Source organism: Stegodyphus dumicola, chromosome 3, assembly GCF_044657685.1.
Source record: "Stegodyphus dumicola isolate Sdum_Otavi_A_Nest chromosome 3, ASM4465768v1".
Lineage (NCBI taxonomy): Eukaryota > Metazoa > Arthropoda > Arachnida > Araneae > Eresidae > Stegodyphus > Stegodyphus dumicola.
This window is the reverse complement of record NC_140770.1, coordinates 121,555,380-122,109,439: the sequence shown is the minus strand read 5'-3', so window position 1 is coordinate 122,109,439 and position 554,060 is coordinate 121,555,380. Positions and strand designations below refer to the sequence as shown.

General features: G+C 33.9%; 7 protein-coding genes and 1 non-coding gene across 19 annotated transcripts; 5 read left to right on the top strand and 3 right to left on the bottom strand.

Moving 5' to 3' along the window:
* The first annotated feature begins 35,169 nt into the window (after nt 1-35,169).
* Nucleotides 35,170-110,656, top strand: LOC118205830 (17-beta-hydroxysteroid dehydrogenase type 6-like). Its single transcript, XM_085813263.1, has 5 exons — nt 35,170-35,580; nt 74,275-74,487; nt 101,177-101,359; nt 101,504-101,636; nt 107,574-110,656. Exons 1-5 carry the CDS (start codon nt 35,358-35,360, stop codon nt 107,935-107,937), a joined length of 1,116 nt encoding a protein of 371 aa, XP_085669389.1. The 5' UTR covers nt 35,170-35,357; the 3' UTR covers nt 107,938-110,656.
* A 26,064-nt stretch (nt 110,657-136,720) lies between these two features.
* On the top strand, nt 136,721-265,451 carry LOC118205829 (estradiol 17-beta-dehydrogenase 2-like). Of its 3 annotated transcripts, none has more exons than XM_085813255.1 (5): nt 136,721-137,007; nt 142,949-143,161; nt 154,663-154,845; nt 158,901-159,033; nt 175,134-175,993. In XM_085813255.1, the coding sequence occupies exons 1-5, from the start codon at nt 136,785-136,787 to the stop codon at nt 175,480-175,482; spliced, it is 1,101 nt and encodes a 366-aa protein (XP_085669381.1). In that variant the 5' UTR covers nt 136,721-136,784; the 3' UTR covers nt 175,483-175,993. The 3 variants fall into 3 exon arrangements, with proteins under 3 accessions (XP_085669381.1, XP_085669382.1, XP_085669380.1); XM_085813256.1 differs by lacking the exon at nt 175,134-175,993 and adding an exon at nt 265,424-265,451 and having other exon boundaries at nt 136,724-137,007; XM_085813254.1 differs by lacking the exon at nt 175,134-175,993 and adding an exon at nt 186,494-186,976 and having other exon boundaries at nt 136,726-137,007.
* Nucleotides 190,101-230,313, bottom strand: LOC118203752 (substance-K receptor-like). Of its 2 annotated transcripts, none has more exons than XM_035376039.2 (7): nt 230,039-230,313; nt 223,075-223,228; nt 216,326-216,531; nt 209,421-209,603; nt 204,411-204,512; nt 201,090-201,323; nt 190,101-190,574 (listed from the first exon to the last, which is right to left on the bottom strand). In XM_035376039.2, the coding sequence occupies exons 1-7, from the start codon at nt 230,240-230,242 to the stop codon at nt 190,503-190,505; spliced, it is 1,155 nt and encodes a 384-aa protein (XP_035231930.1). In that variant the 5' UTR covers nt 230,243-230,313; the 3' UTR covers nt 190,101-190,502. The 2 variants fall into 2 exon arrangements, with proteins under 2 accessions (XP_035231930.1, XP_035231931.1); XM_035376040.2 differs by having other exon boundaries at nt 190,101-190,571; nt 230,039-230,305.
* bwa (alkaline ceramidase) lies at nt 249,349-437,995 on the bottom strand. Of its 2 annotated transcripts, none has more exons than XM_085813257.1 (6): nt 437,853-437,995; nt 301,839-301,956; nt 299,814-300,067; nt 280,086-280,223; nt 268,904-269,155; nt 249,349-249,804 (listed from the first exon to the last, which is right to left on the bottom strand). In XM_085813257.1, the coding sequence occupies exons 2-6, from the start codon at nt 301,938-301,940 to the stop codon at nt 249,741-249,743; spliced, it is 810 nt and encodes a 269-aa protein (XP_085669383.1). In that variant the 5' UTR covers nt 301,941-301,956; nt 437,853-437,995; the 3' UTR covers nt 249,349-249,740. The 2 variants fall into 2 exon arrangements, with proteins under 2 accessions (XP_085669383.1, XP_035231925.1); XM_035376034.2 differs by lacking the exon at nt 437,853-437,995 and adding an exon at nt 302,759-302,914.
* Nucleotides 302,988-335,742, top strand: LOC118203748 (calcineurin subunit B type 2). 4 transcript variants are annotated; one of them, XR_004760641.2, is made up of 7 exons: nt 302,988-303,102; nt 312,692-312,731; nt 314,808-314,984; nt 324,160-324,219; nt 324,453-324,637; nt 327,578-329,798; nt 334,043-335,742. XR_004760641.2 is itself a non-coding variant. In XM_035376035.2 (6 exons), exons 1-6 carry the CDS (start codon nt 303,100-303,102, stop codon nt 327,623-327,625), a joined length of 513 nt encoding a protein of 170 aa, XP_035231926.1. In that variant the 5' UTR covers nt 302,988-303,099; the 3' UTR covers nt 327,626-335,742. The 4 variants fall into 4 exon arrangements, 3 of the variants coding, with proteins under 3 accessions (XP_035231926.1, XP_035231927.1, XP_085669386.1); XM_035376035.2 differs by having other exon boundaries at nt 327,578-335,742; XM_035376036.2 differs by lacking the exon at nt 302,988-303,102 and adding an exon at nt 303,158-303,903 and having other exon boundaries at nt 327,578-335,742.
* LOC118199314 (uncharacterized) lies at nt 384,702-519,928 on the top strand. 2 transcript variants are annotated; one of them, XM_085813253.1, is made up of 6 exons: nt 384,702-385,214; nt 494,345-494,467; nt 502,587-502,636; nt 504,451-504,561; nt 506,349-506,493; nt 516,550-519,928. In XM_085813253.1, the coding sequence occupies exons 1-6, from the start codon at nt 385,034-385,036 to the stop codon at nt 518,493-518,495; spliced, it is 2,556 nt and encodes an 851-aa protein (XP_085669379.1). In that variant the 5' UTR covers nt 384,702-385,033; the 3' UTR covers nt 518,496-519,928. The 2 variants fall into 2 exon arrangements, with proteins under 2 accessions (XP_085669379.1, XP_085669378.1); XM_085813252.1 differs by having other exon boundaries at nt 384,703-385,214; nt 504,448-504,561.
* Nucleotides 388,403-388,474, top strand: TRNAT-UGU (transfer RNA threonine (anticodon UGU)). Its single transcript has one exon. It is a non-coding gene; the product is annotated as a tRNA-Thr (tRNA).
* A 4,455-nt stretch (nt 519,929-524,383) lies between the features above and the next one.
* On the bottom strand, nt 524,384-553,668 carry LOC146998076 (uncharacterized). Of its 4 annotated transcripts, XM_085813258.1 has the most exons (5): nt 553,091-553,668; nt 549,797-549,935; nt 535,553-535,709; nt 527,493-528,121; nt 524,384-524,974 (listed from the first exon to the last, which is right to left on the bottom strand). In XM_085813258.1, the coding sequence occupies exons 4-5, from the start codon at nt 528,000-528,002 to the stop codon at nt 524,678-524,680; spliced, it is 807 nt and encodes a 268-aa protein (XP_085669384.1). In that variant the 5' UTR covers nt 528,003-528,121; nt 535,553-535,709; nt 549,797-549,935; nt 553,091-553,668; the 3' UTR covers nt 524,384-524,677. The 4 variants fall into 4 exon arrangements, 1 of the variants encoding a protein (XP_085669384.1); XR_015040251.1 differs by lacking the exon at nt 527,493-528,121 and having other exon boundaries at nt 524,836-524,974; nt 553,091-553,652; XR_015040252.1 differs by lacking the exons at nt 524,384-524,974; nt 527,493-528,121 and adding an exon at nt 526,996-527,114 and having other exon boundaries at nt 553,091-553,653.
* Between the last annotated feature and the right edge of the window lie 392 nt (nt 553,669-554,060).

Here is a 554,060-nt window from a genome sequence, read left to right as displayed (position 1 = left end):
ACATTTCTAGTAATGTCTGTCTACATAATGCTGGTGATGTTTTGCCATTTGAAACTTAACCAGCCAATATTATTTTAGAGCGCTATTTATCAATCAGGCAAACAACGTCGAAACTAATTCACTCTGAATTAAGATTTTGTACTGACTACAAAAAAAGCTATATAAACCATTTTGGATTCTTCCCCCCCCCCCCACTGTACATTTATTTAATTTTTAGCTTTGAAAACTTCCTGTAGTACTAACAGCATTTATAAGAATTTTCGGGAATACAGGAGAAGTTGTAAATAAATTTAGGTATATCTCACTATGTTTCCGTTAATAATCATTTTATATATTATTTGAGACTATTAAGTTTTAAACACTCTTTATGGAAATAAATCTTTTCACATATTCTATCATATAGAGATTTCATTCATAACATCCCAACTGGAAAAGGCAGTTGTAGGTCGAGTTAATTGGTAAGAGCCCGTTTCCATTCCCGAAAGTACATTGTGTATTGCTGAGTCTTGTTAACTAGTGAGCTGTATCTCAGTTTTTAATGGAAGATGGCCCTGCATGTGTTCTGAGGGTCTCTTAACTTTTATTTCCCTACTATCAGCTTCTCGAGAAAATTTCAGCTGGCCTTGTATTTTGAGTGCTTGCTTGCTTCACGCATGAAGAAAGCATCAATGATTGTAAATTTATAACAGCTTCACATTATAAGTTGACAAACATCCATGCACATGGTGGCTTATAATGTGAAGATATTATAAGTTTACCAATAGCTACGACTTCTTCGGGATTCGAACCCAGAACCTTCACTACGGCATTCAGCGTCATTAACCATTATACCGCCTGTGCATCTTATACATACCAACAGCATAGAAAGACCAAATTCATACATAACCAAGTGTTTGGATTTTATTCCTTAAAATGCACTATAGGTCGAACTAGGGATCTGGTAGCCTTTTTGCATGCACGCACTGTGCACTTAACAGAACTGGACCTGAATATGAGATAGATTCTGATATAAAGATGCAAATATCGACGGTTCAAAAAATTAGATTGTAGTACAGATTCATAAGAAGGTAACAAATACGTTGCTGTTCATTAAAATTTCTATATCAGGAAGCAAAGCAAATAACAGAATCATATTTATCGTATGTCTTGTATTTATTAATATAATGAGAGGAAGATATGATTAAATTAAAAAGTGGTTTGGCGTTCATAACATGCGGAATTCAGTACACAAAGCTGACACATCTGGCAGCCAGTAACATCTGTAATCCGCTTGAACATCTAATTGAACTAAGCTGATACAGGTACTTCATTTCATGCAGCTTTAGTTCTATTTTCTGGCGAGTGATGCCATGGCAATCTCCCAGCAACCCATCATAAGATGTTCTCAATAAGTGAGAGGCCTAGATAGAATGTGCTGATCAGGGCAACACTCGGAAACATTCTGTCTCAAAGAACTTCAGAGCAGCATAAGTTCGTGCATCATCTTGTTGAAAGATGGCGTCAAGCAGGCCTTGAAGACGGCACGGGCATTAAGACATCACAAATGTAACGACATTTGCCCACATTATCGGTTATGGGAACAAGAGGTGACCAGGATGAAGGTGGAATGGCACCTCATGCCAACACGCCAGGTGCTGAGCCCTTATGACTCACGAATGCAAGCTGGCAACGTTCATTCTCCTCTATGCCTCCACACATGGATGTGTTCGTTCTCATGCTGTACACAGAATAGGTTTCGTTTAAATCACGATATGGTGCACTCCTGTGCCCAGTGTCGTCGATGACGTCCATTGTAGGTGCACTTGTCTCTGTTATAGCGTCATGGGAAGCAGCAACAGTGGTCACTGTCCGTGGTGCTGCAGACGTCGTATTTATTAATGTAATGAGAGAAAGATATGTTTAAATTAACAAGTGGTATGGGGTTAATAACATGCGCAATTCAGTACATAAAGCTAACACCTCTGGCAGCAGCAACATTTGTAATCCGGCTGAGCATCTAAACGAACTAAGCTCGAATGGCAAACACAGGTACTTCATTCCATTCAGCTTTAATTCTATTTTCTGGCCAGTGATGGCATGGCAATCTTCCGGCAACCCATGATAAGATCAGTGAGAAATCTAGAGAATGTGCTGATCAGGACAACACTCGAACACATTCTGTCTCAAGGAACTTCAGGACAGCACAGGGAACATAAGGTCGTGTATCATCTTGTTGAAAGATGGCGTCACGCACGCCTTGACGGCACAGCCATGGGCATTAACACATCAAATGTAAAGACGTTTGTCCACATTACCGGTTACGGGAACAAGACGTAACCAGGATGAAGGCGAAACGGCACCTCATACCAGCACGACAGGTGAGGTGCTGGGCTCATGTGATTTTCACGAATGCAAGTTGGCAACGTCATTCTCCTCTGTGCCTCCTCACACGAATGCGTTCGTATTATGCTGTACGCAGAATGGGTTTCGTCTGAATCACGACATGGTGCACTCCTGTGCCCAGGTGTCGTCGATGACGTCCAATGTAGGTGCACCTATTTCTGTTGTATCGTCATGGGAAGCAGAAACAGTGGTCACCGTGCTGACTGTCATGGTGCTACAGACGTCATCTCACTGCCTGCAACGTTCTCTAGGGTTTTAGTGCCCCAAGGCCACTGAGATTTTGCACGGCGTTCAATATGGACCCATTGGGGATCTCATATTCGCCTTACAGTCATGGGATCCCGACCAACACGGGCAGCAATGTCGCGGAAGAACGAATCGTAGTCCAAAGACTCCACGATCTTGCCGTGGTCGAATTCCAACGCATTCTTCTAAGTAAGTAGTAATACTTTCTTTTTTTTATACGGGGCGTAATATAATTTTAATCTGAGCAACTATCGCTTAAATACGAGTTTTGAATGAAAAAGGCCGTTGTTCAATTTTTCCTCGCATTTATATGCAAAGATGGTATTTTTCATACATGCTTTGCGCGCATGCTCTGGAATGCTAATTGTTCTTATATCCAGGATGCAGTACTTGGAGTTCATGCAAATTTGACATTTATTGCATGTCGCCTTCATGATGTTGCAATTCGATTTATTGAGAAGTTATCCAAATAGGTAGAAATTGCGTATGGCTATACCTTACGACGAAATATGGAAATGAGCTCCAGCGGAGTATCCAGATGAAATGGATAGCTGTGTCAACACCTCTACACTCCACTGCTCTGCCAACTAAGCTATGGACGGATGGTACCTAAAATGGAAGATATTCCGCTGAAAATGCATAACTTCCATGCGAGTATGGGTCCATCGATCTAGGTGGATTGTAGCAACGTCTCGTAGACGGGTTCGTCAAAAGTATGAGCAGATGTCACTATTAAGAATAAAGGAATGAGGGTGGCCGCAGGATAGCTAGATATTTGGATCCGAGCGATGGGACCATTCTATGATGTTGACAGGAATGGGTGAACCATGAACCAGAGAGCGGCAAGAATGTAACGGTCAAGCAAAAGCGACGGCAGAACGCAAGGACAAAGTGATCGTCCGAACACGCTCACAACCTCAGCCTCTGATGCTTTAATCCGACGTGTAGCCGGAACATTAATGCAATGACAAGTGATAATGAGACTCTGGGAACGGGGGCTGAAGTCACAGAAGGCATTGCGCCGGCTACCCATCGTCATTGCACACCGTTAAGCATGTTTGCAGCGGTGCCGGAGGTATTTGACCCAGCATCTAACAGACTGGAATTGAAATCTATGGTATGTACATACAGCCTATAACGATGCCTTTTAGCGATGAGTCCTGCTTCGAAGTGAGTTCTGACGACTAGCGAAGACATGTCTGGAGATATCCAGAACAGCAATGCATACTGATCTGGATACTGTCAAAAAGACAACTAGGAGCTATGGTATGGGGTGCCATTTCATTTGACAGCCGGCCTCATTTGGTGTGGCACTCTTATAGCACGGCAGCAATTCGATGAGATTCTAGCCCTTTATTTTTGCCCTTCCTTTCACAGATCTCTGGGCTTATATTTCAGCAGGGTAATGCTCGGACGCACACGGCATGCCTTTCTACTAATTGTTTTCGTGCGTCTCCAACACTTCCCTGGCCGGCGCGATCGCTAGATCTCTTCCCAACTGAGCACGTTTGGGCTCTGAGGAGCCATGTCCGACCCTTCCTGGATGGCGCCGATCTAACTTGCCGGTTTGAAAGTATGTGCCAAAGAATCCTCCAGGAGCACATCCGCCAACTCTACGAGTCAATGCCTAACCGGATTAGAGCTTGCATTAGGGCTAAAGGTGGGCCATTGCATTATTTATTTTGCTTTTGTAGCTGTATTTCCTAAATAAAAAATTAAATTCCTATCATACACTGGTTATCATAAATTAAGGAAAAATCACAAAAATAGCGATAACTCCCTCAAAAATAAGACAAAACGTGTAAAATTTGAATATGTTGCCAAGTAAGTGTAGCTGAGTAAAACTCCAATATGCAACTTAGTGGCGCTGCTATCGGAATACATCATCTGCGAGGAGCATAAAAGTCCATGTTTGAGAGCAAACCCACATATTTTACTGTGATAGTGACATCAGAAATCTGAGTTTCTTCGTAACTCTTCTTCGTAAATCTGAGCCAATTCGTAACAATGATCTCCAGGCATCATTTGCCTGCACCGCTACGACAGAAAGCCATTGGGAGACTAGAGGCAGGACAAAGTCAAACAGAAGTGGCCAGATAGTTATGCGAGTCCATCTGTGGTTCATAGACTTTGGAGGCAATTTCAAATCACAGATTCGGGACGTAGGAGGTTCAGCGAAGGACGGCCAACTGCTACGACGAGCGTCGATGATCAATATTTGACATTATGTGCACGCAGGAATAGAACCGCTACTCCGACTCTTCTTAGATTCTCCCTTGCTGCAGCCACCGGAAGGTTCGTGTCAATGTCAATTGTGCGTGGAAGGCTTCACGAAGGTGATCTGTATGTGAGGCGACCAGCCATTTGTGTGCCGCTCACGTCACGCCATTGGAGGGACCGTTTTCAGTGGTCACGACAACATGTCCACTGGACGCCTGAGCAATGGAGGGCTATTCTCTGTACAGATGAGTCCAGGTTTAGTCTAGAACGTGAGAGTAGGCATTATTTGATATGGAGAGAACCTGGAACCCGTTATCATCTGTCAAACATCCTTGAAAGAGATGCATACGGAAGAGGCATTGTCTCTGTTTGGGGTGGCATCTCTTTGGGTGGACGCACAGACCTACATGTTTTTCCAAGAGGAACCGTGAATGCTCATGTTTATAGAGTTGACATCCTTGATGCTTATGTGCGCCCATATGCCGGGGCAATAGGTGATGCTTTCCTGTTATAGGACGACAATGCAAGACCACACAGGGCTCGCATCGTAGATGATTATCTTCAACACGAAATAATTAGGCGCATGGAGTGGCCAGCTCGATCCCCAGACTTGAATCCTATCGAGCACGTTTGGGTTGCTTTAGGGAGACGTCTAGCTGCTCTCAATCCACCCCCTTACACCCTTGCCGCACTTGCAACTGCTTTGCAAGAACAATGGCTCTCGCTTCCTATAGAACTGATAGACCGCATAATTGAAAGCATCACACATCGCTGAATGTGCTGTATTGCTTCTATAGGCGATTATATTCCATATTGAAGGTACTTTTACTATAGCAAACTGACATCTTAGATTTGTTCATTTTATACATGTGCTAATTTCTATACTACCATAATTGTCTGGTAATTTCTTTTTATGTTATTTGATACCTTACTATATGTTGTATATTGTGAGTAAGTTTCATAAAATTCTACATGTAACTTTTCAGTAATCGTGATTTTTCCTTAATTTATGATAACCAGTGTACTAGTTTCGTTTTCAATCCATCTACAGATTTTCGTCTCATTCAGATAACTCCTTTTTGGTGTGTCGTTTTATATGTTACAGAAATGCAAATGAAATTGTAAGTTAAATTAAGTGAATATGGCGATGTTTACAAGGGGTATCTGCTTAAGAGGAACGATGCTTTCATGGAGGACTTATTAAGATAAAGTGGCTCATATTTACGTTATGCATGGGGAAACCACAAAAACCAATAATGGCCTTTATTTGTGTGTCTTTCTAATAAAATCTTACATAAACTGCTATATATCTTATAGCTAGAATAGAGCATTTTCACAGGCTGATTTCATAAATTGGTTTTTCCTATATTAAATAATTCCTTCACTACCTAAATGCTTAACTTTCCTCTTACTATTCATTAAATACCAGGGACACAAGTGCAATTTCTCCCGTATTAAGACAGATATTTTTTTCAGTGTCCTTCAGCTGTTTATGAAAAATACTTTAGCTATATAAATTCTATCTTCTTTTTGTAATAAAGATTATTTATAATATTTTTCTTAATTGTTATAAAACTTCAGTTTTGCATTGATAGGACAATCAAATTAACCTCTTTTGCAGTTCTTGATAAAGATGCCTATAAATCTGAAAGTAAGGCATTAAATTGTTTAAATTTTACATACTGTGCATGTAAGTAATTTTAGAGAAAGTTATATAATTTCATCTTAAATTTATGGAAGATTTAAGGATGCTTTCAATTGAACTGCTGCCATGGTTTTGGTGCTAAGAAGCATCTTGTTCTAGGCAGATAGCGCTTGAAATGCATATGCTTATGATTAAGAAAACATTAAACCACATACTCAAAATTCAGTGTAAAACTTCTCATCCTTTTGTAGAATGTTTTTCAATACTGATATGTAAAGTTGAAAGCCTTGTGAACTTTCTTCTTCTTGTTGCTTTATTTATACAAGATAATCTTTACTGTACAATGGTTCTATCTATATCGCATTTTATTTTAGAATTTCATTCTCTTCTCTATATAACATTGTAATTTACTACTCTTGGTATTCTGAATAACTATTTACAAGAAATTAATCTTGGTATTATAAAAATTTCTAAAACTATTAATCTCAATGTTTTTGAAAGGGATAGTTTTTTCCCTTCCAAGAATTTTGCATTTATGGTAAAAGAATTTTAAATGAGAGTTTAATGCAAGACATACAAAAGTGTCATCAATTATGATAAAGCAGAATTTATTTTACTCAGTGTAAATGACAGCACATGTCTTATAACTCACAGGTAACCAGTGGCTGAGTGGTAAAAAATCACTGAATACGGGCAGTTCCTATTCAATTTCAGAAGAATTGGGTTGGCTGCATGGGTGTTTTCATGGTTTTCCCTACCTGTACCATGTATATGAGCTACTTTCTCCAAGAAAGTCCTCCACAAAGGCATCCTCCCCTTAGAAAGAGAACCCTAGTTTGCTTTGCAATAATCAACTAAACCAAAACAATTATGACTCACATTTCAAAATACCTCTAATATATTAAAAATATATTAAGTTTATGAAATGAATTTAGTTACAAAATGTGAATGTGCCTAATTTCTTATTAAACAGTTTCAGATATATACATACCTTAAAATTTATGATATACTGAGATTTATAATAGCCTGAGATATCTCAATAATTACTTTTGTAAAAATTAAGTAAGTTTAATTAATAAACTGATCACTAAAATTTTGAAATTCTGTAATAAATACAAGTTTTTAAAATAATAAATGATAATTAAGTAATAATTAAGCAAGTAATAAATGGAGGTCCCATTTTGGCAAACGTGCTCTGAAATGAAAATATATTTGAAAGCATAAGATTGTGTATGCAAAATAAAGTGCAACTCATTAGCCAATGGTCTTGTATTTATCTTTTTCTATCATCGGCTGCTCTAGGAAATTTTTGCGTCAGCAGAATTCAAATGCCTACATGCCAGAAAGAATATGACATTCATGCCTTTCTGAGATTTGATACATGAAACTAAACTATAGGTTGAGGTGACAAATTCTGTTTGACTATTAGGATTATCTGGGTTATTTGTAGAAGGCTGACTGCTATCTTGGGGTTTAGATCAATCAAGATGACAACCTTTTTTTACTAGTTACATATTTAGTAGCATTTTTTGGAAGTTTTCTTCTGGCAATTTTAGAAAACCTTTAGGAATGAATACCTTCAGATTTTCTTCATTACTACCAGAAAAAGTATATGGTTTCCTTTTAAGATGGAAGATTTCATTACTTTGTGTACTTAATTTATCTATTGTCAGAAAGTGTACCCTGCTATAGGAATAAAAACCCATTCCTTTCATTGCATAACATTAAGAGTTCTCCCCCTTTTTTTTTGTTAAATATTTTTGCCAGTTTTCAAAGGTGAATTTATGCAAAGATCAATCTATGGAGCCATACATAGTATCCCTTGATTAATGATTCCATACTCTGATCTAATTCTTGTACTATTACTTTGATAGTTTCAATATCTATATAATTCAGTAGTATTCTTCAGTAAATGAAATATCTATCTTGTTATGAAGTATTCACGCACAGGCTCATTCCAATCAATCTTTCCAAATGGAACAACATCACTCACTGGCCTTCTAAGGCTGAAACCTGAATGTATGATATATACACGGTATGTCTTATGAATGTGTACAATTATGATTTTTATGAAGGGTACACTTTTAAACTGAATACTTTGAATAATAAGCATTGAGCAAGTTTTTAATTACACAAGTATTATTGGGGGCACATGTATGAATACAAGTCATTTGTAAAATGACACCACAATTATCTCAATATCACAGCTTAAAAACAGAAAATAAGTCCATAACTGTTTCAAAGAAAAATGTAAAAATACAATGCAAAAATTTATTCCATCATAACAAAAATGTGCCCACCAGTGCTCAAAGCTGGTAGTTTGACCTGACTGCAATTCTAGGTAAACAGATTGGCTGCATGTGTAATAAAGATACGAGTGAGTGTCTTTTAGAAAGTCCTCTATGAAAGCATGCTTCTGCTTATGCAAATAGCTCTTACATACTTTGCCATAAACAAATCATGCAGATCAAGCCAAATCAAATTAAAAGAAAAATGAAAATCACAATAAAATAAGTCAAACTATTACTAAATAAGTAAATTAAAAAGTATGTAATTTGAATTTAGCTGTAATTCTGTAAAATGTTCTAGCATTATATGGTTTTTTTTTTTTTCAAGAAAGGGGGAAATTAGCTAATCTAGAATCAATATTATTGTTAAACATATTAGTTGAATAACTGTATTGTTGTTACATGAGTAACAGATTTTACATGTTTCATTATTTACATGCCTTACAAATTTTCTATGCCTCATTATTTACATAGCTTACAGGTGTTAAATGCCTCATTTTGTTTTTATTTGGTAAAAAGGGGGATAATAAATTTCATTGCAAAACATTTTGATAGGTAGTTATGTATATGACTTATGATAAGAACTCTATATTCAACTATCATATAAATACTATTCCTAATACACATAAAATTTAATTTTTATTTGTCTCTATAGTCAACCCTCTAAGGTATAATATAACATGGCTTAAGTAATAATTTTCATCATACAATGTATTGTGGAATGTGAAACATGAATACAGAAACATATTAAGTGCAAAGAACATAGAGAATAAAATGTCATTTTAATCATAGATATTTACAAGAAATAATGCTTGATATTTATCAGAATTGTTCAGATGAACTGTTACTAACTGTAATAGATGCATCACAATGACAAAGAAGTGATTGACATATACTTTGAAAGCTATTCAGCAAATCTCTGCTGCAGTGATGCTAATTGGCTGACAAGGTCTGCAGTAGAATCAATCTCTGTTTCGTAAACAAGATCCACTGTCATTGTTATGCATGAAATTTGCATTATCTATTTGTAGAATTCATTTATATTAATTCTCAAATATTTTGCTGTAATCATAAACAATTACCAAGGACTTCAGTTTACTTAATTAAATTAAATAAATCATGAAGGAAATACTACTGCAAAATTTTCACTATCACATTCTGTAAGTTGGAGATGATTTATATCTATGACAATTAAAATCAAAAATGAAACAAACTATTTTTAGTTTATTCTTATAGCATTTAATTCCACTTTTATTAAGTGCATAGAGAATTATTTTATGATACCAGGAAATATTAATTTATTGAAATTTATTGACACTTCTCAGTTCATAATGCATTATATATATATAAAATACTATAAAGATGAGGAAATGTTTAATGCAAATTACTCTTTCCATTACATAATGCATGTAACTAAATATGTGTTTAAATACTACAAAATATGTATCTTTCTAGCAGGTTTAATGAAATTTTTATATTTATACTGCAGTTAAAAAATGAAATACAATATCATTGCATTTTGTTGAATTTTGAACAATTAAGACTTGAGAGCATTACTGTGTCTAACATCACACAAATTTATCGCATACATATTTCTAAAAAGTTATTATTTCTAATTCGTACATTAAAAACTAAAAATATTAAATGTGCTATAAACTAAATATCAGACTGAGGCTACAAATGTCCCAGAACAAATATACTGCAAATATGTTTAGTCAGAGAACTTAGGTCTGTTTAAGCCAGATATTTCTAGCAACTGTGAAGTAAAACTGCCACTCTATAGGCAAATTTAAAGTTCCTCTGAATTCAGATTACTGTACATAACTATGAATATGATATGAAAGCACACATTGAGTTATTTTATTGCATTACTATATGAAAGTACACATTGCAAGAAAGAAAGTACAAGAAAATGTTTATAGATTACTTGCAATCAATGCACATAAAATAAATACTAAAAAGCTATAGAATAAACCATGTTTGAACATGGATGAGTACAGGGAAGCATAATAAAGCAAATGAAAACAGAAAATAAAGCATTAAATAAATATTTACAGGTGCAAGACAATTATTTTTACATATATTATCAATATTTTATTCAATTATGTGCTATTTCTAATTTAATACTCTTTGCTTGATAAGCAAACAGCAAATATAATATTTTCGGAATACGTATCCCGATCTGCTGCTACGGATAATCCCTTAGCAGAGAAAAAGTATCACGCTGTTCTCCTAGAAGTACGTCATCGGATGACAACCATGGACCTTATAAGAAATAGACTAACCCAATTGCGTTTTCTCCGGAGGAGTAGGGACGACTTCCAGAAATTAGCAATGGTTGGCTATTGCAGCGCGTACAATTGTCGCGAAAAAGCTGGTGGTAGTGCCTCATTTCACAAGTAAGAATTTTTAAATATTTTTATTTTCGACACTGAGATTGTTTTTTAAATACTTAGCATGTTTTTCAAGCATAATTAACGTTCTAAATAATTATAAAGCTGTTGCATGCTTTCAGGCTTGTATATATTTTTAGCTTTTCCTATGATGTAAGCGAATTTGTAACTTCTTCTTTTAGAAAATAATATTTTAAATCTGAACTAACAGAAAAATTCAACCAAGTAATTTTCTCTTACAATTACTAAAACTATAACTAATACTAAACTATAGCTAAATACTAAAATGCCTAAAAATGAATTTTTGGAAGTTTTTCTTTAAAATTTAGAATTTTTTGCTGCTTTTTTAAATTATAGGTAAATTTTAATTCCTAGCATTATAACTAATCAAAAATAAGAATATTTAAGAACGAAAAGTATACATCTTATATAGCTGGTTTTGTTGTTAAAAGCTTAGCTTATAAAGTAAAATGTAATATCTGTTACTCAGCTTTAGTTTGAACAGAACCATATGTTGGTTTGCTAGGTTTCAAATATTATAAATCTGGATGTAAAGGTTTGACTTCTCCTTCCAGTGACGTCCGAATGATCTGCAAAAATGCAGAAATAATTTTTAGGCAGACTGAAAAGTAGTTTAAATTGAATAAAAAAAAATATTATAAATTTCATGACTCTAAAGGTCTTAAAAAGCGTAGGAACACATATATTTCCTTCTCTTCAAAACCATATTTATGATGATGAGCCAGATAAAAACCACCTGATTAAATTAATTAAAGCAGTGATATTTCAATATTTAAAAATCAGAATGCATCATGCAGTTGCATGTTACAATGAATCTAAACAGAGAGAAAATATTCGAAGCAGATTTACTAAATTAATTTTATTTAAGCATCAATAAACCATATTATCTGTTTCTCTTCCTCTCTCTCTCTAAATATATATATATAGGTGTGTGTATTTACATTAATAGATAAATAGATATAATCTTGTTTTCACAAATATTTGAAATAAAAAGTGAAGTAAGCGAATTTTTCAATGCAACAAATATCCTAAATTGTTTACTTTCATACATATGTATTTTTTGGATGTATAGTCATTCTGCTTAAAGTATTTACAGGTATATAAAATTACAAGGTTACTTTAGGCGCGTTAATAAAAATTTAAGATTGGACATATAATATCTTGTATTTTATAGTAATTAATTTTTAAATTTATTTCTAGTTCCACATAAGATTTTTTTATTTACTGCGAATTTTTTTTTAATTTTTCATTACACTCAGAAAAGTTTATGCTCCGAATTTTATGAGTTATTAATATTGTCATAAATGATGATCTTTTAATACCATAATAATTTTGAAAACAGAAAAAATAAATAAAACAATCCTTGGTTTCTATAAACATTTGAAATGATAAATATTTGCTACTACTGCCTGAAAATGTTCATAAAATTAAAAAAAAAATTACCAAATCTTGTTTAATTTTACCTTATTTGTTTCATAGCATCATGTACTATCAATCTTACTTAATTTTACTTTATTTGTAGGCAAAAGTAAATTCATAAATTTTTTGTTTAGAGTTTTTACCGTTTTATCAAGGTAATGATGTTTAGACAAGAATTACGCTTATGCTCAAAATGCAGTAAAAAAAATACTCAAAATGCACTAAAAAAAAGTGGTTTCATGAGATATATAAAATCTTATTAGCAAAAACTGTGATTTTTATTATCTCATCATTTATACAACGTGTCACATTTAATAATCAAAAAGAGTTATGTGATACAAACGCCATATGTTTCAATGTTACGATAAACTAAATCGTCCCTACTCTCTCTTCCCGACATGTGTGTGACGCACGCCCCGCCCACTGGGTTAGTCTATTTCTTATAAGGTCCATGATGACAACCATAACGTGATTAACTCTACCATAATAAGCTGTTTCTCCCCGTTTTGGCGTTAAGGCTGTTCTCCGAACCTTATCCGGAATTTTCATTAAAATTCTCCCTACTATCTTAGGTTGCTCAGACGCAGGAAAAAAATTAAAAATTAAAAAAAAAAAAAAAAAAAAAACTATTAACTTTTATAAAGTTTGAACCATATGCACCAAAACCTCCTTGATATGCACCATATTGAACGGGGCTAAATATTTTTTCTCAACATTGTTCAGTTATTCCGTAGTTTTGGTAAAAATGGCAGCTTTGTCCTTCACCCTTCCGTATAAACATGTTGATCATAAATTATGAATTATTAAAAAAAATTATGGTGAATGTGGATAAAACACAGGCTATTCTCAAAATTCTGGGAAGAAAAATCTCAATTTCTATGGTACCTTAATCCCCTGAGCTAAACAAGTCCCTTATCTTGGGGTGATCATCAATAATTTTCTCACATGGGCCCCACCAACTAGATATCTAGTTGGCCTTGGCCCCACACGTTACACATTTATTATCTGGAATCGTTAATTGCTTGAAACAGCGTTCTGTCTATATATAACAAGTTACTCATTTGCCATACTATGACCCATACTTTGCTATGCGTGTCCAGTCTGGACGTATGCTTGTAAAAGTAATAGAAAAAGTTTGCAGAGGGCGCAGAACTGAGTTGTGCGACAGTTCGTAGATATCTTCGTAATAACGGGATCCACGAGGAACTAAATATTGTTCCGGACAGGACTGATTACTGTTTTCTTCCAAAAAGATTCCATGACAGGCAGAAGTCTATAAACAACCCCGTTATTAAAATTTGTTCTTATCATTACAATGATTTAGCAAATAGTAATAGGCCAATGGTTGCCCTCAACAACTATATAACGTAAAAATGTATTTTTTGCATATTTATACCTATGTATTATGTACTGTTTGCTTTTACATTCCACTTATGCCGTGTTGCTCGTTACCTCTCTCCTATTTATGTAATTATCTAATATTCCAATTGACTCCTAACTGTCTATGTTATTCTATTTCTATGTTTCTAGCCAAATCACCAGCTTGAACTGGCTTTTCTGGTCTACGAATGTACAGTGTTGTCTCATATTCAATTATTTAATTATTATTACATTTCTATAAATTCAATCAGCTACAGTCTCTTTTTAGTTCCCTCTTGTAACAATTAGGAAAGGTAAACCGTTCTACATGGGGTAGGGACTTCGGCCCAGGTACCCAGGTGCCAACACCACTCCTAGAAATGGAAATTATTTTTACAATCTGTAACGGGTTGCGAATGCCTGAATAACTATGGATTTATATTTTGTTTGTACTGTAGAAAACATAACGAGATAAAGATTGTAAGCGCAGAAGTTAAAAAATTAAAATCGTCTCTGAACGAATGAAGAAAGGAGTGTTATTCTGCAAAATAAGACAAGGAAAATGTTGTTACGTGTCTTTTGAACAACAGCTTCTGCACGTACTGTGTTTACAATGGAGTTTATGGCAGATGTTCCTCTAAAATTAACTGATATTTTGAATTTAAAAATTTACAGCTATTGCGAAAAATTAAAAAGTTCGATTACAGCTGATTTAACACAAATTGGAGTATATACAAGTTTTATTTAAAAGACACCTCGCTTGGAGGTAATTTCTTTAAAGTCAACAGTAAAGGTCTTCTCTTGTTCAAGGAAAAACATGTGAACGATATTTGCTTTTCCGAATGTCAAGGAGGTGCTCACTTCCTTGAGGTCTCGGTATAAATGTGTTGCTTTGCAGTGGATCCCTAGTCATTGTAATTTACATGGTAACGATCAGATAGATTTTTTTTTTTTTTTGCCAAAAAGAGTGTCATGCTGTTACACTGCACAAAACGAGAAGCCTCTTTCCCCACCTCTAAACTATTCATAAGACAATTTATGCAGTTGCCCTACCGGAATGAATTCCTTATGCAGCACCGATCTTGGGACATGCAGCTAAAACCAATATTAAACAATTACAAATTCTACAAAATAAAATTTTACGAGAAATTATCTATGCTTCTTGGTATATTCCCAACATCTATATCCACAGAGACCTTCGAATGGAACTTATTCAAGAGTATATTAAACGATTAGCGGTCAACTTCTTTTATTCAGTACAAACCCACAGTAATAGCCTTATTAGCACTCTCAGACACTCCCCAGAGAAAAACACCGCTACCCTTGTGATATCCTCCCCACATAGGATTCACAACCTTAATTGACTCATTCACGCAAAACTGGCTCTGCGGTTTTACCACCCGCGGCTGCATCTTATAACGACACTGAACTTGACACTCCCCCTTTTTTCGCCGCCGCTAGTGCGGACCTCACTCTCTTTCATCCGCCTCCCACACTCCTTTCACCCTTCTCTTTCTCCACCCTCTCGATCTTTATAAGAAGTCCAGTAAAAAGATGTTTCTACATCTTGACACTCGAGAATAAAATACGATCTGTGTGTGATCTGTGTGTGGAATGAATTCCTGTGTAAAATTCAAGCCAAACATGGAAAAAGTGTCTTAGATTTACCCGATAAACTAAGACGGGAGGGAGTGGCTGTTTTTCGCTTACTTACCGGGCGCGACTGACCAAGGCCAAATAGATATATAGTTGGCCAACTATATATCTAGTTGGCCTTGGACTGACTGGCTTCTCATTTGTGTTACTAACGTTCTCATTGATGCTCTCTGCTCCTTGTGTGAGAAAAACCAGCCTGTGGACCAACATCACCTGCGTGTCTAATGTCCGGTTATCTCTTGAATTATTGACTTGACCTTTATCATGTGTTGCATGGAGTAACGGGAGCAGAGCTCCCTTTGCTCCGTTTGAGTTACAACGTACGTATTAAAACTAATAAATGTCTAACAAACCCGCTGTATTAAATTGTTCGGCAATTAAAAGGGAGTCAGCAAATACTGTTCAAAGCCCAAGGTTATCGGTGACCCGATGTGTGCAAATCGTAAATTTCTTAATATATAAGTTCAAGAGTTTGTGCAAATCTTAACATTCATGAGTAATCATTCGAATAAAAGGGAAAATAAAGTGTTATTTAGTACCGAGATTTGTATTCTGACGGACGAAAAAGGAAATTAATTTAATTTACTATGCCTTTTAGACAGGGGAAGTTAATTGTGCCTGTTAAGTAAACATATAACAGATGTCATGCAATTAAATAAATGAAAAGGTAGATATAGTAGTTTGCGGTTTAATTGATTCATCTCAACGTTAAAAACAAGAGTTAATGCGAATATTCGAGTTAATGCGAATACGAGAATAAAAGTTATGTTAAAAAATGTAGACTTTCACAGAGAGTAAACATGTCTCTTAAGAATTTTAGACATATAAAATGACAAGAAGATGATAAGCCATATTCCCGACTGTTTGCTTGATGCAGAAGTATATTTAGAGTTGTTTCAACCTGGTCAAATTCGATTTGATAATTCTAATATCATTCCACAAAACAGGCTGTTTGGAGTTTTTCGCCTGGGAATCATCTAACAGAAAAAGAGAGTGCGGGGTTTATTGTGGTACGATAGCAACAAAAAAAAAAAAAAAAAAATAGAGAAAAGGATAAAGCAATTTTCGCGCAACTCTGAAACATTGAGGTCTTAAAAACGGGAAGCAAAGAAACGGCATTCTGTGAAGAGCATTTTAAATACAACTGCACTCGGGAAGATAATGGAAAATAATATATCTAAGATGCCGTTTAGGGAATATCCAACGTACTGAGGGAATGCGAAACAAATCGCGCCTAAAAGGTTGAATTCGTAGATTAGCTTGAGTGAGGATGAAAATTACTCATTACTCAGACTTTCTACGTGAGTATAATATTTGTCTAACGTGCTCCGTCAATAAGACACAACACTAACTAGTCCTAACTGAAAGGCTCCCATATCAGGCAAGGAGTGGGTCGCCAGTCATAGGTCTTCAAGAGGATAAATATGCGCTAATCATTTTACCACCCCGGTGTACCAATCCGAGGTGTCAAACTTTAAAAATTTCTCTATAACCGCCGCTACCTCCTGGAGGCACAGGGTCACCACTCTCGGTTTCCAGGTTTCAGAGTGTCGGGGAGCATACATGCCTGGAGATCTTACTCGTCGTCAAAAATGCCCCTTCCGGTATTACGCGGACTGCCTAGTTCTACGGAACAGGACTTACGCCAAACCACCAGACTGGGCCAATGAAGTCTCGTCTCAAGATATCTCTTAGCTGGACACTTGAAACCGTCAGGCTTGTAATTATATACCCCAGGGGCCGAGACTGTCTAAGTACAGATCCTTGCCAGTATTTCACAGAGTTATCTGCATCGACCCCAGGGGGTTGGCTACGTGAATATGGTGAACTAAATCACATGACTGAAGTCAAGGATAAAAATGAAGAGCAAAGGGGCCTGCATTATATTCCACATCTTGAAATTTATCGCTCTGAAAAAAGTTCGACATCTTTGAGAGAAATGTTCAGTGCTTCGACTGCAACGTCAAAAGGTAATTCGCTGAATTCAATACAATGTAACGGTGGTGTAATTTAAGAGGACTTGTTTTCAATTATGACAAGTTTCCGAAAACATATTTATGCTTTTACAGCGGATATCAAAACGAATGATACCGATTCATCCTGTTCGACGGCAGTTACGGAGAATTTGGTGAAAAGAGTTAATAAATGGTTCCATTAAAACTGTTGAGTAAAACAGGGTCACCTGTGAACCAACAGCACGGCGATGTCGCTGTGACATTGCAAACGTATCACACTGTGACGATCTCAATGCTGCAGTAACGTTGTAGGAGTGGCTTAATGTCCGCTTCTTGCGGCGTCACACTAAGACGTTGATGTGAAGTCACACTGTGACGTTGATGTGTAGTCACGCTGTGATATTGTTATGAAGTCACACTGCGCCATTTATGTAAGGGCTCACTGCGACTTAAATATAACACCACAGAGTAACATGGATGTAACATAATAAAGGGTCATGAATGTAATGCCATTAAAGATGCAAATAAATGTCACGCAACACTGGATTACTTTCTAAATGATTAGCGTGATGAACTCCTATTTTAGAGAACAGTAACTACAACAACGTTTTATTGATCCAGTAAGGAATTACACTCTTCAAGGCATTAAACACTTCCGTAATATTCGAAATTTTTAAATTATTGAAAATATTTAATATAATCATTTGAAATTTCCCCATCGTACTAAAGTTGCATCTCAATCTATTACGGTTATATTGTAGAGACTTTAGGTATATTTTGGAAGCAGGAAAGATGAAAAATATGCAATGCCTTCGCCGGGAATCGAACCGCTGACCTCTCAAATACACGCTGAGCATGCAGACCACTACACCACGAAGGTTCGCTAAGAAGGCGGGAGAAATACCTTATATAACTTTAATCCATTTATGTTTATTACATATCTATATAAACTATAGTGCACAGAAACACAGCGTATTATATATGATGCAAAGGTGATCATATGAACATTTTCTATAACTGTAATCCATTTATGTTTATTACATATCTATATAAACTATAGTGCACAGAAACACAACGTATTGTATATGATGCAAAGGTGATCATATGATCATTTTCTATAACTGTAATCCATTTATGTTTATTACATATCTATATAAACTATAGTGCACAGAAACATAACGCATTATATATGATGCAAAGGTGATCATATGATCATTTTCTAAGCGTACTACATTACAAATACTTTTAAGAACACCTGTTCAGAAGTTACATAATTTTGCTTTCCTTCCTTAGAATCTAATATTTAACTCTCTGAGCGCCATGACCGGCTTTATCCGGTCATGAGATTTTTTGTCACTTATTTTATATTAGCTTATAATTTATGATATTTTGCTTTCTTTCTTTAATAATATAAATGTCATCTTAATAAATCTAAGTTTATGAAAATAGAGACTAAAGTAAGTAAATATACAAATTAAGCTAATAAGGGCTGTTTAAATACAGGGCAGATCCAAAAACCCGAGCCACTCAGAGGAATTCCAAGGAAGTACTCTAAGGACTGAGAGGTTTATCTCAATAAAAAGAATTCCATGAACTTGTATTTTACCTTAAAATCAGTTTTTCTTGCCATGGATGGTGGCAAAGACTTCCCTTTAATGAGTCAATGTTTTATAATATGCAAATTTCCAAGTCATCTCAATGAAATTTTTAAATTCCTTTGGGAAAAATTCCTTTCTCAATTTTTCTATGCTGTTTAAATACGACTACAAAAATTAATAATTCTCTTGTCTATTTCTGAAAACGATGCATTAAAGCAAAACTAGATGTGATTAGAATAGATAATTAAATTAAACGTAATCAGAGGGTTAGATTAGTTTTTAAATTTCTAATAACAAAATAACGTGTCTTGTTTGCAGAAGTGAAATACATTAATTTGAAATAAAATTATTCTTTCGGATAAAGTTTATCTGTGTGACTTAAATATACATTTCGATTTATATAAGTAATTATCATTAAACTTGAAAATTTTTTGCAATAGGTTATTTTGTTTTTTTAATACAATTTGAAATTCAGTTTCTTTATAAAATGAAGTAACTTGTACTTTTGAAGACAAATTAATATTCATTTACACTCTTTTGTCACAAGTGAGATTTTAACTTCCTTCATAGATAAGTAACCATGAAATGTAATTTCCATTCATATATATTGTTATCGTTTAAAAAAAATTATGGGTCTATTTAAAAAATTATAGCAATAATTATATTCTCTTAATCTCTCAAGCAAGAAATACGTTTGAATAGTGGGTTTTTATGTTTTTCTTAATATGTAAAGTGAATACGAGCTAGTTCTCCTTACAAAATCCTCCACAAAGGCATGCATTCTCTTAGGTTGGCAGCCCTTGTGTGTTCTGCCCTATTCAAATAACTTAACCTACTAAGAAATATTTTTTTCTAACTAAATTTCTTAATAAGGAAATTGGCTTACTTTAACAACACAACTTAAATATATAATGTGTAAAAGCGTGACATAATTTATGAGAAGAAAAGATCTAATATAATAAATTTTAAGCATAACCTCATAAATTTACATAAAGAAAACATGTAAAAAAGTTGAGCGTTGTAAAATAATACGCCATTTGTAAAATTATAATTATTAAAAAACTTATCATATGTAACTAGAACCTGGTTACGGAAGTATGGCATCATTTGTAATGTGACGCTGAATACCACGCATGAAATAATAATAATACCATGTGAACTTAATTGTGAAAAATAGCAGAGCACGACGAAAGTACTGCAATAAATAGCATAAAATAAATTCCTTTTAAAAAAATAACCTTTCAATATTAAAAACAACAAAAAGTGAATTATATCTACCAAATAAAAATGATTCCCTGAATTAAAATTTCTAAGCAGTGAGACAAAAGTGAGAGTAAACTTTTGATGATGCGCTTGTTTCCGCAGTCTTAATAATACAAATGAAAGTTAATCGATTGTCAATTAATTATTTATTTTTGTTCATAGCTTTTAAATTACACATTTATTATTATATATTAATTATTACTGATATCATTCACATCAATATACAATAAATAGTGCTTACCTGAAAATTTAGGAGTGAAGAAATGTTCCGCTAGCAAAAGGAACAGAGCTAAAATATGGTCAACCCTCGAAACAAAAACAAACACAAAAAAAAAAAAAAAAAAAAAAAAAAAAAAAAACACTGTACTAAAACTTGTTGGTCGGCCACTCTTGACAACATTGATATGGTAGAATGTGTATGCATTCATCAAAGAGTATAGTTCCACGATTTCTTAGTATCACAGAAAGTAAAAACATGCTATAACCTATCAGTATTTTTAATAAAAAAGAAATAACTAAAATCGCAATCTATTAGCGTAAAAATAATTTATTTAGAAAGGTTTATTGAAACATTTAACAATGAGTCGGGAGAGCAAGGTCAAAGCGCAAGAATATCTCCCATTACAGAACTACGTGAGCAAGGGCAAGAAAGGTCAGGTTGCGGAAGACTGAGAAATTTCTTGTGGCCATATTAAATCTTTGCTGTGACGTGTATGTGACATCCGTGCGACATTCACAACCAGATCACAATGTGACATTTTTGCGACATTGTGCCGTGGTTACAAATGTAATGTGACAAAAATGTAACATTGGGATGTCACTGCAACGTGACAACAACCAAGTCTGCTATATGGGTGGTACAGTTGTGGTGTTGCGTGGCCCCAACTTGCCCGCAACAGGAGTAGTGACTGCTATGAACTGGAAATTACACAAACTCTTAAGAAGAGTTTAACTCCCTTTTTATTCCACTTTAGAAGTTACAGATGCGTTCACTTGACGCTCACAAACTACGCCGATCCGGCGGTTAAATAAAAATAGAAAAGTACAACTAAGAATAAATAACAGGATGCATAACTAATGAAGTCACTATCTACGAGGCTCTATAATTGCATCTATCTTACCCGCGTTCTAAGATACAGCTGAGATTCAGCAAACTTTCGGATTGAGAAGTTGAAAGTTTCAACTAACTGCCGGAGTAGGCACACAGGCCAAAACGCGCGGTTCTTAAATTTCTACCTAGCAACATTCACGCTCGTGAATCAAGAAAGCACACCTACAAACTCGTTTCCCTTCTATTTAACTCAAAATTACTTCTGCTAAAAATTTGAATACTCTGCGCGTTCTACTAAAATTTACATACCCTGGCATTGGCAATTCCAGGGGAAAGGCTTGACAGGAAAGATAGCTTAAACTTAAAATAAATGTTAGTTAAAATAAATATAAACCCTACACAGTAAATGCAGCTTTCTTTGTAGGGGTATTAGGTTATTTGGAAGCGGGAGAGATGAAAAATGAGCAATACCCTCACCGGGACTCGAACCACGGACCTCTCGAATGCGTGTCGAGTGTACTGAACACTACACCACGAAGGCATGCTAAGAATTCGGGGAAAATACCTTGTATACTTCCCCTTTTAAAGAACGACTTAAAATTATTTAAAAGTATGAACGGTGACTTTTTTTCGGTTCGTGGACAATGAAGGAAAAGGAAAGAAAATAGGTTGCTACAAATTAAGAAGTTTGCCAAGTGAATTATGCTTGGCGCAAATTGAAAAAATAAATAATATAATTTTTTTTTTCCTTCTCCATAAATTTCTCACGAAAACTTACAAAATTTAATATTTAGGCATAATTTGAGTCGTAGAATCAAAATATGAAAAAAAAAATTGTTATGTTATTTCAGAAAAAGACCGATTTTGTGTCAAAATACCCATGTTAGAACAAAGCTATATCTAAATCTAATATATAGATATTGTCTCGCTTTCGAGACATGAAAAACGCAATTCGAATTTCGTCAATCGGCCCAGCAGAGCGGGAGATACAGGTCTCCCCTCTTCACCGTACGTAATATTAAATTATACGCATTTTCCCTGCATTTCATTTAAACTTATTTCCTCGAATTTCAATTAGAGATATATTTCTCATTGAATTAATTAAGTTCTCACTTCGCGATAAGACAAAAAAAAAAAAAAAAAAAGCATAAAAAAGCAAAATATTTTTATTTAAATTTAAAAATATAAAACATAAATACAGTTAAAACAATTTAAAGAACAACTTTTCTAATTAAAATTAGAGTTTCTACGCACAAACAAGCAATTCGGCCAGCGGAGAAGTCAGATTTTTCGCCGCACAGAACTGAAAGTTTACTTTTTGTCTCTCTCGGCAAAAAGACACTAAAAGCGTAGAAACTTACTTAAGTTATTGTGGACGCTATGCTGAGTCAATATATGGGACAATTTAATAACTTAAATGTTAATTCCAGAATGGGTTAACCACGATTTACTTCGCAATAATAAAAGAAGACGTTATCTTTGTTGTTGCGAAGCTTAGTTTTCAAGATTGGAAACAAATCCACTATTCCGATAAGTTTCAAATGCAAATATGGCTGCTATGGTAAACAAAAATTAGGCTTAGGAGCACTTAAGCAACTTTTAAATTGTTGATAATTCTACAAATATTGCATTCAGGTTAACTAAAAGCATGAAAACCTTAACGGAAAGATAAGAACAACATAATTCAAACATTTTAAAGCAAAAATGCAAATTTACCAACATATAAGAATAAAAAAACTGAGCTGACGGAGCCGAATAATAGAATGGGTATATATACACTGCTAAAAAAAGGGAGGGGCAGTTTTATATCTCCCGTTCTACTGGGACGATTCACGAAATTTAAATTGCGTTCTTTATGTCTCGAAAATTAGATTTATATGTAACACTATTCTAACACAGGTATTTTGACACAAAATCGGACTTTTCTGAAATAACATACCATTTTTTTTTTTTTTTTACATATTTCGATTCTACGACTCAAATTATGCCTAGATACTAAATTTTGTGCGAAATTTACGGAGAAATTCAACAGTTTATGTTGGCCCTTTTTTTTTCAGTTGCGCCAAGAATAGTTCACTTGGCTAAATTCTTAATATATGACAACCTATTTTCTTTTCTCTTTCTACCTCGTGCGTGAGGGGAAAAAAGTTACAATCGTTCTTTTTTTCAGATAATGGTCTTTTTATTTTATTTTTAATTACAATTGTTATTATTTTAAGTATTTTACTTCCTTGTACGAAGTAAAAAGGAAGTATTCTAATCGCGAAAAGCTTCAGACAGCATATTTCAGCTAAAATATCCACTTGAGCGCTTTCGAATGCAATTTAACGATGTTTTTGCGTGATATCTGTACGTAAGGACAGAATAAAAGACTCTTTTCCTCCAAAAAAACTAAAAAACTGCTTTAAAATGAATTCTGAAGAGAATTTTCCGTGCGTCTGTACGAACGTATATACGTACATATCTCGCATAACTCAAAAACGAGTAGCTTGAGAGCGTTGAAATTTTGTATATAAGACTACCATAACATGTAGATGTGCACCTCGTATTTTGGTTTCAATCGGCCGCGCCAAACGTATATAAATATGTTTATAAATATATCCACTCTGTTACCCGGCTCAGTGATCTCAGTTTCTTTACTCTTATATGTTCGTAAATTGTACATTTTATGCTTTAAAAATGATTGAATTATGTTGTTTTTATCTTCCGGTTAAGGTTTTTATGCCTTTCCTAATTCTGGAAGCAATATTTGTACAATTATCAACAATTTAAAAGCTGTTTGAGTGTGGTTAAGTTTTAAATAACATGGCGGACATATTTGTTTACATTTGAAACAGCAGAATTGTAGATTTGTTGCCAATCTAGAGAGACTAAGCTTCGCAACACAAAAATAACGCCTTCATTTATTATTGCAAATTAAATCATGCTTTCCTTTCTGGAATTTTGTTTCGAGAAAATAAGTGTTTAAGATTTACTTCGTAATTTTTAATACAGATATTTTGAGTTTTTATGTATTTTTGCCTTGTCGCGAATACTCAATCGTCTGTGGAATACTCAATCGTCTGTGGAAAACTGTTTATTTTTTGTTTTGTTCGCTTAATTTCTTTTATACATAGTTCTAGCTTTATTATAGTATTTGAATAGAACATGTGGCAACGATTAGATAATTCTTTAAATGATATAAATTTTGTGCATTCTGAGTTATAATATGAACGAAATATAATACTGTTAAGTGAACCTAGCGCCAGAGTGTCGCTATGGTAAACAAAGTGAATTTTAAAGAAAGCATTTATTCTACTGTGGTTTATGCGCTGTCGGCGAAGTAGGTTTAAATCAATCTAATAAGTTTAAATAAAATGCAAGAAAAAAATGCGTATAATTTAATATTCCGTACAAGGAAGTCATATGGTGTACACATCAGATTTTTTCTTTTTCGAATTTCATTTTAATTGTTTAAGCTGAATGGTTTCTTTCGAATAACTGTTTTAAAAATTTCTATTTACTCATTGGAACTGCGTAGTTTAAATGAAAGGTGCATCGTTTATTTATTTATTTTTTCAAATAGTTTTCTTTATACTATATTTTTAGTCACAGGTCAATTTTAGTCAATTATTTTAGGTAATTTTTAAATTTTTGACTTCTATTTTAATTGTTAGTGTTGCATTGTCTCTTCCGATAATTATTTTAAAATTTTCTATTTATTCATCGAACTGATCATTTTAAATATATTTATTAATATAAATTTTCAAGAATTTGATTTTATTTGAATTGCGTTTCTTTCGGAAGAATACTTTGTAACCCAGACTACGATGCATTTGAAAACTGCATATATTAAAAGAGAAAATACAGTAAAGCACAGTTAACACATCTGCCTTTCAATGTTCCGTTCAGAAGAGATGTTTAATCGACATTTTAATTTAGGATGACTTGCATACCCTGCTTTAAACAGGTTTATCATTGTGCCCATTCTTTACGCAATTTTATCCTACATTTGGTTTCTTAAAATGTTATTCATATTTTAGTCAAATATTTTATTTTTGAAATCGCAAGAATCAAATATCATAAGATTAAAAAGTTTTAAATTAAAAAAAAAAGTAGAAATACTAAATTTTACTCAAAAATTTATTTTTTCTTCTCTTTTTCATTCTGCTTCATTCTTGCTCTTTTTCTTTAGGCATTAAGTATATTAAAAAACATCCAACTTTTCGAAACATCTTGGTATTTCTGACAATTATTTTAAATAAAGTTACAGCCTTCCATTTCATAAAGACCCACAAACGGCCGAGCGGTAAAGTCGCTGAACACTAGTAGTTCACTCCAGGGTTTGAATCCCGGTAAACGGGCTGGTTGCATTGGTGTTTTCGTGGATTTTCTAATGTGTAACGTGTATGCCAGCTGGTTTCCCTTAGAAAGTTCTTCACGAAAGCATCCTTCCTTTTACGCAGATAGTCCTGTTTCGCCCTAAGTTAATATTCCATTTCATCAGTATTTGGTTAAAGCCTTTATCAGTCTTTAGAGGTTAAGCATTTTGAAGGTATCAGATGAAAGGAAAGACTGGTTTCATCAAGAGGTTTCGGTTTATTTAATTATGACAAAGCACACTAGGGCTATCTGCCTAAGGGGAGGGATGCCTTCGTGGAGGACTTTCTAAGGGAAACTGGCTCGCATACACCTTACACATGGGAAAAACCACGAAAACGTCCATGCAGCCAGCCTGTTCGCGGAATTCGAACCCAGCCACTGACTTTGCTGCTCGGCCGCTGTTTCATCAGGAGGAAAAAAAAAAAAAAAAAAAATCTTTAAGTGACATCCACATACATCACTGGATAAACTCCTGAATCTTTAATAATTCGACTGAGAAATTTTGTGATTCTCCGTTTATGATACGATATGATGTTTTATAACGTAATTTAAATTTATACAACCATCTAGTCTAAAACCAGTCGCTCTTCACTTTAATCTGCAATGATATCGTTTTTGTCTTTTCTGTTAACCCCCTCCCCCCCCACACAAGCTCAATTGATGATATTTACTGGTGTACACGTCCAAGTGTTTTCTCTTTGAACACCTAAATTCTTTGAAGTATCCTGAAAGTATATTCAAAAGCGACATCTTGGTGTGTCTGACAGCCAAATTTCCCTGCAAATTTTTGCTTACTTTTCTCCCTAATTTTCTTCTTTCCTTCTACAGTTATTTTCAGTGCTCACACAAGAAAAATAAGATTTTTCGATTGCTAGACTTCCATAAATTTTGCATTCTTGCCAATTTTTCTAAAATGTCAATTACATGAATTGCGTTTGAGCTGAAGGCAGCTTTTCATTTTCTAGTCATTTTAACTATAAATAAAGTTTAAAGCGAAGTACAAAGCATAAATATTTTAATTAAAAGATTTTTTGCTAAATGACAAAGAAATAAAACAGTCCAGCAGTGTTTATTCCGTACCACCGAGTAACCCGATTCTTATATCGGCTGAAACAATCTAAAACATATTAAAGATCATGGTTTTTTATACAATCTATAACGCGAGAGAAAAATTAGCTTCTTAACACATTCTTTCTAAGAGGATTAACATAAAAATTTATATATATATGTAGAATCGGTTCTTACTGTCTAGGAATATGATGTTCGTAAACTTACTTCTTAGGTGGCTGTCTAGGGGCTAATAAACTATCCGATTTATGTAAAACTTGAATATTTAATGAAACATGAATAGTTGCTACAAACTACGCTTGATCTTTACATTATGGTAACTTGGCGATTTTTTTGGCGAAAATTTGGCAACCAACTCTCCTACAGCAACCCTCTATTTTTTTACCCGCCGCCATTTTGTCTTCACGAAGTAAAGACATGTTTCTTTTCTTCTTATCTACTGAACACTTCTTCCAACAATCTACTAGCCGAATTACACTTATGCTAGAAATTTTATCAAACAAAACTGCTTAATCATGACAAATATTCACTGCAAAATTGGGAAAAGTGCACAATACCATACTCCTTACGCGTTTTTCAAAATAACACATACACATAAACTATGTACACGGCGACTTATTTTTACTTAAAAAAACATCCCAGAATTGCACAAAAATGGCATTGCGCACACTCTTCACTATATCCATGTACACTGCTTTTTTCTCATAAATTAGAAAAATTTCACGAAAATGCATAACAATTTTCTGAATCTTTAAACCCGGTAAAAAGAACATATATGAAATTACCTGATCGCGAAAAAGTATATACCCTTTCCAAATATGAACATTTCCCCGTATAAAATAAATAAAATATCCAAAAACTTTTACCTCTACATTATCTATTATATTACAAACGTCACTAACTAATTCATACAGCAAATATTACAAATGGTTACAAATACTTAGTGTCAAATATTTAAATTATTTCCATGCACGTTTATTTCAACTTAAAAGTATACCAAATTCCTACAAACATAAAATTCACAAAATAACTATCATTTAATTAAAATATCACTAAAGCATGTACACGTCGACTTATTTTTACTTAAAAAAACATCCCAGAATTGCACAAAAATGGCATTGCGCACACTCTTCACTATATCCATGTACACTGCTTTTTTCTCATAAATTAGAAAAATTTCACGAAAATACATGACAATTTTCTCAATCTTTAAACCCGGTAAAAAGAACATATATGAAATTACCTGATCGCGAAAAAGTATTTACCCTTTACAAATATGAACATTTCCACATATAAAATAAATAAAATATCCAAAAACTTTTACCTCTAAATCATCTATTACATTATACACGTCACCAACGAATTCATACCGCAAGCATTACAAATACTTAGTATCAAATATTTAAATTATTTCCATGCACGTTTATTTCAACTTAAACGTATACCAAATTCCTACAAACATAAAATTCACAAAATAACTATCATTTCATTAAAATATAATTAAATTCAAAAACACTACTTAAAATATAAATGAGCACATACATTAAATTCATAAAATTTACCTTACAATCCTAATTACTTTAAACTAAATCATTGCTAATAACAATTTTCCCAATAATACCAAATTCCTTTCCACCTTACATTTAGAACAATGCATAAAAATAATATCCTCAAATAATTAAAAATACTAACTTACCTAATCTTCTTCAGAATCTTGATTACGTGGCGGATGCACTTTTCTAATTCATTCAATAAAATTATTGAAAGATTTTTTATGCGAATTTTTCCTCCATACTTCCTCCGCTAAATAAAAAGCAAACTTCTCTTTATCACAATGCCTAAATACCCACTTCGAATTCACTTTAGTTAGGGCCATGGGATCCAAAAATTAAACAACACTGTTTCACACAACACAGAATAAAGCTAAACACAAAATTTCCACATTTTTTTCCCGATTTCCCCCCTTTTCCGATTAAAGAACCGTAATTCGTCCATTAATATCACATGACATATCCCATGATCTCTCATTTCCCTCACGCAAAATAATGCGTAATCGGAACTGAGTACTGCTCACATTATTACCAAAGTCACAAGCGCCTGGCCCCAGCCACCACCCCTATTCTTATTGGTTGCCGTTTATGACGTCAGGCTGAAAAGATTCCATTATCTGTTTCGTTTGAGTTATGTCAAGGGGAACATATAACTACTTTGGATTTGGTTCGCTCAACAGTTAATGTGAATTTGTGCATTGTAACAGAATATTTGCAATTAAAACGAACCTAACAGTATAAGAAAATATGTCGGCACTTTTTATATAAATTGTTTAACCATGTTAATGGAACAGATAAAACTTTATAATGCGTAAATAGTGTTTGGCTAAGCAATCTGTATTCAATGCAATTCAGAGCGCTATACTGATATTTAAGAAATGTATTTTATAATTTCATATAAAAGGAGACCATTAACAAGATTTGCTTCGTCAGCAATGTCAAGAAATAGCACTTAACTCTTACTGTGTAAATAATGTCTGCCGCAGTTTTCATGAATTAGCGGTTTATTTTGCAGAAAAGTGTTTTTAAAAGTGATATAAATGTAAAATTTATTTATTTCTTTATAAAAATGAACTGTTTGATAATTAAATAACCTTCCTTTCATTTATTGCTTGCTATATAGAGATTGTTTGGTATCAAAATTGTTCGTAGTCAGATTAATTTTTTACTTTCTAGTCCTAGGCATTAATTTCTCCTCATTTGTGGTTAAAAATAAGATAAAGTGATAAGATACTTTTAAATCGTAAAATACTTATAATATCGTTTATTTGACTTTGTCAATTGGAGTTATCATTCTGTTTTTTTTTATGTATTATTGTTTTGTTTCTTAACTTTTATATCTTATAAATTGTTTATTGTCAAATGACTTCGATATTCGTCTAATGACCAAAATACTGCTAAACGGTTATCGACTGCACATCGAATTGCACCTTTTTTCTAATATTATGTATATTAACAATATATTTCTGAAGCTGCTTTTTATTTTTGTAATTTTTTCGCAAATAGGGCAAATTATTCCATTGCTTCGCCTGTTTCAGCGCTAAAATGATCTCAAGCTCAAGATTTTGGCGCACAAAAATGCTGCAGAGAATTCTTTTCGTCACTGTATGACATCAGAAGTCGTGTCCAATAAGAGCTTGGGGTGGTGGCTGGGGCCAGGCGCTTGTCCAAAGTCCCAGGTAGTAACCTTTATCGCCTCCAAAATGTCGCCAAACTACCAGTTACCATATTGTAAATATCAACCCAAACTACAAAGTAATTACATACATAGAAGGAAATAGATGAGATTATTTACAGATGAAGAGAAGGAATCGTATTTTATAAGCAAACATCTTTGAATCGCGTCATCGTCTTAATCAAGGAGGTTAGAATAGAAGGAGGGAGGGTTCGCGGTTTCCTCCACTATCGGGGAATGAAACTCCGCCGAACAAGCGGCGTCCATGTTTGTGACTTCAAAACATTGCATTACGGCAGTGACATGTACGTGTTTCTAACCTGTTCCGTGCATTTATTTTCCAGTAAAAATACGTTAAATTTATAATGAAATCCCTCGCTATTGTTGAATTTTTGTTTTAAAGTAATAAAGATGATATCCAAAATTTACTATGTACAGCAAATTATTAAGAAATAGTTCGAAATCTAAATGCATGCGCATAACATTAAAGCCTTTAAAAAATGATGTTTCTGCATATTTCACGAACTTGCTTAGGTTAGAAAATAAATCTTAATAAAATAAAACAGATTTATGTGAATTCATTGATTTCAGTTTATGCGCATTTCATATTTATTAATCTCAAAGAAACTGCCTTTAATTAAGTTGAATTACAGAAATACACCTATATAAGTTTTTGGATAAATCTTTCCACATGTTCAATTGTGTAAATATTTTACTTAATTTCATCACTATACTGCCCAGAAATTTGTAAGTTTATGCAAAAATTTTTAACAACAGAACAGTTTATCTTAAAAAAATGAATAATAATTAATATATAAAGAAAAGCATTGCTTTATTTAACACCTTTACAATTAATAAAAATAGTAACAATTGATTTCTTACTTTTCATGAAAGTTATAAAACGAATTAACTAAAACGTTCAAATTATACAATTTAAATCCTACCATATAGCGTTGTATCTTAAGGAACGAAGATACCAGCTATAAACAGAAACATTAAAATGTATTTAATATATTTTGATTATAGTTATATTAAATAACCTATTTTAAGTCCTTTTTTTTCACATCTGGAAAGAAAACCACATGACATTGTGATATTTTTTGACATAGTTGTCATATTACATAAAAAAAGAAAATTGATACTTACGTGTGAAAAATAATGCCCGGAATTTTTTTCCAGAATCTATTTGTGCATCCATATGCAATACAAGCTGACATGCTTCAAAAAGAAAAGAAAAAAATGTTGCAATGACAGACTTCCTTGCACAAGTCACGGTGATAACAGGAAGATGGCCGCCAAGCTTCACCGTTTGAGTTGAACCTTCCCTCCTTCTATTCTAACCTCCTTGGTCTTAATGCGGAATAGTCTGCCTTATATCATCGAGAAAGTAAAAGATTTATTCTCACAGCTTGTCGCGTTATCCGATTATAATGAACGATGCCATCCCACATATATATATATATTTAAAGCTGGGACTTGAACCAAACTGTCAAACTTTTAAAGTTTAGTTTACATGGTGGTTATAATTAAAGTTCCACTTTGAAATGGTCATAAAAGGAAAACTACAGGACCAAATGTTATCAAACTTGGGAATCGTGTAAAGAAGGTTATGGGAATTTAAAAAAGAGTTCAAAAACTCACCACCAGGGAAAAATGGCGTTGTATGCAATATTGGTAAATGAAATAAGACATGAAAATATCAATTTAAAATGTGTTTAATCGTTTCCGAAACGTGTTACAAAGCATGTTCAGTGTAGCGTCCAGCATTTTCCGAAAGCAAATTAAATCCTGTTACTGCATTCTCAACAGCAGCTCTTAGCATATCAGGAGGAATGTTATCAGTGTATCACATTTTTCATTTATGCCGAATTGTTTAGATTCTCAGCATAAACAGTGCTTTTGAGATAACCCCATAGCCAAAAGTCACAGAGGTTGAGGTCTGGTGGGAAGAGGGGAAGTGTCGGCCTATAAGACGTTCATTCGTGAAATGTTGCCTAAGTAACTGTGCGATCCATGTGAAGTGGGGCCCAGCCCTGCATAAAAATCGTAGTATCTAAAATGCCACGTCACTGTAGCTCATGTATCACGAAACATTTTAACATTGACTGAGAGCTGCAATCACAGTGGTCCAGCTGTCCACTGCTCTTCAGAGAAAAAGGATCCACTTATGAAACTTATGTTTAAAAACTTCTGAAATTCATTTAATAAACATCGTACCCTCGTTGTTAATTGAATCCAGAATTTGGGTGTCGTTTATATAATTATTCTTACTTGTCCACAGAACCTGCTGACGTATCCAGCCATTGAGTAGCTGCAGATCATTTCTACATAACCACTGAACTTCCATTAATTCGGTCTCTAGAGGGTTGTATGTTTAAATCATAATTTGACTTTTATAAAAATGATTATTCTAAATCTTATGTTTCTATAAAAATATACTGTGCTTTTAAAATATGGATGATAGTATCAGCCGCTCTTTCAGCCACTTCATAAGCAACAGCTTGTTTAGAAATAAATTATGCAGTTAATGTCATAAAATATTTTCATAAAATTTAAATAAACATCAAATGAAAGTTCTCAGTTTTAGACAATTCGATTTAAACTAAGTTATGTAAAGTAGTAGACGATAACACGCCGAAGATAAAAATTTACTCTTACATATATTTTTTTTTTTAAAAAAGGAAGAAAGAGAGAAATTTAAAAAAATAGTTAAAAATTTGAATAATTAAAAAAATTGCTTTTCGTATAGTATTAATAAATATTTATTACGCATCTTTGAGGGGAAAAAATTCATATAATTAATTCTCCGTAAAATTTTATTTGAAATTTAAAATTAAAAATAGCTGTGGCAGTTCACTTTAACAAATATCCATAAACCACATTTGACGTTATTATCGCTCAAAAAAAAAAAAAAAAAAAGATGCCAAATTTCAAAACGCGAAAATATGTAAATTTGTGTATATCTTAGAAAAATTTTGAATAAAAAAGTCTAATTTTTTGCAGGTGTGCTTAGAAAATAGACCTACTTTAAGATGATGGTAAAACTTTTATAGGTTATAATTCAAATTTTTTTTGAAAAATTTATGAAAATTACTTAAAAATAGAAATTTAAAAAATAAAACACAAAACATAGGTAAATTTTATTTCGAAATGTGAAAGGAAAAATAAAAAAAGTTAAAAAAAAAACAGATATTAATAAATATTTGCCAAATTCAATTAACATGATATTTTAAAAACTACTCGTACGATTTTTACAAAACTTGGCATTCTGGCATAATTTGAGTCGTAGAATCGAAATATGGAAAAAATTGGTATGTTATTTCAGAAAAAGTCCGTTTTTGTGTCAAAATACCTATGTTAGAATAGTGCTATATATAAATCTAATACATATCCTAAGTCGCGCTTTCGAGACATGAAAAACGCAATTTGAATTTTATCAATCGGCCCAGTAAAACGGTAGATATAGCACTGTACCATTTTTTAAGAGTATATATTTATAATTAAAAAACAACTTTTTTTTCAAGAAAAGAAAAAAAAAGCAAGATATAAATATGCCTAGTATTTTCGAGCGTTAAGCTGAAGAAAATTATCATTAAAGACATGACGTAAGAAATTTAGAAGTAATGTTTCACAAAGACAAAAATTTTGAAATTCATAATTTATAAATTTCAAATAATCTAATAAATGCAACAAAGAATTTAATAAATATAAAAACCAAAACTTTTAAACAATCACTAACCCAATTCAAAAAATTCCTTAAAAAATTAAAAGAAAAAAGAACATAACAAAAGAGTAATTCAATCAACTTCAATGCCATTTCATCAGGGGAAAGGAACATTGAAATCAATTGAAATCTTTTTCTACAAAAGTCCTTGCTTTTCTGTATCCAGAATTAGCTGATGAATCATTGCAGTGTACTTTAATTATGCTAGTTCACCCGAAAAGTCTGGCCCTTTCCCAAAGCAAGGGAAAAATTCAATCAGAACTTGTACTTTAAATTAAGGGAATTCTATTTTGTTTAAAGACTTGAAACCGAAAGTGACTAATTAAAATACTTCAGTGAAAAATATAAATCAAAATTTTATCTTTAAATATACATGTTATATATCACATAATCCAAAGTACTTTAAACTTTAGTGAAGTTATAAAACTTCGGTGGAAAAACTATTTAAAACTCACATTAAGTAATTGTAAACCTTGAGCAATTTCAACAGAAGCAATTACAATACTTCCTTTACTTCGTACAAGGAAGTAATAACGTCTTAGTTAAAATTGAATTTTTAGTTCTGTTATCATTATAAGGAAATATTATAGTAAAATATTTGTTAGATAATTTTTAGCATTTATTTTATTTATCGCCCCTCCTGCGGTTTTGGTAGCATTGCAACAAAAGGCTGAGCCTTACAATCGACAGCGCCTTGGAATCAAAAAGGCTATTGTTTTTTAAGTTATGTGCAAATATTTTTCTATACAGAAAGATAAATTGCATTTAATAATTTTGAATACTGTGATTATTTCTTTATTTCTGTTTACGATAGACGGATAAAAGGTAGAATTCTGAATTCTGAAATATGAAACTGGACGTACGGGACGAAAGAATTAACAATCTAACTACAACAAACGATGGTTATACTAATAGTGATTTTTAGATCTAATGCAATCCATAATTCCAAAAGCATTAGAAGCAAATCGAATTTCAACTTAACTCCGCTTATTGTAGCGATTGATTATGGTGCTTACAGTAGTCAAACCGATTTTAAGATCGAGTAAAATGTATAGCATAAACGAAAAAAGCATTACTTATCGCTTTAAAAGATTTCCAAGAAATTTTCCAGCATTTGAAAGAATTATTATTCAGACTTTCTTATGTGAAAACTTCCTTGATATGGTCTATTTCACATATCCTCACGCTTACAAGATAATTCAATTTTTATTTTATATATTGACTGGCAGAGGGAGCTGAAATCAGTGTGCTGGAAATGATTTTCGAAACATTTTATCGCAGAGAAAGACTGATAATGCAGCAGCTTTGATTTTTTTTAAGCTTCATCACACTTTTATTACGATTGATTAGGCAGATAGGCCTCGTGCGCTTTACCATATTTAAATAAACCAAACTATCATAATCGATTGCGGTTAACCTGTTACGGTTACAAATGATATTTCAATTTTACAGAAACGACAGAAGATCCGAAAAGCTACGGAAATGTCCGCCAAGAGCTGTTTTGTGTCTATCACTCATTGGGTACTTCTTGCCCTCTGCTTGAAAGTATTGGGTCTCACTTTGCCATCCACCATTACCTATTATTACTCGTGCCCAGCGAATACTCTGCTGTATTGTTTTCTTGCCGGATGGACATATCACTTAACAAAGAAGAGATATCTAGGCGATAGAGTAGAACCAGAAAACAAAGCTGTTCTAATCATAGGTAAGTTATTGTTTTCCCCCTTTAACTGAGCGTGCCTGAATTCTGGAGTTAAAAGTTCTTCAAACTTATTCACTTTCCCATTGCTTGTATAACTTTATTGACAAGATATAAAAATGCAGCAGCACTAGAATTACCCGAAAGTTCATTAGGATTTCCAGTGTGGTCAATATAGACCCCAAGGGACCGACTGATATTGAAAGGGGTGAATGGAAAAAGTAAATTAAAAATCACCTTATAAGGCATTTCTCCCACCTTCTTAGCGAGCCTTCGTGGTGTAGCGGTATGTACGCTCAACGCGTAATTGAGAGGTCCGCGGTTCGCTTCACGGTGAAGGCGTTGCTAATTTTTCCCCCTGCCTGCTTCCAAAAATTCTTAATGTCTCTACAGTGGCGCCCGAACTAAAAAGGACGTTGTGTTGGATGATGATTCTCCTCACCCAGGATTTGGCGATTGGATTCCGTAAAAACCCCAGTCACCCTTTAAAAGGGGGAGTATATAAAGTATTTCTCCCGCCTTCTTAGCGAGCCTTCGTGGTGTTGTAGTCTGCACGCTCAGCGCGTAACTGAGAGGTCCGCGGTTCGATTCCCGGCGAAGGCGTTGCCAATTTTGCATCTCTCCGGCCTCCCAAAAACAAATCCTAATGTCTCTACAACCTTTACAGTAAACCTCCGGTTAACTATCGTTTTAAGTTTTTAGTGTCTATAAATACGTTCTTAATCTTCCCATGAAGTGTTGTTACGTTAGAAAAATAATCTGTTAATCATAAAAAAGGCATTAAAATACAAATACGTTTCATTTTTAATTAATTGCAAATAATATTATGCAAAGTATTTAAATGCAAATGATATTATGAGCTGACTACTTGCCAATATTGAAGCCTGTTAATGTTTTCTAGAAAATGATCTTATATAATCTCATAGAGATTAAAGACACAATTAACAAGATCTCCTTTTTGAAGCGCCCACCAGCGGCCGAGCTGTAAAGTCACTGGACACCGGTAGATCGGTCCGAGGTTCGAATCCCGCGAACGGGTTGGCTGCATGGGTGTTTTCGTGGTTTTCCCCATGTGTAACGTGTATACGAGCCAGTTTTCCTTAGAAAGTCCTCCACGAAGGCATTCCTCCCCTTAGGCAGATAGCTCTAGTGTGCTTTGCCGTAATTAAATACACCACACCAAAACCATCCCTTTTAAAATAAACAAAAACCCGAAAAGTTTCAGATTTTAACGTTCGCCCGAAAGGGTATGTTAAGGTATATATAAGGTTTCTTACACTCACGTTGAACTCGGAGTCTACCAGTCTGCTGCTACACCCACGCCTTTTTTGAAGCATTTTACTTCCTTGTAAGAAGTAAAAAGGAAGTATTGTAATCGCGAAAAATTTCGGGTATCATATTTCAACGAAAATATCCATTTTGACCGCTATCGAATGCAATTTAACGATGCTTTTGCGTGACATCTGTAGGTAAGGACAGAATAAAGGACATGTAAGGGCAGAATAAAGGACATGTAAGGGCAGAATAAAGGACTCTTTTGCCCCCCCCCCCCAAAAAAAATTATAAACCAGATTTAAAATGGATTCTGAAAAGATTTATTCGTGGCGTCTGTACGTACGTACCTACGTCTGTATGTATATATGTATCTCGCATAACTCAAAACGAGTAGCCTCAAAACGCTAAAATTTTGTATATAGAACTGCTATAATATGTAGATGTGCACCTCCTATTTTGGTTGCAATCGGTCGCACCAAAAGTAATATAAATATCCATTCTGTTACTCGGCTCAGTGAGCTCAGTTTCTTTATTCCTATATGTTTGTAAATTGTGCATTTTTTGCTTTGAAAATGATTGAATTATATTGTTCTTACCTTCCGGTTAAGGTTTATATGCTTTTAGTTTTCCAGCATATTACAGTTGTAGAATTATCAACAATTTAAAAGTTGTTTAAGTGTGGCTAAGCCTAATTTGTTTACTACAGCAGCCATATTTGTTTACGTTTGAAACTTAGCAGAGTAGTGGATTTGTTGCGAATCTAGAGAAACTAAGCTTCGCAACAACAAAGTAACGTCTTCTTTTATTATTGCGAATTAAATTATGCTTAATTCATTCTGGAATTATCATTTAAGTTATTAAATTAGGTGCTACTTTGGTAGACTACTTTGGTGCTATTTTGGCGATTTTTTTTCGGCGAGCGATACGACTTATGGCAGTACCTCCTACATACAAAGCCAAGGCTCTAGGGTTGCTTGAACGCTCAGACGTCACGAAAGTCGTCTCTCCACTTTGTCAATACCTGCCTCGTGCTCTGGTAGAGTAGTGAACCGACTGTTGTTTGAAAGTGTAGTACGCTGTAGTTGAATATTTTACATTTGCGAATTATTATTATTATTTTTTTTTACTATACCACACAAATACTGTGTTGCAACATGCAAAGGAAACTACAAGAATGGCCCGAAGGTGGCCGTATTTAGTTTTCCTGCGGAAGAAGAGCTCAAAAAGAAATGGATTTGGAAATGCAAACGACAAGATGGATTCCAGCCTACCAAAGGTAAACATGCATTCCATTTTTAATTTAGAAAATTCCTGAAAGATTAATGCTATTGAAACATGTGACTTGAAAATGTTAAACAAAAAATTCCTACTACAAGGGAAATAACATACTAAAATTCTATCGCATTCAACCAAAGCAAATAAAACGAACTTTTATATTATCGTTTCATTGCTTTCCATACAAGCATGGTTATGTATTTATTTAATAGGCTGAAATTTCTTTTATACACATTATGAATGAGAATTATTAATGAACTCTTTAATTAATTTATATTTCCCCAGGAACATCGAGATTTTTTAACACGTACATTGGTCTGTGATTCATTAATCTTGCAGGAATTTTCATTTATGTAATACAGAGCTTATATTGAATTTTAAAATGATTATAAAATGAATCCTTTTCTCAATAAGTATTCAATATAAAATCCACCTATCTTATAATGTTCATATAATTTTGATTTATTAGATAAGCATACAAAATGTAGCAATATTAAAGACGTTAATTTAAAGTTGTTTTAGATTTAAATATCTAACTGTTTGTTATATTATTAATTGCTGTGATTTAGATTAAGTCCCATTATACCTTTTATATATTTTTTTCTTTTTACAGTTGAAAGTATGCAATGCCCTATTATATTCTAGGAGCATTTGAGAATGCATTTTGCTCATAGATCATGTAAACAGGAAATTAATGCTAAAGATGCAATGTTCTAAATTTTACTAATTGAAAAAACCGTTAAAAAATTAAGAATTATAAGTAAAAGAAAACAAACATATAAATTGAATAGTGTATCACAGTAGTTATTTTAATTTCTGGAGTAGGTTACGGGTGTTAAAATAACCTGCTAAGTAAAATTGCCACATATTGTAAGCTTACTAGTTTTCACTGTGCATGGTAGCATAAATCCTGAATAGCTTAGTAAAGTGTTTCATACACAAATATATATGAGTTTCTTATACCAATAATGCCTAACTTGTTCCTGGCATTAAGTTTTTATCTAAAAGCAGTTACTGGTGTTGGATTTATTTGTAGTTGTTGCAGCCGAATGTAAAAATCTTTTATTGTATTAATAAATTATGTAGATTTAAAAAATTTTGAAAAAGTAAAGAAAATCATGTGGAATATAAGCAATCCACAGCAATATATTGTCAAACACATGACACATGATTGTGAAATTTTCACTCAAAAATCACATAATAGCCTAAAACATTTGATTTCTGCAAGTGAACTTTTAAATATACAAATTCTTGTTTTTCTCTTTTTTATTTCATTACTTTAGCACTTATACTTCTCTTAATAATAATAATAATAAATCTGATGTGTACACCACATGACTTCCTTGTACGGAATATTAAATTATACGGATTTTTTCTTGCATTTCATTTAAACTTATTAGATTGAATTAAACCTACTTCGCCGACAGCGCATAAACCACAATAGAATAAATGCATTCTTTAAAATTCACTTTGTTTACCATAGCGACACTCTGGCGCTAGGTTTACTTAACAGTATTATGTTTCGTTCATATTATAACTCAGAATGTACAAAATTTATATCATTTAAAGAATTATCTTATCGTTGCCAAATGTTCTATTCAAATACTATAATAAAGCTAGAACTATGTATAAAAGGAATTAAGAAAACAAAACAAAAAAGAAAGAGATTTTCCACAGACGATTGAGTATTTCTCATTCAATTAATTCAGTTTTCGCTTCGCGACAAGGCAAAAATACACAAAAACTCAAAATATCTGTATTAAAAATTACGAAGTAAATCTTAAACACTTATTTTCTCGAAACAAAATTCCAGAAAGGAAAGCATGATTTAATTTGCAATAATAAATGAAGGCGTTATTTTTGTGTTGCGAAGCTTAGTCTCTCTAGATTGGCAACAAATCTACAATTCTGCTGTTTCAAATGTAAACAAATATGTCCGCCATGTTATTTAAAACTTAACCACACTCAAACAGCTTTTAAATTGTTGATAATTGTACAAATATTGCTTCCAGAATTAGGAAAGGCATAAAAACCTTAACCGGAAGATAAAAACAACATAATTCAATCATTTTTAAAGCAAAAAATGTATAATTTACAAACATATAAGAGTAAAGAAACTGAGATCACTGTCCCGGGTAACAGAGTGGATATATTTATAAATATATTTATATACGTTTGGCGCGCCCGATTGAAACCAAAATACAAGGTGCACATCTACATGTTATAGTAGTCTTATATACGAAATTTCAACGTTCTAAGGCTACTCGTTATGCGAGATACGTACGTACAGACGCCACGAAAAATTCTCTTCAGAATTCATTTTAAATCAGTTTTTTAGTTTTTTTGGTGGAAAAGAGTCTTTTATTCTGCCCTTACGTACAGATATCGCGCAAAAACATCGTTAAATTGCATTCGAAAGCGGTCAAAGTGGATATTTTCATTGAAATATGCTGCCTGATGCTTTTCGCGATTACAATACTTCCTTTTTACTTCGTACAAGGAAGTAAGAAGGAGCGATGTTTTTTTAATGATTTATGTTTTGTGTTCTTAAGTATAAACATACATATGTATACAAGTAAATTTGTACTTCTGGCTGTGAACATGTCAGTTCTCAAAATGTTCAGCAAAAGAGCCAGTAAATTTATATCCGAATGCCAAGAGTGAATGCGGATTGCTTTATCCAACAAATTGATGATTAATCATATTCTTTACATAGCTGTATTATCAACTTTTTGATTGTACTTCAATAACCAAGTGTTGTGTTCAAATAACTGAAGAGAAAAATATTTAGGATGTAGCAGTTATATGTTACTTGATCTGTGCATTTGGCATATGACAAACAACAAACATGTGCTAATTGTTTACACTTTCAAAACTTTGCTAAAGCATCCATGGCTCTTTTTAGCTCAAAAGGGTTTTTAATTTTGTTTTGGAATTTTGCCGTTTAAAGTGTATTAAATGGCTGTATCCCTTTTCAAATTATTGCCACCAAATATTAGCGCTTTGTATTATTTTTAAAGAAATTAAATAACGAAGAATCTACATGTAGAAACACTGAACTAAAATATTTTCATCTCCAACACACGAGATTATTATTGCCATTTGGGAATGTAAGATTTTTATCTTTTAGTATCGAATATTTTCTGATTTTGCTATTGAATTGAATTTTATATGGCCTAAATGCAAAGAACGTGATATTTAATAAAGTTTATAATAAAAACAGGAAAAGAAAATTTAACATTGATATGATGAATAAGAAAAGAGTGAAAAAATAGAAAAATGTACGCTAACATTTAACACTACCTCGGGAATTCTAAACATATCCTGCTGTTAAGCTTTTAAAAAAATTGTGGTTGTGTTGTTGAACTGTATGTGGTGCAAATGAAAAAAAAACTATGCTTAATAATAATGCTAAAAAAAAGAAAAATATGTTTGTAGAAGTGAGTGCAGGAGCAGACTGGTAGACTGCGAGGTCAGCGAGAGTCTAAAAAACCCTGATAAACTCTTGCTTGGGTCCACCAGCAGCTGAGCGGCAAAGTTGCTGAACACTGATCATTCAGTTTGGGGTTTTTCCCAAATGTATACAAGCCAAATTCCTTTAAAGTGTCCTCCACGAAGGCATCCCTTCTCTTAGGCAGATAGCCATTGAATGCTTTGCCATGATTAAATAAAATAAAACCCTTTTGGGTGACCGTTAAAATCTGTATTCTTCCAGATTTCTTTTTCCCCCTTTTTTTCTTTTCTCTTTTTTTAGTTGGTAATCTTTAGCATACACATTATACGCTTAAATTAGATTAGATTTATAAGGTTGTAAAGTTGCGCGCTTCCAACCTGCACGCAACAAAGTGGTGACTGCTGAGAACTGGAATTAGACCAGAGTCTTGAGAAGGGTTTAAATCCCTTTTATTCAACTTTAGAAGTTACAAATGCGTGCTCTTGACGCTCACAAACTACGCCGACCCGGCGGTAAAATAAAAATAAGAAACTGAAAAGAGATAATAACAAGTGACTAACTACGAGGCTCTCTAAACGTAACTAACCTCACCGCGTTCTAAAATACCGCTGATGATTCAGCAAACTGAATATTACGTTGAAAGATTAACAATTTGCCGAGGCAAGCACACAGGCCGAAACGCGTGGTTCTTCAATTTCTAACTAGCCACCTCCACACTCGTGAAGCAAGAAAGCACACTTTCGCTCTCGTTTCCTTTCTATTTAACTCAGAATACTTCCGCTGATAATTTGAATCCTTGCGCGTTCTACTAAAATTTACATACTCTGGCATTGGCAATTCCAGGGGAAAGTAAGGCTTGACAGGGAAGATAGTTTAAACTTAAAATAAATGTTAGTTAAAATAAATATAAACCCTACAATGTGTATGCATGTGTTTAAAAGGATGGCAAAATGCTTACCATTTTATAATTTTTTTTAACTTTAATGCGTGTTTATTTATTTATTCTTTTTTGTATTGAAAGGTGTGTGAACTTCACTTCAAATAATATGATTGTCTGAGACAAACTGAATTCTTTGATGAAAAAACTGGAAAGAAGGTAATTGTACCACTTTCATATCCTCGTTTAAAAAATGGAGCAATTCCAAGTCTGTTTCCTGATTGTCCAAGTCATCTTAGCTCCAGTGTTTCATTAAGGAAATCACAAGAGCTTAAAAGAGAAAGAGATGCACTTGAAAAAGCAGTAGCCTGTAGCTTAGCTGAAAAGGAAGAGTATGAAAGAAAACACATGTTTTTTAACTTGGATGAACTAAAAATTTGTCTTGATACTGTGATGTTACGAAATAACTGGATAATTATACACAGGTCCATTCATACCATGATTCTTAATATTTCTAATGACAATAATCCAAGAATTCTAAAATCGCTAATTATTGATTGTAATTTGAATATATCTGTAGCCATTAGAAATGTACCAATTAAATCATTGAAGGAAGACCTAATACCATCAAAAATTAATAACCTTAAAGATCTTTTAAGTATTTTAGAGAGCGTAGACTTATTTGTCTCTAATGCTTCACCTGAAGACAATATTCAACATTACTTACAAATTGTAAGTGAATTGATGACGACCTTTAAAGAGGTTAGGTTAGGTTATTTAATTACGGCAAAGCCTCGAGGGCTATCTGCCTAAGAGGAGGGATGCCTTCGTGGAGGACTTTCTAAGGGAAACTGGCTCGTATACACGTTACACATGGGGAAAACCACGAAAACACCCATGCAGCCAGCCCGTTCGCGGGATTCGAACCTCGGACCGAACTACCAGTGTTCAGCGACTTTACCGCTCGGCCGCTGGTGGGCCCGACCTTTAAAGAGAGAATTTCACATAAGAGCAATGAAATAAATTTTCTCCTTGAGCAAATATCAAACTTTAACTCTGAAAAAACACCAATATAGGTATTCCGCAGATTTTTTAATATTTTCTACTTTACTTCACACGATTTCACCACGCGCATATAATTTTTTTTTTATTCGAAATTCGGAAGATATTATTATGCCACATCCACGGACCATAGAGAAATTTTTTTCAGATTTTAATAAACATCCAATAAATGAACAATTCAACCAAAATTCCCAAGTTACATAAAATTTAAATTTCAAGAATTATCAGAAAAAGATCTGCCTGTTATTTTAATGATTGATGAAATCCACCTAAATCAAGCATTTGATTATAAAGGTGGTAATTTGTGTGGAATGGCATATAATTGTAAAAATGCTGCATCTACTAGTGCATATGTTTTCATGATTCGTAACCTGTTATCAGTTTATAAGGATGTTGTACATATTATGCCAGTAAAAACACTTAGTGCAGATAACTTGAATATTTATATTAAAAAAATTGTAGTGGAATTAGAAAATATTGGGTTTAAAATTATTGCTGTTGTCACCGACAATAATTCAATTAATAAAAAGGCTATGTCTCTGTTTTCAGAACCACCTACAGTTAGTATCGTTTATCCAAATCCTGTTGACAAATCTAGGCCATTGTTTTTTATTATTGATGCGATGCAGTACATAATTTAAAATGTATTCGAAATAACTGGGTAAATCAAAAAAATAATAATCAGAGTATGTTTTTTTCAAGTTTTGATGATGCAACTCATATTGAAACTGCATCTTTTTCTTGTATTAAAAAATTACATGAATTTGAAACTGGTAAAATATTAAAGTATGCTTATGGTCTGACAATAAACGCTCTCTATCCAACTAACTTAGAAAAACAAAGTGTAAAGATTGCATTGCAGATTTTTAATGATAATGTTGTTGAAGCATTGTTTCTTTTGGGTAGCAGAAAGAAATAATAAACTTTCAAGAAACTGGAAAATTTATTAAAATAATAAACACCTGGTGGTCAATTGTAAATGTAAAATCTATTTTTAAAGGGGTTCATAAAAATAATATATTTGAAACGCCTTTCACTGTGGCAGACAATGATGAAAAAATATTTTTATGAACAAATTTTTGAATTGGTTAGATAGTTGGAAAAATTTGAATTTAGCATCTGGTTCCCTAACCAAAGAAACTCACTTTGCATTATCTCACACAGCATATACTTTAATTGAGATGTCAAGTTATTGTATAAATGAACTGGGTTTTGAATACCTTTTACTTGGCAAAATACAAACGGATATGTTAGAGGCTAAATTTGGTAAGTATAGGCAACTGGCTGGAGCTCACCATAATATTTCAATCAGACAGGTTTATGAAATAGAGGGTAAATTAAGACTTCAGAATACTTTACCAACCTTAATAAATTCTTGATGTTCAAACGTTCATATAACAGTTTATGATAGTGACATTCACGACATAAAATTGGATATACCTATTTTAACATATATAGCTGGATATTGCTGTTACAGTATCCTAAAAAAGTTAAAATGTGATGTATGTAAATCCAGTATTACTATTGATAAGGAGTTAGCTTTGGAAAATGATGAAAATATTCACTCATGGATTAAGGTTTTTGATAGAGGACTAATGTATCCTCATCCTGATATTTTACATGCTGTTATATATAATTTTATTATTGTGAAGAAACTAATTTCAGACGAATATGAGCAAAAATTTTTATTTTCGGCTAATCCACGAGATACAGTGTGTAAAATTACTTTAAATTTACTTCATGAAACATTGTTTTGGAACTGAATGACTGCGCAAAACTTCATAATCCTCAGATTTTTTTGAAAAATATCATACAATCATCAACAAATATTTTTATAAATAATTACTGCAAAAAGTTAAATCATAATCTTAGCAATAATTTAACTAAGCAATGGAAATTGAAAACATTAAAAAAATAGTTTATGTATATAGCAGAAATGAAATATGTTATGTGTTTAAGGTACAAAATAAAAGAGTGAAACTAATATATTTTTTCTTAATATTTTCAGATTTGTAATTCATTTTTTAAATGCATATTTTCTACAGAATGTGTATAATATGTTGAATAAAAAAGTGCTTTTTCTATTTGTGTTGTGAAATCTTTGCCACCTATTCCAAAATGCGTGCACGTATACACAGAAAAAAAAAAAAAAAAAAGGGAAATATTTGCAATTATCATAGAAAAGTGCTAAAGCTCTAACGTCTGTTATATAATATACTAAGCTTTTTCATCATAAAATAAAGAAATATTCATTTTTGAAGATAAATACTTTGTCAATTAATATTACTTTCGTTTATATTTTAAAATCAATATCTTGAAATTTTCTAATCTTATTTTAATTGAAACAGACGTGTTTGTTATATTAATTTTAAACTGTAAGAAGGAAGTACGTACAATTTGTAGTCAAATACAATTCCAGATGACTAATTTTTATAGATATTTACTAATATATTATTTTTATTTTATTCTATGTTTAATTCTGTCAAAGAAATAAAATTTTTAGGAATATAGTTTTACGTATACAGGGGAAAATGCATCTAATAACTCTATAAAAAATAAACTAGAATAAAAAAGTACTTTCATTTCTTCCCAGCTGTAAGGCCTCATACATTTGTACTAAGTGATTTTTTCTCAAAGGGATTTACTGTAATAAAAAGTAAGTAGCATGAAGTTGCCTAAATAAACATTTACTTCCCTTTTCTTACTATAATACATGGTGTCATTTCCTATTATTTCTAGTTATAATTGTACTGGCAGAAAAATTTCAGGTAAAAAATAAGTCTTTTTTTAATGCGTTTTGCACCCTAGTTGTGCTACTTTCTTAATAAAGATCTGAAATTATTCTGAAAATTTTAAATCTTACCTTAACACTAAACTCCTTATTCCTTACAATTCTAAAAATTCAGGGCATTTGATCTATTTAGATGTTTTAAAAGTTTCTGCTTATTATCCTGATAAAAAAATTCCAGTAAGTGCATATCAATTATGCAACTTCATATTTATCATTTGCTAAAATATTCTTAGATAAGTTACAATTAAAGGATTTTTAGGAACAAAAATTTACTAGTTACAAGAAAATTATATATGTACATATTAAACAGAAGAGATGTTACAGACATTAAATGTTAAGAATGAAACTTGAGAATTTTGGATTCCAATCAAGTGTAAAGTTTGTTGAATTTTGCAATTTTCCCTTTTTTGCTATTGAGAAATATGCAATTACATATTCTTTAAAAATAGGAATCTAATTGAAAAAGCTTAAATGTATGGAAATTTTTGCGCCTATATTGAAAATTAACACTGAATAAATACCAATATATGCTCAAAAATAGTATTTTTATATTGCTTAAAAATAATATTCAAATCATACTCCAGGTTTATTATATGTTACGAAATTCAATCCTACAGTGAAGTGAACAAGGTCAAAACCGGAAAATTACTAAACAAATATGTGTAAATAGCAAATGTTGTTAAAAACTGATATTGCAAAAATAAAACATGATTAATAAATTTAGGATTAGGGATTTTTAGTTTAAATCAACTGTTAACTTGTCATTATGCATTATTGTTGCCTATTTATTAAGGAAGAGGGTATTTAGTAAAAAATATATATATATATATATAAAAAAACCAGCAACAGCCATATCTTAAACATGTATTTTATTACCACCATCTGAAGTATGCTAAATCAATTTCTGTTCTATTATTTTAAATGTAAAATTATTTAAGAAAAGTTAAGATACGTATTTGAAATTAGGAAAGGCAGTCGATGAAGGGCAAATCGGATATACATATTTATTTAAAACCAAATGATGTAAGCCTTCTGCAAGTGGGGGACTACGTTTCATTTTCTCTTCTCTTAAGGGAATAACAGCGATAAGTGCCTTCATGTGGCAACCATGCTGTCTGTAGATAAGGACGACTTTAATGATGTAGTGCAGCCGTGCCGTGGCTTTGTATGTAGGGTGTGTGTGTGTGTGTGTGTGTGTGATTATGGCAAAGCCTCGAGGGCTATCTGCCTAACGGGAGGGATGCCTTCGTGGAGGACTTTCTAAGGGAAACTGGCTCGTATACACGTTACACATGGGGAAAACCACGAAAACGCCCATGCAGCCAGCCCGTTCGCGGGATTCGAACCTCGGACCGAACTACCAGTGTGTTCAGCGACTTTACCGCTCGGCCGCTGGTGGGCCTTCTTTGTATGTAGGAGGTACTGCTTATGGTAAACCCATTGCTAAACAAATTGTTTATGGTAACTGATACTTTGTCATTTTATTAAAAAAAATAATGCGTTTTATTATACATAAATTCCGTGTTTTAAATATTATTTATGGCTTCTAAATATTAAAAGTCAATTTAATTTTGCATTTTTATTTGAAATAAAAATTTATTGTTTATGATGTTTTATATAATTTATGTTCTGGATGATGTAATCAATGACGTCACCGTACTTTAAAAGTAATTGGTTTTGATATCTATCTATAAATTTAATTTAATGTTTTAAACATTATTCATGGCTGTTAAATATTAAAATAAAATTTAATTTTGCATTTCTTTTGAAAAATGGTTTTATTATGTATGGTTATGTAAATAGTTTTAATTCTATGAATGATGTAATCAGCTGCCTGATTGGTTACAGTATATTTGTGCATTAACGAACTGTAATCAGCTCCCTGATTGGTTACTGAATATTTGTGCATTGACGCGCCATTTAAAAATTTTATTATTCATCTTTTCGAATTCCTTAGATTCCATAGCGAACGGATATGTCCCTTTCAAAGATTAATGTTGTTATTAGTAAGGACCACAAATTATTAGTATCGGAATAAAAAAATTGTCGTTTGAGACCTTATTTTGGCCAACCTGGCTTTCTTAATCAAAGATTTATTTATAAATTATTACAAGGGTCAGAGAAATTTATTTTAAATTTTGGGAGGAAACCTCGCTAATTGATTCTTTAATGAAATTCGAGAAATGTGGATCACAGTTGAAGATCGTTAAAAGAGCCGATTCTGAGGACGGCCGTATGTGGTATTGTGGTCACGGTGGAAGAAATAACCGCTGTAACGGTAAAAAAAGTATTAAACATTCTTCCTTTTTTAACGGCAGTAAACTTCTAGTTGCTATCATTTTAGCTCTAGTGTACGAAGCGTTCTTATTTACTTATTTTAAAGTATTTGAATTTAAGTAATATTTTATTTCTTTTAAACGTTGATATGATGGTTTTTAATTCGATATTCAATTTAAGTAATATTTTAATCCAATTAAACGTTGGAACAATGTTTTTATGGCGGTGTTTTTATTCTATTTCTTTGCTATATGGAAGTAATAATTTAACCTTACTTTAGTATTTTATACCTGCCATCTTAAAAAACAACGTTTTCAACAAAAAATTAATCCATTATTTTTAACAATATATTTTTTTTTTTAAATTTCGAATAATTTACTATGTGTAAAATACGTAAAAACAGTGTTTTTCAAGATGGCTGACGATTGTAAAAACCGCGCCAAGGATTGCGCCAAAGTAAATCTCCAAAAATACGTGCAACCGTCTACTAAAGTAGCACCTTCAATTATTTAGTTATTAATAATGATACAGCATAAAGTCAATTTCTACGCCTTCAGTGTCTTTTTGCCACAACAAATTAAGTCAGTTTCTACGCCTTCAGTGTCTTTTTGCCACATCAAATTAAGTCAGTTTCTACGCCTTCAGTATTTTTTGCCGAGTGAGACCAAAAGTAAACTTTCAGTTTTGTACGGCGAAAAATCTGTCTTCTTGCCCGCTGGCCGAATTGCTTGTTTTTGTGTAGAAACTGTAATTTTAATTGTAAAAATTGTTTTTTTAATTGTTTTAACTGTACTTTTTGTTTTATGTTTTTCTATATCTTTCAATTTTTAATGAAAATATTTTGAATTTTTGTGTATTTTTCTTTGCCGCGAAGCGAACTGAATTATCTAGTAGCTTATGCGCATTACGTAAGTAGTGATGAATCCTGTTTGAAAAACTGTTTCTTTTTTTATTTGTTTAAATTCTTTTATACATCGTTTTAGATTTATTAGAATATTTGAATAGAACATGTGGTAATTCTTCAGATGATATAATTTTTGTGCACTCTAAGTTATAAAATGAATGAGATGTGAACCTTGTGCCAAAGTGTCGCTATGGTAAACAAATATAGTGAAATTTAAAGAGTGCATTTATTCTAGTGTGATTTATGCGCTATCGACGAAGTAGATTTAATTCAAAATTCGTTAACTGTTAATTCAGTATGTTTAAATGAAATGCAGGAAAATTGCGTATAATTTAATATTCCGTACAAAAAAGTCATGTGGAGTACACATCCTTCTTTTTTTCCCCCTTTTTAGTTTTATTATAAGGCATCATTTTCTTCGTAGTTACATCATATACAATTCAACAGAAAAACTGCAAAATTTTAACAGCAGCATAGCAATTGCAAAATAAGAAATAAATAATAAAACAAATTCGGAATTCAAAATTCAGACTTCTAGGGGCTCATGTTCGGGTGGAGGACAACGTTATTCAAAATTTGATGGTTCTATGTACCGTTGTTTTTTCACAGTGCGAGAAACATACATATATTCATACAGATTCCTCATTATTTAATTTCTTTAAATATAATACAGGGCGATAATATTTGGTGGCAACAATTTTAAAAGTGGTACCCCGTTTATACTGATTCAACGCAAAATGCCGTTTCGAGGATAATATCCTATTCGAGACTAAGGTCCCTTTTGGGCTAAAAAAATTTCATTGATTAATATTTTTCACACTAATCTTCAAAGAAATCACGTTAATCTCTTAATGTTAGAAACCCTTTCCGAATTATATTTTATGTTTAGTTGCGTATAAATGCAAACACATTGCTCTTCATTATGTGCACGGCCCCTATGGATAAAAATTTCTGAATACTGTGACATCCTTTGGTGTCACTGTTGTTAGATTACGTATTTTCTTCCCTTTTTCTATTTTTCGTATAAAAATTCTTTATTCTGATGGTTTGGGATACTAATTGTTCCATTATACCGCACTAAACGAACTTAACCTTTTTTAAGCAATGCCCAGTTAATCCGGTACTCGGTTAATACGCGCCCGTTGATCGGTAGTTGATTATGTAACTATAACTAAATTGTCACGACTTTTTATTACAAAATTAATTTGATGCTATTATTTATTACAAAGAAAGAAGAAATTCATTAACTGTATTTTGTGCTATAAAATATAAATAATCGAAATGAAATTGCTTCGTCGATGATATCAGTTGAAATAAACTACAGCTTACAGTAATTTGTTCAAAGTTATAACTTAATAATAGTAGTATTTTCATTTTAAGTTTTCTTTTTAACACGTGAAAGAAATAAAAATTTTTAAAGTGAAATTAGAGATTTTACTTTTTAAGTGACTTTTTAATTCTTTTCAAATTATGAGATTTATGATTTAAGTCATTATTTCGACGTAAGAACATTCCTGCTAAATATGTCCATGGAAACAGCATGTTTATATTTGATACCTGTAGTTTAAAAAAGCTGATGTGTATACCACATGACTCCCTTGTACGGAATATTAAAATATATGCATTTTTTCCAACATTTCATTTAAATTTATTTCCTCGAATTTCATTAGAGATACATTTCTCATTAATTAATTTAGTTTTCACTACGCAGCAAGCCAAAAATACACAAAAACTCAAAATATTTTTGTTAACAATTGAAAGATATATAAAAACATAAAACACCAGCAATTAAACAATTAAAAAAATTTTACAATTAAAATTACAGTTTCTACTCAAAAACAAGCAATTCAGCCAGCAGGCAAGAAGGCAGACTTTTCGGTGCACAAAACTAAAAGTTTCCTTTTGGTCCTGCTCAGCAAAAAGACACTGAAAAGTGCAGAAAGACTATTTTTTACGTTTCAACTGTAACCAAAGATGGCTGCTATGGTAAAAAAAAAAAAAAAAAAAAAAAAAAAAAAAAAAAAAAAAAATTAGGCTTAGCCACACTTAAACAACTTTTAAGTTGTTGATAATTCTAGAAACATTGCATACTAAACTAAAGGCATAAAAACCTTAACCGGAAGAGAACAAGAACGTAATTCACTCATTTTTTAAAGCAACAAATGCAAGATTTACCAACATATAAGAATAAAACAAATTTATATTACATAAAAACTCATGTAAAACCGAAAAAAGTGAATCTCAAATGTACCAGGATTTTTCCTACACGCCTTCGAAATGCTCGGAAAAAAGAATAAAATTTAACATTGTTTCAAACTGACTACAAAAAAACCAAAACATTCTGTATTGTAAAATAACCATTCGAAAAAAATAACCAAATTGGTTTACAAGTAAAAACCCTATATGCCAATCCGAAATTCAAATTCAAACATAAAGATAGATCGCAATATAAGTATACTTTAAACCAAATAGTCATTTAAACAATATTCTAAAAATGAACGGTCCCCGATTATGCTTAACTAAAGTTTTAATTCAAAGAAAACGAATAACTTTTTATGGAGATTGCATAAACAATAAAACTAAAGCAGAGCCTATTTCGGCGAAAAAACTGAAAGTCTAAGAAAAGCAAAATTGAAAGAACCTATAAAATACAAAACTGGCAAAACGAAAACTTACTGAAATCACAAGACGTCCTTCAAAATTCTTCAGATGACCAACCTGAGTTTCTTGTAGAATTTATAGTGGCTGTGAAGAAGCCAAAGATGGTATTTCTCGAAAAAAGTATGCGATAAGGTTCAAAGTGTCCAATAGCAGAACAAAGTTTTTAAACATGTGTTCAAAAAATTCTCGCCTGTTAAACTTTGAGTGCGGGGGTGTCAAATGTGGCTGCGGTTGTGAAAATTATTACCACGCGGAAGGGTGATCGTCGAAGTTCAAAATGGAGCGTAAAGAAACTCTAAATCAGTGTTTCTCAACTGAATTTACTTCAAGTACCGGCAAAATATTTTGGTACGTTCTCGCGGACCGGTAAGTTTAATAATTCGACCCATTGCCACAATTTTTTCACATAAATAAATCATGAAGACAAAAATAATTTTTAAAACATTTTATTTTTTATAATTTACATATGTACATTCAACTTACTTTGGATTTCGGACAGATAGCTGGATATTTCGAGGACAGGCAAATATTTCTTACGGACCGGTGCCGATTCGTGGACCAGCGGTTGAGAAACACTACTCTAAAAGATGCTGTCTTCTGTAAAATCTTAAAACGTGAAAGTAGTACTGGCTCAAAATTGAAGAAAAAAAAAAAAAAAAAATGTTTAAAAAAAAAAATAAAATTTTTCACCTAATCGGGGTACAAAACGTATTTGAAACTAAAAAGATCCATTGTTTTAGTAAAAGCAAGATGGTGTCGGTAAAGTGTTCTCTTCTGTGTCTTACTCAGAAGGGGTGTGCGTCCGAAATTCCGTTACCGGCAGTGGGGATACTTTGAATTATTACAGGCGGTGAAACTTTTGAGAAGCTATTTTTGGGACGTGGGAGGGACTAGGAATGTTGGAGGGAGGTTTGTTTTGGAGTTCTTGTGAGTGAAAACGTCTGTTAAAATTTTGAATATACTAACTAGTGAATGGAAATTAATTAATTTCTGGCTAATTGTCGTGTCGGAACGAGGTAGAAAACAAGAAAGAAAAAAAAGAAATTTTTACTGTCAACGAGCTATTTGACAGACTATAGTGTATGAAATAGGCTTATATTTTTAGTAACATCATAAGAAATGTCTGAAAACAATTTTTTACATTATATACAATTTTGTAATTACAGTATGTACAAATTCTCCAACTGATAGTCATCCAACTTATACCACCTTTTCAGGTTTAGGAACAAATTATCATATCTCTATCAGTTAAATGATTTAGAGTGAGTATTTAACGGCTGCTCTTTTAAGACAATGGTTAATAAATCGATTAGGTATTAGATTATTTTTGAAAATTTTAATAAGGAGCAAAATTTTGCGTTGTAGATCTAGCGTATCTGTTCAAATATTTTTAAATAATTTGGCAGTAAGGCACAGGAATGGCGAAGCTTGGCATCCGAATCTGTGCAATGTTTGGCGAAGCGGTATACAGCAAAAATGACAACACAGAAGAATTTAACTATAATTGCACATCTTTATTCAATTCAAATGGCAGATCATTTTTCTTTTAGATGAAATTCAAATTAAAATAAGGTGAAATTTAGGATTTTGATGTCATAACTATTCTAACAACGGACAGAGTAATGGACAGAGTAGCGCAGAGTCTTATAGCAGCGATAGTAGGAAGCAGTCTGACTAAAAAATGGCGCGAATTCTGCAAATATACTAGTAGTAACATGCCAGAATGTTCTCGAAAGTACTGGTCTAGGGGAATATCCTGATATTGCGGAGAGTTAATTAGAATTTGCCTGTTAGCGCAGAGCAAATAAGCCCCATTGTATTTTAACCTTTTTTGACTCCCTTCCTTCTTCCTCTGAAGTACTACGACACTCTTATTCTTCTGGCTTATACTTTCATTCTGTTAAGACGCTCTGCTGCAATGATCGCTTATATCACAATAGTTTCAAAATTGTTCTGTAAATAGGCATGCCAAGTGAATTGTGGCCACAAAATGTGAATTTAAATAAATATAGAATTTGATTCGGCTCGACTGTTTCTTCTTCAAAATGGATGGACGCTCTAAGCATCAAGTATCTACGCTATCAGCATTTCCACGCATCTACATCTCAGCGTTCTTACATTCAACGCTTCAAATATGTTGTGCTATCATTATATATATATATATATATATATATATATATAATTAGAAATCATTTTATGTACATGTCCAAGAAATATAAATTCAATTAAAGCATGAATTATTAAAAGAAAAAAAATTAATCTGTATTTTAATTAGTATTTAAAATTAGTATTTTCTAGACCACTATTGCTTTAAAAACATAAATATATATATATATTTGTATACTTTTGGTGTGGCTGATTGCAACCAAATACAGAGGTGCACGACTATATGTTATAACAGTCCTATATACAACATTTTAACGTTCTGAGGCTACTCGTTTTTTAGTTATGCTAGATACATACGTACAGACGCCACAGAAAATCTGTTCTGAATCCATTTTAAATCAGTTTTATAATTCGTTTGTAGAGGAAGAGACCTTTATTCTGTCCTTACGTACAAATGTCACTCAAAAACATCTTTAAATTGCATTCGATAACGGTCAAATCCGTAAAGTAAATAATAATCCAAACATCACGTTAAGCTTTTTTAAGGTTACTACCTTAAAAAAGCTTAACGTGATGTATAAGATTATCGTAATTTTATAAGAGTAAAGTTTGATAAAATGTTGAAAACTTCTTGAAGGGATGGAATATCCAATTGAGAAGCTCTGAATTACGCAAATCGCTTGCCGTTGTTTTCAGCTAGGTAAAACTACACATATTTTAAGTTTATATAGTTTTCAAAATATACATTACTACATTAATATTTTAAAATATACATTAAATTATATTTATATTATTACATTATATTCATTATTACATTAAACTTGGTTGTGATAAAAAACATTAGTACTAACTATCTGTATCTAATGAGGGATGCCTTAATGAAACTGATCTCAAAGAAACTGATCTGCCTTTACATTACGAGGGAAAATGCGAAAACCTTATTTAGCCCATTTTTATTGACCTATAAAAAGCGTATTTAGAACTTAATTGGCATATAAATCTAAATTTCAACTAAGAAATGTATTATGTAATGTTTATTTTATTGTATGTTATTTATTTTTGTTACTGAATTATTTTTTGTATATGCATCTCGTCAGAAATGTCAGCGAAAATCCCTCGATTCCGAAAGAATTCCGAAAATTGTTGCTGTGAATCTCAGGGTTAAAAGTTTCGCGAACTTTCCGTGCTTACTCCGTGATCTCACCAAATTTGCTTTCGTTGGATTTCATATGACGTGTAGTTTATATTTTAGTCGTTTTTACACTTAATTTTATTTACTTAAAGTCCTTTGGTCACTAATAATTATTGTTAGTTTTATTTCTTGGAAGGGGCAACTAAACAACTTATGGAATTAGCAAAAATATGTGCGTGTAGTAAGTAGATTTCACTGTAAACAGTAAAAGAATGTTTTGCTGTTTACATGAGTGATGCTTTTTATTAAAGATCAAAACTTATTTTCAGCAATAAATAAATACTTTAGAACAGGGTTTCTTAAACTGTGGTTCGCGACTCTCAAGGGGATCGCGGGACTTGCAGCAGGGGATTGCCAAAAATTTTTTCAGTTTTGATATTGCTTTAACTTATTATAATAATTTTAAAATTAACCAATATTTTTACACAATATATCTGAAAATAGATAAAAATAAAACAATACAGACAAAAAAAAAAAAAAAAACTGAAATGTTTCAGATTTTAAATTACGTCCAAAGGGGCGTTTTTTAACATTTTGTGTGTTACCTTTCTTTATTAAATATCATGTTCCTCGCACTTAAACCATAAGATCCAGTGCAACAGCAATATCGCAAAATAGTTTTAAAACGAGCATATCTTTAGAATTTCGGATACACAGACTCACGCGCTGGAGATAAAAATGTTTTTTCTGCACAACGTTGCCATTGCTCGCTTTGAAATCCTTGAGTTTGTTAATCAAAAATTCGTCAACGTTTTAAAAAATAGGAAATCGATCATAAAACAAATTTCAAATTTCAAATTTGGTCTTCCACATGCTCATATTCGTTGGAGGATTACGTTATTCAAAATTCGATGACTCTATGTACCGTTGTTTTATCACAATACGAGAAATATACATACATTTATGCAGATTTTTCATTATTTAATTTCTTCAAATATAATGCAGGACTCTAACATTTTGTGGCAACAGTTTGAAAAGTGAACCGACATTTATGAGTCCGACGCAAAATGCCAAAACGAAACTAATAGTCCTTCGTGATTCAAATCCCTTTGGACTAAAAAAAAAAAAAAAAAAAAAAAAAAAAAAAGGGGAAAACGCTTTTTTTTATAATATAAACGTTCATTTTTCTTCCTTTGTACCTGACGTTGTCATTTCATTTGTTACTTATTTAAATTTTTACATTGTTCTATGTCTTAAAATTAGAAATTAAAGTTGATGACCTAAAACTACAACAGTATATTACAGAACAAGTGAAAAAATTGACAGTTTCATTCACGCGTATGTCTGATTTGCGCAATATTTATGGAGTCAAATTTTTGTAACAATTTTTATAAATTTTATGGGGTCCTGGAGGGTCATGAAAAAATTTCAGTGATAAAAAGGGGTCGCGACTGAAAAAAGTTTAAGAAACCATGCTTTAGAATATGTTTATCAGTCTCTTAAGTCCTTGATATGCTGGTAGCGTAATAGTTTATTTTGACGCGTAAGTGAATAGCTTATTTTCTTGAGATAAGATTACTGTATGTAAACCGAAAAGAAAACAACACAAGTTCAAGCTTCGATTCGTTTACATTTGAGATGACAGAACACCAAGAGCTTCAAGTTCAAAGACATTTAGGAAATCTGTATTAAGGCTTCTGCTTTTTTTGGGGGTTCAAATATGGAGAAGAAAGACTGCTGAAAGAAGAAAGTGTAGAAATCATCGCTGAAGTTCTAGAGCCAGTGATTCTCAACCGGTGGTAGGCGTACCATCGGTTTAGTGCGTATCATCGGAAACCGAGGTGGTACACAAAGAAACAAAGTATTTTTAACTACTAAATTCCAAAATTCAATACCCAACATCCTGTTTAAGATTTTGCTCCAACACTCATAAATTTATGCTATCTGACCTTTGGTCAAAGTCAATAGCTGCTCATAGATTTTAGCAAAGTAATCCGTTTTTATTTTCACAAATATTATTAATAACATTTGTTTCCAATCATGTTTTTAAAAGGAGTAATAGAAATGGATGTCGTACTTAATAGAAAACAAAAAAAAAAAAAAAAAAAAAGTTACTAAAAAAAGATAATAATATCTCATTAAAAGAGTTGACAGATTTATTAGCATGTCTACACTTTATGTCGCCACCATTTCTGGGCTCATATAGCTCTACTTTCAATTAGAATACTTTTTTACGTAGATTTGCTGTCTCTAACAGTAGGTATTTTGTCTTCTTGTTGCTTTGTATTCCTTACTTTTCTACACGTTGCGTTGTTTTTGAAGAAATCCTATATATTGTGCGTTTAAATATTTGTGAAAAAATAATAAAACAAACCTAGATTTTTCAAAACTGAAAAATGGATAGGCTTGACTAAGCGGAAAACTTATGATTCTTTGGTGATGGATCCGGGACAATCGACTAGCAATAAGAATATTGAAAAGAAAAGAAAAATAGTTTATAGAAAATTATTTATTTTTCTCTGTGATTCAAAATTTACATTTCAGAATTGTTTATTTAGTGAATTATGGTTGGCGAGTTTAGAATATTTAGCTAACATTTTTGGAAAGTTAAATGAATTAAATTTAGGATTGCAAAGATAAAGTGTTAATTTGTTTACCATTAGAGATAAAATAAATGAAATGATAAAAAAAAATCGAACTAATAATCAAAGAACTGGATAATAATATTTTAAGTTTTTACTACTTTTAGAAAGTTCCTAACCGAAAATAATTTGAAAATAAAAGAAGAATTAGCATGCGACACTAAAAATCGTTGTTTTTCATTAATAAATAATTTCAACATGTAGTTTCCATAGGATTATGATAACGGAAACTTTATTAGAAGTCCATTTTGTTCAAATGTACCTGAAATTTTATCTCGTGTAGAAAAAGGACAGTTAATAGAAATTTCCTGTCATCGAACTTTAACTGAAGATTTCAAAAATAGCAACACACTTGATAAATTTGGGCTGAACCGGAAAAAAAAAAAAAAAAAAAAAAAAAGAATTTAAGGGTACTTCAAATAAAGCTATTAAATTTTTATTGCCTTTTTGCACAACCTATTTGTGTTTAAAGGGATTTTCTTCCATGTTATATTTGAAAAAATACGAAATAGAAAATATTTGAAAAATACCCAAAAATCCAGAACAAAAAAAGTTAAAAATTAAAAAAACCTAATTTATGGTTAAAACTAAGTGAAATAAGACCAGACAAAGAAATTGATCTTTCTTAAACAGCCCCAAATTTCACACTAAATTTTAAAGTATTATAAATTAAAGTGTGATAATTAAAATGGTAACAAATTTTTAATCTAATATTTTTTACGTGTGAATATTCAATGCAAGTAGCCAATAGGTTGTGAAAATCGTAAAACGTATTTTTTTAATATTTCTATTGCGAAATTGAAAAACAATTATCGTAAAGTGTAGTGGCGATAATAAAGTTTTTCATTTTTTGTTTAGGTGGTACCCGTTAGTCAAAAGTTTGAAAACTACTATTCTAGACAATATGAAAACGCATTAAAGGAATGGGGTCGTAATATCGGAAATGATGCGCATAAAAGATAATGGAAGTATTTTATAAAGTTGGAAATGTTTTAGAAAAGTAAGTTATCGACTAAAACACAAACAAGATCTCGCTCGCAAATATCATTAGATAGATATCTTAATAAGCAATAAAATTTTTAAAGTCCGTACATAAAATTTACTCTCTAACGTTTTATGTAATTACTCTTGCATTATACTTTGGTAGATTCGAAAGTTGGAGGCCTGCTGTCTTTCCAAAAGAAACACAAAATATTATGTAATAAATAGTTTAGTTTCCAGTGTGATCTTCTTGTACCTTGATGCAGTTTTCGGCATCTTTTAAAATAATCAGCTTTATGCCACTGAAAAGCTATGTGAAGGTTTGCCGTGGAAATGCTTCTTAATTGCTCATTTCGCACAACCGTCAGCGCTAAATCTTTCCCCCACGAAGACCAAATTTCAATTTTGAGAGCAGATAATATTCACTTGGAGCTAAATCAGGACTATAACAAAAGGTGGTCAAGCTCCTTAAACCTAGATCACTGTTCTTAAATTCCAGTGACAGATTGCAGTTTTTGATTTGCTGAAAGAAGTCGAGGTACTCATCTTGCAAAGAATATTCATTTGAAGATGTTCATCTAGAATGAGCAAAATAGTTATTTTAGATAGATTTAACCTTGCTATTGTCTCACTGACTTTTAATTTCTTGTTGTTCGATTATTTTCTTGCAAACACAAGCAATATTTTCTGATGTCAGTTTTTTCAATGCTGGACCTTTACGAGAAACTTTATTTGAGAACTCTTGGAAAATGCAAATTGTTTTATTCATTCTTTCGTTGTAGAATTAGGAAGGAGACGAATCAGCATACACGTGATGCATGCGTTGTTTTATTTCTTGAGATTAAGACTTTCTTTATTCAGAAGTTCAATCACAGAATGTTATTTAGATTTACATATTTAAGAACAAACTAGTATATCATTTCATTTAGCAAACAGTTAGAAAATAACTCATACAGTTCCTTTGGCGAAACTTTCAGATTTATTTATTTAGTATTGCTACTACAGTATGCCTGCAAGAAGAATTTATTGCAAAACAGATTTTGTATGTTAGGCTAGAAAACGTATTGATCCACCAGTGCATCTTTTTTTCAAACTTTCCTTTTATTGCCATATTATTCACTGACGTACATATATTTGTAAATAATTCTTAATTTTATTCATTTAAAATATTAATAAGCCGATAAATGCAGTTTTGCTTCCACATTTTTATTTTGCTCAGTCAACAGTCTTTTTATAGGAAAAATGTTCATGTTCTCTAAGGCGACCACTTCTCAGAGGAAATCTAAACTATATGCAAATGGAATTTCTCATCTCAGAGAGAATTTATAGCATTTATTTTCGGAATTACATGTTTACGTTTCTATAAATATACTTGCATCCATCATACAATAAGTAAAACAGTTACTGTACGGTGGATCCAAGCACGACTGGTGAGATCGTGTGAGGCCTCAGTGGGATATATATTATGTAAAGCAGATTGAAAGTAATTTTATTTAATTCAGTCTGAGGAAGATCATTTATAAAATTACTATATTTCAATATATGCGCCTATAACAGTGCGGCAAGTGTCAGATATATATTAAATTTCGATCATTGTGTGGCAGAGAATTCTGGTATGTAGTCAAGGTTATTAAACCTTTCAGTGTAAATCAAGGTAACCAGATGTCCCGCTTTTGGCAGGACAATCCCGAGTTTCAACAATATGTCCCGCGGCGTTTAAAAAAAAGTCCAAATTTTTGGAAAGAATGCACGACAAGCTACGGAAGAGCGGGAGAATACTGGAGGCATGTGGCTACTTAACAAACAATTGTTGACAATCTATTATCGAGAACTACTTTATCAAATTTCGCATTGTTGATCATATGTTAGAATTCGACCACCACTGTTTGGACGAAAACATTTTGTAACTGTATCTCAGACAATACACATCGTACTGCGTGCTAGTGCTGGTTAAACATATGATGTCAACAACTCAGCTATTCAGATAATTTAGGTACGTAATTTATTTATTTATTTCATAAAACATAAATTTTCTTGAATTTAGCAGACAGTATTCTTATTATTTATGTTTTATAGTGGCAGCAAAAGGTCTAGCGTCAGCCTTGAAAGTAACACTTATAACTTACGTTACGGCAAATTCAGAGGAAAAATAATCGAAGTTAATATTTTTATTATCTAGAAAGAAATATACGACTAAAATTTAAATAATTTTTAAAACATAGTTACGTTATAACAAATTAACTTAATTTTTAAATTAACAATAAAATATGTTCGCGTAATTATGCACCTACTTACTGTGTTTTTAAGCGAAACATGTAGATAAAAAATTATAAAATAATTTATAAATTTATAATAAGTTACTTCTTTAGATTTTTAACATAATGAGTACGAACAGAAGATGCAAATTCAAAGATGATCTAAGAAATGAATTTCCTTTTGTTAAAAAAACAAAAGCGATCACATAGTAAAATGTGAGAAATGTAATGGTGAATTTTCTATTTCGCCCGGCTGAAAGAATAATATTTCAAAGCACTCGGAGACACAGAAACATAAAAGATATTTAAACACTACTGCATCTTCCTCCAAAATGCAGGAATTCTTTCGGGAAAAAATTTATGAAGACGAAGAAAAGAAATTAACATTAGCGGAAGGACTTTAGGTCTTTTCATGCTAAGAAGCACAATCATTCCTTCAAATCTTGTGCATCACAAGTTGTCAAAAAGTTATTTAACAAAAACGGCAGCAGTCTACTAAAAGAATTCACTCAAATGAGAAAATATGCCAAAGAATAAAATAATACTATACGCAATTTTTTAATGTATTAATATTTGTAAATTGTACTTATGATGAAATTTAAAAAATATATTACAATACTATTTTTGCGTTCTATGAAAATTTGTGTTGCTCCATGTAGACCAAATTTTTAATCAAGAATCCCTCTTCCCCCCCCCCCCCCCCGGTAAATGATGTCCCGCTTTACCAATGTTAAAATCTGGTCACCTTAGTGTAAATGCATTCTTACGAAAGTTCCAGAAGAAATCTAGTGGGGTTAGATCAGGGTTAGATCAAAACTTCTTGCAAGCCATGATAGTAATACATTTCTGCCATTCCAACTGACTGGAAGTAGACGATTGAATTCGTCTCGATCGTGATTCGCAAAGTGAGGCGGTGTTACACTCTGTTGCAATGTCTTCCATTTTCATTTTATGGATTCGAAGCAATAAAAAAAATCTGTATCATTTCCAAGTGCATTGAAGCTGATATTAGTTTCTAAAAGAAAACAAAAGGTGGGAGGTTAAAAAAATGATTACTCATTAGACTTCTTCAGAGACTGAAGTTAGGAGAATCGGGAATTCGTTTATACGTCACACGCTACTGCGCATGTCACAGAAGCTCATACACATAATCTTTTTTTGTGCCTGAAATAAATAAAAGCACTTTCAATCCATTTCACATAATATATAATAATACAGAGACGACATAAAGTTTCACCATGGCCCTGATCTTTTAAAATTGCTAGGATATCAGCAAGTTAACAAAAATATGAGTTGTTTTGGTGAACTCGATAACCTCTAATACAAGGAAAACAAGGAAAACAATCAAACATCACTCTTTATTATTATTCATTATCTGTAATTAAATTTAAATATCACCATAATTCCTTTACTATTTAACCCCCATATTCTCAAATAGATTCATTTCAGACATTCAGAAAGGTAAACTTTTTTAACTAATAATTTTTGACATTTAACTTAATAACTTCATTTATAGTGAGCGAAATGTAAACGAACACAAAGTCGCAATATCAAATAATACATGTATAAATTTAACTGTACTACAAACTACTTCTGCTCTAATAATTTTGTGATCACTTTTCTGCTGTCAAATTCCAGATGAGTTTAGCTGTTGCGAATACCTTTTTAAAAAACATTTAAGTCACGATGCTAATCATCATCGTGTAAGCAGTTCGTCAATGCACTAAAATGTGACAAAATGTAAACTCTTGCGGTTATTAATTATTTTTATTACATTTCGTTCTATACTTCAAACCTTTAAATCGTAGTTACCATACGAAAAGCCCGTACTCAAGAAACAGAGAAATTCATGACATTTCACGAAACAGTTAAATTGTTTGATAGGCGATTTTAAACCTTTTACTATCAATCATGCACCAATATATTGTAGTTAGAGTTCTAATATGAATATGACTAATAAAATTTGATGAAAGTTTTATGACGATTTCTTAACTAATACATATATTGGCAAGGCTACCTTAAAGCAATCGTATTAACTGTTTTTAATTTGATATAAAGCAGTTGTATTCAGTGTCTGTTTTATTGAGTGAATCTTTGACCTTGAAACAAAAATTACTGGCAACAGAATAATTTATTTTTTAAACAGGTGACGAACCGATAATATAAATTTCGATGAATACTGTAAAATAATATAAATGTACACATATCCTTTGCCTTGTGATCTTCTTTGCTTTGTAGGGACATTAGGTATTTTTTTGGAAGCAGGAAAAGTGGAAAATGAGCAACGCCTTCGCCAGGAATCGAACCACGGACCTCTGGAATACGCGCCTAGCGTGCAGACCATCACACCATGAAGGCAGGCTGAGAAGGCGGGAGAAATACCTTATAGTTTTTATTGCAGATTTTAGGGCAAAACCTTAATTTTTCTTTGGCCGAGTACATCTTAATTTCTGTTACATCGAATGCATGGCTAAAAAAAAAAAAAAAAAAAAAAAAAAAAAAAAAAAAAAAGAAAAGAAAAGAAAAGAAAAGAAATAGGGGAAATACATATCTTAATGAGAAATTTATATTGTGTTAGATTGGCCTGGTGAATTTCCAGGCCAATCTAACACAATATTGTTTTCTCCAACATAAACTTTCCGACAAATTTCGAACTCTGGCCTGGAGCTAAGTCGTATTGAAATTTACCTGCAAAAAATTTCAATAATGAAACAATCATATGTTTTAAAATTTTTGATGAATTCATCATTTCGTCAATAGAAACTAGACGTATAGTGCCATTTTCAGGGAAAATATCCCAAAACATTTGTTTTTTAACGTATTTCAAGGTTTGTTGGATATATTGAGTCTTATTGATTAGACTCAATTACCTTTGTAACCATAAACATAAAAATGAGTTTCAAAGCTGAAAATGACTTTTTCCCGGTCATTTATGATCCATGATTTGTATTTATTGGCCTAAAATAATCGGTTTTGCTCCATTTGACGGGTCAAAAGTGGTTTTTACTTACTCTTTCCGCTTTCTGACCAGCAATGAGAACTATAAGCCGCACATTTGAAGAATCAGTATCAATAAAAATAGACAACAGATTTCTGTTAAGAATTTTGTTAGATTTTGTTGGATTAATAATGCTCTTTCGAAATAAGGAATGATCAGATTTTGGAGTTGTTTTGCTTTTCATTTAAGATTTACCCTTCCTTTCGGTACAATATGATCCAGTTTCATTGTGTCTTCTCAGAATTAAAAAAAACTCTCGATTTTCCAACAACCAACTTGTGGAACATGCCGTCTTGCGATTTCAGATGGTAGCTGAAAACAATGACCATTACGTGGAACATGTTTTTCTGTAACAAAATTTGTAAAATTGCAAAATTATTCTAAAGGTGTGTCTAAAAGTATAATTTATTAATGCAATGCCCTCTGATGAAGCTATTTGTTACTATTTTTTTTTCGCCTAAAGACATTCTCATCCCTTCATTAAGTCCGCCACAAAATTTCACAATTTCCTGATCACTGCTTTCGCTTGCAGGCAGCTTTGAAATAGGGTTATTTAATTACTGAAATTGAAACTGAAAACAGCTGAAAAGAATAAAACTGAAAGTGATCAAAATGCAGCGAAATTTTTTCTATAATCAGAGCAATCGCTTTTTTTCCCCTTCTCCCAAAATTAATAACATTAACAACCGAACTTCACCCTCTAAGAGCAGTTGCAGTAACACAGTCTATGTTTCGATGATAACTAATAGTGAAAATTCTCAAGGCAGCCAGCTCTAAAAAATATTTCCGTTCATCTTCTTTAAAATTGCCAGAGGTTTGTTTTATAAAAAAATAATATAATAATAAATATAATTAAATTTGTTTTATAAAAAGTCGTTTTATAGCAAATCTGTCGTTTTATAGTAAATCTGTGCAAATGAACTAAGGGAATTAAATGTTTGAAATAATAAAATTACGCTTTAAATAAAGTTTCCCTCCTCTTTCAAATTCAAGTCGGTATCTTTTCTTATTCCGAATACGCTTCAAAAACGTTTTTTTATGTTCTTCGATTTAAGCTTGGAAGTCAGTTTGGGGAGCTAAGAAGAATCCTATCTCATGGTCTCCCTTGCAGTTTTATCTATTTGAATATATCTTTAAAGTTAAATTATTTTGTTCGTATACCTTGAGGGCCTTGAACCGTGCATCTGGTATGTTTATTATCCCTTCTCCATTGCATTATTTGCAGACTGCAAAGACGTCTGTAAGTAAAGAATTTTTTGCATCTGTTAGGAAAGAATAGAAAAAGACCCCCCTCCCCATTTAGCCGAAGCGTTTGAAATTTTGTTAAAGCAAAAGTTAATGAAGTTATACATTTAAGTTTTAGAATCAGTATCTGATTATGTGTACTTTAATACTATAACAATTCATTTAAGCTTTATTAACAGTTATCTTATATTGATTCTTTTCTTTATCATTCGTTTAGTTACATACTTGCTCAGTCCAGAAGGTCATGCAGATTTTGTGACAAGCCAATAAATTAAAATTGGAATAGGACTTGCAATTGGCATGTCTCATAGTAGAAATCTTGCTGTTGTGTCCACTACTGCCTGTTTATAGAAAGACAGCAAATGATTAGAACGGAAGTGAGCGCCTGTATTGATACAGTTGGTAAATGCTATAATTCAGTCGAGCTTTGTCCGATCCAGTGAATGTCATAGCTGTCGGGTTCCTGTCTTTCATTAGGCTTCTGCTATATATTAATCTCACGCATCCTTGTAAATTTGTAAGGCTTTCTCCGGGTTTAGCTCTTTTAAAACCGTGGCCTCAAAGAATACTTGTGTTGTGTACATAATTGTTTGATCGCGTTATAAAAAACCAAGTGAATTATTTTTCTGATTTAAGAAAATCTTAATTTTATTTAATTCTGAATTATTATTTTAATGCTTTAATTTTGGGGAAAAACAGATGCTCCTAAGAATTATTTAGCTTCTAAGAATATTGTTGCGTGCGTACGGGTTCGTTACGAAATGAATGCACAAGTCCGATGAAAAAATGAACAAAAATTTATTATTATCACAACAAAAATGCTTAAATTTTCTCAAATTATCATGCAGTATTACAATATCTCACAGTAGTTATCTTTTAACTACTCAAATGTCCAATAGAACGTAATTCAAAACAGCTAAAGAACGCTAATCCGCGAATTCGCTACAATCAACAAGAGCAGAGCAGTTTTCTAAACAACAACAAACTAAGCAACTACTATGAACTGAGATGTTTTCCTCCTTTTATAAGATTTTAAAAATCACGCGCTAGAATTTTCCAGTACTTTCTCGAAATCAAAAAGAGATATTTATTTATTTAATGCACGCGCTCTTGTATTTTCAATTTTCCGGCTTAGCTTTCTTTTAATATTCGTCACGCGCTGCACTGCGCGAGAAATAAAACCATTTAATTTATAATTGAACTAACATTAGCTGTTTAAATACCAAATTCGTAACACTGCCCCCTTCCCAAGGACTGCACGTCCCGGGCAGTACAATCCCTGGACAGGAAGCTAAACTTACAACTATGGCATAAATGCATTAATAAGCATTACATTACAATAATAAACAACATAAACAATAAATGCAATAAATAAAACAAATCAAATGCTATCAAATACAAATCAAATACTAAATACACATTTAGAAACAAAAAGGACCATGGTCTTACACTATTTACAATTATTTACATTACGTACTATGGCCATAGTAACGAGCTAACCTGTCGTAATGAACGACTTTAGTTTTAGAGTTCGAAGACTTACGGATCCGAAACACGACGTCATTCGTGTTCAGCACTGTATATGGACCATCCGAAGGTGACTGTTATTTAGGACTCAGTCCTTTTCGTTGAATCGGGTTCCACAACCACACCTTGTCTCCTTTGTTGGATCTATGTCTAGTAGCTCTTGTATCACATCTAGTCTTCATTTTCTCCGTCGCCAAGTTGACTCGCTTTCGTGCAGAACGGTGCATCCCCTCAAAACGGGCTTGGACATCTTGGATGTGTTCCTCAGGCGATGAAGGCGCATCCGTATGGCGATCAAACAGGTGGTCACAAGGCAGACGAAGGTCTCGACCGGAGAGCATCTGTGATGGTGAATACCCGGTAGTCTGGTGTTTCTCTCCGACCCTAGGAGGATTTCGGCAGCTTTCTGAATGACATGAGACGTCGGCATTTCCAGGCGATGATTCCTTTTGAAGATGGATCGTCATGGCTTCAAATGCTGAGAACAGCTTATTCTTTTTGAAATCTAAGGAAAAATTGTGTTTCCTTAAAAAGTCCAATCCGAGTATGCATGGATCTGTAATATCCGCCACATATGCCGTGTGATTGTAGGCAGCACTTCCAAACGTGATGTTCACGTTTAACTTCCCAGCTATCTCGATCTTGTCACCAGACGCAGTCTGAAGGGTAACGCAGGATGGCATCCAAATAAGTTTAACTTTAAACTGTTCAGCTAAATCTTTCCTAATAATGGTAACATTAGCTCCTGTGTCAATGATCATATTGCAAGGAACTCCATCGATATGCCCATTGATGGACAGTCCGTTACTGTTGCCACTCACCATAGAAATCTTGAGTGCTTTAAAACAAGGTTTTTCATTATCTGGCAACCTCCGTTCCTCGATATGGTCATTTATTTGTTTCCTGCGTCGTTGCTGAGAAATGGTCTCAATGTTCATACCCTGGGGTGTTCTGCAATTCTTTCGTACGTGGCCTTCAGCTCCACAGTTCCTGCACTTTCGTTTCTTGTCAATCCTTTTCCTTCCCATGGCATTTAATTGTCTGTTTGAATCGTATGCCTTATTTTCCGTGCTCTGGGGTGTTCTGCAGTTCCTTCGTATGTGGCCTTCAACATCGCAGTTCCAGCACTTTAGGGTCGGTTTCTTTTCTCCACTATTCCGTCTCAAGACATTCACTGGTCTTGTCAACTCATCCGTTTTATTATTCGTGCCCTGGGGTGTTCTGCAATGCCGTCGTAGGTGACCTTCAGAACCACATCTCCAACACCTTCGAGCCACTTTGTTCTCACTGCTACTCCGTATCAAAGCGTCGACTTGTCTGGATAAATCATCTAAACGAGCCATCAGTTGATCCACTGGCTCGTGGACTCGCATAGCTCTGACTGGGTAGCGGTCTGTATGAGTTGCTTGCTGGGCTGCCTCGAATTTCATGGCGTACAACAGAGCACTTTTTATATCCTTCACATCCGCCATTCGTATAGCTTTCTGTATTTCAGGGTCCCGGATGCCATCGATGAAATATTGCAGGGACAGGATTTCCTTTGTTTTTGTCGGGCACTCCGAAAAGGCGTGATGTGACAGCCTTTCAACATCCGTGGCGAGCTCCTGAAGTGTTTCGGTAGGCTTCTGTTGACGAGATTTTAATTGGAGCCTGCTGTAGTCTTTTAAACACTTCTCCCCAAAGCGCAGCTCCAAGGCGCCGGACAGACCTTCGAAATCTAACCTTTTGTTTTCTGGAAGAGTCTGAAGGATATCCGCTGCGTCGGCTCTTAAAGAAGCAGCGAGATGACAGGCCTTAGCTTGGGAATCCCATCCATTCGCATCCGCCACGATAGAAAATTGTGTCTTATACACCTGCCAGGAGGTCTTCCCATCATATGTGGATAGCTTCAGAGGTGGACGAGCAAGCATCGGTAAGAATTTAAAATCATCACTTCTGCTCCCTGTCGACGCTACGAATTTCTTTAAAGTATCCATTTCTTTGGCAACTGCAGAAACTCTCTCATCAATTTGTTGTTCGATTTGTTGTTTAACGGAACAAACTCTTCCTTCTATTTCTTCTTTGACTGAATCTACTCTGTAACCTATTTGTTGTTCCACGGCCGAAACTCTGTCTTCTATTTGCTCTTTCACAGTAGAAACGTTTTCTTCAATTTGTCCAACTTTAATTTCGACCGCGTCTATTCTGCCTTCCATAGCCTCAAATTTATTTTCTATTACGCAGGTAATTTCTCTTTTCATTTCGTCCTGACCTGCTTTCATCTCATCTTTAAGGAATTTCATCTCTTCCTTAACGGATTCCTGGTCCAATTTCATTTCTTCCTTAACGGATTCCTTGCCCAATTTCATTTCCTCTTTAATTTCTTCTTTAAAAGATGTTTGGCCAGCTTCCATCTTTTCTTGGAACGCAGCAAAAGCAGTAATGAGCTGTCTCAATTGTTCATCCATCCCTCTTGTTATTGGCATTCAAATCCCACTTCTGACACCAAAAACTGTTGCGTGCGTACGGGTTCGTTACGAAATGAATGCACAAGTCCGATGAAAAAATGAACAAAAATTTATTATTATCACAACAAAAATGCTTAAATTTTCTCAAATTATCATGCAGTATTACAATATCTCACAGTAGTTATCTTTTAACTACTCAATTGTCCAATAGAACGTAATTCAAAACAGCTAAAGAACGCTAATCCGCTACAATCAACAAGAGCAGAGCAGTTTTCTAAACAACAAACTAAGCAACTACTACAAACTGAGATGTTTTCCTCCTTTTATAAGATTTTAAAAATCACGCGCTAGAATTTTCCAGTACTTTCTCGAAATCAAAAAGAGATATTTATTTATTTAATGCACGCGCTCTTGTATTTTCAATTTTCCGGCTTAGCTTTCTTTTAATATTCGTTACGCGCTGCACTGCGCGAGAAATAAAACCATTTAATTTATAATTGAACTAACATTAGCTGTTTAAATACCAAATTCGTAACAATATTATTTATTTTCCTTCCATTGTGATAAGAATTCGGGAAGGGAGGCGATTTTGCTAAGTCATAATTTTCGCGGGGAGTTTTCGCCGTTTAGAATGTTCGAGAACAAATTTCTTTTATGCAATTGAGCTTTTGGACAGGATGTACGTGACGGAAAAGTCAGAGGTTGCCACTTCACCTTCGATAGAAGTCATCTTGTTTGGCTATCGGGGTGTCCGGTCGTTGGCTAAGTGAAGAAGGGCGCACATGTGTGATCACTCTAGTTCTGTCATTCGGGGGAAGAAACGCAAATTTAGTCCCAAATAGGGGAGCTTTAAATGAAGCCATTATGGGAGCCCGTGTTTGTGAAGGAGACGAAGAAAATTCGAGTTTGAATCACTTTCTGACTGGGACTTCGTGACTATACTTAGTCTTCGAGTTGTAGTTCGTCATCGAGCAGTGCTTCCTGCGGGGAGCGGCAATATGCTCCCCGGCCGCAAGTTTCGCTAAACGCGAGAATGAATTATGCAAATTCTTCTGAAAATGAAAGATCCTGTGTGATTCCTGTGTTCTCTGCTAATATGCTCTCTCAGCTTTTGTGGATTGAATTTCGATACCTGATTGAATTGTATACAGATTAGAAGCCACGCCATAGTTACGTAGCTGCTGGCAAATATTCTTACGGGAATGGACCAGGACTTTAATCTTATGGTTCACTCTTTCTTCGAATACTCCAATTTCCCCTGGAAGGTCTAGCTGATTTTCCTGGAGTGTGATGCAATTTATTGCCGTGCCGTTTCGAGTTCCTGTGGTGTGGATTGGCCAGGTGTTGTCTGGATGGTTTGAAAGAAAGGTTCTCCTCCACTTCAAGATGTCTAGTTAAAGATAAGTTTTTTTCCTGTGTTTTCATTTATTCCTATGAACTTTTAAGGGAATTCTAGATCTTTTCCTTGGGGACTTTATACTTCGTATTGAAGCTCCAGTTCAATTCTAAATCATACTTCATAGGATCATTTCTATAGTATGATTAGCGAGTTAATCACCGTACATATGCAACTCTTAAAAGCACAGGCTCATGTGTCGCCATCTGTCTTGCAGAATAATCGCTAATTCATTTCACCAACACCTTGTATGTTACAATATATCTTATTTTAATACTTAGTTCAGAACGCATTAAAATTAGGCCGACTTATTTCAGTCCAGGATCCCTTTACTTCTCATTATTGTATTGTATCTTGATAACTTTCTTTTTATTATATCAAATAAATGTAGTCAGGGTTTCAACCAAGTTTAAACTCTAAAATTTCCCCCCACCAATGCCTGTCGAGCAAGAAAATGCACTCTCTTTCCAGGACTCCCATTGGATCACATGACCAGTAGCTCCTCCCATCCAGCCATGAACCTGCCCTGTTACCTGTTTCTCACTCATTTGAGCGCCGGATGTCGAAGCAGTGACTGTTACGCTTATCTCTCTTGACGGACGTTCTGACTTTACGATTTGTATGTACGCAAGGCTCATGAATTGACTATCGTTCGGAATTGCTTATCTTTACCTATGCCATGATACAACAACCACTGAACTCTCTTGAGGAAAAATTTATTCTTCCTCTATTATACTCTCCAATATGTTATGCCAGGAAAGATATGCCTATCTACAACGAATTCTGCACAGGATGTGGCTGTCCCAGCCTAGGAGCCTGCTGAAGTGCCCAGCACCTGAGCCTTCAATTCTAAATGCCTGATAAATTCTCCCCTTGCCCTTTTCTTTACAGATTCAAATGGAAATCTTATTAAGTTAATTATGGTATAAAAATATTGTTTTTGGGAAATTATACTTAGTATAGATGTTGAATTTCAGAAATGTACCTGAAGAAAGTAATGTGTTTTTGATTATCCTAGAAATTACTGCAGTAGTTCTGGTTAAATTAAATGGATCATAAAGTGAATTCTGAGACTAATTTCATTAAGTTAATTGAAAAAAAAATTAAATTTTTAAATCCTTAATTTGAATGTGTAAATGATATAAATTGATTAGATCACATGTGTAACTGAAATAAGGAATTGAGTATTGATTACCTAGGATGCGAAATTTAATTAAAAATTTTGAGGAATCTGAATAACCTTGTATTTTAATCTGGAAACCTATTTTTACTGTTTTCCTTATATCTATTTATGTGTTACCTTACATATATTGTATTTTCCTCTTGTTATCCGATCCTCTCACGGCACGGTCCCGGATGCATAACACAATGCATCCCGGATGCATTTCTAATTTTACTGGTACGATCACTAAAAATGTTGAAATTAACTAACCATAAGAGTTTATTTTCAGTTTGGTATTTAGTTAGTTACGGTTTCACCGTCTGTTTCTGTATTGGTGTTTACCTTAAGATACCGATATGGAAACAGAACACTTGTTTTAAAACCTGAAAGACTTTTGTCTGCCCTTTCTGACCTATTACTGGATGAGTAGCTCAGTTAATATATTGCAAAATTTTAGCAAGCTAATGTTGACAAGAAGATTTTAATTCGTATTGTATTATTCTAAAAGAGAAAATAAAAATTTTGTTTTGTATTTTGAGCCCACAGTCAATTAAGCAAAAGTAATAACTCGCAGGCACGTTGAGGTAATTTCTGATAGAGAGCAGAGTTGTTGACAGTTGAGAGCAGAATCTGGACACCGTGCAGCTTACTTAGACTATTCGAGTGTAGTCCAGGGTCTGCAACTATCCGGGGTAACACCTCATGGACCCTATAAGGGCATACATTGATCCTGTATACATGCTTACATAGTTATATAGTTCATAATATATGTTTACATAGTTACATAATAACACAGAGCAGAGTATAGAGAGTAGTAGAGAGAGATAGAGAGCATAGCAGAAGTATTTAATTAGGCAGTTTGACAACTTTAGTCGCTTATAACCTTTACTAAGCATAATTTTTAAGATCAGAATGATTTAGGCGGAGTAAAGAGGACTTTCCATAAACGGATTAATGAATTAAAAAAAATCTGACTGTACACCACATGACTTCCTTGTACGGACGCATTTTTTCCTGCATTTCATTTAAATTTATTTCCCCGAAGAGCATTAGAGATGTATTTCTCATTCAATTAATTCAATTCTCACTTCGCAATAAGGCAAAAAGACGTAAAAACCTCAAAATATCTTTATAAATATTTAAAAATATAGATAAATTAAAAATATAAATACAATTAAAACAATTTAAAGAACAATTTTACAACAAAATTTAGAGTTTCTAAGCAAAAACAAGCAATTCGGCCAGCGGTCAAGAAAGCAGATTTTTCGGCGCACAAAACTGAAAATTTACTTTTAGCCCCACTCGGCAAAAAGACACTGAAGGCGCAGAAACTGACTTAATTTGTTGTGGACGCTAATCTGAGTCAATATATGGGATAATTTAATAATTTAAATGATAATTCTAGAATGGATTAAGCATGATTTAATTCGCAATAATAAAAGAAGACATTTTCTTTGTTATTGCGAAGCTTAGTTTCTCTAGACTGGCAACAAATCTGGTATTTTCTAAGTTTCAAATGTAAACAAATATGGCTGCTGTGGAAAAAAAAAAAAAAAAAAAAAAGCTTAGCCGCACTGATACACTTTTAAATTGTTGATAATTGTACATTGCATTCAGGTTAACTAAATACATAAAAACATAAAAACCTTAACCGGAAGATACGAACAACATAATTCAATCATTTTTAAAACAAAAAATGCACAATTTACCAACATATAGAATAAAAAAACTGAGCTCATGGAGCCGAGTAACAGAGTAAACATATATATATATATATATATATATACTTTTGCTGTGGCCGATTGCCACCGAAGAAGGAAGTGCACAAGTACGTGATATAGCAGTCTTACATACGAAGTTTCAACGTTCGAATGCTACTCGTTTTTGAGTTATGCAAGATACATACATACATACGTAAACACGTGCATATGTAGGTAAGTACATACTATACGAGAAAATATCTTCTGAATCGATTTTAAATCAGTTTTATAATTCGTTTGGGGAAAAAGGAGTCCTTTATTTTGTCTTTACGTACAGATGTCACGCAAAATCATCGTTAAATTGCATTAGATAGCGGTCAAAATGATTATTTTCGTTGAAATAGGATATCGAGAATTTTTCGTGATTAAAATGCTTCCTTTACTTCGTACAAGGAAGTAATAATTGCATCATTTCCTTCACATATAATTTAAAATGCTTTTTTTTTTTTTTTTTTTTTTTTTTCCTTTTGCAGGTTGCGATAGCGGTTTTGGAAACCTTCTTGCAAAGAGATTGGACAGTAAAGGATTCTATGTCTTTGCCAGCTGCCTTTTTCCGAATGGACCAGGAGCCGAGGACTTGAAGAAGAGTTGCTCCAAGCGCCTTCAGGTATTGGAGCTCGATGTGACAAAAGACGAAAGCGTTAAAAATGCCGTAAATTTCATTACTGAAAGCATTGGATCATCTGGTAAAGTGAAAGCACTTTTTCGAAGTATTAATTAACTTAATAATCATAAATTAAGTTATAATAATCATAAATTTGTAACTCAGAGATATGCATTGGGTGAAAAAAACTATTATGTATTGTAATACATTAGAGAAGTTTTCAAAATTCTATAATTTTAGTTTATTTAATCCATTTTGGTTTATTTGAGTAAATCACGCAAATTTTTTTTAATTAACATTAATATCAATCACATAAATTTAGATTAAATTAGTTTAAAATATTAAATAATAAGGTAATTACTATTATTTAATGATAAGGAATTATCATAAGCAAAATGATAGAAAGAATTTCTTAACGTGAGAAGTTAAAAGCATAGGGATGTAATAGGATAATGCTGATTAAATATTGCTTTTCCTTGGAAAATAATTACTTAACTTCGCAGAAGGGAGATTGCTTAAAAAAGCGGACTGTCTGTACCAAATATGTAGTATAACAGTTTTTGTTGTATATTAAAGAATAATAATGTGGCCAATGATGTCACATGCATTTTATGCTAATTAACCAGTTTTATAATTAAAATTTTTACTGTAATTTCTTCTTTCTGTAGTCCTCACCGGAATGAAAATTACTTGTTTGAGCATTTATGTCAAGGATTTTGAACGTTTTAGGATTAGAGATTTTGGTAGCCTTGCCTACAAGTTACGTTCTATCGGCAATTCTGCCAGATTATTCCGGCGTTAGCTATTTTGCTAGCCGAAGTTCAAAACGTGCCGTTAAAATACCGGCTTAAGCCATATTTATGAAACCATTACGTACAGTTTGAATTTCAACTTAAGTTATTCGAAATACCCGCAATGATTATCACAAGCGCTTCATATTCATAATGGCTATCACGCAATGGGTGTCACAAGGGAGATATTCATGTAGGCCCCTCAAGCCCTACTAAATACTGATCGTTATAAATATTGGCCACTTGGTGGCAGAAGTACGCCACGAAAAGTCATCTAGGAGTGTGTGGAATGATACAAGAATAAGCCAGTTGTTGCAACCCAGATTACGGGAGATCTTCCCTCAGGAGCAGATTTATGTGGACCCTTTGAAATTAAATACAAAGGGCAGAGAAAGGGTACCTTTCCAAAAAAAAAAAAAAAAAAAAAAAAAAAAAAAAAAAAACTATATGTAGCTATATTTTTATGTATAGCGCCTAAAGCTATTCATACGGAATACAAGCTTTAATTACTGCCTTAAAGAGATTTTTTGCACGACGCGGCAAGAATTCAATAATTTTTAGCGATAACGCAACAAACTTCACTGAAGCTCCTGCAGAGTTAAAACGTTTGCATAAATTAATGTTAAACAGTGAGGACATTTGGAGCCTGTTCGCCTCAGAAGGTATCAGGTGGAAAGTTTTGCCTCCTAGGGCACCCAGTTTCGGCTGCCTTTGGGAGGCGAGTGAAAAGGCCTTCAAGTACCATCTAAAGAGAGTGATAGGCTCCGCTAAGTTAACTTTAGAAGAATTTCTTACAGTAACAGTTCAAATCGAGGGCATTCTTAATTCGCTAAGAATCTCACCCTTATCTACTGCTACAGATGATTTTCAAACGTTAACACCTGACACTTTCTGATAGGGAAACCGATAAATGTCATCCCAGAACCAAATTTAATTGACAAAAGAGATAAACTTCTAAGTAGGTGGCAGAAGAATCAAAAATTAGTTCAAACCATTTGGAAACACCGTATACGGAATGAATGTACAGTTTTTCAAGCAGAACTTCTGTGCATTTATCTTGCCGTCAAATAGATCCAGGATCATGGGACAACATCCTCAAAGTATCTTATTTGTTCTGATTCTCTTTCTTCTCTTCAACTTTTGAACAGTATTACTAGCTGCAATAAATTAGTTATCGAAACCCTAGTAACTGTTAGTTCACTTAGAATTAGAGGTATTGATATCTGCTTTGCTTATGTGCGTGCTCATCATGGTTTCTACGGAAATGAAAGAGCTGATTTCTTAGCTAAAGATGCCTTAAATTTACCCATTGATATCAACATTAGCATTCCAAAGAGTTATTGGAAGTCCTTTCATTATAAAAAGCTTTTAGCTATGTGGAATGAGGAATACATTTCATCTTGTAATGCTGAAGTCACCAAAAAGTTCCTTCCTTCTATTTACCATAGACTGAATTCCGAGTCTTTCCTCTCGTTGAATTTTAAAGTGTCTCAGTTTTTATCTGGTCATTGCAAGTTATCTGTTTCGTTTTAATCTACGATCAAACAATTTATGTGAATGTTCAAAAAGAGTTCTTCAAGATGTGGAACATTTGATTTTCTCGTGCCCTACATTTGATGGCCTTATATTATGCTTACCGAACGATTTGAAAATGTTCGGAGTGACTTGGCCAGTGAACTTATCTGTTTTCGTGAAGTCCAAACTGCTGTTCTCTGCTTTTGTTCGCTTTATTTATGCATGTAATTTTTAATGTTTATTTATACATGTAACCTTTAATGTTCTAGTTAACTTACTTCTGTAAGCCCCGTGTTGTACATATGTGGTGCACGGAGAGTCTGTATGTTCTCAAAATGAAAAAAAAAAAAAAAAAAAAAAAATTTGGAAATGCTGGCGAAACACTTTGTAGAGTTGCGCGCCTCCAACCTGCACGCAACCAAGAGGTGACTGTTGAAACTGGAAAATAGACAGAGTCTTGCTAAGGGTTTAAGTCCCTTTTTATTCAACTTAAGAAATTACAATTGCGTGCTCTTGACGCACACAAACTACACCGACCCGGCGGTAAAATAAAAATAAGAACCTGAAAAGAAATAATAACAAGACCCTAACCACGAGGCTCTCTAAAAGTAACTAACCTCACCGCGTTTTACAATACCGCTGCTAATTCAGCAAACTTTGAAAATCATGTTGAACGATTAACAATTTTCCGAGGCAAGCACACAGGCCGAAACGCGGGGTTCTTCAATTTCTGGCTAACTACCTCCGCGCTCGTGAAGTAAGAACAGCACACCTCGAACTCGTTTCCTTTCTATTTAACTGACAATACTTCCGCTGATAATTTGAATCCTTGCGCGTTCTACTAAAATTTACATACTCTGGCATTGGCAGTTCCAGGGCAAAGTAAGGCTTGACAGGAAAGATAGTTTAAACTTAAAATAAATGTTAGTTAAAATAAATATAAACCCTACATTTGCCGCTGCCAGAATTTGGAAAACTTCGAAGCAGGTCCTACAAACGACCTGTTGTAAAGTTTCTATAATTCTGAACTAACTCTCAAGAGCCTCGTTTACACAAAAAAAAAAATCTTATGTAACAAAATGTATCCTAAATTTCTGTCGATACTTATATAAATCTCTCTTCTTACAGCAACTTTTCCTGGACTTCATCAATCAATCTTGTTCTTTTCCTTCCAGCATCTGGAAGGAATAAGTATCAGTATCTTTCTAAATACATTATAATTTACACTTTCTTGACACTGAATAAACTTTTGTTTTTAAACGATTCGTTTTCCTTAGTTATTGCTTAATTCACATTCATTCAATTTTTCAAGCATTAATTTAACTTTACCCTGGCTCTCCACCATGTGTGGTGTCAAACGGGAATATTCGTGTTTTAGTCTTACAACACTTCCCCTAACCACCATGATTTTTTAGAATTCAACGACCAAATAGACACACCTTACTCGACATTCTACAACTCGATAAGCTACTTTAACATTCTTAATAATTCAAGTGTAGGTGGAGAACCCTACAAAACACATTCATTCTAACTTCCCCCTCATTCATCTTCAGACATGCAGGCTTTCGCTCTAAAGCATGATTTTATCTACAGTTTAATACTTAAATTCGAATTCATTGCTTTTAAGCATTTACTTTTAGAATCTAAAATTTTATGCTTCTAGACTAAATTCTACTTTTACATAACTTTCAAGTATTTACGTACATTTACAAAATTTTAATACATATGATTTTTACAATTTACCATAAAATGAATAAGAGAAAATAAATTTTTACTTTACTCATTCTTCGCCAAGCTGGCGGCACTGAAACTAAAATTCTTATTAATACAAGAATACGAAGTTATTTTTATCTTCGGCCAAATTTTGGCTTTAACATAACAGAATTAGTCTTTCGACCAACAGAAAATGCTTGTTCTTAGACTTGTACTTAAAGAAAACAATACTTTTGCCTTAGCTAAATAAAGTAAAACAAAACTAAGTCTTAACCGAGACACATTGACTTTCGTCAAAACATAGAACTTCGTATTTACGCATAACATTTTGGAACAAAAGAAAAAATTTTATAGAAGATTTTAACTTATCTTTGAGTTTTCGATGATTGAAACTCCGTCATTCTTTTCTGGCAAAATTGTTCCCACGTTATAGGTTTCATGGACGTCAATCTTCTCCTTACTGACCTCCGAGTGTCGTCCACATTAGTTTTTCTCTTGCGTCCTCTGCATGCTGGCCTCTTGGCGGAGTAATCGTCGGGTTGCTGTCTTCTTCGTTTTTCTCTTGGACGGCTGGTCTTGACGTCCTCCGGTCTGGAGTCCTTCTTGAATTTCTTCTGTTGTTCCTGGTATTTTCTTTCCTCCTGCTGTCTTTTTATTTTCGGGAACGGCGGTCTTGTTTGCACCTGACTCTCTGGCCCTGGGAGCGTTCTCCTTGATGTATAATTTCTACTGCGATACGTTGTAAGTGGTGTTTTCCTCTTTACCAAGGTTTCTTTACGCGGCGGCCTTGCTTTCTTGTTTTTCTTAAATGCTGAAGTTTGAAAGTTTTCGTTTCTTCTTTTCGGTACCGTCGCATGGGTTGTGGAAGGGCTAGGTTTCTCTTCAGTTCTCTGCTTCTTGGGTGGTGGAACGGGTGACGTTATTTCTGGACCTTCTACTTCTTTTAGACTTGAGTCCTGCAAGAAACTTTTAAGGATTTCAAAATCATTTTGATTATAGTATTTTTTCACCTTTTCGGGACTTGCTTTACAGATTTCCCCTCTCTCGTTCTTAAGGTACAATACGACTCCTTTGATTTCCTGAATTACAAAGTGCCTTCAAATTTTGGAGCTAAATTTGCAGTAAAATTGTCTGGGACACTTGATAAAGAAAATTTCCGCTTCAATACTTTATCCCCAACTTTAAATCTTCTTCACGGCGTTTTCTATCGTAATACACTTTTTGCTTATTTCTTGCCGTATCCGAGCTTTTAAGCGCCTGATCAATAAGTTTTTGCACATCTTTCTGTTTAAACTCTTGCTCTCTTTGTTGCACAAAGAATAATTTATCTAAAGGCGTAATTAACTTTCGGCCTAAAAATAATTCTGCTGGGGTTTTTCCCGTAGTATCGTGATTTGCCGTTCTTAAAGCATAAGCTAATTCATTTATGTAACCGTCCCAGCGCTGGTGATGTGTGCTAACGTAACTGCGAATTATTTTTACGATGTTTTATTCACTCTTTCTGCTATGTTTGCCTGTTGTCTATACGGAACCATTTTGATATGGCGTATGCCAAGTCCAGTGCATATGTTTTCAAATATTTGACTAACGAATTGTTTTCCGTTATCGCTAATGACTTTTATCGGTGCACCGTATTTTAAAATGTATCTGTGTAAGAATGCATCTGCGACTGTTTTGGTAGACGCGCGTTTAAGTGGAACAATTTCTGTCCATTTTGAAAAATGATCTACTATTAGTAAAAGAAAACGATTTTTATTTAACTCGCTCTGGGCGAAGGGACCAAGAAGATCTATGCCTAAAATTTCATTCGGAAATGTAGCGCGAATGCTATTTAAGTACCCGGCCGGGCTGTAATTAATATCATTTATTAACTGACATTGATTGCAGGACCTGACATACGCAGTTACTATTTTGTATAATTGCGGGAAATATACCGCCTCGCGTACCCTTTTTAAAGTCTTTCTGACCCTTAAATGACCTGCTGTTTTCGCATCGTGTAATTCCTTCATAATGCTTAATCGAAGCGAGGCTGGGATGACTGGTTTGTACTCGAGATTTTCGTTTGTTGTTTTCGTATAAAATAATAAATTATCTATTATTTCATAGTTTTCTGCGGCCCACCAGCGGCCGAGCGGTAAAGATGCTGAACACTGGTAGTTCGGTCTGAGGTTCGAATCCCGCGAACGGGCTGGCTGCATGGGCGTTTTCGTGGTTTTCCCCATGTGTAACGTGTATACGAGCCAGTTTCCCTTAGAAAGTCCTCCACGAAAGGCGTCCCTCCCTTTAGGCAGATAGCCCTCGTGTGCTTTGCCATAATTAAATACACCAACACACCATAGTTTTCTGCTCTACTTCTTATTGAATGGATATCTGTATGTTCAAAGCTTTCGGGGTCTTTCAAATACGCATAGATACTTTCAAACTCAGGATCAGCTTTCAATTCGGCAATAATTGTTTCTCTAGAATCTAAAATTTTTGAAGTCAACACAGCGCATTTGAGTTCGTTGCCTTCATCGTCCAGTTTTATACGAGATAGTGAGTCAGCAACATTGTTTTCCTTACCCGGTTTATATTTAATTACTAGGTTATACTCTTGAAGTTTTAAAGGCCATGTTACTAACCTGGGCGGTAGATTTTTCCCCAAGTAAAGTCTACCAACAGCCGCATGATCCGAAAAGACTGTTACTGGCGCTTTGCCGAAATAAACTCGAAATTTGTGTACACCCATTAATACGGCTAATGTTTCTCTCTGTGTAGCTGTATAATTCCTTTGTGTCTGATTCAACGTTTTACTAAAAAATGCCAGAGGATGGCTATTTTGCATAAGAACCGCACCCACCTCATAGTCCGACGCATCTGCTGCAATTTCCAGGTTTTCGTCCCCCTGCGGGAATTTCAAAACAGGGCCATTGATGAGCGCTTCTTTTAATCTTTCAAATGCTGTATTTGCTTCCGCTGTCCACGTAAATTTACTTCTCTTTCTTTTAATTACTTAGAGTGGTTCAACAATATTAGCGAAATCTTTTATGAAAGACCGATAGTAAGAACATAACCCAAGGAAAGAAGAAAGTTTCTTGGCGGTGGAAAGTTCTTGTTGGGCGGTGGAAAATTCTTGATTGCTTTTATTTTTCAATCTTGCTTTTCTATACCCTTTTGCGAAATTTTATACCCCAGATATTTAAGTTCTTTAGTTGCGAACTTGCATTTTGAGGCGTTAGTTGTAAGACCGGCCTCTTTTAATAATTTAAACACTTCTTCTAGATCTTTAATGTTTTGTTCCAACGTACTACTTGTTATAATTATATCATCTAGATAGATTAAAGTCGATTTTCCTAGGACAGGCTTTAGAATAATGTCCATAGCTCTCTGGAATGTTGACGGGGCCCCACACAACGCAAAGGGCATGCGTAAAAATGCATAAGTGCCCGATTTTGTTGTAAACGCTGTTTTATGTATGTCTTCGGATCTCATAGCTATTTGATAGTAGCCAGACGTTAAGTCCAAAGTAGACATGTATCTTGTAGATTTAATCTTTCTAATAATTTCCTCTATAACCGGGAAAGGGTAAACAGGGAATTTAATAATACTATTATTTTTCTGTAATCGCTAGCGAACCTCCAAGCCCTTTTGTCCGAAGGAGGAAACTCGCTCTTTTTCCTACATAGTACAACTGGACTCGCGTACTCACTATTTATGGGCGTTATTATTTTATTCTTTAACATCTCCTGAATATGTTCTTCGATGATTACGTCTTTTTGTTTGTCATAACGATATGGTTTAGTCCTACAAGGTTTTTCGGCAGTTAACTGTATCTGATGCGTAACTATTTGACAACTACCAGGCTTTTCTGAAAACAAGTTAGAAAAATTACTCACCACTTGCTGGATGGCTTGACTTTCATGGTCATTCAGATGGCTAAGGTCCACTTGCGGTTGTTCCACAGGTTCCACCACCCTCTGGTCCATCTCCAGCACAACGGAACTGTCTTGAAAATTCAATTTGGCCCTCGCGGCCCTTAAAAACTCCATACCTAAAATAAGAGGATTTTGCAGATTCTTCACTACAAAAATTAATACTTTGAGGCTTTCCTCTTTTACCTGTATGTTTAATGATAATTACCCGATGCAGTGACAGGTTTTTCCTTGCGCCGCTATAATTTCCGTATTTTTGGTTTTAAATAATCGTACCCTATAAAAATTCTTTTTGAAGAATGTTTCGCTCATAATATTTCCTTCTGCTCCTGTATCGATGAGGGCTTCTACTGGTACATCGCCAACCAGGACTTGATTAATTGGTAGATGTGAGTTTTTTACGATGACCGTATTTAAATGTCTTTTTGAGGGTTTTTTTAAAACTTCCGGGGTCTGGACTCTCGCTTTCACAGGCCCCTCTACTCGTTTAAAGCTTTCCTTTCAAGTTCTGCCTTCTGGTACGCGGATGTTTGTTTTCGAATTTTCTTTTTGGGCCTTGACCTTCGAGGTTCGATGAGTTAGCTTGAAAGCTCTTTCCCCCATAAGAGCGGTTTGCATTTCTGGTTAGCTCATTTGAAGATTTCCTTCGGGTACTTTGAGAATACGATGCCCCTCTAGCTTTTTCCGCTATTCTGCGATTTTGAAACTTCACCGCCAATTCGAAGAGCTCCTGCAATGTGCTTGGGTTTCTAATTTCGAAGTAGTCTTGAACAGAAGGTAACAATCTTGGTAAGATTATTTCAATAATCTCCGCGTCGGGTTTCTTCCCATACAGCAAATCCGTCAGCTTAATTTTTCGTAGAATAAAGTCCGTCAACTCTTCTATATCCCGTTGATAGAGACTGTATAGTTTGGCTTCCAGCATTGCTCGATCTTTCACTATGGGGAAGGCCTTTACTAACGATTTTTTGAAATTTTCAAATGTATATGTCTGGCTTCCAAATTCCCCTAATAAAAATTTGCCTATATTCTTCCACTATAGCGCGGCCTGTCCTCTTAGTGCAGATGTGGCGATGGCAACTTTTTGTCTTTCAGGCACAGGGTAGAGCTGAAAGTGATTTTCTAGGCCTTCTAGAAATATCGCCACCGAATTTTTTCCGTCGAAATTGACGTTTGGCTTGATTGACGCTCTCAACGTCTGGGCCAGGTATCCAAATCCTTCCAATTGGCTTGCCATTTCTTGGTGTTGTCCCGCGGCTTCCATTCGATTTTCGGCCATTTCAGTTCGATACGTTTTCGGGCGCCAATGTAGAGTTGCGCGCCTCCAACCTGCACGCAACCAAGAGGTGACTGTTGAAACTGGAAAATAGACAGAGTCTTGCTAAGGGTTTAAGTCCCTTTTTATTCAACTTAAGAAATTACAATTGCGTGCTCTTGACGCTCACAAACTACGCCGACCCGGCGGTAAAATAAAAATAAGAACCTGAAAAGAAATAATAACAAGACTCTAACTACGAGGCTCTCTAAAAGTAACTAACCTCACCGCGTTTTACAATACCGCTGCTAATTCAGCAAACTTTGAAAATCATGTTGAACGATTAACAATTCTCCGAGGCAAGCACACAGGCCGAAACGCGGGGTTCTTCAATTTCTGGCTAACTACCTCCGCGCTCGTGAAGTAAGAACAGCACACCTCGAACTCGTTTCCTTTCTATTTAACTCAGAATACTTCCGCTGATAATTTGAATCCTTGCGCGTTCTACTAAAATTTACATACTCTGGCATTGGCAGTTCCAGGGGAAAGTAAGGCTTGACAGGAAAGATAGTTTAAACTTAAAATAAATGTTAGTTAAAATAAATATAAACCCTACAACTTATCAAAGCCATCTGCAAGAGCGCTCTAAAATGGGTATTTAAAAGTCAACTATAACTCCTGGCACGCTAATAGTTCTAAAGAACTCTCAACTTCCCATCTGCAATTGGTCTTTATCTCGAATTATTAAGGTGATCCCAGGCCCTGACGGAAATGTCAGAGCTGTAGACGCACGCACTCCAAAGGGTGTTTTCCGAAGACCAATTTCAAAAAATTGTATTTTGCCCATTATGGAAAACTATATTTCTACTGTTGGATAATTTATTTTGTTCTCATTGAATTTTAATTGGTACATTTAATGTAAGTTGTGCCATTGTAAGTTTGTATTCGTACTTTGTTTCTTTAATTTTGAAATAATGTAATATTTCAACGTCGGGAGGAATGTTCCGTACTTGTAACCTTATTTTTCGGCCGACGGAGCATTTTCCCATCGCATTTTTGTTATTGTGAATTTATTATATTAATCTGTTAGATCTGGCAACATGAAAATAATGTCTTAGTTTATGATAATTGGCAACTGATATATTCCACTACTCGAAGAATGCTTCTTTGCAAAATGTACTTGCTGTAATAATTGTTTCTATTCTTCTTAAGAATAAATAATTAAACGCTATCGTTAATAAACGCATCTTATTTCTGATTACGTTGTAATGTTGCGCGGCCCCAACCTGCACGCAACAATAGTGGTGATTGCTATGAACTGGAAAGTACACAAAGTCTTGAGTAGGGTTTAAATCTTTTTTTATTCAACTTTAGAAATTACAGATGCGTGCTCTTGACGCTCACAAACTACGCCGATCCGGCGGTAAAATAAAAATAAGAAACTAAAAATGAATAATAACAAGTTACTACCTACGAGGCTCTCTAAACGTAACTAACCTAACCGCGTTCTAAGATACCGCTGATATTTCAGCAAACTTCTGAATATTAAGTTGAAAGATTCAACAATCTGCCGAGGCAAGCACACAGGCCGAAACGCGTGGTTCTTCAATTTCTACGTAGCCACCTCCACGCTCGCAAAGCAAGAAAGCACACTTTCGAACTCGTTTCCGTTCTATTTAACTCAAATTACTTCCGCTGACAATTTGAATACTTTGCGCGTTCTACTAAAATTTACATACTCTGGCATTGGCAATTCCAGGAGAAAATAAAGCTTGACAGGAAAGATAGTTTAAATTTAAAATAAATGTTAGTTAAAATAAATATAAACCCTACATTTGCCGCTGCCAGAATTTGGTAAACTTGGAAGCAAGTCCTAGAAACGACCTGTTGAAAAGTTTCCACAATTCTGAACTAAAATTTAAGAGCCTCGTTTGTAAGGATCTTAAGTTTTACTAACGTTTATTTTATTTTAAATCTTTACTATCACTTCTTATTTTCTACTTCCGGCCAGAATTATAAGCGTGAAGGTTTTTATGCAAAGTTTGTCTGGCGAACGCCAAGTATTTAAGTGTGGCCTTTTTGCCAAGCGAAAGAGAGGAAGCAGTAAGTCAACGCAGGCCGCTTACCTTAGAAGTTACGCAGTTGCTGTTCGCCTTCCAGGCCAGAGGTTTTAATCCTCTTGATAAATTAAACGTATTGTAGTGTTCACAGTCTCTGTGCTACATACGCTTCCTGTTATTATAAGGCCAATCTTCCACGTTTATTAGTTTAAAGTTAAATTAGAGTTTAGTTTTATTTTTATACTTTTACGTTAGACCCCAAGTACCGGGTCAGTGTATTCCGAAGTACGGAAGTCATTGTAAATAGAGAAAAATAAAGGGTTTAGTATACCCTTCTTGTGTATCCTGTTTACTTCCAACAGTTTTGAACATAGCTTTAGTAAGCTCTCTGTTCCGAGTCAGGTCCTTGCATGTTCCCGAAGAAGGTTAGAAGGAACATTGAACCTGATAGTGGCGCCCAACGAAGAAGAATAACCATGGCCGAGTTTCAAGAAGAACCTGTGCTGCCTGCAGAAACGGCTCAGAATCCAGAAATGCCAGCTGCCGCCCTGGAAGGATTCGGTTACATCGTCCAGACCATGCGCGCTTCGATGAAACCAGAAGCAACGTTTAATGGAAACTCACCGGTAACCAGTTTTTTGGAAAAATTGGATGACCACTTCATGCTCTACCCCGTGCACGAGTTTCAAAAAGTTACCTTAGCTACCAGCGCTTTGAGGGGCCAAGCGCTTAACTGGTTCAGATGTATCGGCAGAAGTCTCTTGGGTCAAGCAGGAAGTCCCACTTATACTTACGAAAATTTCAAGACTGCTCTACTAAAAGCCTTCCCTGTTGTAAGGGATCATGCGAAATTAGAAACGGGACTTTTTAGTATATATCAACAAAGAATCGAAAACCTCTCGAGCTTTATTTTAAGAAAAATTCACGTTTTCAAGCTCTTGTATGGAAACCGTCCGGATCCTGAAATAATTCAAGTGATTTTGCCGAGGTTACTGCCCCAAGTGCAAGACTTTATTGAATTAAGAAATCCAACTACACTGGAAAAGTTATTTGAGCTAGCAATCCAGTTTGAAAGTAGAAGAACGGCGGACGTCGAAAGAAGACGTCAATATCAACAGCGAAACCAATTTGGTACGCCAAGACTACAGCAAACTCAAGCATACGGCTACGGAGAAAAAGCGAATCAGTGGGCAAGGAAACCCGAGCATTCAAAAACAGCCGGCGAACGTCGACAGTTCAATAGCAACCCAGGAAAAAAGTCTCAAGGCCAGGGGAAAAAGAAGGAAAGCACGGAAAGGAAAAATAATTTAAACTAAAACGGATTTCTGCTGACGAGAGGGTGCGGAAATCCGAAGGCCACGAAAACCCCTCTTCCTACAAGTTAAATACAGTAATGGTGAAAAATTTGACTCTTCCGAAGATTGAAGTCTTGGTGAATAATATCCCGGCCACCGCACTCCTGGATACCGGCGCGCAGTGTTCCTGTGTGGCAGAAGTCTTTTTTAGAAAGTATTTTCGCAAATACCGCATATATAATGCTGATAATACGACAGTATTAGCGGCGCAAGGAGAACAATGTAAGTGCGTAGGTAAAGTACCTTTGTATATCCGTATCAAGGACGAACAAGTAAAGGTGATGTTTTTTATAGTAAAGAATCTGCAAGCACATTTGATCTTAGGAATAGACTTTCTTTCAGACGCACAAGCTACACTGGATTTTAATGAAGCGTCCCTTAAGCTGACAATAAAACCAGTGCGTGTAGAAAAGGTTGAACCGCCAAGGTTAAATCTTGACCATCTGCCTAATGACGAGCAAGATAGAATCCGACAAGTGGTAAGTGAATTTGCTTCGTTATTTAGTGATATTCCAGGATTTACTCAGGTTACTAACCATAGTATTGACACCGGAGATGCATTGCCAGTTCGTCAAAAACCATACCGGTATGATAAGAATAAGGAAAAAATTATAGAATGGCATATTACCGATATGCTACGTAAAAAGATCATAACGCCCATCTCAAGTAGTTATGCTAGCCCGGTGGTTTTATGTAAGAAAAATAATGATTATCCTTTGGAGCATCCAAAAAGGTGGAGATTCGCTATTGATTACCGTAAATTAAATTCCATAACGAAATATCCGGTATATCCGTTACCGATCATAGAAGAAATTTTAAGGAACATAAAATCAACCAAATTTATGACGACTTTAGACTTAACGACTGGTTATTTTCAAATAGGGGTGAGGCCTGAGGACGTGCCTAAGACTGCTTTTATAACCAAGTCTGGCACTTATGCATTTTTGCGTATGCCGTTTGGCTTTCAGGCGCCCCGGCAACATTTCAGCGATGCATGGACATTGTGTTAAGACCTGTTCTTGGAAAGTCCACATTTATCTATTTAGACGATATCATTATTACTAGTGATAATCTCGACCAACATATACAGGATTTAAGACAGGTGTTTTCTTTATTAAATGAGGCCGGTCTAAAAGTTAATGTCGAAAAGTGCAAATTTGCAGCCCCGAATTAAAATATTTAGGTTACAAAATATCTCAAAAAGGGATCGAGACAGATGAATCAAAAATAATCGCTGTACAAAAGTATCCGACTCCAAACACGCCAAAGAAGCTCTCTTCTTTTCTAGGACTTTGTTCATATTATAGGTCCTTTATAAAAGATTTTGCGGCTATCGCTGAGCCATTGTTAAAATTAAAAAGGAAAAAGGCAAGATTCTCGAGGACGGCCGAAGCCAATAGTGCTTTCGAAAAATTAAAACAAGCATTAACGCAAGCCCCTGTGTTAAAATTTCCTGAAAAGGATGAAAATTTAGAAATTTCAGCGGATGCTTCGGATTATGCGGTAGGAGCGTTACTTTCGCAAAATCAGCAGCCCGTGGCATTTTTTAGCCGAACTTTAAATCAAACACAAAGAAACTATTCCGCGACCGAGAGAGAGGCACTTGCAGTTCTGTTAGCAGTGCAAAAGTTCCGAGTCTACTTGGGAAAGGCGCCGATAACAGTATACTCTGATCATGCGGCGGTAACTAGATTGTACTCAGGGAAAAATTTATCCCCAAGGTTAATAAGATGGGCACTCAAGCTGCAAGAATATAATCTGGTAATCAAGCATACCCCCGGAAAGGAAAATATCGCAGCAGATGCCCTATCACGAATTAAATTAGACGAACAGGGTAATACCGTAAAAGTTGCAATGCTTACAGCGTGTACAATAAATTCCCGAGAAACTGTAATAACAGAACTGGGTAAGGATCCTGAGTTTGGAAGTATTTATGAGTATATGAAGGATCCTGAAAATTTTAGCCACCAAGATATTGTGGCGATAAGAAATAGGGCGGCCCATTACGAACTAATAGATGGTCTATTATTCTACACAAAAACTACGAATTCCAACAACGAATTTCGACCTGTTATCCCAGCTAGTCTTAGATTAAATATCCTGCAGGAGCTCCATGACTGCCCTTTAGCTTCTCATGCTGGTATTCGAAAAACTATCCAACGCGTACGCGAGGCAGTCTACTTTCCTGAACTGCAAAAGTTAACAAGGGCGTATGTCCAGTCCTGCCCAACATGTCAAGCAGTTAATTATATTAATTTCCGCCCGGCCGGGTTTCTAAATAGTATTAAATCCGAATTTCCAAATGAAATAATTGGCATCGATTTATTGGGCCCTTTCCCAAAAAGTCAGTTAAATAAAAGTCGCTATCTCCTTGTTATGGTTGATCATTTTAGTAAATGGACCGAAATTGTTCCCTTAAAACGAGCCTCCGCGAAATTAGTTACCGATTCTATTTTAAATAAATATATTTTAAAATACGGGGCGCCCCTAAAAGTTATATCGGATAATGGTCCTCAATTTGTAAGTAATATATTTGAAGACATGTGCCAAAAACTGGGCATACGTCATTTAAAAATGGTCCCGTATCGGCCGCAATCAAATATAGCGGAACGGGTCAACAGAAATATAGTGAAAATTATCCGTAGTTATGTTAAAAATTTTCATAAAAGCTGGGATAACTATGTCAATGAATTTGCTTTCGCCCTTAGGACCGCAAAACATGATACAACGGGCAAAACTCCTGCTGAGTTATTTTTAGGTAGAAAGATTATAACGCCGTTAGATAAATTATTTTATGTGCAACAAAGAGCCCCAGAATTTAAAATGGGTGATATAGAAAAACTAATAAAAGAAGCAAAAAAGAATACGGAAGTAGCACAAAGAAAACAGAAATTATATTATGATTTGAAACGACGGGGAGTAACTTATAAAGTAGGGGATGAAGTTTTAAAAATTAAGCATTCACGTTCTTCAGCACCAGAAGATAAAACTGCCAAATTTTTTCCACGATTTGAAGGACCATATGTTATAGAAAAAATAACTCACGCTGTTGTAGTGTTAAAAGCCAGAAATGGTGAAACCTGTTCCGCAAACATTGATCAAATTAAGCCCTACTTCGATCGTAATAAAATGCAAATCTTTTCAGATCTTTTGCAGGATCCGGCACGGCAGACACCGCAGGTACAAGTTCCAGAGGTGGGAAAACGACAAGTACAAGGGCAAGCCAATGAGAGACAGAAACAAGTGAAAAGAAAATTGCGCCGCGGAAAAATTGAATGTAACAAGAAAAAGAAGCCGTTCCACCGTCCAGAAACAGAGTTCACGAACACCCCCAGAATGAAGAAGGGAGAAGGACGACGTATGTGAAGAGGACCAGGAGAAATGACGGCAACTATAACCCGGCTTTAAAACGGAAGATCTACTCATCCGACAGAACTCTCCGCAGCAAAAGTCGCCGAACTGCGGAAGGGCCATCAGCGGCGGAGGAAAAAGTACAAGAAAAATTTGAACGGCCAACAACGAGGTCCAAGCAGGATCACGACAGAAGTTTCCCGGTTCCGCCAAGACCAGCTGCCATCAAACGGCAAAGACCACAAGCAGAGGAGAAAAGGAAAGTATTCAAGGGTGGCCGTACTGGTGAGAAAAGGAAGCTTCCAGAGGAAAGCACTGAAGGGCGAGCCCGTACAAGAAGGAGGATAAACCAAGCTACTATCTGCAGTACCTTTAAAGACTGGGCCCAGAAAAGGATGTCCGAATATTACAAAGATAAGTAAAATTTTATGTTACTTTGCAAACTTAAGTTAATCTTTCATTCTTACTGCAAGTGGCAGATTTCAAGAAGTTTTACCTCAGGCGAGGTCTACCTTTATCGCCAAAAGGGCGAGAAATGAGTTGTGACCGATTTTCGTATTATGTTTTTAAATTACTCGTGCGTAAAACTAAAGTTGATGTATAATAGTGTTGTGTAAAGACTTAAATATTGTAAAAAGTTATTGTATAAATTTTATTTAAAACATTCTAGCAAGAAAGAAGTTTTAGTCTGAAAGACTTTTTGAAATGTATTATTTCAATGTAGAAAGAATTGGCACTTGCTTTGAAAAGAATAGAAGTTAACAATGTACTACTAATGTATGTTTTCAAATCTGTAAAATTAACGGCATGTTGATATGTTCTGTTATTTTAAATGTTAAGAAATACCGTGATATGGTAAAAGTGAAAGTAATGTTAAAAATCTGTTATTCGTGTGACTGTAAAGATTAAATCATGGCGAATATGTGGTAAAGGTTGAATGATGTAGTTAGGCTCTCTGACTCTACACTTTAGAGTTAGCCACTTTTAGAATAGTACCTCAGGGTTTAGAGTTGAAATTAGGGTGTGTTTAGAGGTCTCGTTATGTTGAATTTTAACACGTTAGTGTTTTGATTGTAGGAGGAAGTGTGGCACACGTAGACAGAAACACATTCGTGTTTGGTGTTCTTTTACAACACATGTCAGAGAGCACGGGGAGAGATAATTAAAATAGTCATGAATGAAATAAGAATGTTAAGAGCAGTATAATTCTGTATGTTACTTGCCATGTCATTGTGTAACATTTCATTAAACTAGTTTTCCTTCCAGATCTCTGGAAGGAACCAGAATTGAATAAAAGCTCCTGGTTAGATGCAGTACAGATGAAAAAAAAGATTGTTGTATATCCTGGGAGCTGCTATTGTAACAAATTTCTTTCTTTTAAATTTTCTAGTTTCTAACGAAGTTATGTTTGTAAAAGGTTGGCCTCGGGTTAGATTCTAGAGCTGAAAGTTTTCAACAAGGTCGTTTTAGACCTCAGTTTCAAACTAATTAACTCTGGCGGGAAGTATGTAAGGATCTTAAGTTTTACTAACGTTTATTTTATTTTAAATCTTTACTATCACTTCTTATTTTCTACTTCCGGCCAGAATTATAAGCGTTAAAGTATTTATGCAAAGTTTGTCTGGCGAACGCCAAGTATTCAAGTGTGGCTTTTTGCCAAGCGAAAGAGAGGAAGAAGTAAGTCAACGCAGGCCGCTTACCTTAGAAGTTACGCAGTTGCTGTTCGCCTTCCAGGCCAGAGGTTTTAATCCTCTTGATAAATTAAACGTATTGTAGTCTTCACAGTCTCTGTGCTACATACGCTTCCTGTTATTATAAGGCAAATCTTCCACGTGTATTATTCTAAAGTTAAATTAGAGTTTAGTTTTATTTTTATACTTTTTTACGTTAGACCCCGAGTGGAGGGTCAGTGTATTCCGAAGTACGGAAGTTATTGTATATAGAGAAAAATAAAGGGTTTTGTATACCCTTCGTCTGTATCCTGTCTACTTACCACAATTAGTGAACATAGCTTTAGTAAGCTCTCTGTTCCGAGTCAGGTCCTTGTATGTTCCCGAAGAAGGTTAGAAGGAACACTGAACCTGATACGTTTACATAAAAAAAACTGTTTTCTCACAAAAGTTAGAATAAATTTCTGTAGATAATTATTTTACCCTCTCTTCTTATAGCAACCTTTCCTGGACTTCAGCAATCAATCTGTTCTCTTCCTTCCAGCATCTGGAAGGAATAAGTATCAGTATCTTTCTAAATACATTATAATTTACACTCTCTTGACACTGAATAAGTTTTTGTTTTTGATCCATTTATTTTCCTTAGTTACTGCTTAATTCACATTCATTCAAGTGTTCAAACATGAACTTAACTTTACCCTGGCTGTCCACCATGTGTGGTGTCAAACGGGAATATTCGTGTTTTAGTATTGCAACGCTTCCCCTAACCACAATGAATTGTTAGAATTCAGCGACCAAATAGACACACCTTACTCGACATTCTAAAACTCGATGAGCTATTTTAACATTCTTAAAATTCAAGTGTAGGTGGAGAACCCTACAAAACACATTCATTTTAAATTCCCCCTCATTCATCTTTAGACATGCAGGCTTTCGCTCTAAAGCATGATTTTATCTACAGTTTAATACTTAAATTTGAATTCATTTCTTTTGACCATTTACTTTTAGCATCTAAAATTTTATGCTTCTAGACTAAATTCTACTTTTACATAGTTTTCAAGTATTTACGTATATTTACAAAATTCTAATACATATGATTTTTACAATTTACCATAAAATGAATAAGAGAAAAATAAATTTTTACTTCACGCATTCATCGCCAAGCTGGCGGCACTGAAACTAAATTTCTTATTAATACAAGAATACGAAGTTATTTTTATCTTCGGGCAAATTTTGGCATTAACATAACAGAATTAGTCTTCCGACCAACAGAAACTGCTTGTTCTTAGATTTTATACTTAAAGAAAATAATACTTTTGCCTTAGCTAAATAAAGTAAAACAAAACTAAGTCTCAACAGAGACAAATTGACGTCAAAACATAGAACTTCGTATTTACGCATAACATTTCGGAACAAAAGAAAAAATTTTATAGAAGATTTTAACTTATCTTTGAGTTTTCGATGATTGAAACTCCGTCATTCTTTTCTGGCAAAATTGTTCCCACGTTATAGGTTTCATGGACGTCAATCTTCTCCTTACTGACCTCCGAGTGTCGTCCACATTAGTTTTTCTCTTGCGTCCTCTGCATGCTGGCCTCTTGGCGGAGTAATCGTCGGGTTGTTGTCGTTTTCGTTTTTCCATTGGACGGCTGGTCTTGACGTCCTCCGGTCTGGAGTCCTTCTTGAATTTCTTCTGTTGTTGCTGGTATTTTCGTTCCTCCTGCTGTCGTTTTAGTTTCCGGAACGGCGGCCTTGTTTGCACCTGACTCTCTGGCCCTGGGAGCGTTCTCCTCGATGCAGAATTTCTACTGCGATACGTTGTAACTGGTCTTTTACTCTTTACCAAAGATTCTTTACGCGGCGGCGTTGCTTTCTTGTATTTCTTAAATGCTGGAGTCTGAACGTTTTCATTTCTTCTTTTCGGTTCCGTCGCATAACTTGTAGAAGGGCTAGGTTTCTCTTCAGTTCTCTGCTTCTTGGGTGGTGGAGCGGGTGACGTTACTTCTTGACCTTCCACTTCTTTTGCGCTTGAGTCCTGCAAGAAACTTTTAAGGATTTCAAAATCATTTTGATTATAATATTTTTTCACCTGATCGGGGCTTGCTTTACAGATTCCCCCTCTCTCGTTCATAAGGTACAATACGACTCCCTTGATTTCCTGAATTACATAGGGACCTTTAAATTTTGGAGCTAACTTTGCAGTAAAATTGTCTGGGGCACTTGAGAAAGAAAATTTTCGCTTCAACACTTTATCCCCAACTTGATGATGACAAAATCTGCTTCACGGCGTTTTCTATCATAGTATAATTTTTGTCTATTTCTTGCCGTATCCGAGCTTCTAACCGCCTGGTCAATGAGTTTTTGCACATCTTTTTGTTTAAATTCTTGCTCTCTTTGTTGCACAAAGAAAAATTTATCTAATGGCGTAATTAACTTCCGTCCTAAAAATAATTCTGCTGGAGTTTTTCCCATAGTATCGTGATTTGCTGTCCTTAAAGCATAAGCTAACTCATTTATGTAGCCATCCCAGCGCTTGTGATGTGTGCTAACATAACTTCGAATTATTTTCACAATATTTTTATTAACTCTTTCTGCGATGTTTGCCTGTGGTCTATACGGAACGATTTTGATATGGCGTATGCCAAGTCCAGTGCATATGTTTTCAAATATTTGGCTAACGAATTGTTTACCTTTATCGCTAATGACTTTTATAGGTGCACCGTATTTTAAACTGTATCTGTGTAAAAATGCATCTGCAACTGTTTTGGCTGACGCGCGTTTAAGTGGAACAATTTTTGTCCATTTTGAAAAAAGATCTACAATTACTAAAAGAAAACGATTTTTATTTAACTCACTCTGGGGGAAAGGACCAAAAAGATCTATGCCTAAATTTCATTCGGAAATGTAGCGCGAATGCTATATAAGTACCCGGCCGGGCTGTAATTAATATCATTTATTAACTGACATTGATTGCAGGACCTGACATACGCAGTTACTATTTTGTATAATTGCGGGAAATATACCGCCTCGCGTACCCTTTTTAAAGTCTTTCTGACCCTTAAATGACCCGCTGTTTTCGCATCGTGTAATTCCTTCATAATGCTTAATCGAAGCGAGGCTGGGATGACTGGTTTGTACTCGAGATTTTCGTTTGTTGTTTTCGTATAAAATAATAAATTATCTATTATTTCATGGTTTTCTGCTCTACTTCTTATTGAATGGATATCTGTATGTTCAAAGCTTTCGGGGTCTTTCAAATACGCATAGATACTTCCAAACTCAGGATCAGCTTTCAATTCGGCAATAATTGTTTCTCTAGAATCTAAAATTTTTGAAGTCAACACAGCGCATTTGAGTTCATTTCTTCATCGTCCAGTTTTATACGAGATAGTGCGTCAGCAACATTGTTTTCCTTACCCGGTTTATATTTAATTACTAGGTTCTACTCTTGAAGTTTTAAAGGCCATGTTATTAACCTGGGCGTTAGATTTTTCCCCAAGTAAAGTCTACCAACAGCCGCATGATCCGAAAAGACTGTTACTGGCGCTTTGCCAAAATAAACTCGAAATTTGTGTACAGCCATTAATACGGCTAATGTTTCTCTCTCTGTAGCTGTATAATTCCTTTGCGTAGGGTTTAAAGTTTTATTAAAAAATGCCAAAGGATGGCCATTTTGCATGAGAACCGCACCTACGGCATAGTCCGACGCATCTGCTGCAATTTCCAGGTTTTCGTCCCCTTCCGGGAATTTCAAAACAGGGGCATTGATGAGTGCTTCTTTTAACCTTTCAAATGCAGTATTTGCCTCTGCTGTCCACGCAAATTTACTTTTCTTTCTTTTAATTAGTAACAACTGTTCAACAATGTTCGCAAAATCTTTTATGAACGACCGATAATAAGAACATAACCCAAGGAAAGAAGAAAGTTTCTTGGAGGTGTTGGGAGGTGGGAAATTCTTGATGGCTTTTATTTTTGAATCCTGAGTTTCTATACCCTTTTGCGAAATTTTATACCCCAGATATTTAAGTTCTTTAGTCGCGAACTTGCATTTTGATGCGTTAATTGTAAGACCAGCCTCTTTTAATAATTTAAAAACCTCTTCTAAATCTTTAATCTGTTGTTCCAACGTACTACTCGTTATAATTATATCATCTAGATAGATTAAAGTCGATTTTCCTAGGACAGGCTTTAGAATAATGTCCATAGCTCTCTGTAATGTTGACGGGGCCCCACACAACGCAAAGGGCATGCGTAAAAATGCATAAGTGCCCGATTTTGTGATAAACGCGGTTTTATGTATGTCTTCGGGTCTCATAGCTATTTGATAGTAGCCAGACGTTAAGTCCAACGTAGTCATGTATCTCGTAGACTTAATCTTTCTAATAATTTCCTCTATAACCGGCAAAGGGTAAACTGGGAATTTAGTAATGTAGAGACATTAGGTATTTTTTTGAAAGCAGACAAGATGAAAAATAGCAAACGCCTTTGCCGGGAATCGAACCACGGACCTCTGGAATACCGGCCCAGCGTGCACAACCACTACATCACGAAGGACGTTAGGAAAGTGGGAGATATACCTTATAGTGACACTATTAAGCTTTCTGTAATGGATAGCAAACCTCCAAGCCCTTTTGTCCGAGGGAGGGAACTCATTCTTTTTCCTACATAGTACGACTGGACTCACGTACTCACTATTTATGGGCGTTATTATCTGGTTCTTCAACATTTCCTGTAAGTGTTCTTCGATAATTTGCTCTTTCTGTTTATCATACCGGTAAGGTTTAGTCCTACAGGGTTTGTTGGCAGTTAACTGTATATCATGCGTAACAATTTGACAACTACCAGGCCGTTCTGAAAACAAGTTCGAAAAAGTACTCACCACTTGCTAGATAGCTTGGCTTTCATGGTCATTCAAATGGCTAAGGTCGACTTGCGGTTGTTCCACTGGTTCCACCACCCTCCGATCGATCTGCAACACAATAGAACTTTCCTGAAAATTCAGTTTGGCCTTCGCGGCTTTTAAAAACTCCATACCTAAAGTAAGTGGACTTTGCAAGTTTTTTACTACAAAATTTAATACTTTAAGGCTTTCGTTTTGAACCTGTATTTTTAAAGATAATTTTCCAATACATTGACAAGTTTGTCCTTGCGGTGCTATGATTTCTGTGTTTTTATTTTTAAATAATCGTAACCTATTAAAATTCTTCTTAAAAAATATATCACTCATAAAATTACCTTCTGCCCCTGTATCGATGAGGGCTTCTACTGGTACATCGCCAACCAGGACTTGTATAATCGGCAATTGTGAGTTTTTTACGACGACCGTATTTAAGTATCTTCTTGAGGGTTTTTTCGAAACTTCCGGTTTCTGGACCCTCGCTTTTACAGGCCCCTTTACTCGTTTAAAGCTTTCCTTTCAACTTCTGCCTTCTGGGTACGCGGACGGTTGTTTTCAAATTTCCTTTTTGGGCCTTGACCTTCGAGCTTCAATGAGTTAGCTTGATAGCTCTTTCCCCCATGAGAGCGATTTGTGTTTCTGGTCTGTTCATTTGAGGATTGCCTTCGGAGACGTTGAGAATACGATGACCCTCTAGCTTTTTCCGCTATTCTGCGATTTTGGAACTTGACCGCCAACTCGAAGAGTTCCTGCAAGGTGCTTGGGTTTCGAATTTCGAAGTAATCTCTAACAGCAGGTAGCAATCTTGGTAAGATTATTTCAATAATCTCCGCGTCGGGTTTCTTCCCATACAGCATATCCGTCAGCTTAATTTTTCGCAGAATAAAGTCCGTCAACTCTTCTATATTCCGTTGATAAAAACTATATAGTTCAGCTTCTAGCCTTGCTCGGTCTTTCACTATGGGGAAGGCCTTTAATAACGATTTTTTGAAATTTTCAAATGTATATGTTTGGCCTCCGAATTCCCTTCGAAATTCGAAAAATTTGCCTATATTCTTCCACCATAGCGAGGCCTGTCCTCTTAGTGCAGATGTGGCAATGGCAACTTTTTGTCTTTCAGGCACAGGGTAGAGCTGAAAATGATTTTCGAGGCCTTCTAGAAATATCGCCACCGAATTTTTTCCGTCGAAATTGACGTTTGGCTTGATTGACGCTCTCATCGTCTGGACCAGGTGTCCGAATCCTTCCAATTGGCTTGCCATTTCTTGTTGTTTTCCAGAAGCTTCCATCCAGTTTTCGGCCATTTCAGTTCGACAAGTGTTCGGGCGCCAATGTAATGTTGCGCGGCCCCAACCTGCACGCAACAATAGTGGTGACTGCTATGAACTGGAAAGTACACAAAGTCTTGAGAAGGGTTTAAATCCCTTTTTATTCAACTTTAGAAATTACAGATGCGTGCTCTTGACGCTCACAAACTACGCTGATCCGGCGGTAAAATAAAAATAAGAAACTAAAAATTAATAATAACAAGTTACTACCTACGAGGCTCTCTAAACGTAACTAACCTAACCGCGTTCTAAGATACCGGTGATAATTCAGCAAACTATTGAATATTAAGTTGAAAGATTCAACTATCTGCCGAGGCAAGCACACAGGCCGAAACGCGTGGTTCTTCAGTTTCTACCTAGCCACCTCCACGTCGTGAAGCAAGAAAGCACACTTTTGAACTCGTTTCTCTTCTATTTAACTCAAATTACTTCCGCTGACAGTTTGAATACTTTGCGAGTTCTACTAAAATTTACATACTCTGGCATTGGCAATTCCAGGGAAAAGTAAGGCTTGACAGGAAAGATAGTTTAAACTTAAAATAAATGTTAGTTAAAATAAATATAAACCCTGCAACGTCAACTACTCATGCTATCTACGCACAGCTAGTTTAGTGAATGTAAGCAGTTAGTAAGGCTTTCTAGCCAACAACAAAAGTTTTAATCCAATTTAAGCTTAGCACATTAAGTACAGTCTTGAAATAAGGTATTCTTTAGGGTCCAGTGTGTCAAAGTTTCTAATACGTAGGATTTCGGTTAGGAAGTAGTTTGTGGAAAACTTTGTATATTTTCACACGCACTTACATATACAATACAACATTGCAGAGCAGAGTGTGAAAATGATTTTAGAAAGTTCAGAGTGTTAATAAAGAAATTTATAAAGGCTTGTTGGAATATTTAAAGATGCAATTATTAAAACACATTTCCTTTCAGATGCCTGGAAGTAGATGAGTGTAGAAATAAATGTAGTAATAACACGAAATTCTATCCATGGAAGCTGAAAGTTTGCAAAATTTTAAATTAAGTTTTAGACTATAAAACTCATACTTTAGATTTAGAATTTAAAAATCTTAGTGATGTATTTAAAGACTTCCGTTGCGATTACTTTAATTCGGGTGGAGAAATATGTAGGATTGTTATTTAAATTAACCAGTTATTATGATTTGGTTCCTTACCATAACATCTCCTTTTCGATTTCCTCACCGAATTGCAAATGAGTTAGCTAGTATTTAAACTGAGGTTTTCGGATTTTAAGAGAACATGTGTTTCTCCTACGCGTGTAGGCTTTTAATATCCCCACGAGCTGTGACTGATATTGTTAGCATATATGTTCTAAATTCTGTTTAAATAAGACTGTTTTTTAAACCTTTTCAGGACTTTGTAGTTACTTTCAGACATAACAATAGTTCTCTTCATATCTATTAGAGGTTTTTAGACTCATTACCAGTTCCAGATTAAGTAAGACCCTGTTATATTACTTCTTTATAAAATATAGAGTTAATCGTTTACCTCTCAGGTATAAATGTTTTTAAAATTATTCTTTTCCAATCAAAATAATTACCAAATGGTCTTTGCTCGAGATTTCTAAAACCGAAGTGGTGAACCTTATTCATCACAACCAGATGAATGCCGTTTTCTCTCATGATTATAAGCAAAGCATCCAGTTTGTTCTTCGGTGAGAAAAATCAGGCTCAGTATCTCCAATTTGGATCTAATCATAGCATACAGAAATTCGATCTTCTTTTTATTGTGTAGTCAGTCCATAAGGTGCAAATCAAAAACAATTTACTCTTTCAAGATCTATCTCAACAGTTTTGTGACCCTGACTTTTACTTATATTAAACTGTCTATGCTTCCTACCTTTAGGTACACTACCTTTTAGGTAGTACATTGGTATACCCACTTTATAGCAGCATTGTTGATCTTTTAAATGCATGCAAATGTTCAGTATACTCTATTATTCTGTAATAGGCACTTCAAGCTCATTTTCCTTCTGGTTGTTCCTGTACTTATGGTAACGACACTTTGGAAGATGCGATCGAATCCTCTAATTTTCTAAAATTTCCGAATCCCGTCTGTGCAACTGATGACGACAAAACATACTTACGATCGCAAATGAGGAGGGGTACATTAAGACCCAGAAATGCCTATTTTAAGATAGCAGAATGTAGATCAAATCAAATATTTGAGTGCAAGGAGTTTTCTCATTAAGCAGCAGGTTTTTTAGAAGCATAATAAAGAAGATTGAGATGTCATAATAATCATCGTTTAGCATCCTATTTCTTCAATTTATTAAGAAGATTAGTCCTGAAACGTTGTAGACTCATCGTATCGGTAGGCTTACTGTTAAAAAATTAACTTAATATTTTTTTATTTCCTCTACAGTTTTTTACTTCAAATGAAATATCAAAATTCAGCCTGCCTTTTCTTCCCGGGGTGACTGTTGCTACGATGATATTAAATAAGCATTAAAAAAAAAAGCAACTAAATTAAGAGACCACACGTAGACGAACACTAGAATATATTTAAAAACAACATTAAAAATTACGATTCAAATTTTATCTCTCAAGAATACGTTGATTACTTGTCATGGAATACATTATTCTCACCCCTCGTTCTAAGTGTGTTGTTAGAGAAGTGTTGAATTGCAGTATGGTTCTCACAAAAGATAATTATGCGCGAAATTTTAAAGGCTCTGTTTTAACAGCTTATTTATAATTGCCTGAATTATCTACTAAAGAATAGGCTTAAGATAAGTAAACTAACTCATTCAGCTGTGCAGAAGCATTAAGATTGTCCTATATAGTATAAGTCATGTGTATTTATTTTGTATTATGACTGATACTATCTTTAAATTTGAATAATGAAACACATCTGATTCTAGTAATATTTCTTCTGTTCGGATGCCACAGTTTTCTCCCTTTTCAGATCTATGGGCTCTTGTGAACAATGCTGGAGTTCAGAAAGGATTTTCTGTCGAACTTACTGGAATAATTGAATTCAAAGACACTATGGAAGTCAATGCTATTGGTCTCGTCCGTGTTACTAAAGCCTTTTTACCTCTGTTAAGACAGACGAAAGGTCGGGTCGTCAACGTGACCAGTTTATCAGGCAAGGAATTTGCAGTAGGCAAAATTTAAGTCATCCTCTCATGACAACTTTTTTTTCTCTTTTTAAAGAATATAGCTTAATATAACCTTAAAACTGGTGCGAGTTTTTACAAGCACTTTAATTATAAGATTCTTTTTTGACTAGGGCGAGTTACTATGCCCCATCTTTGTTCTTACACCATGAGTAAGTTCGCAGCAGTAGCTTTCACCGAGTGTCTGAAACAGGAAATGCAAGTATGGGGTGTCAAGGTGATCTCCGTGGAGCCAGAAATGTTCGCGTATGACTAATTTTCTTTCGCTCTGTCTTTTTTTTTCTTCTTTTTCTCCCACGCGATTACGTATCGAATCTCTACAAACATGCCGTTTCACTTTTCATTCAAGTGTATTGCCATTCAGCAAAATGTAGGGTCTTTCAAACTGAATCTACACTGGTGTGCAAAAATTAAGGACGAAGTCGAAAAATTAGCATATCAGCTGAACGAAGAGGCAGAGCGGACAGAAAGACCAATCAGGAGATTAAGTAAGTTGATGTACGGTAGCACATGCGCAGATATGCAGGTAGACGTAATGGGGGAGTGTCTGAGTAGTATAAAGCATGTTGTCGGTGTAAGATCAGTATTTCTGGCAAACAGATTGCACGCCGTATAGCAGTTAAAATCACACCGAGTTGCTGCCAAGGCGAGAAATGGCGAATAATCAATCTGTTAGACGACATATGCATGCTTTTACTCGAGGTCGAATCATTGGGAAGTTGGAGGAAGGCCGCAGTGTGACAAGTGTGGCTGCAGAGTTCGGAATTGCTCGCAGCATCGTTTCACGACTTTGGAGACAATTTCAAACTACAGAAACAGCTATCCGGGGGTTTAGTAGTGGTCGTCCACGAGGAACCACACCCGAAGATGACCGGTATATTACCTTACAGGCCAGAAGAAACAGGCGGCAGACAGCGGGAGAAATCGCTAGACACACGACACAGGCGACTGGACGACCGATATCGCGTTTTACCGTGGCCAGAAGACTGCACGCGGTGGTGGTCTGTTTGCACGACGCCCTGTACGGTGTGTACCTCTAACGCCTGCCCATCGGAGAAGGCGTTCGCTGTGGTGCCGGGAACACCGGAATTGGAGAGACAATGAATGGGGACGAGTACTCTTTACAGATGAGAGCAGATTGAGTCTGAGTAGCGATTCTCATCGCATACTCATCTGGAGAGAGCAGGGAAGCCGCAATCATCCCTCGAACATCATTGAAAGGGACAGGTATGGAGGTGGCGGTGTTCTCGTTTGGGGAGGCATCCTGCTTGGTAGTCGTACAGACCTTCATATCTTCGACGCAGGTTCAGTCAACGGGACCCGTTATTGTAACAAGATTCTTCTTCCATATGTGCGTCTTTTTAGAGGCGCTATGGGTCCGCAGTTCCTTTTCATGGACGACAATGCACCATGTCATCGCACAGTAGCTGCCGAACAGCTCTTAGAGAGTGAAGATATTGAACGTATGGATTGGCCGCACGATCTCCGGATCTCAATCCCATCGAGCATGTATGGGATTTTCTAGGCAGACGCTTGGCAGCTCGTACCTTACCACCAGTAACGATTCCGGAGCTTCGATTGACGCTGCAAGACGAATGGGCAGCAATGCCTCAACAACTCATTGACACTCTCATTATCAGCATCGGCAGACGCTGTGAAACCTGCCTAGCAGTCAGGGAAGATCATATCCCCTATTAAAGACCGGATGTTTCTTGCTGGACACCCATCACAGGGATGTTTCGGCCTTCAGTCGCATGCTACTTTTTCAATAAAGCTTCTTTTTATCCCTCTGATTTCTCTTTTAGTAAGTGTTGCTTACATTACTCATGTCCTTACGTATTGGGGATCTTACGGTATTAAATGTGTTGATTTGGAAAGCTTTTGTACAAAGTTATATTGAAAAAACCGTCTCGTCCTTAATTTTTTCACACCAGTGTATTTGTTGTGGATTAACGAACTAAGCTATTTGAAAGCAGTAGATCCATTTCTAAAGAATTTTCATGTCTTACTTTTGAATCGCATCGATTTAAATAATTAAAATGAATTTAATTCATTATCTCTCTAATTAAAAATATTCAACATTTTCACAGAATGACGTTATATAACTTTTATTATTTATTTCAAATTCTATAAAACTTTAATGAATTTTCGATGAACAAACTCAACGATTTGAGAGGGAATGGTTAAAACACTGTACGGAGTAAAATATTTTTATATCCAGCGCGAGACTGTCTATCAGAAATTCTTAAGATATGCTGTTTTTAAATATTTTGTGATTCTGTAGTTGAATCGATTTTTACTTCCTTGTACGAAGTAAAAAGGAAGTATTGTAATCGCGAAAAGTTTCAGGCAGCATATTTCAACGAAAATATCCCATTTTGACCTCTTTCAAATGCAATTTAACGATGTATTTTTGTGATATCTATATGTAAGGACAGAATAAAACACTCTTTTCCCCCCAAAAAATTATAAAACTGCTTTAAAATGAATTCTGAAGAGAATTTTTCGTGGCATCTGTACGAACGTATGTACGTACGTACGTGCGTACGTACGTATCTCGCATAACTCAAAAACGAGTAGCCTCAGAACGTTGAAATTTTGCATATTGGACTGCTATAACATGTAGATTGCACCTCGTATTTTGGTTGCAATCGGCCGCACCAAACGTATATAAATATTTATATATATATATATCCACTCTGTTTCCCGGCTCAGTGATCTCAGTATCTTTACTCTTATATGTTTGTAAATTGTACATTTTTTGCTTTAAAAATAATTGAATTATGTTGTTCTTATCTTTCGGTTAAGGTTTTTGTGCCTTTAGTAAATCTGTATGCAATGTTTTTAGAATTATCAACAATTTTAAAATTGTTTAAGTGCCGCTAAGCCTAATAATATATTTGATGGCGGCCATTGCTCTTGTTTACATTTGAAACAGCAGGATAGCGCATTTGTTGCCAATCTAGAGAAACTTAGCTTCGCAACAACAAAGATAACTCCTTCATTTATTATTTAAATTATGCTTAATCCTTTCTGGAATTTTTTCGAGGAAATAAGCGTTTAAGATTTACTTCGTAATTTTTAATACAGATATTTTGAGTTTTTATGTAGTTTTGCCTTGTCGCGAAGTGAAAACTGAATTAATTGAATGAGAAATACTCAATCGTCTGTCAAAAACTGTTTCTTTTTTGTTTTGTTTGCTTAATTTCTTTTATACATAGTTCAAGCTTTATCATAGTATTTGAATAGAACATGTGGCAACGATTAGATAATTCTTTAAATGATTTAAATGATATAAATTGTGTGCATTCTGAGTTATAATATGAACGAAATGTAATACTGTTAAGAAACCTAGCGCCAGAGTGTCGCTATGGTAAACAAAGTGAATTTTAAAGAATGCATTTATTCTATTGTGTTTTATGCGCTGTCGGCGAAGTAGGTTTAATTCAATCTAATAAGTTTAAATGAAATGCAAGAAAAAATGCTTATAATTTAATATTCCGTACAAGGAAGTCATGTGGTGTACATATCAGATTTTGTTTTAATAATTGTATTGAGTTTTATAATTCTTTAACTGTATTTAACTGACATCAAGATGTTTGTTTATGTTACCGGCTGGCATTCTCTAGAATATGTTGATAATGTATAAACAATAATGTAATGTGAGGGTATTCCAATAAGAATCAAATGATTTTAAAATGAAATGAGAAACATGGTTAAAATGTTATTATTGTCACTAATATTTATTTTTATTTAGTATACTTTGACTATTCATCATCGCTAAATACACCCTTCAATAACATTAATTTTGGAGGAAAAAAAAAATGTTCTACTCACATGAAACTCAGTTCTGATTCATTGGGTATGTTAACAAATAGAATTGTCGTTTTTGGTTTGAAAACAATCGTAAGAGATTCACAATATCCGGTGTACGGTGTGATATGATAATCACATAATATATTAACATATTAATGATAATATTTCAGATTTCTTAACCTTTTATGCAGAATCTGATATACACTCTTTTGCAAAAAATCGAATCACCATGAATGAAGTGGTTGTTTTTGATGAAGTTGAATATGTGTATAGCTCATGCACAGATAGTAAAATGATTAAAAATTCAAGGTCATGGTACCTGTTCACGGCTCACAATCACCCATTAAGTGTTAAAATTAGTTGTTGGTCGAACCGCCCCTGGCGGCAATGCATTCTTGAATTCGTCGATGCAAGGAGTGGTAGAGGTTTCTTATGTCATCCTGCGAAGCATTCTGCCAGACATTCATCAGTTATCGCTCCAGATCTGCGATATTTTGTGGTGCCCTAATCTGGCGGCCTATCAGGTACCTAGACATGCTCGATTGGTGAAAGGCCTGTTGACCTTGCTGGCCAAGGAAGAGTATCAATATAGATGTGGCACAGTGGCAACATCGGACAATTTTTTCCCTCCAAGACGAGAGAGAAGACGCAATTAGAGTAACTGATGAGCGATACGGATTCATGATAGCAAATTTTCTGCGGCCAGATTATGGAGGGCAGTGATTTAGGAGACATGTAGTTCCAACATTTCACACCGCAAGTTGGTTTTCCAGTTCTCGCTACGTATTTTTCAACATCCCTCCATCCATCTTGCCACATTCTGTCTTCTGTAGTACATAAACTAATGTAAGAAAGACTCAGTCTCTGATATGTTCTTCATTCCGATTCATGACAGAATCAAAAACTCCATCGCTAGCAATAGTTTGCCTCTTCTTCTAAGGACAAAGTCTTGCTACCAATGCGGAGGACTACATCCATACGAACACTTAAACCTCCTTTCTTGGGCGATTTAGTTTCAAGGTATTCTAAAATGCATTTAGCTTTTTTCTTTCATCGATGCCATTTCGTAACTAACTATTCCTCGCTACCCTTAACTACATGGTAAAAATACTATAGTAAAAGGACTAAGTAATGATAAAAATTTCGCATTTGTAGCTTCGTGTAAAATGTTTATAATCAGGGAAATATAATTCTGTCATCCTACCTATTTGTTTAAATTTCTGCAAATTTCAAGGTTATAAACGGCTGATTTTTATTAGCTAATTAAGTTTAACTCAACCGCCGATACCCGACCCTTGTACACGATGGGCTGTTTGTATTAATTGTGGGTGCAAACTTTCTTGTGCTCAAAAACTTAATAAGCGGAGGATACTGTAATTTTTATCAGTGGTTATTTTCAAATTGGTAAGACAAATAACGCCAGGACTGCAGTTTGGTTATAAAAGTTACTTATCCAAAACTTGAAGCATTTCACTACATTATGAAGTTCATTCAGATTTGATACAAATTCACAATTGCTTGGCAGTTTTTACGAAGGAAGTTTAAATGCATTTTAGAACGTTTTAAAACAATAATGCATAATTAGTGAAAGTTCCCAAACTATTTATTAAGATCCTTAATAACTTCAGATCTTGTCAACTAAGTTTTCCCCCGTGATTTTCCTTGTATCTACAGTTCAGGTGTATTAATCCTCAGCAACTGTATGTATGCTTGATCACGGTGAAGAATAAAACAGATTAACGCTCTATGGGCAGTACTGTTTAAAACAACTTTAGTCCCATTACACTGTAAATGCATTATATTTTTAGTCCAAAGGGGCTTTGTCTCTGAAGGACTATTGTTTTCGTTTTGCGATTTCGCTTTGGTTCACTACAAATGCCCGTTTCACTTTTCAAACTGTTGCCACCAAATGTTAGAGTCCTGCATTATATTTGAAGAAATAGAGCCATCGAATTTTGAATGACGTAATCCTCCTACGAATATGGGCATGCGGAAGCCCAAATTTGGAATTTGGTTTATTATCGATTTCATATTTTGTAAATCTTTAACGAATTATTGATTAACAAACTCAAGGATTTCAAAGCGATCAATGGCAACGTTGTACAGAAAAAATTTTTTTATCTCCATCGCGTGAGACTGCGTATCGGAAATCCTAAATATCTGCTCAATTTAAAACTGTTTTGCGATATTGCTCTTCAACTGAATTTTATGTTTTAAGTGAGAGGAACGTGATATTTAATAAATAAAGGTAACAGACAAAATGTTAAAAAAAGTCCCTTTGGACGCAATTTAAAATTTGAAACCTTTCAGGTTTCTTTTAATAAAAAATTTTTATGTTTTCTTTATTTATTGCTTCATTTCTTTCAGGACTCCTATATACGACAGCGCTCTAAAGCATATCGATGAAACAGTTGCCTCTGTGGAGAACCATGTAAGAGCTGATTATGGCAAGACATTTTTAAATTGTTTAAAGCAATGGGTTGCGTCTGCTCGCATTATGAGTTCCAGCAAAGTAAATATCGTCACAGATGCTCTGGAATCTGCAGTAGCTCTGGAATACCCGGATGCAGTATACAAACCTTGCCGGAATCTCGGAGTACGAATGATGTGGTACATTTTGGAGAACTTCCCAAGAAGCACTGTCGACTGGCTTATGCGCTGCGCATTTTCTTTAGGGTTATGGGTATTACGGCACCGAAAGAAGCTGAAAATATCTCATAATAGTGATTAAAAAAAGATAAAATACTTGACCTTTTGTTTAATTCCATAGGATTATATTGAAAATTTATTTATATATTATCATTGCTGACAAAAAAATGCACTCAATTGAAATGACGAAAGAAAGTTTGAAAATGTTTCTTTGCTGATCGTATACTTTACAGATACCTAACATTTGCATCAAAATTAAATGACAATACAATTCTCTAAATTAAATTTAGAATTAAAATTCGCAACAGATATGCCACGTATTTTAAAAAAGATGGCGGATTAGATTTAAAAGACAAAATAGTTCACCGAAACAACCAATTCATTCAATGACATTCAGTATCCCAGTATGATTGAAAGCCAAAAGTCAAGGCGCTGAAAGACGTGTGAGGGTAAAAAAAAATCTTTAATTACAAATAAATTTCAGTAATTTCACAAAAGAGTGACCGCTAATCATAATGAATGCCACACAACGGCGATAAGGTGCGTACACGATATATACTGGAGTATATCTGGTACACTGTGAACGGCTACAGCAACGAATGAAATTCTAGAGACGATTTTCTCACAAGATTTAGAGCAATCTTTTGAGTTCTTCCTACAAAACGAAACCGAGACTCGACATAAAGGAAGATTCCATGGCATGGAATCACATCGTTCAAAAGTCTGAAATGGTTTGAACGTTGACATCAAGATAGCTTCTTCGTTTTTGTCAAAAATGGCCTGGTGGTGTATCCTAATAGAATAGTATATGCCTCTGGATGTTTTCAGTAGTATAACTATTATAATTATCGTAAGATTTCATGACCGAAAATATCATACTTCATACTATTGAAATTGTATGACGTATGATATGAATCAAGCATACTAACATAGACGACGATTCATGTCCAGATTTTTATGTAGAAGTGCTGCTGTTACTACAGATGTCTGCTTCCACGTACATGTGCATTATGTGTGCATTGGTACCCAATCGCGTTTGAACTTTACTTCATACAGAAGAAGAACAGTTGCCAAAACATTCAGCTGGGCTGTACTCTGTTGCAGAAATGAGCGAAGTCCACACTACGAAGATAATCCGAAACAGTCAAAGTTTGTCCTTTTTGAAACTGATATGGATGCTTTATCACGAAATTCTTGTTCCCTCGTGTATTGTTGCACATCAGTGCTACGCCCCTCATTTTTCTTATATGTCCCTCACAGAAGATCTACCGCGCATAGAAAACTGTTCTTCCATAAGCAGTGTTTTCCCACCGAATGACCTTCATTATCATTCGTTTCTGCTGTCGGCATCATTCTTTTTGACATTCAGTATCATTCTTGAACGATCAGCATCCGACTAGGTAGTGAGGAAAGGATCCAGAATCTTATAGCTGGTGATGCAATAGTGATGAAATACTTTAGGGTTGGGAAACCGGTCTATTCGGAAATGCTGCGTGTTCAATCGTTGCTCTTTGCTTCTCTGGTTTGCTGCTCCGATTTTTAATTGATTTAGAAGTTTAAGCTTAGAATGATAGTGTGTACAAAAAAAGGCGCTTTTATGATTGGTGGTGAGAAATACCTTTACATTTTGTTCTTAAACATGTACTCTGTGGCCACAGGTAATCGCTTCGGTGTGCTCTACGAGTTTTTGAAGTATGCACCATTATTTTGGACAACCTTGTATTTACTTTCATGTTCTTCTATGAAAGGAATGTCACTCATTTGATCGATATTTCATTAATGGTTTAAATATCGAGGGCGATATAAGTGCAGCATCAAAGAGAGTTTCATACAATCTATTCAAAACCACAACCTTTATTTACAATACAAACATCCAGTTAATTTTGCCAATTCACATATTGATGATAATTACGTCAAAGTGACGATATGCCTACCAAATCGTTTGTACCATGATCTGTAGACCAGTAATCTCCTCTGCATAAACAAAAATTTTTGTTAAAAATTCATGTGCTTTTAGGTGTGGGTTCATGTGGATCATGTAGTATTCCTTCACGGATTTAACCAATGTACTAAATGGAATGGATAATTTGGCTATAGCAATGCTAAGCATTCTATTCCCAGTGCCGATCCTAAACCTGACCATGTGCAAATTAAAATTGCCCCCCCTCTTTTACAGAAATATGATATATTATTTGATAATTATTTGGCTGCCCACGTGCTTTGCACCATCTTGCGCCCCGCTAGGATTAACCCTGCCTGTTCTTTGGACCAAAAAAACATATCTTTTATTTGGCTCTACGAGAAACGATCTTCTCATGCAGGTTATCTGCCTAAGAGAAGGCAGACTTCGTGAACTTTCCTGAAGACTAAACGACACAGCTTCGAATTCACGTTACACACTAGAAGAATCACGAAAATATCTATTCAATTAACCAGGTTTTGAATCTGAGTCAAATTAGCAATGTTCAGGTGTCTTATTTACTCAGCCATTAGTGGGTTCAAATGGAATGAAATGGAAATGAAATTTCTTCCTATGTTGCTATATTTATGGAACGCCACGTAACAAACAGCTGAAGGTAAAATTTTAAGTTTAAAAAATGATCGCCTGTTTACTTCTGACTTGTATAAATAAATAAATACAACATAAAATAAGATGTGTCTAGTTTTTAATTTGTAAGAATTATGTGAATTTTAACGGCCAGAAGATGTCGCTTCATCTTGTTACGTCAATATCTGTTTACATTTATCAGTTTAGTTGTAGACCAAAAGAGATAGATAAATAAATATTTATTTGAATGTAAGTTAGTTTGTGCTTGTGTTTACAAATAAATAGTTGAAAGTCGACAACTTGTTAGTTAGTTACTATAACTTCGGCGTTAACAGTTATGTTGAATACTCAATTTAATGTTATATCACAGAAATTATAATTAATTTAATAAATACATCACACGAATATTTATAGATGTTTCTTAACAACTTGGTGAGCTATTGCTTTTAAATTATTAATAAAATGGTTTTGGTTTGGTTTATTTAATTATGGCAAAGCACACTAGGGCTATCTGCCTAAGGGGAGGGATGCCTTCGTGGAGGACTTTCTTAGGGAAACTGGCTCGTATACACGTTACACATGGGGAAAACCACGAAAACACCCATGCAGCCAGCCCGTTCGCGGGATTCGAACCTCGGACCGAACTACCAGTGTTCAGCGACTTTACCGCTCGGCCGCTGGTGAGCATTAATAAAATGAAAAAAAGTTAAATAAAAAAATATTTATTTATCCAGTCCTGGTAGTTTAAAACAAAAATGTTAATAGAAACAAACTATTGATTAAAAAATAATGGATATAACGTACCTGAAAAAGGGATGGTAAATGTTGTAGGTCCAGTATAGACGTTTTGGAAAAACTTTCATTAAAGCATATGGGATAATTATCAGCTCTGGTTGAAGCGACAATTTTCAAGAACTGAACTTAATAGAAAATTATCATTTTATATCTATCCAAGACAGATTTATCCTTGAAACTTAGAAAATGAGTCTGCAAATGATTTTTTTTTTTTTTTTTTTTGTTTTTTTGTTTTTGTTTTTGTTCTACGGATGTATATAGATCCGTAGATTTAATTGCGAAGAATCTACAGTTATGCACTAAAAGTTATAGTATGTATAGTTAGTTGTTCTATATATTACTCTATAGAAAACACAATACCATATACTGGTAAGAACAAAAGAATTAAACATATACCACTAAAATAAACATTAAACTAATGGGGCTGTTATTAAGTTAATATTATATACATGGTACAAAGATTGCTAAATTACACTGCTTAAGTCATTCTTAGTATGGTAGTCAAAAACAAGTTTAAGTTTTTCATGGTAGCGATAGTTTAAATTAGGACATGCAGTGTCTGACAGTTGTTATAGAATACTTACTGTTTCCAGAAATAACACCAAAACATTTACGTGTACTGTAAATAGTGAGGATGAAAATGAAAATTAAGAAAACGTTTCATTTACTTATTCATTACATTCATTACATTGTAAATTCATATCTTAGATGAATTTACAGTGGATTTAACTGTTTTATATAATTAACTATGGCTTAATTACTCTTCACTCATCCTACATGCTTCATTTCAACTTTTGTTTTAAAGGAATACTTTATTTCCCAACTTTATATCAGATTACTAACGAAATATGATCGACAGGAATCTAGGCCCCGAAGAAGTGTACTGATCATTTTGTTTTCAGAGGAAAACATCATGCAACCAAATTGAATGAAATCAAATTCAGACATCCATAGATGAATACTTAGATTATTGTCTCGTTGGAATTTAATATTATTTTTCAGGTTAAAATTGTGTGCTAGTGATTTCAGGTTTAATTTTAAAATGTTCAATATATTTCTTCTGATACATTACATTAATTTTACACTTAAGGTTACATTTTCAATGGACAGCATGTGCAGGGTTTTTACTTCCTCCCCTTGCATTTCTTCAACATTGACACTGATTTCTCCCTCTAACGCATGAGCGCTAAGAACTCGCAAAAATTTATAAAGTTGTTTCATGCGATTTGTTTAAAGTACTTGCAAGAAAATGCAAAAGGTTTTTTCTTTTAAAATTTAAGACACCAGAGGTATACAATAGGTAAACATAATTATTAAATTAAATAAACTCAATAATATAATATGGCAAAAAATAAATCAACTTAATATAATACGTCAAGATATAATATAGTCACGTAAAGAAAAATATGTATTGACTACGAAACGTCTCAACGTCGAAACGGCCACGGCGAATAGGCCCATTTCCTCCGCGGGATTCTCAAAAAGAACTTGTAGAGATTTATATTTATTTTAACTAATAATTTAAAGTTTTATTTTAAACTTTCCTATAAGCCTTTATTCCCCTAATTGTCAGTGCCAGAATAGGTGAATGATGTAGCGCGCGTGAACGAACGCTAATTTTCTACTTTGAAGGAAGTAGTAAAAAACCGAGTTTCGGTAGAAGAGAGAGAGTTAGACTCTAGCCGCTGTCTCTGCCGTAGGTACGCTTGCTTATTACTGGTTCAAGTGGCTTAATTGCATTGATCTGCTGCCACTAGCTTGGGAGGTGGTTTAAGTTACAGGACCTCGCTGAGTCCTGTAGTCTAGGTCTATCGTTTGTTAATATCTTCAAATTTTAGTTTAATTACGTGATTTTCAGTTACCGCCTAAGCAGAGGCGAAGTTTGTTAGCGTCGAGTTGACGCATTGTAAATTTTCAAAAGATTTAATAAAGAATATTTTAATTCTTCTCTTGTGTAGTTCCCTGCTACTCCAATTTCAGATAGAAGTTCACCCATCTGGACTCTACAAACTCTTCCCTTCTGTTTTACAATTTGGTTTTCACCCTCTCTCCGTCATAGATATTAATGTTATTCTAACGCTATGTATGTATTTTGATTTATTAAAAGAATTTATTCTTTAGAAATAAGTGTTTAATAATCTTCTCTAAAAGCCCAAACTCGCGACTCCGGATATAAGACGAACATGTTTTTAATAGTTGGAACATGATGATACTATTGTTTCAAGCGCAAGCAACTGAAATCAACAGAAATTCCGTTAAAGTGCTACTTTTCTGGAAAGATAACGCAGGAATATGGTTTCGACAAACTGAAAGGCAGTTCACTAACAGTGAGATAACTGCAGATGCCACGAAATATGATATTGCGGTAGTTGACATTAAGACCGACATCTTAGGTCAGGAAAGTGAAGTATTTGATACTTCTCCAGTTTTTGATGCATATGACACTCTTAAAAACATTAATTGAAGTTTTTTCCGACTCTGAAGAACAAAAATTACAAAAATATTTGAGAGATATCTATTTAGGCTACAGATGTCCATCTGTTTTACTCCGATAAATACAAGAATTAGCTGAACCTCTTATCGGAACTGAATTATTAAAATCCTCGTGGCTTCAACGACTTGCACCCAAGATCCAAGCCATACGAACCTCTTCTGATATCAAACTCAAAAAGTCAGCAGCTATGGCTGACAAATCTCAGACATCACAACTCAGCTTTATGCCATAGAAGTCAAATCGGAAGTAACTAATTATACTGTTATAAGCGATGTTTTAAATAATTTGCAGAAACAAATATCTGATTTAAATAAAAAAGTAGATAAATTTTATCTTTGTATTTATATGGTCGCTCGAATTCTAGATCTAGATTCTTGCCCACGAATAAGCAAAACAAAAAAGTATCCATGTGTTGGTACCACGCCACTCATGGTGAAAATTCGGTTAAAAGCAACAACTATTGCAATTTTAAAAGGGAAAGCTAAAATTCCAAGCGTGTATGACGACGAATACCATAGGCCAAAATAATTGTCTCCTCCTTGTATACGAAAAAGTGTTAAGAAAACACTTTTTGGTATACATAGGAGCTGATTTGTTCGTCTTAGGTCCTACTCCACAAGGCTGTTTTAAACCAATATCTTTGCTCAATTTAGTTGCAGCAAACGGTACAAAAATCGATGTCTGTTGGAAAAGTCTAATAAATTGAGACATAGGTCTAATTTTTCAATCGAATTTTATTATTGGTAATGTTTCGTGACAAATTTTGAGAACACACGTTTTAAGTAATTATGGCATTGTTGTAAAGTTGAAATCCAAAAAATTAATTAACATCATGATTAACGTTGCGTCAGATGGAAAGATATCCAGAGATATATTGTACCTAAAATTACAATTCTCAAACCATTGCATGTATTTAATGATTTATTTAAAATATATGATTTTCTCTTTGAAGATGTTTTATTCAAGGCCTTTTTTCTGGTATTTATTTTTGATTAAGAATGGACCGCATAAATAAACTCCTGTTGAATTAAGAATTTCATCAGAAGTTAATCTTTAATTTCGAAATTGCTTGTTTTTTTTTTAACAATGTCTAGGATTGGTCTTATAGCTTCAGCACAAGTTTATAAATGTCATAATGCTACAGAACACGATATTTAAGCCTTTACAATACTATATTTTCCCACCAGCGGCGGAGCGGTAAAAGTCGCTGAACACTGGTAGTTCGGTCTGAGGTTAGAATCTGCTGGCGTGGGTGTTTTCGTGGTTTTCCCCATGTATAATTCGTACACGAGCCAGTTACTCTTAGAAAGTCTTCCACGAAGGCGTTTCTCCCATTAGGCATATAGCCTTCGAGTGTTTTAACTTTATCAAATAAGCCAAATCATAACACTGTATTCAAATGGTAAAGTTTTATTCCCTCTACACAGAACACCAGCTCCTTAGTCCAACCAATGGATTGAGAAACCATAAAAACATTCAAAACCTTTTATGTCAGACATGTTTATATCCCTTCAAATAAAGCAATAGACGAAGAAAAGCACTAATGGCACTTTGGAAGCAATTCAGCATAAACACTGCATAAAAATGATTGAACTCGCATGGAAACAAGTGAATTTATCAGCAATGAATGCGTGCTTCAGTTCTGACCAGAAGTTAACAACAATTTTAAAGATTTCCATCATTAGAAAATGAAACCATAGAAATTGCACGAATTGCGAAAGCAACAGCCGGCGACGGATTTTCAGATATGGAAGTAGGAGAAATCAAAGAATTCATTGAGAGTAACGATCGTAAAATGAAAAATGAAAATAGCATGGATAATAACACCAGCCTGTAGTGAAATAATGATACTGAAGGAGGTACAGAGTGTTCAACGTACAGGAAGTTAAATGAATTATTAAAAAAAGGCACAGAAACTTAAATTTTGTAATGGACACTGACTTAAATGAAGAAAGAAGAGAACATTTTATGAGAGATATTGAAAAACTTTGCAAGCCCTAATACGAAGCATTTTGATGAGCTTTGTCAGACATTGTCCAAAGGAAAATTCACCAGCTAATTTTTTAAAAAAAGTAGTATCTTGTCACAAGGAAAAATTACCAGCTATTTTTTGAACACTGCTCAAAAAAAAAAAAAAAAAAAAAAAAAAAAGGGACAGTCCTATATCTCCCGTTCTACTGGGCCGATTGACTAAATTCAAATTGCGTTCTTCATGTCTCGAAAGCGCGACTTAGGATATATATTAGATTTATATATAGCATTATTCTAACATAGGTATTTTGACACAAAATCGGACTTTTCTGAAATAACATACCAATTTTTTTACATGTTTCGATTCTACAACTCAAATTACGCCTAAATATGAAATTTTGTAAAATTTGGACCAAAATTTACGGAGAAATTCACAAATTTATGTCGGAACTTTTTTTTCAGTTTGCGCCAAGAATAGTTCACTTGGCGAACTTCTTAATATATGGCAACCTAGTTTCCTTTCCCGTGAGAGGAAAAAAAGTCACCCTCGTTCCTTTTTTCCAAATAATATTCTTTATATTATATTTTTAATTATAACTGTTATTATTTTAAATAAATTTTCTTTTTCAAATTTCATTTTAATTGTTTAAGTTGCATGGTTTTTCGAAAAACTGTTTTAAAAATTTCTATTTACCTATTCGAAGTGCGTAAATAAAGGTGCAGCGTTTATTTTTTTTTTTTCAAATAGTTTTCTGTATATATATATATTTGTCATAGTTATTATTTTAGGTAATTTTTAAATTTTTATACTTTTATTTTAATTGTTTGTGTTGCATTGTCTCTTCAGATAATTGTTTTAAAATTTTCTATTTATTCCTTCGAACTGAACATTTTAAATATATTTATTAATATAAATTTTCCAGAATTTTATTTTATTTATTTAAATTGCGTTTCTTTTGGAAGAATACTTTGCAACCCAGACTACGATGCGTTTGAAAACTGCATATATTAAAAGAGAAAATACAGTAAAGCACAGTTAACACGCCTGTTCCGTTCAGAAAAGAATATATAAATAAGAGAGATGTATAACCGACATTTTAACTTAGGATGACTTGCATACACTACTTTAAACAATTTTATCATTGTGCCCATTGCTTTACACAATTTTATCCTACATTTGGTTTCTTAAAATGTTATTCATATTTTAGTCAAATATTTTATTTTTGAAATCCCAAGAATCAAATATCATAACCTTAAAAGGTTTTAAATTAAAAAAAAAATACAAATACTAAATTTTACGCAAAAATTTTATTTTTTCTTCTCTTTTTCTTCAGGCATTTTACTTTATTCTTGCTCTTTTTCTTTAGGCATTCTGCAAGTATATTAAAAAGCATCCAACTTTTCGAAATATCTTGGTATTTCTGACAATTATTTTAAATAAAGTTAGGGCCTTCCATTTCATTAAGACCCACAAACAGCCGAGCGGTAAAGTCACTGAACACTGGTAGTTCACTCCAGGATTTGAATCCCGGTAAACGGGCTGGTTGCATTGGCGTTTTCGTAGATTTTCTCATGTGTAACGTGTATGCCAGCTGGTTTCCCTTAGAAAGTTCTTCACGAAGTATTTGGCCAGAGCCTTTATCAGTCTTTAGAGGCTAAACATTTTGAAGGTATGAGATGAAAGTAAAGACTGGTTTCCTAAAGAGGTTTTGGTTTATTTAATTATGACAAAGCACACTAGGGCTGTCTGCCTAAAAGGAGGGATGCCTTCGTAGAGGACTTTCTAAAGGAACTGGCTCGCATACACGTTACACATGGGATAAACCAGGAAAATGCCCATGCAGCCAGCCCGTTTGCGGAATTCGAACCTCGGACCGAACTACCAGTGTTCAGCGGCTTTACCGCTCGGCCGCTGTTTCATCAGAAGGGAAAAAAAAAACATTTTTAGATGACATCCACATACATCAGTGGATAAACTCCTGAATCTTCAAATAATTCAACTGAGAAAATCATGGGATTCTCCATTCATGATACGATATGATGTTCTATAACGTAATTTAGATTTATATAACCATATAGTCTAAAACCTGTCGCTCTTCACTTTAATCTGCAATAATATCGTTTTTGCCTTTTCTGTTAACACAAGCTCAATTGATGGTATTTTCTGGTGTACACGCCCAAGAGTTTTCTCTTTGAACACCTAAATTCTTGGAAGTATCCTGAAAGTATATTCAAAAGCGTCCAACTTTTTTAAACACCTTGGTATGTCTGACAGCCAAATTTCCCTGCAAATTTTTGCTTACTTTTCTCCCTAATTTTCTTCTTTCCTTCTACAGTTATTTTCAGTGCTCACACAAGAAAAATAAGATTTTTCGATTGCTAGACTTCCATAAATTTTGCATTCTTCTCAATTTTTTAAAATATCAATTACATGAATTGCGTTTCAGCTGAAGACAGCTTTTCATTTTCTACTCATTTTAACTATAAATAAAGTTTAAAGCGAAGTCCAAAGAATGAATATTTTAATTAAAAGATTTTTGCTAACTGACAATAAAGGAATAAAACAGTCCAGCAGGGTTTATTCTGTACTACCGAGTAACCCGATTCTTATATCGGCTGAAACATTCTAAATCATATTAAAGATCATGTTTTTTTATACAATCTACAACGCGAGAAAAAAATTAGCTTCTTAAAACATTCTTTCTAAGAGGATTAATGTAAAAGATTATATTTATATACATATTTTTTTAAAGCTGGAACTTGAACCAAATTTTCAAACTTTTAAAGTTTAATTTACATGGTGGCTATAATTAAAGTTCCAATTTGAAATGGTCATAAAAGGAAAACTACCGGACCAAATGTTATCAAACTTGGGAATCGTGTAAAGGAGGTTATGGGACTTTATTTTCCCCTGAAAAAAAAAAAAAAAAAAAGCGTTTAAAAACTCACTACCAGGGGAAAAGTGGCACTGCATACAATATTGTTAAATGAAATAAGTCGTGAAAACATCTGTTTAAAATGTGTTTAATAGTTTCCGAAACGTGTTACAAAACATGTTCAATGTAGCGTCCAGCATTTTCCGAAAGCAAGTTAAATCCTGTTACTGCATTCTCAACAGCAGCTCTTAGCATATCAGGAGGAATGTTACGGACATGTCAGTGTATCACATTTTTCATTTCAGCCAAATTGTTTAGATTATCACCATAAACAGTGCCTTTGAGATAACCCCATAGCCAAAAGTCACAGAGGTTGAGGTCTGGCGGAAGGAGGGGAAGTGTCGGCCTATAAGACGTTCATTCGTGAAATGTTGCCTAAGTAACTGTGCGACACACGTGAGGTGGGGCCCAGCCCTGCATAAAAATCGTAGTATCTAAAATGCCACGTTACTGCAGTTCATGTATCACGAGACATTTTAACATTGACTCTAAGTGAGCTGCAATCACAGTGGTCCAGCTGTCGACTAATCTTCAGAGAAAAATGGTTCAGTTATAAAACTAGCTGTCATTCAACACAAAACGGTGTGGAATGACTGCTATGCAATCGAATGCAGTAGGAGAATGCAATGGAACTAGATAGATAACATGAGAGATTTCTTTGGCCCAAATGGAATAAAAGCGTTTTGAATCAGTATCTTCATGTTTTAGGGCCGAACTAAGGCTTCGAAAATTACAAATTAGCGATCTGTAAGAAAATGATTTCCAGATTGTACACACTTGTGCGAGTGATTTGCGATCTCACATTTTCTAATCGCTAATTCGTGGTTTCACGGACGAATTTCTCACTTTCACGGATGGCGCACTCGACTTTTATCGAATTTAACGCCTTTAAATGGTAATTTGCTTACTTCAAAGTTTCTTAAGGGTATACAACATATTAAACCCGTGTAACAAAAGGTTAAGTTAGATTCCGACCCATATTTCGTTTAACAATATTGCAAACAGCGCCATTTCCCCCCTGGTGGTGAGGTTTCGAATTTTCTTTTTTTCGCGGAAAATAAATTCCTATGACCTCCTTTACACGATTACCAAGCTTGATAACATTTGATGAAGTAGTTTTCCTTTTATGACCGTTTCAATGTGGAACTTTAATTATAACCACTCTGTATATTATTAAATTTAAATTTGAAGCTATGCGTTATATGTATACCATGCGTAAATTTTTTCGCTTTTATGGAAAAATAAAGAATCGAAAAAAATATACTTAGGAAAATGGACCAAAACTGAAAAAATTTCCCCTTCCTCCGAAAATAAAATATTGAAACTTCGACCTTGAATTTATTAGATTATCCGAAATATTCAATTTGACTTATCTTCTACGTCCTAGTTCCGACAACAGTTCCGTCAAAAATTCCGAATTACTGAAGCCGAAGTAAAAGATTTAGTATATATTCACTGTATGTTATAAAGTAATCAGAGTTTAATAAAAATAGGTTATAGAATTTTACGCTGATACAACTTTTTGTCTGAATGCACAACATGTAATGGAAGAGAAGGCTTGTAGAGATCTGTTTTTGACATGCCTCTAAAAGTAGATGTCATACTCCTTCTGTCTCTTCAATGTCAAAATTCTTTCGTTTGAGAGGAAACTTTAGTTTTTGGGAAAGAAAAAAATCACAAGACAAATTTGAAGTGCAGGACGATTGAGTACATATACCTATTTTCGGAATACAAGCGGTTCTCCGATTGTTTATTGAACAATGAAAAGATGCATTGTCATGCAATACAAAACATTTGGAATACGTTTTCTGACTAAATAACGTAAGATTAAAAGTCATCTGCTTAATTCACAGCCATTTACAAGTCAACTATTCGGGCAATTGCAGAATCTTTTTGATTCTAAGCTTTTAAGACAACCCTAATATCACTGGTTTTAAACACTTCTTTATTCTTCCTAGAACATTCCTTCTTTAGCTCATATTCCAAGAATATTAAGTGAATACAATTATTTCAAAACAAATTGAATATTCATTTGCACTACGGCTTGGTAGTTTACTAACGAGTTAACAAAACTTAATTCTGCTTTTTGTGTCTAAGAATACAACAATATTTTAAATATTTACAAATAAAATATTAAATTGGAGACTTAATTGGAGCATCACCGGTTGCCTAGCATATGGTTTTTTGGTGGTGTGTTTGGTGTATTTAATTATGGCAAAGCACACGAGGACTATCTGCCTAAGGGGAGGGATGCCTTTCGTGGAGGACTTTCTAAGGGAAACTGGCTCGTATACACGTTACACATGGGGAAAACCACGAAAACGCCCATGCAGCCAGCCCGTTCGCGGGATTCGAACCTCGGACCGAACTACCAGTGTTCAGCGACTTTACCGCTCGGCCGCTGGTGGGCTGCCTAGCATATGAAGATTGTTAAATACTAATTTTTTGTTGCGAAGTCAACCCAGACTGCATAGTTGGTTTTTGTAGTTTTCTAGGTTCTCTTTACAAAGGTTCTCTATGAAAGCATCTTAACCAAATAGTTCCCATGTTCTTTCTATGTTCAAATAACCAACTAACCTAGTTTAAGCGCGATTTCCAAGTGAAGTTACTAGCAAAACCCGAATACTCATTAAATATCATGTAGCTTGCCAATCGGGAGTAACATGAATGATACTGCCAATAATTGAATTGCTATTACGGTACGCTGTTTCTAAACTTAGATGGTCATTCCTTAATTAAATAGCCCACCAGCGGCCGAGCAGTAAAGACGTTTAACACTGGTAGTTCGGTCTGAGGTTCGAATCCCGTGAACGGGCTGGCTGCATGGGTGTTTTCGTGATTTTCTCCATGTGTAACGTGTATACGAGCCAGTTTCCCTTAGGAAGTCCTCCACGAAGGAATCCCTCCATTTAGGCAGATAATTCTCGTGTGCTTTGCCATAATTAAATAATCCAATCCAATCCTTAATTAAATATAATTGATTTGTAACTTCTACTGGAGGTGACGGTAAAAATTGAAGTGTAAATAAATAATATCGTGTGCAATCTTGATTAATATAAAATTAAAAATATTTGCATAGAAAAATATTTTCATTCAGACAGAAAGTTTTTTGAAATATTTGCAATTACTTTATAAGAAGGATTTATTAATAACCGTAATAATTACTTATTATATTACTGATGATTAGGATACAGTTCTTGACAATTACATTCTAAATTAGAATTTTAAGGATATAATGAAAATACGCTACGCATAAAAATACATTTTAGGATAAAAAATTAGTTGATTTTTTATGTTTTGAAACTTCTTAAATTCATTTAATAAACATCGTATCCTCATTGTTAATTGAATCCAGAATGTTGGGTGTCGTTTATATAATTATTCTTACTTGTCCACAGAATCTGCTGACTTATCCAGCCATTAAGTAGCTGCAGATCATTTCTACATAACCATTGAATTTCCATTAATTCAGTTTCTAGAGCAAGGATGTCAACACAACAAATATTTTTGCGGCCCGGCCAATATATCAGCAAATAATAATATATAATAATAAAATAACATATCGACGAAGAAAAAAATGAAATGTTTACTGCTAAGTAATTAACGATAATTTATTCAGTGTTGTTAGATTACTCACAGCGAGCTGACACACACATACTTAAATTACAAATGCGTGTGAGTAGCTTGCGTTCAGTTAGCTTCGGCTTTTGGGGGACACGTGCACTCAGACCTTGTACGCATCCCCCGATAGTCGAATGTGGCCGAACTCATGGTCTCAGTTTTCCAATCATAGTTTTGTACGATATATTGCTTTATTATTATTTATTACTTAATTCATATTGTTACGGATTTCATAGTTATTTATTTATTTAGTTTTTTTTTATTTATTTAGAATTGTAATTAGATTTGCTTCATGTTGCCTTAGCAACGCAGACGATTTTTGAAAAGACAGCTGCGTTGGAAGGTTAAAAAGAGAACAGCGCGTGCATTTAATACCTAATAAATAAATATCTCGTAATTGCTGTTGCCATCCACAAAAATCCAGATATTTATAGATGTTTCCAGTATATTCGAGAAATTAATTATAAAGCTTAAAGCCGAGAACAAACAACTCGTCTCAGTAGTAGCTGTAGTTCTAGCGAACTGTTTGTTTACTTAATGCTGTGATTGATTTGTAGCGATTTCGCTGTGAGATAGAATTAGTTTCTCTGTTTTGAATTGATTTTTGCTAAACGTTTGACATTTTGTGATATTGTTAGAATATATTTTTGAAGAAATATTTCAGCATTTTGATTTATCTCTTGTGGAAAGAATAAATTTTTGTTAACTTTTTAACGTTAACTGTGTTTATTCCAGCCCTTTGTATTCAGTATGTCTATATCAAAACCAAGTGGTAGTAAAATTAAACGAAAAATCGCGGACGAACATAGAATATTCCAAGTAAAATGGGAATTAGAATATTTTTGCTGTGAAATAAAAGATAAAATAATCTGCTTGATATGTAATAATACTATTAATGTACCAAAGTTATATAATATTAAACGTCATTACGAACAACACAAATCGAAATATAACAATTACGAAGGATTAATGAGAGAAGAAAAATTGAATAAGTCACGTTAGGAGTGAAAAAGCAACAGTCCATGTTTAGTAAAGTATTGCAAGAAAGTGAAGCGGCGGTACATGCTAGCTACGTCTTGTCCGAGTTGATAGCTAAACATTCGAAGCCTTTTACTGACGGTGATTTCATCAAGGAATGCCTAATGAAAGCTGGAGAAATTGTTTGTCCTGGAAATGTGAAGGCTTTTCAATCAATTTCATTGTCTCGAAATACAGTTGCGGAAAGAGTTACTGATTTAGCCGCGAATTTAAGTGATCAGATCAAAGCAAAATCATCTAATTTCGAAAGTTTCTCCATTGCCTGTGACGGGAGTACGGACATTAGTGGCAAAGCTCAATTATCAGTGTTTCTTCGTTCTTGTGACAAGAACTTTAACATTTTTGAGGAATTACTGGAACTAATACCGATGCCTGGTACTACCACAACAACAACAATTAGGGTTTCCCTGCCTCGTGTAACTCAATCACATTACAGGTCCACTTCCCCTTTGGGCACCTCGTGGAGGTTCAACCTCCACTATTACAGGAGAAGATATATTTACTTGTGTTTTTGGACTTCTGCAGAAATACAATCTAACTTTGGCAAAATTAAATTCTGTAGCTACAGATGGCGCTCCATCAATGACCGGAAAAAACAAGGGCTTCGTAGCATTACTAAGAAAAAAACATAGTGAAATTCACGGTTCAAACATTCATCATATGCATTGTATTATACATCAAGAAGTTCTATGCAAGAAAGTAATAAATATGGAGAATGTTTTGTCATATATAAAAAAAGTTATAAATTTTATAAGATATCGAGGTTTAAATCAGCGTCAATTCACTGCTTTCTTAAGTGAGTTAGATAGTGAATATTCGGTTTGTCCTACTATACCGAGGTACGTTGGTTATCTTGCTCCAAGATTCTCAAACAATTCTGGGATTTGAAAGAAGAAATATGTCAGTTTTTAAAAACGAAAAATCAAGACGTAAGTTTGTTTTACGATCCAATATGGATACAAGATTTATCTTTCTTGGTTGATATAACCAAACACTTAAACGATTCAAATTTATCGTTACAAGGAAAAGATCATATCATTACGAACATGTTTGACATAATTAAAGCATTCAAATGTCAACTAGTTCTTTGGGAAAACAACTTAAAAATGATGATTTGACGCACTTCCCGACGTGCAGCATGAATAAATCAAGTTTAGATGATACTTGCTCGTATCAAAAATACGCAGAAAAAATTGCAAATTTAACAACTGAATTTGAAACGAGGTTTAATGATTTTAGTTCCCTCGAAGACAATTTTTTTTGTTTTCTTCGATTTTCTCAATAAGTATTGACTCAGTACCCAGCCATATGCAAATGGAGGTGATCGAGATGCAATGCAACTCAAATTTGAAAGCAAAATTCATTGAAGTGGGCGTGCCTGAATTTTACAAATATTTACCAGCCAGTTTTGAAAATACTCGAAAATTCGCATATGAAATTATTTCCATGTTTGGTAGCACTTATCGGGGCGAGCAGTTATTTTCAGTCATTAAAGGTAATGAGTCTCCTATTAGAAACCGTATTAATGATGCTCACCTTGGGTCAGCGTTGAAAGTTATCACTGCAAACAAAATTTCTCCCGAAATAGGAAAGATAATAGCAGAGAAGAGATGTCAAGTATCAGGACGTAAACATTAAATTTTTCTTGTTCTTTTCTATATAAATATATATATATATGTTTATTATTGTATTATTCGAAATAAATCTACGTTTCTATGAATATTGTTTCTTTTCTTTTCTTTTTTTTTTTTCGGCCCGCCTAAAGTTAAACCTTGTTTGTTTGGCCCAGGTGTACCTATGAGTTTGACATCCCTGCTCTAGAAGGTTGTATGTTTATAGTATCATTATTTGACTTTTATAAAAATGATTATTCTAAATCTTATGTTTCTATAAAAATATACTGTGCTTTAAAAATATGGATGATAGTATCAGCCTCTCTTTCAGCCACTTCATAAGCAACATTTTCTTTAGAAATAAATTATGCAGTTAATGTCATAAAATATTTTCATAAAATTCAAATAAACATCAAACGAAAATTCTCACTTTTAGACAATTCGACTTAAACAAAGCTTAAAAAAAGTAGCAGACGATAAAAAGACGAAGGTAAAAATTTACAAGAATTTACTCTTATTAAAAAAAAAAAAAAAAAAAAAAAAGAAGAAGAAGAAGAAGAAGAATGAGAGAAACTTTAAAAAATAGTAAAAAATTTGAATAATATCATCTGTAATATTTTAAAAAATAGCTTTTCATATAGTAATAATAAATATTTATTACGCATCATTGAGGGAAAATATTTCATATAATTAATTCTTCGTAAAATTTTATTTGAAATTTAAGGTTAAAAATAGCTGTGGCAATTCACTGTAACAAAAATCCATAAACCACATTTGGCGTTATTATCGCTCAAAAAAAAGATGCCAAATTTCAAAACGCGAAAATATGTAAATTCGTGTATATCTTAGAAAATTTTGAATAAAAAAGTCTAATTTTTTTGCAGATATGCTTAAAAATACACCTACTTTAAGATGATGGTAAAAATGTTATAGGTTATAATTCAAAATTTTTTTCGAAAAATTTATAAAAATTATTTAAAAATAGAAATTTAAAAAATAAAACACAAAAAAATGGGTAAATTTTATTTGGAATGAACCTAAATTTCGAAATGTGAAAGGAAAAATAATAAAAGTTTAATAAAAAAGAGATATTAATAAATATTTACCAAATTCAATTAACATTGAGGAGCTAAAATTTTGAGAGCTAATATTTTAAAAACTACTCGTACGATTTTTACAAAACTTGGTCTTCTGGCATAATTTGAGTCGTAGAAGCGAAATATGGAAAAATATTGATATGTTATTTCAGAAGAAGTCCGATTTTGTGTCAAAATACCTATGTTAAAATAGTGCTATATATAAATCTAATATATATCCTAAGTCGCGCTTTCGAGACATGAAAAACGCAGTTTGAATTTTGTCAACCGGCCCAGTAGAACGAGAGATATAGCACTGTCTCCCCCTTTTTTTTCTTTGAGCAGTGTACCTATTTGTTAAGCAGTAGTAGAAATCCATTAAATTATTATTTATTTCCTTTTCTCTTTAACTGCAAGAATATTTAGGTGTGTATAATTTATACATTCTTTCTTAATTTATATATACCTAACCTAATTTTCCATAGAAAGTTAAATTTGCGGAAAGTGATTTTAATGTGTGTATTTAAATTATGGCAAAGCACACTAGGGCTATCTGCCTATGGGGAGGAATGCCTTCGTGGAGGACTTTCTAAGGGTAACTGTCTCGTATACACGTTACACATGGGGAAAACCACGAAAACGCCCATGCAGGCAGCCCGTTCGCGGAATTCGAACTTTGGACCGAACTACCAGTGTTCAGCGACTTTACCGCTCGGCCGCTGGTGGGCTGATTTTAATGTAGGAGTAATGTTAATGTGTAGACCCTTGAATCTGAATCGTCGATCTTTGGTGAGCAGCAGCTGAGAAGAGAATTCTATCGAAATGTAGTACAAAGAGGAAGAAAAAGGAGGTAGTACATAAGGAAAAAATAACCAGTGTGGTTAACACTGAGTATGAAACTAACTGCCGAATAACACAGCCTCATCTAAACAAAATATTAAAAATGTGTTAAATTGAAGTTATTGCCATAAGCAGATGAACAATACTTATCACGCTTTAGGACAATGACTATGCAAGATAATGGGAAAAAATAAAACTAGGCGTTAAAATCATTACTTAGGAATATTACAACACCAGAGGGAACTAATCATGATTACATTAAAATATGTAACTGAAATATGCATCTTAAGAGTGACATAGCTCCTAGGTGACATACATATTAAAGTAAAACGCAAATGGTGAGGAAAAATACGTGCATGCCTGGGCATATTACAGTATTAGTTCTTTACAGAATAAAGGTGATAGAGTAGTAGAGCAATGTGCGTTGTTTAAAGTACACATATAATAGCGCTACTAACACTAAACCCACTAAAATTACTAGACAATTAAAATGCTAATGTATATACAAAGTGAAGTGCTAAAGTTAAGCATGTTACATTGAAAATATGAAACTGTGGTGCCAGCATATCTGCGCGTATTCCAGTATTTCGGTAGAAGAAAACAACAAGTATTTACAAGAGTACTTCATATATCATGTATGATTCCTAATATATTATTAATTAACATAGATGCTTGTTGTACAATGCTGTACCAAATTGCAATTGCTGCTGCGCTTATTGTGTGGGAAGGTGATGTGTAATTATTTAGTTGATTGGAGATTTCAAGAGCTACTGCTGCGCAGTTCTGGATCAGTCTAAGCACATATGTGTTTGCAGATATTATTTGTGCATACATGTTTGTTTCAGCTGATTGAATGCGGAGATGTGAAATGCTTGTTTCTTTGCAGTCAAAAGTGTAATAGTCAGGGTCTTAAACACCTCAACTATTCTAGAAGTTTTATTTTCCCAATAGCAGGCACTTGGATATTAATAATGCCTTTTTGCCATTATTAAGGCCAAAAGTGGTGGTATAGTAAAAATAGGAAACGTAACTCAAACATGGACCACTTCCCGTCAAGAATTGCTTCAACTTAGAAGTACCATTGCGGAGAAAGATCAAAGCTTTCCTTCTCCGAAGACTACTATTTTACTACAAAAGGAATACACAACATAATAAAAGTCTCTTCAAATAAAAAGGCAGCAGGCCTGCACAGGATTAATAATAAAATCATAAAACTAATTCAAAAGGCTTCATCCCGACTATTTACAAATTTGTTCAATAAATGTCTTTAACTAGGAGTTTTCCCTGACGTCTTCAAGACGGGTCATATCATCCTTTTCTCCAGAAAAGATTAAGATCCGCAGATCAGTATTCATACAGGCTCATCAGCGTCCTGCCAGCAATTCGGAAAGGATTGCTGAATGAGGCTGATGATCCTGTATGAACATGAATGGATTTGCGGATGGAGCGGATCCTGCGGAACATGGAGTCAATGTCGAAAGAATAAGGCATCACTTTGTAAAGACATTAGGTATATTTTGGAAGTAGGCAAGATGAAAAGTTTGCAACGCCTTCTCCGGGAATCGAACCGCGGGCCTCTGGAATGCGGGCCCAGCGTGCAGACCACCACACCACGAAGGCATGCGAAGAAGGCGAGAAAAATATCTTATATACTCCCCCTTTTAAAGGGCGACTGGGGTTTTTAGGGGACCCAATCGCCAAATCCTGGGTGTGGAGAATCATGATCCACCATCCTTTTAGTTCGGGCGCCACTGTAGAGACATTAGGTATTTTTAAGGGAAATTTAAAATTGAAAAATGGAATTTTAAGTGAAAAATTAGCAACGCCTTCGCTGGGAATCGAACGCGGAACTCTGGAATACGTGCCCAGCGTGCAGACCACTACACCACGAAGGCATGCCAAGAAGGTGGGAGAAATACCTTATATACTCCACCTTTTAAAGGGCGACTGGGGTTTTTTAGGTGACACAATCTCCAAATCCTGGGTGTGGGGAATCATCATCCAACACCCTTTTAGTTCGAGCGCCACTGTAGAGACATTTGGTATTTTTTGGAAGCAGGCAAGATAAAAAATTAGCAACGCCTTCGCCGGGAATCGAACTACGGACCTCTGAAATACGTGCCGAGCGTGCAGACCACCACACCACGAAGGCATGCGAAGAAGGCGGGAGAAATACCTCATAACTTTCATAAATTTCAAATAATCAGTGAGAGTGTGTACAGATTCATGCAAATCGTTCTATTACTCGAGGACAGTACGAAACAATAAATTACAAAAATCTACAATCTAGTGTGCTTTGTCTTGACTTAAAAAAAGGATTTGATTCCGTTTGGTGGCCTGTCCTACTTCAAGTTCTCAAACATCGCAATAAATATCTTTATGCAAAGCTGTCTATTTAACAGGAGAAGTATAATCAGCCACAATAACAGAACAGTAGAAAAGCACCATACAAGAATATTCGTAAGGATTCTATTTGAGTGCGTATCTCTGTATTCTTACTTCGAGCTCTATCATATCACGTCAGTGGCGAAATCATACAAAAACTCTGGCATTCGCAGACGAGGCCGCGTTCATCATCTCTGGTAGAACAAAAAAGCAACTCAAAAATAATACCAACTTTTCTCTCGCAATCTTCAATCAACTTTGTAACTCCAAAAACCAACAGTTGCAGAGAAAAAAACAAAGCGGTTATATTTCACAAACATAGCCAAACCAGACAAATAAAGCTAGCCTGCGAAATTAACGGAAAGAGAATAAAGCATGAGAACAAATTGAAATATCATGGAATTACAATAGACGGAAAACTCAACTGGATAGAGCACCTTCAAGATATTAGAATAAAAACTTCAAAAATAACCATTTCCATGAGAAGAATGAAGTGATATGATTGGAGCTTATATCCAGAAGCTAAATTATTAATTAGAGCTACTATCTGGGCTATCTTTATGATATGAAGGAGAATATCTTCACTGCTAGACTAAACAGCTATACTGAGTAATGGTTACAGTAAAGGATTGACTTAACATAAAATTAAAATGGTAACTAAGATAAAATTTGTAGTTTTGCTGTTGTTACGGATTTGGTATTTAAATACCTTATGTTAGTTGAATTGTAAATTAAATGGTTTTATTTCCCGCGCAGTGCAGCGCGTGACGAATATTAAAAGAAAGCTAAGCCGGAAAATTGAAAATACAAGAGCGCCTGCATGTAACATTTAATAAATATCTTTCTTTGATTTCGAGAAAGTACTCGAAAATTCTCGCGCGCGATTTTAAAATCTTATAAAAGGAGGAAAACCTCTCAGTTCGTAGTTCGAAGCCAATATGAAAATGAAACTACTGTATGTTAATTTAAAGTCAGTAGACGATTACAGAAAAGCAACTCTGGTTTTGCAGAAAAGAAATATACCATTTCATACTTTCCAGTTACTCAGCGAAAAACCTATTAAGGTTGTTCTTAAGGGCCTCCCATCGACGATGAGGGAAGAAATAATCCAGGCAGATCTGTAGAGAAGGAAATTCCCGATAAGTAAAGTCAAGCAGTTTTCCAGACGAAGAGGAGACGCTATCGAGAAACTTCCGATTTTCCTGTTGGAGCTGAAGAAAACGAAGGAAGGACGTGCAATTCATGGACTCAACAATATGTTAAGTGTTAATGTCAAGATCGAGAAGTTTGCCCCGAAAAAACGCATAATTCAATGCTTTAGATGTCAAGAATATGGACATTCGCAACATCTTTGCTCAAATCCTGAGCGATGCTGCAAGTGTGGACAGCACCATAGAAGTAAAGAATGCCCTCTAAAGCCAGACGAAAAACCTAAGTGCGTCTTCTGCTCACTACCGCATGTAAGTTCATATAGGGGTCGCCCCGTGTACAAGAAGCGATATGAAGCAAAGAAGCAGCAGGCGAAGCCAGCAGTTAAGATCCCTACGCCGGCAGATTTTCCGAAATTCATCGAAACAGAGGAAGACGGCAGTAAAACCCAGATGAAACCTCTCTACAGTGATAGAGTAAAGAAAAAATTGGAATAACCCACCCACAGAGTACAAGGATATCACAAACTGGATCCAAGATCCTAAAATCAAAAAATTTCTGAACAGTATGGTTGAGCACGTTGAGAAGATCCGCGCTGCAAAAACCACGGCTGAGAAGTTTACTGCCGGGTTCAAAGCAGCCATGACACTGATGAGATTTGCTGAAAGTGAAGAGTAATCACCAGCTTAGAAGCATTTGAGGGAATTTCACTATGTTTACGATTTCTTTTCACTTTTTCAACACACAGGTTCCCCTGTTTACAGCAGCAGAGCTCGGGGTCAGTACTTGGGTGGGTGACCACCCACGTGACTGGCCTCGACGTATCATCTTTCTTCATACTAGTGAAGATACATCACAGCTTGTACGGCGGCCAGATGCTTGAACCCTCCTTCTCCAAAGTCTACTTGACCAACTCACCTGCATTAGCACATGTTCCTGCTTCACCTTTGTCGGTGCGGTGTAAATCACCTTAATTTTTAATTCTTCCCAACGCCTTAGGGCATATCTCCAACAGAGACGGTTAAAGTAGCAGAGGCTACTAAATGCCGCCTAACCATTCACTCTATTTCGATTTCGATTTCAGTTCGTAGTAGTTAGTTTGTTGTTGTTTAGAAAACTGCTCTTGTTGACTGTAGCGAATTCGCGGATTAGCTTTCTCTAGCTGTTTTGAATTAAGTTCTTTTGAACGTTTGAGTAGTTAGAAGATAACTACTGTGAGATGTTATAAAACTGAAAGAATATCTGAGGGAATTTAAGCATTTTGTGCTAATAATAAATTTTTTTTTTGTTCATTTTTCATCGGACTTGCGCATTCATTTCGTTACGAATCCGTATGTCCTCAACAATTTTTGGCGTCAGAAGTGGAATTTGAATGCAAATAACAAGAGCGATGGAAGACAATTGAGGCAGCTCATCAGTGCTTTTTCTGCGTTCCAAGAAAAGATGGAAGCTGGCCAAACATCTTTTAAAGAAGAGATGAAAGATCCTGTTAAAGAAGAGATAAAATCCGTTAAAAAGGAGATGAAATCTAGTCATGAAAAGATTGAAGCAGGAAAACAAAAGATTGAAACAGGTCAAGAAGAGATGAAAAGAGAGATTACCTGCATAATAGAAAATAAATTTGAAGCTATGGAAGAAAGAATTGACACAGTTGAAAATAAAGTTGGACAAATTGGAGAAAAAGTTTCTTCCGTAAAGATCAAATTGAAGAAAGAGTTTCTTCGGTGAAAGAAGGAATAGAAGAAAGAGTTTCTTCTGTAAAAGAACATATAGAAAGGAGAGTTTCTGCTGTGGAGGAACGAATTGAAGAAAGAGTTTGTGCCGTCCAACACCAAATCGAACAACAAATTGATGATAGGGTTTCTGCAGTAGCCAAAGAAGTGGATATTTTAAAGAAATTCGTAGCGACGGCAGGGAACTATAGTAATGATTTTAAATTTTTACCCATGCCTGCTCGTCCCTCTCTGAAGTTATCTACATATGATGGCAAGTCCTCCTGGCAAGTGTGTAAGACACAATTTTCTATCGTTGCGGATGCGAATGGATAGGATTCCCAAGCTAAGGTCTGTCATCTCGCCGCTTCTCTGAGAGCAGACGCCGCGGATATCCTGCAGACGCTTCCTGAAAATCAGAGACTAGATTTTGAAGCTCTATCCGGCGCTTTGGGAAAAAGTGTTTGAAAGACTACAGCAGGCTTCAACTAAAATCCCGTCAACAGAAGCCCACCGAAACACTTCAGGAGCTCTCCACGGATGTTGAAAGGCTGTCACATCACGTCTTTTCGGAGTGCCCGACAGAAACAAGAGAAATCCTCTCGCTGCAATATTTCATCGATGGCATCCGGGACCCTGAAATACAGAAAGCACTGCGAATGGCGGATTTTAAGGACATAAAAAGCGCTCTTTTGTACTCCATGAAGTTCGAGGCAGCCCAGCAAGCAACTCGCAGAGATCGCTACCCAGTCAGAGCAATGCGAGTCCACGAGCCAGTGAATCAATTGATGGCTCGTTTAGATGATTTATCCAGACAAGTCGACGATTTGATACGGAGTAGGAGGGAGAACAAAGTGGCTCTAATGTGTTGGATATGTGGTAGTAAAGGTCACCTACGACGGAAATGCAGAACACTCCGACGTACGGAAAATAAAACAGATGATTTTACCAGACAAGTCAGTGGCTTGAGACGGAACAGAAGTGAAAAGAAACCAGTTCTAAAGCGTGGGAATTGCGGTGTTGAAGGCCAAGTGCGAAGGAACTGCAGAACTCCCCAGAGCACGGAAAATAAGACAGACGAGTTGAACAGACAATTAAATGCCATCGGACGAAAAAGGAGTGACAAGAAACCAAAATGCTGGAACTGTGGAACTGAAGGCCACGTACGAAAGAACTGCAGAGCACCCCGAAGCACGGAAATTGAGACCATTTCCCAGTAACGACGGAGGAAACAAATGAATGACCATATCGAGGAACGGAGGTTGCCAGAGAATTTAAAACCTTGTTTTAAAGCCCTCAAGATTTCTACAGTGAGTGGCAACAGCAACGGACTGTCCATCAAGGGGCATATCGATGGAGTTCCTTGCAATATGATCATTGACACAGGAGCTAATGTTACCATCATTCGGAGAGATTTAGCTCAACAGTTTAAAGATAAACTTATTTGGACGCCATCCTCTATTACCCTTCAGACTGCGTCTGGTGACAAGATCGACATAGCTGGAAAGTTAAACGTGAACATCACGTTTGGAAGTGCCGCCTACTATTACACGGCTTATGTGGCGGATATTACAGATCCATGCATACTCGGATTGGATTTTTAAGGAAATACAATTTTTCCTTATTCTTGAAAAACAAACTGCTTTCAGCATCTGATGACATGACTATCCATCTCAAAAGGGATCCTCGCCTGGAAATGTCGACGCCTTGTCCGAAATACCCAGCTCAGGAAGCTGCCGAAATCATACTAGGGGCAAAAAGAAACGCAAGACTACCAGCTATTCTCCATTTCAGATGCTCTTTGGTCGAGACCTTCGTCTGCTTTGTGACCGCCTGTTTGATCGCCATACGGATGCGCCTTCATCGCCTGAGGAACACATCCAAGATGTCCAGGCCCGTTTTGAAGTGATGCACTCTTCCGCACGAAAGCGGGTGAACTTGGCGACGGAGAAAGTGAAGTCCAGATACAACACGAGAGCTACTGGACATAGATCCAACAAAGGAGACAAGGTGTGGTTGTGGAACCCAATTCGACGAAAAGGAGTCAGGCCTAAATTTAAATCCCAGTCACCTTGGGATGGTCCGCACACAGTCCTAAACAGGCTGAATGACGTAGTGGTTCGGATCCGTGAATCTTCGAACTCTAAACCTAAAGTCGCTTATTACGACACGTTAGCTCATTACTATGGCCATAGTACGTAATGTAAATAATTGTAAATAGTGTAAGACCATGGTACTTTTTGTTTATAATGTGTATTTGTTTTGACTTATATTTAGTATTTGATTTGCATTTAGTATTTGATTTGTATTTAGTATTTATTTGGTATTTAGTATTTGATAGCATTTGATTTGTTTAAGTTAGTTATTGTATTTATTGTTCATGTTGTTTGATATTGTAATGTAATGTTTATGACTCAGTTATAAGTTTGACTTCCTGTCCAGGGATTGTACTGCCCGGGACGTGCAGTCCTCCGAAAGGGGGCAGTGTTACGGATTTGGTATTTAAATAGCTTATGTTAGTTGAATTGTAAATTAAATGGTTTTATTTCCCGCGCAGTGTAGCGCGTGACGAATATTAAAGGAAAGCTAAGCCCGAAAATTGAAAATACAAGAGCGCGTGCATGTAACATTTAATTAATATCTCTTTTTGATTTCGAGAAAGTACTCGAAAATTCTCGCGCACGATTTTAAAATCTTATAAAAGGAGGAAAACCTCTCAGTTCGTAGTAGTTACTTAGTTTGTTGTTGTTTAGAAAACTGCTCTTGTTGACTGTAGCGAATTCGCGGATTAACTTTCTCTAGCCGTTTTCTTTTGAACGTTTGAGTAGTTAGAAGATAACTACTGTGGGATATTGTAAAACTGAAAGAATATCTGAGGGAATTTAAGCATTTTGTGGTAATAATAAATTTTTTTGTTCATTTTTCATCGGACTTGTGCATTCATTTCGTAACGAATCCGTACGCACGCAACAATATTTTATTCACTTTTAGTCCAAAGGGCAATTTGCCCTGATGGACTATTATTTTCGTTTTGGCATTTTATGTTGGTTCACTATATATGTCCGATTCACTTTCCAAATTGTTGCCACCACATATTATCGCCCTGTATTATATTTAAAGAAATTAAATAACGAAGATTCACCTTAAATGTATACATATGTTTCTCGCATTGTGATAAAACAACGGTACCTAGAGCCATTCAATTTTGAATAACGTACGTTTACACCCGAATATGGGCATCTGGAAGATCAAATTTGGAATTTGGAATGTGTTTTATTATCTACTAGCAGCTACTCAGAAAGCCTTCGTCTGGCTTTTAAATGTGCCGGGAAAATGCCTAAAGGGAACACCAAACGTTAAATTTAAAAACTGCGCAGAATTTTACTCTGCAAAACAATTTCATCATCACAAAAAAAACCCTCATAAATTTGAATAAAAAATGTATTACATATAACAGAATTACAACGAAATAAGCAATATCCTTTAATACGAATATTAATTATCCTAATAAATAAATTAACCTACTTCCCGTTGCCTTTTCTCAACAAACGTCCAGTATTCCAAGTGGCAACAGTGCTGATTTTCAACAGTCAACAGTCCAGTATACAATTGAATGAAAAACTGTTGCCCAAACCACGTTTCTAAAAGAATCAAACAATTCAAAATGATGCGATAAAATCGAAAAGATAAAATTTAAAAAAATCTAATTCAAATTTTGAAAAAAAATCGCTTCGAGGTGCACTGGCTCTTGTCTAGATGCACCTAGATACCAAATTTTGTGGCCCTGAGTCTATTAGCTTACTCCGCAGCATGGACGAAAGACACACAGACTCTTTCTTTTTTATAATATGTAGAGATTTCATTTTTTGTAAAACTTTAACGAATTTTGATTAACAAACTAACGATTTAAAAACGAGCAATGGCAACATTCTACTCTTTATCTCCAGCACGCTAGACTATGTATCGGAAATTCTATAGATATGCTCATTTTAAAATTATTTTGGGATATTGCTGTGGAATTGAATTTTATGGTTTAAGTGCGAAGAACATGATATTTAATAAATAAAGGTAAAACACAAAACGTTAAAAAAAGCACCCCTTTGGACGTAATTTATTTATTTATTTTTACTGAATTTTTAAGTTTTTCCCCATTCCTTTGATTGGATTGATATAACAGGCTAAACCCAGAGTAATAGTGGCTCGGAATTAAAAAAGCTTTTATTTTTTGGCTGCGTATAGATGTTTATCTATATGGAAAAATAAATTCCTTTAGTTAAAAATAAATATATTTTATTTCAATATTATGATTACTTCTTCATTTCTATCTACAGGCACGGATATATGATATTTATATATTCAAATATGAAAGCTAATGCATGGGAAAGAGGTATTATTTAGAACTAAAAATTGAAACTGAACTAAAGGTGAGTATCTTAGTAGTGCCCGCTTTAATCGACTCATTATGCAAGACGTTCCGAATACGATCTACATAGCTTCCTGTTTAGAAGATATTTACGTCACAGTCATTTTTCTTTTGTTTGATCGTTTGAAGCGGCCGGGCTCTGTTGATAAACCGATAATGAATTTCAAAACGCCTTATCGCAGAAAGTGAATGATATGCAGCAACTCACTTTTGCCTTCATCTCATTTCACTGCCTTCTTATCTCATTACAATCGATTACGGTCAAAGTTTAAAAGTATTGCATTTTAACTCTTCAGAAACTAAGACGCTCTTGTGAAAAGATATACAAATGTCCGCTAAGAGCTGTCTTGTGTGTATAACTCATTGGGTACTTTTTGGCCTGTGTTTGAAAATATTGGGTTTTATTTTGCCATCCTCCATTACCTGTTATTACACATGCACAGCAAATACATTGCTGTATTGTCTTCTTGCCGGATGGACGTATCACTTCACGAAGAAGAGATATCTAGGAGGTAGAATACAACCAGAAAATAAAGCTGTCTTAATTACAGGTAAGCTGTTTCTCTCGTTAACTATCGTGCCTAAATTTTGCAATAAAAATTCTTGAATTTTTTCATTTTTTTACTCTCACATTGCTCGTATACCTTTATTGCTAAGATACAAAACTACAGCAACAATACAAATATCTGAATTTCATTTAATTCAGGTGTCTCCGAAGTCGTCGATGTAGACCCCCCAGGAGTCGATGGAAAGAATAAAGTAAAAAATCCCCCTTACACTAAACTACCGATTAAAAAGAATAGCATCAGGATGACGCCCACAGATAACCTCACTTTAATCAGATAGAAATTAAAATATAATAATAAATAAAAAAAAAAAAAAAAAAAAAAAAAAAAACCTAAAAGCTTTCAGATTTTATATTACGCCCAAAGGGGCGTTTTTTTAGCGTTTTGTGTGTTACCTTTATTTATTAAATATCATGTTCTTTGCACTTAAACCATAAAATTCAATTCAATAGCAATATCACAAAATATTTGAAAGAGTACATCTTTAGATCGCGAGCTGGAGATAATTTTTTTTTAGTAGTATTTTATTTCCGTACAGTGTTGCCATTGATCGTTTTATAATCGTCGAGCTTCTTAATCAAATACTCATAAATGCTTTACAAAATGCGAAGTAGATAATAAAACAAATTCCAAATTTATTCTTCCAGATGCCCACATTCGAGTGGAGACGTACGTTATTGAAAATTTGATGGCTCTAGATACCGTTCTTTTATCACAATGCTAGAAACATACATACATTTATACAGTTTCTTCATTATCTAATTTCTTTAAATATAATACAGGGCTATAATATTTGGTGGCACCACATAACTTCCTTGTACAGCATATTAAATTATAGGCATTTTTCTTGCATTTTATTTAAACTTATTGGATTGAATTAAGTTTACTTCGTCGATAGCGCATACGAAGCAATAGAATAAATGCACTCTTTAAAATTCACTATATTTGTTTGCCATAGCAACACTCTGGCGCTAGGTTCACTTAACAGTGTTATATTTCGTTCATCTTATAACTCGGAATGCACAAAACTTATATCATTTGAAGAATTATCTAATCGTTGCCACATGTTCTATTCATATACTATAATAAATCTACAATGATGTTTAAAAGAAATTAAGCAAACAAACGAAAAAAAAAAAAAAAAAAAGGAACAGTTTTTCGCAGACGATTCAGTATTTCTCACTCAATTAATTCAGTTCTCACTTCGCGACATGGCAAAAATACATAAAAACTCAAAATATCTATATTAAAAATTACGAAGTAAATCTTAAACTCTTATTTCCTCTAAAAAATTCCAGAAAGGATTAAGCATGATTTAATTCGCAATAATAAATGAAGGCGTTATCTTTGTTGTTGCGAAGCTTAGTCTCTCTAGATTAGCAACAAATCTACTATTCTGCTGTTTCAAATGTAAATAAATATGGCCGCCATGTCATTTAAAAATTAGGCTTAACCGCACTTAAACAGCTTTTAAATTGCTAAAAATTCTACAAATATTGCTTGCAGATTTCCTAAAGGCATAAAAATCTTAACCGGAAGATAAGAACAACATAATTCAATAATTTTTAAAGCAAAAAATGCACAATTTATAAACATATAAGAGTAAAGAAACTGACATCACTGAGCCGGGTAACAGAGTGGATATATATATAAATATATTTATATACGTTTGATACGGCAGATTGCAACCAAAATACGAGGTACACATCTACATGTTAGAGCAGCTCTATATACAAAATTTCAACGTTTTGGGGTACTCGTTTTTGAGTTATGCGAGATACATACGTACGTACAGACACAACGAAAAATTCTCTTCAGAATTCATTTTAAAGCAGTTTTATAATTTTTTTGGAGGAAAAGAGTCTTTTATTCTGTCTTTACGTACAGATGTCACGCAGAAACACCGTTAAATTGCATTCGATAGCGGTCAAAATGGACATTTTCGTTGAAATATGCTGACTGAAACTTTTCGCGATTACAATACTTCCTTTTTACTTCGTACATGAAAGTAAAAAAGGAATCCACGCAGTTTCTCCAGATAAATTTTCAAATTTGTTCATATAATATTGGTATTACATGTCTGCAAGATTAATATTTTGCAGCACATTTTTTTTACATGCGAAACTGGAAGCTTTTAGATTTCATGACATGGATTTAGATTTACCTGGATGTGAAAGATTTTTTTTTCAATATTTTAAAATTTTATTCTGTTAACAATTTATTAAAAAGAAATAGCATCATCTTTTTTCTCGAAACTTTTATTTCAACTCACATATATATGTAATAAAAACAAACTCAGATGCAATGATTAGCAGAAATTTTGAAGGCATACGAGTGTTGATCCATAATGAATAGGAAATTGGAGGCGAAGGCAGATTAAATATTCATTTTTATTTCAGCAAACATGTTGCGGCCACAAACAAGTTGGTACGTTAGATGTGCCTATCCTAAAAAGTTTACATTTCTGATAGATTTGCAGTAAGAAAAGAGGAGCAGATAGACTGCAGTCCAGCTAAGCCAATGCGTAGAAAGCAAGTGCGTTATGTTCAGGATGAAATCTTAATTCAGACTGAGTTAGTTTTTAGTTCTCAATGCATTTTGATTGGATAGTTAATATTACTGTAACATTACAGTCGGCTGCTTGAGTTTTAGTTCCATTTACATCACCAGAATTATGTAAGAATCTCATGACATGGAATTATCTCGAAATGATGCAGCGAAAATACAGGTTACTATTTTTAGAATTGAGAAGGAAAATTTATGTTGCTAATTTAATCTTTTACATATTATTTATTTTTCTTACACACACACATATATATATATATATATATATAAACATACATAGGAAAGGAATTTAAAACCTAGAAAAAGCTGTTAAGAACACTTGAAGTTACCTATCATAAATCCAGAAACACTTTGTAAAATGAGTTACTAAGCATATTACAAATAATGAACTAAAAAACCTATGAAACAATAAGAAAAATATGAAAATATGAGCACTGAAATATTTTGTTAATCTTCTGTGTTCAAAGCTTCAATCAGAATTTGTCAAGGGAAAAGTGTTTTGAAGCGTCAAACCAAGTTGATTAACTAGAGCATGCAGACATGTTTCGTCCGACAAACCCACTGAGACTTCAAACAGCAATAAACGAACACAAAATTCTTTACTAATTTAAACTGAGCATAAGTCTCATCGAATTTGCCTCTTTTCCAAATCATATGTCTGCGTGTTCCAAATCATATAAATTAAAAAAATATTGAGTTAAAAATGCACACAAGGTACTACAAATAAAAACCAAAATTGAAACATAATAAAAATCTGTTACTAAATCTTAATTGACCTAGTATGGCTTATCTAATGACAAGAAGATACAAAAGAATAAAAATATTCAAACAATTCTCAAGTATGAAAATTAAACTTAAGAGTCCATTGTAAAAATAAAATTAAGTAGGACCTACTGCGTGAATGTGTTTGTCTTTTAAAAAAACCGTAAAGGTAAACGACTTGTACAAGTAAAAAAGGGGGTAGCATTTTGTCCAAATGAAAAAGAAATTAAAAACAAAAAAGCATACCTTCCTATTGACTCGAGCTCTGGCTACAATTAAGGGGTGTTGGAAACCCCTATACCAACAATGTTAAATTGGCTAATTTCGATGTACCTTTTCTCAAAATCTACTGTAGATGTACGCTTTTTGTGTAATTAAAATATACCTATCTGATTATATTGAAATGAGCTTTTGAAACCTTTTGAATTTAGAGTAATTTACAGAATATTTTGTTAGGCATACTAAAATTTAGCACTTTTCTCACACAAAATTTTTTTAAAAATTTGTTTTCTTAATTTATCACAAAAAGCTCATTTCAGTAAATATTAGGAAATCTAATAAATAAGCCATAAAAATGTTAGGTACCTGTGAGCAGTAGTTTCTGAGAAAAGGTGCATCGAGTATAAAAAAATCACGTTTGGAGAGAAACGCGTTTTTATGTAAAAATCCTCATTGATCAAAGCAGCAGATGCCAAATTAAAACTATATTTTTTACTGTTCTAATTTTCATAGAGATTAAAGAATGGTATTTTTAGAAAGATAAAAGTGTAGATAATTTGAAAATGCAACAATCTAAAATCACCATTTTTTGAAGATTTTTGGGTTGCAACACCCCTTAAGCAGTGAAAAATCCAGACGTGAAAATGCTGCCAAATTTCGAATGAAACAAACGAGGGCTGCCAAGAAAATATATCGAATTTCAAAAAGTAAGAAATGCCAGAAGAGTTAAACACTTGACTGAGAATACACCTGAAATTAATCAAAATAGAACGTGTTTCTTGTCTATAATAAAAAAAATCATGTTTGTTTTCAAATCTGTAACGTTAGCAAATGCACTTCGCTTACAGGAAGCAATTGCAGCAGCACATCATATATTTCAATAATAAATGCAGTGGAAGCTGTCATTGTGACAATCTCTAAAACCTATTTTTGAGAACGTGAATAAACATTGATACTGAACATCAACGATATTCATGTTCTTTTAAGCAACCAGCTTCACAAAAGACAAAAATCGTTTAGAGCTGATGGTTCCCTTTTTGGTGGTTTTACTGTAATATGAAGCTTCTACCAGTATTAAGTATGAAACTAACAGTACTAGCAGCATTAAAGTACAACCCAACGGCTCTAGCAGTATTAAAGTTTGAAATGATAAACTTACGCTTTAAATAAAGCTTTACGATTTGCTTAAACCGCCGATATAGTTTATTACGTACTAGATCTGAAAGAATGTTTGGGATTATAAACGCAATTTCTCTTTGTTTGCGATAACAATGACACACGAGCAATGAAAAATATCAATTTCAGCTTGAGAATCAGTTTGAAAAAATCCTCGAAATTCGATTAGGAGTCCTACCCCACCCTTTGTGTTTTTGAGTATATCACTAAAATTTACATCATTTTGACCTATTCATTGAGAGGCATTGAAACCGTTCATTGAACCGTGGATCTTGTATGATCACCATCCCCACTCAAGGACTTTTTATAGTTCCTGAAGATGTTTGTAAGAAAAGAATTTTGGATCTGTTAGCAAAGGGGGAAAAAAGGAACTTACCAATTTCTTTAAGTTTATTGAAGGACTTGAAATTTTCTCCTAAGGAAACAAACTTTAATGAAATTATAAATTTATTTTTTATACATTTTAAAGATTTAGAATTCATATTTGACACGTGGAAATTAATTATGTGATATTTTATTTAAGTTCAAATAATAGTTAGCTTATGTTGATTCCTTTTTATGCCTCGTTTTGTCACGTAATTGCTCAGTCCAGAGAGTTATGCAGATTTTATGGCAAGCAGCTTAGGTTAAAAAGAAAGAAAGAATTTCTTCATTTACTGCTTGTTTACAGAAAAAGAGCTGCTATTCAGAACAGACATGAAAACCTAACGTTGGTACGGCTGATAAGTGCTACAATTTAATTCATCTTTGTCTTATGTGACCGATTTAGTGTTATAGCTTCGCGTTGATTTACCTGAACTATAACCCAGTTTATATACTGTAAAGTTCCAGTAAGCTGCAGCTGTTAAGAAGACTTTAATTCCTACTATATTATTTTATGTTGATTAAACCAATTATGAGGAAATAAAGTATTATGTTACTTTTATCTTAGTATTCTATCTTGTGTTTACTAAGCAAAAGTGATAACTCGCCGACACATAGAGGTAACTGCTAATGGTGAGTAGAGCAGAAGTTGTTAATTAGGTAGTTAGACATATTTAATTATTTAATCTTTACAACCCTTACTTAGTTTAATTTTTATGTTTAGAATTATTTTAGAGCAAAAAAGGCTTTTCATAAGCAACTTTATGAGCTGAAAATTAGTTACGCCATTTTCCTTCGCATAAAATTCAAAATTGTATGATCTTTCTGTTTACTTTAACAGGCTGCGATAGCGGTTTCGGAAATCTCCTTGCAAAGAGATTAGATAGTCGAGGATTTCACGTCTTTGCCAGTTGCCTTTTTCCGAATGGACCAGGAGCCGAGGACTTAAAAAAGAGTTGCTCTAAGCGCCTTCAGGTACTGGAGCTCGATGTAACAAAAGATGAAAGCGTTCAGAATGCTGTGAATTTCGTCAAAGAAAACATTGGATCAGCTGGTAAAGTAAAAGCACTTTTTTGTAATACTCCCCAACATTAAAGTAATAGTAATTCAGGAAAAAAAAAGATGCAAACTGTTTGGTCTGGGATGTTAAACAATCATTTTCTACATGACAGCCTCTAAACACTGAACTCTTAAGTATCGACAGTTAAAGATGGAATTTGTATTAAAATCTGACACCAAACGTAAAAAATTAGGTTTCTTTTAATGAACAGATAAGGCTGAAAATATTCCACCAAATGCAGGAATTTGTTGCAAAGTGAGCCTTCCTTTTACACTAATATAGTTTTCTAACGGTAAAATTCCAAAATTTTAGTTTATTTAATTAAATTTACTAATACAAATTTCTGGATTAAGATTAACAGTAAGCACTATGTTCAAATTAAATTAATATAAAATACTAAATAATATTTTGATTATCATTTACATTTGTATCTGCGAATAAGGAATTATCGTAAGAAGAATGATACGGCAAATTTCGTAACGTGAGACTTCCAAGGCGTAGGGATGTTATAATATCATGCTGTTGACTAATTTTCCCTTTTCCTTACATAGAACGACTTTGCATAAAAGAAATTACGTAAAAGGAAATGGGCTATACCAGATTCGTTGCGCAAAGGTTTGTTTTACATCATCTAGTAATGCCAGCTGCCGTAACGATTGAACAAACACCATGATCTATTCCAGATCAAACATCATGATCTAATCCTGGACAGGAGTGTTGCTTAATTTTACATGAACAGCAATAATCATCAATAATATTATCTCATTGTCCGGTGTTCAGCTGTCTAGACGGAAATTGCCCTTTCGTTTAATTGTTTTTCCTTCTTCTTAAAGAGAATTAGTTTACTTCTTTATTAAGATTCCAAAACTAAAAAGATTTAAGAAATTATCTATGCGTCTTTTCAATATTTTAGAAATTATTAGTTTCTATTAGTTTTAGAGTTATTGAAGTTCCGTTTTTATAAAAGGTTTTGAAAATTAATTGTTTAAGCTATAGAATTTTACATTCTTCTAAAATTCTGATTAAAACTCTTTAGCTTTTCAATCTGAAAATTTTTCTTCAGTTGATTGGAAGAGTTAAATGTTTCTTTCCTCGTATAATTTCGTTTTATTCATAGTTAGTCAAATGCATATTTTAATTTCTTAGAATTATCCTTTGTTTAAAATCTTAAATTTTTGTTATAAGAAAAGTAACTTTAACATAAATATACGACGTGGTTTCCTCAAAAGTGCTGGAAGATTTGATCAGCGTCTATCTTAGCATATTAAAGCTGCAGAGTTTCTGTTCATCATTCTGTATCCTGCTTGAACATTTCTGATAAACATTTTATTTTGAGAATGGATATGGAGCTCTTTATTTTTTCAGCTACCAAAGCGCATATCATTTCATCCAGCACTAGTTTAGTATCTTATAATAAGTAATCTTGAAAGGCAATTAGGTATTTATCGGAGCAGAAAACAAGAACAATCAGCGATGCTCAAGCCAGGATTCGATATCCAGACCTCCCACTATCCCGCTGAACGTGCTTTCAGTTACACTAGAAATGGCACGCTGTAAGGAAGAAGAAAATTATTTACAACCATAATTTTATATTTACTCAGAACGTTTCTAAGAATTTTGCTGCCCTGATTTTTCAGTAGCGTATTTCGCAGCCCAGTAGCCATCTAATTTATTCTAGGCTAATTTTGTTGTTTACAAAGCGTTGTCGTCTTATACAAACATATCTGTTCCGCCTCTGGTAGGCCTATATTTAATTTAAAGGTATTTTAATGCAAACAATTTTCCTTCGAAATACAGAGCATCTTAGCACAGTGTGTAAAAATTTCCGAGAGGGGCAGATAGCTCAAACACGAATCGGAATCATATAATTATGCAGGGTTAGTATTGCTACCGCCATGTGCTAGAGTGCATGTAACATGACAAATGGAAGAACAGCATATAAGTAGATAAAATGTGGTTTATTAATAACGACAGGTATATTAACGAATTGTACAGAGTTTGTTGGAAGTGCGTCTAGAAGTCATGCCTGATATCGTTGGCGCATGGAATCATTAATTTTCTTGAAAATTCCCGACATATCTGAAATGGCCACAACTACAGAGATACATATGAGAGGATCCTGAACGCTGTGCACGTTGAGTATTTCAAACACAGGAAATTTCAGATGAACCCAGAAAATGTAAATAAGGTAGGATAGGTCCGAAGATTGTGCAGGTCAATGAATGGCGCGCCTCATCCAATATACCTATTATACAAATGTCTTAACTTTTGATGAATGTCATCTATGAAATGATGGTATCTTATTCTGTAGGAACAACATTTCGAGGCACATCCACTGCTGGGTCTGTTGTTCATGCAAAAAGGTTATTAAAATTTCCTCCAATGTTCTGTAACTCCTTGTTCAGACGAACAGTTATAAGATATGAGTCTATTAAGTGATCCGCGTTAATGTCGATCCAAACATTTACATTAAACGTGAATTACATTTTCTTGAGATGATGTTCTCTGATCCCCCCTCTAGCCAATGCCATCTAATACGTGAAGACGACGTTTCGGACCTGTACTGCTGTATAATTCCAATTCGTCCTTGAACAACTTACTTTTCCCAGAAATTCATACATGCTGTATTGAAACACTTTGTATATATACACTGTAAAAAAAAATCTGTAAAGTTACTAAGAAAAGTCGTGGAAACTGGGATGCCATGGATTATTTGAGTAATCAAAACAGGAATATTCTTAGTGACTTTACAGAGATTATACCTGTAATGGTTACAGATGTTTGACATGTAATGTTACAGGAAGTTATTCTGTAGGCATAACAAAGTTTTTGTATGTTGATTACCGAAGCATATGTCTGTAAAGGTTACAGATCAAAGATCTGTAATGTTACAGGATATTATCGTGTAAGTATAACATGTTTTTCATATGTGATTTACCAATGTAAACATCTATAAAGATTACAGGAAATAATAGTGTAAGTAGATCGTAATTTTTGAATGTGAATTACTAAAGGGAATATTTGTAGATTACTAGTGTTCTGCTTGTAAGGTTATTGCAAGTGATTATGTAAGAACATGTATTTTCATGTGAAATTTTAAAGGATATATATGTATTGCAGATAATTTACTTAAAAGTTCTTCCAAATAATTATGCATATAGAACATATTTGTCTTATACAAAATACAAAAATGATGTATTCTCAAATATTAAATATTTTGATTGTAATATTACTTACCCATGTAGAACATATGTTTTATGTGAAATGTCTACAGCTACTGCTTGTAACAAAATATGCTGCATTTATTTATTTGTGGGGAAAGGGAAGTTATGTAACTTTAAATATTATTAAGTTTTTTTTAAGGAAAAATACCTTAGATTTTCTAAAGATATACATTTTCTTTCAAAATATTCCCAATGTTAAAAAGAAGCTCAAATTTTATGTTTTTCTTACATCTGCATTACTTTCCTTTATTGAATTTTAAGACACCTCAAAGTTACATATGCATCATGAAATAGCTGGAAAAAAAAACTTGTGTATTAGACTTAATGGTTTTTTGTCAATAAATTAGTAATGTTCTAGAATTCCTCCGCTGAAAACTGGTAGTTCAGTCCGAGGTTCAAATCCCGCGAATGGGCTGTTTGTATGGGTATTTTCATGGTTTTCTCCATGTGTAACATGTATATAAGTCAGTTCCCCTTCGAAAGTCCTCCACAAAGGCATTTCTCCGCTTAGGCAGATAGTCCTAGTGTGCTTTGCCATACTTAAATAAACTAAACCAAATCATTCTCCTTATACCCAACAGTGTAATCTAAAGAGACTGCAATTGGATATGATTACAGTAAAAAATATTTTAATGAAATTGTTTCAATAAACAATTCTAAATATTTTTTCAAATTTTAAAAAAAATTACTGATGTAACTCAACAATGAACTTAAATTCAGTTATCACAAGCTATCCAAAATTATTTTCATGCTTAATTGCATTATTCATTTAAATTACAACATATAATTCTTTTAGGCATAAATGCTTTTTAATCTCTTCTGCTACTGACCATTAATTGAAATAATAGATTAATTAATCGGACAGTTGTACAGGCATTTTCCCAGATTTAAAACTTTATTAATAAAATACATTCTTCTCATTGAATACAATATTGAAGAATTAGTTAGTCCTAAATTTAATTTTTCAAGTATTCCTTCTACTAAAACATTTATTGCCTACAGGCAGCCAGACAGTAAGCTGAACACTAGCATTTGGCTCTAGATTTAAATTCTAGAGAATGGGCTGCCTGTGTAAATGTTTGTGTAACATGAAGTTTTCCTTAAAATATTCCTTTCCTTGGACAGATGGCCCTCTCTTGCTTTGTCATATTTCAAATAATCAATTCAAGCATTTAATGTAGGTATGACTTCACAACTTCGTCCCAAATTCTAACTGAAAAATTGAACAGAATCCCCTGATACTGTGTCTATAATACATGATGAATATAGAATGATCTTAAAAATTTAAGGAAGAAAATATAACGTATTTGGAAATGCCTTGATCCTATAATTATATTTTTGTCTGCTATGCCTAGAAAATTAAGAAAAGTAGACTTAAGAATGTAAAAACTGAAGATAAAGAATTCAGCATTAATAATTGATATGATAGTAGTAATAAACTAAAAATTTTTTAATGAAAAATTGATAATGCATAATGGCTCCTTAAAATTTTAATTTTCTATCCTACTATTAATGGAACTAATTTATCACTATAATTAAAATGACTCAGATTTTCTTTAACTGATGTCAAAAATACGATGATTATTTCAAAATTCCTGTGGATGATTTAATTGTTCTCAAAATTTTCTATTCATTTATTAAATGCTTCAGATTAATGTTTTTGTTATTATTTCAAACGACTTTTTAAATCTCCGGGAAAAATGTTTAAATCTTCATTCAACAAAATTATATTTTTAGATAGATTTTTATGGAATAAAAAATTCTGTAAGATAATATTCATTCACACAAGATATTAACTTAGTATTTGCTCATTACTTTACAAGTATTCGATGAAGCCTTTTAGTGTAACATACAGGTTACATAAGGAACCATTTCATTTTAATGTAATATTCCATAATCATATATTTTATTTCAAAAAATATCATATTTTGAAAATATTGGATATTGCAATGCATTTCACTCCTAACATATACAGCTAGCGTGAAGATCTATAATTAACAGTCAATATAATTCATAATAATGAATTTCGTTATGCATAACTACATCTTGCAAGATTAGATTTAGTTGACAAAAACTATTAAAGATAATATAAAAGATCTATTTGGTTCCAGCAATTTAATGCAGAAATGAAAATACTTTTAATACCATATATTAGTGGTTCTCAACCATTTTACCTTTGCTAGATCATGCCTCTCCTCCTTACCCAACTTGAAAAATAGATATACACTTATTTTGATTTTATTATATTTTAACGTTTTTATAAATTAAATAAGAAAAAGGTATGGAAAATGTTGATATATACAAAAACAGATCTTATATTTAAAATACACAGAAAAAAAATGACTTATGCTACAATGAATCTTCTATTGTAGATCTTGAAAATTGTACATACTGTGAAAAATGAATGTGACAAACAAAAATTGATTTAATTTTGCACACAATTCTTTTACATGCATATCAGTGAACACTGGGGGGAGGGGGAACTCTTTATTCCAATACACAGAATATAGAAACAAAAATGGGTTTATTTTTATTTGAAAACTATCCAAAAGGAAAATAAAATAAAAAATAGGTAAAATTTATATTATTGTTATTTTTAATTAATCATAGTTGTGTAGGTGCAGTCCTCTTCTTCTTTGGATTCAAAGCATGGCTCCTAAATAAAGAAAAAATCACATTCGTTAGAAGTGCATAACATATTCTAAATTTGTTATGTGACATTTTAATTCAGAATCTCTTCATAATAATTGCATGCACTTGCACATATTCCAAATGATTTAAATCTTTTTTAAAATTAAATAATTAAATTGCAAACAAGATTCCTTTTGGTCCTTTCATGAAATCATAAATTGCATGTATCATCCATTTTTGAAGCAAAAGCAGTACAAATTTAAATAATTCATTTTGCAGAAAATAATTTGAGGTTTATTAGATATTTACTATATTTATTTGTAATATAAAATAAATCTGTAAAGTAGTTTTAATAATGATCAGATTTTTTTTAAGATTAATTTCTCTAGAAATTGAAATGTATTAAGGTAGCACTTCTCAATATGTGGATCATACAGCTTGCCCTCGTGGTCCTCCGAAGTTTCCACAGGAGACAAAAAATTTAGTTGAAAAATCTCAGAGTTTAAAAAGTTACATATGACAATCATCTATCACCTTTTTTCGTAAGATAGACATTTTGTGAAATTTATTATTGGTTACCCTACTTACAGACTTCCCACTCAGTCTTAGCAGTAAAAGATGGATTTAAAGCACTATAACTGTGGTACTTACCACCATATATCCAAATATACTATCATATATCCACTAAGACTGTGGTGTTACCATCATATATCCAAATATAGAAGAGCCATGCAAGAATTACAAATCATCCTTCTCATTAATAATCTTGAAATATTAGAAATATAACTTTTCTTCAATGGGCTTAATTATAAAATATAACGGATTTTAATTATATATCAAAAATATTAGTGTACTAGTAGTAATATATGCTAAAAAATTGCTTTCGAAGGGAACAGCAGCAACGTGATTCACAAATTATGATAATTCACATAATCTCTATTCAAAAAAGTTTGAGAAACGCTGAAACAGGAGAATAATTAAATTATGGTTAATACTGGTAATTTCAGCCGTATGCTTTAAGCTTGATGATCAACATTAAAAAATTCTCAGAAAGTGTTAGATCAAAAACTACTTTTCCACATAATATGAATTTATACGTAACAGCATTTAATACTTAGCTCACTGGCAAAATATACAAAATTTTGAAATGCAAGTATATATATAAGGCCAATAATATAGTTATCAACAATGAATGCATGAACTTCAAAACTTACACAATTAACAAACACATGAACAATGATGTTACATGCATTCATCCTCTGAATTAACTAGTCAGTTTGGGTATTTTCTATCTTAGATGTCACAAAAATTGATCGTGGATTTAATATTTAAATGTTCCTCTCATAGACATTTTAATACTTGTATTTTTTACATAGAGTGTCATCTTTAGTTTTACAGATATTCATTTGTTCACTTATTACGATTAAGTTTTACAGACAGAACAGATGATACCTGATTACATTAAGTGGTATTTAAGACAGAAACTTACTTATTGGTACTTAACACAGTTGCTAGAAAAATATTACGTAGTGAAAGACAGGGTACAAAGTCAGAATCTGAAAACTTATTGACTTACACTAAGCTATTTAATGCTTGAAATATTTATGATTAGATAATATCTTTTACATCATCAATATCTAACAGTGATATGCTATACTTTAAGTATACAGTGAAACCTCTCTATAACCTTCCATAATTTTGTACAATTTTGATATTTAATGGAGGTGGTTACTTCACAAAGCATGATTCTCAGTGATAATTAATATCAATGTTTGTATCACCAGAATACTTGACATAGTCACTTAAAGAGGTATAGTTGCTAAGGAAGGTTTTTCTGTACTTCAAACAATGGTTTACATATTTTAAAAAGTATATTTTTCTGACACTGTTATTTAAAAAGTGTATAACTCCTTCTACTCTTAAGCATAAAAATTTGATATTTTTATGCTTAAGAGTCATTCATTTAGTTGTAACTTACAGGAAGATATCTTAAATGTCTAAAATGTTTTAATTTATGAAAAACAGCAGTTAGAGTATATTGAAGGGTGCTCCCTGTATTATCAATGGATATCAATATGCTTTTACCAAAACAAGCTTTAAGGCATACTGTCAATTACATTTTAAATTCCAGTGATTTTTCAACACTAGTTCAAATACTCTAAGCATATGTTTGCATAAGTTACATAACTTTTGCATCAGCAAAATTTATAACTTAGCAAATATGAACTATGAAAAAAAATATCTGAGCTTACCTTGACCCTTGGATTTACTAAATCTCTGACACTTTTAACGCCACAGAAATTCGATGACCGAAAATACGCGATGATTTATTTAATCTGGTTTTAAAATGGGTCATTTTAAGTTTGGCTATATCAACAACTTATATTACTCAGTATTGTTGGATAGTGAATTTGTAATTCTTTTTCATTCTTGAAATATATACACATGACAAAATTGGAATAAAAATTTTAGGTTTTTCAGATGAACTCATAGATTGAACTAATTTGTTGAATTTTATCAAGTAGTTCTTAAAAATACAACCAACGATTAATTAAAACCAACTGCAATTCAAATGGATACTCTTTGTCAAAAAGGAGCAGTAGAACTTATTTTAAACATTCAGCAATAAATAGTTTTCTGAATATATTTTTTAACGTAACGGCAGTTTCAAACATAATAAAGAGAACAACATTCATTCTAATGAGGATAATTTTGAAAATAATTCACATTAAAATATATCTCAAAGAGATTTTTAAATGAAAAAATGACACAAAAGAATTATTCTCAAAAAAAAATACATGTTATCTCAGATATAGAAGAAATTTGGCATTGAGCTGAGTATTGAAATTAATATATGCAACTGATGTATCATTACTTAAATTTCCATGATTTGATATTGAATGCTATAACTATTAAATATTAGCAAATGCATTTTATAATGAACTTTGCACCAAAATTTATAGAAAATTTATATGTAAATTTACATTGTAAGTACTAGAATGAATGTTGTACCATTTTATTAATATTTTACTTTTCAACAAGCATAAAGGAAAAAATAGAATTTTTTTTCTTTAATGTTCCTAGTATGTTACATCACTGTTAAAAATATGTCAAAGTCATGGCATTTCGATTATTGCCTTTTGTAAATGTTGGTTATAATGTAACTTAATAGATGCTTTATAAGTTGGTAAAGACTGTCCTGGATTAAAACTATCTTTAACACAAAAAATAATATACATTGAATACTTTTACAAATATGTAATTGCTATCCGACTATATAATCTTTCAAGGCGAACTTATCGCATGTATTAATGAAATAATATTCCATTTTTAATGTATGTTAAGTTATTTTGTCGAATTTTTTAAATATATTACATTTATTTTTTTCTTTTTCGTTGAGATTAATAATAACATACATAGTGTAATAATGCTCTGAAAAATATTCTAAAGCAGTTCACGCTGGGATTAATGATAACATGTATGGAATAATAATGTTACATCTGTCAACAAAATGAAAAATATGAATATTCTAACGCGATATGTTTTAAAAGATACATAAATATTTAACATGAGAAATTATTAGACTATAGATAGAACATTAATATTAAGCTTATTTGTTTTTAAACTAACATATTAACAAATTTGTTTCTGTTTATAAATATGAGCAGTTTAACTGCAGATGTAACGAATAAAAGTTGTTATTTTACTAAATGGAACACAAGCTGTGTGATTTGAACTCTAACAGTAATTTAACACAGGTTTATTTAGGAGCATTAGAATTATAAGCTAAACATTAAAGGAATTTAATTATAGATAGTGTAAAGAACATAACAAATACATTACATAAAATTAGTAAAATACACGTCAAACACTATTTCGAACTTACCTCGACCATAGCAAAAATAATGGCTAACATGGCGACTATCGTTGAACTCTCCCGCTAAGACGCTGTTTTTCCACCTTCTTCCTGACTGGTTCTTCTCTCTCAGCCGTTTTAAGCCACGTGATCACACGCTACGCACAAAATTTAAGCAAAACTTCTTGAAAAATTCCTGTAGAGTTTACAGTTTCGTTTGGTTCTGTGTTCCTTACAGGTATTTCCTTCGTAATTGTTCGCATTTCTGTAACTATACAAGACTTTTGTCTATAAACTTCGAGGTTTTTTTTTACAGTGTACATATGATAGCAGCTTTTGTCTCTATTGATATTGTTAAAATAAGACTTTTTCTTCATTCAAGATTGAGATCAATGGTGCTTTCAATATTTCAAAACTTGCTTGTCAGAGAGAAATATGTAGTATAGAAGACTTTAAATACCGACTATTGAATTTTTATGCTCAACTATTGCATAACTTTCGATAAAAATAAAGAAAATTATTTTGGTAATACATTTAAAACGCAAATATTAAGTGCAAAGCTTGAGAATTGAAGAGATGAATTTCTAAAGTTTTAAAAAATTTAACAGAAGGAACAGTAACTCTATCTGATAAACCTTGTATTACTCATTCTTTTTTAGAAAGGTAATTAACTGAAATTGTACAGTAATTTTATCTCGGCAATATATGTATGTTCATTGGCCCCCGACTACACAGTAAAAAATTGGGCATATGAGGTAATTATATTTTCCTTTTATAACATTCTGATAACTCTAAACAAAACACCAGCGTATTTGAGCTTTCGAGTGATGGTATTTATACACAACACGTCTACAAAAGTTCAAAAACAGGTGCGTAGTGTGTGACCTACAAAAGGTCTATGCATATACAAAACTGAAAATTGAAGAAAGAAGCTTTCTGACACTTTGACCTCTAATATACAGTGATCATAAGTCTCTGGAACGCTTAGTAAGTTCGTACAATTACTTGATTTTGCCTTTTATATAGCTGCTAGATTTAAGTCTTATGTTAAAGTTTTCTGAATATCCTTCAGGTACCGTTTAAATATGTTTGATGTTTGAAATGAGACTTCACTTTAGGAAGGGGGAAAAAGTCTTCGGAGTCATATGTGGTGAATACCCTGATAGGGTCTGGAACTGTTAAGACTTTTCTTTTTCTGGAAACTGCTTGATGAAAATGAGAGTGTGTGACGGCACATTGTGTTGAAGCAGAAACCAGTTAATGTATTAATCTTTCTTGCTAAATCCACTAATTACCTCTATACAGTGAGGGCGATGAACGTTACGAAGGTAAATGAGAAGTGGGTCGTTATGATCCTGAAGGGCTTATTTTAAAGTAACAGACTATATAACAAAAACCAGCGATTAACTACACAGAAATTCTCTCCGCATAAAGACGATATTTTAGGAGAAGGGGTTGAGATGTCATAGTAATAAATATTATCAATTATCGTTTAACAGGTTTTCTGAAATTTGTTAATAAATTAGTCCTAAGACTTTATCGAAGCGTTGTGTATTTGTACACTTATAACTGCGTGAAATATTTCACTTACTGAAGGCTAGGATTTAAGTAAGCGAAAAAACTTATTCAACTGTGAACATCCGTCAATTGTATCCATAAACATTATTACATTTGTATTTTTAGTATGATTGATATTTATACTATCTTAAAATTTAAGAAATTAAATGCATTAAATTTTAACACTATTTCCCTTATTCTGATGTCACAGTTTTCTTTCTTTTTAGATCTATGGGCTATTGTGAACAATGCCGGAGTTCAAAAAGGGTTTTCTGTCGAACTTACTGGAATTGCTGAATTCAAAGACACTATGGAAGTCAATGCTATTAGCCCTGTCCGGGTCACTAAAGCCTTTTTACCTCTATTAAGACAGACGAAAGGTCGGGTCATCAACATGATTAGTTTAGCAGGCAAGGAAGTCGCAACAGACAATTTTTTACCATCATTCATTAAAAGTTTTTTTTTTTTCCGTTTAAACACCTAACCTTTCAAATTTGTACTAATAGGCGAGCTAGAGGCTAGTTGTAACAATACATAATCACACTAAAGTTGCGTATTGTTTTTAAAAATTTTTTATCAGAATTTTCAAAAAACATGATTCTTACGATGAGCTCTGAATACGAAAGCATAGTCATTGCTCTGTTGAAACGGGTACTGAGAAGTTGTATGCATGCGTTCCATTTTAGCTAGTTAATGGGGAAAATATTTTTAAATTTTCATTTAAGATAACTGGTCTTAAAAAAGATTTTACCTATTTATTTTGTCTATACTTTAAAATGTTGTTTTTTTATTAAACGTAATATTTTTTTGATAAATCAACAAAAGTGTCCGAAATCATACGATGGGGCAAATTGTAACATATTACAATTTACCCCGACATCTCCATACATGTATAGTTAGAATTTCTTCTTCAAATGTTAACATGCAAATTACTTTATTCAATCAAGGTTTCTTTACAAAAGCAGAAAAATTGATTTTTTAACCTCAAAGATTGGACCTCTTCTTAAGGCTGTACCTCGGAAACAGTCTAACAGAGGCCGAAGCAAAAGGAAATATTGCATTCTAACTGACTCATCTGAAACAAAAGTATTGGTAAAGGAATATGAAACGAAACAAAAAACAACAAAAAAAAAAAAAAAAAAAAAAGTATAAAGAGAGGGGAAAGGTTAAAAAAAATCGAAAAATAAAATAGAGAGACAAAACGAGGAAACGGAAAGATTTTGAACTCCAATACAGATTTTGAAACAGAAAAGCTATGCTTAACTTTCAGAGTTGCCTAAAAAAATGGGTGCAATACTTAATTTGCAAAACGGTGCGCAAGTTAAATGTGTGAGGGAAACAACCTATCATTTGTTTGTGTTAACTCTAATTCTGATGAAAACTTGTTAGGAATTGTGTGTCTTTTGATGTGCTTTGGAAACATTACGTGTCCTGAATAGGAACATAGCTTACTCAAGCTATGTTCAAATGTGTGAAATGGACAACACCAGCAGGAAGGGTGTACCGAACCCTTTATTCTCTATAGGTTTACAGGTGCTCCCGTACTTCGGGATACAGAGGCCAACCACCTTGTGGTCTGAAAGTAAAAATATAAAACTACTGACTAAAATTTTGACTAAAAGCTAAGTTTGAATTAGTTTACAAATGCCTAACACCAAGACTGGCCTTTTTAAAAGGTTACTTAGGGAGTACTCAAACTGCTGAAACTACAATACGTTTTAAAATATCAAGAGGGACTAAACCTCTGGCCTTAAAGGCAAGCAGCAACTGATTGAAAACTCGCAAGGTGGCTCACTTCCCCTCTCTCTCTCTCTAACACTTGGCAAAAAGCCACAGCTTAATCACTTGGGCGTTAGCAAGTACAATTTGCATAAACAGGTTAACGCATTTAATTCTGGCCGGAAGTGGAAAATAAGAAAAGATAGTACAGTTTTAAAATAAAATAAACGTTAGTAAAACTTAAGATCCTTACAAACTGACTTCTGACAGTTGTTGACTGGTTAAATAATTTTATCTTTGTTTTCCTATAAATACTTGATATCATTCATTTTCATTAGACCAATGATAAGAATCACCAAATATTTTTTTTAATATTGTAGCTATTATTAGTATTACACTCTATAACAAAAAATCGATGCACCAAGAAGGAGTTGTCCAATGGAGACAAAAATTGTTGGATAGGATGATTATATATAGAACAGAAAATGATTAAAATTTCGGAATAATTGAATGATTTTTTTTCAGAGTTGCAAAGTTACAAAATAACGAGCTCAATAATAATCGAGTGAGGTGTTGACCCACCTCTACTCGGGATACAAGCTGCCACACGGTGTGGCATAGACTGATAAAGCTTCTGGATGGTCTCCTGCGGTATTTCTTGCCAAATTTGCTCCAATTGTCAGGCTCGGTCATCAACATTACTGGTAGAGGCAGTGCAAAAACATCGCGGATGAAAACAACGCATTGCGAAAACATCGTGGGAGAAAACATCGTCGTCGATAATATCGTGGTAAAAAATAAAGTATCTACAAATCATCGCATGACGATAACATCACACACATGTTTTTTTTTTCGGGTTTTAATAATTGTAAATGGATATTCCCATAATGATTTGTGAGCGCAAGATGTAAAGAAGGATAATTTTTACTTTCACATTTTTTTATTAACTGATAAATTTTTGCTGAAAAAGTAAGAAGGATACTTAAGCATAGAAAATTAAATGCAATTTATAGATTGTACTTTTCATGAAAAATTACCAGTAAAAACTTTATAAAAATGATTTATTAATGGCCTTTGTTAGTTAACTATGTCGTTTTAAAATTCTATTAAGGGCTATTAAGTTGCATTAATTTTCTATGCTTACGTTTCTTTTTTATTATCTCAGCAAAAATTTATTAGTTAATAAAAAATATGAAAGTGAAACTTATTCTTCTTTACATCTTGCGCTCACAAGACATTATGGGGATATTTATTACAATTATTAAAGCCTGAAAAAAGCGTTGTCTGCGATGTTATCGTCATGCGATGATCTGTAGATACCTTTTTTCTTACCACGATATTTTCGACGACGATGTTTTAAAACTGAAGTTTTTGAACCGCTTTATTTTCGACGACGATGTTCTGTACCACGATGTTTTAGAACTGTGAAGTTTTCTCCCACGATGTTTTGTAGCACGACATTTTCGCCTTGCGTTGTTTTCTCCGCAACGTTTTCGTCCGCGATGTTTTCGGCTGTAACCAAAGGAACAGTAGCAAAACAGGTCTCAGAATGTCGTCGACGTACCGCTGTGCTGTAAGTGTGCCTTTAATGAATTTGGCTATCAAGGAAAATGGCACCCCAGACCATAAGCCCTGGTTGAGGGCCTGTGTGGCGTGCAATAGTGAAAGCAGGATTGGCACGCTACTCTGGGCGTCTCCAGACACGTCTTCGTTGATTGTCACGGCACAGTTGGAAGCGGGATTCGTTACTAAAGACTATACGTCCCCAGTCAGCCTCATTCCAACCTTATCGAGCCAAGCACCACTGTAAACTGGTTCGACAATATACACGCGTAGATGGCAGGTGGCGTAACGGTCGGTACGAGCATAGATTTTGCTTTATCAGCCGTCTGTGAATTGTCATGGTGGAGACTCGTGTGCGGGTCGCACGTCTGATAATTGATAACAATGAATCAGGCGTTGTGGCAGCTGATCTGACAATCACTCTGTTCTCTCGATCTGTTGTGGCCTTAGGTCGACCGCTACCATCATGACGCTGAAACCTGCCATCGTTCACCAATTCTTGCCAGCATCTTCTAATCGCCGCATCCCTTCGACTCATATGACGAGCGGTTCTCCGATTTGCCCAATCTGCCTCTTTCAATCCAATGATACGACCTCTTTCAAACTCTGACAGTTGCTCGTAATGAGCTCGAATCCTGCGGCTAGGCAATTTTTTTTTCAGTCGTTGAAAGGTATCCTAAATCGCACTGCAACAGAAATTTTTAACAATAGTTCAAGAACAGCTCCTTATATACATCTGCTAACTGCGCAGTTCCGATGTGCTGGAGATCGCACTATTCATTCATTGGAGATCAAATTTTAATTATTTGCATATTTGGTCAAAGCATTTATGCATACGAAATTTCAAAGCAATTGGATGATTCCTTCTTGGTGCATCGAGTTTTTTGTTATACACTGTATTTGCTCCAGGTCTGTTACAATTTACTCTAATACCGGGCAAATTTCAACAGACGAATAGTTTTGATAAAATACTTCTTATGCTAAAATCTACAAAATTGCCGAATGTTTATATGTTGCCGAATTTTTATGTGACTAATTAATAGTATCTACAAAAATCAGCAGATATAATCAGGGAATCATAAATACATTTAAAAATATAAACATTTTTCCCAAAATTGTTACAACTAGCCCCAAGCTTCCCCATTTAAAAGTACTTTAGTTATAAATTTCTTCTTTTCACTAGGAAGAGTTACTATGCCCCATTTTTGTCCTTACGTCATGAGTAAGTTCGCAGCAGTCGCTTTCACTGAGTGCTTAAAACAAGAAATGGATGTCTGGGGAGTCAAGGTGATTTCGGTAGAGCCAGAAATGTTCATGTAAGACTAATTTTTTTTTTCACTGATACCGAATTCTTAATTTCTTTAATCATACATTAATTTTTGCTTACTTTACTTGTACCAGTATTTTGTTCTAAATTGATGCATTCTAGTATTGTGCATTTTTGGTCAAAGACCAATGATATTCTTCCATTCTTCATTTGATGACTCTGAGTATTCCATATACATACCATTTGTGCAATTTAAACATATTTACTTTATAATGTATTTCTCCCGCCTTCTTAGCATGCTTTCGTAGAGCAATGGTCTGCACACTCGGCGCGTAATCGAGAGGTCTGAGTCCCAGCGAGGGCACTGATGATTCTCCACCACTAGGATTTGTGGGTCGCCTAATCCCCAGTCGCCCTTTAAAAGAGGAAGAGTGTTTAAGGTATTTCTCCCGCCTTCTTTGCATGCCTTCGTGGTGTAATGGTCAGCTCACTTGGTGCGTATTCAAGAGGTCCGAGGCTCAAGTACCGGCGAGGGCATTGCTCATTTTTCACGTCTTTCGGCTTTAAAATAACCTAATGACTCTACATATTATTAAATTTATTAGGTTGTTTTTGAGGGCTTCTCAAAGGAAGAATTATTTTCTCTAAAGCATTAAAAAATTTTGCCTCATCGTTCTGAGTAAAAAAAAAAAAAAAAAAAAAAAAAAAAAAAAAAAAAAAAAACCCGGTTTACTGATGCTTCTTACAAAAATTTGAAGAGCTTCAGATCTTAACAGTCGCCAAAATGGTTCTTTTAAATTTTAATGCGGTTTATCATTAGAGATTATCGATAAAGATGGTCAGAAGGAATAGCGAAACATTTTATAGTATATTGGATGAATGTAGTACATTTAGACTAATATGGAACGTCATAATATTTTCCGTATATATTTTAAAAGTGAAAAAATGTATAACGAAATTCTATAAAAATACTGAATGTGTTAATTACCTCTATCACGAATAAAATGCGTTTTTTAAATAATCATTCAGGTAAAATGTTTTAAGGTTGCAATTTACATGGAAGCTGAAGTTAAGGTTGCTATTTATATGTAAGTTGAAGTTATGTCCTGCAGATTTTACTAGATAATAACATAGCGAGTTATCGCTAAGTCTGAAATATTACGACAAAGTCTGAAATATTACGTTGATTACTAAACTTGAGAAGTTTTAAATAACCTTTTTATTTGATCTCAACTTTTAAAATGCACGACTTGTGCTACAAACAAAAGACCACAACGCCTGGTTAAACTGAATCAAGCAATAACTGCCAAATAAATTTAAGTGCTGATTAAGTAGTGTAAGGTTGCACAGTCAAATTTATACGCGTATGCAAAAGGCAAAATAATCACTTCTAGACAGAATCTTCCGCCCTAAGGCATTACACGGATGGGAGCGATGCCTTCGCGGAGAACTTTCTAAAGAAAACTGGATCGTGTTAACACGTTACACATGGGTAAAACCACGAAAACGCCAATGCAGCAATCCGTTCACGGGATTCCAACCTCGGACCGAACTACCAGTGTTCAGGGACTTCACCGCTCGGCCACTGGTGGGCTCCTGTCTAAGATTCAAAATCCTTAGCTTATATATTCTAAAAGCTAATTTGCATTCTGTTAAGGAATACGTAAAGGAGAAGTAATAAAAAAAATCAAACAATATAATAACTGATTAATTAACATAAGATCCTTACGTTTCCCCCTTACCAGAATTTAAGTAATAGTAACAAAAGTCTTTAATGACCTTGGCTAAGACTTTAAATGCTAAGATCTAATTCAAGAACCAAAATTTACGATAATCTAATTAAATATTTAACTTCAAGTCCATGCTAATACAAAAACTTGTTTTTTAGCCTAAAAGGGCCTTAAACCAGACTTTATATTATATTATATTTAAAGAAACCTTATATTATATTTAAAGAAATTAAATCATGAACAATCTGTATGAATGTATGCATTTTTTTCAAATTGTGAAAAACCAATGGAACCTAGAGCCATCAAATTCTGAATAACGTAGTTCTCCACCCGAATATGGTTATCTGGAAGCCCGAATTTGGAATTTGTTTTATTGTCTATTTCATATTTTCTAAAACTTTAATGAACTTTTTATTAAAAAACTCAACGATTTCAAAGCGAATAGGGGCAATACTGTACGCTATAAAATATTGGTATATCCAGCGCGCGAGATCGTCTGTCGGAAATACTAAAGTTATGCTGTATTTAAATATTTTAAGAAGCGTTAGCCCAAATGTTCTAGAAATATATGTGCGTGTCTGCAAATGAGAAAAGCCTGCCTGTTTGGGAATAATATAAAATCTGAAGGCTTTCAGTTTTTTCTTTTTTTGACACATTTATGCAACTACACTTCACCTCTCATTCCAGGAATCTGAAAAGAAAAAGAGTTTAGCCTTAGTACTTAAATTTTCAACTTTTCAACTTGCCTTTCATAAATTCGCGAAACATTTAACATTTTGCGTTTTATCTTTACACTTAATTTTCTAACATTACTCTCCAGCATTTGTAATGGGTATAATTATACAATTTTTCAATAACTACTTACTAACCAATTCCTACATTGTTAATAGCTTAGACACATTAGACCTCAAAGCCACTCTATTTCAAGATATCTATACCTTGGTGTCCAAAGCTTTAATTTAATTCAGCTTTCTAAGCGTTGGTTGGAGAGCCTAATATAGAAATAACTTCATTTACACTATGCTAGCTTTTACTTTAAACCAATTCAATTGTAGAGGTTGCTTTATCAGGTTCAATGTTCCGTCTTACCTTCTTCGGGAACATGCAAAGACCTGACTCGGAACAGAGAGCTTACTAAAGCTATGTTCAAAACTGTGGAAAGTAGACAGGATACACAAGAAGGGTATACAAAACCCTTTATTTTTCTCTATTTACAATAACTTCCGTACTTCGGAATACACAGACCCACTACTTGGGGTCTAAACGTAAAAATATAAAAAATAAAACTAAACTCTAATTTAACTTTGAAGTAATAAACGTGGAAGATTGGCCTTATATTAACAGGAAGCCGTATGTAGTACAGATAACTGAGAACACTATAATACGTTTAAAGTTATCAAGAGGATTAAACCTCTGGCCTGGAAGGCAACCAGCAACTGAGTAAACTTCTAAGGTAAGCGGCCTGCTTCGACTAACTGCTTCCTCTGTCTCGCTTGGCAAAAAGCCACAACTTAAATACTTGGCGTTCGCCAGACAAACTTTGCATAAATACTTTAACGCTTATAATTCTGGCCGGAAGTAGAAAATAAGAAGTGATAGTAAAGATTTAAAATAAAATAAACGTTAGTAAAACATAAGATCCTTACATACTTCCCGCCAGAGTTAATTAGTTTGAAACTGAGGTCTAAAACGACCTTGTTGAAAACTTTTAGCTCTAGAATCTAACTCGAGGCCAATCTTTTACAAATATTTTTCCCTAGAAACTAGAAATTTAAAAGAAAGAAAATTTTTTTTTTTTACAATAGCAGCTCCCAGGATACACACTTTTTTTTCATCTGTACTGCATCTAAACAGGAGCTTTTATTCAAATCTGGTTCCTTCCAGAGATCTGGAAGGAAAACTAGTTTAATGAAATGTTACACAATGAAATGGCAAGTAACATGTATAATTATATTTCTCTTAACATTCTTATTTCATTCATGACTATTTTAATTATCTCTCCCCGTGCTCTCTGACATGTGTTGTAAAAGAACACCAAACACGAATGTGTTTATGTCTATGTGTTCAACACTTCCTCCTACAATCAAAACACTAACATGTTAAAATTCAACATACCAAGACCTCGTAACACACCCTAATTTCAACTCTAAACCCTGAGGTACTATTCTGAAAGTGGCTAACTCTGAAGTGTAGCGTCAGAGAGCCTAACTACATCATTCAACCTTTAACACATATTCACTATGATTTAGTCTTTTTACAGTCACACGAATAAAAAAAAAATTTTAACATTACTTTCACTTTTACCATATCACGGTATTTCTTAACATTTAAAATAACAGTTCACATTGTATATAAGAACATATTAACATGCCGTTAATTTTACACATTTGAAAACATACATTAGTAGTACATTGTTAACTTCTATTCTTTTCAAAGCAAGTGCCAATTCTTTCTACATTGAAATAATACATTTCAAAAAGTCTTTCAGACTAAAACTTCTTTCTTGCCAGAATGTTTTAAATAATATTTATACAATAACTTTTTACAATATTTAAGTCTTTACACAAGGGTATTATACATCAACTTTAGTTTTACGCGCGAGTAATTGAAAAACATAATACCAAAATCGGTAACAACTCATTTCTCTCCCTTTTGGCGATAAAGGTAGACCTCGCATGAGGTTTAACTTCTTGAAATCTGCCACTTGCAGTAAGAATGAAAGATTAACTTAAGTTTGCAAAGTAACATAAAATTTTACTTATCTTTGTGATATTCGGACATTCTTTTCTGGTCCCAGTCTTGAAAGGTAGTGCAGATTGCTGTTTGATTTATCCTCCTCCTTGTACGGGCTCGCCCTTCAGTGCCTTCCTCTAGATGCTTTCCTTTTTCTCCAGTTCGGTCACCCTTGAATACCTTCTTTTTCGCTTCTGCCTGTGGTCTTGGTCGTTTGATGGCAGCTGGTCTTGGCGGAAGCGGGAAATTTCTTTCGTGTTCCTGCTTGGACCTCGTTGCTGGCCGTTCAAATTTTCCTTGTAACTTTTCCTCCGCCGCTGATGGCCCTTCCGCAGTTCGGCGACATTTGCTGCGGAGAGTCCTGTCGGATGAGTAGATCTTCCGTTTTAGAGCCTGGTTATAGTATCCGTCATTTCTCCTGGCTCTCTTTGCATACGTCGTCCTTCTCCCTTCTTCATTCTGGGGGTGTTCGTTAGCTCTCTTTTCTGGACGGTGGAACGGCTTCTTTTTCTTGCCACCTTCAATTTTTCCGCGGGGAAACTTTCTTTTCACTTGCTCCTGCCTCTTAATGGCTTGCCCTTGTACTTGTCGTTTTTCCACCTCTGGAGCTTGTGCTTGCGGTGTCTGCCGTGCCGGATCCTGCAAAAGATCTGAAAATATTTGCATTTTATTACGATCATAGTAGGGTTTGGTTTGATCAATGTTTGCGGAGCAGGTTTCACCATTTCTAGCTTTTAACACTACTACAGCGTGAGTTATTTTTTCTATGACATATGGTCCTTCAAATCGTGGAAAAAATTTGGCAGTTTTATCTTCTGGTGCTGAAGAAAGTGAATGCTTAATTTTTAAAACTTCATCCCCTACTTTATAAGTTACTCCCCGTCGTTTCAAGTCATAATAGAGTTTCTGTTTTCTCTGTGCTACTTCAGTATTCCTCTTTGCTTCCTTAATTAGTTTTTCTATATCACCCATTTTAAATTCTGGGGCTCTTTGTTGCACATAAAATAATTTATCTAACGGCGATATAATCTTTCTGCCTAAAAATAACTCAGCAGGAGTTTTGCCCGTTGTATCATGTTTTGCGGTCCTAAGGGCGAAAGCAAATTCATTGACATAGTTATGCCAGCTTTTATGAAAATTTTTAACATAACTACGGATAATTTTCACTATATTTCTGTTGACCCGTTCCGCTATATTTGATTGCGGCCGATACGGGACCATTTTTAAATGACGTATGCCCAGTTTTTTGGCACATGTCTTCAAATACATTACTTACAAATTGAGGACCATTATCCGATATAACTTTTAGGGCCGCCCCGTATTTTAAAATATATTTATTTAAAATAGAATCAGTAACTAATTTCGCGGAGGCTCGTTTTAAGGGAACAATTTCGGTCCATTTACTAAAATGATCAACCATAACAAGGAGATAGCGACTTTTATTTAACTGACTTTTTGGGAAAGGGCCCAATAAATCGATGCCAATTATTTCATTTGGAAATTCGGATTTAATACTATTTAGAAACCCGGCCGGGCGGAAATTAATATAATTAACTGCTTGACATGTTGGGCAGGACTGGACATACGCCCTTGTTAACTTTTGCAGTTGAGGAAAATAGACTGCCTCGCGTACGCGTTGGATAGTTTTTCGAATACCAGCAGGAGAAGCTAAAGGGCTGTCATGGAGCTCCTGCAGGATATTTAATCTAAGACTAGCTGGGATAACAGGTCGAAATTCGTTGTTGGAATTCGTAGTTTTTGTGTAGAATAATAGACCATCTATTAGTTCGTAATGGGCCGCCCTATTTCTTATCGCCACAATATCTTGGTGGCTAAAATTTTCAGGATCCTTTAAATACTCATAAATGCTTCCAAACTCAGGATCTTTACCCAGTTCGGTTATTAAAGTTTCTCGGGAATTTATTGTACACGCTGTAAGCATTGCAACTTTTACGGTATTACCCTGTTCGTCTAATTTAATTCGTGATAGGGCATCTGCTACGATATTTTCCTTTCCGGGGGTATGCTTGATTACCAGATTATATTCTTGCAGCTTGAGTGCCCATCTTATTAACCTTGGGGATAAGTTTTTCCCTGAGTACAATCTAGTTACCGCCGCATGATCAGAGTACACTGTTATTGGCGCCTTTCCAAAATAGACTCGGAACTTTTGCACTGCTAACAGAACTGCAAGTGCCTCTCTCTCGGTCGCGGAATAGTTTCTTTGTGTTTGATTTAAAGTTCGGCTAAAAATGCCACGGGCTGCTGATTTTGCGAAAGTACCGCTCCTACCGCATAATCCGAAGCATCCGCTGAAATTTCTAAATTCTCATCCTTTTCAGGAAATTTCAACACAGGGGCTTGCGTTAATGCTTGTTTTAATTTTTCGAAAGCACTATTGGCTTCGGCCGTCCACGAGAATCTTGCTTTTTTCCTTTTTAATTTTAACAATGGCTCAGCGATAGCTGCAAAATCTTTTATAAAGGACCTATAACATGAACAAAGTCCTAGAAAAGAAGAGAGCTTCTTCGCCGTGTTTGGAGTCGGATACTTTTGTACAGCAATTATTTTTGATTCGTCTGTCTCTATTCCTTTCTGAGATATTTTGTAACTTAATATTTTAATTCAGGGGCTGCAAATTTGCACTTTTCGACATTAATTTTTAGACCGGCCGCATTTAATAAAGAAAACACCTGTCTTAAATCCTGTACATGTTGGTCGAGATTATCACTAGTAATAATGATATCGTCTAAATAGATAAATGTGGACTTTCCAAGAACAGGTCTTAACACAATGTCCATACATCGCTGAAATGTTGCCGGCGCCCCTGAAAGGCCAAACGGCATACGCAAAAATGCATAAGTGCCAGACTTGGTTATAAAAGCAGTCTTAGGCACGTCCTCAGGCCTAACCCCTATTTGAAAATAACCAGTCGTCAAGTCTAAAGTCGTCATATATTTGGTGGATGTTATGTTCTCTAGAATCTCCTCAATAATAGGTAACGGATATACCGGATATTTAGTTATGGAGTTTAATTTACGGTAATCAATTGCGAATCTTCACCTTTTTGGATGTGTCAAAGGATAGTCATTATTTTTCTTACATAAAACCACCGGGCTAGCATAACTACTTGAGATGGGCGTTATGATCTTTTTACGTAGCATATCGGTGATATGCCATTCTATAATTTTTTCCTTATTCTTATCATACTGGTATGCTTTGTGGCGAACTGGCATTGAATCTCCGGTGTCAATACTATGGTTAGTAACCTGAGTAAACCACTTGTCGGATTCTTCCTTGCTCGTCATTAGGCAGGTGGTCAAGATTTAACATCGGCGGTTCAGCCTTTTCTGCACGAACTGGTTTCATTGTCAGCTTAAGGGACGCTTCATTAAAATCCAGCGTTGCTTGTGCCTCTGAAAGAAAATCTATTCCTAAAATTATATGTGCTTGCAGATTCTTTACTATAAAAAACATCACCTTTACTTGTTCGTCCTTGATACGGACGTACAGCGGTACTTTACCTATACACTTACATAGTTCTCCTTGCGCCGCTAACACTGTCGTATTATCCGAATTATATATGCGGTATTTCCGAAAATACTTCCTAAAAAAATCTTCTGCCACACAGGAACACTGCGCGCCTGTATCCAGGAGTGCGGTGGCTGGGATATTATTCACCAACACTTCAATCTTCGGAAGAGTCAAATTTTTCACCATTACTGTATTTAACCAGTTCACCGTTTGCCCCGAGAGAAATACGTTCACAGAAAAGGCATCGTCATCCGTTAGCGTCGGCAGACTCTCGTCGGGGTGAAATTTGGTCTGAACCGTAACCCCCGAGACACATACGACGCAGCGACGTTTTTCCAACCCCCACAGAATGAGTCGAAAATCAAAAGGGGTGATTGATGGGTTACTTATCTTCTCAGCGGTGTTGCATTAGGATCACAGCGGGGCTGTTTCAGGAAAGTAAAGGATGGGGACACTTTCTTCGACAAGCTACCCCCTCAACATATCTTATGGGATTCACAACGGCTTTCTCCTTTTCTATTAACGGACAAAGGGATTTGAATGCTGTCCTTTCAATTCTTAACGATTCAATTCTTCTCTTTTGTTACAGGCCATCAAGAAAACAATAAAACAAAATTCAAGGATATTTCAAATAATAGCTAATGCCCTTATTTTTACGTTATATTAAGCTTTTTCTTGACAATTAAAAATTACATTTACATTGCAATAGATTTGGGGTTAGGTGCAGGAAATGGAAGTGGGGTGGGTGCAAAGGGAAAAATATCTGCTCTAAGGATTACACCATTCTTTGTGTTTTATGTTGCTTCTTAGGGGGTCGTTATTAACGATCCTTCAGTGTGACAGGTACGCTGTTCAATCTGATTTGCACAGAACTTCTAAATAGGCTTTCACAAGTGGTGAAAGGGGGAAAGAAATATTCTGAACCCAGTTTTAGACACAAAAAGTTTACCTTTGGATGCGAAAAATGGCACGAAATGTTTACGATTTTCCTAACGGCGAACTGGTTAACTTGAAGGAAGAGGGGTTTTCGTGACCTTCGGATTTCCGCACCCTCTCGTCAGCAGAAATCCGTTTTAGTTTAACTTATTTTTCATTTCCGTGCTTTCCTTCTTTTTCCCCTGGCCTTAAGACTTTTTTTCTGGATTGCTATTGAACTGTCGACGTTCGCCGGCTGTTTTTGAATGCTCGGGTTTCCTTGCCCACTGATTCGTTTTGCTTCCGTAGCCGTGTGCTTGAGTTTGCTGTAGTCTTGGCGCACCAAATTGGTTCCGCTGTTGATATTGGCGTCTTCTTTCAACGTCCGCCGTTCTTCTACTTTCAAACTGGATTGCTAGCTCAAATAACTTTTCCAGTGTAGTCGGATTTCTTAATTCAATAAAGTCTTGCACTTGGGGCAGTAACCTCGGCAAAATCACTTGAATTATCTCAGGATCCGGACGGTTTCCATACAAGAGTTTGAAGACGTGAATTTTTCTTAAAATAAAGCTTGAGAGGTTTTCGATTCTTTGTTGATATATGCTGAAAAGTTCCGTTTCTAATTTCGCACGATCCCTTACAACAGGAAAGGCTTTTAGTAGGGCAGTCTTGAAATTCTCGTAAGTATAGGTGGTACTTCCTGCTTGACCCAAGAGACTTCTGCCTATACATTTGAACCAGTTAAGCGCTTGGCCCCTCAAAGCGCTGGTAGCTAAGGTAACTTTTTGAAATTCGTGCACGGGGTAGAGCATGAAGTGGTCATCCAATTTTTCCAAAAAACTGGTTACCGGTGAGTTTCCATTAAATGTTGCTTCTGGTTTCATCGAAGCGCGCATGGTCTGGACGATGTGACCAAATCCTTCCAGGGCGGCAGCTGGCATTTCTGGATTCTGAGCCGCTTCTGCAGGCAGCACAGGTTCTTCTTGAAACTCGGCCATGGTTATTATTCTTCGTTGGGCGCCACTATCAGGTTCAATGTTCCACCTTACCTTCTTCGGGAACATGCAAGGACCTGACTCGGAACAGAGAGCTTACTAAAGCTATGTTCAAAACTGTGGGAAGTAGACAGGATACACAAGAAGGGTATACAAAACCCTTTATTTTTCTCTATTTACAATAACTTCCGTACTTCGGAATACACAGACCCACTACTTGGGGTCTAAACGTAAAAATATAAAAAATAAAACTAAACTCTAATTTAACTTTGAAGTAATAAACATGGAAGATTGGCCTTATATTAACAGGAAGCCGTATGTAGTACAGATAACTGAAACACTACAATACGTTTAAAGTTATCAAGAGGATTAAACCTCTGGCCTGAAAGGCAACCAGCAACTGAGTAAACTTCTAAGGTAAGCGGCCTGCTTCGACAAACTGCTTCCTCTCTCTCGCTTGGCAAAAAGCCACAACTTAAATACTTGGCTTTCGCCAGACAAACTTTGCATAAATACTTTAACGCTTATAATTCTGGCCGGAAGTAGAAAATAAGAAGTGATAGTAAAGATTTAAAATAAAATAAACGTTAGTAAAACTTAAGATCCTTACAGCTTTATCACAAAAACTTATTTATGTGTTTAAGAATAACTGTTCACTACTATGTTTTAATGAAACTTATTTATTACTATTAAGACATTGATCTTCTAAAGCAATGTTATTATTCTAAAACATATTATTATTACTTTTACCATTGTCATTCCACTCTATACAAAGTTGGAGAAACAAAAAGATTACATATCTTTTGTAAAGGTTACAAAATATTTACAAAAATTTTTTACAAAATATTTACAATCATTAAATCAAAAATTAATATACAACATTAAATGTTGACGAAATCTTGATAATGTGCTAGCAAAGTAATTCTTCTCCCATTACATGTTGTTTTAAATTTTGATTCCTCCGTCTTTCCGTTTTCGTGTCCGTTTAATAGAGTTTTTTTTTTTTTTTTCTTTAATTGGTAGGTTTTGAGAATCATCTTTATCTGAAGCTGCAAAATAACCTTGTTTTAATCGATCGAGAGAAACACTGATGTCCTTTCCCTTAAATTCATTCTGTAACACTTGTCATTTCTGCCAATCACAAGAAAAGGTCCGTTTTCTTAACACGGTCAACTCCACAAATGCATGTGAGCATGAATCTAAATCCTTATGTAAAAATAATTTCTACTTTCTTTTACATTGGTTTTTACTTGGTTTTAATTTTTCATGTTGTTTCTGCAGTTCGCTAGTGAAGATATCGGGTTCTAATTTGGTTTTTAATTCTTGAAAGAATTCTTCCTGGTAGCTTCAGTGACTTACCATAAACCATTTCTGCAATGGAGCAGTTGGTATCATCACGTAGAGATGCACGTATACCAAGGAGTATAGCTGGTAAAGATTCATTCCATCTGACTGAATTGTGAGCTCTAATGGCTGCTTTTAATGCTCTGTGTCGTCTTTCAATTTTTTCATTGCATTGTGGATGGTATGAGGTTGTTTTCTGCATTTTAATTCCACAAATAATGTCTAAACTTCGGTAAAGCTCTGATCTTATTTTCTTTGTCTGTGATCACGCTATATGGAACACCAAAGCGACAAATCCAATTTGCATTAAATGCTTTTGGGATTGTTTTTGTGGTAATATTTTCTATCAGTATAACTTCCTTCCATCCAGCAAGTAAAACGGTTGATGCATATTAAGCAATACTTATTCCCATTTGGTGGAGGGTAGAGTCCAATTATATCGATATGTACAGACACACCCGCGTCACCAATTAATGTAGCGATTGGTACATCACAAAAACACTATTTATGCGTTACTTTTCATTACTATATTTTAAAGAAAATTATTTGTTACTTTTAAGACATCGATCATAATTCTCCCATTCATTTTTCTAAACATTCCTCCCCCCCCCCGATAATGTGGTTACTTAATGGATTCGAATCCTACTGTGTGGCTGATGACTTCTTTCGTCTTGTGGTGGCCGACTGCATTTCTCCAAACATGATCCTTTATTCTTACAGGTTTTTTTTCTAGCCTTGCGGAAATTCAGTAGGAACTGGAAGTTTCTCTGGTTTCCTTTTCGTTGCCGATGATGATTTTTCCTGGTCTGTCTTCTTGAATTTAGATCGTTGCATTGATTCTTCTTCCGGGACCCTCTTGAAGCGCAGATTTCGGCATAGCTGATCTGTCATTTCTCAGATGTTCTGGTTTTCTTTACCACTTTACCTTCACACTGTCGTTATTTGGCACTAGAGTGGTCGAAACACTTCAAAGATCTCTGAAGTTTTCTTTTTGACGCTTGGATAAAATTCTTGATCTCTTCTTTTGTCTTCTCTTTCTGCAGTTTTTCTATCTAACGCTTTCTCAAACCTTGGTATTTTTATTTCTTTTCATACTTCCGAAAATGTTTTTTCCCCCTCTTTCGGATCTTGTATCATGCACTTCAGCGTTGAATCCACTGCATTCCTTCATGACTATTCGTTGCTCGAACCACTTGATTCCTGCAATATATCTCTGATCAATGGAATATTATCTAGTTTATAATAAGGCATTATCTGATTCAGAATTTCTTTTAGATATTCACCATTTTATCCTTTATAAGCCACATTGTTACTCTGATACTCTCAAATACAAAGGGTTCTTCGAATTTGTTACAAAATGTTCCCAACTTTGCTTCTTGTGCACACGAAAGACAGAATACTTAATTTTTGAAACTTTATCTCCCACCTTAAAATAAAACTCCCGCTTTTTCTTTCAATGATAAAATTTTTGTTTCACTCCGCCCGTATCCGAATTCGTATTTGTCTCATCCACTAGCTTCTGAAAGTCTTCTAACTTGAATTCTACGGACCCCCTCCCCCCCCGAAAAAAAAGATGTTAAGTAATCAACCTTCTGCCAAAAAATTATTTAGTGGGTGTCTTTCCAGTTGTATCGGGCTTAACGTTCTTAATGCAAATTCCAGCTCATGACACAGCTATCCCAGCATCGGTGATAATTTCTTACATAGCTGCGAATAATTTTAAATATTTTTCTATTTACAACGTCTGCAATATTCGATTGTGGGATATTCGATTATTTCGATAAGCAACCATTTTAAAGTGTTTTATACCAAAACCCATACACATTTCTTCAAAAATTTCGTTTACGAATCGCTTTCCATTGTTTTAAATTATTTTAAGTGGTGATCCATACTTTAAATATAAATTTATTTAAAACTAAATTTGCAACAATTTTCTCGAAAACTCTTTTGAGAATTATTTCTACACACTTCAGAAAAAAGTGGCAAAAGAAAACATTTTAAATGACATGAATTTTAAATGTCTATAAGCATGAGATAACCCTTCGTCCATGATAACCCTGATAATAATTAAATCCCTGATAAAGAAAATCTCTGAAGAACGAAATTTGAGAACACGATATATGTAAAAGTCAAATTAAAAAAGCGCGCCCAATTTTTTTCAGCTTTCAGAAAAGTGACATAATTTTGCAAAAGGAGGAAACCAAACTTTAGAAAACTTTAGAAAAAGGTGTATTCTACATCCAGGGAAGGAAGGGAGTCAGTTTCTATAGTGCATTGAATGGCTGAATCAATCGAATTCCTAATTCGTTTAAAATTAATAAAATCTATTAAATTAATTGATGTGACTGAAGCATTTAATAAAACAATAGCTTTTCTTCTCTTACCTTTTTTTGATAAGACAATACTCGAGTATAAAAAGAAATGCCATCCATGTTTACTTATGACAAAGTGATTTACGTGAATTCGATAGAACACTAAAATCTCTAACTTCAGCAGTTATTTAAAATATGCTTCCCGCTGCTAACACCTCCTTTTAACAGAGAAAGGAACACTTTCGCCATTATTTATTGCTTCACTCTACAAACATATCACGATAAGCCTTGAGTACTATCACCAAGGCTCCAAGGCATGTAAATTAATTTTCGGTAATCCATTAAAGCAGCAGTTCTCAGCCTTTTAACAAAAAGAATCCGCGAAGCATGCCTAAATTTCCAGGACTATAGTTGGGAAGACTCAATCATTTTCTTCAGCACTACTTTTCGCCGCTAACATAACACGTATAAATTTGATAGTGAGCGAATTGAACAATTATGTAATGTTAACGTAGAATAAAAACGATGTTTTATTTTTTAGCACTTCGAATTTTTGTAAAACTGTATTATGCATTCTCACAGAGACATAAAATTCTAGCTACACCTACTTTAATTTCTTAACCTTGCCTATTAATTAACATGTAGTGCATTGGGGAGAGTATTTGTATATCCAAAGCTCGTATCTGTAATTATCTAACTGAAATCTAATAAAGAATCTACAATCCTTAAAAGTGAAATTGTAAAATCAAGAAAGAATGCTCGTAGCGTCATGCAGATTGCAGAATTAAGAGTTGCGAGATCGATATGTAAATGATTAAAAAAACAGACATATAAAAGCTTCAAATTATAAACCAATTTATTCAGTATCTAATGCGTCCATCTCAAGCAGCGATAAAGGCCGCATTCCTGCGATGCATGCTATCAATGAGTTTTGATGGCTGCCTGGGGCAGCCTTTGCCAAGCCACATCCACTGCTGTACGCAGATCATCCAGGGTTTGCTGCCGTGGTACTCGGTTTAATGTCACGTCCAGTGACATCTCATAGGTGTCCGATGGGATTCAGATTTGGAGACTGCCGGCCAGGGTAGGGTGTCATATCCGGTCAGGCTGTTAGGAGTACGCCGTGCGACATGCGGCTTGGCATTGTCTTGCTGGAATGTCTTGGTGGCACTGCCTTGCTGGCAGCGGTCCGCTGTCAAACTGCCGTGTGAACCAGGGCCGTCTTGTGATCAAACATTATGCCACCCCAAACCATAATGCCCGGTGGAGGACCAGTGTGACGCTCGGCGAAATGGGCTATTTCGTAATGTTTTTCGGGTCGCCGCCTTAACCGGGTCGCCCGGTCGACGGCCGTTATTCCTCTACAGACAGAAACGAGATTCATCCATGAACAAAACGCGATGTCATTCGATGGTCCACGCACTATGACGCTGACACCACATCGGGTGTCTAGTCTTGTGTTCAGCTGTCAATGGCACCCCTGTGGCTGGTACCCGTGAACCTAAGTGTACTTTCTGCAATTTGTTATGTATAGTTTGGGTGGACACAGATCCACCTTCTCCAAATACGCCGGTCTGTGCGCTCTGACGTGCACCTGTGCGCACCACTTACTCTTCGACGTGCGCGTACCATTTTCCTGAATCCATCGTGTGACATAACGTTGGATGGTATTCACATTGTGCCCAACACGGCTGGCTATTGTGCGCAGCGACAAACCAAGCTAATGGAGTTCGATAATACGGTCACGTTCCCCGGTCGTTAACTGATGGTATTGAGCTCGCCGATGTCTCAGAGGCATTTTCTATGCTTCTTCTAAAGTCTCCAATACTCAGTAAATTCTCATATGCTGTTTATGAGAAGAGAAAGTTGCTGACCTTTATAGCTCGCATATCGTACCAAGTGATCCAATGCGTGCACAACTTTTATCATTTGCATATTCACCTCACAACTCTCGCTCCTGCAATTTGCATGAATCTACGCGCATTCTTTCTTGGTGTTGCAATTTCACTTTTGGGAAGTGTAAATAAAGAATATTTTCCAAACTAAATGAAGATCACTTCCCGCTGAAATGAAATAGTGTATTGAAAGGTAACATAAATCAGTGAAGAATAATAAAGATACGATGTAGGTAAATGGAATACAGTAATTAAACTTTATAAAACGAGTTATTTCTTTACAGTCTCCTTTATATGTTTTATTATGTTTTACAAAGTTTATCTTTATATTCTATTAAATTCTCTGCATTTTTTCTTATTCAAAAACAGATAACAAACAAATTAAGGGCTGGAGCGCATTATAATGGTATTTAAATGTATTTCAGTGTAAAGCATTGCTTTAGAATACTAGGGAATCGGCTTACGAGCTTCATCGCTGAACGAATAAAACTCGTATGATGAAGTACCATTGTACTTTTTTCCTTTTAGTTTATTAATTATTTTATGAGTTTTGAATAAATGGTGATTTTATAAAAAAAACGTTTTTTATTATTTTTAAAACAACCCCAGTCTCTTGCTCTGCGAAGCATCACATATTACATTTTCGCGAAAGGCAATACACTTTCGTTATTATAAACTTCATTTCTTTCAGGACTCCCATTGTCCTCCATACTGTAAAGCACATAGATGACACATGCGACTCACTGGAGAAAGATGTAAGAGATGATTATGGCGAGAAATTCTTGAAAGGCTTTAAAGAATTTTTTGAGTGCTTGACGAGTATGTCTTCGAATAAAATAAATGTCGTCATCGACGATCTAGAATCTGCAATAGCTCTTGAATATCCGGATGCGGTATATAAACCACGTCGGAATTTTCCAGCACGAATTTCATGTTATATTCTAGAACATTTTCCAAGAAGTGTTGTTGACTGGTTCACGCGCATCATTTTTGCGCTGATGGGGCTGCCGACACCAAAAGAAGCTGAAAATACTACATAATATGGATTCAAAAAAAGATAAAAATAATGAATTACATCTGATTTGCTGAAACTTAGTTATAAATTGTTGCTGCTGGTGTATAAAATATTTTCAACCAAAATGGAAAAAGAAAGTTTGAAAACGCTTATTTGCTAGTTTTACATATATCTTATACGAGTTTTACATATATCTTATTACATATAGTTTTACATATATCTTATTACATATATCTTTTACATATATCTTTACATATATCTTATATCGTACATAAATTAGAATTAAATCATAGCAAAATCCTTAGAATTATAACTCTGTTGATAAACTGCAAACCACATATGAAGAGTACTTTGAAAAAGATGATAACATATCGAAACAAACTATTTTGGCCATAGAATACTTGATCTCAAACGTAACATCAAGGTGCTAGAATTCTTTTAGTAGTGAAATCGAAGAGGTTAGATGCAAACATAAGTGTGACACAAAAGATTATTAAAAAATGATAAATAAATAAAATAAAAGCATTTATTACAGATCCATTGTACTAATTGTACTCTCAAAGGACAACCGCAAACCACATGCCTTAAAACGGCGATGAAGCAACTACGCAAAGCTCCTGGAATACAGAAAGCGTATCGCACTAGCGATCGAAATGCTGGCAACGATCTCCTCATCAGATATAAGCGCAAACTTTTGAGATATCCATATAAAAGAAATCGAAACACAATAGACAGAGCGACTGTAGGGCCCAAGCTATAATCACCTCGCCGAAAATCCTGAAAGATTTGAAACGTTCGCATTCAGATAGTTCCCTGCTTCTTGTCAAAAATGAACTGGTGCTGTTAACGTGCACAAATCACATATCCAGCCGGATGCTTGCTTCCATATCTTCCCGTAAATTTGGTAAAATTTCCTCCTGGAAAGTATGGTACTTTATACCGCCAGATCGGTCTCTCATACTATATGACCCATTTAGACATTCATGAATGATTCTTTCCCATACGTTTATAGAGAATTGCTGCTGCATATCTGGTTATATTGTTCACGATTGTCCACTTTTTCAAATATGTCGAAGGCTTCATGTAATAAATCTATTGGGAGGGTATGAAATCCGTGGTCGCAAATATTTGGAGATTAATATATTTGAAATATTTAAGCTGTAAACACAATTTCTACTATTTACTTATCATTTACATTTGATTTTGATGTTACATTTGTTTTCAAACATTGGAACTGACACAAATGCTAGTTCTTTCTTTAAACAATCAGAATCCGCTTTTCCCTTGGTGCTACGTCTTAGAAACCTATATCAAACAAGAAGAAAGCAGATTGTTATTAAGGGAATGGCAAACAAGTACCCACAACAAACATGTACATTACGGATTGCAAGACACTATCAGGCTGAAGGGGATTTGATTCAAGAAAAAAATACTTACAGAAATTTTTTTGTGTGCTACATTCTGCTCTAGAAACGAGTAAAATATGTATTAGGGCAGTGGTCGGCAAACTTATTAGCCAAAGAACCAAATATGAACATTACAACAATTTAAAAAAAATTGGGAGCCAAATCTCCTTGTTTAGTAAACTTTTATTACACTAAATAAAACTAAATTTAATACTTAATAAATATTTATTAATGTGAACAATGTGCTTGCATCTCCTTGGAAAGTTTGAGTAAGTCAGGTTTGTATTTTGTTGTTTTTAATTTTAGGCATGATTCCAAGTTCTCATTAATAAGACGACTTCTCAGTTTACTCTTGATAATGTTCATGCTTTAAAAAGATTGTTCGCATATAAATGTAGAATCGAAAAGGGAAAGAACAGCAAACGCGAGCTTTTCCAGCTGATCGTAAGAGTCAGGAATACTATTCCAAGCGTTGAAAATGATCATGTCTTCCTTCTCCAGGTCATTCAAAGCAGACCACTTGTGTTGTGAACTAAGATAACATTTTTTCTTCTCTAATATTTCCAATTCAACACAAAGACGTTCGAATTTAGAGCGCCGTATCTCCTCGTTTTTTAAATCCAGCAATTGTATTTCAAAGCTACCAATGTCAATTTCAAAAGAATAAAATTTCAACTCGGTTATCGTCGCATTAAAAGGATTTTTGATAAATGCTAAAGTTGCTCTGCTGTTTTTAAATTCCTGAAACCTGCTGAAAAATGCTTCCCTCATATTTAAAATTATTGTTCTAAAATAGTGTTTATCAATAGAAGAATTATTTTCTTGGCGATGCTTCAGCAGGCTCGGAAAGTGAAACAATGTTTCCCTTTCAAAATTCTATGCAAAAATGGATAATTTGTTTTCGAATGTTATTACTTCTTCTAACATAAAAAAATTAAGTTTCCTTTCCCTTGTAGTTTACGATTAAGCTGATTTAGATGAGACGTAACGTCTACCATGAAATAAAAGTTTTGGATCCACTGATCGTCTGTTAGTTCTAGATAGTGAACTCCCTTCTCAAGGAGAAATGCTTTAATTTCCGGGAAAAGGGACGCGAAACGTTTTAAAACATTCCCTCTTGATAACCAACGTACCTTGTTATGAAGCAGAAGATCAGCGTACTCACTCTCCATTTCAAATAAAAATTCTTTGAATTGGCGATGATTAAGAGCTTTAGCTAAAATGGAGTTGATAATGGTAATCGCTAATTCCATAACTTTACAAATTTCTTCCGGAAATGTTTGCGCACAAAGCGCTTCTAGGTGAATGATACAATAGTAAACAAGTATCTCGTGATTAATTTTTCTTTCAAAATAGCAACAAACCCTTTTCTTACGCCGGTCATACTTTTGGCCCCATCTGTTGAAATCGACACAATTTTATCGAGGGGAATATGATGTTTATCCATACACTCAATTACATCATTGGCGATATCTTCTCCACGCGTCTGACCTTTGAGTGGCAATAATCCTAAAAATGCTTCTTTAGGACCTGAATGAGACATAAATCTTACAAAAAGTGAAACTTGCGCTGTATCATTTAATATGTTACAAGACTCGTCAACTGCTATTAATAAAGCCGAAACTAATTTCAGATCTTCAATATGCTGGGTGGTTATATTCGAAAACATTTTAATTGTTCTATCTTTAATGGTTTTGGCAGACAATGGTAACTCTTTAATTCTTTTCAGAATATCCCGAAATAGCTCTTCGGATGCATTTATAAAACAATTTTTTATGTATTCGTCGTCTGTGTACGGTTTTCCTCTCTTAGCAATCTCTTGGCTACAAACAAAACTTGCCATGTTAATATTACTGGAAGATTACATCCAGTTATTAAACACAGAAGTTGACGACTCTTGACTCTTCTGAAGTTCCTCAACTGCTTTCTTCCTAGCATCACCGGTAGGATACTTAGTGCTAAATGACGCGTGCTTTCCTATAAAGTGTCTCTCTAAATTTGACTTCCTGTTATGCGCGAATTTCTCCTTACAAATAACACATATCGGAAGTCCATTCAAGTTTTGAAGAAACGCAAAATTCTCGGTGCACTCAACTTTAAATTCGCGGTTTTCATCTTCCGTTTTTTTTTTTTTTTTTTTTTTTTTTTTTTTTGGTAGCCGTGTTAATAAGAGTGCTTATAAAAATATTCCAAATATATATTTTTTATTTTTTTCTAAAGCCACAAGTACAAAATTATTATCATTATTAAATTGATGAAAATAAAAATTTTAAAAAATCTTTTTAAAAAATACAATTTTATTAATATGTGTAACTGCACTAAAAAGAAAAAAAAAATTTTCCATCATCAGAATAACAAAACTTTTAATATGACCAAAAATGGAAGAAAACTTCCAACATTTGGACAAATAGAAGTTATCGAAAAATTGATTACAAATTTTGTACCGGAACCACAAACATACACAGCAGGTGTAATAAAATCGTATAAAAATACTTGTAAGATGTGCAGCTAGATTAAAAAACAACGGCAGATAAGACAAAACTGTTCACACTGCAACTGCTGCTCTGTGATGCCAATTTGCACCTTCACTACTTTATAAAAAGCATGCACGCGCATGCCGGTAGCTTGTACATGGTTTATGTTTACGTTTACGAAAACTAATAAAATTAACCACTTGCGCTAAAAAGACGTGCTACGTCGAGATGCTTTTGTCTCAAACCGCGAGCGACGTGAACACCACGTCGATAGGCATTTATCGCAAAAATGAAAATAACGTGGTGCACACGTCGCCTAACAACGAGATTGTTTATTTCTCGAGTTACAGCTCCGGATTGCACTTGCAGACGCGGAGCGGCGTAAATGAGACACTTTACCGCTTGTTTGTAGCGCATGGCACCGCAACCGTGAAGTTTAGTCGTAGCGCAAGTGGTTAAACTCGATGTTCGTTACGTATTTTTACAACAATATAAAATTTTAATTACTTATCTATCTTTTTACTCAAACAAAAAATTATACATGTTCTCGATTTATAGAAGAATTTTAATTTATCAAAATAAGATGTAATTTTTTTCTTACCAAGTTTTTTTAATGAAAATATTATTTCGACTTTGTACCAGAGCCGCACTTAAGGAGCCAAAGAGCCACATGTGGCTCTGGAGCCGCACTTTGCCAACCACTGTATTAGGGAATAATCTCCAACAGTCAATGCTTACACTCATTAAAATAGTATGGGTAAGTTTATTACGTAAAACGTTCTATAAGTTAGAGCGGGTCATACCAGTGCTACACCTCATGGCTTTCGTCTTTGTCTCTGGTCAACCTTACACTGCAACTGAGATGTTCTTACAATACATGGTGTTCTGATACTTCTTGAAAGATCAGCATTAGAGTTGGTAACGAAGAAAAGATCCCGAATCTTATAGCTGGTGATGCTAGTACTGAAATGATTTAGGATTTGGCAACCGTCTATAGTGCTTCCAGTACAACTGTTGAAGTGTGTCACTCTCGTTGAAGGGCATACTGACTTTATCGCCATTTGCGCTCTGTTGTCTTTATTTTTTGCCATTTTTCGCACACAATTCAAGCTCGCGGAACTCCTGTTTGCTGGTGGGCAATTATCAGCGTTCTAGTTCCGAGAACGCTGATAGAAGATGATCGTTTTAGAGTTCTCTAACTTCCCTTAAAACATATTCCATCTTTTTTTAGAAAAACACACTACTTATTTCTATATTCTCTTTCTTATGAATGAAATAGCCTTCTTATGATAGCCGTTTTATTAATGGCATAAAAACAGTGTATTGTAATCGCAGCATCAAAGACAGTTTTGTACTTTACAAAGCACATACTTGAGTTACAACACACAGACCCAAAAGATGCTGCCCTTTCTGTAAACATTGATGATAACAAGATTAATTTAAAAATAAACGTAGCAGATCGTTTTTACTAAAAGCTGTAGACTAGCAATCTTTTCTGTATAAACAAAATTTCTTGTTAAAAATTCAAATATTCTTAGTTCTGGGTTCGTGTGGGTCATGTAGTATTCCTTCGGTGCCCCAGATAGATTAACCAGTGTCCTAGTTATATTGAATTATTTAACTTCCATGTTTCCAGCGTATCATATACTTTAGTTTCGTTCTGTGGACCCACTGTAACAATGTGATACAGATAAATAGTCATTGGTGGTCCACCGTATCACATCTCATACACTGAAAAAGAAAGTTTTATTTAAAATTTAAAACGCGCATAAATTATATTAGAATGCTGTTAAACCTTATTGATTAGAATATGCTGAGTGTTAGCATTGTTGTTAAAATTATTATTTATTATTTTATTCTCCAAATATAAAAAGTACGATGCCTTCAACGCGAATTCAGAGTTTAGAAACGTTTCACGCAGTGGAAGCGATTTAAAGTTGTACTTAAATATGGCCATAAGATATGTTAGACACTGATATTTAAATTTTTAAGTTTCGTACTTCATATTTGTAATTCATTAGGTAAGGAAATAATTTAAATATGTAAATGTAATCATTATTACTAATATTAATAATTATCTCAATTTGAATTTTTATTTAATTCATTATAGGATTAGATCAATAGGAATTTTTTAGATATTATTAAAAAATAACAGATGCAAGATATATAAGAAATTATGTTTAAATAACATATGCAAGAACCCAACGATTTTGATAGAAAGCAGGTTTTATAGGAATAATGTTTGGATATTAGGCCTAACTGAAGAGCTCATTGGGGCACACAGTGGTGTTCAATATTCCAAGGTCATAACGGCATAGGGAACTTTATTTTCTGGACATTGAGAGCAAAGAAGCTAGTTATGGCGATGCTAAGCATTGCTCCTTTTTGGGCTACGAAGCCCAAAGTGCACAAGTGCCCGTTATTGTGAACTTCTGCAGCAGTAAATCGTTCCCACTTTGCAAGAGTGAGAATGTTTAGAGACTATTGTCTTCATGCAAGTTAGTTCAGCATCCTATACTGGCTGGCAAGTAAAGCAACTGTTCACTTTGGAGATGATCGGGAAATTTCGAGAAGTTCCTCTTTGTTTTGCGGACTTGAATCTTCTTGACCTATTATGGTCCCTAAAGATCGTGCCTTTGAAAGAAGCGTACAACCTCTGCCTGCATTGAAAGCAGACATAAACATAACCTATCATATTCATGCAATTTCTCAAAAATCCTTCTCACTACTCTTGAGCATGATCACCGCGCTTTAAATTTCTGATCGACGCAAGTGGAATGCATATTGAGCAAATTCTGTGATTAACTAAAATATTATATTTACAATTTCTTTTTGTTCTTCATCATACTCGCCCTTTCCACTTGGTGGTTGAAACTTGAACTACCATTTATTACAGTTTTATTTTCGCTATGGTCTATATAACATGTATAGCAAGTTTATTGAAATACGTCAGCCATAAAGGTCCATATATAAGTCTGAGTAATAGCACTTACATTATAATAACCCTGCATTTTAATTATTGAAAAAATATTGCTCATAAAGATCCGTGATATAAGACAACGTGATAACAATAAAAATAGGATTATTAAACATCTTTGAAATATTTATGATACATTTAAAGCTGTCTCAGAATGTTACTCGGTAATTAAAAACTGCTTTTAAGATCTACCTAAGGAAGTATGTAAGATATATATTAAACGTTTAATGAGCACCAAAGAGTGTAATCTACAAATGTTTGAAGCTATCGCAAAGAATTCAACATTAAGGATAATAAGCTATTATCAACAGCTTCAGCTGCATGCAGTTTTCAATTGTTCTCTGTGATTTTCCCACTACGAAATGAGAAGGAAGTGCGGGTAACTTCTTCCTTGCGCCTATTTGCCTCCTTTTCACACTGATAGTTTGAGCCGACATATACTGTGTTTGAACAGTTATGTTTTAATTACAGGTATTTCATTCCTCTTTATGTCATTTCTTCGGTTTTAAAGAGTTTATCCCAACTTTCTGCTTCTGTCTTTTAACTACAGAATAGATGTGATTGAACGAAATCGATCTGAAACCATCTGGAGTGTTTTCCAATATGATGATCTTAATGAGATTTGGTATACGTGCTTCTCAGACTATGGAAAAGTGATTAGGAATACATAGTTCCCCATTGCATGGTTTTGCTTGTAAGCATCTTTTGCGCATTAAGCAACAACATAATTTTTCTTTAAAAAAAAGTGAAGAAATAGTTTAGCAAAATGATTCTACCTTCATCATTATTCATTTAGATAAAGAATACGCGAATTCCGCGAAGATGTTTTTTGCCAGAATTGCAATAATGCCTCAGCTTCTATTCGAGATTATTATCATGCGAAAGTTTCAAGAAAAGGTCCATTGCCTTTAAAATGGAATAAGAAAACGACTAATAAATTTGAAGTTATGGAAATTTTAGCACAAAGAAAGCTCTAAATGTAGCAGAAACTGTTGTAAATCATCTTTTAGTCTGAGTTTTATAAGAAACAAAAATGAGTTAAGTAAATGGCGGTTTTCCTGTTAGTAAGTGGTTCATGAAAATTCGAACTCTTATTTTATTATTCGAACTCTTATTTAATGGTCTTATTTTATTAATCACTAGCCGCTGAGCAGCAATCATTCGGTTTGGTACTACATTCTGCCTGACAAAATATGAAAACCAGACCAAAGACTAGCAGCGCAACGGGCTACATTTTTAAAAAATCGATAAAACATCGAATAAAGTCGAACGATACCCGAAAATTCGCCAGAAATCATGAAGTTAAAAACCTCAGTATAAACTTCAGTTCAAAGACTTTTTCTCACTCTATCGGATGTCACAACCAGTGAAATTCTGAGATTTTTAGTTTGATCGTTAAGCGAAGAAAGAAGGGGAATAAAAGTTGTGAAGCCCAATAGATGAACTTCTGTCTGAAACTGGAGTAGCAGGAAACTACACAAGAGAAGGGTTAAAGTACTCTTTATTAAATCTTCGAAAATGTACAATGCGTCAACTCGACGCTAACAAACTTCGCCTCTGTTTGGGCGGTAACTGAAGATCAGTTAACGAAACTAAAAATTTGAAGATATTAACAAACGATAAAACTAGACTACAGGACTCCGAGAGATCTCGTAACTTAAACCCCCCTTCGCAATTAGCGGTAGCAAATAAATGCAATTAAGTCACTTGAACCACCTACGGCAGAGGCTGCGCCTAGATCCTAAATCTCCCTTTCTCCTACCGAAACTTGACTCTTCAATACTTTCTACAAAGTAGAAAAACAAAGTTGCCTTCCTTCACGCACGCTACAACATTTAACTATTCTGCCACTGACAATTAAGGGAATGAAGGCTTATAGGAAAATTTGAACTTAAACTTTAATTTGTTAGTTAACCCTTTGTTGCATCATTTCCACTCTAGTAGACAAAAGTTTAAATTTGTTTATTCTTCTGTAAATGCCTTGACAGATTCCATTCCTGTGTTTATTCATTCTATATCATTAGAACTTTCAACTGTCGATCATAGAAGGCTGTATAACATCACTAAGTAAAGCATTGCTATTTGGAAAATGCCTGCTGCTTCTGTTTCTAAGTTAGTACAGTTTCTCATAGTTAACATTATATAATATTGCTTACACTTTCTTATACTGTCATTTTTTATTCATAATTAGTAATTTTAGACATTTTATTTTAAATGTCAGTTTGAGAAAGTTGTGGAGTGAGTAGATAAAGATCTACTGAAAAGAGTGAATTGAAACCCAAATGTACTGCTTATCAAGTCAAAATACCACTGGAAATGTTTATGTTTGGCAAGGAATTTCTAGAACATTTGACATTTGAATCCAATAGGTACAGGTTACAAAATCGTAGCAAAAATGAATTCATTCACAATCGACGAAAGGAAGGTATTTTGGGGGATCTGTATGTACATGTCAGTTGTAGATTTACCATTTAGAAGATGGTAATGATCACTGCAAACAAGGCAGGAAATGATTTCAAATGCCATGACGGTAAATCGTTGGGAAGAGATTTGTATGCATGTACGTATATGCATGCTGTCCACTGTAGTGTTACTGTAGCAATTATTTAAAATGAAATTTGAATAATTTTTTTTATTACTAAAGTTAAGTAAGAAAAGATATAAACATTTTCGTCTATTTTCTCTAGATTATTTGTATGCAACAAAGGGTTAAAATAAATATAAATCCCTACAAAGTACAAATATTAATTCAGCATTAAGTAAAAAATGTATCTAATTTGAATCCTGAATCAGTCGTTTCAATGCGCATACGTGCTTTCACATGTTTTAAAACACGTGTGTAACATTTTGTAATTCTAGGCCTACTTCATACTGTACTCTGCAATACACGTACTCACAGGTATTAAATTTCCTCTTCTATTCCCCCCTGTATGCCAAACCTTTTGTTCTCTTATGCTTTTGTAAATTTAGAGACCTCTTATCAGGATTACAACTTCTTTTCCACCCAGTTAATGTGTTTGTTGCAACTAGAAGAATCCGAAGAAAAACATAAGTGTAAAACATAAGTGTTTTCTTGAGCCAGGCTTCCTGTTAATAAATCATACTAAAGAACAATCAGATAATTCGCCATTTTCTACATCCAAATAGTTACTAGTATCATCCACCTTGATTATAGCGATACAATATCTATTTTTTTACAAATAACTATCCAATGAAATAATTCTTTATAATAAGTCAAACACAATACTTGATTCCGTGGCAACTAAACTGCTTATTTATTTACTATTATTACCTACCGTTATTGTCTGTTATCAGAATCTTTTATTTTACATTAATTCTGATAAAACAGCACTAAAAACTTATAATTATCATTCAGCATGTGCTACTGAATTTTAGTTGAATTGTTGCATTTGTATTAAAGTATAAATTTAATCAAAATGGCGTTTAAATTAAATTATTTATTATTCGACAGCCAAAAACTTTTATTGTTTAAAGGTGTTAATTTTAATTATTAGAAAAATATATTATAAAAGCTATAACTAAGCCAAGTGCTTTGTCACTTAAGTTTAAAGTATTTCAAAAAGAGGAGTTAATTGAGTTATGCAATGAACGGCTCATATGTAGCTTGCATTATATTTTCTGCAATTAATTATTTTCAAGTAGTGGAACTGATAAATCTATCTAATATTGCACTTTGAGAATTAAACTATTAGTCAAAATATCATATATTTTTCTTCGTAATGCATATTCGCAGCTTCCGGATATCTTTTTGAAATTGCAGGAGATTAAATATATTTTAGACAAATGTTTGGGAACAACTGAGGCAATTAAAAAACAATTGAAAGCAGAGCTTTTAAAAGTGTTATCGATTTTGGCCTTTTGAATTTCAAGTACGCATTTTTAGCCTAGGTGACGTTAAGGCACAAACGCAATGATTTTCTATTGCTAGGCTATATGCTAATAGAATTAAGTTTTTCCCTAACGTATTCGTTGTAAAAATCTTGCTTTGTTTGCGCAATGCATGTCTAATGCTATTAAACGACTGCAAGCGCTATTTCTGCGCACAGAAATAGAGAATTTAGCTCTCCATGGAGAGTTTTTAGAACAGCTGCAGTCTCACTGCTCTTGCAAAACATTATAATATTGCACATTCATTATTGATTACTTCCTTTGTTTCAGGACTCCCATGACTAGCTATGTTGTGAAGCGCGTCGATGAGACATTCGCCTCATTGGAGAAAGATATAAGAGCTGATTATGGCGAGAAATTCTTGAAAAGTTTCAAAGTATTTGTTGAGTTTTTTGTTAACAGATCTTCCAATAAAGCAAATGTTGTTACCGATGCTCTGGAATCTGCGATAGCTCTGGAATACCCAGATGCAGTATACAAACCATGCCGGAATTTTGCAATACATACCGGGCGTTACATTTTGGAAAGCCTCCCAAGAAGCGTTGTTGACTGGCTCATGGGCATTTTTCTTGTACTGACGGGTTTTCCGACGCCTAAAGAAGCTGAAAATAGTTCATAATTGTAATTCAAAAGATAAAATACTTGATACCTATCCTTATACCATCTGATTATACTGAAAATTTATTTATATAATTTTATTGTTGCTGATGAAGATAATGTGCTTAACTAAAATGGCGATGGAATATTTGAAAATGTGTCTTTCGTATCCCTTACTTTACATAATCTGTCATTTAAATTAGAACTAAATCACAGCAATATCTTTATACCTTTATATTTTTAGTACTCTCTTCAAAAGGCTCGTAAGAGATTGTTAGGGTATTTTAAGAAAAAGAAAACAAAACAAAGACGATAAAATTTGAATGGCGGGAGAATACACCAAAATAAGTTTTTTTCTCATCACTAAAATGCACGGTCGAAAATGAAGCATAAAGACACTAATAGGCGTCTGATGGTGAAATAAAAAGTTGACGCGTGCAAAAAAAAAAGGGGGGGATGTCATAGAAGACTTTGAAAATAACAATAAATAAAAAAATAAATACATAAAACAAATAAAACTTTTACTACAAGTAAATTGCAATAATTTCGCGAAATAATGACGGCCACTTCATAGCGGCGAAATAATGATGGCTGCTTTATAACGGCGTGAAATGATCGGCAGACTTGCTGGATTAATACAGGCATATCCGGGCAACGATCGAAGTACTGGCGACGATTTCTTATCAGATGTAAAAGTAAACTTTTGAGATATCTCTACAGAAAGAAAGCAAGAAAAAGAAACGCAACAAATAGGGCGATTTTAGGGCCCCATGTGTATAATCATCTCGCGACAAATCTTGAAAGGTTCAGAACATTGTCATCCAAACATTTCTTTCTTTCGCTTCGAAAAGGGGCTGATACTATATCGCGCTGGAATCACAAAACTTGCCAGGTGCGCTACTTCAACAGAATCCCGTTAATCGAGTACTGACTGTAAGTTAAGAAAGTTAAGTTTGTTTAACTTACAGTCAATACTCCTGTTAGTCAATACTCCTGTTAACGGGATCCTGTTAATCGAGTATTGACTGTAAGTTAAGAAAGTTAAGTTTGTTTAACTATGGAATGATGTAAAAATTACAACCTCAAAGTATTGACTGTAGTTTAAAAACAAAGAAATATGTCAATTTTTTTTTATCAAAATCTAAACTCAGTTTTGAATGTTATTATCAAGGTTTAAGAAACCATAAATTTTTGTTATATCAAACGTCAGTTACTATTTGTAAACTAAATACATTTCAGACATGTTTTGATATATATAATATATCTGAATATATTAATTTTAAGCGCTGTCGCTATTTCATTAATGTCGTTATTTCATATCATTGCGAAGCTATGATATCTTTTATTGGCAGTAGAATGTTCCGTTTCATAACAGATTCTCTGAATTTCTAATTTCAAGATTATTAGCATCATAAACAATTTCATCTTCTTCCACATTTTGAAATCTTGAGTTGATGGATTAAACTTATGAAATAATAAATGTCCGAAATCTCAATTGAATATTCAACGATGAAAAGTTTTTTTTAATTATTCATCAGTTTCCTCTTTTATTAAAGTACACATGATTTATTAAATCTGAAATTAGCTCTTCCCTAAATGTACATTGGAACTACAATCTTTTGACATGGGAATAATTAAGTTATGCGAAATTAAATATCGTAATCATGATGAACGATTGATGAGAATTGATATCTCGTATTATTAATGTTCGATGTTTTTGATGCGATGAATTTGCATCGTAACAGCATATTAGATGTGTCAGTATATTAGATTCGTGTCAGCGTATCAAATGATTTTAAAATATCTTTTCATTCTTTAAATTTTCCCAGCAAGAATTTCTTTCAAGTTTCTTATAATCAATGAAAACTTTTTCTCTGCCTAGAATTCTTAATAAAGTTATAGACTTAACAGATATCTTTATGGTCAAACTTAGTTAGATTCTTCAACAGATTTTAAATTTCAATGCGTGAAAGTTTCCAAAAATTTTCTTACGCTCTTTTATCTTAAATTTTATTTCTTATTATAAACATATGGTGAACAGATGGTTAATTTTAAGTTCTTTCCATAAAATCATGTTCTAATTTAAAAGGTTAGCCTACTAAACCTAATTCTCCTTCTGTTACATTTCAAGCTTCTTCTGTTACATTGGTGCAGTTGCGATCTATTAGTATTTGACTACTACTTTTTCGTCTTCATAGGAATTTCAAAGGTTAATAAAACTTATTCATAAACGTGAAAGATTTGGAAAGGTAACGTCAAATAATTCAGTGCTATCAATTAAAAAGCGGATGCTTCGTACAAACAGTAAGCGTACATATTTATAAACGCTTGTACAAACAGTAAGCTCAGATATTTATGAAACATACTTTATCTACGCATGTGTTGAAAATAATACCCTTCTAGCTCAAAGTATTTGTCTACATATTTTTGCTTTGTTCCTGAAAACTTAATTTTTTTTTTTTTTTTGTGTGTGTGTGTGTGTGTGTGTGTGTGTGTATGTGTTCTGGATAGTAATGGAAGGGAGTTTTCTAAAAATGTCTGGGCACTGGATTTGAAAATGATCAGTGATGTTCCTTTTCAGTTCTTCCAAGATGTGTGGCACCGTTTATAGATTTTCGTAAAACATCCTCATATGTAGTCCAGGTTGGAAGAACTGAATATCTCGGTGGTTATCATCTTTAAATAAAAGTTTTGTTATTAACTCATTCCTCCAGTACCATCATAGCAATATGGCAATTCGCACCATTTTGTAATATCCAGTGGGATGTCCGTTCTTTTGAAACAAAGCAATGAAGTGGTGGGTACTATCTTGGAAATTCTCGGTGTTCATAGGTCTTCAATGAAAGGAACCTGATAATTCATTGCTTTGAATTATCCACGTTAGACAATAATTTTACTAACTGAGCATTATGTTCGGCAATTGTGGCCATAAGCAAATCCTCTTCGATGAGACCATGTCTTATTTGTGAATAACATTTGATCTAAAATGAAAAAGGTTGCAATGAAAAAAGTTCTTACAAACCTACAGTCAAGAATATGGCGCATAACATCAAAATGTCCAACATCTGCTGGCCACAAAAGACTTATCAGATTCCCTTTCTGCTTCCAAAAAATGCATGCTTCTCCCACCATATTAATTTTACAACCTCTTATACATAATTCAAAAATGTGAGGGTCGGAGAACCACTACAATCGAAATAGTCACAACCTTATACACCTTTAAATGTACTATCCACTTTTAAATTGAACCTCTAGATCACAAGCAAGAACAATGAAAATAAACTTTTGAATGCATGTTATATTTACATATGGATTATTTTATACAAACTTAACAACATGATATTTAACATGTGCTCAAACGGTTTCAGCGAAATATAAACAGAAACACTGCATAGGAAGATGATCAATATATGCAGCTTATTACTCTAATATTTTAGAGGGCTGCAAACTCAACGTGTTAAAAGAAATCTTTTTCTTCCAAGTTTAAAGTGAGGTGGTCAAAATTCATTGAAAAAGTGTGCATTATTCGGTTCAAATACCAAAATATTAGCACTCGCAACTTTTTTCATCTTCTTTGTAAATTACACGCTGAACGGTGAAGATCCGTCATAGCGCAGGCTACTAACTCAGTCAATAGTACTCTCAATAAAATCTTAGCCTCTTTAAGTGATGTATTTGAGAATTATGATCTTCCTGTTCTAGGATTTGACAGCGGAGTCTCTTTTGTACTAGGTGCTGGCAAATCGCCCATCTGCTGTAAGATAAAGAAAAAGAAATTTTAAAAAATTTATTTGTATTTTTCTTAGTTTACAAAAATTCTATTACATTACATTAAACGTAAACTTATATACATAAACATTCAATGTATCAAATGTTGAGACAATAAAAGATGGCTTCAACGAATCTTTTGATTATAAATTTTTGTGATACTTAAAACCTTTTATAGGAAACATTTCTATCATTTAATATTTATTTACTTTACTTCTTGCATGGAATATTAACCAATTCAAGAACACTAAACACTTTGTTTGCTTTAAAGCACTTGTTATGCCTAAAGTCTACTTACTACAAAAAAAATGACCTGTTCTTTTTGCTTTAATTACAAAAGCCGATTGGGAGCCGAAATATCTATGTAATATTTTACCCTTAATTCAAACTCTGGTCGGTTATTTGGCGAAGCAATTTTGACTACCCAGCTAACGACCGAAGTAACCGGTTACTTCACAGAACAATTAGGAATAGCCGGTTAACAATAGATGTGGCCAGTTAGTTCTCAAGCAATTAAAACTGACCGGCTAACAACTGGGGTGGCTGACATTTTTGCGAAGCAATTTAGAACTAGCTGGCTAACACCGAAATGGTCTCTCACTTTACAAAACAATTAGAACTAGCCTGCTAACGACCGAATTTGCTGGTTATTTTGCGAAGCGATTTTGTTCGCTGGCTAACGACAAAATTGTCGGTAATTTCACGAAGCGTTTAGAACTATAAGGCTAATATATGTAAAAGAAGTTATTTCGTACACTATTTTGAGATTTGGCCGTAATATATCGTTCCCGCCAATTTGGGGGTTCGTAGAGATCTCCTTAACAACTTCACCAGATGTAGAAGAAATTGACATTTAATTGAAATAAATAAAGCTCATACATCAAAGTAAGCAACTATAAATAGCCTAAGGAGAAAAGTATACCTAAGAAAATGTTTTACGGGCGAAGGAAAGACGAAGAAATATTGTAGATCACCAAAATCGTAAGCAAAACGAGAATTGAATTTGAAAATGATCTATGTTTGAATTTACTATTGTATTTTCTGAATATAATTGATTTCGATATAAGTTCACATTTTGCTTGAGTTCTTCATATTCTGTTGGATGATAGATATTAGGTACTTGTTTGTCGTAGGCGTGCAACTTTGAAGAAGTAATCGTCAAACAGGTCCTGAATACAGTCGCATGATTTTAAAACTCAATCATAACTGGACTAGGCTCCAACAATTTGATATTTACAGGTTAAAAAAGTATCGCCCCTGGGGCTTCGAAAATACGTGGCTAAATTTGATAGAACTGGTGTTTATACTTCTGATTCTAATTCAGTTAACTTTGCAAGTCAAGCATCGGTTTAAAATCTCAAGAACAATAAGATAGAGTATGAAATAAACACTCACAGACAAAATAAGAAGTTATAAATATATTTTAACAAAAAAGGGCAAAATTATCATATAAAATGATGCCTTAAATAAATAAATAAAAATATTACTTAACAAACAAAAGTATACAAAAATCTAAATCATATACAAGTATTTGCATGAATTTAAATAATACATACAACAGGCAAGGCAAATTTATTTTTATCTTCTCAGTTTTAATTTTAAACTGCAATATATAACTATACAAAAATTTAAGGAACAGGAGACAGGAGACTACTGGGTGAGAGGCTGTGCCGCCATGAAGACTTTCAGCTTTATTGCTCACTCAGTGGGGCCACGTTTATTTAAAATTTTATATTACAATAAAAATTTTGATTTTGATGTATACATAATTTTGACATATACTTGACATGCATTGACAGAATTAATATAAATATTAACAGAAATTTTGATGGAACGTACATAGGGTATAGAATGCATGATGTAGAATACAAATAAAGATTTAGATACAAAATTTTGTTATATACATAATAAATAAAATAGGATTTTGATGATTTGTTGAAATGCAATAATAGTTCACAGTTGATAAATAGTTTATAATTCATAAATAGTTCACTATTCATAAAAGTTCACAGTTCTTAAGTCTGTTAAAATTTATTTATCTGCTGAAGTTAATAGTCTGAAGTAAGTTCTGATAAAGCGCTGATAAATTCTATAGTTAGTCTGAAGTACGTTTCATATTTGTTGATTGAAGTTGTGTTGCCTTGAAGTGGTGCTAATTATGTCGAAAAAATGATGATGTGGAATTGCGATGCCTTAATTTATGCTGCTTTTAGATTATCACAATTTTTCTATGAGATATTCCATTAAATTATGAAGTATTTTGCGGCGAGATTTACTTATGAGTAGTTGTTTGAACCATCCTTGGGCATTTTCACTTGTGAAAAGACGAAAGTGGAGGTCTTTAGTGATTGCACATTCAAACAGGTAATGATCTATTGTTCCTGTTGATCCACATATGCAGTTGTCTGCATGATACAAGCCGAAACGAAAAAGATATGAAATGAAGGGTCCATGTGCTGTTAGAAGATATGTTATTGCATTATTTGTTGTAACTAAATTTCGTGTTGGTTTTGGTAGAAATATAAAAGTTCGTCTGCCCGTATTATCTTGTGACCACATGAGTTTCCATTGTAAAATCAAGTTTTGTTCAAGTCTTGATTTTAAAAGTGATATTCAATTTGGTAAATAGGTTATTGCTGTTATAGTACCGTTTGCTGCTTCTTTTGCCAAGCTATCTGCCATTTCGTAGCCCAATGTCCCTATGTGGGCACGTGTCCAATGTAGTTTAGGTTTTTGTCCAGTTGGAAAATATGCATATATCTTGAACCAAAGGAGAGCGATTATGAGCAGCTATTGCTTGAGTACTTGAGGGACTGTCAGAAATTATAATACTGGTTATTGAGAATTGCTTTGCATACGTTATTGCTTCTCTTATAGCCAAAAGTTCTGCTTGAAATACTGAATTTGCATGATTAAATTTTGTTTTCCAGGTTTGTATAAGATTATTATTTCTGAAAACGCAATAAGCACTTCCTACGCCTAACTCTGTTTTTGATCCATCTGTAAAAATCTGAATTTGAAAATGATCTATGTTTTAATTTACTATTGGATTTTCTGAATATAATTGATTTGGATGTAAGTTTACATTTTGTTTGAGTTCTTCATATTTTGTTGGATGATAGATATTAGGTACTTGTTTGTCGTTGGCGTGCAACTTTTCTTTTAACGGCTTCTTTCAGTAAAGTCAGAGTAATTGGTGGAATACCTGAAATGATTTGTTGAGGACTGGTAGGTGTTGTTCTATACGCTTTTGTTATCGATAACAGGAAGTTAGTTGTCTTTTTGCATGTTGATTTAGATCTGTGTTCCAAGCAGAAGCGCCATGTTGAAGAATTTTATGCTTTTGTTATTGAGAGCAGAGAAAAAGCCGATGTATTGAAGTTAGTTGTCTTTTTGCATGTTGATTTAGAGCTGTACCCCAAGCAGAAGCGCCATGTAGAAGAATCTTTTATATTACTGTTCTATACCAAATTTTCTGATATTGAGAAGAAATTACTTTTTTCCAAAAAAAAAATTCCTTTTTCGTTAACTGCAACGTACAATGTACACTTCTTTTTTTTTTTGCAAATAAAATGTGGCTTATTAGTGGGCGTCCGCCAAAAACATCGCAGACGAAAACTTCGCGGAAAACACAACACAGCGAAAACTTCGTGGAACAGCGCATCGTCGCAGAAAATAAAGCAAAGATAAAATAGCGCAGCTCTAAAACGTCATGGTACAAAATATCGTCGTCGAAAATAAAGCGGTTGAAAAACTTTGCAGTTTAAAATCATCGTCGTCGAAAATATCGTGGTAAAAATAAAGCAACTATAAATCATCGCATGCCGAAAACATCGCAGGCGTGTGTTTTTCTGGCTTTTATCTGCAAAAGGATACTCGCATATTGATTTCTGAGCGCAAGATGGAAAGAAAAATAGTTTTTTACTTTCATATTTTTTTATTAACTAACAACTGTTTGTTGAAAATGTAAAATGGAAACTTAAGCATAGAAATTTAATGCAACTTTTGGTGGTCGTGTGCTTAATGCATGATATAATTAAAGAAAATAAGAGTAGACAATCTCCTATAACAAAAGAATATATTAAGTACTAAATTACAATTTAAATTACATTGCAGAGATCAACGCAGAGCTCGGAACACAGTTCATGCTACCGTCGCGTACAGTTGTCTGACTAGAAGTCTGAGTGAATAATGACGTCGCTTTGCTGCTCCGGTTAAGAACTGGATTTTACACGTGGCGCCATCTCATGAATAGAAGTTGAAGTATCCGTCGGAACGCCACAGTACTCCCCCCCCCCAAGTACCATCGGTACGTTATAAGTACTTTGGGTTAAATTTAACCTTTCTTCTAGATCTGGTAGTTTTAGATTGCTCTTTAACGGGATGTAAGCTTTCTTCCGGGAGTGATGTTGATGAGGAAGTTGTTGGATCTTGCATTAGAAATGCTAGTTTGAGACGATCGATTCCAATCACTGATTGTTTGCCATTGCAGATGATGGTGAAATGTTTCGGTGTTCGTTTGACAACTTTGAATGGACCATCATATGAAGGTGTTAAAGTTGGCTTAATTGCATCGTTGCGCACGAATACGTGCGAAGATGTCTCAAGCTCAGGATGTACAAAATAGCTTGGCTGGTTAGGCGAAGATGCTGGGGTTGGCGAGATATTGCTCATGGTCTCACGTAAACGTTGAAGGAATGTTGAAGGGTCGATAACTGAAGTAGATTCTGGGTGAAAGAATTCACCTGGCAGACGGAGGGTTGCACCATATAACATTTCAGCACAAGTGCTACCAATGTCTTCTTTGAATGCTGTGCGAAGACCAAGCAAGACTAGAGGTAAGGCTTCTGTCCAGTGTGTGCTACTGTGGCACTTCAGACCTTGTTTGAGAGATCGGTGAAAGCGTTCCACCATCCCATTTCCAGATGGATGGTATGGTGTTGTGCGAATAATGCGAATGCCAAGAAGAGAGGTGAGGGATGCGAACAAGTGACATTGAAATTGTCGGCCTTGGTCAGTAGTGATGGTGGTAGGCATGCCAAATCTTGAAAGCCACTGGGAGATGAATGCTCGAGCTACAGTTTCAGCGGATATATTTTCAATAGGAATGGCTTCAGGCCATCTTGTGTACCGATCAATACAAGTAAGGAGGTAAGTGTAACCATTTGAAGGAGGCAATGGGCCAACCAAGTCTAAGTGCACATGATCAAAGAGTCTTGCTGGAAGGTTAAATTGTTGAATGGGACTGTGAGTGTGACGGGATACTTTACACAGTTGACATCTAATACATGAACGAGTCCATTTTGTGATGTCTTGATTCATTGCTGGCCAGACAAATCTGTCTGCGATCAGCTTTTTGGTGGCACGGATTCCAGGATGTGCCAAATTGTGCAAGGCATTAAACACTTCACGTCTAAAATTGACAGGAATATAGGGACGTATTCTATTGTTCTCTATGTCACAGTAAATTTTAAGCGTTGGATCAATGTGCAGCGGTTGTAACTGAAGGGAGGTTTGTGGATTTGAGATTAGGTTCTTGAGTTCCTCATCATGGAATTCAGCTTTTGCAATTTCAGAGAAATCTGGGGTAGTGAGGTTGATATTGTTTACCCGAGACAAGGCATCAGCGACACAATTATCAGTACCAGAGACATAACTGATATCTGTACTAAACTGGGCGATGAAATCCAGATGTCGAAGCTGACGAGGAGAACATGAGTCAGAGTTTTTTCTAAAAGCGAAGGTTAATGGTCGATGATCGGTGAAAATGATCAATGTGTCCTTCCAAGTTGTGCCGGAAGTATTTAACAGCACAGTACACAGCAAGTAGCTCCCTGTCATATGTGCTGCATTTCCTTTCTGCAGTAGTAAGTTTTCTGGAGAAGAATGCCATTGGGGAAAGTCCTTTAGTGGTATGGGCTTGAAGCACTGCTCCTATGGCCGTGTCAGATGCATCTACCATTATAGAGAGCTGATCACTAGGTGAGTGATAAGAAAGTGTGGCTGCATTTGCCAAATCGTGTTTGCATTGCACGAATGCTGCAGATGCAGATTCAGTCCAAGGGACAGCTCGTTGATCGTTTTTTTTTTTTTTTTTTTTTTGCTATTTTTCAGAAACTCATGTAGGCAGGCTTGTGTTTTTGCGGCATTTGGCAGAAAGCGTCGGTAGAAATTTAACATTGCTAGGAAACGCTTCAGTTCAGAGATGGTTTTGGGCTGAGATAGGTCGTTAATTGCTTTGACTCTTACCGGTAAAGGTTTGACTCCATTCTGGGTGATAAGACATCCAAGAAAGGAAACTGAGGATTGACCAAGTACATATTTGGATGGATTTAGTTTTAATCCATGATCTTTAAGGCGAGTGAAAATCTGACGCAGATGTTGAAAATGTTCCTCCGCATCTGTAGATGCAACCAGGATATCATCAAAATATGCGATGCAGAAATCGAAGTTGTTGGATCAGTACTTGGTGTATGACAGTACTTGGTGTATGAAACGCTGAAATGTTTGGCCAGCATTGCGAAGGCCAAATGGCATATATAAGTACTCAAAGAGACCAAATGGTGTAGTCACTGCGGTCTTGGGCACATCTTCAGCATGCACTGGGATCTGATGATATGCTCTGGCAAGATCGAGGGTAGAAAATATGTTTGTTCCATGAAAAAGATGGGTACAGTCTTGGATATGTGGGACTGGATATCTGTCAGGGACTGTGACGGCATTAAGTCGACGATAATCTCCACAAGGCCGCCATTCACCATTAGACTTTTTAACCATGTGAAGTGGACTGGCCCATGGACGTTTAGATGGGCGAATAGTTCCCTGTGCTAGCATGAATTCAAATTCTTTGCGAGCAGCTTTTAGCATCTCTGGAGAAAGACGACGAGGCTTGGAAAATACAGGTGGGCCATGTGTTTCAATGTGATGATACACTTCTGGCTGATGAGTATGCTGCCCTGATTTGGATGGGTTTAAAATGTCAGGGAATTCTGCTAATAACCGATGAAACCGTGTGCTGCCCGATACAACACTTATGTTGGTAGGTACGTTCGATATGTGAGAAGCTTGGCCCTGTGATGTCAGCTGAGTTGTAGCATCAATTAAGCAATTATTCTTGACATCCACTAGAAGGTGGAAATGTGTCAAGAAGTCGACACCAATAATTGCTTGAGTTACATCCGCAATAATAAAAGGCCAGTTGAAAGTCCGGCGCAAGTTTAAATCAAGTGTCAATAGTTTGGTGCCGTAGGTTGCAATTTGGGTACCATTGGCTGCATACAGTACAAGTTTATTAAGTTGGTGAGCATTTGTTTTAGTTCTCGGGAGCACTGATATGTCAGCTCCAGTATCTACTAGAAAACATAACTGAGTTGAACGATCAGCCAGTACTATTCTGTCGATGTGGCGGACATTCTGTTGGCCAGCAGAAGACCGCCCATTTAGTTTCCCGCTTGTTCAAAAGTGCATGGAGGGGCACACTTGCGAGCTTGAGCGCCAAAATTCATATGATCAAAACATATGCCACTTGTGGGTTCTTTGTACTGCGTTCGACTATTAAGACGAGATGGACTCCTGCTTCGGGCACGAAATTTATTACGTGGGCCCTGATTTGATCGATTGTATCTCCGTGAAGCATGAAGACTTGTAGAGAGTTCAGATACTTTTTTGGTTAATTCAGCCACTTGTTGTTCGAGGGATGAACTGGAAGGTGCAGCATTAGCAGCACTGTCATAAGCTGGAGTAACAAGTTCATTAATTTTGTTAGCCATTGCTGCTAAACGGGTTAGATCTTCATTGGAAGCAGCGAGAATTATTTGTATGTTATTAGGGAGACGCGAAAGCCATAGTGACTTCAACAAGTCGTCACTAAAATGGCTTCCTGCCAGATCACGCATTCGTGACAGCAAGTATGAAGGTCGCTGATCTCCAAGTTCAAGTCCTTGTAGTAAAGTACGTATTTTTGAAGATTCACTTTCTGAATAGATTTCAATGAGCCGCTGTTTCAGTTTGGAGTATTTATCACAATCAGGTGTTTTGAGAATTAAGTCGTGCACTGAATTCAGAATATCAGACTCAATTGCTGCAACTACATGGTTGAATTTTGTAGAATCTTCACTAATGCGAGCGATAGAAAATTGTGCTTCGATCTGAGCGAAACACAATGAAGGATTATTTTTCCAGAAGGGCAGTGGATTCACCGCAACGCGTGTGATTTGTGGCTCTGGTGGAATATCGTCGGGCATACTGATAGATAATTTTCACTTTAATTAATAAACACTTAACAGCACAAATATTGTAGCAAGAGGATACACTATTGATATTTTGCCATGATAACAATAAATATTTTAACCATGCAGAAAAAATTTACGTAACGATACACACACAAATAATACAGGGTCAGCAATTACACACACAAATAATATTTTACCGAAATGCATTTGAAAAGAAACCCTTATTTGAGAAAAAAAAATGATGCGTTCATTTTGTATTGCGCACACACAAAATCACCACTTCACACTGCTAAGGCACTTTCGAAGGAAAAAGGAAATCACTCCTGTAGCACGTGGGAAAGAAATTCACTACTCTCGAACACTGAGGGAAGAATTTTGCCGTAGCACGTTGCAGAAAAATTACTGATGTAGCACATTTAGCGAAAATCACTATTGTATTACATTTGTCACAAAAGTTGAATGATCGAAGAATTATTGCACGACTGGCGAAGTCAGCGGAACGGAACAGATCACATTGATGATTTGCTGAAGCTCCTTGCGATGATATGCACGACTTTGAAAAAAAAAACACAAGCAATATATATCAATACTTCTAGAAATAATTGAAGGGGTACGTTGTAGCATACGTTTAATGTCCATATTCGTTGTTATTTTTAGTCAGTTGTTCAGAATGCCTTGGATGCACGTGGCTTAGGGTCGTTGAAAATCCATTCTCAGTAGCGTGCTCAGTCAAAAGGTCACCACTTTTGGTGGTCGTGTGCTTAATGCATGATATAATTAAAGAAAATAAGAGTACACAATCTTCTATAACAAAAGAATATATTAAGTACTAAATTACAATTTAAATTACATTGCAGAGATCAACGCAGAGCTCGGAACATAGTTCATGCTACCGTCGTGTACAGTTGTCTGACGAGAAGTCTGAGTGAGTAATGACGTCGCTTTGCTGCTCCGGTTAAGAACTGGATTTTACACGTGGCGCCATCTCATGAATAGAAGTTGAAGTATCTGTCGGAACGCCACAAACTTATAGCACTTAATAGAATTTTAAACTGACATAGTTGACTAACAAAGGTCATTAATAAATTATTTTTTATAAAGTTTTACTGGTACTTTTTCATGAAAAGTATAATCTAAACCAGAGTAGAAAAGGAAGATAAGTAACTGCATGATCTTATCTATGAAAAAACTGCTAAGTTAATTATGAGATTATTTTCTTCACTTTTGTTAATCTGATACAGTTACAGCAAAAATTATTTCTTGTTTTGTTTAAATTTCTTGTTCTACTTTTTAAAAATTTATTAGTTAATAAAAAAAGAAAGTAAAAATTATCCTTCTTTTCATCCTGCGTATCAAATCATTATGCGAATATCCATTTACAATTATTAAAGCCTGAAAAACGCATGTCTGCGATGTTATCGGATGTTTTTAAACTGCGAAGTTTTTGAACCGCTGTTTTTTTCGACAACGATATTTTGTACGACGTTTTAGAACTGCGATTTTTCTCTTTGCTTTATTTTCTCCAACGATGTTTTCTCCTTGCTTTATTTTCTCCTTCGATGTTTTGTACCTCGACGTTTTCGCCTTGCGATGTTTTCTCCGCGACGTTTTCGTCCACGATGTTTTGTTTTTGCCGCGAAGTTTTCGCCTGTGACCTATTGGTGATACCTACCAGTCAAACACCTAAACTGCACTGCCTGTAGACTGTTTATTTACTCATTTTGCATAAAGTATATGGTAAGAATACGTTTCATTGAAATATTAAGCATAATGTGCATTATGCAAAGTATTAAGCCTTTTAGAAGTAGTAGTATACAAACTCTGTGTAACTCAAAATGCTCAAATCTTAATTTAAAATTATAATCAAATTCAGAAAACAATATTATTTATCTTAGCAGAATCGGATTAATGAGCTCTCGAAGATCGCGTCCAAAAATGCTCCTGAAACAATTCTTGGATTCTAAGACGAGAAATTTGTACGCGTAGAATAAAAACATCCTGTTCTTAAAAGGAGGGCCTCCAAAAGTTCAGTTGAAGTAAGTCCTTCATAAATTCTCCACATAATTCTTAATTCTTGATTTATAATTTACAGAGGATGTATAACATGGAAGAGCAAATAATTACATACGTAATTACATTTTTAAAATAGTAGAAAAAAGGAAAATCTAATAATAAAAAAAAAGCCTGGGTGATCACATGATTTAGCTGATCAAAACTTATAGATGATTTTCGATTTTACGTTGTCATAAAAATGTAAAGGTAGAACTTACATAATCTTGATTATTATTGTGGTTGTGATTGACGACTCGCCGTTGTCTCTTAGGAGAATGGACATAGAAGGGCGCAGGACGGACTTGATTCTTCCGAAATAAGCAGCGAAATGTGATGCGAAAAGCCTTCCGAAAACTCTCGTTACATGCTCCGTAGATGATAGGATTGATGGCGCTTTGTGTATATGTCAAAACATGTGCCGGAAAATATATCTTTCGATACCAAGGTGGGAGCTGAAAAGAAAGCTCTTTCAGATTTCATATTATATAGCTTACGATATTACATATTAATATGGAAATTACTCCGATATGCTGAAATGATTTTACTGCGATAGAAATACAATGATTCGCAAACACTAGAGAGGAACAGGACGTAAGGAATACTTTAACATAATCATTATCATCACTAATCGTTTATAAGATGCTCCTTGACTATACCGAAGCAATATAAGAGGTGTAATAAATTCTAATCCGACTCCTAAAAGATTCTCGATTTCGACTAGATTGGATTTTTTTATATTGTAACAAAGCACACCAGGAGTATCTGCCTAATGAGAAGGATAGCTATGTGGAGGACACTTTAATAAAAAAAAGCCTGCATTTATGTTAAATTAACGAAAAGCCGCAAATCCTTCATGCAAGCAACTTGTTCGCAGGCTTTGAGCCCGAATACAATGTACAATGTTGTACAATAATGCGGAATTATTGCTACTGTATTTGACAACTGTGAAGACGTTCTTATTAGAAGAATCACTCTTATTTTTGACTAAACTGAAATGATAAATATTAATACGTCGTGGTTCCGAAATCAAATAAAAACATTGTTTCTTACATCACAGCAAAAGAACCTCTAGTTTTACTAAAATATGAAAATTAAAAAAAAAAAAAATGTGTTTTAAAACTAGAACTGACCTAAACGCTCCTTAAAAATTATGTTGCTTCATTGAAATTCACAGAAGATTTGGCAATTTAATACCGCATTTATTCGAAAATAAAACTGAATTTTACTGCTATAATTTTATTCTAAGATTTGATTGGATATTAAAAGTGGGTATATTTTGATAAGTTTCAGAATGATACATTAATTACACTGAATTACAGCATTATATAAAATAATCATCCTGAGGAATATAACTAAATTTTATAGTTATACAATAAACATCCTGCGCACACTGTTTAAATACTAAATAAACCGCATAGGTAACTACCATAATATAAATGTATAAACGGCTGACTATAGCAGCTACACCTAATTGAGCGATTTCAGTTTAGGCCTGCATCCATTATACTGATATATCTGAAAAGAAATCGATAACAATGCAGCACTAACATTCGCTTACATTTTCTTTTTCTAAGTGTACTATTGTTCTTAGGAAATTCTGAAGAAAGGATAGTAAACTAAGACTCGCTTACGCTGAATTACTACAGGAAAAAATAACCATTAACCTACATGTTCATTTCTTAACCAATTAACTGTGATTGACGAGTATACTCGTCATGGAGAATCGGCACGATTTTGTTTATTGACGAGTATACTCGCCATGCGTATAATGAAAAGATAAGAGGAAGGTTTATTTAGTAAGTACTGTACATAATGACAACGTAATAGAAACAGAGAAAAGAAAAATAATAACAAAGAAACCGGAGCTAGTGATTGATTATAATAAAAACGTGGGTGGAGTGGAATGAGCGATGGAATTATCATAGCGTACACCACAGCAAGAAAATGACTGAAAAATACTACAAAAAGATATTTCTCCATTTCTTAGACATTATGAGTCTGAATGCATTCATATGATATAAAAAAAATAATGAAATCGCGTATCAACTTTTTTATCGCGTATCAACTTTTTGCTCAAATTTATTGGAGACACTTTTGCGACGTATCCAATTGGAAAGAAATAAATCGATACAAACTCGGTCATTTGCACCTAATATAAGCCAATTAAGCGGGAATCATGTTTCGGATTATATACCCGGAACATCGAAAGAAAAACAACCCTACGCGAAGGTGTTCGCATCGCTACAAACGTAAGATCAGGAAGGAATCGCGTTACTGGTGTTCGATTTGCGAAGTCCCATTGTGTATCCTGTTTCGCTGCATTCGATTTGCAAAGTACCCTGTTTCGCTGAACAGCAAGAACTTAAATTCTTACTTTTATATGTATAATATTTAATTTAATTTATTACGTTTTTATTTTAATATGTATGTAATATATGCTTATGTTAACCAAATAAGTAAATATTAGTAATAAAATTTTCAATTTTATAAAATAAACCCATCTTTTTCATTCAATATCTTACCAGCGCAACTTATTTTGTGATTGACGAATATACTCGTGGTTAAAATTTATCTTAAAATTTATCTTAAAATGTAAGGCGAATTTTATATTTTTAAGAGAGAGCTTTTTCAGATTTACTCAGTTAAGTTTTCAACACTTTTTCTTGTCCCATCTAGACTTTTCCTTGATAAACCTAGCATATCAGTTATTTTTTGTAAGTTATAGAGTCTAGTCTTCTTAGTCAGCATAAAATTAGGCCAGAACTCTAAAAGACAAGTAGCGAATTATTGCTATGTTTTGCAAGTACCACAGAGACAGAGAAAGGGTGTAAAAGACATTTTTATTAATTCAAATAAAGTTTAACAGTCGGCACCAACTCCTGCTTACAGAAGCCAAGAGTTTTAGCTCAAATCAAAGATAATTGATTAAGAAAACAAACTGAAGCTAAGTCTAGCCTAGCCGTTTCACAGCTTAACTGTTAGCGCGCAAGTTGTCCCGGACCAAAGTCGGCATGAACTAATGGCAAAAAATAACTCAACGCTGCAGAATAATAATCAGGAGAAGATCAAATTTAGCATCGTGGTCTTTAAGCAGACAAAAACGCTCTGATTTTACCCTCTAAAACCTTCCTGTAAGTACTCCGTACTTTCTATCTCATTTGAATACCGCACGAGCTAGAAATTTATATTCCAGCAGGGAAATGGAAATTAAGGAGATTAGATAGAGAATTAATATAAAATAACTAGTTAAGGAACTTTACGCAGTTTTAAGTAAGACACCAAGTATGAACTGAGCTGAAAATACAATATTTATTTCAGATTTATCAGAAAATTACCTGATTTGATTTAAAAAAAAGTAAAGGCTAATTATTTGCATTTAAAAAATATATTGAACTTCTAGCTTTCTTAATCAATGAAATTCATATATATATATATATATATATATATATATATAAATGGAAAACTACGCGTATGTATATGTTAATAAGAGGGGAAAAGCACTCTCAGACGATATTTAACCGCAGAAATTAAGCACTAACCTCTTGTTGAGGAGGTTTAAAATATCTGTACAGGACCACCACTTGAAAGAGAACCCAGAATACGAGATAATTGAGAACATACATGAAAAGAACTTTAATGACCTGTAAAAAAGGGGAAAATGCAATGAATTAGTATTTAAACAGACTTGATAGGTGACATATAATGGTGCAATGCAGAGAAATAATGGATAGACACAGAGAATATGGTAATATTGTTAGATTAGAATATCGATTCCTGAGATGGTAAGGGTACTATGATTTAAATTTTATTTACAAACAAACAAATACAATACACACCCTAATAATTATTATAAACAATGACTAGCCACAAATAAACAAGCTTTGTTTTCTGCATATTCGTATATGCTAATTTTAGATTTCTATTCAAACATTTTACTCGTAGTTTTAGAGTGATGTCAGTTCAAAATGTGTACATATTTTCTAAGAATTTGCGGGCATAAGATTAAATATTACGCATGTGCGTATACTAAAATTAAGTAATAAAAATACATCTATCGCTATTTTTAAAGCTTTTCAGGTTTTATTAAATTTCTACTATTAGTTCACACTCTCCCTGTCTCTTGTTCAAATTTCCAATCGTTAATAAAATACTTTTTATTCACCCACTCAATTTCTAACACATTTTTTAAATTTATAGTGGATGACACTTGATGTTAATATAGTTTTTTTCTATATTAAAATATTTTTTTTATTTTTTTTATTTTAACCTTTTTTTTTATTTTTTAAATTTCTGTTTGTTGACCTAAGTAGGAATTGACTTTAATTTTTTTATTTAATTAATTATTAATTAATTAATTTTCAATCGTTAATAAAATACTTTTTATTCATCCACTCAAGTTCAAATACATTTTTTTAAACTTGTAGTCGATTACAATGTTAATACAGTTTTTTTCACATATTGAATGTCTTTTAAATTTTTAATTAAATGCAATGAAATAAATATTAAAAATTTTAATTTAAAAAAAAATTGTATTTAAAAAACTTTTTGGACTTTTAAAATTTTTCTTTGTTCATCTAAGTAGGAATTGACTTTAAATTTTTTTCACATATTAAAAATCTTTTTAATTTTTAATTAAATGCAATGAAATAAATATTAAAAATTTTAATTAAAAAAATTGTATTTTAAAAGTTTTTTGTACTTTTAAAATTTTTCTTTGTTGACCTAAGTAGGAATTGACTTTAAATTCTTTTTATATTACTTGTTTTCTGCTTTTATACTTGCATTCTCTTTCCAACTAACTGTAACTAGAAACCAAATTAAAGCTCTTAAAAACAAATTCCATTAATTCATGGTATCAGTGTAAACGAAATATGAACATTTGAAAAATCATACTGCAAAAGACAAATATGAATGATAAAAATAGAGTTGCATTTGTAATTGGTTTAAAAAAAATTGCTTTTTTCGTTGGGTATAAACATGTCGACGAAATATTGCTTCTTTTTTTAGAACGACATAGCAGAGACATGCAAATTAATTACATCTTTAAAAGTTAACAGAAATAAGCATCATTAATTAAAAATGTAAATTTTTATTGAGAATTACGATATGGGTTCCACAAAAGTAAAACAATTCTCTCCCAGGGATTATACTAAGATTTACGAAAAATTTATTAAGGCAGTGTTACAAATGAGCTGTGATCATTTTGTTGTTAAGTTATACTAAAATTATAGAAGATGTTTTATGGGGCCACTCGTTAAAAATTTGATCACTAGTTCAGTCCAGCTAAATAAGTTGCATAGCAGGCAGGTACGTCTAGAATGTTTGCAGAAACTTTCGAAGAAGCTGGAGATGAGGCAATGTTTCTCAGAAAATTGTAAGAAACAGCAATGTTTCATAATCTTAATGTGTGATGTGTGTCACGAAAGTTTTGAATTTATTTAATCGTACTTTTTAAATTTCTTTCTACTTCCAACGTCTTAACGGAACGAATCAGAAGTTTGTTCACTGATAAATTTACATCTTATTATAATAACGCAACTATGACGTGCGTATTGATTTCACAATAAAATCTCGCGAAACCCTATCGAAAGTACCAAAATTAATACATGAGTGCTAATGAAAAAATAACGATAAACGAAAACTAGTTCTGGTAGTGACTCACGATAATTTTATGATAACTCATGATAATTTGTCACTGGTAGTGACGAATTATCGTCCACCACCTTTTAGTTAAGGCGCCATTTGTAGAGTAAAAAGGTTTTTTTTTTTTTTTTTTTTTCCTTATGCTGGAGACGTGAAAAATGAACAATGCCCTCGCCGGGATTCGAACCCTGGACTTCCAAAAAATGCGTCGAGCGTTCTTCCAGTTGCATTACGAATGCATTCGGAAAGGAAGGAGAAAATACCTTATAGAACAACCTTAAACGCTGCACTGTATCAGCTTACCAGACGCATCCTCCTGTTCTTAGTTGCGGGGCAGGAATATAAAAAGACTTCAGTTCTTCAACTAAGAAAAAATTGCAAAATAAAAAATGAAAGAATAGCTTCCAACTCCTGCACCTCACTGGCCCATCCATATGAAAGACATCCAGCTAGCAGAAATAACATCACGTTATGCGCAAGGCAGAACAGGTACCGAAAATTCTTTCCGAAGATATACACAGATGGCTGCGGCATAAACAACGGAAAAGGATGCACGATAAAAATCTGTCTCAATAGAATCATGACGCAAAGGTTTTCAAATTACTGCTCGATATAGAGAATAGCGTATTCCAATCTTAAATGTTCATGATCGTATAGGCAGTCAACGAAAGCATACGTCAGCATTTCCCAAGGACATACATCTATACCGATTGTCGTTCATCAATGCATGCAATCGTGAACACAAGTAAAAATTCACAACTAGCACAAGAAATTCTCAACGAGTGCTCCCACGCCCAGTGCCAACCTTTCTTTCTAACTTGGATTAAAGCCCACGTTGGCCACAAGGGAAAAGATGAGGCTGACTTATTATCCAAAAAAGCAGCCCAAGGAATAAGTGCCATGAAAACGAGGATTTCCTTACTAGCTTTACACCTGAAATTAAAACTGTGAAATACAACAAAAAAGTCATGGCAACAATGGTGGACGCTCCCAATATAAGGAGAAGAGTTTACAACCTTTTCTCCAAAATTAACTTCTCTCTGATTCATGTTACCAGATAAATCATTTATCATGGGGCATGGGCCCTTTCCCACGTACTTCTATGCAAGGAATCAGAAGAGGATTTATTTCCATTCCTAAGATATTCATTCAAAAATAACCACTTAATAAAATTGCAAATCTCATTGACTTTCTAGCTGCCAGAAATCAAAAGCTATGCAACGCAAATTAACCCCCCCCCAAAAAATGGCTTCAGTAACATCGAAACAAAGCAATTAAACACAGATGCAATATTTGCACGTGTAACTCCACAGGAAAGCAACAAACTTCGCTAACAACATGAAGCAGGACACAGAGCACTCGGAAGCAATGCATATGTATCTCTAAGCAACGAATGACCAGGTGTGATGAAAATGCAATCATTTCATACGAGATAAATGCCATGCCCCACCAGCAATCAAGCAGGTTAACATATTACTTAAGCAACAGTGTAATGTATTTCTCTCATAACCATTGCGCGTATACAATATTTAATGTATAATCAAGGCAGCGGTGTAAATGCTCCACTTGCCCAGATCCAAACATAAATTGAAACCACTGATGACACCGCCAGAGGAGGCAGAGGCTTGAGATGTCGGTTGCAACAAATAACAATAGCACTTCAACGCGTAGCAGTAGCACCTCACCGTGGGTCCCAGGAAGGCGTTGTTAATCTGAATACATAGTGTAAGTGATTTTTACCTACTTACTCAAGGTAAATAATATATGGCCTAACTTAACAGAAAGAGAATTAATTATTTCCAGTTAAGGAAAAATAGAATGCAAGCAAACTTAGCAGTAAACGGAGCAGTAAGACTGGCTGCGTGTTTTATGCCCTGTTTTTAGTACAGATATAGTTTCAGGAAATTGTTTAGTTTAAAACATGAATGGGTAAAATACGAATTTTAATAATATTGGCGTTATCCCATTACTCTCTGCTAGTTACAAAAATTTATATTCTTTAAATTCCAAATTTCGGAGCAAAGATAATAATAAGCAAAACCATTTTGAAGGATATCTGTCACTATATTTGCAATGATTATCTAAATCAGATATTATTTTGATTTTAAATCGATAATAATACTGCTAAAATCCTTATGGTGCTATAAATTTCAATTTTTAATGCAATGAAAACCCCTCAGGAAGATCGTTTCTTGAAGACGACCATCACCTCAAAATGATACATATTTCTAAGAATATATATAAAAGCTTTTATTAAACATCACCTCTTTCCTTTGTGCTGATGATAAATCCATGATTAAATGGTTATAATGAGCAACTTTGTTCACGTTCATTTTGCGAGACCTTTCTGGTGGTACTAGATTTTGCTAAATATCGTTAATTGCAAATAACAAACTCAGCTTAAACGAAATAGCCTATTCTTTACTTCAAGAGAGTTTTACCGTTAAATTGAAAACGTCTTTAACAACATCTGGTAAGCTTAAAAGTTAGGAAAAGCGTGCACTGGAATTATCAGCCATATTTTGAAACTCTGAAAATTATTTGTGATTCATTCGTATCACAGATAATAATTTCAAATAAAGTGAAAAACAAATCAATTTGAATTATGGAGAAAACAAGTAAAATATACGTATTATCATACACTATAATACAGCCACCATTTGACATAATCTAATCAGAAAACAACTTTATGCACCTGTGTCATTTAATAACTTAAGAGTCATCGCTTAAGACTGTATTGCTTTATGTATATTAGAAATCCGAAACATAGATTAAGAAATGTAAATTCAGGACACTAATTGTAATTTTAATCGACTTTTAACTCATTCATTCAGGTCACTTTAGAAGGATGACGTCAATAGAACTTCAAGTCAATATTGAATATAAATAAAAATTCTGCCTATTACCTTTTTCCTGTACTTCATCTTAAGCGGATGTTCCCTAAGGAAGAGCTGATGTTCATATTTATCCAGTTGCAGAATGATAGCAGTGTATGCCACGGCCATAACGGTCAACGGCATGTATACCAAAAGAATGAGGATCATTAACCAATAATATTTAAGAAGAAAGCCATTTTCATTGCACCACACCTGGAAAATAGATGAAGTAATATTAATTAATTTATATTTATGCTTATGTCCAAAGGTTAAGCAAATAAGTGAAGAAAATGGACAAAAAATTATTTATTTGAATTCATTGAATCTTTCACGGATCGCTGGGAAGGATAAAAGAAACTAGCAAGGGAAAATGTAAAGAAAAGGAGATCAATCAAATGATTAATTAATAGTAGTAAACAAAAGCGTCCTTCAAACCTGGACGGGATGTTCTTCGAAACGTTCGCGTCGGGAATTAGTCTATAAACCGAACCATAACCCAGTCTTAAGATGCACAACATCCCATTGTTGTAATGTTCGCATGAAGATATCTCGAAATCAGTTTAAGAGGTCCCTCTTTACCAGAATATGAGGCGCAAATCACTAGTCACCCTGCATGCAGCTGACTGAGCGGCTGTCATTCTGGAACATACACTAACTGCAATCTTGGTTCACTTTGAAATCCCTTCTACGGGCGCCAAATAACGGAACGCTTGATATTTATTGCTCAGGTACTTCTGAGAGCTGTAGCCTCTTTTGAGATGCCTTGTTAACTTCCATCACCTGTATCCACTCAGATGATGTCATCTACTCCTTTTCAAAATAAGTTTTTCATTTTAAATTAATAAATTTAAAATAATCATTTTAAAGTTTGTAATGCAAAGATATAGGCTCTGTATAAAACAAGTTTTTATCCCTCATACGTTTGTTTTTTAAAAAATGCTGTTAAAACTTTTCTTCCAGCTAGTTTCTCTGTGCACCTATTATGTATGCAGATTTTGTGGCTAGTTCTTTTCGAATATGTTAATTCATCCGTTTATTGCTTAATTTTTCAAAAAGTACAGGTATTTAACGAGAAAAGGGGGAAATTGAAATTTTTCATCAAAAGCAACAAATTATAGCCTATGCGCCAAAAGTTAACAGATAAATTTAGAATTGAGGGAGGGAAATAAACTGCAAGAACAAATTGCTGCGACAGGTCAACAATGATCTATATTTACAAATGTATATACGTACGTTTGCCTAAAAATGATAGTAAGAAGAATACTAATTAATGTATTCTATCCCCAATATATTTCCAGCTGTCATAAATTAGAAAGCAATTCAACAAACCATTAGAATTTTAAAAACATTTTTCGATGCAATAATGTTCTTAAACAGTGATTAGGAAAAGAAAGAAAGAAATAACCAAATAAATGTTATGCAAAAATCAAAATTTTCTCATAAAGCAATAACAGAAACAGAAGAGAAAAAAAGGTTTTCGGTTCCGAGCCATTTTAAAAGTCTATGAAAATCAGAGTTTAGGATGCAAAATGCAAAAGGTATTTTGACGTTTCCTTTTGCATCCTAAACTCCGATTTTCATTGCATTATACCACTTGACGACATGGATTAGCCATGAAACCCTTACAGTTCTTTTTGCACTCTAATTAGTTAATTATTTTAGCAAATCTGGCTGGAAATTTGAAACGTTTACTCTGTTATCCCTCCCGCATTTTTTTTTGTCATACTTAAATTTAACACGTTTTTATTATTGTTATTATTACTACTATTATCATCATCATTAAATAAGATAAGAAATCTGTAAACGTGTAGATGAAAGGCTTTCTTAAGACTGCAATTAGCAGGGCATACATTTTATATTTAGTTCATTGCCCTCAGATCTTTAACTAACATTGTTACTAACCTTGTTTAAAAATTTTATGAATTGAATATGCAACATAATATGTCTTCCATAATTAATTCTATCGACTTCATGCGGATAATTGAGCCACAAATAATGTTAACACAAGCCACTTTAAATTACGAAGATTTTAAGGATGTCAGGCGTGAAACTTATGCAGTAAACTTTTAGCAAATATATATATGTAATAACATGACTATATCATGGCCTTAAAAATAACAGCAAAATTTTCTTTTCTAACACTTCCTACTGAATATTCATTTTCAATTCCCTGAACTCTTTTGGATTTAAAAACATTATTAAGTAAGCTTTAATTCAATTTAAAAACTTTCAAGTTACATAAACGTTCCTTATTGTTCCATGATAATATAAAGAGTACATGAGAATATCCCTAGAAGGTTTTTAAGGTTCTTATCAATTAACTAGTTATTATGATTTTGATCTTTACTTTAACTTCTTTCCATATTCCGCGGCAGGTAGCAAATTAGTTTTAAGAGATTTAAGTTGCGGATTTTTTATTTTAGATAGAGAGAGCTTCTGGTACTCGCGTAGCTCTTAGATTTTTGCCAGCTTTCCTTAAATGTAATTATCTTAGCTCTGCATTCTCTCGCAGCCAATTGTTTTCAGTTTACGCGCCTATGAAATTAGTTGAGCTAGCTTAAAGCTTATTTTCTATGTAATCTGTTATCAAAGTTTAAATTTAAAAGTTAAAATCTCTTATCAACGTTTTTAATTAATAAATTTTAAGTACCTGTGATTGATTAATTTACATCGTTACAAGAAGTGATTACTCGTATCGCAGATTGTACCTTTTATGTTAAAAGTTCAGTCTAATAAAATGATTGCTTAAACTTTCGCAAATATCATACTATTTTTAGAAGTTGCGATAACTCGCTACTTGTCTAGTAAATTGTAAGGCTCATTCTATTATCAGCTCAAGTACAACTTTAGAAGGTGATAAGTGTAGGTCTTTAAGTCCTGATATTATCCCCGTACATAATATCGAAATAACTTAGTGATGATGTTTTGGGAATATTTTTGGGACATAGCATTAAGCATCCGAGGGAATGTAGGTCTTTAAGTCCTGATATTATCCCCGTACATAATATCGAAATGACTTAATGATGGTATTTTGGGGATATTGTTGGGACATAGCATTAAGCATCCGAGAGAATGTTTAGGAAACTAAGGAAATATTCTGAGATACCTTGATAATATGGTAAGAAGGACTTCAACTCCTCTTAACAACCTGTACACTGCTCTATGGGACTTAGCGAGGATGTCCTGAAAATATAATGGAATATGAAATTAAGCATTCAAAAGATGGAGATCTTGAGTGATGGCTTATAGTCAAAACCGAAAGTGCTTGAGAACTGTTCATATGGCCTGATTTAACACAGTCCAAGTCAACATTATGGTGATTCCCATCTTATTGTTACCTATATTTATCACCAATCCTCGCATTCCATATCACAGATTATGTTCTTACTGCATTAATATAAATATTAACAAGACTTAGTGCACAATAAAAATTTAGCTTTATTTCGTAACTTCGGGAATATGGACTTTGCATAAATGTTTCAAAATGTACCTTTGGTCAAACGTCTATTGATTTCTTAGGTTTTCACCTTAGTGAAAACGGAATTGAACCTCTTCCTGAGAAAGTTAAATGTATTTTAGATTTTCCTCAACCTACCACTCTCACTAAGCTTCGCCGATTTTTAGGCATGTTTAACTTATGTTTCATACCTAAAGCAGATGTTTCATACCTAAAGCAGCACAGATGTTTCATACCTAAAGCAGCACATATTCTTTCTCCTTTAATAAAATTGTTAGAAGGCTATATTAATAAAAAGAAATCTCGATCTCGTGTTCAGGATTCATCCCCACAATTAAATTGGAACGAGAATGCTAAACAAGCCTTTATTGCTGCCAAAAATGCCATTGCTCTGAAATTCACTGGAATTTAAACCGTGCCAGTATTCTGATGGTAATATTCTTTGCGACATATCAACGGACATTCCTCGTCCATTTGTTCTGAATTTCTTTCCCAGACTCATCTTTAATCATCTGCATAATCTGTCACATCCAGGAATTGCGGCTACTACGAAGCTTATTTGTTCTCGTTATGTATGGCCCGATATGAAACGTCATATCAAAAATTGCGTGAAATCCTGTGAATCTTGCCAAAACTCGGCATTACTAGGCATACTAAAGCACCAATGGGCACATTCTCTCTCCCTGATGCACGTTTTTCAGAAATCCATATGGATATCGTTGGACTGTTACCTCCATCAGAAGGCAACGTGTACCTTTTGACTCTAATAGATAGATTCTCGAGATGGCCTGAAGCCATTCCCATGCCGGATATGAAAACGGAAACCATTTGCAGAGCCATCTTCAACTGTTGAATATCTCGTTTTGGCTGCCCATCAATCATAACAACAGACCAAGGTTCTCAAATGAGATCCGCACTTTTTGCAGAATTTACGCGCATTTTAGGTACGAACAGAATCACAACAACAGCCTATCATCCAATGTCCAACGGCATTGTTGAACAATTTCATCGACATTTAAAATTTTCTCTCAAGGCTCACGAGACCAATAACTGGACTGAAACACTACCAGTTGTTATGCTTGGTATTCGGACAGCCGTAAAGGAAAATCTACAGTCATCTTGTGCTGAACTGGTGTACGGCACAACTCTCAAGCTGCCTAGTGATATGATAACGTGATCTAAGATATCTCTGAATGACACTCAATTTATCACGAATCTTCGACATAGAATGCAACAATCGAATCCGATGGCAACATCTGCACATTTTTTAAGAAAAGTGTTACGTAAGTGCTACCTTAAAGTCGTGTACGCATGTATACTTACGTGTCGATCGAGTAAAGCCACCTGTGTGCCAACCATATACAGGTCCGCAGAAAGTCCTTTCTAGAACGAACAAAACTTTCACAATTGATATTAACGGTCTGAAATCTACTGTGTCTATAGACCGTGTGAAACTAGCATATTTGCTTTCGGACTCTAATTTGCCTGAACTCAAAACAAATAAAGACTTAAAGACAGTTCAGCAGAATAAATCTGCAAACGAGCTCTCTAAGACACAAACTGTTACCAGATCGGGAAGACATGTTCACTTCCCTAAGAAATTTGCTCCTTACATAACAATTTAAAACTTTATTATTATTATTATTATTATTTTTTTTTTGAAATTCATATCGTAACATATTTTTTGTTATTTCATGTTTATTATAAGTGTCATTACATTGTTACATATTGAACTGCATTTTGATCTTTTCTAATTTTATATTCTAATTTTGTAATCATGAAAAAAATACCCGACAGTGCGGATCTACTGAGATAATTTCATAACCTAATGTCGTTCCTTTGAATAGCCATCAAAGGAATTGGGGGGAACTCTGTAGTGATGGCAATAAGGAGCGCGCCTTGCGCCCTCCAATAAGTGTGGCGCCTACCAGCGGCCGAGCGGTAAAGTCACTGAACACTGGTAGTTCGGTCCGAGGTTCGAATCCCGCGAACAGGCTGGCTGCATGGGCGTTTTCGTGGTTTTCCCCATGTGTAACGTGTGTACGAGCCAGTTTCCCTTAGAAAGTCCTCCACGAAAGGCATCCCTCTTCTTAGGCAGATAGCCCTAGTGTGCTTTGCCATAATTAAATACACCAACACCAACACCAATAAGTGTGGCAACCCTAGAGGAGAAGTTTCTTACGAGTAGCGAGCAGAGCGAAACAGGCCGGCTGTCGGGGAGTGTGCGCGAAGTTCCGAAATAAAGCTAAATTTTTATTGTGCACTATGTCTTGTTAATATTTATATTAATGCAGTAAGAACATAATCTGTGATATGGAATGCGAGGATTGGTGGTAAAACATATAGGTAACAATAAGATAGGAATCACCATAAAGTCATAGGTATATTTTAGGATGTCTTGAGAAAGTACTAAGTAGGACTTTAAATCTTCACAACATCTCTTGCATTGTCATTGGGATCCCTTGCATTGTCGATGAGAATATCCTCGTAAATACTGGGATATGACTTAGGGCACTCGTGAGGATGTGTTTAGGCGGCCAGAGGAATATTTAAGGATATCCGGAGAAAGATGAGTAGTCCCAACATTTCATACATTGTCGATGGAACTTGACAAGGAAGTCCTGGGGATAAACCAGGATATGATATTATGCCCTCGAGAAAAAGGAGAAAATGTACTTAGGAGATCAGAAGGATATTTCATAATATCCTGAAAAAGAAGAAAATGTGACTTCTTAATATCCCATACATTGTTGATGGGACCTAGAAAGGATATCTTGAGGATATTGGGATATGACATCAAGTAATCGGGAGGATGCATCAACGGAGACAAAATATTGCACAATATTTAATATATTTGTCTTTTGCAACAGTCTCATCATCGTCAATATGTGCTGCGCTTAACTTGAATGCGTTCGAGAGGATTCTTGGCAGACAGATGATACAGATGACATAGTTAAGCTACGGTTTTCGAATTTTGACACGCTGAGCTCAAAAGATTCGTCGGTTTAGGAAGTTAGAGGGATATTTACAGACGGAGATCAAGTAGTAAGTAGGAGTTTAAATTCTTGCCTCATCACGTACATTGTCAATGGGAGCTAGCAAATATGTCCTGGAGATATGCCGGGATCTGACATTAAGGACTCTGGAGGATGCTTTAGCGAAGTCAGCGGATATTCCGGGATGTCCTAGAAACATGCCCTTATTTCGTAAGTAGCATTGTCAGGACACCCAAGGAAGTTTCTGTGCTTTGTATCAAAACAAAATACCTTATTTTATCCGCATTCTATTTTACAAATTAATATACGGGACAAAAACTTTCTTTATCCACTGACCTCGTAGTCATGCCACCATAGCGTCTGTACCCACCTCCAAATGACCGTCAGGGATGCGCACATCATAGCTGCCGCCCAAGTGACAGCTATGATGTACCACTCACAAAAAAGCTAATTTTCAGATCAAATTTTCTTTATCCACTGACCTCTTCGTAGTCATGCCACCGTCGTGTCTGTAGCCACCTCCAAATGGCCGTCGGGGATGCGCACATCATAGCTGCCACCCATGTGGCGACTACGATGACCAGCGCTTGACCACGACTCAGCCTCCTGGAAAAAGGGAAGACGATCCCCAGAAGACGATCTCCTGAGATGATGATGAGGGAAAACACACTTGCAAGCAGGAAAGTTACTAGAATATAAATGAAAAAAGATCTTTAACTTACCACCTCTCAAGTTTAACAAAGAAGTTAGGAGAAACGCTTACAAGCAAGAACAAATGTCTTTAATTTAAAACTAAGGAAATTTCACTCAGAAAAGGAAAAACATATTTGTAAGTGATATAGTACCTAGCAATATAATAGTAATAAAAGTCCTTTAACTTATATACACTGAAGTTTTACATGTAAGAGAAAAATTATTTTTGCAAGCATGAAAAGCATCAAATACGTTATTTAACTCCGCTGAAGTTTCCGCAGAAGTATAATTTAGTTGTAACGTGAAAGCAGAAATATAATTTAAGAATATGCCGTTAACTTATTTGCTCAGGAAAATATATAAAAGATAATTACTTAATCGATTAATATTTTCTAAAAAGAGATCTCAGTTTTTAGCTGCTAGCTCGGATTGGCAAAAAACTCAATTGGAATATTCTACGGGCAACTAGTATAAGGAATAAACTGAGAATGTTAGATGTGAAACTTCAGCAGAAGGAACGTGAGGACTTTTTACAGCTATTCGAATAATTGTACACTTATGAGCTCATTTGAAAAAATGTATATTTTGTTCATTTCTTGTGTTGAGTTAATGATATTAAATGTGAATGTTGAAATTACTTTAATTTTTATCTTACATTTTATCTGTAATTTTGACAAGTTGAACTACTGTAAACTTCCGATTTACTAAGGTAATATCTGGAACGACACCCACGGTTTGCTAAAAACTAAAAGCGTTACCTGCTATCACTTTTGTTATCTTATGCCTTTTACACTTGCTTGTTGTGTTTTCCACAGATAGTTTTCTTTGCTAATGTTTTGTGGTAGTAATTTTGTCCATTGCTTCGCAATAAAAAATTTAATTTTTTCAAGATCGGATCTAGTCAATTCACAACTCCTTTAATTTGCTTGCAAGCAACGAGGAGTTGACAGTAAAAGATAATTGGTTACTTTCTAATTAATCCGCATCACCCCCCCAGAAATAGTCGCCAAATCATTGCAACTTTATGAACTGATGAAAAATATTTATATGGCAATCTTTATGGCTCATTCTATTCATAAATAATGATAAAAAGTAGCCTTTTATAAGAAAACAAAGTCTTATATGGTTGTTATTTATATATTTACAGCTGGTAAGCGCTGATCAGCGAAATGGCGGCTAAATATCAAGCAAATTTTTAGTTTTATTTATTTATTAATCAGCAATGTATTGTGAGTAGAATTAAAAATCCTATTGCTATAGACACTGCTTTCTAAAAGATAAACAAGCAATGCATCTTAGCAATTTTCGAAAGCGTAGTTTAATTTGATTCGTTTAAAATAGCTGGGGATGCAGATGCTAGTATGCAGCTATCGTATCTTACAGACAATCACGATTCACTATCCTAAAACACGTTAATTAGGCAGTCCTTGAAGACGCTAGCATTCTGAAGGGTTTGAATAGGTAAATTTAAATGCTGATCCGAAATTTATATAACTATAGCATAACTTTTGATGATATTTCTGTTTCTACGATTGAAAGAAGATGAATAGCAAATAATGAGTGCTAGCTTATTGTCAAACAAATTGAAGCAGGTCAAACATTAAAAAATGTCACTCTTTTTGACACTGATCACTCGCAAATTTCTCGAATGTGTAAATAATTACAAACAAGTCGCCTGAAGATCTGTGCCTGTTCTACCACAGGTTACCACCCCTTCTGAAGATCGATATATTCCTATACCGATCTTCAGAAGGGAACAAGCAAACGATTCGCAAAAGAATCGATGAACGACCTCCACAATTATTTCATTCATAGTTGCAGCGTCACTTGATACGACCATACCTGCAAAAGGTCATCGAAGCCTTCACATGAAATGACTATATTTGTACTCCAGAATACCAACTGTTTGTGTTCTTCTAACCGTCTAATCCAGAGGGGCAAAATATAAAAGTGGTGTCGGCATTGTCTCAATTCGATTGTTTCCGACTAGCACAACGGCCTGTTTACGGACGACTCCAGACTTTTTCCGGAAATCAGAGGATAATCATTCAAAAATTTAAAGAGAATAAGGCTTCCGGAATGAAGGCCATAAGATCATAGAACATCACACATTCAGAAGTGGCAACATCATGGTGTGGGCTGGAATTTAAGTGAGATATCACACCCTGCTGCACATCTTTAAAGACGATTCTGTGATGGCTACGCAGTATCGGAATGAAATCCTACATCCAATTTAAGACTCTACGTTGCAGCAATGGGTTCTGATATTTTCCTTATGAATGATAATGGTCGTCCTCATACAGCCAACATCTTTAGCGAGTACCTGAAGAAAGAGACCATTTCTTGTATGGAATGGTTGCCATATTCATGGGACCTTAATCGCATTGAAAATCTTTGGGATATCCTCGGGCATGCTGTTTCTGCACGTTTATCTCTTTCAGCCACTGCCAGACAGTTAGAAACTGTCCTAATGAAGCAATGCTCATGACTAGTATCTGCAACAATTAATCACCTCACTGAAAACGAGCAATCGCTATAAAGTTTATGTGAAAGTCCGGGGTGGACACAAACCCCATTAATATATGTTTTGTTCATTTATTTTAGCTTTAAACATTAATTTGTTAACTACTCAAATTTGACATCATCATCATATAGTTTACGAAAATTAAATGTTGTTTTCCTCTTTGTTCCATGCATGTTTTCTTTCACGTATAAACAATTGCTACCTTCATGTGCACATTGGTGTTAATCAAAGCTCTACTTTTCTATTTTTGTTTATTTTACCATCACGTGCTTAACATCCGAAAATCAGTGTAAAATATCTTACTAGAATTTTTGTAAACATTTGCTATCCCCTCCCTTTTACGGAATAAATAAATGACATCCAATCCACTGAAAAGTACACTCGATCGATCGGTAGCTCTCTAACGACGGGATGGTCAGCCCCCGTTATATTTTGTTATAGAGATTTCTAGTCTGTCAAAATTAACTGGATTTTTATATATGAAGTCTGTAAACTTTTGTGATAAAATATTTTCAGCTTTGAAAAAGACGGCCCAGTTTGTAAAGATTTTAACTAACGTTTATTTTATTTTAAAACTTTGCTATCCTCTCTTATTTTCCATTTCTGGCCAGAATTAGATTTGCGATTCAGATCAGATTCTGGGCAGCGATTATATTTGTTTATGCAAATGAGCTTGTAGACTGCTAAGTATTTAAGATATGGCTTTTAGCCAAAAGAGAGAGAGAGACGTCTCGCTGCTTTACGACGCGCGTGCTTTTTGAGTCAGTTCCTGTCTGCCTTTAAGACCAGAACTTAATTCTCGCTGATAATTGAAGACGTATTGTAGTCTTTTGCTTTCCGCTCACTACATACGTAATGTTAAAAAGCCAATTTACGCGTTACTAGTCTTTGTAAAATATCTAAGTTTAGTTCTTATTTAGCTAAGTTAGTTTAGTTCTCATTTTCTACGTTTTAGATCATAAGTGCTGGTATCTATATCCTGAAGTGCGGGAAGGGCTGTACGCTGTGAGAAATAAAGGGTAAATTTAACCCTTCTCATCTTTACCGTATCCTCTACACACACACGAGGATAGTTTGAGTAAGCTCCCTGCTCTCATTCAAGACTAACAGATGTTTCCAAAGGCAATTAGAAGGAACAGTGGTCCTGACAAGTTGGTTCAAGAATCAAAACTCCCCAAGGCATGAAATTCATCATCTTCATCATACTAAAATCTTTCAGAAAGCAAATATCTGCCTTTCTGCTTATTTTCATTTTAAAAACCAGTAATCAGGATTCGGATCATTAAGCCTAAATAAAACTTCACTGAATAGTCCGTACTATAGTTTGCTACTTCAGAATAGGCACTTCAGGATAATTTTCTACCGCTAGGCTTGCCTCGTAACCATGATAACGACAACTGCAATAAATCATAATTTTTTCCCCTTTTCTTTTTTTTTAAACTTAATTTCAGTTTAGCGTGTTTCACTTCGGAAAATTGCATGACTGAAGCCAGACTTGAACTACAGTCTAAAATGAGGTGGAGAAAATAAGTGCTGTAGGGTGACGATTACATGCAAAAAATGAGGGAGAGTGAAATGACCTTAAAATACCTATTTTAAAATACCAGACTTTTGTAGCATATCAGATATGGAGAATCCAAGCAATAATTCGAATACATACATCTTTGATATCTCTATTGGTTTCTATCAATTACTTTCCGAAAATTGTCAGTAGAAAAGAGAAAATGTGTAGCTATTTGAAATGACCTAACTAATTCATCTACATGACAAATTACTCTAAAGTAAAAATGAAACTAAACGATAGAGTATAACGTACATTATTTAAAATGCAATCAGAAATCAGTTTCTTAAACTAGAAGAATTAGAACTATCAGAGTCCTGCGACAGGAGCGATTAACGGAAAAGAAATAAAATAAATATTGAATATTAAAATAATACAAAATATGAAGAGATAAATAAATGTATTATTAAATTAAATTAGATTATTGAAAAGCAGTTAAAAACGCAAAATTAAAGAAGTTAAGTTAAATAAGAAAGCAAATGAAAAGTAAGCAAACTGATTGCAAATTAAAATATTATAAAAATCAAATGAAATAATAGAACTAATGGAAGTTAATTTATTTAATAAGAATCAGATGCAGTAAGAAGGGTAAAAGAAATGTGAGTATTCTGATCAATATTCTTCCCGATCAAATTCAAATTGCATCTTTATTTTGATTTAGCCTTCTTGAGCAAAGTATGCAGCTTAAGACTTCTTGACCAGGGCCATAGTCAGAAGTTTTCTCGCCTAAGGCGATCTCTGAGTTTGCTGTTCTTCTCAATACACAAGAAAATAATTAATAATAAATAATCTATAATTAACTAAATTAAAACTCTCGCCTTATTATTGAATTAAATTTTAATTCTAACAGTTTCAAATGATATTATAATTATTATGCTTGTTTTTTTGTTCGCAAAATCATCTTTGAAATTGTAGATGCCTATTCCATTGCTCCAGCTATTGCCTTGTAGACAGAAAAATTTCCTATGTGCAAAATAGACATTTCTCTAAAATATTCTTTCTGGAAGAGGAATTTTGCTTTATTAATATCATCGTAATCATACTTTATTTTAGTTCGTATTTTTCATTCAGAAGTTTCAACGGAGTTCAGAAGATATAACAAGCGTATGCAATTGCTGAAATCTTGAGAGGATTTACCTTCTCTGTTTAATTTCATATAGCATTTCAGAATCTCGATCTTCTTCAATTTCCTGGATGATCCACATGACAAACCTCAAAAGAATAATGCTTCACATGGAAAATGCTCTTTCCAAAACGTGCCGCCATGTCGATAGATTTTTCATCCTAAGCTATCTAAATCTTCACAGTTTTGCTCTTCTCATTGAAAACACGTTAAGAAATGTGCGGGAAGAGATTCACAATCGATTCGATACATATATTAATTTGCTATACAACACCCCTCCAAGATTACATATGGAATTTAATTGTTGCACGTTTATCTTCAGAAAAGTTTATTTAAAATTTTCATATAGTTAGGTAACAATTAATTATATCATCAGACGGTTTTGGATAATCTTGCACGAAGAATGTGCTCCTTATTTGCTTAAGATGTAGGATAGAACAAACTGATACTGCTCGCTTTCGAAAAGCCTGTGCTTGAAGTATTAAACATATTATTGCCAGATATGGGAACTCTTTTTTTGTTATGAACTCTTGTTAATTATGAACATATTAACATAGCTCACCTGTCGAAACCCTGTTATCTTTATTGAACAAACTGCCCATACTGTTGCTTTGTTTTTCAGAAAATTTCTGCGCTTGATATGTTGCAACGAATCTTTCACGATTCTTCAGACTTATCAACTGTCAAACGGTTAAATTCGTTTTCTTTATCTCAAGTTCTAATTTACACGGAAACTGAGTCTGGAAAAGGTTACAAAATGTTCCAGCAGCAGATATGAAATCAAGATAAAGAAGTAACAACACTCTGAATAGGTTTTTTTGTAATTATTTGCAGCTGATAAAAGAACATTTTGTGCTCGGATAATTTATTAGAATTAATTTTCTATTTTTTAATTAATTAATAGTATTTAAATTTATAAATTATCATATTTAAAAATAACATTATAACTTATGAAATCATAATTATTAATTTTTACTTCTAAAAGGGCCTTATTGTAGCATTATTTCCGTTAAATTATCGTTTGGTCTTATTCACACAGAAGAGATGTTATACCAAATAGATTTCTTAGGATTTAGATGAATTCTGAAGTAAATAATAACGTTTCGAAACGAGCGAATCTTTCGAATGCATGAAATGAATTCTATAATTCCTAACGTTGAAAAAATGCTTTTTAAACTGAAGTAATATAAAACATTATTTCACGTAAGATTTGAAAATATTCTAAATACAACACAACTATCTATGGTTTCTAAGTAACGTGAGTAAAACCTTTTCATCGATATTAATTAAAAATATAACTGTGAAATACAGAGTGTTGGATGAATCTTACCGTGGAAGAAACCATCTAATTTGCAATAGACTTTTCCCAGCATAAAATTCTGATATGCATCTACAACGATTATCGTCCAAGAGCAGCAAAGAATGGTCATCAGATCTGCTAAAGCCATATTGCAAATGAAAATGTTGGTGCACGTTCTCATACCCTAAAAATAGTTCCATTCTTAATTACTGTATTAATCATGCATTCACATCAATTGCTATTTTATAACTGAGAATATTCAAGAGAGAAAATTGTTTGCAATAAGAAAGCAAAGTAATCATAATCAATCATAACTTTGATTCTAACTGATGTGTGCCATTTTAACACACTCCCCAATTTAGATTTGAAATGTAATAGTGAATGCTTCAAGCATATATCATTTGTTAATGCATTTCATTCACTAGGTTGGTATTGGAACGTCTAAATATATATATTTCTTTTAGTTTAATTTAATTTAGACTGCAATATAATTCTAATATTGTTTTCAGATTTATACACGTTTACGTTAATAAAATGATAATAATGAAATGAAATTTTAAAACATTGTAATCTGAAAACTATAGATTACAGTCTAACAACTCGAAGAACAGAATATATTTAATCAAAAAATATTAAAAAAATATTATGAAAACTAAAAATGTGAAATGCCGAAAAATGAACAAATTAATAAATTATAAAACGATTTACACCAGTTTTACAGCATACGGAGTATATTTTATTAAATACAACTATTAATTAAAAAAGCGGCAAATGCTCATACAAATTATCAATTGACTACATGTAGGGTTTTACTTGATCGGGAAATTTTAGCCCCATGAAGCGAATTATCGCTATGTCTAAAGTAGCTACCAGTCACGAAAAGGTTTTATTAACCTTTTTTATTAAACAGAAATTAGAACATATGAGCATGTTCTTGTGCTAACAAAAATCAGCCACAATTCGTAGTGATGCTATTAAAGTAACAGTCAATTTGAATTCAAAACGTAATAAAAGTCAAAGACTAGAAAATTAAATTTTACTCTAGGCTGGCTCAGAATTTCTAAGCGGGGTATCGAATTCAATAGTCAACAGCGATGACGCAAAGCCGAATAATTACAACTTTTCAGAGTTGGTAAGACAAGCGTAACATTCCCTCGAAAGGGGCAGAACCACGCTGTGTCTTACAATTCTTAAGTTTCGGCTCAGGCGAACATAGTTCGCTATTATTGGGCGCCCGCGTGTTATCACTATTTCAGTATAACAACTTAGCGATTTTCGATTATTTGTGAGTTTCTAAGGCTACATTCCAGAGTTAAAAGCGAAAAACCGTTGAGATGTAATTCTGTGAGCAATTACATGAAGCAGTATTTTGGGATCCGCAGATAGAAAAATCTTCAAATAACATCATCTGACGGAATGATGTTAGTAAAAGGCTGATGGAGACAGTGAGTCGCTAAATCATACCGCTACTAGACAAGCTGGGTGGAAGAAAAACTGCAAGGCTGCAGAGTATAAGTGATGCAATCCAAAAGCCTCGGTTTAAATACTAGCTAACTGATTTGCATTCTGGTGAGAAAACGGAAAGGATAAGTTATAATGAAGGCTGAAATTATAAATAATTGTTTAATTTAAATAATAACCTTACGTACCTTATAAATCAAATGCAAGGTGATTCTCAGACTTAGTTCGCAACACTTTTCCTAGGATATGCCAGTTCGTAATAATTCAATATCCTCCTGAATCGCTCAGATTTACGAAAATTGCCTTCTTTGTGCCTTTTGCCGACAGATGTTTTTCAGGGTTAACATTTATAGTACAACGACAACAGAGCCTTTAATAACAAACGCTCGTTTTGTGGTGTCAGAAATGCAAAATTTTCTCAGAACACAATAAAAGTGTGAATTGTTCAGCAGTGAATCCATCTTATTTGTTTTTCAACCTCTAGGAGAAATAATGTGACGGATGTTGAGTTCTTGCTACATGTAAAGCTACAGCTAGATGTGTTCTGCATGTCCAAGTAAAATATGGAAAAGAATTAGTTGAACTTTGGGCCAAATTACAGAGGAAATCTGTGAGAACAATGAAAATTCTTTACGATCAAATCACTGTAAAAGACTATTGATGTATTCTAAAATCTCAAACTTTATTGACACGTTGCTGTGTTAAATCGATTTATCAAATATCATATCTCAAAGAAGAAACCGTGTATCAAAATGACAACGCACATATTCACATCGCAAAACTGGTAACAAAGCGGTTTGAAGAACATGAAAAATACGCTTGAAGATCAACCACATCCTGCACAACCTCCTGATCCTTTTGCAAGAGATAGATAAAATATATCAAATGACTGAACCAGATTTGTATCGGCATTTCCAAAACGAAACGCAACAGTAATGGTCTCCAAAAGGTGACAGGTGCTAAATTAATAAAATATCACACTCTAGCTGCAGATGTTTTAGTTTCTTTATCATGGAGACGAATTAATTGAGGATTGGTAACAAAAACGTTGCTACTGTTTGGTTACTGTGGATGTCTATAAACTATATACATCCACATTTAGTCAACTGTTTTTAATGAGTTCTCAAACACATTTCTATTTTTTTCATCTTTCAAGTTTTTTCATTGAAAGGTTTTACTACTCTCTTTGCTTATTAATAAAAAGATGGAGAGCACCCACAAACACTCTAGTAGCAAATGTTTTAGTTTCATTGCCTTGACCCCTGTATATATCCAGATTTAGTCGGCTATTACGAGTTTTCAAACACTTCATTTTTCACCTTTCATCATCTTTAACGAAAATTTTCACCATTCTCCTGGCTTGGTAACAGAACAACTTGGAAAGCACCCACGAAGATAATTACTTCCTTAAACTAAAGCGCTCATGAAGAATGGAGTTGATTCTTCCACTTTGATCTTTAGATCGGGAAGAATCGATATGCGCATGGCAATCTGCAGAAAGAAGCCTTCCTTTAGTAACAACATTTTTTGGTATAATACAAGTAGACGCACTGCCAAGTAAACTTTAACGTACTATCTAAATATTGTGTTACATTTACCATATTATATAAAATTTTGATGACACTGCTATTTTTCGAAAATCTTTTCAGAAACCCGACTTTTCCAAAAATCTTTCATATACAGCAATACTGATTTTTGAAGATTGCGAATGCTCTTGCCATCTATCATACGGTTAAAAGGATTTCCGAAGCAGAAAGTAGTGACACGAGGTTTGAAAAACGTAAATTCAAAGGTTGAGATGATATTTAGGGCTTAAATTCCAAAATTAAAAGTGACAGGATTGGGGACCAAAAATAAATAAATAAAACAACTAATGAAATTAAAACCAATTAAAATTCAAAAGAACATATAAAACATTGATAAACAAATTCATCATAAATAATATATTAAATGAAATAAGCGTGCCTCATAAACATTAAATGAAATAAAATAACAAATGAAATATAAGCAAAATAAAATATCTCTTTCCATATGGAGAGGATGTAATACTATAATGTATACGAATGTACTGCAACCCTCCTGGCCGATAATAATCGGCCTCTTGGTTAACGCAGCACACCCAACATAGACAAATAAAAATATAGTTAAAATATTAAAACAAAAGATTAAAACACATATTTAAACAGAACTACAGTCAAAAACATCAAACCAGAATCCCCAGTATTGTTCTGTCGCCGTTTATAAATTTCATCAAATCCTTTGCAAATCTAAACTCTTTATTGCGGCAGTAGAATTCCGTTATGTTACGACGTGTTTCCCTAACACGTCGCAATAATGCACAGTCTTCGACGAAACGTCGGGCATTGCCTTCAGCACTACAAAAATTACAAAGACTATTATTTTGTAAATTAAATCTTTTGTACGCCGGGGAGCGCCCGTGCCCAGTAATTATTCGATTGTAATCAAAATCACATATCATTCTCATATTTTTAGAAAAGTTCAACAAATAATCTTTCCTTATTCCCGAAATGTTCCATTTCTCTTCAGCAGTCATAATAGAAATCCTTAGTTTTACCAATAACAATTCTTTTTAATACTTGAATATCAAACGCATCCCCGGCATTACCCATAGCATAAAAAGAAAGTGAATACTTTGAACTGTACTCTTCGCAGTTAAATAAAATCACGGATTTTTTTTATTACTTATCCCTTTATCTTGACTGGATGATACAGCCCCAAAATATGCCGCATTTTAATGTTTTATATTTCAACGTGGAATCCTTTTTTCCTAACTCGTGAAGGTACCTTATATGTTTTTGCTCTTGCCGTGGAAAGTGAGGCGTATGCTAATCGATACTGATGTCAGCAATTTCTGCCAGAAACGTTGCGTTAATTTCATTAATTTTCCATTAATACTGCGTTTCAGAGGCATAACAAAAAGGATGATTTCATCTTATTCCGTGCTCTGGCTCACTTCTTTGGAGTTCTATTTTCTCTCAAAAGCTGAGAAGAACTGAAGCCGAATTTAAGCACTGAGGATATTAAGGATTTAGCTCTCACATAATCTAAAAATAGTTGAAAACTTCTTACTACACTGGAGTTGAATATGATGTCTAACATTCTGTAACATTTTCAAACAACTTTCACAAATAAAAAATTACGCCCTATTTTTTAATTCATACATGTTAAGCGAAATCGGTAAAACAATTTGTAGGGATGCAACATTCGAATGCTCAAATCAGACCAGCATTCGAATGTTAGCTTCCTAAAAAGATTCAAAAACTAAAGTCTTCGCGTTTTTCCATGATCCGGATCTTCGGAATTCTAATCAATAAACCTATTACACCTTTTAATTCGAACTTTGGAAAGATTAGTTTTATAGACGTCCGGTAGAAAGGTTTATAGAAAACAAAAACATTATTGCAATTTCATTTGGTAACATGACCAACACTACCAAGAGTAATACAAACCAGCTTCTTGTTTCAGTTTGCCATTTAACGAAATCTGCACGGAATGATCAAGTAATCGGTGGGCTACGCTTTCTCGAAAATTCTCACAGCTAAGTGTCGTACTCTTTGAATCATCTCGAACTTTCTCAACAGTTCTGAACACAGATAACCTACTACTAATAGGTCTTTGATGTTTCTAACAACTCACATCCCGCTTAAATAAAAGCTGTTTCGCGCACACGACCCGAGTTACCTTCCAGTTGAAATATTCAGCCATGGCTGTATTGAAGTCTGAATTGTTATCCGAATAGTTTACTCAAGTTCATGGAGAAAATAAATCTCAAGATTCCAGCGTTTTAATTATGAACTTCATTAGCTAAATTTCATTTATATCTTCTTGATAAATATAATTATACTTTTGGATATCGTGTTCTTAAATTTGTTTTCACTAAATGCAGATTTCAAATTTTGCTTTATTTAAAAACTTTTACTTATTAAGAAAAGCATATTTTCTTTTTCTTTTTTATATTAATCTCATTTAAAAAATATGATTCGAAAATATTTTAAAATTATTCATTTTTAATAAAGTATAAATATGGATGGCAACATGAAAGTGTATCGAGTAATTCAATACAAAAGATCACTGTGTGATGAAATGTTACCCAAAAAAAAAGTCACAGCTCTGTTTATCTTGCATCCGCATAATATTACCTATTTCATATCAATGAAGGAATGACGGAAAAAGTTACAGGTTTCCGCAACAGGATTGAAAGTAAATAAATCCTTACTCAATACCCTTCTTATCTGTGAATTTTACATATTAATGAAAAATTTATTTATATTAAAAGATAAGAAATAATGGGAAAACGGGAACTTGAAATCAGGTGTTAAGAATTTTTCCAATAAAAAGAAATGATATCATGAGAAGACGAATGAAGCAATTACCGAAAAAAAATTCTAAGTTATTTAAATATTTAAATAAGCTGATGCTTTAAATTGCGTGGTTCCAGAAAAGTTTACAAAGCAAGGCAGCATAATGCATACATACAACCATACTTGGTTGTATCAAGGGATTAATTTTTAATTTAAGCATAGATATTCTGAAAACAAATGAAATACCCAAAAAGTCTGAAATCATCTCGTTAGCAGACTGAAATTACTGAAACTAGTTGACTTAGTTGATTGACTGAAACTGACTTATCAGTTAGCAGCGTTTAAGTACATTTCCCTCATATTGATCGTAACTTCAATTTTAGAAACTATTTAAAATTTTTATTAGCTAGACAACTAATTACTATAATGACAATTGCAATAATGATTTGCCATGAATCCTTCTATTTCTGTAAACTCTTATTTACAATTTCTTCAAACATGTATCAAACTCTTCATTTTAAATAAATATTTTTTACTTAAACTAGAAAAGAGGATGGCTTATAAGACAAGGTATGTATTAGTTGCAACAGGATATATAAATCAAACTGCTTATTTATAATCAGTAATAGCGTAGTTGATACCTATGTTATCGGCTTCAAAAGATAAACTTGAAAACTGAACAAATGAAATACTACATCTAATAATAAACAAATAAAGGACACACACATACACACCAAAAAAAAAAAATCTGTATTTTGCATTGATTTGAAAATGCACAAAAAAGTCCAAAATTAAATATGGAAGAAGTTACAATTTCATATTCCAGTTTCTCAAATTTAATTTCAGAATATTTTCTTTTAATTCCTCTCATATATTTTGCTTAGATAGCATAACGTTGAAATTTCAAAGACCATTCTAATGCGTACCAAACATGCTAGTAAAGAATTAAATTATTACTTGTTCTATTTTATTTATTTCGATGGGATTTAAAATAAACTTTTCGTGTGGTTCAGTAACACTACACAAAAGTTAAACCTCATTATTTATCTAAAATGAAATTATCATGTTTTATCACACAGAACAGTTTTAAGTTAAAATGTCAAAATAATAGCGGAATCATCAAAATCATCTTAAATATAAATGTTCATCTAAAGCTCGAAATCTTAGGGACAACTACAAGAAACGAATAAAAGAAACAGAATATTCCTTACCCTAATCCGTATCACGACAGCTATGATCGCTATGTTACCCACTACTCCTAACAGCATAATGGGTAGGAGTGCCAGTACTTTCAGGGCTATTTCATGAGACGGCAGTTTTATCCATAGGTTGGTATGATTCGAGAAATCCCAATTACTAACGTTGAAGTCTGAGACTTGCAATCTTGCATGGGCAAAAGGCTTCAGAAGTGCCATCCCGCATTTGTCCGTTGATGCTGCCAGCTCTGCGAATGCACAGGACAGAGTGGAACAGAAGGCCTGAAGAGAGTGTGATGATAACTTATCAACAAGACTTCAGATAAAACAGATAAAATCCATCGAAAGAGAATGGAATTAATCGCGCTGCTTCGACCCTTCAGTATTTCGAATCTTAACAAACAGGGATTGATTTATGCAAAGGCAAATGGGGCATGTACCCCAAATCTCCATTTTCAAGGGCTCTCGAAATCTTTCTGATGTATTAAAAACATGTAAAATTCTAAATAATATTTTTAATTCAAGTTTATAAGCGCGAAAAACACTAATTTAGCATTTTAGTTTTTTATTTCATTTTTCAAAAAACAGACACTGGACCTTTGTTTTTCATTCTGATTAGGAAAGTTGAGTTGCATTTGATTTGCATTGAAAGTTGAGTTGTTGATTGCCTCAGTTTAAATAATAACACTAATTTGTACAATCAGATTTTGCTATAATATAAACTTACTTTATTTTATGGAGTTCGTGTTGGTGATACTTTTCTAATATAGATATTGAAAATAATTAGAGGAGGAAAATCATCTACAAGAGGTTTTTCCCCATGCCTCCAGTTTTGATAAAATAAGCCAAAAAATTGGGCCCTATTTCCACGTTTACAGCTTTTATAACTAATACTTGGTAGTGCGTATAAATACTTTAGCACTGTAAACCTGTTATATTAGACCATCTTATAAATAAATTGAAATGCTACATCAGCGATTCTGTAACTGAGGTCTGCGAACTTCTTGGGGTTCCAGAAATATTAACAGTCAGAAGTCCGCGATGGATATTTCAAATTAAAATTTGATTCACTGTTTAATGAAATGCAACTCAACTTTTATTTTAAAAAAATCTTCTATCAGTAATGATGGCTGTGATCATGAAAAGTATCATTTTAAAGGTATTCATAAAATTAAATCCTTAACCTCTTCAGAACAACATCAGCTTGCGGAATTATATGATTGTTCTATGAATTTTGTCATCGTCTTCCTAACTTTTTGGATATTTGATCTTCATCGTACAAAGCTTCTACCGATAATCATCAACTGATGTTTTCGCATAATATTTGGTACAAAATACGAAATCACACAAGGTTTCAAGTAAAAAAGTAAAATCACTTGTTATAAGAAGTTAAATTAAAAAAGTCTCGGGAAGGAGAAATTCACAGGTAGACACACTCTCTGGTAGTGACCCCAGATGCAAAATATGCTGAGTTATTTTTAAGCAAGGATTTTCAAATAATGCTTCAAACAGTATCAAATCGAAAAAAAAATCTTAAGTGGTTACTTGCAAAATTATTTGAAAAGATTAAACTAACTTAAAAAACGAGGTAAACACATGGTAAAATACATGTATTTTACAATGTTTTGAAAGTACTGTAATTGTGTAATTAGATTGAAAAGAAAATTTAGCTGAGTATAAGTGTAGAAGTGTAGAATTCACTGTCTCGATGATAAATCGAAAGCGATTTAACATATAAAATCTAAAATACTTCGATATATATATACAGTGAAACCTCGTTACAACAATATTTTAGGGACCAAATAAATATATTGTTGTAGAGAGGTATATTGTTATATCGAGGGCCCACATATTTTGAGCATTTAATAAGAGTTTTTTTTTATTATTATTATTAGTTTAAGGTGCATAACATACTACTTTTAAGTCTATATTTAGAAGAAATTAATTTGTAAAATACTAATAATAGTGGTTTAAATACTAAAAAAATAAATAAATAAGATAAATTCAGAAAATAAGCACAGAAATATTCACATACCTGAAAACACTTTTTATTGAAAATAATCCAATATTTTTAGTCCAAAGGGATTTGAATCCCGAAGGACTATTAGTTTCGTTTTGGCATTTTGCGTCGGACTCATAAATGTCGGTTCACTTTTCAAACTGTTGCCACAAAATGTTAGAGTCCTGCATTATATTTGAAGAAATTAAATAATGAAAAATCTGCATAAATGTATGTATATTTCTCGTATTGTGATAAAACAACGGTACATAGAGTCATCGAATTTTGAATAACGTAATCCTCCAACGAATATGAGCATGTGGAAGACCAAATTTGAAATTTGAAATTTGTTTTGTGATCGATTTCCTATTTTTTAAAACTTTGACGAATTTTTGATTAACAAACTCAAGGATTTCAAAGCGAGCAATGGCAACGTTGTGCAGAAAATACATTTTTATCTCCAGCGCGTGAGTCTCTGTATCGAAAATTCTAAAGATATGCTCGTTTTAAAACTATTTTGCGATATTGCTGTTGCACTGGATCTTATGGTTTAAGTGCGAGGAACATGATATTTAATAAAGAAAGGTAACACACAAAATGTTAAAAAACGCCCCTTTGGACGTAATTTAAAATCTGAAACATTTCAGATTTTTTTTTTTTTTTTTTGTTTGTTTATTGATTTCACCAATACTGTATGCATTAAGTCTAGTGCACGAAAATGTTCTTCATTTGTCGACGGAAGGCTTGAAAAAAATGTCCGTAGAGAATTCACAGATTGAAGAGCTTCCTGGGATGACAATAAGGATTGCGATGGACCTGTATTATCATCATCATCAATATCATCATCATCTTCATCATTGTTTCCTATCTCATCAGTAATTTCAGAGAGAATATCTTCATCAGTAACTCCTGCGAAAACCATAAGATCATCATCTGCTGTTAAATAGTCTTCTATACTAATTCCAAACTTTTTACCGCTTGTTTCCTCAAGTTGGGATACGGATTTTTTTATGTGCAAAACACATTCTTGATCATCTGAGAGATCATTGTCTATGGAATTTTCATCATTATCAGATTTCTTATCTTCCATAACACAAAACCAGCCTTTTTCCAGCAATTCCGAATGGTTTTTTCTGTTACTTCCCACCAACTTCCAACAATATTGTCACACGCTTCCTTGACATTTACAGCTTTGAAAGGGTCTTCTGCTTTATTTTCAAAGTTTACTAGTATGGAGTCCACCAACCGTTTTCTGTAATATCCTTTGAAGCATGTAATTATGCCCATATCAAGAGGCTGTAAAATTGAAGTGCAATTGGCAGGGAAAAAAGCGATTTCGATATTTTGTAGCTTTGGAAATGACGTGTGAGCACCGCAGTTATCTATCAACAAAACGATTTTTTTCTTTCTCTTCTTCATTTCATTGTCTAACTTCTGTAACCATTCGGGAAAAAAAAATTTAGACGTCATCCAAGCCTTCTTATTTGCTTTGTACTCCACGGGAAGACTTTTCACGTTCTTAAAGCACCTTGGCTTCAATGATTTACCAATAACGAGAGGTTGTATTCTATGCGTTCCTGTGCTATTTGTACACAGAAGAACAGTCAGTCTATGCTTTGATTTCTTCCCTCCATAACACTTTTCACCCTTGAATGCCAATGTTCGGTCGGGTAGGAGTTGGAAAAACAGCCCAGCTTCATCTGCATTATAAATGTCTTCTGGAGCATACTTTTCTAAGATTTCTTTCATCTTGTTTAGCCGCCATTCATTTGCGTCGTTTATCGGGGCTGACTTTTTCTCTCCGTGAACTTCTTGGAAAGTTATTCCATGACGATCTCGAAAACGCATTAACCAACCATTGCTAGCTTTGAAAGTTTCGTTCCCTAGCATTGCTGCAAATTTCCGTGCTTTTGCACATAATAAAGGTCCATTTATTGGGACATATGTTGCTCTCATCTCTTAAAACCATTTTAAAACAGCAGCATCAATGTTTTCATTTGTCGCAACTTTCAGTCGTTTTCGCTCTGGGTTAATTTCATTTGAAGTTACAGCATTTTCGATTTGCTTTCTCTTCTTTAGGAACGTTGCAACTGTAGATTGCGATAATCCATGTTTCTTAGCCGCATCAATCTGCTTCATTCCCTCATCAATATCATTGATAACGTTCAGTTTATCTCGAAAAGATAGTTAGTTGCTTTCGCCCTGCCATCTTAGGGAACAATATTGCGTGAAAGAAAGAAAAGTTTAAACCAAATGTTTCGCGTAGAACTCAAAATCGTTAAAGACTATAAAACAATCTTTGAACTCACTTTTCAGTACGTCACTTAACAACACCCCGCCTCCATCTCCCCCTGTTCCTCTAACAAAGGGCACTTGTTCTGTGACAAGGTGACCAGACAGGTCTAGATGTCCTTAAACCTTATCAGAATTCCAAAGCTTACTGAGAAATGAGACTAGGCATACATTTACACTTCACCCCCCCTCACCCACTCCAATTCCCAAAAGGGTGGTCTTCATCTGTTTTGAAATCTGAACAATAGCTATTTATTCAGGGATAAGTTGAATATCCACAATGAGTCTTAATAGACGGAAAAAATAACAAAAGAAAACGAAAAAAAAAAAAAAGCATTTGAAAATCAAAATATTATTATAAAGGGAGAAAATAATACTAAAATTTAGATTGAAAAAATCGTTTTACAGAGGTTTATTGTTCTAGAGAATATAGCAATATTGAGGGGAGATTAACATTAGTTTATATGCAAAATCACCGGGACCACAAAACATTATTGTAGTAGAGGGAGTTATTGTTGTATCGGGTATCGTTGTAGCGAGAGTTTACTGTATCTATAATAATAAAAGCAAGAGTAATGTGTCTGTCTGTCTGTCTGACCGAGCTCTCCAGCCAAATCTATCGCACGCAGGGACCTGGAATTTTTTATACGGAAGCACAAAGGGGCTGGCCACCAGACCTCAAAGCCCGATTTTCGATTTTTGAATTAGAAAAATTTTAAAAAAATTATTTATAATTAATTAATCACGGTTTTTTTGACTCACTGATATTATTATTTGTTTTCAAATAACGTTCGATTGTAACAATTGATTTCTTTATTCTAGCGTTAGTTTTCTGTTTTGACGATACACTAAATCGATTAATTACAATTCATTTCTTTTTTGTAGCTTGTGGGGGGGGAAGAGAGAGAGACAGTCTACATGTCCTACACTACTATTCCTACGCTATTCACTTATCTGCATTTTCTAAATGCACGGGCAACGCCGGGCGGGTACACCTAGTATGTAATATATTCAAGAGCAGGAATTTGGACTGCTCAGAAGTCTTGATCCATAATGACTAAGAAAATTGGAAGCGAAAGCAAATTAAATCTTCAATCTTATTTTCGGCAACATGTTGCGGCTACACACAAGTCGGCACATTAAATGTGCCTGTTCCAAAAGGTTTACATTTTTGATAATTTTGTAGCAAGAAAGCAGAGCAGACAGACAGCAGTGTAGCTAGGCCAAAGCGTGGAAAGCAAGTGCGTAATGTTCAGGATGAAATCTAAAGTCAGACTCAGTTAGTTTTGGTTCTCAAAACATTTTGATTGGATACTTAATATTGCTGTAAAATTATTATTGGCTGCTTAAGTTTTAGTTCAATTTTCATCACCAGAATTACGTCAGAGTCATATGACATTGAATAGTCTCGAAATGGCGCAGTGCAGAGAGGGGTTACTATTTTTAGAATAGAGAAGGGAAATTTACGTTGCTAATTTAATCTTCTTTACTTTTCTTACATATATATATATACTAATACTTTTTTTTTGCATTGCATCATTTCTAGATCAATCCATACATATGACTTACATAATGACGTAGCTTATTCGAAGTACTCAAAATTTCGAGAACCGAAACTGCCATATTGTATGACTGCGCACTTTGCTTCTACCTCCGTTCTCGCTGAGATGCTTTTTGTTGCTTTTCTTCCTATAGCAACAAAATCAAAAATGTAACTGTTCTGGAACGTGTGCCATAATTGTGCCGAGTATTTATGGTCGCAAAATGTTTAGCTACAACGAAAGGCATATGATTTAAATCTGCTGCGATTGTGTATTATTGCATTTATATGACTTCAAAGTTTCTTCTTCATTATTTATCAACATCTCAATACACGCAATCAACATTCCCAGATAATCTTATAACATATTACACACACACACATATCTATACAAGGAAACAGAAGGAAAAATCTAAACAAACCAATATGCACTGTTATGCCAAAGTTTAACCCGCTAACGTTATGTCAAAGTTAAGTATGCAATACAGATTCTGAGTTCCGAAATATGTACTTCAAGTTTATTCACTGTAACTTGCTGTGGTTTCAGAAAGAAATTTGCAAATTTCATATGATGTGAACAATTACAATTAACTCTTAGCTACTAAGCAAATTAGCATTAGTTGAAGACGATGCCTTTCGAAAGCCTACTGAGCAGATGGGTTTAATTATTGACACAAAATTTTTGAAAAATGCATTTTGTTATGTTTTGATTACACGAGATAACTGTGACCCAAAAAAGACGACTAGTTAATTCTGAAAGCTGATATGCTGTCAGCCGACTTCAAGCAAGATAGTCTGTTAAAGATGTCGCGTTTTTCGTTTATACACTAACCGACGTTGAAAATGCAACACCAAGAAGGAGTGGTCAGAAAGTGATGAACCTCGGTAAACAGAGAGACAGCAACGAACAATAAGTGATCTTTATTTCTAAATGATAAGCATAATACAGAGCGAAAACAACGTCGGCTCAGTAAGTTGTAGGGCCAACTTGGTCGGCGATACATGAAGCAACACGTCTAAGTAGATAGTCAGTGAGATTACGGATGGTGCCCTGAGGAATGGCTCTCCATTTCCTGTCAACCATTTGCCCCAGTTCGTCTTCTAAACGCGGCAATGGCAGGGTCTGCAAATGGTGTCCAATCACATCCCAAATGTGTTCGATTGGTGACAAATCAGGAGAAAAAGGTTGCCAGGGAAGCATATGTACACCTTTGCAGAACACGTTGGCTGATGCGAATAGTGTGTGGTCGGGCATTATCCTGCTGATAAAGGGCACTGGGCACTCCCTGAAGGTAGAAGATTGTCATTGGCCGCAGCACATCATATACGTATCTTGGACCGTCATAGTGTCTTGGTGAATTAGAGGTGACCTGGTATTATACGCAATTGTGCCCCAAACTATGATGCCGCGTTGTCGCGATGTGAGGCGTTCCACAATTGCTGCCGGATTGGACCTGTCTCCACATCCACGCCACACTCGTACGTGGCGACTACCATTGCAGAAACAGAAGCGTGACTCGTTTGAGAATATGACTCTGTGCCCTTCTGTCGTCCACATCGCTCGAGCCCGGCACCATTGCAGACGTTGGCGTCTATGATGTAGGGTCAATGGCAGTCTTCTTAACGGACGCCACGAGTGCAGGCCACTAGCCATCAATCGATGGCAAATGGTTTTGGTCAACATGGGAACATCCAAAGGGTGTCTTGAACATGCTGCAAAATGCAGATAGAAGTGGCTTGCGGGTGTGACCCGCTTGTTGGCGGATGCGTCGATCCATGCGTGCCGACGTGACTCTGGCTGCAGCGGCACCCCTCAACTTGCCACACTTCTTTGTTCCAACCATCGTCGCCACAGCCGGTGAATTGTGGACGCGTCGAGGTGTGTGCCAGCTGAGATTTGCCGTATGGACCAACCTGCCCTTCTCAGTCCGATCACCATGCACCTCGTAAAAGCGTCTGTCTACTCTGTCTCCGTTTACGACGGCCTGGCATTATCTGCTATTACTCGTGTCGTCTGAGACAAGAACAAATTTTCCACGATGATTACCATAGCATAAATAACAGCATGAAAATTGAAAGTTATGCATGTTCCTTCCCTTACATCTTCTTCAACATCGGCTGGAGAGCTATGCATTTCACATAACGGTGGCGCGCGTCTACATTGAAATTTGCATAATTTTGCGGTCACTCTTTATTGACGTTGCATTTTCAATGTCGGGTAGGGTATTGATCAATAATTTTTTGTTTTTTATGTTACAACAAATGATCAATGTTACTACAAAAACTGGACGGTCAATATCTGCAACTACTGTGTGGTAAAGACTACTTAAGAAAGGATTGTTCTCGAGATACAACACACAATGTTGTATCCGGACAATCACACTGATTTGGTGCTCCCTTAAGTGTTAAAATGCAAGAGGAGATCGGCAAATGTGGAATCATAATAGCAAACTGGAAAAGCAGCTAATACTTCAATGGATGAGCTATGATTAATGTTGGAATTCTATAAAATGCGTGATGATCTGGAGAGAAGGTGAAACATAGAACGAAAACAGTAATATCATTGATCACCATTCCTTTAGTCCTGGCAATGTAACAGTATCGCCTGGATTTTCTTTGAACTATTGGATAGGCAACAGGAGATACTATGACGGTTTAAATGTATCTAAATAGTCTTTGACCACATTGTAACACAGTACTTTGTAGTAGCTGGTCATTTTTTTTTTTTTTTTTTTTTTTTTTATGAATGATAATGCACATCTATATAATACCTCAAGAATGAAAGAACTACTTGCATAGTATAATCACTATATTTCTCCGATATCAAACCCATCGAAAATCTTTGGAATGCTATTGGGTGTGATGTCTCCGTCCATGAACCCCCTCCAACTACTTCAAAGAGTTGGAACCTGCCTTATTACAGGAATGGCAGATGCTATCTTATAATATGCTTGACAGTTTAAATGATATACCATTTCTATGCAGAACTCATATTAAGGTCAGGCTCACCATGCCAGCTTTAGTTCGACCCTAGTTCAAATATTTGTGAAAAGGCTGGCTGCATGAAAGTTTTTGTGGTTAGCATGAATATGAGCTAATTTGCTTTTAAATCCTTCATGAAGCATCTCTCCAGCTACGTAAATTACCCTCGTATTCTTTAACATATGCTAAATAACTAAATCGTATGAAGGTTAGAGATGGTCATATCCCTTTTTAAGACAATATTATTCTGTTTACATTGCTTAATTTTTTTAATGTACAAAAATGTGATGAATGTATCTAAAATTAGAATGTTTAAATCGTGAATGTATGAATGAGAATAGAATTTTTGAATCGTTAAATGTGATGAATGTATGTAAAATTAGAATGTTTGAATTGTGTATCTTAGTGAAATTATGGGTTAATCAAGACATAATTTTTCTAGTTATGTCGAATGTACTCTTGCATGCTTAACTATGCTTAACTTTTAGAAGCAATACTTCATAAGGCAACAGGTTAAATTGTACCCCTGTTAGCACGGCGATAGGGAAGCTAACTGCTATAGCCTTGGCCCTGGTTTGAAAATTCGTACTGTTTGCAAGATTGTGCTTAATCCAAAAACAGGTACAAGCCATTTTTGACCACTATAAAATTTCTGGACTTATGTTACTGTCAAGCAAGTGAGATAATAAATTACAACAGCAGATCAAACCACTGAAATGCATAAAATTCTCATCCATTAGATCAAATATGTGCGATGGTAAACATAAAAACTGCGTCACATCCGATGAAGTGTTATTTTACACATCGGGATAATAACAGGCTAAGAATTGTGCAGAATGTAAACACTTCAACAACAGCAAAAAGACGCAACACTTTTCAGAAATGCTAAGTGTCTATCGTCATATTATTAAGTAAGTTATTTTTTGGTAAGGCACATAAGAAAATTAATAACTTCTTCTTTCAAAATAATTTTCTCTTTGATACAACTGTGAAGAAACCAAGGAGACTTATTTTATTCAGGACATCTTGCAATTTACTTGAGACAAAACTACAAGTTCCACTTTACATTCTCCCTTATGTTCACATAAAATGATTTGATGATAAAAACGCCAGTTCCTTCCATCATCAAAAATGACTATCATCTTTAACCCATATTCTTCCTTGCTATTATCTCTCTGAATCTGATCCTTTTAAAAGAAGAGGACAAACAAAGTCAAAATTCTAAACGTTCTTCAAAATACTGTACGACAGATGTGAAGAACATGAGCTCGGGAAATGGTTTAACGGGCCTTAGCCGAATCATTTATGTAAACGATGGGACATACTGGAAGCTGTTATGTATAAACATTAATTCATTACAGAACAGAGTGACTCTAAATTTAGTCACGTGTGTTATGAAATCATTGCATATGAGATTGAAATTTTAAAAAATCTCAAACGCAAATCCAAATTAAAAAAATCTGATGTGGACACCACATGACTTCCTTGTATGGCCTATTAAATTCTACACATTTTTTGCTGGCAGTATTATTTATTAATTCTATTACACTTGCATATTCGAACAAAAAAATCATTCTATCAGGTTGTTCAAAGTATAACCAGTTTTTGTAAAAAATATAACAGCATAACATTCTAATGCATTTATGTAATTCCTCTGTCCCAAATAAGCATAACGATAATGAACGGAATAGACATGATCCCTCACCTTCTGTTTTCACTACCGAGAAATTTTCTGTTAAAGCATCATAATTTTTTTTTTTTTTTTTTTGTTCTGTTTCGTTGGAAATCAATAGAGTGAGATTTTAATTCTGAAGGATTTTCTGTCAGAACACTTCGTTTTATCATTTCCAGGAAGTATTCGTATTCTAAAAATATCATTTCTAAACGATTAGAATAATGCTTTTTAGACAGTGTTACATTTATTTTATGAATTTCCGACAGCATTCTATCAGCAATTTGTAAAATTGTTCGTCTAAATTTATAAGTCCAACCGCATTTAGTTCAGCAATTTCTTTTAAGGTACTAATTTTAGGATTACTAATATTAGTACTACAATTAGAAACTGTATTTTGTATTATTCATGGTGTCTTTTCATTTTGTGCACACATAGGATTATTGCTTAAAAATTAAACTTTACAAATATTGGCTTATGGTATGAAAAGTATGTTTCGTACACACCTGCTGTCATAGAGGCATTTGTAGAAAATATAACATCTAGTTGCGTATTTAAATCTGTAGTAGGTACATCAATTGGCAACATGGATGTCAAGTTATAATGGTTAAAAATGTTAATTATATCAAATTTTCTTTCACATTTCATATCGAAGTTGAAATCACCAATAACTATTAATTCGTTTTTATTTTCATATGTTTTCTTATATATAGAAATATATTATATATGTTTTCTTATATATATTTTGAAACATTTTCTCAAAAAGTTTTTTTGTACAGGAAGGAGATTTATAACCACTGATAAGTAAATAATTTTCTATTTTAACACTGAATAATTCTACATGAGACTCAGCTTTATTTTGATTTTCCTGTATTTCAAGTACATAATCCAGATATAACACATCAATTCCTTTTCTTGGAAAACAAATAACACCTCTTGACGAACGATGTTGAATCGAAATATTTCAACGAAATCAGGAATTTCAAATTTGTCAGTTGATTTTGAGAGCGTTTCCGCAAATATTAAAATATCACATCTGCGATACCACTCATTGCTTAATATTAATTCAAATTTGGTCGACAAGGAGTTGATATTTTGATACATGACTGTAATTCCATTAACTACTTTTAAATTATCAAATGATAATTTCAGTGTTTTTTCTGTTCATAATCTATGTAATTCTAACAAAACTGGATCATTTGATTTAATTAATTTTGGGGGTTTAAATGTACCTAAAATATATAATTCAGATAACCTTGTAACTCTGTTTAGCGCCACATATAACATGGGCCGTGAAATCCTGTTTGATTTATTAAAATCTATGCATATTTCTTTGTAAGTCTGACCTTGGCTTTTGTGTATTGTCAAAGCTTCCGCAGGTACTACTGGAAATTGTTTTCTTAATATTTGGTACTGTAATTTATTCGAAATATTTAGAGAAATACTGGTTTTCCCAACTGGTGTTAGATTGGTATCAATATTTTCGGATTTCATGTAGTCTTTGTACAGCAGCCTTGCTTTTTTACCAACAGCGTTGGATGCAAAGTCTATCCATATTATACACGGATACGTAGAATTTGAATTAAATGTTATGTGCTTTAAGCAACCACAGGCTCCATTCACAAGGCCGTCTCCGATATCAATATTGCTAGTTATCATATATTTAATAAATAATTTTAATCTTGCACTAACGGGTAAACCATTTGTCTCAATCATACTTTTTGTTTTTAATGATTCTAGTATACGATTTCTACTTGTATCTGATAATTTACCTAAAATGGTATCTTTTGCTTCAGAAATGTATTCTGTGCCTATTTACTTTTCTGTTTTCACCTGATTATAAATATCGACGTTAACATTTTCCGCAAACAAACGTATTGCATTTTCAGGAACATCTGATTTTTGAACCTCTCTTGATTTAAGTAGTGCTATATCCTTCGCAGTCATTTGGCCTACAGCTAAATTATTTAAAGCGTTTTTCATCTTTTTGTCTCATAATTTGCGTCAGTTCAAAAAATTCGAAATTTTCCCATAAAGGATTTATGTTAAAAAGCCTAAACATTTCATTATTTTTTAAACATTTCATTATTTTCATTATTTTTATCATTCACCTGTAATGGATTCACCTATTTTATAAATAGGTGAATCCATTACAGGTGGTAACTGATTCAAATCACCAACTACAATAACTTATAAGTCACCAAAAGGCTTATTTATTCCTCGTATTTGTCGCAATCTGGTATCTACACGACTTAAAAGTGTACTACCTACCATTGAAATCTCATCTATAATTAATAATTTTAAATGGAACAATTTTTCTCTAATATTATTTGCTAAATCAGCAGATAGTTCAGGCATTTGGCCACCAAACTGTATTACGGGTAGAGCAAAAGCAGTGTGTAATGTTATTCCATTTATTAAAAAGGCAGCTTTACCAGAAAGGGCACATAGTAGAACAGCTAATTTATATTTCTCAGAACCAGATAAATTGTCGTGGTAATTAGTAATCATTTGGTAAATGCATTTAATTATTGTCGATTTTCCAACTCCAGCCGAACCACTTAAAAATATTTTTAATGGTAATTTGTGTCTTTTGAAACTATTCAACACGTGCATCACAAAGTCTCGTTGCAAATTATTCAGCTTCGACATTATATTTAACAGTTCTCTAGGTGACACTCGTTTAGGGCATATAAAAGGATTGTAAAATTTATCTTTACAAATTTCTTTATCTTGTTGTAAAATATCAATTTGCTGGTGGCCAGGTAATTCTTCAGCTAAGAAACTATTAATTTCTTCATCTTGTACGTGCTGAATTTCATTCTGAGCATTTTCTAAAGCTCTATCTAATACATCATCTCTTATAATCGAATATTTTTGTCGATTATTTCTATATTATCAAGGTAAACGTTTCCCGTATCCACATTTTCTACTTCATAAGCTTCATTTCTCCAGGGCAAAAATAGCAGAATTAGTTTGCGATAATAATTGAACGAGTCTTGATCTAACTTATACCGTCTGTATCTAATAATTGCAACTTTTTCTTTTGGTCGGTATTCAATTAATTCATCATCATTGCCATTACTTTTGAATTTTTCGTTTTGAATAACTAGAAACAAAATCTGCTAAACATGTTTTTTCTAGTGTTGGCGGTATATTGGCATATTTTGTTATGACGTTATCCATGAATATTTCATTCGATTCAGAATTCAACTTTCGTAATTCAGTCGGACTTTTTAACATTAAGGCGCGTTCATTTATTGGACTTGTGTTAATATAAATTGTTTGCCTACTGCTTTTTGACAATGGCAACGATAAAACGTGATATGCCGCTTCTTGTGCTGACATTAAATTATTATTCAAAAATACGTTAGTAATTTTTCGAAATTTTCCTTTTACACTGATATTACCACTGTTAACATCAGATTCGGCATCACGTAAAAGTTTAGACAGACCAGCATGTACTTTTCCAACGTAGTTAATTATGTACGATGCTATTCCATATTCTTCTAAAACAAACTGTACGTCTATGTTAGCCTCAAATAAATGTAATATGGTTTTACTATAGCAATTAATATTTACTTCTAAACTACTACGTTTTAGAAATACTTGTGATCTTTTTAATGAACTCCTTAAAGCTACAATATACTGGTCTTCTGTTATTTTTAATTTTTAATTTATTTTTAATTTTAATATCTTCAAAAGAAACAAGTTCTTGCTTTTTTGAAAAATATAACATTAAATTTCGAAATTCAGACAAAGTTTTTCCAATTTTATCACTCTTATCATCATTATTTAACGGATCCAAAATGATTGTCCTATTCATAACAGGCTGTGGAAAATTAAATCGACATTTCATTTTATTTTTGTACCTTTGTAACATGTATGAGTATGTCTATGACGTTGAACTGCCATAAAAACATCATTTTCATCATATTTGCAAGTTATAAATCTATCTATAAATTGAATGCATTCTTTTACGCTTTCGCAGTTGGTTGGATCATATATGGGCGCATCTTTAATCCAAAGAAAAATGTGCTCATGCGAGATCCACGTACTTGAAACTCTACCCGTTCATAACTATCTTCAATTAAATATTCATCAAAAACACTGTTATCCCGCTTTATAATATTAATTTATTTGCTTTGTAATCGAAGTACCGCGCAAAGGTTACTGGATCTCGCGTAACTAATTCTGATTTTTCTGCATCATCTAAATGTAATGCCTCTTCAATCGAAATTGTTTTGTTCATATTTAATGTACTTAAACACTGTAATAATTCTGGCCAAATCTTTTCACCTGCAGATACTGTTAAGAAAATTGTAGGTTTGCCTAATTGCCTGATCATTGCCATTAGGTCACATTTCTTTGATTCCCAATAAGAAGGCGAAGATCTAATTTGTTTTAAAATTTTATGACCCTGGTCTAACTTAATTAAATTGTCTAAAAATGCCATATCTAAAACATTTTTAACTCGTACATCTGCGGTTCGCTTTGTTTTTCTCAGACAAATATTTAAACTAGCTATGCAGGATTTTTCTAATTACTTCTTAGCCATAAAAAGAACCCTAGTAGGTATACATGACCTTCGATCCCAGCGCCTAATCTCCGATTTTGCCCGATCTCCATACGAAATAAAAGCAGGCATATTCATTTTGTAACCACCAAATATCTTAGGAAAACACAATTCGTCTATATCTTCTACTGCATGCCAAGGTACAGGAGTTTTTCCTTGTGCTGGAGCTATAATTCTAACATTGTTAACTATCTCTTCATTTCTATCAACTAACATAACTTCTTCATCTAATTCTGCCTCAATTTAAAATGGGAATCAAAATCTGCATCATGTGAAAGACTTAAATGATTTTGAGTATTACATAATGCTATGTCATCATTCTTTGAAACTGATGCAAATATTTTTCGTCAATCTGAATATCGTGTTTTTTGTAAAGTGGAGTTCCAATCAGATGTTTTAGAGCTTCACAGACAACAGCATGACGAATCGTTTCAAACATATAGTTGCTCTTGTGATCAAAATGCCTTTTTAACTTTAGCTGTAATGTCGCCATCTGATCGAAATTTCTCGGCAATACATTTAACACATCATTTATTTCAATTGGTATGTTTACTACACTACCTTTCAAGCCGAGTTGTGGATTTCCTGCAAAAGATTTTAAAGGCCTAATTTGCATGAAATTAATATAAGGTGCAACCATTCTCTCTTCAAGTGGAGAAAGAATTTGCAAGCAATTAGGTTACATCAACAAATTTCAATCCATTGCTAGTAGACAAATTAAGTATTTTACTTTTACTTATATGAAAGTTGCAAGTTTTACAAATAAATTTTGAATTATAATTATAAATTTTTGAAAATATGTCTTCAGAAACAGTTTCTTTAATTTTAACTAAATTAAAGTTAACTACAGAGTGACTGAAAAATAAACCCTCACAACAACAACATATAAATTGAGGCATACATGCTTGATCTTTAATAAATTGCAAAAAATACTTATCTTTTGGCTCGTTACTCCTCCAATACTGTCGAACAATATTCTAAGTCGGAGTTGATCATCATTTCGTTTATTTATTTTTTGTTGCCTGTCATTTAATAGTTCTTTGGTTTGACATAATTCCTGTGATCTTAATTTGTGTACACGTTCTCTAGTTTTCAAATTTTCTCCTTCGTCTTAACATTTTCTTCCACTTTATAGTCATTGTTCTATCTTTACTTTTTCCTTGTTATTAAGATTTTCTACCACTTTAAATTCATCATCCACTCTTAATCCTTTTATTCTTTCCTTAGTCTTAACATTTTCTTCCTCTTTATATTCATCATCCCCTCTTAATCTTCTTATTCTTTCCTTGGTATTAAGATTTTCTACCACTTTAAATTCATCATCCGCTCTTAATCTTCTTATTCTTTCCTTGGTCTTAACATTTTCTTCCGCTTTATATTCATCCCCTCTTAATCTTCTCATTCTTTCCTTGGTATTAAGATTTTCTACCACTTTAAATTCATCATCCGCTCTTAATCTTCTTATTCTTTCCTTGGTTTTAACATTTTCTTCCGCTTTATATTCTCACCCCCTCTTAATCGTTTTATTCTTTCTTTAGTCTTAACATTTTCTTCCTTTTTATATCCATCTTCTTGTTTTTTTTTTTTTTTTTGATATATTTCTTAATGTTACATTTCTTTTTCCTGTACGGTTGTTTCTTTTTCATCCTTGATTATTCAACAAATAATCCTACAGTAAAAGTGAATATTTTATGGTGTGAGGTAAAAATAAACATCTGTAACCAGTATACAGGAGTTCAGTAATAGCTATGTAACGTGCAGTCCAAGCATCCCGAGAACTCAGCATTACAATGATAAATTTAAAGAACATTCTCTTTACAACAACAATAAACCGAAATTAAAAAATTTTGCCACTCGTTAATCATATTAATAAAATATTGCTTGTATTTATGTAACGAAAACGCACTTATATTAAAATAGAAAAATGTTAATAAGCAGATGATAACAACGCATATGAACTGATAAAAATTTAGTAAAATGAATTTAAATTATTTTAATTCTAATTTTATCCTTGCGTCAAATAGTTTTGAATGAACATTTCAGTTTAAACACGGCCACAATGCATGGACTGGGTTGCCAAGATACCGGAAGTTTTCCGGTCCTCTGTGACTTGGTACACCACCAAATATATAATAGAACATATTACATTTAAGTTTTCTTAATAAAAAAAAAATTAAAGGAATTCCTTATATAAAAGAAATACCTTATTTCCTTGAAAAAATTCCAGAAAGGATTAAGCATAATTTAATTCGCAATAATAAATGAAGGCGCTATCTTTGTTGTTGCGAAGCTTAGTCTCTCTAGATTGGCAACAAATCTACTATTCTGCTGTTTCAAATGTAAACAAATATGTTCGCCATGTTATTTAAAACTAAATGCTTAGCCGCATTTAAACAGCTTTTAAATTGTTGATAATTGTACAAATATTGCTTGCAGATTTACTAAAGGTATAAAAACCTTAACCGGAAGATAAGAACAACATAATTCAACCATTTTTAAAGCAAAAAATGCACAATTTATAAACATATAAGAGTAAAGAAACTGAGATCACTGAGCCGGGTAACAGAGTGGATATATATATAAATATATTTATATACATTTGGTGCGGATGATTGCAACCAAAATACGAGGTGAACATCTACATGTTATAGCAATCTTATATACAAAATTTGAACATTCTGACGCTACTCGTTTTTTAGTTATGCAAGATACATACGTAGGCACGTATGTACACACGTTCGTACAGACGCCACGAAAAATTCTCTTCAGAATTCATTTTTAAGCAGTTTTATAATTTTTTTGGTGGAAAAGAGTCTTTTATTCTGTCTTTACGTCCAGATATCATGAAAAAACATAGTTAAATTGCATTCGATAGCGGTCAAAATGGATATTTTCATTGAAATATGCTGCCTGAAACTTTTCGCGATTACAATACTTTCTACAAGGAAGTAAAAAGTATCCCCAACTTTACATTTATAGACAATTTTTGGAATCCAAACCCATCTTTTCTAAGCATTTGGTTCATTACAAACAACTACTAGCTTAGAACTAACTCTCTCGAACCTTATGAGCACCCATCAAGCACATAAAAATTGCTTAGTACTATACTGGCAGTTTTAAAAAAATTCCCACTTTCATCAATTGCTAATTGCTTCAATGCTCTCGCCGCCAAGTATGATGCAAAATCAGTTCCATATGTAACAGTATTGAACCGAAAAACTTACACATGTTACTTTGAATTCTCTCCAACATATGTTTTGAAATTCCTTATGTTTAGACTCAATTTTAACTTCTTTACACATTTTCTATGCGAAATTTCTCTTACATTTCATTATTTACGATTTTAACTCTTTCTTTTTAGCAAATCTTCCCGAATCGTTTTTAAGAAAAATCAAAATTTAACTTACCACTTTAGATACTCTACCTGGACACCACTTTACAGGCAATACTTCTTGCTCACACAAAATCTCTGGCTCCACGGACCAAGTTCATATCACTTTGCTTATGTGTGCTAGTTCAAAAATGAATTTAAACACTACATGAAGATGAACTACAATTCTTTCATTACTGAATGTTACATGGGATCTTGTACTCAGCTTTACATTTCTCATTACAACAGCTTACCAGCGTGAGAAACGTCCATTTTATTCCAGCACTTCAACTTGGGGTGACCCTTGAACACCTTTCTCTAACAACTCTTGGCTCTTTCATTGCAGGTTTTGCCTTTAGCTTACTCCCTTGCTACTTTGCAATCATATACAAGTATAATCTCATAGTATCACTGCTTGTGATGCAAAAGTAGCACTACAATTTTATGTAAACCTTTGTATTGTATTTTCATATACAGCTTTCGTTACTCCAACTGTTTAAAAAAAAAACAGCATCACTTTTTTAAAAAATTAAGATGAAAATAAAAATATTCTGAAGAAAACATCTTATAGCTAGAGACTATTTAAATGTATATGTAATAAAAAAGCTAAGGGGGCTATAAATTGTGAAAGTTTCAATTCTGATCTTAATTTTTATTTTTACTATACAATACACTATGATTTATTATCAACTGCCAGTATAATGGCAGCGATGGGGGACCTTTTAATTATCCATCACTATTACTGTCCTGCATCTGATTAATAATTACAATTTTAATGTATATTTCTAAAATAAAAAGAGAATTTGGTTGAACTAATTTTCAATTTCAAACTTAAATTGCATATTTCCATTTATTATAATAAGAAAAACATGAAAAAGCAATAAAATTCACAGGTTCAGCAGAAAAAGATATTTTTATTTATGCTTAATTTCTATTAAACACACAAAACAAAGCTGCACCTGTCAGCTAATTTATTACTTGGAACAAAAGCAAAGTTAAATATATAAATAAACGGTGGTAAGACACATCTACTGTTCATCATAGAAAACATTTTACTCAATTTCAGCTTCCATACAGTATCAAAAAGGGGCTGCACCTGTCAGCAAGTTCATCATTCCAGATAGTTCAAAACACAATTTTATGCATTAGTAACACAATATATATTTAAATATAACAAATGTAAGTTCTGTTAACACTATACACAGTCAAAAGTTTTACACCACCGGTTATGAGGTTCTTCTTAAGCTCAATGTGAATTTGGAAGACGAAAGAATAGTCAGGCAAGGTCAGATCTTTTGGGAATCCTTATGAGCATTTCGAAGAATAATGTATGGTACACCAAGTTCAAACCTAGATTAATAAAAACTATGATTAGGTCTCTTAATAAATTTTAAACAGCATTTTGATATGTATTTAGATAAGATACATTCAGCATAAACTCCTATAAACAGACATTGCTAAAATCACAGTCCTCAATGATTTGGCATCATAAAGAATATATTTCAACATTTTAAAATTTAAATGGAAAAAGAAAACACTTAAAATTGAAAACAATGCGTAATTAAAAAAATGCAGTTACTATAGAATTTTTATCTGGCAACCATTTCCCTAAGAAGATAGTCTCTTAAAATAGGCAATATTTATAAGAACAGAAATAAAGTCTGTATCAAACATGTCTCAAACAGCAACCTTCATAAAATGTTTAAATCATCTAGAAGTGCAAGTGACAGTTTTAAAGTTCCCAGTAATTTATTATTATTTTACATATATAAATACATTTGAAAGTTTATTGAATTTTGAAGATTTTTCAAAACAGAAGATAATATCATACCTAAATCTATCAACTAATTTAAATCGAAAATAATTCCCACATAAGAATTTTGCCAAGTTAGAAAATACTGCTGGATATGTTTGTATTATTAGTATTAGTTCTCACTAATAAAGTTTGGCTAAACTAGTGGTGATCTAACTTGCCATTTGGACAAAGCATAATTTTCAAAGATACTTGCTCAAGTCTCATATAGATTTATTTGCATTATTTTATAGATACTAATATCGTACTCTAAAAGTAACCAATTTACAAAGCTATCAAAAATGTCATTCAGCTTCCTTCAAACCAATTTTTTAATTTCACTGTTTCAATCTGACTGCATTTATAATTGTTACACTGCCACAGTATTCTTTCTTTAAAAATGTATAATTTAAATTTAGTACATTCATAATTATTTAATGATGTACTGTAACCCTAAAAAAACAGTTACTTTCTGTTTTATTATTTAAGAAAATACAAAGATTCCTTGCTAAGAAATTAAAAGAACAGGCTAAGGACAAAAATATTAAGAAATTAAAAAAAAATCAAAATAACAAGATGGAGCACATGATTAACAGAAGACAGCCAGGAATATACATATCAGCCACAGGAATTTAAGACAGTTCTAATTCACTAGTGGTAACTAATAGTATAATTTAATCCATAAATATAACTATTAGCCAGTTAATGCATTTTTACTCTTTTCATTGACAAATAAATATTTTAAGTTATTTAATTCTGAAAATTAACAATATTTCCCAAAAGTTCATGATGTTGTGCAATGCCTATATAGAGTGCTCTACCTTCCCTTTTTCTTTGAGCTAGGATTAGAATTTGAACTTTAACTAGATGTATGTATTAGATGTATAAAATGTTTGTCAGGGAATCGCTGGCCCTACCAGCAAAAGATCATTAATGCTCTATTTCAGTAACTTGTAAATAAACTAATTTGTTGATGTATTTTTATACAGAGACTTTTATCATCTATTGTTTTAAATGAGAATCACCAAAAGAACTTAATTGACTTTGATAATAATTACCTCTGTTTGATTTGTCTTTATGGTTAATTGGCAATAGAATAGCTGGGATATTTTGGATCATGAAATCATGTCCACGAGGAAGTAAAAAGTAGGCTTTCATTTTGTATTCATCTTGGGTGTATTTCTATTGTATAGTATTAATAAAAAATGACAGCGTGAGAACTTGCAAAAACTAACCATACAACAGTTTGAACATTAACAACCCAGTTAATAAATCAAACTGACATTAAATTAAAGTCAAGAGAGAAGCTTCACAAGCAGAATTTGAGAGAGGATCATGAGCTCTTAATAGAAAGAAATAATGAAGAAAAAGCTCTCGAAGTTGAAACTGAAACTTCCATTGCAGTTGATCAAATGAAAAAAACCTGATGTGTACACCACATGTGCTTTCTTGTACGGAATATTAAATTATACACATTTTTTTTCATTTCATTTAAACTTATTGGATTGAATTAAATCTACTTCGTCGATAGCAAATAAACCACAATAGAATAAATGCACTCTTTAAAATTCACTATATTTCTTTATCGTAGTGACACTCTGGTGCTAGGTTCACACTTAACAGCATCACATATAATTCATTTCATAACTCAGAATGCACAAAATTTATATCGTCTGAAGAATTATCTAATCGTGGCCATATCTCCTATTTAAATACTATAATAAATCTAAAACGATGTATAAAAAAAATTAAACCAAAAAAAAAGTTTTCACAGACAACTGTTACGTAGATAAAGGGAAAAAATTACCTTTATAATTAACTCTTTAAACTGACTTAATTAACTTCTTGGTGCCGCGACAAAAAAAAAAAAAAAAAAAAAAAAAAAAAACCCTAAAACTAAAACTAAAGTACTTAGCACTTACTTTTCTCTCAGACTCAAAATCTTAACACTTTAAAATAAAAGAGAAATCAAAGGAAAATATCCTCCCTGGTGTTTTGGTAAAACAAAGATTAATTTTCAAAACAAAATTCAAAAATGGCATTTCCACAACAAAATCTTTAACATGCTATCTCTCACTAAAATATAACTAATTCAGATCTCCAAACTGAAAATATATAAATTTCATTACAAATTTAGAGATAGCCATAAAACACTTAACATTTCAAATACCACTCAGATCTCTTCAAAACACCAGGGAAAGATACATCTCACATTTAAGTCTAAACAAAAAATCAAGATAAATTAATTAGGCCGATCGTATAGTCACCAACACTTAAAACAGACTTTTTGTACTACCGCAATATGGTTACCCAGGTTCGATAGAATAACCATGTTCCATAAGGATCCCATGGGTGACCTACAGTAGACCACAATTTTACTCAAAGAAACATACAATAATAAAAAATAATAAACACATTTATTGAATATTCCCCCACATTATAATTTAAAATAGCTGGCCAGACTACCCCTACAAAACATAATCTTAAAATTTACTCATTATTTCAATATTATTTTTTAACATAATTCACATCATACAAAATCATAGTGAAACCCCTCAATATTAATCTTTTTAAACATGAACTCAAGAATTAAACTCATGACAATTAAACATTTAAAAACATAGCTAACACTTTCTCAACTATTTATTATTCATAACACTTTCTCAACTATTGATTGATTGATTAAAATAGTCGAATTTTAATTTACATAAAAAAAGGTCAGCTAAGCTTTAGAATTTATCACTTCAAAATCCTAAAAATTACTTATAAAAGAAAAGCAGAATAAAAATTAAAATGTTTGCTCACAAAATCCGTGTATACTAGACTGAGAGCCTTGGGAAGCTGCCGGGATCCAGTCACAAAACGTCGAAAACATAACAGCCAAACATCATTGTTGTCCGGAAAATTGATACTGATGTGTGTTCATAACATAACGAGAATTCTCTCATAAGCACCCGCACTACTCGGTCCAGCAGCATTTAACTCAAAAAAATAATAGTAATTAGCTTTCCCTTTTATTTTGAAGATAACGGAAGTAGATAGACAACAGGAGATGATGACTTCCCTCTTTTTCCATATTTCCCAAAGCAAACTGGAACTTCAGCCCGACCAATTCAGACTCAGCTCTTCCACACATGGAAGACGTCCAAGATATGATTAAAGACGCTGGACCTAGCCCCAGATCTTTTGCCAATTACACCGAAATTTAACCGCAAGGAGCCTGCGACAAGCTCGGACAGGTCCCCGCTGCCAGTGCCACGGAGATCACAAATATTAACCGTAACCGGGGTTGCCCCCAAGGGGACGCCGGGTAATGCTCCTCTCAAAGTCGATCAAAACTGGACCTAATCTCACAAAAATCTCCTCTTCGTCTCCCTTGCAACGGCTTAAGAAAACTCCATTGACACTCACCAAGAAACGCCTCAAAATCACTATTGGCTCAAACCACACAGCAAAACACGTGTGTTCCACCCCCACGAAAAAGGAAATTGCAGCTGGCCGCAACTGACCGCTTTGTGAGAAACGGAAGTAACAAGCCTCGCCCTTTTTTCTGAATCACACTCTTCAGCCAACTTAAAAGAGTTTTGCAGTAATTGAGTCGCCGAAATTGAGTTAAAGTTTAAACAATCCTAAATATTAAACATTAATTCTAAAATATTAACAATACAAATTCATTAAACACAGAAAAATAATAAAATAATTGTACCAAATAATACATAACAACTTTCCATAACAATTCAGTATTTCTCATTAAATTAATTCAGTTCTCACTTCGCGACAAGGCAAAAATACATAAAAACTCAAAATATCTATATTAAAAATTATGAAGTAAATCTTAAACACTCATTTCCTCGAATAAATTCTAGAACGGATTAAGCATGGTTTAATTTGCAATAATAAATGAAGTCATTATCTTTGTTGTTGTGAAGCTTAGTTTCTCTAGATTGGCAAAAAATTCATTATTCTGCCAAGTTTCAAATGTAAACCAACATGGCCACCATGGTAAACTAAAGGTATAAAAATCTTAACCAGTACAACATGGTTCAATCATTTTTAAAGCAAAAAATGCACAATTTACAAACATATAAGAATAAAGAAACTGAACTCACTGAGTGTTTTATTTATATACAGTCAAAAGTCGTTAATTCGGACACCCATAATCCGGAATGATCTATAATCCGGACCTCAAAGTTACAAACTTTCTGCACATGCATGGCTTTGAGGCAAGCGCATAGGCATTTACACTTGCACGTAAGACCTTTACGGCTGCAAATATGCATGTGCGCACATGCATAATACGTTTACGCATGCGCATTTAATGTATAACGGACGGTATAAGCTAAGCTAAAATTATCTAATTCAGTTAATGTTGCAGATTGCGTTCTTCCTTAATCTTCGAATTGGATCCAGCTTATTATTTTTTGCAGACTGTTAGAGCAATTTTATAAAAGTAAGCTTGAACTTTCGATTATGCCAAATAGAATTTCCGATATATATTTACTAATATGTAAAGGATCTACAAAGTGAAAGTATGTTTCGAAATCCGAAATCTGTTTAACAATTTCACGCTGCTCTGCGGCGGCGGAGGGGAAACGCCGTTATGCACAATGAATTGGAAGTTGATCTGTCAGCACTATCCTTATCTTCAAAGCAGATGTTTTTATTTTATTTGGCTCATAATTCCTTACTAAATGTAGTATTTCATCTCAATGTACTCCGTCTATGATTTCATCATAAACGGAGTACATTGAGATGACATAAATCAAGTTCCTCGTCATTATAATTCGCTTCCGATAGTGAAGAAAGTAACACAGTGGTCATTGAAAACGAAAAAATTTCAATTGACAAATTAGTCAGTATTCTCGATACAGCAATTATAGGACTTGAACAGCGGAACTTTGTAACTAAACAAGAAATTATGTCTGTTTAATAGAATTAAAGAGAAAGTATTATCACGTGAAACGAAGCAACTTAAACAACTTACATAGAAAGAAATGTTTAATAAAGTAAACAAATAAATATTAAGCTTTTTCTTTTTGTAAATTTGATACCCTTTAGATCATAATTGTTCTTTACTTCATAAATTACGGTTTCATATTTTTAATTTTGTAATTTCTGCATGCCCTCTTACGAGATTTAAAATGATGATCTATAATCCGGAAAAATCGATTATCCGGAATCGCCGAAGTCCCGACGAGTCCGGATTAACGACTTTTGAATGTATATATATATATATACACACAGAGCACGCATATTTACATATGTTCGGTGCAGCCGATTGCACCTAAAACACGAGGTGCGCATCTACATGTTATAAAAGTCCTACATACAAAATTTCAACGTTCTGAGGCTACTCGTTTTTGAGTTATGCAAAATACGTACGTACATACGCACAGACATCATGAAAAGTTCTCTTCAGAATTCATTTTAAATTAGTTTTATAATTTTTTAAGGGGAAAAGAGTCCTTTATTCTGTCATAATGTGTAGATGTCACACAAAAACATCATTAATTGCATTCGATAGCCGTTGAAATACGATACCCGAAATTTTTCGTGATTACAATACTTCCTTTTTACTTCATACAAGGAAGTAAAAAGAGGTTACGGATAATCAGGAATATGAGTCAAAATGTTTTAAATCTGAAACAGTGGCAAAATTTTTAGAATAGTTTCGCAAGTATGATAGATAACCTTTTTTTATTGATCAAGCTGTCAATGTTTCAGGATTTGAATTATCTAATGATAATTATGGACAACTACTGCATAAAGTAATAAAAGATAGGTGCAGAAAAAGAGATATCATTATAAATTCCTTTATGAATAAAATACTAAATTTAGAAGAAGTAAAAACTCTTTTAATGTTTCAGCATTACGCAGAATTTATGATGAGCTTGAGATCCCTATTCGAAATTTGGAGGGAATCAATGTTACATTAGGATCTTTCGGAAATTTGTTAATGAATATTTTGCAAAAATACTTGCCCCATGATCTAATTTTAGAATTTAATAGGCAAAGGGACAGATGCAGATAAAGACAGATGTCTTTAGGCTTGCACTAATCTACTCAAATATCAACACAATGACCAAATTCTGGATCAAATCATCACTTGTGATAAAAAATGGATTTACTTCAACAACACAAGCCAAAAAGGAGATTGGTCTCCGCCAAGCAAGCCTGTTGGCAGCATCGCAAAGCACAATTAGACTAACAAAAAGATCATGTTTAGTATCTGGTGAGTGAGTGAACCGCTATGATGGCTTCCGACCACGGACATGAACCAAACGGAATTATATACCATCACGGCAGGGAAGACTCCAGAGTAACAAAGTTGAATATTATAAACTAATAACAGTTTTTACATATTGTTAACTGCAAGGCACTAAGCGTTATTCTGGTTATCTGCTTTAAGTTCTGAACTTTTGAAACATTATAATATTATCCATGGTTGTTTCTGCTTAGGCAGTGTCCTGAGATTTTCTCTATTTTATCAAGGGCTATTCTGTTTTTGAGTGTGTTAGTCGTCCACATTGCCCAGGCACAGTCCGCTGGTTTCTTCAAGTGCCAGGTTCTTGTATGTACACAATGGAAGTAATAATGGTTCGTGTCGCCTTCCTCTCCGCATTCGCAGAAAGGAGTATCTCTAAGTCTGAATCTGTTCAGGTATACTGGGAATGGTCCATGACCTGTCAAGAACTGTGTTAGGCTAGCACAGTGGGTCTTTATTTCCATGTTAACTTTTGGCAGTAAGCGAAATGTCCTTCGTCCTACCTCTGCCTCTGTCCATCTACTTTGCCAATTTTGTAGCAGACTTGTCAAAGTTGTTCGCTTAATATGAGACCAAGGAAGTTTAGTTGGTCTTTCTAATATATCCATGCAATTGGCTGCCTGCTTGGCCAGTAGGTCAGCGGCTTCATTGCCTTGAATCCCTGTGTGAGCGGGAACCCATTTTAAAGTGGGTCTTTGCGAAATAGGCATTGTCAGAAGCTGTTTCTGAATTCTGTATACCAATGGACTCCGGCTGTTTTGACTTGCGATAGCCGCCAGACTTGATGCCGAATCACTGAGTATGGAGAATTTCTCCTGTTGACATGTGTTCGCATATCTAATTGCAGCACTGATAGCTAGAAGCTCTGCTTGGTATACCGAGTTGTTTGAGCCTAATTTCCTTTTCCACTCGAATGTTACAACTCCATTTTCTAGTCTACAAAAGGCGCTGCCCGTGCCGTTCTCAGTTTTGGAGCCATCTGTGAAAAGGTTATTACTGTACCTCTGAATTGGTTGGTCCTTTATACTGATACCGTCAGAGAGATTAAAAGCTGCTGAATGAAAGTTATTGCAGTTGTTTTGCTCCTTGTAGTCCGAGTGGTGATAACTATGACCCCAGAGTGTTGAAGTTTGACCCAGCCTGGTAACCCTTACGATAGCTGCCTCCCTTTCTACTATCAAATCTAGGGGAGGAATTCCTGCTAGTTGTTGTAGGGCTAGTGTTGACGTGGTACGGTAAGCCCTGCATACTTGAAGTAGCTGCTGTCTTTGAATAGAGAGCAGGGATCTTTTCATATGAGAGGTAAGTTCGCCACCCCAGATTGCTGCTCCATAAGCTATTACTCTTTCTGTAATGGTTCTATGCCAAATTTTTAGTAGCTTAGATGAGGTACCCCATTTATGTGAAGTCATGCGTCTCATGTTGTTGCTTAGGATGCTAATTCGAGTCTTAAGATTCCTGCCATGTGGCATCCAAGAAAGTCTGTTGTCGAGTAATAACCCAAGATATTTCAATTGGGGGAAACATTTTACCGGTATCCCATGGAGTTTAATGCTTGGGTTACGTCTTAGCTGCTGATACGTCCTATGAGCAAAGCTTTAGTTTTCTCTGCCGAAATCTGAAGCTTATGTGCTCTGGCCCATTGGGAGAACAGATCAAGACAGTATTGAGATCTCGTTTCGAGGTTACTCCTTCCTGCCACAACTAGCATAAAATTGTCCGCATAGGCTATGATTTGAGCGTATTCTACGCTCTCAAACTGACGAAATGCCGAATTTGTCACTATATTCCACAGTGTTGGTCCAAGGCATGACCCCTGTGGGCATCCTCTAAAGACATTTTTGACATAAATGCCGCTGTCTGATGTTACTTGTACACTTCGATCTTGAAGGTACGAGCGAAGGATGGTAATAATGGCTGTTGGGCAGGCCATGTTGTACAGCAAATTTATTACGTCTGGCCACCAAAGGGAGTCAAAGGCTCCCTTGATGTCAATGGCTAATGCCAGTGAGCGCAAATTGTTATCCTTGTTCTGTTTGATAGTGGCCATTAAGTCTTTTATGGCATGTTCAGTAGAGTTGCCCATTCGGAATCCATATTGGTTGGGATGCAGGGTGTTGTTCCTTTGCAGGAAGAAGTCCAATCTGTAAAGAATTACTCTTTCCAATACCTTACCGAGCGCTGGCAGTAGACAGACTGGCCTGTAAGATGTAGGTTCTGCCGGAGTTTTGCCTGATTTTAGGAATAACGCCACTTCTGCCAACTTCATATTTTTAGGAAAGTACTGATGTTTCCAGCAAGCTGAAATGACCGCAAGGAATAGTTTTGGGAATTCCCGGTGTATCTCTCTAATGATGATATTATCAATTCCATCCGGACCTGGAGCTTTTTTGGGTGCCAGAGTACGTATGATGTTATCCACTTCCATTTGCGTAGGAGGGAGTTCGTCTCTTCTGGTAACTTGGCGAAATTTCATACTGTAGGTTTTTCTCGCTTCCTCTTGCTCCTCTAAGAAATCCTCTTCATCATCATCAGGAAAAACTGCATTTATGATCTCACTGATTACTTCGATGTTGGATGAGGCAGTGCTATTCACCATAGGCGAAAGGGTCGTAGGACGAAACACCTTGTTACATGTTATCTTTTGAGTAGGTCCAAAGGCATTACTACAGTAAGTTCTCCATGAGATTAACTTGGCCTCTTTAATTTTTCTTTTATATAAAGCTCTGGCTTTATTGTATGTTATCATTTTGAGTTGCCATAGATATGGATCTACCGTGGATTGTGCTTTTCTGCGAAGTGCTCGAACTCTGCTCCTCTCTGTGTTAAGCTCTGGTGACCACCAGGATATCGAGTGTTTTGCCTTTACAGATTTCAAACGATATGCTTTGTGGGCGGCTTGCACTATTTTTGTAACTAGTAAATCATAGAGATTATCTAAGGAGTTCCTGTCCTGGCAGTTGTTGAAATCTTTGATAAATTTCTCTACATGCGCTCGAATGTGTTCCCGTAAAATGGAATGTCCTCCAAATGCCGTTTTGAATCTTTTCTTTATTATGTAGTCTATAGGAGTATCCAGCCTGTAAGTAATAATTTTGTGATCACTGAGTGACGGCAGGTCACTCACTGTCCAATCTTGTATGTACGGAGTTGTATTGGGAGTTGATATTGTTAGATCTGGCCACCCTCGAGCTCTAGATGTTTCAAAGGTAGGCGGTGAGTCCTGAGCGTTGATGACAATGAAATGCTTACTGTCTAAGAATTCGAGTACCGCAATTCCCCTTCAGTTCTCCGAGTCAGCACCCCATAGTTGACTGGTGGCGTTAAAGTCTCCTGCTATGATACAGTGTGATGCCCCAGTTAGAAGGTTAGAATTAAGTTCCTCTAATAGAGAGGTAATATCTTCGCTCGGGGGTAGATACACAGCAATAATATCAATGCTGCAATTACTAGTGTCTAGTCTGATGGAGACTGTATGCTCTGTGATTTTCATTAGGAGAGGGGAGAGAGGGCCACTGTAAATAATAGCAGCTAGCTGATTCTTTGAGAGAAACGTTCTGCTGTGTGTTGGAACACTAGGAATCACTCCGTTGAAAACGTATGGCTCTTGGAAGATTCCGACATTGGCAGCAGTATGTGTCATTACTTGCAGCGTATTTATGGTTGCTGCATAGCACTTCTGCAAGTTACACTGTAAAAATCGAAGACCTGCTATATGTTTGTTTAGTGTCACCTTGGTTTAGTTCTTTGCAGTGGTCCTTCTCAGGCTCTCGAAATGGGCTCCATACACTGGGCAGGAACTTGAAGTAGCTGGGTGATCTGTGCTGAAAGAGGTCCCCTTTTCAGAATTACTACTGCAGCAATTAGTGCAACTCACTTTTTCCGAGCTACACTCCTGCGTCGGGTGGCTGTTACCACACTTCGCGCAAACTGGAGCGTTTTTACAGTTCCTGCTATAGTGACCGAACTCCTGGCAGTTGTAACAGCGTATGATCCTAATGTACGGACGGAGAGGACAAGACTCAAAACCCACTAAAAGACGGCCTAGCTTAACTAGGTGTTCTGCTGACTTAGGATCTATGTCTATCACCCAGTTTTTCCTTCCGCTTTGCCCGGAACGGCTTGCTCGTATTTGAAAAGCACTGGGATTCAAATTGGGCAGTTGGTCTACAAGTGCTGCTGTTAGATCTTCTTTTCCTAGATTCTCAGGTACTCCAAAAATAATTACACTTTCCCTTCTTGGCTTGGGCTCCCGAAATTCAAGTGTCTCTAGTAGTGCTGGCCTGTCCTCGATTGCCTGTTTCAGGCGTAGCAGGTGAGCTTTTTCTCGACACCGGATGAGAAGCTCTCTGGACCTTGTCGGCCGAATCTGCACTAAAGTGATCCCTAAATGGGAGGGTTTCAAATCTGCTGAAAGTTGAGCTTTAATCCCTTCGGGTGTCCATGTGGAGTTCTTTGACCTTAATAATAGAACGTGCTCCGATAGAACTGGAGAAGATCTTGAAGGTGGAGAAGTTTTCCGCTTCTTTCGTGTCACCTCAGTGAAGGAATATTCTTTTGTGGACTGTTCTTCTGGGGCTGAGGATTCCACTGCTTGATAAGACTCGGAATGTTGAGGATTCTCGTGAGATGGCTGTAAACTGTGTGCGAGTTGCTGTTGTTGCAGAGCCAAGACTTGTCCCTGTAGCTGGGCGAGATAAACCTCTTGTTCCATTAACGTTATGCGAACGGTGTTCACAAAATATGTAAATTGCTTTCTTTCAGAAGCGTTTAGTCTACGAGATTCCTTTGCTTGTAAGATGAATAACTGGAGTTGGTTACAGATGTGGTTAATTGCTTCCAACCTGGAGTTAGGTGTCGATGTGCTAGCAGTACCTTTAACAGAAGGGGGAGAATGTTGAATAAGACTGATAATCACGCACACCATTACACAGAACTGAATAATAACAAAATGACTATTAGAACACGATGCACACACTTTCTACGACTAAACTCGAATGAGAAGATGCGCAATCAAATCACATAAACTGACAGTAAAGTATGCACTATAGCACTATAAGATGAGATAACTTCAAAAACACTATACTTTCACAGCACTGAAAATTTGATTAGGAGATGAATGAAGATATCTCACAAATAAATTATCTTGCATAAATATTGAGTTTGCGCTGTAGCACTATGAAAGAAAAGATTAAAAAAAAAAAAGAAAAAGAAAGAGCAATAATGTATGCACACACTCACGGTAAGCACTGAATAAAAATTACGCGTTCTGTACACTGGAAAAAAAAAAAAAAAAGATGAATACTTGAGCACAATACACTAACTTTTCACTGCCTTAAGTAAGTACTGAATAATATTCACACGCACTATATCAAAGCACTGAATAATATGATTAATACTGGAGCTCTTCGTAGCATTAAACTTGAATGAGGAGATGTACAATCAAATCGCATACACTGCCGATGAAGTATGTACCGTACTGCGAGAACACGGTGCACAAACTTCCGATATTAATAATGAATAAGGAGATGTATGGTGAAATTTCAAAAATCTTCTTTACATATATTGAGTATGTGCTATAGCACTAGTTCGGACTGGTGTATGTAAGTGGTAAATACTTCGTAAGCGTTAAAATCTCTTTCAAAATAAGCAATGCACACACTTTCACAGCCATAGTATTATCCACAAAGAGTATTTGGAAAAGGCAATACCTTTTATGGAAATGTGTACAGCATGAAATTACTCAGTGCTGATGCTGCTTTCAAATAAAAATATTGAACTGAGCTCTGGCGCGAAAAGGTAATGCTCCATTAAGATAATGCAAGACCACATGTATCTGCATTTACAGGTTGAACAAAGTACAGACTTTAACAGGACGTTTTGCCCCACCCACCATATAGCCCCAACATCACTCCTTCAGACTTTTTTCACAGCTGCAGCTACATCTTTCTGATGCTATCTTCTATTCTGCACAGGACGTCCAAAATGAGGTTAATCTGTTTTTGGACTTGTTGCCACCAGGTTTCTGGGCCAAAGACTTTTGAAAAATACCAAAATGTTGACTGAAAATCATTGAGTTGGGTAGTGATTACTATCCATACTAACGGTATTGCTTTCATGTTGTTTTTTCCTAATAAACTTTTTTTGCGGAAAACTTTCGTTACAAATGTTTGTTTGATTATCTGCATCCTCAGATTCAATATTCAATAGAAGTGTCATGTTTTTAGCGTATTTTTAATCTGACATGCATGAACAGCTAGCCCATACTTGCAAATCTCAAACTATTTATGCATCTGTAGATTTCCATGCTTTATAATTCAACCAGCATGTAACTGTTCAGTCTTTTCCAGTTTTTTTTTTTTTTTTTTTTTTTAAATCTCTTTGTCATAACAAATCATAATAAGACTACACAACTTACTGAGGGACTATTTATGACTAATAGGAAGAAAGCATTAAGATATTTTATGAAATATGGTATCTATTCCAACAAAAGATGTGAAAATTCATTTCTGTGAAGCTATACTTTCTAAATGATAAAATTTTAAGAAACCATAATAACGAATTTTAATTTGCAATATTAAAAACTCTAAGTAAAGTATAAGACGCAAACTGGTTTGAAGACAGCCATATCCCCTTGAAAACAGACGTTGATTTTATTTATAGCTGGGCAAAGCAATACTAGTCAGTAAAATACTGAAAAGAAAAATTTGAATTATCACCCAATACAGCTGTCAAATGCTGTAATTACAAATACCATCTCACAAAGTTGTCAATGAAACAGTGAGTTTTTGTGGCTGCATATAATAAAAAAAGTACTCAGTTTTGAATCATGTGAATTAGCATATTAAGACAGGGGACATAAAAATTATTAAAATATAAGAAGATTAAATTGATTCACTTAGCACACTAACTTTATTAATATTAAAACATATTGTATAAAAAGAATAGCGTATGGTTTTCCTTTTGTGAACGATTTACAACCAAAAAAGTATTGTAATGTAATTTTTCAGTTTTAAGGTGCATATCCCCCTTTTATGAAATGATGCTTACAGGTTTTCTAAATTTTACTGCACTTTCCATACAAAACTACAGTTAACTTTTATATATTTTACTCATTAAAAAAATATTGTATTGCCAATGTTCTTGAAAGACCTCAGAAAATAGTATACTGTGAAATAATGATAAAGACAATTTACTTGAATCACAAAGTGAAATGATAGGAGAGCAGAAAAAAATACTGATTTGAAACATGATTAAGAACAAAGTGCCTATTTTAAAACAGGCTACTCTTGTTAGTAAATCAAGTTTCTGATAAATAAAATAAATCATTGCTCTTGCTATTTCTATATATATTCAGTCTACCGGAAAGTTCTATCCATTTTTGGAATAAAACAAAATACAAATTCTTCTTACCGCCAATAAATTTTATTAAATAATATAATTGCCATTGTTATTAATGACTTCTTGGCAGCGTGAGGGCAATTTGTACATCCCATTTTAAAAAATGCTTATCTTTTGATGCAAAAAAAACTGAACCAGTACTTCGATATCTTCTTCATTTTAAAATTTTTTGCCCTTCAAAAAATTTTATAAGGACGAAAACAAGTGATAGTCGGAGAGTGCTAAGTTCGGAAAATATGGTGGATGTGACAGAATTTCCAAGCCTAGTTCCACCATTTTTGACGAGTCCCCAAATCAACATGTGGCCTGCCATTATCATGATGCAGTATAATGTCCTTCATGTTGAACATCGCCAGCCTCTTTTATTGAACTACTGTCTTTAAATTATCCAGTTATTAACAATACTTCTCCGAATTGAGCTGTTCATTTGGTTTTAAAAGCCCATAATGTACTGGTCCTCGAATGTCCCAACACATACACAACATTTTCTTATTCAAATTTGGTTTAGAGGTGGAAGGGCTAGGTTTTCCGAGTTCACAATATGCCCTTTTCCGTACGATGTTTTCGTAGTTAATTCCCTTTTCATCCCCAGTTATCATCCTGTTCAAAAAGGGCTCGATTTTGTTCTGAGCAAGCAGAGAAGTGAATATGACGACTCGATCATCCAAATTCTTAAGACTTAATTCACGTGGCTCCCATCTTGAATATTTTCACACCAATACTATCTTCCGAATATGGCCCAAAATGGTTTGATGAACTCAATTAAGCCTTTCTGCGATCTCCGATGTTCTGAGAAAAGGATCTTGCTCCAACATAATCTTAATAACATCATCATCGATCAAAGATGGTAGCCCAGAAAGTGGCTATCAGAAAGGTCGAAATCAATTGCTTCAAATTTTTCGAACCACCTTCTGCATAACCTACCAGAAAGTGTATTTTCAACAAGCACTTTCAATAAATTTCTACATGCTTCTGTAGCATTTCTTCCTTGTTGAAATGCATATAAAATACAGTGGTGTAAATGAACTTCATAAGTAACCATGGGTACACTGTCGCTTCAAAGACTAACGTGAATCAACTTTGTTTTAGTTAATTTGCTTCTTCAGTATGTATACATTAAGGGATAAAAATAGAGAGTCGAACATGCACCAAATAAACATGTGCTTACATATCGAAAATTGTTGTCATAGAAACGGACAGAACTTTTCGGTAAACCGAATATATGTAAGGTTTTATTTTGCACACACAGATAGATACAAAATAATACAATACTAGGGAAATAAGAGAAAATCGTTATTAATAGGGGGTTGTACCGCTTTTTGACTAAGGTACACACTGTATGCAACATGAGGTGGATGCACAGAGGTCTTACATATCATGTAAGAGAATAATGAACCTATTCCTCTGGCACCAAATGTCTCCAATTCTGGAAATGTAATTAGAGGCAGAATTCAGAATTTCGCCATTAAGTTCTAATTCTAAATATCTAAAAAATGTTCAATAATTTTCAGGTTGGAAGATTAAAGGGGAGATGAGATGTTCTACTTTAGCATCATGCTCTCTGAACCATGCTTGAACACACTTACCAGTGTGGATAGGAGCACTGCTGCTTTCAAAATGTCCAGGAAGAAAGTGTAAAAGAAAGGATAGACATGATTCACATCAGAATGGTCTAAAAGACATCAGCTTTAATCTTCCCATGCAGAATAACAAATGGGCCAAGACTGTGCTACGGTATTGAACCTCATATCAACAAGAAGCCATCTCCATGCTTAATGGTCTATAAGAGACAGGCAGACATAAATACTTCTCTGGCAATTCTTTTGACATAAATTTCCCCAATGGTCTGAATTAAGAATGTTGATTCATGAGAACAGATAACTACTGGGGTTTAATAAACACAACACAGCATTGGTACTAGATGACTTGTTGCCATTGCTATGGAGCCCAGGCTTGGTGAACTCGGCAGTACTGTTATCACTTGAAAGCATTACATAATGTCTTCAAAAATACAGAGGTCTCTTTTAACAGTTTTGGTAGAAACGATATTTTGGAGAGGCTGTTCATTTTGGGCATCACCTGGAATACTTATTGCCTCGGCTTTTGGGACACTAGGTGTTTCAACATCCATCTATCCTTATCAGTCAGCTTTGTTGTTTACTATTCTTATATTAAGACATTATTCTTTGTATACGCTGTCACAATGCCCGATACCATCCTCATAGCAGATCTAAAACTTTTTGATATTTTCATGAGCAAAGCTCATGGAGTTAAAGATATTCAAATAATTATATCTCTCAGAAAGTTTGTCAGACTTGGTATTTTGATATTTCAGTGCCTTTCAATAGGTACAATTGATACATTCAATCTCTACTGCAGACTTCTACAGCAGGTATGAAATGTAACATTTTTCACAAACCCTTGTACTATTTGGTTCCTCATCTGTAATGAATCATAGTTGTTTACTGATGGTCATACTGAGTCAGACTGATAATCTTTACTGACAGATTGCTTAATAAAATGTTTATTTAATTTAGACACATGCGCTTTTCAAACAATGACCAAAGAATGATGATGTCTAATGAAAAATACAACCTTCTAGTTTATAAATAATGGGAAAATAAATGCTGTATACAGGTTCTAGTTGAATTCAATCCATAAGAATGATGTTCAATAAATAAAGCAGCAGGACATGAAAAGGTAAGAACATACCAGTCAGAATTCTAAGCCATAAAAGAATTTTTAAGCTTTTTCCTCTTTAAAGTACATCTTACAAATGATGACATCTTTGTATAAAAAGATACAGTATGCTTACAAAAAGAAATGAATTCATAAAACTAATTACTAAGAGGATAAATTCTACCTTGCTTGTTTTTAACTATGAATTATCATTTCCCTACCTTTTATAAAATACCAACATTAGCTTAACAAATGAGTTTGGAAGCACTGCTCAGTTATTTAGATTATACTAAATTTTCTCAATTATAATTTTAAGATTCATTTTGTTGGCTGCAAGCTAAAAACAGTAATTTTATCCAAATATTTAATTTATTTGTTTACATTCTGATACACTGTTTGTTCTTATATGTTTTGTTTTACTGTGTATTTTTTAATTGCTTTTATTTATTTGGTGCATTATTTCAATGTAATTTTTTTATTTATTTTACATTTTGAATAGTTATCAATTTATCGGTAATAATTGTATTTTTACGAGTTTATTATTTTTTAACTGCTATTATCTAACCGGTGCATTATTTCAATGTAATTTTTCTCATTTATTTTATATTTTGACTATAATTATCAATTTATCTGTAATAATTTTATTTTATGGGTTTATTATTATTGTTAACGCAAAAATTCAGCTTGAAAGTGTGTTAGCTCATGCAGTTATTCATCATGTCATAGCAATATCTACTGATTTTTTATCGATTTGGTGATATTTTTTTTTTTGGGGGGGGGGGAGGGATTTACATTTAAAAGACTTGATGATTGATTTTTTATATTCTCCTAACAGTTTTCACATCTTTGGCAACAACATAAATACTGACTTTGAGAAAGCTCAGAGCAGTTTAAAATCAGTCTAGCCTGAAAGTAGCTTGAATTTAAACAAACAGTGATTTTCAGCCTTTGCTTAGTAAACAAGTTTGCATTTTTTTAACTCAGAAATTTCAGTCTTTCAAAAACAATAATTTTGTACTCTTAGCATAGTCTGTCCAATTATCAATTCTGCATCAAAGAGAATTATGGAAATAGCTTTTCCGTCTCTTAATAGTTTTCTGTTTTTTCCCCTTCATTTATAAAACTGCTACCACTTAGGCTGCAATAATTGTGTTTTCTTTCTCATTTAGTTTTTTTATTTAAAAAATCTACATGAACTCAATCCAGGGATTTGTACATTAGCACACAACTATACAAACATTACAGTCAAGAAAATACGTCTATCACATTCAATATTGAATCAAGTATGCTATTCAAAAGACTTCAACATTATTCCTTGAAGTCTGCATTTTAAAAATAAAAGCAGCTGCAAAACAAGTGCACAGAAAACCAAAATTTTTATAGAGATGCAGAATAGGAGCCTGTTATAGGAACTAAAGCAAATAATCTCTGTACATAAAAATTTAATAAATATGTTAACTAAAATTATATAAGAAAAAAGATTTTGCTTTTCTTACTAAAAAAATCACATAATTTAAAGCAATTATTTGACATATTACAAACAGGTTAATTGTTTAGCCACATCAGCTCTCAATATTAATACTATTTATATGATAAGAATTCAAATTTCTTTATCGAAAAATAATTGATACTGTATCAAGCAGACCAGTCAGATCTTGAGCTACTTCCTCATGAATAGCTACTCAATCATCAAGATTCATAAACTTATCTCACACTCCATGACAAGTAAATTTCAAATGTCACTTAATGCAGTGTGGCCATGTTAACAAAGCAGCATTGACTCTGAAAAAGAAACCTATACTAATTAGAAAAAAGAAAAAGAAATATATATTGGTCAGAAATTGGTTGGGGGAAAAAAAAATATTCCTCAAATCTATAAGCCTCTGGATGAGAAAATTATTCACAAGCTACTAATCAATACACAATTAATATACTGGAGACCTGGATTAAAAAATCTTATTGCTTGTTTACACACATCAGCAACCGTTAATGAGAATTTGATATGCTAGCATCCTTTTGTATCACTAATATTTCCAGCCACACAGTCAATTTCAGCAAACTTTTAGCAATCACAGATGGCTTCTGTGTTGTTAGCTGATTACATTTACATTCTGCTACTTATGGACATTTCAAGGACTTTCAACATCCCAGCTATGAAAATCATACAATGGTATTTTCCATTATTTATTTTTTAAGCTATCTGGATATAATTTTCATTTTATTGTGAATATTCATATATAATGAATTTCAGCACTAATAAGAATAGCTCCTACTATTATTTCTTCTCAATAAAAAAAAAAAAAAAAAATTACCTGTCCGAAGGCCAGAATCGCATGACGGGAAGTTGCTCAGGAACTGTATCACAAGCATCAAAATAAGCAAATAAAACACAAGCAGTGTAAGCAGCAATAGCAATTAGAATGTGCCAAGCCCCATGCAGGTATGGAAAATTCAACTTTGACCATATCTCACAGAATAAACGATCATTAATCCAACATATTACAGCTGCAATCCAAACCCATGCACATCTGTAACCCAGCTTCACAACTCTCAAATTTCTGCATCTGCAAAAAATTAAAGCACTATTTTTGAACAGAAGAAGGGGAGGAAAAAGCATTAAATCAAAATCTGGTAGATTAAAATGTTTCTATTGATGGTACACATATCATTACAGTTAAAATTCAGCATTAATGTAACAAATAGATTAAATATAATAACAAATGATAGTACAAATTTTGATGAAAAATTACATTAAAAAATATTGGTACTTGGATATTAGCAAACATCTACCAATACAATAATAATTCTAGCTTCACCTCTACTATGAGACAACCCAAGAATCTGTTCCAAAGTCTTCTAGAAAAATGCTACTTTTTATTCCAAAAAGGGATAAAGAGAAAGTGAAAAATTATTTCTCCCTTTACCACTTTGTAACTACAGTTGGAGATGACACTTTTTTTTTTTTTTTTAGTCCAAAGGGATTTGAATCCCGAAGGACTATTAGTTTCGTTTTGGCATTTTGCGTCGGACTCATAAATGTCGGTTCACTTTTCAAACTGTTGCCACAAAATGTTAGAGTCCTGCATTATATTTGAAGAAATTAAATAATGAAAAATCTGCATAAATGTATGTATATTTCTCGTATTGTGATAAAACAACGGTACATAGAGTCATCGAATTTTGAATAACGTAATCCTCCAACGAATATGAGCATGTGGAAGACCAAATTTGAAATTTGAAATTTGTTTTATGATCGATTTCCTACTTTTTAAAACTTTGACGAATTTTTGATTAACAAACTCAAGGATTTCAAAGCGAGCAATGGCAACGTTGTGCAGAAAAAACATTTTTATCTCCAGTGCGCGAGTCTCTGTATCGGAAATTCTAAAGATATGCTCGTTTTAAAACTATTTTGCGATATTACTGTTGCACTGGATCTTATGGTTTAAGTGCGAGGAACATGATATTTAATAAATAAAGGTAACACACAAAATGTTAAAAAACGCCCCTTTGGACGTTAATTTAAAATCTGAAACATTTCAGTTTTTTTTTTGTTTTTCTTTCTTCTTAATTTTGAAGTCAATTTCAGACTAATATATCTCTATTGCATCATTTTTCGATAACCATTTCCTTGTCAGAAGACCTCAGTATGAAGTTTGCTTGCTTCACATTAATTCTCACTGCATTTTGCATCATGTATTTTAGATTTACCAAGAAATAAGCAATTCATTAATCCAAACATGTGATATTTTGCCAAAAATCACAAGTTTAACAACTCACATGAAATGAAACTACATACAAGGAAGATGTATGATGAAAGCGTAATATTAACCACTGCTGACTAATTGTTGCAATAAGAAATAACCGCTAACTAAAGGAAAATCACTTCTCTCCTTATTTAGAATTCCTATGAAGGCAGAGACGAACTGCCAAGACCAACTGTTTGTAATGGAGCTTCTAATGGACCCTACCACCAAATGCTAATTTTCACAGTTATTCATTTTCTGAAAACAAAATGTGTTAAACCGAATGAAATTCATTATCAATTTACAGATAGCACAGATATAAAAAATGTCTATAAATGGTGTAGAGAGTTTAAAGATGGTTGTACTGAAATTCACAAAGGAAAAAAATGTGGCAAACTGTCAATTTCCTACGAGACAGTCATGACTGAGCAAACAATTCATGAAAATTGGCAAATCACTCTGGATGATCTCGACATTTTGGTTCCTGGGGTTTCCGAAGCACCATTCATCGAATTTTGACGGAAAAGTTGCAATATCAGAAGTGCACAAGATGAGTTTCACAAATGCTCACAAAAGACCAATAGCCTTAAAATGACTCTTCCCATGAATTTCTTCACTGCCATGCAGATTAACCCCCTGAGTGTTACAGGTTTAGCCCTGAAATTTCCAAGTTTCTCAAAATGTCATGAATAAATGGTATTTTCTTGATTTAAATTAAAAATGACTCTCTCATTTTGTACCTTGATTCCTTTTCTTCTAATACCCATCTAAATCAAAATCAGATACATTAAAAGCTAGCAGAAATTTTCATGTATAATGAATATAAAAGGCAGCCTTCTATACAGAATTTTCCATCCGTAACCCTGAGAGAAGCCGCCCAGTCAGTATAACGGTCAGGGAAGCTGACTGCAATGCTGAAGGGCCTGGGTTCGAATCCCGGAGAAGGCATGGTTGTAACAGTCCATCCCTTCATAGGAAAGGCGATGATGGCCCACCTATTAGGTGCCTCCATAATAAAGAGACCACCACATCCGGCCTTGTATAGATTAATGGACTGGGTTACATTTGTAATTGTTCACAATCTGCCATTGGGGGGGAGGGAAACCCTGGAGGGTTAAAAGGACAACTTTTTGGACTCAATTTTCATGGGTGACAAAACCTGAGCATTCCACTTTACAGGTGAAGCCAACTACCTCATGAGTGGTAACATTCCTCCTAATTCAAGACATAAAAACTCAAACAATCACAGTCTGCCAGTAAAGTCACGACAGCTGTGTTTTGGAATTGAAAGCAAGTATTGTTGGTCAACTTTATGGCTTCTGGAACCACAAAAAATGTTGACAGGTATTGTGAGATACTGAAAAAATTCAAAGAGACAATTTAGAACAAGAGATAATGAATGCTAAGCAGGGGCAAAGGCATTCTATACAAGAACGTTCCCCCCATCAAACCACCATTCTTCTGTAACAGTTTAGGTAGCACGTCATCACCCACCCAGCATATAGTCCAAATTTGGCCCCCAGTGACTACCACATGTTTCCTAAGCTGAAAGAACATTTGGGTGGAATGCACATAAGCACCGACAAGGAGAAAGATGAGATTCAACATTTCCTCAATGATGTGATGTTATGCTGGGATGACACGGGCATACAAAAGCTACAAAAATGCATTGATCAAAATGCCAATTATGTAAAAAAATAGATAAATTTTTAGCTTTAAAATTATGTAAACATTTCTGAAAGTAAATGTTTCTTTGCATTTCTAAGAAGACAGGAGACCTTACTTTTGGAATGATCCTCATATATTAATTATGTTAAAATTGAACAATTAGTTGAGGAAATATGCTGACAACTAATGTTCAACTATGTAATTATTTATGTCAATTATCTGCAACTGAATGCAGAATCGAATTGTGTCTAGGTTAAGGCATGAAATATGAAAACTAGGTGACTGGCAAAATGTTGTGCAAGACCAATGTAAGCATTTGAATGTGCAAGATTATTTTATTATTTTTATTTTATTTGAATGCGCAATATTATACTTTTGGATGTGCAATATAATTATTATTTATTAAATTTAATACAGTTTCTAAACATGATCAGTATTGTTTAATTATGACTCAAAAGTGTAATTTAAGTGAATTGCAAAAATGGGTGTTGCAAAAAAGGCAATTGCAAATGGAAGTCACTCAAAATCTATATACCTCTAAGTATCGTATCAAGAGCTTGGAGACACTTTTGCATAAAGAGACTGGTCAAAGGTAACCATGGACAAAAACAGCATCTGAATACCATTTTCTGTCATTGTCAGCTTGAAGGAATTAAGTGAGCACAGAGTTGTTTTACGCCTTCAGAATTTTACAGGCACTCAAATCAGTCATTTTATTGCTGCACAAAAGCTGTTTAATGACGCTGAACTGTGCGCAAGAAAAATTGTTTGTGTCCCACTTTTATCTTTTATAGAGACCAATTTATGATGGTATCATCTTCATATTCAATTGAGCCAAGAGAAATGGAACTGCGTATTTTTTATTGACAAGATCAGATACAGCCTTAAACGCAACACTAAATGTGTTTTGATCTGTAGGGAATGAGAAACATAACTTGCCTACTCTTACAATGAAAGAGGCTGTTTCTGCAAATATAATTTCATGTTTTGAATGGAATTATCAAAATTTGCTGAAAGAAGCTTAATATCTTTGATGAGCTTCTCTAATCAGTCATAAAATATGTAGATGACATCTTGAAACCACATTTAACCCTTTGCGCTCGAGACGCTTTTCTGTCGGGTGAACCAGGAACTCGAGAGTAATCAGCCACTCTCGCTTATATCATGAGTTCCTTATTGTTAACTTAAAATAATTTTAGACACAATAAAACACTTTAAACTCATATATTTTAACATTATACATATTTTTTTAACTTAATGAAACATACGTATTAAACATTACGTTCTAAAATTTTGCTTCATATGATATTTTACAAAACAATATCCAATATGCATCCTTGGCTTGTCGGGGCATGTGTCACAGTAGTATACAGTTTGTCGCCTTTGGAACGTTCTTTGGGAGCAAACCTTGCAATCTTTTTTTTGCCCCATCAAAATAATATGCAGCTTCCCATTTAGTTGGATCGCTTCAGAAATGCTCTGTGAAGTAGAAGCTGTGCTGGGTTGTTTTTGTCGAAAGTCTCCTCTCAGTTGATCTACTAAAGTTTTCAAATATTGCAGGTGACTAAGTGGCCATTCGTTTCTCTGCTTCTTTACTGATTTATAAAGAATGTATGAATTGATGGAGCAGATCTCCAAACCCCCCAAAAATAGTTTTTGCCACCATTCTATGGATTTTCTTAAAAAAACAATATGTCGAAGCCAGTTGGTCAGCTCGATCAACACCGCTCATAAATTTGATGTAATTTACAATAACATTGGGCTTTTTTATAGCGACTTCAATACCGCTTCGTAGAGTTCTTTTTACAGGAGTTATTCCCGCATTATTCCAAGTAGTCAAAGCCGTCACGATCCTCTTGTCCTTCCACGCAAGAACCAAAATATTACCTTTACAATATGCACATGTGGTTCGATTCTCAAATTTTGGCTTTCGTATTTCACATGGCAGGTGCTTTCTATTTGTCATGATCGTCCCAGTTAAGTGGCACTTTTGTTTGCGTAATTCTTCTGCCAATATGCAACTCATATAATAATGATCCGTGAACATGTGGTGTCCCTGCACACCGGGAATTTTATCCTGTATCATTTTATATAGACGTAGCGGTATTCTGGTTGATACCGGTAGATTGGGTCTTATCAAAGTCTCTGTTGTTAGAGATCCATAATACGGCAGAATAGCACAAATGAAGCCAGTATTTGAATCTGCGAGCGTATAAACCCAAATACCCCATTTTGTAGGTTTCTTTGGATTGTACGTAATGAATGATATGTGGCCTTTGAATTTGACAGTCGACTCATCCACACAAATATGCTCTCCAGGTACAAAATAATTCAAGAACCTTTCATTCATATACTCGAGGAAACCAGATACTAACTGAAAACGGGTTCTAGGGTTTGTGTTTTCTGAGGGTATTATCTTGAGGTGAAGTCTCCAAAATATTTGACAAAATCGGTCTCTCGTAAACGTGTCTGAGTAAAACGGAATATAACTAGTATCATTTTTCGACCAGTATTATTGTATGTTTGCCAGTGGCATTGTCCCCATATTTATGATTGCCCCAATAAACGCCCAAAACCATGATCGCCATATAGAACTGGATGATAAGGTCTTCCTTGCAGCGTTATTCTTAGTTTCCTGCACTATGTCAGTAACTAATTCCTCGGTGAAAAATAATTTGAAAAAATCTATTGGTTCTTTTATGTGTGCAAATACGTGAGGTCCTACTTGTCTTTCACCGGATACAAACGGTATTCTTCTGGGGATTTCTTCAGATTCTGTGCACACTGTCCATTCTGAAGGTTCAGTCTCTTCTGTACAATCACTTTGGCTTCCAAATTCACTATCGATTATTCGGATTTTTCGTCTTCTTGCTCCTCTAACGTCGTAACTAACTTTATCACTTCTGTCTTCGTTCTCATGGGAAAGCTGTCTATGTAGTGATGTAATTTCGTTCATTATTGCCAAAAAATTAAACTCATCTTCGCTAAAAGTAACTTCTTCGTCGTGTTCCATACTTATTGGGCTTTAATTATGGCAAAGCACACTAGGGCTATCTGCCTAAGGGGGAGGGATGCCTTCGTGAAGGACTTTCTAAGGGAAACGAAAATATACTGGGCTCAGTAACTTTGAAAGAAATACTGTGATCGGCAAGAAGGTTGAGTTCGAACTGATGTCGAAGACGGAGTCCTACCCGCGGTCGCAAGTATTTTTGAGATAAGACATTTAATCGCATAAGCATTGCAAAGACAACCTTTATTTGAGATAAGACATCCTTATAGCTATTCTGACACCTCGTAATATGATCTACAAAAGGCCAAGTAGATCTCTCAAGTGATATTCCTTAGGTCAAACACAAATAAACACATCGATTCGAATGGTGCCTCTCAGAGGCACAGCTCGAGTTATCGCATCACATGCAGTGGTGCCTGAGAAGCACCGCTCGAATGCAAAGGGTTAAAACTGTAAGGATTCTATTCGGTTAGATGTTTTGTGAAGAGATAACTGAGCTCCAAATCGAGCATCTCTGATGTCAGAACACTTGAAAGCAGAATATATCACTTGAATGGATTTGCCAACTTACTCACCAAAACTGACCCTGATTAAGTATGTGTGGCGTATCTAAGGACAGTATCCCCATTCAAAACATTTCACAACTGCAATTTTTCTGCTTTGTCACACAAAACAATAACAACAGATCACTTTGAGGTTACTACATAAAGAAGAAAAACTGTTTTCCATAACAGACATAATGACTGCCATCAAAGAGAAAGATTTGTTGCAAAACAGAAGAAATAATTTTCCATTATTTTAAAATTTCTAAGAATTTGACTCTAAATTCAATATTGTGAGATAAATTAACCTGCAAACATGGCAATTTACACAAAATCATGCTTTTATGCAAACTGTGTTCAATAAGTAATACAGTACAAAGTCCGTAATCTGGACATCCATTATCCGGAATGATCTATAATCCGGACCTCAAAGTCACAAACTTTTTTTTTTCTTTTGTATGCTGAACGCATGCATGTAAAGAGTGCACATACATTACGTGCACGCATGCGCGCATTGAAAGAAATGTTTAATAAAGTAAACAAAATAAATATTAAGCTTTTTTTTTATATAATTTGATACCCTTTAGATCATAATTGCTCTTTATTTCATAAATTATGGTTTCATATTTTTAATTGTAGAATTTCTGCATGCCATCTTACCAGATTTAAATTGATGATCTATAATCCAGAAAAGCAACTAATCCGGAAGTCCCGACAAGTCCGCATTATGGACTTTGTACTGTAGTTAAGTTTTATTTCTGTCAGTATTCTTTAATCCAGATGATTATTAAAAGATAGCGTTAGATTATTGCTGGTGTATTGGTAGATGCTAGTAAAGACCCAAGCAATGAAATATCTCAATTTATATAGTTGGTAAACCTTACAATACAGAAAAACATCCACAATAATTTCTGAAAAAAATTGTTTCATAAGATTTATTTTTACTATCACTGCACAATACCAAATCAAAACTTCAACTACACCGTGTCATACAACTGTTAGTTTATTTTTACCAAAATGCAGATTTTAAAACTTCCGTCATCAATGTGATATAAATGTTGTAGTCAAAGCTCAAAGTTCACTTCATAAAAATATCCAGTCACTTTCTTTTCCAGCCAATATGAGCTGGTCAAAGCCTGGAATATACGAGACTTCAACAATATTTCATGTATCTGATTGGGAATTTATATGAATTAATTCCCAATCAGATACATGAAATTCCCAATCAGATACATGAATAATATTATATTTTTAAAAATTCATCAAAAGGATGAACGAGACATAATTTACTAGGACTAGCTCTCAATGACTAGTGACTACTTCAAGCTTTGTCTAGTCAATAACTAAAGACAAAAATGGCATATGTATATTTTTATGAGAAATCTCAAAATAATAATTGAAATTATTTTCAGTTTGTTATTTTAAATAAACAATTCCAATTCATAAACTAAATTAAATACCCTAGTTAACATGAAAGGAAGAATGAAAAAAAAAAAAATACTTTCTTACCTTCTGATTTTATACATTTGTTTGAATTCATTTACATATGATACGAATCTTAAGTAATAATAGCAGAAGACATTCTATTATAAGGAAGCCTTTCTAATATGTTCATTCTAATTATAAAACAATAATCCATAATTTAACAAAATCATGTATTCTCCCAGCCATAACAGTAAGAACATTCATTCAACATCTTTTTGAAGAATTATATAAAATGTTCTTTTGTCAGATTTACAAAGTGCTAGTAAATTTACTTCACATTTTTTCTCTGGCTAGACAAAGCCCGAAATAACCAATCATGTCATAAAATGACTAGATTTTAGGCTTTGATCACAATAAATATTCATTCAATAATATTTGCCCTTACATGTTTAAGGACGTAAATAAATATCCATTTTGAAAGTTCAAAACAAATGAATCTACATACTGTGAAGAAAAATGTCCAGGTAACTAAATGGGCAAGGACAGTCTGAAATAATTCAAAACATTTCTCATGGACACTTAAAAAAATTTCAAGAATAAGCCCTCAGAAGTTTGCCGAGATAAATAAAAAAATAAGTTAAAATCATAAAAAATTTAGAATATAAAACTATATCATCATTTTGTATAGAGAACAGATATGATTCCATCCTTATTTGGGCTACACTATTAAAAATAACAAACTTCCACAAATTTAAAGAACATCAGTAAAAGCTCAACTATCAGAAATGCTTAAATACCAGATACGTGAAATTTCTGAGTAGTTGAATTGTATACAAAATGAAATCCCTGGTAGAAAAGCCATGCAAATGAAGACATTTATTTCTGATCTAAGACTTTTAAAAAAGTCATTTTATTTTTTATCAGTTTGAATATTAAAAGCTTATGTTTAAAATTATGTAAGATTTCAGAAAAAAAAATCGTACAAAAATTCAACATATTTAAAGATCTAATCAACCATATAATTAGATGTTATTGTGAATCGACCATGAAAATTAGCATAGATGCCACTGATCTTGCACTAATCCTTCTGGAAAAAGCTAAGTAATTAATCAAAACAAATATAAGTTACTTTGCCATCACATTAAAAAGATAGGTTAAAGTTGACTTTAGGGTACCCCTTGTATTATCGCGATGTTGTTGTTTCATTTATCGCCAAGTTGTTGTCTCATTTATGACAACTTGAGTAGTTGAATGCTATGGAAACCCTATTATGACATAATTGGTTACGGTGAATTTGAATCATGGGAAAAAATTTGGAAAGTGTGTGTCGGATTTTGGGTAAGGGCTTTCGAGTGTTGGATAAGTACGCTGTTATTTTGTGGTTTACACAGTAAAGTGGCTGAATGTGGTAAGATTAATTTGAAGTTTCTGTAGGATTTAAAACGAAAGGGAAAAAAACATTAATTGACTGGTGTGTAAATGAAGGTTTACTCGGTAGCCATTATTAAGTGTGCTGTTTGGAGGAAGAAAATGTGTATGGTCGAACATAGGATATTTTTTACTCTTATTTTTGTGAATTTGTGTGGCAACACCAGTATACAGATTCTAGTTCAAATAATTTTAGGAAGTGTTTGGATGCTGTTAAGGAATTTTGTTCGACTGAAGGAGCGCAAATTCGTAAATAAGGTAAGTGGATATTTCCTTCATATAACGCTAAGATGAATTTCCTTTTTTATGTTATTTCATTGTTTGATTTAAAATGTAGTTTAATCAGATTAAATATTTTTTCTTGGCTACTCCTTTGACTTTTTAAGTGAATATAGTGGGAAGTGTACATGGACAAAGTCAAGGGAGTGCGCAAAGCCTAGTTTGTGCAATTCTCTGATTTTTTTTTAAGTGAAAATAGGTCAATGTGGACATGGATAAAGTCAAGGGAGAGCGCAATGCCATTTTTGTGCAATTCTGAGATTTTTTTAAAGTGAAAATAGGTCGACGTGCACATGGATACCGAGTTTGTGCAATTCTTTGTCTTGTTATTTTGGCTTTGTGTAGAGGCGATTTTTGGTGCAAATATTGCCGCTATGCAAGCCAAAATAACAAGTTAAGGAATTGCACAAACTCCATATCCATGTACTGCCAAAAATCGTTAAGTTTAACCAAGGGGTACCCTAAAATATATTTTTACCAAAAGGTATTTAAAAATTGTAATTATTAAATACCTTTTTAATCAATTCTTTTACCAATGCAACATTCAGCTTATGACCAATTGATTGGAATGCATGTAGGTGAAAGATATGAAAGCAAATTAATTTCTACAGAACCACTTGAATCAAGCACACTCCTTCTAAATTACACACTATGCAGTGCCCTTGTCTGTCTCCCTACCACTAGAATAACAACTCAACAGAATGTCTACAGCTGTCTGTTGTCTTAGAAATAAGCACCAATGCATTTTTCATAGGGATATCCTGAAGAAATGCATTTAAATTTGCCATCTTGGTGCACTTAATAGAAGTAGTGATTGCGATAGACAAACTTAACGCCTAATTGTAACCTTTGGATTCTCTCATATGTTCCCATGCCATAGTAACTCCACATTTTTCATGTGTATCCTATTCCAAGGATGAATTCTTGAAACAAGCGGATGGATGGAATCATGGAGGAAGGGAGGAACGATGTCTTCTGAAAGAGAGCCACATAATTACATTCACATTTTTAGAAGTTCTAAGAGCGTTTTGAGAGGCCTGTTTGTGATTTAGTTAAGTTTAACATTTACTTAATTTTTTGGAAAGGATGTGAAAAAAGTCTAAAATTTTCTGGTTTTTTGAGCTTTCTAGTTAGTTAAGTACCAGATAGATGGGCTTTTACTATACATTTAAATCTTAACAGTACTTTTTTGTAACACCAATTTCATACATTAAAAAAAAATAATAATAAATCAGACTTTAACTGAAGACTTTCTTAATTTTAGTTGGTCAATTAAAATATGGAATAATATTAATAATTTACCACATTTGATACAATCCTTAGTATCTAATTAATGATAAAAAAGGAACACTGTTGAAGAGGAAAATTATAAAATTAAAACTACAGAAAAATTTACCTCCGAATTTCAGCTATAAGTAAGGCTGTAGATGGTATACCAAGGCCCATTAGAGCAAATGCATTTAATACTGGATGAAGACAGGCAAGACAAGTGGCTCCACAACATAAAACAAGCATCCAAATTTGAAATGTTTTTCTAGATTAAAAAATGCATTTAAAATATTGGTAACTAAATAAAACAAAAATAATTATCAATTGTGAATAAATGAATAAAAAATATTTTTAGACACATAAAAATTACTCCTATTAGTATTGGTTTGCAAATGTGAAGTTAAAGAATTTTTATTTATACACATAGACTAGTACAGTTATAACTCTAACTCTTGTGATTCAGTACCTGGAGTTCAATATAGTTCCATACAAGGGGGGAGGACTTAGGTTTTGTAAGTTTTCAAGTGCAATTGCATCAAACATCCCGAATTCTGCTTCCATGCATTTGTATGTGTGACTCAGATATGCAATTAAATATGGTTTATTGTAGAACCTTTCATACATTCTCAGTTACAGCAAATCTAGCATACTTTGAGCCCTTACCCTCAATTAATGATAATAAATATGCTATTAAGCAGTCTCAGTTATCAGTGGTATGATTTAATTTACTAAAATAAAGGCCCTAAGAACATAAAAATGCTTGAGAAGTATTACTGTTCTTATTTTTAAAAAATAATGATTCTAATGATTATTCCTTTGAAACTGTATGTATGGCATGATGTGTGGTAAAAAAGTCTGTATTAATTCATTTAACATTCATTTATCATTATGAATCAAGTTAAAATGTCATGGAATCCTTTATTTTCATGTCTACAAAAGATTAAATATTCTAGTTTACAACATATTTTTACATTAATATGTTTTATAGTATAGCAAATAATGTATCCTAATATACAAAATATTTTATTATTGTTTTATTTAATGTTGTAATGATTTACTTACATAACTTATTAAATAAACTTATGCATAATTATAGATATTTATGAATATTCTGCTAAATAAGGTGTCTGCTATTATACATAGTTTCAATATAATCCATGGTAAGTCCATGGATATATGAAACATGGATACAGTTTCATATATCCATGTATTACCCATGGATATAAGGGTTCTATTGAACTTCAAATATTTACTTCTAAATTAGAACTGCAAATATCTAACAAAAACAGAAAATTATTTTAAAATTTTATAATACTCATAGATCATAATCTGACATACTTCAACATAATAATAAAACATTCCTCAAAAAATATAAATATTATACAACTACATTAACATTATTACATGCCTACATTAATACCAAATATAAGTCAAGATATGAAAAAGGACACATTATTTTAATAAAGGTTAGAATTATTTAAAATTTAAGGAAATCTATACTTTAAAATTGGGCAAAATTCAACAATGGTTTAATGTTAGTTCCATTAAAAAAATAATAAATAAATAAATTTTCAAAATTCATGACACATATGTTTAGTAAAAATATTCTGCTTCCCTTCAATAAAAATACTTTTAACAGAATGATGCAAATAACTTTGCTCTTTGAAGAAAATGGATGTATGTTAATTTACCATGAAATATTTAGAATAAAATTTCTAATTTAAAAGAACCAAGGAGTTTCACAATATCTAATAGAATTTAACTTACTGGGTATTTAGGTATGAATGCAACCTCCATTTAGAAGTTGCCAAATTTTCAAAACAACCTAATTCTGACAATCAAGCAAGCAACAACTTTTCAGTCTCAGCCAGCAATACCTCCATTTTCGCATGCTTTCTTTCATTTGTATTCAAATGCTTTAGAAAAATCATAACCTTTTTGCTTTAAACTAAGTCTTAAAATAGGCACTTTTGGGAATTGTCAAGAAGCAAGAAATTGCTGCAGAATTGCTACAAAAAAGCAGTATTTTCCTGAAAAATCGCTTAAAGGGAACAATTGTGTCGTATTCATTCTTAAAGTACACATGATAAATTTCTACCGAAACAAAAAATAAATAAGTTTTTAAAACATAAACCTTGCTATTAAGTAAGTTTACTGATTGATTTTGGGGATAAATACCTAATTAAAACATAAAATAGAGGTACAGTTCTGTTATCGAGACCAGGTCAAAAAATGTATGTATGTATGCATGCATGCATGTATGGATGGATGGATGGATGGATGGATGTGTTTATGTATGCATGTGTTTAAGGTTTAAATTAACACATATAAACACATAGATACATATACATGTGCATATATATATATATTTCTGAATTATATCCTGATAACAGAAGAGCACCAAATAGACATGTATGTAACAAATAATTTTTTGTAAATATAGTCACCATTCTACTTTTTTTTTTTTTTTTTTTGTGTGTGTGTGTGTGTATGTGAAAAATTCCCAATTTGCACTAAGATGGTTACCTTAAAATGCATATTATTTCAATCCATTTACAAAGTGGATTTATGAAGTGAGAGCCCCATCTCACCCAAGTTTGGTCATCCCTTAGCCTTAAAGCACAGTTAATACATCTTTCAATAGGCTGTTCAGAAAAGACATACAAATGAAAAAGTTGTATTATCTACATTTTAATTTAGGGTAATATGCATACAAACAATTCTCCACAGTTTTATAACTGTGCTTTACACAATTTTTTCATTCTACATTTAGTTTGTTAAATATTATTCACATTTCAGAGTAAGTTAATTCACATTTCGGAGTAAGTCGTTATTTTTTTAATCTGCAAATATTAAACAGCATAAACAATTTTATGTAAATAAATAAATAAATAATATTTTATTTTCTTAATGCTTTAAATTTTTCTTCTTAATGGCTTATTGCCTCAATAAAACCTTAATGATTTTCATGAGGCACTCTGCAGATGTTATCTGCAATTATACTCCTTTCTCCCCTTTCTATTCACTATATACCAGACTCACTTTTGAAACAGCTTGTTTTCTGTGACATACATATGAGTAAAGGTGTTGTATTCATCACTAATTGGTCACAGTAAAATAGGGAACCAATTTTGGCCACGATACTAAACATCTTTAGAGGCTAGGTGTTGCTTAACAAGTAAATCATAGGTTCGAAAATCTGAGCCGACACTTTTAAAAACACCAACATTTATTTTACACGCCATTTCTTATTCTACAAAATCTTAAATGCAACTAACTATCAAACAGAAAAGCAGACATAGACGTAATGATGCATCTGGGCACGTGATCCTCATGACAGACGAATTCTTTAGGGTTGCCACAGAAAAGCAGTGTGTCGCCACAATTCTCCCACCTTTTGAGTGGATGGCTACACACTCAAAACATAAAACTTATATCAATATAAATGAGGGTTACGCAACAAAGAAAATTATTTAATACTTAAATCATATTACTTGAAAACAAAATTAATACTGAGGAATAATACAACAATAATAGCACAACAAAATAATAATAACTCAAAGACATGAATTACATTATTCGTGATCTTACAACTCTGCCACTACTGGTGGTGAAAGGAACTTGATTATTTTGAGTATTATCTATTATATTATCCAATTTCAATCTAAACAATCTCTGTATTGGTCTCAAGAACTCTGAATTATTACTTTTTACAAGAGCAACTCTTATGTTGCCATCTCGACCAGGGATCACTCGAATAACGCGTGCTAAATTCCAATATGTACGGTTTTTATTTTGATCCTCCAGCAACACAATTTCTCCTACAGAGAGAGGTTTATTTTTGTAATTTCTGGTAGACTGCTGTCTTAACTGCCCTAGATACTCAGAGCAAAATCTCACTCTTAACAATTCTCTCATTCTCTGAAGATACTTCGCTCTTCTACTCAATTTTTCTTTGTCCACATTGTCAATATCAGGTACACTCGACTGTGGAGTTTCATGCAGAAATTTTTCTGCAGTTAAAGGCAAGGGATCTTCAATATCGTCAGACACGTACGTAAGTGGTCTTGAGTTGACAATTCTTTCACAATCACACAAAACGGTGAGTAACTCTTCATAACCAAGAGAAGCACGACCTAAAATGTTTCTTAATATTTGTTTTAAAATTTGTATTAAACTCTCCCACCATCCACCCCACCAAGCGGCAGATGGAGGATTAAATTTCCATTGTATTCTCTTTTCAGCAGCCATAGAGCAGAGGCTGTTCCAGTCAATGGTTTGCAGAATTCTCTCTGCACCCACAAAATTTGTCCCATTATCGGAATATATGGTGGTAGGGCGTCCACGACGTGCGATAAAACGCCTTAAAGCTTGAAAAAATGATTCAGTTGTTAATGAGGTAACCAATTCCATATGGATAGCACGATAAACCACACACGTGAAGAGCACAATATATGATTTTCGTCCATCCTTTAAATGCAAGGGTCCTGCAAGATCACATCCTACGATTTCAAAAATGGCTGAATCACGAACCCTATCATTTGGTAAAACGCCTGGGACTGTCTCTACTCTTTTAGCCTTAAATCTCTGACATGTTACACATTTTCTTATACAGTTCCTTATAGTTTTAAGTGATTTTAAGATCCAGTATCTTTCTCTTAAATGCGACATCAATAATGTAGTACCTGCATGCAACAAATCTTTGTGTGCACTTAATATCAATAATTTGACTACTGGATGTTCAGAAGGTAATATAATGGGAAACTTAAAGCTGCTAGAGTCGTCATGATAAGCAACATTAGACTTAGCTCTTATTAGACCCTGACTATCGACAAATGGTCTGAGTCGTCTTAGCTTACCATCTGTTTCACCATTAAACGACTCTTTTTGTATTAATAACATTAAAGCTATTTCTCCCCTTTCTATTTCAGATACAGTCAAATCCTTAGAATGGTTGTTATTATTATTCTTACATACATTATTATAAAATCTGAATATCCGTGATAACATTCTTACAATTTTCTTAAATGATGAGAAATACTTATAGTACCATCCAATACAATTATCACTCTTTGCCAACGTAACAAACAACGTAAACTGTCTTACGTATTTCTGAATTAACTAAATCCTCATCTGGTTCATCATTAGATTTAGGCCAATTTGCCTCATCCTCCCGTAACCAATCAGGTCCCTCCCACCATTTTCGTTCTATTAATTGATCAGCATAACAACCTCTAGAAAGTAGGTCAGCATGATTGAGACTACCAGGGACATGTCGCCATACAGTGGCGGAGGTCAAAGACCTGATTTCCTGTACACGATTAAAAACGAATGCTCCCCAACGTTGATTTCGCTGTATCCAACTTAAAGCCGTCAAGGAGTCAGTCCAACAGTGAATACGAACTTCATGTAGGCCAATATCATTAATAACTGAAGACAATAATCTAGAACCAATATTACAAGCAAGAAGTTCTAATCGAGGAATCGTAATAGGTTTTAAAGGTGCTACTCTTGATCTTGCGTGTATCAAACTAACCTTCACCTTTTTGCCACTCTGTACTCTTAAAAAGACGCATGCACCATACGCACTTTTACTACTGTCACAAAAGAGATGTATACTCACAGCTTCATTAATACATCTGAGACCTATCCATCTAGGTATTTGGATACTGGATAGCAAGTACAACTTTTTACGCCAAAACCTAAACTTTTTGGTTAATTCATCGGGAAGAATATCATCCCATTTAAGCCTTAAATTCCAAGTTTTCTGTAAAATTAGTTTTGGAATCAACATTACAGGAGCCGTATGCCCTATAACGTCAAACACCTGATGAGCTACTGCTAAAACTAGTCTTTTAGTAACTGGGTCATCCAATTTTATATCTTGACTTATTTTGCAGGATAAGGTAACTGTACGCCATACAAAGCCCAAAACAGACACATCTTCTTCTGTGGAGGAATCTTCCTCTGGCACAACACTTCTTATATTGGATTTTCAGAATCTTAAATTAAAATGACTCGAAGCCATAATTATTTGTGATTCATTTACAAACTTTCTCATTTCTATTTCTGAATTCAAACTAGCCACACAGTTATCTATGTAAAAGGATGTTTTCAAAATCTCCGCTGTATGACTTAAGCTTTTGGGAACTACACTCAAATGATATTGTATTGTAGCGGCCAATAAATATCCACTACACGTAATACCAAAAACTACCCTTCTATGCCGATACAGTTCAACTTGTTCTTGATTATCCCTACTAAACCATATAAATCTTAAAAAGTCTCGATCTTTTTCCCTTATAGATATTTGCAAGAATGCTTTTTCTATATCTGAGTGACACCAATGTAATACTTGCGAAACCAATTAAGAATCGAAGGTATAATTTCAATTAAATTTGGTCCAGTAGATAAACAATCATTCAAGGATGGGTAACCAGGCGAATGAGAACTTTCATTAAACACCGGTCTTATACTCGTGCTATTATTTTCTTTAACAACCGCTCTAGGAGGTAAATAATGTACATCCTTATATTTATTCTTATCCGGTACTTTTCCAATTATCCCGAGTGCTAACCAGTTCTGGAAAACGTCTCCGTAAGCTTCAAAATTTCCCGTAGTCATTAATTTTCTTTTAGTACTTACAAGACATTTTTCTGCTATCACTTTGTTTTCGGGTAAAAGCGAGCTATCCGACACCCATGGTAATGCTACTTCGTACCTTCCGTCTGAATTTACCGTAAGAGTCTCTTCAAAATATTTTTGTGTATCCTCCTGTAACTGAGTTTTGGTTTTACTTACGGAAGGTTCACTAATACCCAAAACATCTAACTTCCAGAGATCACTTATACATTGACCCTTCACTAACAGAGAAGAAATTAGGAGGGATGCAGTATTTATCGTAGTTGGCTCAGTGCCAGTAAATTTACCCATAACAGTCCAGCCTAATTGCGTATGCACCGCGCTGACACCGCACGTAAGGGGAACAATTTTTTCAGTTAGCAACTTACCAGCAAAATCCGCACCAATTAGTAATTTTATCTCTTTATCTACCTTACATGTACCATTTTCTAAATCACTTAATTTGATACCATGTGACTTAAGTTCGCATAACCACGAACCAGATGGGAGTTTCTCAATTTCAGAACAAATTTTGTTTTGACCAAGTACCTCTAATTTACACTTATATTTACTATATATATTGCTTACTTCAATAACATAGTTTTTATATACATTTTCTGAAGTGTCAACTCCACCAAAATAAAATTGCTTAATTTTTGATTCACCAATACACTTACAATTTAACCTTTGAGCAACATCATTACATAAATATGATTTCATAGAACCACTATCATAAATTGCTCGTACAAACATTTCTTTAGAACCATTCTGAATTTTTACAATTAAAGTTTGAAGATATACATCTGATACCTTAACATAGTTATTAAGAATGCCTGTTTTGTTTTCGTCATTTGCTAACTTTGTGACACTTTTTGTTTTGTTAGAAGGCAAATCAGGACACATAATCACAAAATGTCGATTTTTACATAAGGTACACCTATGTTTAGCTGTGCACTGATTTGCTCTATGGTTTTTCTGAAGGCACACAAAACATTCTTTTTCTTAATAATATCTTTCTTACATTCTAAACTCATTAAAGATGCATCTTTACAACTTTCAGACAAATGGGATTTTTCACAAAAAATACAAGTATCAGACTTTTTATACTTTTGAAAATTTTCATTACACTTACTACTAGTACTACTATTTGAATTAATTAGTTCACATGCAGTTGGAACAACAGGTTTTGTGTCAAAAAACTTATTTTTCTTATTACTTACTTTATCAGAACCCAAAACATCACGGGTAAGTTTAACTCTAAATCCAGTTTCTACTTCCCTTTTTAGAAAATCAATCAATGACTCCAAATCACTCTTACCTGTTGTTTTAGGTGACATACCTCGTTGTCTTTCCCAAATTTGTATTAAATCAGCAGGAAGTGCTGATTCCACTAAAGGAAATAAAACAACTGCAAATTTATCTTTAGTTAAACCGAGTGTTTCCAATGCGTGTAGTTGAGTTTGCAACTTGTCATAAAGAGTTAATAAGTCTATCTTTTGTTTTTCAGTGATTACCAGTTTTAATAGCTCTCTAATATAAATTTGAATTAAAACATTTTCATTTCCAAATCGTTCTTTAAGATACTCCACGGCTTTTTCGTAATTTTCTTCCGTAGCAGGAAATCTTTCCACTATTGCTCTTGGCGCAGTCTCAGGTTTCGTAGATTGTAGTAGATAATGAAACTTGTCTCTCTTGTCGATGCGAGTATCTTCATGTATTTTACTAAACCTTGTCCAAAACATCAACCACTTTCGGGAGTCTCCATCGAACTTCACCAGTTCGATCTCAGGCAATTTCTGTTTCGAGGCCGTAACTATTCCTGATGGAGAACCGCTATTCGTTGAACCAGTAGAAGGCTGTGAACACTTATCCTTTTTCCTGTTGGCTTTTACTTTCAACGTAGATAATTTATCATAATATTCTTGAGCTGCACTAAATTCTCTTTCGTATTCTTCTTCAGTACAGCCTTTTTTCTGTAGAAGTTCCAAAAAAGAGTCATCCGTATTTCGTAAAGTTTTATACTTCTCTGAAATTTGATCTAAATAAATTTCTAAATCGTCCAAATTCGGAGAATCTGATCGTATCAGTTCATCTAACTTATTAGCTGTTTTCGTAAATACACTCCTAATTGCTTTCTGCTTCTGTTTTAGTATTTCCGAGTCCTCCATGTTTGCACCTAGGAACTTCTCTTATTTTCATAAATTATCAAGTGTCGAAATCGATAATGTCACCCTGTGACATCCATCCTGGCTGGCTCGCCAAATTTGTTGCTTAACAAGTAAATCATAGGTTCGAAATCTGAGCCGACACTTTTAAAAACACCAACATTTATTTTACACGCCATTTCTTATTCTACAAAATCTTAAATGCAACTAACTATCAAACAGAAAAGCAGACGTAGACGTAATGATGAATCTGGGCAGTGATCCTCGTGACAGACGAATTCTTTGGGATTGCCACAGAAAGGCAGTGTGTCACCACACTACGCATTTTGAAGGCACGAGATGACAGAAAAGACTTTTATCAACACTGATAACATATTTGTTTGATATCCATACACTTTTATGGATAAATTCTTGAATTTTCAATAAATTCCACTAAGATATTCTTGAATTCTACATTAATGGTTATGATATGACACAATCAATGGTGTAACTTAAATTTATACAGACTTTCAGTAAAAAAAGAACACCTTTGCACTGTTATTTCTTGAGTTTTTTTTCCTGGAGACACATTGCAGAGTGAAAATCTTAGCAAAATATTATTTGAACTTCCAGGTATTTCTCCTTGAACATGCAACTTCTTTGAAGTGATTCTCCCAAAACCAGTGTTCTTTCTTCTAATTTTCTTCTTTTAGGAACATTTGTTTCCATGCTGGCAAAAAATGTTCAGTTTTTCAACAGTTAAATTTCAAAAATTTTGTATCATCATCAATATCTTTTAAAACTTTAGTTCAAAGTCACTTAGTTGAATTTTTCAGGGAGACTGTTTTTCATTTTTTGACATTTTAACTGCAAATTAAGCTTAAAGTAAAACCTGGGGGTACAACAGCCGAGTTTACCAAATGATAGAGGAATAAAGTATCTTCCAAACTTTTTTGGTCAACAGAATCCACCATTTATTTTGTCCCACCTAGTGATCCAATGTTTAACGGTCAGGACCAGCGCAGCCCAACGTCCCGTATACGCGACGCAACGATTCTGTTCCTACGAGCCCAGTGTCGCGTATATGCGACATTAAAACGGAACGATTTATTTGAATTTTTCTTCTTCTGGTTTGTGCTTCTGGTTTTGAAAGATTTATTGAAATAAACAAACTGGAAATCACGTCTCTTTATAAGTGCACCTGTGAATTAAAGGGGCACAGGCCTTTTTGTTTATTTCGTTAGGATTTTCTTTTCTTTTTTCTTTTCTATTTATTTTAAAACTTAACATAAGCTTTCTTGGTTAATTAAAATGTAACATTATTACAGAAGGGGAAAGACTATCAGCTTTCTCAGGAAAGAGCCAGCATTTTTGCTTTTCTTACACGATTTAATAGGTCATTATATATATAATGCCCTGAATGGTCATTATATATAATGACACAGGCATATTTTGGTATATAATGTATTTACTTTACATATAATTATATATAATGTATAGATTGACGTTATCAGTAATGGATATCCTGCCAGTGGAGATCTTTCCTTGATCACTTTCCAGTGAATGTGGATGCTGTTTTCGATTTAGAAAAACAGGAACAGGAAATTTTCTAATATAAACCTGATGTCACATAGGGTTTGAGGATGAAATATTTTTGAGTGTCTTTTGAAGAAGTTTTGGGGCATGTGTTGGGGTTATATTCAGTTTCATTCCATTAGCCATGGCTAAGAGACCTTACTTAAAAATTTAAAATCACCGGACACTCCACCTTTCCGTCTTAATTGGAAGACAGTTTCCGAAAATTTACGTTCACGGAAAATGTAATAAAAGTAGGAGAAGATACGTTGTGTGCACTAAAACCAAGGAAAAGCAAAGGCAAACAACGTATTTTGAGTGTGACATATGCAATGTAGGACTGTGTGTCGATCTTTGTTTTGAATTATTTCACACACAGCAGAATTTTTAAACTGGAATTTAATTACCTACAGGTAATTTGTGTTCAGTTTTTTCTTTTTAAATATCGTATTTGTAATTTTTTTTTTCATGTTTATAGTATTTATTTCTGTGTGTATAGTTATGATTTTAGTACTTTGCCTGTTTAATTTATTTCTATTAATGTGACATTCTTTATATTAAAACACATTGAAAACAAATACATTAAATATGCAACTTCAAAAATTGAAGTTTTTATGTCAAAATGCTGATTTTATACGATTTTTTTTTTTTTTTTTTTTTTTAAATAAGGCTTAACTGCTGAAAATGCGCGAGCCAGTGGCGCCGATCCGTTTCAGCGGGTTTGGTCCTGTGACTGCGCTTCATTCTCCCGACGTTGGTCCTCAACCTTTTCGCGACTGCGCACCTTTGTTTAAGATGCTCGTGCGGGACGAAAGAGAATCGAAGGCAGTCACCATACAGGACGGAGGTTTTGCATCGCTAAGCCTAATTTTATAACAAAAATCAGAAAAACAAGTTTCGCTTCTAGCATCGTAATTTTTTGTATCATTTTAGATTATTACTTGAGCTCTTATATATGTTAAAATCAGGCCTTAAAACATTTCTTTCTTTATTTTACATGAAAATATACTTAAAAAATTGCTTATCTTCTAAAATAATTTTCGGAAGCACTACTCAAATTATTCCAAGGTTTTAATTGATAAAATCACTCAATAAAGTTTAAAATTAATAAAAAGAACACAAAGACTATTTACAGTAAAAACTAACAAAATTTAAAATGAAAACGAGTGTGGTAAATCTCAAAGCACAGAGAAGTATCACTTAGAAACAGTATCACTTTTTAACTCTTTAGAAAATGAATCAGTACTCTCATTTGCATTAGTAAATGGTTCACTAACATACTGGGGTCTTCTTCCACTGATAAATAGCACCTTCCCGCCATAATAGACTGGAGGTGAGGATTTCCTAAATAAAAAAAGGAACGGAAATATATTTGAAGGCAATACAAAACGTAAACCTAAAAGATCGTACATAGTAGAGGGAAAAAATAGAATAAAAAAAGGAATTTGATATAAATCAGATACGAGAATGTTTTCATTAGCATGCAGCGGTTTAAAGAGCCCACCTCTGTTTACGCTTTCCCTCCACCCCCCCACCCTTGAACAGCTGATGAGTAAAATACCACAGTCAAGCAGAATATATCAAACTCAAGGTCAGGAACCTAAAACTGTGTTCATTTCAAAAGTAATGGACATAGGATGCCATCTAGTGGCCTTCAGAAAAACGTCCCACCTTAAAATGCGTATACGCATCACCAGTCCTCTGAATGCAATCTCTACTGATGCGTGGATGGGACAATCCCTAGCAATGGAATAAGATGCTCAAAGAAACAAATTCACCTTATATTATACATATGCACTGGAGGGGAAAATTACAAGAACAACTATAAAAAGCTGCTTTATGCTAATTAATGTCAGGCGGATAGTTCAAAGTCAATTCACATAGTGATAAAGTATTAACTGCTCATCAAATCTGAAGGTAGAATGTTCCTACCTCTCCAGAGCAGGGCAAATGAGGAGATTTCCCATACTGCATTGCACAGTTCCCTTAATTCTAGTAAACAATAATTGCCTAACGTGCAGTTAACCACTTGCTGGAGTATTAGCAATATTTATAGCATTGAGAACTATATGGTGGTGCAAAAGAAAATTAGATGGTTCTATGGACGTGATATAAAAGTACATAGAGATATGTACAAGTTTAGATGCATTTTGGTATATAAGAAATACTCTTCAAATCAAACTGCTTAGACATGAATATCGCATGCAACGCAACAAATTAAGGCTTTGGGTATGCCAATTTGAGTGATATTAATGTTGCATTTATAAAGCAATACATAAATTTTCTTCAGCAAATCCACCGTCTCTGATGAAGCAGCGATTATTTCTCCAAGCAATGCACATTAGACTGTAGGTGCAAAAATAATTCTAGAGAGAGCCGGGGGTTGGGGGGGGCAGAGAAAAGAAAATAATAATTAAAAAAGTTAAGTAAGTTTTTATTTTAAAGTTCACAAAATATTTAATGAACTAAAAGGAAAAAACTAATTCATCATACAATTTAACGGTAACAACAGATTAAAAAATTTTTTCTCTTCACAAGTACTTCTACAATTTTATACCATTAAATATCAATGGTTTGAGACGCCCTTAATAAATTTATGAAGATAATAGCTATCTTATACCTTTGACGATCAATTTGATAATTAGATTTTGTTATTTAGTGCCCTTGTTTTATTATTCATGATATAAAACTGTAGATAATTCTGTAGGGATAATTATTTAATCTATTTTTCCTATTAAAGTGCATGATAAATTTTTTTCTTCCTTCTGTTGATTATTTTATGGGTTTTAAATAAAAGCTTATTTCATAAAAACTAAAAAAAACTTTTTTGACTTTAAAATCTTTTTAGTATCAAGTGTTTAGTTTTGCTATCAATTAAATTATTCAATTAAAAAATTGTATCTTAACAATGAATAATCACTCTTTCCTCCCCAACAATCCTATTATGCCATATAGCCAATAATGACAACATTGTTTGCAGTGGCGTAAAGAGAAGGTAGATAGTGGCCTTCTGAACAGGTCTTAAAAGACAAAAACTCTGCAACAGTTATTTGAAGGAGCACTACGTGAATGGGACTTCTGAAGAGAGCAAAGCACACACAATTTGTTAAAAGCATCAGTACAATAGAAGTGGAATCATAATATGGATGGGCACCATTTTGAAAGGATGCATTGATTTACACGTTTTTACTAATACCAGTAATGAATTCCGAAATACACAGAAATAAGGTTCTTGATCCTTACATCAAATTGTTCAGGGGGTAAAAACTTTTTCTTAACCTTTTTGCGACGGTGCACCTTTGTTTAAGATGCTCGTGTGGGGCGGAAGAGAATCAAAGTCAGTCACCGCACAGGACGGAGGTTTTGCATCGCTAAGCCTAATTTTATAACAAAAATCAGAAAAACAAGTTTCGCTTCTAGCATCGTAATTTTTTGTATCATTTTAGATTATTACTTGAGCTCTTATATATGTTAAAATCAGGCCTTAAAACATTTCTTTCTTTATTTTACATGAAAATATACTTAAAAAATTGCTTATCTTCTAAAATAATTTTCGGAAGCACTATTCAAATTATTCCAAAGTTTTAATTGATAAAACCCATCAATAAAGTTTAAAATTAATAAAAGGAACACAATAAAGACTATTTACAGTAAGAAGTAAAATTTTAAATAAAAACGAGTGTGGTAAATCTCGAAGAACAGAGAAGTATCACTCTTAGAAAATGTATCACATTTTAACTCTTTAGAAAATGAATCAGTATTCTCATTTGCGTTAGTTAAATGGTTCACTAACCATACGCGGATATTCTTCCTCTGATAAATAGCGCCTTCCCGCCATGATAGACTGGAGGTGAGGCTTTTCTAAATAAAAAAAGAAGGAACCGTATATCTGAAGGCAATGCAAAACATAAAAAAACTCAGCACAGTAACCCTAAAAGACCGTGCATAGTGTAAGGAAAAAATAGAATAAAAAAAGGAATTGGATATAAATCAGATACGAGAATATTTTCATTAGCACGCATCGATTTAAAGAGCCCACCTCTGTTTATGCTTTCCCTCCGCCCCCCCCCTGAACAGCTGATGAGTAAAATACCACAGTCAAGCAGAATATATCAAACTCAAGGTCAGGAACCTAAAACTGTGTTCATTTCAAAAGTAATGGACATAGGATGCCATCTAGTGGCCTTCAGAAAAACGTTCCACCTTAAAATGCGTATACGCATCACCAGTCCTCTGAATGCAATCTCTACTGATGCGTGGATGGGACAATCCCTAGCAATGGAATAAGATGCTCAAAGAAACAAATTCACCTTATATTATACATATGCACTGGAGGGGAAAATTACAAGAACAACTATAAAAAGCTGCTTTATGCTAATTAATGTCAGGTGGATAGTTCAAAGTCAATTCACATAGTGATAAAGTATTAACTGCTCATCAAATCTGAAGGTAGAATGTTCCTACCTCTCCAGAGCAGGGCAAATGAGGAGATTTCCCATACTGCATTGCACAGTTCCCTTAATTCTAGTAAACAATAATTGCCTAACGTGCAGTTAACCACTTGCTGGAGTATTAGCAATATTTATAGCATTGAGAACTATATGGTGGTGCAAAAGAAAATTAGATGGTTCTATGGACGTGATATAAAAGTACATAGAGATATGTACAAGTTTAGATGCATTTTGGTATATAAGAAATACTCTTCAAATCAAACTGCTTAGACATGAATATCGCATGCAACGCAACAAATTAAGGCTTTGGGTATGCCAATTTGAGTGATATTAATGTTGCATTTATAAAGCAATACATAAATTTTCTTCAGCAAATAGACCGTCTCTGATGAAGCAGCGATTATTTCTCCAAGCAATGCACATTAGACTGTAGGTGCAAAAATAATTCTAGAGAGAGCCGGGGGTTGGGGGGGGCAGAGAAAAGAAAATAATAATTAAAAAAGTTAAGTAAGTTTTTATTTTAAAGTTCACAAAATATTTAATGAACTAAAAGGAAAAAAATAATTCATCATACAATTTAACGGTAACAACAGATTAAAAAATTTTTTCTCTTCACAAGTACTTCTACAATTTTATACCATTAAATATCAATGGTTTGAGACGCCCTTAATAAATTTATGAAGATAATAGCTATCTTATACTTTTGACGATCAATTTGATAATTAGATTTTGTTATTTAGTGCCCTTGTTTTATTATTCATGATATAAAACTGTAGATAATTCTGTAGGGATAATTATTTAATCTATTTTTCCTATTAAAGTGCATGATAAATTTTTTTCTTCATTCTGTTGATTATTTTATGGGTTTTAAATAAAAGCTTATTTCATAAAAACTAAAAAAAACTTTTTTGACTTTAAAATCTTTTTAGTATCAAGTGTTTAGTTTTGCTATCAATTAAATTATTCAATTAAAAAATTGTATCTTAACAATGAATAATCACTCTTTCCTCCCCAACAATCCTATTATGCCATATAGCCAATAATGACAACATTGTTTGCAGTGGCGTAAAGAGAAGGTAGATAGTGGCCTTCTGAACAGGTCTTAAAAGACAAAAACTCTGCAACAGTTATTTGAAGGAGCACTACGTGAATGGGACTTCTGAAGAGAGCAAAGCACACACAATTTGTTAAAAGCATCAGTACAATAGAAGTGGAATCATAATATGGATGGGCACCATTTTGAAAGGATGCATTGATTTACACGTTTTTACTAATACCAGTAATGAATTCCGAAATACACAGAAATAAGGTTCTTGATCCTTACATCAAATTGTTCAGGGGGTAAAAACTTTTTCTTAACCTTTTTGCGACGGTGCACCTTTGTTTAAGATGCTCGTGTGGGGCGGAAGAGAATCAAAGTCAGTCACCGCACAGGACAGAGGTTTTGCATCGCTAAGCCTAATTTTATAACAAAAATCAGAAAAACAAGTTTCGCTTCTAGCATCGTAATTTTTTGTATCATTTTAGATTATTACTTGAGCTCTTATATATGTTAAAATCAGGCCTTAAAACATTTCTTTCTTTATTTTACATGAAAATATACTTAAAAAATTGCTTATCTTCTAAAATAATTTTCGGAAGCACTACTCAAATTATTCCAAGGTTTTAATTGATAAAATCACTCAATAAAGTTTAAAATTAATAAAAAGAACACAAAGACTATTTACAGTAAAAAGTAACAAAATTTAAAATGAATACGAGTGTGGTAAATCTCAAAGCACAGAGAAGTATCACTTAGAAACAGTATCACTTTTTAACTCTTTAGAAAATGAATCAGTACTCTCATTTGCATTAGTAAATGGTTCACTAACATACTAGGGTCTTCTTCCACTGATAAATAGCACCTTCCCGCCATAATAGACTGGAGGTGAGGATTTCCTAAATAAAAAAAGGAATGGAAATATATTTGAAGGCAATACAAAACGTAAACCTAAAAGATCGTACATAGTAGAGGGAAAAAATAGAATAAAAAAGGAATTTGATATAAATCAGATCCGAGAATGTTTTCATTAGCATGCAGCGGTTTAAAGAGCCCACCTCTGTTTACGCTTTCCCTCCGCCCCCCCCCTCGAACAGTTGATGAGTAAAATACTAAAGTAGAATATATCAAACTCAAGGTCAGGAACCTAAAATTGTGTTCATTTCAGAAGTATAGGACACAGGATGCCATCTAGTGGCCTTCATAAAAACGTTCCACCTTAAAATGCGTATACGCATCACCCGTCCTCTGAATTCGATCTTTACTGATGCGTGGATGGGACGCCCGTCCTGAAAGGGTTAAGGAGTTAATATTGGATGCAAATAATATAAATCACTCAGTTTTGAAGAATAGTAAATGACATATTAAAGAGCATAACCTTTTTAATAATCTCTAATAATATGAAGATAAACTAGCCGTTTGAAACATTGTAAGAGGGCTAATATAAAATTCATATTTCATATATATTTACTAAAACATGTGATATGATCAAAGCTGCCATGTCAAATACTTAGTTGAAACTATGCACTACTATGTAGGTATATAAGACTTTCAATTTTACAGGAAAAAGTGAATAATCAATCCAAATATAGTCAACTTTCAATAAGCCAAATTTGATGGAATACACCCTTCAGCAAATTTTAAAAATTCAACTTTGAATCAGTATTAATTTCAAATAGTATGTTTTCATATTCACTTACCTTCGAATGTTTAGTTCCAACAATTATTCTATTAAAAATTTTAAAACTAACACATTAACAAAGTGTACTATAGTTGTTGAAAATATAATAATAGTTTAAATATTTGCAAATCAAACAGTATATTAGAAACTGTAAGTTGCTATTATAACTGGACACCACAGTTAAAATTCTGCAGATTTTATCTGACAGACAGCGAGTTATCGCTATCTCTTTACAACTCATAAAATACTGAAGGTTTAAATAACCTTTTTATTTTAGTTTCAATTTGAACATAAAGGTTCAATTTTAGCTACAGAGGAAAGTTTCACCACTTGTGGATAGGTTAAATTAACAGACTAGACAATTAAATTTGAACACCGATAGCATAGTTTAAGACTACACATTAATTGGAATAAGCTGGCTCACATATTTTAAGCACCATGTTTTTAAAGCCTCAGTTAGAGAAAATGCTAAACCTGGAACATAATTTTTAAACAGAACTGGATAAAAATCCTAACATGAAGACGTGACAGCAAGACTCTTTGTCTTGCAGATTTCTTTGCTTCTGACAAAGACAAACGTGTACCGGTCTGACCTCAAAATCGAATGAGATCTTGACTAAATCTATGCCAGTGGATATGCTAAAATATATGGTTTAAAGTAGAGAGAAGAGTATCCCTTGTATTATCACAAGGTTGTTGTCTCATTTATCACCAAGTTATTGTTTCATTTATGGTAGCCTGAGTAGTTGAATGGTATGGAAACCATATTATGACGTAATCAGTTTCATGACTGCGGTAATTTCATAAGGGCTTATGGTGTGTGCACTGGGTAGGAAGTATATTGCCTGTTTTGTGGTTTAGACAGAAGAATGTGGTAAGATTAATTTGAAGTTCCTGTATGATTTGGAAAGAAAGGGGAAAAGAGCATTACTTGACTGGTGTGTAAATGAAGGTTTACTTAGTAGCCATTATTAGTTGTACTGTTTGTAGGAAGGAAATATGTATGGTCGAATGTCGTTACAGAGGATATTTTTTACTCTTATTTTGTGGATTTATGTGGCGACGCCAGTATACAGATTCAGATAATTTTAGGAAGTTCTTGGATGCTGTTCAGTTTGTTTGATTGAAGACGTGTTAATTCGTAAATAAGGTAAGTGGATATTTCCTTTGTGTAGTACAAAGACAAATTTCCTTTTTTATGTTATTTCATTGTTTGACTTAAAATGCAGTTTATTAACATTATATATATTTTTTTGGCTGCTCCTTTGACTTTTTTAAGTGAATATAATTCAATGGATACATGAACAAAGTCAAGGGAGTTCGCAAAGCCTAGTTTGTACAATTCTCCGATTTTTTTTAAGTGAAAATAGGTCAATGTATACATGGATAAAGGGAGTGCGCAATGCCATTTTTATGCAATTCTGGGATTTTTTTTAAGTGAAAATAGGCTGATGTGTACATGGATACCCAGTTTGTGCAATTCTTAGTCTTGCTATTTTGGCTTTGTGTAGCGGCGATTTTTTTTCGCAAAAATCGCTGCTTCACAAGCCAAAATAACAAGTCAAAGAACTGCACAAACTCGGTATCCATGTACCGCCAAAAACCGTCAAGTTTCACTAAGGGGTACCCGTAAATATACTTTTACCAAAATATGATTTTGCTGCAAAGCTTTAAACAAAATTGAAAAAGCCGGGCACAAGCCAAATCTAAAATAGCCTTATAAATTCAGCTACATGTATTGTGAAAAGTGCACTTAATTGACCGTCTAACTTAATTACTGGATGAACTGAAGTAAGCATTGATTCACTTCAGCTTTCATTTCAAAAATAGAGATGAAAAAAAAAGATATTTTTGATGTCAATAATTCCTTACTCAGAAGAACCTCCACACCCCCAGTTGTGTTCTTGACTTTACAAGTAAAATATGATACTTCGTTTCTACTACATAGTGAAAGATGAGCAGGGAAAAAAATTCCTCCTAGTTTGCTGAGCAATATTATGAATAAAACTTGTTGACACTGTCTACAAGAAAACAAAAGTTGATATTGTCTACAATGATGTTAATGATGAACCGAAGGATTGTGATATTCAATTAAACTTACCTCAAGCAATGACTTAATACAATTGTTACATAATTCTCAATCAGATATTAGTATTAAGAAATTTGATTAATATATAAATAAAATACAAATACTTTTTTTTAGTAATTTAACCCAGCATATTATTTTTGCGATGAAATTATTTTTAAATCATTTTGAACTCGTACAGAAATACACAATATTTGTAAATAAAGTCAGCAGTGAGATTTTAACATTCAATTAATAAAATATTTTTAATATTCAAACCTTTCTTTAATGCCAAAAGCAAAGTACCGACGAGGAAGCCATAAGGCAAAAGCAGCCATCAGTAGCCACAAAATGGCAACTTCATCCAGCAACTGTCCAACAAGACTGAGAGTAGCATGAAAATAAGCTGAAGTCAATCCTACAGTTAGTAGTAAAGCCCAGATTAAATAAATACCACGATTCACATATTGAGCATACTCTCTAAACAGACCAGTCAGCAGAGGTGGAAACACAAAGAAAAGAATATTGCTTACCTAAAAAGATACATATATATTCATGAAAAATATTCATTTGAGGGTAAATCTAACAGTTAGAAAACAGTCAAGAAATTCAATAATGAATAATTAACGTATTTTATACAGCAGATATACTTTTCAATTTTCAATCTAGCCATTAAAAATAAAGATCAGAAATATGCGAACATATGTTCTTTTAATTATTTTCAACATTATTAAAATACATCGATCAGCATAATAACACGACATGTTTAAAAATTGCACTACAATTCATATTTTTATTTTGCAATAAATGTTTTATATCATAAATATAAATATATAAAAACAGTTCTAATACTCCAATACGCCGTAGCACGAAATGAATTGGAAGTTGATCTGTCAGCACCATCCTTATCTTCAGGGCAGATGTTTTTATTTTATTTGGCTTATAATTCTTTACTAAATGTAGTATTTCATCTCGATGTATTCCGTCTTTGATATGATTTAAATCAAATTCCTTGTCATTATAATTCGCTTCCGATAGTGAAGAAAGTGACACAGGTGTTATTGAAAACGAAAAAATTTTGATTGACAAATTAGTCAGTATTTTCGATACAGCAATTATAGGACTTGAACAGCAGAACTTTGTAACTACACAAGAAATTATGTCTGTTTATAGAATTAAAGAGAAAGTATTATCACATAAAACAAAGCAACATAAACAATTTACATTGAAAGAAATGTTTAATAAAGTAAACAAATAAATATTAAGCTTTCTTTTTTTTTTTTTTTTTTTTTTGTAAATTTTGATACCCTTTAGATCATAATTGTTCTTTATTTCATACTTTACGGTTTCATATTTTTAATTTTATAATTTCTGCATGCCATCTTACCAGATTTAAACGAATGATCTATAATGCGGAAAAATAGATAATCCGAAATCGCCGAAGTCCCGACAAGTCCGGATTAAAGAGTTTTGACTGTACAACTGTAGCAAAATATTACAGTGCCTGATTTTTATATGCGTTCAATCACTGAAAATTTATAGAAGTTCAACATAAAACATTCTGGGTCATTTTTCTTTGTTTTGCCCTTTTCTGTTTGTTCCATCCCATTGTCTTGTTTCTGTCTTAAATATTATCACCTTAATTATAAAGTAAATTTGAAGTCTTTCTGCAATTAAAAAATTATATTTTAGAGTATGCCTGTAAGAAATATTTAATGAAGAAATATCTGTGAATCTATTTCAATCTAAGAGAACTACAATAAACATTTATTTGCAGCAATAAGCATATTTATAATTACATATTTTTAACACATAGCGACATATGGGAAGGGGAGAAAAACCTTCTCTCTATTGTAGGAGGCATATTTAAAATTACATAATTATTTCTAACAATTTCTGTCAAAGTTACTTAATCTACTTTCATGTTTCAAGGTAGCTATCTAAAATGATAAACAGAAAATAACATTTTTATCAGTTTTACATTCCAGGAATATTTTTTACATAACAACATTTTATCAGTTTTACTTATTAGGAATATTTTCATACATTTTTATTTTGGTTGCTATCAGATCTTTGATGTTGTTAACTCAAGGCCTTTTCTTCAATGAGAAAAGAATTACTAATTTTTAATTAAGTTATTTATTTCGTTTCTACCAGATATTTTTAGTATTAAAAAAAAACATATGTTTATAATAAAAGAATTAAAAAAATCTCTTGACACTTTATTAATATATGACAATCTAAACATATGCAAATTAATGTATATCTCAAAAATAATACAAAAAACTATAGTAAAGAGCTTACAGTATTAACAAATTCAGCTATCATGGGAGATATTAGATAATTTCCTTCACACCAGTCAACTGGTGAAGTACCTCTACGTAGTGCCCATGGTGAAATTGACATCTTGACTACATGGAAGCTAAAACAGAGTTTAAAAAAATATTTAATCACATACAGAACATAATTACAAACTTCTCAATGCATAACATGCTTTCCATTATGTATGTGCCTTGCTTTTTGGTCCCTATTTAAAAAAAAAAAACGAAACACATGACAATACTCAGTGATAGCACCATGTGGAGACTGTGTGTGTGTATGTAACTAAGAATAATTAAACACGCATATACATATTATTACAACAGTATTGCCAAATTGTGTGGCAGGTGCATAACCGAAAAGTACTAACTATTTATACAGCCAATACACACACACATACACCAAAAAAAAAAAAAAAAAAAAAGATATAAATTTTAAATTTTTTAAAGAGAGAAATAAAACAGTAATACTTGAATAAAACTTTATATTTTTTACTACTTACAAATTTTGTATGTATGTGCTTAATTAGTGATATATCTCACCAAGACATGCAAATTAAAATTATGGCTGAAACATTATAAAAAGCACACTTAAAAAATATCAAAATATGTAATTTTTTAAACATAATCTTAAAGTAAAATATTTTATTTCACACTTTTTCCAAGCATGCATAATTTGTATTATTTCTTTTCCATAATAATAACTTATAAATAAAATTCACTAATTTCAAAAACAAACCTTATTTAATAAGAAAAATTTTATTTCATTTTTATTCACTAAAAAGGCTGTTATAACAAACCAAATTACAACGATAAATCCTATACAGTACTTCACTTGTTATTAGCACAAAGAAAAAACAAGACTTAAAAAATAACAATAATAAAACATTTTAGAGCTTTAACTACCTTTAGGTATAAAAAAATATCCTATATGTTTAATAAATACACTTAAGAATTCAATCTAATAGAATGACAGGCAAGATCTACGACAAAAATTAAATATCCTTCTCAACTTCGGAAAACATAATGAACAATCTTGGAACACTGGGCTCGCTCTTCGCAACTCCGTTCATTGCGTTGTTGCCAAGAGCGGAAGGCGCAATATAAATAGGATTACGCAACACTACGCCAGTGGTTGTTAATTTTTTTTTCCCCCAGATTGAAAATTTCAAATATCGAATTGGCAACGCATTGAAAAAAGTATTTATTTCTCGTAGTTGTTAGGAGATTTTTGTAATTTATCAAAAATGGTATGTAAGTAATTGTTATTTTCAAGTAATTTGGAAAATTTTGTCATCTCATGGTTTAATGCAATTTTCTCAGTTGCGCTGTATGTTCAAAGAAAATAAAAATGTATATCTAAGCGCAAGTCGAGAACATTCATGAAACCAGCTAGCAAAAAATGCTTTTTTCGCATCAGGCTAACATTTATCAAAAATATGTTACTTACTATTACAAAACTATGTTACTACTATTGAATTTCTACGTGAAATTCATCATGCTGTATAAAAATTATTTTATGCCTAAATAGAAACGATTCAGTAAATTGCGCGTTGTCACAAAATGTTTATTATTTAACTTGTTTTTAATTTATGGTGTAATTCTTGTTGTTCATAGTTATTGAGTAGATTAACCCGCGAGCTCGAGCGCTGGGTCCGGCCCTGTTTTTCTCAAGTTGTGGTTCAGTGTACTCTTCTCCAAGACCATCATCTTTATGTTTTTCGCCGGACATTTTATTCGAAGTTTTGTTTTAATCGGATCGAGTCTTTCAGACCCAGCGCGCTTATTCGCATTGCTGTAAGGTTGTGCGTTTGTGGTAGCATAGAAAGATGCAAACATGTCACGTAATTTATCCTATAAGGAAGAAATGTTACGTTTGCAAAAATTATTAGATGTATCAACTTTTGAAGATTCCATTAAAAAAACTGATGATGAAAGTTATAATGAATTTTGTAGTTCTCATGTTACTGATTCAGAAATCGAGATGCCTTCTGAAAACGAAAATGCGAATGACATTTATTGCTTAATTGGAAAAGACAGAAATCCCAGTGGTAAAAAAAAGCGTAAAGCTGATGTTAGAATTCCTGCTCAATCTTTGGAATATGGTAACAGGTAGTTTGGTGACATTTTGGTAAGGCGATAAAGGTTACTAGCTAGGACTTTAGTAGTGTACATGGATAAAGTCAAGAGTGTGCGCAATGCCATTTTTGTGCAATTCTGGGATGTTTTTTTTAAGTGAAAATAGATCGACGTGCACATGAATACCGTGTATGTGCAATTCTTAAAAACGTGGGAAGCAGTTTGCGATTCGGCATTTTCTCCCAATTTCGCACCTAATCTTTGTCATCATGAAGCATTTTTGTTCCATAAAAGTTCTAGTATAAGCGTAATTTGGCTAGCAGGTTGTTGGAAAAAATGTTGAGTAAAAAAAAAATATATATATATGCCTTTACTTCGTGAAAACAAAATGGCGTCCAAAACAAAACTAACAGGGTTGGTCGCCAAATTTTCGCCAAAAAATCGTCAAATTATCATAATCCGAAGATTAACCCCTGAGAACATCGGTAAAGCAAAATATGTATAGATTCCAAATGAATCGTAGGAACTTTTACTAAGTGAACAAATGTTGATGAATGTCGTCAGTTATACAAATATTTATATAACATCTATTTCTGACAGCTTTCAAAGAGAGAGAGATGCTCATAACACTAACTGAAATTTGCACTTTTATAGATCTTTTATATTTTTGTGACATAAGTCATCTCATGTAAATGTGTGGGATCTGTGGGCAACAGATGGAACCAGCTTGGAAATTTTCCACAAAACTATGTCCTACAAATGTTTTCTTTTTTTTTTTTTGTCAAGATGTTTATGTTTTGATGACATAGGAACTGTGTCATCAAGAAAGAATCGCACCTATAAGAGAGTTTTTTGAAGATTTTGTGAATAACTGCCAGAAATATTACACTGTCGGTGAGTTCATAACAATTAATGAAAAACTCGAAGCCTTTCGATGAAGATGTTTCAGGCAGTATATTCCTGATAAACCTGAATAATAATACCTGAATAACCTGAAAAATAATAAATTGAATTCCTAATAAATTCTACATTAATATAATATGTTTTTCTATTCCTTTAAAAAAATTTATTTCATAAAAAATATAGAAATTGAAATTAAAAGTTAAATTTGATCATAAAATTTTGGCATAAATGTAACACTTTTATCTGAAGAGTGACAGTTTTTTCATCAAAAAACACGAGCCGGCTCTTTTGGACCCAGAGCGCGCACGCTTCCTGATTAAGGAACAAGAATATCTGCAATATATGGCCCTGACATTATGAGAGTCGTTTTGGGCCATCAATTTTGAAAATGTATTAGATGGAGTTAAGTAAAAGAAGATTCTGCATCAATAAATGTATTGATTTACTTATTGTTATTTTTCTTCCTTAAAATTAGTAATATAAGTGGCAATTTAAATATACACTTTTAAAAATCATTTTAAAATTAATATTATTTGATTCATCGGTTAATCTTTGGATTATGGTAACTTGGCGATTTTTTGGTGAAAATTTGGCAATTAACCCTGCTACAGCAACCTGCTAGTTTTGTTTTGGACGCCATTTTGTATTCACGAAGTAAAGGCATGTTTTTTTGTTTTTTTTTTTACTCAACATTTTTTCCTACAATCTGCTAGCCGAATTACGCTTATACTAGAACTTTTATGGAACAAAAATGCATAATCATGATGAAGATTAGGTGCAAAATTGGGAGAAAGTGCAGGATCGCAAACTGCTTGCCGCGTTTTTAAGAATTGCACATACACGGTATCATCCATGTACACGTCGACCTATTTTCACTTAAAAAAACATCCCAGAATTGCACAAAAATGGCTTTGCGCACACTCTTGACTTTATCCATGTACACTACTAAATTCCTAGCTAGTAACTTTTGTCGCCTTACCAAAATGTCGCCAAATTACCTGTTACCATATTCCAAAGATTAGTCGATTCGGCTTGTTTAAATATTTTTAATGATATTTTTTGCAACTAATAGATCATTAATAAATTTCTGCTGTATAATTTATTGCAAATTAAAAACTTATCAGTTACAAAAAAAAAAAAAAAAAATTCATCTACCTGAGCATTGATCTGTTTTTGATCAAGAGGAATCCCAGGAAGATTCTAAGATCCCATATTCTTTTACTTTGTCACTAAACTCTCAAAAAGTCATATTGATAGATTTGGTAGACTATCATTCTATAAAGGCAGCAATTTTAGAAACATCATCACTCTTCTGTTATCAGAACCAGATTCAGAAATGTATGCATGTATTCATACATATTTTTCTGAATCCGGCCCCAATAACAGAAGAGTACCGAAACATTATCTAATCCAGAATTTGTGCACACGCTATTTGAGTGTTGTCTATTTTCATCAGGATATGAAACAGAGCAGTTAATTGGGATTAGCAAATTTCTTCTGTACCATAAAAAAAAGGCCTGGAAGAAACAAATGTTTTTAACATAGTTCTTATTATTATTCATTTTATTTTTCATTTATTATTTATTATTCATTTTATTATTTTATCTGTACTTTCTTCATATATTAATGCTTATGTTACTATAATTTAAAAACCCTCATTTGTTTGAAATAACTGCTTTTTTCTTAAATTACATGCATATATATTTATATATGTGTACCACTTTTAGATCTCTTTCATATGGATGAATTGAGACAGGTTCTGAAACTGATCATATCAATAAAAAGCAGAATTCTTTAGAAAGATAAGAAAATTTAAATTACAGAAATGAATCCACATCATCTTAAAAATTGTATCTAATAGAAGCATTTTTTTCTCTTTATCTCAAGCAATAACCTGTTTTGAAATTTTAATGATGAATTGATAAATTCAAAAGAGAAAAATTTGCTCTAATCCTAGTGAACTTGAATGTCATCTGCATAACATGATTCATGAAAGATTTCAGAAAGAGTACATTCTTTTCTGCCACACAACATTTTATGTATTGCAAATAGCATCTGGATAAAGTAATATTTTAGGAATATATATTTCAGTGTACCCCTTGGCAAAAATTGGCAATTTTTTGGACCTATTCCTGTTTACGTGCTATGCCCTCCTAAAATAGCATCCAAAACATAATTGAAACATAAGAAAATTATAATCTCAGTAAACTGCATTTTAAATCAAAATGAGGTAAAAATATATTTATTTGGCGGTACATGGATACCAAGTTTGTGCAGTTCTTTGACTTGTATTTTAGGCTTTGCGTCCGATTTTTGCGCCAAAAATTGTCACTACACAAAGCCAAAATAACAAGTCAAAGAATTGCACAAATGTGGTATCCATGTACACATCAACCTATTTTCACTTTAAAAAAAAAAAAATCAGAGAATTGCACAAACTTAGCATTGCATACTCCCTTGACTTTGTCCGTGTATACATCGATCTATTTTCACTCAAAAAGACAAAGGAGCAGCCAATTCTATAGTAGAACCAAATAAAAAATATATAATGTAAATAAACATTATTTTAAATCAAACAATGAAATAACATTAAAAAAGAAATTCATCTTAGCACTGCACAAAGGAAATATCCATTTACCTTATTTAGAAATTCCTGTGTCTTCAATCAAACAAAATTCTTTACAGCATCCAAAAACTTCCTAAAATTATCTGAACTAGAATCTGTATACTGGTGTCGCCAAATTCAAGAATAATGGTAAAAAATATCCTTCATAGTACCATTATCCTCTGTTCGGACCATAGGCATTTCCTTCGTACAAACAGGACACTTGTAATGGCTACTAAGTAAATCTTCGTTTACAATCACTTCATTTACAATTACACAACAATCAATTAATGCTTTTATTCCTTTTGTTCCAAATCCTACAGAAACTTCAAATAAATCTTACCATATTCAGCCATTTTACTGTGTAAACCACAAAGTAATCAACATACTTCCTAACCGACATCAAACATACAAAGAAACCCATACAAATCTTTTCCCATCATTCAAATTCAACATAATAGCACAACCAATTATGTCGTACAGGGGCGTAGCTAGAGGGGGGCATCTGTCCCCGGGCGCAGGATCCAAGGGGCGCCAAACTTATGTTACGACATTTTAGAATTAAATGTTTTCCATCCTTGGCAAGCAGTAGAGGGCACGAAATCTTCAGTTGTCCCTGGGCGCTGAAAACCCTAGCTATGACTGTGATGTCGTAATAGTGTTTCCATAACATTCAACTACTCAGGTTATGATAAGTGAAACAACTTGGTGATAAATGAAATAACCTAACAATAAATGATTAACTTGGCTTCTTCGAGGCCAAGTTGGCCATTCTTCATTTGTGTTTGTGGAGTCAGAGCTACAATTAACGTTGGATCAGATCGCAGAAAGGATGAATTCATCTTTCGAACATTTTTCATGGAACAGTCATTTGTCATTTAAAGAAGATTGGGAAAGTATCCAAGCTTGGAAAGTGGGTACCGCATGAGCTATCTGAAGCCAATTGCCAACAGCGAATAAACATCTGCACTTCGAAAGAAAGCCATTTTTACACTGGTTATCATAAATTAAGAAAAAATCATAAAAAAAGCGATAACTCCCTCAGAAATAAGCCAAAACGGGTAAAATTTGAATATGTTGCCAAGTAAGAGTAGCTGAGTAAAACTGCGATATGAAAATTAGTGGCGCTGCTTTCAGAATACGTCATCTGTGAGGAGCATAAAAGTCCATGTTCGAAAGCAAGCCCACATATTTTACTGTGACAGTGACATCAGAAATCTGAGATAGCCAATTTGTAACAATGACCTCCATCATTTGCCTGCAGAACTGCGATGGAGAGCCATTGGGAGACTAGAGGCAGGGCAAAGTCAAACATAAGTGGCCAGATGGCTAAATGTGAGTCCTTCTGTAATTCATAGACTTTGGAGGCAATTTCAAACCACAGATTCGGCATCTAGGAGGTTCAGTTAGGGGCGGGCAACTGCTACGACGAACACCGATGACCGATATTTGACATTATATGCACGCAGGAATAGAACCGCTACTCCGACTCTTTTTAGATCCTCCCTTGCTGCAGCCACCAGAAGGTTCGTGTGAACATCAACTGTGCATACAAGGCTTCACGTAGGTGGTCTGTATGCGAAGCGACTAGCCATTTGTGTGCCACTCACGTCACGCTATAGGAGGGACTGTTTTCAGTGGGCACGACAACATGTCCACTGGACGCTTGATCAGTGGAGTTCGGTTCTCTTTATGGATGAGTCCAGGTTTAATCTAGAAAGCGATAGTAGGCGTTATTTGATATGGAGAGAACCTAGAACCCATTATCATCCGTTCAAACTGTGAAAGAGATGCATACGGAAGGGGCAGTGTCTGTGTTTGGGGTGGCATCTCTTTGGATGGATGCACAGACCTCCATGTCTTTTCATAGGAAACCGTGAGTGCTCAGATCTATAGAGATGACATCCTTGATGTTTATGTGCGCCCATATGCTGGGGCAGTAGGTGATGCTTTCTTGTTACAGGACGACAACGCAAGACCACACAGGGCACGCATCGTAGATGATTATCTTCAACAGTAAACATTTATGCGCATGGAGTGGCCAGCTCGATCCCCGGACTTGAATTCTATTGACCACATTTGCGATGCTTTAGGGAGACATCTAGCTGCTCTTAATTGAAAGCCTCACACATCGCTGTATGTGCTGTATTGCTTCTAGATCCGATCATATTCCATATGTAACGCTGCAGCGCGCAATGAATTGGAAGTTGATCTGTCAGCACTATCCTTATCTTCAGGGCAGATGTTTTCATTTTATTTCGCTTATACAGTAAGACCCCGCTTAACGCGGGGGATACGTTCCATCAAACGTTCCATCAAAGTAGAGCGTAATGCGAAACAGCGCTAAACGAGGCTGGCTATCTTTACATGTAAATATTGGGGTTAGGGGAAGATGGCTAGGAAATTGGTTAGGTATTAAATTTAAAAAGTATGTTTTTTTTTTAATAAAAATAAAACCAAACATTTATTTCTTAAAGCCCAAATTAATACCACATTATTATTTCTTGCAAAAATAAAAACAAAATATAAATAACAAAACGAATATTCTTATAAAAAAAAAAAAAAACTTCTAAGTCAGTCATATTTAGTTAGCCTTCTGCGTTTTCAGTGTTCTGCCTTTTTGTGACAAAAGCATCTAATGTTGTTTGCCTTTTTCTTTTGCGTTGTTCTCTTAAAAGTTCTTCATAAACGGATAGAGCATCTCTAACACCACGCCTTACTTTTGAGCTCCTGTCAAAATTTGGATCAATTTCAATGAATTGATCCATTATTTCAGTTATGGTAGACAAACTCTTTTTTACAAATGCCATCGAAATTTCTTTTTGCTTTTCTTCTGAATCACTGCTGTCAACATTTTTGTTTTCTTCTTGTTCAGTTAATTCCTTGAGCTCATCATTAGAAAGACTAGCCGATGCTTCATGAATTATTTCTTTGACATCTTCCACATTTACCCCTTCAAAATGTCTGTACAATAAATACCGCACCAAACAAGAAATACAAGTACACTCTTTCGGATATGTATTTGAAACCTATCGCTGCATAATATTTCGGGGAATCCCCATATGCTGCGAGCGATTTCGTGGAATCCCCAGGTTGAAATAAAAGAGCGCTAAACCGAAACAGCGTTAAGCGGGGTCTTACTGTAATTCCTTACTAAATGTAGTATTTCATCTCAATGTACTCTGTCTTTGATATGATTTAAATCAAATTCCTCGTCATTATAATTTGCTTCCGATAAAGAAGAAAGTGATACAGAGGTTATTGAAAACGAAAAAATTTCGATTGACAAATTAGTCGGTGTTCTCGACACAGCAATTACAGTCAAAAGTCTTTAATCCGGACTCGTCGGGACTTCGGCGAATCCGGATTATCGATTTTTCCGGATTATAGATCATCAGTTTAAATCTGGTAAGAAGGCATGCAGAAATTATAAAATTAAAAATATGAAACCGTAATTTATAAAATAATGAGCAATTATGATCTAAAGGGTATCAAAATTTACCAAAAAAGAAGCCTAATATTTATTTGTTTACTTTATTAAACATTTCTTTCAACGCGCGGATGCGTAAAGCATACCTTACGCATAGCCGAAATTAGAAAATTGCAACCAGAAAACTATTTGATTTGTATTCGTGATATTTATAATGACGAGGAATTTGATTTAAATCATATCAAAGACGGAGTACATCGAAATTAAATACTACATTTAGTAAGGAATTATAATCCGAATAAAATAAAAACATCTGCCCTGAAGATAACGATAGTGTTGACAAATCAACTTCCAGTTCATTACGCGCCGCGACGCCCCCCCCCCTCCCCGCAGAGCAGCGTGAAATTGATAAACAGATTTCGGAACGGTTAGATAAACAAAGAATATGCCTTTATCCATTTTTTGTAGCAATTCGTTTTTTGTTTGATGGACATCGAAACATACTTTCGTTTTCTAGATCCTTTGGGAGCTCCAGCATCGGAAATTCTATTTGACATAATCGAAAGTTCAAGCTTACTTTTAGAAAATTGCTCTTACAGTCTGCAAAAAATAATAAGCCGGATCCAATTCGAAGATTAAAGAACAATGCAATCATCAACATTAACTGAAATAGAAAATTAGATAACTTTAGCTTATACCGTCCGTTATATATTAAATGCGCACGCGAAAACGTATTCTGCACTTGCGCAGACGCATATGCGCAGTCGTAAATGTCTTGCACGCACGAGTAAAACGCCTATGCGCATGCGTCAATGCGGCGCATGCGCAGACAGATTTTAGCTTTGAGTTCCGGATTATGGGTGTCCGAATTAACGACTTTTGACTGTATAGGACTTGAACAGCGGAACTCTGTAACTGCACAAGAAATTATGTCTGTTTATAGAATTAAAGAGAAAGTATTAGCACATAAAACAAAGCAACATAAACGATTTACATTGAAAGAAATGTTTAATAAAGTAAACAAATAAATATTAAGCTTTTTTTTTGTAAATTTTGATATCCTTTAGATCTTAATTGTTCTTTATTTCATAAATTACGGTTTCATATTTTTAATTTTATAATTTCTGCATGCCATCTTACCAGATTTAAACTGATGATCTATAATCCGGAATCGCCAAAGTCGTGACGAGTCCGGATCAACGACTTTTGACTGTAGTAAGATTCATTAATGCCAGTTAGGTATGAAATTTTCACTGTAATCATCAGCTCCTTAAGATATCTGATTAACCATACCTGAAGAATTTTTAGTTTCTAGTTTTCTTCTTCTGTAGGTAAAAAACGGGGTAAAGTGGCGAATTGCCCACTTATTTGTTTGGCGCTTTTTATTTGTTTAACTCTTGTAGAGTTAGGTTTTTGTCAATTTTCTTTAACCTTTTTATGTGAAAATAGGTCGATGTGCACATGGATAAAGTCAAGGGAGTGCACAGTGCCATTTTTGTGCAATTCCTGGATGTTTTTTTAAGTGAAAATAGGTCGATGTGTACATGGATACGAAATATGTGGAATTCTTAAAAACGCGCCAAGCCGTGGGTGATTCAGCACTTTCTCCAAAAAACGTTCTACTATAATTCTTGAATTAATACTTTGAACATTCTTAATTTTTTTAGAATTTTAAAATGTAGAATGTCTGTATTTTGAATCTTTTGTGGTGTATTATATGTATTAGCATTTTTTGAAAAATATGTTAACTTCTAGAACATTATGTTTAATTGAATCATACTGTTTTTTAAAACTATGAGCATTTCATTCTTTATTATTTTAGGGTAATGAATCATCTTTACCTATGGAAATGTGCTCCAATTGTAAGTAATTATTGCATGTGTTCCTAAATTATAATTAAATTAATAATTGTTTAATGTAGTAGCCTAAAAACTTGCTTTATATCTTTTTGACTGTAGAACAATGTTCTCTAACATGCCAAACAATGTTGTCTAGGCCAAACAGTGCCAAATTGATACTTCGACTAGAAAACATACTTTCATCATCAACTCATTTAGAATGTGGTAATTTTTTTCTGAAAGTGAAAAATATATCTCTTAGGTTATTTATTGCAATGAATAACAAAAGAAGAGAAATGATATATTTAAAAAAAAAAGATTTTTTTTTTTTTTTTTCTACCATACTTGCTTTGGAAACAAAAACTTGTGACAAGACATACGAAAAACACATTTTATTTTATTGAGGCCAACAACAATGTTCATGTATATACCTTTCTATAAAAATTTATTAGTCATGAGTTTATTCAATAACAGAAAAGACTGCTACTTTTTATAATATTGTTGTGTTATTTTCTTCCTTCACATTCGTACAGGGTTTGTGAGGATTTGGAGTGAATAACGACAATACTACTTGATGAAGTATTGAAACATACTTTATTGGCCAGTATTGTAAGGACAGCTCCAAAAGACATTTTTACAGTCATCGATGAATTAGTACAAACACGCTGACACGATCAGCGACACAGCCTCCAGGTGATCAGGCTATCACGGTGGAAACAGCTTCACGGCAAAGCACCAGAGTACAGCTCAAGACTCTGCTTAGTCGTTCTCGGAACTCCACGTACTCTCGAGACTCTCCATGCTACAACTCGTGATGCACTCGAAGACACACAGAGCACAGCTCCCGACTCTTCGGTTCAGTCGTTCCCGGAGCTCAAACGCTCTCTTGATGATGCACTAACTGCAATGCACTACGAGACTCTTTCGGTGCACTCGGCGACCCACTTGGCACTCGCTGCCCGGCTGTCAACTTGATTGACTTGCTAGACTAGACACTAACTCGATACTAACTATCTCGCAATCTAGACAAGGCACACTCTCACTGACTGCTGATCAGCAGGGTTTATATAACTTCCGGCTTGTGTTCAAGAACATTCTGGGCTAAACTTGTAAGAATTTGTTCTAGAAGGTTCTCTTTTCGTCCATGGCATATTGCCAATTTAGTCGCTGTGCAGGCAACCCTCCACATTTATTCAATGTCAAGTGTGTTCACTCCGACTGCTGAATGACAAAGCGAAATTGACGGCTACAACCAGTTTCTCCTCCTTCTGCTGTTGGGCTACGAAGGTGTAGGACAGTATTCCGACTGTCTTCACCCCGGCTGACGCGTGTGCCATTTTGTTGTTTCCCCCCCCCATCCTTTTTTTTTCACTTCCAACTCAATTGTTAGATGTAGAGCCATGGTATTCCTTCTAGTAAAGAAATTGGAACTGAAGATCTAACAACTGCCAAATATTAATAATGATGTTCTACAATTTAAAAAACTTCGAGAAGTCTTCATGTGCACGTGCTAGATCTTTCCGAATGATATAAGTATTCACATTGTGCTTCTTCAAAAATATATTGATATAGCCAGCTAACTCTATTTCTGTTGTTAAATTTTGACTTTTTTTTTTCTCACGAAACTTTGCTTTATGTTGATGGAATGAGATCTACTTTGATTGAAATATTACGCACATCTCGTACGAGAGGTTAGGATTCAAAATGGTAGGACTAATATACTTCTAACTGGCGATATTTGCTTAATTTATGCTGGTACTGATTCAAAATTTAATGCTGTCAAGATATAATAAATATTGATTGATTCGTATTATTTAAATTGTCATCCTTTGGGGGTAAGTTACTTTTATATTTCTTTTAGATCACACATGTCATCCTGCATGTTTATAAGAATTTATGGGTTATTGTGCCACAATGCGATCTACCAATCAAGCAATTTATTAGATTTTCATTTATTAATCTTTAATTCACATCCCATTATCACATATTTTTGGTATAATTTTTGTAGTGTTTTATTTATTTATTTTCTGTCATTTTATATTAGAGTCTACTGTTTGCTTTTGTGATTGGTTGATACATTTGTATTATATTCTTTTACAGTTGATGCAGATGAAATAAAAAGATTAGGGAAGCGATTCCGGAAACTGGACTTGGACAATTCAGGATCCTTAAGTGTGGAAGAATTCATGTCTCTTCCAGAACTTCATCAAAATCCTTTAGTGCAAAGAGTGATAGAAATTTTTGATACTGATGGCAATGGAGAAGTAGATTTCAAAGGTAAACTATCCACGTTCAAATTAAGAGTGATATTTCATTTTGAATGAAATTTTATAGAAGATCTGGTTCTTATGTATTATCCCACTGACCATGAAACTTTTGCCAACAGCATGATATTTACTGGTAAGTGCGATGTAACAACACACTCTTAACATCGGTTGATCTTTACAATATGGTAACTGATAGTTTGGCGACATTTTGGAGGCGATAAAGGTTACTACCTGGGACTTTGGTAATAATGTGAGCAGTACTCAGTTCCGATTACGCATTATTTTGTGTGAGGGAAATGAGAGATCATGGGATATGTCATGTGTTATTAATGGACGAATTACGGTTCTTTAATCGGAAAAGGGGAAATCGGGAAAAAATCTGGAAATTTTGTATTTGGTTTATTCTGTGTTGTGTGAAACAGTGTTCATGAATTTTTGGATCCCATGGCCGTAACTAAAGAAAAGTTTATCGGACACGTAATCAAGATTCTGAAGAAGATTAGGTAAGTTAGTATTTTTAATTATTTGAGGATATTATTTTTATGCATTGTTCTAAATGTAAGGTGGAAGTAAAGGAATTTGGTATTATTGGGAAAATTGTTATTAGAAATGATTTAGTTTAAAGTAATTAGGATTGTAAGGTAATTTTTATTAATTTAATGTATGTGCTCATTTATATTTTAAGTAGTGTTTTCGAATTTAATTATATTTTAATGAAATGATAGTTATTTTGAGAATTTTATGTTTGTAGGAATTTGGTATACGTTTCAGTTGAAGTAAACGTGCATGGAAATAATTTAAATATCTGACACTAAGTATTTGTAATGGTTGCGGTATGAATTCGTTGGTGACGTTTATAATATAATAGATGATTTAGAGGTAAAAGTTTTTGGATATTTTTTTATTTTATATGTGGAAATGTTCATATTTGGAAAGGGTAAATACTTTTTCGTGATCAGGTAATTTCATATATGTTCTTTTTACTGGGTTTAAAGATTGAGAAAATTGTCATGTATTTTCGTGAAATTTTTCTAATTTATGAGAAAAAAGCAGTGTACATGGATATAGTGAAGAGTGTGCGCAATGCCATTTTTGTGCAATTCTGGGATGTTTTTTTAAGTAAAAGTAAGTCGACGTGTACATGGTTTAGTGATATTTTAATTAAATGATAGTTATTTTGTGAATTTTATGTTTGTAGGAATTTGGTATACGTTTAAGTTGAAGTAAACGTGCATGGAAATAATTTAAATATTTGATACTAAGTATTTGTAATGCTTGTGGTATGAATTCATTGGTGACGTGTATAATGTAATAGATGATTTAGAGGTAAAAGCTTTTGGATATTTTATTTATTTTATATGTGGAAATGTTCATATTTGGAAAGGGTAAATACTTTTTCGCGATCAGGTAATTTCATATATGTTTTTTTTACCGGGTTTAAAGATTGAGAAAATTGTCATGTATTTTCGTGAAATTTTTCTAATTTATGAGAGAAAAGCAGTGTACATGGATATAGTGAAGAGTGTGCGCAATGCCATTTTTGTGCAATTCTGGGATGTTTTTTTAAGTAAAAATAAGTCGGCGTGTACATGGTTTATGTGTATGTGTTATTTTGAAAAACGCGTAAGGAGTATGGTATTGTGCACTTTTTCCCAATTTTGCAGTGAATATTTGTCATGATTAAGCAGTTTTGTTAGATAAAATTTCTAGCATAAGTTTAATTCGGCTAGTAGATTGTTGGAAGAAGTGTTCAGTAGATAAAAAGAAAAGAAACATGTCTCGTGAAGACAAAATGGCGGCGGGAAAAAAAAAAGTAGAGGGTTGCTGTAGAAGAGTTGGTCGCCAAATTTTCGCCAAAAAAACGCCAAGTTACCATAATGTAAAGATCAACCGCACTTTCTTTTAACCTCAACTGGTTCTCATTAAGCCACCTTATGCTTTTATAAACAAGGACATAAATTAATTATTATTGCTGTTTTTTCTTCAATTTTGAAAAGAAATATGTTAAAATTTTGACCTGCCTTTGATAGAACAGAAAGCAGTGAATTATTTTCTTGTTATTGGATTGTCTCATTAAAAAAATTTTAATTAAATTGTATTAATGGACTTTATTGTCAGCTGAATCTGGCTGATGAAACAATAATAGACTGGAAGAATTGCCTGCATGAAATTTGTACTCATAGCATTCTAAACTGAGTTTCCCTTAAAATTGAAGAGCTTAACAAAATAACAGAAATCGACAAAAGCCTTTTTAATCAGTTCAAAAAAAGTATCGGGTCAAATGCTGATTGTTTATTAAATAAAGAGGGACAGTTCTTTCAAAATTCCACCAGAACAATTAGTGTAACTTTTGAAAGATCTCTACCAGTTTTCTTTGTAGCCAACTTTCATGGTCGATGGGATAATAAATGTTGAAGTTCCTAATATGTTCTAATGTTTTTTTAGGGGTGAATGCCCTCGGATAGCGAAAAATTTCTTGCCAAACATTTTTGGCAAGAAACTCCATGCTACCATATTACTACCTAAATTTTTTGTCTACATTTCAAACTTTAAGCCTAAAATGTCTGCAAAAACGTGATTTTCAAATGTGCAAAAACCACGTTTTGAACACACAATTTAAGCTAAAAATCCGAAACAAAAAATTTAGATAGCAAAAATGTAAATTTTCTAACCAAAAATATTTCACAAGAATCCATGTACACAGCAATATGTTTTAACCTTAAAAAAAAACACAGAATTGTACAATCTATGCAGCGAAAGAATCTACACACTACGCACGCCTAACTTAAATAAATTAACATAACAACAATAAATTTCAAAGAATACCATGTACAAAGCATTCTGTTTAAACTTTAAAAAACATCTACGAATTGCACAATCTAGGCAGCGAAGGAATTTACGAACTATGCGTACCTCACTTTAATAAATTAACATAACAATAAATTTCAAGAATACCATGTACACAGCGTTCTGTTTAAACTTTAAAAAACATCTACGAATTGCACAATTTAGGCCATGGAGGTAGGAAAGGAAGGAGGAGCCATCCGGCGTTAGAAGTGAAGCACTGCTTTCAAGCTTGGGTCACCAGATGGGGTGTTCTTTGTTTACATTCAGAAGCTCGCTTGACAGGATTCTGATAGTATTTCAACAGAGGACAGTTCCATACAAATCGAAAAACGGGACAATTCCGCATAAAAGAAATATTCCTAGCATTATGGATAATAACAATTTGTATAGTTTAGCGACATTTACGCAAAAATCACATCTTGGTTATTTTTCGATAACTAACAACAGTGATTTTGATTATGAATTTGTTTTATAAAATTCTAAGCTGTTGAACTACAAAAATATAGATTTTAAGATACATGTTATGCTTAAAGAATGAAAAATACCTTACGGTACATTTAAAATTGTATACGTCTTTCGATACCCTTGATAGAGTATTCGCTACTTTTATTTTATTTTCCAAATGCCAAAATGTTTTAAATAAAACAAATTTTTTTCACATCCATGTATTATTGTAACATGTACCTTTTAAAATTTCTTAGAGGAGAAGCTTTACTGCTGCTCATTTTACTCATCGTTTTAATTTTATATATCTTATTTGTAATTAGGCACATAGGTCAGATTAAGTTTTTATTAAATAGAGTAACGCATGCAAGGGCTATCTGCCTAAAGAGAGAGATGCCATCGCAGAGGAATTTTGAAGAAAAACTTACCTTTGAGTGGGTATTAAAAATAATGCATATAATTTTCATTCAAATTATATTCATATATATTTTTTATGTAAAACTTTCGGGTGTATGCTAAATTAGTGTAAATTACTTTACACAAAAAATATAGTGAATGCACAGATATTAAAGATTTGCACATGCCGGAAATGAAAAATAGGAAATATGTAGGGGTATTTATGCATGTGCTTGCAAAAAGCATGTGTCTGCCTTTGACAAAATACATAAATATTCATTAAATGTATTTGAAGTGAAGAATTTATTCACCTCTAAACAACTGTAAAAGTACAGTGAATAAATCTAATTATTAATTGTATCTAATTTAAAATGATTATAAATGTTATCTGAATATATAATAACCTTAATATTGAATTGTAAACATAAATTGAAATCCTGTTGACAAATACGTTATAAAACTATTTAAGCAAGAATTGTTCGTATTGTAAAGCAATCTGTTAAAAGGTATTGTAAAGCAAATGCTATGAGATGTGCACTTAAGAACGTAATAAAGAGTTTTGGAATATGTATTGTTGAAATGAAGGGTAAAAAAAAAAAAATCTGATAAGTATAATTAAAAGAATTATTCCCCTTACATTTTATAATAACTCAGTTACAAGTTTTAAATAATACTTTAAAAAAAAACTTATTTTTTTCCCTTTCAGAAATGTTCAGAGAAATTTAAGTACTATTTAAAGTATTTCCCTAATTCCTAATAATTCTCTAATTTAAAATGAACCGAATAGAGCATTAATTATAAATTGACTTACATTTTTCGATTTAAAAGATGCCTCAGAAGCCAAAAAATCAGGTCATATTTAAGAAAGTATTTTAGGAAGAAGCTCTATAAATAGAAAAGAAATAATGCATAATTTTAATATTAATAATACAATAAACTTTGATCTTAATTTTTGTACCTTAACCGAATAAAATCGAATTACCTTATTTTTTTTTCTAATGTAATTAACGAAAACTTGTGAAAATATTTCATTCAAATTAAACCATTCTGAGAAAACTGTCCTGTGAAAAGTATAGCATTTAATTCCGTTCAGATTGAAATGTTGTTTAAAAATATGTTGTTTTCATATACTTAGGACTCTGAAGTGTTGTAGAAAAAGAAAATATATACATTTGTATGTATATTTACGACGTAATTACAAAATATTTACATCCGAACGCGTCAAATCCCATTGAACTCAATGGTAAATGACCCAATGTTTTGGTCACTACGTAGGGATCGCCGGTGCTTCAGAGTAGGGTACGGGAGAAACTTGCTTAGGGCTACTCCATCTTACTTCCTACCTCCATGATTTAGGCATTGTGCACTAATCAACAAAATAAACTAAAATAACTAAAATAAATTTCAAACAATTATAAAAAACAACAATAACAACGGCAATTCATACTAAAAAAACAATGAATATAACATTCTACAAAATAAGAACAAGAATGAAATAAAATGCACACTTACCATGAATGAATGCTTCTTTGAACGGCAGAAATACCGATTTCAAACATCACCAAAACAATTTTACCACAAATTTGTTAAAACAATCTTCTCCGGTTTCAGAACAACGATGGAAAAATATATAAACCACAAAATAAAACGCAAAATCACATTTCCGATTATAAGTAGGCAACGTAGCTTTAACATGCCGCCATGTAGTTTCTATCATATATATATGAAAGCCAAACTCGCTATCCACAAAATTGATACTATGTTTCACAAGTAAATGTTCAAAACCTTCTTCTCCTAAATGCTTGTAGAACTTCCAGCCACCCGAAAAAATAGTTGTACCAGGCACGCGACTAAAATTTTGCCAACACGTCTTTCATTGCAACAAGTTTCCACATAAAAAGGGTTGCCATAGAAACTAACATTGCCCCCAAAACCATCGCAGAACACATATCGCCGCATTTGGCGACCCTGAGGGTGCATATAGGAGTTGTACTCTTTTTTGTTGTTGTTGATTTTATAATTATTTTATTCTTTCAGGATTATGCTAAAAATTCATTATATTGAATTTTTATATTTTAAATTTAGGCAATTAATGCAAAAGTTGAGTCCTAAAATATTTTCTTACTTCATGTAATTGTAATAAAAGTTAAACTGATGAGTAAATTTAAGTAATTTTGGATTTTATTTGTGTATTAATTCTTTTGAGTTATTTTATTTATTGACAAACAGAAGTAATTAATGGTTAAAATAACCAAATTATTTCCATATTTTCTGAATATCTAAAATATGTGTGTCACATATGTGTGTCATATATATTATATCTGCACACTGGTAGGAAAAATTAAAGAAACAAATATGAAAACTCATAGAACTTCAATTGATTTTGCAGCTAAGAACATAGGACTTGCGAAAGATCTTTGTCATGCTTAACATTTTTGTGCCTGTACTTTGATAGTATGTCGTGCCTGACATATCATCAAAATGCGAAATTACCTATTTCTTAATTTTTTTTTTTTTTTTTTTTTTTTTTTTTTTTTTTGTGAATATAGCAAGTATATTAAAGTAGGGTAGGGAAAAGTTGATGTTACAACTTTTTAGAGAAACATGGAAAAAAATAATTACGGTGCATGTTTTTCCATGCATTATCCAGAAGTTCATGTAGCACTTCGAAACTTCTGGATGGGAGCTGTAGTCATGCAAAACAGCAACCTAGTGCATTCCACACCTGTGAGATTTGAATTTGGAGAGTATGTAGACCATTTTATATGCTGAATTCCTTCATCCTCAAAGTAGTCAATCAGTACTGCTGTGTGATGATGAAGATGAGGACTATCACCCATGAACCCTTTCAGGACAGGCATCCCATATATGCATTCCTAAGAACGTCTCTTACAGCCGGGTGTCCCATCCATGCATCAGTAGAGATTGCATTCAGAGGACTGGTGATGCGTATACGCATTTTAAGGTGGAACGTTTTTCTGAAGGCCACTAGATGGCATCCTATGTCCATTACTTTTGAAATGAACACAGTTTTAGGTTCCTGACCTTGAGTTTGATATATTCTGCTTGACTGTGGTATTTTACTCATCAGCTGTTCAAGGGGGGGGCGGAGGGAAAGCATAAACAGAGGTGGGCTCTTTAAATCGATGCGTGCTAATGAAAATATTCTCGTATCTGATTTATATCCAATTCCTTTTTTTATTCTATTTTTTCCTTACACTATGCACGGTCTTTTAGGGTTACTGTGCTGAGTTTTTTTATGTTTTGCATTGCCTTCAGATATACGGTTCCTTCTTTTTTTATTTAGAAAAGCCTCACCTCCAGTCTATCATGGCGGGAAGGCGCTATTTATCAGAGGAAGAATATCCGCGTATGGTTAGTGAACCATTTAACTAACGCAAATGAGAATACTGATTCATTTTCTAAAGAGTTAAAATGTGATACATTTTCTAAGAGTGATACTTCTCTGTTCTTCGAGATTTACCACACTCGTTTTTATTTAAAATTTTACTTCTTACTGTAAATAGTCTTTATTGTGTTCCTTTTATTAATTTTAAACTTTATTGATGGGTTTTATCAATTAAAACTTTGGAATAATTTGAATAGTGCTTCCGAAAATTATTTTAGAAGATAAGCAATTTTTTAAGTATATTTTCATGTAAAATAAAGAAAGAAATGTTTTAAGGCCTGATTTTAACATATATAAGAGCTCAAGTAATAATCTAAAATGATACAAAAAATTACGATGCTAGAAGCGAAACTTGTTTTTCTGATTTTTGTTATAAAATTAGGCTTAGCGATGCAAAACCTCCGTCCTGTGCGGTGACTGACTTTGATTCTCTTCCGCCCCACACGAGCATCTTAAACAAAGGTGCACCGTCGCAAAAAGGTTAAGAAAAAGTTTTTACCCCCTGAACAATTTGATGTAAGGATCAAGAACCTTATTTCTGTGTATTTCGGAATTCATTACTGGTATTAGTAAAAACGTGTAAATCAATGCATCCTTTCAAAATGGTGCCCATCCATATTATGATTCCACTTCTATTGTACTGATGCTTTTAACAAATTGTGTGTGCTTTGCTCTCTTCAGAAGTCCCATTCACGCAGTGCTCCTTCAAATAACTGTTGCAGAGTTTTTGTCTTTTAAGACCTGTTCAGAAGGCCACTATCTACCTTCTCTTTACGCCACTGCAAACAATGTTGTCATTATTGGCTATATGGCATAATAGGATTGTTGGGGAGGAAAGAGTGATTATTCATTGTTAAGATACAATTTTTTAATTGAATAATTTAATTGATAGCAAAACTAAACACTTGATACTAAAAAGATTTTAAAGTCAAAAAAGTTTTTTTTAGTTTTTATGAAATAAGCTTTTATTTAAAACCCATAAAATAATCAACAGAAAGAAGAAAAAAATTTATCATGCACTTTAATAGGAAAAATAGATTAAATAATTATCCCTACAGAATTATCTACAGTTTTATATCATGAATAATAAAACAAGGGCACTAAATAACAAAATCTAATTATCAAATTGATCGTCAAAAGTATAAGATAGCTATTATCTTCATAAATTTATTAAGGGCGTCTCAAACCATTGATATTTAATGGTATAAAATTGTAGAAGTACTTGTGAAGAGAAAAAATTTTTTAATCTGTTGTTACCGTTAAATTGTATGATGAATTTTTTTTTCCTTTTAGTTCATTAATTATTTTGTGAACTTTAAAATAAAAACTTACTTAACTTTTTTAATTATTATTTTCTTTTCTCTGCCCCCCCAACCCCCGGCTCTCTCTAGAAATATTTTTGCACCTACAGTCTAATGTGCATTGCTTGGAGAAATAATCGCTGCTTCATCAGAGATGGTGGATTTGCTGAAGAAAATTTATGTATTGCTTTATAAATGCAACATTAATATCATTCAAATTGGCATACCCAAAGCCTTAATTTGTTGCGTTGCATGCGATATTCATGTCTAAGCAGTTTGATTTGAAGAGTATTTCTTATATACCAAAATGCATCTAAACTTGTACATATCTCTATGTACTTCTATATCACGTCCATAGAACCATCTAATTTTCTTTTGCACCACCATATAGTTCTCAATGCTATAAATATTGCTAATACTCCAGCAAGTGGTTAACTGCACGTTAGGCTATTATTGTTTACTAGAATTAAGGGAACTGTGCAATGCAGTATGGGAAATCTCCTCATTTGCCCTGCTCTGGAGAGGTAGGAACATTCTACCTTCAGATTTGATGAGCAGTTAATACTTTATCACTATGTGAATTGACTTTGAACTATCCGCCTGACATTAATTAACATAAAGCAGCTTTTTATAGTTGTTCTTGTAATTTTTCCCTCCAGTGCATATGTATAATATAAGGTGAATTTGTTTCTTTGAGCATCTTATTCCATTGCTAGGAAGCAAGTTGTGTATGTAACTCAAAAGTTGCTAAGCATATTCTGTACATGCCATTATTTTTTCCTTCTTAGAATTCATTGAAGGTGTCTCGCAGTTCAGTGTGAAAGGAGATAAGGAATCAAAATTAAGGTGTGAGTATTTATTACATTACATATTAACATGTGTCTAAACTACCAAATGGTAATTACTTAATAAGATTTACTATAATTAATTATTAATGGCTGATTACTATAATTAATTACTATATGATTAAATATTATAATATTAGATGAACTAATTTTTCTGATATAATACTCAATGTTTTATTGCATTGGATTTGTAATATATGCAGTTTAGTCATTAAATGGAAGTTATTCATTTTCAGTTGCTTTTCGTATTTATGATATTGATAACGATGGATACATTTCTAATGGAGAATTGTTCACTGTCTTGAAAATGATGGTTGGCAATAATTTGAAAGATACACAGTTGCAGCAGATTGTTGATAAAACTATTCAGTTTGCAGATAAAGATGCTGATGGAAAGATTTCATTTGAAGAGTTTTGTAATGTGAGTATGATGATGCATTTGTTTTATTAGTCTTTGTTTCATCGTATCCTGCAGTTTCATATGCTGCTGTTTGTAGTGTATAATTTTATCTCTATAGTCCTTTATTATCAGCAGCATAAAATTTATTGCTTTATTTATATTGTGGTTAATAAAGATTTGTGGTCTTAAATTTCTGGCAGGTGAAGAAATGAGTTTTTAACCTTTGTTATAACAATGAAGATGTTGTTTACTTATTGTAAATATTCAATGGGAATTTTCTTTGGGGAGTTTGTAATACAAAAGTTTTCTTTTTTACTTCATGAAAGGAGAAGGCTCTATTGAAGCCTTTCATATGCTAAAACAGTGTAAAGTGAATGCCATTTACCAATGTAAAGCAACTACCATTTATTTCTGTGGAAAAAATTTCTGAGTATTTCTAGGCCTCCTGAAAAACCTATCAAAACATACCAAATTGCTGTTAAAACCTAATAAAACTAAAAAAATACATTAAATACATATATAAAAATAACATCTTCAATTTAGTTCATCTGAAAGAGGTCAAATTGACAAAGATATCTAAAACCCACATAGCAATGCTTGCAGTATAAGGGAAGATAAAACTGTGATTGTCTGTTAATATTTTATTGTATCTTCTATCTATGAGATCACTGCATCTGATTTCCTTTTGTGTGTAGAATTGATTGAAGAGATTTATCATTTTCTCTTTCTTGTGTTAAAGACTGAAACAAGATAGTATGCTTTATTGCTAAGACTGAATTCCCTACCTTCCTGGAGTTTTTTTTTTTTTTTTTTTCAAGTTATCATAGTACATTGAAAAACAGTCTGAAACCTTTGGCAATTTTATAATTAATGTCTTTTTAACATTTATTGCATAGAACAAATGCTGAATGATATTTGTATTTTTCATCTTTCTTTGGACTTCTTTGTCAATTGTACACACAAAAATGGGAAAGGAGCAAAATGGTATTAAAAGGGACCAGGAAATACATGCACTTTGCAAAGACTTGAGATGTTATTGTTTTTAATTTACCTTAAATTGCAACCATGTCCAAAAACATCAAAGCTTTCCAGTCCACCTGGTATGAGATACTACTCATAAGAATATTCATCCATAAGTGTTATTTATACCACTTTTATATTTAATAAAAGGTATTTTTAATTTCATATGTATATTTTTACAACTGAATTTCTCTGTAATACTCCTATATCTACACTAGTATCTGCATCACAATAAAAAATCTAATGGTAATTATAAAATTCTGTAGTAACATATATATATAATATTTAGCTATATATGTTTATTTCTTTTTATTATTTTTTTAGTTGAACTTTCTGCTTGAGCACCATTTTGAAAACATTAGTGTGTTCCATTGTTTTCCTTTTTTTTTTTTTTTTTTTTTTTTTAATCCGTTATAATTAATTTTCACTAAAATTAGAACTGCAGATTGTATTTTTATATGCAATTTTTATGGTTTCAGAAATAATAATTTGTTATTAATGAAATAATTTGCAGTGAGACTAAAAAAAGAAACTGCAGTGTTCTCTTATTATCTGGTATGAATTAAGTAAATTCTTTTCAAATTTTAGCTTTGAACATCAAATTGCTAGATCATTTTTTTAATAATATTCTTAAAGTGAGGTTTTTGAGTGGCATTCTGTTACTTATTATTAGTATTTTTAAAATTTTGAAAAGTTTAGCCCTGTAATTAAGATGAAAATGTTATTATATCCCCATCGGAAATAATTTTTCATTGAAAGAGTCCTCATAGACACATTCATTTTCATGGAAAATTTCATGGCACTTATCACTTATTCTACCTTGCATTTTTTGCCTATGCACTTTTCTTTCAAGAAACAAATTGTCAAAAATAAGCATGAAAGGTAAAAATAAATGATAAAGACTTGTATTTACTTTTTAAAAATTGCTGATGGAAAAAAGATTAATTTTTTAAAAGTCATAAATCTTACATTTTTATTATTATTTGTGGTTATAAAAGCTGTTTAGATGGTACAGTGGTTAGTGACGCTGCCTGCCATACCAAAGGGCCTGTGACCTGGCAAAAGCATGGATGTTTGTATAGTGTCTGTGTGGCATGGGGAACTAAAAATACAAAATACAAAGGGTGAGCTATAAGTCCTCCCGAGTGCTTTGATGATAGGGGAAGAGGGTTGCTGGACCTATCCCATAGTTGCTTTTTTTTTTTTTTCCCCAAAATTGGGGCAAGGTGTACGAAATCATATTGTCGTATACATGGTGGTCAAAGCCCAAGACAACAACAGGTGTAGTCTTCTTGCCTTGATATGATGAATTTGTTCTGATTAAGTGAGACTAGCCACAATAACACATGTTGTAATGCGGTAGAAAAACAGAGAAAACTAAGTCAGAAAGTTATTATCTATGAAAGGTTATTGGTGGCATTTGTCACGTATCAAGGCGAATTAAGGAAAAAAAAAAAAAAAACAGAACTGCCATTATTGATGGTTAATTACACTGTTTGTTGAGCGGGTTTTATTTATCGAAAGCGGTTGATAGGAAAATATATGAGTAACTAAATTATTTATCTATCTTATTGATCTAATTTTTATTTATTCAGTTATTTATCTCATATTTCTTTTTCACTGGGAAGTTTCTCTGAATTTTATGAAGTACATAATTGTTATTAGTTAGATACTTTGGCATTCATTTGAGTGTTAATCTGGTAAATGGGTCCAAGCTGGACTACCATTCAATGTTATCACGTGAAATACATTCAGATGCTTCACTGTAAATTAATTAATTATCCATAGCCTAAATCCTTAAAAACATTCTTCTATTCAGATGAAATTACACAAGTAATAATTTTATTTAATGTTATTTGAGAGTTGTTTGCCTTTAGACTTTTAATTATTTATATCATAAATTGTGAATATCTTATTTGTTGCTTATTTATTTCTTTTCAGATTGTTGGGAACACAGATATTCATAAAAAGATGGTTGTTGATGTGTAGATGCTTGCCAAGACTGCTGCAATATTTATTTATTGTGTTTGACTTCTTTAATATTACTGTACATAAGAATGGAAATGGACAATAAGGTACCCTTATAGTACCAAAAATTGCTTATAGTACCAAAAATTTGCATTGTTGTAATACTGAATTGTAATCATTTAGGGGGTTTTAAACTTTTTAATACCATAACCAAAGACCATGTTTGAGTTTCTTTTTAAGATGAAATAATTTGACTCAGAAAGCCTATTTCCATTCCATTTGAGTGTATAACAATAATTACTCTATCTTCCTGTTTGGATTTGAAGCACTAAATATTTGCAATGCATTTCTTATAAATCATTAACTTTCTATTAAAACTTGCATGTAATGCTGCTGCAGCATCATCTTTCTTATAAAGTGTGACAATCAGTTAATTCATTAAAAGTCAATGTAATTATGTTTTGTAATGTTCAAACCAGATAAATATCACTTAGGTTACCTGTAGTTTTTATTCTTTGTTTTAATTTTGTTTTACTGTACTTTATTTTAGACCTAGGAGCAGTTGGATGTTATGTACATGTATTCTACAACAGTAAATTTCAAATCACGATAGGGAATTGCTAGCATTAGCAAATATTTACCAATAAATTCAATATTGTATCAGGTATTAGGTCATTAGTATTCCAGTAATTATGTATCTGATGATAAATTTCATGTGCATAAGTTTTTAAGGAGTCTTTATATATATAATATACTGCTTTTATAATTTGTAATATATATGGAAAAAAAATTTTCACTAGTATCTGCAAAAATAAATGAATAAATAATCCTATAGAAATGCCTGACAAAATATCTTTAATTTCAGTTTTGCATAATATGAATTTATCTTCTCGTTTTTAGGGGGGGGGAGAAATTTTATCATACTATCACCTTTTTTTTTCCAATTCCAATCTTTAAATTAATCTAAACAATAAGTCTATTAATGTTATTGAACCAAATGTTAATGGATGTGCATTAAAGTCTGTGCTTTGCCTGTACATTTTACAGCACTAATTTCTAAATATTTAAATTTTGAAATATTATTTCAGTGATTATATTGAATGACAAATTATGCTAATTCTTCCATAACTCCTGTATTTACAGTGGGCTGAATATTAACTAATAATAATCTGGAAGTGGATTAGTATGTTCAAGAAATTATTTTTGGTTATTAAGATCTTAATATCTGAATTCTGTGCACATAGAAATTTGGAAGAATAAGGCCACCCCCCTTTTTAATTTCTTTAATAACTCTTATTACAGAGTACCCTTAACTTTCCTGTTCAGAAACTATGACCACTCATCCACCCTCCGTTATTCTTGCAATGTATTTTACTATTGTGATATTTTAATAATATAAAATTAATGGAACAAAATGTTTACAGTTATTTTAAATATCATTTAGAAAAGAGAAATAAAACAAACTAGTGAATTGTTAAATTTACTGCTTAGCAATGAGGTCTAGGCATATACTAAAAAATAAGTATTCTTCAAATAACATTGCACTGCAGTAAAACACAAAGCATATAATAGTTTAAAGCAACTTTTGTCAAATTTTTTCAAGTACAGTCCTATTTTATAAATTAGAATGTTCTGTGAACCACCCTAATCCCATCCCCTTCAAAAGCAATATGTTCAGCATATAATATTACCTTTTATTTTTAAAATGCAGTTAATTGAAATTCATTTAATTTGTTATTGATATTAAATAATTAAGGTGAAGGAATAAAATTTATATTTGTTTTTCAAAATTTAAGGTTGTTAGAGTTATCTATATCTTACTAAGTGAAAATCAAATGTTTGTTGGTACTCATATTAATGAGATGGAAGAATCAGCCAATTTTTGCACAGCAGTTCTATCTTTGGATGTGTGCTTGTAAGAAGCGACACAGTCACAGTACATTAAATCCTTCTTTTGTTGTTGTTGAGTGATAAGTATATAGATAAAAATATCTGATAATAAGTTTCATGAAATGTCAGTCTTGAAGAAGAAGTGATAGGTGGTTGTAATTTCTAAACTCTGAAATTTTGAGATATACAGTTAATTTGAAATTTATTTGTCTTTTATAGAAATTCAGAAGGATCGCTAAAGCAGGCTTCAAGGGCTACTCGTAATCTGCGGACCACAGTTTGAGAGATTCTGATTTACAAGAAAGTAATATGTAACTTATACTAAATTTAAGAAAAAAAATAAAAATTTTATTTTTAAGAAAAAGTAAATGACCCTTACACTCAAAACAGTAAATTTAATATAAAAACACTACATAAGAACCTTAGAAAAGTAGCTTTGAATTAATTTTTAAGCTTTATTATTTATGTGATCTTTGAAATTGTTTTACTGAGTTCAGCATTTTAAAGTCTGAATTGAATATAGACAGGTAAAGTCATAAATCAAGAGCAACATCCAGTTGTTAATGTGCTCTTTCACATGTTTCCTGTTTGTAAATGACAGCAAACATTTTAATGCCTTAGTCAAATATTTAATGCTTTTTTGTATTTCTTCATGTTCCTAATTAAAGTGTCAGGTTTTTAAATGATGCAGTTAAATAAATGTTTTATTCTCCCATTTGATGAAACCTCTCCACTTATTATAACTTATTATACAAAGAAGACTGGAGCTGTTCTACTCTCCAGTAAATGAAAATTTGTTTTTTAAATACTCATCAAAGTATTTTCTTTTCTTCTGGGGAGGCTGGTGCTTTGTATTTTCTTATTACTGGCTGGCCAGTATTCTACCAGTAACAGTTTCATCACTTGATTGTAAACACTGATTCCTTAGGAGGATTTAACACAGTTGCCAAATCAAAGCTATTATTCACCGTAGTTTCAGTTCTTTGTGAGAACCTGCTTTTTATCCATTAATACATTTTTAAATCAGTGGCTAAATAATAAATTTAACATTATTAACTATATTAAATATAAAAACAACACTATAATAACAATAAAAGAACAAAATTTCATATACAACTCAAACTTGTTTGAATATCACAATTATGAATAAAAGAGAATTGTGTAACTCATTTGATAATTCACTCAATATTAGAATAATAGTTAGCTGCCAATCATTCTCTTCAATATGGATTGAAAGAGAGGAAAAGGAAGGAACATGCAATGTGTTAGAAATTGAGCATTATGATTGTTAGGGAGGGGGGTCTAATTGCAACTAATTTCATTGCTTTGTACACATTTCAGTCAGTAACAACCATTTGAAAAATCTTGTTGAAATTTTCTCTTTTATTTAATGTTAAATGTAGACTTCATATCCCTTTTTTATTAGCCATTATTAGAACTCTTTGCTGTGAGAGGTATGCGAACCACAGGTTAGAAACCGCTGCTCTGTCGTTTTTCATTTCTTGGTTATGTTGTATTTATTGAAAGCTGCTGCAGTTGATGCAGCAGAACCAGTGTTGAAATTTTGGTGTCTTGCCCACTTTTACCTGTAACCTGTAGTTCTTATTAGGGAAGAAAGATATATTTGTATATATAATGAGTATGTATAATACGTACCTGCTGTTGCTGGAGTTTCAATAAACTCTTATAATTTTGTTAATATGATTTTGTGTTAAGACACAATAATTAAGACACAATAACACGCCGAATAAATACTAAATTCATTCTAACCCGGATATTATCATTTCAAAGGCCGACAAAGGTGGCCAGATAGTCGTCATGGATAAGAACACTTACATCGATGGTGTCACTAAACTCTTAAACGAAGGACCATATAATCCGATCCCTAAAGATCCTTCACCTTCGGACTTATCCAAAATAAAAACTGCGATCAAATCTTCGCAAATCATTTCAAGCAACTTAAAACATTCGCTTATCCCATCTGTTGCGAATTGTGCCAGATTATATGCTCTTCCCAAAATTCATAAAAGTGGTATTCCTTTCCGCCCTATTGTATCAAATTTAGGTACTGCCTCGTATCCTTTAGCTAAATATTTAGTTTCTAGATTTTCCACTCTATTAGACAATAATATTTACACCATAAAAAATTCAATAGAGTTTGTAAAAAAGGTTAAAAACATTTCTCCTAGTAATTTACTCATGGTTTCTTTTGATGTAAAATCATTATTCACCAATGTCCCAGTGGAGGGTGCATTAAGATGTCTAGAAACCAGACTTCGCGAATTTCATTTCTCTTGCATCGAAATTGAGGAGCTAATTTCTCTCACTCAACTCTGTTTGAAACAAACACATTTTGTTTTCCAAAATAAATATTACAAACAAACTGAGGGATTAGCCATGGGAAGCCCCCTCAGTCCCATCCTGGCTGATATCTACATGCATTATTATGAATCAAAATTGTTTGAAACTTTAAACTTTCCGGCATGGTTCCGCTACGTAGACGATACTTTTACCCTGTTTGAAGGTAATAAAGATGATTTAAATAAAGTTCTTTCAACAATGAATTCTATTGATCCTGCTATTCAGTTCACTTATGAACTTGAGACTTGCAATTCTCTTCCGTTTCTCGACATTCTGGTCACACGTAACACATCCAACTTCAGTACTACAGTTTACCGTAAACCTTCATCGGTTTGCCTTCCACCACACTTTAAATCATGTCATCCGACTAAACAAAAGTTAGCTTCATTTTATTCCTATGTTTTCCGTGCTCTTCAAGTTTGCTCCTCCAAATTCGCCCTTGATGAAGAACTAAATTATTTAAAAGCAATAGCTATTGACAGGGGCTTTTCACCCAACATTATTAATCAAGCAGTTAAAAAATTCTCATCTCAACACACTAAAAGCCACACTCTTATTTTAGGAGATTATAAAAATTCTGTTGTCATTCCCTTCTTTCCATCAATTAGCTATAAAGTTGCACATATTTTGCAGAAATTTAACTTTCGGGTTGTTTATTCTCCCATCAATAAAATTCCAACTTCTATACTCAAGGACCCCATTCCGGATATGAATTCCTGGGGTATTTATAGGATTCCTTGCCAGTGTGGTTTAATTTACATTGGCCAAACTAAGAGAGCCTTAAAATTTCGCGTCAAAGAACATGAGGCATATGTTAGAAAAAAGGAAACACAGAAGTCTTCTGTTGCTCAACATTGTTGGTCCGAAAATCACACTTTCAATTTTTCTGCTGCCAAAATTATTCAAAAAACATCTTCCATTGGAGAACTGGATTTTCTAGAGGCATTTCACATTCATAAAAATCTTTCTGTTCTAGTTAACGATCCTAATTCCAATCCAAATTTGCCTTCGGCTTTTAGAGAAATTATGTTTTAGTTCTGGTTTCGCCAACAGATGGCGCCACTTGCTTATTCTTGTCCAGGCTTTCTTATCTTATCTAATCATTATTTCCTATCTTGTTCATTTGCGGTTTTGCAGCTGAAGATGATGGTTCGGTAAAACCATCGAAACTAGTCCTGTGAAAATTTTGTAGGTATAACGCTGATTTTTGTTGTTAGTTATTAGTTATTATGATTTTGTGTATTACATTTTGTATTCTTTTTTCTTTGAATTATTATGTTATTAAACATTTATTGCTGATGTAATGGCTGTGCATAAAAGCTTAACGTCTTATATAGCATTTAGTTTGAGGCCTTTGAAGTATGCTTGAATTTGCATTGATATGTAAAAATGGGTATATCAGTGAAACACCTGTATCAGAAAAAATTTCAAATAATGATTCTTGTTTGTATTTAATTATGGGAAAATGCATTTTTCTCTTAATTGTCAATTTTAAAGTATTTTTAATAATTTTTGTAATCTTGTGTTTGAACTGAATATATGGTATATTTTGGCAGGCATGAAATGTGAAAAGAAAAATTGTAATACTTTTGTTGTGATCATACTAGAGACTGTAATTTTCATTAGGTGATGAAATAGCATGCATATAATTTATTAGATATTGGAGGAAGCAGAACTGCATATTTACTTTATAGTCATTCATTTCTTGTGATATGAAATACATAATAGATTAGAAAAAAGTATTTTTTGTCTTATTCATGAAATGTAAGGAAAATTAACGTAATTATGATGTTCATATCAACTGGAGTAACTGAATTTTTTATTACTGCAGCAGAGCTTAAATAATCAAACTTTAAAGAATTAAAAGACAATTGTAAATTGTTGCCAGATTTCATATTAGACATGTATTTTATGTATAAAAGTCTGTAGAATTCTGAATAAAATGTGTAAACAATACTAAGGTAATAATAATAAGTCCATAATAATATGTTTAAATAATATTAAGGTAATAAAGGTTTTTATTTGTTAAAGTGTTATAAGAGAGATACAACATGATTTAAGTGATAGTTAAATATGATTTTTTGAAATAACAGATATTTGATAATTCAGGAAATTCTATAAGATGCTGTATAACTAGTATAAGAGCGTAATACATTTGGTTAATTATATTAGGACTTTTTCTTTTAGATATTGCTGTTGATGGCAAATAGAGAATAGCCCATTTCTTAGTGACTATTTCTAGATTCATGAATTGATTTCAAATGGAGTAATCCACACTGGTGCTATATAGGATAGAAGTACAAGCATAATTAATAGTTAATTGTGTCTTACTAATATTCGAGCTACTGCACTGTTTTGCAGAAATTATATTTTATTCTTTTTATTGTACTTGAGACGTTCTAATGCATTTTCTATTATGTCATATAAAACAATTTTACTCTGTCAAATGATTTAATTTTTAATGAATAATTAAGCATTTTTTATGTAATACTGATTTTGTAACCATTTCCTTGATGTATTATAATCTTGCATAGATTTTTATTTTACGCTCTTTAATTTAATGATTATTTTAATCTTTATATTTTTTACAGCATGATATGCATCTCTTAGATAAATGTAAAATCCCTCTCTCCTTTGAGATAATTATAATTTTTCATTTTTAATATAAAATTCAGAATTTGCAGATGGCATAACATTACCTTGGATTTTTGAATGAGTATTCCGATTGATTTCATATGAAATGCATATCATAAAAGTGACTCATTATAAAAGATATACAGATACATGCGTATAGTAATTTTCTATAAAGGGAATTTTCATATTGTATATGTATGTCATCTTAAAATATATTTTGTATTAAATTTTTAATTATATATTTAAAATTTAATTATTTTATGATACAAGTCTGCAGTAGCTTTTCAACTATTTTGTGAAATCTTCTTCTGTGTCTTACAGAAATATTTTTTGGTGTTGAATTTTTAAGTGTATAGCTAAAATGTGATGCTTGTTGACTGTGAAAACTTGACATGTATGTTTGGTGCAATCTTTTCAGAATATCAATCACTTCAAGCTAAAATTTTTATGAACTATTTACACAGACTTTTCTGCATTTTATGGCATTTATGTACAGTAATATATAATTTTTCCTTTAAATTAAACCTTTTGTTGAAGAATAATAAATTGTTTATGGTAATATAAATTGAGCTGATATCCATTGTGTTAAAAATGCACATGAATGTTTTTAAATGTGTGCACTATTTTTTAATCATTTATTGATGTTTTATAAATATGTATGTTTCTAGATGGGGTTGCAAATGATATACTTTTATAGTGCCCTGTCAGTTTAAATGAATTTCATGGTATGTTTTTGTTTACAGAGTTTATTCTTTTTATGTTAAATTTTTATTGAAGTATTTTATATCATGTACATGTTTTTTTTTTTTTTTTTTTTCCCTTTTGAGCTGTAAGTGCTATTTACATTTATACAAATTTTTGTATCTAAGCTATTCAGATTCTCTCACCATTCACTTCCTTTATTTGTTTGTTAATTCATAAAATTTAATACAGTGCTTTACTATTTCATGGTTATGATATTTTAAAAAATTAACGCAGTGTTAATATTAAGTGCAAAATATTCCATTGTAAAACAGAAGTAGTTAAAGAAGCACTTGATCTTTGTTATTGGAGTGTTTATCTGTTTACATTCCCTCAGTCATAAATCCTTTCATATTTTGTTATTTTTTATCTTTCAAATAAATGTCGTTTGTTTTGAATGTTATCAGAATTGGATTTTATTTTTGTTAAGTAATTGTTATTTAAAAATATAATAAATTTGGAATTTAGCATGTTTATTAAACATGATCCTTAAATTCCTTGTAGTGTCTGTATATTTTTTTTAATTATTTATTCAGCATGCAGAATTTTACTCATACAAGGGGGGGAAGAAGGATTTTGAAGAAACTTCAAATGACTAAGTGCAGCTTAAGCTTTTTAATGGGGAAACATTTGGTATTTTTATTAAAAATGTTCAATACAGTGACTAAATTAAAACAACATACATATTTAGTAAGAACTCAATTTGCAGTAGGTAAGTCAGAGAAATTTTAGAAGAAATTTCCAGTCTAGACTTATTAAAATTGTCACTTATTTGTTATCAAAAGTCTGCATTTAAAATATCATTTTTTAAAAATGTGTATTTCAGATATAAAACACAATGTATTTTTATAGGCCTTAAAGCATCTTAACCGGTTATCAGATCTTGCTAACTGTGAAAAATTCAAGATATCCTTTTGAATTTGTGTCAACCATTCAAGTGAAGGATTGAAGAAACAGGCATTTCTTTATTCATTTAGATCAGGTGTTCCCAAAGAAGTCAGTATTAGCTGACTGCCTGGGAGGTTTATGGTATTTTAATAGGGGCAGTGATGATTAAGGGATCAATAACAGAATATGCACCAGCAACTAATCAGCATAATGAAGATCTCGCTGATTACCAAAAAAAATTATTATTGTAAAAGTGATAATAACTGTTTATTGATACAGCTATTATATGAAGAAAAATTATAAAATAAAAATATACAAAAAATTATTTAATATATTTTTTAAATATTTAAATTTATGCAAAAATTGCAGTATAAAAAAAAGTAAAATGCAGGGATCACAACAAAACACAGCCAAAAAAATATGAAGAACGTGCAGTTTTCTTGGAAGATATATTGTTATGTGCAAACCACTCGCAAATTTTAAAAGAAATAATGTTCATTTACAAGATACTTAAGATTTGAATATAACAGATACAACAGCTGAACTGCAATATATTTAATCTTGATGTTATGCAGGAAGATTTGAATGCATTAAAGGGAGGATGTGGAAGCACAAGTCTTATTCAAAGTACCTGTATACAGGACCAGTGCTAGGCATTTTGTCTAGCAGAGAAATTTCTCTGGGTCCTAAATTCTAAAAATTTTGCTATTCAATGCTTCTCTAAAATTAAAAAAAAAAATTGCCCCCGCAATGGTTCTGGCATTGGCGCTGTGTTTACATTCAGTTTTTTCGTTTAAGAATCATCCGATAGAAGTATCTCAAAATAAAATTTGGTTCTGAACAAAATTGACTTTTCTGTCTTCTTACCTAGTAGAAGCAATCTTGAATCAAGCCTCTATAATTTATTATGGAAAAAAAAGTTGAAATTTTTTAAAGAGATGATTTCAGAATTTAGAATCTCTAATATTGTTTCTAAAAACCTTCTGCTTATCTACACTCCAACCAAAAAGTCGCCAGCTTTTGACAGAAATGTTTGTTTTGGTATTTTTATGTCTAACCAATGCATCCAATTCCGCCTATTTTTGTGTCCCCCCCCCACCGCCCATTAAAAAAGAAACCATTTGCCTTTCTTGTCTTTTGGTAATAGCCTTGTGTCCCATTCTTGCCACTAGGTGGCGGGCATTCTTACTTTCTTTTTCTCGAATTGAGATCTGGGAACGAGATTAGATTCGAGCCGCTCTGAGGAGCGTAAAGACGAACTTCGGATTTTGAAACCAACTAAAATGTATTGTCATTAAAGTAATTATCAACTGTCATACAAATACTGTAGTTATAAAAATGTGTGAAAATAAAAAGTCATTAAGACTTAATTGAAGTTACAATTTGAATCGAATATAGAATTCGATAGCTCTCCCAAATAGAATCTGTGGATCAGAAACATCATTTTTAGTGGTACCTTCACCAAGGGACTTTTAGATTATAATCTCGATTAGCAGATAAATTACCTGTGAACAGGTAAGCAATTCTCTTTTTCTTTGAAAATTTGGGGAAAAAAAATGAGTTTCAACATTGTGATTACTCAATTTTAAACATGGAAGCCTTAGACAAACTGAAGCAGAAATGCACGAATGAATGCAATAGCATAACGATATTAATTACAAAAATAGAATCTTTGTTATCAGAAAATATCAAAAACACAAAATTGATGAATTGCAGGAGATAAATGAAACAATTCTCGAAAGAGAAAACACGTTGAAAATGTTGAATTCACATATCAAAACTCGGTTAAAAGATGCTAAAGAATTTGAAAAAGATATTTCTGCAAGTATAAATACAATGAACAAATTATGTCTGCAAAGTTTAGAATTAGAATAAGATTGAATAAATGTAATGAAAATTTGTCTGTGAAAAATGCATCAGATGCAAATTCTTTGAACACATCTGTTTCTGAAATAAATGTATCGTCATCGGCTATGAAATTGCCAGAGTTAAATATTCCAAAATTTTCAGGAAAATGGTTAGAATGTTTTTAAAGTTTTCAAGCTGTGATTGATCAGAATAAAGCGTTACCCAAGATTGAAAAATTTGTATACTTTAAATCGTTATTGATAGGGCAACGTATAATGTCATTGAAGGATTTCAGTTAACCGAACACAATTATGATTTGTGCGTAGAACTTTTAAAAGAACACTTTGGAAAACCAGAGAAAATTATAAAATGACATATGAATAATCTTTTGGATATAGAACCAGTTAAAAATTCTAACTTAAATGCACTAAGAAGATTATACGATGCTTGTGAAATAAACATTTGAAGCCTAAGTAATTTAGCAGTAACTTTGGTTTCGTACGGACACTTGTTAAATCCGATATTATTGAAGTTATTGCCTCATGATTTGATTCTCGAATATCACCGAAAGCTGGATTCAAAAGAGGAATCTGATGTTACAGGTTTAATCGCTTTTTTGAAAGAGGAAAAAAAAAAAAAATGAATGCCACGAACAAACGTACACAGTTAACAAACTGGAACCAAAATTTTTTCCATTGAACGGAAAGAGTAAACATTTCGACAAACACAAAAGTAATTTTAAATACACGCACAATAAGTTTAACTCTAAAGTTAATCCCTCGTCGGCGGCAGAATTATTAGCTCCCGTAAAAGAAGAAAATTGTGTTTTTTGCAAAAATAACACACATAATAGTGAAAAGTGTAATATGAGTGTAAATGAAAAAAGAAATGTGCTGAAATTACAAGGTAGATGTTATATTTGTTTGGCTCAAGGTCATAGATTGTCAGATTGCTCTGAGAAAAACTTGTGTATACTACGTGCACAAAAAAAAAAAAAAAAATGCTACCCTTTGTTACAAAAAAGAAAAACCCTAAGCATTGCAATCAAGAGGTGTAGAAAATTCAGCGTGCAATCATATTAGCATTGGTAAGAATAAAATATTTTTACAGACGGCGACAGTAGAACTTAAAAGTAGGTCACGCAATAAATTAGTTCGTTGTTTATTTGACAGCGCTAGTTAACCATCGTATATTCAGAAGCGTCTGTCTAAACAATTGGGATTAAAAGTTGTGGGAAAAGAAGAAATAATGAATAACACTTTCAGATCTTAAGTGCCTACCAAACAGAACTATGTGCGAGTGGAAGTGAAAATGGAAAACATTTTTGATAAACAGGAATTAATTATTGAGGTTTTAGAGACTGATGGAATATCAAATGCTGACCTAGACTATCCTCCGGAAAATATTAAGGAGTTGTTAAAAGATAGGGGAAGAATTTTAGCGGATGTTGATCACGAATCTAGATAACAACAACGTATCTCTTTACTAATTTCCAATAATTATCATTAGAGCTGATAATTATTGGAAATTAGTAAAGAACAAAATTGAACGTTTGAACTCAACATTAGTTACAATGGAAACCAAAATGTGTTGGATTTTAATGGGAAAACTGTTTAATCATTTGGATGATAAGGAAAATGTGACTCATGCCGTCGCAGTAACTTCCTTATTAATTCACTCATCGAAGATTGAAAATTTGTGGAAACTGGGTATTCGAGACCCTGTTGAAACAAAATGCAGAAATTGCCGCATTCAATCATTTTAACGAAATTGTTACCTTTAAAAGATTGGATTATTCAATTATGGCAAAGCACACGAGGGCTGTCTAAAGGGAGGGATGCCTTCGTGGAGGACTTTCTAAGGGAAACTGGCTCGTATACACGTTACACATGGGGAAAACCACGAAAACACCCATGCAGCCAGCCCGTTCGCGGGATTCGAGCCTCGGACCGAACTACCAGTGTTTAGCGTCTTTACCGCTCGGCCGCTGGTGGGCTGTTACCTTTAAAGAGGGAAGATGTGAGGTTCAGTTGCCTTGGGTGATAGAAAAGGACTGTTTAAGTCAAAATTTCGATATTGCTAGACAGCGTTTAAACAGTACGACACACCGGTTGATAAAAAAAAGGGCAAATTCGAGGATTACGAAAATGTTTTCACAGATTGGTTAAATGAAAGAATTATAGAAGTCCCTGAACACGAAATAAATAATCAGTGTCACTATTTACCACATAAAGGGGTATTCAAAGAAACTTCGACCACGAAACTGCGGCCGGTATTTGATGCTTCCTGTACAGACAAAAATTCCCGCCTCACTTAATGAGTGCCTAGAAAAAGAGTCCAAATTTGCTGGAACAAATTATTCCTATAATTTTAAGATTTCGCAAGAATAGAGAGTAGGAGTTATTTCAGACATAAGAAAGGCTTTTTTGCAAATGTCAGTGAATAAGAGTAAACGAGATTTCTTACGATTTTTATGGTAGAAAGACTTTGACAAGAAAGTACTTACAGTTTTTAGACATAAACGCGTTGTTTTTTGATTGAACTGCAGTCATTTTTTATTGGCTGCTTTATTAAGCCATCACACTGATCTAAATTCGTCTAAATATCCTAAAACAGCGGGAAATTTAAAAGAATTATTCTACGTAGATAATTGCATCACATCTGTTCCTGATGAAGAAACACGCGATTCATCGAGGAATCGAAACAAATATTAGATTCTGCGTCATTCGATCTGAGAGGGTGGGAGCACACTTCTCTTTTGAAATCTGAAAACAGTCTAGCACCTACTCCTGTTTTTGGAATTTTGTGGGATAAGGAAGATAATAGCCTTTTCTGTGAGGCGAAGACTGCTACTGACAAACCAGTGAATTTTACTAGAAGAAATATATTGTCTGCGGTACATCGCATTTTCAATCCCATGGGTTTTCTCTGCCCGATAACGCTAACACCTAAACTACTCATACAAAAGACATGCGTTCAGGGCTTAATTTCTAAAATTAGAAGTGCCGGAGCCCTATGGAAGGCTGTGAGGAAGGACAAAAAAATAAAATAGCTAAAAAATTAAAATAAATAATAAATTTAAATTCAGATTAATATTGATTTAATTGATTAATTAATTAATCATATTTAATATATTAAGAAAAATATAAAGAGAACTCTGATAAATTATTAAATTAATTTTAAATAGTGAAATAGAAGAAAAGTATTGGACCTTGTCTTATTTGGGGCATCGGCTGGAATTACAATTCAGCTTAGATGCTAAAAAGCAGCTTAGTCGATCTCCTTCTGAATTTAAGCCCTGATTGTACGCATAATGTACTATTTCAAGGGATGACCGGTACCACTCGTTTTTCGAAGCACACCAAGTAAAAAGATAAAACTATTAAAGCTCCACTAAGGAGAATAGTGAGAATTCTAGAAATAGTATGAGGATATGGACAGAAATTTAACGGAAGAGTATAGCTTTGAAATAAAGAGGGAAGGGTTCAAGACTTTCTGATCGCAGTGCCCTGTCGATATAATTCTAGCCGTCAAAGAGAAAGTTTTTCTGAATAAATTTTCCTGAATACAGCGTGAGAATAAACGTAAGACTTCTCTGTATAGTGATAGCCGTGGTCCCCCCGTTTGGTTACATCATTCAGAAAGTCTACAGGAGCTCTGCAGTAGGAAGTCACTAGCGTGGAATGTTCATAACCAGAGTATCACTTTTAGTCCTTTGAGGGGGGGGGATACAAAATTTACCCGCTGTCATAAATTCATTGCATATCCTGGAAAATAAGCCTTTGGCATACGACTGGAGGCTTTTTTTTCCTTAAAAGTCTCAACCTCTGTGCAAGGCTTGAGTGCGAGGGAAAGACAGGCCTGCGTTTAGAAGTTAGAATTGATTTTCAAGGCATGTTCATTATTAAAACCCAAATTTATGTGCTAAAATTGTGGTTCCCTTACATAAAAGAAGTGCCGGAGCCCTTTTATTTAGGGCTCCGGCTGAAATTCCGGTACACTCCGGCGCAATTTAAGCTCTGCATGCGTTAGATATAAAAGGAAATGAAAGTCTTCATACGGTCTGTGACGCAAGTAAACAAGCCTATGGATGCGTGATTTATTTAAGAAAAGAAACAAGTGAAAATGTATCAGTGTATTTTCTTCCAGCTAAAAGCAGAGTAAGTCCAGTAAGAAAAATGACCATAAATTGTCCAGAACTATTATCCTGCTGTATAGAAGTCAGACTCGCAGCTCTTGCTTTACAAACACTCAAATTAGACAACGTTCCTAGGAACTATAGGACAGATTCGAGTACTACTCTTTCTTGGATCCAAAAAGATGACCATTGGGCGCCATTTGTCGCAAATAGAGTAAAATAGATACGAAAATTGTCGTCGGTATCTGAATGGCGTCACATTCCAGGAAACGAGAATCCTGCAGATATACCATCACGAGGGTGTTCGATTAAGAGTTTTGTGAAATCTCGCTGGTGGCAAGAGCCAGAATGGCTTATGAAAAACGATGAAGAGTGGCCAACTAATGAAGTGAGGAAGAAATTATGAAAGGAAAACGAAAGAACATTGTTTCGACTTTGGCTAATATCACCGCTGAAAAATGGTATCTGAATTACTTTTCAAGTTACATTAAAATTGTAAGAATGATTTCTTGGATTCTAAGATTCATAAATAATTGTAGACATGGGAGAAAAAATTATGAGAAAACCCTGAGTGTTGAAGAATTAGACATTGCGGAGAGGAAATTATTGCAGATCGTTCAACAAGAAGCATTCTCTAATGAAGAACAGTTGAAGGGACATTTTACTTTCAGAGATGGAGAAGGAATTGTAAGGTTGAAGACGAAGATTTTAAGAAGACATGACGATGAAAACTTCTTGTGCCCCATTGTACTTCCATCCAAACATGAATTAGTCGAAAGAATGGTACAAGACTACCATTTACAACTTTTACATGCTGGTACTCAAGTTCTTTTGACCAATATTCGTCAACAATTTTGGATAATAAAAGGAAGAAAACAGTACAAAGATTCGAAGTGCGTTCGGTGCAAGAGACACTCGGCGAAAGCTCCTGATACAGTGCCTTGTCCTCTCCCAGAAGATCGAGTCAGAGATGCTTATGCATTTGAGGTGACAGGTGTTGATGTAGCAGGACCACTTTATTTAAAAGAAAATAGAAAAGCTTGGATCTTGCTTTTTACATGTGGAGTTTATCGTGCGGTTCATTTAGAATTAATTGAAAGCTTATTGACTAATGGATTCTTCCTCGGATTTCGAAGATTCATAGCACGAAGAGGACGGCCTAGAGTAGTATAGAGCGACAATCGCGCAAATTTTGTAGGGTCAAGGAATTTACTCCGATCTGTTGATTGGAACCAAATTATCAGAAGTTCTTCGACAATGGAAGTTAAATCCACCACCCACAGCATGGTGGGGCGGCTGGTGGGAGAGACTGGTTCAGATGATCAAGAAATTATTGAGAAGAGTCCTGGGAAAAGCATTACTTTCATATGAAGAAATGTTAACTATCCTATGTGATGCAGAAGCAAATATCAACTCCAGACCATTCACATTACGAGTCAGAAGATTCCACCGATTTATGTGCACTCACTCCATCTATGTTTATTCAGGATGTTCTAACTGAAGGTGTTTCAAATCCGGACTGTTTGGATAAAATCAACTTATCAAAAAGATGGCGATACCACCAAAAATTACGTGTAGAATTTCGTAAAAGATTTAGAGATGAATATCTTGGACTGTTAGTACATCGACCAAAGACCGTACTTTCGTGAACCATCAAGAAAGATGATTTAGTGTTTGTGGAGGACGACAGAAAGAAAAGAACAAACTAGCCTATAGGTCGCGTTGTAGAAACATATCCTGGGAAAGACAATGAATTACTTGTTGTCAAAGGGAAAACTGCAACGGGTGAGCTCCTAACACATGTGAAACGTATTTATCCTCTCGAACTTGATAGACCTAACTTGTTTAGTGACTTGACCATGAACAGAAAGAACTCTGACGATGAGTGTGATAGTGATAATAACTATCAAACTAAATATGGACGTTAAGCCTGTTACGTATTTTCAAATTGTTATATTAATTTTTTTTTAGTATCTTAGAAGTCTAATTGTCCTAACTGAACTAAATTTGAATATTGTTGCGAAACGTCAAGGCGTGGTGAAATGGCATCCCCGCAAAGCAGTTTTAGGATTGCCATAAAATGGCAAGGGAAGGCAGGGTTGCCACATTTGGCGATATACCATGGACGGATGGAGAACCTTCTGGAACGAATTCTTACCGGTTTAGCCCAGAATATTCTCGAACACAAGCCGAAAGCTATATAAACCCTGCTGGTCCGCAGTCAGTGAGTGTGTGTGCCTCGTCAGGAAGGCGAGTGAAAGTGCCTCGTAAAGTGCGAAATAGTTAGCATCGAGTTGGTGTCTCGTCTAGCGAGTCAATCCCTTCGGAGTCGATCGAGTTGACAGCCGGGCAGCGAGTGCCGAGTGGGTCGTCGAGTTCACCGAAGGAGTCTCTTAGTGTATCGCGGTTAGTGCATCGTCGAGAGAGCGTGCTGAGCTCCGGGAACGACTGAACCGAAAAGTCGGGAGCCGTGCTCTATGTGTCGTCGAGTGCATCGCGAGTTGTAGCGTGGAGAGTCCCGAGAGTACGTGGAGTTCCGAGAACAACCAAACAGAAGCACCCTTCTTCCATCACTGCACTATCGTCTTCGTCCAGCTGTTTGCACTGCCCCCAGCAGTCGTCTTGAGCACAATATGTATTTATATGTTATTTTGATCAAGTTATTTCCGTTAGCGGGGCTACCTGGCCGATATGCTGACTACCCAGTGGACCTGCTGCCTCGCTGTCGGTGGAAGGAAAGAAGGAAAGTGAAGCTGTCTCCACCGTGATAGCCTGATAACCTAAAGGCTGTGTCGCTGATCGTGTCAGCTTGTTTATAGTAGTTCATCGACGACTGTAAAACGTGTTTTGGAGCTGTCCTGACAATACTGCCAAATAAAGTGTGTTTTGATACTTCATCAAGTAGTATTGTCATTATTCACTCCAAATCTACGAACCCCATACGAACTGATGTCAGAAGAAATAACGCAACAATATGTTATCTAGATATGGTATGAAAATGTATAGACGTGCAATAGTCCTTTGTAAGTATTAATTTTTAGAACATTAGTTAATTTTCATATTTGTAAACTTTTGTTTGATTATTGATAAATTTTGTTTTGATTTTCCCCTGTAAAATCAAAAGGTGGGAGGATGTTCCATTCTTGCCACTAGATGGCGGGCATTCTTCCTTTCTTTTTCTCTAATTGAGATCTGGGAACGAGATTAGATTCGAGCCGCTCTGAGGAGCGTAATGACGAACTTCGGATTTCGAAACCAACTAAAATGTACTGTCATTAAAGTAATTATCAGCTATCATGTAAATACTGTAATTATAAAGATGTGTGAAAATAAAAAGTCATCAAGACTTAATTGAAGCTGCATATTGAATCGAATATAGAAATCGAAAGCTCTCCCAAATAGAATCCGTGGATTAGAAACAACAGCTTGGTCTGTTGTTCTCTTCATACATTCTGTTGTTCTCTATTCTCTGCAGAGCGATTTGTTTTCACTAAAAAAGTCACAATATTACTCGGTTGCCGCATTGGCCACAATCGCCCAAGAATAGTTGAAACGTCGAACGTAATGAAATTAAAAGAGCGCTGATTCCACAGTTTTGCTATGATTCGTTATACACAAAAACAAATACACTGGTTATCATAAACTAGGGAAAAATCACAAAAATCACGATTACTGAAAAAGTTGCAATTAGAATTTTATGAAACTTACCCTCAATATACAACACATAGTAAGGTATCAAATAACATAAAAAGAAATTACCAGACAATTATAGTAGTATGGAAATTAGCACATGTATAAAATGAAGAAATCAAACATGTCAGTTTGCTATAGTAAAAGTACCTTCAATATGGAATATAATCGCCTCTAGAAGCAATACACCACATTCAGCGATGTGTGATGCTTTCAATTGTGCGATCTTTCAGTACCATAGGAATCGAGAGCCATCGTTCTTGCAAAGCAGTTGCAAGCGCTGCAAGGGTCTAAGGGGGCGGACTGAGAGCAGCTAGACGTCTCCCTAAAGCATACCAAACGTGCTCGATATTATTAAAGTCCGGGGATCGAGCTGGCCACTCCATGCGCATAATTGTTTCCTGTTGAAGATAATCATATACGATGCGAGCCTTGTGTGGTCTTGTATTGCCGTCCTGTAACAGGAAAGCATCAGCTATTGCCCCTGCATATGGGCTCACATAAGCATCAAGGATGTCATCTCTATAAACATAAGCATTCACGGTTCCCCTTGGAAAAACATGGAGGTGTGTGCGTCCACCCAAGAAATGCCACCCCAAACACAGACACTGCCTCTTCCGTATGCATCTCTTTCACGGATGTTTGACGGATGATAACGGGTTCCAGGTTCTCTCCATATCAAATAACGCCTATTATTGCTTTCTAGACTAAACCTGGACTCATCCGTAAATAGAATAGCCCTGCATTGCTCAGGCGTCCAGTGGACATGTTGTCGTGCCCACTGCAAATGGTCCCTCCTATGGCGTGACTTGAGCGGCTCGCAAATGGTTGTTCGCCTCGAATACAGACCACCTTCATGAAGCCTTCTACGCGCAGTTGACACTGACACCAACCTCCCGGTGGCTGCAGCAAGGAAGGATCTAAGAAGAGTCCGAGTAGCGGTTCTATTCCTGAGTGCACATAATGTCAAATATCGGTCATCGGCGCTCTTCGTAGCAGTTGGGTGTCCTTGGCTTAACCTCATAGGTGCCAAATCTGTGGTTTGAAATTGCCTCCAAAGTCTATGAACCACAGAAGGATTCACATTTAGCCATCTGGTTACTTCTGTTTGACTTTGTCCTGCCTCTAGTCTCCCAATGGCTCTCTATCGTAGTTCTACAGGCAAATGATGCCTGGAGGTCATTGTTACGAATTGGCTATCTCAGATTTCTGATATCACGATCACAGTGAAATATGTGGGTTTGCTCTCAAACATGGATGCTCCTCGCAGATGACGTATTCAGAGTGCAGCGCCACTAATTTTCATATTGGAGTTTTACTCAGCTCCTCTTACTTGGCAACATATTCAAATTTTACACGGTTTGGCTTATTTTTGAGGGAGTTATCGCTATTTTTGTGATTTTTCCTTAATTTATGATAACCAGTGTATGTTCGATATATAAAACTATCCTATTTAGAAAATTTACTGTTGAATTTATAAGTGGGTAACTCATAAACATTTTTGGCAGATTTCGTGTGTTGCCTCATCAGTACTTTTCACAGCTTTTCAATGGGGATGCGGATAATCAAAAAGTACAGTTTATTCATTTTCAAATAAAGTTACATAACCCGACTTTTCTTTATGATCTGTAATTTTAAGCCCGACCACTGGCCAAATGATTAAGACACCTGAATGGTGGGAGTTCGATTCCTGGCAAACAGGTTGGCTGCATGTTTGGTTTTCTTGATTTTTCTAGTGTTTAATTCGATAGCCAGCCAGTTTCCCCTAGAAGATCCTCCCTGTAAGTAGATAGCTTTCACATGCTTTGCCATATAAATAGCCTAACCTGAAAACATTCCACTGCATGCTATTCCATGGAAGGGAGGTCTCAAATTTTAATATTTTTTTTTTTAAATATGAGGAAAGAATAGGTAAATAACGATTAACTAATATCGTTTCAAAACTCATTGTTTTATAACGTCATGCTCAGAGCTGGTTAAATATTAAGCATAATAAATGCGTTCTTATGGTGTCTAGGAAAGAGAGCACCACAAAATTTCTCATTCCCAGTTTTACTGTGGAATGATGGTGCAGCTAAATCAAAAGTGAGAGAAAAGGAAGTAGAAACAATTGTGAGGGCACAAATACTGTTGTGGTGCGTAAAGCCTCTAAAACTCATAATACGGCTCTGGTCACTCTCATGAGATGCCAAAATTTCGTAATTATTACCCAGTTATTAACTCAGTTACGAAAGTGATAAAAATTGCTACAGAAGATGTTAAACTCATGGCTGACTCCAACAATCAGTGTAGGAAAACTTCTGATGACGTCATATCCACATGTCTTTTCGAGTGGAATGGAATGTTGTTTAGACCGCCTAGCTAGAAAACTTTTTCTGGGCAACAGAGTGCACCAACAGTGACGATCCCGAAGTAGAAGAGCATCTGAAGCAAAGAACTTCTAAGTCTGAAGCCTGCGGTGTTTGAACAGCAGAAAATCTAGAATTAACACTCTTTGATTGATGATTTGCAAGTTATTTACCAGTTCCATATCTCTGAGAGAGAAAGTGAGTTAGAATTTGAGTGTGGTGCTACGAGTTGATTAAAAATTTTCTGTCCATTCGGCGAGGAGAAATATTTAAAATAATGTAATAGTTTAGTTGGATGATCGCTACCATTCTTACGCATTGGGGATTTCATAAAACAGTCGTGTTCTTCCATACTTACCAATTTGGATTATGATTATATCTGTATTCTATATTTAAACTTCTGCCTCATTTATTAAAGAACACTGCGGGGATAAAATAGTTAAGTCAAAAATAAGTCTAAAATCGATAGCATTTCTTTGATCGGCATATCTTTTGGAATTTCTATCTTTTGGATGTAGATTTTTGTTGAGAACTTTGCTACAGCTTGAGGCCTTAGGTTTGTCATTAATTTTAGGAGATAAACTTGGACAATTTTCTGGTGTTTCTCTAGAGATGAGAGCGTTCTTTTCAATTCTTCAAGTCTTTTTTGGTATTCCGGACATCCGGTAAACGAGCTGAGCTTTTGACTACAAGAGGCACAGTTGAGTTCTTTTCCATTCTTAATTTTACATTCTATACTCCTTTGATCTTTTCCGCACTTGCAGCATCTTTTTGGGGTAAAAACATTGTGTTAATTACTTGAGCCGGCTTAAGTAGACTATCTTGTGTTTAGTCTCAGACTACGTTACCTACATTTGAATTTAACTTCATCTTATGTTACTTTAAATGCCCGCAAATAGCGGTGTTATACTCGTATTTTGTAGCATAAGTGGTGCCTTCTTGTTAATTAAAGGGTTAACTTAAAAGGTTATTTTACTTCGTATGGCTTTGTCATTTGCTTCAGACTAAAGCGGTAACTCGCTTGTTGGTCTAGTAAGGTCTGAAAGACTTCTATACAAGCAGCATTCTCCTCCTCCTCCTAAAATACACTCTTATAATAATAATAATATAAAAAAAAGACGCACCACGACGCACCGAGAAGATAAAACACAAATTGGACATCAATTGATATGCATACAGGTTTCGAAGAAATATGCAAAATTTTACATTTTGGCTGCCAATAAATGAACGGCTGTCGCTACAGCGCATCTGATCTGCGCAAGTGGCAGGATATGTAAGAGGAGATATTACGATTCCAGGTCATAAATTCTTCACGAATTTCATTCCGTGTACTCTGGTACACAGTAACTATGCCTCGCATACAGGTGCGCGAACGATATGCGCAGATGACAGAATTTGAGAGAGGTCGTGTAGTTGGACTCAAAGAAGCCGTTTGGTCTTATTGGCGAATAGCTCAACATTTGAGCAGGAGCGATGCCGCTATTAGACGATGTTGGCAGGAATGTGTGAACTATGGCCGCACACAGCGTCAAGAAGGAAGCGGTAGGCCTAAAGAAATGACGGAACATGAAGACCGAGCAATCGTCAGAGCGGCACTCACAGCACCAGATGTATCATTGTCATTGATTGTACGTGCAACTAGTGCTTCAGTGACTGCAAGGACCATTCATAGACGACTCACAGAAAGGGGGCTGAGGTCATGGCGCCCCTTGCGCCGACTACCATTGACCTCTGTACAACATCAAGCCCGTTTGCAGTGGTGTCGGGCTCATTCGCACTGGAATGTCACTGACTAGAGTAGAATAGTCTTCAGTGATGAGTCTCACTTTGAACTGAGCCCCGATGACCAGCGAAGGCGAGTCTGGAGACGCCTCGGACAGCGGTGGGATACCAACCTGACTGTCTTCCGGCAGACGGGCCGACAACCAGGAGTGATGGTCTGGGGTGCCATACTAATAATCTCTCGCATTGATCGCGAATTCCATTCTGAGATCAATCTGGGATTATCTAAGCTCCATTACTGTCTGCTTTATATAACATGCTGTTTTGCTGGATCATAATCTACTTGCTTTGGGTTAAAGAACCCACGAACAACTCCCAAAAACCCTAACCATCTTACTATTATTACAAAAGTGACTTCTTACTTCAACTGACACGTCTTACTTCAACGGCATTTTTCATACGACTCCTCACTCTTCTTTCGTGACAAAACAAGAAATACACCGCAAGGGTGCAGTCCAAAAGTCCCCTTCGATTAGTTTCACTTGGCCCAACCTAGAACTATTCGGAAACGCCAGGGTTTTTCCCAAAAGAAAATAAAACTCACTAAATTGTGTACACATGTTATTTGTTAAATCGATATGTATCTTCACTTAAAGATCTGAAGGTGCATTCTATAAACTGCAGCCGCAAGCAAATTACACAATTGTCCCAAGAATGACGGCCGGGTTTTTGTCACTGACATCGGATAAATTCACTTTATTGATAAGTTTAAAACAGCTTTCCTCACTCTGTCAACCTCGAAGTCTTACCTTGTTACTCTTGATTATGCTTACAGTTTTTTCTTGTTCGGGAAATATTTTTAAAATATTCTTAATTACGCTAAAGAATGTTGTTAGCTAAAGATGAATCTTTTTACTTTAATAATAGTCGAAGAATATTCTTGATTAGGTTTAGAGAAAAAAAAAAAATAAATAATATTCAAAGAATATTCATTATGTTTTAAAAATCAAATATTCGACATTCAAAGACTAATTTTATTTAATGAATACTCTTGAAGGTATTTAAATAATATTCTGATATGCAGACTATTTAACAATATTCTTAACTATATATTCATAGAATGTTCTTGTCTGAAGAATAATTAAAGAATATTTCTGATATCGTTTAGATAATATTCTGGTAGAATAATATTTAACAAATATCCTTAATTATAGAGTATTTTTGTTTGAAGAATATTCTTGATTATGTTATTCTATTTCTTTGCTCTTAATTCTAATAAAAATACTTTTATTATAGAATAAAGAATATTCTTATTTGTGTTTAAAGATTATTCTTATTTGTGTTTAAAGAATATTCTTATTTGTGTTTAAAGAATATTCTTATTTAGAGAAAATGAATATTCCCGATTATGTACTATCAAAATGTACACATCTGATTAAATTGCAAATAAAACAATCATTGTAATGTAAATAAGATGCATTTTCAAAACATTAATGACAGTTATGCATAAATATACTGGTATTATCTTCTAAGGAAACACGCGTATTCAACTTTAATTTATGGTCAATGAACAATATGTAATGAACAACGTCTCACCTAAAATTCGTCGACACACTTATGACTGTTTTGTTCCAAAACGGATTGTAAAATGGATTTAAAATGGATTCAAAGCGACTGGATCAAAGGATCTGGACAGAATTCATGAAGATCGGTGTTGTAAAAAAATCTTTCTGGCAAAGCCCATGGGAACCACACCTCGGGATAGATCCCCGGTGAGATGGATCGATTGTATTGAAAATGGTCTAAATATTCTAAAGGTCAGAAACTGGAACCGTTGCCAAAAGCAGAGGTGCCTGGAGAAGACTTCTGGAGGAAACCAGGGCTTACCCTAGGCCAGCGGTTCTCAACCTTTTGACTAGCGCGGAGCATCTAAACAAAAATTGAAAACCTTTAGTACCACCACTACAAAATACTACTAACACCAGCACTCTTAAACAAAGCTCAGATCACATAAATTTACGAGTGTTATAGAAAAAAGTCAATTAGGATGTTGGGGTTTTAATTTTTGAATTTAATTCTTAAAAATACTTTTCTTCTTTGCATATCACCTATTTTCCGTGGCGTCTGTACGTACGTATGTATGAAAAGTTGAAATAGGACGTTGAAAGTTCTTACATGAGACTGCCCTAACGTCTAGTTGTGCATCTTCCCTTTTTATTTCAGTCTATTTCCTAATATGAAGTTCGAGTTCGAAGAATGTATCTGAATATATGTAGTATTTTTGGTGTGCTGATAGTTAGAAGGATGCATAAACCAGTAATTTCCAGGTATGGTCTTTTTTCAAATACAACTTTATTTCATGGTAATTCACATCAGCTCACTTTAGTTAGATAAAACATTTATCCAATTATAATTAAATACAATAATTTTTATGTACACTGTTGTTTTAGCAAGGGAAAAAAACGCAGTGTTGGCAGAGCAGAAGTTAGAGAAAGGAAGATGACGTAATTACTTGCGAGCGGTATTTATGCCGAGTATCTGCAGGAAGTACTCTAAGCTATGATTGGTTAATTTTAGGTTGTTAAGTAACATGGAAAAATCTCGATCTTGGGAGAACAGCTGAATTTAGGGGGGAGAATATAAAATCTAGAATAGTTAATTTTGAGATCGCCAATCATTTCTTAAAGTAGCCATCGTATTTTGTTATATCTTACATATTTACCCATTACCCAGCTTTTCTTTTCCCAAGCATTGGTCGTCGTCATATACTTCCGGTTACAGAAGTGTTTTAAATGGCGAACATATTCATGTTTTGGTAATGTCAAATAATAAAAAAATGATTTTCGACGAAATAAGTCTAATTACTAATGGAATCTACACTTACAGATCCCCGGTGAGATGGATCGATTGTATTGAAAATGGTCTAAATATTCTAAAGGTCAGAAACTGGAACCGTTGCCAAAAGCAGAGGTGCCTGGAGAAGACTTCTGGAGGAGACCAGGGCTTACCCTAGGCCAGCGGTTCTCAACCTTTTGACTAGCGCGTACCATCTAAACAAAAATTGAAAACCTTTAGTACCACCACTACAAAGTACTACTAACACCAGCACTCTTAAACAAAGCTCAGATCACATAAATTTACGAGTGTTAGAGAAAAAAGTCAATTAGGATGTTGGGGTTTTAATTTTTGAATTTAATTCTTAAAAATACTTTTCTTCTTTGCATATCACCTATTTTTCTCTTGCGTACCACTGGTTGAGAACCCCTGCCTAGGCTATTGAGACAATGAAGAAGAAGAAGAATGAATGAAATCTAACTTTTATAACACGGTCTTCCGGCTCCGGGACTTATATTCGAGTAAGGTTCATACTCATCGTGAAAAAATAAAATTAGAAGTTTAGCAAAAATTGATAGGGATATTTAATTTCAAAATTTGCAGTGTCAAATAAATGCAAATAAAAATGTCAAGAAATGCTGTTCACTATATTATGTATCAAGTCTTTACTTGTTTTTACTGTAACATTACCGTAAGTACTTTTACTGTAAACACATCCTTCGGAAATTAAATTATTCGCATAATTTATCTTCTCCATTTTCGGACGATAAACTTAAAAAAATAAATAAATAAATAAAAGGTGAAAATATACGCTAGGAAATATGGTGCTAGAGTGACATATAGCAATTATAAACCTGATTTATCACAAATCGTGAAAAGTTTCATTAATTTTTAAATTAACACTATATATTATAAATTTATTTTTTATTTTATATTGTTATACTATATAGTATTCTGTACTATGTTACTGTGGACACCTACATGATGTATTAAATTTAGATATATATGTCCGAAAGCTGGGCTTGATTTCAGATCGTATATCTCAGTTTTTGAATAAAATCTTAGAAGGAGCTGATGGAGCCATATAAGATGGCTCGGACATTTTGTTGCATGACTGATTTGCAATATATGCAGAAAATTATGTTACTGATATAAGGCTGTTTCAGTAGTGAGTAAAGTGGCAGTGATACTAGCTACTAAATACTTCATTTTCTCCTGGAAAAACAAAATACGTAAAGAAAAACTTAAGTACCTGATGAAGAAGAAATCCCAATTTCAATTTGAATTCATTCGATCAAGCAGACTTTATATAAATTTAAAAAAAAAAATCTGAAATGTTTCAGATTTTAAATTAGAAAACGTCCAAAGGGGCGTTTTTTTTATATTTTGTGTGCTACATTTATTTATTAAATATCACGTTCTTCGCACTTAAACCATAAAATTCAGTTCAACAGCGATGTCGCAAAATAGTTTTAAAATGAGCATGTCTTTAGAATTTCCGATACAGAGACTCACGCGATGGAGATTAAAATGTTTTCCCTGTACAACATTGCCATTGCTCCCTTTGAAATCCTTGAGTTTGTTAATCAAAAATTCGTTAAAGTTTTACAAAATAGGAAATCGATAATAAAAGAAATTCCAAATTTCAAATTTGGTTTCAATTTGGTTCAATTTGGCAAATCTTCCACGTGCCCATATTCGCAGAAGAATTGCGTCATTCAAAATTCGATGGCTCTAATATACATACATTTATGTACATTTTTCATTATTTAATTTCTTTAACCATAATACAGGGCGATAATACTTTGTGGCAACAGTTTGAAAAGTGATTCGCCGTTTGTAGTGAATCGACGCAAAATCGCAAAACGAAAACAATAATCCTTCAGGGACAAAGCCCCTTTGGACTAATAAAAACAGAGTTTTGTTTGAGGTTGAATAAATACTGTCCAAAACTTTTCTTTTATAATCTGTGTCATGCCTTGTTATAATTAAATTAGTCATCTTAAATCTTTTTTTTAATTGTATTTCAGGTTTAAGATACATTAATTTTACTTAAATACATTTGTTCATTTTTGAAGCTTTATTAATTATAATTGTTAGTTATTTAATTTTGTTTATTTATTTCTTTTCAACGTTCTTGATAGTAACGGTACTTCTAATTTTAGGAATAAGTCCTGCTTGCAAGGAAATTACATATATCATTATATAGAAAACTGTATAGAAATTATATAGCTATAAAAAAGGTCCAGTCTGATTGTGCTAGATTGTGATTATTTTGAGAGTTAATTTAGAAGATTGATATACTTATGATTTTTTTCTAATCCAAACTCATAGAATATTAGCAAGATTTCAATTAAGTGAAGTATTAAAATTTGCGGCCTCAAAATCATTTTACTTTTGCCTTTCATTTTCGTTAAAACTTCAGAACTTTCAGTAGTATGAACTTTCGCATTTTCGTTCTGTAAGTTTTTATTTCTCAAACTATATTTGCTATCAACAACCGTAAAATCAAGAACTAGCTTAAAGTTTAAAAATAAAGTAAAATTCAGGATTAGATTGATTATGGTTATAGAAAAACAATGCATTTCGAGAATGGGCCTTTTTAATTTCATTGTAAAAATATCCTGTGTCGTTATTGAAAGTTTCGTCACCTTAAATATAAATAAAGCAAGACAATTATGATGCCATCTGTTGAGCAAAAGAGAACTAAAACAACAAAGAAATAAATGTAGTTATGATCAGAGCTTAAATTACGCCAGAGCCTATCAGAGCTTAAATTACGCCAGAGCCTATCGGAGCTCTAAATACGAAAGCTCCGGCACTTCTTTTATGTAACTGAACAACAAACTCAGCAGAAATTTGATCTCGAAAATTTTATTTTTAATGATAAAATTATATTAAAAATCAATTGTAATTTATGAATGCTTGCCTTTATTCCCTTGGGAAACAAACTCTTAGATGGAGGTCAAGACTTTTAAGGAAAGAAAAGAAAATTCTCCTGAAAGTGTAATGAATTTATGAAAATGCGTAATTTTTAGTTCCAACGCTAGTGTCTTCCCGCGGAAAACAGCACCTGCAGACTTTTCGGAAAGATGTAACCAAAAACGGGCGACGAAAATTGTCATTTGTTTGTTTTTTATCAGCTGACCCACAGATTCTGAGAAAATTTGTTCCCCTGTCACATTCCGCTTGACAGCTGGAATTATACTGACAGGAGATCGTGGTCAGGTGGAATGTTGGACTCTTCTCTTTTTCGTTTCTTATTTATACATCATCCGCTAAAATTCATTCTACCGAAGACCGGTTGAGCTATTTCTGAGTTTTTATGTGAAGTTTAAATTCCCGCCGCATTCGAACCACAACCCTCTCGAATACGCGTCGAGTGTGCTAACCACTACACTAGGAAGGCATGCTAAGAAGGCGGGGGAAATACCTTATAAGCTACTGTATTTATTTATTTATTTTTGTTTCTGTTTTCTAACGGGCTTCCATACCTCTCCGGCACTTCTAATTTTAGAAATTAAGCCCTCGTTATGATGATATTTTATAACACTTTTTGATTGCCAGTGCAGAATAAAATTCAGTAACTGAAGTTTTTTCGGGTGCACATATAAAGCTTGAAAAAATTTTAGTAGTTCAACTAAAGTTTTTGAATAGTTTTAGAAGCAGCTGGAAGAATATAAGTCTCCTATTCTTGGAGTGGTGAAAGAAAAATGGGTACTTTCACTCTCACTGAGGAGGATGCAGAATATCTTAGACCCATTTATGCCTACTGTTCCATTTTTGAAACACCCCTCACATAAAAGTTATTTTTAGCTCACGGGTTCAAGGTCGCACACATGGTTTGATTTGTGACGTCAGCCAGTTTGTAAGGGCATATGGTTTTGCTTAGAACACAGAGTTTGTCACTCCTGCAGATATTTGGCTGCTGTGATGTTCTGAAATTTTGGTCTTCATTTTCATCAAGGTTTTTGTAGAGTCATCTATAAACAGGTAACTATAACTCTGTTGCATTATACTTTAAAATTGTAAAAAAAAATTGTGTAATTATTCAATTAGTCACTCTTTATTACTGCAAAAAGAAAATAGAAAAGCTAATAGTTTTGAATTAGTTATAGGCTTGAAATTTCCAGTGTTCCATTTTTAGAACACTAGGCAAAACCACTACCACAAGAACTGATATATTTTCTCTTCATATGTTTTTAGTTGAAATAATTTTCCAAGACACAAGATGTCCAAAATAGCCTTACATGAGTTAACTGATCTTTTAGAGACGTGTTATCAGGTTCAATGTTCCGTCTTACTTTCTTCGGGAACATGCAAGGACCTGACTCGGAACAGAGAGCTTACTAAAGCTATGTTCAATAACTGTGGGAAGTAGACAGGATACACAAGAAGGGCATACAAAACCCTTTATTTTTCTCTATTTACAATAATTTCCGTACTTCGGAATACAACGACCCACTACTTGTGGTCTAAATGTAAGAATATAAAAATATAACTAAACGCTAACTTAACTTTGAAATAATAAACGAGGAAGATTGGCCTTATATTAACAGGAAGCCGTATGTAGTACAGAGAACTGTGAACACTACAATACGTTTAAAATTATCAAGAGGATTAAACCTCTGGCCTGGAAGGCAACCAGCAACTGAGTAAACTTCTAAGGTAAGCGGCCTGCTTCGACTAACTGCTTCCTCTCTCTCGCTTGGTAAAAAGCCACAACTTAAGTACTTGGCGTTCGCCAGACAAATTTTGCATAAATACGTTAACGCTTATAATTCTGGCAGGAAGTAGAAAATAAGAAGTGATAGTAAAGATTTAAAATAAAATAAACGTTAGTAAAACTTAAGATCCTTACATACTTCCCGCCAGAGTTAATTAGTTTGAAACTGAGGTCTAAAACGACCTTGTTGAAAACTTTTAGCTCTAGAATCTAACGCGAGGCCAATCTTTTACAAATATTTTTCGCTAGAAACTAGAAATTTAAAAGAAAGAAATTTGTTTTTACAATAGAAGCTCCCAGGACACGCAATTTTTTCATCTGTACTGCATCTAAACAGGAGCTTTTATTCAAATCTGGTTCCTTCCAGAGATCTGGAAGGAAAACTAGTTTAATGAAATGTTACACAATGAAATGGCAAGTAACATGTACTCGTATAATTATATTTCTCTTAACATTCTTATTTCATTCATGACTATTTTAATTATCTCTCCCCGTGCTCTCTGACATGTGTTGTAAAAGAACACCAAACACGAATGTGTTTATGTATACGTGTTCAACACTTCCTCCTACACTCAAAACACTAACGTGTTAAAATTCAACATAACAAGACCTCTTAACACACCCTAATTTCAACTCTAAACCCTGAGTTACTATTCTAAAAGTGGCTAACTCTAAAGTGTAGCGTCAGAGAGCCTAACTACATGATTCAACCTTTAACACATATTCGCCATGCTTTAGTCTTTTTACAGTCACACGAATAAAAAAAAAATTTTAACATTACTTTCACTTTTACCATATCACAGTATTTCTTAACATTTAAAATAACAGTTCACATTGTATATAAGAACATATTAACATTCCGTTAATTTTACGCATTTGACAACATACATTAGTAGTACATTGTTAACTTCTATTCTTTTCAAAGCAAGTGCCAATTCTTTCTACATTGAAATACTACATTTCAAAAAGTCTTTCAGACTAAAACTTCTTTCTTGCCAGAAAGTTTTAAATAAAATTTATACAATAACTTTTACAATATTTAAGTCTTTACACAAAGCTATTATACATCAACTTTAGTTTTACACGCGAGTAATTGAAAAACATAATACCAAAATCGGTAACAACTCATTTCTCGCCCTTTTGGCGATAAAGGTAGACCTCGCATGAGGTAAAACTTCTTGAAATCTGCCACTTGCAGTAAGAATGAAAGATTAACTTAAGTTTGCAAAGTAACATAAAATTTTACTTATCTTTGTGATATTCGGACATTCTTTTCTGAGCACAGTCCTGGAAAGTAGCGTAGATTCTTGTTTGATTTATCCTCCTTCGTGTGCGGGCTCGCCCTTCATGCCTTCCTCTAGAAGCTTCCTTTTTTTTCCAGTTCGGTCACCCTTGAATACCTTCTTTTTCGCCTCTGACTGTGTCTTGGCCGTTTGATGGCAGCTGGTCTTGGCGGAACCGGGAAACTTCTTTCGTGTTCCTGCTTGGACCTCGTTGCTAGCCGTTCAAATTTTCCTTGTAACTTTTCCTCCGCCGCTGGTGGCCCTTCCGCAGTTCGGCGACATTTGCTGCGGAGAGTCCTGTCGGATGAGTAGATCTTCCGTTTTAGAGCCGGGTTATAGTTGCCGTCATTTCTCCTGGCTCTCTTTGCATACGTCGTCCTTCTCCCTTCTTCATTGTGGGGGTGTTCGTGAGCTCTCTTTTCTGGACGGTGGAACGGCTTCTTTTTCTTGTTACCTTCAATTTTCCCGCGGGGAAACTTTCTTTTCACTTGCTCCTGCCTCTTAATGGCTTCTCTTGTACTTGTCGTTGTTCCCCCTCTGGAGCTTGTGCCTGCGGTGTCTGCCGTGCCGGATCCTGCAAAAGATCTTTGAAAATTTGCATTTTATTACGATCATAGTAGGGTTTGATTTGATCAATGTTTGCGGAGCAGGTTTCACCATTTCTATCTTTTAACACTACTACAGCGTGAGTTATTTTTTCTATGACATATGGTCCTTCAAATCGTGGAAAAAATTTGGCAGTTTTATCTTCTGGTGCTGAAGAAAGTGAATGCTTAATTTTTAATACTTCATCCCCTACTTTATAAGTTACTCCCCGTCGTTTCAAGTCGTAATACAGCTTTTGTTTTCTCTGTGCTACTTCCGTATTCTTTTTTTTGCTTTTTTAATTAGTTTTTCTATATCACCCATTTTAAATTCTGGGGCTCTTTGTTGCACATAAAATAATTTATCTAACGGCGTTATAATCTTTCTGCCTAAAAATAACTCAGCAGGAGTTTTGCCCGCTGTATCATGTTTTGCGGTCCTAAGGGCGAAAGCAAATTCATTGACATAGTTATCCTAGCTTTTATGAAAATTTTTAACATAACTACGGATAATTTTCACTATATTTCTATTGACCCGTTCCGCTATATTTGATTGCGGCCGATACGGGACCATTTTTAAATGACGTATGCCCAGTTTTTGGCACATGTCTTCAAATACATTACTTACAAATTGAGGACCATTATCCGATATAACTTTTAGGGCCGCCCCGTATTTTAAAATATATTTATTTAAAATAGAATCAATAACTAATTTCGCGGAGGCTCGTTTTAAGGGAACAATTTCGGTCCACTTACTAAAATGATCAACCATAACAAGGAGATAGTGACTTTTATTTAACTGACTTTTTGGGAAAGGGCCCAATAAATCGATGCCAATTATTTCATTTGGAAATTCGGATTTAATACTAGTTAGAAACCCGGCCGGGCGGAAATTAATATAATTAACTGCTTGACATGTTGGGCAGGACTGGACATACGCCCTTGTTAACTTTTGCAGTTCAGGAAAATAGACTGCCTCGCGTACGCGTTGGATAGTTTTTCGAATACCAGCAGGAGAAGCTAAAGGGCTGTCATGGAGCTCCTGCAGAATATTTAATCTAAGACTAGCTGGGATAACAGGTCGAAATTCGTTGTTGGAATTCGTAGTTTTTGTATAAAATAATAGACCATCTATTAGTTCGTAATGGGCCGCCCTATTTCTTATCGCCACAATATCTTGGTGGCTAAAATTTTCAGGATCCTTTAAATACTCATAAATGTTTCCAAACTCAGGATCCTTACCCAGTTCGGTTATTACAGTTTCTCGGGAATTTATTGTACATGCTATGAGCATTGCCACCTTTACAGTATTACCTTCTTCATCTATTTAATTCTGGATAGGGCATCTGCTACGATATTTTCCTTTCCGGGGGTATGCTTGATTACCAGATTATATTCTTGTAGCTTGAGTGCCCATCTTATTAACCTTGGGGATAAGTTTTTCCCTGAGTACAATCTAGTTACCGCCGCATGATCAGAGTACACTGTTATTGGCGCCTTTCCAAAATAGACTCGGAACTTTTGCACTGCTAACAGAACTGCAAGTGCCTCTCTCTCGGTCGCAGAATAGTTTCTTTGTGTTTGATTTAAAGTTCGGCTAAAAAATGCCACGGGCTGTTGATTTTGCGAAAGTACCGCTCCTACCGCATAATCTGAAGCATCCGCTGAAATTTCTAAATTCTCATCCTTTTCAGGAAATTTCAACACAGGGGCTTGCGTTAATGCTTGTTTTAATTTTTCGAAAGCACTATTGGCTTCGGCCGTCCACGAGAATCTTGCCTTTTTCCTTTTTAATCTTAACAATGGTTCAGCAATAGCTGCAAAATCTTTTATAAAGGACCTATAATATGAACAAAGTCCTAGAAAAGAAGAGAGCTTCTTCGCCGTGTTTGGAGTCGGATACTTTTGTACAGCGATTATTTTTGATTCGTCTGTCTCAATTCCTTTCTGAGATATTTTGTAACCTAAATATTTTAATTCAGGGGCTGCAAATTTGCACTTTTCTACATTAACTTTTAGACCGGCCTCATTTAATAAAGCAAACACCTGTCTTAAATCCTGTACATGTTGGTCGAGATTATCACTAGTAATAATGATATCATCTAAATAGATAAATGTGGACTTTCCAAGAACAGGCCTTAACACAATGTCCATAGATCGCTGAAATGTTGCCGGGGCCCCTGAAAGGCCAAACGGCATACGCAAAAATGCATAAGTGCCAGACTTGGTTATAAAAGCAGTCTTAGGCACGTCCTCAGGCCTAACCGCTATTTGAGAATAATCAGTCGTTAAGTCTAAAGTCGTCATATATTTGGTGGATGTCATGTTCCTTAGAATTTCTTCAATAATAGGTAACGGATATACCGGATATTTAGTTATGGAGTTTAATTTACGGTAGTCAATTGCGAATCTCCACCTTTTTGGATGTGTCAAAGGATAGTCATTATTTTTCTTACATAAAACCACCGGGCTAGCATAAGTACTTGAGATGGGCGTTATGATCTTTTTACGTAGCATATCGGTGATATGCCATTCTATAATTTTTTCCTTATTCTTATCATACCGGTATGCTTTGTGGCGAACTGGCATTGAATCTCCGGTGTCAATACTATGGTTAGTAACCTGAGTAAATCCTGGAATATCACTAAATAACGAAGCAAATTCACTTACCACTTGTCGGATTCTTTTCTGTTCTTCATTAGGCAGGTGGTCAAGATTTAACATCGGCGGTTCAGCCTTTTCTTCACGAACCGGTTTCATCGTCAGCTTAAGGGACGCTTCATTAAAATCCAGCTTTGCTTGTGCCTCTGAAAGAAAATCTATTCCTAAAATAATATGTGCTTGCAGTTTCTTTACTATGAAAAACATAACCTTTACTTGTTCGTCCTTGATACGGACATACAGCGGTAATTTACCTATACACTTACATCGTTCTCCTTGCGCCGCTAACACTGTCGTATTATCCGAATTATATATACGATATTTACGAAAATACTTCCTAAAAAAATCTTCTGCCACACAGGAACACTGCGCGCCTGTATCCAGGAGTGCGGTGGCTGGGATATTATTCACCAACACTTCAATCTTCGGAAGAGTCAAATTTTTCACCATTACTGTATTTAACTTGAAGGAAGAGGGGTTTTCGTGGCCTTCGGATTTCCGCACCCTCTCGTCAGCAGAAATCCGTTTTAGTTTAAATTATTTTTCATTTCCGTGCTTTCCTTCTTTTTCCACTGGCCTTGAGACTTTTTTCCTGGATTGCTCTTGAACTGTCGACGTTCGCCGGCTGTTTTTGAATGTTCGGGTTTCCTTGCCCACTGATTCGCTGTGCTTCCGTAGCCGTGTGCTTGAGTTTGCTGTAGTCTTGGCGCACTAAATTGGTTTCGCTGTTGATATTGGCGTCTTCTTTTAATGTCCGCCGTTCTTCTACTTTCAAACTGGATTGCTAGCTCAAATAACTTTTCCAGTGTAGTCGGATTTCTTAATTCAATAAAGTCTTGCACTTGGGGCAGTAACCTTTTTTGGAGACATATGCTTGAGAGATCGGACGTGTGTCGTTTCGCTCCTGTTTTTTCGAGATTTTCTATTGGAAATTCTGCCGCCGAAAGTGCGCCGTTGGTTTTAAAGTGTGTATGAATATCTGCTGCATGCGTGGATACTTTGTTTATGTGTGTGTGACCATTTTTTACGGAGATATAAGTGTTTTAGTGCAGTAACAAAGGATTATAGGCTGCTGCAATCTCAGCGGACTTCTGTTCACTTACGTCGCCGCCTTCCCTACGGAAGGTTCCCGCCGGCCAAACACGTGGCACCGAGGTAGGCTTAACTTTTTGCTTGAAATTTTCAGTCCAGAGATTAGACAATTGTTTTCAAAAATCCATAATTCTTCAAATTTTAGTGATTTTCATACCGGGTTTTGTTCAAAATGTGTTAAATTTTAAGTTCTATCTTTTTGTATTACTTAATATAATCTTGTATTGATATTTAACGAGTTAGTATATAATATCTATGTTTTTATGCACTTATGCTAAATTTCACCCTGTATTTAAATAGGCTTAACTGTATTTTCATATGTATTTGCTCCAAAGGGTTTGTCCTTTTGGCAGTTGTTTTTCGCGAAATTTTTAACATTGTCGATAAGTTGAACTTTTTGTCGAGATCCAGTTCTCGTCATTAGACTATTGTCGAATCTCACTCGACAAGTGTTCGGTTTTCGTTTTTTGACATTTGTATTGATTAAAATAGTGTTTTAAGTATATTTCTTGATCTCTCAACTGTCTTATAATATTCCTTAAGCATTGTTTCACTTTATTTTATGTTTTTTTTTATGTAATTTAATTAATTTTACTGGACTTAGTTGTTTCATATTGTGAAGATTGAAATCTATATAATCTCTGCCTATATTTAGTGTCTTGCTATTATAACTGCTGATAATATACCTCGATATGTATTTGAGTCAGTTAAAATTTTAGTCATTCTGCTGTCTAAACATTACTTTGTGTATATTATTTAGTTATACAGGAATTTTGCTTGTATTATTCTCTGTTATCACGTGTCACATAGACATTTTAATCTGATCGTTCTTAGTGACTTTTGGACATTGCACTTTTAGTCTATGTTTTATTACTGCTCTTTACTACTTTATAATGTCCCGTAAATCTGTTTTAACAACTGCCAGAGATACATCACAGGGGGCTACTAGCGCACCCGATTTATTAGACTCTGACTTACCTTATGCGGATAAAATTACACTGCTCTGTGCTGATATACGCAAAGTAGCTACCACCAGCAGAGGTGGCAGAATCCTCTTATCTTCGGACCTTCGAGAGCATCTGTTACAATCTCTGACAACTTTGCAGACTTTGGCCTTACAGGGGCCTGAGGGCTTACCTATTCCAGAATTGGTGGACGCTGAAGTCAATACATCTACCATACTTTGCTGTGAAGCGGTTCGACAACATTCTTTCCAGTCACCTGATCTCCCATCTACAGCTGATCAGGCTTTGGCTCCTGCTCCATCTTTTGCGGATATTGTTCGACGACCTAAAAAGCCTAGCCTTATTATTCGTCCTAAAGCTGACACTACTAGTGATACGCTTAAAGAACAGCTTAATACCAAAGTTCCGCTCTCACAACTTAAAGTTGGAATAGATCGTATTACTAAAATAAATAACGGAGGTTTGGAGGTCTTCTGTCAAACACCTGATGATGTTGCGATACCCGAACAAGAACTCACGCGCTCTGATGTACCAGCAGATGTCAGTAGACCAATCAGACGAAAACCAAGAATTGCTATCCATGACTTGCCGGAATCAATCACACCGCAAACAGTACTTTCAGAACTCAGCGGAGCCACGGGATTGCCAGAAACAGCATTCACGATGCAATTCCGTCTCAGGGAGCGACGGAAGGGATACATTAAATGGATTGTTGAATGTGACTCCCCAGGTTTTGCTGCGGTCATGCGTCGGCGAAAAATTTTCGTCGGCTGGCAAGCTCACAGAGCCACTGAATTTATTGGAATTAAAAGATGTTACTCCTGTCAGCAATATGGCCATGTGCAAACAGAATGCAAGAGTAAGCGAAAATACTGCTCCTACTGTGCAGGAGATCACGGGCTCAAAGATTGCACAGCTCAAACACCTGAATGCATCAACTGTGGCGAAGCCAATAATCGTTACGGTACCAGATATGACTTCGCCCATCCCGCCTACCACCTCGATTGTCCAGAGTATCAACGTCGCGTCCAGCTCATCAGGGCAAACACAGACTACTAACTTCAATCCTTATAGTCTAGCATCAGGTAACTTAGTATCTGATTCTTCATTGGATCGTATACAAAAAGATCTTAATACCACTCTTCTGCAACGAACTTTACCGACGGAATGTCTACAAATAAACCTTCAACATGCTCGAGCTGCGACGGCACAGACTGTAGAATATGCTACTTCTGAGCATATTGACTTCATCTTAATCCAGGACCCGTATTGTCTAAATGGTAAGGCGGTTGGCTTTCCACTGCACTGGACACTATATCAAAAGGAAGATCCTTTACTTCCACCCCGTGCAATTATTGTCAATTGTAATTCTTCCCGGTCTCCTTTACTTGTCACTGCGCAGCGAGATATTGTTGCTGTTCTTCTGGAAGTTCATCATCTGACAGTCCTTCTGGTTTCCATTTATTCCTCACCGTCCTCAGAAATCGAACCTGTGCTGTCTGCGATGCAAGATTTACTGACCTCAATTCAAATTCCAAATTTGCTCTTTTCTGGTGATTTTAATGCTCATAATGTTTCGTGGGGATATGCTACTACGGACGTAAAGGGTAGACTTCTGGAAGATTTTATATCCAGTTTTAATCTCCTGAAACATAATTCACATGATGCTCCTCCGACTTTTGATCGTCAACATTCACATGGTTTGCCAGATTTGACTTTGTCTACTTTGCCTATGGCCTCTCTTCTTCAAGATTGGCGAGTAATTGAGGGTCTAAGTCTATCAGACCATAACTATATACGTTTTTCACTCGCGGGAACTACAGCCACCTCAATTATACGGCGTTATAATTTACCTGGCCGAAAGGTCAGACAGTTTACTGCAGCCATTCAAGCCAATTTGGCCTCTTATCATTCTCGTCTTCAATCTCTGCATTCTCGTGAAGATCTACAAAATTTTACTAGTGATCTTATGGCTACCATTCGAATAGTATGTGATAGTGTTTTGCCTATTTGTACCACTAAGAAGTTATGTACATTAAATTGGTGGGATGCTCAGCTTCGTACTCAACAACAAAAATGTAGAGCTCTTCGACGTCGGCTAAAGCAAGAGCGTCGAAATAATATCAGCTCCAATACTCTGCTTCTTTACCGACAGGAAAGAGCATGTTACAAACAAATGATTATACGTGCCAAATTAACTAGCTGGCGCAAATTTTGTTCTGAGGCAACATCTATTTATGGTATTCATCATAAGATTGCGACCGACAAGCTGTTTAAGCCAGCAACTTTCCATCTTTTACCTACAGTTAGTCCTAATAGTCACCTGACTGAATCAACTCTATCAGAAGTCCTTCATACGGTTTTTTCTACAGATGATAATTCAACTGATTCCTCCTTTCATCAGACTATTCGAAATCAAACTTCTAGTCTTCAAACACCAGACGATGTTATTTTTACTACTCAAGAAATTCGGCAAGTCTTACGCCAACTCCCTAATAAGCGCGCACCGGGTCCAGATGGTGTTGACTATCGTATTGTCAAATTGATTATTAGCACCAATCTCAGTCTCTTCCAAAGCCTGTTTAATAAGCTATTCAATAGTGGAACTTTTCCTCAATGTTTTAAAATTGGCCAGGTGATCTTATTTTTAAAGAAACACCGTGATCCAGCCCGTGCCGATTCTTATCGCCCTATTTGTTTGTTGTCAGCTTTTGGCAAAACTTTTGAAAAACTTCTTATGGGACGATTGAGATTTCATTTGCACTCAACAAATTATCTGTGTCCTTTTCAATACGGTTTTCGCACCAAAAGATCAACACTGCACGCTTTAAAGGAAGTTCAAGATACCATCCTGCGCAATAAGTTCTCCGGCCACCACACAGCGTTTATCTCAGTGGATTTAAAGAGCGCCTTCGATACGCTGTGGTGGCCGGCAGTTCTATATGCATTAAGAGATGCCAATTGCCCCCGCAATTTATATAATACTCTTGCACATTATCTGTCCGATCGACATTTGATCATTTCCTATAATGGAGGCCAGGTACATAGATGTCAGACTCGAGGGTGCCCGCAGGGTTCATGTGCGAGCCCCTTTCTCTGGAATGTGACATACAATCTTATCCTTAAGCAGCCATGGCCTGAACATACAACTGTGGTTACTTATGCCGATGATACCGCATTCATAGTGCGAGGTAGGACTCGTGATCAACTTCAAGCAAACTCACAGGAGACCTGTTCTTTGTTTCAGACTAGATGTGAAGATTTTAAATTGCAAATCTCTGAAGAGAAATCGCAAATTCTGATCATTCCTAAGAAGGGTGGTTCTAGGACTCGTCAGCCGAGAATAACCATAAATGGCAAGCGTCTTCGTATTAAACGTGAACTTAAATACCTTGGAATTATTTTCGACGACAAACTCAATTGGATTCCCCATGTGTTAGATCTCAAGAAGCGTACTGCTGTGATTGCTCAACGCCTTAAACTTATGAAGGGAATCCACTGGGGCTTAAATCCACATCTTCTTAAAGTTTTATATGCAACAGTAACTGAAAAGATTGTTTCATATGGTGCTGCAATTTGGGCAGCACCAATGCAAGGACGCAAAGTCCGACATTTAAATAGTATACAGAGACCATTTCTCTTAAATATCACTCGTGCCTTCCGCACATCACCAACTAACGCCCTCGCAGTTGCAGCTGGAGTCTTGCCTTTACCTATTGCGGTTGAAAAGGACGCAGCTTATCAGTTGATTAGACAACTTGGCTGTTCAGTTTAGTTTGGAGATCACTCTTTCTCCTCCCATGATTATGAAGCAGCAATAAACAGAGAAGATCAACACCCCTCCCTCTATGGTACGGGAGTTAAAGTTAATCTCAAACCGAGTCATCAATTTTCTCATGCTGATCTGCTCTTTTATACTGATGGCTCTAAATTGGAAGATCAGGTTGGCTGTGCATATATAGCCATACTGCAAGATCAGACAACTCTTCACCAGTGGAAATGCCATCTGTCTTCTTTTAACAGCGTCTTCCAGAGTCTATTGCTATTCGACAAGCAATACAAACAATCATTAATCATCGATATTCACATTCCTATGTTCTTACCGATAGTCTCTCCACATTGTATGCCATTTTAAATCCTCTGCATTCATCCCCCATTATTGTGGACATTCAAACTAGCTTGTCTCGACATAAAAATCTACACATTTGTTTAGAATGGACAAAAGCTCATGTGGGGAACTACGGTAATGAAACTGTCGATAAGCTTGCTAAAGAAGCAGCACAGAATCACGAGATAACACAGACCTTGACGGTTTCACGCCCAGTATCTAATCTAAAGCGTCACTTACTTCTCACAGCCATCTCCTTGTGGCAAAATGCATGGAGTTCGGAGGAAACTAGTCGCCGAGCATTTGCCCATGTCCCTAAAGTAGATTTAGACCGATTAATCATGCCACCACAGCTGATCTTCTACATTACGGGCCACGGGCCTTTTCCCTTATATTTCGAGAGACATGGACTCTCTTCCTCAGCACTCTGTAGTTGTGGACAACTGGGCAATCCAGAACACTATCTAATCGATTGTCCACTTACTACTGAATTCCATATTCCTTTTCCACCAACAGATAGGACTGCCTTTAGTCGTTTTTTGATTAAGCAACGGCATCAAGTCAAAAAGATAGTCCGTTTAATTGACAAACTGATGAATCTGGGACTTGATCTTTGTGCCTTATAATATCGACATATGATTCAACTTCTTCAACTGCTTGTATATATTATAACCCATCTACTTTTATGCTCTGAAGTGTTTGTAACCATTGTAATCTATCTGTTATAAGTCGCTGTGTATAGCAGCAGTCAAATATTTGTATATTCTCTCTCAGCATCTTTTTCTAAGTGCGACCAGGTAATATTGTCTATAACAGCTGTCCTTGTACCTATGGTACATTTAATACCAGGTGCTGTTTAGTATCTGTATATCTTGCATTTGCCTATTTACCGATGAATAATAATGTTATCTTTTGCATATGCACATTTATTATCAAGTGCTGTTAAATATCTGTATATATTGAATTTGCATATTTATCTGTTGCATATGTATTGTTCTAATAGTCTCTTTGTTGTCCATAGCAGCTATCAATGTACTTATGGTACATTTTTTACCAGGTGCTGTTAAATATCTGAATATATTAAATCTGCATATTTACCTTTGAATAATAATGTTATTGTCTTTATTTTTATCTTTTGCCCATGTATTATCAAACATATAACTGTCTGTATTCCCTCATAATGCACTATGATAATATCTATATTGAACGTATTTTGCGTTTTTCACTGTATAATAGTATATAATATCTTGGCATATCTAGTTGGGCGTATTAATGGTACATTGTTTGCCAGTTGCTGTTAAACATCAGTATACCATATACTTGCATGTTTGGCTATACATTATACTGTTACTGTCTTCTTTCCATCAATTGCCCATGTAATATCATACATTTAATTCTCTGTGTAATAATAACACTGAATGTATTGGGGTCGCTAGAGATTTTCATTGTATAATATATCCAACCATTATCCATTGTTTTAAATATATCCATTGTATTTATACCAACATTGAATGTATTTTGTGTTTTTCACGGTATAATATATGTTCATAATTTGTGGCATACTTAAGTCTATATTTCATCCTTTGCAAATGTATAGTAACACATTTAACTGTCTGCATCAATTTATTTGCTGCATAAGGATCACAAGTGTCATGACAATTTTAAATGTATATTTGTGTTACCAACACTGAATGTATTTTATATTTCTATTGTATAGTATTGCATAGTATCTACTGTATCGTATCGTATTATGGTATTGTTTTGTATTGTATAGTATCTTATATCAGTTGGCTTTATACAGGTTAAATATGTTAATTTTTATTCATTATAATCGTTTAATTAGCTTTTGTATTGTATTGTATTGTAGTATTGTATAGTATTGTATGGTACCTTATATAAGTTATCTTTTATGCAGGTAACTGCATCAATTTATTTGCTGCATTAGGATCACTGGTATCATGACAATTTTAAATGTATTTTTGTGTCACCAACACTGAATGTATTTTGTATTTTTATTGTATAGTATTGTATAGTATCTACTGTATCGTATTATATTATGGTATTGTATCTACTGTATCGTATTGTATTGTGGTATTGTATAGTATTGTATAGTATCTTATATCAGTTGGCTTTTAGTACAGGTTAAATATGTTAATTTTTTTTGTATTGTATTGTATTGTAGTATTGTATAGTATCTTATATTCGTTAACTTTTATGCAGGCTAAATATGTTATTTTTATTCCTCATAATCGTATAATTAGCCTTATTGCATGTTTTTCCCACAATACCACGTGATCAAGTGTATTGTACCGCTATTGCATTCTATTACATTGTATTCTTTTATTTTTATTTCTTTTGGTATATCCTCTGTGTATTGCTGTAATCATTTACATTCATTATTTCACTATGTTCTCTATTTTTATGTTATATTGTCATTAAGTCTAATTCTACTGTCTATATTTTATTCATTGTATATTATTGGGCTGCCCAACATCAGACTGTACTTTAGCTTATGTATATTCTATATTTGTGTGTATTACACCTTTGTAAAATTTTTGCTTATTGTCCAAACTCGGCCTTTTTGGCCCTGCATGCTTTTGTTATTTTATTTAATAAATGTGGGGCCTGGGCGGTTGTTGGGACTGTCTTTCGTGGGCATTTGGTCTGTTGGACTGCCCCCCGGGTTGAATTTGGCTCTGGGTTTGGGCGCCCAGCGCGTGGCGTCTTGTGATTCCTCTTTAGGCTCTAGATATAGGTGGACGTGGTGCTATACAGATTAACCTTTTGGTAAAGGGACAGTGCCCACGTCCTCCGTTGCTTATCGCTTGGGGCAGTAACCTCGGCAAAATCACTTGAATTATCTCAGGATCCGGACGGTTTCCATACAGGAGTTTGAAGACTCACGTCTTCAAACTCCTGTATGGAAACCGTAAAATAAAGCTTTTCTTAAAATAAAGCTTGAGAGGTTTTCGATTCTTTGCTGATATATACTGAAAAGTTCCGTTTCTAATTTCGCACGATCCCTTACAACAGGGAAGGCCTTTTAGTAGGGCAGTCTTGAAATTTTCGTAAGTATAGGTGGGACTTCCTGCTTGACCCAAGAGACTTCTGCCTATACATTTGAACCAATTAAGCGCTTGGCCCCTCAAAGCGCTGGTAGCTAAGGTAACTTTTTGAAATTCGTGCACGGGGTAGAGCATAAAGTGGTCATCCAATTTTTCCAAAAAACTGGTTACCGGTGAGTTTCCATTAAATGTTGCTTCTGGTTTCATCGAAGCGCGCATGGTCTGGACGATGTAACCAAATCCTTCCAGGGCGGCAGGTGGCATTTCTGGATTCTGAGCCGCTTCTGCAGGCAGCACAGGTTCTTCTTGAAACTCGGCCATGGTTATTCTTCTTCGTTGGGCGCCACTATCAGGTTCAATGTTCCGTCTTACTTTCTTCGGGAACATGCAAGGACCTGACTCGGAACAGAGAGCTTACTAAAGCTATGTTCAATAACTGTGGGAAGTAGACAGGATACACAAGAAGGGTATACAAAACCCTTTATTTTTCTCTGTTTACAATAATTTCCGTACTTCGGAATACAACGACCCACTACTTGTGGTCTAAACGTAAGAATATAAAAATATAACTAAACGCTAACTTAACTTTGAAATAATAAACGTGGAAGATTGGCCTTATATTAACAGGAAGCCGTATGTAGTACAGAGAACTGTGAACACTACAATACGTTTAAAATTATCAAGAGGATTAAACCTCTGGCCTAGAAGGCAACCAGCAACTGAGTGAAACTTCTAAGGTAAGCGGCCTGCTTCGACTAACTGCTTCCTCTCTCTCGCTTGGCAAAAAGCCACAACTTAAGTACTTGGCGTTCGCCAGACAAATTTTGCATAAATACGTTAACGCTTATAATTCTGGCCGGAAGTAGAAAATAAGAAGTGATAGGAAAGATTTAAAATAAAATAAACGTTAGTAAAACTTAAGATCCTTACAGTGTGACAACATAGAAGCAAGTGCCATAATCATAGAACCACCTGAAAATGCTACAGCATCTGTTTCTGATGAGGACTCCGGTGAGGAAAATGGGGGAACAATAAATAATCTGCCTGGTTCTTTGCTGCGCGCACCTGCTTATCTTGTTCAGGATGGTTCTTTTGATGCTGACTCTGATCCAGATGATCCTTCATATTTCCCTAAATTTGATTCTCCTGCAGATGGGATTCCATAGACTTCTTCTACTTTGCAACAATCACCTCTAACAAAGAAGAAAAAGCTCGAAAACGTTGTACGAAAATGGGAAAAAGCAGATCTAAATGTCCAACCCATATCAGGAAGAATTACTCAGTTACCAATTACCAAAGTAAGAACTCCTACAGAATATATTGAACTTTTTCTAAATGACGATGTCATGGAACTCATTGTAACATACTCAAATTTATATGCTTCAACTAAGGGTGTAAACCTAAGCTTGATAAATTCTGAATTGAAATGTTTCCTAGAGATTATATTTCTGAGTGGATATGTCTCAGTTCCTAGACGGCGCGTGTTCTGGGAACAAAGAACCGATTCACTAAATGCCCTTGTTAGTAGTGCCATGAGACGTGACCGCTTTGAAACAATATTTTCAAATCTCCATGTTGCAGACAATGCAAATTTAGACCCACTTGACAAGTTTGCTAAATTACGACCTCTTATAAACAAACTAAATGAGCTGTGCATGAAGTTTGTTCCGAATGAAACACATTTCAGTATTGATGAATCCATGGTTCCTTACTTTGGTCGACACGGATGCAAACAATTTATAAGAGGAAAGCCTATTCGTTTTGGATACAAGTTTTGGTGTGCGGCAACTCGTCTAGGTTACATTTGTTGGTTCGAATCCTATCAAGGTAAAAATCTGGCAAACAAATATGAGGAGTGTGGCGTTCCGACAGATACTTCAACTTCTATTCATGAGATGGCGCCACGTGTAAAATCCAGTTCTTAATCGGAGCAGAAAAGCGACATCTTTACTCACTCAGACTTCTCGTCACACAACTGTACGCGACGCTAGCACGAACTGTGTTCCGAGCTCTGTGTTGATCTCTGCAATGTAATTTAAATCGTAATTTAGTATTTAATATATTCTTTTGTTATAGGAGATTGTCTATTCGTATTTTCTTTAATTATCTCATGCATTAAGCACACACGACCACCAAAAGTGGTGACCTTTTGACTGAGCACGCTACTGAGAATGGATTTTCAACGACCCTAAGCCACGTGCATCCAAGGCATTCTGAAGAACTGACTAAAAATAACAACGAATATGGACATTAAACGTATGCTACAACGTACCCCCTCAATTATTTCTAGAAGTATTGATATATATTGCTTGTGGTTTTTTTTTTTTTTTTTTTTCAAAGTCGTGCATATCATCGCAAGGAGCTTCAGCAAATCATCAATGGGATCTGTTCCGTTCCGCTGATTTCGCCAGTCGTGCAATAATTCTTCGATCATTCAACGACAAATGTGCTACAATAGTGATTTTCGCTAAATGTGCTACATCAGTAATTTTTCTGCAACGTGCTACGGGAAAATTCTTCCCTCAGTGTTCGAAAGTAGTGAATTTTTTTCCCATGTGCTACAGGAGTGATTTCCTTTTTTCCTTCGAAAGTGCCTTAGCAGTGTGAAGTGGTGATTTTGTGTGTGCGCAATACAAAATGAACGCATCATTTTTTTCTCAAATAAGGGTTTCTTTTCAAATGCATTTCGGTAAAATATTATTTGTGTGTGTAATTGCTGACCCTGTATTATTTGTGTGTGTAATTGCTGACCCTGTATTATTTGTGTGTGTATCATTACGTAAATTTTTTATGCATGGTTAAAATATTTATTGTTATGGCAAAATATCAATAGTGTATCATCTTGCTACAATATTTGTGCTGATAAGTGTTTATTAATTAAAGTGAAAATTATCTATCAGTATGCCCGACGATATTCCACCAGAGCCACAAATCACACGCGTTGCGGTGAAGCCACCGCCTTTCTGGAAAAATAATCCTTCATTGTGGTTCGCTCAGATCGAAGCACAATTTTCTATCGCTCGCATTAGTGAGGATTCTACAAAATTCAACCACGTAGTTGCAGCAATTGAGTCTGATATTCTGAATTCAGTGCATGACTTAATTCTCAAACCACCTGATTGTGATAAATACTCCAAACTGAAACAGCGGCTCATTGAAATCTATTCAGAAAGTGAATCTTCAAAAATACGTTCTTTACTACAAGGACTTGAACTTAGAGATCAGCGACCTTCATACTTGCTGTCACGAATGCGTGATCTGGCAGGAAGCCATTTTAGTGACGACTTGTTGAAGTCACTATGGCTTTCGCGTCTCCCTAATAACATACAAATAATTCTTGCTGCTTCCAATGAAGATCTAACCCGTTTAGCAGCAATGGCTGACAAAATTAATGAACTTGTTACTCCAGCTTATGTCAGTGCTGCTAATGCTGCACCTTCCAGTTCATCCCTCGAACAACAAGTGGCTGAATTGACCAAAAAAGTACCAGAACGCTCTACAAGTCTTCATGCTTCACGGAGATACAATCGATCAAATCAGGGCTCACGTAATAAATTTCGTGCCCGAAGCAGGAGTCCATCTCGTCTTAATACTCGAACGCAGTACAAAGAACCCACAAGTGGCATATGTTTTTATCATATGAATTTTGGAGATCAAGCTCGCAAGTGTGCCCCTCCATGCACTTTCGAACAAGCGGGAAACTAAATGGGCGGTCTTCTGCTGGCCAACAGAATGTCCGCCACATCGACAGAATAGTACTGGCTGATCGTTCAACTCAGTTATGTTTTCTGGAGATAGATACTGGAGCTGACATATCAGTGCTCCCGAGAACTAAAACAAATGCTCACCAACTTAATAAACTTGTACTGTATGCAGCCAATGGTACCCAAATTGCAACCTACGGCACCAAACTATTGACACTTGATTTAAACTTGCGCCGGACTTTCAACTGGCCTTTTATTATTGCGGATGTAACTCAAGCAATTATTGGTGTCGACTTCTTGACACATTTCCACCTTCTAGTGGATGTCAAGAATAATTGCTTAATTGATGCTACAACTCAGCTGACATCACAGGGCCAAGCTTCTCACATATCGAATGTACCTACCGACATAAGTGTTTTATCGGGCAGCACACGGTTTCATCGGTTATTAGCTGAATTCCCTGACATTTTAAACCCATCCAAATCAGGGCAGCATACTCATCAGCCAGAAGTGTATCATCACATTGAAACACATGGCCCACCTGTATTTTCCAAGCCTCGTCGTCTTTCTCCAGAGATGCTAAAAGCTGCTCGCAAAGAATTTGAATTCATGCTAGCACAGGGAACCATTCGCCCATCTAAAAGTCCATGGGCCAGTCCACTTCACATGGTTAAAAAGTCTAATGGTGACTGGCGGCCTTGTGGAGATTATCGTCGACTTAATGCCGTCACAGTCCCTGACAGATATCCAGTCCCACATATCCAAGACTGTACCCATCTTTTTCATGGAACAAACATATTTTCTACCCTCGATCTTGCCAGAGCATATCATCAGATCCCAGTGCATGCTGAAGATGTGCCCAAGACCGCAGTGACTACACCATTTGGTCTCTTTGAGTACTTATATATGCCATTTGGCCTTCGCAATGCTGGCCAAACATTTCAGCGTTTCATACACCAAGTACTGTCTGGTCTCGATTTCTGCATCCCATATTTTGATGATATCCTGGTTGCATCTACAGATGTGGAAGAACATTTTAAACATCTGCGTCAGATTTTCACTCGCCTTAAAGATCATGGATTAAAACTAAATCCATCCAAATGTGTACTTGGTCAACCCTCAGTTTCCTTTCTTGGATGTCTTATCACCCAGAACGGAGTTAAACCTTTAGCGGAAAGAGTCAAAGCAATTAACGACCTACCTCAGCCCAAAACCATCTCTGAACTGAAGCGTTTTCTAGCAATGTTAAATTTCTACCGACGCTTTCTGCCAAATGCCGCAAAAACACAAGCCTGCCTACATGAGTTTCTGAAGAATAGCAAAAAAAAAACGATCAACGAGCTGTCTCTTGGACTGAATCTGCATCTGCAGCATTCGTGCAATGCAAACACGATCTGGCAAATGCAGCCACACTTTCTTATCACTCACCTAGTGATCAGCTCTCTATAATGGTAGATGCATCTGACACGGCCATAGGAGCAGTGCTTCAAGCCCATACCACTAAAGGACTTTCCCCAATGGCATTCTTTTCCAGAAAACTTACTACTGCAGAAAGGAAATACAGCACATATGACAGAGAGCTACTTGCTGTGTACTGTGCTGTTAAATACTTCCGGCACAACTTGGAAGGACACGACTTCATCATTTTCACTGATTTTCGACCATTAACCTTCGCTTTTAGAAAAAACTCTGACTCATGTTCTCCTCGTCAGCTTCGACATCTGGATTTCATCGCCCAGTTTAGTACAGATATCAGATATGTCTCTGGTACTGATAATTGTGTCGCTGATGCCTTGTCTCGGGTAAACAATATCAACCTCACTACCCCAGATTTCTCTGAAATTGCAAAAGCTGAATTGCATGATGAGGAACTCAAGAACCTAATCTCAAATCCACAAACCTCCCTTCAGTTACAACCGCTGCACATTGATCCAACGCTTAAAATTTACTGTGACATAGAGAACAATAGAATACGTCCCTATATTCCTGTCAATTTTAGACGTGAAGTGTTTAATGCCTTGCACAATTTGGCACATCCTGGAATCCGTGCCACCAAAAAGCTGATCGCAGACAGATTTGTCTGGCCAGCAATGAATAAAGACATCACAGAATAGACTCGTTCATGTATTATATGTCAACGGTGTAAAGTATCCCGTCACACTCACAGCCCCATTCAACAATTTAGCCTTCCAGCAAGACGCTTTGATCATGTGCACTTAGACTTGGTTGGCCCATTGCCTCCTTCAAATGGTTGCACTTACCTCCTCACTTGTATTGATCGGTACACAAGATGGCCTGAAGCCATTCCTATTGAAAATATATCCGCTGAAACTGTAGCTCGAGCATTCATCTCCCAGTGGCTTTCAAGATTTGGCATGCCTACCACCATCACTACTGACCAAGGCCGACAATTTCAATGTCACTTGTTCGCATCCCTCACCTCCCTTCTTGGCATTCGCCATATTCGCACAACACCATACCATCCATCTGGAAATGGGATGGTGGAACGCTTTCACCGATCTCTCAAACAAGGTCTGAAGTGCCACAGTAGCACACACTGGACAGAAGCCTTACCCCTAGTCTTGCTTGGTCTTCGCACAGCATTCAAAGAAGACATTGGTAGCACTTGTGCTGAAATGTTATATGGTGCAACCCTCCGTCTACCAGGTGAATTCTTTCACCCAGAATCTACTCCAGTTATCGACCCTCCAACATTCCTTCAACGTTTACGTGAGACCATGAGCAATATCTCGCCAACCCCAGCATCTTCGCATAACCAGCCAAGCTATTTTGTACATCCTGCGCTTGAGACATCTTCGCACGTATTCGTGCGCAACGATGCAATTAAGCCAACTTTAACACCTTCATATGATGGTCCATTCAAAGTTGTCAAACGAACACCGAAACATTTCACCATCATCTGCAATGGCAAACAATCAGTGATTGGAATCGATCGTCTCAAACCAGCATTTCTAATGCAAGATCCAACAACTTCCTCATCAACATCACTCCCGGAAGAAAGCTTACATCCCGTTAAAGAGCAACCTAAAACTACCAGATCTGGAAGAAAGGTTAAATTTAACCCAAAGTACTTATAACGTACCGATGGTACTTGGGGGGGGGAGTACTGTGGCGTTCCGACAGATACTTCAACTTCTATTCATGAGATGGCGCCACGTGTAAAATCCAGTTCTTAATCGGAGCAGAAAAGCGACATCTTTACTCACTCAGACTTCTCGTCACACAACTGTACGCGACGCTAGCACGAACTGTGTTCCGAGCTCTGTGTTGATCTCTGCAATGTAATTTAAATCGTAATTTAGTATTTAATATATTCTTTTGTTATAGGAGATTGTCTATTCGTATTTTCTTTAATTATCTCATGCATTAAGCACACACGACCACCAAAAGTTATGGTGTTGGTGCTTCTGTTGTCTTACGGTTTACAGATGCACTAACAGAGGAGCACCCTGGGCAATATCATTTTGTTTTTGATAATTTTTTCACAAGTATTGCCCTGCTTGATAAACTCGGTTCAATGGGTCATCAGGCAACAGGCACAGTTAGAAAAGGTCGTATTGATAAACCACCATTGCAATCGGATGTTGCCCTAAAATGGAAAGAGGCTCATTCGATTATCGAAAATGGAAAGAGGCTCATTCGATTATCGAAAATGGAAAGAGGCTAATTCGATTATCGAGTTGAAAGGCAATATTGTCTGCAGATGGCATGACAACAGTGTTGTGACTGTTGCATCATCTGGTGCTGGTGTAAATCCACTGTGTCTTGTAAATCGTTATTCACAAGAACAACAAAAGAAAATCCAAGTTCAGCAGCCAAACATGATAAAAGTATATAACCAATTTATGGGAGGTGTGGATAGAGCAGACGAAAAAATTGACAAATATAGAGCATCAATTCGTGGAAAGAAATGGTATTCAATTCCATTGTTGTTTTGTTTCGAATTGGCCTTACAAAATGCTTGGCAATTACACAAAACTTATGATGCAAAACCAATGGATCTTTTAGAATTCCGTCGTCGTGTAGCATGCCATTATCTTGAGATTCATGGTCAACCTGCAGAACCTGGCAGGAAAGGAAAACCCTCTGCGAAGCGAAACATTGATTCACGCTATGATGGCATAAATCATAGGATTGTAAAGCAAGGAAAGCAAACTCGCTGTGCTCAATGTCATAAAAACACCACTTTTCGATGTGGAAAATGTGATGTGGCTTTACATGTTAAGTGTTCTTCCAATTACCATACCGGGTAATGGGAATAACCACATTTTTAGAGGAAACCCACGATTTTATACATTGTAACATTATAGCAAAGGTTTTGCCTAGTGTTCCATTTTTGGAACACCATATAACTTGTAAACTAATTAAAATAAAAAAATTCTTCTTCAAATCATTGTTTATTATATTTTTTTACCTAACATACGGAAATTTCATGCAAAAATTCCAATTTTTTAACCTTCGGCATAAATGGGCTAACCCTGTCCTATCAAAGAATTTGAAAACAATTATCTGAGAGACCAAGGCTTCACATGGAAGATTTATTACTTTGTTTATTTCTAGCATAAAATGACTTTTTTCAATGTAAAAGGTTAACATGGAAGTATAAAAATATTAATATAAAATAATTTCGTGTACCTAAAACCAGTCCTATCTAAAAGACTAATTTTTGTTTGTGTTACTGCCAATTTTTTTTTTTTACCACTATTCTACTTTATTTCGAATGCAGACGATAATGTATTGAAGAAGCAGATTTAGAATTTTGCAATCGATACACTACGGGATATTTATTTACCCATTTATGATTTGAAATAAACTTTAATAAGAATTCACTTTTTTATGTTAGTGAGGAAGAATCTTTCATATTAGGGAAGATAAAAGATCACTGATTGACAATAGAGAGCTCCCTCACTTGTTATTTCTTTGTTACAAGAATATATCGGTAGCTGAAGACAATAACACTTCTTCTTCGAAGATTTAATAATACTTATTATTAATATTGTAAAATGTAATTATTAAAAATTGCAAATCATCGTAAGGTCGCCGCCATTCAGATAAGTATGTCATCAGTCAAAAAGAAGGTTGGGAATCTACTTTAAAATGTTGCCTGTACACGTAATGTAGAAGTAAGAATTTCCCAGATGCACTCTAGAGGCATTTTTTTTTCATGTCGCAAATTTCTTGCAAAGAAAATGGGCATGTTGCCATTATGTAGTTATTACTTAGTGAAATAATTTTGAGCTAAAGCAGTTTCAAAGAAAGAGGAACGAAAAATGCTTTTTCATTCTTTACTCATTCAGAATGTTTCAAGAGGAATTTTAATACACTCTAGTTCGTCCTTAACCTCGTTAGTCAGTGTATTTCACGGAATATGCTTGGCAACGAATTCTATTCTTTTCTCAGACTTTCCAAAAATTAAAAAAACAATTATAAAGTTAAAATCCTCTTAAAAAAGGAAATAATTTTTAAAAGAAAATTTTTAATCAGCTATGTACGAAAAATATATGAAGCGTCATATACTTGTAGCTAATTATGATAATATTACGATTTTAAAACCAGTCATATAGAATAGTAGTCATAGGTAGGTTTCACTGTACTTATGAAACACAATGCGAAATAACCAAAAAGTAATAATATTGTGTTTTAGCTCAAAATTTGGGAAAGAAGCTGCATTTTGTGACTTTCCAAACATTTACTAGTAGAATTTATGGCAAAAAAGCAATTTTAATTTACGAAAGATTTTGAATAAAACTCTTTTTTTTCCTCTGAAGAAGAGGAACTTGTGTCTAATCTCCCACAAGTCGATAGTCAAAATCTACGCCAAATCAATGTTACTTAAATAATACTAATTTTGAAATTCTCTTCAAAAATCTGTTTTATAAAATATAGGGTTCACCATCTATTCCTCAGGAAAGCATGCCTAGTAAATTATCCTTCTGCAGTCAAAAAATATCATCTAAGGAATCTTTACTCTAGATTCTGAAACCGAAGTATATGTGGTTGCTGTGAATATTATCCAACCCATGCTGTCATTTTGTTCCAGAATTAAAATTTCATCTCCGTCACACTTTGAAATATTTTGCTTCTTTTTTCTTCCCGCTTTTATGACAAAATTTAAACTCTTTGCTCAGTTTTCGAATCATGGCAGTAGTTCACTGGATCAAAGCAAACGATTCACTGCGTAGACAGTTCTGTCCATAAGCAGATAATGTTTTAGAAAAACAAGCTAATATGTCATAGTAATAAATGCTATCAATTTGTTTTGGTAAATATGCTGAAATTTGTTTTAAAAATATTGTAAAACTTTGGAGACCCACTATGTATTTGAATTATAATTTATATAGTCAACAAGATTCACTTGCATTCATCACATTGTGAAATACTATGATGAAACCTCTTAAGGCGACTACTTTACGTAGAGGACCCCTTTCAAAAGCGATCAGCTTTTCTGCGATTATAACATCGATATTAAACATTACAGAATGGGAGGTATTCTAAGATGACAGCCTTCAAGCACACCAAAATCGTCTTGGATTATAGAATAGTAGTCATAGGTAGGTTTCACTGTACTTATGAAACACAATGCGAAATAACCAAAAAGTAATAATATTGTGTTTTAGCTCAAAATTTGGGAAAGAAGCTGCATTTTGTGACTTTCCAAACATTTACTAGTAGAATTTATGGTTTTCCCTTTAAAAAGGTATTTCGAACTTCACCTGCAAAGATGGTTTACTTTTCTGCTTCTAAGCTGCTAAGAGAAGCCACAAGTAATTTTAACGTTATGAAGAAGTTTTGTAGCGGAGCTAATGTTTTTAAAACAATAATAATTTTATTTATTTCGTATGTTTTTATAACACTTTATTTCATTTGGTTTCTTCCTTTCTTCGGGTGAAATTTTGATATTAATTTTTAGCCGTTTCTATCGATCTGGTTTTCTTGAAATTTATTAGGTATGGGTATTTCCAGTGGGAGTACAACATTCTACAAGAATTTTTCAATATTCGATACAGATGTTTTTGCTTAGTGTTAATTTTTTTCACAAATCTTTATTTAACGGCGAAATTAATCATTGCAGAATGTTGGTCTTCCCTCCCCCTGGTTAGTAAAAGAATAGTTGAAATAAATAAATGTTAAAGAACATCTATGTTTTTAGAACTTCTAACATAATTTATCCAATTTTGACGGTTAGTTTCCAGTATTATTCGTGTTTAGTAGATGTATAACGATGAGATTAGAATTCTAAATTAAAAGCATTATTCCTTATTATCTTATATTATATAACAAAGAACGAATATCCTACGTTCAGAAGCAATGGTTTTCTTTCTTTATTACTTTTACATACACTATAGACGAAAAAGTCAAATATAGAGAAAACTTTTTTTAAAAATCACATAGTTTTAATTAATATAACAAAAGTAAAAAATACTTTTTATTGTCATAAAATTCTTGATCATTTGCAAATAAAAATAAAATCTTAGTCCTTCCATACGCGAATTTTCTAGGCTATTAATATAATTTCAAGAATCAGTCGAAATGATTTATTACAATAAAAAATAAAATCTTGGTGCTTCCATACACTTTTTTGGGTATTTTCGGGTATGTAACTAAATATAAAGCGACAGATACATTAATGTTGCATACAAGCACACACGAAAGCTTAATAAGAATAAAGAACAAACGGATCGTGGGATATAATAATTGGATGTGATTGACGTGGTTGACGGGCAAGCAAGAACCTTGGCATTTATTTCTAGGGTTATCAGAAGTGAGTTGGAAAAATAATTTTTTTTTTCCAGCTCAAATGCCTGATTAATTTACAAATACAGTTCCTAGGCCGAGAAAAACACTTCCGTTTTCAGCTATGAAATTCAGGAAGTAAAAATTCTCTTGTTGCTGCTATTGTGATATGTTTTTCAACTATTACTTGGTGGACGGATTTAAAACCTTTACTTCCGAGTAGAGGATGTCTTTAGAGACAGAATATAGTTTATTATTTTTAAAGTCTATAGGAAAACTGTATTTCCATAGAAAGTCTAATTCGGGTATGCAAGGGTCTGTAATATTTGCCACATATGCCGAGTGATGGTAGGCGAAATTTCCAAATGTGATGGTAATGTTTAACTTTCCATTAATGTTAATTTTAACCATATGTAGTTTGGAGGGTAACGCAGTGCTACGTCTAGACGAGTCTACCTTCTAGTCGGTGAACCAGATCTTTTTGGATGACGGTAACATTGGCTCCATTAGCGATGGTCATAGTGCCAGGAAATCTACTTATATAGCTCATGATAAAAGGTCCATAACTACCGCCACTCACTGCAGAAATCTGAAGCGTTTTAAAATGTGGCTTCTCAATCACAGGGAATCTCCATCCTGAGAAAGAGCCATTAATTAGACTTACGCCTTCTTGCTGTGGAGAGGCTTCAAAGTCGCTGGTGAGCTCCTGAAGAGTTTTCTTGGGCCTCTACTGATGTGATTTTAACTAAAGCCTGCCATAGTTTTTTAAACACTTCTTTCCAAAGCGCAGCTCCAACGCGCCGATAGTGCTTACATGTTGGGTGGATCATAGACACCTTACCCGCACTTAAGGTACTGCTTTGATGTTTTTTTTTTTTTTTTTTTCCTGACTTAATTACTTATTACTTATTCCTGACTTATTAAGAACGTTTTTTGGCAGAAAGCGTTTGTTACAACCAGATATTTTATTGTGATACAAAAGTGTTTCAAGAAGGTTTAACGTTTTTAACATAGGTTTGGACATCGTTAAAAAAACAATAATTTCATCAATTCACTTATGCTGTTTTTTTACACCATTTTACGAAAGTTGATAAAAATAATTACAGTATATTAATAGCGTTGCGTTTTGACTCAAAAATACGTGTTATGCCTGTATTTATTTTGAAAATAGATGATGTAACGATGTCTTTGCTTGATTACATTTTTTCTGATAATTCATTACGGTCTATGACTTTTATGGTATTAAAACAAAACAGTCGTAAATTATATTGCGGAAAGTATTATTTGATTATGGCAAAGCACACGAAGGCTATCTGCCTAAGGGGAGGGATGTCTTTATGGAGGACTTTCTAAAGGACCTGGTATGTATACACATTACTCATGGAGAAAACCACGAAAAAGCCCACGCAGCCAGCCCGTTCGCCGGGACGAAATATTAAAGGGTAGAGGGGGTAGGCTCTGAAACGTTTATTATATAATTAAAAGTGTTATTAACGGATAAGCGAAAGAAAAAAAAGTTCGGAACCGCTGCTCTAAAGTCTTTAATTCAGCACTGTAAATAAATTCTGAGTTTGTCATTTGGAAACCCTTCACTTTCATTATAAGGGTACTATAACTATGGTCTCACCTTTATATTGCAAAGAGGCAGTTTTTAAATTCAGGATAAACTGAATCCAAAATGTGTTTGTGATTTACTTTATTTTCAAGTTTCTCACCACTAACTATCCACTCTCACCACTAACTCATTCATCGTTAAATTTTTGTTGAACCGTCATTCAAATTAATAGCCGTGCCAGAAATACTACCAGAATAATAGTAATAATAACAGAAAGTTTTTGTTTTGTTTGAATATGCCCACTTATAGAGGCTTCAAAACATTTTTCATGCGTGATGTCTCTCCGGTTATTTCTTTCCCTTTGCACCCCGAAGCATGTGTTTTAAACGTCGAGTTTTTCCAACCTCGTGCGCAAAGAATCCTTAAGCCACCCAACCTGAACTACCAGCCAATGGGAAAAGCCTTTGCTCTAGTAGAGCGTGTGTGTAAACGTGAAGGGGGGGGGGTTAGCAATGAAATAACTCTCAACTACTCGTCCAGCTAGTGTTTTCCCTCGATGTTTGATCTCGGTTTCTCAGTCACCTAGCGCAATGGTGAAAATAAGGAACCTGCTTTTGTTTTTTTTCCTTGCGATTAAATCTTTCCTTTCTTTTACATCATAATCACTAATTCCGAGTATACGCAAGTGTAAGGGCATTGTTTACAAACGTACGCTCCAAAGGCGGCGATATGGCTGTCGGGTATACACCTGCCGAATCCTACAGGTGCAATGATCTACGAACGCCCGACATGTTTTGAGAATATCCGCTGTTTTGCCGATGTGAAAGGGACAAGACATGTATCTTCTTCATAGACTGTTATGGATATTATTGACATCTTCCTTGTTTGGATCCTCTGCTGCCCAAGATACTTGTTACCCGGCTGGCGGGGTAGCGGGTATTATTGTGGCCACAATTATCGTGACTCTGGTGGTCGCTGGATTAAGTACAGTGCTAGTTTGGTGGCGGTGGAAAAAAAGTAAGTTTATTTCCGTATTTTTATTTTAGAGGAGATTGCTTCAATAATTATTATCTAAGAAATTATCTCAGTGTTTTACACAATGCATAAACATATTCCAGGTATCATTTTGTATCCAAATTATGCATAAATTCCGAAAGAGCAAATTGTATATTTTTGGTTATAATTTCCGTCATATTATATCTATTTAGTTTTGTTACAGGATAACTTTAGAAGCGAAGTGAACGATAATTTAGTCTGCTATTGGTTGTATTTGCAAGATTTTCTTAAGATTGTTTAAGAAAAAACGATTGGGCTTACATAAACTTTATATAAAAAATGCGAACTAAAAATGTTTTTTCCTCATTGTATATATTTTTGCTTATTTTTTGGCAATAATTTTATCATACTTTATATTTATTTAATTATAGTACAAGACAGAATACAAATGTGAAATAAAATAATGTGGAATTTTAAATTTCGGCATTTTTCAATTAACCTGAACTTAATTTTCCGACTTTGGAAAATAAATTACGTAGATATTTTAATCAAATTTGTAATTTCTTTTGCCATCACTGAGGTAGGATTCCAGTGTTTTGATAATAGAAAATAAAAAGTACAGAAACATTTCAAAATTAATTTTGGAAAATTCATACAATGATGAATTAGAATTTCTTGTAGAAATCATAATACACCTCTAAGGCTAGGATTTATTCATATACAAATCACAAGGATTTGTATATGAATGCATTTGGAGAAAACAGCTTTAGAATATGTGCATATATATTAAAACGTTAGGTATTACATATGCAAAAATTAAATTAATCTCGATGTTTTTAGCGGTAAATTAAAAATAAAGTAACTAAAACTAAGCTAATTTGTTAAGGCACAGGTAACCAAAAGAATGTGATACCTAGATATTTATATATAAGAAAAATAATTTTAATAATAAATATTTTTCTGCAGCCTTAATGAATGTTTAATATGAGAAAATATCCACAGTTTCCTTTCGCGGTATTAATTTAAAATAATTACCAACAAAACGTAATGTATTTGGATTTTTCTGTACCAAATTTAAGGTAATATTTTTTTTATTTTCACAAATATAACATAGTCTGACTGTATTTTGTATCCGTAAATACTTTATTTCACGTAATATAAAGGTATAGAAATAAAATTGAATCAAGTTTGGAATTCCTGTTTAAAATATATTGAGTGCAAAAGTTTTTCCAAAAAAGAACAGAACTTCAAGAACTAGCTAATTATGCTATTAGGTTTTTGGAGTAAACCCAGTAAATAAAAATGTGTAAACATTAGCGTATTTATAAACACAAGTTGTTTGTGTAGCTATATTTTTTTAACTAATTTATTAAAAGTATATGTCGAATTTTTAAAGTTGTGAAGAATGATGGCAGAATTAAATGGCATAATTGTTCGAATTATTAAACAATGTTTGCGAAAATGAAATTCTACATTTATTTTATACCTAATATATATATTTTCAGCTGCGAAGTTTCATTTTATATGGATTATGATTAAATTTTACTGTGTTTACGCCGGTGGAACTATAATTGAGGTCTTATTTTCATTCGCGCTGTGTTGCTACTGGCCCTCAATTGTAAAATTTTCTTTTTTTAGTTTTACCTTCCTTGTAAAAATCTTATCTTCGGGTATTAACCGTTCCTCGTTACAGATTTTTCCGCAATTATTGGTATTATGACCTACCACTTCCGGTAAATTTACGGTCAGTTTCCAGCCGCTGAAGTTGTCCTCATTGAATCGGACGAGCAAGTCGAGCAAGAATTCGGAATCACGCTAATTGAATATTGACATTTAGTAAGATTCTTCTAGTTTTGCAGAGAGGTGATTGGCCCTTTAAATTTTTAAAAGAATTGCAAGCCGACTGGCTTTTAACGCTGGGATTAGTGTTTTTAGGCCATTTATGAAATATGCTTAAACATTTTTAGTTTTGAATCCCGTAAGATTTGTTTATTTATTGCCTTCAATTAAACCTACTCCCTTTGTTTATATAATTTTGTTGCAGGTATAGAATTAGTGTTTAATAGAAAATTATATTACTATGGATACTATGTTACAGAATTATAGCACTTAACAGATAGTATAGAATTACAATATTTAATATTGTAGCAAAATTATATTATAGAACTATAATATGCAGTTTTATATAATTATAATACTGTTAATGCATCTATAGTATTAGTGTTTAGTATAAAGTGATGGTGTAATTTTATGTAGAGTTAGTGTTTTATATAATAGGCCTTCAAAGTTGAGTGCGCATGCGGCCGAAATTTATGATTTTTCAATTAAATGATTGTAAAACTTCTTTTAAGCACCTTCTTAATAAATGTAAATTAAGCTTTTGATCATTATAACTTTGTTACGCTATTTCGTTAACTGGCAACAAAAGTTTCCCAAGGTTGAATTTTCCGTTTAAATAACAGACGATTCCGTGTTTTACTTTGATCCTATGTTTATTAAAATTTATAAGAAAATGAAATTCTTTACACTATTCATAAATTATAAATATATTTTATATTTTCATTTATAAAAAATTCCATTCTTACCGATGTTTAGAGGAAAGCAAGGTTTTTTTTTCCCAGTCAATTCATAGCTTTAAAATGCAGTCACTTAATTCACTGTATTTTAAAGCTATGAATTGACTCTTGAAATAATATTGATGATTTAAAATTATGAGCTGATTGGGCAAGTCTATGGTTCAGTTAGCTAATATCGTTTAAAGCACGCATGTTATATAATTCTTTATCATCATATTAAATATTTAAAAAAGTAATACTTTTTTTTTAATAATGAACAGCGCAAAAGAACGGTTTTCGTTCCGTTCTTTTGGTCAATTCGTAACTTTAAATGCACATCATTCTCATGATACTTGTATTAAATATTTGGGTACATACATATTAACGCAATCACCTCGTCGCAATTTGCCAATTTTTTACAAATAAAAAGGTAAAAATTTACTTATCGAGTGCAAGTTGGTGGTTTTTCTCACCTTTCTTTAGAAAGATTTCCTAACTATCGATATTTCTCGTAAGTCGGTAAACATTATCAACATATGAAAAGAAAACACACTTCAGCAATTTAAAATACAAATTTAAATTATTAAATAATGATTACGTAATGTGTTAAAGAAATGAAACGCTTATAAGGTATTTCTCCCACTTCCCTAGCGTGCCTTCGTGGTGTAACGGTAGCACGCTGGGCCTGTATTCCAGAGGTCCGTGGTTCGATTCCCGGCGAAGGCGGTTTGCTATTTTTCATCTTGTCTGCTTTCAAAAAAAAAAAAAAAAAAAAAAAAAAAACCCTAATGTCTCTACAGTGACGCCCGAACTAAAAGGGTTATGAATGATGATTCTCCGCACTCAGGATTTGGCGACTAGGTCCCCTAAAACCCTAGTCACCCTTTAAAAAGGGGAGTATATAAGATATTTCTCCCACTTCCCTAGCGTGCCTTCGTGGTGTAACGGTATTCCAGAGGTCCGTGGTTCGATTCCCGGCGAAGGCGGTTGCTAATTTTTCACCTCTCTTGCTTCCAAGAAAATCCTAATGTCTCTACACGCTTACATTCTTCTTCAAATCTTTCTGTCATGTTTTTCCGCTAATCTTCTCTCGAAGTACACAGCGATCTGTTTTCGCTTAAAAAAACATCAACTCTTAAAAATTTCCTGAAAATTCTATAGCCTGCAGAAATTTTACCGCGGTATGTTACACTGCTGGCAAAAGCCACAAACTCATATTTTTAAACTAAGGGGGAAAAAATTCACGATTTGCTTATAAAAAATTGTTGGAACTTGGAATGCAACAGCAAAGAACGCATACGAAAATGGTTTGACTGAAGGATTGTTATGAACATGGTTGCTGGAAGAATGGTTATGCGCATGGTTGTCATAGTTGGCAGATTCTGAAATTTTGGCGACTTCTACTAAGTTGGTTATGTTTAATACGTAAGTACCAATATTTAAAGTATTATTGATTTTTTTACGTGAACCATGAATATTTAATAAGTTTAAATATAGTGTTTGCATTAAAACGTACGAATATTTTAGAATTTCTGTATCAAAGCTTTCTAGGGCAGAGTTTCCCAGAAATATTAAATCAAGGTATGTTATATCCAGTAGGATTCTGTTCGCGACCCTTTACTTTAAATTTACTGTTAATTTTCTTATGATAATAAAAGTAATTTTGTTTAATTTATGACATAAATTCGCAATATCAAAGCACACTGATGTATAGCTCTATAGTCTTTGAGAATCGCTATTGTAGTTTCTCGGCAGTTTTCTCGGCTAGAATTCCATAAAATACTTACGTTTCCATGAGATGTTTTTGGACGCTAGCGAGAAATTAATGAATTACTGCGAGCCAAACCGTAGAAAAATTAAATTTTCCTATAGCCTAAGGCAGTTAACCGTCTCTAAAAGTGTATTTTAAGAATTTTTCAAATTTATGAGAAATCAAACAGAATAAATAATCGATTCATAAATCGAAGTTTTAGAGCTAAAATATTATTCTCTATAATACAGTGGCTCACATTTGTTTTTGGACACGTGCATTTTTGAAATTTGTTTGCGTAAATATTGAAACAAATGTTTTTCAAATGTATTATTTTCCCTCTGTTTTAAATATTGATTGCTGTAAAATAAATATCATCAAAACATTTCTTGTAATAAAGTAATTTGTTAAAAAAAATGTTAAACAGTAACTCATATAATAATTGGGGCAAACACATAATAATTCGGTGCTAACATTAAGGAATCGCAGATTTATCCTACGAAAAATCAAACAATATCCAAAATTTAGTACTGTAAAATGGTCAACAGATTTAGAAGAACGGTATGCAATAAAAGTTAACCCTGAAATTTTTGAAGAGTCATTTAGGACACATTAAAAAATGGGCGATTAGCAAGAAAGACTTCTTCGTCAACAAGAAAACAAAGAAAATATCCACAGCCCTAAATGTTCGCATGTGGTTATTATGCAAGTATCCGAAAGTTATCAAAATTTCTCCATATTCTTCGGACATAAAAAACCTATGGAGTGGGTTGGAGAAAGGAATAAGGGAACACGATACTTCTTCGAAAGCTCAAATAAAAGCAATTCTTACGTAGGACTAGAAGAAATGGAGCATTCTTACACGAAAACATTACTTAAATCCATGCTAAATGTATGAAAAGTGTAACCTTAGCTAAAGAAATGTCTAACGAAATACTGTCCCGCTATTTTTATCTTCTTATAAACTGCTTATTCAAAGTCTCCAATTACTTCCGGGAGAATACCTCCGAATACATTTTCGCTTTCGAAAATGCTTTGAACAAATTATGATTATGATTATGATTATCATTATTATTACCAAAATATTTTGAATAGCTTTTTTCAAAACAAGTTGGTTGAAAAAAATCACTTTCAATGATCATATGAAGAAAAATAAAGTCATTTTGGTAATATTTAATAACTCATATTTGCTAATAAAACTGAAAAACACAAGTGTCTGAAAACAAATGTGAGCTACTGAATCTAACTGAATAATGAGCCGAGTAAAAGTTATCACAAGGATTGCTTTTGATATTTATTAGTCAAGCTAATGGGATCATATTGAATAAAAGTGGTTTATTATGTGTTTGTCTTTCCATAGAAAAAAACATTAAGTAAAAGAAAAATAGTTTTAAAAAGAGGGAAAAAAAAGGAAAAAGGTCTGAAAGCTTTCAAATTTTATATTACGTCCAAAGAGGCGTTTTTTTAACCGTTTTGTGTGTTACTTTTATTTGTTAAATATCGTTCTTCGCACTTAAACCGTGAAATTAAATTCAACAGCAGTATCACAAAATATTTAGAAAAGAGCATATCTTTAGAATTTCAGATACACAATCTCGCGCACTGGAGTTTTTTTTTTTTTTTTTTTTCTTTTCTTTCGTATAGTGTTGACATTGCTCGCTTTGAAATCGTTAATCAAAAAATCTGAAGTTTTAAAAATATGAAATAGATAATAAAACAAATTTTGAATTCCAAATTTGGGCTTCCATATGCCCACATTCGAGTGTAGGGCTACGTTATTCAGAATTTGCTGTCTCTAGGTAGCGTTGTTTTTTCATAATGCGAGAAACATACAAACATTCATGCAGATCAGATTCTTCATTATTTAATTTCTTTAAATGTAATGCAGGGTTCTAATATTTGGTGGCAACAATTTGAAAAGTGAAACGCCGTTCTATAGTGGACGAGGCAAAAAACGCCAGAACTAAACTGATAGCCCTCCTGGGCAAATTTCTCCTTTGGGCTAATAAGAAAAACTTAAAAAAAATTATTAATCTACGAAAACGTTATGAATGGGCAACAGATAAACGATTGCTTTGTGCGTGCTGAAAAATTCTAAAAATAAATTTGAGTAAATAAAACCATATTAATTTAGAAATCAAACAACAAAAATCAGCGTTTTATTTGCAAATTATCTTAAATAAAAGCGTTTTTGAACTAATTTTATCCTTAAATCGTAGATGCAGATTTCAGTCAGCTACTTTCATCAGAAATTAAAGCGTTTACTCATTTCCTTTGTATTTTCTGCCGTAGCTATTGCATCATTGTATACAGAACCGGTGCTGATCTGACTGGCGCGGTCAATTTGTGAAAAGGTGCTCGTACCTTTTTCCAACTTCGCTGTTTTTCGCCACGACACAAATTGTTCCTCGACATAAAGACACAAAGTTGCATGGAACCCTTATGAAGTTCAGCTTACATGAGAAAGAATGCAACCTTCATCAAAATGCCGGGATCTGACGGTCTTGGCGAATCGTTGCCAGCATCTATATGAAAATTCCCTACTTCTTTGCTATGGGGGGGGAATTTGATCAAACAGCTATGAATTTTTGATGAACTAAATACGACAGGGTTAAAACGATGGGTTTTGGAAGAAAAATATCTGCCGTGATTGTATGTTTCCTTTCTGTAAATCAAGTGCGCCATCTAACAATAAATCCTTTAAATTTTATCGATTTTCTTAAAATCCAAATTCCGGCATGAGTTGATTTTAAGTACATTTTAAATTTCCGCGTACTTTCAAATACATCCTCTTTTTTTTTTTTTTTCTTTTGGGTAAGTTCATCATTTATATGAAATTTTTTAGATGCTAAACGCTGAATCGACTTATAGTTCCTAAACGCATATTTGACCTGGATAAAACAGAAGATAAAAGAAATAAGAAGGTAAATTTTTTAAGAATGGGAACTAAGCCTGATGTTTTTCAAGAATTTTTTGGAAGATAAATCTTTCCCCTCCAAAAAAAAGTTTCACTTTTAAATATAATAAAATACTATAGCTCTTGTAAATTTTCCATACCTTATTAAAATGTTGCTTGTTTGAAATCTAAAATAAAATTTATAGGCTTAATTATAATTTACAAAAAACTCAAAATAAGGGGGGCGACTAAATATTGAAATGCTCGAAAATTTATATCCTTTATGAGATCCTTTACTTAAGCTGAATTGGTCAAAGTTAACGGATCCATGAGAGTGGATTATTCATGTTAAATAATATGGATAATTATGTTGTACTTACAATACATCTATGAAGATAATACAGTGAAAATTACATTATTAACTGTCGCTCCTTTACTCGTCTCCTATCATCCATCAACCACTTAAAATGCGATAGGCAGAAAGAATACATGGTAAATAAATAATAATACAAAAAGGATGGTAAGAAAAATAAACAAATGATATTAATTTTAAAAGACGTTATACACAAAAAAGAATCGCAGTTTTAAAAAGACTTGTACAATAGAATATGATTGTTTTGTCACGGTATATGAATGATTTTAAAATGCTGTATTAAGATTATGCTGTATTAAATGCTATATTAAAATGCTGTATTAGATTGTAATGTCAAATAAAACTACACTGAAAATTTGTCCACCAAAAGTAACTAGTATGTCTGTTAAGCACGGGATGTCATTCTTTATGAATGATTTACGAGATAGTTTTAAACTTGATAAATGACAGGACATGAAACTTCAAATAAATATTTCAGAATGAGAAAGGTATTTGATATTTACTGTATACATTTTTTTAACCCATGATAATAAACAAGATGAGAAGCTATAATGATAAGGAGCCGATTCTCAGTTCGAATTTTGATTTTTGTGCGCAGTATACATATGCTAAAAGTGAATCTTCATTATCGACTGCCCGTATCTGAAATTCATGGTGATGATGAGAAGAGATTCCATTATCCGCCTGTTTTCTTATCCATCATGGCGACGTTCCCGATGCTTAGGAGTATCGATGTTCCGTTATATATCGGTTGTTTTTTATTACGCATTAGTTTTCTAAAAAAAAAAAAAAAAAAAAAAAAAGAGAACTATTTCAGAACGTTTTTTCTTCTAAAGAAACTGAGAAAGTTTAATTTATAGAATACATAACTGTTTCAAAGTATCGATGAGACACACGTCGATAGCCAAGTTTCTTCAATTTTACTTGACGAAGCAAGAACTACTGCTTGTTTGTTGAAAAGCTTCTACAGAGAATGTTTCTGTGAGAAATTTTAGCTATAGGGCGAAAAATCTTTTACTGCTGCTCAAAATCTTCAAGAAATTGGAAGTATATGCTTCAGTGAATTGATTACTATGATTAATGTTTTATTTAATTTCCCATTAACCGAATTTCAAATATTTATCTTTCCATGAACTGAACACTGGCATGGAACGAAAGTCATATTTTTAATGATTTTTGATACTTAACTATTAAACAGTTGGTGTGGAAAATCTGGAAAACCACCTTCACTAAGGAGCTACAGCTTTATGTCGAAATGTCAAAAAAGTAAAATTATGGTACCTATATACAAAATCAAATATATACAAATTTATACTGACTTCTTGACTATTAGTCTGAATCTTATTATTTACACTTTTATTTGGTTTTATTTATGTATGCAGCATTCACACACTGTAAAATATAAGCGTATTTAAGTATTATCCTGTCACCAAGAAAGTTGGCTACCAGTGAATAATGAAAATTGGCAGAGATCCCGCCAAAGTTGCACCAGTCGTTTCTGCGGAGTTAAAAAATAACTAACTCGTCTTTGGTAAACAATTATATGATATATAGCCTACCGAACTGAAAATTTGCATATATAATTGCGCTACTTTTATAATCAGCAAAATATGCTTAATGTAACTAATAACGCATAACATGTATATTATTATTATAATTAGCAAAAGATGTTTTCGACACTATATTACGTACTGTATTCCATAGTATATTATAATATGTGATATATTATGGCATATGTATTATTAATATATGCATTATGAGTACGTATGTCATATATATATTACAATTTGGATGCGATTTAGAAACGATATTTTTATATCTTATAAAATATCTTCAAACATGCAATAAAATGCACAGTGCGTGTGAAGCCAATAAAATGCACAATGTCTTCACCTTTGTGGAATTTTGCAAGTATAACAAATTAAAAATTTTTCTATTATTAGCATTTCAGATGTAGAATGCCCATAATGATATCAAAAGCAAAATAACCTGTAAGGGGGCGGGGGGGGGAAGGAAGAAAGAAAAGAAAAGAAACGTTCATCTGTTATTAGTTAAAAGCAAGTAACTATTCCATTCTTTGCTAAATTAACTAAGAAGACGACATTCTCTTACTTAAAATAGTATTAATTTTAATTACGCTCCTTTGTCTTTCTTTTCAAATTTTACGTGAACACAGGAATTTTTTTTAGAATACATGAATCACAATTCTTCGTTGAATAGACTGCAGGGAAAATGAGTCCAGTTCTCAATTGAGGAGACTAGATAAATCGGCTTTACTTGGATTGTAACGCTTTCCTTTTTTAAAAATGAATTATAGAGATCATATTTTAAATAGAGAGATTATAGATAACGAGAATGGTGATTAATCCTTTTTCCGAGCGGATTACAATGGGTAATTATTACGAAGATTAGAATAAAACTTCAAGGTTTTCCAGCCAAGATTTCAGCTCAAGGTTACGTCTTTTTACACTGCTTATAACAGAAAGAAGAAAAACTGCGGTTCGTTGCCTATTCTTTGGGGAAAAAAAAAAAATTAGCTGCATTTTCAGCAACACATGATTGATGTACTTAATGCAAATATCTTTAAAAGATGAAATTAATTGGCTGTACGACGATAATATCTTGGAATTTCTGTTGAATGCATATAAGGCTTATATTTAATTATGCAAGATATTGTTGAATATATTCATAAAATGCTCGTTAAATTAGCACTAAATGTTGATCAAACAAAGCTTCATTTTTTCCAAAATTAATAGTGTGAGTTGAAAAAATGTTAGGACACTTATCAACTGTGCTATAAGCTAAATTAGAATTTTTTTAAGGGGCATTTTAATCTTATTTCTTAAACATTATGTTTGAAACATAATCCAAATAATAATTTAGTAATTTAAAAAAATTAAAAATTAAACATCAATGCAGAAAATATCCACTTAAGTTTCGGAATGCGCAGAAAAGACTGCCAAAAGACTCGAAAACATTTAATTTCTAAAAAGTCTAATAATTGGTGGGCTATTCTTATTTTATATTGCAAATGTTTGGTATTCAGTAAACTAAATTATTTTTTTATAACTTTTGCTGGAAAAATTATTCTATTTTGGTTTCATCAATTTTTTTATTTGACTTTTGATAAAATGCAGTATGTCTTAATTCATATCTTTAGTTCTTTCAAACTATATTCAGTTCTATTTAAACCAAGAGATTGAAGAGCTATTTTTTTTTAATCAACTGTACATTTTTTTATCAACAAACTGTAGAACAGTTACAAACGAATATTCAAAGTGGTATATTTAGTATTGTTGTTATCAAGTAATGCAAAATTGTTCCTGATATCCAATTATCAGACTGTTGTTTTCAAGTTGTCTTTAAAAATATTCACATATTTTGCATGAGCTATTATAGTGCCAATAAAACTAAATTACTTAGTTTTGCAGCAGATATGGAATTTCATGTTATCAAATTTTCTATTAAATTTTTTGCACTCAGTTCTTTGTTTCTTTTATGGCAGATAATAATGTGGATCCACTTAGTTTTGATTTAAACTTAGTTTAAAGCCACTTAGCTTAAAGCTTTGGCTAATAAAAATTTGAGAGTTTTTATCTTTTCATAGGAAAAATACTTTTCTTGCCGAATGAGCACTATATCCGGTTTGATCTATCAATGTTTTGGATTATTTCAAGAGAAAGTGATTTGCCAAATCTTTCATTAAATTCTGCGGAAAGTTTTGCAACAAATTCATAAAATGTTTCAAAATAAAAAAAAAAAATAAAAAATAAAAAAAAAAAAAAAAAAAAAAAAAAAGATCCCGCAGTAAAAGTTTTGGTGGATGACCGCTTCTTTTGTTATTTAGTATTTGGTTTTTCCTTCTCGAAAACATATTAACCAAATGGCAAATGGAGTTCATATATATGTCATATTTTAAAGTGTTTATTACTTGTTACTGCTTAATTATTTATCGAAGTGAATTTTAAAAATGAATTTAAGAACTTCCGAAGAGGACGCTAGTAAACAAATGATATTACTGGCTTGTTTCCTCGAAGTTATCTAGTGCGCTGTAGAACGTCATATATCTTGAATGTGAAAGACGTCTTCATCGAATCGAGATTTTAGACAAAAGAAAATCCGGATTTTTAAGTTGTTCTGTTCTCTTAATTTTCACAAATTCCCATGTGATTCTCTACATATTAATTTCAGCCATCGTGGTGAAAAAGCAATGAATGCTTAAAATGGCTAGCTACTAAACGCGAAAGGAGTTTGTTATGCTAGTTTTTATTGTTCATGGAGGTAAGAATAAAATAAACCTTACTTCCTACCTCCATGGTGTGGTTAGTTCATTCGTTGTAAACCAGGCATTTGAATTTAATATGTCAAGTGAGCTGAATAATTATTAGCTTACAACAGAGTGAAGCCGTTTTCATGCTTATGATGTACTTAATTAAGTAAATAAATAAAATCTTAGCTAAAACTGTCGTTCTTAAATATATTAAGAATATAATGAAATCCGGAGATGTATACCTATTTTTTACGCTTCCTCTTTTTCCTGTAACCAGATTTCCGGTGTCTGGAGGTAAGGTAGTTGCATCATCGGTGTTCTAAACAGAGGTTATATGAATGTTTGTTAACCTGATTCTCGCTGGGAACATGTTCCTTTTCATAGGTGAGCAAAGTTGTTAACATTCGTACATGCTGTTGATAACAGGAATATCGTGCAACGCAAATTTTTTGTTATCTGGGAACCGTGAGCCAAGTATTTGTAAAATTGAAAGATACTCACTTCACTGAATTTTTTTTTTTTTTTCATATTTGATTCGCTCTAAATTTCTAGAAAACAGGAGGAGCTAATCTTAGATATATCTGGTATGGTGGAACCTGTCTTCAAATTCAGTCTTCTAACGCTGGAACTCCTCGGCACGCATTTTATACAAATCTAGTTCCCTTGAATATATTTTGTACTTAGCACAAACTGGAAAGTGTATCAGGTCTATGTTTTTAAACAGTCTGTATTAAAGAAGTACAGTAGACTCCTTCTTAATCGGCTTCCACTTAACCGGATCTCCACTTTAATCGGTCTTAATTAAAGTACGAAAATCAAAAGGTGAGCAAAAAAATTACAAAAACCGCAGAAGGAGAGGCAGTCACCGCAGTTGAAGAGACAGACTTATCTATTAACAACATTGTGTCGTCATTCAAATGTCTTAGACGGATGCTAAAAAGTTGATGTTGAGGACGTGGAGCGGTGGTTGACCACTGACAGAGATCTTCAGCAAGAAACTTTGTCAGATGACGACATCATTGAAGCTGTCGCTGATGTGGTTTGCGATGGGGATGATTCCGACATCGATGGCAATGCGATCTCCTCATATCACATATAGCTGAAGCAAAAGGATTGGAAAAGGCATTATACTATGTGGGACATAAGGCATCGGCTTCCTCCATTGATGCGATGCTTTTAAAAAAATGGCGAAATCATGCAGCGACTCCTCGAATTCCCATAGCTTTCAGAAAAAAATGACTGAATAGTATATAAAACTTTTGTAATAAATTGACATATTTAGTAAATGCTTACTTCAGTGTTGCACTCTTGCTAAAACTATAAAAAAGTACATTTGCATAAATTAAATAATTTATTTTCATTATCCGTTTTAACCGTAATTTCGCTTAACCGGCTAAATCCTGGTCCCATTCAGGCCGGTTAAGAGGGAGGTATACTTTAGCTTGTATACGAATGTTTTTAACCTAATCACTCATGTTCATAACCATTATATATTTTCTTTGAAGTTTCAAACTAAAATCTGATAAATATTTCTTAATATCTACTATAAAACCAAGATTTCATAACCATAAAAGATCCGTCAGTAAGCCGATATTCTTGTCTTTGATGTACTAAAACCAATGAATTTCGATTCTCAAGTGCGAGAACATTTCGAGAATCGTGCAGCAGGATAGCTAATGCACTTCTGTATAATAGAGAAGACCAGAAGTATTTGAATTCGAAATATTTTAAGAAAGCAGAAACTTTTCGGTGGTTTAAGCCATCAGATCTTAAGTTGATTATTTTTTTAGCCGCTTTCATAATATTTTCCATGTTAATCGGTTTTGAATATAACACTTTTTTGTGTATAATGCAGGGGACATGATGGAAATTAAGTCTTTCCCAAGACTTATTTATCTGTCTCTGTAGATATGCTATGCCGCCATTAGTTGTTCCAGTCATTGTAGAAGTTCCGTCCGTCTGTACACAAAACTGCTTGGTCAGAGCAAATTATAGTTTTCCAGAAATTCGCAAACAGTTCTAAATATTATATCCTCCCCAGTTACAGTATCATGTAAATGGTTTAATATCGTGTAATTCCTCAGAAACCTAGCATTCTGCAACACCAGCTAGAAAAAATACAGCTAACTGAGTTATGCGGCCGACATCTGTACTTTCAAAGCATGCAATGGAGTATACAAATAAAGCTTGACAGTTTTATTTTCAGGATTGTGCATTTGCTTTGAGGATGTACATAGACCTCGATATTAGGTGAATTCCATTTTTTTAAAAATATATAATGCTTATATATTTTTCATTGCTTGCTCAGGGTAAACTGAAAGTCGCAGAAAAATGAGTCACAGACCGCTTGTAGCCCATGAGCAGCAAATTCGACATCCTTGTTGTAAACGATTAAACTGATTGCATACAAAACAAGAATGCGACACTGAATCATATGAAAGTCTGCAAAAAACGTTTCAATGAAAAAGGCTGCTTTTTAAATTATATTGGATTACAAGCTGATCTGAACTTGAAAATGCCTCTCTTTAGCTGCGGAGAGGTTCTATAGAAAGCTCAATCATTTTGCCGAAGTCCTGTCTGATATGAAAATGCGGTTGCATTTTAAATTATCAATGTTTTGGGGTGATTTTCATATAGTGATCAATCCCTCACCCGAAAAAAATATGTGTGAGCGTCAAATTTGAATTTTTAGAAATGTTTCTAACATATTTATTATTTTTTAATATAAAAATAATTTCTTAACTCATTTAATGCTTCTTTATGATACTGTACCTATGGCTACTATTCAAAATGCAAATTAAAATTACTAATTTAATTTTTGTGTACTATTTTTACAGTAGAATGGAAGTTTCAATACTTCTGGAAGCCATGTGCCAAAAGTCAAAGCATTTCAATTTAAATTCTTACTTAAGCATCAAGATGTCACGAGTTGTGTAAATCATAATGAAAGAATCTGATTTATATTGGATTACTTTATTTTACAAAAAATTCCATTCTATTCATGTTTTTGCCTTGCATATCTTATGAAACGGAAGTTTCGTAATATTAATGAAAAACCGAAATGGCGCATACATAAAATATCTTTCAGAAAAACTGTTATCGTTTCAAAATACCACATGCGCCCTTTTCTTATGCGTTTCTTGAAGGTATTTTCATACTATTTGATGAATGGAAATATGGACATCTTGTTATTCTGCCATCTGTTCATGTGGAGCACATTGCTGTTTAAAAGCCATTTGGCTCCATTGCGAAGCTCAAAGAAAACATCTGCAGGTCAACATTTTTGACATTCATAGTCTAAAACTGAAAGAAATCTTTTTGGGGAATATGGCTTTATTTTTAGTCGCATAATGTTCTTTAATTTCTCTTAAATGTTTAAAAGTTGTGTTAGTTATTAAGTTATCAGGGTCAATGTTCCTTCTTACCTTCTTCGGGAACATGCAAGGACCTGACTCGGAACAGAGAGCTTACTAAAGCTATGTTCAAAACTGTGGGAAGTAAACAGGATACACAAGAAGGGTATACTAAACCCTTTATTTTTCTCTATTTACAATGACTTCCGTACTTCGGAATACACTGACCCGCTACTTGGGGTCTAACGTAAAAGTATAAAAATAAAACTAAACTCTAATTTAACTTTAAACTAATAAACGTGGAAGATTGGCCTTATATTAACAGGAAGCGTATGTAGTACAGAGAACTGTGAACACTACAATACGTTTTAAAATTTATCAAGAGGATTAAAACCTCTGGCCTGGAAGGCAAACAGCAACTGCGTAACTTCTAAGGTAAGCGGCCTGCTTCGAACTCACTGCTTCCTTTCTCTCGCTTGGCAAAAAGCCACAACTTAAATACTTGGCGTTCGCCAGACAAACTTTGCATAAAAACCTTAACGCTTATAATTCTGGCCGGAAGTAGAAAATAAGAAGTGATAGTAAAGATTTAAAATAAAATAAACGTTAGTAAAACTTAAGATCCTTACATACTTCCCGCCAGAGTTAATTAGTTTGAAACTGAGGTCTAAAACGACCTTGTTGAAAACTTTTAGCTCTAGAATCTAACTCGAGGCCAATCTTTTACAAATATTTTTCCCTAGAAACTAGAAATTTAAAAGAAAGAAATTTTTTTTTTTTACAATAGCAGCTCCCAGGATACACACTTTTTTTTCATCTGTACTGCATCTAAACAGGAGCTTTTATTCAATTCTGGTTCCTTCCAGAGATCTGGAAGGAAAACTAGTTTAATGAAATGTTACACAATGAAATGGCAAGTAACATGTATAATTATATTTCACTTAACATTCTTATTTCATTCATGACTATTTTAATTGTCTCTCCCCGTGCTCTCTGACATGTGTTGTAAAAGAACACCAAACACGAATGTGTTTCTGTCTACGTGTTCCACACTTCCTCCTACAATCAAAACACTAACGTGTTAAAATTCAACATAACAAGACCTCTTAACACACCCTAATTTCAACTCTAAACCCTGAGTTACTATTCTAAAAGTGGCTAACTCTAAAGTGTAGCGTCAGAGAGCCTAACTACATCATTCAACCTTTAACACATATTCGCCATGCTTTAGTCTTTTTACAGTCACACGAATAAAAAAAATTTTAACATTCACTTTTACCATATCACGGTATTTCTTAACATTTAAAATAACAGTTCACATTGTATATAAGAACATATCAACATGCCGTTAATTTTACACATTTGAAAACATACATTAGTAGTATATTGTTAACTTCTATTCTTTTTAAAGCAAGTGCCAATTCTTTCTACATTGAAATAATACATTTCAAAAAGTCTTTGAGACTAAACTTCTTTCCTGCTAGAATGTTTTAAATAAAATTTATACAATAACTTTTTACAATATTTAAGTCTTTACACAAAGCTATTATACATCAACTTTAGTTTTACGCGCTAGTAATTGAAAAACATAATACCCAAAATCGGTAACAACTCATTTCTCGTCCTTTTGGCGATAAAAGTAGACCTCGCATGAGGTAAAACTTCTTGAAATCTGCCACTTGTAGTAAGAATGAAAGATTAACTTAAGTTTGCAAAGTAACATAAAATTTTACTTATCTTTGTGATATTCGGACATCCTTTTCTGGGCCCAGTCTTTAAAGGTATTGCAGATAGTAGTTTGATTTATCCTCCTTCTTGTACGGGCTCGCCCTTCAGTGCCTTCCTCTGGAAGCTTCCTTTTTTCACCACTTCGGTCACCCTTGAATACCTTCTTTTTCTCCTCTGCTTGTGGTCTTGGCCGTTTGATGGCAGCTGGTCTTGGCGGAACCGGGAAACTTCTGTTGTGTTCCTGCTTGGACCTCGTTGCTGGCCGTTCAAATTTTCCTTGTAACTTTTCCTCCGCCGCTGATGGCCCTTCCGCAGTTCGGCGACATTTACTGCCGAGAGTCCTGTCGGATGAGTAGATCTTCCGTTTTAGAGCCGGGTTATAGTTGCCGTCATTTCTCCTGGTTCTCTTCACATACGTCGTCCTTCTCCCTTCTTCATTCTGGGGGTGTTCGTGAACTCTCTTTTCTGGACGGTGGAGCGGCTTCTTTTTCTTGCTCCCTTCAATTTTTCCGCGGGGAAATTTTCTTTTCACTTGCTCCTGCCTCTTATTGGCTTGCCCTTGTACTTGTCGTTTTTCCACCTCTGGAGCTTGTGCCTGCGGTGTCTGCCGTGCCGGATCCTGCAAAAGATCTGAAAATATTTGCATTTTATTACGATCGAAGTAGGGCTTGATTTGATCAATGTTTGCGGAACAGGTTTCACCATTTCTGGCTTTTAACACTACTACAGCGTGAGTTATTTTTTCTATAACATATGGTCCTTCAAATCGTGGAAAAAATTTGGCAGTTTTATCTTCTGGTGCTGAAGAAAGTGAATGCTTAATTTTTAAAACTTCATCCCCTACTTTATAAGTTACTCCCCGTCGTTTCAAGTCGTAATACAGCTTTTGTTTTCTTTGTGCTACTTCCGTATTCTTTTTTTGCTTCTTTAATTAGTTTTTCTATATCACCCATTTTAAATTCTGGGGCTCTTTGTTGCACATAAAATAATTTATCTAACGGTGTTATAATCTTTCTGCCTAGAAATAACTCAGCAGGAGTTTTGCCCGTTGTATCATGTTTTGCGGTCCTAAGGGCGAAAGCAAATTCATTGACATAGTTATCCCAGCTTTTATGAAAATTTTTAACATAACTACGGATAATTTTCACTATATTTCTATTGACCCGTTCCGCTATATTTGATTGCGGCCGATACGGGACCATTTTTAAATGACGTATGTCCAGTTTTTGGCACATGTCTTCAAATATATTACTTACAAATTGAGGACCATTATCCGATATAACTTTTAGGGGCGCCCCGTATTTTAAAATACATTTATTTAAAATAGAATCAGTAACTAATTTCGCGGAGGCTCGTTTTAAGGGAACAATTTCGGTCCATTTACTAAAATGATCAACCATAACAAGGAGATAGCGACTTTTATTTAACTGACTTTTTGGGAAAGGGCCCAATAAATCGATGCCAATTATTTCATTTGAAAATTCGGACTTAATACTATTTAGAAACCCGCCCGGGCGGAAATTAATATAATTAACTGCTTGACATGTTCGGACGGACTGGACATACGCCCTTGTTAACTTTTGCAGTTCAGGAAAGTAGACTGCCTCGCGTACGCGTTGGATAGTTTTTCGAATACCAGCATGAGAAGCTAAAGGGCTGTCATGGAGCTCCTGCAGGATATTTAATCTAAGACTAGCTGGGATAACAGGTCGAAATTCGTTGTTGGAATTCGTAGTTTTTGTATAAAATAATAGACCATCTATTAGTTCGTAATGGGCCGCCCTATTTCTTATCGCCACAATATCTTGGTGGCTAAAATTTTCAGGATCCTTTAAATACTCATAAATACTTCCAAACTCAGGATCCTTACCCAGTTCGGTTATTACAGTTTCTCGGGAATTTATTGTACATGCTGTAAGCATTGCCACCTTTATGGTATTACCTTGTTCGTCTATTTTAATTCTTGATAGGGCATCTGCTACGATATTTTCCTTTCCGGGGGTATGCTTGATTACCAGATTATATTCTTGTAGCTTGAGTGCCCATCTTATTAACCTTGGGGATAAATTTTTCCCTCAGTACAATCTAGTTACCGCCGCATGATCAGAGTACACTGTTATCGGCGCCTTTCCAAAATAGACTCGGAACTTTTGCACTGCTAACAGAACTGCAAGTGCCTCTCTCTCGGTCGCAGAATAGTTTCTTTGTGTTTGATTTAAAGTTCGGCTAAAAAATGCCACGGGCTGCTGATTTTGCGAAAGTACCGCTCCTACCGCATAATCCGAAGCATCCGCTGAAATTTCTAAATTCTCATCCTTTTCAGGAAATTTCAACACAGGGGCTTGCGTTAATGCTTGTTTTAATTTTTCGAAAGCACTATTGGCTTCGGCCGTCCACGAGAATCTTGCCTTTTTCCTTTTTAATTTTAACAATGGTTCAGCAATAGCTGCAAAATTTTTTATAAAGGACCTATAATATGAACAAAGTCCTAGAAAAGAAGAGAGCTTCTTTGCCGTGTTTGGAGTCGGATACTTTTGCACAGCGATTATTTTTGATTCGTCTGTTTCTATTCCTTTCTGAGAATCTTGTAACCTAAATATTTTAATTCAGGGGCTGCAAATTTGCACTTTTCGACATTAACTTTTAGACCGGCCTCATTTAATAAAGAAAACACCTGTCTTAAATCCTGTACATGTTGGTCGAGATTATCACTAGTAATAATGATATCGTCTAAATAGATAAATGTGGACTTTCCAAGAACAGGTCTTAACACAATGTCCATGCATCGCTGAAATGTTGCCGGGGCCCCTGAAAGGCCAAACGGCATACGCAAAAATGCATAAGTGCCAGACTTGGTTATAAAAGGAGTCTTAGGCACGTCCTCAGGCCTAACCCCTATTTGAAAATAACCAGTCGTTAAGTCTAAAGTCGTCATAAATTTGGTTGATTTTATGTTCCTTAGAATTTCTTCTATAATCGGTAACGGATATACCGGATATTTAGTTATGGAGTTTAATTTACGGTAATCAATAGCGAATCTGCATCTTTTTGGATGCGTCAAAGGATAGTCATTATTTTTCTTACATAAAACCACCGGGTTAGCATAACAACTTGAGATGGGCGTTATGATCTTTTTACGTAGCATATCGGTAATATACCATTCTATAATTTTTTCCTTATTCTTATCATACCGGTATGGTTTTTGACGAACTGGCATTGCATCTCCGGTGTCAATACTATGGTTAGTAACCTGAGTAAATCCTGGAATATCACTAAATAACGAAGCAAATTCACTTACCACTTGTCGGATTCTTCCTTGCTCGTCATTAGGGAGGTGGTCAAGTTTTAACATCGGCGGTTCAGGCTTTTCTGTACGAACTGGTTTCATTGTCAGCTTAAGGGACGCTTCATTAAAATCCAGCGTAGCTTGTGCTTCTGAAAAAAAAATCTATTCCTAAAATTATATGTGCTTGCAGATTCTTTACTATAAAAAACATCACCTTTACTTGTTCGTCCTTGATACGGATATACAGAGGTACATTACCTATGCACTTACATAGTTCTCCTTGCGCCGCTAACACTGTCCTATTATCCGAATAATATATGCGGTATTTGCGAAAATACGTCCTAAAAAAATCTTCTGCCACACAGGAACACTGCGCGCCGGTATCCAGGAGTGCGGTGGCTGGGATATTATTCACCAACACTTCAATCTTCGGAAGAGTCAGATTTTTCACCATTACTGTATTTAACTTGTAGGAAGAGGGGTTTTCGTGGCCTTCGGATTTCCACACCCTCCCGTCAGCAGAAATCCGTTTTAGTTTAAATTATTTTTCATTTCCGTGCTTTCCTTCTTTTTCCCCTGGCCTTGAGTTTTTTTTTTTTTTCTGGATTGCTATTGAACTGTCGACGTTCGCCGGCTGTTTTTGAATGCTCGGGTTTCCTTGCCCACTGATTCGCTTTGCCTCCGTAGCCGTGTGTTTAAGTTTGCTGTAGTCTTGGCGTACCAAATTGGTTTCGCTGTTGATATTGGCGTCTTCTTTCGACGTCCGCCGTTCTTCTACTTTCAAACTGGATTGCTAGCTCAAATAACTTTTCCAGTGTAGTCGGATTTCTTAATTCAATAAAGTCTTACACTTGGGGCAGTAACCTCGGCAAAATCACTTGAATTATTTCAGGATCCGGACGGTTTCCATACAAGAGTTTGAAAACGTGAATTTTTCTTAAAATAAAGCTTGAGAGGTTTTCGATTCTTTGTTGATATATACTGAAAAGTTCCGTTTCTAATTTCGCACGATCACTTACAACAGGGAAGGCTTTTAGTAGGGCAGTCTTGAAATTCTCGTAAGTATAGGTGGGACTTTCTGCTTGACCCAAGAGACTTCTGCCTATACATTTGAACCAGTTAAGCGCTTGGCCCCTCAAAGCGCTGGTAGCTAAGATAAGTTTTTGAAACTCGTGCACGGGGTAGAGCATGAAGTGGTCATCCAATTTTTCCAAAAAACTGGTTACCGGTGAGTTTCCATTAAATGTTGCTTCTGGTTTCATCGAAGCGCGCATGGTCTGGACGATGTAACCAAATCCTTCCAGGGCGGCAGCTGGCATTTCTGGATTCTGAGCCGTTTCTGCAGGCAGCACAGGTTCTTCTTGAAACTCGGCCATGGTTATTCTTCTTCGTTGGGCGCCACTATCAAGGTCAATGTTCCTTCTTACCTTCTTCGGGAACATGCAAGGACCTGACTCGGAACAGAGAGCTTACTAAAGCTATGTTCAAAACTGTGGGAAGTAAACAGGATACACAAGAAGGGTATACTAAACCCTTTATTTTTCTCTATTTACAATGACTTCCGTACTTCGGAATACACTGACCCGCTACTTGGGGTCTAACGTAAAAGTATAAAAATAAAACTAAACTCTAATTTAACTTTAAACTAATAAACGTGGAAGATTGGCCTTATATTAACAGGAAGCGTATGTAGTACAGAGAACTGTGAACACTACAATACGTTTTAAAATTTATCAAGAGGATTAAAACCTCTGGCCTGGAAGGCAAACAGCAACTGCGTAACTTCTAAGGTAAGCGGCCTGCTTCGAACTCACTGCTTCCTCTCTCTCGCTTGGCAAAAAGCCACAACTTAAATACTTGGCGTTCGCCAGACAAACTTTGCATAAAAACCTTAACGCTTATAATTCTGGCCGGAAGTAGAAAATAAGAAGTGATAGTAAAGATTTAAAATAAAATAAACGTTAGTAAAACTTAAGATCCTTACAAAGTTAATTATTTATTATATTTTTATTGTTGAAAAACGAATAGACTGTGTCTTAGAAGACTCGATTGAACGTTGTGGTTTCAAAAAATAATTTTTATAATTTTAAATAGGTGAAATTTCATTGAAAAAAAAATCAGTGAAAGGCCGAGGTAGTTAAAGAATGTCGTTTCGTACAATTTTTAATGTAATATTTTGACACGCTGACAAATCACTCAAACTCATTCTGCAAAAAATTGTTTTTACTATTAAAAGTACAATAATATTTATTTATATTATAAAACAGAGAATTAAACCTTCATTTATAAACGAAATTTATTCAAGAGGTTATCTGAATATTGCCAAAATTAATTTGTATGATTTTAAATAAACTTGTAGGAGACAGAATGAGTTAAAAATTATTTGCGCATGTTTTCGAATGTAGGATTTTTGCTATGTAGTTTCAAAGCTGCAGTTTTAAAAATTCTGTTCAATAATAAAAGAATTAAAAAAATAATGGTCAACAGACCATGTCAACGCTTACTGTTCGAAATTATAAATAGAAATTATTTGTTAGGTCACGTATGAATCATAACTGATAAGAGTCCAAATAATTCTACGATTCGTAACATATTACGTTAGAAATATTTTTCATGAATTGTGCATATTGTATAAATGTTAATAAAGAACGTATTTGTCACAAACATTTCTTAAGTAGTTTACCTAAATTAAATTTTTCTGCTTGAATTCTTTTGGGTTAATTATAATTAATTAAGTTTTTATTCATTAATTTAGTTATTAAGAATGATTATGATTTATTCCTTTAATAAATCTTTGCTCCCAATTGGAATAACCCGTGAAATGACCAATATGTTCTCGAAAAATCGAAATTATTTTGATAAAGAGTTTTTCAACCTTAATATTTTTATTGATTTGATATAACAATTAAGAAATATGCTATTGCCATAATCTGGAAATATACATGCTGTTGTAAATAATTAATGTAATTTAAAATTTTATATAAAATATTAAGATGAATTTTCTGTAAAAATATACAGTGTCTCACAAAAGTGATGGGACACTTGTGTTTTACAAAAGGAAACTGTAATAAAATAAATTAAAAAAACATGTAAAAATTTTTTGTGGGTGTGTTTCATACTTAAATTTAGTAACAATTATTACATAACATACATTTTCTCAAAATATTAAAATATGAATTTAACAAAAATACAATTGTTTAAAACGGAGCAAAAAAATGACTCACATAAGTGATGGGACACATTAGATACTACTACGTACTACAATAAAAATATTTTTTGGGGGTTTTATTTTTTACTCAAAAGCAATTGGCAATAATTTATAAAATCGTCTGCAGTATTTCTCTCCAGTTTGTTTTGGAATTTTTGTGTTTTTTAGCTCTGTGCAGCCATGAATGCTAAACGAAAAGACACTTTGCCTGAAATTCGAAAATCAGTTATTAATTTGCATATTGAACGTAGAAAATCTATTAGAGAAACTGCTGAAACAGTTAACTTGAGTCATTCAACAGTTTTCAATATCATTAAACGATATAAAAAGAATCCTATGATTCAGGATAAAAGAAGATTTGGCCGACCATCAAAGCTATCCAATGGAATAGAGCGAATTATCGTTCGAAATATTAAAAAAAATTCAAGAATGAGTGCTCCTAAAGTTGCTGCTGATTTACGAGTATTATATGGAGTAATTGTTAATCCTGAGACTATTAGATGATTAATTCGATCTGCTGGATATCACGGTAGAGCAGCCAGAAAAAAATTTTTCGTAAGTGAAAAGAATAGAAAACTCAGACTGGCTTCCGCAAAATCCAACATAAATAAGAATTCTGATTACCGGAATGAAGTTATATTTGCTGATGAGAGTAAATTTAATATATTTGGTTCTGACGGTAGAATCTTCATGTGGAGAAAACCCAGGAAAGAATTTCGCAAACAGAACTTGGTGCCAACAGTAAAACATGGTGGAGGAGGAGTCATGGTATGGGACTGTATGTCGTCCTCTGGAGTTGGTAATCTTGTTTTTATTGATAGTATAATGGATCAGTACAAGTATATTGACATTTTAAATCAAAATTTGAAATCTTCAGCACGAAAATTGAACCTTCATAACGATTTTAAATTCTACCAGTACAATGACTCCAAGCACACTGCTTTGAACGTTAGACTCTGGCTGCTGTATAACTGTCCTGAAATAATAAAAACACCACCACAATCTCCAGACTTAAATCCCATAGAGAATATTTGGCAAGAATTGGAATCAAGAATTCGCAAACACACCATTTCTTCAAAACAACAATTAAAATCGGTGCTTCAAGAAGAATGGGGTAAAATCACTCCAGAAATCACAAAAAAATTATTCGAATCCATCCCAAGAAGATTAAATCATGTTTTAAAAGTAAAAGGAAATCCAACAAAATATTAAAACCTTTTAAAAAGTAAAATTTTTGGATAAATATTTGATGGAAAAGTAAGTGTCCCATCACTTATCTGTGCCATTTTTTGCTCCGTTCTAAGCAATTGCATTTTTATTAAATTAATATTTTAATATTTTGAGAAAATGTATGTTATGTAATAATTGCTACTAAATTTAAGTATGAAACACACCCACAAAAAATTTTTACATGTTTTTTAAATTTATTTTACAACAGTTTCCTTTTGTAAAGCACAAGTGTCCCATCACTTATGTGAGACACTGTAGTTCTTTGAAGTACAGTAAAGTGGGTATTGTTACTTGCAAGAAATTATCGAAGATACTACACAATCTCTTAATTGGGAGTTGGTTTATTAGTAGACACTAAATTAGTTTTTTTATATACATAGATCACAAATATTTTATAGCACACTAATAATTTTAAGATTTTTCAAATTATCATATGAATAAAGAAGTATGTAAGCCGTTTTCGAATAAATGGAACATTTACGAATTTGTGTTATTTCATTTATTTTATTGTAGACTTTATGCTTTACTAGTAGCCCGTAATAGGTAGAGAAATCTTTCTTATAGCCCATATGAATGGTTAATTGGTACTGTCAAGTCATTGGTCACATGTCCTGATTTTCTTCAATAAGTATTAAAAACAAACCCTTCAATGTTTTAGCTAAGCAATAGAGAGAAAAATAATAATAATAATAATAATTAAAAAAAAAAAAAAAAAAAAAAAAAAAACAGACGATTTACTGGCTCACTTTCACATTGCAATTGTGAACAGAAGCGAAGAGAAAATAATTGTTGCCCTGAGGCAAGCTGTTAATGTTTTCGCTCAGGAAACTGCTGCATAGATGGTTGAGAAAAGCAGGTGTGTGAAACTTTAAGAATACCATACGCATTTTTTTCACGCTCACGTTAGAAAGAAAAGTTAACAATTGCCTTTTAAAAACTCGTTGCTATTAGTGTGGATTTTTCTTTGGGGAAGGATCACTTAATCTGCATGAAAATTTTCTTAAAGTACCCATTGTTTATTGAATAAATTTTGAAAAAAAAAAATGCCATTAAAAAAAAGGGGGGAACTTAAAATGCAAGCTCGTTTTAAAAGAAATAAATCAAATTGCAAAGCAACATGCAAGCGAGAGCTGCCACCTAACTTTTCCTGTAAGAACTTTACCATCCTTACCATCCTTGATAACCAAGTTTGGCGTTTTCCCTACTTTATGTATGATTTAATTAAAGATTTAAGTCCAGCGATATTACAGGTTCGAGAAATAAAAAGCGAAACCTTGTAGAGCTATGAGGTTATTTCGAAGTAGGAGACGTGAAAAATTAGCAATGCCCTCGCCGGGAATCGAACCACGGACCTCTCGAATACTCAACGAGCGTGCTGACCGCTACACCACGAAGGCACGCTAAGAAGGCGGGAGAATACCTTATAAACTCCCCTTTTTAAAGGACGACTGGGGATTAAGAGACTCAATCGCCAAATCCTGGTGGTGGAGAAACATCATTCACCACCTTTTTTTTTAGTTCGGGCGTCAGTGTAGAGCTATTAGGATATTTCGAAGCAGAAGACGCGAAAAATGGGCATTGCCCTCGGAAATCGAACCACGGACCTCTCGAATAGGCGTCAAGCGTGCTGACCGCTACACCACGAAGATATGCTAAGAAGGCTGGAGAAATATCTTATAACCTCATATTCATTGTGAATACCTAAATCATGGTACTTGATTGTATTTTGATTATATTTTTAAGTACCGGGTCATTCAAAAGTGATAGAAAATGTAAAAAGTCCAATAATTCGAAAAGTAGAGGCATTAACACGATGTTTTGTGCATATTGCGTTTTGTGCATATCTTCACAGATATGCACAAAACGACACTTTTTTAAAAATTTTAATTTAATTTTTTTAAAGATATTTTTTATGATGAAATATTTTTAACCTTAGAATAATTGCATTTTCCCCCGACAGCTGATGCCTCAATTCTGTCAGAAGTTCGTACAGGACAGAATAGGGATAAGCGTAGGGGACGCATATTTCACCAGTGCACATCAGCGTAGTCACTGAGGGAGGGGTTTCGAAAACTGACCAATGAGCTTCTATTGCTCTTGTGACGCTAAATCTTCGAGCCTGTGAGCGTATGTTGTTTACGTTTTAATTTGTATTTGTTTCGCAGTTATAAATGTATGGCGTAATAGCAGAAAATCTCGTAGTGCTTTCGTTTTATGAGTTTAATTAATCGCTGACCTTTCTTCGCGATTTTTATCACGCATTAATATTTGGATTGATGTTCACGGCGTATTATCGCTCTTTATATCGAGAAAATGACTCAAGCTTCAATTAGCCTCAAATATTATGCATTTACTAACACCTGTGGATTAAGAAAATTCAAGTGTATAATTTTTTGGACTGGAAGTGATACAATGAATCTAGTGTTCTCTTATTTCAGTGCTTGCATTCTTTTGAATTTTAAAGTGTAAGATTCAGAATACATGTTGTGTATGATCTGATTATATCCATTATTAACAGTAAAAGTTAATACTTGAATAAATTTAATATATTCGTGATTAATAAGATAAATTCATTCAGTTTGATAAGTATTTCTTGTGTAGACAGTACATGTAAGAGTGAGCAGTTATTAAATGTGAAATTTAACACACTAAAATGTATACGAATCGAAATTAGCAAAGTTCACTTTGAATAAAAGTCTCCGTTGGTTATTAGAACATCTTTTTCATATAGAGTGCATTAAAAAGTCTTGACTTCTATTTACATATGCAATTGGCATAAATATTTTTCTCATATGCATAGTTTTACGTAAAGATAGCATTTTGGGCTCAGATGTTTATCACATATTTCTTTCTTCATCTTATTTACCACTTATTAAGTAATATTTCACATGGATATTTTTGCGAAGTATCCAACATTTGTTTGTACTTATTTCAAATTCTTTCAACTAGGCAGTGAAATCTTCACAATTGCCTATATTTGATCTAATTTCGCAATGAAAAGTTTCAGAAGAAATCGACGATGCTTTAATTATTTTATACAGATAAAATTACGTGGCAGAATATTTTCAACCATCTTGCTTAAATCTTAAAGCATGCGAAAGGTCCTGTGACATGACAGAAATATTACTGGATGCCCATTGGTCCATCCTAGAAACCACTCCCTCGGTCGCTACACAGATGTGCACTTGTGAAATATGCGTACGGGACACCAGGACTTTACCATGCGGTGATAGCACTGTTCGCAACGCAGACAGGATTTCAGAATGTTTATTGTGATGGCCGTTATTCATTAAAATGGTCGTCAGGTGTAACAGTCTGCACAGTCTGGGAGAGGGTTCAGCTGCAACTCTTGTCACATGATGGTGAATAACTTCTTTTAGTATCGCTGATAACATCATCCGGGTTCTGTTCATCTGTGACTTCAAGTAGCCCATAAGCAAAAATTATTAGATGTAAGGTCTGTAGATCTTAGTGGTCATTTGCGCGGAAGAGCAGCTAAGAACACGATCATCGTCAAATGTCGTTGGAAACAAGTGCTGAGCAGGGCCTGCCGGAGGCGCTCCGTCCTGCATGAATTTTACACTATGGAGCATAGTCTATCTTGCATGTAAAGAATGATACTGTCTCTTAAAAGGGCCCCATGACACTATATTGTAATAGAAACGTTTCGAAACGTAGAGCTGTAAACTTGCTCAAAGAGAAAATGGCCTGCAATGAATGACAGAGTGAATCTCACCACGTTGTCATCTTTTGGGTGATGCAAAGGAGTTTCTACAATAGCGTGTGGGTCTCTTTCACTCAGATGCGGCACTTGTGCACATTTACGCTTCCATTAAGCGAAAAGTACGCCTTGTCATTCTTTTGACAGCCCAAACTGCATTATTTTCCATGCGTAAAACTAAATTTGAAAATTCATAAAGTCTTCCAGATTTGGTTGATTACAGTTCCTAAACGTATTGGATTTTATAAAGATAATCCTGAATGATTATATCTCCCAGACCCGTAGGAAATGCGATTCTCGGGAACCGCTTCAGCACCTGTTGGTGAAAAATGTAACTATTACGGCAGTAAAATTTTCACTACTAAACAAAATTCTGTCTTTATAATTCTGTGGAAAATGCAAAGCGTTACAAAGTTTTTACTTCTTATGTAATTATTTTCGGATTACTTGGTATATGACAGATGATAATTTTTATATAATATTATTTTTTTTATTAGTCCAAAGGGGCTTTGTCCCTGAAGGACTATCGTTTTCGTTTTGCGAGTTTGCGTTGAATCACTATAAATGTCCGTTTCACTTTTCAGACTGTTGCCACCAAATGTTAGAGTCCTGCATTATATTTGAAGAAATTAAATAATGAAAAATTTGCATAAAAGTATGTATATTTCTCGCATTGTGATAAAACAACGGTACATGGAGCCATCGAATTTTGAATGACGTAATCCTCCCACGTAATCCTATGGGTATGTGGAAGACCAAATTTGAAATTTGTTTTATTATAGATTTTATATTTAGTAAAATTTTAACGAATTTTTGGTTTGGTTTATTAGATTACGGCAAAGCACTCGAGGGCTTTAAGGGAGGGATGCCTTCGTGGAGGACTTTTTAAGGGAAACTGGCTCGTATACATGTTACACATGGGGAAAACCACGAAAACACCCATGCAGCGAGCCTGTTCGCGGGATTCGAACCTCGGACCGAACTACCAGTATTCAGCGACGTTACCGCTCGGCCGCTGGTGGGCCTTAACGAATTTTTGATTAACAAACTCAAGGATTTCAAAGCGAGCAATGGCAACACTCCACGGGGAAAAATAAAACCTTTTTATCTCCAGTACATGGAACTGTGTATCGCAAATTCTAAAGATATGCTCATTTAAAAATTATTTTACGACATTGCTATTGAATTGAATTTTATGGTTTAAGTGCAAAGAACATGATATTTAATAATTAAAAGTAACACACAAAACGTTAAAAAAACATCCATTTGGACGTAATTTAAAATCTGAAACCTTTCAGATTTTTTTATTTAATTAAATTTGGTCGGGTATTACATACTAATAAGTTTCAAATGATTTTCCAAAAAATTTCGAATATAGTAGACATAATTTTCTTTTAAATAAGGGTACTTTATTGGGATGATTTTCAGCTCCTCAACGAAATCTAAAAAAAATCTACACACAAATCTTGCGGAACTAGCGATAATCAAGGCCTGGCTACAGACCCTAATTTCTTAAATTGTTTCATTTTTATGTTAGAAATTTCTGAAAGGAATGGGAACATCAGACGTGAAGTAGAATGTATTTATGTTTTATTCCATTAAAAAATTTATCGCTTGATTGCATATGGGGGTTTTATTTATGTTCTTAAATTTATTGTCGTTTTCCTAATTATTATGCTTCCACTTGTAGGGTTTATATTTATTTTAACTAACATTTATTTTAAGTTTAAACTATCTTTCCTGTCAAGCCTTACTTTCCCCTGGAATTGCCAATGCCAGAGTATGTAAATTTTAGTAGAACGCGCATTCAAAATAGTCAGCGGAAGTATTCTGAGTTAAATAGAAGGGAAACGAGTTCGAAAGTGTGCTTTCTTGCTTCACGAGCGTGGAGGTGGCTAGTTAGAAATTGAAGAACCACGCGTTTCGGCCTGTGTGCTTGCCTCGGTAGATAGTTAAATCTTTCAACGTAATATTCAGAAGTTTGTTGAATTGTCAGCGGTATCTTAGAACGCGGTTAGGTTAGTTACGTTTAGAGAGCCTCGTAGGTAGTCACTTGTTATTATTCTTTTTTTTTAGTTTCTTATTTTTATTTTACCGCCGGGTCGGCGTAGTTTGTAAGCGTCAAGAGCACCCATCTGTAATTTCTAAAGTTGAATAAAAAGGGATTAAAACCTTTCTCAAGACTTTGTATATTTTCCAGTTCATAGCAGTCACCACTATTGTTGCGTGCAGGTTGGGAGCGCGCAACATTACATTGGCGCCCGAACACTTGTCGAATTGAAACGGCCGAAAACTGGATGGAAGCTGCTGTACAACAACAAGAAATGGCAAGCCAATTGGAAGGATTTGGATACCTGGTCCAGACGATGAGAGCGTCAATCAAGCCAAACGTCAATTTCGACGGAAAAAAATCGGTGGCGATATTTCTAGAAGGCCTCGAAAACCACTTCCAGCTATACACTGTGCCTGAAAGACAAAAAGTTGCCATCGCCACATCTGCACTAAGAGGACAGGCCTCGCTATGTTGGAAGAATATAGGCAAATTTTTATTAGGGGAATTCGGAGGCCAGACATATACATTTGAAAATTTCAAAAAATCGTTATTAAAGGCCTTCCCCATAGTGAAAGACCGAGCAAGGCTAGAAGCCGAACTATATAGTTTTTATCAACGGAATATAGAAGAGTTGACGGACTTTATTCTGCGAAAAATTAAGCTGACGGATATGCTGTATGGGAAGAAACCCGACGCGGAGATTATAGAAATAATCTTACCAAGATTGCTACCTGCTGCTCAAGATTACTTCGAAATTAGAAACCCAAGCACATTGCAGGAGCACTTCGAATTGGCGGTCAAGTTGCAAAATTCCAGAATAGCGGAAAAAGCTAGAGGGGCATCGTATTCTCAAAGTATCCGAAGGCAATCTTCAAATGAGCAAACCAGAACGCAAATCGCTCTTATGGGGGAAAGAGCTATCAAGCTAACTCATCGAAGGTCGAAGGTCAAGGCCCAAAAAGGAAATTTGAAAACAACCGGTTCGCGTACCCAGAAGGCAGAAGTTGAAAGGAAACCCTTAAACGAGTAGAGGGACCTGTGAAAGCGAGGGTCCAGACCCCGGAAGTTTTGAAAAAACCCTCAAGAAGATACTTAAATACGGTCATCGTAAAAAACTCACAATTACTAATTATACAAGTCTTGTTTGGCGATGTACCAGTAGAAGCTCTCATCGATACAGGAGCAGAAGGTAATTTTATGAGTGATATTTTTTTAAGAAGAATTTTAATAGGTTACGATTATTTAAAAATAAAAACACAGAAATCATAGCACCGCAAGGCCAAACTTGTCACTGTATTGGAAAATTATCTTTAAAAATACAGGTTCAAAACGAAAGCCTTAAAGTATTAATTTTTGTAGTAAAAAACTTGCAAAGTCCACTTATTTTAGGTATGGAGTTTTTAAAAGCCGCGAAGGCCAAACTGAATTTTCAGGAACGTTCTATTGTGCTGGAGATGGATCGGAGGGTGGTGGAACCAGTGGAACAACCGCAAGTCGACCTTAGCCATTTGAATGACCATGAAAGCCAAGCCATCCAGCAAGTGGTGAGTACTTTTTCAAACTTGTTTTGAGTACGGCCTGGTAGTTGTCAAATAGTTACGCATGAGATACAGTTAACTGCCGACAAACCCTGTAGGACTAAACCTTACCGCTATGATAAACAGAAAGAGCAAATCATAGAAGAACATATTCAGGAAATGTTAAAGAACAAAATAATAACGCCCATAAATAGTGAGTACGCGAGTCCAGTCGTACTATGTAGGAAAAAGAACGAGTTTCCTCCTTCGGATAAAAGGGCTTGGAGGTTTGCTATCGATTACAGAAAACTTAATAGTGTTACTAAATTCCCAGTTTACCCTTTGCCGGTTATAGAGGAAATTATTAGAAAGATTAAATCTACAAGATATATGACTACGTTGGACTTAACGTCTGGCTATTATCAAATAGCTATGAGATCCGAAGACGTACATAAAATCGCGTTTATAACAAAATCGGGCACTTATGCATTTTTACGCATGCCCTTTGGGTTGTGTGGGGCCCCGTCAACATTCCAGAGAGCTATGGACATTGTTCTAAAGCCTGTCCTAGGAAAATCGACTTTAATCTATCTAGATGATATAATTATAACGAGTAGTACGTTGGAACAACATATTAAACATTTGGAAGAAGTTTTTAAATTATTAAAGAGGCCGGTCTTACAATTAACGCCTCAAAATGCAAGTTCGCAACTAAAGAACTTAAATATCTGGGGTATAAAATTTCGCAAAAGGGTATAGAAACTCAAGATTCAAAAATAAAAGCCATCAAGAATTTCCCACCTCCCAACACCGCCAAAAAACTTTCTTCTTTCCTTGGGCTATGTTCTTATTATCGGTCATTCATAAAAGATTTTGCTAATATTGTTGAACCCTTGTTAGTAATTAAAAGAAAGAAAAGTAAATTCACGTGGACAGCAGAAGCAAATACCGCATTTGAAAGGTTAAAAGAAGCGCTCATCAATGCCCCTGTTTTGAAATTCCCGGAGGGGGACGAAAACCTGGAAATTGCAGCAGATGCGTCGTTCTATGAGGTGGGTGCGGTTCTTATGCAAAATAGCCATCCTCTGGCATTTTTTAGTAAAACGTTGAATCAGACACAAAGGAATTATACAGCTACACAGAGAGAAACATTAGCCGTACTAATGGGTGTACACAAATTTCGAGTTTATTTCGGCAAATCGCCAGTAACAGTCTTTTCGGATCATGCGGCTGTTGGTAGACTTTACTCGGGGAAAAACTAACGCCCAGGTTAATAAGATGGGCTTTAAAACTTCAAGAATATAATCTCATAATAAAATATAAACCGGGTAAGGAAAACAATGTAGCTGACGCACTTTTTCGTATAAAATTGGACGATGAAGGAAATGAACTCAAATGCGCTGTGTTGACTTCAAAAATTTTAGATTCTAGAGAAACAATTATTGCTGAATTGAAAGCTGATCCAGAATTTGGAAGTATCTATGCATATTTGAAAGACCCCGTTATCTTTGAGCACACAGATATCGATGCGATAAGAAATAGAGCAGAAAACTATGAAATAATAGATAATTTATTATTTTATACGAAAACAACAAACGAAAATCTCGAATACAAACCAGTCATACCAGCCTCACTTCGATTAAGCATCTTGAAGGAATTACACGAGGCGAAAACAGCGGGCCATTTAGGGGTTAGAAAGACTTTAAAAAGGGTACGCGAGGCGGTATATTTCCCGCAATTATACAAAATAGTAACTGCGTATGTCATGTCCTGTGCAATCAATGTCAGTTAATAAATGATATTAATTACAGCCCGGCCGGGTACTTAAATAGCATTCGCGTTACATTTCCGAATGAAATTTTAGGCATAGATCTTCTTGGTCCTTTCCGCCAGAGTGAGTTAAATAAAAATCGTTTTCTTTTAGTAATTGTAGATCATTTTTCAAAATGGACAGAAATTGTTCCACTTAAACGCGCGTCAGCCAAAACAGTCGCAGATGCATTCTTACACAGATACATTTTAAAATACGGTGCACCGATAAAAGTCATTAGCGATAACGGTAAACAATTCGTTAGCCAAATGTTTGAAAATATTTGCACTATATTTGGCATACGCCATATCAAACTGGTTCCGTATAGACCACAGGCAAACATCGCAGAAAGAGTTAATAAAACATCATACACATCACAAGCGCTGGGATGGCTACATAAATGAGTTAGCTTATGCTTTAAGAACGGCAAATCACGATACTACGGGAAAAACCCCAGCAGAATTATTTTTAGGACGGAAGTTAATTACGCCATTAGATAAATTATTCTTTGTGCAACAAAGAGAGCAATAATTTGAACAGAAAGATGTGCAAAAACTCATTGATCAGGCGGTTAAAAGCTCGGATACGGCAAGAAATAGACAAAAATTATACTATGATAGAAAACGCCGTGAAGCAGATTTTACAGTTGGGGATAAAGTGTTGAAGCGGAAATTCTCTTTATCAAGTGCCCCAGACAATTTTACTGCAAAGTTAGCTCCAGAATTTAAGGCCCCTATGTAATTCAGGAAATAAAGGCAGTCGTATTGTACCTTAAGAACGAGAGAGGGGAAATTTGTAAAGCAAGTCCCGACCAGGTGAAAAAATATTATAATCAAAATGATTTTGAAATCCTTAAAAGTTTCTTGCAGGACTCAAGCGTAAAAGAAGTAGAAGGTCCAGAAGCAACGTCACCCGCTCCACCACCCAAAAAGCAGAGAACTGAAGAGAAACCTAGCCCTTCTACAAGTCATGCGACGGTACCGAAAAGAAGAAATGAAAACGTTCAGACTCCAGCATTTAAGAAATACAAGAAAGCAGCGACGCCGCGTAAAGAAGCTTTGGTAAAGAGGAAAAGAGCACTTACAACGTATCGCAGTAGAAATTCTGCATCGAGGATAAACGCTTCCAGAGCCAGAGTGTCAGGTGCAAACAAGGCCGCTGTTCCCGAGAACGAAAAGACAGCAGGAGGAACGAAAAGACCACCACAAAAAGAAGAAATTCAAGCATGATTCCAGACCGGAGGACGCCAAGACCAGCCGTCCAGGGGCAAAACGGAAAAGACAGCAACCTGACGACTACCACTCCAAGAGGCCAGCATGCAGAGGGCGAAAAAGAAATATCAACATGGACGACACTCGAAGGACACAAAGGAGACGACTGACCTCGATGAATTCCATATCATGGGAGCAGTTCTGCCAGAAGAGGATGTCGGAGTTCCAATCATCGAAAACTCAAAGATAAGTTAAAATCGTCTATAAAATTTTTTTCTTTTGTTCCGAAATGTTATGCGTAAATACGAAGTTCTATGTTTTCACGGAAGTCAATTTGTCTCGGTTGACACTTAGTTTTGTTTTACTTTATTTAGCTAATTCAAAAGAATTATTTTCTTTAAGTATAAAATCTAAGAACAAACAGTTTCTGTTGGTCGAAAGACTAATTCCGTTATGTTAAAGCCAAAATTTGGCCGAAGATAAAAATAACTTCGTATTCTTGTATTAATAAGAAATTTAGTTTCAGTGCCGCCAGCTTGGCGAAGAATGCGTAAAGTAAAAATTTATTTTTCTCTTATTCATTGTGTGGTAAATTGTAAAAATCATATGTATTAGAATTTTGTAAATATACGTAAATACTTGAAAACTATGTAAAAGTAGAATTTAGTCTAGAAGCATAAAATTTTAGATGCTAAAAGTAAATGCTCAAAAGAAATGAACTCAAATTTAAGTATTAAACTGTAGATAAAATCATGCTTTAGAGCGAAAGCCTGCATGTTTAAAGATGAATGAGGGGGAATTTAGAATGAATGTGTTTTGTAGGGTTCTCCACCTACACTTGAATATTAAGAATGTTAAAATAGCTCATCGAGTTTTAGAATGTCGAGTAAGGTGTGTCTATTTGGTCGTTGAATTCTAACAAATCATTGTGGTTAGGGGAAGTGTTGCAATACTAAAACACGAATATTCCCGTTTGACACCACACATGGTGGAGAGCCAGGGTAAAGTTAAATTCATGTTTGAATACTTGAATGAATGTGAATTAAGCAGTAACTGAGGAAAATAAATCGATCAAAAACAAACTTTATTCAGTGTCAAGAAAGTGTAAATTATAATGTATTTAGAAAGATACTGATACTTATTCCTTCCAGATGCTGGAAGGAAGAGAACAGATTGATTGCTGAAGTCCAGGAAAGGTTGCCGTAAGAAGAGAGGGTTAAATAAGTATCTACAGAAATTTATTCTACCTTTTGTGAGAAAACAGTTTTTTTATGTAAACGAGGCTCTTAAATTTTAGTTCAGAATTGTGGAAACTTTTCAACAAGTCGTTTCTAGGACCTGCTTCCAAGTTTACCAAATTCTGGCAGCGGCAAATGTAGGGTTTATATTTATTTTAACTAACATTTATTTTAAGGTTAAACTATCTTTCCTGTCAAGCCTTACTTTCCCCTGGAATTGCCAATGCCAGAGTATGTAAATTTTAGTAGAACGCGCAAAGTATTCAAAATAATCAGCGGAAGTATTCTGAGTTAAATAGAAGGGAAACGAGTTCGAAAGTGTGCTTTCTTGCTTCACGAGCGTGGAGGTGGCTAGTTAGAAATTGAAGAACCACGCGTTTCGGCCTGTGTGCTTGCCTCGGTAGATAGTTAAATCTTTCAACGTAATATTCAGAAGTTTGCTGAATTGTCAGCGGTATCTTAGAACGCGGTTAGGTTAGTTACGTTTAGAGAGCCTCGTAGTTAGTCACTTGTTATTATTCTTTTTTTTTTTTTTAGTTTCTTATTTTTATTTTACCGCCGGGTCGGCGTAGTTTGTGAGCGTCAAGAGCACGCATTTGTAATTTCTATAGTTGAATAAAAAGGGATTTAAACCCTTCTCAAGACTTTGTATACTTTCCAGTTCATAGCAGTCACCACTATTGTTGCGTGCAGGTTTGTATACTTTCCAGTTCATAGCAGTCACCACTATTGTTGCGTGCAGGTTTGTATACTTTCCAGTTCATAGCAGTCACCACTATTGTTGCGTGCAGGTTTGTATACTTTCCAGTTCATAGCAGTCACCACTATTGTTGCGTGCAGGTTGGGAGCGCGCAACATTACACACTTAACCGCAGACAGAGTAATTTTTAGCTGACCTCATCGTTTCTAACCGCATTATGATTCAAAATTGGCGCAGATGAAAAATCACAAAATTAGCTATATATCGTTGAATAATCGATAAGCAGAAATTTAAGGGATTAAAAAAAAAATCGGCTAATTAAAAGTTAGAGTTAACGTGACTTTTGGCAAATTATGCTCAGAAAAAGCATTTAAGATGCTACATAGATTTGCATATAAGTGTAAAAGTAAGTTAAAAAGTATGATTGTGTAGACAATGATAAAATTTATTTTAATGAATAGAAATACAGGAATGTAATTAAATTTATTCTTACAAATTTCGGTTTTTCATGAGGAAATGAAAACAGTGAAAATGTTGAAAGTAACTCTAATAGAAATGAAAGTAACATGGTTTTACTGCAGAATTAGAACGGCACATATCTTTTGAAAGTTAATAAAATATTTTCTGCGCATTCGGTAGCACTTTCTTACATTTAGATAGCAGAAATGTTCTATTTATATGAAAAAAGTTTCATTTTCAGCTTTATGACAAATTTTTAATACATGAATTGTTATTAGTTTGAAATTAGCGAATTACGTTGGTACCAACTATCAAATTTCTTAATTATTCCCAAAAATTGAAATTTTAAAACAGTCATGCGATCTTCCCAATGGCACATGACTGCTATTTTAAGAACTCCTGAAAGAATTTTCTCTCAGATTTTTTTTGAACACGTATTATGGCTCAGCTTCGCGAAGATTATTTTGTGTTTTTGTATCCAATATTTCTCAATCGCTGAAACTAGAAATATTTTTGCTTTGCAACTCCACAATGTACCTTTCAGAACACAAATAGGAATTTTTGTGTTCTAAAACACGAAAACTAGATTATGCCGTTCAGAAACACTTTTAACTGCAATGCTATTATGTACGAACTATGAAATTATCAATTCGTTTTACCTTGAAACAATCTGCATCAACATCAACATCTTCAAGATTGTTTAATTTGGAAAATGAACGAAGAAAATGTTTTTGATTACAGCGAGAATAGTTACAAATGATGTTTTTTATCGTTTATAGACTGCCTAAGCTGGTGACTGGATTTAACCATAAAATAGAACTTCTAAACACTTCCTTCTGGAATTATGTGACAAGTTGCACTGTCACAAATAGTATAATAATATTGATTAATAGTATGACAAATTAACATTTCTTGCATTGACAACAGCGGAATTCAAACGAAGAAACTGCATTTTCAAAATTATTTAGTCTGTGAGTTTCAAGATCACATCTTGGCGAAATTTGTGGAACATTCTAAAACTATAGACTTCACATGAATTAAAGGAGACTTAATAATAATATTCATAATAAAGAGAAGATTTCAAATTCAAATTGTTGTATCCTAAGGTCGTGTTTATTATGGTATAAGGTATATCTCCCGCCTTCTTGTTATGCCTTCGTGGTGTGGTGGTCTGCACGCTAGCCGCGTATTCCAGAGGTCCGTGGTTCGATTCCCGGCGAAGGCGTTGCTCATTTTTCATCTCTCCGTCCTCGAAATAACCTGATGTCTCTACAATGGCATCATTACCAAAATTAACGCTCAGCTTTTTTAATGCCATCAACCCAAAAAAGTTAAGAATTGCAGGATTAAATCAATTTATTTTATAAAATTCTCTATATTCAAGTTTACACCGTCTTTTGCAACTACCTTAAGTTTTCCAATTATGGTAAAACTATGCTTTTGTTTTCAATGGAAAGAACTTTGATTAATTTATGCAATAAAAAATTCTGTAATCATTTTAAATGACAAACCAAACGACTTTCCACTTTTTTTTCTTCAGACGCTATCCATAAAAAGCAGCAATGGCAATGCATCTTCTCTTCTCCTTATTCTGATAAGATTAATTGAACAGGAAAAAAAAAAAAAAAAGAAGAGACACTGTCGTGGTGCGTGGTCGTGTTATTGCAGAGGTATCGTGTTTCATTTTGATCGTACCATGCCGGTGTCGTTGTTCTGAGAACTTGGCATCACATTGAAATCATTAACTTGTTTCATTTCTTTTTCATCCAGTTTTCCATCCTTCTAATTTGTATTCTGCCAATGGCCCCTAGTAGTTGTGGGCCATCGGGGTGTTTAAACTCATCATCGAAGAAAACGAGCATACAATTTTGTGGAAGAAGTTTTGCAAAAAATGGAATAAAATTTGCAGATTTATCATTTCTAAGTTTCCTTTTATAGCTATAATATAAATTTTTATCATTGTTAGCTGCAGTGCGATACTTTTACAATAATAGAAGAAAATCTTTAGTATAAAAATACATATCAGATTAAAATTTTAAAAATGTTACTTGAATGAGAAAAATGCTACAGAAATGTCTCATTTTGTACTTTTGGATGATATTTTATGCTAAATGCTTATTTAAGTAAACTGCTTGCCATTCAAACACGCCAGTAATATGACCCAGTTTTAAAATAATTTTAAATGCGCAAGGAATTGTTGTCTTCCTTCATGCGTGCTCACGTGATGTAACAAGTTGCACGCCCGGCTGGCAGTCGGAAGGCCCATGGTTCGAATTTCGACTAGGATATAGTAAAGTTCTAAACAGAAAAGCATCGCAATACAGTTGAAATTACATTATCATTAAAATATTTAAAAAAATCTGATGTGTACACCACATGATTCTGTACAGAATATTTAATTATATGGATTTCATTTAAATTTATTTCCTCGAATTTCATTAGAGCTATATTTCTCATTTAATTAATTCAGTTCTCACTTCGCGGCAAGGCAAAAATACATAATATCTCAAAACACTAGATACAAACACTAAAAAGTTTTTTTTTTTTTTTTTTTTTTTTTTTTTTAAACAACTAAAATTAGAGTTTATACTCCTCAAAAACAAGCAATTCGCCCAGTGGGCAAGAAGGCAGATTTTTCAGTGCACAAAACTCAACGTTTGCTTTTGGTCCCTGTAGTATCTGGCGACTGTTTGGCGATCAATAGAGCGTGCTTGGCGCGTGTAGCCTCTTCTCCAAGAAGGGTTAATGTATTTTAGGTGAGTTGCATGTTAGCCGCAGAAGAGGAAGGTAGTAGATTTCGCTGTGCTGCAGGAGCGACGTACTGCTCTGAGTTTACTATTATGCTTTGAACCATATTTTTAATAAATGTTTGTTTCGTCTTGTTAAATGGTGCCTTATTGAACCACGAAGCCATTACAGTCCCTTTCGACAAAAACACACTGAAGGTGCAGAAACTGACTTAATTCTCTATACCGCTAAGTTTCAAATCAATTGTAAACAAATATGGCTGCTGTAGTAAAAAATTAGGCTTAATCGCACTTAAACAACTTTTAAACTGTTGATAATTCTACAACTATTGAATGAAGATTAACTTAAGGCATAAAAACCTTAATCGGAAGATAAGAACAACATAATTCAAACATTTTTAAAGGAAAAAAAAAATTGCACAGTTTACCAACATCTAAAAACAAAGAAACTAAGCTCACGGAGCCGGATAACAGAGTAGGTATCAGGGACGAAATTGGGGACGTGAAAAGTGAAAAAATTAAATTATATAGGTTTTTAACCTTAAAAAAATATTCTCTAAAATTATTCTATTTGCAAAAACTTGGACCTGGAAAGAGCTATTATTCCCTGCCTTAAGAAATATCTTATTCTGTTTTATAAATTGCCTTACAATTATAAACTAAAGATTTCAATAAGTAAATGTTAACAATCCTTTCACTCATATTATTTTCACATATTACCATAACACCTGTCAAATGAATACAGATGCTCTTAACTTTATAAGTCAAAGTCAATGACATATTCTTTAACGTTACGTTCTTTAAGTAGCAGCTGTTTAAATGTAAAAATAATTCTACGAAAGAATTTTATTAAGACTATCGAAATTGTTTCTGCTTCTTGCAAATTCTTCTTTTAATATTTTATAAATAATCTTTTCTGAAGATGATTCAAATGCAAATGCGTTGGAGAATTTCGCGAGATTCTTTTTATTCCGGTATTCATTTTCTTGTTGCAAACTGGATCCGAATCGACTATATGCTCGAGTTATATCTGCATCTCTATAATACTCATCAGTGCTCCTCGCGTTCATTACGAAACCGCCCTATAATGTCCTTTCTGGTTGAAGTTACGTTGCATTTTGAGACTCGCCAGTCCAAAGCCGGATGTGCGTGAGTGAAAGAGGCCGTGATTTTTTCGAAATGAACTGTGAAATTTCGACCTTCAGTCTTCATGGATGGCATTCCCTAGATGACAAATATTTTTTAATGTAGGTTATATTATCTGTTGAACGTATCCATTCTTTCTAATCTGTGTGTCTTTCAAAAAAAAAAAAAAAAAAAAAAAAAAAAACAGTTCCAAAAGCCTACTTCCGCTCTCATGATGTCATTTCCTGACTCCCCGAATTGCGTTTTCACGCGACGTATAACAAAGTGAGTACTCAACCGAAAATCTGGGACAGAGGAAATAGTGATTTTGTTCCAAGTTAATATTTAAGTTGGGCTGAAATGGCGAAATCGTATCTTTTGCATATCATTACTTTTTATAAAGGATTTACTTTTTAGGGAAAAAAGATCGTGCTTTTAGCTTCTAGAATTTTAATTCTCAGACAGCATTATAGCCTTCAAATTCGACAGCTCTTTGCAGTATTTGTTAACTGATAATAGGATTTCGTAATTGTGTACATATTTTAACTCAGTTTTATTATGCACAAAGAAAGATGGGCATTAATAACATTCATCACGATCTATACTGCATTCTAAATTCTTTTCTGATATAAATAATATGCTAAAAAAGCCTATTCATACCCGAAAACAGCAAAATTTTTACAGTAAAGACATACAATCAACTCTCGATTTACCGGCCTCTGATTAACCAGATATATGTAAAAGAATTTTAAAAAGAAAAGTTAGGTTGTTATAACTTGTCGGTTTTCTCGGCAAACAAAGTCCCAGAATAATAATGTCGCCAAGATTAGGTTCCATACTAAAGAGAAATAGCGCTTTTAAATAATATAATTTTAATAGAAATGGTAAGAATAAGAAGAAACGTGCTTTAATCGCTTTCTAAAAATCTGATGTGGACACTACATGACTGTTTTGTACGGCTTTTTAAATTATGCACATTTTTTGCCGCACTTTATTTAAACTTATTTCTTCAATTGTTATGACTTTATTAACCGATCTCTCAAGGCAAGTTGAAAATGACATCAAAAATTAAAAATTTTGAAATTAAATATCCCCATCGAAACTTTTCCTAATTTTATTTTTTCGTTACGAGTATAAAAACTTTCCGAAATGTAAGTATAGGAACCGAGAGACTGCATTAAAAGTTATATTTCGTTATTTGCGAAAATGAAACTTTTAAAAAAAATTTGATATTGTCAAAACATGAACATTTTTGTCATTTAAAATTGGTAATTGGAAATGTAATTCGAAGTATATGACTATGATCAACGACCGCGTAAATAAAAGCCGAGTGAAAAAAATCCAGGTAAGTGGTTGGGTATGTGTGAATGCATAATTATACTTTTGGTACTGCCGATTGCAATAAAAAAAGGGAGGTGCACAATTAGATGTTACAGCTATGTCATACACAAAATTTCAACGTTCTACGACTAATGATTTTTTAGTTATGCGAGGCACATACGTACGGGCGTCATAAAAAAAATCCATTTTACAATCCGTTTTTTGAAAAAAAAAAAAAAAAAAGTCCTTTATTCTATCCCTGAGTACAGAGGTAATGCAAAGAAATCGTCCAAGTGGAATCGGGAATTGTCAAAATGGACGTTTCCGTTGAAATATAATACCCGAAATACTTCCGCAAATACAATATTTCCTTCCCTTCGTACAAGAAAGTAAAAATACATATTCCTATAAAAAAAGTTGTAATGTCTTTTTTAGGTGGCAATACATTGGCCATAGCTACTTACTCGCTGTCGTGAGTATGATTTTTGAAGCAGTAACCAGTTGCCAAAGCAAAGTTTTTTTTTCTAATTTTTTTTTTTAGACCACAGTTTTTTCATATTATATCCCCATATGTCTTAGACAGTTCATTCCATGCCCGTTTTCGCAAATTCGGATTTCTTAGAAGAATGCAACAACTTCGCTTTCACTTGATGGCAAGTTGAAAGTTGGCATTTTTAAATTTCTCAAAAAAAAAATTACATTTCTTATTACTTCATTATCGTTATGATTTGGCTTTTGCTGCATCATTTGGCGATAATTTGGCGATTAATCTCTGGTCGCCAATAAAACCAACAAGTACTGGTTTGTTCGGAAAAAATAATTATTGCAAACAATCACAGTAAAACAGAAGTACTGCAGAAGATACAACATTGAAACTGTTCAAATTCCTGTGTAAATATTGTTCATTATTACTTTAATTCTTGATGTTTATTCTACCGTTATTGACAGTGTATTCTTTTTCTTTTGAATATTTATCTAATGAAGTATCCAAGTAAACATTTATTTTCCAAAATTTAAACTACTTTAAAATACACGTAAACTGTTATTAGTATTTTTCTAATAGTTATAATACGGATTATTCATCTTTATCGTATATTTCTAACTGAATCGTGGATGTCGTCTGTAGCATATTAGGAATCAACTGTATAACGAAGTTTTGAAGTTAAGCTGAGTTCAGAATGCATAAAATAAAGGAATAAATTCGTTGCTTAAACTATTTCAGCTTTCCATCTTAATTTTGATAGGAGTTTAGAAATCAACCAGAATCTTTGGGCGTTAATTTCCGGTATATAAAGTGAAAACTTTATTCCCTCGCTTTCAAAATGAACAGAAAATTTTGCCTTTTATTAATTTCAATGCACATTGCGTGTACAAAATTCTAGAATTAAGTTTGTGCAAAATGCAAAACTGAAGAAACCATTTCTCTCATTTCTAGCTTTTAAACCTTGTAAGTTTGTATATTGCTTGGTATGTTCATACAGCTGTTCGATTCTTTTCGTAGAACTCATCTTTTGAAACACTGTTTAAGTTTGTGGATACAATTTTCTAAATCCCTCCTTCGCTGTTAAAACAAAGATCTTTCCCATGAGATTTCATTTTAGGGAAGAGAAAGTAGTTTCCAAATGCCGAATCTAGTGAAAAAAAGGATTGCCGAGAACTGTGGCAGTTTTCTTTACTAAACATTGCTTGACGAAAGTTGAATTTTCTGATGGTCCATTGTCGTATTTAATTGAAACTAACACGCTGAATTCTGTTTAGAAATCTCTCCAATTGTCAGTAAAATATGGAGTTACCCTCAGCAACAAATTACTTGCAAATTACTCCTTTCCAATCAAGAAATAAAAAAAAAAAAGAAAAGAGGAGCAAGAACACTAACATGGTCATTACTCGAGATTTTTCAAACTGAGGTTTTTTGTGACCATAGTGAACTTTCTTTAACCTGAGCAGATAATTGCTATTTTGTCATATGATCATAAGCAAATTTCAAGTTTCAATTCCAGTCACAATTTCTTTAAAAAAGAATAGGATTAATTCCCGTTTTAGAGCAAAGCTACTGTTATTATTTGCTCAGAGTTGGAATCCATCATAGCAGATGTTACCTGGATCAATGGAAATGTTTAACTGCGTAGAAAATTATATCTATCAGCAGATAGGAGTTTAGGAGAAACAAATTAAGACGTCATAGTAATAAATTCTGGCAGTTATTGTTCGCGACGTCTGCTATATTTAAAACTTTGCAGATGCACTGTGGGTGACAATTTTCTTCTGTCTTTGCTAATGTATTTCCACACTATCTTGCTGCATCAGTTTGTTTCAGCATCGTCTTCCTTTCTCAAAAACATTTTCAATAAAAATGTTCTGGTGCGACAGTTATGAGATCTGCATATCGATTCGAGAATCAGGAACTCAAGGTCGAGTTTGAAAATTGTCTTTAGATGAAGATATCCCTAGACAGAACAGGAACTACAAATCTATAGTTCTTACCGGACTTGCGTGTTTCTTAAGTAGCAGACTTGATAACATCTCCAAAACGGCAATCGCCTTCCCTTTGCGGACCTTGAAATGGTCTATTGCAAGCAATTTGATCGGCTAACCCTTTTGGTTCAATGCCGGCATTGCCTGCGGTTGTATATCATTTTTATCTTTTCCGCAGTGCTGCAGCTTTTACTAAAGCTTGAAAAACCAGTGTAATAACCTGCACGTAGAGTCTGCGACAGTAAATGCTTGTCAGAATTGATTTTCTGACAGGCATTTACTGCCGCAGATTCTGTCACCCAAAATAAGAATAACTTTGACAATAAGGAGCTTATAAATCAGTTTGCTTATTAAAATTGAATGGTCTAATATTTAGAGCCCTTGAGTAACTCTTCTTTAAAAATAAGGCTGCTACTCACAGGAGGACTAACAATGAAGCTTCAACTGCAAGACTTGATAGCATAAGCTTATCATTATAATACAAAACAAATGATTTCCTTATTCCATACCAATACTCTTAAATAACTCAATACATAAATATCACAGTCTTGAGCTAACACACCCATATTTATTCTTAAAATATAGGACCGAGCCTGGATGTGAGCCTGGATGAGCCACTTCCTACGTCCTAAGAAATTTTGTGAGATCATATTTTAGAAATTTCAATTTTCAAAGGAGCTATTATTAAACTTCACAAAGCAACAAATAACAGTTAGATTTAAAATGCAATTAGGTTTCATGAAATGGTAACAACTTGTCAGTGTACGTTTCGAGAATGGGAATAATTTTTCGGTCACATTAAATACAGACTTGATCCTTGCTTTCCCTTTGTACGAAATTTCGCCATAGATTGCGCCAAAAGTGTCTCATTTTCCCGCCAGTTTCGTATCACGGTGTGATGTGAAGCGTGATTGATATGAGAAATTACGTGCAAGTAAACCGTATTTTTGCGTTTGCAAAGCTAGAAATTATAAATCGGCTATGATTCATCTAAATGAAATGAATATGGAATTTGGAAACAGACTGTCTGGGAAATCTTCCAGTAGTATTTCAAGATTATCTGAAAACGTTTCATTCAAAATGACAGTGCGCTCACGTGTGAACCTTTAATAAACTTCCTCATTATTTATAAATAAAGTCTTCTTAAATGAACTTCCTCATTGTATTTAAGATTTTAAAAGTGTTAACTGCTGCTTTTTGATAAATTTATGGATTTCCTTTCAATTTCTTTTTATTGATGTTGGTTCGCCCCGTGGTTGATAAAGAATAAGTCTACACCGTTTTTCTTCAGAACGCTTTGTATATATTATCATCTGCAAGACATTTTAATCATTTAAGAAATATTAATAAATTATTCCAAAAGTGAACCTTTGAACTGCTTAGTTTCATATATGCACTTCAATAAATATACTAATAAAATATAAATGTAAATTTTTTCTGAGTTCATAGTACTTTCAGAAAAAAAACTGAGTGTATGAAATGTAAATGAGATACTTTTATTGATTTCTCCATTTACTGCAATAATGTATACATAACTGTTATCACAAAAGCTGAATGTGTAGTATTAATGAATATATATATATATATGTACTGTACTTTTATCACATAAACTATAGTTCTTAATCTTAATAAATCAACTGCCGCGACTAATAATGTATTTTGATGGCTTCTCGCAGCAACTTGAGTTGAAAAATTTTATTTTGTACACAAAATGCATAACTTTTATCATATAAATACATACATAACTAAATATATACATAAAATACATAACTCTTATTATAAATAAATACTTACATGTGCATAAGTACATATACTCTTATCATAATAAAAATATATATACAGTATCTTTATCACATAAGACAATAGTTTTTAATCGTATTAAATCAACTGCCCAAACTAGTAATTTATTTTGATGGCTTAGAAAATTCATATTCCAGTAAGAAAATGCAGTACCTTATTAACACAGGTTGAAGCAAGACTGGCACTTTGCATCCAAGTAGGCATATTAAGTATTGCGCGGTCTTGCTAATTGCTGAGCTTCACCGTGAATGGAATTCCGAGGGTCTTTCGTTCACCAACTTCTTAAGGAGATTTATCCTTGCTGTGTGTGTTGAGTGTACCCTTACTACATAATCACTATATGCTTACAATAATCCATGCCTTCATCAGAATTACTTACTGCAACATCTTATTGACACAAGTACAGGCTGAAACAAAGCTGGCACCTGTGCATACAGTTAGGCAGTTGCTAACTGCTAAGTTTCTGTCCCGGATAGAGTTTGGAGCATGCTAGCATCCTAGGTTGCGGTTCGAGGGTCTACAACACCAACGTCTCGATAAGACTTCAGCTTACCATGTACTTTGAGTGTGCCTTTGTGTGCAGGTGCATTCAAAATGATTACAAACATTCATGTCTTTCCTAGGATTTGAAACTGGAATCTTTGTTACAGCAGTTAGCATCATTAACCATTTTCCCATCTGGGTGGCATTTTATTGACATAGGGAGATAGTCTGTATGCGTATTGTTACTTACAACTGCTGTAGTTACAGTTTCAGCTAGGAAATATTACAATACATCTGAGCTGAGTTGGAGTACTGCTTGGATATGTATCGTGCAATAAGAGGAATATATGTAGAACATTCAGAATATTATCACTGAAATTTGAAAGACGTGTATTTCACGGAAAACATTTTATGAAATATACCATTTAGAAACCAAATAAATGATTTAAAATAAGGCTGTTTTATGCAAAATAATTTCTATTTTATTTTTACAAGTATAATTTATTAACAATCTCATAAAAATTGTTCTTGAATTCAGTGTCAGATACAAGTACAGAGGGTATTAACATAATCTTAGGATGATTTTGAGACTATTTCAATAATATTTTAAATCTAAATATATATTATCGAAATGTTCAACCTGATCGCCTTTCTTTGGACTATAAGTATGCATTGTGCTCTCCATAACAGAAAGAATTTATACAAAATCATCAATATTATTGTTTTCTATTTCTCTTTAATTGATTTTCAATCAATTTTAACTTATTAATATGAATATTTGACTTTGCCTTTAAAATTAGATTTGCTTGTGTTATGGAATAATTTTTTAATGATTTAACATCCCCAGATGTTTTAATGAATTTTCCTAATTTATATATAGCTTTGTACTCAGGTGTGCAAACATACAGTATAAAAAATTCAATATATTTTTTACATTTTATTTGGCTAAAATCGTCTAGAAATTAAATAATATTTTAAACAAGAACACGAAGCATGACTTCCGTTCTTGTGTAAACATATGCTATCCAGACTAGAGGGTATTTCCTCATTTTTATTTGTGTATGTGTACAGTAAGTATATATCTTCTGCACATTTTATTTTCATTCTTCCTGAAACACCAGAATTATGAAACTCGTTGATATAGGAATCTCATTAGTGAATGCAATGATGTCTTAGTGAATAATTATTAGAATGGGATGCACTAATGAAATGGGATGCATTTCATGACACTTAATTAAAAAAACCTGATTTGGACAGCACATCACTCCCTTGTACACACTATTTAATTATATACACTTTTTGTTGCAACAATAAATTGCTATTAAATATTGTTAGATATTTAGAACAATAAACTGATGCTAATTATTGTTAAACTAACAACATGCATAAACTGTTATGAATTTAGTTAGATTTCGTTATTTGTTGAAAATTAATTTTTTAGTTTAACATTGCTAAAACATCAATATTTTTGTCACATACACTTCTGTCATTGGAAGTTTATGACTATGACCAACGACTGTGAAAATATAGACTGGGGAGGTACTTTTAAGCCAGGTAAGAGGTAGATATATATACTTTCAGTATAGTATATGCTTTCAGAATATATTATTATTATTATTATTATTATAAGGGCACAGCCCGGATCCTCCTAGCCAGCACAAGCCAGCCGTATGATTAAAAAAATGGGACTGGCCAGAAAAAAAAAAAATTAAGTCCAAAATATGAGTCTCAGTGCCGAATTACAATTTTATCTTTGTTCGTATTTATAATTTTCATTATTGCTCTGCAAAATCTTTCAATATATATATATACACCCACCGGTTATGGTGTATTCAGAATATATACCCAAGCTGAGGTGCAATTTCAGTTTTACCGACTGCAGTAAAAAAGATGTGCACAAGTAGATGTTATAGCAGTCCTGTATACAGAATTTTAATGTCCTACGGTCAATAATTTTTTACTTATACACAGGGGCGTAGCTAGAGGGGGGCACCTGTCCCCGGGCGCAGAATCCAAGGGGTGCCAAACTGATGTTACGACATTTTAGAATTAAATGTTTTCCATCCTTGGCAAGCAGTAGGGGGTGCGAAATCTTCGGTTGTCCCTAGGCGCTGAAAACCCTAGCTACGACTCTGGTTATGCCAGACATGTATGTGCATACAGATGTCATGAAACATTCCCTTCTGTTTTGGGGGAGAAAAATCCTTTATTCTGTCCATATGTAAAAAAATTATCTAAAGTGATATTTCTATTGAAATATAATACCTGACATTTTTTGTGATTACAGTACGTTCTTTACTTCATACAAAGAAGTAAAAATAATACATAAGAAAACTGATGCAATGTACATTGCCTCAATTTACATCTGTTAACTTATTCAAATCTCTATCTAACACATTTCAGTAAAGGAAATATATAATAACATTCAGATTTCTAAAGGAGCCTATGAAGTAAAGTAATATCTGACATCATTTGTTAATTGAAGAAATCCTGTAACTGCAACAGGTCTCTGCCCATACTAGAACTGAAGGTAAGATTGAAGATTCAAAGAAAATTCAATGACAGAAAAACTGCTGGCTTGTGAATTTAATGCCAGAGGTCATTCAGTAATTATAGGATAAGAATCAGACATAATTTCAGGAATGAAAAATTAATCCAGAAGGCACAAATTCTAATTCTAGGGATTGCCCAAACTGAATTCAGTTCTTATCTAAGTGTGCCATGCAATATTGATATTGCCTCAGAACATTGATGGATATCCCGCAGAAAAAAATGAATTCTTTGGATATAATTAAAAAATATATAAGCATTAATTGTCATATAAACAGTATAGACTGGTTTCATTCTTTGAGGAATACAATATCCAAATCTGTAAATAATTTAATTCATTATACATTCTTCATATTTTATACTGAGATAAGTATAGTAGCTTGGGCAATTATTTTAAATTTTATCTCTAGCAATATTTGCTGATGTAAATTTAAATGGTGGAATGGTTAAATTTTTGAAATATTGGTAGTTCAGCATTAATTATATTTCTGGCAAATAAATAGGCTGGCTCAATTTTGTCCTTTTTACATTGTACTTAAAAAGTCTTCCACAAATACTTCTATTCTCAATAGGAATTTTAAGTGCTTTACCATAATCCAATCCAATCTGATCTTACATAAAGTAATTACTAAAAGGTTTTTATAAAAATGATTTATGAAGAGATATTATGCAAACCTTTAGCAATTTAAAATTAATTCTAATATTAAAAATGTTTTAAAATAATTTTTATTAGTTAGACTTTAGACCAAGTCATTTGCGTTGATAAATTTTTAAAGGGTCTCTATGATGGTCAACAACTCGATACCCAAATATGCAATGATAATTGATCAGCACAATTAAGATTCCACTGACTGTCAAAAAAAGGATTCATAAAAAAAGATAAGTAATTGTACACTGATATAAAACCTTATTATACAAATAAATCAAGCTATATTCAAAACATACGAGTGCATTAAGTTTGGTAAATCATCAGAGAGAAATATCCCAAAATTAAAGACATTACCAAACCAATATTATAGAATATTTCTTCCTCTTACTTACTGGAAAAAAGCTTTAGTTAAGTCAACAACTTACTATGGAAAGCAAGAAACAAGCTTAATATTTCTAAACGAGCTGATTTAAGAAATAAGCAATTGTATGCCAAATATTAAAAAAATTATTTCAATACATCAAGTGCAGCCATTACATTCATTAAAATCAAATTCTGGGGCAATTATAATCTATGATTTTGGATCTTTTGCAAGTTTATTTTGCATCTTGTTTATATCTCTAAAGTTCAAAATAATAATAAAGCATAGATCTAAAAAATCATTTTTTTTTCAAATCTGTTATGCATATTCTTAATCTACTTCAATAATACTTAAGCTATGTATGCACAATTATTTGTATTGATATGTTGTATGCTATATATTATAGAGAAAAATATAAAAGGGTTAATGGAGAAAAAGCCTGGGAATCCTTAATTTAAACTATAAATTTTTAAAAAAGTACTCTGCTTTACACAGCTTATTCTTGGTACTTTCAGATGTTATGCAATATATAAATATAAAGAATGAAATCTTATGGAAATATGTGTGGCTACTTATATTTATTTGTTTGTAGGGGGGGGAATCAGAGTAAACGACAAAATTATCTACAATCAAAAGCTTAATTGTACAGAAAAATACAGTTTTTCATGAACTGAAACTAAACAGAGTGTTTAAAAAATTAGAGTAATGTAAAGCTCAACTGAGGAAAATTAATATTGAATTTGAGTTCTACATTTCGAGTGTTTATAGAAATCAGAATTGTGCTCTTCTGTTATTGGGACCACATTCAGAAATGTATATATACAAAATATAGATAATATATTTTGATTTATACATACAAATCATGCATATTTACTTCCTGAATGTATTTTACGTTTTCTATTTGGTTTACTGTTACATACATACTGACATAAAATTTTGATTGAAAATAAAGTTTCTCAAGTTTACTACTAAATACATGAGTAATTTTTTTCTTTAGGTAAACGATTCCTTTTTTAAAAAAATTCACTTTATTCTCATATGAGTTTATTAATTAAAATTAGAAAATTAACAAACTTTTGAAGATGCTTAACCATTAATTAATAATAAGCATCTTCAAAAGTTTGTTAATTTTCTATACTATTTTTCTTTCCGAAATGAAATTTTATGTCCTATGACATAAACAGCCTGAAATTTTCAAACAATTTTTTGGATTAAAGGCTCTAAAAATGAAAATAAATAACATAAATTAAAAAAAGCTATATAAACTTAGTACGGATCATTCATTCTCTCGGCAATGCTTTGCTCATTTTCCTAAAAAACTGAAACGTATTTTCTTCGAGATAAAGCGCCAAATATGACACATTTAAAGTAACCCCATATTTCTGCGCATGCGCAACTGAACTGTTATCATGGAGGAAAAGCACGGAATAAGTCTGTATTTAACGTCGCGTATAATTTTTTCTTTCTTCTCTTCGCTTAAAAGCTTATGCTCATTAAATTCTCTTTCATCGTAAATGAACCACACAGCTTTTGAACTTTCTCTTTTTATGTTTAATGAACTGTGAAAGGACGATTTAAATGTTTTGAAGCTAAAGATGGAAACTTTCGAAGAAAGAACGTAGTTACAAATTATATTTATAAGAGTTTGTAATGCATTCGAACCGAAATTAAACGATAACGAAGTTGACGGAGAGAACTTTTTTGTCACGTGAAGTGTCAGTTTTCTGTACCTAATGAACTTTCTGTTGTATCTCTCAATAGAATTCTAAAAGGTAAAAAGAAATCTCTTACCTTTTCTTTCACCCGGGAGCCGAGCTTGTTCCATTCTAATTCTTATTCGATGAAATATCTAAATAATTCCAAGCTTTTGCATAAAAACTGACACTTCTGTATAAATATAGATATTATATTTAGATACAGTTATATACAATTATTAGATTACATGAAATTACGCGCTCTCCAGCTAACAGTCAATCGAGTTCGGACTCAGAGTTCTAACTACGTTCTTCCGTAGGATTATTCTCGAGTTTAGATGTAATGGTGCTGATAGTTCAGAGTTTAGATGTGGAGGCGCTGATAGTTCGGAGTTTAGATGTAACATCTCCTCCCACCATTGAGATCCGACGATGCGGAGGAACTCAATACACATAGGTCCAGTCGATGAGGAGGCCGAACAACTCGTCCAGCTCTGGTCATCACTCGAGGACTTGAGGCAGGTTCTGGAATACTAGCAGCCTGATCAGCCTGACCAGTTGCATGGTCGTTTCTATCTCGAGGTGCTCTGTCGGGGAACGGAGGGCCAACGGATTCGGAAGTAGAGATCTCCAACGGGAAAAGCCGGGGCACTGGACGAAGCAGAATACCATTTCTTGTCTTGACCCTCGCTAGTCTAACTATTCCGTCTTTACTGGGGAAAAGCTCGACTATCTTGGCTAAAGGCCAATGTATGCGTCGTTTCTGGCTGTCTTCCAATAGAACGACATCGCCTACTTGCAACTGTTGAAATTTTCCCTTCTTTATTGCCTGTTGTCTCAACTGACCAAGATATTCATTACGAAATCTGTTTCGTAGATCATGTCTTATTCTCTGTCGGTATTTGGCTCGTCGGTTTAGTTCTTTGGAATCTACGTAGTCCATATCAGGAACTCCAGATGACGGCAATTCTTGCAGAAACATCATAGGGGTCAGTGGTGATGGATCTTGATTATCCTCTGATACATATGTGATAGGTCGCGAATTAATCACTTGTTCACAGTCACATAATATAGTGTATAATTCTTCATAATTTAAGGACGTTCGACCTAACACTCTTCTTAAATTTTCTTTCACCATTCGCACAAGCCTCTCCCACCAACCTCCCCACCAGGCGGCGGTCGGAGGGTTGAACTTCCATCGTATCCTTTGGATAGAAGCAGCTGAACATATGGCGTTCCAATTAACTTTCTTAAGAACACTGTTAGTCCCTACAAAATTAGTTCCGTTATCGGAATATATCACATAAGGTCTACCTCTTCTGGCAATGAATCTACGTAAAGATTGGATGAAAGTTTCTGTAGATAGAGAAGTAACTAGTTCGAGGTGAATGGCTCTATAAATGGCACATGTATACAAGACTATCCACGCTTTAGACCCCTCACGGAGATAGAGAGGACCCGCTAGATCTACACCGACGACTTCAAAAGTCGCCCCTTCTCTGACTCGATCTTCGGGTGGAAATCCTGGCTCGACTTCCACTCTTTGTGAAACAAATCTTTTACATCTTACACATTTTCTGATAATATTTCGAATACTTTTCCTGGATTTTAATATCCAAAAGTTTTCTCTAAGATTTGTCATTAAAGTGCTGATACCAGCATGCTGGAGTTCTAGATGTTTCTCGTAAATTAGTCTCTCAACAAGAATATGTTTTGAAGGTAAAATGATAGGATATCGGAAATTTTCATTATCTTGACGCTGTAGGACGTTCGTTTTGGCTCTTAAAATTCCATTTTGGTCTACGATCGGTCTCGGCGCACGAATGGCGGGATCGTTTATGCCTGTAAATGATTCTTTCTGTACCAATCTACAAAGTGCCTTTTCAGCATTCTCCAATTCATCAACTGAGACATTAGGAGTGAGGTTTTTATCTTTGTTCTTTAAATTGTGATAAAACCTGAAAATCCAAGCGATCATTCTCACGGTTTTTCTATATGAAGAGAAGTATTTGTAGTACCGGTCCAAATTGTCTCCATGATCTAGAAGAGTCAGAATCGTTTTCCTTTTTTCCTTGTTTATAAGTTCTTCATCAGGCTTTTCTTCTACATGGGGCCACTCGTCTTCTGGTAAGTAAAGCCACGATGGGCCCTCCCACCATGCCGATTTCTGTAATTGCTCAATAGTACATCCTCTCGATGGGAGATCCGCTGGGTTTAAACTTCCAGGTACATGCCTCCAGTCAGATATTCTGGTAAGCGATCTTATTTCTTGTACTCGATTGTGAACAAACGTACCCCATGCTTGATCCCTTCTTATCCACCCCAAAGCTGTAGAAGAATCACTCCAGAACACTGTTCTACAATTCTTAAGTTTCAAATCTGATAGAATTGTTTTGGCAAGCCTGGCACCTATCAGACAGGAAAGAAGTTCAAGCCGTGGAATCGTAAGTTCCTTAATAGGGGCTATTCGACTTCTCGCACTTACTAACTGAACCTTTACACCTTCGATGGTTTCAGCTCTTAAAAATGCACATGTGGCATAGGCTCATTTACTAGCATCCGAAAAAACGTGGAGCACTACGGTATCTTCGTTTTCGTAATCAATATTTAACCAACGAGGAATTTCAATCTGAGATAGCAGAGGCAATTGGTTCAACCAAGTCCCAAACTGCTCACTTAGGGGAAGAGGAAGATCTTCATCCCACTTAATCTTCTCGTTCCATGTTTCTTGCAAAATTAGCTTAGGAATTACAGTTATCGGTGCAGTAAAGCCAATGGGATCAAAAATTTTCTGGGTAATTGACAAAACTTTTCTTTTGGTAATAGGTTCCCTCAAGTTAAATGTTTCTTCGATCTTGCAACTCAAACTATCTTTTTCTAAATCCCATACTAATCCTAATACTGGGACAACTTTTGTCTTGCTCTCTATCTCATCGATCATGTCAATGCGAAAATTTGATCGCCAACATCTCAAATTGAAATGCCCTGAAGCCAAAATCAATCTTGCTTCTTGAACGAAATTTTCGGCTTCATCTACTTTATTTAAGCTAATTAACGAATTATCGAGGTAAAATGAATCCTTCAAAATATTAGAAGTTTCTACAAACTTTTCTGGGACTGTAGTCAAAAGGTGACTAAGTGTAGCGGCTAGCAGAAACGGACTTGATGTGAGTCCAAAAACAACTCGGTTATGTCTGTAAATTTTAAACTTATGTTGATTATCGAACCATAGAAACCTTAAAAAATCTCTATCCTTTTCTGCTATTTTGATTTGACAAAAGGCCTTTTCGATATCCGATGACACTCCTATGCGATATTTTCGAAAACGATTCAATATACGTGGAATAATTTCTATTAAATTTAGTCCTTTACCCAGACAATCATTGAGAGAGGGTGAATTCTTAGAACGTGCAGATGCATTGAAAACAGGCCGTATCTTTGTAGTTTCACTAGACTCTTTTATTACAGGTCTGTGTGACAAGTAGTGCACTCCTTCCTCCTTTTCCTCAGTTACTACCTCAATAATATCCTTCGCTTCCCACTCATCAAATATTTCTTCGTAATCTTTTCTTCTGCGTGTGTTAATTAGTTTACTTTCGGTTTTGACGAGGTGTCTTTCTGCCACAGTACGGTTACTGGATAAGACGGATTTATCTAAAATAAAGGGTAAGGTTACTTCATATCTCCCGGAGCTATCTCGTTTTACACTTTTTAAGAAATGTTTTCGGGTTTCTTCTTCCAAGGCACTTTTCGTTTTGTTTTCCTGACTTGAAATCCCCAAAGTGTCTAAACGCCAAAGATTGGACAAATTTGTATCGGAAACATGTAAGGATAAAGAAAGAACGGACAGGGAACTCGACGTATTCGCATTCTCTTTAATCTTGCCCATTAAAGTCCAGCCTAACTTGGTCTCAAAGGCTACGTAATCCCCCGCAAAATGTTCAATTCTTTCAGTGAACAATTGTGCTGCGGTGTCCGCTCCTAACAGCATATGAATCTCTTCCGGATTTTCTTGAAACAGACAGAGATTTCCATTCACATGATTGTCGTTGATAAGGATTCCCCTTTTTTCCATTACTTTAATTAATTTTTCGTCTTTGATCTTAGGTAGTGACGAACAAATTTACCTCTGGTCTAGTGCTTCGATTTTACACCTGTACTTTCCATCCAAACTTGTTAAATCTATTTGATAACGATTATGATCTTCCGAAACTTCTACACCCCCAAATAACCCATGTTTAATTCTTTCAGTTCCTATCTTTTCTAATTTCAACGTTTTAGCAGCATATTGACTTATGTACGTGTTCTGACTTCCGGTGTCTATTAGCAATCTTAAATAACCCTTTAAGGTTTTCCCAGCTACCCCTACGACCAAAGTTTGTAAATAAACTTCAGAACGGTTGCTTTGATTCGAAAGTACTTTATTCTCAACTTCCTGGACAGTTTTGATCGTTCCCTTTTTACTCTCGGAATTAATTCTGTTGCACATAATCGTAGAATGCTTAGAGTGACAATGGGTGCAAAAAATGTTAGAATCACAAAATTTGCTGATGTGACCCTTATTTTGTAAACACCTAAAGCAAGTGCCATTTTTGAGTAGTATTTCAACCTTTTCGTCATTAGTTAGTTTCTGGGCAATAGGACATTTATGGCTTGAATGGGAAAAATCTCCGCAAAAAACACATGCCTTAATCAATTTTTCTTTAATACCCGTGGACACTAAATCAGAAGCAGAAGAAGCTTTCGTTTCTAATTTATTGCTCTTTCCATCGCTGTAATGACGAGTGTTTATTTTCTGGACTGCATACGCAGACTGACGGCGCCCACTATTCGCTGTCGAATGCTCTGAATTCTTATTTATGACTTCCGCCCTTTCGCGTGAATCTAAACATTGAGCTATAATCAAGCACAGGCTTTTAATATTACAATACGCACTTCCATTACTCATTCTGTTAATCTCAAGCAAAATATCTTGGGGAAGTGATTTCAGAATTATTGGACATAACACACTTGATAAATTCTCGAGAGACTGACCCAAATTTTCTAAACATCTTAATTCGATAGAAATATTATCATAAAATTTTCTAAAGGCGCGAACATCATTCGAGATTTTCAACGGTTTAGTGTTCAAAATGTTATTTATGTGAGTGTAAATGAGCACATCTGTTTTCGCAAATCTTTCTTTTAGAAGATCAATTGCGGAATCGTAATTAGCAGCAGTAATCGGTAATCCTTCGACTGTATTTAAAGCAGAACCACCTAAATGAACTTTCAAATAATTAAATTTGTCTATTTTATCTAATGAATCATTTTTATGAATGGCAGACTCGAAACTGTTCCAAAAGGTTAGCCAGTTGTTTATATCTCCGTAGAATTTCGTTAAAGTTAACTTAGGTAATTTAATTCGAACAGACTCGTTATGTTTTGGTTCGCTTTGACTATCAGTACTGAACTGGTTATTTACTACCGTTTCAGTAGATTTGCGTTTTAATTCGTCGATTCTTTTGGAGGTACGGAAACTGCATTTAACGACCTTTTGGCGATATTCTTCAGATTTTTGGAATCCAGCATCAAATTCTTCGACTTTAAAAAGAGGTTCTAATTCTGTATCGACACTTTTAAGCGATTCGAAATTATTCTTTAATATTTCTAAATTTTCTTCCAAATCATGGATTTTCGGATCAATTTCCGAAAGCTGCGATTCCAAATCTTTAAGCGATTTCGTTACTGATGTTCGGAGAGCTGCGCGCTTCTTTTTTAATTTATTTAAAATCTCTTCAGACATGTTCTTAACAGTTCAAAAATTCAAAATGTAATCAATAATTGTATTCTTAATCTTTATTGTCTAATTTAAATTCTTATTCTTAGCTCGGGCGTCCCGGCAGGGATGCCAAAATTTGTTGTATCTCTCAATAGAATTCTAAAAGGTAAAAAGAAATCTCTTACCTTTTCTTTCACCCGGGAGCCGAGCTTGTTCCATTCTAATTCTTATTCGATGAAATATCTAAATAATTCCAAGCTTTTGCATAAAAACTGACACTTCTGTATAAATAAAGATATTATATTTAGATACAGTTATATACAATTATTAGATTACATGAAATTACGCGCTCTCCAGCTAACAGTCAATCGAGTTCGGATTCAGAGTTCTAACTACGTTCTTCCGTAGGATTATTCTCGAGTTTAGATGTAATGGTGCTGATAGTTCAGAGTTTAGATGTGGAGGCGCTGATAGTTCGGAGTTTAGATGTAACACTTTCCTTTCATGATGAAGTGTTAATTTTAAAATTCTGAAAACTTCAGCATATTATTTTTTATTTTAAAATCTAAAGGATTCTTACTGAAATTGTAAAATTATAAAATAAAAAAGATTAGCTGGCACTTAAAAGATTATTTTGGAATATTCTACAACTTTTAATATTTAATTTTCCTTTGCTAATTTTCAAATCGAAAGTATTTATCAGTTTACAAGTTCGAAAAGTCTGCAATACACTCCCAACTATGGCACCCCTAACAGTTTGTAGGGTTGCCGCAACGGAGATATTGTAAGAGATCAGAGTTTGGACGGTAGAGTAGGCAGTGATGGTTAATATGCAAGTATCCTCAATGTTAATAAGTTTTCCAGCGACTTTTTGCTCGTAGTTGGAATTTTATAATCAGTATAAAAATGCAATTTTTAAAATTCAAAGCTTTAGTAATGTCGAGAAATTTGTGTATCTCAAATTTCTTTTAAATAGTATTGCATTAAATGCAATTAGTGGATTTTAACTTACCAATGTAAACCATGAAGTCGCGACCGAATTGTTGAAGCAATTTTTGGAAAGAAAAATTGCCGCGATTTTTTCACACACAAGGAAATTACTAAACATGAAACCGGAGATAAATTTTTCGAATATTAATGAATATAGAAAATTTTGTGACGAACATGAGATATTCAGGACGTAAGTTTAGAATCTTTTGGCTTAATCGTTAACCGGTCAGGTGAATCTCTGCGACTGTTCACTTAAAATAAATTTTTTGCATGTTAAATGTATCGGTAAGGAAGAATACATTTTTAAGTTTAATTTACATTCGGTTGTAACAAACAGTATTAATATTTTTTTAGAGATTTTGTAAAACATCAATCTCACAATTACCTTATATAGCAGAAGTTCACTTGACTGATTATAAGTTAACATCTGGATCTAATGGGCACTCTTTATTGAAAAAACGGATATCGAAGCCCATACATACAGTGTTTAATCAAAGACATTGGTCTAAAGCTGAATTTGATGTACGTCGGTTTATTAAATTTATCTGCTAGGAAATGCAAGAAATCGTGAACTATTTTAGATGGTTTTAGGAGATTTATTAGTTTTTATGATAACAGCTTGAAACTCATACAGATAAATAAACAAAAGTATGCATTTATTCTAATGAGAAAGGGAGAAATTATATAATTCTGCTATTTGCTTTCTTGCCTGCTGTAGCAATTTTAATGACCGTCAGTATACTAAGAGACGGTTTTATTGCGAAGGTTATTGTTGTTAAACTATTAAGACTTGCATTGGAACATTTGATCGTTTCATGTGAGGAAATGTTTTTCTGGTATAAATCTAATTTAAATACCTTCTCCAAAGTATCTAAAAAGGTATGCTTACTTTCAATCGCAAATAAAAACTACTTAAATTCCTAAATAGTGTAGAGAAGTAAAGTCGTTATGGAAACATTATTTATAGTGCTTGAAGCTGAACGAGATCAATGGAAAATATTGCCGCCCAATGATCATCCTGTTTGATTGCATAAAACATTTCAGACATAAGGACAAACATATTTCAGGTATTAACAAAATTTAATTAAATTAAATTAAAAAAATTCTGAAAGCTTTAAGATTTTACTTATATCCAAAGAGGCTTTTTTTACATTTACACATACGTACACGTTTCGAGAGCATTACGGCTATAATCAAAAATTCGTTAAAGTTTAAAAAATATGAAACAGATAATAAAAGAAATTCAAAATTCGGACTTCCAGGTGCCCATATTCGGGGGAAGAACTACGTTATTCAAAATTTGAAGGCTCTAAGTACCGTTGTATTTTCACACTGCAAGAAACACATATTTTCTTGCAGATACTTCACTATTTAATTTCTCTAAGTATAACTCAGGGTCATAATATTTGGTGGCAATAATCTGAAAAGTGATACAGCCGTTTATAGTGATTCGACCCAAAATGCCGTTTCAAAACTAATAGCCCTTTTGGGCTAACGCCCCTTTGGACTGAAAAGTATTCGATCCTAATGGATTTGCCTATCCATTAACATTACTGCCAGGGTTATTGCTTCAAGAAATGTAGAAAGAATAGTTTAAGTAGGAGGAAAGTCTGTCTAATTATACTGCTAAATGTTAATTCAAAAGCGGATGAAGGGAAATTTGTTGATTTAATAAATATTAGATTAGAACAGGAATTTATCAGAAAATCTAGAATCGCACATTGATCTGATTCTTCACGTTTCCTGTGTAGGGATCCTCTCTTTTATCTGTTAACTAAGTGTCGAGGAACCTGGTGAACTACTAAGCGAGTAATCGCGTAAGTCAAGAAACAAAAACGTAAAACTCAAGAAGGGTGCTCTCAATAAAGATGTACAGAAGTTCGCTTTCTCAGGACGTGCAGCAAAGCCACCATTTGGGCTTAAACTCAAAAAAAAAAAAAAAAAAAAAAAAAAAAGTAAGAACTAAGAACTTAATTAATGACTAAGTAAAGGGATTTATCCGAAGCTAACACAATTTCTAACTAGTTGGCCCGTAATTAAATTAGCTAGTGGAGCTACCAAGGGCACGTAATACGGCCGAGAGTAATAACAGCTTAGAGAGATGTAGTCAAAAGGCAAACGCGAGCTATTCAGGAAATCTTAATTCTCTCTCCCGAAGTCAGTGAAACTTATATACTATCTACTACTCATTTGCATTTAACGCGATTCTAAAAGCTCATTCTGGTAAGGAATTGTAAGCTGAAATTAGAAGAGCTAGGAAAGTGTGACAAACTTAAAATAACTGTTATAAGCTTAGGGTAAACCTTACACCTGTAATGCAAGCAAATATGAGCATACCTCTTATATCTTCTTAAGAGCAAACAAGTACGCTGAGGTTCACCTAATGCAGACTAAATACCAAGTTACAATAGCTTGAATAGTTTCTATAATTGCTCTAACACTGGAATCATTAGCAATAGCTATACGAGTATGTATGTACTGCTATCTAAATAAAGTGATATAACTTCGAAATTGCAAAATACATTTAGGAGTGATTCAAGTAATGTATCAGTTTAGATTAAACGCAAAACGGACCAGTTGGTTTGATTTATTTAATTCCTAGCAGCTTCGCTGCCAGCCTTCGTCTGGCTTTTAAATGTACCGGAAAAATGGCTGAAGAAAACACCAAACGTTAAATTTAAAAAACTGCGTAGAATTTTACTCTGCAGAATAACTTCATAAAAAACAATTATTACGTATAACAAAATTACAATGAAATAAGCAATATCCCTTAATACAAATATTAATTATCCTAATAAATAAATTAACCAACTTCCCTTTGCAAAATCTTAAGAACTCAAATGGTATAAAGGAGGTTAAGAACTTTGTTTCCTAAAAAAATCATTCAAAACTTTTCAATATCTTAAAAACAGTGAAATGAGCAATAAATAACATAAAAGAATACAAAAAACAAAAAATTCTGAAAAACAAAGTATAATTAATGATATTTTATCTTATATTTTCAAGAGAAAAAAATTACAATGAAATAAGCTATATCCCTCAATACAAATATTAATTATCCTAATAAAAAAATTAACCAACTTTCCGTCGAAGGAAAAAAATGATGCAAAACGTTTCAATATCTTACAAATAGCGAAATAAGGAAAAAAATAACATGAAAGAAACTCAAAAAACATAAAATTCCGCGCAGAGTTTTACACTACAGAACAACTTTATCAGAAAAAATCAATAAAAATGTATTATATATATATATAGAAATGACAATGAAATATGTTAATCTAAAAACAGTGACGTAAGAAATACGATGAAAAATTTTGCCAAACCCATATTTCTAAAAGAATGAAACTATTCAAAAGGATGCAATTTCATCAAAAATCTATCAACAACAATAAGACAGGAAAATTGTTGCCAAAATCACATTTTTAAAGATGTGAGATGTGAGAAGTGTACTTGGAAGCTTCATTTAAAAAAATTTTTTAAATACAAAATATCATTTTTCCAAAATTCTTTTTGTAAAAGCAGTCGCAAGGATGAAAGTTCACTTTGTTAAATAAATTCGTGTTTAATCGATTTATTGAAACACTAAATTTATTTTAAGTTCGTAAAATAGCTAAGTGCCTGCGTTTCATGACGATGTGAAAATGGAGTGTGTAGAGTAAAATCTCGCTTTCCTATAGCCCATTATGTCTCAAAATGACGCGATTTCGTCACAAAACATAAAATTAAAAAAATTCTATTTCGAATTTCGAAAAAATCGCTTCGAAGTGCACTGGCTCTTGTCTAGATGCACCTATGTACCAAATTTCGTAGCCATGGGTCTATTAGCTTACTCGCAGCGCGAACAAAAGGTACACACACACACACACAGACAGATTCTTTCTTTTATTATATGTAGAGATGGCAAAGCCTAGGCTATCTACCTAAGGAAAGGGATTGCCTTTATGAATGGTTTCTAAGGGAAACTGGCTCGTATGCATGTTAGACTTGAGGAAAACAGCAACCCATGCAGAAAGCTCATTCACTGGGATTCGAATCCCGGACCAAACTACCAGTGCCCAGCGACTTTATCGCTCGGCCTCTAGTGGGCCTCCAAACTATCTTTATTAATAATATATGCAGAGAAGTACACCAATAAGGGTAATTCCGACGATTGTCATTATTTACCAGAAACGCTGTACTCAGTTGATCTACTAGTCCGTCGACATAACCTTCAAATTTTTTTTTCTGCACTAAACCACAGAAAGATCCACAACGGCTCAAAAAAAAAAAAAAAAAAAAAAAAAAAAAAAAATCTGAAATGTTTCAGATTTTAAATTACGTCCAAAGGGGCGTTTTTTAACATTTTGTGTGTTACTTTTCTTTATTAAATATCATGTTCCTCGCACTTAAACCATAAGATCAAGTGCAACAGCAATATCGCAAAATAGTTTTAAAACGAGCATATCTTTAGAATTTCCGATACAGAGACTCACGCGCTGGAGATAAAAATGTTTTTTCTGCACAACGTTGCCATTGCTCGCTTTGAAATCCTTGAGTTTGTTAATCAAAAATTCGTCAAAGTTTTAAAAAATAGGAAATCGATCATAAAACAAATTTCAAATTTCAAATTTGGTCTTCCACATGCTCATATTCGTTGGAGGATTACGTTATTCAAAGTTCGATGACTCTATGTACCGTTATTTTATGACAATGTGAGAAATATACATACATTTACGCAGATTTTCATTATTTAATTTCTTCAAATATAATGCAGGACTCTAACATTTTATGGCAACAGTTTGAAAAGTGAACCGACATTTATCCGTCCGACGCAAAATGCCAAAACGAAACTAATAGTCCTTCGGATTCAAATCCCTTTGGACTAAAAAAGATCCAACTAAGTCAGGATTACTGCAAAATCTTCGAAGAAGTCAACTATGGAAAAAAAAAAAAAAAAAAAAAAAAAGATAATAATTAAGTGAATAAAATAAAAGTTTATCCGTTAGATAAAAAAGTTTATTATTACATTATTACTTTTATCAAAACCAAAAATTATCAGAAAAAAGATGGTCAGTCTATAAATTCTACCATAACTACAGAGATTTAAAAAAAAAAGGGGGGGGAGAAGGAATTAACTTGCTTCTGACGAAGTCCAACAAGCTAAAATACCTCTTCTTCAAATAGCACATTCAAAAAGTTTCGGAGAAATGAAAATTTTTGTGAATATGTTATCATTTGGAGATGGAAATAAGGTGTTGACAGTCCATATAAAACCTCTATACACTGGTGAAAGTGAAAAGGAAAAATAAATAAATAAATAAAAAAAATACAACAGTTTGCCTCATTTATCACTCAGAAACAAGGATGAAACGTAATTAAAAGCAGTTCCTGGGTTAGACCGAAAACATAAACTCAGTCGAATTCACACAGTAGAAAACTCCTTGCTTTACAGAAAATTTAGTTAATGATTTCATATTAATCAGTCACGTGTTCATTGCTGCACAAAAATGTTGGAATTAAAAAGTTAACAATATACAATTTGTCATCCGCTAACAGCAGCATATAGTGAAATCATTGAAAACATTCCTGTGCTTCATATCGATTGTAAGTGCAGACGTAAAAATTGCATCCAATGAAACATTGCTACACAAATCTAATGCTGTTAGGCAGAGAAGAATACAATATTAGAGACAGATTATAGCTAATGTTGTTAGGTAGAGAAGAATGCAATATTAGAGACAGATTATAGCAAAGAAATATAAGTTTCCTCAAAACAACAAATTGGCCACGTATTTCTAGTTTCAAGTAACATTGCAGGGCCTAACTAATCCATAATTTTACAAAACCAAATAAACGCATTAATTAGGATTATCAAAATAACGTTCTGTCTTAAAATGGATAAGAAAGGCCTGGATCCACTGAGATAAAAATCACACATTCCGACATCCACATGTACATACATTCCATGGTACATACATTCCATGGTATTCCATTCAATCCACAATAAATAAATAAATAAATAAAAATAAAAAAAGGCTAACTACCGTAGGATAGTTTAAAAAACAAACTCTAAGTTGTTTATCAAGACTCATCAGAAATTCGTAATTCTAATTGAACGAATCTTAGCGATGCTTATCAAGAAAATCCAGGAAACAAAACTTTCCCAGTGAGGATTCTACAGACGCTGATTGAGGTTGTTTCTCTCATGAGCAATTTAACTTATTCAGGGGTTAGTAAACCAGGTAATTTTGAGATGTCAACGCTGGAGGCTGTAATACCAAGCACAGTATATCTTAACGATGTAATCACGCAATTGGTTAAATCGTCATAGCTAGACTATTAACAATTTTTCTCTGCTTTATTCGTAGTTCTTTTTCTTTTTTTATGTCAGCCAAACTAAAATTTCGTATGTAGCATGTTTCGTATGTTACATGCTGGATTTTTACTTTAAAATACACTTAACGAGTAGATTATGCAATTTATAACATAATCCTTAAAAATCTTTGAATAGCAGCTTTTGTTTGGCCTTGATTCACCAATTCATAAAATTAGAACAGAATGGAAGTACAGTCGCAAATAATTCAAAATGAATTATTGGATTTTTGCAAATGAAAAAAATTGAAGGCAAGGCTATATGGAAAAGGAAGCATAGCCGATCTTTTTAACCAAAGTAATATCTAGCGGCATCAATATATTGGTACTAAGTAGACAAATTATTTATGCTATGTTTGAAATAAACATTACCTTTGGCAACGGTGAAATGTGAAGTTTCTGACAGAAAGATGAGACATTGGAAGAACATTTCTTAAAGAAAAACTGCTTAAAAGAATCTTAATATCCAGAGGACGAAGCATAGTTTTATATCCCGTATAATTTATCCATTGCACGATTTTTCAGCGAGATATAAGATTTTGCATCGTCTTGGAGTGGCAAGACAATATCTATCGACTATCACTATTTGCTTAATGCTAAACGTTTTTTTAAAACTTGTCGCATATTCTGCTGGTACTGATCTGCTATCATTGTATAGTACTAATTTATAACTGTGTAGTCTTGAGAGAGAAATTAATCATGGATGATGAAGACCATTAGATGTATTCTAGGCATTATTGTCTTCTAGACATGGATTTCACAAGATTTTAGCAGAGGTTTAGCGATCCCACTTTCCTTCGCGTTCAATAAATTTCTTTAGACTTTTTGTTCGCCATTTGTTTTTAATCAGATTCATTGTAAAGTATTTCGAAATTATATTATGAACGGTAAATTTTATTTTATATATGAATATTGAATAGTTCTTCTCTTTTGCTCTCATATTTTAGACGATTCCAATGAAAAATATGATTTTTCCCATATGAAAAGAAATCCCAAAAATTTCTCCATCCGTTTCAATAAAATAGTTTCCAAGTATTTTTGAAGTATTTTAGAAGAAAAGTTCTGTTAGGAATTGGTTCTTTATAACGTTTTTAACGTAATATTGCAATACCTTTTTGACCTTCGTTTCGCATTTACAGACAGGATATTTTAAATATCTCATTTATTTATTAGTTTCATTTAGTTTTTGTATCATAATAGATTAGCATGGTATTTGGCCATGAAAGCAATAAAAATGTTTAGTTTTAGAGCAATAATTGAATTTTTAACTCTAAATGTTTGATGTTACCTATGCCTGGATACATTTTTGAGTCACCGTGTATAGCTCTCGTGTTCTTTGCCTTAATTAGAAAAATAACTTATATCAAGCCCAAACGTGTGCAGTCTCGGATTTTTCTATACTTGCAGCCATGGATTTAATGGATAAGTCAGACTGGTGGGTACAACATGATGTGTTGCAATACATTGTAAACTATACTGTTAACTTCTAAAATTCTAGGTAGTCAAGATAATAAATTTTCTGGATTTTGAAGGCTTTTGCCCTTTCCTTTGATATAGGCTGCTTTAAATGCCTCTATAACGTGAATTTTCCCTATTTCCTAAAGTGCTGTTCCTAGATTCATCGCGTTCAACGTCTTATAACTTCCGTAAAAGGAATGCTTTTATGTTTTCATGCATAAAAGCCGCAATATAGCAATAAATATTCAGTTGGTAATCTCGTTACTATTGTAAAATATCATGAATGCTACATAATGTTGCTGTTGAGAAGTACTATTTTAAATTATTCGTTTTGTCACCCTGATTAATATGCTTGTAATGTTGCGCGGCCCCAACCTGCACGCAACAATAGTGGTGACTGCTATGAACTGGAAAGTACGCAAAGTCTTGAGAAGGGTTTAAATCCCTTTTTATTCAACTTTAGAAATTACAGATGCGTGCTCTTGACGCTCACAAACTACGCCGACCCGGCGGTAAAATAAAAATAAGAAACTAAAAATGAATAATAACAAGTGACTACCTACGAGGCTCTCTAAACGTAACTAACCTAACCGCGTTCTAAGATACCGCTGATAATTCAGCAAACTTCTGAATATTACGTTGAAAGATTTAACTATCTGCCGAGGCAAGCACACAGGCCGAAACGCGCGGTTCTTCAATTTCTACCTAGCCACCTCCACGCTCGTGCAGAAGAAAGCACACTTTCGAACTCGTTTCCCTTCTATTTAACTCAGAATATTTCCGCTGACTATTTTGAATACTTTGCGCGTTCTACTAAAATTTACATACTCTGGCATTGGCAATTCCAGGGCAAAGTAAGGCTTGGCAGTAAAGATAGTTTAAACTTAAAATAAATGTTAGTTAAAATAAATATAAACCCTACATGCTGTTATTATAATTTGGAAGATAAATGAATGAATCATCTTATACGCTCCTTGAATTGGTAACAATAATTTTAGTCAGAAAAGATTTTACACTTATTTTGAAAATCAAAATACCTTTTACAGGTGTTTAAAAATGCATAGAAGAATGTTTGAATTCGACGGCACATGCAAGTAAACTTGCATTTATATTAATTAGGGTCATGGAATAACTGCTTTTGTGATGCAGGCGTAAAACTATGTAGAAAGACAATAAGCAACGAAATGACTTAACAGTAAACCAAATCATTCTTCATTTCTAGGTTGGTAGGAGAAATACTTTATTTAGAGGCTTCGCTAATGCATTTTTTTCGAGTCATTTAAAAATGAATGGTAAAAGCAGCACTGACATAAACTTCAATTGCAAAATAATTCCAGAACAATCTCGTGTCTTTAGAATTCAAGCATCTCATAACAGTGTCAAGGATTTAATTTTTTGAAAGTAATATATTTATTTATTTATTATTTTACAGAGTAAATAAAAATTTTGAATACTAGTAAGTAATAGCGTGACTAGGCTAGATTCCCACCAGAAAGACGATGGCTGTGTTTAAATTGTTTTCTACGTAACTACAGAAGAACACATCTTTAAATGTAACATTCTTGTTTGCATGTGTGCATTATATGCCAACATCTTGAATAATGTCCCTAATTGTTGAATGTCAGTAAGCACCAGATCTATATTTTGAATGATGTGTTGCTCGTTACTTAAAAGTGAATAATCTGTCAGAGCGTAATTCATCGACGCTTTTTGTGGATTCCTTAAAAATCTTATGGAATTATTAATTCTTTAATCAGTAACAAACTTCGTTTTTGATAAAGTGTTGTCCTCAAATACGCTTTGAGACATTTCAAACATTTTTTAGGCAGAAATTCCATTGCGAAACCAAAATTTAAGGCCTGCTCTTTGCTCAGTTACATTTGCCATTTTGGGAAATGCCAGAGCAAAAATTCTTTATTAAAAACGAATTGCAAACGATAAAAACAATTGAAACTCGAATTGCTGTCAGATGATGATGAAAGTCATAAAAAATTCTAAAAAGCTTGCTAGCGATTTCTCACTCGCTGAATCATTCCCGATACTTTTTTTTTATTACACTAGTATATGTAATACACACACACACACATATATATATACAGTGTCTCAAAAAAGTGATGGGACACTTGTGCTTTACAAAAGGAAACTGCAATAAAATAAATTTAAAAAACATGTGTTTCATACTTAAATTTAGTAACAATTATTACATAACATACATTTTCTCAAAATATTAAAATATTAATTTAATAAAAATACAATTGTTTAGAACGGAGCAGAAAATGGCTCACTTAAGTGATGGGACACTTACTTTTCCATCAAATATTTATCCAAAAATTTTACTTTTTAAAAGGTTTTAATATTTTGTTGGATTCCCTTTTACTTTTAAAACATAATTTAATCTTCTTGGGATGGATTCGACTAATTGTTTTTGATTTCTGGAGTGATTTTACCCCATTCTTCTTGAAGCACCGATTTTAAATGTTGTTTTGAAGAAATGGTGTGTTTGCGAATTCTTGATTCCAATTCTTGCCAAATATTCTCTATGGGATTTAATTGTGGAGATTGTGGGGGTGTGTTTATGATTTCAGGACAGTTATACAGCAGCCAGAGTCTAACGTTCAAAGCACTGTGCTTGGGGTCCTGGTAGAATTTAAAATCGTTATGAAAGTTCAATTTTCGTGCTGAAGATTTCAAATTTTGATTTAAAATGTCAATATACTTGTACTGATCCATTATACTGTCAATAAAAACAAGATTACCAACTCCAGCGGACGACATACATCCCCATACCATAACTCCTCCTCCACCATGTTTTACTGTTGGCACCAAGTTCTGTTTGCGAAATTCTTCCCTGGGTTTTCTCCACACCAAGATTCTACCGTCAGAACCAAGTATATTAAATTTACTCTCATCAGCAAATATAACTTCATTCCAGTAATCAGAATTCTTATTTATTTTGGATTTTGCGAAAGCCAGTCTGAGTTTTCTATTCTTTTCACTCACGAAGAATTTTTTCCTGGCTGCTCTACCGTGATATCCAGTAGATTACTCTTCCAATAGTCTCAGGATTAACAATTACTCCATATAATGCTTGTAAATCAGCAGCAACTTTAGGAACACTCATTCTTAAATTTTTTTTTAATATTTCGAACGATAATCCGTTGGATAGCTTTGATGGTCGGCCAGGTCTTCTTTTATCCTGAATCATATGATTCTTTTTATATCGTTTGATGATATTGAAAACTGTTGAATGACTGAAGTTAACTGTTTCAGTAGTTTCTCTAATAGATTTTCCACGTTCAATATGCAAATTAATAACTAATTTTCGAATTCCAGGCAAAGTTTCTTTTCGTTTAGCATTCATGGCTGCACAGAGCTAAAAAACACAAAAATTCCAAAACAAACTGGAGAGAAATACTGCAGACGATTTTATAAATTATTGGCAATTGCTTTTGAGTAAAAATAAATACCCCAAAAGATATTTTTATTGCTTACTTCAGACGATTTTTGTTGCATAGTACGTAGTGTCCCATCACTTAAGTGAGCCATTTTCTGCTCCGTTCTAAACAATTGTATTTTTATTAAATTAATATTTTAATATTTTGAGAAAATGTATGTTATGTAATAATTGTTACTAAATTTAAGTATGAAATACACCCACAAAAAATTTTACATGTTTTTTAAATTTATTTTATTGCAGTTTCCTTTTGTAAAGCACAAGTGTCCCATCACTTTTTTGAGACACTGTATACTATATCAAACATACAAATTACTTTTTTATTATAGTATGTGTAATATAGTATTATTATGTGCACTATAATAAACAATAATTTAGAAGTACTTTTGTAAATACATGCCTGATTTTCTTAAAAAGATTTCGTCGAATTCAGCCATTCCTGCGCAAGTATCCTTAATTCAGTAATCACCAAATTGAATAAATACATGAGCTACCCTAAAATTTTAATTTATTTTTGAGCTACTTATTTAGTTAAAGAAATTTTAGGATTTTACGTGTTGTTATTAACAAATACATAAGGCATAAACGTAAAATGAATAAGAACATTTGATTTTCAGTAAAACTTTCAGCCTACTTAAAATATTTATTTATAATTAATAAATAATAACTACTTGAAGTATTTATTCATTTTATAAAGTGTGATATATAACTCAGTTCTGATCTCAGTTTCAGAACTAAACAATAAATCGCACAAGCAAATTGATTAAAAAATGTAAAGAAACTGACATTAATTTCATTTTTCATACAAGCGTCATAAACGGACAAATTCGTATGAAGCGAAAGCCAAATCAAGAATTGAACCCGAAAAACCTGTTGCCTACTGTTAACCATGAAGATGTATGCATATGCTTTTTGTATGTTTCGCTGTCTCTGGGATGGGAAATTTATTTTTTCTAAAAAAATAATATGGATAAATATAAATATTCTTTATGAATAATCTGAAGGCACCGGAAAAAAAAAACACCTTAGAATGCAAAATACATTATATTTCTATCAGGAAAACGACTCTAAACATACAGCCTTAAATGTTCGCTTGTGGTTATTATAGATATGTCTAAAGTTATCAAATGTCCTCCATAATCAACGAGCTGAAATCTTATCGAATATGTGTAGAATGAGTTCAAGAAAAGAATAAGGAAACATGATTCTTCTTCGAAAGCTCTGTTAAAAGAAATGCTCACTTGGTAAACCGAGTTAAATACAATCCAAAGCACAATATTATGCAGGAAAAACAAAGTTAGTAATGCCGTGGGGAAAAAAAACAGTCATTTAGGTAATATTTAGTATTTAAAAAATAAAATTGAAAATCACAAATGTCCCAAAACAAATATGAGCCAGAGACGTCTTAACGCATGGGCCCAGTGGGCACTTGTCCGGGTGTCCCACAAGTATAGGAGCCCCATGCTAATTTGTATGTCAGTTGACCTATCATTAATAAAATTATATTTGATATTTAAATTAATTCTATGCAATGTAAAACTGAAATTATATACTCTTTTCCCCCCTGAATGTCATAATTATGTTCAGAAGATTTAAGTGCATGAATCTAAACAACTATGCAGGAGAACGTTTATTTTAAAGACACTGAAACTTATAAAAATGTGTGTTTCATAGCACAGTGAGGCCGAATTGGACTATACTCAAGTGCATGGAAAATGACATACAGAAGATCATTGACTTCACGCCATTAATAAACCAATTCTCTGAATAGAAATGTTGCAAATGCTTCTTTTAATAAGAATTTAATATTTTGCCATCTAATATGTGAATTTATGTTAATTTTTTTATCATCCTCTTTTTTTTTTTTTTTTTTTTTTTTTTTTTTTTTTTTTTTGTGTGTGTGTGTGTGTGTGTGTGTGTATGTTCTTAAGTGCCAAGAAAATTAATGTATGTTTAATATTGTTGGCCTTTTACTTTTCATTTCTGTGAATGTTTGTTCATTTTTGTGAGTGTTTGTGGAGCCCAGCACATTAGTTTACCTAGGGGCCCATAACTCTGTTAAGACGGCACTGATGTGTGTCATTATATAAATATTTTTGTTTGATGAGTGTTATTGCTGTGACATGGTTTCCCTGTCTTAAACACATAACATTAACTTTTGAACTGAATATTTGATTCGTGGTAAGAATATTTACTGTAAAAGGAATATTATTTACATAAAGCAAATCACATTTTATAGTTTCAGTTTAATGCATTTAAGTTTTTTTTTTTAAACTTTATTTTCAGAAATCAGAAGCCCTATTATGTTTGTGAGACAGAGTATGCATTTTTAATATGGTCTTATTTCCCCCCTTTAATATTTGTAGGATCTTGTCAGTTTGAAGATCATTTCATTGTTAGCAAAATTATTTTACTCGGTATTAAGTTAGGTAAAACATATCTTTGAGCATTATTTTAGTTTTCTTAAACTATATTTTGTTTTCTGCTTCAGAATTCCCGTGGAAATATATCACGCATGTGAACGTCGTTAGTGATGTGTCTCAGGTGAAAAAAGGTCTTGATTCATTGGCCTAGAACGAAGAAACAAAGAAAAATGTCTCAGATATAAATAAAGTATTGCGAACAACTATAAATTTGTAAACCCAAACCACAAGACATGCGATGTGTATTGAAGTATGAGTTTATAAATCTCTATTGAACATAACAGACAGAAAAGTTTGCAATCCATCAAAAACTGTTTCTGGCGTTACATTTAATTAAATGACCCATTCATGGTTTTACTTATCGCTTGCTTAAGAAAGTAAATAACTCATAACGAGAATTCACTGCTGTAAAAATTTAAAATATATATAAATGTAATTTTTATTTACATAGTATAATATTCTTACACGCAGAGAAAATGTAATAGAATGATGTCATCCTCGTTTACATAAGAAATGGAAATTGCTTATTGTAAATACATTTCTTATAGTAATGCTATTTTTAAATATAAAGAGAATATTTACACGTTTTTAGAATGATTTCGGGGACGTTTAAATAATGTTTAAAATGAAAAAAAATATTTATTTAGAAAGATATCTTTTCAAGAGACCAAAGGCACAGTATTAGTAAAACGTCAGGGGACTTCGCCGGAATACGTTAAAAAGGTTATATACAATACCCGTATCAATTGTCATTATTTTTTAAAAGAGATGCAGTGGTAATTTTTGAAGTATGATTTATTGCTTTGTCTTGATGAAGTTTCACTGTGAAAGACAATGGGATAAAAAAAAAGAATTTCTTCTTTAAATATTGTACGTAAAACATTCTCTCGAAAGTACGTTGCTTTGATTTTAACATTTTCCCCGCTCTTTTTATTTTTAATTTCCCACTGTAAGAGAATCCTGCAACAATCATAAACTCCTTACCGAAATTTTTTTTCCATTGAAATTTTCTTTGCATCATTGCATTTTCATTTATCTTTATTCCTGTTACTTCGATTAATCTCTAGCTAAATAGCTTTTTACAGGGTTTCTAGAAATTTCTCTACATTGAGCCACATGCTTCGCCGAAAGCTGGTGAACATTATGCTTTTAGCTTTTTTAAGATGTAAATTTCAATTTATTTTATTTATTGTTGATATCGGTGTATTTAAAACTTTGCAATTGATTTCTCTCTCGGCGGATTTTCTATTATTATAATGATTTAACTTCAAAAGCATTAGAAACAATATGTACCTTTCTCGGGTATTCGCTTGGAATCTTCTTTCCACGTAGAAATAATGATTGGTGGTTTTTCCTTTTCCGAAATGTTGCTTATTTTGCACTTAGAAATTTTAATACCATGCACTTTACAACGTTTTTGAATTATATAATATGAATATTTCTCTTCAGAAAACGCATAAACATATCCTCCAATCCACAACTTGTTTACATGCGACGTTTTGAAAGAAGAATGAATATGACAGTAGCAGACGATATTTCACATTTCAAATAATAAGCTATTTCAGGAAATGTTTATTCGAAAACATTTGCTTTTTATTTCTTTGTCGTAATCGTTCTAAAAATATGTATACACCCTCTCTGTGTACTTCGCGTAAAATAAACTTCAAAATACCCTTTTTAAACTTTTATTTTTCTTACAATAACATTAAAGAAGTAACTTCCATTTATAATTACACACACATAATATATATGTAGTATAAGTGTAATATCTTGATGATACAGGTATAGCTGCAACGGATTGGAGAAAGTGGCGTTGTAACAACTTGAAGAAGTCTTTTCTGCGTAAATACAAAGATGACACTAACAGACAGATGTAGCCGAAGATAACTAATTCTTGATATACATATTCTTATTCAAACATCATCAGAGGCACCACAGGCACCGTGCAGTTTTTGGAAGCTTACATGTTCAGACAATGGACAGCAATGAGATGGTATGTTGCGGATTAATTTTGCCAGTATGTAAAAAGCAAATATAAAAAAAAAATGTGAAATTAATTCGAAATGAATGCGAGAATTTAAAATAGTCAAAAGCCTGTGACCAAGTCATTGCTATTGAAAAATAACTAAAAAGCTGAAATGAAAACGTAATTAATGAAAAAAAAATTATGCAGTCTATTGAATAAATTGAAATTTGTATATCGTCAAGGGATGCTCAGTTTGAAGTTATTCCAACAACTTACATCAGGTTTTCCAAAAAAAAAAAAAAAGTTTCTGCCCTTTTTTGATAATTAAAGATAACTTCATTTATTAAATTTAAGTGCCTTTCGAAAATCAAGAGCAACACCCCTACGTTTTTAAAGAGCCTTAAAATGTATGCAACGGTGTAGTGTTAAGAAAGACAATGTAAAACGATTCAAATAAAATTCTAAGCAAATTCTAAAAATATATACAAATAATTACACACACATAATGAAATTAGTAGACTATTTATATATATCTAAAAATATATGCAAATAATTACACACACAGATCATATCAATATAGAAATAATAACAAGATTTTTTAACAATAAATTACTTCATGGCTACACAGAAAAATTCAAAAAAAAAAAAAAAAAAGGGGGGGCCCTAATTCATACGTACCTATCGTTTATTTAAACAAGAACTGATCGTTAGAAGTTTTGAAGAATCTAGGGTAAGTAATGTATAAAAACTATTATTTTTATCTTATGATTGCTTAAAGAAAAAAGAATGCAACTGATAAAACAGAAAATTAAATTAGTATTCATTTTGAAAATATTCTTATGGAGTATTGTTACCTTCGTTGGTAGTCTTATAAGGTATTTCTTTCGCCTTCGTAGTGTGTTGGACTGCACGCTGGGCGCGTATTTCAGAGGTCCGTGGTTCGATTCCCGGCGAGGGCGTTGCTCATTTTTCATCTGTTTTGCTTCAAAATACCTAATGCCTCTACAGTCTAAGCCATAGTTCTGCATAAAAAGATCAAAATTCATTTGTGGCATATTGAATCAAACGTTTAGCAAATGTTCCATTACCTTTTTAAGCTGCATAAGGCCCAGATGAATGACAGACCAACTCCTCCTTGCTTCTTGACTATGATGAAATTCGTGGACCTAGGCAGAGATTCAGACAAAGTGTCTTAGTAAAAAAGGCCAGCTTAATGTAGGCGACATAGGCAATCGTCAGAAGTGCCGATTTTTGAAGAAAACAAGCTAAGTTTTTCTCACAGTCAATAATTAAATAAAAGTATATTTTGATTTGAATTATTAATATGTTTAATTCATGTGGGATGCCAAATGTACTGATCGCTCAAGGCACTGATGGAATCGGACATAGTAACAACAGCAACAGTTCTCTAATATAATTTTTAGGATGTGAATATGATCATATCCTCATGCCCCTTGCTGAGACATAGGAAAAGAAATTTCTGTTAAAAAAGTGAAAGGAAAAATTTAACTTCTTCATAAAGGGGATGCTTATTTCTTAAGATGCTTGAGAAGCCGAATGATTTATTATTTTTAAAGACGGACAGTTTTTTATATTTTCCTAGAGACAATCACATTAAATTTTTACTCTTTATCATCATTACAACAAAGGTTAATGATTAAATCATGTCTACGCAAGTTTCTTTAGTGACATGATATTCCACATGCACGTATTTGTGTCGAATACGATTTATAACCTTATTCGGCATAAATTAAGAAATAACCCTTGCTCATCTGCGGTGATAATTTCTTTTGCAGAATTATTTCGATGGAGCAGACAGGAAAATTCCCAGGAACAAGGCATGCTCCTTTTCTCAGTTTCTGACCCTTGATCTGTTATTCACTTGAATAACTTGCCATTGAATGGATTTCTCTGCAAAAACAGACCGAGAGGACATAATCATGGAGACCCCGTTGTAAGGATAGGTCTGATAGTATTTTTTTTCTTTCTCTAGGGTATGGGCGAGATACTAATTTAATTTAGTGAATGACTGCCCTATTATCAGTGAAAAAACTTTTTGCAGTAGATGAATCTTTTTAATTATTCAGATACTGAATGCGGTGTTCTCTTTTACTTTGAAACCGTCTGTCCAACTATCAAATAAAATAATGATTGTTGGACAGAAATTCTGCATTGAGAGTATTATATAAATATGATAATTATCTTTCCTAATTTATGCTAGTGATATAAGTATTTATGGTACAAATTCTACACAGAAATCGCAGTTAAAAAATTTATTTTTTCAATTATCTTTCTACCATTGATATATATATACTATATAATAGCTTAAAAAACTTTAAATAATCCTCTTTTTTAAACGCATAAGCCATGTATATAGTTAAAGTTTGAAAAAAAAATAAATAAAAGATTTTATTCATCATGTATTTGTAGCATGTCTTACAAACCTCGTAAAATAAGTGATGTTCGTGTTGAAGAAACTAAATTGTTCTTTTAAGAAGTTCCTGAGGAGAAAAAAAGCGCCATAGCAACAGAAGTATCTGTTTTCTTACTGTCGGAATGAATCTGGTCATCATAATATATGTCATCGTTTATCTGTCGGTCATCTTAACAAACATTTTCAAAATTGTCTACCACACGCATGTCCAAATATTTCTTCCGCGTGCGATTCGTCATGCTTGGCAATTTCATTTTGTTTGTTTTTCATAATTCAGCTCATCCAGGAAATTTTCCTTAAGTTAGGAAATGCATAAAAGAACATCTTTTGTTAAAGAATGCGAAATATGTCGATGTACAGATTTGCTTAGGACTTATCGAGCTATTAGATAGGGCAAGATTTTGAAATGAGTTGGCATGTACTTTGAGCTGCTGTTTGGGTTCCGAGGAAAAGTTTTTCGTTTTCTTTTTAGTATCTCCAAAGTTTGGTAACTCGAAAGAAATTTGGGTAATCAGAGAAATTAGATATGCTTTGTTGTTACAATCAATTTAAATTCAATTAAAAAATTTATCAGTGTACTATTAAGTAATTCAAATGACCATTCTCGTGAGCTAGAAGGAAAAGAATTATCCGTAATTTTCATACTTATTTTTTTTTTCCCGCAATCCACACTGAAGGCTTTCTGGCCTCGAGATTTAACGCGGCTATACTCCATTTAAACTCTACGCTACCCAAGCCTTGCCCAACTTGTGCTGTCTGACGTATTAATAAAATATACGCATAAGGAAACTTTTAAGTTACATAGTTTTAGTTATATGCACTAAAACGTACAAAAATAATTTGTTAAGGTATGTCGAAATCGGTTTATGAAGCTCCCAAAAATCGATTTCGATTCTGTGCAGTATCGATTTTATGGTACGCTTGTGCCGTTCCTATGCAATGTCTATTCTACGTGTTCAATCCTGTATCACATCGATTCTGCATGTTCAGAACTATGTCTGTGTCGATTCTATACTATGCCGATTACTTGTGTTGTGTATCAGTCCTACGCTGTGTCGTTTGTATGTGTGTTAATCCTATGCCTGTGTCCATTCTGCGCTTTGTCTATTTTACATTTTTAATCCTATACCTGTGTTGATTCTATGCTAGAGCAGTCCTGTGCCTGTGTCAATCCTACACCGTGTCGAATCTGTGCTGTATGAATCTGCGTTTGTCAATCGTATGCCTGCGTCGATCCTATGCCATATATATTTTACATATTTTGTTCTATGCCTTCTCGACCTCGATTCACTGTCATCTGGGTTGTATGTGTATCAATCCGTGTATTGTATATATATATATATATCTATTTCGATTCTATGTTTGTTAGTCCTATGCCGGTTTTTACGCAGCGTCGATCTGTCTAGCCTGTGGCGACTATGTGCACATAATAAATATTTAATATTACCTCGTTATCGAAATTTCGTTCTTATCGTGTCGATTCTGTGCCGGTATCGATGTTATACCGTATCGATATATGAATTTCTATGCAGTATCGTTCCGTTAAATAAATAGAAGCTACAACAATATATCCGTATATATGGTCCTTATATGGAATCAAACCTGCGACTTTTTCTACTTGAATAACTGCTGTTACTACGTGAAATATCTAAACAGCGGTAACTATTCACCAAATAATTTTAACTTAATGGACAGATTTGTTTAATTTGAATATGATTACATACCAGCTGCCGAGTGTTAAAATCACTGAAAATTGGTAGTTTGTTCCGGGAACAAATTACGGTGAACGGGCTAGCGGGAGTTTTCGTTATTTGCTTATGTGTAACATGAATACTTGCTAGTTTCCCCTAGAAATTCCTCCACGAAAGCATCCCTTCCATTTGGCAGATAGCGCTCGAGTGCTTTGCCTTCATGTAAACCATAAGTTCCCAAAGTCGTCTATATGGACCCCCAGGATCTACTTCGAACTCTAAAGGCTCCATGCCAACGAAAGAAAAAATTGGGAGAGCATGACATATAAATAGGGGTCCACAAGACTTAAGGAGGACTCATTTAAGCAAGTTATCACCAAAATTTAGGCGTTCCCTAAATGCTATAATGCACCTAATATAGATATTATATATGTACTTATTACATTATATTTAGTTATGTAACAGGCACGTGAATTAAATAAATTTAGTTTAAAAATGCCAAAATATTTAAATTTGCCTACTTTGCAATCAGTGCATTCTACCAAAATCAAGACTTTCTAAATAACAGACGAACCCTTAAATTAACAATAGCTGAATAGATGGTGTACCCGCGGGTAAATTTATTTCACAAACTTGTCTAAGTAAATACTTATTCGCTTTGGGGTCATAGTACTTAAACCTTGCATATTTAATACCAGTAGCAATGCAATGTATGCATACGCGCAGTAGAAATACTTCTCCAGACGTGTACCAAAGCTTTACCATGACGACACAGACTTGCACTACTTGTGCTTGCACGAACTTGTTTAATTTTTCAATTATAAATACGACTGTCAGAGACAAGCACTGCATTTGTTTTCTGAATTTTGAGAAGAAAAATGATAAGCAAATATTTTTAAAAAATATAAATAAGTAGTTAGGGACATACAAGTTAAAATCAATCAAAGTCATCTTCTTTGAACTTTGAGAAAAGTAAGAAATTTCTGCGAGTTTAAACTTTTTTAACACTTTTGTATAAGGTAAATTTTGCTGATATTTTTATTTAGTGAGTGCAACAACCTGGTAAAAATAATGCCTCAACTTAAAAAGGTATACAACTCAAAATTAAAGTAACGCTTTACACCAGGAATCAGTTTTGTATTGCTATGTCTTATATTTAAAATAGCTTAATTTTTGTCCAGGGATAACTGCTATTAAACAGGGCTTAATCTAAAAAGAAATATAGGCAATATAGAGTTGATTATTTGAAGTTCGGCTTCATTTCATCATTGTTGGACAAACACCTACTCTTGTGTCTTTTATGCAACAGAATCTTAAGCAGTGAAGCAGGAGACGTGAAAAATGCTCTATGCCCTCTTCGGGGCTCGAACCTGGACCTCTCAAATACGCACTGAGTGTGCTATCGTTACACCACGAAGACATGCTGTAAGAAGGGAGAAAATATCGTAAATACTACCCCTTTTAAAGGGCTACTGGGGATTAGGAGACCCAATCGCCAAATCTTGGTGGTGACGAATTATTGTCCATCATCTTTTATTTCGGGCGCCACTGTAGAGTCATTAGACTGTTTTGAAGCAGAAGACGTGAAAAATGTGCAATGCCCAGGCCGGGACTCAAACTCGGACCTTTCCAGTACCCGCCGAATGTGCTACAGTAACACCATGAAGGGACCAGGAGGGAGAAAATACCTTATAATCCTATCTAGAGTTGTAAAAACATTTTGCAATAATTCTATTTTACATTTTAAATCTGATAAGCAAAATACATTTTTAATATACTATATTTTAATTTGCTAATACAATATTATATTGCGTAAAGAATTTCTAACTTAATTCCTGCAATCTACCCGTTTGCATCCAAAATAAGATCAAATTTTGTGATGATGGTGTGAATATACTGCTTTTTATTAAATAAATATATATATATTAAAAACGTCAAAAACACCAAGTTGCATTCTAAAAATATAAAGAAATTATCCGAAATTTTCACTTTTCCTCTTTATCAGATATCATATCAACTTTTGCCACAAGTAAAATTAAATTGTTATTGCTGAATTAAAATTAAAATTAAAATCATTAAAAAATTTTAGTTTTATACACAATTTTTCCCTACAAATACTAATACTCTTTTCTTGTATTTAGTCAGTTTTGGTTTAAACTGTTTTACTTTCAAAACGAAATGTAGAAACAAATGATTGAGGAAAAAATCTTTTTGAGTTGAATTTTAATTTTATTCAAGGTTAAGATTTAGTTGAGTTGGCAACAGTAGATATTCAAATAGTAAGAAAAACAAAACATTGTAAAACCTTAAAATTTGGTAAAACAACAAATACATTTATGCAAATTTAAAAATCTATGGCAGAATTTTTTTTACTTCTGAAGCAGGCTGCATCTGGACGCTCTCGAAATCTATAAAGTTTTGTTTAAATTCTATGTCGAAATAGGTCTGCTGTTTGGCATAATTTTAAACAGTAGATTTTATTTTTGTGTAAGAAGAAAAGCAGTTTTTCGAACAATTTTTTCCTCTAGATATTCTGTATTTTTTTAATTAAAATATTAAATGGTGAAAGCTTTTATAAGATGTATTTTTATCTAGCATTTTCAGGAAGTAATGCCTCCCCCCAATAAAACATTTAAAATTTTCTTCTTCTTATAATTTTGCTATTTGTCTGATCTTATTTGCAGCAGTGCTATTTGATACCAAAGGAGCGACCTTACTATAAACAGTTCTACAATGGAAATAGAGCTTTTAATGCAGATGTTACTTCACAAGGTCACATGCCGACAATGCATTCAGGGTGACCTTTTATAGATGCACTACTGCATCATAGGCGGCATATGAATAAGCAGAACATGTCAAACAATGATATGCTGTGGATGAATATACGTCATCCATACAAATGATCAACAAGAAAAGAAAGGAAGTGCAAATGGTGTGACACAAAATTGGGGGACACAATAGGAGCAGGAAGATTCTCACGTTAACGCCTACCAAAAGTGTCACACAGCAGTGGGAGTTAGTAAATTGCAGATACGTGAAAATCAAAAATGAATTTCACTTTGTTTTTGATGTGCAGTTATAAAATAAAATATAATTCCGCTTGGAGATTTCCTCGAATTCCCTTGTTTGATTGGTTGCAGAAATGCATTAAATAGAAAACGATTTCTAATGTAGTGCATAAATTTTTATGAAACGCATGTATGAAGTTATGATGACACATTTTTAATGGTGCAAGGATTACAAACCTTATAACATTTAATACGTCACTTAAAGTGATAAATAAAATAAAAACATCATCATGCAAGAGAAATCTGAAAGCCCGCGCGAAAAACGGCAACAAAGATTGTATAATACTTAATGCCTCAAAGGTGAGATTAAAAGACACTCTGATATTGGAAGCGTTAGGATATTACATAATGTCACGTTACTTTAATAGACATTTGCTATTGCCAGTGCACGAAACGCAATTTAATTCTTTTTTATGTGGCCTAGCAAACAACCGCTTCTTCTAGTGCTGCCATTCGACGTTCCATAAGATCTCTGCGTTTTAAATTTTGACTATATAGTGAACTCGATTAAATGGGCTTTGTCTAAAGGAAAGCATGTTTGTTTGTTACGGCACAATGGGAAAAAATACTCTCATAAAACGATAGCGTAACAGAAAACTGTCTACGGGAAATACAAAAAGGAAAAGATAAGCTCATGTGCTAACAGCTGTGGTAACTGTCGATACTATAGAGTTTAGGAATTGTTCTTATCCATAACAATATGCAATTTTATTGTATGCAATCAGAAATAAATATAGAAACATTGCACAGAAATACCTCATAGAATCTAGGTATTTGGTTTTACCAACATATATATAACATACCGTAAATATTGGAAATCATACTAATCAACGAATTAAATGCATATAAAAAAGTGGTAATTGATTCCGAAAAGAATTTTCCTCCCTGTTTTTTAATAAATAAAATGCGATTAATAAATTTATGTGTCTTTATTAGAAATAATTTTAAAAAAGGGTGTTCATCGAAATTTAATTTTTATTCTGCAAAAATTGCAATATTCGGTGTCTGCATATCCTTTTCTTTCACTTTTTATTTTCAAACACTTTGGCAAAGAACTGAGTTGTTTATCATCAGGCGAAGGCTACGTTTATAACTGGGATAACCTTTCTTCATATGCTCTGACAATGTTTTTACTAGTCTAACAATTTCTTATAGTAAGTTCATACACACTCTTCAACATAGTCGTTGTTGTCTAAGTTGTCTTTTTCTTCATTAGCCCATCGTTCATTTATATTAATAAGAGTTTCATTATGTAATACATCAGTGTTCGATATGATGTACTCAATTCCCCTGACACTGTTTCTTCTATGTTATTATTATTTAAAAAAAACTAACAAGTTTCAAACATAATTTTTAATTTTGTAATGAAGAAAATTTTTAGAATTCTGAATGTTGAATTCTAAAAATTTGAAGAATGAAGAAAATTCTTAAATTTTTAGAATTTACTGTTATTTTACTGACAATTTAGTTTGTTTTGAAATTTTCGAACTAGACTAATAAATCCGGACTTATCGAAACTGGTCCATGCACGGTATTGGAATACAATAAAAAAATGAAAGTACTAAACCAGGAGTTTGAACTTAATGACTCTGTTCAAGTTTTGTAAATATTGTTTTTAATGTCATTTTTAACTTTGTACATTTTAATGATGTTTATTCTTCCATTACTTATTAATAAGTTCACTTTTTTTCTTTTTTAAATACTGATTTAATTTAAATAACCAAATGAATTCTTTCTCCTGATTAAACTGCTTGAAAATACAGGTAAACTATTTGTAGTATTTATATTATAAATAAAGTAATTATATTATAGTATTTACTATATTATAAATAAAGGTAAACTATTTGTAGTAGTTATAATTATAATATGGGCTATTTAAATTTCCTGTGTTTTTTAACTGCTCTCGAATTAGTTGTGATTTTGAGTTTAACTGTAGAGGTCCTTCTCATTATCACCCAGTCAAATCAAAGTTATTGCGATTACTTAAGAACCCTTGAGTACTAAACGTAATTGTACTCCTTAATAATTTATGTATTATCCGGAAAGGGCGTTAGTCCGAATTAGCTATTAGTCTTGGGGGTTTGGTATTCTATTATCAGGACCAGATTCAGAATTCTGAATCTAAGAAGTGTATGTATGCACGTACGTATCTATGTGCGTACACACACAGATGTGTATGATGTATGTGTCTAATACATGCATACATTTCTGGACCCGGTCCTGGTAACAGAACAGTACCTGGGGTTTTGTGTCGTGTATTATACACTAGGACCCTTCTGAAATTGTTGCCACTAAATATTATCGCCCTGTATTATATTTAAAGAAATTCAATAATGAAGAATCTGCATGTATGTAGGTATGTTCCTCGTAATGTGAAAAAACGACGGTACTTAGGGTCATCAAATTTTAACTAACTTAGTCCTCCACTCGAACATGCGCGCCTAGAAACCCAAATTTTGAATTTCTAATTTCGTATTTTTTAAAACGTAAATAAATTTTTGATTAACAAACTCAACGATTTGAAAGCGAGCAGTCGCAACACAGTACGAAATAAACCATTTTTTTCTTCAGCGCGCGAGACTGTCTGTCGGATATTTTAAAAATGTGCTGCTTTTAAATATTTTATGACTTTGAATTGAATTTAATGTGGCCGTAGCTACGGAGAACGCGATATTTAATTGATAAATATAAAACACAAAACGTTAATAGTAAAAAAAAAAAAAAAAATTTTTTTTTCAATTTTTGCAAGAATTTTACTAAGAAAACTGAACATTGCTATAATACTGAGAAGAGACTGAAAAAAATAGAAAAATGTTTGCTAACACTTAACACAGCATCGGGAATTCTAAACATATGCTGCTTTCAAAATTTTTGCAATTTTGCTGTTCAAATGTATATGGCGTAAGTGCTAAGAAAATTATGCTTAATAACAAAGCTAAAAAGGCAAAAATAAATAGGATAGCAGGAGTGAGTGCAACAGCAGACTGGTAGACCGCGAGCTATTGATACTATCTAATTGATCTAATCTATAATAATAAAAGCAAGTGTAAGTCTGTCTGTCTGTCTGACCGAGCTCTCCAGCCAAATCTATCGCACGCAGGGACCTGGAATTTTTTATACGGAAGCACAAAGGGGCTGGCCACCAGACCTCGAAGCCCGATTTTCGATTTTTGAATTAGAAAAATTTAAAAAAAATTATTTATAATTAATTAATCACGGTTTTTTTGACTCACTGATATTATTATTTGTTTTCAAATAATAGGCTATAAAATGTCTTCGTATGACTTTAATTAGCCGAGATATTAATTAAAAACTACTTTTTCCCTACATTTTTCACTTACTTTGTTCGGTTTTTCCCTATTAAAGGAATTTGGCTACGCGCCAATTTATAATTTCACAAATATCTATGGAACAGCAGTTAGTTGAATTTCAGGACACATATCCCCTGATCCAAAAATTCATCGGAATCTATCGATATCATTCTGATCTTCTTACGACTTTAATCAGCTGAAATATTAATTAAAAACTCTAAAAACATAATTTGAATGCAACTCAATAGTGACATTAGGGATTTTTTCTTAGGTCTTCCTTTGTGGGTCCAATAAATTGGTGATAAAAATTATCACTTCTGATCTAATTATCCAAATTTCTCGAAATTTAGAAATTTGTGTCGCTCTCTGAATGATAGGAACACAACGTTGGTGTAACTTTTTTTGTCGCTTAATTATTTCCAGTTTAATCACAGATGAAACAATAATCCGCTTGCTATTGTTAACTCTTTATTGACAGGCTGCCATTCGAAAGCGACGGAGAGGTGAGGGGAACTGGTATCCGGTCGACCGTTGGGTTGGCAAAAAGGTCAAAGTTCACGAATTTACACGTGGAAAATCATTTTAAAATCAGTAACTTCTAATTAATTTACCGACTTGAAACTATTATTAACATTTCGACTTTTGTGATATATTTAATGATTTGTTTCGTATTTTTTTAAAGAATTTTTACGCGGAGTTGAAACTTATTTAAGGATATCAACGCGAGCGAAGCCGCGGGTAAAGCTAGTTTATTATATATTCAACTAATAATTTTTATTAACATTTGCAGCATTATTGTGACTAATAGAAGATGTTATTAACTCGATACTCTTTCCCTCTTAGCTTTGCATGTCTGATTTGCAAAGATTTTAATGTAGTTGCAGTTTTTTTAGTAATTTTAGAATTTCATTTCCTCTGTTACGAAACTACATTGTTCAAGTCATGTGTAGCAAAAGAATGAATAAATGTGTCCTGTATTGAAAAAAATGAAGTCCATTAATGGAAATGAATATTTGCAGTGCCTTTTATTTTATTTACTTGCTTTTATTTTATTTACTACCTTTTATTTTACTTTTTGAAAAAAAAGTATTTTCGGTTACATATGAAGAGAAAAAGAGAACCAATAATGGAAAGTCATCATTGCACTGAGCAATGGCCGCAAGTGAAATCGCCAATTATGACTCTTCACAAACTGTTACAGAACTACTTTCTCTAGCATCTAACTAAAATGTTACGAGTGGGACAAGGAGAGTGGATTTCAAACTTTTTTTTATTTGTTTCAGATTTTTAGCCCAGAAGGGCTATTAATTTCGTTTTGGCATTTTGCGTTGATTCACTTTTCAAACTGTTGCCACCAAATATTACAGCCCTGTATTATATTTAAAGAAATTAATTAATGAAGAATCTGCATAAATGTATATATATTTCTCGCGTTGTGATAAAACAACGGTACCTAGACCCATCAAATTTTGAACAACGTAATCCTCCACCGAATATGGGCATCTGGAAGCCCTAATTTGGAATTAGTTTTATTATCTATTTCATATTTTGTAAAGCATTTATGGTTTTAGAGCTTTTGATTAAGAAGCTCAACAATTTCAAAGCGAGCAATGGCAACACTGTACGAGAAAACACGGTGAAACGAATAGCGAAAAATTTTATAGGATAAATATGCATTAACATCTAACATTTAGACTGACACATAAATGAAATGTGAAGGAACGAAAAATACTATTTCGAGACTAGAGCACTTTTAGTGTAATAATGAACTGAAATAAACAAGTATCTAGTGATAAATATAAGAGATTTAAATTTGATCCTTTTATAAATTGGTTGATATGGAAAGATTTTATGGACGCAAGAAGCCACAAGGAAATTTAATTCACCATATGGAGGCGTTCTGTTGGACGAAACAAAACTGAATATTTGATTTGCATAAGAAATGTTGTGTAATAGATGAAAAATCTGCATAAATGATTGTCTATTTCTCGCATTGTGATAAAACAATGGTACATAGAGCCATCGAATTTTGAATGACGAAATCCTACTGCGAATATGGGCATCTGAAATCCCAAATTTGGAATTTGTTTTATTATAGATTTTATATTTTGTAAAACTTTAACGAATTTTTGATTTACAAACTCAATGCTTTAAAAGCGAGAAATGGCAACGTTATATAGAAAAAAAATACTTTTATCTCCAGCTCGCGAGACTGTGTATATTGGAAATTCTAAAGATATGCTTAATTTAACATTATTTTGCGATATTGCTCTTGAACTGAATTTTATGGTTTAAGTGCAAAGAACATGATATTTAATAAATAAAGGTAACACTCAAAACGTTAAAAAAACGCCCCTTTGGACGTAATTTAAAATCTGAAACATTTCAGATTTTTTTTTTAATGGGTTTTTTTTTTTTTTTTTTTTTTTTTTTTTTTTTTTTTTTACTTTTAAACTGTTATGTTTATTGAACAAATCTAGTCTGATCAAATTCGAAAGGTAAAATAAAAACCTTATCTTTTGCCGAATGGCAGCATTCTGAAAACTGGCAACAAACGAGGCCCATGGAAAATAAATGAAACTTCTCTTTTGAGCAATGATAATTGCTAGTGATGGTCTCATCCTTGTGATGATTTAATACTTATAGTGATGACGGTGATAATTTCTACTTAATGATTGCCAGTGACGATTAACAACTGCCAGTGATAATGCATTAATTGTAACATAAAGTAACGATTCAGAAGTTGAATACTTTTGCCACGAATAGTAAAACGCTCTTTCTTTATTTTAAACCTAAAGAAGTTTTTAACATTTTACAAATATTTAAACTATTTATCTGCATTTCGTAATTTTCTTTGTTTTTGAAATTACTGTTAGCAATATTCTCATAATAATTTTTAATCCGAATTTGCTTAATAGTCTGCACGTGTGTTTTTAAATAGTCAACTGCTGTCTCAGATCCTTTACACCAGGCTTTTATTCTTTACAATACGTGCACCCATCTTAGAAGTTATAAATAGTTTTACTATAAATCTTCATAACGGAAGGGAAGAAAGGCAAAAGATTCACTCATTTTATTCAGCTTCAAGAAATGTGAAAGGATAACCAGCCGACAAAGGTAACCTCATATTCTCTCTAACTGGTTTCCGAACTTAAATGCGAATTACTTCGAAAAGCATAAAGGCAAAACGGAACTAGCATATCTACTACAGGAAATTTGTTATATTCTCTTGATTATTCCGAAAGCAGTCTCGTAATAATATCAGTCATTTCCGAATTTGAGAATTGCTCCAGTTTAGTAAATTTAGTAACATATTTGGTGGTAACTTTTCACAGAAATTTTTCCTAAAAATTTTAATGATTTCTATAATTTTTAATAGTCTCCTGTATTTTAGAATCGGAAATAAAATGACACATTTAGTAGGAGAATTATACTATAGTCTTTCTTTTGCTCAGTTGAAGGTAAAGATTTAGTAAATAAAAGATAATAAAATAAAAGACTCTTTTGCTTGGTTAAAGATGTTTTTACTTTAACTGTTAATCTGAGAATCCTTCATTTATTGGACGTTGTAAAAAAAAAAAAAAAAAAAAAAAAAGCATGATTGCGAGAATTTAAAAAGTACTTAATTATATCGTTGTAAAAAAAAAAAAAAAGCGCATGATTGCGAGAATTTAAAAAGTACTTAATTATATGTTTTTATAAATGGGAAAAATGAAATGCATTCTTTATATGAATAATTACATTTTTGTTTACATTTTGTGCGCTATTAAAAATTAATGAATGTTAAGGTAATGAAAGTTTAAAGCTACAAGCACGAAATCAATATTTTAAATATAAAATTCTGTAATTTGTAGAACATTATCTTCCCTTTTTTTTTTTTATTGTTTCTGGTTGTGACATTATGGAGCCGCATATTTGCTTTGACAAATGTATATTAAGGTATCCGACCTCGTACAAAAGACGATTTTCGGTCAAAATTCCAAATTTTTTTATTATATTACCTTAAAGAATACATCTTTAGCTAAATGCAACTTTTTGCTTGTTGATAGGTTAATTAGAAGTAAGTTATAAATATTTTTCTGTAACGGGGTAAACCGGAAGTTCAACTATTCTGGACCGGAAGTGGGCGTTTAATGAGACGTACCTAATTAAAAACCTTATTTTTCATCAAGATTTTGTAAATTATAAACCTTCGTATTAATTTTAGATATTTTGTAATACATTTTAAGAATCTGGCAATAATTTTTTCCCATTAATTTTGTATTTAGTTTGGCAACAAGCTATTTTTATGTTTAGAAAGTTGATTGCATTCTTGCTTAAAGATTTTGTAAATTTTTGTTCTAATTCTTTATTATTTGTGTGATATTAAGTTCTTATTTCATCTTTTAAATATTCCTAATGGCCAAGTGGAGGTCTCAAAGGTCTAAAAAGAGGAAGTTTCGCGGTAACCAGCATACAAAAAATGTTTCATTTGACAGATGTGAAGCAAAGACATTGTCTACTGATACAAACTCGAGCAGTGGTATGACAGGCAGTCGTTTTATTGATATTTCGATTTTAGTTAACGTTTTTTCATTACTTTGCTGTCCTAACTGCTTATCATGCGGCTTGATTTTTTCCGAAAATTCTCGATTTGGTTTGTTTTCATACTTTTTATTGACTTGCAAGGAGTGTAATTTTAAGAAAGCATTTACATCATCTCAGAAAAATGGCACAACACTGGATATTAATAACAGATTTGTGTTTGGTATGAGGATGATTGGAAAAGGTATATCTGCAGCGAAAAGATTTTGCGCAGCGTTAAATTTACCAATGCCTCCACAAAACACATCATATAAAAGAATTCAAGAAAAACTTTTTAGTGCTGTTACTTCTGTGTCAAATGACTCTATGCTGAAAGCTGCTGATGACATTAAAAAAATTTCTAAAACTAAACATTCTACAAAAAATGTAACTGAGTGCGATGTATCTGTAGATGGGACATGGCAGCGGAGAGGATATTCTTCGTTAAATGGATGTGTTGCTGCTTTGTCGATTGACATTGGCAAAATGCTTGACTTGGAAGTTATGTCAAAGTTTTGCACCATTTGCAACAAAATAAACAAAATGGAATGCAACCTTCAGCGTGACATACTTAAAGCGGAGCATAATTGTTCTGCAAATTATAAAGGGTCGGCTTCAGGTATGGAAGCGGTTGGTGCTTATCGCATTTTTGAACGATCTATCAAATTACGAATGCTGAAGTACTCGGAGTATTATGGGGATGGGGATTCTAAAGGATTTTTAACTGTGAAAGATATATATGGTAAAGATTCGGTCAAGAAACTGGAATGCATTGAACATGTACAGAAAAGGGTTGGTAGTAGACTACGAAAAGTAAAAAATTCCACTCCTTGGACTCAAAGGAAAAGGTAAACTGACTGATTCTTTTATTGATAAACTGCAGAACTAGTATGGCATTGCAATTAGAAGTAATGTTGGAAATTTAATTGAGATGCAGCAGGCTGTAATAGCTGCATTGTTCCATTATAGGTCTTCTTCTTCGAAGCCGATGCATGGCCAGTGTCCTCCTGGATCAACGAGTTGGTGCAACTATCAGCGTGCAATAGCAGAAAAGAAAAAGATCAAACCAAAATCCTCTAGTATACCAACACATATTTTACATTCAATTAAACCTACGTACATGGAAGTGTGTACACAAGAATTATTAAAAAAATGTATACACGGCAAAACGCAAAATGCCAACGAATGTTTTAATGGCATGTTATGGCAAATTGTTCCGAAAGAAACGTTCGTAAACTTGCGAACATTAATGTTTGGAGCAAATGTAAGTGTTGTAGTTTTTAACAATGGATTTACTGGTTTGCTTGAAGTATTTTCAAGGTTAGATATGTGTCCTGGATTTTACACTGAGCAGGGATTTCGAAAACTTGCGACAGAGTGCGGAATCACGACTATAGGCGGCATTCCACAAGTTTTGCGAAAACACAAAGAAAAAAATTACGTGCCGTTCGAAAGGAAAAGCACGGTGTGTGTGAAAGAAAGCAAGGTGTAACTTACAAATCAGAAGAATTTTAATTGTCAGGAACTTTTCTTTCATTGAGATATTGGGTTATAAAAACTTTAAACTTGTTTTCTGAAAAATGCAATTTTTTGTAAATATTGCTAATTGTAACAGTGATAACTCAAAATTTTATGGATAAAATTAAATGATACTTTCCATATATGTTTTATATAATCTGATGCATGCTCTGAAGCAGAAGATTTTACAAATAATAAATTACAAGTTGAATTATGACTTTTTCTTTTTAGATTTTTAATGCGATAACGAGAAAATATACACTAAATAGTATACATTTTGACATATCTCAAGAATATATAAATATTTTTTAACTATTTTGCTTTATTGCATACACAACAAGTGTAAACATAAATACAAATTAAAAAAACTCTATATTTATGCATATATTGTTCACTGTCGTTGTTGCCGTAAAGGCAAAATTTAAGCAAAAATTATCACTATTTTAATAATTTTTCAAACTTAAAATTACTTAGCATTATTTTTGAAATTGTTTTTACTCTTTAATATGCTTATCCTCAAATTAATATGTTTATATTTTAAATAAGAACTAATTTAAAAAAAAATGGTACCCGAACGAGGTCGGATACTTTAAGCTACACCGGCAAGTAATGCCATGAATTGTCTGAGAGTTCATATCCAGAATTTTGACGTTAAGGACAGAACTGGGTATGTAGCTTTACTTAGCGTAATTATTCCTTCTCAGATGATCAGAAAATTTCAACAGATTTTCCTTTTATATGTTTATGTTTATACTTAATGCATATTTAATATAAGACAATGTGAAAAAGAAGTTACATACTTTATTTCCTTAATTAATAATTGATCCTAAATATAAAATTTTTAAACTAAGACAAATAATTTTATGAAGATAATTTGAAATTGAGGATGAATTCTATAAATGTCAAACCTAGTTTTTTAAAGGGTCTCCACACAACTTAAAATTTCAGTTAAGTATTCATTACGTTGTAATTAATTAAATAAACTAAACGTTCCATACCTTCTCGTGAAAACTTTGCATGGATCCGCTTAGTAAATATTTTTAAGCATTTCGAAGATGATTATTAACACTCTGGAGAGGTGTAAAAATTGTTAATACCTCGAGAGAGGTGTTATTAATAGTAGATAAAGTAGTATTGTTTTCCGTGGGGATAAAAAACATTGCTCGTTATAACTAGATATTGTATTGTTGCCTGTCGGCAGTGTATATAAGATTTTTAATTTTTTTCTGCAATGTTATAAAGTGCAATTTTCTTTAACATAACAAAAGTTGGGCATTTAAAAAGCTATTTTGTCTGGATATCTTAACGGTATTTTGCAACAAAAATGTAAAAAGCAGATTCATATAATTCTATTCTGTATTTGCTTTTCATATTAAGAGTGTCATTAACAAAACAACTCTCCTGTAACGGTCGATGGCAAAATTTTTGACGTCACTTCTCGTGCGTATTATGAACTGCGCCCAAAATAAAACCTAATGCTTAGGATGAAATTTATAGTAACACATACATTGCAAGCCTCTATATATTTCTGTTTTTTGAATTTTGTTCTAGTCGTAACAATGTGCTTTAAATGTTTTTATTTATTTATTTTTTTATTTCGTGTACTTTGTTTATACTATTTTATCTTTAAAAAATTATGCAGAAACGAAAATCGGATCATTAAAAATTGAAATTTTTATTGAATTTTAATTTTATTCAACAGCAAAAACTTCGTTTCATGAGTTGACAACAATAAATCTTGTTCTTATTTGAGAAAACTAACGAAATATTTGTATGTTTTCTTGATTTTTTTAAAACATTTGTATGTTAAACTCTTTTTTGTGCTGATGTACTTAAATAATATGTAGTGATTCAAATTATTTAATTGCATTGTTTTGGCAGAAATTTTAAGTGCCCGCGAGAGAGAGTTGAGGATGGTAAATGGTATAGGATATTCTCTAATACAATTGCTTTGGATTTTCTCTAATACAATCCAAGTGAATTTTGCGCTTTCGGTTTCTAGAAAAGAAAGGTGCCTGCAAAATTAGAGGATTTGTGAAAATAATTTCCATCGGAATAATCCAAAGTTTTTGCTTGACTTATACTTTTGGAAAGCTTTGTAAGGTATTTTCTTCCTCCTTCAGGGCTTAATTTTTACAATTAAAAAAGTGCCGAAACCCTACACAGAAGGCCGAAGGAGGGAAAATATAAATAAATAAAATGGCTAATAAAATTATAAACTAAAAAATAATTAAAATAATTAATTAAATTAAAATTCAATAAAATGTAAAGAAATAAATACAAATTCTATAAATTATTCAATTAATGATAAATAGTTGAATAAAAAAATGTATTTGATTTCGTCTTATTTGGGGCTGACTCTGACTGGAATTAAAATTTCCTTCAGAAACTAAGAAATAGCTCAGCCGGTTACAAGCTAGATTTAAGTTTTGAAAATACAATATAACGTTCTATTTCAAGGGATAATACAAATGAAAACTATTCTTTTTCTAGCACACCAATGGAAAAAGGTAAAACGATGCAAACATCAGTAATGCGAACAGAGAGAATGCTATAAACAGTAAAAATGGAAATCTTTCTATATTCTTATACTGATTCAGAAGTCAAAGAACAAAAATCAGCGTTACACTCTCAAAATTTTCACAGGACCAGCCTCGATGGTTTTACCGAACCACCATCCTCAGCTGAAAAACCGCAGATGCATTTGCGGTTTTGCAGCTGAGGATGGTGGTTCGGTAAAACTATCGAGGCTGGTCCTGTGAAAATTTTGAGAGTGTAACGCTAATTTTTGTTGTTTGACTTCTGAATTAGTGTTTGTTCGGCGTGTTATTTTGTCTTAATTATTCTAATACCGTTTTTAGCTTTCTCTCGATTCACATTTGTGAGAGAAAGCCGAAATTATTAAATTTTTTTACCCGACATTTTAACGGAGATGTGCATCTCCGAAAACAAAGAAGAGTCCAGCACTTTCTGACTTTGACATCCAGCCTATATAATTCTAGCTGTCAAACAGAATGAGACAGGGGGAAATAGTTTCACCCAAATCCGATCCGATAACAATATGAGAGTAAACGTAAGGCTGTATACAAGCGACAGTTTTCGTCTCCCTAATTTGGTTACATCGTCCAAAAAGTCTGCAGAGCCATTTCAGTGGGAAGTCACTAGAGCTGGACGTCTATGACCAGGGTATCACTTAATATTTTCGGGAACGAAAAATTTGCCCGTTCTCATAAATTTATTGTACTTCCTGGAGAATATGCCTTTGACATGTGGATGGAGGAGAGGGGGGCTTTTTCTCCCTTAAAGTCCCAATATGCGTCAAAGTGTTTGTTCCCCAAAGAATGACAGGTATGCATTGAGAAGTTAAAATCGATTTTTTAAGACATATTTATTTTTAAAACACAATTTGTCCGCTGAAATTGTGGTCCACTCCGGCTAGATTAACGATTTACCTCAAAACCTGAAAAGTACCGAAGCAAAGGTCCGGCGCAATTTAAACTTTGCCATCTTTACTGTGTAGCTTCCCGATGTAACTGGAAGCATGTCCGGCTAGCAATCGGGAGGTCAGGAGTTCGAATTCCGCCAAGGATATTGCACGTTTTTCACATCTTCTGCTCCAAAATAAAATTCCTAGTGGTTTATAAAGCTTAATGTATGCCTTTAAATAAGAGTTAGCTCTTTCTTTACAAAATGTTAAGCACTCTAATTGTCATTTTAAATGAGGAATTTTATTGATAATATCGATATTATTTCGCGTTATTGACCTTCTGTATAACAGGTTGTTATTCACACACATTATATGAAACTTCAGTTAACATTTAAATACGGTAACTGGTATTATTATTATTATCGCTGAATTTTTCATTGTATTTTATTATCAGTTTTATGGATAAAACTTATTCCAGTGGCAGAGTAATTTTTTTAATTGCCTTTCTATCTTTCGAAAAAGATATACAGTTACACACACACGCCAAAAAGAAGAGGGGGCATCTTACATATTCAGTGATTGTGAAGAAAACTTGCTTGTGTGGGTTAACCATGGCGCCAGCAAAATGGGTGGTAGCACGTATGAGGGTATTAAACTATCAGATTATCATATTGTGGTGTAATGGCCGAAACCGCTATGCAAAACCTGGGTTGTGACATCAGGTTCAAAACAAAACACATCATAATAAAATTTATTGAATGCTAAAAAAATGGCTACATACAATTCTGCAGAGAAAAAAACCTATCTATATCAAAAAATCAAATTCTATACATTTTACGTGCGAGAGCAATTCGTGGTTCTCGAGCTTGCGTTTTTAACATTGCCAACGATTTAATTATTTTAATAAAGACTATTTTAACAACTATTGAAAACGTGTTTGTAAGTTAAAAAATAATAATTTTCAGCTTATTCTCACGTGACATTCTTGTCCATATTAATCTTCAGTCTCTTCTTCTTTTATGTAACCTTATCACAGCTCCTCCCCTCATAAAGAAAATTCTAAAAACATTTCACTGCTTTCAAAACACAAGTGGTAACCATTTAAGTGATAATAGAGAAGCCAGTTACATTACCCTGCACTTTTTTTAGATAACATAAATGCAAAAATACAACAAAAAGATTTAAATTTTGAATCTACACAAAGTACCTTTTCAGTTTACAAAATGCTAATACTTAAACATTTCATTCTAACCATTTTGAAAATGAAACACACAATGCAAACAAATTTAAATCTACAAAAATATAATTCCAAAACGCTACAAAAATCATTTTTCAAACAACAGTTTACAGAACAAAAAGGATTGGCTCCTCCATATACTTCATATGCTAAAGTTCCTGCTGTCCGTAGATCTGATCTCGAATAATAAATCACTGAGATAGGACACTCTTCAACATTTACAACTATATTTGGATGAGGTCCCAATTTCTTTTTCCTGACTTTACGATTTGTCAGTTCATCCAAAGAAAACTCGCCAATGGCTGGTAATGTCTCCTTATACATTGCACGCCATATAGCATATGCATTTGATTCAGCATTATAATTGAACATCATTTTTACAGCAAGGTTATTTGGAAGCAATTTCTCAGAAGAAAACGTCTTGATAGAAGTAGGTTTTTCGAATATCGAATTCTGCAGATCTTGTGTTCCTTCAGTATGCGATATAATAAATTTTGTTTGGTGTTGAACATTATCATGAGTTGTAGTTGCTTGTGCTTTCGAGAATTCTGCTGGCGAAACATCCGCAAGGATAGACCTTTCTTCTAAACTGATGTCTGCAATTTTAATTGGTGCTACTTTGGTAGACGGTTGCACGGATTTTTGGCGATTTACGTTGGCGCAATTATTGGCGCGATTTCTACAAACGTCAGCCATCTTGAAAAACGCCTGTTAGCGGATGGAAAGTAGACACAAACGTTCGTTATTGCGTTTATTAGACTGTGTGAAGAACAAGTTCGTACAATAGATATACAAGTAGTTCGGCGCTCGCAGGCGCCCTCTTGCAGGGAACAAAATCAAAATTTACATAAGGCGCGAACATGCCGCCCACCTTGAAATACTATTTCAACATTTAGTGGTTAAAATTCAGTAAATTTAAAACACAATACAATATTAAAATTATGATATAATACTTAATTTATAATACATGAATTAAACTCAAATTGGTAATGGACACAATTTTGTAATATTTCTTTTAACCATGCCATCTGAAGTCTTAATAGTCACAACCCTAACAACACTATCAAGACCAGGATGTAACTGAGTAATTCTACCCATTTTCCATTTAGTTGGAGGTAAGTTATCCTCCTTTATGAGACCCAGATCATTAACTTGAAGATTTTTAGTTGGCAAAAGCCATTTTGGTCTTTGTTGTAATCGACACAGATATTCTTTGTGCCAACGCTTCCAAAATTGTTGAACCATTTTTTGAATATGTTGCCATCTGGTGAGATGGGAAACTTCAATGTAATTTGGTTCAGGAATGCTTGTTAATGATCTACCAATAAGAAAATGACCAGGCGTTAATGCTGACAAGTCATTTGGATCATTAGACAAACTTGTTAAAGGTCGCGAATTAAGACAAGCTTCTATTTGTGTGAGAAATGTTTCAAATTCTTCATATGTCAATCTCGCCTCACCAACTACTCGTTTTAAATGGTATTTTGTTGATTTTATGCCAGCTTCCCAGAGTCCATCCATATGTGGCGCACCTGGAACGTTTAGATGCCATTTAATGCCATTATCAACCAAATATCTGCTAACATTTTGGTTATAAGTTGCAGACCTAGCAAGCCTTTCAAATTTAATCAGTTTGCGTTTTGCTCCAACAAAATTGGAACCACAATCGCTATATATATCACTGCTTTTGCCTCTGCCGGAAATGAACCTCTTAAGAGCTGCAATAAAAGCATCTGCTGAAAGATCAGTCACTAATTCTAGGTGAATAGCTCTTGTCGTAAAACAAACAAATAGAGCTATATATGCCTTGAATGACCTAGAGCCTCGACCCTTATTTGCTTTAATTTGAAAAGGACCTGCGTAATCCACTCCACAGCGCAAAAACGCAGGAGCAGGCGAAACGCGACTAGACGGCAAATCGCTCATCAATTGATTAGTGACAGATGCTCTAATTTTGCAACACTTTATACATTTCCTAACTAAATCTCTGATAACAGCTCTACCATTTATGATCCAATATTGTTCTTGAATGCAAGATTGCATAAGTTGTGGACCTGCATGCAAAAGCCTTTCATGGTAATGTCTAACAATGAGATGAGTTAAAATGTGCTTCTTTGGAAGCAAAATTGGATGCCTAAAACCATATGCAAGGTTTGCATGTCGCAAGCGACCGTCCACCCTGAGAATACCTAAATTATCTAAAAATGGATTCAAAGATAAAATTTTGCTTGTACCAGATAATGATTGATTTCTGCCTAAAGTGTTAACTTCATTCTTAAATTCAACATATTGCATTAATTTAATTAACACATGCATAGCTTTAGTTAATTCACTTGTTTTTAGAAATCCACTTACCTGATCTTCTGAATTTTTACAGTTATTTACAAACCTCAGACATAATGCTACAACACGTTTAAGTTTAGTGAGAGAGGAATATTTATAAAATAAATCATGAGCGTCTGTCAAGTGACTGGCAGCAGTTGTAGACTGTAAAGCACATCTTTGCTCTGGCACAGAATCATTCAGTAGTGGTGCAGATAATGCTTGCTTAAAAGGAAATAAATTATACAATAAATCTGGACCACGTAACCACAATGAAGTAACCAGTGCAGATGATAACACACCACGGGTTGCAAGATCAGCAGGATTAGCATTTCCACTCACATGATGCCACTGGACAGGAGAGGATAAAGTCTGGATTTTTGCTACTCTGTTGGCGACGAAGGTCTTCCATCGGCTTGCATGAGATCTTATCCAGGCTAATACAATAGTGGAATCAGTATGAAAATAAACTTGCGATATAGGAGTATTTAAAGCCCTACCGGTGAAATCCATTAATTTAGTCAACAGTAATGCTCCACAAAGTTCCAATCGGGGAAGTGATATGGTTTTTAGTGGTGCAACTCTTGTTTTGGCTATCACTAACTGAACATTAATTTGTCCAGTATCTAACACAGAACGATAATAAATTGCAGCGGCGTAGGCCTTCTCTGAGGCGTCACAAAACCCGTGCAGTTGAAACTGGTTATCTGATTCAACCAACAAGAATCGTGAAATTTTGATACTTTTAATAAATAACAAATCTTCTGTAAGTTGTTTCCACTCACATTCAATATCTGGAGGAACCTTTTCATCCCACTGAAACTGATGTTTCCACAATCTTTGCATAATCAATTTATACCGAACCGTGATCGGTGCCAACCATCCAAGAGGGTCAAAGGTCTTTGCGATTATTGAAAGTAATGTTCGTTTGGTTAAGACTTCAGGATATGATGAATTGACTTTGAATAAAAACATATCTGAAGCTGGATGCCACAGGATACCTAACGTTTTTACAGTATCATCATTGTCTATGTTCAAAGAAACATTTGATAAGCTCAAATCTGGATTAATTGAATTCAAGACTTCTTTGCTGTTAGAAGCCCATTTTCTTAGAATAAATCCTGCACGTGACAGCATCTGATTCAATTGCATTTGTAATTTTATAGCTTCAGTAACTGAACTGGCTCCGGACATCAAATCATCAACGTAGAAGTCCCTAAGACATGTCTTGGAAGCCAAAGGAAAATTAGTTGCTTCATCTATGGCTAACTGCTGTAAACATCTTACCGCAAGGTACGAAGCTGATGCAGTACCGTAAGCAATCCTAGTTAATCGAAAATCCTGAATTGGTTTATAAAGTGAATCGCGCCAGACTATTCTCTGAAAGTCTGCATCTTTTAGTATAATTTGTCTGTACATTTTCTCTATATCTGCAGTTATAGCTATTCTGTGAATTCTGAAACGAATAATTAATGTTGTCAGATCAATCTGCAACTGTGGACCAACCATCAATTTCTCATTAAGAGAAATACCGCTAGAAGATTTTGCAGAACCATCAAATACGACTCGAAATTTATCACCATTTTTATCCGGAACTGAATGGTGCGGAAGGTAAAAACTAGAATTAGCTGGAACATCAATTTCATTTTCTGGAATCAATTCCATATGACCAAGTTGTTGATAGTCCTCCATAAATTTGTGATATTGACTGGAAAGAGATTTATTCTTAATAAATTGACGTTCAATGCTTTGTAAACGATGTACAGCAACATCCCTTGATGACCCAAGTTCATTTCCCGATCTACGAAATGGAAACTTAACAACAAATCTACCTGTTGAATCACGAGAAAAATTCCGCTTGAAATGATTTTCACATTCAATTTCCTCTTCTGTGTAATGCTTTATGTCCGAAATTTCTTCCAATTTCCAAAATTTTTCAAGCTGGAGCTGAACATTGGTACAACTAGCATGATTCGATACAATTGTCTGCGATACACTCTTAGTCTTTCCGATAATGACCCAGCCGAATATTGATTCCAAGGCTGTTAACGAATGACCCGGAACAGTTAAACGTCCATGAAGCATTATCTCGCCAAATACATCTGCGCCCAAAAGAATATCTATTGGGCCAGGCTGGAAACAATTTGTATCTGCCAACCACAAATGTTTGAAAGATGTCAAAACATATCTATCAACTTGATAGTGAGGGAGGTCACACGTGATCTTGGGTATAATTAATGCATTAACTGAAATGCTTGCGTTTTTATAAAATGGAGATGTTACTTGTAATTGAACTGAACCTGAAACCTTTCCAATTTTTTGCGAGCTCAGGCCATTTACACTTATGTTTGCACTAGTGCGCTTTAACTGCAGTAAATTTACACAGTGCTCTCGAATAAATGAGCCCTGGCTACCTGAATCAATTAGCATCCTGCATTTTTGTAAATCGCCATTAATATCTTTAACATAAACAATCGCAGTAGGCAATAAAACTGCTTGCGCAACAGGCACCGTGGCGTTATTGCTACTAATAGCAGAAGTTCCGTGTTCCATGGGTATATGACATTTTTCATCATTTGAATTTTTCGAACATAACACTGTATTATGTGGCTTTGAACAATATTTACACATTCCTGCACATTAAAAATTGGATGCGTTTTACTATCTTTCAAACAATTAGCACATAATTTATTCCTTTTAATAATATCCCATTTTTCTTTGATAGGGAGTTCTAAAAAACTATCACATTTAAATAACTGAGAATGAGAATTACTCTTACAATGAACGCACACATTAGCCACAAGTTGGGACGAAAAAGCGTATCTGCTACCTGAACCGCGAGTTTTAATTTCAGAAGGCAAAATTGACTTCTCCCTCTGGCACTTCGCCAAAGAGGCAATAGCATTCGCTCTGTTTAAAATAAAACGCTTGAATTCAGCGAAAGCAGAAATTTTCTTGTTCGAATGCTCCATCGTCCACTCTTTTAGTGTTTCATGATCAAGTTTCCCTTTTAACAGAAAAATAATCATAGTATCCAATGCTCTACCGGCTGTTTAAGGATTTTTAATGTATCAATACACTGTTGTGTTGTATCAATTAATCTCCGCAAACCTGAAGCTGATTCCTGTTTTAGAACAGGTTGTGAAGTTAATTCATTTAATGCTGCGTTTATTATTTCTATTTCGTTTTCATAACGTTCAGTAAGCGCTTCCCATGCCTTTTCATAATTCGCGTTTGAAATTTGAACTGATTGTAGTAAAACAGCAGCTTCACCTTTCACAGAAAGCCTAAGATACTGCAATTTTTGACTGTCACTTAATGTACTATTATTTCCAACACTGGCCAGAAATAAATCCCTAAATGATATCCAGTCAACATAATTAGAAGTAAACACTGGCAATTCCACGCGAGGAAGTTTCAAGCCGTTTGCATTAGCATTTATTATATCTTTTCCTGAATTACTAAGTTTTCTTGATTCTTCCTTTAAAGTAATTTTTAATACATCTAATTTGGAAAATAGTTCATGCATTTCTATTTCATATTTACTAAACTTCAACACTTAATGCACCAACATCATTTTCGTACACTTCAATGGCAGAAAAAGAATTTTCTTGATTTTGTAAACCATTTACTTGTGAAATTAAACGAGTCAACTTACCCTTAATAATTCGCTTTTGCTTTAAAATCGACTCCATATTCCTGCTGCTGTTTTCACAATCCAGACAAAATATAAATCCGTTTTCCTTACACGAAATGTCCTCCTATACCAGAACGTTAAAAATTGTCTTGACACATCATCCAAAGAAATGCGCTGGCTCACGACGGACCATGTTAGCGGATGGAAAGTAGACACAAACGTTCGTTATTGCGTTTATTAGACTGTGTGAAGAACAAGTTCGTACAATAGATATACAAGTAGTTCGGCGCTCGCAGGCGCCCTCTTGCAGGGAACAAAATCAAAATTTACATAAGGCGCGAACAACGCCGTTTTTACGCATAGTAAAGTATTCGAAACTTAAAATAAATAAATAAATAAATAAATATCGTTAGAAATAATGGATTAATTTTTTTGTTGAAAATGTCGTTTTTTAAGATGGCAGGCAAGTGTAAATAAATACATTTACTATGAGTATAAAATACTAAAGTAAGGTTATTATTACTTTCATATAGCAAAGAAGAGAATAAAAACACCGCTATAAAAACATTGTGCCAACGTTTAATTAGATTAAAATATTACTGAAATTGAATATCGAAATAAAAAATATCATCCAACATTTAAAAGAATTAGAATATTATTAAATTTAAATACTTTAAAATACGTTATATATAATATAATATATATATATATATATATATATATTATATAGAATAAATACATTTACTACGAGTATAAAATACTAAAGAAAGGTTAAATTATTACTTTCATACAGCATAGAAATAGAATAAAAATACCACTATAAAAACATTGCGCAAACGTTTAATTGGATTAAAATATTACGTAAATTGAATATCGAATTAAAAACCATCATACCAACGTTTAAAAAAATTAAAATATTACTTAAATTAAATACTTTAAAATAAGTAAATAAGAACGCTTCGTACACTAGAGCTAAAATGACAGCAATTAGTTTATTGTCGGTTAAAAAGGAGGAATGTCTAATAATTTTCTTACCGTTACAGCGGTTATTTCTTCCAACATGGCCACAATATCATACGGCAATCTCAGAATCCGCTCTTCTAACGGTCTTCGTCTGTGATCTACATTTTCGCACTTCATTGAAGAAACAATTAGCGACGTTTCCTTCAAAAATTTAAAATAAATTTCCTCTGATCCTTGTAAGAATTTATAAATAAATCTTTGATTAGGAAAGCCAGGCTGGCGAAAATAAGATCTCAAAGGACAATTTTTTGATTCCGAAACCAAAAATTCTTGGTACTTATCAAAAACAACATTCATCTTTGAAGGAGACATTTTTGAAGGAATTCGAAGATATGAATTAAATTTTAAAATGGCGCGGTAATGCACAAATTTTCAGCAACCTATCAGGGAGCTGATTACAGCTCATTAATGCACAAATATTCTAAAACCAATCAGAAAGCTGATTACATCACGCCTAGAATTAAAATTATTTATATAATCATACATAATAAAATCATTTTAAAAAAGAAATGCAAAATTAAATTGTATTTTAATATTTAACAGCCATAAATGTTTAAAACATTAGATTAAATTTATAGATATTAAAACCAATTACTTTTAAAGTAAGGTGACGTCACTGATTACATCATCCACAGCATAAAATTTCATAAAATATGATAAAGAATAAAATTTTTATTTCAAATAAAAATGCAAAATTAAATTGATTTTTAATATTTAGAAGCCATAAATAATATTTAAAACACGGAATTTATGCATAATAACACGCATTATTTTTTAAATAAAATGTCAACAAAGTATCGGTTACCATAAATAACTTATCCAGCAATGGGTTTACCATAAGTCCTATTACTCACCAAAAGAAAAATTGCCAAAAACTCGCCAAAATCCGTGCAACCGTCTACCAAAGTAGCACCTTTTAATTGCCTCCTCCGTATTACTGGTTAAATTCCTTTCTTCTGAATGCTCATTATTGACGGCCCTTTCATTTGCTATCTCTTTCTTTTCTTCCGATCTGGAATCTAAGTCTTTTGCACTCTCTCTCTAAACTCCTGCGCGCATGCGCCTGACTACGAGTCTCCACAGCATTCAAAAGAACCGGTCGTTCCCTAATTTCCTCAATCAACTGTGCAGTTTCATTCCCTAACAAATAGTACTCTTTATCTAACTCTACCGGAGTAACCGCTGCCTTTGTAGTGACCACATCAAAATCACCTTCAATGGTGACTTTCGCCAAAGGTAAACATTTACATTCTGTGTCCAAAGGCTGTTTCACCCATACAGTTTCCCCTAATAAGTCATTAGTATTAATCCAAGTACTATTACACAGATCTATACCAGCTCCAGTATCTCTCAGATATTCTCTCTCTATCCCATTAATTACTGCTTTCTTGAAATACGGCTCAAAACATTTTCCTAAACTCTCCGTTCCTAGATTATTCACCAGATTAGCCTTATTCTTTTCCAGCGAAGGAGAGTTAGGTCGGATATGTCCGTCCTTTCCACATTGGTAACACCTTATTTTCCGCCGTTTCTCGAAACCTGCTTCATTGAAAACTTGCTTTTTTTTAGGAGCCTCCACTTTTCTATGCTCCTCTGATTTAATTCTGTGATGACCACTACTTTTCTGATTATAACTACAGTTAGAATTTACATACCGCTCTCTATCTTTCTCAAATGGTTTCTTTAACCCCGCTCTCTGTTCTAACTTCCTCGTATCTCTTCGCAAAGCCTCATACTTGTCGCATTTCTCTGCTAAAATGGAAGTTGTTTTAAATTCTTCCCAATTGTCTAAGTAGTGCTCTCTTATTTCTAGAGGGACTCGCCGCTTAATTTGCTCAGTGAGCATAAGTTCCTTAAGACTTTCAAAATCTTGAACTTCTACTGAATCCAACCAACTCTCTAAATACACTCTCAATTCATACACTAAATCCACCCATAACATTCCGTTTTTTCTAGAATGTTCTTCAAATTTTGTTTTTAGTGCCCAAGAACTAAGCTTGAATCTCTGCATGAGTAATTTCTTAATGCAATGAGTAATTTCTTAATGCATGAGTAATTTCTTAGTAATGCTGATAATCATTCCCTTTATCCGCTGGTTCTTTCACTATTAACTGGCCTACATCGTAAGGTAATAAAGGAATTAATTGCGAGACCCAATCAATCTCATTAACGTTCTCTCTTTGAGTTTGTTTCTCAAATAGCATAAAGAATAATGAAATATCTATATTACTCGGTTCAAAACGCGGTACTAGATCTTTCAAATTAACCTTTTCTTCTCTAGATTGTTCAACTTTCGAAACCGTGGAAGCTAGGCTATTAGTCTGAACCACATTCATCAGTTTTAACCTTTCCAATTCAAAAACTCGCTCTCGTTCCCGTTCCGCTCTCTCTTGTTCACGTTCCCGTTCTGCTCTCTCTTGTTCACGTTCCCGTTCTGCTCTCTCTTGTTCACGTTCCCGCTCTGCTCTCTCTTGCTCGGCTTTTTCTTCTGCTTTTCTCTGCTCAGCCGCAGCCCAAATTCTTGCCGCGTATTCTTTCGCAGCTTCTTCTTCATAGTCCTCGGCATTTAGAATAGCCTGCCTAATTTCTCTTACTCTATTTGCCTGAGACACATTTGTTTCAAACTCCTCCGCTAACTCCAATAGCAGAGCTTTAGTAAATTTCCTCATAAACTCACCCATTATGGAAAATTAAAGAAAAATAACCTACCCCGAAAAACAATAATACAAAAACAACAACAGGTCTATCTCTCCAAAACTGAATAATTCCCTAACAATTCTGAACGCAAATTGCCTTACAACACTTAATGGTAATACCTATGCCTACAAACAAAGCGTATATAAAAAAAAATGCTAATTAAGAGGCAACCGTTTCCTGCTCTATATCCAATATAAGCCTAGTCTCGAATAACTGGCATAACTTCTCCAAAATCACAAAAATGGTACTCACCAATTTTGAAGACGCCTTCGATTGACTCTCCTGGCATTACTTGGATATTCTTCCGGGAAATTTCACTATTTTGCGGCACTAGATCACGCTTCCTCCGGTGTTCCCTTCTGACACACTGTCACTTGTCACTGAAGAGGCTTCACCACGCGAACTGTCCTCGCAAGCAAAACTAGATCGTTCTTGAAGAGAAGAAAGTCTTTACTGTTCACATAAAACTCAAGTTCACAGGCGAAAATGCCCGTTCCTAAATTTACTCTCAGGAACAATCCCTAAAAGCTGCCGCCAACTTTTAATATTTACTGCTGTGGTGTAGAACCGCTATGCAAAACCTGGGTTGTGACATCAGGTTCAAAACAAAACACATCATAATAAAATTTATTGAATGCTAAAAAAATGGCTACATACAATTCTGCAGAGAAAAAACCTATCTATATCAAAAAATCAAATTCTATACATTTTACGTGCGAGAGCAATTCGTGGTTCTCGAGCTTGCGTTTTTAACATTGCCAACGATTTAATTATTTTAATAAAGACTATTTTAACAACTATTGAAAACGTGTTTGTAAGTTAAAAAATAATAATTTTCAGCTTATTCTCACGTGACATTCTTGTCCATATTAATCTTCAGTCTCTTCTTCTTTTATGTAACCTTATCACAACCATCCCAAGGCTCTTAGCTCATAGCTTGAATACAGTTACCTTACCTTTCCCGAGGCCCGGTTTACCGCGCCTCTCTATCAGCTGACTCGTCTCCATGGCAACCATCCACGCTCTCTGCGTTCCGGTTGCCTCTCCATTGTATCCGAGCGCAAGCAGTTGACTCGCGACGGGGGGCTAATCGCCTTCAATTGTGATCAATGCTTGTTCTCTCCTCCTGTGTCCAAACAAGAGGGCTCTCTACGATTCTTGATTTTTAGCTAATCTGCTTCTTTCGATTACTTTAGCTACTGCTTTCTCTTATTCATTTCATTTTTCTGAACGAAGATGTGGAGGTAATTGCATTTAATTGCAAAGGTACTCCGTAATTCAAACGCCTTGGTCCTTATCACAATATCTTGAGGTTTTCGATTTTTTACTGGTTCATTTCCAGAGAAAGTTGCTAAATTATATTTGTAAAATTACTCACATGATGATTTTATTAAGCTTATCTCTAGTCTAAAGATATTGTGTTTTCGCCGTTGAAAGATATTGTGATGCTATGATTACATATTATGATGATTTTACCAAGCTTATCTCTAGTCGTAAGTCTAAAGATGTGTTTTCGCCGTCTACAGATATTGTGTTTTCGCTGTTGCAGTTGGCATCGATGTTCCACACGAATTCTATATCTTGATACAAATTTTGTTATACTATTGGATGAAATACTTTCACTGCATCAGTGGTAAGAATAAATTACTCAAAGAAATCTGTTATTTGAACTTAATGAGTATTTTCATCTGGAATTAATTCAAGCGATACTTTTTATTTAGTTCTCACTTTGGATTACTTCGCATAACTCTTGTTTTGCCCTTGTTTGGGTTGCTCTTAGTTTAAGCTACCATTTCGGGCCGGGTTGAAAAAATAAAATTTCTAATTTGTGAAGGAGTTACAAGATGCTCTAAACAACATGAGATAAAAACACAGTTTTATGTTCTCTTTTCTTATTTCCGATTCAGATGAAAATGATACGGTAAGTAAATATTTTCCACATGACACTGTTAACAGTTATAATAAATAAACTTTTAGAAATCTTAAAGATAGTCAGGTCAATTTAGATCATATAATTTTAGATTCAAGAAATATACTCTCTGAAATCAACCCAAGTTCATTGATGATTAACTGAAAGGAAAATCATTCTTTTTTAGGCCCCGTTCAAAATAGAATTGTTTTTCGGAAGAATAGCAAAGGAAGATCATATTTTGGAATAATTAGATATATGAGAAGCAGCGAAAATTATGAAAATGTATCCAATTGTAAAAGAAAGTCAGAAATAATTTAAAATCATTATTGAAAGAAGATCATATTTAAAAATAGAAAAGAAGTAAAAAAATCATATTTTGGAAAATTAAGTCTATGTAGTATGTGAAATTACGAAAATGTATCTGTCTAAAAGGGGGAGGGAGAAAGAGTAAAAGAAAGTCAGCAATAGTTAATAGAAGAATAAATATTAAAAGATCATATTTAATAACATAGAAACAGAAAAAAAAAATCTTATTTTTAGAATAATCAGACCTTTAGGAACTTGTGGATTATTTGAATACAGCAAAACATATTAAGGCTATCTGCCTAAGATTCTAGAGTCATTAGATGTGTCGGGGCAAGAAATTCCTATGCAGTGCTATGCTAAATATGCAGTGCCCTAACCGGGATTCGAACTTAAGATTTTCCGACTTCCAGACGGACGTGCTTCCAGTTACCCCGAGGACACTCAGAAAGGAGGGGAAAAAAATTCCTTACAATTTTTACACGTGAACGGCAATTTGGTAGAAGGGAAGCCTGTCGTCAAGTCCTGGTGGTGAAGAATTATGATCTACGACATTTTAGTTCGGACGCTACTGTAGAGTCATTAGGTTCGTCGAAGTCAGTAATATGAAAAATGTGCAATGCCTTCGCTATGATTCGAACTCCTGATTCCTTGCCGGGCGTCCTTCCAGCACACCAAGAAGGCACGCGGTAAGGAGGGATAAATGACTTATTGGTATAGAAACGAGTTAAAATTATAAAAATGGTTAGAATATGACAAGAATCTTGGAAACGAAACTTCAATGCCTATTAAATATACCTATAAATACTATTTTATAGACTATTTTTGAAATAATTACAAATCTTTTTCTGAAATTTTTATTTGTGTTTTTCAATAAGCGTGTTTTGTCGTCGAGAAAAAGATATAAAGAATTTTTTTATTTAAAATTACTCCATCATTTCATAATTTCATAACCCTTCATTTTCATAACTTTCATTTATGCATTTCATAATTAGCAAAGATAACTCAGTTCTGACTTTTCATATATCCATGATCCTTTGCAGGACCTGCGAAGAGAAAAGAAAATCAGTACCAGAATCAGCAACAGAAAGCACAAACAGATTTTGCTTTTGATAATCCATATTTCAAGGAACAAGAAGGAGATGATGGAGAAACTGTAGACAAAGGTGAGATATTCAGCATTTTAGAAAAGTTGGATTTCATCTTAATATAAAATTAGCAGTTTCATGTGCAGATGAAAATTATATCTCTTATATTTTTAAAATAAACTATGTACAATACTTCTGACTAAAAAAAAAAAAAAAAAAAAATTCCTTGCCTTTAATTTGCACAGAAAGGAAAATTATTTAAAAAAGATTATTTGACCTCACAGTATTGATTTACAGTCAAAATAGACTTTCCTTTTAAATACTAATATTATAAAGCAGTTATCGCTTAAGTCTTTGGCGACTAAAGCTCAAGAACCGCTTTAAAAAAGAAATGCCAAAATAAATTACATCTAGCTTGTTTTAAATCTAATGTTTTATCCTGTGTTTAAATCTAATGTTTATAAATCTAATTGTTTTAATCTATGTTTAGAACTGAAACTACATATTTTGACATTTTACCTTCCATTTACTGTGCTATCTAGAAAAGGAAATTAAAGATACTGTTGCAAATATTGCAATCCTTTATTTTGGTTTTCTGTACTGTTGTAATATATTCTATTGTTTTACTTATGTTTTCATAATGGTAATTTTTTTGCTTATTTTGAGTTTAACGTAATTTGTGGCCTTATCTCTTGTATTTAAGTGTATATATGTAGCATAGAATTATAGATCTTTCACTTCTGAGTGAAACAGTTTTAGAATTGTAAAAACAGCTCATCTCGAGATATAGTCAATTTCGTTCCTGAAGAGCATTTCGCCAAGTTGCAATTTTTTATTAATTTCGTGACTTTTTGCAAGATTTGCGAAAACACATTTTGAATCCCTACAACCAATTTTTTCTGAAGTTTCCAGAGCCCCTGCTACAGAATATAAATACGGATCGGAGAGCTGGGCAGTTCATTTGTGAATAAGTAGAGATTTTACTGTGAGAATTAGTGGCTAACTGAATTACAAGCTAGGGTTTAACCTGAAGGTGATTTGAGAAACTTCACGATTTTTCGTACGGAGAAATTACTAAATATACCCGTTCTCCTTCAGTAATTTACAGCCATTAGTGTGCTGTACGTGCTACTTATTGTACTTATTTTTCTAATAAATTGCTTATTTCATCTTGTTTATCTAGATTATTATTTAAAGAAACATTAACGATACCGTAGCTCAGAACAACTAGTGTCAGAATTTTCGATTTCATTGAATGCCAGTAATCAGAAAGATGGGAGGACAGCTGAGAACTATAATGGAAATGATCGCTGCAAGTTCCGTCAAGATGAACTCTGTCAACGGAAATGCCGCTGAACTCAAGACAGAAATAAAGGCCTCGATAAGTGGCTGCAGGGAAACTGTGTTTTTCAAACATTTTCTGTTCACGGCGGGATCAAGGGCTTTGCGTGCAAGGAAAAATAAACGGTCTTCCATCTCGTATGATAGTAGACACCGGAGCGAACGTGACTATTCTATGAACTAATATATATCGGCAGTTGAACGATCACCTACTGTATAACAGCTTCATTCCTAAATCTACAAACCGTGAATGGAGAGAAAATGCCAAAGCATGGAAAAATGCTGGTGCACATTACGTTTGCATCTTACATATATGAGTACATATACGTAATACATACGCACGTACAGCGCGTTTTTTATAAATTTATCAGCACATACAGTGGCTCCCAAAAGTGTTCGTACGCTTATGATTTTCATTGAAATAGGGCTCTATCCATTAATTAAAAGTAAACTTTCTGAATGAGATTTAAATAATAAGACCTATAATCTATTCGTAACAAAATTACATGAAATATTTTTTAAATATAGCGAAATTTTATTTTTGAGAAATTAATAATAAAAAAAATGACAAACATTTTATCTCACAAAAGTCTTCGTACACTGAAATATTTTTGGATAAAATCAAAATTAGAATTATCATTTTTTTTAAATTTTTGCATTGTGGTAGCATTTAAAAAATCTTTGCTTTAATTTTTTATTGTTTACTTCATAATATTCTATTTATTATTGAAAAATGGGTCGCAATTACAAATAGCATTCGAAAGTTGATAATTTTTCACCAAAGTAGTGGTAAATCAATTCGAAATACCGCTAAATTAGTCAATTTATCCCATTCTACAGTGCAGTATGTGATAAAACGCTTTAAAGAAGAAAATCGGATTGAAAACAAGGTAAGAAAAGGTCGACCGAGAAAGTTAACTAAACGTGATGACAGATTTATTATTAGAAAATTTATGAAAAACCCACGTTTGAATGCTGTAAAAGTTTCTGCAGAATTTAATGCAAAGTTTTCTACTTCAATTTCATCTGAAACTGTTCGACGAGTTCTCAGAGAAGCTGGATTAGATGGGCGTTCTGCCCCTTAAAAATATTTTTGTTAGCGAGAAAAAACAGAAAGCTTAGGCTTTCATTCGCAAAATCAATGATAAATACACCCGAAATGTACTGGAATAACGTCCTATTTGCTGACGAAAGCAAATTTAACATTTTTGGTTCGGATGGTCGAATAACTGTATGGAGAAGAAAAAATGAGAAACTTCATTTTAACTTAGTTGGAACAGTTAAGCATGGCGATGGAGGTGTTCTTGTGTGGGGGTGCAACATCAGGACTAGGTAATTTGGTATTTACTGATGGCATAATGAATCATTCTCTTTATTTAAATAGTTTAAGAGATAATTTAAAATTATCAGTCGAAAATTTGGGTATTGGAGACAATTTTATTTTTAATCATGATAACGATCCTAAGCATACGGCGCTCAACGTTCGCCTGTGGTGTCTCTATAATTGTCCATAGATTTTGAAAACACCACCTCAGTCTTCAGAACCGCATAGAACACATTTGGAAAGAATTGGAGGTTAGAGTACGAAAACACGATATCAAAATGAAAAGCGAACTCAAAACAGTCATGATGGAAGAATGGATGAACATTGATACAGAAATTACAAAAAACTAGTAAAATCTTTTCCCAGACATTTAAAAGCTGTTGTGGATGCTAAAGGATATCCTACTAAATATTAATTTAACGAAAAATGAAAATATTTACTAATATGTCAAGATTTTTTTGAAGTGTACAAAGACTTTTGTGAGATAAAATGTTTACGTACGAAGGAAGTACGAGAGTTAGAAACACTCCGAAAAATACCATAGAAGCTCAGAGAAGCTAACTTAAGGCTCAGTCCTTCCAAATGTAAATTATTTCGTCAAGAAATTAGTTATGTTCATATTAACTGTGCCGAAGGTGTACGCACAGATCATGAGAAAATCAAAGCTTTTCGTGACTGTTGACGCCCTCAAGAAGTTTCCTTGGCGTCTGCACCTACTGCAGAATATTTATCAAAGGTTTTTCTGAAATTGCAAGGTCTTTGCACTACCTAACAGAAACTAGCCAAAATTTTTCGCAGACGTATGTGTGTGAAGAAGCATTTAAAACGCTGAAGAATGCTTTGACTGCCTCTTCTGTATTGGGTTATCTCCAACCAGAATACGACTAGATATAGACACCAGTCTAGATATAGTTGTCTAGATATATACACCAGTAATGAAGGCATGGAGCTGTTGTTTCACAAGAAATTAATGGCCAGGAATACGTCACTGCCTATTTTAGCAAAAGTCTCTCTAAATCAGAAAGAAATTACTGTGTCACCAAGAAAGAGCTATTAGCTGTCGTGAAGGCAGTAGAGCATTTCTGCCACTACCTTTATAGTCGGAAATTCCTCTGACGCGCCGACAATGCGTAATTAGATCGGTTGCTTGATTTTAAATTGTGGAAGTTAAAGTGGCTAGATAGTTACAATGTTTGCAGGAATATGACATGGAAATTCGACATAGCAAAGAATTTTGTATGGGAATGCCGATGCATTTTCAAGAAGACGTTGTATAGAAAAGGGCAAACACTGTTCGAAAGCCAAGTTAAAATGTGGCCATTTTGACATCAGAGACTAATCCCTGTATCAGCGAAGTACTGAGAAAGGCTCAAATAGAAGATCCTGAATTGAGGCCATTAATGAATTTATGGAAACAACGAACGAGAAATTCATCTGGCAAGAAATAGCATCCCTTAGTCCGACAACGAAAAGATACTGGACTTGTGGTATTCTCTCCACCTGCGAGATGGAAATGGTTCTTTACCGCAAATGGGAAGCTCAGGACGGAAAGAGTTTCAAATGGCAGCTTATTATACTAAGATCTAAAGTGCGTAGTGTCAGAGATGCACAGCAGCCCTACTGTAGGCCATTTTGATATAACGAAGACACTTCACAAAATTCGTGAACGTTTCTTCTGGGGCAAAGCCAAAGCAGATGTAGAAAAGTGGTGCAAAATCATGTGACGCATGTGGACCTCGGAAAGGCTAGCAAACATGTATCCAAGGAAGATTTCTACGTTATAATGGGGGAGCATCATTCGTTGGCTTGCTTCTAGGTCCTTTAAACCTCGTATAACTAAGGGTAACAAATATATTTTAGTTGTCATGTATTGCTTCAGTCGATGGCCTGAAGCTTGTGCCATTCCTGATCAAGAAGCTTCAACCGTTGCAAGTCTTAGTAGAAAAGTTGATTTCACGATTTGGAGTGCCTATCCTTATTCATTCTAACCAAGGAATAAAACTTCACATCTTCTATATTTAAAGGACTAGAGAATTCTAGGAATGAAAAAAAACTGAAACTACTCCATTACATTTACAGTAGAATGATATGGTGGAGAGATTCAGTCGAGCAATGTTGGACTATTTCTCTCGATTTGTATCCCAGACTGGGACCGAACACCGCCTTTATTCCTGTTACCTTGCAGGTGTTCCATTCATGAAAATACTGGATTTTTGCCATTGCAAATGATTTTTGGCTGTGATCTTCATCTGCCATGTGACCTACTCTCCGGACACGCCTTATTCGTATGAGTAGTAACTGGCAGATCTGCAGGAATCGTTAGATGTTCTTCGGTTCACAAGGAGAAGGATCAGCACAACCACCGAGAGGATGAAGACGAGATATGATGCCAAGTCGACGGAGAGGGACTTCAAGACAGGAGATAACGCCTGGCTCTACAACCCTATGTGTCGTCGCGGAATCTCTCCCACGCTACAGACATCGTGAGAAAGGCCTACCGTGTGATCAAGAAAATGAACGACGTAATGGTGCGTATACAAAGAACTTCTCCTTCTAAATCTAGAGTAGTGCACTACAGCAGACTTACGTCTTATTATGGTAATGAGAATTTGCTATCCCTGGTGTTGGGGATTGCACTGACTGGGACGTGCATTCCTTAAGAAGAGGGCGATGTTATGAATATTTGAAAATATTTTAAACCTCTTTATTGTTTTTTTGATTTTATGTATTTTTGTTATATTGTTTTACTTATTTATTGTTTTAAAGTGGTAATTTTGTGGGTTATTTTGGGTTTAATATAATTTGCGGTCACGTCTTGTATTTAAGTGTTTATGCTCTTGCATTGAATTATAGATCTTTTAATTTTCAATGCAACGGTTTTGGAATTGTAAAAATAGCTTAATTAGAGATATAGAAAATTTTGTTTCTGAACATACTTAAGGATTTCTCGTTAACTTGGCTACTTTTCAGAAGATTCATGAAAACACATTTTCGAATCCATACGATTGATTCTTCCAAAAGTTTCCAGAGCCTCTGCTCCAGAGTATACGGAAAGTCGGGTCGGAGAGCTGGGGAATTCATTTGTGAATCAATAGAGATTATATACTGTGAGACTTAGTAGTTTGCTGAATTGCGTGTTAGGGTTTACTCTGAGTGTGATTTCAGGAACTTTACAATTTATTTCGTATGTTCAGGAGCAATGGCTAAATATCTGCGTTCTCCGTGAGTTATTTCCAGCCGTTATTGTGTTGAGTGTACTATTATTTTGCTTATTTTCCTAATAAATTGTTTATTGTTTATTTCTTCCTGCTTATCTGGAGTCATTATTTAAAGGAACATCAACGATCCCATAGCGCATAATATTTTTTGCAACAACTGAAATAATTCTGCAGTACCTAAATATCCATATCTTCATGTTTTTCTTGGAAGTATGCTTATTGTGACCAAACTTACCATGACCAGAAAAATAACTAACAAACCATAGCACGCACTGCAATAGTATCTAAAATGAAGTTTTGAAAAAAATAAAGAAAGAAAAAGAGTTTAAAGAGAATTTTTGGAACAGCTTGACATTATCGAAGTAAACCATCTTTTACTACACTATACTATATTTTAGTACAAAGTTGTAAGAAATTATACTACTAAACACTTTATTAATGGCCATGGTTTTATGCTTAGAATCCCGAATAAATATTCTTGGAACGATAAAAATATTTATATTTTTATATAATATTTCATTCAGTTTTCCTGTGTTTATTTATTTGTTTGAAACAATAATTTACATTCTACTTCTGCCAGAATACTTAAATGAACTAGACAATGGCGTGGAGTGAGTTTTACCGAAGAGGACTAGGTACGAATAAAAATTAAATCCCTTCTAAGACAACCGCGTACGGATGGCAGCGGTGATCGTTTTAGAGAGGTGAAATTCAGCACCAGTGTTTATTTATGTTTCCAGAAATGTCTTGCTTTCGGAAGTGGTCCTCACGACAAAGTTTATTTATTGTATTCCGAATGCGAAGACTAATAATATTTAAAGGCTGATAAGTATGGTAATGGTTAATAACGCTTATGAAAAAGGGATAAAGAGAAATCAAAGTGATCATATTATAAATATATATATTTTTTTCTCATGCATTTTGTAATAAATAATTAATTAAAAACATTTTTTTTCTCAAACAGAATACGAAGTCAGCAAAACGGATTATTTTTTAGTTTTATTATTAATCAGTTTGAAATTATATTGTCACACGTGGCTTTATTGGAAAGATCAATCCAAACATATAAAATAGCTCAAAATATCATACAAAAACAATGATAAATAATAAAAAAGAACAAACATTAAAAGTAAGAGTCAGAATAAATGAACATGGGAACAAAAGTAAAAAGTTAAAAATTTAAACAGCTAGGAAAGGAACATAAGAGATGTAGTCTTTACACGGACTTCATGAAAGCTCTGACATTCCAGTATAGTTTACTTATCTCACCACGTTCTTGAGACTCTTTACCTAGTTCTGAGCATATAAGAAGATCCTCTGCATTCGTGATGCCCGAATTGAGAATTTGGCATAGACTAGATGGAAGGATGCCAATTTTATTAAGATGATGTACCGTTCAATCGTGGGCTGTTTACAGTCTGAAGTTTCGCACAGCCTCTTAACGGGGTTTTTGACAAAACGTTTTCCATGTGTCTTGAATGTTAGCCCAGGATTTGCCTGTAGATTTTGCTTCCAGATCAGATTTAAGAGTATACATTAATTTCCTCAAAATATGCTTTTTAAGTGACTCTGGAGGAAGTGGTTTGCTGTCTTGTGGTCAAGTGTACCTCTCTTGGCTAGTGAGTCTGCCTTTTCGTTACCTATATGTGAAGGGATCCATTGGAAAACGATTGTTGAGTTTATATAGAGAGTTCAAGGTTTGTCTTATTTCTTAGATAATTCTGGGTATCTGTGTCGATTTATAACTACAGCCTGAATGGCTGCTTTGGAATCAACTAGAATAACTGCTTTAGAGAAACAATCGATCTTTATTTTGAGGTTTTTCAGAGCCAGTGAGATTGCAAAGATCTCTGCATCAAAATTCAACATGAAGTGTTCCACAGGAATACATATGGAATAAAGTTGTTTACTGTATACACCAGCCCCAGTGTTGTCTTGCTTTTTAGAGCCATCAGTGTATACTCTAGTTTATTCAGGTTCAGGGTGTTGTTCATATAACATACCCTGATTGATTAAAATCAATCAGGGTGTGTTTGATTTTAATATTGCATCAGAAATGTTTTTATTTCTTAAGTCATTATTAATAATTGTATAAAATATTAACACACTAGCCTAGCCTCTCTAGTCCACTGAGAGAGAACCAGAATTAATATCTAGTCGCACCTGAAATCTAGACAGCCTTCTGCAAAATCTATCTAAAAGTTTCTGACTAATTTAAAATTTTATATTGGTATGTTCCTTTTCAAAACAAACAGCAACAGTTCACATAGTGCATTTATATTTATAAATGTATACTATTTCTTTTTATTTCCAGGTAAAACAAGGTCATCCATTAATAAGAAAAATTCTATACGGTCATTAAAGGTAATAAGATATGCTCTGCTCATTTTGATTCCCCAATATTTATTATAAGAAAATTTATATTTCATCTTTGTTATTTAAAATACTGTTGCATAAAATCAATGTATACTTACTAAAACAGATGTAAAAATTTGTTATAATATTATTTTTGACTAGAGTTTAAATTCGTTAACATTATATATATTATATTAATAAATTCTTAACATTATGCATTATTCAAATAATCTAAGCTGGGATTTTGTTATTAAAAACCACGAAATTATGTGATGCTTGTATCAATCTAAACATTCTAGAATTTTAATCCACAGGCATGTAATTACTTGTTTGAAAAAAAAGGGAAGAAAAAGATAAATCTTAGAAGACAGTACTGTAGCTATGGAACAGAACAAATAAACAAACATATAATTATTTAATATTATTTAATTACTCTAAAAAAAGGCATATATTTATACACAAAACAAAATTATCTAAAAAATTTTTAATGATTCACCAAAATGTCTCCTGACACCATTGTAAGGCCATAAGCAGTGGAGGCTATAGGAGGCTTGCATAACTTTCCTTATTAAAATAGTGTCTTATTTGCCAGCTGCTTTTTTTTTTTTTTTTTTTTTTTTTTGTTAATTATTTCAAGAAAAACTTATCTTGCATGTCATTATCTTACACTGACGAACATTAAACTTTGTATTAAAGCATGAAATAAAAAAATTTTATTTTGGAGATTTCATCGAGATTGTTTTAAGAGGAAAATTGCATAATGAAATTGCTAAGTAAGCAGTGTACTTTACAGTAAGTACTGTAAATAAAGTAAGCTAAACTCAGTATTGAGACTATATAAACAGTATGACTGAAGCTGAACAAGCTTTCAGTTTGATGAACAATATTCCTTTGAATGTATAACATATTTCATAGTTAATGACTATCTCCTTAAAAGGGAAAACCTTTAAAGAGAATTTAATCATAAATCTTATGCAAAAACTATTTTGAAAAATCATCACTTGGCGTTAAAAGTTTCTAAAACATCAATTGAGGTGAAAGAAGAAAATAATGTGTAGTAGCTTCTAGCATAAATTCTGCCACATATTTAAATTTACTTATTATGTAGTTTTTATACTTTATGAATTTTTTTAAGATTTTTTAAATTTAATTTTTTCCCCTATGTACAATTATTTATACTTTTTGTTTTTGTAAAAAGTAAAACATTTAACTAAAATCTGAAATTTGTTTTTACATTAAAGTGTTAATTTGTTAAAATCTTCATAGCTGACAAGGAAACGTCAGCCTGTGGCTTTAATCCTAGTCTTGAAAGCACTGGAAACATTTTATGAAGTTAAATGTTCAGTTTCTGTATGAAAACCTTTATATGCTTATTGATTTATTATTTTGATGCAGAACTTTTAGGTTTTTAACAACAAAAACTGATTTTTAATGTATGAATATAATGTCTTTATCAATATAAAATATTATTTATTTATAATAAATGACAATAAACAGCTCAAGTAACTAAAACAGTCAAAACTAGTCAAAAAATTATACTTTGTGAAGCAGATGTCCATTAAACATTTACTTTTCTCAAAAGAAAAATGAAATATCAACTTATGATTTTGGAAGAATTTAGGCAATTACGAGAATTTTAATATAAATTTCCATACTGTTTTTTGCACAAGTCTGTTCTCTAATTTTTAGAAATTTAATTTCTTGTTCAGTTGCTTATCTCACTAATAATATATGAAAATTCTTTATGTAAATTAATACCTACAACATTAGCAAATTAATTCCTGTTTGAAATATACATCACACTTCTATATTTTTTCCAGCAGTCTGAACTTTCTACTAAAGGAAAGAAATTGAAAAGTGGCAAAAATCCTTTTACATTTGGAGGAGGAGCAGGAAAAAAGCAACGAGCTCTGGATGACACTTGCCTGACAGTGGTAAGGGAAAAAAATCAATTCAATATTATTCTAAAAATACAATATAAACGTTGAAGTTTTATAATTCTATCACACTTTGCAAAGATAAACCTAATTAGCCATTAAACTGACCTGTTAATCCTTCCTGTACTTTACAATAATTCTCTTCTTTGTGAGCTTTAAATACAGGCAAGAGATAAAACTTTACTAAAAGGTTTAGTAAAAATTACATCTTGTAGCACCAATTTAACTAAACTTAGTATAAAAAAAACAATGTATGAAAACAATGTATGGTGGTGTCAAAAATGCAAAACAATATGAATTTTATAAACAACAGTAAATTAAGTAAGGGTCAAAAATCACTTACTTATTGTAGAATGACTAAAATATTCCCAAGGGATGCCATTATATGTTGGTTTATGCAATTTACAGATATTTCTCACACACCCTCAGTTATTTACATTCTGGTGTACAGAAAAGAAATCTTATGAATAGGGGAAAATTAATAGTATAAAAAACTGTATTAATGCAAAGAAAAGATATACTAAAAAAATCTAACAGAGAATGATGAATGAATCTAACAGGGAATATGAGAGATAGTACATTAGTTGAGAAAAAATGTTGATTTTATATAACCATCTTTTCCTGATCAGTCTTTTGGTTTCAAATGCAGATTATTTTTAAACTGTTTTTCACTTTACAAACTTCAAAATTACATGCATTCTTTTGCATTACAGAAATTCATTCCCACAGTTCTGCCCTAATGTTTATTTTCAGAAAATTTTGAAACTCCTAGATCATGGTCGTAAACATGCAATGTCAGTGCAATTTTTGAAGAAAAACTATTTTAGGCATGCAATTTAAGAAAATTTATCAATACTACATGAAATTTAAAAAATTAGGGATAATATCCTTAAATCTTACAAATCCCATAAAAATGATTAAAATTTAAAAATTTTGAAACTGCACATATTTTTCATAATTCAAATTTTTGAAATCCTAGCCCCAAAAATTATAATAGTAACACATTAAATATCACCTCCTGCCTTAATTTTTTGAAGAAAATCAAATTTGTTGTACTTATTTAAATTAACTTTTGAAATAGCCTTCCTCCTTACATTTGCTGTAATCGAAAAATATCCCATAGAAATGTCAAACAATTATCATACAAACATATTTTCTCTCACTATGAGAAAAGAAACAAGATTCAAGAATTTTAATTTACATAACTATCTCATTAAATTCCATCTGTATCTTCTGAATAAGTGTAGGTATATCTTTAAAAACTATATACTTAAATTTATTTCTCACTAAACACATATTTTTCAAATCCAGCTTTAAATAAAAAAAATTTAATTAAACTTTTTCATTCTTGTTTTATTAATTCTTGTATGGATTCAAGATTTGAAAATCAACAACTTGTCCCACCTCTAAGTAAAATTTAGTTACTGTTCATACTAAACTTCATTGAAAATCGGAAGCTATGATCAGTATATGTTTTAGAAATATATCTTTATATATAAAACTAGTACAGCTTAACAGGTATACTTAGTTTCCTTTCTATTTGAGCAGTATATAGTTTTTTTATTTAATAATTACAGTTACTGCTATAAATAACTAAATATTCCTAAAATTTGGTTGAATTTTGTTTAGTATATTTATTTTTTAGTTTGTTAAGTAGATTTTTGTTTCCTAGAATTAATTTTAATTAAATACTACATAGTTTGATTACTTAATAAATTCAAAACTAAATGTTCCTAGAATTTCTCAAACTGTTCTATGATACTAAAATCTGCTTATCTTCTCAGGAACCAGTTCGAACTACAGTTGCTCTACGAGGTCATGATTTTACAGGGCTTGGTTTCAACATATGTGGGAATATGAGAGATGGTATTTTAGTGAAAGATGTTTTACATAGAGGACCAGCTAGTGAATCTGGTCTCATTAAAGCAGGTATGAAGCATCTGCATGCAGTTTTTTATTTACATAAGTATACAGAGATTTCAAACTAATTACAACATAATATAGAAATTATATTGTAATTAGTCTTCATTCTTCTGTATGCGTGACAATTCAATGATAATGAGAGCACTATGTGAAACATCTAAAACAGAATATAGTACCTTCCAAGCATTCACTTTTTTTTTTAGCTCAAATTTACCATTACTTTCAGAAATTAGTACAAAATTGAAAAAATAAATGCTATTTAAAGGAAGGAATTGTTTATAAATTATGTTTATGAAAATCAATTTCATGCTTTTTAGAAGGTTAAAATGAAATGGAAATTTTATTGGAATTATGCATATATATTCTTATAAAAAATTTTAAGAACAAACATTTAGTTGGATACTTATGTCATTATTAGTCACTACGCTACAAGAGAATGACATAATACATACTATCATACATTATTAACTTTAAAAACAAATATTACTTTCCCTAAATCTGTTGTTGTGTGTTAAAAAGGCTGAATATAGCATTATTAAACTGAAATATACAGCGTGTTTCAAAAAGAATATACATATTTCGAATGCTTATATTTATTAAACTGTTTGACATACGAATATGAAACTTTACACACATATGTACGAACCTCTCAAGTTCAGATTACAGATGTTCAATGTTCAATATGTCTTTCATCAGCGACGCGAACAATATCACATCGATACTCAAATTCCTTCCATACTCAGGCAAGCATGTTATGTTATAACAGCACGGATCTGGTTCTTCACCTTTTCCAGGTTCTGTGGGAGTGGTGGTACATAAACATTGTCTTTAATGAAACTACACAGGAAGAAGTCACAGAGTGTCAAATCCTGTGACCGTAGAGGCCAGCTGAGGCATGCTAAGTCGCCAGCTCGGTAGAGTTTCATTCAGATAATCACGCACTTGGCGACACCAGTGAGGGGGTACCCTGTCTTGTTGAAAAATGAAGTTGTCTTTGTGCAGCCTCGGAAACAACCAGTTTCATAACATAGCGAGATACTGCTGACTGTTAACCACGTTTCCATCAAAGAAGAATGCACCATAAACAGATGATTGGGATATCGCACAAAACACATTGATTTTGGACGAATCTCGTACATGTTCAGTGGCTGCATGTTGGTTCTGTAGGCCCCAAATTCGAACATTGTGTTTGTTTATATGACCACTAACATAAAAATTCGCTTCATCACTGAAAATGATGCGTTGTGCGAATGTGTTATCATTGTCAATAGCATCAATAATGTCTTTACGAAATGCCACACGTTTGCGTTTTTCATCAGGACGCAGAGCCTGTAAGGTTGCTATCACACGGAGGTTTGTTTTGGAAGAACAACTGTTTGGAACAATTTTTCTGCTTTGTCACAACAGCCAATCACCATAGATCGTTTTGGGGTTAACACAGGGGAAACTGATTCCTCATTACAAAAAAGCTGATAGCATTCGAAGCTGATAGCTGATTGGTTGAAAACGAACAACTTGCAATTTTTTTGGAAAGGAAGGAAAAAGTCGCTCGTCTTTCTTTCAATAGTAAACTAGTGAAAAAAAATTGTCTGAAACAGTTGTGCGAGTGAAACAAACGTTGTGTGATACGGGCCTAACAAATGTAACTTGTACAGCTTCATAACCAACCAACGTCTCAAAACACGCCAAATTGTTGTTGTAGGCAATTGTAACTCCCGACTGGCACGACGAGTTGATTTTGAAGGACTAAAGCAGTTTGAATTCATGCAACATTTTCGTCAGGAGCACGAGGGGGCCAGGGTTCTTTGCTTTATGTACACATCCTGTACAGTAAAAAGTGTTTAATCCGGACTCGTCGGGACTTCGGCGATTCCGCATTATAGATCATCAATTTAAATCTGGTAAGATGGCATACAGAAATGACAAAATTTAAAATATGAAATAAAGAACAATTATGATCTAAAGGGTATCAAAATTTACAAAAAAGAAAAAAAAAAAAAAAAAAAGCTTAATATTTATTTGTCTACTTTATTAAACATTTCTTTCAATGTAAGTTGTTTAAGTTGCTTCATTTTTTGTGTTAAAACTTTCTTTTTAATTCTATAAACAGACATACTTTCTTGTTCAGTTACAAAATTTCACTGTTCAAGTCCTGTAATTGCTGTGTCGAGAATACTGACTGACTTGTAAATTGAAATTTTTTCGTTTTCAATAACCTCTCTGTCACTTTCTTCACTATCAGAAGCGGTATGTCATATACTTTTGACTTTCCAATGTCATACTTCTCGCATAATTCTGAGACGGATATGCATTTATCCATTTTTTGCAGCAATTCCACTTTTTGTTTGATGGACATCAAAACATGCTTTCGCTCCTTTGGCAGCTCCAGAATCGGAAACTCTTTTTGACATAATCGAAAGTTCAAGCCTACTTTTTATAAAACTGCTCTAACAGTCTGCAAAAAATAATAATTCGGATCGAATTAGAGGATTAAGGAACAGCGCAATCTGCAACATTAACTGAAATAGATAATTAGGTAATTTTAGCCTAGCTTATACCATCCGTTATACATTAAATGCACATGCATAAATGCATATGCGCATGCATAAAGGTATTATGCACATGCATAAATGCATATGCACGTGCATAAACACATTATGCGTTTACGCATGCGCAGAGAGTTTGTAGCTTTGAGGTCCGAATTATGGACGTCTGGATTAAAGACTTTGTACTGTATTTAGAAACTGTCAATACCATCTGCGACCCATTTGAAGTATCACTTTGGTACCTCAACTTGAAACGTCTTTGCTCTGTAATCAAGGAATTGCACTTCGCAAACTCGAGAACACAAAATGGTTTCTGCTGTAGAGTAGCCATTTTAAACATGTAACGGTTACCACGCAAAACAGAAGACAACTGACATCTAGTGGCTACTAATATAAAATACACTGGTGTGCAAAAATTAAGAACGAAGTCAAAAAATTAGCATATCAGCTGAACGAAGAGGCAGAGCGGACAGAAAGACCAATCAGGAGATTAAGTAAGGTGATGTACGGTAGCACATGTGCAGATATGCAGGTCGACGTAATGGGGGAGTGTCTGAGTAGTATAAAGCATGTTGTCGGTGTAAGATTAGTATTTCTGGCAAAGAGATTGCACGCCGTATAGCAGTTAAAATCACACCGAGTTGCTGCCTCAACGAGAAATGGCGAATAATCAATCTGTTAAATGACATCTGGATGCTTTTACCCGAGGTCGAATCATTGGGAAGTTGGAGGAAGCCTGCAGTGTGACAAGTGTGGCTGCAGAATTCGGAATTGCTCACAGCATCGTTTCACGACTTTGGAGACAATTTCAAACTACAGGAACAGCTATTCGGGGGTTTAGTAGTGGTCGTCCACGAGGAACCACACCCGCAGATAACCGGTATATTGCCTTACAGGCCAGAAGAAACAGGAGGCAGACAGCCGGAGAAATAGACACACGACACAGGCGATTGGACGACCAATATTGCGCTTTACCGTGGCCAGAAGACTGCATGGTGGTGGTCTGTTTGCACGACGCCCTGTACGATGTGTACCTCTAACGCCTGCCCATCAGAGAAGGCATTCTCTGTGGTGCCGGGAACACCGGAATTGGAGAGGCAATGAATGGGGACGAGTACTCTTTACAGATGAGAGCAGATTCAGTCTGAGTAGCGATTCTCATCGCATACTCATCTGGAGAGAGCGGGAAAGCCGCAATCATCCCTTGAACATCATTGAAAGGGACAGGTATGGAGATGGCGGTGTTCTCGTTTGGGGAGGCATCATGCTTTGTAGTCGTACAGACCTTCACATCTTCGACGCAGGTTCAGTCAACGGGACCTGTTATTGTAACGAGATTCTTCTTCCATATGTGCGTCTTTTTAGAGGCGCTATGGGTCCGCAGTTCCTTTTCATGGACGACAATGCACCATGTCATCGCACAGTAGCTGCCGAACAGCTCTTAGAGAGTGAGGATATTGAACGTATGGATTGCCCGGCACGATCTCCGGATCTCAATCCCATCGAGCATGTATGGGATTTTCTAGGCAGACGCTTGGCCGCTCGTACCTTACCATCAGTAATGATTCCGGAGCTTCGATTGGCGCTGCAAGACGAATGGGCAGCAATGCCTCAACAACTCATTGACACCCTCATTCTCAGCATGGACAGACGCTGTGAAACCTGCCTAGCAGTCAGGGGAGATCATATCCCCTATTAAAGACCGGATGTTTCTTGCTGGACACACATCACAGGGATGTTTCGGCCTTCAGTTGCATTGTGCTCCATGCTACTTTTTCAATAAAGCTTCTTTTTATCCCTCTGATTTCTCTTTTAGTAAGTGTTGCTTACATTACTCATGTACTTACGTATTGGGGATCTTACGGTATTAAATGTGTTGATTTGGAAAGCTTTTGTACAAAGTTATATTGAAAAACCGTCTTGTCCTTAATTTTTGCACACCAGTGTATGTATTTTTTTCCACCAATAGCCAAGCCGAGGTGCAGTTATCGATAGTTTGGTCAAAATAACACTTTGTAATACGTATATTATTTTTGAAACACACTGTATATTGCATTTTAAATTGAAAATCTAGAGTTTGCGTGGTTTCAATTGTAAAATTAATAATCCCCAATTTACATCAAGAAGTGTATGTCTGGATGTGTAGGAGTCAATAGAATGCATTCTATTGAATTAAAATGTTATAAGTTACTTTCTCCCTCCTTCCAGCATGTCTTTATGGTGTAACAGTAGCACAATCAGCACATATTTTGAGAGGTCTAGGTTCAAATCCTGGGAAGGGCACTGGTAATTTTTCACATCTTCTGCTTCAAAATAACCTAATTACACTACAGTGGCGCCTGAACTAAAAAAGGTTGGCGGGCAATAATTCACAACCAACAGGGTTTAGCGATTGGGTCCCCTAATACCCAGTCACCCTTTATAAAAGGGAGTGCATAAGATATCTTCTCCCTCCTTCCAGAATGCCTTTATGGTGTAACGGTAACACATTCGGCACATATTTCAAGAGATCCAGGTTAATGTCCCAGTGAGGGCACTGTTCATTTTTCACATATCCTGCTTTAAAATAACCTAATGACTCTGCAATGTTAATAAACAGTATAATGCCTTTGTCGTAATAACTCTGAAAAAAATATATATAGTTAAAGAAGAGGTTAGGTTAGGTTATTTAATTATGGCAAAGCCTCGAGCTCTATCTGCCTAAGGGGAGGTATGCATTCATGGAGGACTTTCTAAGGGAAACTGGCTCGTATACACGTTACACATGGGGAAAACCACGAAAACACCCATGCAGCCAGCCCGCTCGTGGGATTCAAACCTTGGACCAAACTATCAGTGTTCAGCGACTTTACCACTCGGCCGCTGGTGGGCCCAGTTAAAAAAGAAAGTTAAAATACAGTTTATACTCTTTTAAAATGCAATAAAATAATTAATCAGTTCTCTATGTGGTTGAAGGTCATTATGCTATTATGAGGAAAAAATACATGACATACCATGATTCCTTCTTTTTAAAAGCATCATAGATCCATAATACTTTCTAAAGTAAACTACTTTTCCTCATCAATGTCAGTCTCATTAAAGTTCAAAAAGCTAATCAGCATATTCTATATAAAGGATGTGCTGAACCTTAGTTTTGTTTTATGTGCAGGATGTACTTCAGCACTTCCTTTTGACATAACTGTAAGCTAATTCTTCTAACTCTTCAATGAAATGTTTTTCAGATGTTTATGATCTGTAATTTCCCTCAAACTTACATCTTGTGGTCTTCATAAGTGCAGACTGTAGCAATATATGCTTAAAACTTTATTTAGTTTCCTTTTAGGTTAAATTGATACTAATGGTGTTTCATAAAATCATATATCAATATCATTTCATAATATCAAAATATTTCCATAAATAACATTTATAATGGTTTTAACATTTATATAACAATACTTAAAAAGTATGATAATTTAGATAATAATAATATCATATAATTTGAACTTTTCAAAATGGTATTTCTTAGAAAGGCTTTTGAAGCTAGTAGATTAGAACAGGCTTCAAAAGAACATTTTTGCTCTTAGTTTAGTAACAAAATCGAGTTTATTGATTACAAAAATTCACATGGTATTAAGAGAAAGATACATAAGGACTTGGACATAAAACGGTGTTCCTACTTCAATTCAGAACTTCAGCGCATCAACATTACAAAATAAGATCCTAATCATCCTTTGCAGTGACTTCAAAATCCGCAGTAATGCATAATTGTGACAGCATCATTGTTCCTACAAGATTTAAAAATAAAAAAAATTACACTACTCAGAGCCTGTAGCTCAATCTATCAGCTGATTGGATAGGGTGACTAATGACATGAGAAAAAAAAAAGATTCCATGAAAAGAATTAGTTTCAAAAGTTGCCAAATTGGAGAAAATTAGGCATAGTTGTAGTATAAACACCTGAGAGTTAGATAAATGAATAACAAAGAAGAAACTTCAATGCATCATTGCTTTAATGAATGCTCCAATGGTATTTGAGAGTACTATAATAGCTTGGTTAAAGCACTTCCTTGGTGAGGGCATAGATTTCTTTCAGTGTGACCACCCTTCATGTGGACCACACATTGCATCTTGTATACAACATTTTTGATGGCTGTGTAACAATTCATCAGGTATGTTCAGCACAGCCCTGTTGTTCTTTAAAGTTATGAAGATAGGGACCCCAAAAAGATAGGCCTTAGACTACAAATAATCCCACAGGAAAAGTCACATGGGGTTAGATCCGAGAAGACAAACAGCCATGCAAGTGGGAAAAAGTGACTTATAACCCTTTCATCCATAAGGTGATGGTGCGACAGGAGCCGTACTGATAGACCAATAGTGTGGTGGTGCTCCATCGTGCATAAAGGTTACCTGATCCAGCAACTGTCTCTATTGAAGTTGTGAAATGACAAAATTAATCAGCATGTCATGCTACCTTTACATGATGTACAGGTCTGTGGTCTTCATTTCAGTGAAAATGGGCCTCATCTCTCCAGAGAATTCTTCGTGGCCTAAGTATGATAGCCTTCCATACTGGCAAGAAATGTCAGAGCAAATGACACCCATTTATAATTGTTGTGTTATAACTTCTGGATCCTGTCCTGTCAACAACTGAAGTCATGACATCAGTAACTGTCCGTTCCGACACCCTCTACCAGATTGAACAGCTAAGGATCTGTTTCTTCAAATTTTGAATTGTGCCTTTTAAAGCACTAATTGATAGAGGGCCTTTACACATGTTGTTACAACTGCTAAACTCACAAAGAGTGGTGGCTGCATTCAACTGTTGAAGATAAAGCAGCTTTATAAGTAATGTGCACTGAGTTACAGTAAGACACATGTTGAACCCATCTAACATCTAGAATTTCCTTTGATGTTTTCCCCTCTTTTTTTGTTAATTAGTCCTCCTAGCAAATTTGTGGCATTTCAGCTAATAGATCGAGCAATAGATGGCTCTGAGTAGTGTCCGTTTAAAAACAAACACCTTGTACATTTTCAGCATTTATTACTGTACCTCAGTGCTCATTGGCAGCAATGTTTTGATGTAGTTGATATGTACACTTTGAAAACAAAAAAGAAAAGAAAAAAGGTTCTATATCTTCCACCCTACTGGGCCGATTAATGAAATTTAACTTGCATTTTTCAGGTCTTGAAAATGCGACTTAGGATCTTTATTAAATTTATATATAGCACTGTTCTAACATAGGTATTTAGACACAAAATCAAACTTTTCCTTTAAAGATATAACTATTTTTTTCATAATTTGATTCTATGTCTCAAATTATACCTAAATATTAAATTTTATAAAATTTGATGAAAACTCCGAGAAATTTTAAGATTTGTCTGCCTCCCAGCGAGTATAGTGGTTAGCGTCACCTGAATTTGAATCCCGAAGAAGGTATGGATGTTTGTAAATGTATAGTCTCCATGCAGCACGGAGGCACTCTAAATAAGCGGCAAGCCGAAAGTCATCCCGAGAGGTTAGTGGTAGGGTAAAATGGATTCCATCCTCATGGGGTGCTCTGCATCAAATGGGGGTGGAACTGAGCTAAATCGCCTAGTCACCTGTAAGGTGCTCAAGGCTGTTGCCAAGACAAGTATAGCACTCCTTGCCAAGAGGAATATCGTGGGATTGGGCTGACTATAGGTCAGACAAGTGAGCATTAGTCAACAAGAAGATTTGTCTTGTTGCACTTTTTTCAGTTTGATTCCTTTGGCGAAATTCTTAATTTATGATAACCAATTTTCATTTCCACTGTACATGAGCGGAATAGAAGATGCATTGTTCATTCTTTCAAATAATTTTAACAAAGTGCAAATCATGGCATTATTATTGCTTATAACAAAGATGCAAAATTTCAAAGCGTGCCAGTATATAAATTTAAGTATATCTTCGGAAATTTTAAATAACAAATTGTAATTTTTTTTGCAGATATGCCTAGAAATATATCCATTTTAAGATGATGGCAAACATTTTATGGCTTATAGTTCAAGATTTTTCGCGAAAAATTTATAAAAATTACTAAAAAATACAAATTTTAAAAACAAATCAGAAAATAGCTGCGAATTTTATTTGGATTGAAACTAAATTTCGACCTGTGAAGAAGGAATTCCATTAAGTTTAAAAAACAAAGGAAATATTAATAAATATTGTACCAAATTCAATTTACACCGAGGAGCTAAAATTTTGAGAGCTATTTTTCTAAAAACTACTTATGTGATTTTTTACATGTATTCATCTTTTTGTGTTGATGGTTACAGCTATTTATAGAATACAAAATTTAATTAGAAAAAGAACAGTTTTACGTTAGAAAGAGTATTCATCAAGAAAGTTCTATACAGTCAAAAGTCGTTAATCCGGACTCGTCGGGACTTCGGCGATTCCGGATTATAGATCATCAGTTTAAATCTGGTAAGATGGCATGCAGAAATTACAAAATTAAAAATATGAAACCGTAATTTATGAAATAAAGAACAATTATGATCTAAAGGGTATCAAAATTTACAAAAAGAAAAAGCTTAATATTTATTTGTTTACTTTATTAAACATTTCTTTCAATGTAAGTTGTTTAAGTTGCTTCATTTTATGTGATAATACTTTCTATTTAATTCTATTAAACAGACATAATTTCTTGTTTAGTTACAAAGTTCCGCTGTTCAAGTCCTATAATTGCTGTGTCGAGAATACCGACTAATTTGTCAATCGAAATGATTTCGTTTTCAATAACTTCTCTGTCACTTTCTTCACTATCGGAAGCGAATTATAATGACGAGGAACTTGATTTTAATCATATCAAAGACGGTGTACATCCAGATGAAATACTACATTCAGTAAGGAATTACAAGCCAAATAAAATAAAAACATCTGCCCTGAAGATAAGGATAGTGCTGACAGATCAACTTCCAATTCATTGCGCGCCGCCGCGTTTCTGCCCCCCTGCCGCAGAGCAGCGTGAAATTGATAAACAGGTTTCGGATTTCAAAACATACTTTCGCTTTGTAGATCTTTTACATATTAGTAAATATATATCGGAAATTCTATTTGACATAATCGAAAGTTCAAGCTTACTTTTATAAAATTGCTCTAACAGTCTGCAAAAAATAATAAACCGGATCCAATTTGAAGATTAAGGAACAACACAATCTGCAACATTAACTGAATTAGATAATTTTAGCGTAGTTTATACCGTCCGTTATACATTAAATGCGCATATTAAACGTATTAAACGCGTTATTAAACGTATTATGCGCTTGCGCACACCCATATTGGCAGCCGTAAAGGTCTTACGCGCAGGCGTAAACGCCTATGCGCATGCGTCAAAGCGACACATGCGCAGAAAGTTTGTAGCTTTGAGGTCCGGATTATGGGTGTCCGAATTAACGACTTTTGACTGTAGTAATAATTTTAAAAAAATACTTGTTTCATAGAAGTTTTATATATATTATAATGATTACGTATATATGCAAATAAAATACACATTTATTGATATTATTTCAGGTGACAAGATCATTAGTGTGACTGTCTCATTTACAAATATAGTATACGAAGATGCCTTAACAATTTTAAGCTATGCCTCTCCATATGATGTGCAACTTGAAATTGAAAGAACTCCAGATACATCCCGAACTATGCAGACTACACCACTGGGATCAAAGAGACTTGGTTCGTGCAGTTTCAACAACAGTGGGCAAAAACTCTTTCACCCACTTTATAGGAGTCAGAGCATAGATGATTTAACACAGATAGATAAAGATACACTTCCATCCCATGGTCTTGGACCTAGGCGCTCCCAGAGTGTTGGTGTTGCTGCTCATAAATTAGCTGCACACTTTAAAAATTCAGATTCCAAACTAGAGAAGAAAGAGCACAACCCTTCAGTTGTTTTATCAATTACTGGTTCTTTAAACGAAAAAATGTTAGCAAATGTTATGACAGATGGCAACCTTCATAATGGACTGCAATGGGAGAAAAGGTTTGAAGACACACTTGAAAGTGAAGATATAAAAATTCACGAGAGAAGAACTCCTGATAAAGATGTTAAAGTCGATATAGTTAAAGACATTACATCTACTAGTGATAGTGCTTCCAGCATATCTGAAGATGAAATAACTGAAATAGAAAATCATCGACAAAAGATTAGTGATACGGTATCTCATACACCAGTACAAAAGCAGGAGATATATAAATCAGCTATGAAAAGTGAAAATAACCATGGTAATAACTCACAAACACATCCACATGAGCATGTGGATGGCAAGAGAGCTAAAACTATGGCAGAAGCATCCAATGCCCTATGGCAGCTGGATCACAGCATAAAGAATAATAATATTTTGGCATCCAACTCGCCACACATATCTGAAAGTAGAGATCTTCCTCCTCCAAAAAATTGCACACCAAAAACAAAAATTAAGAAATTGACTGAAAATGAGGAAGGAAATGAATCTGATGTTTCAAGGGATTCACTGGAATTATCTAATAAAATAAAAGGAAGGCGATATACACCACAAACTCACACAACAGGAGATGTAGTTTCTCATTATAAGAACAATGTGAAAGAAAGCCATATGGTAAACTCACAGCATAAACCAAATTACCAACAGAAATATTCTAAAGCTCACCATAATGATGTTCCAAGAAATAAAGTCCAAAGAAATGAAATGGACCAGTTTCAAAATTCTGAAAGAATTTACACAAATAGTGTTATTAACAAAAATGCTGTATCACATAAAAATATCATCAATACACATGTATGTACAGAGGAAACAACAGAAAAAATAGATAAAGATAGAAGCAGCAATCAAGAAAGAATGCATACAGAACATAATAATCCAACATCCAAGCAATTAGTATATGAAAAACACAGAAACATGCAAGATAAAGCTTCAGCAAATAGAAATTCTCCAAAATCTGCCAATGACACATTCAACAATTATGGCCGAATAAATGGAGAAAATATCTATCAAGACAGACAACAGTTAAGAAATTGTGAAAATTTTCTTCATAGTTATGGATCTGGTAATAAGACTGCAGTTAATAATGATGCAGATCAAAAACATAAGTTACAACAAAACTCTAAATATGGCTATACGCAAAAAATAGTGCCAGTAAATTATCACATGCAAACACATGAGGACATAACAAAACATGAAACGACTATAAGACCAAGTGAAAACGAAAGTAAACTATATTTAAATCAACAAAAATTTATCAGAAAAAATCCAGTGGGAACATTTACTCAAATTAATCCCTTTCAGCAACCCGCTAGACAAAGAAATGTTGATCTGAAAGTGTGGAACCGGAAAGAGGATAAAAGTAAAGAAATATTAACAAATGGTGAAGCCTGTTACACAACTACTTGTGATTCTTCAGGTCAACAGTTCCGGCGTGAAGCGATGCCTAGTTCCCATTTACATAATCAGAGGACACTTGAAAGACAGTTTTGATTTCTGATTATGTCAATGGTAGTTGGTAAAACCTAAAAAATCTGAGGAATAATGATTGCAGAGAACAAATACTACAACGAGAAGCACACACACATTTCTTCATTCTGGAGATCACCAGTAAGACTTAAGCATTAGATAAACTATTAATATTGATATTCTTGACATATGTCAATATATTTTCGTAGACTATGTTCCTTTAAATTTTGTGTCTTAGTATGGTCTCTCTCTACACTTAAAATTCCCAATTCTGATTAATAAAAAAATTGCAGAGTACATTTATGAATAAGTGGTAGCTGGCTACCACATGAATACCAATAGTCATGTGACTATCTCTTCCCCATTTTTATGTCTGATAAGAGTTTATTTTTGTGGTAATTTTATTTCTAATGGTACAACCAAGACAGAAACATCAGTGATAACATAGTGAACTGATCTGAAGGGTTCAATCTTCCTTTAGCAGTCATAAATTTACTTTAGCAGCCTGTCTATTGACGACTTTTTTTGTAAAGCGTGGTCTGTTGGTTCTTTACAAATCTAAAACATAACTTTCTTGCAAATATTATTTTATGGAGTAATTAAAAATGAAGAGACATTGTGATCAATTTATTTTCATTTTGCCTCATACAAAAAAAAAATTGGTTCTACCATCACCATATCCCACTAATGAACCAACTCCATAAAATTGAGTCTTTGTTACTAAGTGCAGCATTACCAAAATAAGTTTGTCAGAATATCAAATTGCTTATTTTTCTAATGAATTCTTTTTTGATTTAGAAACAATATCCCAGTTAAATGAGAATGCAGTCTGAAACATCCATAACTGAAAATGACATTTTCTTGCAATGAAAGTTATTTTCCCTCTGTCCTCTGAATGTTTAAGTATAGTTGTAATCTAAAATCAATTTATTTCTAACAATTATTATAACACAATTTTATCTCTAACAATTATCATAACACATACATACATACATATATATATATATATATATATATAACATGTTTCCATTATTTAAACTCCATATTCTGGAAATGAGGCATCACATAACAATTTGAAATATTCCTGAATGTGTAAAAAATTATCTAAATATTTAGAATTTGTGACAATTGCAGATATATAAGTTACATTCAGTTCTAACGACTACTAAACCATAACAACACTGCAAATGTTATTTTTAAAATATGGTTATACTGATTCTTTTCACTTTGATGTATTCTTTTTTACTTTGATCAGATTATTTTTAAATATGTACAAATTTTCCTTTTTAATACAGTAATATCATATTTTATACAAAAACTTAATATTTTGCTGCATAGTCAATTCACTATGATTTTTTACTATGAAATATTTACAGACTCAAATAATGTATATATATTTTGTTTATATATTTATATCATGACAAAAGCATCTGTAAAATAAAAATTTTTAATCATTAGCCTTATTTCATTATATTGTACACATTTCATAATAGTCTAGTCACATGAATTGTTTTTCCTATAAATATAATTTTATACATAATTAGTCAGATAATTATCACATCTCAACACAAGTTAATACCTGAAGCTCACAGGAAGATTTTGATAAAATAACTATACATATGAAAAAAATGGCTAGATAAAAAGTACTTTTTAAACTAAAAAATTGATTCAGAAATAATTTGGATGCACACAAAATATTTAACATTTTGATACACATGAATAATACATTGATGTTGTACATAATAAAATTCTTTGTTAAATTTTACCATCTTTTCAAAGTTAGATTTTTTTTTTTTTTTTTTTTTTTGCTGTGCTTCCTGAATAAAATGTAAGAAATGCATGAATCTGAATTCCGATACCTGGTAAAAATCAGAATTTGCTAGGCATTAATTTGGTTCATTAACGCAGAATAACTGTTGCTATATTTTAAAGATAGAAGCAAGAAATTTTCCACAGCCCTCAGAAATCAGTTTGGACACTAAAGCCAAGACTTTTCCATAATGTAATAAAGTGAGGCATAACTTAAATATCATTCAAATTTTTTTAGAGTCTTAAGAAGTTGTTAACTCATACTTTTTGACTTGATAACAAAGTTAATAAGTTATTCATACTTTTTGGACTTCAGAAAGCTTTTTGCAGTGTGGAGGAAAAAAAAAATGATTTCAAATTACATTTACCATGAACAAGATTAGAAATGTCCTTCATTTATACACATTTAAATAAAAAAAAAATGATGATTGTTCAACATTTTAAATTTAAAACACAGCTTCATGCACACATAAAATAAATAAATAATAAGTGATGAAATAAATAGAAAATAAAACAATATTAATGTTTTTAGAAAAAGCCAATAAAAATTAAAATTTGAAAAAAAAAATCAGACCTAACTTGGTCACACAAATTTTAGTCTGATTGCAAATATATGAAGAATAACAGAACTGAAAATCATACAGTAATTTCTTTGACATATATATGTCACTATATATTTAGTACAAAAAACCATTCTGTATTGTAATTACAGTTTTTACTGATCAGTTAAAACTAAAAATTTGTACAGTGCAAAGTCCATAATCCAGACCTCAAAGCCACAAACTTTACGCATGCGTGTAGAGAATGCACATACATTGAGCATGCACGCATTGAAAGAGATGTTTAATAAAGTAAACAAATAAATATTAAGTTTTTTTTTTTTTTTTTTTTTTTTTTTTTTTTTTTTTTTTTTGTAAAATTTGATACTCTTTAGATCATAATTGCTCTTTATTTCATAAATTACAGTTTCATATTTTTAATTGTATAATTTCTGCATGCCATCTTACCAGATTTAAATTGATGATCTACAATCCGGAATCGAAGTCCCGACAAGTCCGGATTACTGACTTTGTACTGTATTAATAAATAAATATAAGGGAGGAGGATGGATGTGATATTTGCCATTAGTGATTAAACTGATTCATTTAATTACAAATCTCATTGATAAATTTAGGTAAGCAGCAATAGCAACAAGAACTCCCAAAATTGATGCCATTCTTAGGAAGCAAAGAACAAAAAGGAAAAGTTGCTTCTTTTCCTGTTTGTTGTCTTTTTGATATCTTTTTGTCCTTCTTTGTTGATCAAGCAATGCGATGATTCGAAGTTCCGACGAGTCCGGTACTTCCCTATCTACACTTTAAAATCTCCACAGAAATCTATATTTACATTTATTTTTTCAGTAAGTCATTTCCTTTTAAAAAAATATTTTTGTCATGCATACATGAATGACTAATATTAAAATATTTAAAGCAATTGAGAATCTGGCTATACACTCTCTATAGGGTAAGAGCAGATTAGTAGAATTGGAAATAGTTGTGCCTCAGTTGTACTATGCAATTGGAATTTTTGTTATATTACATACCAAAACCTTTTCAATTGGCTAAACAGAGTATTTTCCCCCTTAAATTAAGTTTTGGTAATTGCTTATAGCAGTTATCAGTGGTAATGTTTGAGTATACACCAGAAGGTTTAACAAACTGGCCATTCTCTATTTTACCTGATATGCAACAGTTCCTCCCCGTCCTTAGTAAGCCTATAAAAAGTCAGACCTAGATAATCATTTTTGACCAACCTAATATTTAATGCTTTTCCCCCTAATATATAATTATTTTAATTGCTGACACTGTATTATTACTCTGCTTAAATTTTCAGTACATATGCTGTGCTAAATAAACTATGTGTCAATGTATGGATTTATGAACTAAAAATTTAAAAGCATATACTATATAATCGAGAGTATAATGCAAACCTATAATTTCAAATTACTTTTTTTTTAATGTTTAGGTATATTCTTCATATAAAGTGCACCCTTTTCTTATGAAGAAACCTGAAATATTCATATGTGATGCTCTTATTTTTTGAAGTCACTCATTCAAACAATAATATACTGAATTGATATGTGATGTGATAAGGGGAACAATAATATGTGTGTGGAAGAAAATGCTTGAAGGAGTAAATAATTCTGCAAGCAGGATGGCTTGTATTCAGTGTAGGTGAGCACAAGAGTTTTATTCTAATTTTTTTAAAAAGGGGCCACAAATTGGATTAAGAAAGGACTTCCAACCAGAACCAGTTCACATTATTAGAAGTCAGATTTTTTTTTTTTTCTTTCTCTAGTCATTTGCAGCCATGCTTTTGAAATGAACATCAAAGGCTTTAGTATATCACATTTGCTTCAGTTGAAATAGAGTTGATGAGTTGATTTAGTGTTCTCTTTAGCAGTAAATATGGCTCCTGCCAAATGGGGGGGGGGGAAATGCTCATTTTTCAAATGCAGAGTCATTCAATTTGAGAAGAGAAAATGGAAATTGTGCTGGAGAAAGAATGTTTGGTGTTGGTGAAAGCTTCATATGCAAGTGGAAGAAAAATGAAATCCCAATAATTAAATAATTAATATAAAAAAGAATAAATGTGCTTTGAGTAAAGGAATAATGAAATGGACTATCCTTGCAGAAAGTGTTGTGAACTGGGTCCTAGAAAATCAACAGAATGGATTAATTATAATAAGAAACAGTGTACATTTACTTGCCTTAAAAAGAGGGGGAAAATATGCAAATGAAAGAAAAAACTTTAAAGCAACTTATAGTTGGTATAGTAGATTTATGGTGTAGTATGGTTCATGATATAGTAGATTTATGGTACTTATAGTTGGTATAGTAGATTTATGGCAAGGAATAATTTACTTCTAAGACAAAAAAAAGTTTTGCAAAGGCTTCCGAAAGATTTGGATAATAAATTGATTAGTTTCCAGAAGTATGTTATTGACCTACGAAGGCAAAAAAAGTATTTATTGACACATAATTGGAAATATGGATGAAACTCCAGTAATGTTTGATATGATAAGAAATAAAATAATTGATACGAAAGGATTCATATAAAAATATGTGAAAAGAAAATGGAAACTGGTGTTGGTGAAAGCTCCATACGCGAGTGGAAGAAAAATGAAATTACAATAATTAATATGCCAAAGAATAAATGCGCTTTGCATAAAGAAGTAATGAAATGGCCTATTTTAGAAGTCAGAATATCCATTATTTGGTCACGAAAAATCTTATTTCATTGTAGGGCTTCCCTGCTTAGCGGACTGTACAAAATTAAAACCCATGGTTACTTTTTAAAAATTGGCAATGCTTAAATGTAGGTTAGGTTAGGTTAAGTGCAAGGGCCACCTATAATTTACCCCGAGTAGGTAGGTACAGGCCGCTTACATTAGCTGTCCAGATTAGCAACACCTTCCTGGGGCCAATGGGATTGTTCTGGTGCCAAGGTGCCACTGTTACCTGATGCAACTATCATTGCAAGATCTACCATTGCTGGAGGAGTCACCGGTTCTCCCATCTTATGCCCAGACCTACTCTGGCTGGTGGAGAACTTAATTGCATGTTCATCATGCCTAGCCATTCATTGCTTATAGATACAATCCATGTACTTAGTTCTTTTACACACTTTGGTTATTATTGATTTTTTATAGCAATGTAATTTACACATACTGATTCGTTGACTTGCTGGTGTGCTTAGGTGCCTCATACTATTTATACTCGTATAGCGATGATTGTGTATGATTTGAAATGCTTTCATTGTTTGCTATGACCACTTTCAGCTAGAAATTCAAACAATAATAATTGGTGGCTTTTCTTTGTATATTGATTTGGTGAGATCACTGTATGTTGCACAGTTTTAGACTCCTTGATGCCAGAATATCTATTATTTGGGTTATGCACTTTCTAATATGGCTATTATTGACTGCACATCTGAGGTACTGATTCACATCTTGTTCCAATCTTTGTCTTCTCAGGTGCAGATTTATTGTCATTGTGTATCTTTTCAATATTTATTATTATAGAATTAAAAATTGCTTTTGCATCTTCTTATTAAATTTTATATAAATATGAAATAATGTGTGTTGGTAGGGTGCAAGATTTCAGAGTGGTAGGGTGCTAGATTCACTTATAAGTACAACAGTTTATTATTAAATAGTTTTTTTAAAAACCAAATATATTAGTACTAACAAATACTGGTTATTTCTTTCACAAATATTTTGTTTTTTATTATATAAAATTGATACATAATAATGAAAATATAATATATTTAAAACATACCAAATAATAACAGTTTTTGTATTTGATATTATTTTCCAGGATCCAGATAATCCAGTTATAAAATCAGTCAGGACTAGATTACCTAAATATTCTTCTAAATTTTGTTTTTGTATTTCTCAATACACCAATCAACTTGGGAACCTCGTACCATAATCGTAAAGCACAAGAAAGAAGCACTTGCGTCCTCAGGTTATGGTTATTAAATTCAGGCAGCATTACTGGTCTCACTCGAAAATTTAAACACCAGTTCATCTGATATTCATTCTGCATCAGTTGATATATGTAGCGAATATACATAGCAGTACCTTGCGCCTGCTGTGGGGGGTGAATTTGTTCCAGGAATGTCATTGAAACTATGGGAACTATAAAATCCACCTGTAAAAAGGTAATTATTATTTTTTTTTAATTTTGAATGTTACTTTTATATAATAGCAGCTACAGAAAAAGTCACAGCCTTCACAATTAATCACCGAAGCTGACTGCCAACTAAAATCCAATCAGATTTCAACACCTTGTGCAAGCAAATTTAACTATTGCTGTCAACAATTATTTTAATTTATATTTTTAATTACTTACATTTAATGGATAGGAGTTCTGCCTCAAAATATATACAGCAATACAGAATAGAACAGTTAAAATTAGTAACCAGGAACCACAGAACAAATTTTCATCATAAATAGCTTTATCCCACAATTTTTAACAATGCATCTCCAAATATTTTCATCACTGATATAAATGAATTTTGTTACCATTTTTGCACACTCTGTTATGAGGTAAAATACATTTTCTTGAACAAATCCTATATATAGCTCAGCATTGCCTTCAGTTGTACCAAAATTCATGTGGTACCAGTACAGAGGAAATTAAACTATTTTGAAGCTACATTCTTCTGTAATATTTTTGCTATTTTTGCCTGACCTTGCCCTCCTTTTTTATACCAGGCACAATTTGTGCTCTGATTTCATTCATAATAAGTTGCTATAATATTAAAGTACCATTTAAATTATTACAAAATCAGAAAATAATGAACACTGTTTAACACTTTCAGGGGCATTAATGTGATGTAGTTATTTCTGTTAACAAATAATCACCTACAAGGAAAGTGCACAACCTTTGCCCTGTTCATTTTACCTGAATTCTGCATAATTAGAGATAGAAAGAGATCTTCTCTCCCCTTAAAAACTGGCAAAAGCATATCATTTATCACTTTGCTTCTGATTTATTATTGTCGTGGTTATTAAATATTACCCAGGAATAAGTCTTCTCCCATTCTTTGTCATACTGACAAATTCCTCACATTCAGATGCTGGAGGAATAATACGACAATTGTATCATTTAGGTTTTTTTTAAAACATTCATTTGATATTTATTCATCTTGACAGTTTTATATCTGAAAAAAAAAAAAAAAAAAAAGATGAAAAATAGGGTTAGAAACTAACACAATAAATCAAAAATACCCAAAGTGTTGTGATGTCACCCAGAGTAATGCCCAACCTTTGTAAATACAGATTAATATTGCCAAAGCAATAATTACTCCTGTTTGAAATTACACAGGGTGTCACTTGGACATCGCACTTTTGAACCTTGCTTTTGACTGAAGTAAAAATTACCTGACAAGACTTTCTAACATATGTTTGGTGGTTATTACCAGATTTAAAAAAAAATAATAATAATAATAATTTTGGAATTTTTGTTGTGAAAAACAATTTAAAATTGGGTATTTCTAAAGTTTTACTCAAGTTAGCCATTCATAAACAGTAAAAGTATTTTCTCTCTCTCTCTCTCTATATATATATATATATAAAAAAAAAAAAGTTTACTCTTTTTATGAAATAAATAGTAAATAGACTGTTAACATAAATGTAGAATAGAAACATCTGTCAACCCTACCGGTACTGCATTTTTAGTTACACACTAATTTAAATATTTGGCTCTTTAATTTGCATATGACCCTGACCTTTCTAGAAACATGACCTCAAACTTTAAAACTAAATATCTCTGTTGATTTTCATTACATAGGTGTCAAATATCTTATATTTTACTTTTTAGAATGCATATAAACTTTTACTAATTATAACTGTAGAAATAAGAATGGGACCGTGTAAAAGTTAGATTTCATAACTTTAAATTCTTTTTTAAATGATAAAAAGCATGTATATATGTTTTCTTTAAAACCCTTTTGTAATTGGAAATATATGTACATGACCAACAACTGTGGAAATTAAGGCCATATAAAGACCTTTATGGATATATATTATAATGATAAAAAGTCAGCGATAAAATTATAAGCACCAGTAGACCCACTATGCATAAATAATTTAGCATGAAAGTTTTTGAAGATAATAAGCGCCATTTGCTGAAGACTATTTAGCATAAACAACGACAATACATTCTTTATAAAATAACAGGATTATGTTTTATTTTTTAATAAGGAAACAACATAAATCCAGTCTTAGAGCTATCTATCTTCTACTGAGTACACAGCAGCCATGATTACAGTCATCTATGGAACCATCTGAAAACAATCTAATTAATTACTTTCCATATATATTGCTCAGCAAAATAAATTTAGATAGCAGACAACAGCATATTTACAATATAAAAAACTTCAAAGTAAATAATAAGTTTTAATAAAAAATGCACTTTTTTGTAAAATTATTTATCCTATACATCTATTTAGTAAACCCATTCTCAAAATTTCTTGTCATCTATATTTCATGTTATATATTTTAGCTGTCATTTGTTTCAAATTTCTAAATTAAGTACCCATCATTTACTTAAATTAAAACTCTAAAATAGCAATTAATTAGATACTTTAGCTACTACAATTCCAGAGAGTGTTTATGACATCCAAATAAATACAAAAATCACTTTACAGAAAGACTTTGCTTACCTCGAGAAATATGGCACTTAAAGTTTCAAATGCATCAATCATTAGCAAGTAGTCAACCTCAGATAACAGTCTGACAATTAATCCTTCACCTTGAAGTATATTTGACAGTCTTTGAGCTTCTTCAATGTCCATTTCAGTATGAAGAATAAAAACAGAAATAGTATCTACTGGAGGTGCAGAAGGACTAGGCGCTCTATCTATTGAAAGGGTTGAAATCTGCTTTTCAACACAAGACACTGTTTCATTCTTATAATTATTTGAAATGCACGAAGCGTTTTGTTTTTCAGCATTAGAAACAGTTCTATTTTTAGATGTATTTGGAATACATGAAATTTGTTTTTCTAAATGAGAGACATTATTATCTTTGGAGCTCCCTTGTATGCTACTACTTTCATATACAATTTCAGATGCAACAATATTCTTTTTCATACTTTTATACACATTGCTTTCAGGTGTTTCATCTTTATGCTGCAAATCACACTGCACAGATACACAGAGACCAATTTTCATCAGTCTAGTATTAAATTCATTATGAACCTCTACTTTGCAACAATCACAAAACACAGAATTTGTTTCTAAATAAGAACTGTAATTTTCAGGAAATGGAAGTGCTATCTTTCTCAGAATACCTATAAAAAACTATTATTTAGAAATGCATATAACAAAGTAAAAAGTTTTTTAAAAAGAAAAGAAAACTCAGAAAAGATAAATTTAATTATTAGCAATACAGTTTTCTTTTATTAATTGAATACCAGAATCATTTTTCTTAAACTGAAATTATTGTAGAACAAATGTAGTTTGTTTTATTATGGCACAAAAACGGGTAATTTTATTATCATAAATTAGTTTGACTTTCAGAGGTAAAAAATATGGCAATAGAAGAATAGCATTTGCATTAAGGAAAAATCTAATTCATGATTAAGCACATCAAAACTTTAAAAATTATAAAAAATTTTGGCCTATTTATTCACTAAATTTTCATTGTAGCATTTTGTTTAAAAAATAAATAACTCAAAAGAATGAAGTATTATTTGGGGTGGGGAATTAAGAGGCAAACAGCAGGCAGTCATTCATTATATTATGATAGTGAAACTACATATCGAAACTCAGACAGGAAAAATAACATAGCAATAACCTGAGTAAACAAAAACAGAGTTTGATTGCTATAGCTTTTATTTTAACATAAATGCTTTCAATAATTCAATATTATCACCTTCTTCAATTGCAACTGAATGAAAGATAAATACTACAAACATAGATATAGGTGGACAAACATAAACATAGGTGGATTTTAGTACCTCAGCTGTCGAACCTCACAGGTGTACTTACTCTGCCCTAATTTTCATGCAGAAATCTTGAGCAATGGATCTGAGGGAAACCTATTTTTTTTACCCTCTCAGTAGCCTCTCAAAAGGGCTTTCAGCTTAATAATATTTTAGTGCTCCTATGCAGAAAAGACACTACAGATGTACAAACATCCATACATTCTAAGTATTCAAATCTGAGCTATTATAGTCAACTCATCTACCGCAAATCAAAATTTCAAGAATTTACTACAGTACAAAGTCTAAAATTTGAACATTCAGTATACAAGATGATCTAATTTTTAGACACTGAGAGGAGGGGATTCTCATTAAAAGTCTTGGATTGGAGAATATAATACTTAATAAAAAGTAATTTTTCCACTGACTAACTGAGATTTCTGGAGGTTATGAGCAGGCTCTTGAGTCACTGTACAGGGCTAGCATTTTCCTACCTGATGTAAACAGTAAATGAAGTCTCAAGACATATTTTTTAAAGTGGAATGTTGCTTTTTTTTGGGGGGGGCAACAAAGAAGGTAGGAAAAAAAAAAAAAAAGATTCTAAGGAACCTAAGCTGAATTTAACCTAGCAAACTATGCTTTCTAATTTGACCCAGCTTATTATTTTTTCCAGGCTATTTTTATTGCAGCTATCTTATCAGAATTAAAGTTTGAATAACTGCCATAAAAAGATCCTCAGAGTGAAAACATGCTTCAATGCTAATCAAGCAAAAAGAGGAATTGCTTTAGGAAAAAAAAAAAAAAAAAAAGATGGATGAAGGTACATATGTCTCAACATTATGCAAATATTATGGGACTGTAAAGTCAACAGAAGACAATATAAAAACAGAAAAAAGAAACTATTTGAATATCTTGTGGATTTTGATATCGCACTCAAAATGAAAAACAAAAAATTGTTCATTATACTAAAAATGCTCATCATGACAGAATGATGATTGAATGGATGAGAGAGCATCAAAATGAGGACATGTAAATTATGGGTCAATGCTAATGGTTTAACCCTAAATATTTCACGAGAAAACAGTCTAAAAACTGAATGCACGTATTCAACAGGTTGGTTAATCAAATTTAAGCAGTTAAAGCAGGTGAAAAACCTTCAGTTGATACTGAAACAGCTGAACAAAACGTTATCTTCAAGATAAATTTCTAACATTGACAAAACTGATCTTTTCTAGCAATATATAGTCCTCCAAATACTGTGGCAACCAAACCTGATGATGATGAAAAAAACCTGATGCCAAAGATTTCAAAGCGAGACTAATGATTATGGCATGTGCAAATGTTGCAGGAAAGCAAAATGCATAACCATGAGCATTTAAAGAATCATTTCATTCCCAAGGCTAGGCAACATTTGAACCTGGATGTTACTGGAGATATAAAAATTTCTTTTCTTACTATTATGTCTGTATTATATTCCCCAATCCAAGACTTTTAATGCGAATCCCCTCCTCTCAGTGTCTACAAATTACTATGACTATTTGTATCACATTTCACTTAAAATTGTAGTAAAAGATAATGTTCCCATCTTGTTCTTTCATCCAAATTCTACACCAATCATTCAGTCATTCAGTTAGATTTTATGCACAGAAAAAAAATCAGATTTTATTCCACACACACACACACACACACACACACACACACAAAAAAAAAAAAAAAAAAAAAAAAAAAACTGAAATTACTTTTTTGCTAACCGAATATATGAAGATGACATGACAGAAGTTTTCCATTGCGATGACACAATGCCTCAATCATCAATCAGTTAAAGAATTGCGAATTTTGCAATATGATTTTAAATTTGGAAAATTTCCCTGCTGATAGTAAAGAAAGTAACGAAGAGTTAATTAAAATGAAAAGATACTGAATGACAATTTAGTGAGAATTCTCAACACAGCAATTATAGGACTTCAACAATGAAATTTTCTAATTGAAAAAGAAATCATGAGTCATAAAAAAATGAAATAGCTTACATTGAAAGAACTGTTTAATAAAACAAGCAAAACAAGATTGAGCTTTGTTTTTTCTTTTTGTTGTTGTTATTCCTCCCTCCCCCCTTTTTTTGTAAATTTTGATTCTTTTAAGGCCATAAATGTTTCATTCTTTAATAAATAACTATTTTACATTTTTAATTTTAGAATTTCTACATATCATCTTACTAGATTTAAAATGATAATCTAAAATCTAGAATTGCCGAATTTCTACAATTCCAGATCTTGGACTTTGTACTGTAGTAGCTAGCTACCCATGACACTATCTATAATGGATCTTGACACAGCTGACAGGACCTGGCATACATGTATCATAATCAAGCTCATGCAAATTGATTTTGCAGCCCAATTTATTCACATAATTAATAGTAGCTGACTAATCATTCTTTCTCCTGAGTTAATTAGATTATTTCATCAACTCGTCAAGTTCTTGCTAGTGTCATGCAGGAATCTCTTCTTGAGCTAACATTATTCAACATTTTTATCAATGTCATCCCAAGATCATTTAATGTCATTCTAGGACTTTATGCAGATGACACAGCCATCCTCTCACGACACCCAAGCTTGACTATTCTGGTACAAAATATTATCTCCCATGCCTTAAGCTCTGGCTCGTTACCTGGAAAACCATGATTTTTTTCCAGATCACCCACCCTGTATCCTTCCATTAAAAGTTTTTTGATGACTATATTCCCTTGTCAAATACTTAAAGCATTTTAGGAGTGATACTTTATTCTAAATTACGTTGGTATCTCCATATTGAGTCCATCCTAAAAAAAGGGAGATTATCAAGTCCCAGTTATATCCATTATTAGCTTGAAAGAGCCATCTGTCTATTAAAAACAAAGCTCTTCTTTACACCTCAATCATCAGACCAATTTTTATGTATGCTTATACAATATGGGGTACTGCAGCAAAGATGCATGTCAACATGCTTCAAGCCTTTCAAAGTATGGTCCTTTGTTTAATCCTTAATGCAGCTCAGTACATTTGTAATGATATGATTCATTCAGACCTAAAAATTACATACCTGCATGCATTAATCAATATAGTCAAAATTTCTTTTCCAAAATTGAACAAATTAATAACTGTCTTCAACAACTCCCTGCCTACGACTCCGCGATTCACAGTTCAGTACACTGTGAATTGCAGGATGGGATCTAGATCCATCCAATGACAGATCTAGGTCCATCATGGAATCTTTCTGATTGCTAATAGGCAACACCATGCTCCCTTTATCTCAGTTCCAGTAGCGATGATGCCAATGATGGATGCAACACTCAGAGCTCCTGCTTCAAGAACTTAAAATGCTATGCTTATCATTCTCCAGCTCAAGATATCATCTACTGCCTAAAAAGAGTCCTTTTTTACACTGTTATCGGTCTGTTTGTACTTAGAATCATATCTTACCCACATAATTAATTTCTGCTTATGGATCTTACCTCACATTATAAGCCTATAAATCATTAATTGCTTTTTTCTCTTCCTTAATTTATATTGTTGTACTGTATTTAAAAATTATTTTAAAAAAAAAACCCTAAAATATAAAATACAAAAAGAATACACTTTAAATTCTCTCTTCATGAGCTTTCTTGAGCCATGTCTAGCTAAAAATTTTCCATTATTAACTACTATGTATATTTCTGTTTCTGCTCACTTTTAAATTTTCTGATGAGGAGGCAGATGTTTACTAATTGTACGTAACAAAAAGAAACAAAGCAGGTAGTGCTATGTAAGAGTAAAAAATGGAATCAGAAATCATCTCTTTGTAAATGGGTGGAACAAACATGCTAGAATTTTAGACATTGTTTAATGTGGGAGATAGTTATGGATATGTAAAATCCCAAGCAAATCTAATTTGCCAATTCAGTTTTTCTAGAAGTATTCATTTACAAATTCATTTCACCAATTTTTTAAATAATTATTTCCTTTAACCACTTGCACTACGACTAAACTTCACAGTTGCGGTGCCGTGCGCTACAATATAACAAGCGGTAAAGTGCCTCATTTACGCCACTCCAGGTCTGCGTCTGCAAGTGCATGTGTGTGATTATGGCAAAGCCTCGACGGCCATCTGCCTAAGGGGTGGGATGCCTTTGTGGAGGACTTTCTATGGGAAACCGGCTCGTATACACGTTACACATGGGGAAAATCACGAAAACGCCCATGTAGCCAGCCCGTTCATGGGATTCGAACCTCGGACCAAACTACCAGTGTTCAGCAACTTTATCACTCGGCCGCTGGTGGGCCCGCATCTGCGAGTGCAATCCAGAGCTGTAACTCAAGAATAAACAATCTCGTTGTCAGGCGACGTGTGCACCATTTTATTTTAATTTTTTCGCGTGGTTTGAGACAAAAGCATCTCGACGTGCGTGGCACATCTTTTTAGCGCAAGTGGTTAAATAGGGACCATATTTTGTATATAAATTAATCCATATGTCACTACTTGATATGGCCATAATTATTAATACATAGTCAGTCATTCACAAACACTAAAGCTGGCATGCATGGCAAAAGAGTACTATCACTCTATAATGGGAAAAACCAAAAAAGATGAGAAGTTAAGACATGCCTACATCATAAAACTAGTTGCTGATCCTCTGTGGTACTCTAAATTACCTCTGCTTCTAAACTTCAGATACATAAACTTTATAAGATTTGTTTACTAATAACTGTAAAGCCCATAAAGGCTATCAATATTATAAGGAATTAAATAAAAATGAGATTATGAATAACAGTAATGCATTGCTATGTTTGTCTTTCTGCACAGCACACATGTGAGAAAAAATAAGGCTATATATGCAGAACTACATCCTGCAGTCATCATATAGATATAATTAACAGATAATAAGATATGCAAATATACTAATAATATGCCATATTGTTTTAAGAAGCTAGTTGCTTTTAAAACAATTATGACCTTCAAGTACTCAGAACAATATTAAAATACCAGTTCTTTTCCAACTTTACTATTATTTTTATTTTTACTTTAGCATACTTCCTTAGCATCAAGAACACCAGTTTATTTTACCTTCATTTTTGATAATATTTTCCTTGCACAACTATATTTTTCATTTCATAGCTGTTTTTTCATTCAACAATCACAGCTTTTTTTCCTTTACTGCAATGGATTTTAATATTAAAGATTTGAAATATTTCACAGTGATTATGTTTACCTAGACCTATGACTAAATGTCATACGCATTCTTTTGAGTGCTTGTGAAATAGTGCAATAAATGCTAACCCTGGCAGACTTTTGACTCATTTAATTTAATTCATGTGGCATCATATGCATCCCAAAGAAAAAAATGTCTGCTATGCTTTTATGCTTGTTGTTTAAAACTTTATATTATTCTTTTTATTGCAATGTTTATTAATTAACATTAATTTTTTTATTTTAGTTTTGCAGTAAATTTAAGTCCACATTTTGCCTTCCTTTTGAACAGGGAGAGGGATAAGAGATTTTCAGGGATAAAACCAACAGATATCAAAAAGGAGAAATTATCAACAGAAGTCTATTAACAAGGGTAAGAGACTTAAAATATAAAACAAAAAAGGAAAGATGCTTAGTATCGAGCCAAAGAAGTAAGTGAAAATGTACCTATATGATATTCAAAATGCATTTGATGGCTTTAACAGAAAGTACTGAAATATTTTTGTCAGACTCAATATTTGTACTACAATACAAACTCAATAAACACTGGGAAAAAATACCCTTGACTTGCCCTTAGAAAGTGGCTGCACTTTTGATCCAACAGCTTAGCAAACAATAGCTCCCAGCTCTGACTGGTAAATTTGGCATTTTGGGCTATACATGATATTACTTGAACAGTTGATGGCACTAGCAGTGCATTACTTATTCAACTGAACATAATCACACATTACAAACTACTACTTTGTATTGCTTTTTCCTTACACAACTCAATGCACTGAGGCCATTCGTACACCTGGAGCTCAGCTTACACATACTTCTCAATACAAAGAGACTCATTTATCATATTGGCACAAGGAAGAGCACTGCGGTGGGGGTTTACTAAGTACAGAAAACAGATCTCCAACCTGCCACTGGATCATGTCACTTTCAATCTGATGAGTAAAAAGTGGATTAGAAAACAGCTGTTATCAGATTCAATTCTAGCTGGTGAAACTGACATTTTGAACACTATTCTCCTTAACAGGCAGTATTATCAGCAATATGTCACTCAACTTCAGACAGCTTGTCATTACAATAACGATATAAAAATATAATTTCTTCAAAATCTTAACAATAAGTTAGAATTTGCTTTCAAAACAGTTCTATAATAAAACTTTCATTTATTTAGGGCAGCCATCAAATTATTTTCACAGCACACTAAAATACATCTGGATAATAATTAACACTGGCTGCAACATTTTGCTTCTCAGTATTTTATGCAATTCATAAAAACAAATCTATGAACAAATTCTCATTATTTTCTCTATTACTTAGCTTCAAGTAAAGCAATATTAACAAAAACAAATACTATTTCTCACAATTTTTCACCAAAACAAATGCAATTAAATATTGTAATAAAATTTTATTTCTTAACCTGAACAATATTCTCTTGCAGAACAAGTGAAAATTTCTGGAATATTTTATTTTCTACTTTAGTAAAAAAACTTATTAAAATAATCTACAAATATTTGCTTACATTTATAATGATACATTCTATCAAGAATCTTGCATTCAAATGGAGTTTTAAACAAAACTTTTGGAAAATGCACAAATACTTACTTCGTACAAATGGCTGTATATGAGCTAAAATGTCAAATCTTTCTTTAGTCAGAAAAACTCTAATTATTTGTTCCAGATATACACTTTCACTTAAAGGACCCCGCAAAGCAAAATAAAATGGCAGCTATCTGCATAATGGTGCACGAGTTTCAATCTCCTGAAATAAAATTTTAAATTTAAAGCAATATATACCTAAAATACAAACTTTCATAAAACAGATTTGCTGAAAAATTTTTAAAATAAGAGAAAGGGGGAGAGAAAAATAGCTCCTTTACAGAAACATTCCTACACTGCTTCCCCAAAATAAAATATTTCAAATTAAACTGCTTCTGTAGTTATGAAATTTAATTGACAAATAACAAATAGTATGAAAAGTTATTGAATAACATAAATAAAGCCCTATTAACTGGCATTTATTTTAATGAGCATTCTAATTAAGGGAGAGTTTTTAAGTTTCTAGATGCTGGAAGTGTGAGACATACAGTTAGTCAATAAAGTCTGCGTACATCAAGAAAAGTAACATCAAATCCAAATTTTAAGATGCGAAAAGGGTAGTTTCTTAAAATTTTATTTTTTAAATATTTAGTTTCAATAAGGGACTTTGAAATTATTTAACTGTAATATTTTCATATCTAATAATTTATGCACACTAATTTTTAAAAGATAAGTGGCCAGAAATCAAAGCCAATAAAGTTTGCGTACAACGCGAAGGAGGCGGGGGATTTTTAATCTAACTTTTAAACTTCAAACTTGAGAATGCAAAGAAGGTTACACTTTCAATGTCATTGACTTCCGAAGCGAATTTCACGTTGATTGGAAGTTGTTATTTCTATTTTCTTTGACGAAAATGACAACCACTAAAGAAATTCCTTTAGTTACGAGACAACTAATTATCAAATTGGGAGATGAAGGTAAAACTCTTCGTTATATTGGTAAAACCATTGGAAAACCATTTTCTAGTGTGCAAAGAGTTATTCAAAACTATCTTGACACTGGTAGTCTTACTGTAAAACCAAGATGTGGGAGACCGAAGAAGCTAACGCAGAGAGAAGAAAGAAAAACTCTTTTACAAATTAAACAAAATCCTAAATTTTCTGCTGCAAGCATTGCAAAAGACATTTTTTTAACTAACAACAAGGAAATTTCTCCTGAAACTGTACGAAAAGTGCTGCGAAAGGCCGATTATCTTGGACGCAAACCTAGGTCTAAGCCATACATTTCCGAGACAAATAGAAAGAAAAGAATTGCTTTTGCCAAAACACATTTAAACTCTTCGCAGGACTTCTGGAACAATGTAATTTGGTCAGATGAAAGTAAATTTACAATATTTAAAGTTAATGGCCACCCTATTGTATGGAGAAAACCAAGAACAGAACTGAATCTGAGAAATTTAAATCCAACTGTCAAACATGGAGCTGGCGGTGTGATAGTATGGGGGTGTATGTCGTCAAAAGGAGTTGGAAATTTTCACATTATTGATAAAGTCATGGATAAGTATGTTTATCTGGATATTCTGAAGAAAAATCTACGAGACAGTGCCCGAAATTTAAACCTTTCTAATACCTTTATTTTCCAACAAGACAACGACCCGAAACATACAGCTAAAATTGTAAAGGAATATCTTCTCTATCACACTCCAATACAGTTGCGTACTCCTCCAGTCACCAGACCTCAATCCAATCGAACATTTGTGGGCAAAATTGAAGAAATGAATTCGAAAACACAATATTACGTCGTGAAATGAGCTAATTAGTAAATTGCAGGAAGAATGGGCGAAATTTACGTCGGATGACACTGAAAAACTAGTTCAGTCAATGCCCAGACGTCTGCAAGCTGTTTTGAAGAATAAAGGATATCCTACAAAGTATTGAAGTAATGTAAAAAACTTATATTTTGCTTTTTTTGAAAGTGTACGCAGACTTATTGGAAGGACTTTCTGAGTTCTTTTGATAAAATATATTTTTGAAAAAATGTAAAAAGTATTACACTGATATTATTTATTTTTTATTTAAGCCTACAATTTTAGCTAATAGAAGAAAAAAATGCAATGATTAAAATACATTTTCCTATGCTTTAAGTGTTTTTTTAATTTCAAATTTAGTCTGTATGCAGACTTTTGTGACTAACTGTATGTGTTCCCACTCACAGGTAAAAGTCTTAAATGTCCCTTGAATGTCCACTAAGAGAAGGTTCAGTTTCGTTTTATAATTTGCAAGAATTCATGCTTACTTTACAAACTGTCTATATTTTTCAATTAAAATCATACCACTTGCTTGGTGCTTTTTCATTTTGGTGTATTTCCTTGACACCAGATGTTACCAGTTCCATTTGGCTTCTTTCCTGGCGATAATTGTCTTTATAATTATTGTATAACTCATGCAACCATATTTTTCATCTAATCAGTTTATTTATTTACTAGCCAAAAAGTAGCATTAGCCCAAATGGGCTATTTGTCTCAAAATGAGATTTTGCATTGAATCGCTGTATACGACGTACAACTATTCAAATTGTTGCCACCAAATATTATCGCACTTTTGCCATTTTTAGATATCATGTATATATCTCATATATATTATTCTGAGGTTATGGCTCTTGGTTACGCACTGCTTCTTTTTTTTTAGCATCGTTTCTCTCGCCCTCAAACGAACTCTTAAGTGGTATGCTTCTTGGCCAATGGGATATGAGACCTTAGGTAGAAGGAGTTTTACGTCCGATACAACCAAGTAGGAGCAACCTCCTTTGGCAAGTCTCATCCGATTCTCGCAATGTATTATCATAATTGCACTGTATTATTTTTAAAGAAATTAAATAATGAAAAATCTGCATGAACGTATGAATGTTTTTCACAATGTAAAAAATCTGATATGTACACTTCCTTGTAGGGAACTTCCACATGACTTCCTTGTACGGAATTTTAAATAATACACATTTTTTCTTGCATTTCATTTAAACTTATTGGATTGAATTAAATCTACTTCGCCGACAGCGCATAAGCACAATAGAATAAATGCATTCTTTAAAATTAACTCTAGTATTTGTTTACCATAGCGACACTCTGGCGCTAGATTAACTTAACAGTATTATATTTCGTTCATATTATAACTCATAATGCACAAAATTTATATCATTTAAAGAATAGAATTATCTAATCGTTGTCACATGTTCTATTCAAATACTAAAGTCAAAAGTCGTTAATCCCGACTCGTCGGGACTTTGGCGATTCCGGATTGCGCAGTGGTAAAAGGTCTTAAGCGCACGCGTGAACGACTATGCGCATGTGTCGTGGCGCATGCGCAGAAAGTTTTTAGCTTTGAGGTTCGGATTATGGGTGTCCGAATTAACGACTTTTGACTGTATAACAAAGCTAGAATGATGTATAAAAGCAATTAAGCAAACAAAACAAAAAAGAAACAGTTTTTCACAGACGATTTAGTATTTTTCATTTAATTAATTCAGTTCTCACTTCGCGAGAAGGCAAAAATACGTAAACTCAAAACATCTATATTAAAAATTACAAAGCACTTATTTCATCGAAAAAATTCCAGAAAGGATTAAGCATGACTTAATTGGCAAAAATAAATGAAGGCGTTATCTTTGTTGTTGCGAAGCTAAGTTTCTCTAGATTGGCAACAAATCCATTAGTCTGCTGTTTCAAATGTAAACAATCAATGGCCGCCATCAAAAAAAAAAAAAAAAAAAAAGGCTTAGCTGCACTTAAATAACTTTAAAATTGTTGATAATTCTAAAAGTATTGCATACAGATTTACTAAAGGCATAAAAACCTTAACCAGAAGATAAAAACAACATAATTCAATCATTTTTAAAGCAAAAAATGTACAATTTACAAACATATAAGAGTAAAGAAACTGAGATCGCTGAGCCGGGTAAGAGTGCATATATATAGAAATATATTTATATACGTTTGGCGCGGCCGATTGTAACCAAAATACGAGGTGCACATCTACATGTTATAGCAGTCCTATATATAAAATTTCAACATTCTGAGGCTACTCGTTTTTGAGTTATGCGAGATCTCGCATAACTCAAAAACTCGTACGTACGTATCTCGCATAACTCAAAAATGTCTGTACGTACATACGTTCGTACAGACGACACGAAAAATTCTGTTCAGAATTAATTTTAAAGCAGTTTTATAATTTTTTTGAAGGAAAAGAGTATTTTATTCTGTCCTTACGTACAGATATCACGCAAAAACTTCGTTAAATTGCAATCAATAGCGGTCAAAATGTATATTTTCGTTGAAATATGCTGCCTGAAACTTTTCCCGATTACAATACTTCCTTTTTACTTCGTACAAGGAAGTAAAAAACAATGGTACCTAGAGCCATCAAATTTTGAATAATGTACGAGCAAGTGAGAATGCTTGTCGAAAATTTTAAATATATGCGGTTTTTAAATATCTGGTGACTTTGCTGTTGAACTGAATTTATGTGGCGTAAGTGCAAAAATTATGATATTTAATAAACAAAGCTAACACACAAAATGTTAATAATAAAAAGACAAAAAACATGTTTGCAAGAAATCATACTAAGAAAACTGAACACTGATATCATGACCTGAGAAAAGAACGAAAAAATATATAAATGCATGCCAATATAGTCAAAAGTCGTTAATCCAGACACCCATAATCCGGAATGATCTATAATCTGAACCGCAAAGCTACAAACTTTCTGCGCATGCGTCAACACATAATGCGTTCATGCATGCGCGTAATACTTTTACGCATGCATATAATACGTTTACGCATGCGCATTTAATGTATAACGGATGGTATAACCTAAGCTAAACTTATCTAATTATCTATTTCAGTTAATGTTGCAGATTGTGTTGTTCCTTAATCTTCGAATTGGATCCGGCTTATTATTTTTTGCAGACTGTTAGAGCAATTTTATAAAAGAAAGCTTGAGCTTTCGATTATGTTAAATAGAATTTCCGAGAAAGTATGTTTCGATGTCCATCAAACAGAAAGTGGAATTGCTGCAAAAAATGGATAAAGGCATATCCTTTGTTTCTCTAACCATTCCGAAATCTGTTTATCAATTTCACACTGCTCTGTGGCCGGGGGGAGAATGCCGCGGGGCACAATGAATTGGAAGTTGATCTGTCAGCACTATCCTTATCTTCAGGCCAGATGTTTTTATTTTATTTGGCTTATAATTCCTTATTAAATGTAGTATTATGGTGACTTCCTTTTGTTTTACCACCAATCCTCGAATTCCATATCACAGATTATGTTCTTACTGCATTAATATAAATATTAACAAGACATAGTGCACAATAAAAATTAAAGCTTTATTTCGGAACTTAGCGCACACTCCCCGACAGTCGGCCTGTTTCGCTCTGCTCACTACTCGTAAGAAACTTCTCCTCTAGGGTTGCCACACTTATCGGAGGGCGCAAGACGCGTTCCTTATCGCCATCACCACAGAGTTTCCCCCTAGTTCCTTTAATGGCTATTCAAAGGAACGACATAGGTTATGAAATTATCTCAGGGGATCCGTACTGTCGGGTATTTTTTACATGATTACAAAATTAGAAAAGATCAAAATGCAATTCAATATATAACAAGGTATTGACACATATAATAAACATGAAATAACAAAAAATATGTTAAGATATGAATTTTAAAAAAATGTTTTAAATTGTTATGTAAGGAGCAAGTTTCTTAGGGAAGTGAACATGTCTTCCCGATCTGGTAACAGTTTGTGTCTTAGAGAGCTCGTTTGCAGGTTTATTCTGCTGAACTGTCTTTAAGTCTTTATTTGTTTTGAGTTCAGGCAAATTAGAGTCCGAAAGCAAATAGGCTAGTTTCACACCGTCTATAGACACAGTAGATTTCAGACCGTTAATATCAATTGTGAAAGTTTTGTTCGTTCTAGAAAGGACTTTATGCGGACCTGTATATGGTTGGCACAGAGGTGGCTTTACTCGATCGACACGTAAGTATACATGCGTACACGACTTTAAGGTAGCACTTACGTAACACTTTTCTTGGAAATGTGCTGATGTTGCCATTGGATTCGATTGTTGCATTCTATGTCGAAGATTCGTGATAAATTGTGTGTCATTCAGAGATATCTTAGATCACGTTATCATATCACTAGGCAGCTTGAGAGTTGTGCCGTACACCAGTTCATCACAAGATGACTGTAGATCCTCCTTTACGGCTGTCCGAATACCAAGCATAACAACTGGTAGTGTTTCAATCTAGTTATTGGTCTTGTGAGCCTTGAGAGAAGATTTTAAATGTTGATGAAATTGTTCAACAATGCCGTTGGACATTGGATGATAGGCTGTTGTTGTGATTCTGTTCGTACCCAAAATGCGCGTAAATTCTGCAAAAAGTGCGGATCTCATTTGAGAACCTTGGTCTGTTGTTATGATCGATGGGCAGCCAAAACGAGATATCCAACAGTTGAAGATGGCTCTGCAAATGGTTTCCGTTTTCATATCCGGGATGGAAATGGCTTCAGGCCATCTGGAGAATCTATCTATTAGAGTCAAAAGGTACACGTTGCCTTCTGATTGAGGTAACGGTCCGACGATATCCATATGGATTTCTGAAAAACGTGCATCAGGAAGAGAGAATGTGCCCAGTGGTGCTTTAGTATGCCTAGTAATTTTCTATTTTTGGCAAGATTCACAGGATTTCACCCAATTTTTGATATGACGTTTCATATCGGGCCATACATAACGAGAACAAATAAGCTTCGTAGTAGCTGCAATTCCTGGATGTGACAGATTATGCAGATGATTAAAGATGAGTCTGCGAAAGGAATTCGGAGCAAATGGACGAGAAATGTCCATTGATATGTCACAAAGAATATTAGCATCAGAATATTGGCACGGTTTAAATTCCAGTTTCAAAGATGATGTGTTGTTTTTGAGAAGGTCTTGTACCTCCGGATCATGCCGTTGAGCTTCCGAAAATTTTTTAAAATCCAAAAATGGAGATTTTGTTATGGAGTCAATTTCGATTCTTGAAAGAGCGTCAGCAACGACGTTTTTTGAACCTTGCACATGCCTAATATCAGTAGAGTACTGAGAAATAAAATATAAATGTCGCAATTGTCGTGGTGAACATTTATGAGGGTTCTGTTTAAAAGCGTATATTAACGGTTTTTGATCCGTATAAATTATGAAATTTCTGCCCTCTAACATGTGTCGGAATTTCTTAATTGCAGAATAAATAGAAAATAATTCCCTATCGTACGCGGACCATTTCTGTTGACTTTTATTGAGTTTCATAGAGAAAAATGCTATAGGTTCCCATGTTTGTTGAGACAACTGCATAAGTGTGCCGCCTATTGCGACGTCTGAGGCATCTACCCAGATGCTTAGCTGGGCTCCGGGAATAGGGTGTCTCAAAAGGGTAGCCTGAGTAATGGCATTTTTGGCAGTAATAAAGGCTTGTTCAGCATTCTCGTTCCAATTTAATTGTGGGGATGAATCCTGAACACGAGAACGAGATTTCTTTTTATTAATACAGCCTTCTAACAATTTTATTAAAGGAGAAAGAATATGTGCTGCTTTAGGTATGAAACATCTGTAAAAGTTAAACATGCATAAAAATCGGCGAAGCTGAGTGAGAGTGGTAGGTTGAGGAAAATCTAAAATACATTTGACTTTGTCAGGAAGAGGTTCAATTCCGTTTTCACTAAGATGAAAACCTAAGAAATCAATAGACGTTTGACCAAAGGTGCATTTTGAAACATTTATGCAAAGTCCATATTCCTGAAATTTGGAAAATAAAGCTTTCAAATGCCTGAAATGTTCCTCAGAATCTTTAGAGGCTATGAGCAACTCATCGACGAAAGCGTAAACACCTTCTAAATCCTGCATGACTTCATCTATAAAACGTTAAAAAGTCGCGGATGCATTGCATAAGCCGAATTGCATACGGGTACTTTCGAATAAACAGAATGGTGTGCATATGGCGGTTTTGTGGATGTCGGCTGGGTTAATTGGTATTTGATGGTATGCCTTAATCAGGTCAACATGACTAAAAATTTTTGTACCGTGCAATGCAGCAGTAAAATCGGCTAAGCATGGAATAGGGTATTTGTCTTTTATTGTTTGAGCGTTCAATGCTCGATAATCTCCTACAGGTCTCCATTCCAGACTTCCCTTTTTTACCATGTGAAGTGGGGACGCATAATTGCTGCTCGAAGGTCTCAAATGCCCCAATTGCATCATAGTTTGAAATTCTTGTTTTGCTATTTTTAAGCGATCTGGAGCTAACCGACGAGGTTTTGCAACCACAGGTGGACCTTTAGTTATGATATAATGAACGGTGTTATGTTTAACAGGTTGGTTAGGATCTGGTAATCTAGTAACTGAAGGAAATTCTTTTAAAATTTTGTGATATGGTGTATCACTAAATACAGTTTTTACTGAATAAATGCTTGCATTTTTCACACAACCGACGGTTTTAAAATGCGTTTTTAAATCTTTGAGACATTTGTTTCTGAGATCAGGCACCAATTCAAAGAAATGGAGAAAATCTGCTCCAAGAATGGGTGTACTAACATTTGCTATAAGAAAAGTCCACGTAAACTGTCGTCTTAATTTGAAATCCAAAGAAAGTGTTTTTTGACCATAAACATGAATAGTAGAAGAATTAGCAGCGAAAAGTGTTTGTTGGGACGAATTCCGTTTTTGAGAATTATTTGCTGGAAGTAAGGACACGTCAGAGCCGGTATCAACCAAGAATGAAAGGTTTGTTCTACGGTCACGAACGAACAGGCGACGTGAAACTTGAGGCAAAGAATAAGTCGCCTCTGTTCTTTGCTGGTTTCGTTTCCCTGCCATGAACAAGGTTTTGTACATTTGTCACCTCTACACTTTTTCCCAAAACGTCTATGATACCAGCAAACAGAATAATCTCTCCTTTTGGAATTGCTTCTTTCCTTATTGCGATCTCCGCGATTTGGCGAGTGACCACGAGAAAGAGAAATGCGATCAATACGTTTGTTTAATTTTTCTATTTGTTTAAATAATTTATCCTCAAGAGACTGATCGACTGTGCGAGAAACGGCACAAGTCCCTGGGGTTGGATTTACTTCTAAAATTCTGTCGGCAATTTCTGCAGCTTTATCTACAGTTAAATTGAAAACCGCTGCCAAAACAGACTGAACAGTCGAAGGCAAACGTTGAAGGAATAATTCTAACATTAAGTTATCAGGAACATTTAAAGATTATGCTCGACGCTTCATATTTCTAAGCAAATCGGAAGGTTTTCGAGAACCTAATTCTTCTCCAGATAATATTTGGCGAATTTCTTGCTGAGAAGATTCTCCTGAAAGATTTATTAACTCAGTTTTGAGCTTTGTATATGGATCAATAGGGTCTGGTTTCATATGTAAATCCCGTACTATTGATGCAATATCTGGAGGAAGATGAGCAACTACATAATTATATTTAGTAATGGATTCTGTGATAGGTTTGGGGGTGGCAAGAACAAAGGTACTTTCACACATAATAAACCATAAAGATGGGTCTGATCGGTTATAAACCGGAATTTGGACAGCATGAACATCAGACATTGTGCAAGGTTTTTAAGCCAAAATAAAAGCTAAAATTTAACTAAAGAAAATGAAATTAAATGATAAGTAGAAAACAGAATTATAAAATGATCTATAATTACTACTCATCTGTGATTCGGAGGATGAAAACCGATGTAATCCATTACTTCTGGTTTGGAGATCTTGAGTGATGGCTTGTAGTCAAAACCGAAAGTGCTTGAGAACTGTTCACACGATTTAATACAGTCCGGGTTACCATTATGGTGATTTCCTGTTATGTTTTACCACCAATCCTCGAATTCCATATCACAGATTATGTTCTTACTGCATTAATATAAATATTAACGAGACATAGTGCACAATAAAAATTAAAGCTTTATTTCGGAACTTAGCGCACACTCCCCGACAGTCGGCCTGTTTCGCTCTGCTCGCTACTCGTAAGAAACTTCTCCTCTAGGGTTGCCACACTTATCGGAGGGCGCAAGGCGCGCTCCTTATCGCCATCACCACAATATTTCATCTCGATGTACTCCGTCTTTGATATGATTTAAATGAAATTCCTCATCATTATAATTTGCTTCCGATAGTGAAGAAAGTGACACAGAGGTTATTGAAAGCGAAAAAATTTCCATTGACAAATTAGTCGGTATTCTCGACACAGCAATTATAGGACTTGAACAGCAGAACTTTGTAAATGCACAAGAAATTATGTCTGTTTATGGAATTAAAGAGAAAGTATTATCACATAAAACAAAGCAACATAAACAATTTACATTGAAAGAAATGTTTAATAAAGTAAACAAATAAATATTAAGCGTTTTTTGTAAATTTTGATACTCTTTAGATCATAATTGTTCTTTATTTCATAAATTACGGTTTCATATTTTTAATTTTATTATTTCTGCATGCCATCTTATGATATTTAAACTGATGATCTATAATCCGGAATCGCCGAAGTCCCGACGAGTCCGGATTAAAGACTTTTGACTGTACTTAACGCTGCATTGGGAATTCTAAATTTCGTTCAATTAAACAAAAATTTTATGATTTTACTGTTTAATTGTATTTGGCGTTTAGCAAAACAAATGTGTTAGCAGGACTGACTGCATTAACAGACTAAATACACTGTGAGCTCAGCAAGAGCATAAAAAAACTTTAACAAACCCCAGCTGGGCTACCATTAAAATCTGATTTACTGTAATGGATTTCACGACTTGGAATTTGTGAAGATAACTAAGAAAGGAAGACTATTCAAATAACCACCTCATGAAATTAAAATGTAACTTATAGCCGAAACGACTACATAGCCTTCATTCATGCCAGGAAGAAAAAAAAAGTGTCCAAATATGATTTATTGAATCACACAAAATTTCTTTTACTACTGCTGTGTAATTGATTTACTTATGGTGACAGGAGCTAACACCTGTTGAGTTTTGTGAAAGGTTGCATTAACTCTCCAACCAGCCAAAGGTTTGGCTTAGTAAGTCCAAATTTCCCAAAACTGCTATGAAAAAGAGAATTTGTTCTTGATTATAAATACAGTACAAAGTTCAAATTTTAGACACCCAACATTCGGCAGTTAGTGAGAGTGTATTGTCTTTTTCCAAATAAGGATCAAATTAGTTATTTTGTAAGAGTTAGATCATATGTTAAGAACAGTACTCAATTATGAGAAAGATATTAGTCTACTTAAGCCAAAAAAATTTTTTTTACCATAAACAAAATCTAAAATAAAAATGAGTAAGAATTTCAGTTAATCTTTGGATTATGGTAATTTGGCGATTTTTCGGCGAAAATTTGGTGACCAACCCTGCTACAGCAACCTGCTAGTTTTTGTTTGGACGCCATTTTGTTTTCACGAAGTAAAGGCATTTTTTTTTTTTTTTAACTCAACATTTTTTCTAACAATCTACTAGCCGAATTACGCTGCAAAAATTCCTCAAAGATTTTCATTCTATTACGATTATAATATGGCTGCAGTTGGTCCACAGTGGCAGTAATTTTTTCGCCGTTATTGGCTCTTAACACTACCACTGTTTGAGTGATTTTCTCAACAAGGAAAGGACCTTCAAAACGCGGAAAAAATTTCCCCATTTTTTCCTCTGGGGCATTCGATAAAGGCATGTTTAATCTTCAAGACTTCATCTCCGACTTTATAATTCACCTCTCTTCTCTTTTGATCATAATAGTATTTCTGTTTTCTTTGGGCTATTTCAGAATTCCCTTTTGCTTCATCTATCAACTTTTGAATATCGGTCATTTTAAATTCTTGTGCCCTTTCCTGGACAAAGAAGAGTTTATCTAAGGGTGTCAAAATCTTTCTTCCAAGAAAAAGTTCAGCAGGTGTTTTCAACGTAGTATCGTGTTTAGCCGTTCTAAGAGCATATGCAAACTCATTTATATGGTTATCCAAGGTAGCGTGATAATTTTTGATAAAGCTTCGAATAATTTTAACTACGTTCGGTTAACCCGTTCCGCTATGTTTGACTGCGGACGATACGGTACCATTTTTAAATGGCATATGCCCAGTTTTACACACATTTCCTCAAAAATATAACTAACAAATTGGGGACCATTATCGGAAATAACTTTTAGCGGCGCCCCATACTTTAAAATATACTTGTTTAAAATTGAATCCACTACGATTTTAGCAGAAGCACGTTTTAACGGAATCAGTTCCAACCACTTGCTAAAATGGTCCACTAGAACTAAAAGATATCGGCTTTTGTCAAATTTACTTCTGGGGTAAGGTCCAAGTAAATCGATCCCTATTATTTCATTCACTTGCTAAAATGGTCCACTAGAACTAAAAGATATCGGCTTTTGTTAAATTTACTTCTGGGGTAAGGTCCAAGTAAATCGATCCCTATTATTTCATTTGGGAATTCTGATTTAACACTATTTAAGAACACGGCCGGGGGGTAATTAATGTAATTATTAAATTGGCATGTTGGGCATGACTTGACATACGCCCTAGTAAACTTTTGAAGTTCGGGGGGAAAATGCCTCGAACTCTTTGGACAGTTTTTCGTTGGCCCAAATGGTCGCAAATAGAAGAATCGTGCAATTCTTCCAATATACTAAATCTAAGGCTTGCTGGAATAACCGGCCTAAACTCGTGATTTTCGTTGGTAGTTTTTGTATAAAAAAGAAGTCCATCAATTATTTCATAATTTGCCGCTTTTTTTCTTATCGGCACAATATCTTGATGGCTGAAATTCTCAGGGTCGGCTAAGTAATTATATATATTTTTGAACTCGGAATCTTTTCCCAGTTCGGCTATTACTGTTTCACGGGATTCTAAAACTTTTGATGTAAGCATGGCTATTCTAACCGTATCTCCGTTTTCATCCAAATTGATTCTACTTAAAGCATTTGCCACAACGTTCTCCTTTCCCGGAGTGAGTTTAATTACTAGATTATACTCTTGTAACTTAAGTGCTCACCTTATTAATCTCGGCGATAAATTTTTTCCAGAATAGAGTCTGGTGACCGCAGCGTGGTCGGTATACACAGTTACTGGAGAACTTCCAAAGTAAACGCAGAATTTGTGCACCTCTAATAAAACTGCTAGCGTTTCTATTTCCGTGGCCGAATAATTTCTCTGGGTTTCGTTTAAAGTTCGACTGAAAAAAGCCACGGGCTGCCCATTTTGGGAAAGAACTACCCCAACCGCAAAATCTGAAGCATCCGCTGAAATTTCTAGTCCTTTATCCCCTTCCGGGAATTTTAAAACGGGGGATTGTGTTAGGGCATCTTTCAATTTTTTAAATGCCTAGTTGGCTTCTGCTGACCACGAAAACCTAGCTTTCTTCCTCTTTAATTTAAGCAGTGGCTCAGCTATTTTAGCAAAATTTTTTATGAAGGATCTATAGTATGAACACATACCAAGAAACGATGATAACTTTTTAGCTGTGTTAGGAGTAGGATAATTTTGGATAGCTATAATCTTGGACTTATCGATTTCAATGCCATTCTGAGAGATTTTGAATCCTAAATAACGTAATTCTTTTGCGGCACTTTTACATTTGGATGCATTTACTTTTAAACCTGCTTCGTTTAACAATAAAAATACTTGTTTTAAATCTTTTAAATGTTGTTCCAAACTATTACTTGTAATTATAATATCGTCCAAATAAATGAACGTATTCTTACCAAGGACCGGTCTTAAGACAATGTCCATACATATCTGGAAAGTTGCCGGTGCGCCGGATAAACCGAAAGGCATCCTAAGAAATGCGTATGTACCAGACTTTGTTATGAAGGCGGTCTTGGGGACATCTTCAGGTTTTACCCCAATCTGAAAATACCCACTCGTAAGATCTAATGTGGACATGTACTTCGTGGAGGTAATATTGCGGATTACCTCCTCGATAATAGGTAAATGATATACGGGATATTTTGGGACGGAATTTAACTTTTGATAGTCTACAGCGAAACGCCACCGCTTCGGGTGCGTAATCGGAAACTCGTTGTTCTTCTTGCATAACACTACTAAGCTGGCATAACTGCTAGAAATAGGAGTAACGATTTTATTCTCCAACATTTCCTTAATATGAATCTCAATTATTTCTTCCTTAACCTTATCATATCTGTATGGCTTCTGCCTTACTGGTTGGGCATCCCCGGTCTGGATTTCATGACTGGTGACCTGAGTGAAACCAGGTACATCACTGAATAAATTTGCGAATTCACTTACCAAAACCTGCTGCTTTTCTTTCTTTTCTGCCGGCAAATGCTGTAGATCAAGCTCCGGGGGCCCATCGTCCTTCTTGTTAACTGGTTGCATCGTGATTGTCAGCTTGGCTCCTTGAAAGTCGATTGTGGCTTCTGCCAATCTGAAAAAGTCCACACCAAAGATAACACATGTTTGCAGGTTTCTCACGATATAAAATAAAATTTTTACCTGCTCGTCGTTGATACGCACAAAAAGTGAGACTTTACCTAGACATTTACACTTCTCTCCTTGAACCGCTATAACATTTGTGTCTTTTGCGCTAAAAAATTCTATAACGACGGAAGTGTTTCTTGAAAAAATTCTCAGAAATGCAGCTGTTTTGCGCACCTGTATCCAAAAGGGCTGTCGCCGGTATATTATTTATTAAAACTTCAATCTTCGGTAAAGTTAAATTTTTAACGACTACGGTGTTTAAATTAATCGCGGAAGGATTTTTCAGGACTTCGGATTTCTTCACCTTCCTTAAAGAAATCCCCCTTAGTTTAAATCTTGCTTAGCCGAATAAATCCTTCTTAATTTGCTCAGTTTCGGAGTTTTTTCCTGCTTTATGATGAAAATTTCGCCATTCGCCGGTCGTCTTGGAGGATCCATCTTTCTTCTGCCATTGCTTTGCCTTGTTCCCGTAGTTCTGTTGTTGCTTCTGCTGCGGTCTTGGCGTATTCCACTGACTTCTTCTCTCAAATTGGCGACGTCTGTCGTTGTCTGCAGCTCTTCGACTTTCCAACTGCACGGCGAGTTCGAATAACTTATCCAAAGTCATTGGGTTTCTGAGCTCGATGAAATCTTGAACTTGGGGCAGTAGTCTAGGGATTATAACTTGAATGATTTCAGGATCCGGGCGACTTCCACACAAATGCTTGGAAACTTGAATCTTTTTTAAAATAAAATTTGAAAAATCTTCGATTTTTTCTTTATATCTGCTAAAAAGTTCCGCCTCTAGTCTGGTACGATCTCGTACGATCGGGAATGCTTTTAGCAAAGAACTTTTAAAATTTTCATACGTATAGGTGGGGCTTCCTGGTTCACACAAAAGATTCTTTCCAATATACTTAAACCAATTTAGCGCTTGGCCCTTCAAAGCGCTGGTGGTAAGCGTGACTTTCTGAAACTCGTGGACTGGATATAACATGAAATGTGCATCTAGTTTTTCCAGGAAATTAATTACGGTTGTACTGCCGTCAAAACTTGCCACTGCTTTCATGGATGCCCGCATAGTTTGCACAATATAGCCAAATCCTTCTAGGGACAGAGGTGGTAATTCCGGGTTCTACACAGGTACTGCTGGTACCACAGGTTCATCTTCTTGCCTTTCAGGCCATCCTCTTATTTTTCGTCGGGCGCCAGTGTCAGGACTTAGATTTCTGTGCATACTTTTGGCAAACATAATGGTGACAGTATCAAGGTCCTGAACTCGAACAGTGAGCTGAATGCAGCTATGTTCTTGTGAGTGCTAGAAGAATTACATCGTAAGAAGGGTGTAAAAGACCCTTTTATTTAAATCACTATTTACAGCAACTCACAGCTTGGCAGTGATAACAGAAAAATAATGACCGTGCTTGGGTCTAAACTGAACAATCAAGCAATTTAAAGTAAAACTTCAGTAGACATTTAAATAGTTGTTGTTCACAGAGCTTAAACGCGAGATTGGCCTATTTATGGTGCGTATCAAGCCTTTGCTAAGTACTAACGCACTTAAATCACTTCAATCAGCATTAGAGGAATAGCACTAAGGCGTAAGAATTTAAACATTAACTATTCTGGCGAAAGTCCACCGAGCCGACGTGGTCTGAGACTAAAAGCTCTCTGACACCTGAGAAGTTTCTCACTAACCTTTAAATACAAAACTTGGCTCCAACACAAATTAGCATAAAGCTGAACCGTGTGCTCATTCTGAAGGGAAGTTGAAATAAGAGTTTACAGAAAAGGGTAACTTAAAATAAAAAGAAATTTGGTTAGTTTAACTTAAAACCTTACAATCTGAGATTAAACGAATCGCATTCCGACATTCAGAACTTTCATGATCTGAATCGCAAAATATGCAGTTCGAACGTTTATAATTTTGATTCTCATTTGTAGACAGCAACTGCGAGGCAGATTATACATCTGGTACCCGTTTATCATGCCAAGTTGACAGCTTGCTTTCGCGTTTTGTTTGTCGGGGGGAGGAGAAATTGACGCCGCTTCTTTCGATTGCAAAGCTGTTTTTTCCCGTGCAATTAATTGCTGAGAAAGAAATTCCACTCTGTGATTCAAATCGTAATTTGATTTTTGAACTGTTTTATTATATTCCAAAACCAAATCTGCGGGCAATGTTTTAAGCAAAATAGGTGTTAATAAAGTTCCATATGTTTCTGAGGTCATATTTAATGATTCAAGACATCGAATATGTTTTTGTATGTAATTGAATAACTTACGGAAATTTTGAATGTCATTATAATCGTTTAGAGGTCTTATTTTCAGTAATTTATCCATATGGGCGTTTATCAGTACATCTTTATTTCCAAATCTTTCTGTGAGGAGTTTAACTGAAGTTTCGTAATTTTCTTCGGTTAAATCGAAACCGTCAATGGTGTTATAAGCAGAACCTCCCAAAAAGGATTTCAAATAATTACATTTGCTTATAGCGTCAAGCGTTTTATTTTGGTGTATGGCTGATGAAAAAGTGTTCCAAAATGTCAGCCATTCACAGCTCTCGCCATAAAACTTCGGAATTGTAAGTTTAGGAAGCTTCACATTATGACTTTCGATTTTAATGTTTTCTGTAATACTTTCACTTAACTGTTCAGTGCTTCTTAACACACTAAATTTTTGTTGTTCTATATTAATTTCTTTCAATTTTTTGTTAGCTTTGTATTTAAATGTAGTTATTCTTTCACGATATTCGTCAACACCGTTTAATTCCTGGTCTAGATCCTTTATGTCTATTAATTTTTCTATATCGGCATCTATTTGTTTTAACTCGTTCGATTTTTCATTTAAGAATTCTAAGGAAATTTCTAGTTCCTCTGCATTCGCTTTTGTTTTTGGTAATTCAGTTTCGATTCGGCCAATTAATTTTGTAACGGCAGCCCTTATGTGGCCGCGTTTCCTTTTCAATGTATCGATGAATTCAGTCATTATTTAATATTCAATAATTCAACAATTATCAACAATTCGCTTTCATTCGCGGCACGGGATGCCAAAAAATGTATGATATGTTCATGATATGATTAATAGCATGATCATTCTTAGAAAATAAAAGGTAAAAAGGCTTACCTTTTAGTGGATCTTCTTTCTCGTTCCAAAGGCGTATCCGGGAATGTTTTATTAATTACAATCATCAAAAAGGCACTACTCACGGAAAAAGAGAGGCTTCTAAGATAATAAGATATTTAATTTACAATCACATCACTAAACTAAAATATATGTATAACACAGAAGAGAAGGGTTACATGTTTCACTCAAACGTCCATCACGAGTTCTCAAAGTTCAGTTTAAAAAGTTCTGTTTTAGTTTTTGCTGCGCGCATGCGCAAATCACGTGGTTGTCGGTGAGAGTTTCAACAGGCAGTTTTCAATACAAGTCCATTCTCAGCAAACATAGAAGCATTTAGCTGTCGACATAACTCTTCGGATATGACAGAATAATTGGCACCGGCACCCGAATCAACAAGGGCTTTCACACACTGTCCGTTTACGGTGATAAAAGTGTTATTCTTTTTCAACTTGGCTGTGGTGTATGTCGGAGGATTTTCTTCAACTGCGGCCTCACCTCCTGTACAGGTCGCTTAAGCTAGTTTTCCTCATTGATTCGGCGTGGGGAACGGCTAGAAAGGCGTACTGCTGGCTCGCATTCACATAAACCACTAAAAAACCTAAAAATAATCTATGCAATTAGTCTGTTTCTCAGAATTTGAATCCAAATAGAAATATAGATATTTAGCACTGTTATCCGCTCGTCAGGGCTGATTAAGTATGTTTAGCAACTCTACAATTCATATAAGGAAATAAAATATATAAGAAAATACTTTTTAAATTACACGGTTTTAATAAAATTTGTTAATCATGACTCCTAATCAAGGACACGACTGCTGCGGAAAAAAAGTCGAATCCTCTAATTTATTAAAATCTCTTTATTACCTCTGTGCGGTGATGACGATAAACTTTACGATCGTAAATGAGAGGAGGTTTGCCTTAAAGTGCCTTTAGAAAGTAACAGACTATAGTATGGTAGATTTAAAGAAAAA

Coding starts and splice junctions, on each gene's coding strand:
- LOC118205830 (XM_085813263.1), top strand. CDS start 35,358: ATGTCCGCCAAGAGCTGTTTTGTGTCTATCACTCATTGGGTACTTCTT. Junction 74,488..101,176: donor TGAAAGCATTGGATCATCTG/GTAAAGTGAAAG, acceptor CTCCCTTTTCAG/ATCTATGGGCTCTTGTGAAC. Junction 101,637..107,573: donor GTGGAGCCAGAAATGTTCGC/GTATGACTAATT, acceptor CATTTCTTTCAG/GACTCCTATATACGACAGCG.
- LOC118205829 (XM_085813254.1), top strand. CDS start 136,785: ATGTCCGCTAAGAGCTGTCTTGTGTGTATAACTCATTGGGTACTTTTT. Junction 143,162..154,662: donor AGAAAACATTGGATCAGCTG/GTAAAGTAAAAG, acceptor CTTTCTTTTTAG/ATCTATGGGCTATTGTGAAC. Junction 154,846..158,900: donor CAACATGATTAGTTTAGCAG/GCAAGGAAGTCG, acceptor TCTTTTCACTAG/GAAGAGTTACTATGCCCCAT.
- LOC118203752 (XM_035376039.2), bottom strand. CDS start 230,242: ATGGCACTTCTGAAGCCTTTTGCCCATGCAAGATTGCAAGTCTCAGAC. Junction 216,532..223,074: donor ATTAGATGGTTTCTTCCACG/GTAAGATTCATC, acceptor TTTATATTCTAG/TAACTTTCCTGCTTGCAAGT. Junction 201,324..204,410: donor TTAAACCTCCTCAACAAGAG/GTTAGTGCTTAA, acceptor CTTTCTTTTCAG/CTCCCACCTTGGTATCGAAA.
- bwa (XM_085813257.1), bottom strand. CDS start 301,940: ATGTCAATTTCACCATGGGCACTACGTAGAGGTACTTCACCAGTTGAC. Junction 280,224..299,813: donor GCTTTTGGCATTAAAGAAAG/GTTTGAATATTA, acceptor TTTTTAATCTAG/AAAAACATTTCAAATTTGGA. Junction 269,156..280,085: donor CTTATAGCTGAAATTCGGAG/GTAAATTTTTCT, acceptor AATTTTTTGCAG/ATGCAGAAATTTGAGAGTTG.
- LOC118203748 (XM_035376035.2), top strand. Junction 314,985..324,159: donor TGGAGAAGTAGATTTCAAAG/GTAAACTATCCA, acceptor TTTCCTTCTTAG/AATTCATTGAAGGTGTCTCG. Junction 324,638..327,577: donor CATTTGAAGAGTTTTGTAAT/GTGAGTATGATG, acceptor ATTTCTTTTCAG/ATTGTTGGGAACACAGATAT.
- LOC118199314 (XM_085813252.1), top strand. CDS start 385,034: ATGTATCTTCTTCATAGACTGTTATGGATATTATTGACATCTTCCTTG. Junction 502,637..504,447: donor ATTCTATACGGTCATTAAAG/GTAATAAGATAT, acceptor TATTTTTTCCAG/CAGTCTGAACTTTCTACTAA. Junction 504,562..506,348: donor ATGACACTTGCCTGACAGTG/GTAAGGGAAAAA, acceptor TTATCTTCTCAG/GAACCAGTTCGAACTACAGT.
- LOC146998076 (XM_085813258.1), bottom strand. CDS start 528,002: ATGAAAATTGGTCTCTGTGTATCTGTGCAGTGTGATTTGCAGCATAAA. Junction 524,975..527,492: donor TAAGTGCCATATTTCTCGAG/GTAAGCAAAGTC, acceptor ACCTTTTTACAG/GTGGATTTTATAGTTCCCAT.